The sequence below is a fragment of the Marmota monax genome, unplaced genomic scaffold (assembly GCF_021218885.2).
Source record: "Marmota monax isolate L192 unplaced genomic scaffold, Marmota_monax_Labrador192_F-V1.1 WCK01_AAM20220418_F8-fsc00125, whole genome shotgun sequence".
Classification (NCBI taxonomy): Eukaryota; Metazoa; Chordata; class Mammalia; order Rodentia; family Sciuridae; genus Marmota; species Marmota monax.
Window position 1 is genome coordinate 6,259,121 of NW_026695235.1, and position 573,070 is coordinate 6,832,190.

General features: G+C 44.0%; 5 protein-coding genes and 2 long non-coding RNA genes across 23 annotated transcripts; 3 read left to right on the top strand and 4 right to left on the bottom strand.

Annotated features, from left to right (window-relative positions):
• Positions 1 to 84,165: 84,165 nt before the first annotated feature.
• On the bottom strand, positions 84,166 to 84,994 carry LOC124089169 (uncharacterized). Its single transcript, XR_006850638.2, has 2 exons — positions 84,669 to 84,994; positions 84,166 to 84,495 (listed from the first exon to the last, which is right to left on the bottom strand). It is a non-coding gene; the product is annotated as an uncharacterized LOC124089169 (long non-coding RNA).
• Positions 84,995 to 116,660: 31,666 nt separating this feature from the next.
• On the bottom strand, positions 116,661 to 132,111 carry LOC124088974 (uncharacterized). Its single transcript, XR_006850545.2, has 3 exons — positions 132,008 to 132,111; positions 118,069 to 126,089; positions 116,661 to 117,324 (listed from the first exon to the last, which is right to left on the bottom strand). It is a non-coding gene; the product is annotated as an uncharacterized LOC124088974 (long non-coding RNA).
• Positions 132,112 to 132,177: 66 nt separating this feature from the next.
• Positions 132,178 to 179,088, top strand: Sim2 (SIM bHLH transcription factor 2). The gene is made up of 11 exons (XM_046438823.2): positions 132,178 to 133,007; positions 141,820 to 141,902; positions 144,788 to 144,877; positions 152,657 to 152,765; positions 155,804 to 155,889; positions 158,194 to 158,393; positions 162,608 to 162,714; positions 172,746 to 172,893; positions 174,274 to 174,442; positions 175,128 to 175,536; positions 177,485 to 179,088. Exons 1-11 carry the CDS (start codon positions 132,833 to 132,835, stop codon positions 177,925 to 177,927), a joined length of 2,019 nt encoding a protein of 672 aa, XP_046294779.1. The 5' UTR covers positions 132,178 to 132,832; the 3' UTR covers positions 177,928 to 179,088.
• Positions 179,089 to 180,389: 1,301 nt separating this feature from the next.
• Positions 180,390 to 369,666, bottom strand: Hlcs (holocarboxylase synthetase). Of its 6 annotated transcripts, XM_046438826.2 has the most exons (12): positions 360,372 to 360,523; positions 342,795 to 342,926; positions 333,914 to 334,091; positions 330,079 to 330,241; positions 328,025 to 328,992; positions 322,982 to 323,164; positions 294,774 to 295,045; positions 193,820 to 193,887; positions 192,310 to 192,470; positions 188,506 to 188,620; positions 185,933 to 186,146; positions 180,390 to 184,367 (listed from the first exon to the last, which is right to left on the bottom strand). In XM_046438826.2, the coding sequence occupies exons 4-12, from the start codon at positions 330,128 to 330,130 to the stop codon at positions 184,196 to 184,198; spliced, it is 2,205 nt and encodes a 734-aa protein (XP_046294782.1). In that variant the 5' UTR covers positions 330,131 to 330,241; positions 333,914 to 334,091; positions 342,795 to 342,926; positions 360,372 to 360,523; the 3' UTR covers positions 180,390 to 184,195. The 6 variants fall into 6 exon arrangements, with proteins under 6 accessions (XP_046294782.1, XP_058433262.1, XP_058433261.1 ...); XM_058577279.1 differs by lacking the exons at positions 333,914 to 334,091; positions 360,372 to 360,523 and adding an exon at positions 369,648 to 369,666; XM_058577278.1 differs by lacking the exons at positions 333,914 to 334,091; positions 360,372 to 360,523 and adding an exon at positions 360,680 to 360,775.
• Positions 369,667 to 381,615: 11,949 nt separating this feature from the next.
• On the top strand, positions 381,616 to 391,836 carry Ripply3 (ripply transcriptional repressor 3). The gene is made up of 4 exons (XM_046439116.2): positions 381,616 to 382,004; positions 382,863 to 382,935; positions 387,665 to 387,732; positions 390,792 to 391,836. The coding sequence occupies exons 1-4, from the start codon at positions 381,901 to 381,903 to the stop codon at positions 391,123 to 391,125; spliced, it is 579 nt and encodes a 192-aa protein (XP_046295072.1). The 5' UTR covers positions 381,616 to 381,900; the 3' UTR covers positions 391,126 to 391,836.
• Positions 391,837 to 417,505: 25,669 nt separating this feature from the next.
• Positions 417,506 to 424,944, bottom strand: Pigp (phosphatidylinositol glycan anchor biosynthesis class P). 2 transcript variants are annotated; one of them, XM_046439216.2, is made up of 5 exons: positions 424,764 to 424,944; positions 424,322 to 424,425; positions 421,323 to 421,395; positions 419,085 to 419,203; positions 417,506 to 417,773 (listed from the first exon to the last, which is right to left on the bottom strand). In XM_046439216.2, the coding sequence occupies exons 2-5, from the start codon at positions 424,401 to 424,403 to the stop codon at positions 417,643 to 417,645; spliced, it is 405 nt and encodes a 134-aa protein (XP_046295172.1). In that variant the 5' UTR covers positions 424,404 to 424,425; positions 424,764 to 424,944; the 3' UTR covers positions 417,506 to 417,642. The 2 variants fall into 2 exon arrangements, with proteins under 2 accessions (XP_046295172.1, XP_046295173.1); XM_046439217.2 differs by having other exon boundaries at positions 424,739 to 424,944.
• An 82-nt stretch (positions 424,945 to 425,026) lies between these two features.
• Ttc3 (tetratricopeptide repeat domain 3) lies at positions 425,027 to 542,712 on the top strand. Of its 11 annotated transcripts, none has more exons than XM_058577273.1 (47): positions 425,109 to 425,211; positions 429,854 to 429,947; positions 437,518 to 437,672; positions 438,136 to 438,178; positions 438,496 to 438,646; positions 439,312 to 439,396; positions 440,954 to 441,007; positions 441,948 to 442,068; positions 444,348 to 444,433; positions 446,398 to 446,492; positions 447,651 to 447,713; positions 458,112 to 458,166; positions 466,006 to 466,168; positions 467,118 to 467,163; positions 467,942 to 468,065; positions 469,981 to 470,044; positions 473,238 to 473,298; positions 473,498 to 473,582; positions 475,546 to 475,680; positions 476,525 to 476,605; positions 478,267 to 478,379; positions 480,147 to 480,267; positions 482,418 to 482,540; positions 483,272 to 483,373; positions 484,872 to 484,964; positions 485,591 to 485,655; positions 486,571 to 486,707; positions 487,720 to 488,046; positions 490,575 to 490,826; positions 498,197 to 498,243; positions 499,252 to 499,308; positions 500,393 to 500,466; positions 502,857 to 503,021; positions 506,891 to 507,956; positions 509,122 to 509,187; positions 514,258 to 514,392; positions 523,730 to 523,869; positions 525,268 to 525,336; positions 526,586 to 526,682; positions 527,992 to 528,092; positions 530,595 to 530,685; positions 531,193 to 531,294; positions 534,145 to 534,485; positions 536,030 to 536,156; positions 536,350 to 536,490; positions 539,840 to 539,932; positions 540,976 to 542,712. In XM_058577273.1, exons 3-47 carry the CDS (start codon positions 437,529 to 437,531, stop codon positions 541,045 to 541,047), a joined length of 5,973 nt encoding a protein of 1,990 aa, XP_058433256.1. In that variant the 5' UTR covers positions 425,109 to 425,211; positions 429,854 to 429,947; positions 437,518 to 437,528; the 3' UTR covers positions 541,048 to 542,712. The 11 variants fall into 11 exon arrangements, with proteins under 11 accessions (XP_046295164.1, XP_046295169.1, XP_046295170.1 ...); XM_046439206.2 differs by having other exon boundaries at positions 425,110 to 425,211; positions 514,243 to 514,392; XM_046439208.2 differs by lacking the exons at positions 425,109 to 425,211; positions 429,854 to 429,947 and adding an exon at positions 425,027 to 425,102 and having other exon boundaries at positions 514,243 to 514,392.
• The last annotated feature ends 30,358 nt before the right edge of the window (positions 542,713 to 573,070 follow it).

Sequence of the window (573,070 nt, forward strand, 5' to 3'; positions counted from 1 at the left end):
TGTATGGGTGTCAGACAGGGACCAGGGAAGGGCAAGCGAATGATTGGGGTGGGGGGATTCAAGATGCTCAGGAAGGACTTTCTGCCCAGTGAGTCTCAGATTCTTCCTGTAATCCAATATATGTTATCATTTGAGCACGACACCCATCAGATGCTTATGCTCTAGGGACTGTGATCAATGCCTTAGCACTTCTGCTTCACCCAAGTGTCACAACAACCATGCGATGACAAGGAGCTTCTTATTGTACCTGCTTTATGAGAGAGTTCATTGACCGGAAGGGTCTGCAGGCCTCACAGACGAAGGGCGGTCATGCTGGGATCCGAACCCAGGATCCAGCTCTAAGACCTTTTGGGAAATGCTGCTCTGTAATTTATAGATATTTATTCCTCCTCCTTCCAAATGTCAGGTAAGACTGAAAATGAGCTGGTATAAAATAAAGCACACCTTGAAAAGCAGAGACCCCCCCCCACACACACACATTCCGTGGCCTTTCTCCTAGTTCTTCCTTGAATTTCTAGTTGATTCCTAAAGTGGGAAAGAGAGAGCTTGATTATAGTGACTATTTACCAGAGAGGAAACAATCACCCAGGGGTCCCCCAGCCTGCAGTCTGGGGTCTGTGTCACCTGCTCTGGCTGGGATGCTAGCAGCTAGGTTTCAATTTAGAGAGACAGTGGGTGACACCCAAGAACCCAGGAGTCACACGGGCTCCTGGCTCTATCAACCCATGTTTCTATTACCAGGGTCTGGCAGGTGGCACCTTCAGGAGCCAGGGGGAGATGGCAGGGTCACACTACACCTGCTGCCATGCACCCCTCTCTCTGAGGCAGGCATCTCTAAGGACGATAACCTTTCCCTGGCTCAAAGGTACCAGGGATCCAAGTCCTAAACTGGATGGGGGTGGGTAGCGGAGACTCTGGGCACCTGGAGCTCACCCACCCTGCAAGAGATTTGCAGGAGTTGGGTGCACTAGAGCCCTTGTTCATTTCCCTAGCCTCAGAGGCCACCCTACTCCCAGCTGCCTCCATAGGAGGATGAGGAGGGATTGCAGTTGGGATTTGGAAAGGAACAGCAATATGAGGCTGGGGGAATGTGGACTTTCCTCACTAACCACAGGCAGCTAACCCCTCCCCCAAGTACACTCAGATGCCCACTGGGCCAAAAATGAAATTTCTCTGTGTTTTATCCAAACATGCCACGGACTTTGGAATGAACTCTCACTCCTCCTTCCTCTGACCCGACTGCAAATCAGCTTTTGATGGGGTTGGACAGTTTGGAGAGATGGGCAGCAATCACACTGAAATATGATGACAGGGCCAGACCGTAAGGACATCGGGGAAGTAAAACATCTACATGGAGCAGTCATGTGAAAACAATTAGGACAATAAATTTACTAATTGCCGAAAGTAACTTAATAACAAAACCACAATGCTCTCTGCTATTAATCCTGGCTACTGCAGCGGGTGTCAATTGCCTTGAGCTTGCTGGAGAGATTGTAAATATCAGGCTGTGCTGTAGTGTTTGTGGATACTAAGCAAAAAACTCGCCTCGATCTTGGTAATTGAAAAATAAATGACTCTGCAGCCTTGAACCAGTGCAGGGGGCCCTGGGGGCTTGAGGCATTTCTGAATCCCATGGAGAGAGAGGAAGGAGGGAGGCAGAGACTCTTGCCTTTCCATTACGCTCTCTTTTGCACTTTCTCCCCTTATACCAGGGAGACAGGAGTTAGATTTTGGAGGCTTAAGGATTGATTTTTTAATGAATAGAGATCCAAATGCCTATACTTAAAGAGCCTTGGATTTTAAGGTTGGATAGCAGAGGTGAAGTTCCGAGTCGATGCAGGGACTCTGTTCTTGGTTTGGGTAAGGAGCCAAGGCCTTTCTGAAGCTGCTACTTGCAGATAATCTCTCACAGAAATTAGGTATCATACCCAGGCACCAAGAGAACATGCAGTATTTTTGTAGCCAAAGGGGCTCCTTATCCCTCCACAAGATCAAAGACAGCCATCAAATGTGCTCCTTCAATAACTCATGGTATGCAAAGGATTGCATTTCTTGGACTAGAGGGGCTCTTTGTGCCTACATTTCTCTTAAGTTGCCCAAGCCTGCAAGGATTTGGACCATTCAAGCCTCATTTCTTCCTCCTAGAAACAGTTGGAAAAAATAGGACAAATGATTTCTTTTGAAATATGTCTCTATCAGCCTCCACTCTATATTTGTGTATATCTCAACAGGAAGTTTTATTAAAATTGGGGGCCTTGTTGGTACTTTGTCATGATTTTTTTTAATTGTAGGAAGCAGTTTAACTCCCCCCCCCCCTATTAAAATGATCGTGGCCTTGAATTTTAGTCTTAGAGGCTACATTTGCTTCTGACGGGAAATCTCCAGGAGTTGCGTTAAGAGACCAGATGGAGAAGGGGTGCCAGGGGGCTCCTCGGTCTTTTTGGACATGGGACCTTCCTGAGGATGGGCAGCTTTTCCAATAGGACTTTGGGCTTCCCTCCAGCTGCAAGAATGAGAGCCAGCAGGCCTGGGCTGACATGGAGTCCCCTGAACAGCTGCCTTCAGGAAACAGAGACTGTAACCTGGGACTTGTTAAAAGCATGGAGAGAAATAATACTTCTGAGGTCATCAAGTCCAGCTCCTCTGAAGTTTATTCTTGGATTAAACCAGATCTTCAGAGACCTGCATGTGAGAGTGCAATATTTTCACTCCTTGCAGAGGTACTTTTGCTGAATTGCATGCTGGTCTTATCTTACTGACCTACTTCCAAAGAGTCCTGGTTAAGAAAGTCAGTTCTCAGTTCCCATCTCAGAGTCAGATTCAGCATTTCCAGGAATGTGGTGGAAATCCAAGTGCCTCAAAACACCTCTGCTAGCTGGGTGCTGGGTGCACACCTGTAATCCCAGTGGCTCAGGAGGATGAGGCTGAGGCAGGAGGATCTCGAGTTCAAAGCCAGCCTCAGCAACTTAGTGAGGTCTTAAGCAACTTGGGGAGACCCTGTCTCAAAATAGAAAGATGTATAAAAAAGGGGTCGGGATGTGGCTCGGTGGTTAAGAGGCCTGGGTTTGATCCCCGGTACCAAACCGACCAAACAAATAACAAAACAAAACACCTCTGCTGATTCAGCCCCAAATGGCAATGGTGCTGAGTTTGTGTACCAAATACCAGGCAACTTCCTGCTCCAGGCTCATGGCTAGGAAGAGCTGGGCTTATTCTGAGCAGCTGGCTTATTTTTTTAATCACTAGACCTTGTGATGTTTCTAACGGATCACATACTGCACCTTGTGATGTTTCTAATGGATCACAACTTGGGGTTGACTGGAGGAATCTCAGATTCAAATCTGTCTGAGAAAAAATGTGCACAATCTTAAAGAGAGGTACTTTTTGTTCACCTCTTAGTTTCTGCCTTCTTTCCTTCCCCTCTGCTCAACACAAGCACTTTCCATTATTATTATGAAAAATTTCAAAGACAATGTAAACACTTGCCTTTTATTTTTTAAAAAATATTCAAATGTACCCAAGACTAGAAATGTAGGATAATGAACACCCATGTATCCATCACCAACCTTCAGTAATTTTCAACTTATAGCCAAACATTTATTTTAAATTTTATTGGCGTTTGGGATCTTTGTAAGTATGCCAAAACCTTTTACTAATGAGATGAGAGCACATTATAAATAACCACAATATAAATCAGTGATTCTCATCTGGAGGTGATTTGCCTCTTCATCACCCCCTACCCCAGGACATTCAGCAATTGCTGGAGATATTTTTGATTGTCACAGCTGACATTTTTGATTATCACAGTTGCCATTGACATCTAGGGTTAGGATCAGGGATATTGATCGATATGCTCAATGCCCAGAACAGTCCCCACAACAAAGAATGCTCCAGCCCCAAATGGCAATGGTGCTGAGTTTGTGTAACAAATACAAATGAGTGATTTGCAGGTTAGAATATTCCAGATAGTGATTTTAAAGCAAAACCTATGTTTTTAAGCATCATAAGATTGGTGGTTTATGGTGTACTTATGGCACCCATGCTAGAATATCAGTAAGCAATTGGTTGACAATGATCAGGAGGAGAACTAGGTCACAGGAATGAGGGTTACTTTTTACTCTATACCCACTTAGGTTTTTAAAATCTCATAATGTATATAGATTTACTAATTGAAAGTGCATTTGAATAATATAGAGTACATGAATGTTTTCAAAGGATTAGAAAAAAAATTTATTTGAAAATAAAGATTTTAAAATGGTGGTGTGTGGAGGCCACATGAACTTTCCAAAAGTGCTTTCCCGAGCACTCTGAGCCTGTCACTCACTGGGTGAGCTCAGCAGAGCCCAGGCCATTAAGAGAATCAGAAACATGTGGAGGGGCGTGGCTGGTCCCCGCACAATGGTCAACTGTGGGAGAGCAGAGGTAAACGAGATGGTCCTCATGCCAAGCCTCTGACACTAATGAGCCCTCAACTCCGGGGAGCGGGTCTCCCAGGCGAGGCAATGACTTGCAGCAGATTGAGGAGGGGTCAGGGAGCAGCACTAGGCGGGCGGGGTTGGCTTCAAGATCCCAGGTGGAGTCCTGTCTCTGTCAGCTGGTGGCCACATCCTGGGGATCATTCAGCCACAGCCTTGTTTTCCTCAAGCTGTGACCTCCATGAGTTATAAATGGTGATAGAAGCGGAGAGAGTACCTGAGCGGGCACTGCCATTCCTGAAACCCGCATGGTTTCCCCAAACTGTTGGGAACAGCAGGGCTGCGGCTGCCCTGTGAGCTCCGGGCTGCCGAGCTGGCTCTCCTGCCCGCTCAGCTCTGGTGCCTCCTTCAGTCTCTCCTGTTCTCGGCCCTTCCCTGCCCACACCCTCTGCACATGCCGTTTCCTCTGCTGGGCACAGTCTCCCCTCCCCTGCTCTTGCTTCGTCCCCTCCAGCACGCATCCCCATTCCTAGTAGGTCAAACCCCTCCTGGCAGGCTGGCCTTGTCCTGGGGCCACCCACTTGAGGGGTGTGACTTCATATTACCTGGCTGCGATGAGCATCTGGACAACAGCTCAGGGAAGCAGGGTCTGAGCCCGGGCTGTCCGCCCAGCCCTGGAGCAGTATCTGAGGACCAGTAAGTAGCTGCTGACTGAGTGGCCTGGGGGACGATGGAAAGGAGCCTTCTGGAACTGCAGCAGCAGCAGCAGCAGCTTGTCGGGTGGGTCTCTCCTGGAGGAGCAGCTGAGGTTGGGGAGCTAAGGAGAAATGACTAGGATGGCCCAGGATCTTCTGCGCTTCTCCAAGGGTGGGGCCCAGTGTGAGGCCAGGTCTGGTCTCCACCAGAGGACAGCCCTGGAGGCGTTCCTTTCCAAACCTCTGCATCCCCCACTTTCCCTTCCCTACCTGGATCCTCATGGAGGCAGGCTGATCTCATTGGTGCTGGAGGCATGGGGCTCACGAGGTCAGTCGGAGTTGGGCGTCCATGGGTAGAAGAGCTATGAGATTCTCCAGAATGATCTGAGGACCATGAGGAACCCCCTTCCAAATTGACTCATCAGAGGGCGAAGACTGCTCCTCTCTGCAAAGACCAGGCTTCCCTGACTAAAGTGGCCCCAGACTGGACCAGCTACCCCTCCAGTGGCTCCTCGATGCCCTGGGCATGCTCTGGTTGATAGACGGCTCGAGATGAGGGCTTTTCTGTATGTTGGGCACCCAGCCAGACATACAAGGACTGTGCTTCTTTTTCCCTCCTCCAAATCCCAAACCACACAGGACATCTCAGAACGGAGGTGCTCAACCAATGAGCTGCGAGCTGCGTGTCACCATGCGCCCTTGTGCCCAGAGGGTTAACTGCTGTTTTTGTTTTTTAATGTGTTCACCTGCCAGTTTCTGTCAGCATGAACAGAAATGGAGATGGGAAGAAAGGGCTGTTTGCTTGAAGCCGAATTTTATAGCCCTTCAGGTATGAATTACACACACGGCCTCCTCAGCTACCGAGAATCCTGGTGGAAGCCAAGAGTGGTGGACGTGTAAGAAAAGGCTGTAAAGTGAGAAAGATGTATTTGGTGTTGAAAAGAAAAATTGATGATGAGGATAACAGTGGCTCCCAGGTAAGGCGAGCAGCCTCTGGAGGAGGGAGCCTGAGCCCCGCGGGTCTGGCAGGTGTGTGCTGCCTCAGGACACCCACATGGCCCTGGACGTCATTGTTCCTTCTCTCGCCTTCTCAGGAGACCAAAGTTCCTCTCAAACACCTTCCAGAGAGAGGAGGCAGGGCGGGAACTGCTTCTGGAGGCCATACGACCCCGGGTCCTCAAGGAAGTCACATGTCCACAGAATGGCGCTGGACCAGGATGGCTGGACTTGGAGGAGAACTTCCTTGTCTATGGGTCTTCACTCCAGTGTCATCTCCTTGGAGGCCACTCCTTGGTCACTTCCTGCTTTCAGCCTGGTGAGCGTGGATGCCCTCAGCACTAGTGACAGCTGCCTGCCTTTTCAGGGACCGGCTGGGCAGGGGAAGGTGCGGATGCTGAGCCTCCCCTGGGCTCCTGTCCCCCTGCTGGCGTCGTCGCCCTCCTGGCCGGATTGCAAGCTGCCACGTGGACACCCTGCTGCACTGCTTGGGGCCCTGTCCCCAGCACCTGCAACCTCACCGGGCACTTCCATGGGGTGAAACAGATATTTATCCAATGGCTGCAAGAGCCAGCGAACTGGGGTCATGGAGGGCTGTCCTCGGGACGGTGACTACCTCATCTTGTGACTCATTTAAAGGAATCGCCTTTCTGAATGCCCCCAAAGTACCAGCTCCTCCCAGCCTATATTTAGATTTCAGTGAATTAAAACGGACTTTTGAAAATGTGCCGGGTGTTCCACAAGTGACCCCAAGAGAGCCGAGTGGCACTACACTGACTTTGCTGTTGCCAGGCTGGCCGTTGCCATGACAACCATGCCAGCTCAGCGCCTCTCCCTGGGACCCCAAAGTCTTCACTGCTGTGGAAGTAGGCAGAAACTTCTACAGATTGCATTCTGTAGATTTCTACATCAGAACACCCGCGGGCAGAGCGGTAATAGTTGTGTGTAGAAGACGTGGGCTTGCTGCGGGTCATCCTTTCCAGGGGGCGGGGGATGCCTGACCCAGGGCACTGCCAGGGCTTCTCAGTGGCATCTGGAAGGCTGGGCTTGTGGCATCTGGGGTCCAGGGCATGCCCCAGTGCTGTCCTTTTCACACAGATGGCCCTGTTTTCACTGCTCTCCAGCTCGGGGCCTGGGTTGCCTGCTCCCACCCCCTCTCGGCTCTGTGCTGCAGGTCTTGATCCTTAGTCCTGGTCTTTGCTAGCTCTTGCTGACCCGTCTGGAAGTCCCTGCACCACTTCATTTGACTTGCACCTCTCCCAGATTCTTCTACTGTCCACGTCCAGAGGCACCCATGCCACCAGCTGTATCCCTACAGAATACAGTCAAGTAGTACCCACCACTTCATGCCCACCCTGCCACTTGGAATGTGACCTTATTTGGAAATAGGGTCTTTGGAGATGTCATTGGTTAAGGCAAGGTCACACTTCAGTAGGGTGGACTCTGCTGCCCTGAGTGGTATCCTTAGAGGAAGGTTCTGTAGACACAGGGGAAGGCTAGGTGACAGGGGAGTGACATAGCCCCCAGTCAAGGCCAAAGAATGGCAAAGGCTGTGGGCAGCCTATGGAAGGTATGGGAGAGGCTGGGGACGCTCCCTCAGCCTCCAGAAGGAGTCAACCCTGCTAATGCCACAATGCCCACTTCTGGCCCCCAGAGCCACAAGACAACCGATTTCTGTCATTGAAGCCCCCCTGTTTGGGATGCTTTGTTAGGACAGCCCGGAGGAAACTCACCCAGAGCTGATGGCCTGGCCGGCTGTGCCTGGGCCTCTCTGCAGGAAGGAGGACTCCGGGGAAGCCCACGCAGGCCCACATTCTCCACCCCAGGCTTTCGCCCTGAGCCTGGCCTCCCACCGCTGGCCAGGGGCATTCGCTCCTGAGCCCTGTGTACTCGGCACTATTTTCTACCTGCATTCTGTTTTCTGTCTTCCCTCCTCAGCGCACCAGTGCCTTCCTTGAGCATCATTTCATTCCTGGCTTGCGCTGGGTGCTCTATCTTAATAGTCCCTCTAAAGACCTCCGATGCTTTGGTATGACCCCCAAACAGATTTTCCCATGCAAAGGAAAAAAAAATGAAGCAGAAGACTCAGTGGCTGTTGGAGATGGATGAGACAACAGAGAGCAACTCTGTTCAAGCAAGTCTGTCTGTGGCCTGAGAGGAGGGTCCCGCCCGGCCTGACAGCCCCGCCGTTCCTGCTGCAGACGAGCCGTCCTTCTTGGCTGGTATTTTAATCATTTTTTAAAGAGCTGTTGAGGGTGGGAGGAAGTAGAGAAAGAGGTTGTCTCATGTGAGATTTCTACAGTTTGCTAACAGTAAAAAATGGGAGACGTGATAAAGTTCCTGCATTCATCCGTCATCCACCCCTACACATTTGCAACTGATTATGTTCTCCAGAGCTGGCACCGAGTCACGGGGTGTCCTGTAAGCTGCTTGCTGGCATGAGCCAAAGGCGGGGAGACTAGAAGGTAACTCCCAAATGTGCTCCGGAGAAAAATTCTCCCTCATAATAAAAAAGATATGGAGACCGGTAGTTGGCTTTTCTCACCAGCAAAACATCCAGCATTGCTTTAAAAATAAAATAAACCAAATAGGAGGAACGGTTCCAGCAACTGCAAAGGTGCACGTGCTTGGCCGCCCATCCTGACAGACAGGTGGACTTCCTGAACCTCTGACCTCCCTGTAAGACATCCTTTGTGAAATGGCTGGGGCTGTGTCCAGTGGCCAACTCGGGGCACTCGGGAGGTCTAGGTTGCATTCACAGGACTCATTATCCTGAAAGGTCCTAATGAGGTTTGCTAGAAGCTTTGCTGAGGGGTCTCACTTGGGCCGCCTGGAGATGGCTCTGGTGGGGTTAGATTGACACTCATACACAAGCCCCCCAAAATCAACCTTATTTTTACCTGAACTAGTTTTTACTGATCTAAGAAGTAAACTAAATTTGAATCCCTGTCACAAAACAACCACCAAACAAAAATCCCTAGTGAATGGGGAGGACCTCCATATTTTCTAAAATGCCACCTGTTGCCGGAACAGTGCCATCTCTGCTTGGAACTCTGATCTCTCCACTGGGAGGCAGCCTCATTCATGCCCCCTTCCTCCCCCTGAGCCGGAACACCTCTTGCTTGGGATTTCTGCTTCTGGCACCTTCTGGCATGTTCCCTGGCATATGGTTTAACGTGCGGGAGACCTGTCCTCCCCACCTCGGCGCTGAGTGGATAACTCGGCTTCCCTCCACCAGGGGCTGGGAGAGGACACCTGGGCCCTTCTCCCTTTCCTGACCCTCCTTCCCCAGGACCTGCACCTGCTCTGGGGCCACCTTGGAGGCTCCCGAGGAAGGGGAGAGGTGGGTGGGGGGACCTGCCTCCATTCACTGCCGGACACCCTCCTCGCCAAGGATGGCAGGGGATGAAGGTGATCTAGGCTCGTGGCATCGTGGTCTCCTTGCTTGACTGCTGAAGAATGGCTGCTAGGGTCACAGCACCTGTGCTTAGGGTGACAGCACCTGGCCAGGAATGGGGGTGTGGTGCAGCCAGACCATGCCCATCCCACCAGCTTCTACAGCCTCAGTCTTGGCAGCCATCAGTGCAGACCCTGCTGGGGAGAAGGACTTGGACAGGCAGAACTGCAATATGGGTAGGTACAGCAAGGGGGGGAGGTGGAGGAGGGGCTGGTCACAATATAAATGCCACAAGCAGAAAATCCTTCATGGGAATCAGTCCTTCTGTGTTCCTAATGTTTCACCCACTCATTCCTCACAACATTCACACATGATGGGAAAGCAAGGCACAGAGAGGCTAAGAAACTTGCCCAAAGTCATACAGCTGAGATTCTGAGGTCAGAGCCGATGTTCTGATTTTTGAACCACAACATAATCACGGAGCCAGCAGGACAGACCTACACAGGTCTCACTCCCCAGCTACTTTTTCAAGTAATTGGAGGGCAGAGGAGTAGGGTATTTTCTCCACCACAGGATGTGCTGTCATCAAGGAGGCACTCAAGGAACCTGATCTGCCCTTACCTCCACAGCACTGAGAGGCTTGGGAGGATCTGCAGGACCTAATGCCTTTCCCCCTCATGCCCTCCAATTCTAAAGATGCCCCCAAACCACAGTCACCAAGATAACTGGCCAAACTCGTGTTTCTAAAATTGTTTCCTTAACTGTTGGGCATTGCAGCACTGCAGACCCCCTGCCAGCAAAAGTCACCCTCTGTGACATTCTTGGAGCCCTCTGGGCAGTGAGAGTCCTGGCTCAGGCTGAGTCCTCCACAGCTATTTGTGTAATGAACACGTGGGTGAATACCCAACCCCATCACCTTGGGGAAGAGGGTCACTTTTCTCGTATCTGGAATCTACTAGGAGGCATTTCAATGAATCACCAAGATACAAAACCACCCGGGCTTTGCCAGAAATCACTGGAAAACACAGGCCACCAGAGGCGGCGGGGGGCCTGGGGGGCCGGTGCTCCGTTCTGGAATCAGTCCTGTGGAGGACAGAGTTGGACACCCCACGCCCCGCGTGGGGGTGCACTGTTACACTTCAGACCAGAACTTATCAACAGTGGAGTCTCATTAAGTTGTAAAAAAACAGGCAGCGTGTTCCAAGGTCGTAAGTTTTCTCAGCGCTCATATGATTCCAGTGTTTTGCAAAACCACAGTGCAGAAGCTCTGGGGCTTGCTGGGCAATGGATGCATGTACAGTTTGCAGGCAACTTTCCCAGGCTCCACGGGCTGCAGGCGCTTGTCTTTCCTAAGGGGAGGCTGGTGAGTGCGCGTGGGGCCATCTCCAAAGATGTCTGGAGCCCCTACCATTTTTAGCCTCCCTGGAAGCTTCTGAGACTGCAACTGTGGAAACACAGCCAATGGTCCCCGGATATTCTGTAGGTTGGTAAGCGTGTGTGTGTGTGTGTGTGTGTGTGTGTGTGTGCATGCACGTTCCCCTTCTCAGGAACACTTTTCGCAGAGCAAACATGATTTTGGCAGTACTTCTCTAGGGTAAAGGATTTCAGGACATTCCCCTTGATCTTTTCCCATCCTGCATGTCCAGTTTTATCCCCAAAGCAGTCACTCTGTGAACACCAGCTCCAAATCACTCTGTCCCTCCAAGGGCGTGGGACAGGGGCTACACTGTCTCGTGGCTGATCTCATGACTTCACTTCCTGAGATGGAGTGTGGCCCTGGTTTATTGGCTGGCAGATGACGGCTTCTCTACAGCTCCCCTGGGGACTTCCTGTCTTGCAGTGTGCGGTGCTCAGAGCAGAGGGACTTGTTTGCTTCTCTGGGGTCCTCAACGGATAAAGTGTGTCCTTCCTACAGTGTGGTTAAGCTGACCTACCTTAGAGTTATGGAAATCTTCCAAATGTCCCAGATTCACCCAGAGTCAGAGGTGACCTGGCTCAGAAGTCTACGCGGTGACTTCGAAGCAAGTGGAAGTGTTGCCACTGGCTTGAGGTCCTTTTCTTGGGGTCTCGAGGAAAGGTCCAACAGACTTGAGTTGGGGGATGGGCTGCCTCCCTTCCATGCACATGGCCTTGTCCTCTGTGAAAGTCAGCCTCAGGGGTGGCTGGTGAGGATGACTGGGGTGACCGGCACTAAGAGCTCAGAACAGCATCTCACGAATAAGAGGCGCTAGTTACCGTGAATTCTCCCCTGACTCACGGCTCTCCCTGAACAGTCTCGTCAATGAGGCTGCCCTCCCTGTTGACTACTGATTTGGGGGAATTCCTTTCCCTTTCCTGCCTTGCCTTCGCTTTCTTTTTGTGGTAAGAACGTTTAACATGAAATCGGGCCTCCTACAATTCCCAGGTATACAGTATGTTATAAATAAAGCAGTGCGTTCATCATTGGCACGATGTCACTCAGCAGGTCTGTAGGAGCCAACGTCTATCATAGCTGGGAATTCACATGCACGATGAGCCCCTTCCTGTCTCTCCCGCCCTCAGCTCTGGTAACCAGCCTTCGACTCTGTTGCTGAAGTTGACTGTCTTTCTGTGACTGGCTTATTCACCCAGCATGATGTCCTCCAGGTTCATCCCTATTGTCCCTGTCACTGGGCTCCTTTCCATCCTTTGGGATTTTAATAGGGATCACATTGAATTTGCAGATTTCTTTGGGAACTATAGACATTTTAGCAAAATTAAATCTTCCAGTCCATGAACATTGGATGTCTTTCCATTGATTTGTGTTTTCTTTATTTCATCAATGTTTTGTAGCTTTGAGTATACAGGCCTTTCACCCCTTTGTTAAGTATATTCCTAAGTATTTTATTCTTTTTGATGCTATTATAAATGAGTTAGTTTCTTAATTTCTTTTGGGATATTTTGTTGGTGGGGATTAAAAACATGGATTTTCATATGTTGATTTTGTATCCTGAACTTTACTGAACTGATTTATTAGCTCTAATAAGAGACTTTAGGAGACTTTAGGTTGTTTTTCTTTTTTAGCATGTAACATAATTTCATCTAAAAATAGATCATTTTACTTCTTCCTTTCTAATTTGGATTCTCATCCTCATCTGGAATTACATTTTGATTCCATGAAGACACTTTATTTATATTTAGTGTTTATCTAATTTTTAAAATTATGCCAAAAATATGAAAAAATTAAAGTGGCTTGCTTCTCCCTCCCCATTGATCTTGCAAGGACTTCTGGTATTATGTTAAATAGGAGGTGAGAATGGGTATCTTTGTCTTATTCCCATTCTTAGAGGAAAAGTGTCCAGCTTTTCCCTGTTGGATTTATTATCTGGAGGCTTTGTATATGGGCCTATTACGTTGAGATAATTTCCTTCTATTCCTAGTTTGTTGAGAATATTCATTATGAAAGGCTATTAAAATTTTTTTCCTGCACATATTGAAATAATTGTGTTGTATTCTTCATCGTGTTGATGTGTGTGTGACATTGATATGTTGATTTTTGTATGTTGAGCTGTTCTTGTTTCCCAGGTAAATCTTACCTGATCATGGTGCATGATCTTTTCAATTCTTCTTTGTTTCTGATTGATTTTTTTTAGTTAAAAGTTTCTCCATGTTTACCTTCTGTCATCTCTTGGTAACTAAGTTATTTATCTTGGACAAATAGCTTGACTTGACTTGGATGTGTTTGGGGAGATTACCATTTACAAAAACCTGAGGCAGATCTGTCTGTAGGTGGAGAATCCTCAACATTCAAGAACATTGCTCCGAACAGACTTCTCTGGTAAATGTGGACACTTCTATTTGGGGTTTGAATACAGATACTTGTTTTCAAAATTATTACTATTGACAAGGCAGAGACCATGGTCATGCCCCGCTCCCACACTTGAATGCAAACTTCCTAAACCAGACATTGACCTCTCTGTTTTACAAAGTCACCATTTGGCTGGAACATCGAGTTGTGTTCTGCAACGTTCTTGTCCACCTGGGCCACCTCTCATATCTTCAGAATCACACTTTGCAGCCATCTGCCATTAAGCATGATACTAGTTGCCTTTTGAATGCAAGGCCCTTGGTGGTTTAACACAGGGGAAGGGTCAAAGATGCCCTTTGACTAAGCTGCACTACAGATGTCATCTAAAAGTGCTATGCCATGTGCTGAGGCTAAAGGAAAGGCTTGAGAGATGTAGTGGGGCTGAAAATATTAAAATTCATTTCTCACTAGACTTAAGATATACAGGAAACGTTACTTGTTTGTTTTTGTCAAACTTATCTGATTTTCGTATGCTAGGTAGAAGGGAATGAAATAAACGTAGTTCACCCTGTTGATTTCTCAGGGTCCCCCTGTGCTGGTAAGGAGCCACTAGCAGAAGGATATTGCCCCAGTAGACAGCATGCTATGGACCCCTCTGCCTTCTGCATTCCCTTCACCTTGGTGCATGCACTTTCCCCTCTCTGATCTCAGGCAGGAGAGACACACACACCTCACAACTAACTCCCCCTACTGTTGAATACCTTTGTCCTACAATCCCCCAGGGCTGGAAGGAGCAGGTGCCCCTCTGTCCTTCCTTCTGAGTATAAAACTCTTTGGTTTAGTCCTCCAAGTCTGGCTCTTAATGTGACAATGGGATAGAAAAGAACTGAGGATAACACAGTCACATCAATGTTTATAGCAGCACAATTCACAGTAGCTAAACTGTGGAGCCAACCTAGATGCCCTTCAACGGATGAATGAATAAAAAATATGTGGCATGTATACACAATGGAATTTTACTTAGCAATAAAAAAGAACAAAATCATGGCATTTGCAGGTAAATGGATGGTGTTGGAGATGATAATGCTAAATGAAGTTAGCCAATCCCCAAAAAACAAAAGTCGAATGTTTTCTCTGATATAAGGAAGCTGACTCATAGTGGGGTAGGAAGGAGGAGCATGGGAGGATTAGATGAATTCTAGACAGGGCAGAGGGATGGGAGGGCAAGGGAGGAGGCAGGGGATTAGCAAGGATGGTGGAATGTGATGGACATCATTATATAAAGTACATGTATGAAGATTTGAATTGGGTGTCAACATACTTTATATACAAACAGAGATATGAAAAATTTTGGTATATATGTGAATTAAGAATTGTAATGCAGGGCTGGAGTTGTGGCTCAGTGGTACAATTAGAAGAGGTCTCGCCTAGCATGTGTGAGGCCCTGGGTTCGATCCTCAGCACCACATAAAAAGAAATAAATAAAGGTATGGTGTTCATCTACAACTGAAAAAAAAATTTAAAAAATTGTAATGCAAAAAGAGTACAGTATAAATGCATGAATTGGCATGAACATATTTTATATTCAGAGATATGAAAAATTGTGCTATATATCTGTAGTAAGAATTGTAATGTATTCCATTGCTGTCTTCTATTTAAAAAAATAAAATGAATAAAAGATTAAAAAAAAGAAATTAAAAAAAAGAACTGAGGATAGATATCATTTCTCTTGAAAAGGACTGATTTTCAAGTTTAATGTTTTGCTGCAAAAATTCTATTCAGCATACCAAAACTGGATATTATTTTTTCATGTTCTTTGCATTCCATCCACAGTACAGTTGGTCCTCTAGATGTGGGGGTTAAGCATTCATGAATTCAACCAACCAAAGATTGGAAATGTTTGTAAGAAACAATTGTGTCTCTACTGAACATGGGCAGACATTTTTTTCTTGTCATTGTTCCCTAAACAACACAATATAACAACTCTTTACACAGCACTGACATCGTGTTAGGCATTAGGGAAAGCAGAGATGATTTAAAATATGCAAGGGAAGGTTCATAGGTTCTCTGCAAATCCTACACCATTTGTTTCAAGGGACTTAAGCCTTTGGATTTTGATGTCTTTGGAGGATCCTGGAGCCCATCTCCTGTGAGTACTGAGGGACCCCAATGCTTTAAGTTCCCTGGTACATGACAATGCGTCACCATCTCTGAGGGATGACCTCTAGCCAGTGTATTCCTAGGGTGATGCTCCGATTAGTCTACCACATCCATTTCCTGGGGGGACAGGACCAAGATGGGTCACTCTGGAAGAGAGTAGAAAATCTGGGGGGATAGAGATTTGCGTGGGGGTTTGTGAGCCAGAATGGAAAGCCCTCTTAAGCAGACCTGAGTCACCAGGAGGGACACTAAGACAGGGGTGTGGCTACAGCACAGAGGCAGCTTCAGGGAAAAAGGAAAACAGGTTTTGACCTGTTTTCACCTTACAGTTCTGCTTCCGGGGCATCCCTTACACCACCTTACAGTTCTGCTTCCGGGGCATCCCTCAAGTACAGTCCACCCCATCCCCACTTCCTGGTGCTGAGCGTGTACTGAGACCTGTTCTAAAGAATTCCTGAGCAGAAGGGCCCACTCTCCTCCCGCATGTAAAGTCCCACCAGTTGTTCAGGGTGGACTGCTTCCAACCCACGTGTCACCCTGGATTTATGATTTCATCATCAGTTTTGCTTTAAAAAGCAGTGTTCAATAACCTCCAAAGGAATGCTTTCCCCTTATCTTACACTCTTCCCAGGACCCCTCCATTCTGTGCTCTTTTGCATGAACAAATTGCATCTGGCCTCTTTCCCACAGAGATCAGGCGATGGAGACTTGGGGTGTACCTGGCACTGCCTCTGTTTGTCAAGGAGTGTAGTTTTGTGGTAAGCCCACTGGCCTGGGAATTCTAATAACCCTGGCTTTGTGAGTAAGTTGGGGTAAGTTACTCATTCTGTTCTTCATTTAGCTCCTCTGCAAAATGGGGCAAATCATAATACTGCATGGTTTCAAAGCCATGGCAAGATGACGGAAATCAAAGTGGTCACTTCTGCCTAACCACTAACTTGGGTGCTGCAAAAAATGTAGAGGGAAATGCTACCCTTCTTTAGGGGAATCATGTTTCATGATGAGCTCTGTGAGGTTTTTTTTTTGGTGGTGCTGAGGTTTGAACCCAGGGCCTGGTGAATGCAAGGAAAGTACTCTACCAACTGAGCCATATCCATAACCCAAGAGCTCTCTGTTTTAATCCTTCATTTAAAACAAACACACAAACAAGAAGTCAAAGCAAAACAAAACTATGGTAGTCAGGGGTGCACAGGTCCCTTTCTCGGTGGCTGGTTAGAATGAGGACTACTTTTCAGTATGCTGTTAAAGTTATTTACAGCGGACTTTGAAGGGTTTCATGTAGGCTGGTTACGGGTACAACAGGAAAAATATTGCAGCAGGAGTATGTACACCTCTTATTGGAGTTTAAATCCTAGATCACTATGTAACATGCGTGTTCTGGTTTAGGCTACTCAGCTGGGCATGTGGGCCTGTTTGGCTTGCTCTAGAGCTGACTCCTAATAACCAAACATACATAAAAAGCAGGGTGTTTTTTTTTTTCAAAGTTGTAAGTCAGTGTGCTGTAAACATGGGTCTGAGGTTAGAATATTGAATTCCATGAATATCAACAATCTGTCTTACCCCATTAATCAGAGGGTTTCATTCTCCATAGTCTTATGAGCCATGGGGCCGTCACTGATAATTCCCTGTCAAGGAGAAATGTAATCATCTAGACATGTGCTTCAGGAGGAATTTTTCCCCTTGCTGATTTTACATAGGAAATGATTATTAGAAAATGTTGGCTTGCGTAGAGGTTGAGAGGCTGGGCAAGGAGGCCTCATATTGGGGACGGTGGAGATATGGTGACACGTGGAACCCTTTGACAGACAGGGCTCGGCAAAAAGGGGTTGGACAGTTTGTTGGACTAGGCCTCCACGTGGTCTCCTCCGGGACCTATTCCAGAGCAGTGAAACTAATAATCCTCAAATTCAGTCCCTCTCCCCCAGGCGCCATTACATTGTACTTGAATTATGTTATCAAGAGACAGACATTGATTCAGTTCTGATCCCCCAAACGCTTAAAGAAACGTCCTTCCCTGAAGGGAAAGCCGTCTGATGACCTAACAGCTCAAGCCCGTGAGTCTGGCCTCCCTGCCCCAGGCTGGTTCCAGCCCAGGTCTGAGGAGTTAGTGGAGCTGCTAAAGAGGAGGCAGGCTGGGAACCGCCCCTCCTTGGGGCTCAGCCTGCTGCCTAAGGGGGCATTCAGGGGGGTGTGCTGTCCCTAGGCATAGGGGGATTGGTTCCAGGAAGCCCCTCAGATACCAAAATCCTCTGATACTCCAGTTCCTGAGTAAAGTGACGGTACTTGCATATGACCCATGCACAACCTCTTGGATACTTCACATCATTTCTAGATTACTCGTTTTACCCGATGTAATAGAAATGCTGCATAAACGGTTGTTCTCCTATGTTGCTTAAGGAACAGATGAGGCAAAAACCGGGGGGGACAAGTTCAATACAGATGCAGTCCTTTCTCAAATACCTTTTATCTGAAGGTTGTTGAGTCCATGACTTTAGAACCCATGGGCCTCGAGGGCCAGCTGTATAGACTTTCTAATAGAGTTGCTACGTGTGATGTGAGTTAGGTGTAGTCACCACGGCTGTACTTGAACCTGAGTGCAAGGTGCAGGCGCGGGGAACTGCCGGCTCCGCATGAGCCACAGAAAAGCCAAAAATTAAGGATGTAAGTGAAAGGCGTTTGGATGGAGTCTCATTTGGAGAAGGGTAACAGGAGCACCCATGATCAGGTCCTTAAGATGACAGAACCACACACACACACACACACACACACACACTCACAAAAAAAATTTCCAGGATTTAGAAAGGAAGGGATCTGAGTCTCTGGACCCCAGCCATGACTGCCAGGAGAGAGGCAGGGCTCCGCCATTTTGACTGGGTCTATCCACAAGCCACAAGGATGGGTGTGATTCTAAAGTCACCTCCAGGGTGTTTCTCAGGTGGCATATGTTGCTGCAGTGGCAAAATAATTTCCCACCAAAGATACCCACGTCCTAATCCCCAGAACCTGTGAAAATATTTTGTGACAAAGCTGGTGGACAGAAGTTTGCCAACCAGACGATCTTACAATAGGATCATCAGTGTAGCTCAGGGGAACCACAGGGTCCTTGAAATGTGGGAGGAGAGACAGAGTCTAAGTGAGGCAAAGTCGCAGACACTCAAGGGCCCATGACCAGCCTTGGAGATGGAGGCCGGGGCCACAAAGATGAGAAAACACATCGCCCCCTTGAGGCTCCAGAAAGGAATGCAACCCTGCCAACGTGAGACCCATTTCTGACCCCAGAACTATAAGATAATAAATTAGAATTATTAGTTTCAATGTAAACAAATTTGTGTTTCTCTGCTACTCAGTTTGGGGTCATTTTTTTCCTCTGCAGCCACAGGAAGCTAATACAGTGCCTTCAGCGTTCTCCTCTGATTGGCCTGAGTTACAAGAGAACCCAATCTTGGTCCATTTCTATGAGTAGAACTGAATACCACAGACTGGGTAATTTATAAAGAATAGAAGTTTTTAATAGTGGGGGTGGAGCTCCCCCAAATCAAAGGGAGATCAGTAGAGGAGAGGGACCAAGGGGTGGGTGGAAGGTAGGGGGAAGGGGGGAAGTGCCGGGGGGCGATATTAGCCAAATTATATGGTTATGTTGTGGGCAGGATGAATACGTAACAGTGAGTCCCATCAATACGTACAACTGTAATGCACAATAAAAAATGTGGGGGAAAATGGAGGGCTTAAAAAAAAGAACATAAGTGGTTTTGGCTGCTGGTTGTGGAGGTGGGAAGGCAAGAACACATTGCTGGCATCGGCTTGGCATCTGGTGAGGCCCCTGCTGCATCCTAACAGGGTGGAGGGCATCCCATGGCGAGACAGAGCAGGTGTGCCAGCTTGGTCTCTCCTCCTCTTCTTTTAAAGCCTCTAATGCTATCAGGGGACCTCAGTTCATGACTTCATCTCATCCTAAGGACCTCCCCAAAGCCCCACCTCCAAATGCCATTAACGTATGAATCTAGGGATTAAGTTTCCCACCCACACACTGTTGGGGACACATTCGACCATAACCACTAGTTGAATTGCTTGCCCAAGGCAACTCAGCTTGGGCACAGAGGTGGGCTCTCCCAGCATGTGCGCTGAACGCGGCCCAGCACGGATTCAAGGTTCAGGCGGTGAGCAGTTTGCCTGCCAGCCTGCCTCTTCCTGCTGTTGTGAGAACAGGCACCGATCGCCATCTTCTCTCCCTGCATTTGTCAAAATGCCATCTTGAACACCAGAGTCCCTGGGCCTTCAGAACAGGCCTGTAATCTTATTAGGGTACCATGGTTTCCATTTTTCTCAAGTCTCTGTCTCTCTTCTTAAAACAACGATGTTCCCCTGGGTGTGGGAAAGATCCTTCATGCTCCAAAGACTCCCTTCCCCGGTGCGGTGCTGCGAGGCTGATCCCAGGAGGGGCGACATGGGCCTGTCCTGTAGCACGGCCAGTACCCATGTCAACTACCAGCTTCATGTCACTGAACAGAGTCGGCATAGATGTCCACACTCAGAACTGGGCAGGCTCCAGCTCACCCTGAAGAATCCTGAAGACCACCAGCGGGTGGCTTGAGTGTGAGACCCCTGGGCCCCCAGAAAGCACAGCTCACGGGGAGCAGATGGGCCCTCACCGGAAATAGTGCTGTGGAGACTCTCAAAGCAGTTGTGTCCCACTTCCCAGCTGGCCTGTAACTAAATCCCCCCGACCCCCAACACACACACTGCAGCTGCTCGAGACCAATGGGAAAGAAGAAGAGCCAAGGAGCAGTCACAAGCAGCCAGGGGTTGACTAAAGACATTGACCACCAGTGGCCAAGGCCAGTGTGAACTCTTGATGGTACTTTCTATGGCTCTTTTTTTTTTCTATTTTATGATTATTTGGGGGGGGGGGTCTGGTTTGATTCCATAAGGTTATTTGAAAAAACATGGAAACCTGAAGCCGTTAGACTTATGGTAATTATTAAGAGAATTTTTATCATATAGCATGTCTCATTTTATACCCATCATTCTGAAGGGAATTACTAAATCTCATTACTATCACCGACTACCAGGACCTATTACTTAGCGATTTGATATGAAATGCTTACCCGTGTATAGGAGATACTGTATGTTCTTAATAGTACCAGTACTGATTTGTGATCGGGAGACCAGAGAGATATTGGGATCCAGGATAGGATTGCCAGAAAGATTCAGTGAATATTTGTGAAGTATTCAGACACCACAGTGCTTTGTAAGAATTAACAAAACAGAAAGAAACAAAGAAAGATGACCTTAAAAAATTGAGAACTTTGATCTTTGATTACAAGACTTGGTCAAATATCAACCAACACTAGAAATGTAAATCACAGCATAACCAAATCATTTCTGCCTTCTGGTTTTTACAACAGCCTTCGGGTGATTTTTCTCGGTGAAATTGGACACTCGGAGTGCCTCTGTTCTGCAAGGTGGGTTTCTGGGGCCACACAGTCACTGCAGCCCCTCTTTATAAGCTCTCACTGTTGTGATTTATGAGATGCTTCGTGCAGCTGCTCCCCTGAATGATTCAGACAGCCTTGGTTTGATCCCTTCCAAATGTAAGCACTAGCAGGCTGCCATATGCAAAACCATTTTCTTATTCACACACCCACACACCCAGGACTCCAGAACCTAAGTGAGGGGGCTGTCACTTCAGACCCCTCTTTCCTTCCAAGTTAATTCTAAGGCCCAGGTGAGGCTCCAGCCTCAGCAGCCTCTGCTGGTCATGTTCAGGAGCATAAATCAGAGGCCTCCTGTTGATGGGCCCGGAAGACATCCATCTGCCATCGGGAAGAAGGAGGTGCTTGTGGCCACTGGGCAGATTTCAAACTCCTAAGCTCCTGGGAGTGTGAAGGTTGGGATAAAAGTAAAGGACGAACATCAAGATGCCGGAGCTACATTTCCCAGAGCATATCTTCATCCCGTCGTGCGTCGTGCATTGATCCGCAGCCCTGGGTTTCATCAACGACATCATACCTCATAGTCACGAGGAAACACTGCCGACATCTAGTACTTACCAGCAGTCGGGAGGCCCAGTGGGAGGAGACTGTCCTGGCTCACGCTGGAGTGCAGAGGGTGTGTGCATCCCCGCAGATGCACACTCAGGGAAGGCTGCTGCCGGGAACCAAATCCAGCTTCTTTCTCCTGTATTTGTTTTGCAATCCACCCTTGGAAGGGAAAGCTGATGTAAGAAAGCAATAATTCTCCCAGGCACACCACTTCAATTAAGAGATAGAGAAGCCCAGAGGGGCCCAAGAACTTCAAGAGGAGCCAACCACAGATTAATGGATGTTAAAGAATGCTGCCTTCGAAGATGGAAATTGGCTGATTTATGTCTGTTCACATATTCCGAAGCCCTTAACTCTCGGGCCTTCCTTAATCGTAGCACAGTTCCATGACCACTTTCATTTAGGAGGATGAGGCGAAAAGGGGTCTATTGATTTGTTCGGCTTTAATAGCTCAGCTCTTTATCACAATGCTCTTGGCTAAAGCATGTTTGTAAACTGAGAAGTTTCCATCGTGCCCTCTCTTCCCCTTCTCTGGTCCCACAAATACCCTCCTTGGCTATTCTTAATAAACAAAACATTTTCCTCCTTACAGTGTGAAATCGCCCAGGCTCCCTTCACCTCAGATCCCAGGTGTATCTTCCTCAGGGTGGTCTGAGGAAAATCAACTTCACTTTATGGGGGGGAAGGTGGGGAATCATTCTCCAGGAACAGCCAGAGCCAGGCCTTGTCTCCCATTCATTGGTTTCACTTAAAATGTGCTCACCCAGTGCCAACAACCAGGCAAGAGGGATCAGAATAAACATATCAAGGTGACAGCGGACAGACGGACGACCACTCAGGGTAGGGGGCAGCGGGAAGGCCTCTGGGATGTGCTCCCAGGACAGAGGACCCGGAGCTGGAGCTGGAGGGACGCTTGGCGGGCTGCTGGGAGATGAGAGAGGCCAGCTTCGCGGGATGGAGGAACTCGGGCTTCCCAGGATCTGCGAGGAGCTGGGGCTGGGAGGAGCCGGGGACAGCAGGGACACGACGGGGAGGAAGACAGGGTCTTTTGTGCCCTGTGTGGCCCACTTGGGGTGCGTCACTCCCAACCTCCCCCACGGCCTTGCTGCCCCACCAAGGGGCCTCCTCAACCAAGGCCACGCTGTCCAGGTTGCCAGGAGCCCACCTGTGTGCCCAGCGGGGCCCCCTGGGTGGGCAGACTTGCTCTTCGGCTCCCCTGGGGCTTCCCTGGAGCCCTTGTGCAGGGAAGGGTGATGGGGGGGATCAGCTTTTGGCTGATGACCCTGTAAAACTTGAAAATTCAGATGCAGGAAACAGGAGGGGCGGCCACCTCCTCCACCGGTCCTCCTCTTCTCCAGCACGCCCTGCCTGCCATTCCTTCACAAATCAGAGCAGGCTGGTGGCGAGGATGCTGCTAACAGCCACTTTTTATGGCATTGGCTGTCATTTCAACCACTAGCCAATGACTGACTCACTTCTGCACTTGGATGTTTCCTTTCGTTTACTGTTTGGTTGATGGTTCTAGGGAACTGACCGTAGCTCTGGACTCTCAGACCTGCAGTTAGAGCTCCCATTCACTCCCCTTTGCCTCCCTCCTCTGTCCCCACAAATACCCGTGTTGAAATTCTTAATTAATAAGAACCATCCATTCTTTCTTTGAGCCTGATGTGATAAAGCCTTTTCACCAGTAAAGTCCAAACAGTGAGGTATTGACAATATAAGGACAGTGAAGTATTAATAAATGATAAACCTTCCTGATATTAAGCCACTGTCTAACTCTAAAACTTGGTCCATAAAGGGAAAGTGTTGGGCTGTCTGTAGGTTACAAAAGATACCCAATTTTTTACTTATTTTTTAAAAACTTGTTTTAATGAGTGACACATGACAGTAGAATGCTCTTTGACACATCATGCATAACTGGAGTACAACTTCTCATTTGTCTGGTTATACATGATGTAGTTACACAGGTCATGTGATCATATAGCACATAGGGTGATAATGTCTGATCATTCATTCTACTATTCTTTCTACTCCTTGCCCCCTCCATTTACTCCTCTCTGTCTAGTCCAAAATACCTCTATCCGTGCCCCCCCTTATGAATTAACATCCACATATCAGAGAAAATATTTGGCCTTTGGTGCTTTGGGATTGATTTATCTTGTTTAGCATAATATTCTCCAGTTCCATCCATTTACTGGCAAATGCCATAATTTCACTCTTCTTTAGGCTGAGTAATATTCCATTGTGTATATGTAGCACATTTTCTTTATCCTTTCATCTGTTGAAGGGCCTCTAGGTTGGTTCCATAGTTTAACTATTGTGAATTGAACTGCTATGAACACTGATGTGGCTCTGTCACTATAGTATGCTGTTTTAAGTCTTTGGGGTATAAACTGAGGAGAGGGATAGCTGGGTTAAATGGTGGCTCCCTTCCAAGTTTTCTGAGGACTCTCCTTACTGCTTTCCGTAGTGGTTGCACCAATTTGCAGTCCCACCAGCAGTGTATGAGTGAACCTTTTTCCCCACATCCTCGACAACATTTATTGTTGCTTGTATTGTGTGCCCAGCAGGGCCCCCTGGGTGGGCAGACCTTGCTCTGCGGCTCCCCTGGGGCTTCCCTGGAGCCCTCGTGCAGGGAAGGGTGATGGGGGTGATCAGCTTTTGGCTGATGACCCTGTAAAACTTGAAAATTCAGATGCAGGAGTGAGATGGAATCTCAGTGTAGTTTTGATTTGCATTTCTGTAATTGCTAGAGAGGTTGAACATTTCTTCATATATTTGTTGATTGATTGTATTTCTTCTGTGAAGTGTCTGTTCAGTTCCTTTGCCCATTTATTGATTGGGTTATTTGGTTGTTTTTTTTTTTTTTTGTTTTGTTTTTGGTGTTATGGTTCTTGAGTAAAGATAACCAAGTTTGAGGAAAAATCCTTTATAGTGAAGGAATGTCATACTTGGCTAATAAATGTAAAAAAAATAGTTTTAAAAGCCAACATTTTGTAACCTTGTATGAAATAATTGATTTGGTCAAGGGTCATTAGTGGATGCTGCAAATATTCAGGGAAGAGTTGGGGGAAACTGGTAGCCCACAGGGCCAAGGTCTTGTCCCATAAATGACTTGCTGGTCCCAAGGATGGAAAGATAACTTTAGACTGGAGAGAGATTCATGCCATCCTCCTGGTGCAGGGATTAATCTCTGCATCCCTAAGCCTCTGTGGCCTGGCACCAGCACGGTTCAGTATGGATGTGCAACATCAGTAGCGAGGGGTTCTAGGCAAAAATCTCAACCTGAGCTTAATCAGTCCTTAAGATCTAACTTCCCGTGTTCAGACAGTAATGGGAGCGTGGGTTACCAGGCAGACGGCAGTGCAGTGGGCGGCTGAGACAGAGCAGGTATTCCCACTTTTAGTGGTGCTTCCTTAGGTGTGTTATGGGACAGTGCGGGCACCACAGCACTGCAGCAGTGACCGCGACTTCCTTTAAATTGCAAGGAAGGCAGATTGGCACGAGTGGCTAAATATTAACAATTGTTAAATTTGGGTGCTAAGGACGTGGATTCTCATCAGACCTGATTCTTTCTCTGTATATATTTGAAAATTTTCAACATATATAGTAAAAAAACAAATGGATGATAGAGGGCAAAAAAAAAATACTTTAAAGTGGAAGCTTCAAGAGAATACATCCATTTTTTAACCAACTATCCCAATGGGTCTGGGTAGAACGCCGCCCTTTGTTTTGTGAAAACAACAGGACTGACGCAGGTCAGAAACAATTCCAGTTGGACAAAAGCCATTTGGAGGAGAAATTCACAGCGCTTTCCCCAGCACCCTCCCAAAGTGCGTGAATGAAAGCAGTTAGGTGGCATGTGTCTGAAGGATGGAAGTGCCACCAGGTTTGTGCTTTTAACTCCGCCAGGGTGTGTCGTGCCGCAGAGCACACGCTGTGTGAAGGGGAGGTTTGCTGACTATTGTCCAGGACACGTCGATGGCATACAGAGTGGCTTGAAAGATAAAACCCCTAGAACGTGTGCCACAAAGTCTAGCCACTGCCCCACTCCTTCTCCACGCTGGACCCGGAGGCAGGGCAGCTCTTGGAGCTGGAAGGTGTCCAGCGGGCTGAAGGAGGGGGAGATGCCCACGATGGAGTGAGCCTCAGACCCTCCCACAAAGGGGAAAGGTGGGGATTCTTGGAAAGCGGTGCCCTGTGGAGCCGAGGAGCATACCATTACCTCAGGTGCCCTGATTGATGGAGACAGATGCTGCCAAATTCCCTTCTCCAGACCAGAGATTCCAGGAGAGTGCTGGTACCGGTGAGTGACATTTTCTTGGAATGTCACCAGGGATTCTAAAGAATTCTCCTCACCCCTGTGTTTCTAAGGTATGAAGGGTAAAGGTCAACACATAGAAAATTTAAATAATAAAGCACATGGCGATGGATTTAACTGGGAAGGATCTGCAAAGGATGGATTCCAACCGGATCATCCCAAGCCAGATTCTTAGCTCTGCCCCTCCCTTGGTGAAATAAGATCCAGTGTGCAGTTGCCAACTGCAGCCGGCACCAAACACATCAGGCTTCATTTTACAGTGGACCCTTTATGATACTGTAATCTGTGGTGTACGGGGAACCTTTTAGCAGTTCTGGTGCCCATGCTCTCTGGGCTCGTGATCCCAGGCTGTTATTACCTGTAGTTTATTGGTTTGGTTTGAGGGTCACCATGTCCTTCCAGCCCTGGCGTAACCTGAATCTGTGCAAGGGTCTTGTGTGAGTTGTGGGTGTGTAAACTCCTGAATAGCAGGAAGCACCCCAGGGGTGCCCCATGCAGCCTTCTGACTCAAGGGAAATGTGGTCCATTGCACATGGCACCATGGATAACCTGCAATCAGCGGAGTCTGGCCGTGGGGCTATTTCTCCAGCCAATGAGGAGAACCTCACTGGGTCTCTGTGCTGACCACAGATTAAAGAGGACTTGACCTTCTTAGCACCCACCATACTTAGCCATCTAAGCCAAGAGATTTATTACCAGCCCTCAACCCATTAAATGGTAATAAATGAAAATTGCTAACATTTCTTATCAGCCTAAGGATTCTCAAGCCTGGCTACATTCCTTTTTATATGCCCAGAGAGTGTAGGGAATTCTATTTGCCTTTTAAACAGATGCTATGGGAATTCTGGTCAAAACTATGGGCTCTGGAGTCCAGAACTTTGATCCAGTGCTGCTACTAATTAACTAATTCATGACCTGGCAAATGACTTAATCTAAGTCCAGTTTCCTTATCTGTAGGAAGAGTCCAAGGATGATTCTAACTTCTCAATTCACTCCTTTGAGTGGAATGAATGAGGTAATGCACGTGTATCGCTAAGCTCAGCTTTTGGTTATAGATACTTCCCAAATGATCACTATTATTATTCCCAATCTCGGCCCTTCCTGCTCCATGGCAAACACTGAGGATGTCATACTACGCAAGTATGAGGAATGCATAAGAATTGGAGGAAAAAAAATACAGTATTAGGTATTGAGGCTGCAGTTGCTGCAGTTGGGAAGGTATAGCACCAAGGGTGTGAATTATAAAAAGTTACAAAGTCCTGGGGACTAGGCAAGCCTGGGTGCCATGTAGAAACCGAACCACATGGTTTTGAGATTTTGCAACTGATATGAAAGATTCATTTCAAGAACTTTCCTCTCTATAAATCATCCCCATCAAAACTATCACCACCACTGCCACCATGGCCGCACAGCAATAAAGCCTTCAGAAGCAAAGGTGTATTAACACACGCCTAAAACCAGCACACTACAGATTCTTAGTTTACTTACCATCTACTCTTAAATCACTCCTATTGTATCAGGAAAACCCTGTGGAGCTACAGGCATGTCACTAGAATGACAGAATTAACAAGATCATAACATGCAAAGCCCAAATGCAAAAATAGTTGAATTTCTAGATGTCTGTAACAAATACTTGAAAATGAAAGCTGAAAAACCAGTACCATTTACGATGGCATGGAAGACTTTAAGTACCCTGGAATAAATTTAATGAAAGATACATAGGACCTCACCACAGAAACTACACAGCACTTCTGAGAAAAGTGGAAGAGGCTTAAATAAACGAAAGGATAGACCAAGTCCATGAATCAGAAGACCCACTATTGTTAAGATATCTGTTTCCCTGATACTGGTTGTACTAGTTATTACATACTTAAAAAATTCCAGCAGGTGTCTTTTAAAGAAATAAATGAGCTGATCTAAAGTTCACATGGAAACACAAGGAATCCCAAATATTCAAAATGATTCTGAAAAAGAAATGCAAGTTCAAAAGACTTATCCCGTGATGCTTCAGTAGTTAAGACAGGGTATGGGCATAAAGATGGACGTGTAAATCAGTTGGATAAAATAAAGCTGAACAATAGACAAACATATAGACAGTCAATTGGCTTTACGCAAAAATGCCAAAGAAATTCAATAGAGAAAGGGAAGGTTTCGTCATGAATGCTGCTAGAACTGGGCACGCCATATTCATACAATGGGGTACTACTCTGTAATATAAAGAACCACCTCGAGGCTCAGGGGTAGAGCACTATGAGGCACTACCTCACAGTTATGAGGCACTGGGTTCGATCCTCAGCACCACATGAAAATAAATAAAGGTATTGTGCTCATCTACAACAAGAATATATTTTAAAAAAGAAAGAACCACCTGTGAACCATCCAGTAATATAGAAGAATCTCAATACAACATGCTGAGCAAGAGAAGTGAAACCCAAAAGAATGCATATAGTTTGATTCCATTCATAGGAGGTCCAAATAAAGGCAAAAGTAATTTTTATACATAAATCAGAAAGTGGCGAGGAGAGAGGGCCTGACTGGGGGGGATTGAGGAAGCTTTCTGGTGTGATCCAAAATATTCTGTATCTTGTTTTCAAGTGGTGGCCACCACGGTACTCATAATTTTCAAAGCTTATTGAACTGTGAAACTATTAACTGTGCATTACGTTAATTAAGTGAAATAAAAATGTTAAAAATATGAAAACTTATTAAGGGAGGAAATGTTGAATTAGTAAACTGCTCCCAGGTTATACCAGTTTTACCTTTCTCTATAATGTCCTTGCAAAATAGGAGTGTATTATGATGGTATGGATCATGTGGCACAACTTCTTACATCACAGCCCTATGAAGAATTCTATTCATATGAAACTGCTTCAAGTAATGAAAACACAATAGAATACTTTTTGCTGTCTAGTGGAATAATTTCCTAATGCAAGGAAACCCTCTTTTCCACTTAACCTAAGTGACAAGTGGATTGAATTATTTTACGTTCCTGTTAAATTTCCCGAGGATAAAATCCTTAGAGTTGTTGGCCCAGTTCTCTGTGCCTTGCTCCCTTCCCTTCTACCCTGAACAGCCCTCTGACCTTTAGTTACTGATAAAGATGGTTTTGAGAAATACAGTCACATTTAGTGGTGGTGGTGGGGGAAACCTGAAGTGGATTTTCCCAAGAATAAAAATGGGCAGAGCCTGCCGTGGCACTATCTTCTCACAGAATTCCCTTTACCATGTTTTATTTGGATACATTTTAAGTTTCTACTTTTGCAGGGAATCCAGATCATCAATGCCAGTCCAGCTGTTTGCTGTCTCAACTGCCACGAAGTAGGAGACAGGGCCCCTCCATCTACTGGCTTCTTTGGTCTCTCGGCTCCACATACCCTGATGCATGGCGGTGCCCCACTGTGATAAATAGCTGATGGCAACATGAGTTGAGCCCTTACCATATGCCAGGCACCCTTTTATGCAAGTTGCTTATACAAATGAGTATTATCTCCACATTTCCCCTCTGCAGGAAGGACGATCGTCATCCCCATTGTACAGATGAGGAAATGCAGGCGAAGAAAGGCTACATGACTTCCATCTAGCAGGACTGGGTTTGTCCCCAGAAGCCTTGTTCTTAGCCACGCTTTCATATGACCTCACTAGTGCTGTAGCAAAAGAGAACAAAGAACGTGGAGAGGAGACCGTCTTGGGAATGGCCCTGTGCACACAGCAAGCAGGAAGGCTGGTCAGCCCAGAGCCTCTCAAATACCCTCTCACGGTTTCACAGATATGAATGGAGTCGGATTTTATAACACTGCAGCTGTTGAGGAAGCGCCTCTGGATTCATACCTGCTCTCACTGACTGTCTAGGGGAAGGAGACACCTGGCTTTGGAACATAAATAAGAACATCGGCCTCCTTTCCAGAGCTGGGCTCATTTAGCTTGGAACGAGTGTCTCCAGATAGAACCACATTTCCGCAGTGATCCCTGGCACAGATCAGAAGCTCACAGGACTTTATCTTTCCTTTGGAATCCAATTGTCATTAATCTATAGGAAGGCAAAGGGCAATCCAAAATTATTACCCCGTCTCCATGTACTCAATGATTAAAAAACAAACCAATCATTCCTTATTACTCAAGTGAGGTAAGAAAAGAAGTATGTTTTTCTGGCATCCTCTTAAGCCCAGGATATACACAGGTCTAGCTTCTTAGCAGTCAGTCACTTAATAAAACAAGCCGATTACTTAACCACTGACTCAATCTACTCGTTATGACACATAAAAGCTTCTCTTCTTTCCTTCCTCCCATCTTTCTTTCCTTCTCTTACCTCTTTGCCCGTCCTAGTCCCAACTCACCTGATTTCTCTAATGACCTCATCTGCCACAGTTGACACAGATACTCAAACTTCAAAATAAAAATCAAGCTGAGTTGTGATTTCCAAACTGGAAGTGACACTCACCCTTGTTGGTGTGTCCCCAGCCACGTCCAGTACTATATCTGAATGCCCGCTGGGGGCTCCTCCTGAACATCTTACTCAACCTCTTGCCCAGGGGCCCCCGGCTTCTGACTCTTGCCTGGATGCGTGGGCTCTCAGTCACTTTCCCGTCTTGCTGTCACCAAGAGATCTCTTGGGTCCACCTTTCTTTCCTTTTACGTTGCTCGTTCTTCCTGGTCTTGGAGTTTCTGCTGGTACCCTGCCTGCTCCTGCCCAGACGTCTCTCAAAGCGTTCCCCTCAATCCCGGGCCTGTGACACACCTAGTTTCAGCTATCAGCGCTGCCCTTTCAGTACATGCCATTCCGACTCTGTCTCCTCTAAAAGGGGCCAGTGTCTGTCTTGGGCCCAGCTCACGGAGTCACTATTCTGCCAACAAAAGGCCAATCAAATACTAAGAGGCTTTTGCTGACGTCTCTCTGGCTCAAATGACCTGTTTTCTTAGGGCCCATTGTTGCTCTTGGTGTTCAAATTCAGAAGAAAGCCCAGCTTGGGAATGGTGTCAGGAAACCTGAAAGTATCCAGAGGAAAAGCAGAAACGTGGCGGGACTCCAGGGGAGAAAAGCATATGGCGGAAAGCCAGCGCCGAGGATCAGGTCGGAGAGAAAAGAAGAGGGAAGAGGGGGCCAATGTGAGACCTCCACCCAGGGGCAAGGAGAAAGGCACACGGGAGGAGCTTCCTGGGGTCAATAGGAAGACCAGGAAAAACAAGAAGACTCCTAAAGAAAGCTTCCATTCTCCCAAATGGAACCCCAGTCGAATGACCCAAACCACGTGGGATGGTTGTGCTCTCTGTGGTTCAGCCGAAGCCCGGCGTCAGGAAAGGCTAAATGCCGTCCTTGCCCATGGCTCCTCTTGTTTGTAGCCTGTTCTATCCTCCATTCAAGTTTAACCAACAGTATAATAGACACTAGGCCCCTTGTTGTGTGAGACTCAGTCCTGGGCACCAGGGCGGTCCAGCAGGGTGGACTGGGGAGCAAAGCAGTCTTACCTCATTAAAGACTCAATCCCCAGACAAGGTCACCTTCTCAGGGACTGCAGGGGAGGATTTCAGCATGAGTTTATTTGGGGGGAGGGGGCATCATTTAGTTCATGGCAGTAGGAAACCATTTTCTGTTTTCCCACAACCGGCATCTCAGACAGACCTGGATGGTTCTACAAGTCCATGTCCAAGACTCAGGAAGAACAGAACTGCCCAATAGCCACCAGCGTCCTCATAAGGACCTTGGTGATGCAGCAACATCCTTGATGCTTCTCTTGTCGCAGAAAAAGAGTCACATTCAACACATGTCACTCAACATGAGTCTCTTACGTCTGTTCTCAGCCTTGGCCGGTGGCACAAGACTGGAGGAAAAGGGCTTTGATTTCTTCCTCCCCCGTCTTTTAGAATGATGAGGTGACCCCATGCAGGGTGGCTATCAACCCCTTCTCCAGTCGTCCCAAGAGAATGGCTCCATTTTTTTGGACGTTGGAGGGGTTTTTATTGCCAAGAATGTCCCACTAAAACGCAGTACCTCAGAGAAAGCCAATAAAGTGGGACGGCCCGGGCATGGCCCGGACACACAGGGAAGGAGAGCTTCCAGGCAAGGGGCGACTGTGCCAAGGGCTCAACCCTTCGCATCCTTCCCTTGGACAGAGGACATTCTTATAATGACTTGCTGCCATGGACCTTCCTGGGGCGATGACCTTGGGAAGGTCATCTGTAGGTAGCCGAGCCATGTTTTCAACACGGGACTCAGTGGCTTATTTGATAGTTGCTGGACACAGGGGCCATCAGCAGACTGGGCAGCAACTGCGGTCCACGGGCTGGCACAGAAAGATGCCTTCAGCCAGTGGGATCTCGTCTCTCTCAGGGGAAGTGCAGAAGTGGGCTCGTGAAGGGAGCCGTTGGTGCGCGTGGGCCCAGAGCCCCACAGACTGAGACGATGGGGAAGCAGAAGGAGCCAGACGGAGAAACCCCACCCCGCAGTGGTCAACAGAGTGGACAGGAACCAGTGTGGGCCAGGCTGCGGGGCAGCTAGAAGCCTGTGCTTGGCTACTGTGGAAATGAGGGCGACCCTAAAACATATCAAGCCTGGAATTACCATGTGACCCAGCACCTGTGCTTCTAGGTACGCACACCAAAGAAAGGGACCTGAGGCCAAGCTCCACAGGAGCCTCATGACCCAGACAAGGGGTCTGGGACCGTCCCCATTATACCTGGTCACAACACTGCCACTGCAAGACAGTCGCAGTGCCCGTTGGTGTGAAGTTGAGAGAAGTCATATTCCCACAATCACGCTGTTGGCAAATGGCAGGCGGTCTTGGGGTCTGTGTTTAGGATGGACACGGATGTAAAAGAAGAAGTAGACCTGCAAGGATTCTAGAGGAATCTGCGGCTGAGGGGTGCCATGTGTGGAGAGACCCAGGAGGGTCAGTAGGCTGGACCCCAGTCCAGAGCAGAGCTCAGGATGACAGTAGGACGGGCATCACCTCTCCTCAGGCCCAGTTTGCCCGAGGTGGCACGGACAGAGCCCAGACCTGGCCGTGGTGCAGTGGGTCTGGTAATGGGCGCCACAGAGAAGGAGGGGACAAACCAACATGCAGATGACAAAGCCCTGAGATCCTTTGACAAAAGGGGAAGAAGGAGGCACTGGGGCGCTTTGAGGACAAACTGTGGGGCAAAGACTAAAGCATGGGAGTGGGAGTGTCCCTGTCACTCTCCCTGCTGTCTGGTTTGGGCTGCCTGGTCCCTCATTCAGCACTACGTCCTGAGCACCTGCGTGTCCAGACACTGTCCTAGGCCCAGGGGACAGAGCAGGGAACCAAAGAGAAAAAGAAACCTTGCCCTCGAGGAGCTTGTCTTCCAGCAGGAGACACTGACAGTACACTATGGAGCAGGGCCAACCAAGTGCTAAGGAGAATAGGAGGGAAGGCAGGGAAAGAAAGGCCCAGGCTGTCACGCCTTAAGAGAGGAGGCCTCCTGAGAAGGTGGCATTTAGATAAAGGCCTACACTAGGGTAGGCTTGGCAGGGACAGTGAAGCTTCATGGGGATAGTGTGTGCAAAGGCCCTGTGGTGAGTTTGCCTGGAGCTGCTGAATGTTGGCAAAGGGTGGGGCTGCCAGATAAAGTCCTGGGTGCTCAGTTCAACTGGGGCTTCAGATGTACAGCAAGTAAGTTTTTAGTTTAAGCACGTGGCAAATATTGTGCGCTGAGATCTGTGTTGGCTCTGAGAGAGAACTTAGGGAAAGGCATAACTTTTCGTGAACGTGGCTCAAGTTGAGATAACCCAGCAGTCTGTAGTGACGAGGACCAGCTGTGTCCCTGCTCTTCTGTCCCCAAGAACAGTGGCTGGGACAGCAGCACCTGGGACGGGCTTGGCCTCCTTACTTTCTCACCTGGTTTCCTATGGGCAGCCTCAGACCTACGCTTCCCAAGTGTGTTCGGAGGAGCACGGGTCCCAAGGAATGGCCTGGAGAGGGGGGTTCTGTGGGCAGGGGAGTGTGAGGAACCGCAAAGGCCCCCCACCCACACGAGGCCCTGAGAAGACCCGCAGGAACCCCTCCCTATGGTCTGCTTGACCCACGGTTCCTGAGCACAGCAGGACCCTGGGGGGGGGGCACAGCTGGTGTGCAAGGCACCTCCTGTGACAGTTGACTCTATGTGTCAGCGTGCCTGTGCCGTGGGCCCAGATAGGAGCTCACACATCATTCTGGATGTTTCCGTGAGGTGATGATGTTTAAGTGGGTGGACTTTGAAAGTGAAGCAGCTTGTCCTCCGTATGCGGGTGAACCGCATCAGCTAAAGGCCTACGTAGAAAAGGAAAGGAAAGAAAACAGACGGCTCCCGGGATGGAGGGATTCTGCCCAGGTGGCCCCCAGCCCTGAACTGTGACGTCGCTCTCCCTGCAGGAGGAGTCGCCAACACCCACAGTCACAGGGTCAGTTCCTTAACAGAAGTCTCTCTCCGGGAGCCCTCACTCTCCCTACAGCATCACAGAACATGTTGGGGGCCATCGGCCACTGCTGTGGTCCCACTGGGAGGAAGGACCCTGAGGCCATGCCGGGTGGCTGTAAGTCCCCACCCAGATGGGCTCGTGCAGAACAGAAAGGCTCCAGGACCAGGGTTGGACGCTCCCGTCGTGTGGCTTATGAAACCAGTCCAGCACCTGCAGAGGACACAAGGGACAGACAGAGAGGTGGCTGACACACGCATGTCACGTTCACGTGTCCCTTCCCCCCGGCGGTGTGGATCCTAGGGTCAGCACAACGGTCCAACAAGGAGGCTCTGGATGGAAGGCACCTGGACTCCCCACACTCTTGCTGTGCTGAGGAGACCAGGGGCAAGTTCACCTGGTGACAGCCATGGCTCCCTGTGCACTGCTGAGAGGCAGAGGTGTTATCTGCCTCCCCTGGCAGAGCCGATGGGTGGCGCCCGCGGAGGCTGAGTTAATTCTCCATGAGTAGTGAGTTCTTCAGGTTGGGCCTCCCAGCCTTCCTGACTGTCCAAAGCACGAAGCACCCTGCTTACTGTACCTACGGCTGACAGGTCCCACCTGCAGATGGCTTCATTCTTCCTTACGCATTTTGAATGGTCTCAGCTAAGACAGCAATGCCCTACCTCAGTTCAGCCAGAGACAGAGCAGCAAAAGTGCTGATACTTTGAAAAAGACTCTGCAAAGATCACCCTGACTGCGGGTGTTTGTTGCTTTGTACCCTTGATGTGAGCTAAGGAAAAGCCAGTGTCTTTTTCTCGTGGAGGTTAGGATCTGCTGTTTCCAATCGTGGTCCTGAATTGGGAAATAGAGAAGTGGGCATCACCTCTGAGCAGAGAGAAGGCATTTTTAAAAAATTCTTGCAGGCAATATATTTTGATTAGAAAAATGGAATGTATTGCACGAGGGGAGGGAGCAGAGGGTGGGGCACACGTGGGGGCCCCAGGGCTCCCCAGGACTCATGGCACTGGGATGGATGCTGAAGAGACAGTCGGGGGCAGGGTGAGCGCGCCGTCAGCGTGGGGAGAAGGACGGGCACATGTGTAAGTTATAAATCTCAGGGACGAGAAGGAAAGATTAGGAGTGAGAAATGGGAAGGCTCAGAGGTGTTATCTGAAGAAACACATCGGATGAGTGAAAAAAATTCACAACAGGATTAGACAGAAAAATGCAACTTTTCCCTTTTAGCCAAAAAAAAAAAAGCAAGAACTCACAGAGGAAATACACTGTGCATGAGCACGGCCACGGGCAGTTTTCAGGAGCAGAACAGACGTTTGGGGGGACCCTCGTAAACGGCGTCTATCTGTGTCAGTGGTCGGGAAGAACGATGGAGAACAGATGCCAAGAGCCGACGTTGATTCCTCAGAGGAGACGGGAAAGTGAGATGAGAATCAGACAGGCCTGGGGCAGAGTTCTCAAATGCCCAGGGTCAAATCCAGTGCCCAATTTCTGCCTGCATTCCATTCCCTGGGACAACCCGTCTGCACCCCCGGGTGTAGCCGGGTTCTCACTCGTCATGGACCCAACACACCACTTGCCTCAGACACCATTTGACACAAGCTCTACCTACGCCAAACCAGCTGTCAGGAAAGGTCTTAGGTTTCCAAGAACAGAAGCTTCTCCACCCCCCTGGAAATTCAACCTGGTAATGGCGTAGTGGGGGCCACAGCAAGGGTCTCCTGCCCTCAGCCCTCCACAATCCAAGAGCAATGGCAGACACCTGTCCAAGGCCGTGAGTGAGCTGTCAGCTAGGCCGCAGCATCTGGAAGGACACTGGGGCCCCGCAAAATGACCAGCCACTGATCACAACCCTCTGTGTGACCCAAACCCAGCCCTCTGTAAGGAGTGGTTGAACTAACCGTCCTCCTGGCCTTCCCTTCCTGCCGAATGCCACGCCTGGGAAGAGAGTGGGGGTCCTGGGCTTGAGTGAAAGCAAATCCCCAAGTGCAGAGAGAGACCCCCAGGTCCTGGGCACTCTTTGGGTCCTGTGGGGTGACTGTGCACAGCAGCCCAGTTGTGTTCTTGGTCTTCCACAGGCAGATCGCCCTGGGAAGAGCTGCAAGTATCTGGAGCTGCCGGCCTCGGTGGAGGTCGAGCACAGGACCCACCCCCTCATCACCCTGCAGGGATCCAACAGCAGCGTGAAGTTGCCCAAGTCTTCCCATTCATCCCTCTCCACCAGAGAAAACTGCCCCCTCCTGCCTCAAGGGCCCACATAAGTGGCCACCTGCTGGGCCACCCAAAGCCGTGAGGCCAGACCTTTCCTTTCTCCTGCTGTGTGCTGACGTCCTTGGTGTCCTTGACCTGCGCTCTCTTCCTGGCCTCTGAGTTCAGATTCCCCTCTTCTCATCAGGACAGGGGTAACATTGGATCGGGGCCCGCCCTACTCCACTGTGACCCCATCTTAACTTGATGACCGCATACCAAGACTCCACTTTCAAGTCAAGTCACATGCTGAGGCTCTGGACAGCCTCAGTGTCATGGAAACACTATTCACCTGGGTGTGGCAACTTAAGGATAAGCAATTCCACCACTTCTGACTTGGTCCACAGAACAACTGTCATTCCGACATCCATTTTCTTCCAGGAAGCATTCTGGAATGACTGCAGGTCCCCTTTCCATTCTGTAAACCTGGGCTCACACAAGCAGAGTTCAGCCCTCAAATGAAGGCGTTTCCCAGAGCTGAGACAGGTAAGCACACGGTAGTGCTATCTGCTGGGTGGGCCAAGTCGGTGGTGACTGGGTGGGGGGGAAGAAGCCCCTAAGGATTCCTTCCAGGTGAGGGAGCTCATTGGCATAACACCTGTCTCTGCCATTCCTCACTCCTCTGTCCGTTTGGTAAGTCTAAAAGGGCACAGGCCTGTGGATCCCTTTGGGGAGTGAGCTGTACCTCCAGGGCTGGGCTCCACCCCGCCAACATTGCGCAATGTATCCATGTTAGGGAGCTTATTTGCTCAAAGATCTAAGCCACACCCTCCAACCTGGGCTTTACCTGGGTAGAGGTGACCTTTGGGACTCCACTGGATTCCTCCCTGTGTTTGACTTCTCACCAGGTTCAGGACTTGTGCAGGGAGACGTGTGCTGTTGGTTGGACACCCCCAAAGACCTCAGCAACACGCACGGCTCACTGTTAGCACCAATCAACTTCTCAGCACTTCACATACAATCCATGGCTAGGAGCCTCTTTCCCTTAATATCCAGGAAATACACCTGAAGCGGAGAAGGAGCGGGCCCCACCCCGGGCGAGCCTGGACTCTCCATGAAAGACCAAGGAGGGAATGGATTTCGCCTCTGGACCCTCACCATGTGACTGCTGGCTGGCGTGCTCTCCAAACAAGGCCACCCAGGGGCAGGGCCCAGTTGTGGAAAAGAGTTTAAGGGAAAATCTTCTATACACCAATGTCTCAAAGGAGAGGAAGCCCTAAGTTACGGTTCATTCGGTTCATTTGTCGTGATAGAGCCTGTGACACAATGGGCTTCCACAATCAGCTATTTGCACAAATGTACAAACACCACCAGCCTACCCCGTGCCCGTGGAAAGCCCTGGATCAATACCAGCAACAGGAGAACCAAGGAAAGAGAAAAGAAAAGACTTCATAGAGCTGTTTGCCTTCAAGACCTGCACAAACACACCTGCTTCTTCAGTGCCAGGGGAGCCCAGCGCAAACACGGCGCTCTTCAGAAGAAACGTGTGGTAAAGAGACCCGCGGCCACAAAGTCGTCCCTCCAGGAGGCGCATCTCTGCCTCTCTGCAGCGGCAGCACAGAAGCCTAAACTTCTGGTCAAAACTGTGAAAAGTGAGCCAATGAGCCCTTCTGAATTAGCCCCCATCACACACTGGGGGCCGTGGGTGTCAGGAACCAGGCCACCAGAGCTGGGGAACCTTAGCAGCAGCATCTGCCGATTTCTGTGGTGTAAATCCCCCCACGGTGGCTGAGTCCAGGCTCCCAGTGGGCCTCCGAATGGGCAGCTGGGCAGAGATGAGGAGTGCCACCCCGTCACAGGATATTCTGCCCCGCGGAGAAATAGAAGTGACCAGCTCTAGAGACAGGTCAGGGAACGAGGAGGAGGGAAAACATAGTGGGTCCAGTAGGTGGGGATGAGTGTTGAGTGTTTACTCCTGTTTTATTATATAATTTATTCAGTTGGAAGTCTATGTATTTTAATTTTTAAAAATGACTCATTACCAAGCAGCTTGAGAAAGTCGTAGAGTTTTAAATCAGCTCTTCTTGGTAGGAGGTGCTCCAGCCCAGGAGCTTTTTGGAAATACTAAACACCCTCCTTTCCCCACCCCAGGCAGAGCCTCCCTAGAGGGGCCACATGGGCAGATTTTCTTTATTTTTTAATACTCTTATTTGTTTCTTTTTATTGGTCCATTTTAGTAACACATGATATTGGGGTTTATTTGACATAATTATACAAGCGTGGAATAGAATTTGCTCCAATTCAGTCCCCAGTACCGCTCTTTCCCCTTTCCTCCTCCTTCCCTTGACCCCATTCCCTTTTCTCTACTACACTCATCTATTTATAGTTTTTTTTTTAAATTAGTGCACTATGGATAGACATAAAAGTGAGATTCACAGTGATATACTCATATATGTGCATAGGAAAGTTGGGTCAGATTCATCCCACCACTCTTCCCTTTTCCCATCCTTCCTCCCTCCCCCTCAATCCCCTTCCTGTGTTTTGATTTCTCTTCTGTTTTCATGGAATATCCCCTATCCCTGCCTTTTTCTTTATTTTCTTATTTTGGCCTGGCTTCCACATAAGATAGAAAACATTTGACCCTTGACTCTGAGTCTGGCTATGTCACTTAGCATGATGATCTCCTGTTCCATCCATTTATCATCAAATACCGTAATTCCTTCTTCTTTATAGCTGAGTGATATTCCATTGTGTATTTATACTACATTTTCTTTATCCATTCTTCTGTTGACAGGCACCTAGGCTGGTTCCATAGTTTTGCCATCATGAATTATGCTGCTATAAACATTGATGAGGAGTATACTGATTTAGATCTTCTGGATAGATACCAAGGAGTGGACAGATGGGTCATATATGGATTCTATTTCTTATTTTTGAGAAATCTCATATTTCTTTCCAGGGTTGTTGTACTAATTTGTGGTCCCACCAACAATGTATGAGTGTACCTTTCCCCCACTCCTAGCCAGCATTTATTGTCATTGTTTGCATTCTTGATAATTACCATTCTGACTGGAATGAGATGAAATCTCAGTGTAGTTGTGATTTACCTTTCTAGAAATGTTGAACATTTTTTATGTATTTATTGGCTATTCGTATTTCTTCTTTTGAGAAGTGTCTGTTTAGCTCTTTTACTCATTTGTTAGCTGGGTTATTTGGGGGTTTTGGTGTTAAGTTCTTCACAGATCTAGAAAAAGCAATTCTAAAATTCATTTGAAAAAAAAAATGAGATACCCAGAATAGGAAATCCTGAGTAAGAAGAGCAGTGCTGGAGGCACCCCAATACTGGGCCTCAAACTATACCCCAGAGCTACAGTAACAAAAACAGCATGGCATTGGCACCAAACAGGCACAAAGACCAATGGAGCAGAACAGAAGACCAGAGACAAACCCACATAGACACAGTCGTCTGATACTTAACACAGGAGCCAGCGACGTAATTGGAGAGGAGAGACCCTTTCAAACCAACAGTGCTAGGAAAACTGGAAATCCATACGTAGAAGAATAAAACTAGATTCTTATCTCTGACCCTGCATGAAAGGCAACTCCAAGAGAATCAAAGACCTGGGGATTAAGATCAGAAATTCTGCAACTGCTGGAAGAAAATTGCGGGTTCCACACACGCAGATTTTAAAAGGCCCATGGGGAAGATTCCAAGGGATGCCCTGGGCCTCCATTTCACAGAAAGGTAAACTGAGGTTGAAAATTGTACATGGTCCACACGTGACCCAGCTGGGGGGCATTCAGTTCTCTGCCCTCCCTTAGCCCTTTCTGTCCCAAGTAGATGCAACTCCAAATTTATTTTTGAAACTTTCCGCCTTGGGTTAGGATCTACATAGCAAGGCCTCCTTAGGTTTCGTGTGTGTGTGTGTGTGTGCGCGCGTGCGTGTGCGTGTGCTAGGCAAGAGCTCCAGTGCTGAGCTGCATCCCAGCCCCTGCTTTAATTGTTTGAACTAGAGCTAAACTAAAGTTTATCTTTATGTCATCTCTTTTTAAAGGGGGTTTAACAAGGAAAGTCATGAGAAGCTTTACACCAGATCTGTATCTGGTTTTGTACAAACCATGTGCATATTAATAACAGATGATTCTTATCTGGGCACCGAGAAAGGTCCCGCTGAACTAGTAACATTTGGTTGGTGGCTCTAGTAAGTTTTTCCTTTTACTTAAAAATAGAGTAATTCTGAGCAGCAACACAGTGGGTGATGTTAATTTAGTTTGATTTACTCTTCCATGTTTTTTTTAAAATCTTCTTCCACAAGGACAATGCTGCAGTGTTACCACATATACTTTTAAATGGCCTTGTAATCAGGAAGAAGTTGGCATGTTTTTTTTTTTTTTTTAAATCACTGCATTCTGTCCTGCGCCAACTTTCTGTGAACCCAATTTGGCTTCTCTCCTAAATATTCTCAAGAAGACAGCTAAGATATCTGAATTCATAGAACTGGTGAGCAGAATGCTGGCTTCCAGAGGTTGGGAGGCGGGGAGGGAGACGAGGGGAGGCGGCTTCGGGGCCCAGGGAAGGGTCCACTGCAGGGCCACTGTGGTGCCAGCTCTGCGCACAGAACCCAGACCAGCCAGGAGACAGGAGAACGACACCCGTACCCAGTGATGAATAAACTCGGATCGGAGGGGCTCGATACCGAGTACAAGTGAGACACCATCAACGCCCCGCGAGGTGTGCTGCTGTCGACTAAGGGCCCTTTTGAAGAGCAGGAGGACGTTGGTGGGCAGGCTTTCCCGGGACTTTCGACTTCACAGGGATCTGAGGACCCCTTCTCCTGACTTCTCCACCCACTCTGGGACTTGGCGGTCCCCACTGGGAGGGGACGTCTACCTAGCATCCCACCCCAGCCACTCTCGGTGGCAGAACACAGCTTCCAGCTCCCAGGGTGTGGTGACAGTGCCTGGTAGCAGCTGCCGGGCCAGTTTCTCTCCTCCGGTGAGTGAAGAAAACACTCCATGACTAACTGTGGCCTCACCCCCCAGAGAGCCCGAATCCAGGTTTCACTGAAGGCCGTCCAGGTGAGCCCTGTACATGAGGACAGGCCTCGCTGAGAAGGAGGCCCGCGCTCCCAGCAGCCTCCGTGTCCCCCTCCTGTGTCTCAGCGTTGGCCAGGGCCCGCGTCCCCTCCTGCCTCCCCCTGGCTGTAGAGCACCCGGCCTGGGAGGAGCCGGCCGCCAACCAGGGCGCCAGGGCCCTGAAGGGCCACCCTGCCACCAGCCCTGCTCCCCACACCGCCTTCCTGTGCCTCTCTTCCCGACACCCCCCAGCCAACCCAGCCACCGCCTCGAGGAGGGTTGTGTTATTGTGCACCCATCTTGCCCCGATTGCATGCACGCCAGGACGGCGTCACATGACCTCTCAGGACCTCGGTCACCTCCTTGGCAGGCTGGGGATAATGTGTCACCTCATGGATTAGGGCAGGCCTCCAAGCAGCTCAAACACTGCAGGTGGCCGAGGTCATGCGGTGCTGGGATTGCCCGGGCCACTCCAGGGCCAAGCCTCTTTCCCTGCCAAGGTTTGAGTGCCAGTGTGTCTTCTCCTGCTCCATGTGTTAAAGGTTTGGTCTCCAGGGTGGCCCCATTGGGAGGTGGTGGACCCGTAAGAGGTGGGGCCTAGTGGAGGGCTTGGGGGGCATGCCCTGGGAGGGAATTGTGGGACCCTGACCCATCCTGTCTCTCTGCTTCTTGGTTCATCATGTCAACCCTTTGCTTCGACATGCACCTTCCCGCCATTGCCGCCTGGTACCCTGAACAGTTCCAAAGCCATGGGGTTACCCAATCTTGGACTGGAACCTCCGGAGCCATGAGCTAAATAAACCTTATTTTCTTTATAAGGTAATTACTTCAGTCATTGTTAGAGTCTGTAAACAAGTCAAGATGGTGCCTGGCATTTTGCAGAGGGAGTGGTTTGTGAAGTAACGCCAGCGAGCCATTAAGTGTGGAGATTCCTTATTGGTTGACTGCTGTATCGAGTTTATGTTAATTAAGATAAGCTGTGTGGAATGTATATATACCCCTCCTGTCCTACAATAAACGGCTCCCACTCCTGCTGTATCGATGTACACAAGTTGTTCGTCACCCCCCGGTTATTTTGCTGCAGCCAGACTGCGGCAAGTCATTTTGTTATAGTAACAAGAAATTGACTGATACACCCCCAGAAATTCCCCAATTCAATGTCAGCACCATCCATCATGTCTGCGTGGTCTTTGTATTATCATAGAGTTGCCAGATAAAATATGGGACATCCAGTTAAATTTGAACTTGAGATGAATGACAAACAATGTTTAGTATAAGCATGACTCACACAATATTTTAATTGCTAAATCTGACAACCAGAATGTAATGAGTTGTATTTCATGGAGTTGCACACCAAGTATGATTTCTTTGTGCTTCTTCCCCCACCTCTCTCCCTCCCGGCTCCTCCAGGCTGACACAGTGCCAGCCACAAGAGGATAGTGTCCAGTAGGTTAGTGGTTCTTAACAGGGGGTGGTACTGCCCCCAGGGGCAGCTTTAGAAATTGGAGGAGGCATTTTTAAAAAATTATTTTACTTATACACAGACACAATATGTTTATCTTGTTTATTTATTTTTCTGTGGTGCTGAGGATCAAACCCAGTGACTTACATGTGGAAGGCAAGTGCTCAGCCACTGAGCCACAGCCTCAGCCCCTGGAGGAGGCATTTTGGTTGGCAGTATGCCCAGGGGTGAGGGAGCTGACTGGCATCTAGTGGACAGGAGCCAGGATGCAGAATGATGGGCAGTGTGACGTGGACAGCAGGATGGCCCTCCACAGAGGGTTTTCTCGTTTCCTGTAAGTGAAAACTTTGCTTTGAGTAGCTGAGCCTGTTAAAAAACTCCGTGTGAACATGAAGTAAATCTTGTACTCTACTTTCCAGGGGTACAACTACTGTAAAAATCACAGGGCGACTCTGTTTTGTTTTGTTCATCTTAAAAGCACGCCTGTGGTTTTGAGACCCCAGCACCACCCTCCTGAGTTATCTTTCTCTGTAGCTATGGATTCACCCCAATGCCTTCTTCTGATTTGATTTTGTCCTCTAGAGTACCGTGCCCAACCACATTAAGTATTAAATATATTTTATTACCAAAAAACCCCACTTTCCTTTTATTTCTTCCTTACTTTGCATTTCATATATCATATACACTTAAAACACCTATTTAATTTCAAAATACATGTTGCTCTGTACATACAATGCCAGGCTGCATTATCATCCACGGTTTCCACTCCAGGACAGCAAAGAGACTGTTAATGAAAGATTTGTTGTGAGTGGGTTCACCCTGGAACAAGTCTATGTCCCGACCGTGGTGGTGGTTACAGGAATCTGGACTTTTTTCAAAAGCCATAGAATGGTGTGCACGCATCACACCCAGGTCAAGCTGATATTGATATTGTACTGTAATTAGTTACAGAAGACGTAGCCATGGGGAAACGGGGGGAGATGCCAGGGGCTTCTCTGCTTATCTTTGCAACTTCTTAAGCATTGATAATTATTTTGAAAATGTTTAAAACGTGATTTTAAGGCGGGGGTGGTGGTGAAACTGAGTGGTTCTGGGAGGAGGCCATCAGGCAGGTGAATGGAGTGGGGTCTCTTCTGGCCTGACATCTGCCCCTGGGTGAAACACCTGAGGCTTCTGTAGAAGGGCAGTCGGGGAGGAGGGCCAGGCCCTGGAACTCCATCCCTTCCCAGCCTGCATAATGGTGGGCAGGGGACTGCCTCATCACTTCCTGGTCCAGGCTCTGGTTGGCTGTCCCTTGGATTAGCTGGGTGCGGCTTGAAGGCTCAGGTCATATGACAGGAAGCCTGTCCTTAGCAAGCCTAAATTAGGGGACTGGTAGGTGCACTAAATTAGGGGACTGGAAGGTGACTGGTTGGCTGAAGATCTTCTGCGTTGGCTGAAGATCCTCTCGCTCCCCTTCCCCCACTTCCAGCCCCCAGAACCTGCCGGAGCTTCCACCCGAGACCCCCCCCCCCCAGCTCCAGCCCACACCCCTGCCCTCCATGTGGAGGTCTTGCTGGCGATGGGCAGAGATTGTCACTTACCGTCCAGTACAACAAAGACTCGGGTCACCTCAGCCAGAGGATAAGATGGTGCCTTGGATGTGAACTAATTTTACTTTAGAATCAAAAGGAAGTCGGGGAAGGAGGCCCGGGCTCATCCCTCAGGAGCCAAGAAACTCCTTCCCCATCTCTGGCTCCATGCTCGGCCCCAAACAGGGGAATGGTGGGCCCTCCTCATGCCTGGTCCACTGCAAGGACTCACTGACAGTCAGACAGACAGACAGACAGACCGCCGGCCGCTCCTCTCCAGCTGCTCCCCCTGCCCATGAGCCGGGAGAATTCTGGACACTCTCAGGAAATCAAAGCTGCTGAGCTCAGTGGATCCCCTGAAAGGCGGGAGCTGGGTTCTGCCAGGCGTTGGGGGGACGGCCCGCATTTGGGAAAGAAGAAAGGAAGGGGAGAAGGGGATTTTAAAGGCTGACCAGTTTTTCCTAGACAGTACTTGGGCTCACGTTTTAGGTGGTACCTGCTCTCTCCCCACCCCCGCCTCCTGTCTCATCTCCCTCTTGCTGTCTCTCTCCCCCTCTTCCTCTTCTCACCCCTCTCTCCCTCTCCTCCATACCCCCCTTCTTCTCTCGGTTCCTCCTCACCTGATGGCAGGTTCTTATGAACCCTGGTAGCTGCAGGGAGACGGGGCCACAGTTTTCACACTTGGGGTTCTGAAGGCTGTCCTTCGTGGGAAAATATAATTTTTCTTTCCCGTACAATTCTTGGTTCTCTGACTTGTCCCTCTCTCATTTCTCTCCTTTATTTCCTGTCTTCCCTTTTCTTTCTCCTTAGGAAGTTTCTCCCTTTCTCCTGTGTCAGGAGCAATGCCACATGCCAACCCACTGGTTCCTGTCCTGAAGGTGGCATTCCCTGGCTGCTTTTGTTAGATACTGTTTTAGTCCACATTTTTTTCTGCTGTGACTAAAAGACCCAACAAGAACAATTGTAAAGGAGAAGAGGTTTCTTGAAGGGCTCACGGTTTCAGAGGTCTCAGTCCATAGGCAGCAGGCTCCATTCCCTGGGGCTCGAGGTGAGGAGAGCCATGGTGGAAGAGTGTGGCAGAGGGAAGCAGCTCACATGATGATCAGAAGCAGAGAGAGACTCCACTGGCCAGATACAAATTATATACCCCAAAGCCACGCCCTCAGTGCCCCACCCCCTCCAGCCAACCCACCTGCCTTCAGGTTCCACTCAATTTACCCCATCAGGTGATTGATTCACTGATTGTTTTAAGGCTCTCCTGACTCAATCATTTCTTCTCTGAACCTTCTTGCACTGTCTCACATGTGAGCTTTTGGGGGACACCTCACATCCAAATCACAACAGGGTACAGATACAGATTCATCCATCCATCTATCAACTATCTTTATCTATCATTCATCTATCTATCTACCATCTATCTTTGATCTTCCTCCTATTGGTTCTGTTTTTTTGGAGTCAAGAGCCTCACCTTAGAAGAAGGGTCATTTGCAGGGGAGAGGAAGGGGGAGAGAAGCAAACAAGGGCAGAGGACATAAAGACAGACAGACAGACAGACAGAGACCTTGTCGTCTGTACCCTCCAGCTCCTCTCTCCTTGCACCCTTGCGGCCTGACCCGCTGGGTGACTCTATTCACGCCCTTGGCCTCAGGGAGCCAGAGAAGATCCAGAGTCCTCTACTTCATTTGGACAGGCACATTAAGAATTCTTTTATTTAGCTGTTGGAATGAATGGAATTAAATTTCTAATAATTAGACTTGCTTGGGCAGCCAGACTAGTTGTCAAAGTTATTTTCCTTTTCCAGATTCCAAAGAGAAGAGGAAAACTTGACACGTTTTAAAGATGATAGTAGATGTCCAATTGGAGAATAAATAAAAATGTCCCCAACACACACACAAGCTCTCCAATGTGCCTTTCGTCGGGGAACATGCAAGTAGCTCGACCTCTCTGTGCTTCTGTTTCCTCCAAGCACCAAGATAACAGTAGAACCTACCTCCTAGGATTGTTAGTAGGACTACAGGAGTTGTTTTTTGTAACATTTAGAACATTTTCATAGTAACAATGCTGTGTGTAAGTGTTAATTAAATAAATACATGGTAATTTTAAAAATTTATTTATTTATTTATTTATTTATTTATTTGTACCAGAGATTGAATGCCAGGGTGCTTACACAGAGTCACATCCTAGTTCTCTCTCTCTCTCTCTCTCTCTCTCTCTCTCTCTCTCTCTCTCTCTGAGACTGGGTCTCACTAACTTATTTAAGGCCTCACTAAGTTGCTGAGGCTGGCTTTGAACACAGCAGTCTCCTGTCTCAGCCTCCTGAGCCACTAGGCTTATGGGTGTGCACCACCAAGCCTGGCAATATATGGTAATTTTTTAAAAGAAAAAGAAATTGAAGTGGTCCGTAATTATCCAAGATGGGTACATGAGACTGGAGTGTAAGACCAGTTCAAGATGCTCTTCATGGCTGAGGGACTGGGCCTCAGGTCACCCCTTCAGCAATGAGTCCTCCCTCCTGTGGAGAGCTGGGATACACGGCAGCCCTCTCTACCCTGGGAGCCATCTCCTCCTTTCCCGGGTGAGATGAAAACCACAGAGACCCCACGATCAGCTATGGGACAGAAACGGCCCCTCAGACACTGAGCCTGCTGGAGGACCAGGGGGAGCACATTTGGGATGGTTTATGGCTGACCTTGCCTGGGACGTTGACACCCAAGGCTCTGCCTTCTGAGGGGCCTGGGATAAAAGGACACACGTGTAGAGTTTCACACTTGGAAACACAACAGCTCTGTGGCCCTTGTTGTAATCTCCAACTCCATCCTCACATGTCAGGGCAGTGGCACCCGAGGACCCATCTCTCAGGGCTGGAGCTGCTTCCCACCGATACTACTGAGGGAGCTGTGGAATTGCTCTTGGCTTCTTTTCTCTCTTTTTCCCTGAGAAATGACTTGCCCTATTTGACTCACCCTGTGCTCAGGTCCCCACAAGTGCCTTGTGTCTTTCCTTCACAGGTGATGCCCCTCAACAGGGTCTGCCGACTTCTCCTGTAAAGGATCAGATGTAAATATTTTTGTTTCTGCAAGCCGTAAGGTCTCTATCTCAACTGCTCAGCCTGCCCTTGTGGTGCAGCATGGGCATAAATAATGTATAAATGAATGGGTGCGGCAGTGTTTCAATAAAACTTTATTTATATGAGCAAGTGATGGGCCGGATTGGGCCAGTGTGTCCTAGCTTGCCAACCTCAGTCCTATGAAGTGAAAGAATCTCAAAGTTTTACCATCAGAGTCCCTGAGAAGCAAAGTGGCCCCCTTTCCAAGCTCCTGGTCAAGCCTCTGAGGCATTTCCTAGATTCTGTACTCCAAGGGCAGCAGCTGGAGCTCAGTTGCTCTGTTGGTCCCGCGGCCTTGGGTATTAGATGTGGGCAAGGCTGCTGGCCTTCATTTCCTTCTAGATCCTTAGGTCACCTGGCCGCTCATTAAAAATCCAGAATCTCCCTGAGGGCACTTGCTCCTCTCTGAAGTCCCTCTCTGCAGCTAGCCTCCGTCTCCAGAATGTCTCATTACTGCCTTTTACTGGGCAAATGCTGAGCTTCTGAAAGAGAAGAGAGAGGAGATTCTGTTCATTTTGCTTTACAAAAAAAAAAACAGTCTCTTGTCCGATGACCCTCATGCCCTTCTCCATTCTGGTCCATTCTCCAGTGGCCCAAATAGGACCAATTCTGATGGCTAACACCTCTGGCAAAGGACCCCTCACTGCCTTTCCAATGAGAGGGACACACGGGGCCTCCTGGGGCCTTTTTATGAGACAGGCAATTCCAGATGTACAAGACACCTTGGGCTTGATGAATGCATTTTCTGGCTGTTAGACAAAACATCAGTGTGTCTAAGCCAGAGAAACCCAGATCTCTTCCTAGATGATAGACGCCATTTTTGAGAATGTGAGTTTAGGTCTCATTTTAAAGTATCCAGTGAACAAAGAGAGAAAGATTTCTCTCTCTCTCTCTCTCTCTCTCTCTCTCAGAACAGAATGTAAAGCTCCTTCAAGGGGCTTTGAGAAGGACTTTCCTTGGAGCAGAGAGTGGATTTGACATTGCCTAACCACGCTGGTGTTCCTGGGTGGGTGATCTCAGTCTGGAAGGGGAATGTAAATGACACTTTCGAAAGGAAGTCAGAAAAGATAGGAAAGGAAGGAAGGAGAGTGGGGAGAGGAGGACAGGAGGCTGGGGCTGGAGGAGGCAAGAGTTTTTACTCCCCAAATTGCTATAGTCTTTTGATTTTTTAACCAAAAAAAAAAGACTACAGTACATAGGTAAATTTTTTTTGAATTTAATTTAAAAATAGAATAAGCATGATGTGAGGTTGGGGATTTAGCTCAATGGTAAAGTACTTGCCTAGCATGCACAAGGCCCTGAGTTTAATTCCTGGCACCCAAGCAGAAAAAAAATAAAAACAATAAGAATGTTATCATTGGACTGGGGGTGTAACTCGGTGGTAGAACCCCTGCTTAGCAAGTATGAGCCCCTGGGTTCAATCCCCAGCAGCAGCACCACCACCACTACTACTACTAATAATAATAATATGGTTTATTGCATCTCTTAGAACCTGGCAAAATATCCAGTCCAGCTGGGTTATGCACTTGACCTAGATTCCTCTGCCCTAGAGATCCAGTCCTGACCACATCTAGAGCCCTCTCTGGGCTGGTGGAGAGCAATTGCCCCCAGGAGGTGGGGTGGGTCCCAGTGATGGCTGACACACTGCCTGGTCCACAGTTACCTTGATATTTGTGTTTACTGATTTACCTTTTTTTTTTTTTTTTTGGTGGTGGTGCTGGAGGTGAGAACCCAGGGCCTTGTGCATGTGAGGCAAGCATCTACCAACTGAGATATATCTCCAGCCCCCTGGTTTACTTTTTAATAATGTAAATAGCACAACTAGAGGATAGGGAGTGCAGAAGAAGCCAAAGTGGTCAGCAGAGCCATCTGAGAGACCAGGAGATCTCAGAGCCCAGGTGGAGTACTGACTTCACCATGTTAGGTCAAGTGCATTATTAGATGGGAGTCTTGACTTTGCCACATCCTGACTCTGTGGATTTAGAGACAGAACCCGGAGTCTGTAGGCCTCGGTTTGCTCATCTGAAAAATGGGGAAAGGTCACCTGGCTATTGGAGTTGTGAAGATTACCAACCTAAGGTTAGACCCCCTTGGTAAAGTGGCTCATTCTCAATAAAAGATGGCCATCAACACAGCAATGACAATAGCCACCTGGGAGGGAGCAGTGGAGGGAAGAGGCAGCCATCACCACCCAATCCAGCATCACCTGCCCCCCCGGCTAGTGCCCAGTGGTTGGCCAGCCTCTTCTTACCTCCCCCACTCCCCGACCCTTCCAGTCTGTGGGATTAAAGCCACTGCACCCAATGGCCACACTCCACCCCCTTCCTCTGCCAGTGGCCCTGGATTGTTTCTCCTGGGCAGCCAAGACTCTGCCTTGGGATGTGGCCACCCTAGGCCACAGGTTGAACCAGGATGGACTCGAGGTGGTCCGTGAATCTCCTGAATGTTGAACGATGGGACTCAAACAGGAGAAATGGTCTCACTCCCCTCGGCTCTCCCTTCCATCTGCCCCACACAGTTCCGGGCACCCCCAGCCTTTCCTACCACACCTCCACCCTCAGTGCTGTGCGTCAGGCCGGGGTGTGTGGCCCCCGACTCCTCCTCAGGAGACGCTTTCTTCTAGTGGGTGCTGGATCCCAGTGCTCACCTCTACCAAGGCGCTTGCTGCACCCCAACAGTGTGCGCTCAGCTGGAGCCGCAGCCTCTCACCAACTCAGTTTCCTCCCCAGGGATGGGGCGGCCCCTTCACTGCTGCACAGGGAGGATTTCCTGTGCCTGAGGATGGAGGCAAGGCCTGCTGAGGCCTCGGGTCTTGGAGGAAGAAGGGACCCCGGACCATCCCACAGAGGTGCCTTCTGCGGTCCCTCTCTTGGCCAGTCCTAGAAAATCAGACAGCTGCATCCCAGAGCCCTGTGCAAACATGGGCAAGAGGCAGAGTCCAGTGTCAGCCTCACTGGTCTCAAGTGACCCCAAGGATTCAAGAAGGAACCCAGCCTGGTTACTGCCACCCTAGCACAGCCAGTCCCAGGGAAATGGGGGTGACACTTCCCGAAGGGTCCCCAAGACTCTGCCTAGGCCAGGGCCTGCCTCTGAGGCTGCCTCCCAGCCCTCTGCCCTGACCCTGCAGGACCCACCACTAAGCCCCACCTTCGTGTCCCCACAGAGCCACTCCACCGCCACCCCGCACCAAGGGGCCCACGAAGCTCCAGATGATTCCGGCAGAAACTCAACCCCTGCCAACTGGGCTCCGGGAAACAGAGGGCTTTTGACCTAATTACTCCCAATTGGCTGTCTCCATCAATCACGTTCTCCTGGTAATTGCTGGACTCCCCACTCTGGGCGGGTGTGCGGTTCTCAAGAGGCTGCAGAGCGCGTGGGATGAATGGGGTGTGAGGCTGGGAAGCGTGCAGGCCTTCGCTGCGCACACTGCTGCCTTTGTGGAGGAGTGCTCTGTTGATTGCCATTAAAAAGCAGGGAGCACAGCCAGGGAGCTCGTGGGGGTGGGGGCTGGTGTAAGTGAGCCTGGCCCCCGGGACCCTCCACATCTGGGCCCAGACTCCACTCATGTCACTGCCGTGGCAAACCCTCCATCCTCGGTTCCCTCCTTGACTTCGGCATCAAGACCGTGGCCTCCTGGGCCTGGCCCTCCAGGGCCCTCTTTGCTGCCCTTACTCCATCTCCCATTCCCAGCCCCACCCACCCTCCCACCCGCTGACCACCTGCTCTGCCAGCTCATTAGCCATTTCTGAAGAGGACTTTGGGAATCAGTTCACCTAGGCTGGGGACCTTCCCCTGCTCAGCCTTCCCCTGCTCAGCCCACTTGCGCTCCTTCGAGACTCCAGGGCTCAGCTCCACCTTCAGCTCCCAGGGGTCTTCCCCTCCCCTCCACCCCTCCAAAGTCCTTTGGCACCCAAGGTCTGTATCACTTGATTTGTGTTTGCAGTTCACTGTCCCCCTATCTGTGCACCTTGGCTCCCCAGCCACTTTGTGACCTCCCTGGTGTGGGGACGTCCCATTTAGGCCTAGGCCCCAGCATGTGAAGTCAGCTCACACGCAGGCAGAGCCCCCCACAACCTCACTGGTTGCTCCTCTGGCAGCGATGCATTCCAACGGCATCTACCCTTCTAAGGCCCGGTCAGGTCCTCCTACTCTCCTTCCAGCCCACCCGAGTGACTCTAATACCGTTGAGACTGTGACATGAGCATATGTGACTCCCAAAGCCAGTCTGACAAGAAGCTTCTGCAAACTTGACCTCACACTACTGGGGTCTGATTCCTCCGTCCCCATAATAGTATGGACGACTTGTTCAGAAGGACTTTTGGAAAATCAAATGCCAACTAAATGTGTTGGGACGTGGGACATTTTGATGACCACTGTGGAGGACTTACAAACTGACCTTTCCATTTCTTCACCTTTTCCCCACATTCACCAGAAACTGAACTGACTGGACTCCTGGCCACTTCTCACTAAAGGAGTCTCTCCCGCCACTTGGGCGTCTGCACCCTAGCACTGGAGCCAGGGAACCTGGAATGGGCCTGGTGACTTCTATGTCATGACTTTTACGTTCCCCTAACCCCCTGGTTCCTGACCAGGGGCGAGTTCACCCCCAGGTGGTATCTGTCAACCTTGGGAAACATGTTTAACTACACATCTGGGCGGGGATGCTCCTGGCTTTTAGCCGGTAGCAGCCGGGGTTGCCAATAAACACGCCACAAGGCACAGGCCGGCCCCCCCAAGGAAAAACTATCCAACCCCAAAGATCGAGAGCACCCACGTCGAGAACCCTGCCCCCATCGACGTATTGCTAAAGGGCATCCTCCAGAAAACTGTTCAGTTGGTTTGAATTGTGATTTGATGTCTCCCTGGGCTCTCCTCACCCAGGAGCCGCCAACACCACCCAAGAGGAATGAAGAACCGAAGGAGCGTTTTCTCTGGGCCAGGAGCCAAGAGGTACATGTCACCCAGTGCAAATGAAAGCCAGGGAAGCCAGGAGGTCCGGGGCGCTTCTGGGAGCCGGTGCGCAGCGAGGCCTCCCTTTGAAATTCCCAGGACTCAGTCAATCCAACGGACAGGAGGACAGGAGGCTGAAAGGCCGATGAGAGACGCGTAAGAGAGCACTTTTGTTGCTAAGCTTAGGGAGCAGGGCGGAGAGTTCTTAACAGAGCCAAACCACACACACCTCTACTGGGGCATGAAAAATGTGCCCATCAACAAGACAGAACGGTGCTCCTGACGGCTTCTCCGCGCAGTGCGCACGGCCTCTGGAGAGACGCGCAGGGTTATTTGTTTAGTGGGAATTCTCAGATAATGGCCCTGCCTGTCGCAGCAGGTAGGAGCGGGCTTCATTGTGCTAGGTCTTTTTCAACACAGGATTTCTCTGTTTGACAGTGTTTGAACAGATGGTGTGGGGGTGGCGCCGCTGACAGCAAGATGCTCCACAGCTCCTGGCTGGAACGTCCCAGGGATCCCAGGGACCCACGCTGGCCTGTGTGTGTGTCACATCCGTGGGACACAAGACCTCGCCCTCTGTTCTTTGCACCCGACAGGTCTTCCAAGGCTCGCTTTCCTTGAGGTTTATTGATTACATCAGTTGGGGCTGCTTTCAGCCACAAAGAATTGGCAAACCCAGCTGAGCGCAGCTAAAGCAATGGAGGATCCACTAGTTATGTCACCTAAGGAGAATTCAGAAGTAGTGCAGGGTTGCTGTCCTGTGGCTCAGTGACGTCATCGAGGGCTCCTTTTCTGCCCAGGCACTCTTCATAGGTTAGATTTTCATCCTTGAACTCATCACCTCCTAATCAGGAGATGATGAGGGGCTCCTAGAACATCTCAGGCAACTGGCATGAGTTGGTCGCCCTATGACTGTCTCCTACTAGGAAAGGACAGCTTCCCCAGAGGCTCCAGAAGATTCCCCTCTGTCTTTTGAACCAAAACTAGATTGCAGGGCTGGGGATGTGGCTCAAGCAGTAGCGCGCTCGCCTGGGGCATGCGTGCGGCCCGGGTTCGATCCTCAGCACCACATACAAAGATGTTTTGTCCGCCAAAAACTAAAAAAAATAAATAAATATTAAAATTCTCTCTCTCTCTCTAAAAAAAAAAAAAAAAAAAAACTAGATTGCACCACCAGACCAGTGGCAGCAAAGAGGCAAGGGATCCGTTGGGCAGACCCTCCCCTGGACTTGGTCAACACTTGAGCAGAATTAGAGCTCTGCTAGTCAGAAAGCAGGTGAGGAGCCAAGCCATCAGCCGGAGGGTTCATGAAATAGGTTAATTTCCCAGCTGAGCAGAGTCTTCCCGGTTACAGGTTGGCTGTGTTATTCAATCTTTTCTTCCTCCATTGACCCAGTGTGAGTACAAACTGTAGCCTGGATTCCGGGAATATAGCCTTGCTCTCTCACACAGGATTTCAGGTGTGACCAGAAGTTTCAAGAAATCAGAGTTCCAGGGCGGGCCCAAGAGGGGAGCTGATGTTGGGGGTGGGGAGCTGGGTCTTCCCAGAGAAGCCTGTGGAGCACAGACCTCAAGGGTGGTTAGGGGGTGGAGCACCACAGCAAGGGAAGGGCATTTCCGGTGCTGCGCGCAGGGGCTCTGTGGGTGGGTCTGTGCTGACCGTGAGGTCAGCCTTGCTGGCTTCCCCCTGGAACTCTGGGGAGGACAGCTGATTCATTTTGTTGCAGAGGATCACGGCTTTATTATTAAGGCAATGGGAAGGAGGGGCTTTAAGCAGAGAAGTGAGGTACGTGTTTTTAAGGTCATCCTGGCCTTAGTGGGGACACAATGGTACCTTGTTACCATGAACCACTTGATACTGACTGTGTCTAAAGCCACCCGATAAACCTGCCCTTGAAAGGGACGAAAGTGGTTCTCTTTGAGCCCTGATCACCTCTCATGAGAAGGTTGTTACAAAAGAGCAGGACCGGCCCCTCCCCAGCCTCTCTGCATTTCTGTCTCCCCTTCTGATCTTTCCCTCTCATATGTACTCACACCATGATGTCATATGCCATGATGGGAGGAAGCCAGGAGTCCCTGACCAGAGACCAAATCAGTGGGGTCATCCTGTTTTGAACTCTCAATCTCCAAAACTGTAAGTTAAATAAACTACTTTAAAAGTTATTGAGCCTCAGGTGTTTTATCATAGCACCGAAAATGGACAAAGACGCAAACTCTACCTAAATTCCTGACCCCAAATCAGACACTAACAAAATGATGGTTGCTCTAAGCTATGAGGTTTTGGACAGTTTGAACACAGCAATTCATAACTGGAAAATTGCCACTGTCAATATTTGTTATTACTATCATTATTCTTATCAGTATTCAAAGGCCTCTCCGCCTCAGTCTTGCACTAATCATTTGTGGTTAACTTCCCTTCAAGAAACCACAGAAATCTGCATGTTCACTGTTTCTCTAGGAAAATTGCTCACCTTTTGTGGTCTGGCTCCAAAGAGTATATCAGACTCTACATAATAAACACCAGCAAGCCAATATTCATCTTCAAAAACTCTGCAAAATCCAAAGCCAAAACCAAATGCCAAAATAAGGGATGTCCCTTTCCCCTTTTTGAATGAAAATAAACTAAAATCCAAATTCCTGGTTTGCCCTGAATATAGCAGAGATGTCTTGGAGAATCTGATCTCTGTCATAGTCCAGCCAAGGCGGGAAGTCGATGATGGCCTCTATTCTTTCTCCCTGTCAAAGTAGAAGAGAAACAACACATTGCTTTTAATCAATATTCACATAACACAACCCAAAAGCTGTAACTTGCCAATGTAAAATAAAACCGTTCTCTCTTCAAAACACCTTTTACTTGTTATCCAAATAGGAAGTTTTTCTTTCAGAATTAGCTATATCTGTCAACCTAGCATTCCTGACTGCCACATAGAAAGTTCTTACCGCATCCCACCTTCTCAATAACTTTCTCTTTCGCTTCATTTTCCCCCAGATTTTATTTCTTTTTGACAAATACCCAGGAACCTTTAGAACTGGGATCGTATGGTTTATACTTTCAGGACTACATTATTTTTCTTTATTAGTGTTTTCAGCTCAGAATAAGACAGTGGAACAAATCCACACCAAAGGCAGCCAGCTTTTTATTAATGTTTCCAAAGACCTGGCGTGTATTGTAAGCCTTAACGAACCAACTTTCTTGTCTCCCTTTCCAGTTTAAAAGGTGCCAGGTGCGGTTTTTTGTTTTGTTTTTTCCTTTTTTGGATTGGTGCAGGTTGCAGCTCTTTGACAGGAGCACGTAAGTTAAGAAAATGAAAATCCACTGTATTTTATCTGTGCAAACCTCAGGCGCTCCCTTCCCTTGTTTCCCCATCACAGAAGCCACGATTGATTAAGACTAAACTGTCCCCTTTCCACCACTGATTGATGTTCATAATCTTTTGTCCATGGATTTTTTATTTTTATTTTTTTTTTTAGTTTTGGGTCTTGGCTGGAAAACACCCAAGTTATTTCATTCTTTCATGTCCTTTGTGCCTAACCCACTCCCCACAGCTCCCCTGACAGCCACAATGCTTCTCCTGGTGACACTCTAATGCTCTCATTTGAATTAGTGAGGTTGGTCTTGACTACTTTCCAACGGGGTTTCTCCCATAAATCGATGGCAAAGCAGAGCTCTTCCTTCCTCCCCAGAGAACGTCATAGAGGGGCCACATAATTGTGGGGCTCTGGTTCAAGGCAGAAGAGGGGGCTTCCTTTGCAAGAGGACAGGTTTAACCAACTTGGCCTTGGAGTCCCCTGGGGGCACTCTTGAAGTGCAGTCTTATCAGCAGGGGGCTTCTGGGTTTTCTAGATGCCAACTGAATCTGAGCGGAGACCAGAGAGGGGACCAGCACTTGGGACAGACCTGGTGCAAATGGCAGATTAGGTGTTTGTGTCTAAACTCTTCTAAAAAACGTACACACTGCTCCATGCCTTGCTCAGGCTGCAGCCCGAGGTTCTCTGGGGAACACCCGTGGCCGCCCAGCCCTACCTCACTGGCTTACCACAATATTTTCCAGATTTAATTTTTAAGTACATATTATTTATTATGTCCTGCTTTGTTCCAGAAAGGGTTGAGGCAGCTAACTTAAATACACAATTATGAAATGCTGGTCCAACTTTTATTTGGTTAAAGATGTTCCGCTATAAATGGTTAAAAAAAAATGAAATCCTTATTATAAAGTGACTTGTTCAAGATCATTACCTTATTTTACAACAAACAGACGCTTTTAATAATTGAGTACAGTTAAATATAGTTCCAAAACTTTCCTTTTGACCTTGAAATTTCAGTTTACATATAATGGTTTCATTTCTTTCAAATCACAAGGAAATCTGATATCATCGTGTAAATTACGCAGAAAAAAATGTTTTGCACAGGCGAACCTGGACAGTCCCCAAAAGTCGAATAAACGCTTACTTACATCATTGTCCTCGCCTGGGACACAGAGGGTCTCCTGCTCTGGTCCCTCCCCGGACGCCCTGCGTTATTTTATTTTGTCTCATTTACCTCAATGTCAGGATATATTGCTTTCCAATTTTTTTCTTTCTACAAACCACCTGAAATCTCAATCCCACGATTTTTAAAATATTCAAATGTCAATCAATTCATTTTGATTTTACAGATAAACTTTCGGCTATCTCTGCAGGACAGACCTGAATGTAGGCTTCCTCTAGCCAGGGCAGGCTTTGGTGGGATCTACTGGACTCTGTGGCCAGGAGGTCAGTCCTGCAGGCCGGCTCCCTGTGGCTGTTTCCTAATGAGTCCAGCATCTCCTCCCAAACAGCCCGTCCACCAGCTGACGGAGAAAGGAGCAGCATGCTCTGCTGCCAGTGACGCTCCTCGCCCACTCCTCTGCCTCATGCTCTGGCTCCAGGTGTCCCAGGTGCCCCCGCCCAGTTATGTCCTCTGCGCAGCCTGTGGATTCCCTCCAGAGGGGAAGCGGCTGGTGTCAGTCCCCGTCATTTCTGCCCTGGGTACCTCAGACCTTGGCTTTTCCTGAGACAGGTGCGTGGTCCTGGCGCTACCCTGGGTCCTCCCTCCCATCGAGGCCTTCCAGCCTGAACACGGGCAGCTTGATGCCCCCCTGCTCCCAAAGGCACGCCGGAGGGCCATGCGTGTTTGAATTACGTGCTCCCTTCACCGCCGTGTGTTTGACAGGACGTGCCACACACCAGGCCTCCTGTTGACTTAGTTCCTGTCCTGGCAAAGCTAAATAATCCAAGTCTGAGGAATGGTGTGACTGGGGGAGAAAGGCCCTGCCCTGGGAGGGCCCAGGGCTGCTTGGTGCTGAGGGCTCCTGGGGGCTGGGAATCAGCTCCCTCTATGAGGGGTGAGGCTGAGGGAGAGGAGGGTGTGCCCACACCCGGTCACTCCAGCTGCCCAAGACACTGTGGGAGCCACGAGGCCCTCTCTCTCCCACATTGGAAGGGCTTTTGTTGTGGTGGTATGTTTCATAAAAGCCAAATACAGTAAAATAACAGCACATCATAAAACCCAACAGAAAGAGAAGGAAATCCGAGGCAGCAACTTCTTTCTAGAAACAGTACCCCCTGTTTTGAGCTCGCTGCAGAAGGTCGTTGTGCTCGGGGCATTAACACTCAGGATCTGCCGTGAGGTGTCTCAGTCCACTCCAGTTGCTATAACAACACAGCCTACGTGGCATAATTTTAAACAGCTTTCATGCGTTCCTCGCAGTTCTGCAGTCTGAGACGTTCGAGATCAGTAGACTCAGTATCTGGTGAGAGTCTGTTCCTCGTAGATGGTGCCTTCCTTGTGTCCTTACAAGGTGGGAGGAAAAGAAACTCCCTTGAGCCTCTTTTTATAAGAGAACTGACCCCAAGCATGACCTCTCACCTCCCAAAGGCCCTGCCTCTAATACTAGTGTCTTGGGGACTCACTTTCAGTGTGTGGCTTGAGGCTTCAGCATCATCTGCGACTCCAGGCCACACTTCCAGACACACGGAGCAGGGTTCCCCCCAAGCTCAGGTGCCCTCACCTCACAGCTTTGCGGGGGAAGCCCACGTTGCTGTAACTCTGGTTGGGTTCTAATGCCCGTGGCTCTGCTGGCCTAGAGTCTGGGCAGCCTCAGCCCCATGTTCCGCCGGCCATTGCCCTAGTGGGCTTCTGATGGTGGCCCTCTGCCTGGGTGGCTGCCCCAGACCCCAGGTGGTTCCAGCCTTTGAAATCCAGGTGCAGCTGTAACACCTCATAGCTCACGCATTCTGTGGCCAGTGGAGTTGGAACCAGCTGCAGGTGCTGCCAAGACTTGCCATCAGCTCTGCCCTCCAAGGCCAGCCGCGTGGCCCCATCACTCGCGGGCTACCGTCCTGGACAGCACAGATATGGAGAAGCAAGCGCTTGGCCACTTGTCTTCTGGGTTTCTGTTGGAAGAGAAGAGAAGAATGACTGTCCTCTGGATAGAACTTGTGAGGACTGGGCTGACCCAGGGCATCAGCACAGAGGATGAGAAGAACAAAAGTCATGAAACAGGGAAGAAGGCAGCAAGGAGAAGCACAGAAGAAGGGGGAAGACACAGGGACCTGTTCCTGGCATTTGTCTTCTGTCACAGCACCCGCAAATCCTCACCACCATGGTGGCGGCCAGGCAGTGGCGATGGCAGGATTTGAACTCCAGGTTTGTGTGACACCACAGCCAGAGCCCCGAGCACCTGCCCTTGTGCCCCAAAGTTTCAGCATTGTGCCACGGGGTTCCATTATTTTTGCACCAAGATGGAGATTTCTCTTCTGGGAGGTTATGAGGAGGTTCCCTCAGATCCAAAGGAACTTGCTCTGCATGGTTTTCACCCCAACATCAGTGAGAAAAAAAGTCAGCAAACCTGGTTGGAACCAGAGGCCAGGAAGCCGCTGTGCCACATGTGAGCAGCATAAGTCACTGCTTTGGCACACGGGGACATTTTTTGCAGAATGTGACTATCTTTATTGTATTTTTTTAAAGAAGTTCTTGTTTATTATTAAATGTCCAAAAGCATAACTGTATGAAGACATAAAAATAAAAAAGATCTTCTCACCGTCTCCCTGCTCTGCAATAATATGTGTGGACGGTTCTAATCATAGATGATATCCTGCAGGCAACGTGGTGTACTGAGGGTGTCTTTCCACAGAGGGACCTTCTGAGGCAGCTCACCCTTGTCTAGGCTGTGAGAGTCCCACTGATGGATGAATCCTGTTTTTGTGATCCCCCTTGATGGACACACAGGTTGTTTCCAAAGTTATGATGTTATTAACAACCACAGATGCTTATGTCTTCCCTCGCCCCCCATCTTAAAGAATTTTCTCAGGACAGATTTACAGGGAAGATTTTACATTGACTTTTTAAATTTTTTCATTCTTTTATTCATGTTAAGAGACAAGGTCTCGCTATGTTGCCAGGCTGGCTTTGAACTCCTGGGCTCAAATAATCTTCCACCTCAGCCTCACGAGTAGCTGGGAGTACAGGTGCACAGCCCTGCACCCGCTTAATGACTGGTATCTCCATGCGTGTTATTCTGGGTCACTCCGACCTAGAGCAAACATCCTTCTCAGTCACAACACTGTCCATGTTCATGGCTTCTCCTATACCTGCTGTTGCAGGACCCCCCCCCAAGACTCTTCAGAATGTACTCCCCAAACCCTGTACCTAGGTGAGCACTAGGCCACCCTACAGCACCCTGCACTCTCTCTTTCCATGTTCCTGTGCCACCTTACAAGATGTCAACAGCTCAGCCCCTTGATCAGCCTCACCAACACCCAGCAAGCCCAGCTGGGGCCAGGTGACCAGGACCCTGACAACATTGAGGACTTGACCCACACTCTGGGTGGGAGGCTCTGAGGTGTCAGAAGAATGGAGTTATCCGTGGCCCCACCATACGCCGTCCAAACCCAGTGCTGCCCTGGCTCCCTCTGTCCTCATCCTGGGAGATTCCAGAGCACCTGTCAGGATGGTGGGCCAGAAGGTCGGCCGGCTCCCGCTTAGGGATGAGTTCTCTCCTAGGAGTCCTTAGGCCTCCACACCGTTAGGCTCCGGGCTCAAGGACCTATGGGCTTCTGAAAGGCCTAAACTCCTCAGAATCCCAGAGTGAGCATGGTCAGGTTCTTGCCGTGACCATGCTGTGGGTTATCAAACCTCCATCTTTAGGGGGTAAAATGGACCCCTGGAGAATTTAGAGGGGATAAGTGTCCCAGGCATCTCATGGGCAGGAGGCTGATGAGAATGGAAAAACTGGAAGGTAAAACTCAGAGATGGGCTAGAGGCATTTAGAGTGCTGGAGTATCAGAACTGGTGGATCCTGAGCTCGTGCGTCAATCCATGTGGCTGCAGTGACAAACATCCCTGAATTTTCAGTAGTTATAAGAGCCCTGTGTTATGGGGTCTGCTCTGCGGCTCTACTCCGTGTGTCTTCCCTTTCTGGGATCCCGACTCACAAAGCAGTGATGTTCTGCCAGCAAGGGAACTGGCAGGAACTCCCACAAGGCTTCTTGGGTAGAGATTTTGTAAGCATGTGGCTTAAGCCCTGCAGTCACATTTCATTGGCTGAAGCAGGCCCCATGGCTAAGCCCAGCATCAATGGGGCAGGGAGGCATCATCTTTTAAGAGGGAAGACAGGTGTGAAAACAGTGAACACCACCCTTAACTGATGCATGTGGTGCATCCCAGGCTGTGTGAAACCCTCGGGGAAACAGGCACACAGAAGGGGAGTGGCTTGCCCGAGAGCTACAAACCATCTAGTAGCAGAACCAACACTGGTCAATCCTGGCCATCGATCCTGCTTCTTGACCTGACCCCCAGAGTTTCCCAAGAGATATTAATGGATGTCATAAGACATTTCAGAGCTTCAATATGCCACTGAAATTTATGACTCTCCAAGTCAGGGAAGTGGGCTCAAACTCTTACCAGTTTCTTTGACCGCAAGCCCCACGTGACAGGGTGGAAAGTGGCTTGTGTGCTATAGGGAACACACTTTGGGAAACGGCAGCATGGCACCAGTCAATCGAACGAACTCTAATTTGCTCCCAGGAACATGGGACTTAAGTTCTATGTTGCTCCAAGGAATGTTTTACAATAACATAACCTTAATATAAATTCTTCACAGCTCACAAACAGACACAGTTTTCCCTTTTAGAAAGTTCACATGACTTTGTAAGTCCATCATTAATTTTGATTATTTTTTCCACTTTCATTTCTTTTCAATTTCAGCCAAAAATGTAATAAATGTCATGAAACAGATATTCATAAAGTCATTGGTGGATGAATCATGGGGTATCTGGAAAATGTTTTTGCCTCGCTAATGCAAGTCTTTTTTTTTTCTGTCTTTAATAAAAACAACCAATATTATAGATGACTGCTCAACAATAAAAATGTTTTAACAAAACAAAACCCTGTGCTTTGGTGTGATAGTGGCCACACATCATGTCACTCTCAAGTATCTTAAAGGGTCGTAAGTGGCCTCTGGTTGGAGCCATGGATCTATTCTGGAAAAGACTGTAAGAATTAGATCATCTCAAATCATTGGTTATTTTTTTCCACAATGATTCTTTTGATCTGTAACATATGTGAAATTAAAATAAACTTTATATGGTTTTGGATTTCTCCAAACCTTTCAAAAAGTAAAATCTCATTCAAATGGCTCAAAAATAAAACTATGAAATACACCCTGGTCCTCTTTCAACGGAGTTTTCTGACATGCTAGAAATAATATCAAAGCCAGGGCTCAGGAGGCCAGAGCCACGGACCAAGCTCCTAGTTAAGAGACGCCTACAGCCGTTGGCCCCTCACTAGGGCCTGAGTCCTCCCACTCTGTCCCTCCAGGACCCTACAGATCCTCATGGGGACAGACTGGGTGGTACAAAGTCATCCTTCAGGCACAAGCAAAACTTTCTCCCTGCTGGGGATGTAGATCAGCATTAGGGACCTGCCTAGGACGAGCCAGGCTCTGCTTCCATCCCCAGCAGGGCAACAAACATACACGAAGCATGCTCCCCAGCCCCCACCTCTTCAGGAGGGGGAAATGAGTCTCATTCCTCTGACCCAGGACCATCCTCCAAATGTTTCAGGACTGTCATCTTCTTGCCAAAGCGTCTCTCTGCAAACATTCTGTCAATCATGGTGGCCCTGGTGTGAATGTTCCTGAGGCTCTTCAGTGACTGTGGACAGACAGCAGGCACTGTTTATTAATGACCAGATTGGCAGATGCCTCAGTTCATCTCTCTAATAAGCCTGTTGATCTGGTCTTCTCTGTTGCCACATCCCTTTCTCCTACAAAATGGGTGGGTGGTCTTTTCCTTCATTCCACATGGTGGAGAGATCACTGGAAGGGTTGCAGGAAGATATCTGCCTTTTAAAAGCATTTTCCAACAGTGCACATGCCGTGAATCAGACTCATCATGTGACCCAGCCATCAGCGCTACCTGCCAAGGCGATGCATTTCTTACTGATTCTGCCACACCCACACCTGTGCATGGGCTCAGTCACCGACGCAGGCTTGGGTTCCACAATCCTCGGCGAGTTAACTAGAGCCTGTTGCGCTCAACTAAGGTGGCTTTGAAGATGAAGGAGAAGCAGCTGCCACAGGTCGTGGACCTTTGGGCTCACACCATCGACACCACTGATCCTCTTGACAAACGCCGATCTGGGTTCTGCAGGCGCACAGAAGTTGCGGGTTTCTTGCCATCCCAGCCGTTTCAGTCCCTTCTCTACCTCTTCCTGTATTCCTGTGACAGTGCTTGGCTTTTTCATAGGTGACATAGTCAGCTTTTCCACTGCTGTGACTAAAAGACCCCACCAGTGCAATTAGAGAGGAGGAAGAGATTATTTGAGGGCTCATGGTTTCAGAGGTCTTAGTCCAGAGAAGGCTGGCTCCACTCGTCGGGACTTGAGGTGAGGTGGGACAGAATGGCAGAAGAAGGTGGCGGAGAGAAGTGATCAGAAAACAGAGAAGGAGAATCCACTCTCCAGAAACAAATATATACCCAAAGCTGCACCCCAATTCCCACCTCCTCCAGCCACACCCATCACGTCAGCTACCACTCAGTTACTCCTATGGGGGGGGGCTTAAATCATTGATTGGTTAAGGCTCTCACCACCCCATCATTTCTCCTCTGAACCTTCTTGCACTGTCTCACACGTGAGATTTTGGAGGACACCTCACAGCCAAAGCGCACAATAGGTGAGCTTCCTCTTTGCCTTTTGCAGCATCTTTGGGGCAAACTGCTTTCTCAAGAAGCTCTGAGAAATTCCCTGGCTTTTTATTTAAGGGTTTGTGGGACAGCAGGGACCTTCTTTTTCTTCTTGTCAGCACCTTCCAGCTTCCAGCAGGACAAAAGGTTTTTTTTTTTTCCCCCGAAGCCAGTGTTCCCTACAGGATCCCTTCCCCATCCCATGCCATCCCGACCCATGAAATCCAATCCAGCACCTATGGCCAGCTGAGAGGAAGGCAGGAAACTGGGTGGGGAAGAGGGCTCATTCGTGCTTGTCCCTCTGAGTCTGGGCTCCCAGGGACCTGGTGGGTTTTCCTTCTGCTCTGTGAACCAGGAGGCCAAGCGTTCCCACCGTGCTGCACCTGAATGAGGCGGGGGGCCCCCCCGCTAATTGCTTGGGTCCACGGGCTTCCTGGCCTCCTTGATGAACAGTAAGCCATTGTTTTGTGCAGGAGAAAATAGCATTTTAACGAGCACGTGCACACACTTCTCCCTCCTCCTGTGCCCAGATTCCACCCCGAGGACACACTCCAGGCAACCAAGCGCCCCAGCTCCCCTCCACGGCTGCCACCCCCCACTGACTCCAGGGCCAGGACTTCAGGGTTCATGGAAGCAACAGGCACAGGCCACAAGCCTTTTCTCTGATTGAGAGACAGACAATCACAGAGTCGACCGGTCACTCCACTGCCTTCCTGGGTATCACAACATACTGAGATATATTGAGTGATGTTGTCCTTGTTGAAGTGACTTCCCCAACACAATGCCCAGGGTGTCACCTGCACGCCATCCTGCACATCCTGAATGTTTGGATAATGGCAAGGGTACGAAAAGCAAACAGCGAGTGCTTGGCGCGTGTTTCTCTAACAGGGCCATAAGAAAATACTTGCTACCTGAGATATTTCTATAAGCCAGTGAAGCAAGAAGTCCAACATGTGGGTTGCATTATCCCCAGAGTCGAGCCTGGTTTTCCAACACACACTAGACCGGTGCCTGTGGGAGGGAGAATTTCATAAAAATGGCGACTTTTGCCACTTAGTGCACATAAGTTATGAAGGGTCAGGCATCCCAAGTGCATAAGAACAGGCTAGTTGCTGTGTCCCTAAAGATGGCAGAAAGACAGTCACCCTGTGAGCATCCACTTGGACCAGGCTGGGATGCAAGTTTTTATTACTGTGAGTGGAGATTTGGAGGCTGAACTCCCCCAAAATGCTTTGTACAGCCCAGGACTTCTCCCCATCTGCCAGCCCACACTCCATAATAATCTGCAACCTGAATAGATTTAGGTGCCATCCCTGAATGACGTTCACTTGCCAAGAAAGTGCCTATCTGGACCCTATTACTTTGGGCACAGAAGAGTTACTTCAATATGTTCGTGTTTCTGCATATGCCCCTTGATATGAGTTTAAGAAGCAATCAAAGAAAGATGATTAAAATTGCTTCTGCATTGGGGCTGAAATTGTCATCAAGGGCAGGGCTCAGTATGTCACTTAAGGAGTCCAATAAGTAGGACCAACAAAAGTTGTTTTCTGTTTTTACAATATAATGCCAAGGGGGGAAATGACTTTAAAAAAATTGCTGGACCCTGTCTTTCTAGTAATGCCTATTAGCTACACAGTGGCTGCTAGGAAGTTTATGCCAGATTCAATGACAGTGACCTCTGCCCACCATACCCGCCTCTTCTTCCTTTGCCTGTCTTGATGTGCTGATATTGCATTAGCACTGTCAGATATACTTGGTTTCTTTGTAGCAGGCTCCAGTTCTTTCTAGAAAGGGACAGTGTACATGTCAGTATCTAAACCTTGCTCTTTCCATAAACAAGTTTAATTCAGTACATCCGCATGAATCACGGCACCTTCAGGCCTGGGGACACCCATGGCAGCAGTGGTTGGTCCCCACTAAGGACAAAGTCTAACACATTTTCAAATCCTGAAAACTCGGGAAAGAGGAATCCTTGTCAGCTTAAAAATGCTTGGACTCTCTGATTTGTGACTGGAGGGCAAGCACCAAGGAGTCTGGTGACAATGCCAACTTCCCCTACTGTCCTCTGAAAGGAAGGGACAGATGTGCTATTTTCTGTAAGAGCATATTCTCACAGGGCCCTCCCCCCAGAATATTCATTCTTTAAAAAATTCGTAGTTAGGCTGGGTGTGGTGGTCCATGCCTGTAATCCCAGTGTCTCAGGAGGCTGGGGCAGGAGGATCGAGAGTTCGAAGCCAGACTCAGCAATGGCGAGGTGCTAAGCAACTCAGTGAGACCCTGTCTCTAAATAAATACAAAATAGGGCTGGGGATGTGGCTCAGTGGTCAAGTACCCCTGAGTTCAATTCCCAGTACCAAAAAAAATGTAGTTAAAAACTCCTCATTGTCACTTTGGAGATGTGGCTCAGGGTGAGGCATGGCCTAGCGTGTACAAGGCTCAGGGTTCCACCCCCCCACTCCATACAATGTTCACCTCATTCTATTTAAAACTTTTTCCTATTAAAGATACGAGGAGGTGGAAAGAACGCAGTGCCCCGTGTGTTAAGTTATCCTTGGCGTGCCGTCCCACCTGCCACAGAGACTAATTCCCACTGTGACCTTGGTAGCTCTGTGAGCATCGGGTGTCACTTCTCCTCTGGGCCTCCAACCCTTATCTCTGAGGCGAGCTGTCTGGGGTGGTCTTGACCTCTCCTCCTACTGCATCCTGTAGAACCCACCCTCAAGATGGTCTTTCCTACCAGGAGTATTTGAAAGCATCCACCAGGGGGCGTGTGATCCACTTCTAAGGGTGGCCATGGGTCAGGTCCGATCCTGGGACAGGTGAGGAGACCCAGGTTTTCTCTTCCAGTCCTGCAAGTGTTCCAGATGTCTGAGAACCTGAGGTCTTCCCAGGGTAAGGATGGCACCTTACCTTCTCCTCTTCCAACCTGTTTTGTGATTTTACCCACACCTGCGAGCAGCTGGTCTGGGCCACCCCGGGGTTTGGTGGTATGTGGCCAGCTGGCTAGCTGGGAACCGGCCTTGCTGCAGATTCACCTGTGATTTCAATTGAAGGCAGGAATCCCGGAGCTGGCTGAAGTGGGAAGTCTTTGATGCTTGCCCTCAATCCCTGATCTCCGAGAACTGGGATTGTGGCCAGCATGACCACTGTTCAACCTAGGAGGGGTACCAGTGCTGTCCTCCCAGGATGTCCAAGTCCATCCTCCTCTCATCTCAGCTGTGGTCAGCCATGGGTAAATCGCTCTTTCAGCCACGGCTATTTGCTGTCTGAATCCCTTCGCACCCAGCATGTGTCTGGCGTAGCCATGCTCAGGCTGAGTGGGACAGGCTCAGACACCGGCTCATTCTGTGAACCAGGGAAGCTTCTTGGATTCTTTGAGGTGCTGTGTGTAGAGCTTTTGAAATAAACCTTTCTGAGCTTGGTGTTGAAAACCATGTTGCTCACAGCGGTACTCTGAAGTTTTAACCCCCAGTACCTGTGAAGGTGGCCTTATTTGGAAACAGCGTTGTTACAGATGTCATTAGTTAAGATGAGGTCATCCTGGGTGTGCCCTTATTCAGATGTGACGGGTATCCTTATAAGGAAAGAAGACGCGGACACAGAGGGAGAAGCCGGTGACAGCAGGGAGCAAGCTGGGAGCAGTGGGAGTACCTGCGACCACAGAAGCTAAAAGGCCAGTGGGATCCTCCCTGCGTTCCCAGGTGCCGGCATCTTGCTTCAGGACACTCTGCCTCCAAAGTTGCAGGAATATCCATTTGTGTTTCAAGCCACCTGGGTTTTGGTGCTTTGTTATGGGCAGCCCCCAAGAAACCCCCTTCACAGTTGTGAAGGTGAATTGGGGTCACAGTGTCTGCATACAGCATGAGACACTGTGTCACAATTTTGCAAAATGTATCTGTACACACATCAAAATTTTTTTTGTTTTCCTTTCTCAGTCAGTATTACTTTGCTCTTTCTAAAACTCAGCTTTACTTCCTTTGCAAATTACTTCCAAATTTGCTCTGTGTATTGTTTTTCAGTCATCCTTCTCCCTCTTCTGACACCTCCGATTTTTCATTTCCCTTCTCCTTCCTCTGCACTTGCAAAGACTAAAGCAAATTGCAGCCTCTTTCTTGGCCTCGTTATTTGTGCTGTGTCTAGAGCTACCATTCTATTTCTTTCTACCATTATATTTCTTTCTGCCATTATATTTCTTTCTCTTCTTTCACTCTCAAAAATGTCAGTCTAGGGCTGGGGATGTAGTGCAGTGGAAGAACACTTGCTTAGCATGTGCAAGGCCCTGGGTTCCATCCATCTTTACTACCGCAAAGAAAAAAATTAGTCTGTGGTTGTGAGGGTTGAATGGTGGCCCCTCGAAAAATATCTGTCCACCTGGAATCTCAGAATGCGACCTTATTTGGAATAGAGTCTTTGCAGATAAGATTAAGGTGCAGGTCTTGAGGTGACATCATCCAGGTTTAGGGTGAGACCTAATCCCAATGGCTGCTGGCCTTACATGCGTCAAAAATGGAGAAGACATACAGAGACATAGGAAAGCAGCCAGGTGAAGACAGAGGCAGAGACAGGAGCATGTGGCCACAAGCCAAGGAGTACCTGGGGCCACCAAAGGCTGGAAGAGGTGAGGAAGGGTCCTGCCCTAGAGACTATGCCCAGGGCCAGGGCCCCAGTGCCAGAAATGGCCCCCCGGCCCAAGGAGCTCACAATCCTCCTCCACCTCCTCTCTCCTTCCTCCCTCCTCCTGCCCACTGAACGTGGGCTCTCCCAAGGCTCTGTCACTGCCCCCTCGCCCCTGGGCTGTCACAAGAAGGACTGCAGACCTCTCAGCCCATCCCTGCCAGGGTCTTCCTCTCTTCAGTGGCCCCTGGTTCCTCCTCGGCCACCTGCCTCCTCAGAAGCCTCCACCCTCCGGGCTTCTCTGATCACCACAAGACACTGGCCACTCTCCAGGGTGACACCCCCACATTGCTGACACCTCGACTGCACCCCCTGACTTGGCCACACCCAGTCCTGGCCCCGTGGGGCGCCTGGCTGCCCGCCATCTCTCATCACCCCGTCCAGTCCGTGCTGGGACACATCACTCACACGCACGCCTCGCACACCCCTGACTGCTCTAGGCTGCCTCCAGGTTGAAACCCGCCCCCTTAGCAGATAGGCGCGGCCTCCTCGGGGCTCCCCACGCCCATGAGCCCTTTCTTCTGCCAAAGCCTCGCCCTAGTCCTTAAACGCAACGTGTCCAGCCTCCTGGAAACCACCGCTTCTTCTCTGTCCAGGGGCCTCGGGCTCCCGACGCCAACCCCTCCCCTTCCTGGGGAGCATGTTGGTTCCTTCTTTGGGGTTCCTAAGGGTTGGAGCAGGCTCTTACCCGATGCCTGGGCACCACCTGCCTCTACCTCCCTGTTCCTGAGCCTGTACACTGTGGGGGCCACCCAGTGCCTGGCAGGACAACCTGCCCACGGTCCCTGTCCTCCCTCCTGGCCACACTCCAGGAAGAGGCCCAACACCGGGCCCCGAGGGGGCAGTCCCAAGAGCCAAGTAGATGGCAGCTCTCAGGACAGATTCTACCTCTTTAGGTTAAACATGGGTCTCTCTAAGAAGTGGATGGAAAAAACCAGGCGTGGTGGCAGATGCCTGTGATCCCAGTGACTCAGGAGGCTGAGGCAGGCGGAACCCAAGTTCAAGGCCAGCTCCTAAAAGACTGGGGACTTAGCTCAGTGGAAAAGTGCCTGGGTTCAATCCCCCAAAACTAAATGAAAACCCAAAGGACCGGGAGTGTAGCTCGGAGGTAAGGCATCCGTGGGTTCAATCCCCAAAGAATAAAAAAGAGAGAAAGAAATAGATGGAAATAAGGTGACAAACTCAGTGGGTGGTGAGTGGCTGTCCCTGGAATGTCACCTCTCTAGTGACTACTGCTGTGTTCATGCAGGTTCTCAAGGATCAAAGCCCCCAACCTCCCTGCTATGGGTTGAAGTGTCCCCCTCCAAATTCATATGTCAAAGTCCTAAGCCAGGACCTCAGAATGTGACCTTATTTTGTAAATAGAGTCGTGCAGATACAATTAGTTAAAGTAATTAAATGAAATTAGTCACACTGGAGTTGGGTGAGCTCTAATCCAAAATGATGGAGTCTTTATAGAAGGGGAAGTTTGGACACAGACACACACAGGAGATGGGAGATGACGTCTCTGTCGTGTAAGCTGCACCGTCGGCACTTGGCGAAGTCAGCCCTCGCAGGGTGATGCACCGCAGTCGGAAGGATCCCTCTCCCCACCAGCTCCTGCTCCTTGGAGGCAGGACAGACTGGGGGGAAGGTGGAGCTGGCGGACAGGCACAATCTGGTAGGAACAGAGGACTCCTGGAAGGGAGGAAGAAGGTCCAGTTGAGAAAGGGTTTCTGAGGACATTTGTCAAATACCCGGAACATTTCCAAATCCCTGTCCTAACAGACTGGCCTGTCCCCAGCGCCTTGGACTAGAGAGGGAGGCTTTCACTGCCACAGGGCCTCTACGTACCCGGTGGCTGTCCAGGCCTGCTCCTCTGGCCAGGCTTTCTTTCTTCCTCATCCCTTGGGCTTTGCTTCATTTCATCAACACTGTCTCATGCAGACATGGTGCTGGCCGTTGGCCCAGCTCTTCCACCCTGATGAGGACACCCCGGTGACAAGGGAGACAGGGCAATTCCTGAACCTCAACATGGTGTCCACCTGTCTGTGTGGTCACTGAGCAAGAGGGCAGTGGCTGCCTGGGAGAACACAGCTTTTCTTGGTTTCACCGTGTCCCACACAAATATTTTACTTTAATGTTGATCTTCAAAGGAAGAGAGGAGACCCCTTCTCTTGGGAAGCTCTAACCCTCCAAGGCAAGGCAGGCTCGGTGGCTCATCCTGGGAGCACTCCTGGGTCACATTGGCCATCAGCAGCTCTGGTGGTGGATCCTAAGACCTGATACGATGTGCTGTAGGCAGACTGGGAGGGCGGGGCCCTGTGCTCATGGGGCAGGTGAAGGGGCAGATGTGCGTCAGGCCCAGAAGCAGAATTCAGCTGCACAGAGCCAGGGAGGGAGAGCCGAGGCAAGAGTCAGGGGTCTGGCACACTGCTGTGCAGAATTGGGTGTCCTGGGGACCGAGGAGAGGAGAGTCCAGGGCCTGGCAAGGCGGGCAGCTGGTGCAGGAGAAGCATACAATGGGGGGCAGGCTGCAGTCCAGACCTCGGGAGGGGGCAATGGTGAGTAGAACTGAGTCTCAAGGATGGGCTGGGATGCTTGCCAACGTAGGAGAGGCTGCGGAGGCCAGAGGCCCAGGGACCAGAGCCACACCTTTGGAAGCCAGACAGTCAGGGGTCTTTTGCATTGTCCCCACAGCTATTGGAATATCCCAGCCACTATGGGTATGAGTCCTATTGCTGTTGCACAGTGGAAGGGGCTCGCAGCCCTTGGAGGCACTAATCTCATGAAGGAGGGCTTTGCACTCATGCCCTACTCACTCCAAAGGCCCCAGTGTCCCCCACCATCACCTTGGGGGAGGGATTTCAACAAGTGAATTTCAGGGGACACAAACATTCAGACCATCGCGGTGAGCTTAGATAGCCTCCCTTGTCAAGGCCAGTAGGTTTATCGCTGGGAGTCTAAGCGCAGTTCTGCACCTTGGGGCTTCTGTTTCCGGGGTTTGCTCTCAGCCCAGCTGTCCACAGGCCTATTGTTCGTTTGTTACATTATCACACATCTCCAAAATGTTGCCACATTAAAATTGTGTACCTTTTCTTCACTTATTGGCTGTAAACCAACATCTGTTCACTGAGGGCATGACAGGTGATCATTTACTCCTCTACAATGCCTCTAGCGCTTCCACTTTCACCCAATTTGTGTTAGTTTTATTTTTTTCTTCTTCACATGACTATATTTAGACCTTTAAATTGGCATCTTCCAACGGGGACAATCTTTCTAGGTCTGCCCGTGTGGCTCTCAATCTGGAATATCTCTTCCATTTTCCTCTCATATTCAGGAACGATCTCTTGTTCCTGAAGCCAGATTCTTTTTGTTGGATTCTTTCTACCTCCAAGAAATCATGACTTCTTGGAGCCAGACTATAGAGCCAGGCTTCAAGTCCAACTCCAGGGCCACCACCTAAAAGCTGCATAACTGGACAAGTTACCTAATCTTTCTATGCGTTTTATTTCCTTATGTGTAAGGTGAAGATTACGATGATAAAAATAGTAACCCAACTCACAGCATAATAGTGAGGCTGAAATTAGTCAATACATGTACAGTTAAGTCCTTAAATAGTACCTGGTTTTCAGTAAGCCCTCAATCAGTACTAGTTATTATTGTCATTATTTTGCTGGAGCATATCCTTGAATAATTTTTCCAAATAGAGCATGAGGATGGTAAAAGAGAATTTTTCATGCATCAAATGTCTTTATTTTTCTGTCTCATTTGATTGACAGGCTGCTAGATATAAAGATCTGTTTAAAATTTTGTTTCAGACTTTTGAAGGTGTTTTCTAATGACCAGTGAAAAACCTATTGTTTTCTAATGACCAGTGGTGCTGAGGAGAAACTGAATGCAAATCTGATTCTTGTCCCTTTGTAGTTAATTGTTCTATGTTTGTGCATTTTTAGTATCTTTTCTTTATGTTTGATGTTCTGAAATTTTACAAGAGTGTGTCTAGATATGAGACTTAACCTCTTACACTTGCCCAGCTTTGGCTGTAGACTTTCTAGCTGAATCTGGTAAATCTTTTAAACTCTGGTAATTTCATTCAGTTACTGTTTTTATTTTCAATTTTCCTTCTTTTGTGTTTTGGGAACAGCCATCTGATAAAATACTGGACTCGGTGAACTGATCCTCTACGTCATCTATATTTTCTTATTTTCCTTTACTGGAAGATTTCCTTTACCTCCCATCTTTTCTTAGAGGTTTTATTTGGATAATGTAAGACTGAAGACGCTGTACCACATGACACAGATTACCAAAGAGGTTTCCACTTTATTACAAAAGGCTGTGTGTTTATATAGGTCTAAGAGAGGTAGCAGGGGCTGAGGTAGATAACAGGTCGCCCGTTTATTGGCAAGCTCTTCCATACGTCAGTTCCAGAGCCCAAGAAGTTAATTCTAATTGGGGCTAAGGCTTCCCACCAGCAGGGTTTGAACATTGGCGCCGGCGGGAACGTTTCGCGCCAGTGAAAGAAACAAAGAGGAGAAAGAGGGTCGTTAGACGCCATGCTGGGGTTTTTCTCTGGGGTGCTGCTGCCGTTATATGTTTACCCAACAGATAATATTTTTAATTTTCAAGGATTCTTCCTCATTCGGCACGTGCCCTTTTTTCAGAGCCACTGTCCTCATTTTACGGATACAATATCTTCTAAATTTGCTCTAAGGTACTCATTAGATGATTGGATAGGAACGTAAAGTGTTCTTTTGTTGCCCGAATGATGCTTCCTCTGGCATCGATTATTCTTTTTTATTAAATTATTTACTTATTCTAAAGTCCAACTCCAGGGCCACCACCTGAAAGCTGCCTAACTGAACAAGTTACCTAATCTTTGGCAGAAGGCAATTCATTTCATATTACACATATAGAGCACAATTTTTTAAGTCACTGATTGTACACAAAGTATTTTCACACCATTTGTGTCTTCATCCATGTACTTAGGGTAATGATGTCTAACTCATTCCACATTCATTCCTACCCCCATGCCCCTCCCTTCTCTCCGTTCCCTTTGCTCTATATAAAGTTCCCCCATTCCCCCATGCTCCACACCCCCCTCGCCATTATGAGTCAGCATCCTCATATCAAAGAAAACATTCAGCCTTTTGTTTTTTGGGATTGGCTTACTTCACTTAGCATGATATTCTCCAACTCCATCCATTTACCTGCAAATGCCATGATTTTATTCTCTCTTAATGCTGAGTAATGTTCCATTGTGTATATATACCGCAGTTTCCCTATCCATTCATCTACTGAAGGGCATCTGGGTTGGTTCTACAACTTAGCTATTGTGAATTGTGCTGCTATAAACATTGATGTAGGCGCCATCTTGACTTGTTTACAGACCCTAACAGCTGTGTCCCTGTACTATGCTGTTTTTAAGTCCTTTGGGTATAGACCAAGGAGTGGGATAGGTGGGTCAAATGGTGATTCCATTCCAAGTTTTCTAAGGAATCTCCATACTGCTTTCCATAGTAGCTGCACCAATTTGCAGTCCCACCAGCAGTGTATGAGTGTGCCTTTTCCCCCACATCCTTGCTAACACTTATTGTGTTTGTATTCTTAATAGCTGCCATTCTGACTGGAGTGAGATGAAATCTTAGAGTAGTTTTTTTTTATTTGTATTTCTAGATGTGAACATTTTTCATTTGTTGGTTGATGTATATTCTCTTCTGAGAAGTGTCTATTCAGTTCCTTGGTCCATTTATTGATTGGGTTATTTGTTGTTTTTTTTTGGTGTTAAGGTTTTTGAGTGCTTTACATATCCTAGAGATTCGTGTTCTATCTGATGTGCTTGTCTGACATTGACTATTCTGTGTCTCGTCTTGGTCCTCCTATTTGGGGCTACTTGTCCTTTTCATGTATGGTGATACTTGCCACCATTCGCATTTTGGGGGGTACCCAGCAGATACCTGTTGTCTCTCCAATGTGTACCAGCATTTTGGTGGAAGAAGTCCTGAAATTAATGGACCCCAGTATCCCAAAGTATGGGTGGTCCATTATCAAGTGACAGCATAGTTAGAGTGCTTTGAAGTCTTTGGGAGGGAAGAGAAGGTATGCTAGAAGACAGGGATTTCCAAGTGCTGAGTGAAATGTCTAGTGGTACCAATGGCCATGGTGAGTCAGGGACCTTTTGAACCCCGTGCAACCAAGGAATTCCAAACTGAGCTGCATGTTGACCCATTCTCCAGCCAAACTAGTGAGCTACAGAGACTGAACCTGGAATGAGAGCTGTCCTGCCATGCTTAGTTGTTTTTCTTTTTTAATATTTATTTCTTAGTTATAGGTGGACACATTTTATATTTATGTGGTGCTGAGGATCCTACCCAGTGCCTCACGCGCTCTACCTCTGAGCCATAACCCCAGCCCCTTGCTTAGTTTTTCACTTTGACTAAAATTACAAATGCTCTGGCCGGGCATGGTGGCCTATAATCCCAGTGGCTTAGGAGGCTGAGGCAGGAGGATCACAAGTTCAAAGCCAGCCTTAGCAACTTAGTGAGACCTTGTCGTAAAACAAAACAAAACAAAAAAAATAAATAAAAGGGATGGAGTGTAGTTTAGTGATAGAGCACCCCTGGGTTCAATCCCCAGCACTGCAAAATAAATAAATAGTTTCAATGTAATTATTCTGGGTTAAATGCATTTGGCTCTCAGTTTCCCCTGGAAGTTGAAGAATCCTTTTGTTGCTCTTTAAAAAATAGATGTATAGATAGATAGATAGATAGACAGATATAGATGGACAAATACCTTTATTTTGTTTATTTATTTTCATGTTCATGTGGTGCTGAGGATCAAACCCAGGGCCCCACACATGCTAGGCAAGTGCTCTACCACTGAGCCACAACCCCAGCCCCTTTTGTTGCTCTTAATGAGCTATTGTGACGGTTTCCTGGGGCTGCTGGAATAAAGAACCATGTGCTGGCAAGCTTTAAATAATAGAAAATATTCTCTTACAGTTCTAGAGGCCAGAGATCCAAAACCAGTGTTGACAGGGTTGGTTCTTTCTGGGGACTCAGAGAAAGTCCCTGCATGTCCTCGCCTGTCCTCCTGGTTGCTGGGAGCCCTCGGGTTCTTGTTCACAGCTGAGCCGGATGCTCTGTTCTCTGGCCCTGTTATCACCTGGCCACCTTGCTTCTGGTGCCTGTGTGGCTGTCTGTTCTCTTCTTACAACTAATGTCTTAAGATACATCTGCCAAGACCCTGTGTCCAAGTTAGGCCACCTTCAGAGGTGCCAGTGGTTGGGACTTGAACTCATATATTGAGGGACACAACTCACAATAGCCTTTCCATGCAACTTACCAAGACTGACTCCTGAAGAAACAGCAGATACGAGCAGACTAATAGCAATAAGGTGGAATGGTTACTTTGAGTTGCCGGCTTGATTGGATTAAGAGATGCAGATGATTAAGAGGCTTCTGGGTGTGTCAGTGAGGGTGAGCCTAGGAATGACTGGCATGTGGCATAGTGAACTGAAGTGGAGACCTTCCCTGAGCGTGGACAGCACTGTCCAATAGGATGGTGGCTTGGATGGAATAAAAGTTGGAAGATGAGGAAGCAGCAGCTGATCCTTCCTGAAGGGGCTCTTGATTGCTGCTGTGATCACCTGAGGACATCAGGCTCTCGCTCTCCACTCTTCCAAAGGGATCTCTGCCAGTGATTCTCCTGGGGTTTCCAAAAGCCTTTGGTCTCAGACTAGGGTAGCACCGTTGATCCCTCTTGTTCTGGGGCTTCAGCCTCTTGGACTGCGCAACTACTGGTTCTTCCAGCTCTCCAGCCTGCAGACGGCCACTGTGGACTGTCCACTTCTGGTCATGTCAGCCAATCTAATAAATTCCATTTTTATAATGATACTGCTTGTTGATTCTGTTCCTCTAGAGAACCCTGACTAATACATAAGGAGATGGATCAATAAGTTTCCTATCAGAGGAGACCCCAGGGGCTGATGGCTTTTCTGTTGAATCCTACTTAAATTTTATTTATTTTTTTCTTCAAACATATGCCAATCCTTCTCAAAGGAGGCCGAGTGTGGTGGTGACTTATGATCCCAGTTACTTGGGAGACTGAGACAGGAGGATCAGAAGTTCAAGACTATCCTCAGAAATTTAGTGAGTCCCTGTCTCACAATAGAACTTAAAAAGAGCTGGACATGTAGCTCAGTGGTAGAGTGCTCCTGGATTCAATCCGCAGAATCTCACACACACACACACACGCACACACACAAAAAAAAGAGAAAAAAATTCTTTCAAAATCATTTTACCAGGCCAGCATTACCAGGATATCAAGGCCAGTCAAGGACACTGCAGGAAAATAACAGACCAAAATATCTGATGAACATAGGTGCCAAAATTCTCCACAAAAACAAAAACAAAAACTAGTAAATTGAATTGAATAGACATTAAAAGATTGTTCACCACAATCAAACAGGACTTACCCTTAAAAGATGGCTCAGCCAGGCAAATCTACAAATGGGGTGTGCCACATCAGTCAGAGAAGGGCAAAGCTCACATGACCATCTCAGGGCTGCAGGCAAAGTTTTGGACAAAATTCAAATCCTTTCCTGATAAAAACTCCCAACAGGGGCTGGGGTTGTAGCTCAGTGGTAAAGCACTTGCCTAGCATGTGTGAGGCACTGGGCTCAATCCTCGGCATTATATAAAAAAATAAAAATAAAAATACAAACAAATAAAGTAAAAAAAACAAATAAAGTACTTTCAAAAAAAAAAAGACCTCCAAACAAGTTAGGTATAGAAGAAATGTACCACAACCCAATAAAGGCTAACCCTACAAGCTCACCACTAACCACAACTACCTTCCAGATCCTACAAATGCTTGTCTGGCTTCAACAAAGGAAGTGGGGACTCAGGTCTGTAGACAAACATCTTAGATCCTGATCCCAAGTTCTCAGCCTTGGCTGCACAACTGCTTCTTTTTTTTGTTGTTGTTTTTTTTAAAGTTATTTTACTTGTTTGCTTTTTGAATACATTTTTATTTTTAATTGACAGGTAGTGACTGCACGTATCTGTGAGGTGCAGTGTGACATGGATACACTTGAACAATTCACAGTGATCGGGTAATTGGCGTATCTACCACTTCAGATGTACATCACTTCTCAGTGTTGGAACCATTTCAGATTTCCACTAGAGGTTTTGAAATATCCAATGAATCGCTGTCAGCCACAGTTATGCCATTGCACACACTGTTTCTAACAATGACGCCCAAGGGTTCTCATGGCTGGTCGTGTTGAAATATGCCAAAGGCAACCTCCAACCCAAGACTCAGAGAGCCCCTGCAACGGAGCCCTCAGTCCTGGTCTCAACTAGCAGGCCACCTTCTCAAGTGTCCTGAAGTCCTGGCCACAGAGCCAGCGCGTGTGGCCTTCTGCCTGCCAGCAAAGCCCTCGGGGCACAGTGCACTGTCCCAAGAGTCTCACAAACAGCAGGATGTAGCCTTGCACAGTAGTTTGAAATGAACAAGAAAACAGATTTTTCTTAAAATATGAGTTGATAGTGGGATATTAAGATGGCTGTGTCAATGCCCAGCCTGCCGGTGTGACAGGCCTTCGCTTTCTGGGGACTGATTTGAAGAAGGTTTCCAATTGCGTGGAAAAGTGGCAATAGGAGGGCTTAGGGGGAGCCCCTCAGGGAAGGGAGGGGAAAACACCAAATCCAGGGAAGAAAAGAAAAACGGCCAAGAGGAAAATAACTGTCCCAGTGTACCTCTTAAGTCCCCCAAATCTGTGGGGATTTGTAACTCAGGAAAACCCTGAAGTGCAACACAAATCAAAAAGTGACCAAGAGCCATGATCCACATTCCTAAATAAGTTGTCTTTTCCGGTAATGAAAAGAGAGTCAGACTGTAAATATACAGCATCTCCCTGTCGTTGCGACCCCTTTCACTGTTTTCTTAAAATATTACAAAGCAAACAAATCCTGCGTTCTAATCCATTATAAAGCAGCTCCATATCTAATCAACTTGAAGCCAAAGCCATATGGGCAGTGCAAACATAAAATAAAGTAATTCTGAGATAAGCAAAACAGGAAATTGGAGGTTGATGATGATGAAACCGATATCCCGATGGTAACTTGAGCAGGAAAGTCACTAAACCCTTCCTGCACCATAAACAGAGTTTCTGGGGATGCGTCTCATTTTCCTTCCCTGGCGATTTGGCAGCGGGTCGCGGCAGTTAGTGCAGATCACCATCTTGCTCTTTCTCGCTCCCATTCAGCACTTGCGCTGGGGCTGCAGGAGCTCCCTGCACCAGGCGCGCCCATCTGCTCCCCGGAGCTCTGTGTGGTCCAGCCTGCAGCCTGAGCTGCCCAGGGAAGGGGCAGACGCAGCCACTTGCTTTCCTAGTGTCTGCGACAGGCAAGTCTGTCTGCAGCAGGTTCTCAACCCTGGCCCTATTTGCACGTGTGTGTGTGTGTGTGTGTGTGTGTGTGTGTGTGTGTGTGGTGGGGAGCCCTCTGTGCATTGCAAGGTGTTCGGCCACACCCCCGGCTTCATTCTACCCGCCATCAAAAAGGGCCACATTTCGATGCTCAAGACCATCAAAAAGTGTTTCCAGGTGGTACTAAATGTCCCTGGGAGGAGGACGCAGAATCACCTACATTGGAGAACTGTTTGTTCTAGAAGGAACATTTGTTACAAAGAGCTCCAATCCTGCATTTCAGATGGCCTTACTTCAGTAGGCTTCACGGAGGGAATTCGCCACAGTGCTTGGGACTGAATGTCACCTTCTCTGTAAGGCTTCCCCCAGACATCCTCTTTATATGCACCTACTGTTTTGATGACTTATCTATCACGTAAACTGTCTCCCCTGGATTACATGAAGTTCCAAGCACATACTGGGTGTTCAAAAACGTCTGTTTGATAAATGAATGGATGAAAATCAGACTCCACGTGGTGTAAAGGAGGACAGACTCCCCTCATACAACCAGGGCACATGGCTAGGGAGCTCTAGTGCTATCTGACTGGCAGTGCTATGGCCTGCCCTGCAGCGATGCCCAGTGGGCAAGGAGGCACACCTCCTCTGCCACTTTTCAAAGTCGAGGAAGGTCGCCTACACCCCCCACCTCCCTCCCTGAAAAGCTCACTGGCCAACACTGAGGCCAGAGTCAGAGGCCCAGACTTCTCTCTAGATCCATCTTTTGGAAAAAACAAAAAAGATCCAAACTGGCATGAATAAACCAGAATCACCCCTCAGGTGAAAACTAGACGCTCTCCCCAGAGAGTGGAGAACTGAACCCAAGCCCAGGCCTGAGAACGAGGGGGAGTTTTGTCCCGAGGACCCTGTCCTTCCCTCTCCGTCCTCCTCCCTCTGCTGCTAGTTCATCTTAGGTACCCATCCTGTGTCCCCTGCCACAGGGCCAGGATGCCAGAGGTCACTAACCCTGACCCTCAAGTAGCGATGGCTTGTGGCATTGCTCTTCCTTGGGGACTCTAGGACTGTCTCAAAATCTTAAGTCTTCCTTATCTAAAGGCATTAAGCTCTAATGGTGATATGTCACGCGAGAGGGCACAATAAGTAAAACCAGAATTCTCCAGGTGTCCATCCAAGCACCCTTGAAGGCCCTGCCTCTCCTACCCTTCATTAAGTCAAATCAGAATCCCCGGTCTGAATGCCATTGTCTGGCTCCTGTGTCACTCCCAGTGCCGGGTCCACAGGGGCACCCAGTGGCCTTGTTGGATGTGTTCCTGGGGTCTCTAGTGCAGGACAGAAGGCATGGAATATAATTTCTCCTGCTGTGACCAGGATGCGGTAAGGTGCTAGCACCCTCTGGTGCTGTTGCTCACGGGACCAGATCTGAAACCTGGGAACAGTTTAGAGTCCTCACACCAAAGCCCTTCCCATCCCTTCCCATCCCTTGCAGACTGATGGCAGTATCCCCCAGAAGGCTGACACCTTAGGCCCTGGCCCTCGGGGGTATACATACCCTACCCTGAGACCCCAGGCCATGTGGCTATAAGATGTGGACAGTGACGGCCTTGGTGAAGGACCAGGGAGGACCATCGATGCAGAGCAGACAGGCCCACATGGTCCTGACTGAAAGTGCATTCTTGCCTGTGGCTTATGCTGGGGCCATGCAGTACAGGAGAGTGAGAGTTTGTTTTAGACCCAAGGTCTGGGTGACAGCTGTCCTACTACCTGGGTGGCTTTGGGAAAGTGAACTTCTGTCTACTTAGCTGTAAAGCAGGGTTATTGTCCCACTTCACAGGGCTGTTGAGGATTAAATGAGAGCATAAGAGCATGGAGCCGGTATGTGATAGGCTTGCGGGGGAACGCTCCTGCCCTGCCCTCCTGCCTTCTCTCTGGATAGAGCACCCAAAGCAGTCTCTAGATGCTGTCCCCTGCTGCATGGACACCTTGGACCCAAGCCAGCCTGAGGACTTGTGTCTTAGCAGGCTGGTTCTGTTTAGTCCGAGTCTGGGTGCTTGCTAATGGACTCAGCCTGTGAGCCCACCCCTCGGCTGCCCGGCCTGAGAGCTCTGGCCGCCAACCTCTGGCCAACATGTGGACCTATGTACAAGAGGACCTGGAGCAGAGCTCCTCCTGCCCCTCTGGGACATCCAAAGGTGGCTTCCTTGCCTGAGCAGGGCATTCCCTACTTTCTACCTGCCTCTGGGTCTTAGGGGGAGTCCGCTGTCCAGCCTGCACACTCCCTGTGCATGGGTATGCTTCCTTAAACCCGTGCGCGCCACGTGTGTGTCCTGGTGAGCTCTTCAGTCATTAGATCATGGAAATTCACTTCTGTCTTACCCAGCATTCCAAGTCCACAGTGCGGCTCGGCTCCACACCATTACCCAGGAAGCAGGGTCCCTTCTGTGACGCTGCCTGGTCTCCTAGCCCATTCTCACTGTCCACAGACTGTAGCTGAGTTGCCATCAAGCCTGGATTCCAGGCAGCAGGAAGGGAAAGGTGAGGAGACAAGACCTACGCAGGGTTGTGGGTCCCAGGCCAGAAACAGCCCCCACGTTCCATTTGCAGGAATTTAGTCCATGGCTGCACCTCACTGCAAGAAAGGCTGGGAGGCAGAGGAGGAGGGGACAGGCCATTCTGATGGACAGCCAGCTTGGTCACCACCCTTGTCTCACATGTCCTGAGTGCTGTGCAGACTGCAGTTGCCTCTGCCATGCTGAGCTCCTGCCCCAGGTGGGCAGTCAAACAGCAGCGCACCGCATGCTGAGCCCTGATGGGAGAGAGCATGGGTGAGCCAGCTGCTGGACCGGCTGTGTGCACGTGGGGACGGGATCCAACCAGGAACACACGGGAGGGGCATTCGGGCTGGCGACTGTGCAACAACGAGAGGAAGGACACAGCGGTCCTTAAGACACCTAGTCTTAAATTTTATGCCTTCAAGTTTTTAATCGTTTGGAAAATAAGGGAATGTGACTAGGGCCGTTTATAACCACTGAAGATCTTGGACAATCTCTGCAGGAGTTCGAAGCCCTGTGTGTTCCAGGTTGCTGTCCCTCGGCAGAGGTTTACAGACAACCTTCCTCTCTCTTTCCAGGGGACACTCCCTGTGATAGAAGCCACATTTCATCGACTCAAAGCCAAAGACACTTTCGTTGAGTTGTCAGAAAATGGAAATTGATTTTAATGTCTCGGAACTAAAGAATGGTTTGGTGTCATTATTATTTTTAAGTTATGTCTTAAGAAATAATTAATTTATTAATAATTTTGAACTTACCATTATGCCCTCCCAAGCTGAAGAGATCCCAGGAAAGGGCACCCGTCCTGCAGTCACCACGTCCTGAATCGGTCTGTCCTGTTTCCAGGGGCCATGGAGACACGGCTGCCCCTCAGGATCACACTGTTCCTCCTTCTCTGAGCTTTTTGTCACAGAGTTTGTCACCTGCCTCTGCCTTCAGCTTCACCCCTCCCAGACCTCCAGGTTGGGGGGTCTCAGCTGCCAGATAGACACACATGCCTCCCCCAGCCTGCCACCGCCAGGAGCAACCTCCCTGGCACCCAAGACACAGAGAGATTCTAGTTCACTTTTCGTGGCTCACCCTCCCAACTCATCTATCCCACTCAAAAGTTTTTTTTTTTTTTTTTTTAAGCATTTAAAATATAAAACAAACACGAGGTGCCCTGACAGTTACTCTGATGTGTGAACTTGGTTAAGCCCAGTTGGCAGCTCAAACATCAATCTCCATGTTGCTGTAAAGGTGTTTTTTAAATGAGCTAAAAATGTGAATCAGTAAAAGTTGTGTAATGCGGATTACCTCTTTCTCTCAATCTCTTCACAGGCACGCCCATGTGTGTGAGGGTGTGTGTGTGTGTGTGTGTGTGTGTGTGTACAGCCCCAGCCACATCCCTGGGTACAAGCAACCATGGTTCAAAAATATTTTTTAAAAGTTGCATCTGGCGGGGTACAGCGGTGCACACCTGTAATCCCAGGGACTCGGGAGGCTGAGGCAGGAGGATCACAAGTTCAAGACCAGCCTGGACAAGTTAGCAAGACCCCATCTCAAAATAAAAACGGCTGGGGATGTAGCTCAGTGGTAGATGGCCCTGGGTTCAATCCCCAGTACCAAAAAAAAAAAAAAATCTATGCTGAACATGTAAGACATTTTTTTCTTATTGTTTTTCGATAAACAATACAGTGTAACCACTTTTACATCGCATTTGCATTGTAGTAGATATTCTAAGCTAACTAGAGATGATTTAAAGTATTCAGGCATATGAAAGATATAGGTAAATATTGCACCATTTTATCTAGGGGTCTTGGGCATTTGTGGATTTGGGAGTCTGTGCGGGTCCTTACAGCCAATTCCCCATGGATGCTGAGGGGCACCTCCCCCCTTTATTGGTTCTGTGTCTCTGAAGAAACCCTGACAGATAATCAGAGCTCCTCATCAATACATGTTTTCTTTTCTTGCACATTTTTTAAAACACGTCTGCATTTTGTTCTGAAGGCCTTGAATTGTCCACTAATGAATAAAAATTATTCTCCTTTGAGTAGCACAGTAGAAATCAGTCTCCTAAAAATTCAGTCCAGATTCAAGTGCCTGCTGTTGCCCCAGCAACACCACGCCCGCCTAGTGGCTCAGACTCACTCAGTGCCGTGGGACATTCATATCTAGGTGTCCCCTAAAAACACTTTTATAAGTCTAGCCAGGACTGAATCAGCACAGACAATTTGCTTTGAAATCCCTCCCTGGCCACCATGCCACGGCTGTACACTAACTCTGTCCAGGGCTGGGAGAGCGTCCCTCTCCCACACCAAGCCCTGGGAGGCAGGGAATTGTCTGGGGAATGCTCCCAGCTGGCCACCCAACCTCTGTCCTCAGAGGCCCAGAAACTGCTTGGTTCTCTGCTGTGACCTGGGGCCAAACTGGGAAGAAGTGGAGGAGTGCTCCTCCTCCCTGTGGGCTCTGGGGTCAGGCTTTTCTGGGCCCCGAGGAACACACCCTGGGATTTCCATCAGGAGCACCTTTTGCTATTTTGCAAACACCCCCCGCCCCAATCTTGGCTTGGACATTCCAAAGCCTGGGCCATGTGGCATGCCGAGGCCAGCATGGGCTCCTTAGCCCCAGCTGGCCTGGATTCCATCCCCATGTCCCTTCCCAGCCTCCAAGATGGCAGTGTTTCCTGGCTGCGGGGCTCTGCTGCCAGGCAGGAGAGACCGTCCACCTCTCACCATCCGCACACGTGTGCAGACATGAAATGCTTACATAGCAAATACCGGGCCTGGCAGAACCAGGAAAATATTGATACAGCCCGGCAGGAAGCAGCGTTTATTCCTTCTGTCAGCATTCACAAAGCACCTACCAAGTGCCAGGATCCTCCAGGTGCTGGGCAAAACCAACACGGCCCTGCCCCCGGGCAGAGGGGGGCGGCTGGCTCGAAGCACATTGAGTTCTGATTTTTAAAAAAAGTTTCAGAGGCACAGAGCAGAGATTCCATAAAGATTTTCAATTGTGTGAGCGAGACCAGAGCCAGAGGGCAAGTTCATGAGAGCAGGCTCCTGAGCTGCCCGGAAGAAGGCATGAAAAAGAAAACCGGCTTCGTTGGTTTTTCCAGCAACTCTTTCAAACACTTCATGGGGAGGGAAACAAAAATAAATAAATAAATAAATAATAAAACCGGTTTTCCTCTTGGGGATGGATTATTCAGTATTGTTTTTCAACGTTTCAAACCCCCGAAACAATCAGCCCCAAGGACAAAATGGGGATTTTGCTCCAGAATCGCCTGTCTTCATCTCAACTCACCTTTATGTTTCTTGGGCAGAAGAAAAACACTAACCAGAGCTGGGTACCCATCCCATTAACCCTGAGAGGAAGGACCGGGAGGCTCAGCTTTCCGATGTTGCCTTGGAAGGGGTTCGGCCTGTCATCCGATAGCTTTTACCCAGCACAGGAAGCACTTCCTGCTGGCCGGGCGGCCCCTCAGCAGGGATGTAGGGAGGAGGAGCCAGGGAGGAAATTCTGAGCAAGACTTTGAAAAATGGAGCAGAATCCTTCATTGTCAAAGTGAAATAAAATTACTAACGACCTTCCCGGCAGTCCAGAGCAAGGGATCCTCCCCTCTGCAGAGACTGTTCAAATAATTTTGCTCCAGCCAGAGTTCCACAAGTTGGAACCTTTGTTCCAATTCTATTGGCCACTTGTGTTTGCTTAACCCAGTAGGGTCAGAATCCATTTGCAGACGTGGATAACCCCGAGCTCAAAATGCCGCCCCCTCTGCACCAACGTAAAGCACAGCGTCTCTTATTCTTAGCATGCTGCTTGTGAGGTTCTGCGGGCATTTCTCTGCAGATTTACACTGCCCACTGAAGTCCCAGAGAAGTTCACAGTGCTACTGGACCATTTCCCTGCCAGGAAGCCACATTTCATGTGTGCATGAAAGCAGGGATAAGACACAGTGGCAAGGTAACTAGGCTTCCTGACTACAGAGGACCAAGACGATATAGACAAAGCAACTTGTAAAAAAAGAAAAACAACAAGAATAACTGCCCCCCAACACACACACAGCATCCATACAATGGAATATTATTTAGCCTTAAAAAAGAGTAATGTTCTGATACTACAGTGTGGATGAACCTTGAAAATATGCAAAGTGAAATAAATCAGATCCAAGAGACCACATATGGTATGGTTGCATTTATGTGAAACACCCAGAACAGGCAAATCCACAGAGACAGAAAGCAGGTTGTGTTGGCAGGGGCTGAGGAAACAGGGAAATGGGGAGAGACCACTTAAAGGGAATGGTATTTCCTTGGAGGGGTGGCTGCCCAGCATTGTGAGGGTACTAAATGCTGCCGAATTGTTCATTTTCAAGTGGTTAGTTTTGTGTTACATAAATTTCACCTCAATATACACACAGTCCTTATTTTGCAACCCAAAAAGTATCCATGATTTGAGCCTTTTGATTTCTCCTGATGGCTCTTGAAAGCTCTATTTATGTTTTTTAAATAAAGCTTTTCCAATAACACACAATTTCTAAATTTTGATAATGTTTTCTTAGAGGTATAGGGTAACATCTGGTGTGGAGGCCCAATTCCCAATTCTTCACCCACAGAAACATACATTGAAAGAGGCTTGATAAGAATAGTTTGCTTGATGCTTGATAAAATGCATCATGCCTTCACGATTAAAAACAAAAACAAAAAAACAGAAATTCAGCAAGAAGGAAGATACCCCAACACAATTCAGGACACGCATGACAAACCCACAGCTAACATTGTATTGAACAGGGGAAAGTTGAAAGCGTTTCCTCTAAGATCTGAACAAAACAAAATGACCACTTTCACCATTCTTTTTTGGTTTTTGTTTGTTTGGTACCAGGGAGGGAACCCAGGGGTGCTCAAATACTCAGCCTTTTTTTTTTTACTTTTTGCTTTTGAGACAGGGTTTCACTAAATTGCTTAAGGCCTCTCCAAGTTGCTGAGGCTGACTCTGAATTCACAATCCTCCTGCCTCTGGGATCACAGGCAGGCACCACCCAGCCCACTTTCACCATTCTTGATTAGCATAGTACTGAAAGTCCTAACTAGAGCAATCAGATAAGAGAAAAAACTAAAATGCATCCTAATTGGGAAAGAGAAAGTCAAACTACAACTGCTTGCAGGTTACCTGTTCTTATCTGTACATATGGAAAAACCAAAAGACTTTAAAACATTGTTAGAACTGATTAGCAAATTTAGTAAAATTGCAGGATACAAGACCAACATACACAAATTAATAGTGTTTATATGCCGCAGTCCGGCTGGCTGGGCAAAATAACGGGGGGCGGGGGATAATGAGCAACTTGTGTACATTGATACAGCAGGAGTAGGAGCCGTTTATTGTAGGACAGGAGGGGTATATATACATTCCACACAGCTTATCTTAATTAACATAAACTAGATACAGCAGTCAACCAACAAGGAATCTCCACACTTAATGGCTCGCTGGCATTACTTCACAAACCACTCCCTCTGGCAAAATGCCAGGCGCCATCTTGACTTGTTTACAGACCCTAACATTTATATAAACAAATAACAAACTTGCTGAAAAAAAATCAAGAAACACTCCAATTTACAATAGCTACTGAAAACAATTAAAGTCTCTATAAATAAATTTAACCAAAGAAGTTCTATTAGTCAGCTTTCCATGACTATAACCAATTACCTGAGATTATCAACTCATAAGTAGGAAAGGTTTATTTTTGCTTGTGATCTTGCAGCTTTCAGGCCATGGCCAGTTGACCCACTGCTTTTGGGTCTGTGGTAAGGAGTGTATCATGGTGGGGACACATAGTGGGCAAAGCCATTCTCTTTATGTTGTCCAGGAAGCAAAAGCGAGGAGGAGGTGGGTTCCAATATCCCCTTCAAGGGCACTTCCCCCAACAACCTAACTGCCTCCCACTAGGCCCCGCCTCTTGAAGATTCCTCCGCCTCCTGTTGGCTCCACAAGCTGGCGACCAAGCCTCTAACTACATGAGTCTTTGGTTTGCTTACACAAACCCCAACCAAGGTGAAAATTTTTAGAATGAAAATTTAAAAACACAGATGAAACAAACTGATGAGAACACACACATACAAAACATGAAAGACCTCCCATCTGAATGGATTGGAAGAATCGTAGTGTTAGAATGTTCCTATTCCCCCAAATAATCTACAGACCAACACGATTCCCATCAAAATACCAATGACATTCTTCATAGAAATGGAAAAGGAAACTCTAAAATTCACACAAAACCACAAAAGACCCCAATAACCAAAGCAATGCTGAGAACAAATCTGGAGGCATCCAAACCCCAGACTTCAAAACACACCACAAAACTAGAATAACCGGAACAGTATGGCACCAGCTTCTGCACAGACACATATATGGGCCAGTGGAATAAAAAAGAACCCAGAAATAAATCCACATAGTCATAGCCGCGGTGCCAAGAACACACATTCGATAAAGGACAGACTCATCAATAATGTTGGGGAATCTAGAGATCTACCAGCCAAAGAATGAAGCTGGACCCTTATATCTACCATTTACAAGTCAAAAACCTCAAAATGGAAAAAAGACTTAAATGTGAGACCCCAAACTATGAAACTACTAGGAGAAAACACTTCAGGACAAGGTGTGGGCAACAATCTTTTGGATAAGATTTCAAAAGCACAGGAAACAAAAGAAAATGGAATAGACAAACGGAATAATAGCAAACCCCAAAGCTTCTGCACAGCAAAGGAAATGGTCAACAGAATCAGGAGAAATGTTTGCAGACTATTCCTCTGACAAAAGATCAATGTCCAGAGTACATAGGACCTCTAACAACTCAACAGAAAAAAAGAAAAGTAAGACGCCACACCGTCTGATTTTAAAATGGTCAGATTATTGGAATGAACATTTCTCAAAAGAGGTCGTACAAATGGCCAAGAGGTGGATATTGAAAAAATGCTCCCCATCACTCATCATCAGGGAAATGCAAATTAAAACCACACTGAGATACCATCTCACCCCAGTTAGAACAACTATCATAAAAAAATTTTAAAAAACATGCTGGTGGGGATGTGGACAAAGAAGAATTCTAATACACTGTTGGTGGGAATGCAAGTCAAACAACTATTATGGAAAACAGTATGGAAGTTCCTCAAGAAATGTTTTCTAATTACCACATGACACAACAATCCCACTCCTGGGCAAATTTCCAAAGGGAGGGAAATGGGTGAGCTGGAGACACATCTGCACCCCTGTTCATAGCAGCACTATTTACAATAACCAGGATATGGAATCAACCTAATGTCCATGAGTGGATGACTGCATAGAGAAAATGTGGTACATTTACACAATAGAATATTATTCAGCCTTTAAAAACGGTAAGTCCTGCCTTTTTTCAATGTGGAGGAGCCTGAAAGAGTCATGTTAAGTGAAATAAGAACACAAAGACAAATACTGCAGGTTCCCATTCAGGCAGAATCTGACAAGTAGAAAATAGAATATTGGATACCAGAGGCTGGGGGTGGATTATGGAGAGAAACTGATTACTGGTACAAAAAATACAGTCAGATGAAAGAAATAAGTTCTCATGTTCTGTAGCACAGGAGGGAGACAGTAACTAAAAGAATTGTCCTTTTAAAAATAAAGATGGGGTTTTGAATGTGTGCAACACAAAGAAATAACAGATGTTTGAGGTGATGGATATGCTAATTACTCTGATTTGGTCATTATATATTATATGCATGTATCAAAATATCAGCACTGTACCCCATACATGCATGTATGTGTTATGTCAATCAAAAAGAAAAGTACAAAACTTTTTAAAAGAATAACTTACTGGGGGCGGGGGGCATAATTCCAGAAAGTGTGGATCTCTCCTTTCCAAGAGAAGTACCATCCACTCAGAAACAAGGGTGTCAGGCAGAGTCCCTGACCTCCAGGATTCTCACCAGCCCAGGGCCAGTGTCCTTTAGTGGAACGTGCCAATAGCCACAGCTTCCTGGGAAGCCACGCCCCGCCTCTTCACTTCCACATCTGTGACAGGTTGAATGACATGCAGCTTCTTGTTTGGGTGCCCAAAGTGATACGGTATGTCAGATGTCACAGGACATTAAATGAAGCCATACCGAGATGGAAATTGGTACCATATTTATTTGGAAGTGCCAGCAGCTGCTTAATTGCAATTTGAAGCAACAAGCTATTGATGGAGCGCTCGTCTGATTAGATTATTTATTTCTGCCATTTCTAAGGGGAGCCTCAAGCACCCGGACATCCTTTCCCAGTCACGAATAGCCAGAGGGGAGCCTGGGTTGGGTCATTCTTTCAGACCCAGGAATCATTCCAGGGCACCGGCACGGGCTCAGCATGTGCGAAGCCCTGGGTTGGATCCCCCAATTTTTTTTTTTTTTGAGATTTACTCACCACACAGCTGAGGTGATTTATATATTATAAACAGTGTCAGGCTTGGGTTTAAAGTTCCGATTTTTCACAGGATGACTTTTTTTCCTCCACGCAGAGCCTTGGATGGAGGAAAGCTTCCTTGTCATCTGAGCCCCACACTCAAGAGGGTGTTGCTCGGACCTGCAGCCTCTCCACCCTGCTGCCCTGGCTTCTCTGCAGCTGCTCTCTTCCCTCTGCTCGAGGGCCCTGTTTCTAGCACTTTCCCCTGTGTAAGCTGTGCCCCTTCTATTTTCATTGCTATGGTTTTCCAGCTTCTGTAGACATTGCATCCAGAGCTGTTCCATGTCACTCAGGGTCACTGCCACAAGTCCACGGCAGATACTTGGTAAAACACTGTAAAAATTAAAACAATGCAGAAATGCACTGAGGAACTACCATCTCAGAGAAACTGAGACTTCCCGTCTACACAGTCAGGTTGGCCAGCCCTGTGCGTCTCTGGTTGTCTGAAAGACAGACAGAGGGCTGGGATGCGGCTCAGTGGCAGAGCGCTTGCCTCGCATGCTCGAGGCCCTGGGTTCCATCCCCAGCACCACAAAAGAAGAGAAGACAAGCAGATACTCCTCAACTCACAACGAGGCCATGCCCCAATACACCCATCCTAGGTGGGAAATACTGTAAGGCAGAACACACTTCATACGCCCAGCCCACTCCCTGGCCTAGCCACACGGCAAGCGTGGAGTGTTGGCTGTTCATACTCGGGACTGTGGCCGGCAGAGCTGCAGCTGGCTGCTGCCAGTGTCTAGAAAGAGTATCATGCACATGTCACTAGCCTGGGAAAAGGTCAAACTTCAAAATTCAAAATAGGATTTCTGCTAAGTGAATGTCCCTCTTGGGCCATGGTAAAGCTCAAAATCCTGCCTGACCATGCCAAGTCAGATGTCTGTATAGAGAACATGCCAGGTGCCACTCATCTTTTCCCATTTAGACTGCAAGTTTGTCCTCGTCAACTAAAGGAAAAAAACAGTGATCATGGCAGCAATCGATTGCCAGCCTAGACAGTATTTATGTGCCGAGCGCTGGACTCTGTAGCAAGTGCTTTATACACATTATCTCATTTGATTTTTCACCCCAGCTCTGTAGGGTGACAACGGTGTTATCATGCACACTTTCTCAATGCTGAACCTGTGTGCTCCTGAAGTATTTGCCTTGACTGTGTCCCCCAGCTACTAAACAGGTGTGGGGGGCTGAGTCAGGTCATTCCAACTTCAAAGTCTGTTTATTTCCACTAAAAGAAAAGGAAAGCAAGATGGCAGAACAGGTGGAAATCACCGCCCCTCTTCTGAGCTCCATTGCCTTGGCATCCACAGAACCCACGCTGTGAGAAGGCAGCTACAGTCATCTTGTCCTTTAACTTGGGTCCCACTCGCCCCCCCACCTCCTTTCAGCACAGAATTGCATTCACATTATTGGATGCTTTCTTTGGCTCATTCTCAGCCCGCCTCACCTCCTCCCATCACCTTCATTTCCCTTGTCCCAGGTTCAAATTGCTGAAGCCCACAATCTCTCAGGATCTGGTTCCTGAGTCTAGGCGCTTCACAGGGTGGTGAATATTGATAATGCCTATCATCTCCCCCAGCCCCCAACCTTCTTCCCAAGCTGGGTCTAGCACAAGACAAACCATTGGTTCTAGTTCTGTTCCCTAAGGTGAGCTGGGTCCGATGGCATGTTCCTGCCCAGAGGCACACACACAAGTGGCCTCTTCCCTGTGGCGCAAACAGCATGAAGTTTGTCTTCCGCAGACCATGGTCCAGACAGAGCTCAACACCAGCAGCAGATTGCCCCACACTTCTCCCCAGGGAGGGTGGGATCTACTCTATGCCAATCTAGGGCCATTCAGAGCAAGGGCAACCTTTAGAGTTCCTGTACAGGACATTTTAGGGAGTGAGATGAACAAGGGGATAAAAGAGACCCTCAAGAGAGGGTCATGATGTTTGACAGGTCCTGGTGCCAAAGCGTGCATCACTTGGCTGGAACCACATGGCAAAGCTCATGAGACCACGGTCACCTGGCCCTCTGTTCTCAGAGCTGCTCAGTTGTCTCTTTTCCAATAACTTCCCATTTTCTGGTTTTGTTCTCCTGGCCAAACTTTTATCCCTTCCTCATTGATGTCCCAGATCTGAACCTAAAAAAAAAAAAAAAGACAAGTATATCTACTCCCCCTCCATATCTGCAGAACCCCCCCACCTGACAGCTGACAAAGGTAGATGTCTGTGTTTGTCATTTAGTAGGAGACCAATAGTGACATTTTAAAAGGTTATTTCCCTTACAGTAAACCGTACAGCCCAGGGACAGTCACCTTGTGAGCGTCTTTATTCATGAATCCCCACTCCTCTTTCCAGGATTGATGGGTGACAGCTCCTCGCTCCCAGCCTTTCCTCTATATATTTACAGTAGTCTCTGAAGTACATCTTTAATCAAAGGGGCCATGACTCGTTGACACATCTTTGGAATATTACTGAGTAACTCATTAAAATGTTAATAGCTTCTGTCCAGATGTATTGATCTTGATGTCAACTATTCTTGGAATAATAAATAAAGTTGAGTTTTAAAATTTTATCTTCCAACCATGCTGAGTGATAAGTGAGCCAAGGAGTGTCTGAGAGGAAATGATCCACCTGAGACGCCTCCAGCTTAACAGGCATCAAATAAAGAGGGTTCAATTGAGCAGCATGATGAAGACGTTATGGCAGGCAGTTGAGCTAAACAGTAGAGGGGGGAATGCCCCAAATCCAGAGACTATGGGTTTCTTTTTCTTTAAACAAATCAATCAACAAGGGTGGCTTGGAACCACTAATTTGTAAATATCTCCTGGCCTCCCCAAGTGTTCCGCAGTAGGGACATCCGTAAATCCAGACTGCAAAGGACCAACATTTGGGGAGCTATTTGGGGTGCTCCAAGACTAGAGCCTGCATGGGCTTCTTCTGGCTTCCAGCCACATGCCCCCTGGCTTCTCTTCTCCCACGCTCACCTTCCCACATTCGGATACTGAGCAGGTCCAGGCCATATCTTACTGACATTGTGACTTGCTGTTCCTCTGCCTGGAATCTTCCCCCAGCCTCAGATGTTCACGGGGCTCTGGAAGGCCAGCACCTTCCTGCTCTCCAGCTCTGAACACAGCTGCCCCTCCTTGATGGGCTGCCTGGACACCCCCATCCTGAAATAGCCCCCAGCCTGTCTCCCACCACGACCCTGCGACGTGAGCCTGCTTGACCTGTAGATCACACACCCCTCTTTGAGGTAACCAATGCTGTATGTCCATCTCTCTTTCCCTCTGTCTCCCCCCAGGACCAGCAGGACTGAGTTTCTTCTTCCCTCTGCCTCATCTACAGGTCTTACTCCTCACCATAACCCAGCACCTGGGTCCACACTGGGCACCTGGTAGGGCTCATAAGCACGGGTTGAATACATGAAGGAAGGAATAAATAAATGGAGGAAGGGATTCTGGGAAGCCCAGAAGGAATTCAGCTGGAAAGGTCTCTACCAAGAAAAACAGGGCAGAGGCTGGGAGGGTCAACCACTCAAGAAATGCTTGCTACTCAGGCCGGGGAGGAGGAAGCGGCTCAGTTGGGACGCAGGTCTGGACCCCCACTTGCTACCTGGAGCTCAGTTCCACAGGGAAAACCCTTCACATGGATCTGTGACTCAGGACCTGGGGGCTGGGGCTGGAGGGCGCACTGGAGCCCTAAGTCAATGTTTCCAGAGCAAACACCACCACCAGAAGTGGCAAGGGTCACTGACACACCACATGGCTCTCCCCAGCCAGGGCCAGGTCCCGTTAGGAACATTGTTATCATTCCTGGATCCGCCATCCCCGCCCTGGCGCCCTGATACTCCTCAATGGGTCCATTCAAACAGAGCCCCATTTTGCATATTATTCTTAATAAACATTCATAGTTCAAGCCATAATGGCCCTTTCAAGGCTCCTGCTTTGAATGCATGTTAACGACAGAGTGCCTTTGTATACTTACATGTAAAAATACACTGGCCACCCTGTTGATATGCAGCATATATATTTATAAATATTTATCACCAAGTCATGGCTGACATTTTCAAAATGCTGTATTTGAACTAGACCTCGTTTTTTTCTGTCTCCCAAGCTGAGAGGCCAGACGAGGTTAATTAATCCAATTTTGCCTAATAATGTGTGGCATAATGATCTCCATGCCCTGGTTTATTTGTCAAGGGGGAGGGGGCTCCTAGGGAAGGCCTCAGTGCCTGGGAGAGGAGGGGTCCTGGCTCCAGGCTGGATCTCCAGCCAGCCTGGGGTGATAGAGGGTGCTCACTGCACCGACTTGGGCAAGAGAAGCAACCGGTCGTGAATGAGACCTGTGTCCAGACACAGGTTGTCCTTGGGGAAGGGAGGGGACCTAGAAGTGGCTGGAGCTTCTCTCCTGGGTCTATCCTCTTTCCCTGCCCAAGGCCCTGGGGGATGCTCTGAGTATTCAGAAATGACATTCCAAGTGCACTCAGATGAATGGGGATGGGACTCTAATGCTGGCGTCCTCAAGAGGACACTTCACACGAGGATCTCGGGTAGACTGAGCATTGGGTTGGTAAGGACTGGCCAACAGTAGTGCCTGGTTTTTTAAAAGCGGGGATGCAGTGATGTCAATGGTTTTGGCTTCTTGCATTAGCTTGGTTTCATGGGGGGGGGGCGAAAGATGCTTTTGCAAGCCTGACCTCTCTCCATCATCCCCCAAGGGCCTCCTGACCTGTGTATTTTGGTCCATACCCACACCCTCTTCTCACTGGCAGAGGGAGGCAGCTCAGCCAGGACCGTGTCTGGGGAGGAGGTCTTGAGGCCGTATCTAGGTCCCCTGAACTCTCTCAGTCCCGCTCGGTTCTGCTCAGCTCCAGGTGGGGCGCAGCCCCTCCGGGAATGGCAACATGTCTCTCCCCTGAGGTGGCGGTCACAGCCATCTTAGGAATCTCACTGGCCGGCCTCTGCTCTCCAGGCCCAGGTGGCTTCTCTGGTCACAAAACAGACCTCCCAGCTGACTACTCATCCTGCCATGTCACCTCTGGGCTGTCACGGTCCAGCTCTGGAGGGCCAGCAAGGTTTTCCATCCCATGCCACCTTCACCTCCCGCCTCCCCCACTGAGCAAAGCTGGGCCGTCGCCCCGAGCCGCTCCCACTCTACATGGATCCAAACGGAACCTACGTAACTAAGTGAAACGACTTTTTTAAAAGGTCAGTTGGCAGGCCAGAGCCATGGAAGATTTTAAACTACCTCTTCTGGGGACCACCTGTGTGCCATGGGACTCATCAGCACCTGCAGCTCAGTGCTGATGGGGTCTGAGTCACAGTAAGAGTCACTCAACTCACCCCTCCAAAGGCTTGGTGCCCAAGTGGGCGTTCCCTGCACCCTGTGCTCACTTCCTCCTACCTTGTGGTCAGAAACCACTGACCATGTGGTCAGAAACTACTGTGTGGAGGCTGGTGACCTTGGACCAGTTACCAGCTGTGACTAAGCTATAATTTCTTCAACCATGAAGCAGGGCCAGTCAGCTAATTCCACAGGGCGGTGGTGAAACTAAGTAAGAAAAGGTAAGAAAGTGCCTAGCACACGGCCCATTGAATCAGTGACTAATGGAGTGAATTTAGAAATGGGTTTATCTGTGTTATTTTAAACAGGTTCAATGATACGTAAATAGATCCAGCTACTACGCCTTCGGCCTCATAGAGATAATGAGCATTCCTAGACCTGTGAATGTATCCAGCGTTGTCCAAGCCAACATCACCCCTCATCTGGACCCCATGGTACCTTATTTATGTTGTCAGGATTGTGTCTCATTCCTGGACCGTCCTACCAGGCTGGAATATCCTTCTTTACGTGCATAATTAATGCTCCCTGTGCATTATAAATCCCAAGCCATGGAGGCCCTTAATGAATATGTATGAGTTGGATTTGAATGGACTTGTGTTGGACACACCTAGCACATCCTTCAGATTCTCTCAGTCACCCCTTCCTCCAAGACCTTCAGTGCTGGCTCTGCCTCAGTGGCAGACCAACCTCCTGGGGCCTGTGTGGTTCAGCTGCCTGAGGCCAATTAGCTCCATGTGCAGAGTTCCTGGCTCATCCTCACCTCACGGGCCCATAGGGCTGGCATCTGCCTCTACCTGGATGGAGAAGGTCCTCACCTCATGGGCCCAGAGGGCTGGCATCTGCCTCTACCTGGATGGAGAAGGGGCCAGGGGAGGCAAGTGAGGGTGGGGGGAGTTCATCCCCAAGGAGTGGGCTTGGCCCAGTGGAGAGCAGAGGGCTGGGGAAGCCAGGCTGATGCGGTCTTCTCTCTTCCCCACCCAGAGAACTACTCTTTCTTGCTGCTCCACGGAGCCCCTCTGGAGACAAACACATCTGCCCAGCGACTGCCTCTGTCCCTGTGGCTCACTGTGCTGCTTCCCATCCTGCTCCTCCCGTTCTCTGTTCCCTCCCTCTCACCGCCTGGGATTGCACCTCCCATATTCCGTATTTGTGCGGGACCCTTGCCTCGGGCTCGTTTTCTAGGGAATCAGTGCCAAAACAGGTTATTCAAGGATGTGAAAGTCAAAGAACAGGGAGGAAAACGTTTTCTGAATTGAGACCACGTAAGAGACAGGCCAGGACTGTGAATAAGTCCATTCGTCGATTTCATTAAGCGGCTTCATTGACATGATCATGCCTGCTGTCCCCTTGGAACCTAAGTCACCAGAAAAACAGAGGTATCAGGCTCTAGTCCTACGTGCCAGCTCGCCTAACTGTGCTCCGGCTCAGCCCAGACTGATGCTCCAGCAAGGTCTGTGTCCAGCTCCTTGGGGTCCAGGACTGTAGCCTCTCATGGGCTCTCAAACTTCAGCCCAGGAAATAAGCAAGGGTGGCCGATCGAGCAGCTTCACTGTCAGGCAGTGAGGAAAACGCAGGTGAACGAGTCAGACAGGCAGCAGCCCTGCCCCTAGACACACCTGTCCTCTGTCCGGTAAGCTGGTCGCCAAGAAAGGTCTCATTCTAGTTTTGTCCATAGAAGAGTTCAAGGGGACACAGGCCCAGTGTGCTCTGTGATGACCAGGTTCCACTTGCCATCCCACATAAAGATAAAGGTTGGCTCCCTTTGAAGGATCTTATGGAGAACTCTTCCAAGTAAATTATAAATTAAATCCACCAATAGGTAGCCACTTGGACAAAACACACCCCTTAGACTCATATCCTGCAGTTTCCAAGAATCCTCACCACGGATTATGCAGCTTGATAACAAGCTACAAATCTCTGTGTCAGCCTTGTGCTAAGTTGAACCATGTAAAATGGATAATTTCATAAGTTGGAAATAGTTAAATATCATCAGTTTGGTGTAATTTAATTTATTACACAGTCCATGTCTGAATTCTGGGGAAAGACCACATGAGTGAGCAAGGGCGCTTGGAGAAGACTTTCAGGATTCAGGATGCGGGGAGAGGATGAGGAATGGGCATTAAATCAAACTGTACCAACAACCACTGCTTTTCCTAGTACGAGCTCAGTGCCATTTCAAGGTCAGAATTTGCTCCTTGTTCTTTCAACAAAAGAATCTTATTCCGCATGTAAAAGTAGGTGTTTAGCAAGTATTTGCTGGCTGATGAATGAATACAGAGGTCAACAAGGGGACTACCTGCACCCCAAAAGGAAGGAACAGAGAGCAAAATCATGGCTTGTTTGTCTAAGCAACAAGGGAGCTGGAACATCTGTGATTTCCAATACGAACTAATTTGTCAGGTGACCTTGGATGAGAATGTTAACTCTCTTTTTGTTGCCATGAAAAAGGGAGATGATATGTATTCCATACAGGGCAGTGCTAAAGGGGGGTAAAGGTAATTGATCACCGTGACTGTGAGGAAGGAAGACGGCATCATAAATACTAATTACAATAACCATTCCTGGCTTCTAAGAAAAATGCCTTTAAAGAAGAAGGAAGTAAAGTGAAATTCCTCCAGAAGGGAGCCTCCTGGGCAGCCTGGATGTGCCGTGGCCTTGTGTCTTTGAAAAAACCCGAAGGGGAAAAGGCTTGGTGGCAGTTTGCTGCAGCTGAGTAGGCAGAAAATCTTATATTTTAAAATTGTTCTTATGTTAATGGCAAAAAAAAAATTGTTCTTATGTGAATTAACTTCATGCTTCAATTGCCAAATTTTCAGAAACTTAGATTAATAAACTCGGGATCAAACTTGCAAATAATTATGCGTTTCTTCACTTTCTTTACATAAATGCTAAATACGAACACTTAAAACATCAGGTCATGGATTAGCCCCCTGCAGTAACACTGTTCTAGTCCATGACGGCTGTCTCTCTGGCATCCCTCAGCCTCTAGCAGGTGGTTGGATCCTGGAGGGGATATCTCAGCACCCTTAGGTTTTGGGTGCCCTATTCCATGTCCTAAACCCTCTGCAGATCATCAGCAAACAAACAGGAACACATTGCCTGATTTTTTTCAAGGTGGATTTACCAACCCTGAGCCTCTCCCCTCTCGGTTCAGCTCCTCCCTGCTTCTTGCACGCATGTTTACAGTGTGGTTTGTAGTGCTTTAAACCCAAACAGAACATTCCAGGCAGGGCAAGCACTGGCTGCTTTAGCCACAGCCAGCCGCATAAGCGCTGGTAACTGATGCTCGAATGCAGGACATGGAGCATTCCTTCATATCGCGGCCGTAATTGAATACACATGAACCGCCCCTGCATGGATGACCCTGGAGTGTGCCACACACCTGGAATTAGTGAGGTTCAATTAACGTGTCACCATCACTAATAGCAGCTACCGGTGAGAACCACCAGTCGGCTGCCACAGCCAAGCAGCCTGGGAACAGAGTGCCAGCAAGCAAGCCCCAGACCACTGCTCCCCAGCTCTGCTGTCCCCACCAGCATGTAAAACCTGGTGTGTTTGTTTTTTCCAGAAAAACTTATTTGCTTTTAATTACTCCAATTAATTTTACTTAATGGTTTGGCCATGTCTTACTCAAAGAGTTATTGGGGGCTAAAATTACCCCAGTAGCAAAATGAGAAAAGATGGCAGAGACCCAGCAAAATTTTTGTGACAACATATTAAATATTAAAAAAAAAAAGACAAGAAATTGAATATGGTCTGAAAGATGGGACCGAAGGCGAGGAAAGGCAGGATGTGTGCGATGAATTTCCCTTTCCCTTTTTTCACTCACTCCCGGGGTGCTGTGCACTGAGCATGGCCCCAGACACCGCCAGGGTTGGTGCCAAGAGCTCACAGCTCCAGTGAAAGAGCCTGGTGAGATGGCGTGGGACTTGGGGCCCAGCTGGAAGTCAGGGTGGCCACTGAGACCAGGGAGCAGCCTCAGCCGTGCCTGCCCTGGCCTGGAGTCTCGGATGGCTTCCTGGAGGAAGTGGCATCTAAACTGAAGGAGGGGGCTGGGGCTATAGCTCAGTTAGTAGAGTGCTTGCCTTGCCTGCACAAGGCCCTGGTTCAATCCCAGCACCACACACACACACACACACACACACACCCAAAAAAATAAAAAAAATAAAAAAAACTCAAGGAGGAGCAGGAAGCAGGAGCAGAGGGAAAAGGGCCAAGGCGGGAGACCTGAGAGAAAGTGAAGGAAACTTCAGGAGTGGGGGAGGTGGGGAGGAGCTTTAAGCCAGTGTCTTCCAGAAGTGATGGTCTTCTCTTCCTTTAAGCCAGCGTGCGCACACACGGAATATTCAAATTCAAAAAACCACAAGGTATGATTTTGGCATATTCTGGGGAGAAAGGAAAATTGATATATTATAGTTTATACTTGCATTTGTATTTGATAAATCCCATTTAATTGATGAAACCTTGTAGCACTGTTTGAGTGGCAACGAGACCGACACTGTCCTCCCTGGCCACGCCCACAGCTTGGCTCTCCCTGGCCCCGCCCACACTCTGGTTGCTTCCTGCTGACTGGGACCTTCAGGCCACTGTAGTTCTCTGGCTTCCTCTGAAAGGAAGGAAGGTGACTTAGGCACAGGTGTGCTTTAGCACTTTGGTTGGCCTCCAGGGGAAACAGGCGCCCCCGGGACCTGCTCTGGGCCCTCCTGGACACACTCCAGGCCTTTAAACCTCCTGAGGAAGAGAGACCTCTGGAGAGGGGGACCAACCTAGGTGGCCCTGGGGGGCACTTCATTTCTAGTGGTTGGAGTAGACAGGTGTTAACTTCTCCTTAAATCCCCCTCAAACGACAGTAAAGGCAGAAAAAGCACAAAAAGACCAGGAGAAGAAGCACAGAGACAGGGAAAAAATAGTAACAACAGTTTGAAAGGGGAGAGGTGAATGGACCGATGATATTTAACTCGGCAGGAGGAAGGGAGAGGAGCCCTCCCGCTGGAGTGAGGGGGAGAGGGTTCAGTCATTGCTGAGAGCCACGGCCGAGTCTGTATGGCCCCTGGCATTTTGCCAACAGTATTGATTGACAGGCGAGGCATTACTATCCGCCTCTGCCGCAACTTTTGAGTTCTCGCTATTTTGGAGTTCTCATGGGGATTTCCGGGGATTCCCCGAGAGTTCCCATTGGTTGGGGAAGTGCAGGAGGAGGGATTTCCGGGAGAGAATTTTCCGGCTGGGGGTTCCTGGACAAGCCTCCTGGCGCGTTGGGGAGGATTCCCGGGGAGCTGTGTGAAGTGTTTTCCTGCAGTTTAAAAATAAAGTTTGTTCCTGCTTCAGTGGCTCGTGATTTGTGCCCAGCCAGACTGCGGCAAGTCATTGCTGCAGAACCTCAGAAAGGCTCAGGAATTGGGGCACCGGGTATTTCTGACGGCGAAGGTCCACTGCAAACTGGGAGGTGGCCAGCGGTCTGGGAGTGTTGGGAACCTCCGGCCGCCTCCGCAGAGCACATCTGTGGTTTGCATTGCCTGCTCTCTGGATGTCCCTCCTTGAGCACTTCTCCCTCATTCTAGAAGTTTCCTCTCTGACCAGTGGAAGCAGAGACTCAGCACTGGACCCAGATGAGGGTGGGGGACATGTAGAGCCCACTCCCCTAACAGGAGCTAAACCCTGCCCTGTCAAATGACACTGCCAGGGCCTTTGCATTTTGGAGTGGGAGGCCATTCCTAAAATTGCAGAATTTTACTAGTATCCAGGTTTGCTGGGAGCCATTAGCCAAGTAGGTATGACAATTTCCTTGCCAGCGTACCCCATGTTGCAGTGACATTGAATGTAGGTGACCTTGCTCAAGGACCAAGGTGGATTAGGGCGTTCCCGGTTTAGGTTCCAGGTTTAAGGTTTAAGATTATTCCTGCTGGGAATAGGGCGTATCCTGCTGCCTGAGTTCCCCTTGAGTTCTCACGGGATTCAGACAGTATATTTTGGAGATAGAAGCCCAGTGGAGGTGGATTTGGGCAGAGAACGTGGATTTCCCCAGAACGTGATTGTAGACGGCTGGTGTGAGTTCGGGAATAAAGAGTTGCTGTTTGAATCTACAAGCTGTGTGGTGGCTCGTGATTGTGTGCCCAGCCAGACTGCGGCACAGGTTGGAATTCATAGCTTGGCTTCTTTCAAAACTGGTGAGCCGGCTGCTATTCTCACACCCATCTCCATTTTCTTCACTGACTGAAAGGGAGAATCCTGTGAAGGGGCTTGCAGAAGGGGGGAACCCAACAGGGGGAACCTATCAGGGAGGGAGGACCCCACAGGCAGCTACCACCCCCCAGTCTCCTGGCTGGTGCAGAGATTGTGAGACTGAGAATGGGCAGTGTGTCTTCAAGGTCTTGCTCTGTCCTTAAAGTATTTGCTGTCCCTCCCTGCGGAGGGCTACACTTCCTTACCCTGTTGGCAGCAAACTTGCCACATGGCTTCCTTGACCAGTGAACCATGAGTGGAAGTGATGCGTGGTGCTTCTGAGGAGTAGCAATTACACAAGGCTTAGCTCTGTTAGGCCACCGCTGTTGGCTCCTTCTTTCTCCTCCACTATGAAACCAGTTTGCTCTAATTGTTATGGCCTGAATCTGGAATGTTCCCCCAAAATCTCATGTGTTGAAGATTTGGTCCCCAAAGCAGCAATGTTCAGAGATGGGCTTTTATGAAATGATCGGATCATTGGGGCTCTGACCTCATCAGTGGATTAATCCATTTAATAGATTAATAGTCTGAATGGAGTATTGGGAGGTAGTAGAAACTGTAGGCAGGTGGGACACCCCTGAAGGAAGCAGGTCTCAGGGCCATGCCCTTGGAGACTATATCTTGTCCCTGGACCCTTTCTACTCTGTCTTTCTCCCTTTCCTGGATGCCATGAACTGACAAGATTTCTTCTACCACCTCCTTCCACCATGTTGTTCTGCCTCATCTCAGGTCCAAAGCAATGGAGCTGGTCATACATGGACTGAAACCTCTGAAACTAGGAGCCAAAATAAATCATTTCTCTCTTAAATTGTTTATGTTAGGTATTTTGATCACAGCAATGAAAAGCTGACTGACACACTGATGGACACTGGGTCCTGGATCTTTAGTGTGTGTCCAGGGGTGAGGAGAACTAAACCTCTGTTGAGTTGTGTATCTGTGATTTTCAGGGCTGTTTGTTACTGCAGCATACCAGTAGCAAAAATTCTAAAACATCGCCAGTGACAGTGCTGTCAAGATAGGCAGGAGAGGCATTCTGTGACTCCTGCAGGGATGATCACCTTTCCTGGTTCCCCAAAGGCAGCTGTGTGGGCCACTCCTGATGATGGCACTCTTGGCCCAAGCAAGACCACCTTCCCAGAGGGTGCCAACAGTGGTAGCATAAAGAAGTACCTCCTTCTTGTGGACTGTGGGCTATTGGTGTGTACAAGGAGGCCAGAATGGGAGGACAGGAGGAGAGCATCTCTCTTGGGGTATCCTAGCTATGTACCAGAACTTTGCAACGGAGCTCCTGTGTAGGAATGTAAGAGCAATGAATGACCCCCAAAAAATCAGGACACTAACGATGCCAATTATGAGTTTCTCTTTCTCTATTCTTTTTTTTTAACTTTATTTATTTATTTTTGTGTGTGATGCTGAGGCTCGAACCCAGCGCCTCTTGTGTGCTAGGCAAGTGCTCTACCACTGAGCCACAACCCAGCCCCTCCTCTCTCAACTCTGAATGTACTTCTACATTGTGCTTTTTGATGCTTACCACAGCAGGGGACATGGGGGGACACTGAGAAACATGGACAATGACCTCAGAATGTCTGTCCCAAGCCCCAGGAGCCGGAGGGTTGATAAACATGTACTCGTTGAGCACCAGTCATATGCTCCAAATTGTACGAGTGTTGTGAAAGATACAAGATATATAAAATAAGGTCCTGCCCTCAGAGTCCAATCATAAGAGGGCTCTAGGGAAAATGTGCAGATCCAGGGAAGGAACATGGTATGAAAGCCAGAGGGTTTGAAAGGACCAGACTTCTGCCCTGCACAGGCTCACACCAGCGATCCAGGCGTCCCTGGGGCTGACACAGGTGCCGGGTCTGACCTCCTCCTGGTGGAGAGGTGGAGCTACAAGGAGTTTACCCCTTTTCCAAAGTCACAGCAAATTACAGAAGTCAAGGACTGGGGCTGGGGCTGGGGCTCAGTGGCAGAGCTCTTGCCTAGCATATATGAGGCCCTGGGTTTGATCCTCAGCACCACATAAAGAGAAATAAAATAAAGGTGTTCTGTCCATCTACAACTACAAAAAAATTTTTAAAAAAGATGGCAGAGACTATGTCAGATTTCCAGGAACCATCACTTTTTTTCTCCATAAGAGCAAACAGAATAGCTGAAATTAATAGGATGGACAATGTCAAATATAAGTGCCACCCAGGGACCAAGTCTTGAACACACAGGACTTTTGGGGACACTCAAGAGGAAACTGAAAAGGTACCCGATATAATTAATGCTGGACTGAAGAGGAGAGAGTTGCTCATTACATATTCACTGCTGGCCGCCTTGGTACAGAACTGTAACCCACTGCCCCCTGGGACGGCAGCTGCTGTGACGCTTCTTTTATGTGGCAGTGGATTCTGAACTCACCCTTCCCTGCGCTCTCTCTGGGCCGCTGTGAAGCCAGGTGTTCAGTGTGTGGATGTCCCCGGGGCCTCTCCTGGGCCTCTCCAGGTTACAGGCCTGCTTGATCCTCTGGCACTCAGAGGCCTTCAGAAGGACTGACTTCTGGAGGGTCAGAAATACACTCGTGCAGTGAGTTCAGATCCCCCGACACTTGGTTTGGGGAAGGGACAGACCATCTGCTTTTATCTATAACTTACATGAACGCTCCAGGCCATTTCTGGGGTGGAGGGAGTATTAACCTTGCCAAGTTGAGGTAAAGTCCAGCTATTTCCCATTTAAAACCTTTAAAAGTAACTGTCGGATAATTCTTCCCAGATCCATTCCAGAGCCTCCTCTCCCTGTCTTCCCACTCAGGCCGCCCTCTTTCTTGGTATTGATGATGCTCCCTGCCAAAGTCCCACCCCTGTTTTGGCTGGATCTGGCTTCTAGTTGGTCCCACAGCCCATGCCCACAGAGCCCACTCAGTCCACCTCTGCTCTTGCCCTCCCCGTGTCCTGGGGCTTCTGTGTCTCATCTAGGTAAGGAGGCCATCCCCTCATGCCTGGCTTTGTGGACCCGACGTGAGACCCCACAAGGGGCCCTGCAACTTGACTGTGGACACGTGGGTTACACATACATGACCCAGACCCATCCTTCATCCAAGGAAATTCAACTTTAAATCTGCTTAAGGTCTCTTCTAGCCAAGAAGTCTTTTCTTCTGTTTGTCAAGTCAAAGAAGTATCTCTGGAGCCTATTTTGTCTGTCAAAGAGACTTCTTTCTCTTTCTTCTTTCCAGTTTTCTCTCCCTGTGCAGTATAACTGAAGGGGAATTCTCTTTGCAGTGTCTAATCAAATGCGGAAATATAAAAGAAATCTCAAACCCACAAGACAGCAAGTTTGTACCTGCAAGCTAAGTAACTTGGAGAGACTACAGTGGGCCCTTCGTGTCTGTGGGTTCTACATCCTGAGATTCAACCAACTGCAGAATACAGAGAGAGGGAGATTGCATCTGTACCAAACATGTGCAAAGATTCGTTTTTTATCTTTATTCCCTACAGAATATAGTATAATGACTATTTCCATAGCATTTACATTGTAGTAGGTTTATAAGCAAAATAGGGATGATTTAATTATGTAGAACAACGTGTACAGGTTATATGAAAATACCATGCCACTTTTTTATTTTTTATTTTTTTGTACATGGATGGAACTCAGGGGTACTGGACCACTGAGCCATATCCCAGCCCTATTTTGTATTTTATTTATAGACAGGGTCTCACTGAGTTGCTAAATTGCTGAGGCTGGCTTTGAACTCGAGTTCTTCCTGCCTCTGCCTCCTGAGCTGCTGGGATTACAGGTGTACCATGCCATTTTATATCAGGGACTTGTACATTGAGGCTTTTAGTGTTCAAGGGGATCCTGGGCCAATCCCCCAAGGATACCGAGGATGGCTATCGTGTAAATGAAGAGACAGACAGGAAGCAGATGAGCTAAATGGTCATGTGTGATAAGCAGAGGGACTGGAGGAAGAACTAAATGAATGGGGAATGGCTGACAGCAGAATTACGGCCGACAAGTTTGGGCAGTGGGGACTCTGGCAGGGTGTGTGCTTGGGCCAAATGAGCCTTCAGTCCCCCCATCTCTGAGAGTATACCAGGTGGGAGGAAGAGGGCCCTAGCCACCAGCTCAGAGCCTCGGTGACACCTGGGTGAGTTTCTGTGGCCCTGACGTGCCCAGCCCTGCCTGCTCCTGGCCTCCTCACCTGCCTGCTTCCCAGCTGGACTGGCCCCAGGGAGGACCCTGTCCTCCCACCACCACAGCCTCCTGTGCCTCTGAAGGTACAGCTGCAGCAGCCTGGCACCCAGGCTGGTGCTGGAAGTGGGAAGGCAAGCTCACCCAGGAGAGACGGGGAGGAGGCAGCAGTAAGCGGCTGGCCCACCTCCCCACCCACAACTGGCTCCAAGCAGCAGCGGCTCATGTGGCTTCTCCTGAGGTGTCTCCCATGACCATACAGCCCTGGCGTCCTGAGAAGACGTGGTCATGGGGAAATGTCTCCCCTGTATTCACCTCCCTTCCCTTGCCCCCCCACTCTGACTTCCCTGGGATACACCACCAAAATCAATGTCAACACACGTGCTTTCCTGAAGGCCATTTCTTAGGGCACTGCTGGCCTTGCCCCTTCAGGGCACGCCTCGGCAGAGCCATGAGGGCTGAATACTGTCGGTTATGACCTCAGTGATTTTCTGGGACTGGTGCTAGAGAGAGTCACCTGGGTCTCTGTGGTAGTCTCTACCAAGCTACCACATGCTGGGTGGCTCAGAACAACATAAATTCTCTCTCTCAGTGCTGAGGCCAGATGTCTGGCGTCCAGCTGCATTCCCAGCAAGGCTCGGGGGAGACGCCTGCCTCTCCTCCTCTAGCTCCTGGCAGCTTCTGGCAGCTCCCGGCGTCCCTTGGCTTGTGGCCACATCACTCCCGTCTCTGCCTCCGCATTCACATTACCTGAGCCTCTGCCTCATTCCTTATCAAGACACATATGGTGGCACTTAAGGTGCACTCAGAGAGTCCAGAATCTCCTCACCTCAAGATCCCACTTAATCACCTCTACAACTTCTGTTTTCCAAATAAGTCTGCCTCCTCAGTCTCCAGGAATCAGGGTGGGACATACTTTTGAGAAGCCTTTTTTCCACCTACTGTACTCTCCCTGCTCTCCTGGCTGAAGTGTACTGCAAGGAAGGAGGAAAAAAAGAATCCAGTGAAACTCTGACTTCACCACCCAACAATTCTGTGGAGGGAGAAGCTTTAGCAGGGAGAAGCCTAATGTTTCCACTTCTGATGACTTCTGGGACCCAGCAGGGACCCAACAGTCAATCTTCATGTCAACAGGTGCTATTTCTTCCCTGAGAGAAACAGAATTGAACAGTCCAGTGTTGCTGAGTGGAACGGCGGGCACGTGCAAGACCAGGAAGGGCTGTGTGCTCCAGGCACCTGGAGCTGTGACCCGCACACCCAGCCTCTCCTGCCTCCCCTGGCTCATCTTGACTCCTTTGGGCCCAGCAGACCCAGCCTTGCCAGAGCTGGGGAGAAACTGACAGCGCCCCATTTGCAATCCACCTGTGACAGGCTCATAAATCACACCACAGAAAACTAGCTCCTCACGACAGCGGGCGGAGGAAAGCTCTGCTCAGAGACTGAAACACATGTGAGTGGATAGTAGGTTGTTTGCTTTTTCAGCAGGGGGTCATGTGTAAGAGGGTTTTGCACAGTGTTCTCTCAACTCTTCATGTTAATAAAACCAAGAATAATTATAGGCTTGTCCCCAGGTGCACAAGTCTGTGACTATGAAGTGTGACTTCAGGGGAGAAGGGACGGTCGTAATCCCCCATACTCCTCCCCTGCTGACCCAGAAAAGCCAACTAAGTTAAAACCTCAAATTCTACAAATCCTCCCTTTGAATTTGCCCGTGGTCGAAATGTTAATATTTCTGGATAGAGTCGTACTGTAAGCATGGCTCTATTTGTACTCTTCTCCCAGTGATTTCCAAGAGTAAGGTGAGTGTGACCTGAGATGCTGTCGCAGATGGGACAAGGAGACGGTGCTGAGGATGGAGAGGAACAACAAGCCACAGTCAAGTCTCGCAGCTGGAGAGGGTCTATGTGATTCTAGCTTCACAGGAAAACCAACGTGTTGTAAGTGAAACCCATAAGCATATGCATCCGTGTGAAGGTAAGTTCCCCAAAGAACTGTGGGTGATAGCTTCTACTTCCCCCTCATGAGAAACCAGCAGCTGGAGAACCGGCTAGCTCCCAAGCAACACTATCTCAAACAGGACGTAACTCTGCAGCTGAAGAGGGCCCTGGGGATGCCGTGAAATAGACACAGACAGACAGAGGAAAGCTGAGCCTCAAAGGGCAGGGGTGGCCCAGGGGAGGAAGTAGAGCAGGAATCACCCAAGATGGCAGAGGCTGGATGAGAAGGGACAGGCTGAGGGGCAGGGAGATGGGGTGGGAGTCACTGAGAGCAGGGAGAGTTGTCCTGAGACGTGGTTCCTTGCGAACCCGAATCTGAGACTCTTACTTGGGGGATTCTGAGGTGATCTTTCATAGAGGAGAGAGAGTTCTTCTAGCTTCTGGCAAAAACAGAGGTAGAGTCTCTTTGGAATCATAGTTTGTCCAAGTTGGTCCTGCCAGAATCCTACAAATAAAACTTACTGTACTGATAACTTCACAAAGAAAAGTTGACAAATAAGTGGAAAGGCAAGTCACTGCTAATTAGAGCTAACAGAAACAAGAGTCAACAGCCTTGGATCCCCAAGGATTACAGATGTTTTTATATTTGCTACAACATGCAGAAGAGGTAAGTACAAAATGCTTAGAGAAGAGAGAATACACTTATAAAGATGGATAGGCAACAGGAAACTGTCAGGCATGAATAGATTGAATCAGGAGGGAAAAAATGGAATTTCTAAAACTTATTACTTTAAATATCAAATTTTAAAAAAGCTCAATGGATCAGATAAACAGTAGATTACAATTAAAGAGTGAATTAATGAACAGTTAAAGAGAGAATTAATGAACTGGACGATAAATCTGAAGAAGTTATCCAGAATGCAGCAGAGAGATAAAGAGATGAAAAGGTGACAAAGTACAAAAGATACAAAAACTAGAATGAGAAGGTCTAGTAGAGAAGTCGGCCTAACGTCCCTGGGTTACGTCTACTTGGCCACTTGATTCTTTAAATAGTTTTATTGGAACACAACCACACTTGTTTGTTTATATATTGCCTCTAGCTTCTTTCACACTATAACTGAGTTGATTTGAATCCATAGATGTGACAGAGATTGTGTAGCCTTCAAACTCAATAAAATATTTACTCTCTGGCCTTTTACAGAAATTGTCTACTCCTGCCCTGATATATATATATATATATATGAACCCAACAGAGATGAATGGAGAAGGGAAAAAAAGGCAGGCAATATTTTTAAAGAGAATGACTGAATTTTCTAGAACTAATTGAAAACACAAAGCCAATGATCCAGACAGGACAACATATTCCGAGCAGGATAAACACAGGGTTATGTCTGCTTTAGTGCATTGAATGGTATTTCTCTAACCCCCACCCAGTACCTGTGAATGTGAACTTACATGGAAATCGGGTCTTTGTAGATGTAATTAAGCTAAGGTTTTTGTTATGCTTTGTTTTGTTGTTTTTGAGGGCCTTTTTATTTTGCTGTGTGTGTTTGTTTTGTGGTGCTGGGGACTGAACTCAGGGACATGCACACTAAGCACTGAGCTGCATCCTCAGCCCTCAAGTTAAGGATTTTGAGTTGAGATCATCCTGGGTTCTAAATTCAATGACTGGTGTCTTTCTAAAGAAAAAATAATTGTGCTGCTATGAACATCGATGTGGCAGTGTCCCTGTAGCATGCTCTTTTTAGGTCTTTAGGGAATAGACCGAGAAGGGAAATAGCTGGGTCAAATGGTGGTTCCATTCCCAGCTTTCCAAGAAATCTCCATACTGCTTTCCAAATTGGCTGCACCAATTTGCAGTCCCACCAGCAATGTACAAGTGTACCCTTTTCCCCACATCCTCGCCAGCACTTGTTGTTTGACTTCATAATGGCTGCCAATCTCACTGGAGTGAGATGGTATCTTAGGGTGGTTTTGATTTGCATTTCTTTGACTGCTAGAGATGGTGAGCATTTTTTCATGTACTTGTTGATTGATTGTATGTCCTCCTCTGAGAAGTGTCTGTTCAGGTCCTTGGCCCATTTGTTGATTGGGTTATTTGTTATCTTATTGTCTAATTTTTTGAGTTCTTTGTATACTCTGGATATTAGGGCTCTATCTGAAGTGTGAGGAGTAAAGATTTGTTCCCAGGGTATAGGCTCCCTATTTACCTCTCTTATTGTTTCTTTTGCTGAGAAAAAAACTTTTTAGTTTGAGTAAGTCCCATTTGTTGATTCTAGTTATTAACTCTTGTGCTATGGGTGTCCTATTGAGGAATTTGGAGCCCAACCCCACAGTATGTAGATCATAACCAACTTTTTCTTCTATCAGACGCTGGACGAATGGATAAAAAAAAATGTGGCATTTATACACAATGGAGTATTACTCTGCATTAAAAAATGACAAAATCATAGAATTTGCAGGGAAATGGATGGCATTAGAGCAGATTATGCTAAGTGAAGCTAGCCAATCCCTAAAAAACAAATGCCAAATGTCTTCTTTGATATAAGGAGAGTAACTAAGAACAGAATAGGGACGAAGAGCATGAGAAGAAGATTAACATTAAACAGGGATGAGAGGTGGGAAGGAAAGGGAGAGAGAAGGGAAATTGCATGGAAATGGAAGGAGACCCTCAGGGTTATACAAAATTACATACAAGAGAAAGTGAGGGGAAAGGGAAAAATAATACAAGAGGGAGAAATGAATGACAGTAGAGGGGGTAGAGAGAGAAGAGGGGAGGGGAGGGGAGGGGAGGGGAGGGGGAATAGTAGAGGATAGGAAAGGCAGCAGAATACAACAGACACTAGTATGGCAATATGTAAATCAATGGATGTGTAACTGATGTGATTCTGCAATCTGTATACGGGGTAAAAATGGGAGTTCATAACCCACTTGAATCAAAGTGTGAAATATGATATGTCAAGAACTATGTAATGTTTTGAACAACCAACAATAAAAAATTTTTAAAAAAATAAAATAAAGAAAAAATTTAAAAAGTGTGGGAGGAAGGAGATAAAGAGGGAGTGGGAAGGAGGCCAGTGATACAGAGATGTGATGGGGGGAGGCCTAGAGGCAAGAGCTATCCAAGCCAGGGGAGTCCTGGAGTCACCAAAGTTGTAAGAGGCAAGGAGGGATTCTCCCCTAGAGACTTTGGAGGGGATAACTCCATTTTGAACTGTGAGAGAATAAACTTCTGTTGTTTTAAGCCACTCCATTTGGGGTGATTTTGTTATTTAGTGTGGTGGAGTGAAAACGATTCCAAGGTCTTCTTTGTTCCCACATCAGAAGATACCAAGTTCCTCGGCTCTTGAATCTGGCCTGGCCTGCGAGTGTCTAACCCACAGAATGTTCAGAAGTGGTGCTCCGCCAGCTCCAGGCCTAGGAAGCCCCCGTAGCTTCTGCTTTCACACTTCTGGGAACTCTGAGCTGCCACAGTTCAGTGACCCTGCTGAAGAGTCATATGGAGGAGCCCCAGGGGAAGAAGAGACTGTGGGCCGTGAGGAGAGAAAGGGCGGCCATAGCTTCCAGACCTTCTGGACATCCCTGACACCCAATGCTTTAGAGCTGCCCTTTGGTTCTGTTTCACTTCTGCCTCATTCCAGAGCCTGGCTCTCAGGACTAGAACCTCTAGTGCCTTCTGGACCCCAGGGCACTTCTCCAGAGGCAGCTCAGCCTCCACCAGGGGTCCTGTCATATGTGGGTGAGCCTCTTGGAGGTCCCGGCCCAGACCAGCCCCAAGATCACTGCAGCTCTAGGTAGCCCCCAGAGTCACCGGGCGTTGGCAAGCCTGAGAAAGAAGAGGCCTTACAGTTATAGGTACCTAAACAGGTGGAGACGATTGTTCTTGCTTCCTGCTTTCAGGAGATGAGCTGATAATAATGCATTCTTCAGGCAAGTGCAAGTAGAACTTCCAGACAGGAGCCAAGTCTCAGTCTCCTGCCACAGGACTAATTTTGTTAACATGCACAGGAACGTTTTATTACAATCATCATTATCTTTAATATCTTTTTACACCAAAATAAACAAAAACTGAACAAATAGAACAAAATGTTCAATTAATATTGTATCAAAACAAACTCCTGGTTAAATATGTGCCTTAGGGCCAGAAACTTAACCACTAGGTGGAACTGTAGAGGCAAAGTGGGATGGAAACCATGCATACTCTAATCAGAAAGAAAAAGCAAAGGAAAGAAGAGACAGAGGAAGGGAGGGGGCACGGAAAGAGGAATGAGCTCACCGTCCTGAGACAAATGAGAGTCAACAAAATAAAGGAAAGCTTTTGCACTTGCCGAGAGCTAACTGACTGCCTAACAAAACCTGCACCCCAGGTGTTGGCAATGCTGCGGCCCGGAGATTTGCCAGAGCCTTTGTGAATATGACAGTCATATTGGCTGTTTCTCAACCAAACACAGTTTAACTGTAAACTCACCAGCCTTGGTAATTTTGTGGACTTATTTTTCATTTAAATACCTACTTTTTCAATTAAATACCTAATCATCTTCTTCTTCTTCTTCTTCTTCTTCTTCTTCTTCTTCTTCTTCTTCTTCTTCTTCTTCTTCTTCTTCTTCTTCTCCTTCTCCTCCTCCTCCTCCTCCTCCTCCTCCTCCTCCTTCTCCTTCTTCTTCTTTTTCTTCTTTTTTTCCCCAGGATTACACTCAGGGACACTCCACCACTGAGCCACTCTCTTTTGTATTTTTTTAGAGACAGGGTCTCACTGAGTTGCTTAGTGCCTCACCATTGCTGAGGCCAGCTTTGAACTCTCAAACCTCCTGCCTCGGTCTCCTGAGCCACTGGGATTACAGGCGTGGGCCACTGCACCCAGTTTATTTTATTATTATTATTTAATGTAGTGTTGGAGATTGAACCCAGAGCCTCACACATACTAGGCAAGTGCTCTATCACTAAGCCACATCCCAGCCTCTGATGTACATTTTTTAAATTATTTTTTTAGTTATACACGGACACATATCTTTATTTTGTTTATTTTTATGTGGTGCTGAGGCTCTGTCACTGAGCCACAACCCCAGCCCCTCTGTTGAACTTTTATTTCATGATTTACTCCTTCTGAATCTTGAAATTTTTGCAGAGGGGTGTGTGTGTGTGTGTGTGTGTGTGTGTGTGGTTTTGTTTTGCAGAACTGGGGATTGAACCCAGGGCCTCATGCCTGCTGGGCAAGTGCTCTACAAATAAGCTACCTCCCCAGACCTTTGCAGATCATTTTAAAGCAATCTTTTTATTTTCCTTTTTTTTCCCTATATGATTTTGCCTCCAATTCTTTCATTTCCAGAGGCCCTGAACTCAGGGAGAGAAGCACAATGAGAGCCAGGAGTAAGACCCTGTGTGCAAAAGAGAATCAGCTGAACATTCACTGCTGAATAGCCCCACTCAGCTCCCAGCCCTGGAAGTAAGATGTCTTTTCTCCAATCAAGAAACCAGGGGAACTAGAGAAACTAAAAGCCCCCAGTAAGAAGACTTACAGAGAATAACAGTTGAGGCCCCCAATAAGGAAATCCCGACCACTTTCCAGTGGCCCTGCAGAGAAGCCCAGCCACGGCAGGTCCCACTGAACGCCACGGGCTTCTGGCCAGCTCCTTCCCGTCTGTGCCCAAGGTCTCCCCTTTTCCATTTGTTTGTTCTGGTTTCTGTTTGTTCTGTTAGCCCTCCTTTAGATACCACCCTCCGACGTCTTGTGATGGACATTTTTTCTGGCATTCTAACGTGAGGTGGTCTCTAATGTGAGGTAGGAAATAAAAAACAGGAAAGAAAGGCGAATGTCAGCAGAAGAAAACTTCAACAATGACAACAGGAATCCCCAAGAGAATCTACCCGTGCAGAAACGACGAGGGAACGTCAGGCGAAGACAGCGCAACCAGCAAGGCACATTCCTGGAATCTAAAGATGCATCAGCTGAAATGAACACTTTGACAGTCTGGTTGGAAAACGGTTGGAAAATCACCCCCCGGGAAATAGGAGACAATGCTGGAGAAAAACGAGAGGAGAGAGATGAAAAGAAAATCAGTCAACACAGAAGCCAACATCCAACAAAAGGGGTTCAGGGAGACAATGTGGAGAGGAAGGAGCTACCAAAGAAAGAAGACCCACAAATGTCACCACCAAGAGGCACGACCCCCCAGAATGAACAGGCAGGGAGCACCCGGCACAGTGAAGAGGGGGAAAGGGCACCCACGCACAGTTAAAAAAAAATCAAAATATTTCAAAGAAGAAAAAAATAGTTCAGATTTTTAAGATTTAGAGTGATATCAACTGGGTAGGACTGTTGGGTGCTGGAGTTATAACGCAATGGCTGCAAAAACGATTTCCAACCCAGAAGTCTACAGCTAATCTGGCAATTCAGGAATGAGGGGGACAGATAGGCCAAATCTCACACTCCAGTCCTCACAGGTGTCCTTCCTCAGGAAGTTCATTGGAGATGGGCTTCACCAAATGAGAAGTGGACCAGGTAAGACAAAGAGAGAGAGAGAGAGAGAGAGAGAGAGAGAGAGAGAGAGAGAGAACACATAAGCACACAAGCTGGGTTTAGGAAAGGCATTTTATATTATCTCAAAGCCCCACAGAAATACTTACTAACCACCAAAGGAATTGGAGTAAATTGTCGTAGGAAGTCTGAGAGATCCCACCTTCACCAAGGGATGAAATTCAACATCAGCAGGGACGGGGCAAATGGAAGCCCTGTGCCATTTGATAGGATGCAATGAGTGAGGTGTCCCCTGGAACTAATCCTGAGGGACATCAGACAGGAGGGCTGAGGAGCCACTTCAGAATAAAGAAACTAACAAGACAGGACAACTAAATGCCGTGCACACTCCTGGGTTGGATCCTGGGTTAGGTTACAAAGAACATTAGAGGGAAAATGAATGGAATTTGAATACAAACCCTTGATTAGATAGTAGTGTTTCAATAGCAGATTTCCTAATTTTAATAATTTCATAGAGGTTATGTAAGAGAGTATTCTTGTTCTTACTGAAGTATTTGGGGCTCAAGGGGCGTGATGTCTCCAACTTATTTTCAAATGAATGAGAGAGAGAAATAATCATACGGGAGGAAATGTAAACGCTTTGTGAATCTAGGTAAAGGGTGTGTGGTTCCTCGTACTAGTCTCGCCACACTTCTGCAAGCTGGAAATTATAGGAAAAGCTGCAAAATGTTTCTTCCATTCCATTAAGAGTTCACGTCCTCACAGTTTGCCCTTGATGGTTTTACTAAAAGCATAAATGAACTAGCTGGGCACAGTGGCACACTTCTATAATCCCAGTGGCTTGGAAGACTAAGACAGGAAGTTTGCAAGTTCAAGGCCAGCCTCAGCAACTTAGTGAGGCCCTAAGCAACTAACCTAACCCTAACCCTAACCCTAACCCTAACTAATGAAATATAAAAAAGGCTGGGGATGTGGCTCAGTGGTTAAGTGCCTGTGAGTTCAATCTCTGGTACCAAAATAATAATAATAATAATAATAATAATAATAGAACTAACAGAGCTTAAGTAAGAGCAGCTACGCAGAGATAGGCTGGACATGAATTAATTTCCCTTTGTCTCACCTTCCTCAGCTATGAAATGGACTAAAAATAGTATTTACAACTCAGGTTTTGAGGACTACGTAAGAAAAATGCAGTGTTCACACCTTCTTATTCAAAAGCTCACTTTGAAAAACAAACCCTTAGACACACAACTCCTCCTTGCTCAGACCTCAGCATGCAAAGGTGACACTTGGGCCTTATTCACGCAGTCTGTCCTTGTATGTGCCTAATATTCAGGTTTCTATACCTATACAGGAAGAGGGTGTTTGGACCTCCACTTAGCCCTAACAGGTCTCACTATCTCCCAAGTCCTATTTCACCATCTCAGAAGTATCCACGCTCCAGTGGCCATTTATACAGAGAGAAAAGTCAAGCTGAGAGGCACATCCCTCTTTCTAAACATAAGAAAAAGCTAAGAGGCACACCCCTCAACAACTGGGTGTCCAAAACCAACACACCTGAGACAATCACCCTGGGTCTGGAGACGCAAGCCTGGAATCAAGGACACGCCGTGTATGACTCCTGTTCCCATCCACGAAGAAACAGCAGAGCGAACCTTACCCTAAGAATAACCGTGAAAGCTGGGAAAATACCAACAATGGTCTCCTTGTGAGTTGAATAGTGTCCCCAGAGACTCATTTCTTCCCAGATCCTCAGAAAGTGATCTAATTTGTATATTTAATAAGTTAACATTTTGAGATGATATCATCCTAAATTTCGAGTGTTCTCTAAATACACCGGTTGGTTGTCACATCATGTGACAATGGAGGCAGAGGCTTGAGGGGTGCAGCCGCAGGTCAAAAAATGCCTGGGGTCACGCAGAAGCCAGGTTGGAAGAAGCAAAGAGGGAGTCTTCCCTGGAGGTCTTGGAGGCCACATACCTGCCAGGGCCACGATTTCAGACTTCTGGCCTCCAGAAATGTGAGAGGACTTATTTCTCTTTATGTAAGCCACCTAGTCTGTGATCACTTATTTATGACAGCCCCGGAAAATTAGTACAGGTCTTGTGGTGCTGAAGGTACGAAAGTCAGGATTCAGCACCTTCCAGAGAGGAAGAAACCGGTAAGTATTCCAGGCATCCAATTGAGACCCAGGAGCACTGGCCCTAAGAGAAAGGGGGATAAGATCCAGCCTGGACACCAGACGAGTCTTCTGAAGGATGAAGACACCAGGACCTGCATCCGGGTCACGGGAACCCAGTGCAGAGATCTGTGTATACACGTATGTATAATGGTGTGGAGAAGAGACAGAGAGAGGGCAGGGACGAGGAGAACCTCTAGAAACACTTAACTGATGCCAGGTGCGGTGGCACATGCCTGTAATCCCAGCAACCCAGGAGGCTGAGGCAGGAGGATCACAAGTTCAAACCCAGCCTCGGCAACTTAGTGAGGCCCTAAGCAAGTTAGTGAGACCCTGTCTCAACATAAAAATTAAAAAGGGCTGGGAATGAGGCTCAGTGGTAAGTTGCTCCTGGTTCAATCCCCGGTACTGAAAGAAAAAACCAAAATGATAAACTTCTAAAAGGACAAGTCATTTTTAGGAAAATCAGTAAAACTGATGAAAACCAAGACCAGAACAACAACAACAAAAAAATCTTCTTTTCTTCTCCAACTTTATTAAGGTAAAAATTGACAAAATAAAAAGTTTGCAACACAATTTGATATAGGTATACACTGTGAAATGATTACCATAATCAAATTAACTCCTTTGCCACAATTACTTATCATTTGTGGGAGGGAGGACACTTAATAGCTACTCTTATCACATATTTAAAGTAAATAATACAATATTACTAACTACAATCACCATGCCATACCAAAACAAAACAAAAAAACTTAGAAGTGCAAAGGGCCCATGGGTTAAATCATCACTACAAAAATAAATAAATAAATAAGTGTGTGTGTGTGTGTGTGTATCCTAGACAATGTGATGAGGCAACAAATAACTAGAATGAGAGATACAATGGATTGTAAAGGATCCAGTTAGGTTGTAATAACAGCATGGCATGTTCTTCTTCTGGGTAGTGGTGAGACTCGCCCATCCCTGATGCAGGCACCATGTGTGTGCAGATACCAAGGCCACCGTCCCATGGGGGTCACCCATCCATGTGGGTTGAGGTGGCAGACTTAGGGGAAGGAGGGATGCCTGGCTTGACTCAGCTACCTCTGGCCAGGCGCAGGACATCAGTCTGGTGGCTGACAGGAGGAGGAATCCAGCAGCTGATTGCAAGGTGGGGTCCTGGAGCATCTGTAAGAGTCTGAATTTGCCATGAAATCATTCTCATGCCTGAGCAGCAGTGACACTAAATAACCAAAAAATAAAAACAAAACCAACCACCCATGACAATCAAGAGACAGACGGCAGGAGAGAGGAGGGGTGTTGCATGTTAGTATCTTCAGCGTCTCTTCTTTCCTGCTTTTTGGACAAGAGTCTCCCGATTGCATTTTCCTGGGTGCAGCTAATGATGGGCTTAGCTCAGACCAGGTGCCCTCAGTGTCCACCAGAGGCAGGGTTTGGGGGAGCTGCAGGAGGAAACTCCCAGTTGCTGGGGCCAAAGGAATAGATCTGGGGAAGTTTGCTCTTGTCTATTATTTACTGAACACACCCGGGGCGGGGGGGGGGGGGGGGGCAGACGGGAGAAGTCCTAACAATGGATGTACATGTGGGAGAGAGGGGTGTCATCCTTGGAGAACTAAAAGTCTTACAAGACTCTAATACGCACGGTCTCATTTAGATTTTCTTTTAGTTTCTAAGCAGTTGGTATGCATTTCTAAAAAACAAGAACGCTTTTCTTAAAATAGACATGTATCATATCATCATTCACTGTACCTAAAAAAATTAACACAAACTCTTTGATAGCTTCAAATATCCAGTCAGTTTTCATATTTTCCTGATTTTCTTATAACATTTGCTGGTCCCTGCTTTGCATCCGGCATCTGGCTGATAGGCCTCTGAAGCGTCTTCACAATTCCTTCCTCCCCTCTTTTCCCTGTCCACTTACCTGAAGAAACTGGGTTGTCTTTCCTGTAGTTCTTCACTTTCTGATTTTCCAAGAGCATTCTGGTGTGGTTTCAGTTATTTCTACATCCCTGGATTTCCTGAAAACTGGTACATTAATCAGCATGTCTAGTTAGAGACTGAATCCAAGTCAGCATCTTTGTTTTTGGTAAAATATTTAATAAGGGGTGTGCTGGGTGTGGTGGCACACTCCTGTAATCCCAGCAGCTCGGGAGGCTGAGGGCAGGAGGATCTGGAGTTCATAGCCAGCCTCAGCAACAGTAAGGTGCTAAGCAACTCAATGAGACCGTGTCTCTAAATAAAATGTAAAATAGGGCAGGGGATGTGGCTCCGTGGTTGAGTGCCCCTGAGTTCAATCCCCAGTACCGAAACAACAAAGGATAAAAATAAAAGGGCTGTGTGCTCCATCGGGAGGCAGGTGAGATCGCCAACCACTCTGGAGAGATCCCTCTCTCTCCTACTCACCCCCGAGGTTAGCAGCCACTGACAGATGATGCGTGATCATGAAGGAGATTCATGATGTCAGCAAAGGTTTACAACATACATGCTGTACCCCAGTTCTCTAGCTTTTGTTTCTATATGAGGTGAATTCTTCTGTTCACCATCTGTTTGCCCTTGACGTGCATCTCACACATGTTCTTTACCATTTTCTTTTCCTTCAATCCCCATTGGGCCATGTCTGGTGGAGCTGGAGTCACCGTTTCCCATCACAATTCCCTTCTAGTTGTATGGACTGGTGAGATCTGTGATTGCCTTTCTCCATTTTCCACTAAGTTTTCTAAATTAACCAGGAAGGAATGCAAAAAAATGATCCAGGGTTTTGCAAACTGCACAGAGCAGGCAAAGAAAGGAAAGTGCTAAGCTCTACTGGAGACTGAGAGTCCACCATCAAGCAACAGTCCAAAAGGGTCCTTCACTGATGGGATGCACCTGAGGCCAGACATGACAAGCAACAGGGTGCCAATAAGCAGTGGACAAATCCAAACCAGAGAGCATCAAGGGTGCCGGGGCACGCAAGGTCACAGAAGGAGCCAAGCCCCACCCTTCTCCCAGGAGGGGCACGGGTCCTCTACACATCCTGGGTCTGTCTCCAGCAAGCCCAGGGCGTGTTCCAGCCCAAGTGGAGGCATCTGTTCTCAGCATGGAACCCCAAGCCCTGCAGGGGTACAAGGAAGAAAACAGGCAGACACAGGGAAAGCCTGTGGGTACACATCTCCCCGAGTCAAGGGCCTGGTGCTCAACACGTGCGCCTTTCAGCCGAGGAAGACACGTGGTTTTGTTTATTTTGTGGTTATGGCTTTCTAGCATTGGACACCGTGAGTCACAATATGTTTAACGCATGAAATCTGGGCAACTTGACCGATAGGACAGACCACGACTATTTTTAGGGAATGGCTCACAATTATCAGAATAGACTCAAAACAGTAGAAATTCTGAGTAAACACGCAGAGAACTAGTCTTTAAAAACCAAGCAGCTCACCGAGTGCTCGACAGGAAAGGAAACCTCTTTGGCTTTGACCCATGCTCTTCCTGACCCATTAAAATATACAAGGGCATCATCAGTCATTGAAAGCTAAAATTAACGCCTCACGGGTCTTGCCAGCGAGTTCTGGTGTCTCTAGTGGGGATTTTCCATGCTCTTGCAACAGTCCAGCCTCCGCTGGTGTTGGCTTGCGGGGAAATGAAAGCTGAGTTTCTTGCCTGGTTTTTACAGCCCTGGACACATGGACACCCTGCTTGGTCTTTGGTGAGGACTCCACTCTGGTCCCATTCACTCAAGGGCACCTATGATGTGCCTGATGCAAGGAGGTACACAAGATAGGCAAGAGCATCCGCTGGACCTGGGAACTCGGGCCTCCTAGACCTTCCTAGTCCCCACTGGCCACAAGATCCCAGGTCAAGTCTCAACACTCACGCAGCTTCTAGGCTCTGGAGGGACTCCTAGTGAAAGCAGCACGCGCCCAGTCAGGTTGCTGGATAAAGGTCCCAGCCGAGCTCTCCCTTACCAGCTGTGTGACAGGAGCCTGCAGCCACTTAGAAATGGTCAGGAAGGAGCAAGTGGCTGGAATGGGAGTTTGAAAGGAAGATCAGAGAAAGACCATGTGTGACCATTTCCTCCTTTAATCGGGCTGTAACTTTCACACAGTGAAACATAATGACATATAGACTCTAACGAGTACTGCCCGGTGAACTGTCCACACGAGTCCCAAGTCGAGATGCAGAACATTTCCAGCAGCCAGTAAAGGGAAGTTTCAATGTGCAAATCCCACAAGTCAAGTCAAGTGACTTCTATGATGTTGCCAAAATCGTCCTCCTGCCTGGCTTCAGAGCTGCTTCCTGAAGTGGAGATGGGTTGACAAGTCTCTCATGTCGTTCCCCTGGAGCCCAAGAGCACCACGTACAGACTAGTCACTGGTTGTGGGGTCACAGATAGAGTAGGCAGCATACAAGACCAAATAAGTGGGAGTCAAGGACACCAAGGTCACATAAGGTCATGTAAGGGGTAAAGCTTCACCTTCTTTTGGATGGGGCACAGGTCCCCTTGTGCATCTTGGGTCTGTCTCCAGTGACCCAAAGGCAGCTTGGCTTGGAGTTTCAGTGTGTGCCCAGTTTACTGGCCAATGATGCAAGGACAAAATCTGCAATATTGTCTTCCTCCTAATGTACTATATAGACCAGATTTTCTTTGTTATAATATTTTCAAAATACTGATAAAATTAGAACATGGTCAATAAAAGTTGGGCAATACAGCAGCGTTATCTGAAACAGCCAAAAGGTGGAACCACCCAAATGTCATCGATAGATAAGTGGATAACAAAATGTGCTCTCCCTGTGCAGTGGAATGTTACTCATCGGTGAAAAGGAATGAAGTAGTAATACAGACTACAACATGGATGAACCTCAAAAACATTATATAAGTGAAAGAAGCCAGTCACACAAAAGACCTCTTCTTTATGATTCCGTTCATATGAAAATCTAGAGTGTGGGAATATAGAGAAACAGAAAGTAGAGGAAATGCAGATGAAGGGTTAACAGCCATGGGGTGTGGGGTTTCTTTGTGAGCTGATGAAAATGTTCCATAATTGACTACGGTGAGACTGGACATATTTGTAAATATTCTAAGACCATTGGATTGTACACTTTAAATGAGTAAATTGTACAGTACATGATTATATCTCAGTAAAGTGGTATTTTCTTTTTAATTTTTTTAGTTGTAGATGGACACAATATCTTTATTTTAATTTATTAATGTGGTGTTGAGGATTGAACCAGGGCCTCACGCATGCAAGTCAAGCATTTTACCACTGAGCTACAACCCCAGCCCGTAAAGTGGTATTTTTAAAAAGAAAAAAGAAATTGGAGTATAGTTTGGGGGTAGAGGGTATGCTTAGCATGTGTATGGGTTCAATCCCTAGCATCTCCCCCAATTTTTTTTAAATTCAAGTTTTTTTAAATTAAAATGGAGGCAAGGAAAGGTAAATTGAAAGACCACTCCCAGTCTTACTACCTAAACATGCTCAAGGAACCTCATTCTGGAATATTCCCACATATAGTTATGTTGTTTTACTTAATTACATTCGTATAATATATAAAGCCTTATAGGACTGGTATGATTTCAACTTATATCACTCAGGATTTAATTGCCAATATTAGGAATCACATGAGCTATTTCAAGAGGAAAGGGATTGAACAGAGAGACCTTAGCACTAACAAAATTATTGGGAGGACTGGGGAGAGCAGCCAGGCTGGTTCACCAGAAGAATAACACATGCAGGACTGGCCAGCCAGGGCAGCTGTGGACACTGCCATAGCCAACAACAGCAGGATAGGAAGCTGCCACTGTCATTGTCAATCCAGCAATAGCCTTGCTAGCTGGGACTCAGGATCAGCAAACCACCTCTGGGACTGTTGGCTTCAGAGCAGTGTCATTGGGACCTCTGTCAACACAGCCAAAAATGCATGTGTGCACACACGTAACAATCACAAAAAAAAAAAAGTGTTCACTTCTTGGGCCTACTGGCAGAAATCCAGCAGCAGAAAAGTGACTTACACTTTGGTTCTTGAATAAGTGATTCAATTGTCTGCAAATAATTCACATCAGGAAGCCTAGCTTCAAGGGATTCTTAGAAGAGTAATTGTATATAGGAAGGTTTTTATCGCACCATCTTGTTAGAAACTTTAAAAATCTTTTTATTAGCTGCTTAATTTTTGGTTGAATATATGTATCAACATTTAATTAATCACCCCCACCCATTTATGAAAGTTTGCTTCCAGAGTTTAACATTGTAACTATTCCAGGCTTGGGTGTAGCTCAGCGTAGAACCTGCCTAGCATGTGTGATCGCTGGGTTCCATCTCCAGCATGTCAAAGCAAATAAATAAGATTCTACCGTTTAATATTACAAGTTATAATGTGATAATAATGCCAATAATAACAGCTAAAGTTTTTCAATCCTTGCTTCTCCCAAGCAGTGTGCTTGGCCCTTTATATTCATTATATTTGTCAATGATTTTTTACTTAAAACTCACAATCTCCTTATGAAATGGCTATTATCCCCCATTGAACAGATAACAAAACCAAAGGGCTTTCGAAGTCAAACCTTGATTTGACACCAAGTTTTGCACCCTTAACTACTATACAAATACTCAGGCAAAAGACTTTGGGGGGGTATTAGACATGATTTCCTTGGACACATAACCAGAAATAGAATTACTAGTTCAAAAGCTGTGAAGCTTTCTAAGGCCTTTGATACACATAATCAGGCCAGATTCTCACAGTCATTGTCAGGACCAAGAATATCCTCAGTGGCAGAAACTCAGTTTTATCATGCAAATGCCTGGCTCAGGGGTTTGGCACACTGTGGGCACTTGATGAATGTCTCCTGAATGAATAACAGTGTGTGTAGGAGGACACGAGGGCTCTCCAGTCCAGACAACTGCATTCCTTTGGCCGCAAGAAGCGTAAGCTGCTTCTAAGTCAGTCCAGCACCGATTGCACATGGAAATGAGCAATGAGCCAGAACATGCGACCCATCACGTTAGCCACCTTCACACGCCAGGGGAGTCACTACACCAGCCCAGGCTGACTGTGAAAAGGACTAAAATGATCTGGCAAGTCATAAGTCAGGCACATGTGTGACCATTTTATGCATGGGGCTGGAGATGGCCTCTATTCTTTTAGGTAGATAAATGCGGGGGGGGGGGATTTTTTGTTTTGTTTTGAGCAGGTACAACCACTTTGATTTGGATTGTTTGATAAGTTGATTGCCCTATCAAATGCTGGTTCTCTATATACATACTAGCCACTAGCAACTAACATAGATTGTCACAGTCCACCAGGGCCCAAGGCAAGTTAAACTGTGAGGCCAATGCATTAGCTGCTGCTGACCTAAACAGCCTTTACAAGCCCTGCCCTGCTTCTCTACCAGGAAGGGGTTTAAACCCACATAACCAACCACCAGCTGAAGGAGTTGGTATTGCCAATACCTTGCCACCTCCATGTACTGCTTTTCCCTGCAAAGCGTAGTAGCAGGAGAGTGGGTCCTGGGGATGTCACCACTAATGTGCAAAACACCTGCCACAATCAGCTGGCTGATAACAAGGTGGGTCTGGGTGGCAATGAGTGTGCTGTCTTTTGTCATGTGGGGGTTTCCATATTCCTTTTTGTGCAAACTTATCACTTTTTGAACTGTGCTATTTAGGGGCTTTTGAAGAAATAAAATTGTAACTTGCATCATCAAGATTTTAAAAATACCTGAAGAAAATGTCCATGTCATTTGATTCCTATTACCCAGGCTGTTCTTAAATCTGTGCATCTGTATCAGATCCTCCTGGCACAGTCAGAGGAAGGCTGGGAGGCAGTATTACCCAACCAGACCCTGATTTTATTTATTCCACATGGCCTAAAAACATGTTTGAACATAACATGCCATAATTTTTCTGGTGATTTCTATGAATCATTTTTTAATTATGAATAATGTTTTTAGAGACAGTCCTGCGAAATTTTACCCAAGGTTTCCTTGACAACCATCCCATAAAGTATCTAAAGAGCAGCAGCTCCCATGACCCACACAGAAAACCAACTTGAAAGCATGGATTCCTAAAAGATTCATTAGTCATCTTTGCTTAGACCCCGTCTCACAATTCACACATGCAAAGGGTGACTGGGAAATTTAGATCAACAAACATAGCCAGAAAAAATTCATTTACTGTCAAATGATTGTTCAAAGGGTTTTTGTACAATATAAATTCCCAGCTCCACTTGGAGCCTTCATTCTTTTCTTAAAGCTAGGAATTTTCTATTTTAAATTATTGCCTTCCTGACCTTCATTCTAGGGTTTTCAGCTTCTAAGAGATCAGCTGTGATTATGGCAGGATGGGTTCTTGCTCCGTAGCTCAACCCAGGTCACTTCCAAATTAAAACGTTTGATGATGAGTATGATTTCCATTTATGGGATTTACTTTCAGAAAAAAATATCCAGCTGCTCAAATCAAGTAGGGTCCAAATAAGGTATCCTTGGGATGGAGGGTGCACTCAATGGTAGAATATTTGCCTAGCAAGTATGAGGCACCAGCACTACAAAGATAGATAGATAGATAGACAGATAGATAGATGAATGAGATACTCTTAAAGAACAGGATGGGTGGGGTTAGTCTAGGAATGCCAGCACTTTTTGCAGGTGTATCTCTCCTGGAGTCCACATTCCTTCATTTGACAGTTGACAGCTTCTCTTTAAAAACAAAACAGGGAGGTGTTTTCTAGTCAATTACTGTAAGTAGACTTCAAAAAAACATTTTGTAAGTTATTCTTGTGTGCTAACAATGACATGGTGTTGATCTTTTTCCTTCCCAGCCCCCAATTATACAAGAATCAAAGCAAATTCACACATGATATTTCCAAAACTCGCAACCTTGTTTAAATTATTTTAAAGGTATTCGATGCTTTGGCTCTATATGCAGACACTGGGGGAAAAATACAAGACAAGTGGAAAATGGCTGTTTTGCCAGGAGAAACTAGCACTGAATGGTGCTCCCCCCACACGAACACCTGATTTTCTTCCCCCAGCGCCTGGTTGGATGTACTCATATGTTAGATGTCTCAAAATACTCTTCCTAGCATCTACCTCCCCGATCCCCTACGCCCAGCTCAGGACCTGGCAGATGGGAAGGACTCTCCAAAATAAATGCAAGGTTGAAATTGAAGCCTCTCACACACTGCAATAAAGCGGTTTAATTGGCTAAGACTCTGGGAGAGTAGTAGTACTTGCTTGATTCCAACCCATGGAACCCTGCACCCTGACCTCCTCTTCCGAAAAGAGTACAGCTACAAATGTGCGCGTCCAGCTGAGGTAGGCTCCAGAGGGCACACCCGCCTGGTTCAAAGGCTCTGGGAGAGAAAGCAGAGAGAACTCCGTGGTCAAGTTAAAGGATGCCTTTATTCTATACCGCAGGGTATAGAATGAGTTGGTGCAATAACCAAGATTATTTTTTCCACCCTCAAAAAACTGAAGAGGGTGTTGGAATTGCCCCCTCCAAAATACATATATACTCAGAAACCGCGCAGTCTGAATCCACTCTGAACTGATGCTTCTTCCTGGGAAAATAATCTTGAATTAAGGAGAAGTGCTTATTTTAAAAAGGCTTTCGTTTTACACGAAAACGTGCTCCCCTCTGTTCCTCCTCCCCAGGGTGCTGGCTCTGGCACCTAGAGGGAATTCTGTCTGGGGGCAATTAAAAAGGGGAAAGGGACCAAAAGGGGACGCTGGACTCTCTTCCTCAATCCGAGAGCCTCCCAAAACCCTGCCTCCAGCGCAAGAATTCCAGATCCGAGCTGTGACTAGCACGAAAGAGCTGGGGCCAGCTCGGGAGGTTTTGGAGACGCTAAGAAGATGAAGTCCTCCCACCAGATACCCCATCCACAGGGCCGGGTATCGCTGGCTCCCGTCGCGACACGGGTCTCGGCTTCCTCCTTCCTTTCGGTCCCGACCTCCCGCGTGGAAGGAATCTGGGGAACAGGAACGGAGAGGGGGTTGAGAGACCCAAGTGGAAGAGGATGCGGGATGGGCAGGGCCGCCCGCCTCAGGGCTGGCCGTTGCCGCTCTGGCCCAGGCTCGCCTGAGAGGTCCGCTCCATCCCACAGGACCCCACCCCGAGTGCCCGAGCCCCAGGCCCCCTCCCCGTGCGTGCGCAGCGCACGACCTCCCTGCTCCCTGCGTGAACCCCCAGGCCGCCGGGCACAGGCCCCTGGTGCTGCAACCTGCCGGCCCTGGCTGCGTCTCTAGTCCTGTTGGCCCTCGGGGACTCTGCTGGCCTCAATTCGGGACGTCCGAATAACTCCGAAATAATCCCTGAGATGGCACCCAGCTCCGGGGACCGGGTTACCCAGGCCCTTCTGCGGAATTAAGGCAACCCCCTGCGACGGAAGCCTGACCTCCCCTCCCGCCCCCTCCCTCCCCTGCAGCCGGCCTGGCCGCGTGCTCCACTGTGGCCCGCAGCTCAGCGGTCCCCACGCCGGCGTGGCCCCGCGGCCGCTCAGCTCCCAAGTCCAGCTCCGCTGGTCCGGCGGGGCTTAACTTCAGACCTGGAGTGAGTACCTCAGGCCCTGGACTTCACCCCCTTCTCCCCCAAGGCACGAGTGTGTTCCGCTTCAGACGCACCTCGCAGGAAACCCACCTTCCACGCCGGCTTCAAATGGGAAAAATACAAATCCGCGCGAAGCGGGGAGGTGCCCACACCCGGGTTTGGGGCAGCCGCGCGTGCCCAGGCCTGGCTGGAGGGCGCCTACCCGGCCCCCCCCCCCCCGCCTTTCCGCAACTTTTTCTCCATCAACTGGGAATGCATTAGCTACCTTCCTGAAAATTTGTTCCGAGTAGGCAAGACATTTCTCACCATAGCTTTGTTGTGCCAATAGATCCATTGTGCTAATTAAACGGAACGAGTTTGTGTCCTTAAAGCACCGGGACTGTCCTATATTGTGGTCAACCCTATATCAATATTAGGAAAAAAAAAATTGAGCCCACTATGTTCGTGCTTTCTTTGATGTGCAGAAATATTTATCTCAGGTGGATAGGTTTTATTTTTTAAAGAGATGTTTTGTTAGTTGATGTTTTTGAAGGGATGTTTCGAAGACGCCCTTAATGAACTAATCGGTTTTGAGATTTCGAGGCGACGTGTAATTGATGTAACCACCGAGGACTTTCAGTACACACCAGACTAAGAGGCCTCTGGCTCAAGGGTTTCCAGAAGCGACTCCGAGCTCCCTGAAAGCCATGGGGATTGTTTCTAGAAGAAAGTAGGGCTTTGCCTCTCCCTAACCCGGGATTTCATTTAAATTAACATGGACCAATAACGGTCTGGGAGAAAGCGGCAGGTCGAGGGCAGGTGGGAGGATGTCCGCGGGGACTTCTGCTCTGCCCTCTCTCCATTCGGAAGAGCCCGGCTCTGAGCGCAGTTCCAAGAGATGGGAACAGCCATTTCCCCCCAAAAGAACCTGCCCTTCCTGGAGGTCAGGAGGTGTGTGTGTGAGCACGTCAGCGCAAAGTGCAAAAGCCCCCCACCCCCACCTTCTTAGACACCCAAGAGAAAGTAGAACTGAGCTTGGAAAGAGAAATGCAGAGGAAAGGGCTCATCCCTCATCTCAGGTAAAAGAAAAGTGTGCCGTGGCTGCCGTTTACCCAAACCAGGCGGGGCTTCTGTAACTCCCTGTGGTCTTCTCTCGGGAATTTTCTAATAGCTATAATTAATTACCAGTGGCAATAACTGTTTCTGATCCCCCAATGCATCCCTTAAGAGAGCCTGAGGCCCCCCTCAACCCACCCCACCTTATCCCAGGAATCAGTAGTCATTCTGGACAACCAAGTCCAAAGAGAAGGGCTTTTCCTCCCAGAATCCCAGAGAGCTGAGTCCATTTCAAGCATCCCAGCCCCCACAGGCCACCCTGGAGGTGGGGATAATCTCCCTGCTTTCAGGCCTGTTTGCTCTCTCCTCCTTTCTCTCCTTGGGGAGAGGGAACTGCTGTCCCAGTTTGGTGTTCCCCAGCCACCAGTCCCTGGACCCAGTGCAGAAAGGAGGATCCGCACGACGTTACTGCGATGGAATCAGATAATCAGTTACCCCGACCAACCTAAAACCAAACATTTTCTCCAAAGGAGTAACTTCCAGTAAAAGAAGTTACTATATTAAAAAAAAAAAAACTGAAAAGAGAAACTTCTGTCCCTCAATTACTTTAGAAGGAGTGAGCAGAGCAAGTTACTGCCTTGACCTCTAGAGGAATAAATTATTAGGTAATGGCTCTGGCTACCTGTAATTAATTGTAAATGATTAATTTATATTAATATTGCAATTAATATTGCAATGGTCCCATGCTCCTTTCTAGGAGTAGCAATGACCCCAAAGAAAGCTGGTGATGTCTCCATGGGGCTTACACATGGAAAGCAGTGAAAACTCAAGGTATTCTTTCAGAAACTCAGACCAGAAAAAACTGCCAGACGGTAAAGTCATATATGTGATGCTGGACCACAAGCGGGGTTTCTGAAGTAACCACATTGTGCTAATTGCCTGTGTAGACAAGAGCTTATAAATCACATAGGATCGCATCTCGGCAGCTCTGAATTTCCTGTTGCCTCTGCTTGCTCTGGGGCTGAAGTTCTCTTTAAACTCTACTTTGGTAGAGGTTCGAAATCCAGTGCCTGTAATGGAGGGTACCCCCCCACACACACCACCCCAACCTTAGTAACCAGGTCTCTGATCTGCCATTGCAGCAGCCTCTCTGGAACCCATTCCCGGAGGAACATCTGCGTGTCGTCCCCCTTGATCTCACGCGACAGTCGGTTTCCGCTGGAGATGGGCTTCTCAGGTAGGCGGCGGGGCCGCCTGGGGAAGAACAGTTGCGGAGCATCTGAAGCGGAAAATCCAAACAGATGTGGGGCGGCCTGGGACCGCCCCTTTCCTCTTGGGGCCTGAATTTCGACCAGATCAGTTCCTAGTGGAAAATTTCTAAGAGATGGGGTACCGCAGGGCATGCTCCCGGGCCCAGAAGATTGGAGCACGGTGCCTTGCAAGTAGGCAGCTCCCGGGAAGCTATGGACCACATCTTGCAGAGACCCCTCTTGCTACCTGCCCTCTACAGTTAACTTCCTGGCCAGTAGGCCAACAGCGGTTCTGGTGACACCCTGGACTGGGGTTGATAGGTGGGGTTCACTGCATCTGTGCCTCTCCTGGGGCCATGAGCTGGTCAAATGTGTGAACCAGTAATCTCTCACCACTTCAAGAGTGAGGGACACATAGTAGTTGTCCAACTTAAGGTCACCACGGGATGTTCCTGATTACTCCAATTAGCACTTGTTCACTACTATACCAAGTTTAAGCAAAGCTTCTAACTTCATACTGTCTCACATCTAGGACTGTCTGGGTGTTGTCCTAATTGTTCTGATCTGAGGGCCCCAGGCTTTAACCCAGGTAGGGAGAGCCATGGGACGGCCCCAACCAGAGACTGGGATTTTTTCCTTTCACTATTCCACGTTACTATCACTATCCTTTCGGCTTGGGAAACCTCAAGACTCCTGCCCAAGTACTTGTGGTACTTTCGATCATGCTGTTGGGGGACTCTAGGCCCATAGCCAGTTGTGTGTGTATGTGTGCCCTGAAAGAATGTTTGTGAGGGGAATGGGAAAATAAACAAGGAGAGAAATGAATTACAGTAGATGTGGTAGAGAGAGAAGATGGGAGGGGAGGGAAGGGGAGATAGTAGAGGATAGGAAAGGTAGCAGAATACAACAGTTACTAATAGGGCATTATGTAAAAATGTGGATGTGTAACCGATGTGATTCTGCAATCTGTATTTGGGGTAAAATTGGGAGTTCATAACCAACTTGAATCTAATGTATGAAATATGATATGTCAAGAGCTTTGTAATGTTTTGAACAACCAATTAAAAAAAAAAAGAATGTTTGTGCCTGCTGGGCATCTGCTGAGGCCGACTTTGGGCCTGGAAGCGTCCCACACCCTGATATCTTAGAGGCTTCAAACGCCCCATTTTGCTGCCACTCAAAGGAGGCGATTTGATCCTGTCTTGAAGGTGCCTAAACAGCGGCTGCCACTGTAAAAACCCGGTCTGGAGAGCTCAAGTGCGCTTTCCGGTAAAATCTGGGAAATTTGGTTTGAGCAAAGTTTCCGTTCTTGTTACTCGTCGGGTTTCTCCCACTTCCACTTAGCCATGTTTCTGCGATCTAGGTAATCCCCTTCAAGCCGGGGAGGAATTCTCCCGAGTCCATAATTGAGGGTTGGAAATCGTGGGGGTGAGAGAAGCGTAAAATCCTCCCGAAGCCTGGGAAGTGCTAGAGTGCGCTTGGGAGGGAGGCCTGCAAGAAGCTGTGGCGGGACCGGTCCGCAGTCCCGGCTCTTGGAGCCCCTTCTCTGCGAGGCCCCAGGCAGTCAACAGCGCCGCGCGGCGCGGGATTCTGGTCACGGAAGTGGGCCGCGGACGCCTGTTTTGGGCACCTGCGGACCAGCGCCGCTGACGCGCGGCCCCAACTCTCCACTCGCACCGCTGAAAACTGGACAGCGTGCCTAGATCCGAAACACCAAAGGAAAGTGCGGGCTCCACTGCGCTGCTGGCTCGTGCAGCTTCGCGGTTTCCCAGCACCATTCCTAAGACTATTGGCCACAGTGGGTTTAGCAGGACTGGGCAGGCTGATGCCCAGACCAGGTTTATACTATGAAGCCCAGGGAGGGAACCCACATCTCCTCCAACGCCTCCAAACTTCGGACCTTCAAAGGGGTCCGGGAAAAGGTCAGAGCGTCTACTGCAGGCACGGCAGCCGGAAGCTGGAGAGGAACGTGAGAGCAGCAGACTCCTCCCGGCCGGAGGTAGAGCAGCGGCACCCACCTATCCCCCATCCCCGTCCACCTCCTAACCGGTGCCCATCTCGAGGTCGGGGGCCTCACGGCCCCATAATTCTACAGCTTTTAGCACTGTGCCAAGAGCTCCCTCAGGGCTCAGACACCCAGTAAGAACTGCCCTCTGGCCTGTCCCTGACCCGGTGAAGCACGGAAGCTGGCAACGGAACCGTCCTGGGGCGTTCAGACTCCAGGAAGGAGGGGGGATTTCGGAGATGGCAGTGGCGGGGCTGTGCGGCGGGCCCAGGACTAGTGCTTATCTCTGACTGCAGGAGCACGAAGGAGCGAACCGAGTTGGGGAGGAGAGGCGGGATGTGACTATAAGGTCTAGTGTGGCCCTGCGGGAGAGCGTGTGTTCCCAGTGCCCGCGTCTTCAACAGCGCCTCCCTTCTCCAACTGCCTTCTGCCGACCACCACGGGTCCCACCAACGTCTCCCAGTGGCCCTAGCTCGGTGACACTCTCCATGAAACCTCCGCCCAAAAGCGATTCCCCGAAATTTAGGCTGCGTTGGATCAGGCTGCGAGACGGCTCTGGGCTGCTGGAGGCAGGGCAGCTGGGCCCCGTTCCCGCCGGCGCCCCGGAGAGGCCTCGCAGCTGGGCTGGGCTCCCCGACCCTTCCCTCCCTCTAGCTCGCGCGCCCCGGAGGTCTCCCGCTCCTATCAGAAAAGTGTCAATCTCCTTTCGCTCCGGAGTTTCCAGGAGAGAAAGGGCAGAAGAGTGACTTCGGAGCGTGTAGGGAGGGGAATCTTCCCTCTGGGCACCCCTTTCCGCACGCGGAACTGAGGAGGAGGGCGTGGGACCAGCGCGGACTTGGAGGCCTCGATCCTCCCCACAGGGCACTTGGCCGCCGGGTCGCGCCGCCTCCTCTTGGCCGCGCCCGCCGGTGACCAGCCGGGCAACCACAGAAGAGGCCTCGGCACCCCTCCCTCGTTACTCCTTCGCCCCACCCCGCAGCCCATCCTAACGCCCACGTCCCGCGACTCCCTCTCCAGAGCGGGTCTCCGCGCCGCGCAGCGTTCACTCACCGCGATCTCCCCGAGCCCGGGAGCGCGCCCGTCTTTCTCGGGACAGTCCCTGGAGGTAGAGACGCGGAGGCGCGCCCGTGACTCCAGGGCCGCGGCGGGGTCGGAGGCGAGAATCGCCGCCCCCGCCCCCGCCGCGGTCCCTCCCCCTGCCCCCCCCCCCGTCCCGGGCCCTGGCGGCCCAGTGCTCCGCCCGAAGGCGGGTCCGCCATAAACAAACGGTGCTCGGTCGCACGTGGACTGCGGAGCAGCTGCGCCTCCCAACAGATCGCGGACTCCGGAGCGGGGTCTTCAGGCACAGGGAGCAACCAGAGAGGGCAGGAGAGCGCGCCCAGGCCTGGGTCCGGCCCAGCCGTCTCGGTCTAGCTCCCCTCGGCTCGGGTCCGCTCCATGGCTCCGCAGCCACCGCCGCCCCTGCCGCCCTCCAGATCGGAGGGGCCTCGCGGCAGCGAGTGCCAACACCCAGTTAAGGACTAAACTGCACCACCGCCTCTTCGCTGGACCCTTATACCCTAAGAAAAGCTGAGGCCGGGGAGACAGGAGGCAAGAAGAGTGAACAGGAAGCAGGGCTCGGGTCGCCGCGGAACAGTCCAGCTCTAGCCGCAGGCGGAGCGCGGGGCGGCGCAGCTGGTTTGCGCTGAGCTCTGGGCTGGCAACTGCGGAGAAGTTCCTCGGTGCCCAGGCCGGTCCGGCGCACCTGTCCGTGGCCGGCACCCGGGATTCACCTGGCCCCCGGGTCCCCTTTCCCGGTCCCAGCTGCCGCAGCCTGAGCGGGACTCCGCGGGCCTGGAGCGCGGCCAGGTCTAATATGCCCAGAGCCGAGGCGCGATGAAGGAGAAGTCCAAGAATGCGGCCAAAACCAGGAGGGAGAAGGAAAATGGCGAGTTTTATGAGCTGGCCAAGCTGCTCCCGCTGCCATCGGCCATCACTTCGCAGCTGGACAAAGCGTCCATCATACGACTCACCACGAGCTACCTGAAGATGCGCGCGGTCTTCCCTGAAGGTGAGGCCGCAGGTGGGCGGCCGGGAACTCTGGGGAGTTAGGCAGCCTCGGCCCTTGCAGGAGCCGGCCCAGATGGGCCATCGAGGTCTCCCAGCCAATACTCGGGTGTCTTGGGAGGGCCGAGCCAGCCGGGGACTTCAGCTGGGACGCAGACTCAGGGAGAGGGGCCAGGGCCACCACGGCCCAGGCGACCAAACCATCTCTTGGCTCAGGGGAGCGGCAAACCAAGGATTGTCCCCGGGACCGGCGGTCCCCAGTTGGCGTTGGCATACTGGTCCATTCAGGTTTTACTCTCTCTCTCTTCCTTCTTCCCCCTCTGCTCCTCCTTTCCTTCCTCCCGCCTATCCTTTCTTTTCTTTCTTCTTTGTGAATCTATTTTACTTTTGTTTTCTTTTCCTCTCTTCTTTCTCCTCCTCCTTTCCATTTTTAAAAAAAAATTCTTCTTCGTCTTCTTTTTCTTCCGTCTCTTTCCTCTCCTTCTCTTTCTCCTTCTTCTCCTCTTCCTCCTCCTCCTCCTTCCCTTTCTCTTTCTCTCCCCCCACCTCCTTCTGCTCTGGTTTGGTGTGTTTTGTTTTCTTATTTTTTTTCTCTGTTCCTTTACTCCTTTCCTTCTTATTTACCTACCTCTTTTCCCTCCTTCCTTTCTTCTTTCTTTCTTCAGCTCCCGTTTCTTTTCCGGGCCTTCATCCCTCCTTCTCTTTCTGGAGAAAAGAGAGCAAGCAAGCAGGGTGCTCGGTGAGGCCACAGCCACCGAGGACTCGTGGAGTCAGGTCCTCGGTCTCTCGTGCTGCCCTCCCAGTCCTCTGGGGTTCGGAGGTTCGGGTAGGAGAGATCGCGGGTTGGTGAGCTGAAACACCCGCGAAGAGAAAGGTAATTATTTCGAAAATGGCAGGCAGGGCAGAGCTTAGCAGTTCTTTTAGGATTGAAAATACACTACTGGCGGACGAGGACACACCGTCAGGCAGAGATCGTAAGAAATGGTGGCGTGCTGGATGGGCTTTCCCAGCACGCACACGTCGGCCTCCGCCTGGGACTGTGGCCACCCGGCCAGACCTCCAAACAGCAGGTCCGGGATCTCACCCCCAAGGGACTCGGACACTGCCGGGAAAGGCACTGTTCAGGGTTCTGATGGGCGCCCCAGGATTTCCAGGCCCTGGAGCCACACGAGAGGACTTCCTAGTAAAGAGACCACTTCAGCTGCAGGGCACTGGAGGGTCGCTGCAGTACAGGCGACAGGTGTCCTTCGGCCACAGGGCGCCTCCATTAATATCATCCGCGGCCCGGAACTCGACTCGGTAAGCTTTTGCGCTCGGCGCCTCCAAACGTGTTATTTGCGGTCGTTTCTGGGTCTGCAGCTGCGTTTTCCACGGTCTTCCTCGTGGAGCGCAGCGGGCCTTGTCGGCAATTGCGGCCTGCAGTCCTGCGGCGGCCCGGGTCTGGAGCAAGCGCCGGAGCAGCCCGGAGCCCTAGGGAGCTGAGCGGCCGGAAGCGGTGGCTGGGCCTCTCGGGAGCCTCCCAGCCTGGCCGCGCGGTCCGCGGTCGAAGGGCGCTTTCCTCCGGTGCGCGGAAGCCCTGAACCTGCTGGGCTGGGGCCTAGCGCAAGTTCCTGCGTTTCCTAGTCCGATCCGCGGAGAACCTCTCCCCAGCCCCTTCCTTCGCTGGGAGTTGTTCACCGCGGTGTTTCCTACTAGTCGGCCCAGCGATGAGTCCTTGGCTACAGAAGTAGAAATGATTCCTTTCCAGCTGAAGTTTCGGTGGACATTAAAAGCGAATTAGGTTTATAAGGGTCGAGTCTCCTTTCCACCCGGGGAGTAGTGTTAGCTGGTTTGCTGGGATGCGTCTAATCCGCTTGCTACAAAGCAGGCAGGGTAATGGGCTTCTATCCTCTGTCCTCTCTCTTCCCACCTTTCTTTTGGGGCGGGGGAGAATAAATTATCTGAAGAGTTGTTTGTTGCCAAAGATTTCTAATAAACCAGAAGTTAACTAATAGGAGCGATCTGGGGAAAAGGGCTTATTTTAAGCTATTCGTTGTTTTAGGGATTTCCAGGGAAGTTTGCTAAAATGTTGAAAAGTGGCAGATGTGCTGCCACAGCAGACATTTAAATATCTGTGGGGTGTATGTAACCAGGGAAGCACATCATCAGGCCTTTGGGTCCAGAATGACTGAAGACTTTGCTCCTTGTTGTGGGACCGCGTGGTGTTGTTGGGGTTGATGCCTTGAGCAACTGCTGCCAGTGCTGTGTTCAGGAGCTGCCTACTCAAGGGGCCACCTGCATCTCCTGGGTTTTGATCCTGGAGGTTGGCTCTAGATTTTGTAAATGATCCTGAATCATAGCGTACAACTCGGGGAAGGGGGCAGTGGCCTAATCCCTTCCTACTACACTTCTTGAAGTCAGGAAGGGGAGCCATGCCGTCTCAAGCACTGTCCCACTGCTCATGTCTGGGACCTGAAGCTTTGGGCTGCAACGCCTACTCCCCTCAAGTCCAGTCCGGGTCTAAGGAGTTGGGAAGCTCAGGGCATAGGGCAAAGAGAAGTTGCGATTAGGAAGAACTCCACCATCAAAATAACTCCCTTGCCCTCAGAGGCTTTGAATCCGCTCCCACCCCCCACCCCCCCACCCCTGCAGGGGACCTTCATTGATTTAACCCTGGTTCTTGAAGCACCCAGGTTGCTGGGGCCCTGCTGAGTTGCTGGGGTCAGGACAATGACCCCACGGAGGTCTTAGAGCCAGAGCAAGTCTGGGTATCAACCAGAGCTCTGAGATGGCTTACAGCTCTTGGCTGAAAATAAAAGATATAGAGTGGACCCATTTGCCTGAAGCAGGTGGGATCCCTGGGTAAAGAAAACTTTTGAGACCATTTTCTGCATCTGGGATGCAGAAAATGAATGGCACAGTCTTAAGGACCGGTGGGATCATCAGGAACCCTTCATATCTGGGGAAATTGAGGCCAGAGAGGAAACTGGCCTCCCCAAAGGCGCTGCAGCAGGGGAGGAGTAGGACAGTAACTGCGGAGGCAGCCGGTTGCTGTATATCCTCCTGCCTCTGCACTGAAGAGGCCACCAGGAAGAGAAACTCAGAGGTCCCACACCAGGGCAGAGGGAGGCACCAGAAACCAAGGCAGACACCTGCTGGCAGGCCAATTCTCAGACTTGGGGAAATCTTTCAATTTTTACATTTGGGACGGAGGAGGCTCTGTCATCCTGCCCTGGTAGGCCTCGGTCTCTTTGTAAAGCGGCCCATTACCGACTCCACACCCATACAGGTGCACAGTGGAACCTTGTCATAGGTGGCAGTCTACTCTGGTTACCAGTCGCTGTAGACTCCGGGTGTTTCCTGGACCAGGCTAGGCTTAAATGGCAGTCACCGAGGAAATCACTGCCCTGAGTCTAAATATCTGCGGCTTTCTGGGTGGCTACCTTTTCTCCCCTTCAACATAGAACTAAGAAGTGGGAGGTAGATAGGGTGGGTGAGGGCAGGAGAGAGCAAGGTCGGCTTTGGAATGCGGGCTGGAAATTGAACACTGGATGAGTTTTAGCGAGTAGTTGGAAAGCAGATAAACCTAGGGTTGCGGCAGAGATGGAGTGCAAAGGGTCGCCTGCGCCCCTCCCTGGGTTCCGGAAAGGAGGCTTCTTGGAAACCGCAGATGTACCGAGGCAAGAGACCTGTGGGTGCTTCCTGGCCGTAACTGCACTGTGAACACACTCGCCAGGACGCAGGGTAGTTTCCTTGGGTCCGAGGGCCAACTTGGGTGATTCCCTCGAGGAGTCCCGATTAGGACAAGCGATGAGGAAAGGGTGGCGTTTCCTGCCGGACCTTGCACACCGACGGCTAGCTAGGACGAGGGACTGGCCTCTGGTCCCGGCTCAGGAATGAAGTGGGAAGCTGAAGACCCAGAACCAGGGTGTGTGGAGGGGGGAAGGGATTAAGGCCTGAATTGTCCCGGTGACTGGGTTGAATTCAGTTGCAGGCAGCCGGCTAACCCCCCACCCGCACACCTGAGCTCCGCGGGGAGGAAGCGCACGGACTGTGGAATAATTTTCTTGGATTTAAACGATTTGATTCCGAGGGTTTGGTGAGGAAAAAGTCACCCTATGCCAACATGGCATTATAGATCTTCCTGTACCGCAGCCCGAAATCACGTAGGTTATTTTTAATGGACTCGTTTTTTGGAGTGACGAAGATTTCACAACCCTCCCTCCTCTCACTTTGAAGTGGGCCAGGCCTAGGGCTCGGGAGGCAAAGCTCACCGTCGGCAGGGCCGCGCGCGGCACAGGCCCTGGAGCGAGTAACCGGAGCGCGCGGGCTGCAGATCCAGCCCCTGCGCTCCAGAGCCCCGGACCCCGACCCCGACCCTGGAGCTCCGCGGCGCGGAAAGGAAGCCTCGCCGGGGAGCGTCGGGCGGCTCTGGGTGCGGCGCGCGGCTCGGTACCCGCGGCCGCTGGGACTCCATCTCGCACTTTCAGGACCTACGTATTCCGTCCTGGGGCCGCGGGGTCTTCAGGGCACGCGCAACGCTCGTTCGCAGCTGGCCCGCCAGGCTGGAAGCCGTCTCCCCTCCTTTCCCCCGTCGGCCGCAAGGAGACTTTCTTGGGGAGCGTCTCTACCTACCACCCCCTTCACACCTGATCCCTGGTTGATGTGAACAGGGGTCGCTCGACGGCGAATTTTCCAGGGACCCCAAAGAGAACAGAAAGATTCCAGGACTGAGAAGAACTCCTGTGCGCTGGAGAAGTCCGCGACCCCTGAGAATGTACACGGATCGTGGTGTCCAGAGAGGTGCAAACTATGGGTTCTACTGGATCAGCAAGGCGGTACCCAGCCCCAAACTCCTCCCAGCACAAACTCACGAGACCCGTTAGCCCTGGAAGAGAGCTACCAGAGCCCGCCGCTGCGCAGGGACTGCGGTTGGAAACGCCGTGGGGTGACCGGCTGAGACTCGGCCTCCGCAGCCTGTGCTTGGGTGGAGGAGCAAGAGGATCAAGCCGTTTCTTACTCCCGCCCCCACACACCCTACTAGACTTTGGAGTGGTTTGCTATGAGTATGTGTGACCTTGCATCCTCAGATCTGGCCCTCCAAGGGCAAGAGGTCGCACTCCCCCAGAGACACACCCTCCCCCCCTCCCCCAGGGGGGTGATAATTGGAGGAGGGGAGGCTGGAGGCAGCGAAGGAGTGGGCTAGACAAAGGCCATGGCAGTAGCCACAAACAGCGAGGCCTCACTTTAGCCGGGCTCAGTGAATCCCCAAACAATCCTATTTTAGAGGCAAGAAATAAAGGTTAGAGGTCGGGGCTTTGACTGGAGATCAGGCCCTGCGGCCTGGCCAAGTTGCCTTCTAAACCACAGAAGGCGAGTCCCAGGAGGTGAGACACGGGGACTTCCTCAACTGTCCTAGATTTTTATACCCTTATCCAATGTTCCTGTGGAGGTTGGAGGCAGGGACAGCCGCCTCCCTGTTCTTAGCCCCATTCAATTTTCACAGGAGTCCTGGGGAAGTCTTTCTGTCCCGTAGGGAGGTGAGAGAATGGTGGTCTGACTCTAGTGTTCTTACCTAAGTCCAGGCCCTAGCTCTCGGCATCCAGACCCACAGGCATCCTTCTGGCTAGTCCAGAGGAAGGACAGAAACCTGGATGTCCTCTCATCTGAGCAAAGCAGATGAAAACCTCACAGCGGGAAAGCAATCTCCCTTTCTCTCCAAATCATATTCTTTTTGCAGCCCCATGTTTATGGTCTGTGACCTGCATCCAGAGATACCCCCAGAGCCTGACTGAAGCCCCACAGGACAGTTGCTCATGAGCTGTTTGCTGACTAATCAGAGAACAGGAACCATATTTAGGTGGCTTCTGCAGACAGCAAGTCTGTGGGGGTTAAACCAGAGGACAGGCAGCATGTGAAAACAGACCCTGTACCCGTAAACCCTGGGAGCAAGCAGGAAAGGAGGTACCTAAAGGCTAACTGGCAGAAGTGGGGCATGTGGGCTTGATTCCCTTTTGCCCTGACCTAGCAGCCCCAGTTTCTCCCTGGCCATCCTTAAATGCCAGTGGCCAGAGGTCCCCAGCTTGTCCTGTGGAGGCAGGCAGGATCCGGGAAATCCAACCTGGGGCCTGAGAAACAACAGGTCTCAACTCTGAAAGCAGTCAATACCACCAACAGCTCACCAACTTCTAACCCTGAAGGAGCTTAGCCCAGACTTCAACTCTACCCCACCCCCACTTTTCAAATAAATAAACCAATCCCTTTCCTGGGTCCAGGTAAGGGCCACATGCCTAAAGCTTCACTTTTTCAGGAGTGTATATGGCTTTCTATTACCAAGAGGATGCTTTTCATTACAAACCTTACTTTATTCAGTCTCTGCTTCAGCCCAAAGTATATTTTTATGGGCTGAGGGGAAAAAAGAACTCACCACAGGAGTTCCTAATGGAAGAGCTGGCAGAGCCTTAGGGTGAGGTGGTCCCTAGGTAGGGAGTGCTTGGGGGAACCATTTGGTGATGCCTAGCTACCTCCAGCCAGGATCCTGAAGGGCAGTCGAAATCTCCATCAGCACAATAGAGGCATGGGAACTTTCTGAAAAATTATAGTGATATAGGAGAATAAGATCTCTCAGATATTTGAATATTTGAATAATGTGAAAAATCTATAACTAGTTAGCACACTGCTTCATGGAGAGCCAGAGCCTTCAGCAGGCTTTGAAACATTTGTGCCAGTGGAGCCAGGTCTGGAGGCCATTCCCACAGACCAAAAGTTTAGTCCAGGTCTTTGGACCACTGACCCTGCAAGAAGCTAAAGGCCAGGAGGCCCTGCTCACCTTGGGCACTGTGTTGGGGCCAAGGCTGCTTCAGCTCCAGGGACCTGGAAGAACTCTGAGTCAGGGGAGAGGAGGACAGTAACAAGGCACATTTGTTCGTTTTTGGAAATCGGATTTCCTAGGTTCTTATTAAATTCTTTCTTCATCCACGTCCCACTGGTTTTAAATCTTGGTTCTTTCTATTGCCCCTACCATGCTTCCTGCCTGGTGTGGGGCAGGAAAAGCCTGAGAGTGAGGGCAAGTGGTGCCCTGGTAGGATCAGGATGCTTGGGGGTGGGAGCAGTCTCCTGGAGTTAGAGAGCTACCTACCCTCACCCAGTGGTGGCTTAGGGGCCAAGAATTAAAAAGCTGCCAGCGTGTTTTATTGGGGGGGGGGGATGTCAGGATAAGTGGAAGTTGACCACTTCCTTATTAGACTGGGATGAACTCTGATTCTTAGAGTCCAGGAGGAGAAATGAAAGGTCACCCCTTTTCTAGTTGCCAAGAAACTGTTTCCAAGAAGGATCTACAAAGCCACAGTCCTGGGCCTTGAGCTGCGTTTTCAGCCTCCTGGGTGGAGGCCTCTAGAAGCCACGATGCCCCGGACTCCCACAGAGTCAGAGAGGAGACCCACGGTGCCAGCGCAGCGACTCTCCGGGAATTCATGCCAGGCTCCCGGTTTAGAGAGGACTTGCCGCCTAGGGAACCACACTGGATTCACTGCAGCTGACCAGGTTTTCAGCCCAGCGCTTCCCGCCTAGTTCAGCTGACTCCTGACCTAGAGTCCCGCACTCAAGGGCGCGATCTGGGTCCGGCCCACGGTTTCCGGGAGGACGTGTAAACCCTGAAGGGGTCGGAGCCGAAATGGGAGCTCCCGGAGTAGGGAGAAAGCCCGAGGGCGTATTCTCTAAGAGGAAGGTTAAGGAGGCTAGGGCGCAAGTGGAGATGGCGGTCACTGGCCTCTGTCTCCTGATGCGGAGGCCCAGGTGCTAACCGGAGGGTCCCCAGGCAAGGCCCCTAACGGAAGGATTCTGGGGAAATTTAAAGGTTCTTCTATCCCTCCTTGCGCCGCCTCCTCAGGAGCTTTCTGGCTTCGTCTGGAGTTGGTAGAGGCAAGCCTGGAGTCTCCCAGTCACAGCGGCTGGCCCGAGCGCGCAGGGAAAGAGGATGCGCAGGGCCCCCATTCCCCTGACGCATTTTCTGCACCACTGGTGGCCGTCGGGGTGGTGGTGGGGAAGAGCAGGAGGTTCTGGGGATGAGGCGGTTAAAAAGCACAGGGACTGAGGGGCTCTGGATTGTGCGAGAACCGCCCCTCTCTCCTTTACCTTCGAGCCTACCCTGGGCTCTCCCGGCTCTGGGCCCACCCCGCGCCCGCCGCTGGCGGATATGGAGCGTGTTCTCCGGAAACCCCCAGGTAAACCTTCCTGGGCACGAAGCTCTGAGTTTGGAAGGGGACAGCTCTTCCGGGAAGCCAGTGAGAGCCTAGAAGACTATGGGATAACGTGGAGGAGAGGGACATTTTCTTTTCTTTTCTTTTCTTTTAATATGGGAAAAGCTGCCCCTGGACGGCGGGGCCTTTCCATCTGAGGCTCTCTGTCTTTGGGAAAAAGCAGAATTGCGGGCGTCACCTGGGAAGGGAGGAAGAGAAGGTCCTTAGGGGAATATTTACAGGTCAAATCGATATCCCTGTTCAGCTACGAGGATGGCCAATTTCAAAGCAGATTAGATTACTTTGTGGCATTTCAAATAAAACGGCAATTTCAGAGCCTTGAGCACGTGGGCGACCCGCGGGAGCGGTCCGCCCGCTTGGCTCAGTGAGCGCAGGGGCACTCCGCGGGAGACCTCGAAGGGAATTCCTCCTCTGGTCTTTTTCTTTTAAACCGAGGGCAAAGGGGCGACTGCGAGGGCACAGGCTGCGGCATGCTCCAGCCTCGAGGAGCAAGGGAGCGCAGGCTCTGAGCGCTCTGCGTGGCGCCACCGCCTCTAGCTGAACGCGGCCGTTTACTGGTTGTTTCATTTCCTTGTCCAGGTTTAGGAGATGCATGGGGACAGCCGAGTCGCACCGGGCCCCTGGACAGTGTCGCCAAGGAGCTGGGATCGCACTTGCTGCAGGTAGAACCACCGCGCCGGGGGAGGAGCGCCGCCGCCGCCAATCGCCCTGGCAGATGCCCGGGCGGGGGCTCCCTTCCGACCCTGCCACCCGAGTCTCGAGGTGCGCGGCACAAATCCACAGGCCGCCCCCAAGCTGAAGAAGTCCCAGGGGCGGGGGTGGCTCCCGCCCGGGAGGGTCAAAACCCAAGCGTGGATGCTTAGCCTGTCGGGTGCAGCCTCAGCCCCAGCCCCACCCTGCATCCCTCTCCCTCCCAGCGCCCCAGAGTTTCTAGCTCACCCAGACCTAGGCCGAAAGGCGCCCCTGAACGTGATTAAATCCTTTCAACCTTACTTCGGTTTGTACCAGACACCGGGCCAGGCTCTAGAGCCAGAGAAGCACCGATCAGGAAGCATTGAGCCACAATGTGGCAGGGTTTAACAAGTGTGAGTGTGTGTATGTGTGTGTGTGTGTGTGTGTGTGTGTGCGCGCGCGCGCGCGCGCAGGAATGCGTAAATGAAACGACAGCATCAATAATGAAGCAGCAACAGTTGGCACTTATGCAGAGTTTATTACAGACCAGGTTTCTTTTCAAAAGGTTACTTTAGCATCTGGTATCACCACCCATCTTGGTCGCTGGGTTTGGGGTCAGGCGTTTTGCGCTTCCAGTCCCCGGCCTTTTGGTCCCAGACTGCTACACTGCCAGGACCTCAGCTTTCTATCCCTGCAGTATAGAAGCGCTGATAGGCACCCCGGTATTGAATTTGGGATGGGAAACCTGGGCACCAGGGTCCACTTCCAAGTCAGCATCTGGCGCTAGCAGAGGACAGCAATGTCCTTTACAGAGCCTCATCAAGGACCTGATTCATTCACCAACACCCCCGCCCCCCCCCCCAGAAGAATGCTTACCCAGACCTATTTTGCATTTCCTCTATTTTGTGTTTCCATTAAAAGGGGAGGGGGGAGGGTAGGATGTTGGCTGCAGGGCATTGTGACTTAGATCTGCGAGTGGGTCACTGAGGTCTGCATTTTGAAAAACCAGATCTTTTCAAAACTTTTGCCCCAAATGCCTGGGAATGATTTGTTTTTGAAAATACATGTGTTAGGGAGAAGGGAATGGGGGAATATTTGAAACCCGGAACTTTCACAACTAGAGAGAACTGCGGTGGCATAGCAGCCGGCGAGGTAACGCTCTCTGGGAGCCTGGCCCACACGCCCTCGGCTCGCCGGCTGCCCTCCCTTCCAGCTTTGCGCTGGATGTTTTCCGTGTTTCATACTGTCCACATCATAAGTGACACTAATATCAGGGACAACTAAGTGCTTGCAGGGGAACTTCAGAGAAAGTCTGGTGGGCAAAGTCAACACTTCCAGAGGTCTTACATTTAATTAATTCCTGAGTGGTGTGTGGATGGTCGTCTTTGCAGTTATTATACATGTAAGTGAATTAGGTAATTGAAGCTAGGAAAGCACACTCCATGTTTTCCATTAAGAATATTATTTTTTAAGCTACTGCTGGCAACGTTTAGAATTTAATTATGATAATTTCTTCACTTTTATTTGTTTTCCTAGATGTTGCAAGAGATCTGTTTTGTTAAATGTGTCTCTAATGGTTTTAGAGTTTAGCAACTATGCAAAATACACCAAAGTGTCTGTAACTTTAGAAATTGCTTTATAGTTTATATTTCTGAAATGTCCCAGATTCTGTTAGGAAAATGTGTTGTAGCTGAGTTAGAAACCTGAAAGTAAGACATAATCAAGTTGCTGGTCTCAACCTAGCACAGGGAAAGGTAGTGATAATTTAGTTAGCAAAGAATTTTTGCAGCAAATGGTATTTGAGACAGCAGAATGTAAGGATATCTTTCAAGTTTCATTTCTGCTACGTTCTTTATAGCCCACCTCCAAGAGGGGGGGGGTTGAAAACCCAAAGGTAATCTGGTTTCAATTACATGCTGTAAAAATAGAATTTGTGGCCAGAAATTAATCTGGAATATTTTTTTATGGGAGTTGCACTGCGGATTGTATGGGTCTTTCACAAACTTTATTGCTTTTCTTTGGTTCTGGATCTAAAATATGAATGAGTAAATAAAGTACAGTTTCCTTTTTCAAAAATTTAGTCTTTGACACAGAAAAATAATCATTACCTTTTTATTTGTCTTAATTATCTCTTATAGTTTTACCTTATTTTTAGAGGGCTTAGGTAAAAATCAGAATTTCATTTGGTTAGTTTTAATTTTTCAGAAGATACTTTTTCTCCTTGAATTTGGCAAAAGTTATTCAATCTCTTACAAGTTGAAATAGTTAATTCTATAGACTTTGTCTGGTAAAATAATCAGGTATTTTGTTTTATTTTCTGGGGAGCGGCAGTGGTCGGAATTTATTATTCAAATGGTACTTATGGGTAACTAGAATATTGTGGCAAATAAAGAGTATGTCCTAGTGGTATAAATGACTGCCAATTATGACTTAAATGGTCTATATAGTAGTGGATGTTCCCCTAAGTACCATAGAACTCCGGATTTGTGCTAAGTGCTAAAATAACTCCAAACAATAAAGCTACTACATTTAAACTGAGCATGATAGGAATTCTCAAATGTTTCACATGATTTTTGTGATGTGGATGTAAGATTGTTTTTAAAGTGCTTTAAAAGCATTTCAGAGCCTGGCTTGGGAAATAAACCTTGAGTGTTGTCACCTGTGGTCCTCATGGCCCTGGCTTCATTTTTGAATTTAACAAATATGCGTTGATTTTTTTTCCCCCAGTGCTGGGCTCATGGATGCTGGCGAACACTTCACCACTGAGCTTTTTACCTTCCTCCCACTTCACCTCCAGCCCAGTGACAGCAAAATTTCTAGATTTAATGCTGGTGTAGAACTAACATCTCTTACCCTGATACGTTTTCTTTTTCAGACTTTGGATGGATTTGTTTTTGTGGTAGCATCTGATGGCAAAATCATGTATATATCCGAGACGGCTTCTGTTCATTTAGGTTTGTCCCAGGTAGGTATGGCCTAATTTTATGTACAATCAAAATATTCGATTAAATGGTAGCAGATTGTGAGAGCTTTGCCTAGCCTGAAAATGAGTCTGCATTTGTGTATGAACATTATTCATAACTGCAAAATACCCCCACCCCCACCCAGTGCTGGGGATTGAACAAGCTCTACCACTGAGCTCTATCCCCAGCCCCCAATTTCTCTTAATAGAATGCCCATGCAGTTTTCTTTTTCTTCTTCTTCTTCTTCTTCTTCTTCTTCTTTTTTTTTTTTTTTTTTTTTTTTGCATTTTTACCTTTTTCCTTTGGGGCTTGTGACCAGTGTGTCTTCACTGTGGCCAGCCCTGTTCTGAGTCTGTCCTATGCCCTGCCCTATCTGCTCACCTAGTGATGTTAGATGGCACAGGAAAGAGCTTCCCCAGGGGACCTTGAGTCAGTCCACACATGCTGGGCTGCACATGGTATTGTGCGTTGCTGTGAGGTGAGAGGAAGCTGCTGTAGAACATGGATTTTATTCGGCATGTGCTTTGGGGAGACAGAAAGGGAAGGGGTAGATTTATGAGTGTTCACATGGAATTCAAGGTCATTTTTCCTGAGTTTTTCCAGTTCAGTGGTTGTTTCAGTAAAGCATTTTATATGCTTGTGATAGAAACTCATAAAATTCAGTTTACTACTGTTTTGCACTGCAAGGTCCTGGTTTCTTTAGAACATTTAAATATTACCCATTTTTCTGGAAAAGTGAAACCATCTTCTGAAAAGGGGGTTCCTCCCTTAGAAGGAAGAGATGACCTCAGCTTGTGGACCCCCAGCCAGATGAGGGTTGGGTGGAGGGTCCGGCTGCTGTCTGGGCCTGTGGATGGCCCCAATAGGGAGAAGCTGACTGGGTTTCCCTTTCACATCTCTGATTTAACAAGCGTGGAACAGAGAGATAAAAGTCACATTTTTTTATACATGCCAGGACTAAACGTTCCTTTATATTGTGAGCTCTCAGCGTGACTTTTCATCACAAGTGAGGACATACTACAATGAATGACAGAGACAGAACAAGGGCTCCAGAAAGGCGTGTCAGTGACCTGTTCTGTCCACCCTCCTCCACAGTTAAGCCCAAATGGAACATGCCTATTAATGTTACTTGAGTTTTTCTCATTGAAAAACAAAATTACCAAATTTGGGAACCTGAGTTTGGTGTATTCCTTTTCTTTTTCTGCCAGTACATTAAAAAAACAACAACAACAAAAAAAAAAAAAACTTGTCATTGTTTTACAGCCATCTCTTCCAATGTATGCACATCCTTCTCCACATCCAAGTGGGCTTATGTGTTTCCTATGCAAAGTCTGTTAAAGGAAATTGCATATTAAAATTGTTTAGAAGGTTGTTTCTTACTCTCTCTTCTCTTATGGGGCCTGCTATCCCAAATAGTTTATCAAATCTTGACTCTTTTTTTAAATGTTTATTTTTTAGTTATAGGTGAACACAATATTTTTATTTTACTTTTACGTGGTGCTGAGGATTGAACCCAGCGCCTCACATATACTAGGTGAGCACTCTGCCTCTGAGCCACAACCCCAACCTCCAAAGCTTGACTCTTGCATCTATGTGAACCGTGGGATAAATATGTGTACAGACTGAGAAATGTTTTGAGAAGATTAAATTTACTATTTCTATGGGACTGGAGGTTGTAGCAGTTTAGTGGTAGAGAATGTGCTTAGCTGAATAAGTCCCTGCCCACCCCTCACCCCCAACCCCCCACAAATAAATGGAAAGGAAAGAAAAAAGAAATTTATTACTTTACATTTTTAGAATTAATCAGAACCATTTACTTGCACCTAGACTGGTTTCTACTTCTGACCTAATCTATGGATTATTTACCTTTTAAAATTATAATTTACTTTTGATAGTCTTATTGTCACAAATAAGATAAAACATTTCACATATTTCACATACTTTTAAGACGATTTGTCAAAAAAATTTTGATCAGGGGCTCACACTGGCATTAAAGTGTTTTTGTAGCTGTAGACGGAGGCTAACACAACCTCACCGAGGAATCAGAAAAAAACCAGTTGCCCTGCATGATCAACTTGACTTATCTTTTTTACAATTGTCTTCTCTACAGGGAACAAAGAAGCTAAAGGAATCTATAACTTTCTTAGAAAATGGTAGTACTGGCCCTTCCCCCCTTTTAAAACAACGATACAAAGTTGTATTTCTGCGTATGATCACAGAAATCAATTTGACCACTATTTTTCAGTATTAAATTGATATCTGAGATCCCTAGCAGTCAAAACAAAATGGGAAATAAATTCAACTATCCAGGAACTTAATGTCCTGGGGTTATATTTTAAATAATATGGTAGTGCCTGCTCTGTCTGTCTTTCAGATCATGCTGGGAAACAGATCAGAATAACTATTTTGTGTGATTTGTAAATTATAGGGAGCTATACAAAAGCCAGACAGCCTCACTTTCATTAAATATAGTTTGCAACTACAGTCCTCTTAGGGTTGCTCGGTCACTTGGAATATGTGGGCACATCATTAGGTACTGAGCACAACTTAAGCAATCTGTCACTCAGGCAGCTCAGCCTACCAGCCTACCCTGCACCCCACACAGACTCTTTTTATGTGGGAAAAAGATTCTGTTGATTATGAACACAATAATTAAGAATGACCAACACATTGGAAAGGTAATGACTAAGCCTTCTGTCAAGATTAACTCCACATGAGGAAATGGAGGTAGCATAAAAGTATGATGTTTCCTTTTCATCATATGCAAAAAACACAACTTTGTATCGTTGTTTTAAAAGGGAAGAAAGTCCAGGTATGACCATTTTCTAAGCAAGTTGTAGAGATTCCTTTAGTTTCTTTGTTGCCTGTGAAAGGACAATTGTAAAAAAGATAAATCAAGCTGATCATGTAGGGCAACTGTTTTTTTTTTTTTTTTTCTGATTCCTCGATGAGGGTGTTAGCCTCCGTCTGCAGCTACAAAAACACTTTAATGCCAGTGTGAGCTCCTGGTCAGTGGCTGGGGAGTGTTCCACGGTGAACTGTTTAAATAAGCAACAACAAACTTTTCTCTTAGATCTGCCTTCTGTTCATGATTAACTCCACAGAAGGAAATCTAGGTAGAATTGCAATGTGTATTTTTTTCTGTCTTCTTTACTTAAACAGTAAAATAAAGTATTGAATAGGATGTCAAATACCCAAATACTCTTTTAAAAAATGTTTTGCACCCTTTAGATTATTTTCATTACTAGCAAAGAATTGGACAAATATAACAAACCAAAAACCTTAATAAAATAGGCTTACGGACTGGGGATAGAACTCAGTAGTAGAGTTCTTGCCTAACATGTGCCAGGCCTTGGGTTCAATCCCCAGCATGCACACAAAAATATTAGTAAAATTTTACCCAGTAGACAGAGTAATGCTTTAAAAGGTTTTCTGGTGAATAGCAATTGTAGTAATAGCTTATATTTACATGGTGCTTGTCTGTGTTCCTAGAACTTTCAATTACTCTCAGTGACATTATCTCATTAAGTGAGGTTCATGTTAAGTCAAGGTTACACTCCTTGGTAGAGGGTCATAGGAACATACCTTCCCCCATCAGTTCTACCATAATCGCGTGAAAATTCACAGCAGAAGAGAATTGTTCTGTTTTGTCCTGCTTTTGATCTGTACTATCTAAATACCTGAATTATACATTTGAGGATGTAAAAATGATTCTTTATATTCTTCAAACCCAAAGCCTTTTTTTTTTCCTTTTAAATGCTGGAGATGAACCAGAGTCTCTTCCATACTAGGCAAGTGCTCTACCACTAACATATACCCCCAGACCATGTTTATTTTATTTTGAGGCAAGTCTTGCTTAGTTGCTCAGTCTGCCCTCGAACTTACCTCATTCTCCCAAGTAGCTGGGATTGTAGGCATGTGCCGCTGCACCAGGCTTAAAAAGGATTCATTAAACTTTTTTAATACCAGTATTGGAATTTTAAAAAATCTACGTCTTATGACAGAGTGAATTTTTTTTTAAAATCTTAAGCTAGTAAACAAGAGGTCATTGTTCTTAAACTATGGTATTAAAAACGGCAGAGATAAGAGAAAGTACAGTTTGTCCACCTAGTCCAGAGGCCGAGCATTAGAAAACAGATGCATCCAACCTGGGAATTCTGTCAGGTTTGCAGGCACAAAAACATACAGACGCATTTCAATATGTTGGAAAAGTAGTGCCGGGAAGCACTCTTATCCATAACGTTCACTGAACATTTACCAACGGATTTGATTCCTTTTTTGTTCTTATTATTGTAATTATTTTACATATATTTAAGCAAAAACAATCCCTGTATAGCTGCTATATATAGTTTTAAATCTCCTTGTGGTTCAGATTTCCTTACCAAAGTTCCATGTTGTATAACATTCAGGTTACTAGTATACATTTTCATATAAAATAGCTGTTTATGAGACACATAAAGAAAAATGTAATATTTGAGACTGATACCAGAAACACAATCATACAAACAGCAACCGTGTAGGTTAGAGGCACAAGACCAAATTCTTTCACTTTTGAAATAAAGAGAAAGGACGATGTTTTATGTTTGTTGACATAACTTGAACCCTGAAACCCAAACCATCTTATTTTTAAATGCTCAATTTACCATACTCAGCAAAACACCCAAAACAGAGTAATGTGCATTTCCCCAGTGCCGAGTGACTCTGCCCTTCCCCACAGAATATACCCTTTTAGTGTTGTATTTATCATAGGCAGCTTTCTTGGCAGGAGGAAAAGCTATTCAGCAAAACATAAAAAAGCTCTTAGTAGAAAAGTCATTCATTTTGTAGTTAGCAGGGTTCTACAAATAATAACGGATCACATTGAAGTTCTGTTTTAATAAGTCTGATGTACGAGTCCAGGGAGTTTTATGGCAACAACTCTCTCTCCTTCTCTAGACACACACACACACACACACACACATTTTTTTTTTCCTGCCAGGTAGTCACATTTCTTCCGGCATTGAAAAGCATGAATAGATAAATAAATACAGGAAACACATGTCAACCATAATTTTGAGTTAAGGTCAGCACTGTTTTATCATTCCAGAATTTGTTCTGTAAAAACATTTCCTTTATTTGAAGGCTGTTTTACTTCCTAGACAGTCTTAGTGTTTTCCTGTCCGTTTTATAATGGACCCAAGAACTCAGAAAATCAAGCCCTCCTTTCCTGCCTCTTGACTCTCCTGGTTCTCCAATCTCTGATGAGAACAGGAACTTTGGAAATAGATGAAAAGTTTTGGGGATTAAAACACGAATCCCACCCCTAAACAGTAGAGATACAAGTTTTCCTGCAAGTCCCTGAAGGTGTTTCTCAACAGAGACATTAGTAAAGTACTATTTAAAAAAAATTTTTTTTATTTTTGTTGTAAATGGATAGAATATCTTTATGTATTTACTTCTATGTGGTGCTGAGGATTGAACCCAGGGCCTCACACTTGCTAGGCATGTGCTCTGCCACTGAGCTACAACCCAGCCCCACAAAGTACTATTTTTTCTCTCAAAAAGAATTTCAGGCAAACCAGAATGATCATTTTTTTCCCCTTAAAACATGGATAAGGATATCCATTACAGGCCAATACCAAAACATTATTATTATTATTATAATTATTTTAAAATAAGCTGGACCTCAGTGGCACAGTGCTTGTCTAGCTTGCTTGAGGTCCTGGGTTCAGCCTCCAGCCCCCAAAATAAATATATAAATAAACACATATATAGTAAGCCATTGAAATAATGACTTTAAAAATCCAGCTCCTTTAGTATTTAGCTCGAAACTCCCCATTTTGATAGCACTCTGTAATGTGCCCCATAGCTGCCGTCAGGATAAAGGAGACTGCTCTGTCTCATGTGGCTGGCTTAAATGTTGCCGGTTTATTTAATTTAAAACCTTTTAAGGGCTAACAGGAATGACTTGAAAGAAGAAGGTTCATTTCTCTCTCTCTCTCTCTCTCTCTCTCTCTCTCTCTCTCTCTCTCTCTCTCTCTCTCTTTTCCCAACAAAATGACGTAAAAGTTTTTCACATGGGCCAATCTCCATTGAGGTCGATCGCTGAGGCCCCGATTCGGGAGGTGGCTGTTGAGGAGGTGACAGGGGGATGTCTGTAACAGGATTCTCTCTGTGCTCTGTTTGCCTCATATTCGAAGGAGGTGCTCCAGGAACAATGCAGAGAGTGGAGCCATGCAAGCCTTTTGAGGGGATGAAATTACTTAGCAGACCAGAAACAACCTCTTCTGAATAAAGAAGACAGTTTGCCACATCTTGACAGATTAGGAGAACTCGCTGGGAGGAGTGGGATAAATTACTTCACCTCTCCATGGCCCTTTGGTTCCAAGTGAAGAGCTGAGGGCCCCAGAGGCTCCCGGGAGAACTTCTCACTGAGCCACTTGGCTGGCCTTATGCTGCTGTGGGACATGGCACATGGCACCTGCAGGGCTGCCCCTCCGTAGATGGCCCCCTGACTGACAGCAGGTAGTCTCCAAATGTGCCCTGGCCAGACACAGGACGGCCACAGCCTCCTTGTGCTCCCTAGGGTCACACCTCCCTTGGGCAGGGCTGTGAAGACTCTTCAAACCCATTCAAGGTCCTTTGCCTCCCAAGGGCACTATTTCACATGCTGGGCTTTGGGGTTCCCACTGGCTGCGTTGAAATTACCGTCATTCTTCCTGATGCTCCTCCAAACAATACTGGGATACACTGACAATTGTCCTTATCTGTCACTCCCAACTCTACTAATAGGAGCCTTGAAAACAGGACTGTGCCCCAGTGCTCAGAAGGCTGCCTTGGTGGCTGTTTCTGAAACTTTCTGTGCCTTTGCCCATCTGTGAAGGGGTGCAGGTCTCAAGGACTCAATAGCATATCCTTGAGTGGCATCCATGCTTGGGAGAACATTCTAAAGGTGCTCGCAGTCAGGAACTGGACCACCAGGGCCCTCTGTGCAAATATCCCAGTAGTGGGGTTTTTCTGGAACCACCCATTCCTGCAGAGCCAGGTCCAGGCGGACACAGATGTGGCTGGAGGGCTGCCCTGGGGCCCCCCTGTGGGGCGTGTCTGGAAGTAGGCGTTACCCTGGTGTTGAGGTAGCAACCCCAGGAAATAACCACCACGTCATGTGGCTGGCTGGAGTGGCCCCAATCCCTCCTGCAGGTCACACAGCCGCACCCTTGGGCCAGAGCTGTAGAATTTGCACAGTCATCTTGGACCAGGAAGGCCAGAGACACATTTCTGGCAATGTGAGAGAGGCCTGGCAGTGCCTGAGGCACACGGTTCAGAGCTGCTGAAGAAAGGGGCTTTGTCAGAGTAGAGCCTCCCGTGGTCCCTTGGTCAGCTCTGAGAGGTGGAGTGGACACGGCTCTGGGAGGGAGCACAGTAGGGCCGTAGTGGCTATCTCAGGCAGGCAGCATGTGAGTGGGGGTGCAGGACAGAGCCCAGAGAGTCGGAGTCCATTTTGAGCTGTCTCTGTCTGAAAGATGCTGCCCAGGCCCCTCCAAGGCCCCTCCAGGGCGTTCTTTCCTGCTTGGACCTCCCCAGCTCTGAGCTCAGGCCTGGCCCTCTGGCTTCTCAGGCATGGTAGGCAGTTCAGAACTGGGCTGTGGGGAGGCAAAGGTTCTACGTTTGACGCAGGTGTGGGTCGTGGGCAGACTCCAGTCCTGACCCCAGCAGGGTGTGAGCATGTGGCACACCCTGCACTTTCCCCTGGTGCCAACCCTGGAGAGATGGTGACATTTCTGCCCCTCCCATCCCTGCAGGTGGAGCTCACGGGCAACAGTATTTATGAGTACATCCATCCATCCGACCACGACGAGATGACAGCTGTCCTCGCCGCCCACCCACCTCTTCACCATCACCTGCTCCAAGGTAGTTCCTCCAGGTGAAAGTAAACAAGGCCACGTTCTTAACTATGACCCAGGGCTTGGCTTACCACACCTGCCAAGGTCTAGGGGTTACCAGGGCAACACTTGGCCCCATCAAGTGGGAGGTGCATTTTGGCCTCTTTTAAACCAGATTATTTAAACCAGCCCCCATTACTGCCAAAGACTATTCAGTGCTGCCGGGGACGAAGGTGCTCGTGATTTAGAATTGCAGGTTGCAGCCTCACGGGTCTAGACCTGGGCTGCAGCTTCTGAGGATACCGCCCAGGGGGCTGTGAAACTGCCTAGGGAAAACTGCACCTGAAATTCCCCTGGGTGACAGCGGTTCCTTTGCTATGACCACAGACTGTAAACCATCCTGAGAGCAGGAGGACAGTGGCTTTGCTATTTTCATGTTACCTTGTAGCCATGGTGGACATTTCAACATATCATTTATGCTCGTGGCTACTGCAAAATTCTGGAAGTCATGAGAGCCACCACTGAATCTTGTTATTTAATGTAGTGATAAAATAGCACACTTACATCCATGTTCAGGGCGTGCCACTATGTGTTTGAATACTGGGATAACTACTTTCCTACACAGTTGGTTTGTTTTGTAACTATATGCATTTTATTTTGTGCATTTAAAAGTGTTACTCTGAGCAGGGGTCTAGGTTTTTTTTTGCCATAGCACAAATCAGTTAAGAAGTCCTGAGCATCACAAAATCATAACAAATGCTGGGAAGATACAGAAGTTTTCTAGGGACCCTGGCCTCTTTGTGGACAGCTCAGAGAGGCCAGCAGGCTAATGGGTCTCACTTATGCCTTAGACTATAGTACCCAATGGGGCCCCAATTCCCCAGTGGAACAAAATGCAAATAAGAGACTTCAAAGTGGTGAGGACATTTAGCCATGGAGGAGAAATATGGCTTTCATTCTTATTGCTCCCTCCTGGGGAAGATTACCCTCAGGCTTGGAGGAGGGACCACAGAAGCGCATGCTCAGTTGTCCAGCAGCAGTTGATCTCGCTGTTCCTTTCCAAGGAGAGAGTCTGGTGTGCCAGCTTCTGAGACAAGACGGGCCCGACTATAACTACAGCCTGTGATAGTCGTTGGGATGGGATGGCGTCTAAATCAACATGAAAAAAAATGATGCCGAGAGAGTCATGCAAGAACAGTGACTAATTCTTCCACTGTGGCGTGTTTTCAAAGCTGGACACAGATAGCAGGAGTCCTAGAGAATTCCTCAGAACACCATGTTGTTGCTTAAAACCCCCGCACAGGGCGCCCCCTGCCTGGCAGTGGCCTTCTGCTACTGCCCTGGGTTTCATGTTCCCCTTCCTGTGTTGTAGCCTCTGGAAAAGTGTTGAAAGAATGAAAGTAAGTGCAGCTGGGGTACAGTGAGGCCCGTCTACTCCCTTACTGTGGGGTTCGAGGCTGAGGTGGAGAGCAGTCCTAGAGGAGAGGCAACAAGCTGCTGACTCCCTGCAGCGCCAGCCCAGGGGTGCGGGCAGGGCTCCCGAGCACACGGTGCTCTTCTCACTCACAGATTTTCTGCCTGGATGGAACCCCATTGTTTTATGGTGAAATGTGTGAGAAGTGCGCCCTCCCCCCCGGATGAATAAGACCAGGTGGTACTTTTGAGACGTGGGCTTCCACACCTCAGTGACACCTGTCTGGTTCAGACAGGAGGACTATGGGTAAAGCACATGGCCTGTCCAGCTGGGGAAACCAAGGAGGCCTCTGAGTCGATTCCCAGACTTCCATGAGGCAGTGTCCTCAGGGACGGTGGAAGACCTTGCTCCACTCCAGCCCCCCTTTTTTTTTTTTTTGGTTACTGGAGATTGAATTCAGGGGCACTCGACCACTGAGCCACATCTCAGCCCTATTTTGTATTTTATTTAGAGACCGTGTCTCACTGAGTTGCTCAATGTATCACAGTTGCTGAGGCTGGCTTTGAACTCACAATTCTCCTGTCTCAGCCTCCCAAACCGCTGGGATTACAGGTATGCGCCTCCATGCCCGGCCCAATCCTTTTTTAATGATAAATTTATCACCAGGCACAATGGTGCATGCCTGTAATCTCAGCCTCTCAGGAGGCTGAGGCAGGAGGATCTCTAGTTTAAGGGCAGCCTCAGCAACTTAGTGAAACCCTGTTTCAAAATGGAAAAGGGTTGGGAATGTAGCACAGTGCTAGAGACTTGCCTAGCATGTGTGAGGGCCTTGTATTTATTTACAAAATAAATAAATAGATAAACTTATTAACCTCCAACAAATGTCTATTTAGAGTGGAGTGACAGCCCCTCACTCGGAGGTGTGGCCTTTCTCTATTGCTGTCTCCGAGGGCTGGTGTCCTTTAAAGCAGAGGAGGACTCCTGTATGTTTGCAAGAGTGAGAACAGAGATTTATGCACAGGGCCTTTCAAAGAAAGGAAAGAAAGGTCTGGCTTGGCTAAGCTGTGAGGGGTTCCCTGGGGAGGTGGAGGAGACAAGGGCTGCTCCTTCCAGGGCTAGAAATGCGGGCCAAAGCTTTGCTCTGGCCACGGTGGTTCTCGGCACCCAGCGCCCACAGTGCAGCTGGTAGGAGGTATGAGTGGCTGGCCCCCTCTGCTAGGGAAAGAGCCTACGCTGTGACTGACACTTAGCATCTGCTACCTGAGGGGAGTCAGACTCTTCTGGGCCTTCATGGTATCTCAGGTACCCACTCCAAGACTGCCAGGAAGTTCTCCCGATGCCAAGCCACTCTGTGGCCTCTAGGAGGTGACGGTGGCCGGTGGAGCTCTGCCAGGCCCTGCCCTTGACTCCAGGCTGGCCTCCAGGCTGTGGCTGAGATTTGAGCTGCTCTCTTTTGGGACCTGTGGAAGCCACACCAGGACAGGGCCAGTCTCTCCCCTCCCCACCCAGACCTTAGCAAGGTCTCAGGGTCAGGGTCGGGGCACAGAGGAGCAGGCCTCTGACTGTGGCCCTGGGAATTTCATGATGCTGTGTGGGGGGAAGATGGGAAGCAGGTGGGACAGTGGCCCATGGAACCTCGCTCCTGCTTTCAGAGTACGAGATAGAGAGGTCCTTCTTCCTCCGAATGAAGTGCGTCCTGGCAAAAAGAAACGCGGGCCTGACGTGCAGTGGATACAAGGTATGAAGGGCCCTGGGGGACGGAGAGCTGGCCGCGGTTCTGCACTGGGTACTTGGTATTCCGCTTCACACTCAAGGATGTCTGCAGAAGGGAAGCCTTGGAACCGAACGTGTCATCCCCACCAGGGCAGAGGTCTTGAGTGACTGACTCATGGCTGCTTCTGAGGCCCATGTAAGGGCTGGTGCTTTAGAGGGATAGTCCAGCCTGGCTGGCTTTCGTCCCACGAGACCAGAAGTGGCTGTGGCTCAGGATAGACTTTTGCCCTGGTGCCCACAAGTTCCACTTTGCATGATGGACAGTCCCACAGTAGCAGCTGCCCCTGTTGAGGATCCACATTCCTGGGCAAGGTCCCGGGCCATAGTGAGTGCTCAGAGCACAGAGATGTCACTCTTACCCTGGAATGCTCCATCATCCAGGGCTGGTGATCATGAGCTTGACAGTGATAACAGGGCCCATTCTTAGGTGCCAAGTAGAGCTTTGCTCTGAGGTACCACGTCTGGTGAATACAGTCACCCCAGCCCTTGGACGGGAGGGTGGCTGTCCTCGTTGTGTACTCAAGGAGGGGAGCAGAGAGGGAGAAGGATGGTGAGCCTTGTGGAGCCGGGACCTCCATGCCCAGCCCTGCTCCTCCTTGGCCTCATCCGTCTTCCAGACAGGTCGCTTGCTCTGGCTAATTCCGACGTCTAGGAGCAGGTGACCTGCAGAGCCGGCTGGCAGTGTCGTTCCACAATGTCAGAGGTAGCTGACGTGGGTTAAGGAAGTCTGCTGTGCCCCAGGAGCCTGTTACCCTCGGTCCTCTCTCTGAGCTCCCCACTGCCTCCAGGATCCTCTCTGCTGTCCTCCCTGAGAGGTCACAGCCATCAGTCACTCTGCAGTTGGAGGCAGCTAGGAGCCTTTTCGAGAAACATTTGTTCCTTTGAAGAGGAGGGAGGAGGGTGGGGAGAAGAGGAGGCATCTGTGTCTTTGTCCTCTCTTTCTGGAACACCCCTCCCAGCCCCTCCCAGCCCCTCCCAGCCCAGGGCCTTCCTTCCCCCCAGCTCCTCCCAGTGCCTTCCCCATTCCAGGCTGACCCTTCCCCTTGGGCCCTCCTCGGCCACCTCACTCTGAGCTCTTCCCTTGGACCTCGACCCCCTCATTTGTTCTGTTTTATTTTACTTTTGCCATACTAGGGATGGAGCCCAGGGCCTGCCACCGAGAGGCAAGAGCTCTCCCACCGAGCTGCTCCCCCAGCCCCTGCTCCCTTTGTTTCTAATTGTCCCAGGCTCTAAGCCGCATTGGGCCAGGATGGGCAGCCACCAGCCCGGCCTCTCCCCGAGACATTCTTCAGGAGACTTGGCTCTTGACTTGTTTCTGCTGCGTATTAACTGTCCAGCTGTCTAATCTGCAGCAGAACATCACCTGTCTATCTTGTCCTCATCTCCCTGCTCAGTAAAATGGGAGAATAGACTACAAGGATTTGGAGATTTCTTCCAGCTCTACAGACGATGAATACCTTGAGGGATCCTGGAGAAAGGGTTTTTGAACAGAGAACTTGAAGGCTAAGAATGTCAGTCTGTACCACGGCAGTTACGATGATCGTGATTCTAGCACGATTTTACTGACTTAATATGTTTTTTGCCATCCTGGATCCCAGAGTCTCATGCAGGCCAGGCAAGCTATACCCTGCAGAGCTATGCCCCAGCCTGTTACCGACTTTAACTGGCATAAATGCTTCTTCTCATCAGGTTCCAGGTGGTACAGAGGTTCCTGTTTGAACTTGGTGCATTCTTGCCTACATGGTCTTTGGCTCTAACTGGAAGCCTTCTAGATAGCCACTCTGACTTGTTGATTATTAAGATCTTGAGTTAAAATACATGAAATTAAAAGACATAAAAATGAAGATTTTTTTTAAAAATCTATTGAAAGGATTCCTAATTTACTGGCGTGTAGGAGCATGTCAAGTGATGCAGAGGTCAGATTCAGTCCCAAAGGAAGGTGGGAATCGTTTTAATTACTGAAGCGAGCATTAGTGAAACAAATGGCTGTCTTCTAAGAAGGTCTTGCTGTGTTCTCTAAGCACCACTCGCAGTGGGTTCCTTACATATAAACTCATCCTATGTCAGAAAGCCCTAATTTGTGACATTCCTTACTCATGGTTGACAGAATAAGACAGCCCTTATATTTTACTGTGACACTGTCTGCTAAGAAAGGCATCTGTCAGCATATTGGCCACACACTCGGTAGAACCTGGGTTGGGGACGTTCCATGAAAGGAGTCAGGAGGAGTGGGTGCCACGGCCAGCTGACCTGCCCTCTGCTCCCCCAGGTCATCCACTGCAGCGGCTACTTGAAGATCAGGCAGTACATGCTGGACATGTCCCTGTACGACTCCTGTTACCAGATCGTGGGGCTGGTGGCGGTGGGCCAGTCCCTGCCTCCCAGTGCCATCACAGAGATCAAGCTGCACAGTAACATGTTCATGTTCAGGGCCAGCCTCGATCTGAAGCTGATATTCCTGGATTCCAGGTGAGTGTGGCACCTGCCAACAGCACTGCTGTGACATTCTGGAAGATACCGATGACAGAAATTGGCCCCAGAGAGCTCCGCGATGTTAAGCCAAACTATAACAAGGAATAAGTCCTACTAAGAATGTGGATTAGAAAGGGATTTAGTGAAATCTAGTCATGAATGGAAAGAATTAATTCAGCTTTGGACTCTGGGACTTATTTTAATTAATTAAGTTATATTTGAATCATTTCAGCGGACTTTGGAATGGGAATATGTGTTGTGGGCAAAAGTTATCCTTTTCTGAAGGCCCACAACATCAGAAATATGTCTCGTCTCTCCGCCAAGCCAGTAGGATTTTAAAACCAATGGGTTTCCACACTGAGCAGTGTGTGAAGCCCTCAGATCCCCCACAGCCATGGCAGACTGGAGGCTGGGAGCAGAGAGGTCGCCTTCCCGGGGGGAGCACTTGACCACAAGCTCAGCCAGTGCCCTGCCTGTGTCCGGGCTGGGGGAAGGGAGCGTGAGTGAGGCAGAGGCACACCGATTCTTGTCTCTGGAGGCTGTGCCAGAGCAGCCTCAGGTCTCTCCCAGGGTAGGCTGCTGGCCTCAAAGTCTTTGTACTTTTTATTATTTTTTAACTGAAATTTATTTTTGCAAGTAATAACTGTATTTTTGTGGGGGATGATGAGATGTTTTCGCTCATGTATGGTCTTGAGGCTTTGGCTTGTGGGGCCTCTTCCATTTTCTTATCTGCAAAATGAGAGACCTGTCCATGCACTGGCTACCACAAGACTAGAGAAGGATGAAATTAGATGAGAGATGAGAAACAGAAAACTCAGAGCCTCAGCTGCAAACCCAGAGCCTGCAAGGCCACCTTGTTTTTCATCCCATAGATTCCTGGACTGTGCAGGCAGGAATGAGCTGTCAGATCCTTCTTTTAACTTGGCATATGTGGCTGAGATTTCTAGGAGAGGGGATATATCCATTTTGTTTCCTGTGTGTCCTGAAGCTAGGATTTACTGATTATATTCCCCACTTTTTTTGTTGAAACAGGGTCTTTCTATGTTGTTCAGGCTGACCTTGAACCAGAAGTTCAAGAAATCCTCCTGCCTCAGCTTTCTGAGTAGTTGTGATTATAGGTGTGCACTACTGTGCCTGGCTACTACTTGTTATTCTTACTTTTTTACTTTTAAAAGACAAAGCTAGGTAGGGGCAGGAGGTAGAGACAGAAATGACTTGAGCTTACCATGATTGTATCTCCGAACCATCCAAGACAGAGGAGCAGCAAGAGGTGGTGTTAGAGAGTCACCATTATTGTCACAGAAACTGCAAGCCAAGGGCAACTAGGACTCTTTGGGGGAGCTGCTGACACCTTTGAGGGTGGCCCAAGGGTGACAAATGCTCTCTTCCTGCCCTCCAGAAGGAGCCCCTGTGGGGAGGAGGCCAGGCCAGCTGCCTCCTGCAGTGGGCCATGCAGTGACAGGAGACTTCTTTCCCAATTTAGGAATCACTTGTGAAAGCAGGCTGGAAATTGGCTGTCCAAGGTCATTACCGAGGGAACTAGGGAGGATCCAACTACTTTCTCCCTTGTTTTGCCTCCTAATATTTCTCAGACAATTAAAAACAAACAAACAAACAAAAATCACCCTGAGATTCCAGTGAATTCTCTAGGAGAGGAAAGAAGGGGTGTCCCAGAGGGAAGATGTGGAGTCTTTTCAAGTTGTTCAGCCCACACCACTGTGAAATGCAGAGGGTCTTCCAGCAAAGGGTGCAGGTGGTTAGCTGGAAGACGGGCTGCTTCCTGACGAGTTCCTCAGATACGGCCTGTGGGGTACCAGTGAGCGTCTGTGAAGCTCCCTGTAAGGGCTGCACCCCTGGAGAAACTAGAGAAAAAGGGTAAAGGTCTCAAAGGCTGGGTGCAGTGGTGCACACCTGTAATCCCAGTGGCTCTGGAGCTAGAGGCAAGAGGATCGTGAGTTCAAAACCAGCCTCAGCAATTTAGTGAGGTGCTAAGCAACTCCATGAGACCCTGTCTCTAAATAAAACACAAAAAATTGGGCTGGGGATGTGGCTCAGTGGTCGAGTGCCCCTGAGTTCAATCCCTAGTACCTCTCCCCCCTGAAAAAAAAAAAAAAAACCTCACAGGAGACTTCCTGTCCCCACCTAAGCCCTGCAATACTTCCTATTAAGTATCAGGAAGCTTCTAGTAAAGCCTCAGGCTTTTCTAAACTCCTTCATGGAGGAGGGGTTCAGGGGCCAAAGTGCACTGGAGAATCTCTCAAGGTCACTGTGGTCTTGCTTTGGTTGCAGTTCCTATGGTTTTTGAAAGGCCTATGGGCCAGGGGATAGTGGCTTGGGCTGGCCCAGTACTGGAGGGACAGCAGTGGCCAGGCTGGGTGGAGGCGTCAGCTTCTGGTCCAAACCCCAGGAGCCACAGCAAGGGCTTGGCCAGAGGCCCAGTGGCTTCAAGTCACAGGAGCAAGGGTGGTAGGCTTCAGGGGGCCCTTGGCATGCTACCCAGGATGGTCCCAGGCAAAACCGAACTCAGCATGACCTGACATTAGGTACCTAGGGGTTTGTGGCACTTCATTTTGAAACTGTAGCTGGAGCTTTTGCTAAGGATGGGTGAACCCAGCGATGTTTGGGGTTTGGCAGATCCCTGTGACAGGTCTTCAGACACTAGAGGTTTGGAAAAAACCAGGAGGGCATCTTGCCAAGCCCTTCCCCTTCCCTTTAATTTTTAAAGCCAGTATGTACTTTGATGAGAAACTCGATACATGTGTTTCTGATTCATTTACACTTTCAGGGCCCTTGTTCTATAATTTGACGTCTAGGAGGCTAAGAAGCCTCTTTCATCTGGTGCTGTGGAGATGTCTGTTTTTCTTTTTGGGGGAAGCCAGACATCTCAATTTCCTGCCACGTGGAGTTTGACTCCGATGGGGCTTGAAGTTCTAGGTGGCCCTTAGACAAGTCCCTTGAACCCTGAATGACCGGACTGGAGGCAGTAAAGTCTCCTTTCTCTGCCTCAAGCCCCGTTCCTTCCCCACCTTGTAGGAACACCTTGGGGATGTGCACACCAAATAGGGAGCCCCTCCTGGGAACCCAGAGGCTTCCAGAGACTTACCACCCAAAGCCCCAGCAGAGCTCAGCAGAAGGGGAAGCGGGCTCGAGAATGGTGGTGAGGTCATCGCCCAGTTTAATTGCAGTTCATATTTTACATATTTCATACCCTGCCTAGTAGGCCCTCCCGGGCGCCCTGGCCTTCCTGGGTGCTCCCTCCTCACTGCTGCCCCCAGGACTGATTCTCACCATAGTCTCGCGGCCTTTGGAATCTCTTCCTGTCCTCCTCTTTCATCTGTCTCTGCATATCTGTCACCACAACACTGGCTTAGGACCACCCCCTCTAAAGACACAGCTCCCAGCTCGGGGGCTGCAGCTGGGGAATCTGACCATTGCCACCGCAGTTTCACCTACAGACAGAGCCACCCCAGGCCTTCAGTGCGGAGGTGGTCTTGGATGCTGACAGCTACTGTTCTTCAAAGAGCCGGAATGGGAAATTAATCTGCCCAGGGCTTGACGGAATAAAGAGGGGTGGAGTCCCACAGGCACTGGATAGAGGCTCCCATTTCTATGGAGAGCTTCGGGTCTGCCCTCTAGTCACAATATCCTCAGATGTCCCACTGCTCCTGGGGGGTCTGAGATAATCCTCTAGTGATACGAGACTTAAACATCTGCAGTTTTCCATAATTCCCATTAGTAGGAATCACCCAACTGCAGGGTCCCAGAGATCAACTGTGTCCATTAGGAGTGTCCAGCATGGAGTGGAGATTTAAGCAACCCAAGTGCCCGTCCACAAAGTGCAAAACGTGATCTCTGCCTGAAATAGAGGATTGCTGTCATCATAGCCTCTTTCTCCCCATGTCGGTATCAAAGCTCACTCCTATGTGCCCTCAGAGAAGCTCACCCCTGAAAAAGCCCGCAGTCCTAAGCCATCCCAAACACACTTTGAGCCAGGGGTTTCAGAACATTCCTGCTCACAAATAGTGCTACATCCTGCATTGGGCGAGACTTCAAAGATTTGCTTCTTGTAAAAAAGATCACTCTCAGTTTCCAAAATCAACATTTCCCCCCTGAGCCTTTTAGCACTTGATTAGTTGGCAAAACCAATATTAGTTTAAATGAAAGGCAATCTGCAGAGCAATGTGACTCACGGAGCTGCCGTCCTCCCCCAGGGTGACCGAGCTGACAGGCTATGAGCCACAGGACCTGATTGAGAAGACGCTGTACCACCACGTGCACGGCTGCGACGCATTCCACCTCCGCTACGCGCACCACCTCCGTGAGTAGTACCACCCGGGCCTGGGAGGCAGCTGGCCGGGGAGGGGGCATCCCTTGCCTGGCACAGTGTCCAGAGGAGCCTGAAGCCTCCGAGGGGCTTCCTCACAGATGCCAGTTCTCGAGCATCCCCTCCAGAACGTGCTCATGAAGCCGGCAGGTGCAGGGTGTTGGGGAATTGCCTGGATTCCAGATCGTGGACTTGGAATCCAGCTTCTCTATGAAGTCTGCACACCAGCTATGAATAATGGCAGTAACCAGAGAAGAATTGACCCCTGAGCACTTAACTGTGGTCAGGGACTGGTTTAAGGGATTAAACAGATTACTAACCCAGTGAGGGGGAGTCTCGTGTGCATGCTTCTCCTTCTACTGTTGAGGATGCTGAGGTCCAGTGAGGTAGAGCCACTTGCCTATGGTCACTCATCAGGGAGGTGGCAGATCTAGGAGTCAAACCTAAGCAGAGTCCAGTTGCTGAACCCCGATCCTGCTGGCGATGCTCAGGGGAGGACTACATGTTCCATGATAGAAATCAGCTTGGAATGAGTGAACAGAACAGTGTTTGATCGGCCAATGGAGGTGATTTGGGGATATCTGCATGTTTCAGAGGGGATGCTCCAGTCACCGAAGTATCACTATCAAAGTGACACTCCGAGAGTCCAAATGCAGCAAAGAATAATTTGGATGGAGTGGACACCTCCTCTTCCTGCTGCTGTTTAGTGGGTTCATACAGATGGCCAGAGGAGCCCGGTCTCCTGCAGAGGGACCCAGAGAGCTCGTCCTCTGTTCTGGCTTTGCTGGGTTAACTAAGAGATGTTAGAAGACAAGTGCTGGTATCTTGTCGGAGGTGGGCGGCAGGTCCCGGGGCAGCTCTGTCTGCAGCCACATTGTGCAGTGTGGAACACGGCATCACTAGGGTGTGGCTGCTGTTTTCTTCTCCCCATGTCGCCACAGGCAGAGACCGTGGCAATCAGGACTTTCAGCTGGGCAGACTCCTTGCTCCCGTGTGCACATGAAGACTCGGAGTTGTAAACCAACCTTCCTTCCTTCCTTCCTTCCTTCCTTTCTTCCTTTCTTCCAAATCACAATCTCATAAGCATCCCTGTTACTCCTGAGACCAAGGTGGGTAGGAAAGCAACAGCTTAGCGTCTGGATGGAGTCTGTAGGAGAGCCTCACCCCTGAGGGAGCTGGAAGTGCAATGGGGGCAGCCATCCCACGGGCTCCTGGGAAGGAGCATGCTGGGAGCTTCTGCTGCAGCAAGGGGGTTTCAAGCCAGCATTGAGCTGCACGGGAGAGAGTTGCTCAGAGTGTGGCTGGACGCTGCCCACGAGGCCTCTGAGCCTGGGGAGAGAGAACCTGTGGCGTTCAAAGTCCTCACTTCTTAAATTTTTATTTTATTTGTGGTGCTGGAGATGGAACCCCTTTCCCTGAGAGAAGGTAAGAGGATTTGTGCTTTGGAAAAATCATGAAGGTCCCAGTGATGCTAGTCAGGTGGCCCTTGTGACCCTGGCCAGGGCCAGAATGGGCAAATCAAAGAAAACCAGAAAAAGGCAATAGTAGCAATGATGGCGACCGTTCCATGGCTCTGACGGTGGCTGGGGCTGAGCAGCTCTGGCAGAGACGAGGGGACAGCAACCCTCTTCCCGGGCTCAGGGAGGGCGAGCATGGTTGGATCCACCGTGAGCCCCTGTGTCTGCCCAGCCTCCCCTCTGCCAGGGTTTCCTGGTGCACTAGAGGGGCTGGCATCAAGGAGTCCAGGCGTTCACCCAACAGAGTGCCGGGAGCCGACCCCAGAACTCATGGCTCGCTTCCACGTCGAGACAGGCCCTGTGCGTGGGTAGCACAGCCCTCAGGGCAGCCATGACCTCAACCTGGCAGTTTACCCTCAGTGTCTGTCACTGTGACCAAAATACCTGACAAGGACACTTAGAGGAGGAAAGATTTATTCTGGCTCATCGTGTCAGAGGATGCAGCCACAGGCAGCTGGCTTGAGGGCAGAAATGTCAGGGGGGAAAGGCGCGGCCGAGGAAAGCCGTCCACTCATGGGAGCTAGGAAGCTGCAGGGGAAGAAAGAGAGGAAGGGCCGGGGGACAGGAAACCTCTCCCCAGTGACCGCCTCCTCCGATGGCTCCTACCTCCCTGCTGCCCAGTCACCCATCAATGATGGGTCCACTGATGAGGTCAGGGTCCCAGGGATCCACTCACTGCCTAAAGCCCCAGCTCTGAACCTTGCTCTGGTGGGAACCAGGCCTTCACCAAGAGACTCTGGGGGTCATTCCAGATCCAAGCCCTAACCCCCTCCTCTCCCAAGCCAGACTCATCAGATAAAGTAAGGGCATATCGCCAGCAGCCGGGGTGGTGGGGTTGGGACTTCATGATGTGACACTTTGGCAACTTCAAAACCTCTTCAGTGTGTGATCCCAGAGGCTCCCCTTTCTTCCCCAGGACCAGAACTGGGGCCAGAAAGGCCAGCGCCAGGCTTCTGGTCCCAGCTCTCCATCCCTGGGAGGCACCTGTTATATTTCCTTAGACTCCAGTTACAGCCCCTGAGCTTGGAGTTCAGGGGCAGTTGTTGGGTGGGGAGAGGGAAATGAGCAGGGAGGAAGAGTCTGCCTCTATGGGCTACTGCACCGGCGGCTCATGCTCAGTCTCCGGGACTCTGGAGCCCGTGTGGGCCCCTGCCCCAGAGTTATGGAGCCCAAGGGAGAGGGAGTGGAGGTAGTTAGACTCCAGCTCCTGACAGTCATTGCCTGAGGACTGATCTCAGGGCAGGGCCTGAGGAGGGAGGGCAGGCAGGCAGCGGGAGTGGCCACCGGCTGTTGCCCAGGTCAGCCTCCCCCAGCCCCTCCTCAGCTGCCACTCCCCTGGCCACCATCTGGGGCTGTGTGACGCAGTCCAGGCACCGGCCTGCACCCGTTCCCCTCACCTGCCAGCCCTGGCTCTCGACTTCTCTCTGTTTGGTGGGGCCACACCTCTCTCAGGGGCACCGTCACCTCTCTGCCTTCCTTGCCTGGGACCCTGTTGGCCAGCTGCAACGTCCTCCCGTGCAGCTCCTGCTTGAGGGCTGAGGGAGCCCCCACACAGGCCAGTTCTCTGCACTCCGCTGGGTGCCAGCGGCTGCCACCTCTCCTCCTGGGGCCATGTGTCCAGCTGCTGCTGGCCCCATAGAGCCCACCCAGGGACCCAAGTCCTTTCTTCCCTTCACCTCCTCATGGGGACTGGGCAAGATTGCGAGGGTGGCCATGACAAAACTTGCCGACGAGGTGGCCTAAGTGACAGACACTTATTTTTCCACAATTCTTAGACAGGAAGTCCAGGATCAGGGTGTTGGCAGGGTTGGTTCCTTCTGGGCCCCTCTCCTTGGCTTGTAAGTAGTGCCTTGTCCTGTGCCCTCACATGGATGTCCCCGAGTGCGTCTGCGTCCTCATCTCCTCTTCTTGTAAAGACACCAGTCACATGAATGATGTGACCCCAGGCCTCTGTAATCACCTCTTTGAGGGCCTGTCCCCAAGCACAGTCACGCTCTGAGGTAGGAGGGTGAGGCCTTCCACAGGGAACCTCATGGGCAGGGGACCCGATCCCACCTGCTTCTCACCCAAGTCGTGGGCTGGGCTGCCTCAGTCCAGCTGGCCGGGCGGCTTGGAGAGCACGGTGAGAAGCTGAGAAGGCTGAAGGCGTAACTTTGCAATGTGATTTTTCAGTCTTGCCACACGGTGCTAGGGCTCAGGGGTCTGGCCCGAGAGGAGGCCCCCAGGCTGGCCTGTTATTGTAGCCTCCTGCCCTGCCATGCTCCACCCAGAGCTGCATCATGGCTGCTGCCGACCCAGCACTTGAGTCCTTTGCTCTGATCATTTAGACCTGGCCTGCTGGCTCTCTTAGGAACACAGGGACATTGGCAGCCTCTACTGCTCCCCCTCCATCCTCCACAGATGGCTGCAGGTACCGTAGGCCACTGTCCCACCCACCTGGGCTCCTTAGGACTTCACAGTGAGAGGCACAGATGCTCCTTCCTGCCAGTTGGTGAGATCCCTGAGCACAGGGACGGAGCAAGCAGCAGCCACCCTGTGGGACCAGAGTGGGGTCACTGTGAGGTTTCTAAGACTACACTCTGCACACTGGTGTGCACAAGCCAGGCTCTCTGGAGACAGGGCCAAGGCCCTGCAGAGGCCTAACTGGACACGAGAGCCACAGTCAGCTGGTTTTCACACATTTTTTAAATATTATCTTTATTGGGAGTGAGAGTCCATGGGGTCTGCAGAATCGCGGTCCCCCAAGAAAAATAACTCACAGCCTTCCAGAAAGTCAAGTGTGAGCAAAAGCAGAGCCTGGCAGTGCTGTCGGGAGGCCTCTGGGGTCAGTGTGAGTGGCACCGCAGCCCAGGGGGGGCTTCTGTGGGCCGCAGTGGCAAGTGGGCCTGGTGTCCCAGGGAAGGTCTCCAAGTGAGGCTGGGCCAGGTCTACCTCAGAACCTTCCATGACAACAAGTGAAGACGGGACCTCACAGGAGAGACTGTGGCCTTCCCACCCACCCCACCTCACTCCTGTGGGGCTGCGGAGGTTCCTGGGGACCCCAGGCATGATGCAGTCATCTGGCCTCAGACTAGAGAGGCCACGCTCTCCCAGACACCCTCTCTGCTACGTTGGGAGACTTGGCAGGTCCTAGGGGTGAGCAGAGGACAGGCTGGTGGGGAGGGCTCGGTGTCTGCACACCTGATGATAGGTGTCGAGGGACACCTGGTGGGCTTCTGTGTCCATGGTTCAGAAGAATCGTGACCTTCCACAGGACTGAGAATTTCACCTCTTTGGGTAGGCCCCTATCCAGAGTGGACCAAGCCGAAATGACAGAAGAGAACGCAGGCCATGTCCCAGAAAGGCTTTGGGGCCTGAATGTGTAGTTTATAAAATTTTAAGCAGAACTGTTATGACAAAATTATAGGACATTAGAGTAACTAGCATAGAGCCGAGGAGAACACTCTCTGAAGGACACACGGTAATAATAGTCATAAGCTCAGATGCTTAGGGGGCCAGGCACCTAGCAGGAGTGGGCAAGTTAGTATAGGGCAATAGAAAGTGGCAGAGTCTGGGCTGGGGATGTGGCTCAAGCGGTAGCGCGCTCGAGGGTTCGATCCTCAGCACCACACACAAACAAAGATGTTGTGTCCGCTGAAAACTAAAAAAAAAAAAAATTAAAAAAATCTCTCTCTCTTTAAAAAAAAAACCTAAATACCACAGGTGGGGTGATTTATAAAGAACACAGGTTTATGAAACCCATGGTTCTGAAAACTGAGAAGGGCAAGATCAAGAGGCTGCTTGTGGCAAGGGCCTTCTTGCTCTTCCCTAGGAGACTCCTCTCTCCCCTGGGCTTGGCATGTCTTCTTCCTGGTCCATCTACCCTCCAACTAGCAAGTGTAGTGTTGGGGGTGGGGGAGGTTGTACTGGGAAATAGAGACCCAGTCCCAAAAGATGGGTTTCATCACCAACTACATAATCTCTGGAGTCCCACCTGGTAGAGGAGGACCATGGGGGGCACAGGGACTGCTTGTACCATTTTTTCCCAGCAGGGTGAGGAATTCGTTTCCTGTGCTGCTGTAACAAATTACCACAAACTGGGTAGCTTGAAACAACAGGAAGTTATTGTCTCTCAGTTCTGGAGGCTAGAAGTCTGAAGTCAAAGAACCGCAGATCTTCCTCAGTTGTTGGTGGCCTCATGTGTCCCTTGGTTGGGGCCATATCACTCCAGTTGGCCTCATCTTCACATGGTGTCTCCTCTGTGTGTCTTACAGGGACACCTGCTGTTGGAAGTGGGGCCCACGGACCTTGTCTTGAGATCTGTCACTTGCTCACATCTGCAAAGACTCATTCAAACATCCATGGTTGTGAGGATTAGGATCTGATATCTATCTCTTTCGGGGGAGACACTGTCCATTCAATCCAGGACAGGCATTGCAGCATCCTTTTCTACCCTTAAAATGTAAAACAGAGATGGCAGGCTGGGGTGGTGGCTCAGTGGCAGGGCGCTTTCCTAGCACATGTGAGGCACTGGGTTCCATCCTCAGCACCACATAAAAATAATAAATAAGTAAATATATAAAAATAAATAAATAAGTAAAAGTCATCATGTCCCTCTACAACACATATATATAAAAGTTGGTGAGGTGGTGCAGCCTGCAATCCCAGCTCCTTGGGAGACTAAGGCAGGAGGATCGTAAATTCATGGGCAACTTATCTATCAATACCTTGTCTCAAAATAAAAATATAGAAAGGGCCAAGCATATAGCTCAGTTGTAGAACACGCCTGGGTCCAATCCCTGATACTGGGAGGTAAAGAGAAGTAAAAGAAAAAAAAAAATCTAAAACAGAATAGAAGTATGCCCAGACCTGCGGGAGGAATTCTAGAAGAACCAGGAAGGCTGCCTGTTTCTCTGGACAGTATATTTATGGAACTAAAATTTCTCTCCCAGCATGGGTGGGGGAAAAAACAGGACTAGCGGCTTTCATCTAAGCATGGATCATACAGAATCCAGGATGTCATCGATGGTGGTGTTGGAGATGCCACACACAGAGGGGCACAGCGCAGGCTTCTGCCCTCGGGACTCATGGTTGAGGGGACACCTCGTCCACCACCACCACAAGAAGGGATTTACATTATAGTTCTGTAGCCTAGGATCATTTCAGGCAGCTAATCAAGGATGACAGACTGGAGGGAGAATTGATGCAGACCAAGGAATGTTGTGACTAAGTGTCTAGGATTTTGATTTTGATTGATATGTTGACTATTGCCATGGGTCATAGGGAAGCAAAAAAAAAAAAAAAAACAAAAAAACCCAGGAAATCAAAAAACCAAGTATCTGCTTGTTTGGTCTCTGTATCTAGCCTGATCATAGCAGAGTCAGAAATTAGACAAAAATGATAGTCGGGGAGGGTCCGAGATAATAAGGTCTCAGCAATTTCTGTAATTTGATTCTTAAAATATGCGGGATAAACTGGCTTCATTTTATCCAGCTTGACATGGTTACAAACAGTTTTTTGGAGTGTTGTAAGAAATAAGAGGAAGTAAAGTATAAGATCAGAAAAAAGAAAAGCTCAGGTCGTATTCCCATGGTGCTTTACAGGCACTGCTACGCATGGATTTTTTTTTTTTTTTTTGGTTTTTTTTTGTACTGAAGATTGAACCCAGAGGCACTTACTCACTGAGCCACATCCCCAGCCCTTTTTTGTATTTTATTTAGAGAGAGGATCTCGCTAAGTTGCTTAGGGCCTCACTAAGTTACTGAGGCTGGCTTTGAACTCGCGATCCTCCTGCTTCAGCCTCCTGAGCCCAGGGGTTACAGGTGTGCACCACTGCGACCGGTTTAGGCATAGATTTTAAAGTCCAGGAGACCAGCAAGCATTTCTGTTAAAGAAAGAAACCCTGATGCCTGGGACTCCAGTTTGCTTAGGTGGCATCTCTTGGTTATATGGGAGCCATCAACAAGTTGGCTCACCCCAGAGATGGCTAAGAGAACCTTCTGATTCTTCCTCCCACAGTCCCATGTGTCCTCAGACTGTCAGCCGCAGTTTGTGGTAATGGAGTAAACAAGGCAAATAAGAGCTGGACGTAGAAACCTTGGGGAGTTTTGTTGGTTCATTTGGGGTTATTATTGCTTAAAAAGCAAGCCCCCCGAGGAGAAGCGTTACAAAGCTTCTCTCAATCCCGCCTCTGTCTACACTCGTCAGCACTGATTTTGCCCCTGCCGTGTTGATTCTGGACAGAAAGAGTAGGTCTCTACACCGTCCCAGAGGGAGCTGCCTCTCTAAGGGGGTGGGATGGCTGTTACACAGCAGGACTGTCCCATGTGTCCTAAGGATGTGGCCCTGACAGATGTGGCCCTGTATTTCTAAAACTCTCACCTCCTTCTTGTTGAAAATCTAGCAAATGAAGAAAAGCTGAAATGAGGAAAATGCAAATTACCTGTGGTTTTACCAGTCAGAGAACAAGTGAGCAGGTGAACTGTGGCATGTTGCCGTGTCCGCCACGGCAGAAATCTTCACACAGAGGGGCTCATCCTCCCAACAACCATATGACGTAGGGCTAGGGTTATCCTTCTTTTATAAACGAGGAAACTGAGTCACAAGAGGGTCAGTAGCTGGTCCAAGATCACTGTTGGTGCGTGTGCAAACGCATGTGAGCTCATTCTTTCATGATCAGGGTTCTGCTCTGTGCACTCCTGAATCTCGTCTTAACGCTATGTCATCTGCATTTCACAAATTCTTATGAATCGCTGTTTCAGTGGCTGCATAGTACTCCATAACTTATTTACCCTTTCCCTCATTGTCGGGCAGGTAAATCTCCCCGAAACGTTCTTCTTCCGTTTTAAGCAAATCGAATCTCTTTGTACATTAGTCTGTGTTTACATTGCTCATAATTTATTTCCATTGGATCAATTCTTGGAAGTAGAAACCTGGAAGGGGATGAGCCACCACATTGCTTTCCCAAAGGATCAGGCTGACTCCCCTTCCATCAGCACATGGAACACCTTCTCCAGAGATTAGCCAGATTGCCTGTTGCTATTTCTTTTTTTTTTTTTCCCTTAGATAAACTCATATTTTTAACCGTTTCCGTGGTTTTTAGTGAGTGCCGTGCTGCTATCACTTTTTTCTAATTCTGAAATATTTTCAAGGTCTCCAGAAGCAGCCCAGTCCTGTTACCATTCTTTCCTAATACCCCTCCCCCTTCAGCCCCTGGTATCTGCAAATCTGCTCTCTGTCTCTGTGGACTTGCCTCTTCTGGACACTTGGGATAGAGGGAGCCCTACACTGTGCTGATTTGATGGATGGGCTCTCTATCGAGTCAGTTCAGTGAGTTGAACACATGTTCATTACTTTGCCCATTTGTGTTTCTTCTTTGGTGAATTGTTTGTTAATGTCTTTCCCTTGTATTGTTTTCGGGGTCTTAGTGTTATTAATTGGTAGTAACTCTTTATATATTAAGGTTAATAACTCCTTGACTATCATATTTGTAGCATTTTTTCCTTCTGCACCAAAATATTTTGATGTGGGTGTTAAAGTGGAAAGAAAGCACAAATGGCAGGGAGAGCCTGGGAAATGTCTGGGTGGGGATGAAAGGGGGCTTTGTCTTGTTGGTGCAACTACAGCTGAATTTGTGTTGTATGAGTCTGCAGGTGGTGCTGATAGCCAGTACAGTCACAGACTTAGCCCCTTTGGTCTCTTCCCCAGATCTCTGCTCAGGCGGCTGCTAGTTGGGGGTCTGGTGCTGGCCTACCTTGAGAAATAGGAATGTTCTGGAGCTGGGGGTGGTCAGCTGGGGCAGAGCTTTACTCTTTCCATTCCCCACACACAGCTTCTGGTGCTTGCCCCCCCCCCCCCAGGCCTCCTCCATGGGCCTCCTTGAGAGCTGTAAGGGAGAGTCACAGTTTGTGGGTCCACTGAGGCTTTGGGTGAGCTGCTCAGCACTGAGGTTTGCACCCATGCATAGAAGATGGGCCCACAGGCCCAATTTTCAGGAACTATGTCACCAAGCAGAGGACTTTGCTACCCGAGCAACACAGGAAATGAATTGGCCCCAAGAAAATGGGTAATTGGGAAGAAAATTTTAATGGCAACAGAGTAGCAAGCGATTTTGCTGTGAATACACAGTGTCTGGGTATCAGCAACATTTGATTCCTAGCCCAGTGCCCTGCAGTTACTTTATTTTGTTTAAATAACTACATCACTCACCCCCTCTGCCATTAAAGATTGGGGGGATTAAGACATAACTGGCATGTTGGATTCTAAAAAAGCAGATGGATGTTTCTGCCCTGCCAGGTACCGAGTTGCCAGGGGGCTGTTCCCTGCAGTGGAGCAGTTCTGTTCACTCGGAGGTCTTAGTGGACTCCTTGAGGTTGCAGGCAGCATCTGGGTGTGAGTGCGTGTGTAAGCGTGCCTGACTCTTCCATCAAGTTCAGAGGGGTCCTTGGCCCCAAGGCCCAGGATGCAGGTCCTTGGTGGGGTGGCATCCCAGAGCGGGGCCCGTGGACTCATGTCACCCTGTGCTTGCAGTGCTGGTGAAGGGCCAGGTGACCACCAAGTACTACCGGCTGCTGTCCAAGCTGGGCGGCTGGGTGTGGGTGCAGAGCTACGCCACCGTCGTGCACAACAGCCGCTCGTCCCGGCCCCACTGCATCGTGAGTGTCAATTATGTCCTCACGTAAGTCAGCCCTATTGTTCCTCCCCTTGTTCCTCCTCCTGCCACTCATCGCATCGCTCCAAAAGTGTCACCTAACTCTCTGTCTCTTTCCAAAACCGTTCATTTGTCTCCCGTTTTGTTTTTATTTGAACAAAATAAGAGTCCAGTTTTGGGGGAGGGTCCAGATTTTCCCACGCTCAGCAGAGAGGAGTGAGTGCTGGGGGGGCCTCAGATCCCAGCACAGAGCCCGGGGGGGGGGTTGGGGGAAGCCCCCACCTTGAACAGGGTACAAAGAAGTGCACATCTGGATCAGGAATACAAGCTCACATAATCCATGTCCACAAACCATCTTGAATGCTTCTGCGATTTGGGACAGAGGAAATCTCTCATTTCCCATCATCTATCCATATAGCCTGTTGCAAATGACAGAGAATACTGAAAACTCCCGAAGGTCAAGTTCAGTTGCAAATACATTTAAGGCCATTGGAAGCAACTGAACATGAGTCACTCTGCCCACCAAAGCTTTTGTGTATTAAACCACCTTGACCCCAGGCTTAGTCCTGTACTCGATGTCCTCATGGTCCCCCAGCACCGCGGAAAAGAGCCCTCATTTGTGTTCTAAATGCAGTGGTGGGGCCAGGGGTGCAGAGCACTTGCTTAGCCTGCACAAAGCCCTGGGTTTGATCTCAAAAAATGGAAGGGAAAAAAAAAGGCAATGAGGAGTTAGGTTCCAGGTTCTGCACAGAGCGACTGCTGGGTTTCTGTGTGTTAGCTGCACAGTGGTCCCGGCAAAACTGTAAGGGAGAAATGATTCCGCCCTTAGTTATTATTCTCGAGCACCGAGGTGTTGGCTGGACTTGGGGGGCCGCCTCTCCTTCCAGGAACACAATGCTGAGCTGGCTGCCAGGATGCTGATGCTGTCAGGAGCCCCTGGTGTGAAAGCCGACAAGGCCAACTCCAGGCTCCCAGCCCTTACAGGGCCCCTCACTCCCACTTCCCGGGTGCTCAACAGGAATCAGCCGGGTCACAGATGTGCACCAGGGATGAGATGATGTGATTAGTGGCACTTTGGCCCTCCCTTTTGCCTTGACAGCCGTAGTGGCCCACGATGTCCCCAGGAATCGTGTTTGGGGCTGTATGGGATTGGAGAGGGCTGTTCTGACCTCCCTCGATTCCAGCCAAATAGCACTGATCTTGCCAGCATTCCTGGGTCACCATCTTGGGGCTTCAGGCAGCTTTTATAACAAGATTGAGCTGTCCTGTCCTCAAATGCCACCCACACTCAACCTCAGTGAGAGGATCCGAGGAATCTGGAGAAGGAACTCGCTCAGGGGACGGAGCCAGGGAAGCCACTCTTCCCCCACTGCTCCCCCACATGACAGGCCTGCTCTCGCTTTCCAGGGACGTCGAATACAAGGAACTTCAGCTGTCACTGGACCAGGTTTCCACTTCTAAGTCCCAGGACTCCTGGAGGACCACCTTGTCTACCTCACAAGAAACTAGGAAATTAGCTAAACCCAAAAACACAAAGATGAAGACAAAGCTGAGGACATACCCTTACCCCCCACAGGTAACCCTCACGTGGTACGGGATGCAGCTGACGTCTGTTCCAGGGGCTTGGGACACCCTGGGTATGCTAAGGAGTGACGGCCCTCTGAACACGTAGCTGGATATCTCTATAGAATGAAGCGGGTCCCCAAGGATGTCCTGCCCATAGGGTGGTGACACAGCCTGGGGACAGCTGACATCCAGGTGGACTTGTCAAGAATAGGAACTAGAAGACCATTGGGAGGGCACATGAACTGTGAGACTCCATGTAAATAGGGGTTAGAACCACATCACATATGTCATGTTTTCATAATAAATTTTTTAAAATGAAACCCCTTATTTATTTTTTTAGTTCTAGCATGGAACTCAGGGGCACTATACCCCTGAGCTGCATCTCCAGCCCTTTTTATATTGAGACAGGGTCTCACTAAGTCTCTGAGGCTAGCCTCAAACTTGTGATCCTCCTGCTTCAGCCTCCGAAGCAGCTGGATTACAAGTGTGCTCCCTCCCCTCCCCCTTTTAAAGCACTTGGTGTTCTGTCATCTATAACAAGTGTCCATGTGCATTTGGTATGTTTTTAGTTTGGGGTGGGGGTCTCTTTCCATCCAGGGGGTGGGTCACTGGGGTAGGCCCACCTTGGCATGGGGCAGGGACATAGCTTACCCACAGCCCCTTGGCTAGCCTCCATCCGTCTTCTTTCCATGCAGCAATACGACTCCTTCCAACTGGACAAACTGGAATGTGGCCAGCTGGGAAGCTGGAGAGCCAGTCCCCCCGTAAATGCCTCGGCTCCCCCAGAACAGCAGCTCCATTCAGAAGGCAGTGACCTTCTGTACACGCCGTCCTACAGCCTGCCCTTCTCCTACCATTACGGACACTTCCCTCTGGACTCGCATGTCTTCAGCAGTAAAAAGCCAATGTTGCCAGCCAAGTTCGGGCAGCCCCAGGGATCCCCGTGTGAGGTGGCACGCTTTCTCCTGAGCACGCTGCCAGCCAGCGGCGAATGCCAGTGGCATTATGCCAACCCCCTAGTGCCTAGCAACCCGTCTCCAGCTAAGAACCTTTCTGAACCGCCCACAAACGCTGCCCGGCACAGCCTCGTGCCAAACTATGAAGGTGGGTCCTGTTGGCAGGCGGGGACACCGCCTGGGGGCTGTGGCGGTAGGTGGTGGTGGGGGCAGACAGAAACGGAGTCCTCAGGATTTGGGTGAACCTTGCCCTTCTCTGCTCCTAAGTACAGCTTCCCTGCTCTCCTGTGCTTCACAAGAGAGAAAGTCCCCTGTGCCTCGTGCACACCAGTGGCACTATAAAGGGGACAGGGACGCTGAGCATTCAGACTCCATATAAATTCGGCATCCTCCTCTCCACAGGGAGGCCTGTGATTTCCAAACCCCCTCCCAGGTTTTGAGAACCCCCAGGTCCAGTTATTTATTTATTACTTATTCTTGTTTGGGCTGGGCTGGGGATCGATAGGTCTGTTGTTTTACACGATTGCTTTTCACTTTACCCCAAAATGATCTTGAGAGACAAAGAGGCTTCCAATTTCCTTCTCATGCTGCTTTCAAAGTGCAGAAAAAGAGTAGTGATGATCCATGGGCTCAGGGACAAAAGTGCCACTCACCAGATCTAGAACAAATAACAAACTCTCCAGGTCTCAGTCTCTTCATCAGTCAGATGGGATCATAAGCCATGTGATGTGTCTGCCTTGACTTGCCAGTTCAAACCACAACAAAGATCAGAGTGGCTTTCTCAGCCTTCTCCCCCTGGTGGCAAGTAAGCAGTCCTTAGTGGAGTGCCACCAGTTGCTCAGGACACCGACCAACTCCTTTGACTTATTGGACCAACCCCAAGAAGAGGGTGGAAGGTGGGGACTGAGGGTTAGCTGCAGGAGATGTATACCTGATCCACCCAGACCTGACTGAGGCTCAGACTACAGACCAAGATGGTGTGAATGTCCTGCGGCTGTTACTAGGATAGCGGTAAATGTAGATGATGTGCCCAGGAGGCTGAGATAGATTCATACAAACCTGAGATTTCATGGGAGGAATCTAACCTTCTTGATGATCATGAGGAAATGTTTTTCAAAAGTAGACAATTTAAAAAGGACCACATCAGCCATCAGGGCCTGCCATCCTGTCTTGGGCCTGGGCCTGTCCTAAGAGCCAGGTATTCCTCAGATTTGTATTCCCAGTACCCCCTGGTCACTGGGTCCTTCACAAAGCCAAGAAAGGGATCATTCTGAACGGCCAAGGGAAGAAAAACAAAGTGAAGGGTTTCGACAATAGTTGACGATATTACTCACTTGAGATGGACTTAAAAATAATTGTTTTTTCTTTGGGGGTTGGTATTGATATGATACACAGAATTTGATTTTTATTGATATTTTAAAAGTGAAGGAGGTTAATAACTACCTGCATATCATAAGCTTGGTGGGAGGGGGGGACACCAAAGATGTTAATTTGAGGCAATTTGTGATCAACTTCCTAATCATTTGAGTATTAAAGGAAGACAAAGGTCCTCATAAAGTAAAAAGCCCAGGTTGCTAATTGATGTCAGGCATGTAATTGAGAAGGCTGGTTTAATTATGATCCTCTCAGCAGGGCAGGGCAATTAACAGCGCCTCTCCAGGGATAAGCAAAAACCAGGGTAGACTGGAGGGCCTTGGTAGCCTCTAGACCCCTGTTGTTCAATAAGGTGGCATTAGCCGGCAAGGCCATCCTCGGACATGGAAAAGCGGCCAGTGCTGTGGAAGGGGTCCACTGGCTTTCAAGAAAGTACCCTCTTCCCCACCAAAAAATAAACAGTTTTTAATACTGATCGCCATCGACGTACCCTGGTGTGCAGCATTAGGTACATTAGTCCTCACGAATTCCACCTGTTTTTTAACACGCTCGCAGGACATTTGCAATTGTCCCTTGTGGTTGCACAATGCGGGCCTGGAATGCACGCGAGAAGGACGGTGGCAGCCCGAGGGTTGGGCGCGGGTGGCCGAGGGGTGGCGTTGCTTGGGGCAGGCCCTTCCCTCCCTGGATGCCAGCATCTAACGTATCGCCTGTCTCCGCAGCGCCCGCCGCCGCCGCCGCGCGCAGGTTCGGCGAGGACACCGCGCCCCCGCCGCCGCCGCCGAGCTTCCCGAGCTGCGGCCACTACCGGGAGGAGCCCGCGCTGGGCCCGGCCAAGGCCGCCCGCCAGGCCGCCCGCGACGGGACGCGGCTGGCGCTGGCCCGCGCGGCGCCCGAGTGCTGCGCGCCGCCGGCCCCCGAGCCCCCGGGCGCGCCCGCGCAGCTGCCCTTCGTGCTGCTCAACTACCACCGCGTGCTGGCCCGGCGCGGGCCGCTGGGGGGCGCCGCGCCCGCCGCGCCCGGCCTCGCCTGCGGCCCCGGAGCCCCCGAGGCGGCGGCCGGCGCGCTGCGGCCCCGGCACGCAGGCCCCAGCGCCGCCTCGCCGCCCGGCGCGCCCCGGCCGCACTACCTGGGCGCCTCGGTCATCATCACCAACGGCAGGTGACCCGCCGGGCTGGCTCCGCCCAGGCAGGGCGGCCGCAGGGAGAAGCCATAGGCCAGGCCTTCTCTGGTTCCTAGTTCACAAAGTCCAGCGGAGGAGAGGGGCGAGCTGTGTATGCACCAATAAATTAATTTATACAGAGACAACTATTTTAATAGAACGCAGCCGACCTTGAGGCGTGACCTAGCTGCCATGTACCCCCGTGGAGAGGACCCGGAGCAGCCTGAGGTCGGCACACGGCCGCCCATCCTTGTTCTCCAGGGGTCCATCTTCAGACAGAGCCCAAGGTCGCGGCATCCGACGTGTGACCTCAAGCTACCCGGCGCCGGGGTCTCGGTTTCCTCACCTTGAAATCCAGCTTAAGGCATCTAGCCCGGTCTCTGATGCTCAAAAACAGGGGCTTTAAGGCATTGCAACTCCATAAATACACTTTAAGGAGGGCGACCTCGCCCTGGCAGCTAGCATGCAGGAAGAGGAAGCCTACCGATTTCCGAGCCCTTTTTGATTCTTAGGTACAGGAAGAATGTGATCATTGTAAGTCCCATGAATAGACAACAACTCCACTGTCTTTAAAAGTCATTCATGATTTAAAAAAAATTTTTTTTTTTTTAGTCCTTTCTTCAATACAAAACAAGCCAAGACCAAGGGGGTGAACATGCAAGTCTGTTGTGTGTGGCCATGGGTGTGCTTCCCAAGTACACGGTCAAGCTCTTACTCCCCCTTCCCTTTCCTTATGAACTCTTGGTAACACCAGGAATAGCACCTTCAGAATATATTGAATAGGCATTAAATGCAAAAAAGAATATATAGCCAGATATTTTATGAGAATGACCTTGTCAAGCTTAATTCCACGGCAAAGTCCCTCTGTCCCACACAGATCTATAATTCACTAGGCTCGTGTTTGCTACAAGTAGTGCTAATGAAGTTAGTTACATTGCATGTGCAATATGGAAAACTGTCATGGACTGCACCTTGTGGAAGACAAACTTGCTTCAAGGGTGTAATGAAAATGATGGACACATTTTAAGCATTTTCTGCATTTTATACATAGCAAGAGCGCTTCATATGAATGTGTCATGTGTGTAACAGGTGAACAGAGACCCTTTTATAATGCACCAGCAGTGTTTTCAAAATAAACTTCCAATACTTTTGGTTTCACTCTTACGATTTTTTTTTTCTTAAAGATATCACCATTGGATCTGAGGGAATAGATGCATTGAGTTACCACCTTTCAATGTGCTCTGCACTAAAAACAACTGTATCCCTTTGCTGCTTTTTCAAAGCTTATTTAGGAAATTCTTCCACCTTTCTGAATAGAAAGAGGTTTTCACATGCTTTTAACTCATCCTTCTAGAATCAAAGTGAGAATGCATAGTGTTCTCACAACGTAAACTGATCTTTTGCCAACCCTGCGTCAGCAAGGACCCTATGTAATCTCTTCAGGGTATCAGTTGGCTTTATAGTATGCAGGTTAAATTTTGCAAATTTAGGAACATGTGTCATGCACAAGGTGACTGGGTCACAGATGGGTACACACACCTCTCTCCTGCACTGAGCTACACCTCACTAGCTGCTCTGATGGAGTGTGTACACACATAAAAGAAGCCAAGGGTATTCTTTCTTATGGTCACAAGTCTCATAATTAAACCATGATTCTTGCAAGGTGTAGGTTTGATTAATGGGAGACATCACCAACATTTTTCAATAAAGTACCACAAAATGTTTTAACATCTACCTGGTTATTAGCCTTTGGGGCTATATTTAGTACACACAAATCAGGAAGCCTTCTGGAGCAGGTCAATAGCTGAGGAACAAATGACAGTGTCAATAGACTTAACCAAGAGTGTGTACTTAAAGATAAAATGTGTGCTCGTGGAAAATTCCTCATCTGAACAAATATCAGAATTTTCACAGCCTAGAACGGGAAGGAGGATTCCTCTCTCAAAGCCCCTTTCAAGACCGCAGGGGCTCAATGCAAAGTTGGCAAGCAGTTACCACGGCAACCTAATATTGTTCCCTCCATCTTCAAGAGTCTGCACACTGAAGCCGGCGCGGTTCCCCGACTTCTGTGAGGCTCTAGCAGGGGAAGAGGAAGCATTTTAATAAATATGCCTCCCTTTGATAAAAAAAAAAAAAAGAAGAAAAATTGTACTGGGCCCTAACATGTACCATGTTGACAAAAATACCAGATCAAATGGATTTGAGACATAAGCCCAATTCAGGACTGGCTTGGCCCTCCAAGGGGCCTCCCAGGGAAAGGAATTCCTTTATATTCTTGGAAGCCCTTTTCTAGAAAAGCCATTCCATTCATACCTCTGCAGGGATGTGAGCGGGTGTGAAGGGCCCTGAGGAAATCTGTAAGAGCCCCTATTGCCCCCACCCCCACCCTTTCATCCCTTTAAAAGTCCTGTGAGGCATGCCCCCCCCCCCTTCCAACTAAGGCAGGATTTCCAATGGTCCATACATAAAATTCACCCAGGTTGTAATTTATTGGAAGTGTACATTGAAGTAGACTGCGGGGGCTACTTCTGATAAGATGGGAAGCCAAAGAACATTTTCAAATAAATGCCATAAAATTACAGTAGCTTAAAATTTTGGTGAATCATAGTCTGTTGGTTATTTAAGATGCATGGGTCAATGTGTTCCTGAGCTTAGGTATATGCTATGTAAGATTAAAATCTTGGGGGGAAAGCTTTTGACAAAAGTTGAACAGTTTTCACAAAAGAAAAGCCCTAAAAGAACAGAATCTAGAAGTTGTTAGATTTCTTTCTCATCACCACTAAAGCTTTGTTGTTGTTGTTGTTGTTTTCTTTTAACCTTTGCTAATTTTTTTCTTTGGAATAACAAGATTGCTCTTTTGTCAAAAATACATAAAAACAAAAACACATCAAGCTTCTTAATATTTAGAAATACATCCATATTCCTTATTACGTAAAACTTAATTTATTTTGTAAAAAAGTCTTTAAATATAAACATAAAATACTGTAACTAAAACAAGTGCCTATTTAAAAAAATTAAATGTGTAGTAGAAATACGAACAAACTCAAAACATAGAGAAAGTACATAGAGTTTATTTTGGTAGACTTGCTTTTTATAGGCATTGGTTTAAAGTGATTCTTTTCACAGATGATTCTTTGAAAAGCTAAAAAAAAAAAAAAAAAAGCAAAGGTTTACATTTCCTTTTATTTTAAAGATGCATAGTAATGACCTGGAAATAAGGATTCTGCCATTCCTGTCTGTGAGAGCCAGCAGATGGAGAGAAGGGAAGCCCCACTGGCCTCCTCTTGGCCCCCTCTGGAATCTCCTTTGCACTCTGTGAGGCTGGCTGCTCCCAGACACTAGAGTGAGAGGCCATCGTACAGTATATTGGGGGTCAGGGGCCACCAGAGGCTGCAGTCCCTTGGCTTTCACAGACCTGTGCATCCACCCCTCACCGAGGCTGGATAGGCAGGCTACTTGCTCCCGTGTCAGGTCACGCCGATGTTCTATGGCATGATCCACCAGACCCAAATCCTTCCTCCTTCCTCTACGTCCCTGACAGCATGCTCACCTTGCTTCAGGGGGCCATATGAAAGCCCCTTCCCGCTGTGTGTCCTGTTCTGGAGCATTTCCTCACCAGTCCAGAAGTGGGGATACCTCGCCTTTTAACAAAACCTGGAGGCACTCAATGAAACTGGGGGACAATCTAGTGATCTACAGTTTAGTGGCTACGGATGAAAAGTTATGAGGAAACACAAAGTTTCCATGAAGACTTTAAAGCTCCTTGAGATGCCAGATTGCTGAGCACAGAAATCCCCCAGTTGTAGAGTGTGGGTAGCCTCTGGCAGACTTCCCCAGCTCTACTGTACGCCTTCATTCTCTGCATTCGGCAGAAATTCCAAGTCTTTGGTTTGTGTGAGGCAAAACCAGGTTTATGGAAAACATAGCATCTGCTTCATGTCTATTTTGTCTCCCTCAAGACAACTCGATGTCCTGACGAGCAAGAGTACCCTTAAAAAGCTCAATTGCTGAGGCCAAGCAGTGCGCCCACAACATCTCCGGCTGCTTTGACATGGCCACACTTCATTAGTTTTAATTTACAGAAAGGAAATTAAATGATAACATTTTTTTCCCAAAGCAGAACTGTCCAGAATAGGCCTTCAGCTTAAAACAAAAACATAGCATGTTTTTCATTAAATAATCCCCCAAAGAAATTCAAAATTCAAAACGCCAGCTCTGAGGGATGACTGGCCTTATATTACAAAGTTTAAGAAATGAAACTTGCAACATTAGCTGGAGATCTTTGTCCTTGATGATATTCTGCAGACTCCCTCTCAAGGGTGAGTCCATTTTCCAATTTTGGGGTGGTGTGACTTTTATTTTAACTCATCACTAATTCCAAAAGAAGACCTGGGCATTTAAGAGAAAGTGATTTTTTTTTTTAAAGAAAAATAATTCTAATCGGAGCCTTATTTGCAAAAATTACTTTTGAAGTTCTTTTTTAAAAAAAGTTACATTTCCAAAAGACACATATTGGATTGGTGTACTTAATGAAACATGTTATTTTTTTCCTCCTATGGGGCTGTCTGTGTCTGACTAAAGGTAGACAGATTTTTATACTGAAAACCGCAAGTTTCTGGAATTAGCCTGACTGCGTAAGACCTGGATAAAGACGGTGCTAGTTTACAATGAGGGGATTTTGTTCAAAGCTGAGGGCTCCATCAAGTTTTCTTTCCACTAACTTCAATTGGGACTGGCAGGAAGAGAGAAGAGGGGACAAAAATTGGCTCTTTAAGGCTGAAAAGTAATGGGTGTGATTCATACGCTCAACAGAGATAGGAGTTGTATGGAAAAAGTGTGGGTACATCTGGAAATGGCCAAGATACAAAGGCTTCCTTCCCTTTGTTCTTCCATGGAGACTTTTAGCACATTGGATTTTGAAGGTTTTCTTTTAAAGCCACACACGCACACGCACACACATGGAGAGAGACACCCCCACACACACATACTCCCTCTCTCTCTCTCTCTCTCTGAACTGATGGCACTCAGTTTCAACATCATTTTCTCTCTTGGCAATATACGGAAACAGGGGGCAAAACACCTTACAAACGCAATGCCATGGATTGGATCCTCTGTGTACTGCGTGGTCTTGTAGGAATGCTACACATTTTGAAATGAGCCTGAAATTGGTTTAAAAGCTTTAAAAATCCTCCCTGAGTGTGAAACTGAACCTTCATCTCCAGCTGTTAGAGCCCAAGCATCTACTCCTGCCTCTAAGTAGTGCCCCACCGATGCTTAAAAGATCTTGAACTTGATCAAATCTCTTCAGAATATGCAGTAAACTTGAACTTGGGAAGAAGAGCACATAAAATAATGTCGAAGTACTTGACTGATTTCCTCTACAAGTCACTGCGACCACGCCAGCTGGATGCCTCTCTAAGCCTGCAGACATGGTTACGGGGCCACCACAGTGGAGAGCAACTCTTGGAAGCCTGCCTTCTCTTTTCTTCACAAACACAAATGTAAAATAATTAAGTGCCACTGTCTGTTCTGGTGGGAAAATCTCTCCCTGGATGCTCAGGGACAGTGATCAGATACCTCTAACCCACCACTGGCCTGGACTGCCATGTTTTGATTTGCCTTTTTTTTAAATCTACAGTATATATATGTGTATGTATGTGTGTATGTGTGTGTATATATATATGTGTGTGTGTGTGTGTGTGTGTGTATGTATGTATGTATGTTATAGATGGACACAATACCTTTATTTTATTTATTTATTCCTATGTGGTGCTGAGAATCAAACCTAGCGCCTTCCTAAGTGCTAGGTGCTCTACACCTGAGCCCCAGCCCCAGCCCTTGATTTGCTTCTTAATAGCCTGGTGGTAAAGGTCTCCTCTCCTGGGAGAGCATCTGACTTAGTCCTTTGCTGTTTCCACATAACATTTCCCCCCCAATAAACACAAATTCAAGCCCAAAGGGGAAGAGTGATTTCACACCTGTCGAGGGGCTTTACCTACACTGAATCTTCCACCTGTCAACCCTCTATCTAGAAGTACCATCAAATACCTGATAAAATAACAACCACAAAATAATCAGAAAAGCCCAGAAATATAGAAAAAAAAATAATGAATTATGAAATGACTTGGAGGGAGAAAAACAATCCACCTAGAACTCTACATGAGTCTTCCAGCTCCCCTGGTGAGGAAAGGCGGCAGCGACACCCGCAGAGCACCTGTGTGGCTCTGCCAGGCCCCTGCCATCTGCAGACACGCGCCACCCAGCTCCTGCTCTACCGCCGCTTGGGCAGGATGAGGTTCCGCAGCATGTCGAAGGAGTTGCCGTCCGGGTGCACAGTCACCACCTCACCGCCCTCCTGATGAACCTGCAGGAACCCGGAGTCATCGAGGCCCACTATGGACACCTTCGGCCCCTCGGCACTTCCCAGGCGGACTTGTTGACCGCTGAAAAGGAAGCACAGCAGGTCACTGGGAGTACAGTGGGAGGCTGGCTGCGGACAAGTATCTGAGTGTTTATCCCATTATGCAAAGGTGGGGTCCCAGGGAGAGGGTGAGGCTAGCTAGTGGACCTTCCCTGGTCCCAGGTGACTGGTTAACTACTACTCAAACGACAGGGTGGTTGGTGGGTTGGACTCTCTTAAGCCACTGACACTCCCAATTCTGATCACCCTGCTGATTCCCTCACCCCCTCCACCCCTCAAAGGCCACAGTGCCACTTCTCTGGGTTGTTGGGTTGAGACTTGGGGCAGGAAGGCTGAGTCAAAATAAAAGACTGGTCTTACAAAATAAAGCTGAACAACATCAATTACAAGAGAAATTAATTCTGATCTTGCTTTCTTTGAATATTTTCCAGATGTACCTGTTCATTACATCCTTGTTAATTGTTTTCAGAATGGAGAATTCCCTCATACCTTAATTTTAATTTTGTATCATTAAAATTTTTATTTACTTATTTATTTATTAATTTATTTTTAATGGTGCTGGGGACCTTATATGCTGGGTAAGCTCTTTACCACTGAGTTTCATCTATAGCCCCTCAAATTTTTATTTTGAGGAATTCCAAACCTATAAAAAAGTTGAAAGAACAGTCCAACAAACCTCATCTCCCTTCATTTATATTCATACCAAATAATAACATTTTCTGTATTTGCTTTCTCTCTTCTCACACACACAAACACATTTATTTTTTCTGCATCATTGAAAATAAGTTTCAGGCATCATGACACTTCATGCTTAAATACTTTAACATATATCTCCTGCGAAGAAGAACAATCTCCTATAAAACCATATAACACCACTGTCACCCTCGAGAAATCTGGTCTTGATACACTAGTGATATCTAATGTACATTGTACATATTAGATACATGCTATCTCATATATGTGTAGCTAGTCTTTGTGCAGATTTCCCCATGTTCAATGGCTATCCTCTAAACACAACACGTTTACCTATCATGCCTCTTTAGCCTTCTTTAATCTCCAGCAAGTCTCGGCCTTCTCTTTGTTTGCGGGTTTGAAGACACTGCCTTTCCAAAGGTGGAGGCTGGTCATTACACCTCAGAGGTTCTCAAAGGTTAGCTGTAGGAGAGTCCCTGGAGCATCCATCCGCACACAGTGTGCAGCCAGGATTTAGTAGGTCCTGGCTGCGAATTTGCCTTTCTAACAAGTTGCCAGATGAGGCTGCCCCTGTTTCCTGGAGATCTCACTTTGAGAACCACTGTTCTAGAACATTCCACCACTTAGATGTTTTGATCATTTTCTCTCAGAACATAATAAACTGATTTTAAACACTTTCAACATTGTGTCCTCCCCTCACATCCTACCGGGAGGTATGAGATGCCTGCGTTCCCACTCCTGGCAACGCTAAAAGTTGGTCACTATGGTGGTGCCCACTGGGATTCTCCATCATGAAAGTGAAAACTAATTACTCAGACCAGGATCCAGGGCCTTGTTTTAAGACACTATTTTAACCAAGGAATTTTAAAAGAATGGAGACAAATGAGCACTGACCTGTGTATCCAGTATTTGTAATAAAGGGGAAGAACACCATTGGGCCCTTTGTCCTGGAACGTGTGGATCAGTGTCTCCAGCACCGTCACCGTCCTGGCGATGAGGTAATCTGCTCGCAGGGGCTTCAGTGCTGCATTGTGCTGCTTATTGTATTCTGTGACGAGATCATTGATGCAGATGGTAGGATTACTGTTGGTTACATTGAATCCACAGCCTGGGCAAAAATAAACAAATAATTGATAAAATGAGCAGTTCAACATCTTGATGGTATCACACATTCCTCTCCACCACCTGGAAAAAGTTAGTGATTGTTTTGTGGTTGTTACTGTAGTGCTGGGGATCCACCCCAGGGCCTTGTCCCACGTCAGGCAAATGCCCTACCACGGAGCTGCATCCCAGCCCTACAATAATTGTTTCACTTCCTTATCATTTCATATCTACTATCTCTGGCTACGTAGAGACTGATATATCTCTGAGACCATCTTCCTTTTTATCCTTCCTATATAAGTGAGGACCATCTCAACTTCACTAGAAAGAATAAGTTGGGGGGAAAAGTCACATCTCACTGAATTTAATTAAGCAGAAGCTATTATTGCAGCAGAACTTAGTGTTACTTCTGAAATAACGACTCTCATGTGGTCTAGCTAGGAATTGTGCTCTGTATCCAGCCCAAAATGAAGTATTCATTTATTTTCCTACTTGAAAAGAGAGAATACATGCTTGAAGAGAGAGAATTTTATTCAGGGCTTAAGGCGTAAACTCTGGATTCACAGATTTCAAACCTTTGCCACGAGACATCCCTAGAACACAACTAATATTTTATCCTCGGAAGCCTCCGGGGCTGAGGCTCTGCTGTTGGGAAGGGGCAAGTTCCTAGGTGTGGTGTTTGAATTCGCTCCTCTGTGCTTACTGCTCCCATCCTCTGGGGGAGGGGTGGTGACTTCAGAGGAGCCCAACCTCAGCCTGCAGCAGGTCCCTGAATCAACCTAAGAGGTTTTAAATAAGAAAACAGGACTGCAAGAGCTAGGTCAAGGCCATCACACGGTCAGTGCCTCTAAGAAAAAAGTCCCCACAACATTTGCTTCAGGTGCAATGACACACCTATAGTGATAGGACTCTTCAGGAAATGTTTGGCCTTTATTAATGTAAAGGGATGGATGGGCTAGCCTCTGATTTTTAAAAGCATATCTCAGTTATTAAAACACAAAGCAATGTAAACTGCACTGGGGAAAAAAAAACAAGTATTTATGGTAATGGGCAGGATCTGCAGCTGTGCCTTTGTCCACTTATCCAGCAACATATCTGAAGCACCTATTGAAAGCTGAGCATTAAACTGAGAGCGATCCAATGCTGAAAATCTCCCCTGCATTCAAAAACTTGAAAGTCCTAGGAAGATTAGTGACATTAACTACTGTCAACTTAGGCTCTGTCCTTCCAAGGACCAAAGAACACCCTGCTGACAACTCTGAATCTTTCCCTGGTTGAAGATTGCCCCTAGCCTCCAGTGGCCTTAAGAATTTAGTAAAAGCTACGGATTCATTCCCCCTTGTAGACAAAAATCTTTAGCTCCAAAACTAAATTAATTTCTTCAATTCCAAAGCCATCCCCAGGCCTCTTTGATATCTGTGAACACCACTTGGAAATTTTTGCAACTACCTCAATAATTCATTTAAAGATAGGCAACGGAGCTGTAAACTATGAAGTAGCTTGCCCACAATAATACCGCCAGTTGGTAGCAGAGCTGGAAACATAAGCCTTGTGTTCTTTGGCTGGCACTTCAACACATGGTCACATGTTTTCTGTCCATTACTGATTTCTGAACACCAATTAAATTCTACTGGGCATCAGGGGCACGTCGGCAGTTAGATGAACAGGGACCTAAGAACTTCTGGAAATGACTCTGAATCATTCTTCTTGCCTGATCTGAATATGCAGAGGTGAAACGGGGATTCCGGACCCCACCTTGACCAGCCTGCAACTGCTTTGAAAGGTTAAAAAGAAGAAAACTCTTTCATGGCTGGAAGGTCAAGGCTCTGTGGCACAAACCTGTAATCCCAGCAGCTTGGGAAGCTGAGGCAGGAGGATCACGAGTTCAAAGCCAGCCTCAGCAACTTAGTAAGACCCTGTCTCTAAATAAAATACAAAATACAGCTGGGGATGTGGCTCAGTGGTCGAGTGCTCCTGAGTTCAATCCCTGGTACCCCCCCCCCAAAAAAAAAGAATGTAAGGTCAGAAGGAGAACTCTTAGAAATTAACCTTCTTATTACATAATGGTATATTGTTTATTTTCATTTCAAATTCAATGATAAGCTGGAGTGTGTGAGGGATAAGAACCACACCTGTTTGATGTGATACCATCTGGTGGTTTCCATGGCCTTAGTCAGGAAATTCTAAGCCCTGGAAGTGCTCTCAACCACCTTGGTCCTCTCTGCACATTACCATGCTCCATAAGACCCAGAAAAGTTATCCCATTTGACAATCCGCTCTTCCCCTTGTAGGCATGAATGAGCTGTTTTAATTTTTGTTGTTTTATTAATCTAAAAACTGCAAATGGAAAGGCTTTAAAAACTTACCAATAAGTATATAGAATGTTTCTCCCATAAGGGTTGAGTTAACCAGAACTCCTCCGATCTTCATAAGGTCACTGTAATAAATATCGTTGGGCCACTTCACTCGCAAGTTGATATCCTAAAGGAAAATCTGCACATTAATGAAGCAATCACAGGACACAGAGGGATGAGATGGAGTCATTGAGCCGAAAGAAGATGAGCAGAATACTCCTGAAACTACTGCATCAGAGGCCTCGCCTGGGCCTTCTCCGTTTTTCAGACAACTAATCACTTCTTGGGGACAATTCAATATTGAAGCAGCTCTTGGGGCCAGAAGGTGAGAGACCTAGAGAACATACTTAGCATAAACCCCAGAACTCTCCCCTACACCCCATCACTGCTTTTCATCATCAAAGACACTTTCTGAAGATGCCTCCTGTGAGTCAAGTTCATCAATCACCTCAGTATCAAGAGCCTCCAGCGAGGTGTGCCTATCTCGTGCTAGGTGCAGGGGGCAGGAAGAGAAGGACACTCTCAGGGTTCACTCCCTTCCAAAGATCGTGCTCAAAAAACAACATGCCCCTGAATTACCAGCATCATGAATGTTGGTTGATTCAGTCCACATTGTTGAGACACTGTAGAAGTGTCTTGAGCAGAATGCTATGAAGACCCAGAGGAGGGACTTGTTTTACTGAGTTATTAGAGAAAACCCTGAAGATCTTCCAACAGTCAACTTGGACAACAGAAGTGGACTTGTCATGTGGTCCGTTACAACTCCATCTTGGGGATCTGTTTGTGCCCTGGTCACAGTAGAATGGACCAAGAGGAGATACTGCTTTGAGTGAGACCACCCGGGCCTTTACCACCCATATGAGCAGAGACGGGACTGGACCATGTGGACGTCATAGCCACCAGGCTCAGACCTGAGGCTGGCAGCTAGGTCTGGCCATGTGGGGTAAAGGAGGCTCCTCTGGGGACGTGAAGCTGGGAAAGAGACACTGGGCACTATGAAGCCAGAGACCAGAGAGCAGCTGGTGGTCTCCAGGTCCTGCGGGGCTCGTCAACCTGCACTGTGTCCCAGGCACAGCACCGAGCCCCTTCTCAGCACGAAACTCGCCTGCTGGGACTAGTCTCGTCTGTATGGAAGAGATTATGTGGCTGCCTGAGGTTCCAGCACTTGGAAGTGTGAAGCTGGGATTCAGACCAGGCCTCCCCGACAGCCAGGCCTGGGTTCCAACACTGTGCCGTGGGGCCTGCTGCTCCTGTGAAGCCCTCCTTTCTGACAGGCTTCTTACCTCCCCTGCTCTAGAAGCTCTGCGGTCCTAGCACAGCAGCCTGGGCTGAGAGCAGAAGTGCAGGAGCAGCCCAAGCACCAATAACGTGGGGTGCTCACAACGGGACCTTTCAATGACAAGGACCTTTATGTCTCCTTTCTGCCTCGAGTCAGGGTTCTCAATGTGGGGAGGCATCTGGCATCCTGGTTGTCACAGCTTGAGAAAGACAGTGCCCTGGCATCTAGTGGGCGGAGGCGGGGCTGCTGCTGCATGTCCCCTCAGGCCAGCACTGCCCGAGGACAAAAATGTCAGCAAATCATCAACAGGCCTCAGGTTGAGAGGCTCCTCTAGAAAACCTGTGAGCTGGAGACTTGAGCCTTTGTCACTCTCCCAATTCTCCAAGGGATTTCTTTCTCTTCTCTTCCTGCCACCTGTGTCCCCACAGTGGCACGGTCAAGCCTCTGCCTCGACAGGAGGACAAAAGAGTTCCCATAGCTCAGACATGGCTCCTCTGCCTGGTGGGCGGCAGCTTTTCTGAGCTGGCCCTGAGCGCCAGCTCTGGCTAGGCTTCATGTTTTCCGATTTTGTTCGGGAAATGAAGCAGCTTAAGAAATTCTGGGTTCTCATGAGGGCAAACAAGAACGTCTATCCCGAGATGCAGAGACCGGCCATGTTCTCAGTTTTTCTTTTCCCAATCACTGATTCAAACAGCTGCTGTGATCCTCCCGTGGCTAAAGCAGTGTGCTCGGTACTGTAGGGACCCAAGTGGCAGGAACCCTGCCTTCAAACAGCTGGAACTTCGTGGGAGACACAACAGGAGCCCACAGGACTCTGCTTCAAGGCAACGTCAGAAAAGTGGTTCAGACACTCAAGGTGCTATCGGGCTGTGGAAGGAGGGACCACTGAGAGACTCGGGGAAGGCACCTCCCTGAGCTGGGTCTTAAAGGGTGAGCAGAAGCTCAAGATGCAGAGGAGAGGGAGGAGCAGGGATGGGGGGAAGTGATGGGCAAGAGTCCAGGCAGACGTCACAGAGAGAAGGAGCAGAGGGAGCCGGAGCAGGCCTCCCGCAGAAGCTCTGGAAGGAGGTGGGCCCTGCAGTGATGTGCCTGGGTCTGGTCTTGGTTTCCACACGGATGTAACATCTAACTAGGGGCCAGCCGAAGCCCGAGTGAAGGTCACAAGAAAAGTGAGCTCTACATAGCTGGGGCCATTTCAACCATCGAACAGTGGCTCTATGTAGGCCAATGAGGCTATATTAAAATAAATTCAATTCAAAATCCAAATCACACACACAGGGGTGCTGAGGCGATGACTGTGGAAACAGGCTGGGAACCCTGGTAGAAGTTTCTTAAGGTGCACCACGGAGGGCAAGCCTTCTCCCTCCCCACAGCCTGCTGCCCCCAGAACTTGGAACAGCCCTGTATACAGAAGGAGCTCAAAGAATGCTGCTAAGTTAACCAGTAAGACTACAAGGTCAAAGCCCTGAAAAAGGTGAATAGATTCATTTAAGATTCTAGTCTCAGTATTTAACTTACTTTCCTAAGACTCATTACCTGTTGCTCGGTTGACAATACTTCCTCCCATGATGGAGCTTTGGATTCTGAAGCTTCCTCTGAGAAGTATGCAGCTCAGGTGCTGCAGACCTGGCTCCTGAAGGTCTGTGACTGTCTGAGGAGCCCCCAACTCAACAGACAGTGGGGACACTGAGTGTCTGGTAATAAGCATATGTCAGCATATTGTGGGGAACACAGACTTTGGAATTATCTACACCCAGGGGACAGCAGAGACGCATGTGCACGTGAAGTCGTGGCCACAGGGGACGGCAGGTGAGAGGCAATGGCGAGGACTTTTCTTTAAATACCAGTGGAGGACCTCAGCTTCTGTGAGAGTCCTGCTCCTAACATATTGCTCCAGGAACCCACACGATCATGAGAACTGCAGGTGGGAGGGAGTGGGAGGACCTCCTTTTTATATCCATGTGAAATCCTTGCAGGAACATTTGGGGGGCATGCGGGGAGGCAGGGAAGGAAAGGCTCCAGTTATCATCATCCTCTTTTCCTTGTCTTTTTAATAACTGCCACCAAAGCATCCCTCAGTCACAATGACACACGTACCTCTGTCCTTACTTTGGGAAAGACAGTGACTGACAACCCTGGATGCTGAACTCAGTCAACCGTAGACAAAGGGTAGCTCTGCTGAGCAGAGACAATGGTAAACGCAGGTAGGAAAAGAGAAGGGTTTTTTTTCAGTCCATAAAATAAGATTTTTTAACAGAAAACACAGAAAAATAGCTCCCATCCAGTACTCCATCAGAAAGAAAAAAGGAAAGCAAGAAAGCTGACAAACAGGAAGGACAGAGCATTCTGGAGGACACAGGCACTCTGGCGGGGCCGGCAGAAACACCTGGTGGTGCTCGTAAAACTGCACTCTGCAGCCAGCAAAGGGCAGGTGGAGGTTCAAGTCCAGCTGCCAATTCTGCAAACATATGCCACAAACCAAACAGGCCGAGCTCTGCAGGCTCAATAAGAAGGTAAGGGAGTTGAACTACACGTACCTGATACTCGGGAATGGACCGCACTGCCTCCACAGCGGCGAGGGACATCAGGTGCTGCACAAACGGAATCCTCTGTCCCAGCTGAGACCTCAGGGGGATGGAGACCAGCACAGTAGAAAGGGCACAGCCCACGGGGCTCAGCCAGGCATTCGGTCCCCGCCCTGGAACACAGACCATTGGGTATCTAGTGCTTCACCAAATGGACGCTCTGAGGTGGGAGAGTGCCCCACTTAGTATTCTGGAGTGAACTCAATAATCAGAAGGGCACTGTAAAACTTGAAGCTGTGTTGCTGAAAGGGTTTCCCTTAATTAGCATCATGCTCTGTCCCTGTGGCATATCATTTATGCTCTGATGACTGAATCTTACAGCGTCTGAACATGGGCTTGCCTCATTCTCACTGCCAGTCACAGGGTGAAGACAGACATGCTGGGAAACTGGAGCAGTCTACACTGATCCAGGAGAAGTTCTGCAAGCCACTTTTTCAAAGTGATCCTGTTATGGGGTTGTCCACACAATCCAGTGAACATCACTAAACACCACAGCAGTTTGCTTCAAGTGGGGGGACTGTATACCACATGCTGGTTATCTCAAGAAAATAGTTTTTAAAAAATGACCCCTAACATTAACTCTCTGAGTTGTTACTTTTCTTAAAATTTAATTTAGGAAAGTAAAATGATCAGAATGAGAAGTATGATTAATCAAAGTTCTTTTAGAATGTTTTTAAAAATCCACCATACTGAGTCCCATAGTTTTGAATCATTTTTTTTTCTTATTGAGCTATGTTCAAGAGGAATAAGTGCAAAATAACAGATTTTTATTTCTCTGCTTCTTCTGAAAAAGCTACACGAGCCTCTGAGAGCTAAAAGTATACTCTGTGGGCCTGGCTGGGGATCAGGAGGGGCAGGGCCAACCTGCTGGTGTCTCTTGCAGACACTGGGCAAGGAACCTGGGGCAGACCGCACATGGGCTCTGGAGGATCCAGGCTCTTGTTCCAAGACCAGCGGGTGGAAGAGGCCCAAGCAGCACCCTGCTTCTGTGGTCACTTTGCAAAAGATCATTGATCTAGTGTCCACTACATGAAAATTCCAGTGCTGGCTAGGGTGGGAATACACACAAGCGAGAAGCCCTTCCACATGATACTTAGAGACACAGAAGGACCCTTCGGAGGACCTTCAGGAAAATAAATCTAACACAGTTATGATTTACAAATGCAAAGACCAGAACACATCAGAGAGAAGAATTTACAAAATGTAGGCCCGTGGTTGTTAAGGCCATCAGAAGCAAATGTCGAATGACCAACCTACACGGCCGTTGAGAGAGTATTTTGATTCTGCTGAGGCTAACGCTTCCCAACACGCTTTCCTTCCCTCTGGCCCCATTTCAGAGGGCTGTGAAAATGGGAAAGACTCCAACTCAAGTTGTCTCGGTGATCAGCACACAAGATCAGTGGGCTCTCTGGCCAAAAGAATCATAGATTTTAGCAAAGAAAAACAACAAAAGATGACTGACCTTTGCCCTGGGTTTGCCGGACTGCAATGGCAATTAAGCCCATTTCCTGTGGCATCTCAAACATCAACCTGCAAACGGTGGGAAAAACTGGTCAGCTGGAACAGGGAATCGTGCAGGAGGAGCCCAGCTCCGACAGGAGGGGACAGGGCTTGTGTTCACCAGTGTGCGTGTGGCCAAGGAAGTGGAGTCGCACAGCTGGAAGGGCTCTGCCCTCCTTCACAGCCTCTGCAGTGAGAATGCCCACCAGAGCTGAAGAAATGCCCGAGGGCACTGAGCGCAGAGGAGGGACAGAGGCACCTGTCGGTGTCCTCAAGACTGGGTCAGATGATCCGTCTTAGGGATATTCCACCAAGTTCTTTCTTTCCCCTCTGGTGCATGCACTCTGCTCAAGTGACAACTAGCAATTGCTGACATTTGTTTCTACTTACGGTGAGTTTCTGTTCAAACACCAGTACACAATCACAACAGAAGTTTCTGATTATTCAGAAAACCAATATGGTGGCAATAAAGACGTTTAAAAGATACACCATCCCCTGAGAACTAATTATGCTTTAACTATAGTAAATAAATCTACACCTTCTGAGAACCTGGGAGAACCTGGATCATTTTAGGCTTTAGTCCTGCTTTTAAAATAGTTTCATTTAAAAGAATACAAACTTCCCTTTGGGGGATCGGGAGGAAAGTGCACCACATCTCCACCTAAGGAGTCAACATTAGCTTTTTTTTTTTTTTCCCAGAAAAGACAAAAACACACAAAACCCCTCACTCTGAGAATTTCCTCCTAACTACACTCTACATATTTTAACTATGTGTTGGACCTTTCCTCTGTCTTCCATGTAGTTGCCCATCTGGTACTGAGCACACAGAGCTCCCAGCAAAATTCAAGTCTGCCTGTTTGCAGTGCAGCTGGGAGGGACACTCTGCAGTATTTTCTTCTGAGAGCGGCAGGGCCTGGAGGAGGGAGAGCTGGTATTTTGTGTTAACATAAAGTTTCCAATGATCAATCTCCAGGGCTCCACAGTACCCCTGTGAGGAGAGAGGGGCTCTAAAGAAAGCCCCTGCCCTCAGCAGCTCTCCTTCCTGTCCAACAGGTTAAAGAAATTGCATGGAACTTCCCAAATGTCTGAATTTGGGAAAAGAAGAAACATACTTTAAAGTAGAGCAAAGCAACAGTGTTCCCGTGACCCAAGGACTCACAGAGCCCCACCTGCTGGTGGAGCTCAGAGGGGCCCTGAGGACCCTTCACTTGTTAAGGAGATCCCAGGTCACCCGGGGCAAGGCTTGTCTGGTGGGACAGTTGTGCTCCCCTGTGCTGCTGGGGCGGGCACTGGGCACTCTGGGCAAGCCATCCAGGGGCCCGACCCGCTTCCATCTCACATGGAACACAGCTCCGCAAGTATTTCTCTTGGACACCGTGAATAAACCATTGAGATGGGGTGTGCCTATGCACTTCTGGGCTCCAAGAATAAAGCTTCCTTTTCTTGTGCTGGACTGGCAGAAAGTCCTGAGAAGGAGTCTTTGACTGTGTGGGGAGTAAACATTGTCTTCCAGGAACCTCTGCTTTCTAGAGGGTCCCAGCGACCCTTCGCCTGGGTTCCTGAGGCCCAGGGCTTGGGCTGGGGGCTATTTAGCACATTGTGAGCAGATTGCAGAGGCTCTCTGGATTGCAGGCAATCTAGGATGTTCTTTAAATAAACAGACAGGAGATGGTCAAATGCTAGCGCTAGTGATGGTAATGGTGGAAGGGGGTGAAGGGAAACAGGGTGGTTCAGAAACCAAACACAAGCTTCCAGAACAAAGAGGAATGATTAAGGGAACACATGCACTCAACTGCTAGAGGTTTGGCAGCAGTTAACAGGGCATATTAATGAGAGGACTGAGCCTGTGTGCTGAAGGCCCAGAGGAAATTCTGCAAGGAGGGAGACAACCGGGGAAGGAGCTAATGCTTAGTTTGCGACAACTGGAGGCCGCCAGATTTATTTGTGCTATCTGAGATAACTCTGGGGGCCAAACCACAAGGCTCACAGTCAACAAAGAAGCATTTATGAACTTTGTCAATTTTGCATTTCTGAAAACAAAGCTGTTGCAGTTTGCTTTAGCAGAAAAAAGAAACCATAAATGCATTTCCATCCTTCATAGTTTATACCTTTACAAAAGGAGAAAAGAAAAAAAAATTCAAGGTTACATAACGATGACCTCCCGGCCTTGGTGTATTTTCTTTCCTGGCTGGCGAAGGTTCCTGTGAGTGGTGACTGTGTGCATTCACCTTTGTACCAAAGGGGCACCCAAGGAAAGACCTGTCCCCTGGGCACTGAGTGAGTCGCGGTGGCCCAGGGGGGCTCTGCCAAAGGAAAGACCTGATTTCCACCTGGTCATTAGGAATGTTTAAGAGTCATCATACTTAAGAGTCATCCAGAAGGCCGGGAAGAATTAGGAAAAACTCTGAATGAACAAAAGTTTAAATTCAGACCTATTCTATCCACTTGGAGGATCTAAGCCTAAGGAAGAGTCCACATTCACCACAGCGTTGGGAAAGGAAAAATCTGGAAGTGACGTAAGGGTTCACTGGGGGAATGGGTGACTGAATTATGGTATCTAAACTGATGGAACAATTTGTACTTGTTACAAATGACAGTTAGGAAGACTGTAGAGCAGCATGGATGCCAAACCTGCAATACAATGTTAAAAAGAGCAAGATTTATACTTTATTCCTTCTATGTAAAATTCCTAGAAAAGGGAGGGAGAGACCTGGTAAAATGGTAATGGTGGTTATATTAGGATGACTTTTTTCTTTCTTAAAAACTGTCTCTAATATGATAGATTACCTTTATTTTATTTTTTAATTGTAGTTGGACACAATACCTTTGTTTACTTATGTTTATGTGGTGCTGAGAATCGAACCCAGCATGTGCTAGGTGAGTGCTCTACCACTGAGCCACAACCCCAGCCCCAGATTACCTTTTAATTTAAGAATTATTTTTAATTTGGGGGGATTAAAAAGCATAGTTTTTAAGTTTATATATAATATCAGTAATTAATTATTCATAAATATTTCAGGGACTAAGACCAAAAGATCTGCTTTAATAATAACCCAGACAATGACCCATGGTTGGTTAATCTGCAGCACTCCACAGCTAACAAGTCAGAGCCTGTTTGATGGTAACCAGTGAGCAGAAATCCCAAAACCAGTCTGTCTGTATGAATGGCAGCCTACAAATCTTTACATTCTCTGACTCAGTGACTACACCTCTAGAACTGGCTCCTAAGGAGTATTCAGATGGGAAAACAAAATAATTCAGGCGTGGAACTATTCGTGGTGGCATTACTGATACATTTTGAAAACTCAAGAACAAGCTAAATGGTCCACCATAGAGGGATGAAAAAGCACCTGGGTCCCACATGATACAGTACCCTGCAGCCCTCAGTGACGTGGGCAAATGCCACTGGACTACATCAGGTGGTTCACTCAGGGTGCAAAATCCTAACACACTATGATGCCACTGATGTTAGAAAATACACTTTAAAAAATTTTGAGGAACACCACATTAAACCATTAAATGATTTTCTTAAGGAATTATTTGAAAAAAATTAAAAAGCGGAAAATAAGTCACCCCGGTAAGTCCCTCTTCTCTTTTAAGTGTATACTCTAGAATTTTTCTCCTTTAAAAAGAACAAACACAAAGACATGTCTTACAAGATAATTTCCTGAGGACTAGAAAATTTTTATTTTGGAGCTATTAAAATGATGTTCTAGATGAACAGTTATCACAATTATCACTATATCCATAAGCTTTATTTTTTAAAGTCTTAAAAACTGGTAGCATAATATGATTCCCTTTATATAAAGTATGTCTTTATAGAAGAATACAGGGCATATATTAACAGTGGTTATCTCCAGAGGATAGAGGTAGAATTATATGATGCTTTAAATCTCTTCTTTATGTAATGTCAGGGTGGTTAGATTCCAAGAGACTTTTATTTCCTTTTTTTTTTTTTTTACACTTTTTCTGGAATTTCCAATATTTCAACATTTGGACTGCAGCTATTTTACTATCAGGAAAGACATTGTTTATAAAAAGATTTATTTAAACTTAAGTTTTACGTAGGGTAAGCCTCACCCACCAGTTCACTTGCTGGTGAGGTGCCTGCCCCCTCCTCTCTGGAGAGATCATGTGAGAACAGGGCACAGGAGGCTCTCCCAGGCTCCAGAGTCGCCCAGCAGCCCCCATGAAACACTGGCCATGCCTGTCCTTCACTCATTCCCCATGCGAGGGCAGCACGCCAAGGCCCAGTTATGGGGTGCCCTGGTGCAAGGACAGCCTCTTTCCTAAAGAGATGTTGAGCAGCTTTCTCTGGAGGAAGGAACCCCACCACCCTCCAGGGGATCCCGCTCCCAGGCAGTCCCTGGAGTCTCCTTCCGGGTGGGTGCGGGAGTCTGGTGACCCCTGAGCCCCTCAGCCTGAGGGCGCCTGGAGTGAGCTGCGCTTTCTGTGTTGTTCCTCCCCCACGTTTGGCACCTGGTCTTGGTTCTGCCTTGGTTCTTGGCGTGCAGAGAGACATACATTCCCAGGCTGCCCCCAGGTCTTCCACCAGTGGGCCAGAAGAGGGGAGGCAAGGGGACCCTGGCAGTCCAAGGGCTCATGACTTACTTTGGTTTTTAAAACAGTTTGTTAGCAGGTGAATCCTCATCCATCACAGCCCGTGGGCACATGTGGGCCTGAAGGAAAGAGTGCCAACCCCCAATTCAAAACTAGTCTTTTTTTAAAATATTTTTTTAGTTGTAGATGGACACAGTGTCTTTATTTTACTTATTTATTTATTTGTATGTGGTGCTGAAGATTGAACCCAGGGCCTTACGCATGCGAGGCGAGCACTCTACCACTGAGCTACAGCCCCCAGACCCCCATCAAAATTGTCTTTTAAGTGTTTTACATTGTGAAAACCAATCATTCTATTTGTGCAGTACCTTTTTTAAAGCTAAAAAATACAAAATATCAAGATATTTTATTTTTTAAAAAAGTTTTCACTTGAACTGTACAACTGATTATTGTTATTATTATTATTATTATTAATTGCTTTCTAGACAAGAGTGCACTGTATTGTTTTTTGGAAGAAAATGAACAGTGGTTTTTGCTACAAACACACCCCCACCTATAATAGGGAGTGGCCGCTGGAGGCTGCGCAGGGTGGGGACGTGGCCTGGTGTGGACCTGGCTCTGTTCTGACTGGGTACTGCTGACCTGGAGGCTGGGTGCATGGGCAAGTTGCTGGTCCTGGGGAGCATGTATTGCCCAGAGGCACTGGGGCTATGCTGACAGCCAATGAAAGGCTCCCAAGGAACTCTGGAAACACGGAGGTAGAGTAGAGAGAGACTCCGGATCAGAGATCTGGGCTGAAACTCCAGTGCTGATATGATCTCCATCTAAATCCCTGCAGTCACCTACAGACGGAAACTCTGCGCAGTTCTGGTTAAATGAAATATAATGGAATACACAAAGTGTTTTTGACAGGCACACCTTAGCTCTTCTCCCTGCCAGGAGACGAGAAGGCCTCCTGTGACCTCTTCCTCCTTGGGATGTAGAGGGTATGTGAGAAGCGGGGGCGGGGGACAGTGTGTTTTCGGTCTCTTCAAAAATTCTAAGATGGTGCCTCTCTTGTCTAGCCACCTCCTGATGTCTCGGGCCTACACACACCCACACTACTAGCAACTGGGACCTAAATCTTCATTTCCAATTCTAGGAGCTCTGAACCCACTTAGTAAAGCCATGAGCTGCTGGTGGAACAAGCTTCTCTGTGGACTTTGTTTAGGCTGTCGCCTAGGAATAATAGGGGTCAGCGAGAATCTGGTTGTGACAGTCTGTTAATGACTCTTCCGCTATGTTCTAGATTTGACATTGAAAGCCACACAGCCCCCCACCGACCCTCCTTTTTAGTATGCCTAAGCTCAGACCCCCTTTCCTCTTTTGGTGTCCAACAGGATGACTATTGGGAATCTGGACTGTCTGAGAATGACGTCATCACACTCCTGCCTGTGTGCTCCCCAAACTGGGGCTCCACCTGCACTTCCACTAATGCACGCTTGCGGGTCAGCCCCAACCCCCCTCAGGGCCTGTTTGATTTTCATATCTCCTAGCATTCCAACCATTCACAGCTTGTGTGTGTGTGTGTGTGTGTGTTTTGGTTCATCTTCCTCACCTCCAACGTCATAACAGCATCCACATTCCTGCTAACCCATTCCACTGTTCAAAGGACGGAGTTCTTTGGGTCCAGAATAAGGAACCCTTTCAGTAAGTCAAGCACTTATTAATGTTGGTCTGTATTATTCAACAAGATGGACACAAATCATTGTTTCTTACTCTGACACTTTGCCATTAATACCAGATGTCTGGGACCACTGGCCTTCCACCTTTGACTAGTGCCATTGCTGAATTCACACACAGGCAAGGAAGCTTGAACTACTCATGGTGCCCACAGCTACCAGCTATCTCTTGGCCACATCTCCATGACGATGCTGATCCTAGGTTTCACCTCTGATGGTGAGCCTTAACTATACCCCAGCACACTGGACTCAGACCATGCATGTCCTGTCTCCTCCCCCAGAAGTCTTCAGACCACAGGACATTCTCAACCCATCTTTCAGGCTGCTCAGAGCTCATAAATACACCTGTCATCTTCAACTCAGGGTGCACCAGCTCCCAGTGAAGAGCGTTCACAAACGTTAACATGAGTCATCTACCCACAAAAGGTCCTCTACTGGGAAATGCTGCAGCTGTTTCAGAAGATGGACCTTACTCGCCTTGACTTGTGGCAAGCAGATATCCTGGAACCATTTTCCTGCAGGCATGGGATGTCAACTGGTCGTCTAGGATCACTGCTGATAGTTTTTGCACTACAAGTACAGCTTCATGTACATTATCTCACCTAAGCCTCACAAAGCTGAACAGGACTTTCCTTCATAGACGGGGACATGGTCCCAGACAGACAAAACGCCTTCTACGAGCCTGCAGAGGTGAAGATCAGGATTCCAATCTGATCTGTTGAAAGGCCCTGCTATTTTTTATTTGATTGGTTTGATTTTTTTACTTTAAAATCTTAGACTTGTAAAAAAGTTGCAAGAATAATACAAAGAATTCTTATATAGCCTTAACCCAATATCTAACATTTTCCAAATTTTAACTTTTTCTCATTTATGCCTTCTCTATTTGCCTGCCTATCCATAATTCTTTTCAGGACCATTTGAGAATAATTCATGGCCATATGTCTCTTTATCCCTATAATGTACTTCAATGTATCTTTCCTAAAAATCCAGGGTACCATGTTAGATAACCAGAGCATAATTGTCAAAATTAGAAACTTAGCATGGATAATACTATGATCTAATCCAGGGGCTAGCACACTTTTTATGTAAAGATCAGATAGTAAATATTTTAGACTTTGCAGGTCACATGGTTTGGGTTGCAACAACTCGATCCCATTGTCCAAGTGCAAAACCAGCAATGCCTCTATTTCAACAAAACTTATTTGTGGAGACTTAGAAATCTGAATGTCATGTAGTGTTCATGGGGCACCACATACTATTCTTTTTTTTTTTTTATTTATTTAAACAACTAACACTCTGTTTTCTTGAGCAGACTTAGGTTTACAGAAAAACTGCAGAAAGTACGGAGTTTCTCACAGGCCCCCCCTGCCCCTGAAAGCTTCCCTGTCATTAACACCTCACATTGGTGTCATACTTGAGTTATAATTTCTGAGTCAACACTGAGAACATTATTAACTAAATCACGCTTTACAGCAGGGTTTACTCTTGCGTTGTCCGTGTTACCTGTTTTGATCCACATGATGTTAAGTTTCACTGCCATAAAACCTTCTGTGTTCCACTCACTCATTCCTTCCTCTCTCTGAGCCCTTGGCAAACACTGATCTTTTTACCATCTCTAGAGTTTTGCCTTTTCCAGAATGTCATATAAAGTCTATTTCTTTTCATGTTTTCCCAATCTTCTAAAAATGTTAAAACACTTGTAGCTCTCAAGTAGCACAAAAACTGGGAACAGGCCAGATAACGGCCAAGCGCCACGGTTTGCCAACTCCCAACCTAATCTATAGTATGTATTCAAATTTCTTTCTTCCATTGAAGCTAGAAATTTCCATTCTCCTGATAATGCTCTTTAGAGCAGAACACAATCCTTTTTTCTGGCCTAGGATCTAATCCAGGGTCATTCCTGCATTTAGTTGTCACACCTCCTTAACATACTTTACCCTGGTTCAGTTATTTAGTCTTGTCTTTCAGGATTGAGACAATTTTTGAAGAGTAGGATGGTTATTTCATAAGATACCCTCTGTTTAGATGATCTGAAGCTCCTCGTGATAAGACTCAGGTCTGTAATTTCAGCAGAAATGCAGAGGGGCAGTGCTGGACCCTTCTAGGACAGGTCTGAGGAGACATGCCATGCTGGCTTTTAACCCTGGTGATGCTGGACTGGGGGCTCAGCTCAGTGAGAGAGGCTGGCCTAGTAGGCCTGAGGCCCTGGGTCCCCCCAGAATTATAATAAATGAATAAAAAGTGATGTTACCTTGACCCTCATTAGTGGCAAGGTGCCAAGTTTCCTCACTGTTTGTTCTCTGTATCAATAAACAGCAGATGATGATGCTTCCCATAAAAGAAGACCCACTAATCTTGGCCTCTATGGATGATTCTTGCTTGGATCAATTATTTATTTGATGGGCATCAAATGGCAAATTTCTGTTATTTCTTTTTTTTTTTTAACCAATTTGTTAAAGTTCTACTGTAAAGAACTTTTTCTTTTGCCCTTGCTTAATTATCTTTTAATTTATTTATATCAAAATGAGCTTATGGGTTCTTATTCAATAGGGAGAATCCATTCCTGTCATCACTTATTGGGAAACTCAAATGGCCCCAAGCCTGGCCAGCAGCCGTTCCTTTCAATGGGCTCTAGGAATATGTCCTTGTCATCTCTCCACATTGCCCTACCTTCAGGCGTAAGAAGTTCCAGCCTCATCTTGAACCTTCTCAGTCCCAGCCTTGGAGTCAGCGCTGCTCCATGGGGCTGTGGCTCCTTCAGCAGACAATGGTATTTAAAAGAAATCTGGGTGCTAGACAAGGCAGGGGGCTTCCCTCCTTCTCCCTTGCGTTCCTCCTCCTTCCTTCTTCACAGTGAATTACCTGTTTGTGTCTTCTGTCTACTTAAAGAGTTCCTTGTGTATTAGGAAATATTATGTTACGTTTTGCAAATAGTCTCTCCTCACGTTTATAACTTAAACATTTATTAAACTTTTGATTTTGCTTATGGTGTTTTGTGCCACACAAAGTTTTTTTTTTTTTTTTTAATCTTTTTAAACCTCTCTGGAGTCAAATATGTCAATCTTTTCTTTTATTGTGGCCTATTTTTCTATCATGACTGGAGAGCCATTTCCTCCACCCAGGCTAGACAGGAATGCATCCCCTTGTTTCCAGTACTTAAAGAGTTTTGTTTTTAAGATTCCTGACCCATTTGGAGTTTATTTTTGAGTAGGTACAATACAGGTCTGATTCCCCGGACCCCACTCCGACACGTGTCACACTGTCCCAGGAGCACTGTCAGGAATTCTGTGGTCAGTACACCTTCTACTCTGCAGCCAAGGGGTCTCTTTCTGCTGGTCTGTCCATCATTCATGTTCCTGTGCTGCACTTTTAACTACAGAGGCTTCCTGGCATGTTTGAAAATCCGGCAAGGCCAGTGTCCATTGTGTCTCTTTTTTTTCCTGAATTCTCTGGCCATTCTGTATATTTCCTTTTCCAGATGAATTTCAGCTGCACTGAGGAAAAGTTGGAGGCTTTTTTTAAAAAAAAAAAACAAATGCATTAAATTTATAAATTAACCTGAGAGAACTAACATCTTTGTTAAGTTGAGCAATGTCTTACATTTGTTCAAATACATTTTTGCATCTTTCAGACATTTAAAATCATCTCATGTAGATTTTACATATTTCTTAAGTTTGTTCTTAGGTATACTATCTTATTTGTTGCTACTGTAAATGCATATAATAACACCCTTAACTAGTTGTTTTGTGCACACAAAGACTTGTTTTTTACATATTGTTAATTTTATATCCTGCTCTCTTAGAATTCCTTTATTGCTTAAGTTAGAGAATCACCAGTTCTCTAAGATTTCCCATGTAAACTATCCTTTTATCTGGAAATGAAGTTAGTTTTGTTTCTTTTCCGATTACTTAATGGCTTCATTGTCCATCTGGGCGGGCCAATACTTTTAGTAAAATATTATACAGAAGTGGGGACAGTGGTGTCCTTGCCATGTTCTTAGTGGGATTTTTTTTTTTAGGGTTTTTTCATTAAATAATTTTCTATTTATAGTTCACGTGCACACACACACCCCACACACACTCGCAAACACACCCTCTGACTGCTACCTCAATATGACAGGCTTCCAACAGCAAGTAACCAGACAACACAGCACCATTTTTCCACTCAGGTTAAGATTTCTCCAAAGTCTTGCAAAGAGAGGAATTAATGAGCCACTGGGAAGGGGTATCTTAGCTATGGGTACAGAGTGGGCTCTCTGGCTCTTTGGGAAGTACTTCTAGGTTTTGGACGGTGTATGACTCAACAGTATCTGTTACCAGGCAACAGTCAGTCCCTGAGCCCTCGGCTTCAATAACATTCTCAGTTAAACACCCCAACAGCTCCACTGGTTGTCAGAGTCATTTTACCGATGAAGAGTCTCTTGCTGTTATCAAAACAAAATCCAAAGATAGAAATATTAACAGTCTCTTGAAATGCATTTGTGTAACAGTCTTGGGAAGTTAACAATTTTTTTCTGGAAAGTTCTGGAAACTCCCAAACTTGAAAGGGGATCCTTGCTTTTTTTTTTTTTTTTAAGAACTGAAACAGAGTCATCTTAAATTTTCAAAAAATTGAGTACTATCAGATTAATGGCCACCTTCATTCACTGCCTTATGTGTCTGAGTAGACATTTCCGTGCTTTGTGGGCATTCTGTTTCAAACATGGCAGTTTTCCTCACCAAATTTATGTAAAATAATGTAATAAGACGTTTCCTTACCTCCAGAGCCAAGGGGCCTGCCAAGCCTCGGGGGGACAAGGCAACTGGAAGGCACTGACTTCCTTCCTCGAGAAGGGCGAGCGCAGCCCTCCTGCTCGGCCCTCATGGGGCCCTTTGTCCCACCCTTCCCAGGGCCCTTCGGGATAGTGACCAAGGGAACCCCCTGCCCTGCTTCTCCACCACCCTGCTGCCCAGCTAGTCACCCTTCCTTCTTCCCTCCCAGCCTCTACCTCTCTCCAGGGCCTCCCTTGGGCTCCATGCTGCCAGAGAGCAGTCAACACACAGCTCTGTGACCAGCCTCCCCCTCCCTCCGCAGGACCCCGGAGCCTCCTTTTCAATGCAGGACCTGCTCCATGCCATCCTGGGTTTATGGCCCCCACGAACTAAAGCTGCTTCGGAATCCAGGGCTACAACAGACTTCCTTCAAATGGTTACTTTCCACTTCTCCCTGCCAATTCCATTTTACTCATCTCTCCACTTCTGTGCCTGGGGGGCCAGGCCCACCGGGTTGGCTTCTGGATGGCTTCAGCGCAGGCGGGGTGTTTTACATCCCCCCACCCCTGTTCTGAGCCCCTCCACGGTCTGGTTCTGTTTCACTATGGATGTGCTGCACTTTCTCCTCTCCCCTTTCTAGCAGCGGCTCTGAGGAAGACTGAGAAGCACGAGAAGCCCTGTGCAGACACCTGATAAAGCCACCGAATGCTGTGTAGATCCTGGTTGTTACTGTCCCTGGCTAAAATGACGCCCAGCTACCTGTGCTGATGGCCAGGCCAGAAAAGGCTCCTACTAGGGGCCCATCCAGCACTCCCTGGGGACACAGGGCTGCCTGCTTCTCGTCCCCCCAGCTGTCACATCGGCTGCAAATAGGGAGGGCTGGACTTCTCGCAGGGTTCCCCATCATAGCATGCTAGCTCGAGGACTCAGTCGGGCCTCCCTGCCCCTCCCCACTTTGGGTCTCTGGGAAGTTCTCTTTCCCCCTTGTCCGTTCAGGCCCAGGTAGCAGAGCTTTCTTCCGAGGCGTTCTCTGGAGACACTGCCACTCTGCCTAGAGTCCCCTCAGCCTCCCCTCTCCTGTCGGGTTTCCCTTCTCTGAGTTGGAGCCGTGTCCACCTGGGGCCTGGTGGCTGGAGGTACTGACCTGGCTTAGTGCGTGGAAGGGGCTCTCCTCCGCTCTGCTCCAACAGGGACCCTCCTGCCAGGAGAGGGACATCCTTTCCCCTGAGGCTTCCTGAGGCTACCCTCCAGGTCTCTGTCTTCATCCTCTCTTTCCCTGCCCTTCAAAGAGAACCTGCTTCCCACGTGTGCATTTCTAAGCGCACATACTGTCTTTTTTATTTTGCTTGACATCTTAGAATCAGTCTTCTGTGTATGTTTGCATATGCTTTTCTATTTAAACATTTTTTTCTTTTTCTTTTTTTAAATCTAAAAAGCACAGAACCAAACCGCCAAAGGTGTTAGGAAACACGCTCAAATGAGGAAGGCTCCAGAGGCTGTTCTGCCAACAAAATGCCAGTAAAATCTGAAAGCCGGGTTCAGACACACTGGGAACGTTCCAAAATTTATAACTTAAAGAACCTCTTTATTCCAGTAAATCAGCTTCCCTGTGAATACCATCAAAATCCTATGCTTTAATGAGTGAGGGAATATCAGAGGAAGGGGTGGAGAAGGAAAGGATTTGGACCAGTATGAAATTTAATTTAAAAACTATTATGGGAAGTTTAATTTCCCCCTCCCCCAATCAAATGCATAAATCTCTCTGTGCATTTTCTTTGTTTCATTTTTCCTTAAAAATAAGGGGAAAAGATATCCTGAACCATCTGAAATGACGACAGGGAGTGGGGTAGGGTTTTAAAAGCAAATATTTATCTATGGGATTTCTATTTATTAAATGCTATATTGGCTCTACAGGAGAATCCAGAGAAATCATAAGCAAAGTTGCATTCTCAGTAAGTAATCAAAACAGGGAGCAATGGCGTGGACAGGAAGAATAATGAACGACATGAGGTCACCCGGGCTACTTAAGATGCAGGGGGACATAGAGGTGTCAGGGTCCAGGGGCAGACAGTGGGTGGCCAAGAGCACACCCTGAGCTGCACCAGAGATGTGGGTGTCAAGCTTGCCTTTGTGGCTGATAATGTCATCTTCATGGGGCAAAGCTGGAACTTGCTGGAGCCAAGAAGTACCGAGCAACCCGCAAAAGGTTTTCTCAGGTGTTTCGCAGTGATGTGCCCGTGGGTGTGTATGCGTGTGTATGCGTGTGCTGGCGTGTCTAGGCACTGCGGCCTCCATTGTAACTCCTGCCACATGGTGTTGGGGGCTGTGGAGGTTTCTCCTAAGAAAGGCCCCCAGGGCCCCAGAAGAGGCACCAGGACGCTGGCAGGGAGGGGCCATCTTCTGGGGAGTGCTGGGCAGTTCAGCAGGCACTCCCTTCCTCCTAAGGCCCAGGGATCCCTCGCCACAGCCAGGGTCACAGAAGACCCAGGGCACTCTATTGGGGGCACACGTGGCAGTCACCTGCCCATGCTGAGCACCGATCTCCTTACACAGGTAGGATCTCAAGAGACTAAGTGGGTTCCCTGCAATGGAGCCCCCAGCAGGGTATGTGGCATACCTTGGACATTTGGCCAAAGCTGGTTCTTGTCCCCAGAAATGGGCAGGGTAGAAGGTTCCCTGGTGGCAACTCCTCAAAAGGAGGAGCTCAGACCTCCCAGATAAGACCATTTTATACAGGGCCCACCTCCCACTGTCCTAGGTGCTCCTGCCTGAGAGAGGTCTCTCAGGGAAGAGGGATCTCCTCTCCCCTTTCTAGCAACGGCTCTGAGGAAGACTGAGAAGCACGGAAGCCCTGTGCAGACACCTGATAAAGCCACCGAATGCTGTGTAGATCCTGGTTGTTACTGTCCCTGGCTAAAATGACACCCAGTTACCTGTGCTGATGGCCAGGCCAGAAAAGGCCCCTACTAGGGGCCCATCCAGCAGAAGGGCTTCCAGGACTCCCTGGGGACACAGGGCTGCCTGTTTCTCCTCCCCCCAGCTGGCTCGAGTTTGATAGTAGGCTTACACCATTGCCATGTGTAAGATTCACACAGCTTTTGTGCCACTGCTCCATAAAAGAGGCACTTCCTAGAGATGGCATTTTACCTTCCTGAAGCTATACTGTGCCAGGTCCTCTTGGCTCCCATGCCAGGTGCTTGGTGAGGTGTCCTGTGGAAGGTCCCTAAGGAACCCACGCAGCTGGCAGAACTGATAGGACACACCCCCTCCCACCCACAGTGCCCGGGCTGAGGCAGCTGGGCTGGGTGTGCACAGTGACCCTCTGCCCATGGAGGGGACCTCAGTGGACACACCACCAGACCTCCTGCTCCACACTGGCCCACTAAATGACCCTCATGAAGCCAAGAACAGTAAACGGAGCTTAACATCCTAAGGAATCAGGATTGCTGGGTGTGCTTTCACAAAATGAAACTGCCTGGAACTTCTCATAACGCCTTTTACGATAAGCATTAAAATGCAAAGAGGAAGATTAAAGTTCCTGCTATAGGCCAGGCCTGTACCCAGGGAGAGAGGAGGCTGTGGGCAGGGCCTAGGAGGAGGGCTCGTGGGCTTCGTTACAGTTGGAGATTATTATAGAGAATGAGTGTGTTATTAAAAGGATCCTGAAGTTGTAAAACCTCAAAGGAACTTTTAGTGAGGATGAATAACTTCTTTGGGTAGAATGAATAACTCATACTTCCTACAGACTTGGGGGGCCGTCCCATGTCAGGGCTCTCTAGTTGCCAGTAGTTAGATTTTGTTTTCATAGGGTACCCTGTATGTCGGGGGAAGGGGGTCAGAAACACATTCTTTGATTAGGAAAGCTCTACCAGGCATGATAGAACCCCTCCCCCCAGCCACTGAGCTCCTTGATTATCCTATTCGAAAAAGGCAATGAAGAGCCCCCTGCCATGGGGGCCCAGGAGCCCCTGCAGTGGCCTCGTCTGCTTCTTACCCAGGGCACACCACCTCACTCACCAGCGCCACCCACAGCTTGAAGTCAGCCAGAACACCAGGGTCTGAAAAAGCTGTTTGAATGCAGTCCTACTCCTTTCAAATACATTTAATTGGCTAAAATTACACCAAAGTATGAGTTCTGGCTGTAATTTTGTTTGCATCTATAAACTAGGAAATTTCAACCCAACCTGTGTTGATGCAATCATGCATTCTAAATTAGTGAGGACTAAGTTAATGTTTTCCTTCACCATGGCCAGAACCACGTAGGACATTTCACTTATTCATGACTAAAGTTATGAGAGTGACCACAGACAGTCTGGAAGGCAGCAAAGATTTAACCGCTCACTCTCACACGACCACTATCACTGCGGATATTTTCGTTATTTTTTTCAAAAGCATGCTTTAAGAGTTTAATCTATTAACCACAAGTTCAACCTGCTTTTTACTTTAATTGAGCTGAGCATTTCTATTATCTTATTATCTTTCTGTTGATGGACAATAGTCCACTGAGTGACTGTATATAATGAACTTAACTATAAATCTTTGTGAGTGTGGGTTGTTCCATATATCTGATTATTTCCTACGGGTAGGTTACTAGAAGTGGGATTATTGGGTCAAGGATTTGAATTTATCCTGACTCCTGATACCTCCTACCAAATTGCTTTTTTAAAAGGTGGTTCTGATTTGTACTCTTACTAGGGTAAAAATGAGGTTTACAAATGCCTGTTTCATTAAAACCTTGTCCATGGTGGGTATTATTATTAAAAATCATTTGTATTTGTTTGCTGGCTAATTTAGTGGCTCATGAATGTGAAGGATTATGAAGGGGCTCATGCCACCTCCCCAGGTCTCACGTTTCTGCTTATCCACCGAGAAAGATGCGGAAGGCAGCAAGAGCTCCAATCTGCTCTGTCGTGACTCAGCTGAACAGGGGCTGTCCTGCTGGGAGGCAGGTCAGAAGACCCAGCTGCACAGCCATTCCCAAGGGCAGGGCTTCCATCAGTCTGAAGGGCACGTGATTCCTGCCTGGTTGCAGGAGACAGATTTTTGGTGTTCTCCCCATTTCAAAAAAATTATGAGATCAGCAGAATTTTCATAAGCCAGTACATTCACCATGGTTACCTGTCTCTATTGATCTGGCACTGGTGTGGCTTCGTGATTCTTTTTAAAGCAATTCATGTGTTGAACAGTATGCTTTGCCAATAAAATGAATGAAATAATATATGGAGCTGTGCCTCAGTTTAAGCTTGCTTGTATTTACAGTGTGCTAAACAGGCCTAATCAAAGATCTTCTAGGGCATGCATGGATTGTAATAGAAATGAAAAAGATAGCAATGTACAGGCTTGTCCAAAACAAAATCGACACACACCCCACTGTGCCCTTGATCATAGATAATTCAAGTAAATGCCAAGAAGCAAAGGCCTCTCCACATGTGCAACCAGTGTCAACAAGTGCAGGGCCCATGGCACACACCAGCGGGGAGGAAGAGACCCAGCCTGACCAGCTGAGGACCCTTCTGCCCACACATGGAGTCCTCAGAGCAGCAGGCCCCAGTGAGGCGGCTTTGAGCTTTTGCGAGAAGCAGCCCGACTGACTGCCAGATTCCTGCTGGGCTGGCCAAGAGGTATGAACCAAAAATGAAAAAAACATGAAGGATTTGTTTTTTAAAAGCAATACATCAAACATAAAAAGAGCTCTTTTGTATGACTCCTTGGTATGGGAGCCAGAGAGGAGAAAATCGCTCTCCCTCCTGGGAGGAAGCAGTTTGACCTCACCTGCGACTTCTCTCTTACCGTGTGGATTTTTCTCACCCCATTAAATGTAACCTACTCTAGGTGGGTTTTGCCATGTGAGAGAAATAGAGAGTGATGGGGAGTATGGCCGACAGGCCGGCGGGGCTTAGCCGCAGCACTGTGCGCCCTGGGAGGCGGCTGGCCCTCGCCAGCCAGCCACGTGAGTGGGTGCCACAGGCCAAGGACAGTGGCTGTTGCAAGGAACGTGTTCCTAGACACAAGTTCTATGTGTCCATGGCTTCAGAAACCCTGCCACTCAAAGCATTCTTCCAAAGGGAAAGAAAAAGAGAAGAAAACCAGGTTAGAACGGGATGTCTCTCTACCAGCTGAGAAGAAAGGGCAGCAGGAGTGGACACAGCCCACTTCACACACTGTGGACCACAGGAAAAGCAAAGAAATAAACCACAGCTTTGGTATGGGATGGTGTGTGCAGCCAGAGAGGGGGCAGGTGTGCCTTAAAACCCACGGGCAGACAGGCTACCTGGCAGCGTGCTGGGGACATTGAGTAACAATGAGAGACAGTCTCAGGACCAGTCCCCTCAGCCCCCTTTCCATCAACCCACCGCACTCTGCAGGACCCTGTGCTAAGCCTGAGGGACAAGCAGCCTTTTCTCCTGTCACATGCAGGAGCCTGAGCTCACTTTGGCACCTGTGTGACGAGGGGCAGCTGCCACCTGCTTATCAATCATTCACTGTAGCAGTGGCCAGAGCAGAAGGAGCAGGTAGTAAATCACTGACATTTGACTGTTTGGGTCTTGCAAAGATGGTGCTTTTGTGTGACTCAACCTGAATATGAGGAGAAGGAAAAGGAGGAAGATCACCACGGCTGATTTTATTCTGCCCGCCCTGTGTGGGGTCTGCCGTGGTTTCCTCCGATCCTTGGGACAGGGCTCCAAGATGGGGACTATCACAATCCCCATTTGTGGATAAGGCAAACACTTTGAGAACTTCAGTTACCTGCCAGGGTCGCACAGCTGTAAGATGTAAGCCCAGTTCCCACGACAAACAATTTCTCCCAAGCCATGACACCAAGAGCCTGACCCAGTCCTGCAGCCATAGGGCTCTTAGGATGCCAGGTGCCTCCTGGACCAGCGGCCAGGACTGTGGTCAGTGAGATGAGGCAAGGTGTGGGGACAGAGGGCTGTCGACTCTATTCACCCAGGCACACCAGAGACACAGGCTTTCCAGAGGGACTTAGAATGGGGAGGCCAGGGTCCCAAAAATGCTATCCAGACCTGAACCAGGCCAGTCCTCCCTCTGTTGGTTTCCTTTCCTTCTCTCTCTGTAAGGAGTCACGTGGTGACTGCATCCATGATCATCTGGAACTGAGAGGCGGGGGCCTGGACTGGAGTCCTCCACGTACTTGTATCACTGACTGAAAGAGCAGAGGGAGAAACCCTTCCTTTATGTCGACAAGTAAGAGGTCAACACTGTTGAGATCTCTAGTTTGTGTTAAATCGACTCTTCTATTGTTCCCTTCATTTCTGGGCTTTTCCTTGGGCGGTTACCTTTCCCCTTCTCACACCAGCTCTAACAGCATCCAGAGACAAGGGTCTGTCAGCAGGCTCAGGAAGACACAGGGAGCAGGCACTCCTACCCTGGGAAACAGAGAAGCTGGGCAAACAAGCTCAGGTCCAACGTGAATTTCAGAAGAAAACAGACACACAGCACAACACAGGGCTGAAGTTATGCAAGGGTGGTGACAAAGGAGACTCTAGAGCAGCGGAGCACAGCCAGAGCCATGCGTGCGCTGGGCACAGGCCCTGCCTCTTCTCCTGCACTTTCCAGCAGAGAGACCTAGGATCCCTGTCTCGACCTCTGTTGTTGAAAGCATCTCACTTGAAGACTGTGTCCTTCACCGTGTCGCTACGAGGAGTCCCTGAGTTAGCACCTACACGTACGGCTGCTCGGAAGCCTGGCGCCCTGTGGAAGAGCGCTTCTGTGCTTCTCCACGAAGGCGCTTTAGACCTGCTGGGCCATCAGCTAAGGGCCAACTGTGTGTGAACGGACCCTCTGGGATCAGATGCCCAAAGGACGTTGCTCCAACGTCTCTTTAAGTTCCCTGGAGCACAGGTGCCAGGCGCCAGGCCTTTCCAGGCTGGGTTTTGCAGTGAATGCAGGCAGGTGTGCTATTCTGGGTACGTGCTGGGGGCAGGTGAACAGGTACATGCAGGGAGGCCAGAAAAAGCAGAGTAGGGTAACAGAGGGACAAGGGATGGTGGGAATGGTCAGGGAAGGCGGCTCTGATAAGATATTTGCTCAGAGAGCAGAAGACGCGGGAAAGCACGCTGTGAAGATATTTGAGAGAGGAATATTCCAGGCATTGGGAACAGCAAGTCCAAAGGCCCTTGGTGGGTTCGGGGAGGAATGGCAAGGTGTCAAGGTGGCTGAAGCACAATGCAGGGGAAAGGGGCTGGATATACACATGTGGGTTGGGTGGATTCCAGGGCAGACTTGGGGGTTTGAAGATCATGGTAAAGAGTCTGGATTTCATGTTGAATGAAGTAAGAAGCAACACTGAGCTGGGCACAGAGACACGAGCCTGCAGTCCCAGCACTTGGCAGGCTAAGGCAGGAGGCCCACCTGAGCCCAGAAGTTTGAGACAAGCCTGAGCAACACAGCAGACCCCATGATGACAGGGGGCAGGGGTAGGAAGAGCAGCAGCAGCAAGTTGAGCCATTCTAAAGCAAAGGGGTGACAGAACTCAGCAACGTTTTTAAAGGGGTTCACTTGGCTGCCATGTGAAAACAGCACGGGAGACAGTGGACGTGGGGGGACCAGCCAGGAGGCCATGTAGGGCTGCAGGTGAGAGGCAGTGGGTTTAGGGGGCTGCCAGGAGCCACAGCTGCATGGTGTGGGGAGCGGCTGCTGGAGGAGTGGGGGCATTCTGCATGTTTTAAAAGTGGAACCCACGGGACTTGATGATGGACTAGGTTCCTGAGAGACAGATGGAGACAAGGACGAGCCCAGGACTGGGGGGAGGAGACAGCCATTTACTAGAAGGGGAGGCAACAGCTGAGCAGGCTGGAGGATGGCATCCAGGGCTGGGTTTGGTTGCAGCAGACGCGAGACACCTATCAGACAGTCCTGAGGCTCCAAGCAGCAGTCTTCAGTGGAAAGAGAGGCCTGGGTGAGGATGCTCATCTGCCAACCACTGCTGTATGCTGGTACCTGGAGCCACAAGTCAGGACCATGTGAGGTCAGTTAGGGGACAAGTCCCGCTAGAGAGGGTTTAAGACTTGTGACTAACTTCAGGATTAGATGAGGCTATGAGGGTGGGCCCCAGATGGCAGAGGAAGAGAGACCTGAGCTGGCACGCTTGCTGTGTGGCCACACGATGCCCTCCATCAGAGCAACAAGACGGCTCATCAGAAGTCGAGCAGATGCCAGCGCCATGCTCTCGCACCCCCCATCTCCAGAGCCATAAGCCAAATAAACTTCTGTTCTTTATACATGGCCAGGTCTCAAGTGTTGTATCACAGCAACAGGAAACAGAGTAAGACGCCACTGAAACGGACTTCACAGTTCTATGACATACACCATGCCTCGCCTGCCACAGGCACTTTCTTCACATCTAATGAGTGATTACTTATGTATATTTCTAACTGACATTAGAAAATGGTGGTAATGACTCATTTACAGTTCAACAAACATGCAAAACGACGATTCCCTGAGGGATTGATTTCTGAAGGTCCCAAGTGGTCAGCACTTTCCTTTCATAGAATCAGACTTGAGTCTCAGGGGTATCACCAGCTGTGGACAAGTCCCCTTTCTTTCCAGAAGCCCCGAGGGCAGGGCTCCTGACATTCATTCCTCCCTCAGTGCCTGGGATAGTGCTCTGTGCACAGCAAATGCCCCATAAATCTAAATAAATATCAAACAAATGAGCGAATAAAGTCATTACAAATTAACTGGACAGTTAATTTAGGCTACTCCCTGGAAAAAGGAAAAATAATGAAACAGAAAATTATCTTTTTACTGTAAAAATTTAATTAAGGACAAGGTTTTAAAAAACGTTTTGTTGGCTTAAGCAAGCACAAATGGGGTTGGAAACAGCTGCAACCCGTAACTCTGAAAACATTCCAGTATGTGCTGCAAATTAGGAAAGGAGGGAACTGCAAGACTCATTTCATGATTCTACTATAATCTCAGTTCTAAAGCCAGAGAGTTAGCAAGAAAATAAAAAATAGACATTTATACATGTAAATGGGAAAAGCACAAATAAAATGATAGCTAACTGAATACAGGGGTGCATCTTTTTTTTTTTTTTTTTTTGGACACAAGGTCCCACTTAGTTTCACAGACTGGCCTAGAACGTGTGATTCTCCTCCTTCAGCCTTCTGGGTAGCTGGGAGGACAGGCATGTGGCAGTGTACCCAGTCCCCAAAGGGATATCTTACATATGACACACTATAATCACAAGTTGTTTATCCTAGAAATGCAAGGATGGTTTAACATCAGAAAAACGTGTCAATGTAATACATCATATGAGAAGGCTAAATGAAGAAAACAACATGATCTTCTCAACAGATGCAGAAAAGACATTTGATTAAAGTCACTGGCACTAGGTCAGTTCTCCAAATGATCCATTAGTCTGATGATCAACTTCCTGATTTTATCAACTTGCCTTTTTATTTATTTATTTATTTATTTTTGGTACTGGGGATTCAATCTAGGAGCACTTTACTACTGAGCCATATCCCCAATGCTTTTTATTTTGAGAGACGGTCTTGCCTAAGTTGCTGAGGCTGACCTCAAACTTGCAATCCTACTGCCTCAGCTTCCCAAGTCACTGGGATTACAGGCATGTGCCACCACACCCGATGATTGATTTTTATTAAATTTCTTGATTCCCCAGAGCATGTTTCCTTCCACTATCTAAAACTTTTACAGCCACCTGGATCAGACATATTGGCAATGCCTACAAGTGCTGCAGGGCCTAGCTAACCCAGGGCACTGAAGACGGTACCAAACTGGCAGTAACCCTCACACACCATCCTGCCAATCTCCCAGAGTCCCTCAGACTCATCGGGGCCACTAAGAAAGGAAGGAAGGAAAGCTACCTGAGTCTCCCCTATGATTCTGCCACTGGAGGACGTGTTAGGTCCAGGCTAAACAGTAACTTCCAGAGGAAGAATTCAGGAACAGGACTTCTACAGGGAAATTAAAAAAAAAGTCACCAGAGCCAAGTCTACAAGGTTATCCCATAAAGGGGCCCTTCTACTACCAGTCCCTTTGACACTGGCCTTACATAATTTACCCTGTGGCATCCAAAGAGAGTATTTTGTGGTGTGTCTAAAAACTTCCAATCTGGCCTTAAAACAAACAAATAAATCTTCAACACAGCAGAGCAAGGATGTCAGATAACAGTATGGGTTCCCATGCCCAGAGAAGTTTCAACAGCATTTAAATCCTACATTTTCTAATGTTATTAAGATTATTTTTCTAGTTTTGCCTTCTATTTGTGTTTCATAAGTGGGGGAGGGGGACTGATGAACAATTAGCCTGCTGCACATCATTTGAGAAGTTCTGTGTGCAAAAAAACTCTATTTTAGTATCTCTGCAGAAACATTACAAAGAATTTCCTGGCGGATCCCCTGAACACATTACAGTGAAGCACTTACTTGTGATGCACATTCGAACAGATCACCCAAGCCACTCAGCTGGCGAGTCAATGAGAAAGCAAGGAAGCTGCCACAGTCGTTACCTCAATGGACACACGCCGTGTGAAGTCGCATCCTGTCCCCACCGCCTGCATGCCTGATTTGGGGCATTTGCACAGTTACCTAATGATCACTTGTTGAACACTATGCAACACTGTTGAAGAGACTGTAGCAGTGGGCAGCAAAGCAGGTTTACCTTCTGGCAGGAGGCAGGAGGCAGACACTCCACCAACATGCAAGTGCAAGCCTGGTTTACTAGGTAAGGGGATCAGAATGGTCAAGTGGGAGCGACTGCACATCAGCGTCTCTCAGGCTGACATCTGAAAAGAGACCACGGAAGGAAGGGTAAGAAAGATGTCTGAGGGACAAATGACGCAGGCAGGGGGGACAGCAAGCACTAAGGCCCCAAGGCAGGAGCGTGTGCTTAACGTCTCAGGACAGCAGTGTGCAGACACATTTTTTGCGCGTGCGTGGATATGCAAGAAGGAGCGGAAAAGTCACGTAGAGCTTCCAGGCAGCTAAGGACACAGGTGTTCACTCAGCATACTTCTGAGCTTCACTCAGGCTGTCACATGAATTTGGGTTTTGTTCCTTTCCATCACCGAGCATCCCAGCAATTCGTTTCTCTGTGCCCCAACTGAAGGATATCGAAGCTGCTTCCAGTTTGGGATGACCAGCCATGAGCAGTGTTTGTGTGAACATAGGTTTTCATTCATCTTGGAGATGGATTTATCTACCTAGCTAGCTAGCTATCAATTCTACTTGGTCTGCGATCTAGCAATGCCTCTTCTAGGGATTAACCCAAATGAATGCCAGACTATGTTCAAAAGTGGCCGTATCAGGGAGGCTGGGGTTGTGGCTCGGCAGTACAGCACTCGTCTAGCATGTGCAAGGCCCTGGGTTCGATCCTCATTACCATGTAAAAATAAATAAAATAAAGGTATTGTGTCCAACTACTTCTAAAATATAATTTTTTAAATTTTTTTTTATTAGTTGTTCAAAACATTACAATGATCTTGACATATCATACATTTGATTCAAATGGGGTATGAATTCTTATTTTTCCACGTGTACAGATTGCAGTATCACATTGTTTTATAGCCACGTTTATACATACAGCCAAAAAAATAATAATTTTTTTTAAAGTGGCTGTATCGCTGTGCAACCCTATGAGGAATGAATCATAGTTCCAGTGTCTCCACATCTTTGCCCGTATCGGCCATCATCAGATCTTTGTTTACCTCTACTAATGGACATGTACTAATGTTTTGTATTTCCCTGAGGACTAGTGATAACTGAGAATGTTCTCATGTGTTTTAGGCATTCATGTATTTTTTGAGTGAAGTGTCTTGTCAAATCTTTTATCTTTTTAAAAAACTGGGTTCTCTTCTTTTTTTAAATTTTTTTTAGCTTTAGATGGACACAATATTCTTAATTTTATTTATTTATTTATACATGATGCTGTGGATTGAGCCCATGGCCTCACACATGCAAGACAAGCGCTCTACCACTGAGCCACAACCCTGGCCCCTTGGGTTCTCTTCTTAATATTGAATTATAAGGTTCTTTACATATTCTAGCCATAAGTCCTTTGTCAGATGTTTTGCAAATACTTTCTTCCAGTCTGTGAGTTGCCTTTTTGTCTTTTAACTGTCTTACAAAGAAGAAAACTTCTTTTGAGTTAAATAAGATCCATTTCCAATTATAGTTCATACTTTTTGTGTCTTGCTTAAGAATCCCTACTCCAAGCTGGGCATGGTAGTGCGTGCCTGCAATCCCAGTGGCTTGAGGCTGAGGCAGGTGGATTGCAAGTTCAAAGCCAGCCTCAGCAACTTGCTAAGTTGCAACACCCTGTCTCAAAATAAAACTTAAAAAGGGATGTGGCTTAGTGGTTTAATCTCTGGTACTAAAAGGGGGAAGTGTTGGGGAATGATATTGGCCAAATCATATTGTTACACTGTGTGCGTGTATAATAACAATCCCATCATTATGTACCACTATAATAATGCACCAATCAAAACTGTGGACAGAAAAAAAGAAAAAGAAATTCAAGAGCAGGCCAGTAGATCACTGGTATGCCACAAATGCCCCCTGAATAATTAACCTTGTTATTTATGCCAGCCTAAACACCCCCAATTCACAGCAGAAACAAATGTCATTTTCAACCTGTAACAGTCCGTTAGAAATTAATGCTAGAGGTTGCCTGCCCTGTGACATCTCAGAAATCAGGTTCTCATGCGTAATTAGCTCCGAGCTCATTCTGTGCTACATTCTATGCTAACAATGCGGAAACGGTATGATGACCAGGAAAAGGGGGTGGGGAGATTGTCTCAGTTCAACTTTTAACAGGTATGAAAACAATTAGAAAGAACAAGTATGTGACCTAGAGTTGCGTGTGCCCTCTAGTTTCAGGGCCTGTGCATCTCACAGATCCGACAACAGTGTGTGTGGCCCATGGTGAGTGCCTCGTCAATGGAAGCTGACCATTTTTACTATTACCATGGTTTTGTTTTTGTTTTTATTTTTTTACTATTACATGTTTTTCTAGCATGGACTCTGACCAAGTCTATTAACTTTCCTTCTTAGTCAAGGGGTGCACACAAATTTAGCAAAACTCAGATGTGTATTTGCTTCATTGCAAGCAATTATATCTTATTTGTAAAAACTTGAAAATAGGTTGATTTCACTTCTGTTTACTCTTTTAGCAACTGTTATTATATGTAATATGATACAAATGGCCTTTGACAATATATTATATTGGGGCTGGAGTTGTAACTCAGTGGTAGAGCACTTGCCCAGCATGTGTGAGGCACTGGGTTCCATCCTTAGCTCCACATAAAAAAGAAATAAATAAAATAAAAGTATAAAAAATACAATAACATTATTAAAAATAATATATTAGGGGCTGAGGTTGTGGCTCAGTGGTAGAGCACTTGCCTTGCATGCATGAGGCCCTGGGTTCAATCCTCAGCACCACATACAAATAAATAAATAAATAAAATAAAGGTATTGTGTCTATCTACAACTAAAAATTATTAGAAAAAAGTTATAAAGATTTATAATATATATTGCAAAGTATATAAAGTACAATTATTTTATATGCTTATAGTAGCAAAAATGTGATTTCCTGAAACTGCACAATCAGGTCAGGCTAACATGAGCTGAAACCACTCTAAATGCAATGGCTCAAGTCCAGCTTGTCACATGGCCTCTTCCAAGTGGTCACTCAAAGCCACAGGCATCTTCCATCTTGTGAGGCCATCATTTTCCTACATGACCCTAAAGATCACCAAGTGGGGATGTCTTGTGGGCCAGGCCTGGAAATAGTGTGCTTCATGTCTAGGCTGGGCATCCAGCAACACCAGCTGGATATCTAGCAATGCCTCTTCTAGGGATTAACCCAAATGAATGCCAGACTATGTTCAAAAGTGGCCGTATCAGGGAGGCTGGGGTTGTGGCTCAGCAGTACAGCACTCATGTGCAAGGCCCTAGAAGGGGAGGCTGTGTGTCCCTCCCCCAAACAAAACAGGGCCAGGTGTGGTGGCACATGCCTGTAATCCCAATGGCTCAAGAGGTTGAGGCACAGGCATCACAAGTTCAAAGCTAGCCTCAGCAACTTAGGGAAGCCCTAAGCAACTTAGTGAGACCCTGTCTCAAAATAAAACTTTAAAAAGGGGCTGTGGCTCAGTGTTTGAGTATTGCTGAGTTCAATTCCTAGTACCAAAAAAAAAAATAAAATAAAATAAAAACAGGATTGGGAATCATGCAATATTCTTTCTGCAATATACATTATCTACTTAGACAATTAATATTTGCTTTTATAAGTTTTCATTGTACTTTTCACTACATGCTATTTATTCATTTATAAAATATATGTAATTTCTAAATTGAAAAGTTGCTTTTCAAATTGTTTTGCCATTTTCCAGATGAAGAACTTGAGACCTGGAGAAGCCATTGAGCATCCCAATTATGAGTGACATAGCCAGGACTTAAGTTCCCACTCTCTGGATACAGATATTAAGCCCTTGCCACTATTCTTTGCATTGTATTAACCTTCAGGAGCACCAGAGTTCCTGCAGTAGAATGGATTCACAACAGAATTCAGGTTGCCTTTTCGCTCCCAAAGGGATCCAGTGAAATGCAATTCCATAATAAAGGCAGGATCCCCACGTAGTTCACAGGACTGGAACCAACAGCAGAGTGGGAGTGGCAACGTCACGCAGCAGGCATTTCAGGGAGCGCTTCAAAAATCAAATATTAATATGGTAACAATCCCAAAGTAAGACTGCTAATTCTCATTGTGGAGGCCAAAGACAGAGGTGCAGACATGGGTAAGCATGATTGAGCTGAAAATTACTGCTCTGCTAAAGAACCCTGGGGAACTGGAGTCTAGTTCCTAACCCTCCCCTTTAGCCAAAAGTGGAGACCGTGTGTAAGACTCATCACGGTGACAACTGGCTGAGGGGAGCCTGCATATTGGTTGGAACACACTATTTAGGCACAGAGAGTCCAAGGTATGGCTGAGCTGGATGAGGAAGTGACACCTTCCTACATCAACAAGGTAGCCTTCTTGACGGGAAGAAGAGCTCAGTCCAGGGGTACCAGCAGGGAACAGGGCAGAGTGTCCACAGCTTCCCTCTCCAAGGCATCTTCCTGAAAGCATCAACATCTTTATCTCAATATGGGAGGATTTCATGACACAAACAGTGATTTCTCCCTTTCAGAACGGGGCGTAACGTGCAGCATTAAATCTGGACTCCAGAAACACTCACACAGAACGCCCTTGTGTCCGTAAGTTCATTGCCAAGGTTCCAGTTAACGCTGCCAGGCACACGGTGAGGTTCCTGGATGCTGCGGCGGCCTCTGGCATTCCCTGACAGAGCTCCTGGCTCTGACAGGTTTTGGCTGCAAGAACTATCCCGCGACTGATTTATTCCTCAATTTCAATTCTTCTTTCTCTACATGAATCATTTCCATGTTTCCGAAGCAAAAATAGAAAGAAAAAACCCCGTATGGTTAAAAAAAAAAAATCTCCACAGTTAAGAAAAAAAAAAAGAAATCCTTCCATCCAGGGATGGATTTGCTATCAAATATCCATTTCAGGAAACCATCAGGTAGAATCAGGCAATGTAATGGGCAATTTGGTCTCAACCTCCCCGTCAGGAACAAGGCCTGCACACACAGGCACCGCAGCCATCCCCAGCGCCCACCTCAGCAGACCATGAGGTTCAGTGAGACGGGGTTCCAGCGGGAGGGCCGCTTCCTCTCCGCTGTACCAACATAATGCTTCATTACACCAAGACACAGCACTCCCCAATCTGCCAGGCAAGTAAAGAAGGAAGCTTAAAATTTACAGTCCCCTTTAGGAAACTACGCATTTCTCCCCCACTCACCCCCGGCCTGCACTCAACTCTCCCCAAGGCTGGGGCTCGGCAGCCTTCCAAGGGTCCCTTCATTCCTCTGGTCTCAGGGCTCCACTCAGGCTCCCAGCAGGTACTCATTTAAAACTCACAGGTGACACTGTGAATTGCTGACGAGGACCTCTGAGGCAGCTTCCAATTTTGTCTTGCGGATTCTCTAATCACCAGAAAGAAGTTTGAGCCTCTTGTGCTAAGGAGATTGAGATCCTCAGAGCGGGGTCAGGGACAACGTGGGGTGCACGCACATTTCCTCAGAAGCCGTGCTCACCTAGAGGTGGCCTAGTCTGCTCCAGGACGCTACAGGGGGCCATCACAAAATTACCACCAAGCACTGGCCGGTGGCTGACAGAGCAACCGCCCACCTGCAGCTCGCCCGTCCTACGTGCCCGTGGTGGCTCATGACTACTCAAGATGCCACTTAGAGCTGACAATCTTCCCAGCTGTCTCCTACCACACCCATCCCTCTGTCCTCCGTGTCCTCGAAGTACACTAGCATCACACATCAGAACGTAGGAGGGGGCCTCTGCTCATTGGCTGCTCCAAGTGCTGTGTATGGACAGCCTTTCTCAGAAAGGACACCATGTCCACCAAGGACACTGGGGATTCGGTGCTCTCTGTGACCACAGCAATCAAACAGACCGGCCACATGACGAGCAATGAAAAGCTCCCCTGCCTGGCACCACTGCTGTCCCCTAATGGCTGTGTTCCACAGTGGACACGCTGCCTCTCCCGTGACCTTCCTCAGGGCTCTGGAGGGGGAAGGGCAAGCCCCGCCATCCTCACTTTACAGATGAACCTAGTGGGGCGTGGCGGGACAGAGCCAGGCCGTGGGCTAGCAAGGGGCTCTGACCTCCATCCACTACACCATGCCACGTCCCCACAGCTAGCCCTCCACCGTCACACAACAGGACAGCGTAGGACACTTTTAATAGCAAAAAAGGCCAGCGTGATCTCCAGCTTGGGAAACATGAGGCTGGCGAGAAGAAAAGATGCTTCCACATTTTAAGCAACAACAACAAATTTCTCAGTTACCCCTCAGTATTTTGTTAAAATGAAAGCTCCGCCCAGGCTCCCCTGGAGTGGCACCAGACTCGGCCCATGCTGTCCTTTAGGTCCCTTCCGCCTTCTGGGCCGCCCAGCATTCAGGCCCAGCTCCGGGCTCTGTTTACAGGCTGGAGGCAGGAGGACATGACCTCCCCAGCTCGTGGCAGGTTAAGCAGCCTGATTGAACGTGGCTGCTAATTAAGGGCCCCTCTTGTCTGGCAGGACCACCGGGGTACCTTCTGCACTTGTTCATGACCACAGCACCTCACTCAGAAATTAACTCTTGATGAGTGCAGACAGGGGCCCAGCTGGTCCTCCGAGTCCTCCCAAGTAGATAAATGAAGTGTAATCAGAGCGCTGCCGACTGCCAAGGGAAGAGGGATTCTCCGTGACCTCTTGGTAAAATCCAGAGTATACTTTTACCGTGGCTTAATTCCCTGCACTGGGGACACTTAATGTAGCCAGGAATGGTGTGAACGACTGACAGACTGGGGACGGTATGGAGGTGTCCATCACTGAATGTCCACCTTATGAGGCAGGAACTAAGACAATGAAGAGGCAACTGAGGGAAAACTAATTTTCAATTGCCAAGTATTTTCAGGGGTGGGATGTGCTATTTCCCCAGTAATTCCTGAGAGGTGGGAGCATCTGCTCCTAGTGTACTTTGCAAACTTGACAATCATTTCACTCAAAATGTTAAATGTTCATTTTCTACTTTTAATAGAAGAATTCTTTCCCTCAAGATGTATTTAAGCAAAGGAAATAGTGGTCTTCGTTGTCCCAGCCTTCCAGGTACAGAAACCAGGTGGACAGACCGTTCTGGACACACAGGGAAGCTCAGCTGAGAGGAGAACAGCAGGCAGGGTCCTTCCACTCTGTCTGGTGGCCTCTGGGTTGAAGCACATCCCACCACATCGTCTCATCAAGATGGCACGTGGTGGGTGGTCACAGGTAGGGTGTGGGCCAGGAGACTGAGAAATACACATGGTCAGAGGCCACTTCACTGCAGTGGGCCCCGTGTGGCTCCTAGTGTGACACTGTCCTTGAGATGTGACAAAGTTACAAAAGCCAGGTTGCGTGCCACCGCTCTGACATCTGGATTGCAATGAAGCCACATCTCTCCATGACTATAGAAAGGAGCAAACAAAATCTCCAAAGAAAACAGGTGAAATGACAGCAAGAGTCGATCATGTTAACACAGAGATGCAGCAGTTGCTGGGCAGAAGCAGGACGGAGAGTCAAAGAAATGGGCCGGAAGAGGCACTGGGAGCCCTATGGAAAAAAAGTGTTAAAGGGTGCTAGAGAGAAACTGGCACAGCTCCCCAAGGACTGGAGAGCCTAAGTTGCTCAAGAGGGTGTGACCACTGTCCACTGCCATGTAACAAACAAATCCAAAGCTTAGCTGGCAACTCGCTCAGGTTATCTCCTAGTGTCTGTGGGTCAGGTGCTGGGTGGATCTGCTGGGAGCCTGTGGCTCAGGGTGGGCAGCAGGAGGACACGACCCATCAGGTGCACATTGCATGATCACACACTTAGAAAATCTAAGGTCAGCTAAACACTACCAGAATAAAAATAAATCCAGTGAAGTGTGCAAAATGAGAATATAGAAAAACTAAGTGCCAACATATGACTATATATGAACAATAGCTAAAAAATTTTTTTTGGTAATGATCCATTTACATTGTAGAAAACTTGAAAAATTAAACTGACACATTAAGCCCCCATAGTTCTACCACCAAAAGGTATTTTGGTATATTTCCTATAACTTGTTTTCTATGGTGTATGGATACATGAATACATCATATTAAAAAAATAACTATTGTCAAATTACCTTGGTGATATAGCCTGTTTTTTTTTTTTCACTTACAACATTGAGAGCATTTTTCCATGTTATAATGCTCTTTGGGCTGGGGTTGTGACTCAGTGGTAGAGCACTTACCTAACATGTGTGAGGCACAAATACAACTAAAAAAAATAATAATTTTTTTTAAAGCAATGCTCTTCAAAAAATCCAACCTTAAAAGGCTCAAGAATCCTTCATCCATCTTGTTACAACTTAAATTTTAAAAACTAGCTCCTTTTACTCACTTAATGGGTCAAAATAATCAAAATGTGTTTCTCAGTTTTCATTTCCTGCTTCTTCAAAAAATTTTGTGACTATCCATTTCAATTCTTTTATGGACTTTTTAGCCATATTTCTTCACATTTTAAGTGTCTGCACCAGGGATCACAACACAGGTTGTAATTTGTTGAGAGCCCATCGCAGTCTACACTGCACCACCGTACAATGGAGACCTCATGCCCCACGGAGGTCTACACCACCTGAGGCCCTTCTGTTGCAGTTGTCACGTGCACCACATCTACTGACATCATGAGCCTCACAAGACAGTGCTTTAAGTAGTTATATGGTTAAAAGAGAAGTTAATGGGAGAAAACATAAAGCAAAAACTCCGTATTTAATATATACCCAAATGTTTACCATTTCTGATGTTTGTCATTTTCTTCTAAGGATCTGAGTTCTCCTCGGGTATCACTTCTCTTCTGCTTGAAAAGTTCCCTTAGCACTTCTTACAGTGCAAGTCTGCTGGTGATGCAGTCTCTTGATTTTCTTTTACCTAAAAAGTCCTTCTTCCCTCCCATTCTTGAAGGACACTTGTTCCAGATACAGAATTCCAAGACGAAAATCGTCCTCCTTCATCCCTCCTTCTGCCCTGGTCTCTGTGGTTCCAGGGAATACTTCAGACATCGACTGGATTACTGTTCTCCAGTGTTAGTTTTCTCTTCAACATTTGTTCTTTTTAAAAAGTGTTTTCTTAGTTGTTGATGGACCTTTATTTTATTTATACAACGTGGTGCTGAGAATTGAACCCAGGCATATGCACTACCACTGAATTACAACCCCAGCCCCCAAGTGGGAGAAGGAAGAGAGTTGTCCAGGAAGGTCTGGTCTATCATTCTCAGAAACAGAAGTTGTCAGATCCTGGTTTCCAAATATCATTTTTCACTAAAGGGAACCAGAGTTCCCTGGGAAAATGTAAAGGCAAAAAAAAAAAAAAAGTGCCTGGGACATCTTGTGCTTGAGCGTAAGGAAGGCACAGAAGGCAGCAAAGGGGAACAGGTTACCTGTGGCTTCTGAAGCAACCACATCAGCAACAGCATACTCTAAAAATGACTCTACAGAACACCAGCAAACAATGCGGAAGGAATAAGGAAAATCATCATTTTGCAAACCCTGGAGAGTAGCGAATGCAGGCAAGGACCCCTGAGCTTACTGGACCTTGCTGCCTGGTGCCAAGGAACACTGTATAGCTTGCTTACTGGAAAAAGACTCTCGCCAAGGACAGCACAGCAGGCATCACCTTCCCCGAGGTCACGCTTTGCACCACGAGAATGGTGATGGGGCACCATATGAAATATGAGCATCACCGGGGAAGCTTTCTTGCCCAAAAGGCTTAACTGACTCACGCCAAGCTTTGGGGACTAAATTCCAGCATACAAGGAATCCAGGACCCAGAGGAACCAAAATGTCACCACAAAAACAGTCAATCATATCCACAATGTAGGACGCTCTTTAATACAACTTGATCTGGCCTCTTCAAGCAGCCAATGTCATTTTTTAAAAATTGTTTTTAACTAAAGCAAGTGTCCATTCATTTATTCAACATTCACTAGGCCTTACTATATGGTGTTCTACAGGAGCTCAGGGAATACAAAGATCAACCAAATGTGGTCACTGCTTTCAAATTGTTCATAATTTTGAGGGGGCCAAACGCAGGTACAAAACTTATGGATGAAATTTATGAAATTTGTGGATGCCAACAGCAAGCAAAGCCCAGGAGCCAAGGAGAGAAGAGGGTGAGAGGTAGAAGGAGTTAATCCCCCTATTCGCCCCAGTGGGAGTCTGCTGACACCTGCCTTTCTCCATCTCCACCTCTTCCCATCCCATCAGCTCCCATGGGGGCTAGGCCCTAGTGCACAGGAGAATTCCAGAATCTGAATGCAGTCTACATAAAATCCCTTTAAATTACACACCCCTAATTAAGTCAATACAATTTGAAAAAATGACAATTCATTTTATAAAACATGATTTTAAACTTTAAACCCTACTAGACAAAGCAAACGATACCTGCAAGAGCTGTACACCTCTCCCCAGACTTAGGTAACAACAGCATGGCTTGTTCCAGATCCTCACCTGGTTTTGTCACCTTCCAATCATGGATCTGAAACCTCTTCAAAATATCGGCACATGATTAGGCCACCTTTGCATCAGATTTGGCTCAAATGTGACAGCCATCTAGAAACTGACCTTCATGAGCTTCTCAGGAGAAAATTTCACAGCCCAGGAACCTGGCAGTAGTCAACATCTAACCAAACATCCACCTGATTTCCAGGAATCAACAAGGAGAGCTACACCCCAAAGGACAACTCCCCACAGTCATAAGGAGAGGCTGAGTCAGGGACTTATTCTCTTGAAGAACTTTATTTATTTTTGTGATTGCTCTTTTTTAAAAATATTTTTATTAGTCATTGATGGACTTTATTTATTTATTTTTATGTGGTGCTGAGAATCGAACCCAGGGCCTCATACATGCTAGGCAAGTACTCTACCACTGATCTACAATCCCAGCCTATGACTGCTCTTAATCCTATCCCTCAATAAGATTCCTGTCAACTTCTCATAAATTAATTTGTTTGACTACAGTAATCACTTCACACTGTATAAGGTACACAACATATGCACCTTATGTATGTATACCTTTATGTACATAAATTGTGTACCTTAAATATAAGCGATATATATGTACTATATATAGTGTTCATATTTATGTATATGTGCACAGATATACACACACAATAAAAACAAATGTTTAAACAACATTTAAAGGTTTAGTAGCAGACTAAAGAGTTCTGAACCATGGAAAACATCAGTGTGTCCTGAGGCCACCAGAGAGGTGAGTGGAACTCTCAGGTTGACAGGGCCACCTGGGCACAGCCTGCCAGCCCTCCTGACAAAGTGACACCTGTGAGAATGATCAGCCATCCACCAATGAGTGTCACCAGTGTCCTCAGCCAACACCACATGGAGAAGAAAACCCAGCCGAACCTAGTGCAAATTCCTCACTTAGAAAAGCCACCAGTTAACAAAATCACAGCTTTAAGCCTTTAAGTATTGAGATGGTTCCGAGTGCGGCCACAGATGAGCAATACGGATGTGAATTTTGAAAGTAATCACTTTGGTTAAAGGTTTACAACAATGCAGTCACACTGGGCCGTGACGTGAATGAAGAGTCAAGCTGACCTACCCCGGTGGTCAGGCCGCAGACCAGCCTCCACTTAGGAAAGCCTGGCCTCAGCCCTTAGGTGAAACCCTTCACAGAGCAGGTGATATGACCAGGTCTTCAGCACATCCTCCTGGGATGCCGTTCACTCGGTCTGCCAGTTTTCACATTTCTTTAACTGACACACGCCTAGTCCCTGGGTGGGCATGGACTCTACACGCTGACCCCGTCAATGGCACAGCTGCCAGTTCTTTACACTGAGACCATTCTAGTCTGTCACGGTTCACATGAGTGCAGGTTGAGTACCCCTTATCTGAAATGCCTTGGACCAGAGGTGTCAGGTTTTGAAGTTTTTCAGACTGAAATATTTGTATGGACTTTACCGCTTGAACATCTCTAAGTCCCAAACCTGAAATCCAAAACTGTCTGGGCGTCATGTCAGAGCATGGTGTATTTCAGATTTTCAGGTCAGGGCTGCCCAACCTGTAGTGAGCTGCTTGCTTGCAGGACCACCAACAGTAGGCATCTACCTACTCGTGTTTGCAGGCGAGTGGAAGTGGGGTGTGGGGCAGAAAGCTCTGCCTTCAGCAGGCTGGTCTGTGAGGAGGCTTGAGCCGCCAGGAGGGCCCCACCTGTGCCTTGCTAGGCTGCCCTAATGCTAATGAGCAAACCACCTGGAGTGCGGGGACAGGGAGCCTGGCCTAGGGTCCTCAGCACAGTCGCCTCTCACAGAACTAAGCACGAAAGCAGTGCTCCTTGGAGGAATGTGGTTCCAAGGTCAGATAATTTTACAGAGAACCCTGCCCCACTTAGGACACCCATGTGTGGGTATTTCAGTCATTATTAATCCCTCAGCCTTCCAGCTGCCTGCTTTCAGAGACCCTGCCTGCTATGGGAGGTGACGCCTGAGGACTCTGTGAGATGGCAGACAGGGTGCAGGGCCAGGAGCTTGGGCCTGCTGCAGCTGGTGTGCACTGACCGCTGACCAGCTGAGCAATGGGAGGGAGACACTGCGCCTCCCCAGACCTGTCTTCTTTACCTATGTCCTCCAGTTCCAGATGTGGACCACCCATAAGAACTTAAAAATGGTATCTAATATGTAATATAATTGAATAAAATAAAATTATACAATATATAATTACTTAATAATAAAGTGATATAATAATTATATATATGAGCTCTAGATTATGATTCCCAATGTAGTTTAATTATATATGTCAATTTTGTTGAAATATTCCCAGAAATGAAAACTTGGGACACAAGAGGCTAATCTACAGAGGCAAGGTGGACAAAGGCTCACCCAGGCCCTTCCTCCTATTGACATCTGTGATTCTTATTGTTCTGCGACTGGTGGGGACAGCTCGAATACTGGACAGCTCCTTCCACCCTCCTGTGACCATTCTGCTTAAAAAGGAACGTGCAGGAGCCACAAGCCAGGGTCAGGAGCACGTGGAAAGTTGTTCTGCAGAGCCAGAAGGTCCAGGTGCGTGCACAGTCAGGTCAAGGTGAAATCTACGGCGCAGTCAGGGAATCCACTGTCAGGGACATCTCCGCTCTCCAACCTTCCCAGGGTCTTATCAAATCAGGAAGTAATACATTCCCAGTGAATTTCATGGGGAGGTAAGAAAATATCTGCCTTCTATGGCATTAGGGGTAAGTATTCTAACACAAGTTAACTAGTTGTAAGTTCCATGTTTTCCTTATGTCACTTACATTATGACGCTTTATTCTTTGATTTTGATTGACTGTTACTTGTGAAATTAGGCTGCCTAAGCCAACACTGAAATCTGGCAAATTACGTCTCCGAAGTCTAAACATTTTTATGTGAGGCTTTATAAGCCCCCACATAGAGCTCTTGTGAAGTTCGATTGTTTCTTCAATTTTCTAAGGAAGTCATTTCCTTACAAACCAGACACTATTCACTCCTTTTAGTGAGTTTAACACTGAAAGTAAGAAGTCCCGTGTGACGGACCCAGCCAGAGACGACACGCCAACACACAGGAAAGACGAAGGAAGAGAAAGATCCCATTTTTCATCTCTGACTTTTCTTTATCTCAAAGAGGAAAAAAAAATCATACACAAGCAGTCTTAGATTTCTGTTTCTAGAAATATTACACTGTACGTATTTGCAAGTATGTAAACTACATGGGTAATTCTGATGCAATGAAGAATGTCACTTGACCATATTACAAATTTAGTTGGCATTCTTCAGTACAACCTGCCCGTGATACTAAGCAACGCAAACACATCGCCAAACAACTAGGATTTTAATATTCTAACTTCCATTTCTTCCACCACATAATTTCCTGTAATATTCTTATTCCTGCCTGAGGTCCAAAGACACTCCTATTTAAGCTTTTTGGGTCAGTGTGCCAACAGCAAGAAGGCCCAACCTCGAAAGGCTGAGCTCTTTAAATGAGCCCTGCAAGAGTTCTACCCAGGCTGCCTATTTCCCGAATGGGGATAAGGTAAGAAAGCAAATATTAAGAAAATGGTTCAAATGCCATTTTCAGTTAAAAGCACTGAGAGATTTACAATGATCAAGTAATATGCCTATTTCTTTCAAATGATGCCAACACGTTATGCCAACACAATTACAAGCTGGAAAAATGTGTAATGAATAAGCAGCTCATAATTTCCCTTAGAATATGTAGGTACAACTTATTAAGTGACATGAAAAGCAGGGAGTCATGGCACATGTTGGGACTTTAAATCTGAGCTTCATGGCTTTGGGGCATTTGAGTCAAACTCCATCATCTGGAAGTGCCTAACAGTAAGAAATATTAGGTCACACGCCGGTCCAGAAACACCTGCACCCTCCACCTAATGAGGTGAGGAGCTCCGTGGTCCTCATCAAGGAAGACCACTTCAACAGTCAAATCTGACATAATAGCCCCGAACCAGACCCCATGGAAAGGAAAACACTCACATGGAGGCATTTTTCTCTTCCAAAATTTCGACTCTGCCAGCTCCCTCTCCTAAAGCCACCTGGTGGAAAACGTGCCCAGGATGCTGGGGCAGCATGGGTGTTCCCAGAGGGGGGCCCGTTCACTTGGTGGTCCTTGGAGTCCCGGGCAGGAGTGGAGCTCTCCCCTCCCCCTCCACCCCCCCCACACAGGACCTAGGCCAGAAGAAAGACACCCCGCCCCACCCCGGCATCTCTTTCAAAGCCTCAGCCCCAGCCCGTTCAGGGTACCCACCTGCCAGGCCAAAGGGGGAGCTGAACAGATGACTCTCCAAGGTACCCTCTCTAGAGCCACTGTGCACCTTGTACTCTACCACTTTCTCCTCCCCAGGTTGGGTTACCATTTTCTCCCAATCAGGGCTGCCAGATTTCACCAATAAAATAGGGAATGCTCAGGTGAATGCTCCTAAACGCCCCACGGGCCCGTGCGTTGGAGCTCGGTCTCCCGAGGCACTACTGGGAGTGGGGAGAGCCTCACGAGGTGAGGCCCACTGGGAGGGAGTTAGGCTACTGGGGGGGAGTGTCCTTGAAAGGGACATTGGGACTCTGGCCCTTCCCATCTCTCTGTTGCTTCCCAGCTTCCTCTGCCACACTCCTGCCACGACATGCCGCCTCACTCCAGGCTCAAAGGCAAGAGGGCAAAACCGACCTTGCCTCCTTATAAGCTGACTATCTCAGGTATTTTGTCACCATGATGGAAAGCTGACAAACACAAATGTGAATTTAAGACACGCAACAGCCCCACTCAGGAGTTTTCAAGGATACAATGGTGACAGTCAGCCACACAATCGCGAGGGTGAACAGTCCTACTGTACGGTGTGCAGTGTTGCGGCCACGATGCTCCAGAGGTGAGGCGTGTCAGATCCATGTCCAACTTAGGACATTCTCAACTTACAATGGGTTTATCAAGATTTAACCTCACCACGAGTCCAGGGGCATCTACGTATGTCCCAAATGCTGCATGGGATGTACTCCAAGGTCATCTTGGTTTATCTGAATCTCAAATTTAACAGGGAGTCTGACATTTTGTGTGGCAGATCTATGCAGCACATTAATGACAGGAGAAAGAGAAGCTGACTTCCTTAGCTCCTTCTGGCCGTCAGTGCAGGAAGTCAAAGGCCGCCCTGAGAGGAGCAGGGGTAGAGGGAGGGAGGGACGTGTAAGGAGAGGGGACTCTGACATCAGCGCACCCTTGGTGCTTCTAAACTTCAGCGGCCACACAAGTCACTCAGGGGTTTGCTGGCTCAACCCATGGACTGATTCAGTGGGACAGGGAGCTGGGATTCCCATTTCTGGTCCTTCCCAGATGCGACTGAGGCTGCTGTCCCAAACGCCTTGCTTTCTGCGGCCCTGATGGGCGAGGACAGGCATGGGAATGGTGCCGGTGTGCGGCTGGGGCGAGGAGGAGCCAGGGATCAATGAAGCTTTTCTAACCCAGTTAAATACAAATATTTGGTCTCTTCTGAAGTTCCTCCTAATTCTCCCCTGTGAGAAGTAACCACATCGCCGTGTGGACTAAGACACAGGTTTTAAGCAGAAACACACACGCACAAAGGAACAGCACCAACCCAACTGAGACGCGCACGCCTCTCGTATCACGGCTGGGAAACCAAGCGGCACAGCTAAGAACCCAGCACAAAGCCCTGAAAGCCTTGTCCCTGTGGACGGCCGAGGAACAACAGGGTCTGAGTGGAGCAGAACACATCCACCCAGTGCTCTGAAAACCCGACCCGAGACCTCAGGGCCCGGCCGTGGTTGACCTCAGGGATGCCTGTGACTGCGTGAGGGAGAAAAGCAGTTGCTCCTTCTAGTTCAGAGCTCACCGCGCAGGCCAAGGGTGGACAACATGAGACCCCAGTGCACACAGGAGATTCTTACAGTTTCCTTGACGCCTTTGACTCAGGACCAAGGCATCGGGCACCTGGGAAACCTCAGGAAGCCACAATCCTCCTGTCCTATTGGTTACAGGAACAGCATGCAACTTCTTGGCAACTGCTTTCCCCTGACTCAGGGGGCTCCACTGTGTGCCAGAGCCAGGCTATCTACCTGACGCCCACCACCTACAATGCCAGAGGTCACACAGCCACCCAGAGCCTCCAGGTCCAGTTTTCAAATCTGTAAAAAGGGATCAATAAAAGTGACTGTCATCAGGTTGCTGTGAAGAACAACCTGAGTGAGGATATCAAGCTCACAGCACCGTAGCTAGGAAGAGCTCAGTGATGTCATCTGTTATATCTAGTCATTACTATTGTAGTAGTTCACATTTTTGCTACTTTGCATGAAGTTCTGAGTTATTGAATGTTACCCTGAGGCCATAGACAAATCAGTCTTCTATTATATCATTTCATTCCCTCTCACTTAGCCTATCTAGAGATAAAGCCAAGGCTCCATGAAGGTACTGGGGTGTATGTGAGTCCACAAGGTCAGTCAAATACGTTAATAGATATAGATCATGAGTTTCATAGTCCACTTACTGTTACTATAACAAAATGCTGGAGATTAGGTAATGTATAAAGAAAAGAGGTTTATTTTGGGTCTCTACTCCGGAGGCTAGGAAGTCCAAGATTGTGCAGCCATATCTGAAGGGCCTTATGCAACTACTCATGATGGAAAATGGAAGGGTAAGTGGACATGTGCAGATGAGAGAAAAGAGGGCCCAATTCCTATGACAGCTACCACATTCCCAGGAATTAAGCCATGCATGAGGGCTCCACCCCGTGACCCCACTAGGCCCCACCTCCCAACACTGCCACATTGAGGAATCACGGCTCCAACACATGAACTTTTGGAGGACACTCTCAAACCACAGTGTGCCCTAAAGTACAGAAGCACAGCACAGGTTGGGACAGGCGGAAGCCAACTCCAATCAAACCCAGGTGCATTCACACCTTTTCTTTTCATAATAAATAGTCTAGTTTTCTACTCGCTAGAATTCAGGGTTCCAGAAGCAACTGGTAACATCCCTAGTTTCAGATACGGGTGATTTCATGCAGATGAAGGGCAGCTACCCCAGTAGCACTGAGAGACAACATCCCAAGGGAAAAGAAGGTGAGAAAGCAACAAGGGGCCTCTTTGTATCATTAGCCACACCCACAAATAAAAGCAGCAAGAAATCTTCCCAAAGACCCTCTCCCTGCAGACGGTGCCCGTGCACATGGCGAGGCACCAGGGCGCATGACAGCATCACAGCGCTGTGTCCTGCGGTCCCTCAGTGAGGGCTTCCACGCGAGCAGCCCACAGCTGCTAGGAGCCCAACAAGCACTCCCTGTCCTGAGCTCAGTGTCCAATTACCAGAGAAGCTGGAGGTCAGCAGCTCCTTTCCCATGCCCAGGAACCTTTTCAGGAAAGCTTGGGATGATACTAATTACTTAAGCAGAGGATCAGAGGAGTCCGCGGAACCACTGCTCAGATCCCAGGGAGATTTCCAGTGCAAAAACCAGAGCCGCTGTGCTCTTTCCTGGCAACCATTCAGAGCATCCTTGGCCCTGAGGCACCGGGCTGTCGAGGAACTTCTCAGAGCAAAGCGAGCGCACTGGATAAAGGTCAGGTGAGAGGAAAGATCACACAGAGAGCACAGGATCTCACCTTATTTAAATCCCTCTCACATGGAATCCTCCAAGGTATAATAAAAGTAGATCCCAAACATGGATTTTTTTCCCTTTTTACTCAAATTTGGAATTGCTCTGGTCTTTCCGTGTGCATCTTTGCTCAGGCTGGACTTAACTGGTTTCTCTGCTATCCCTTATGAAATCGAGACTGTCACCAAATGGCCCCACACTCCCCTTAGTGTGACTTTCGGGTTTAGGGCGTTTCAATCTTCTAGATCATGACTTATCCCATGCACCAGCTGAGGCTAGTTCTCTAGCAACAGTTTGACTCTGGCCCAACATATAAATTTTCTTCAAAGAGTTTAAATCTGGTTCTCCAAAGGCGCCTCCCATGCGCCCACGGGCACTCCTCTCCCTCAGCCTACTCTTCCACCCAGTCCGCTCAGCTAACCCAGCGCGCAGGGTCCTGCCTTTGACACCATGCAATTCCTTGAATAAAGGAGACCGGAGTTTTGTTACCAGTGAAACGAACTCTAAGTTAGAGACATCCACACTGTGTGGATTTGGCATAAGCTTCTTTCAAAAAGTACTACTCCATTATTGGGAATGTTTATGCCTAAAAAGAAGATTCTGTGTTCTATTGTGTCCGAAGCTTTCAAAGTGCAATTGTTCAATTTGCAAACTGCAATTGGTTAACCAAGCTAAACTTAATTAGTCCAACGATGCTACAGCCCACATCAAACCCCGCTGTTTGATGTATTCTGCGAGCCGGCCAAGCCGCCTACAGCCGGCTGAGGGTCACAATGAAAGGCAGTGGGCTTAGGTCTGGGAACTGAAATGAGCTGTTCTAAGTGGAGCTTTTCTTCCATTTTCTGAGGCTGCACCGCTCTGACCTTCTCCAAATCAATCCTTTGCGGATTAACATGTAAAGCAGTGTCGAATTAATTTCAGAAAGGGAATATGAGATCAGCCTAGGATCATACAAAACATCTAACTCCTAAATACACTAATGCTCCTAGCCGTTCAATGAGAAGCTGTCAATAAAGGGAAAGAAGTCGGGGAGGGGCGGCCAAAAGGATTGGAAGGCCGGAGCAATCTATCAGGCTCCTTAGCACGCCGCCTGCTCCTGGGGCCTGCTAATGCATTCCTCTAGAAGTTAATCCCATTTCTAAAGACCCTCCCGCGAGGAGCACCCAGGCCATGATGAATGAGAACTAAAATGCATTAAAATTCTCAACAACTTCACCAAAAGGCACACTATTAGATTCTGAGTGTCTAAAATCAGACGGTTCATTAAAAGTGCAGGTCTTAAAGAACCCGCTTTTGTCTGGACACATTGGGAAGAGAGGGACCGGCGTTGTCACTTGTGACAACTGCAGCCAAAATATTTTTACATTAGGTTGTCCAAGTAATCACACAAGAAACACCACACAAAGTGTCAAGGGAAGGCCCTTTCCACTGGCTCATTTAAATGCCCTTATTCTGCCTGCGCTCGGAGGATGTGCGTCTCCAGGGCGTTAGCTGCACAATGGTGTCATTAAACCCACTCTAAAAATCAGACATGAAAGAGCACTTAATTTCCCTTGAAGACGCAGCAGTGCTGAACACTTCTCCTTTTCCCTCATTGTATTTTGCTTGTACTCAATTAAGAGATAATTTGGCCATTTATCAAGATGCGGTGGGGACTAGCGTTTCTCTAGGCATCTATTGCGGGATTCCTGCAGGAAAGTCTGCAGCCGCGTCTGGACCGCGGGTGAGGGTGGTGCGCCCCACGGTGACAGAAGCAGCATCTGGATGGTGAGGTTGGAGTCCCTGGCAACAGTGCAGACAAAGCTCATGGCGCTCGACAAAATTCAAACCTTAAGAAATGCACAGGAGACACGGGAGAGCTGGCAGGAGCTGAGGAGGGTCCCAAGACAGGGAGGTTCTGCAAAAGCTCACCCTCTATGCTGGACACCAGGCTCAGCAGAGGGCCCCCTCTGGGTTGGGAGCAGGAGGGGACCGACGGAGGCTTGACTCGGGCCACTTGGTTCCCATGTGTCACAGTGCACACATGCACATGGGATCATACAAAATCTAACTCCTGAATAATATTGTACAGAAAAACTAAATACTCCTTCTGACTTTCACATTCCTTTGTGATCTAATCAAAACCACCACAGACCAGTCATTATGATGCTAACATCCATGGACCACTCCTCATGTGACATCTCCTTTAGGTTACTGCTAATCTTCACAACCCTTTGGGTAGGTGGCATCTTTGTGTGACAAAGGAAACCCGTGAGACTCAGGGCAAGGTGGCTGTTAAGTCACACAGCCAGCATCCAGCACAGAGAAAAAAGAACTGAGGGTGCCCGACTCCAAGATCCAGGCTCTCTCCACTTTTCCATAAAGAAAAGCGCAATAGAAAATACCCTGCTCTGTATCTAAGAGAAAGAAGCATGGCTCAGAAGCTCAGACCCCAAAAGGCAGTGGTGTCTTATGCTTGAAGTAAAGACGGCTAGGTGCTAGGGCAGAGGGCTGAGCTCCCCGACCTGAACCAGATTAGGTGCATTCACAGAGCAGCGAAATGAGACTCAGGTTGGGGTTTCACCAAAAGCAAGGCTGGGTGAACAGTCAAGATGACCGCCACCTGGAACCCCGCCCCCTTCTACAAGGAGCAGGTCCTGGACCACCAGGGGTGGGGCCTGGGAAGGGGCAGGGCACCGGAAAGTGGGGACCCTGGAAACAAGGCACGGGAAGCAAGCAGGAAGGCGTGCTGAACAGGGTCACGCAGTGCCAGGCCCCAGGTCCACACGGTGGCGCTCTGGGTGGCCAGGAAGGGACAGATATGGGGAGACCAAGGAAAGGGACCAACCTATTCAGACCAAGTCCTTAAGGGATTTTTGTTCTTTAAACAAATGCTGTGTCATGTAAGATGCTAGCAAGGTGCCCAGGGGGTGACAACGTGAACGTCTCGGTTAGAAAAGCACAGAAATCTTGATTTTAAATTTCCACTACAGCAAAGGCAAATCAGGAGGTTTTGGGGAGGGGCTTCCCCAACTTGGCTAGGGACAGATCTCTCAGTAATTATTTTTGGGTGTGACCCTCGTGTGTGTCTCCTCTTTTACCAATTAGGAAGTTAAGTCACTAAGAGGATCCCACAGCAAAATGGTCACAGGCATGTAAGTCTTAGCAAAGCAGAATTTAAATGTGCCACTCAATTACCTGCTCTGTGGATTAGGGACAGGTTTTTCTGACCTGTGTGCTAGGACCCGTGAATGTACTTGTGTGGGGGCTCACACAGGCACACCTTTTAAAGGCACCGCCACATACAACAATTACTGACCATGACTAGCTTTGTTACCTCATCTAAGACCCCACTGGTCACAGTTTGGGTCCCCACTGTGCGAGAACTGAGGGAACAGGAAACAGTAATAAGCCACGCTGTGGACAACCAAAGCTACCCTTCCTGCGCACTTGGGTAATGACACACAAGGCCTGGCAGAGGCTGGGGAAAATAGGTAAATATTTACTAAGTCAATGGGTGGTCTGGGAGGTGACATTCATGTGTCAGTGCAGAGTTGCTTGCAGTTCACCTCAAACACCATCTTCTTTCTTCTTTATGTGTGTCTGGGACACCCCCTGTCAATTTTTACTTTTTATTTTTTGGCAGTGTGGGATGAAACCCAGGACCTTGCACATTGGTAGGCAAGTGCTCTACCACGAAGCTGCGTCCCCTGCCCCTCTCCCACTCCTCTGAAACAAGGAACAATGAGTGCAATTATTATGAGTGTCTCCACGAAGGGGTCACTTCCATACGAACTGACTTTGTTAACACTGAAGGACACAAGAAGGCTCCTGAGCCCTCCCATCCACTCCTCCCTTGTAACCTGTGTATGCATTACACGGTCTACCATGTAACTAACAACAGCCGATCTTCCAGTTCAGAATGCACAGGAAGTGTGTGCTGGTCTTCAGTCTTTGCCTTGCTCCACTTCTGTGTGGGAGGGACAGAGGTGGAACTGAGTCAGGGCCAGGGGTATGCTTGGTAGGTGCACTTGGCAGGTTTACCACCACCTACTGTACAGAGTCAGGATCAAACATGCAAATTAGATTCAACTGGGTTTTGTGTTTGCATTACCTAGATAAATACATTTTTGCACTGGAGCTACACAGACCAGGCCTATTTAGCCCTTTCCTCCCTCCTGTCCTTGGAGGACATAACCACGTTGTTGTCCTCAGAGGTTCTCTGCACCTTTAACCCTATGATAATAAGAGAAACCAAACAGAGCATTGACCCCATGCTTGTTGGAAAAACAAGAGAATGGAGGACAGTGAATAGAATCATGGCACTGCGCTCTTTACTTGTAGTTTTGTTTTATGTCGTTTTCATTACCTGTAGCCAACTGTGATCCAAAAACATTAACTGAAAATTTTCAGAAATAAACAAATCATAAGTGTTCAGTTGCATGCCATTTGGAGTAGCATGATGAAATCTAGAGCTGTTCTACTCTGTCCCACCTGGGTGTGACTCATCCCTTCACCCAGAGTATCCACCTGGTATATGCTGCCTGCTCATCACTCCCTCAGTGGTTCCCTTGGTTATGAGATCAACTGCATCAATAAGGGAGTACCTGCATTCAAGCAACCATTTTTTACTTATTAATGTCCCTAAAACACAATAGTAGTGACACTGGCATTTCAGATCTCCCAAAGAGAAGGTGAAAAATGTTTCCTTTAAGTAAAAAGGTGAAAGTTTATTATCGAACAAATGTATAGGAAAAAACATAATATGTGTTCAACTTGGTACAACCCTAAGTTCCAGACATCCACTGGGGATCTTGGAATGTGTCCCTCACATAAGGGGGAGACTACTGCCCTACTAAAATATCACCAACTCTCAACAGAAACAAAAGGGAAACTATCAGGGTATTAGAGTCTTACTAACAGATGCTAAACCTGTGTTTCCTGACAGCACAGGTGGGGACAGAAGCATTACTTTAGTACAGTCCCAAGAAGTTAATTATCAGGGTAAGTCCTCTTTCAGTTTTGTATTAAAAATTAATTACAGACTTTGTTTCAACTAATTCTCGAGATCAGTTTGGTTGCAGTGTGCATCTATGTGTATACAGTTTCCTATGCGACTTTTAAAAGATTCACTTCATTCATCTTCCCAATTTGTTGGCCTTCTTGTCTCAATTAAAATGCAAGAGGCAGGTTTGGATCCTCCAGTCTTGCTAGGGATTCCTGTGGAGTCCCCAATCACTCCCATCCCAAGATCCTACCATTCTGCAGGCAGAACTAGCAAAACTGTGAACACAGGTGGTGGCTCCTGACCATCCCTACATGACATCTGCAGCACTGTGCACAACCCTGAGGACATGGCCGCTGGAGAACACGCCACAGGCAGGCACCAGAGCCACTGTGGGGATAAAGGACGCTGCAGAGGAAGCAGGAAGGAGAGCGTAGCAACCCCACGCTCCTCCAGGCACTCCTGGGAGACAGGGAGCAGGGGTGGAGATGGTCCAGGGAGGGGCATCCTCACCAATAACCAGGAAGAAAGCCACCCGGAAGTAGAGGGGCTTTTCCACCTGGTGCCAGGAGGAAGTAATTTTTTTCAATTAAGAAAAATGAAGGAACCTCAACAACTGTAATCTGGCTAAGATTGTAATGTATGAGTCACAACTGTGGGAACTATGAGAAGTGGGCCTATTACCCTGTGCACATTGGGACTCCTGACCGGCCTGATGAGTTTCAGGTTTTGAGTCAATAATATTTGAAATACACAACCATCTTGTGCTGGTACTGGTTTAACTGATTTTTGCCAGTGTGTGGCCCTGGGGGTCCCTCCAGTCCTTCCTTCCCTGTCCATTCTCATGCCTGCAGCTCCAGACGCTGAGATTCTCCAAAGACCCAGAGTTGGGCCCTGACTGCCAGGCTCACGATGTGCCTACTCTTGTCTCACATTTGTTCGGGTCAAACAGTGACGTTCTATCTATGGCATTTTCTAGAATGGCTATATCCAGTGGTAACCCACTCTTTGCACTATTTCATAACACCATGAGTGAACTGGGCAATGTTGTCTCTCCCATGTCCCCCGTGAGGAGGCCTGCCTGTGTCTATAGTCAGCAGCGGAGCCGGGATTCCACTCGACTCCTCTGCTCCCAGTCAGCATCTGCACCATGAAAATGGAACACAGATTCCAAGGAGAGACAAGGGAATGGCAGCAACGGCGGGTCCAGGGTTGGCTTCACAAGTATAAATTCAATCCTGAGCAAACATAAAGGCAAAAATAAAAGAAAATGAGGAAAAGAGGAGTTAGATCCAGATACCAAGAGAGTTACGTCTGACAACTAGACAAGTGGGAGGAAGGGCCACAGACAGAGGACGGCAGATCACGATGACCGAGAGGTCCAGGAGAAGGCAGCTGCGTGCTGGCAGGTCGGGAAGCCGGAGGAGCCTGGCAGCATCCGTGGGGGGCTCACACGTGAAGCCTGTTCTGAGAGTTAAGAGACTTGAATGGGCGTATGCAACTGGTCAGTCAGAATGGCCGCCCAGCTCAGAGAGAGAAGCACAGAATTGCCCAGGCAGAAGGACACTGGGTTCTCCTGAGGCAGCAGGTTTGACTTCCCTGGTGGGCATGCTCACTGAGGCTCTCCTGGTGATCTCTGGTGCATTGCCTTATGTTAAAGAAATACTTCTTCCTTTACCCTCAAACTTGGTAGTGTCAGTATTTTTCCTATTTTTGCTCCATGTTCTGAGGATCAGAGAAAGGATGTTCAGTTTTTTTGTAACTGCAGGTGGAGGTCTAGTTCAACAGGATCAGAAGGAACTGAATAAACCAAGACGCCAGAATAGGACACAGGGACAAGGGGGTGGGGTTCCACTAATAGGACTGGATTTCTTGAAAGAATATCCATGCTTGTACCTTCAGAGTTCTGTGGAATGAATGAATGGACGAATGGGTACCCTTCCCTAGAGCAGGCAGGACCAACACCTCGGCTTAAGATGGTGCTTTTTTTTTCTCCATTCTTCCTTCTCCCCAAAAGGGTGGTGGCTATTCAGCAGTGCTTCACATTAATAGGTAACGTGATATAATATTTTCACCAACAGCTAAAACAATTCACATTAAAAGAGGCTCTTCCATCTACCAGAGTTAATTTTTTAAGTGGATAAGCAATTAAAGATGCCAAGTAGATTAAAATTGATCTCTAGCATAAAAGTTGTGATCAATAAAAAAACAATCTGTAAATTTGATTGCATAAATCCTTTTTACTCAAGTCCACCAAAAGCATAATTTTCAGGATCACTACTTTGATCTCACTTGCTGGGAAAGAAAATGGAATAAAAACAGCACCACATAAAATATATATTTAAAAATTTGAACCTCCCTTGGAAGACAAACGGGAGACGGTCAGACTACACTGCTAATCAAGGAAAATGTGTGGTTAAGAAGTCCCCTGGGATCCAGCTTGGCTCCCACACAGGAAACGTGTTCTTGAAAATGCAGCTTGCTTTATTTAACTGGTTCCAAGAGCTCCTCACTGGTTTTCATGGTTTGGGAACGTTGGACATTATCTTTTGGCTTCCTGCTGCGAGGGTTTAGTTCACCCTCCTCCATCTCCCCTCCCCTCACCCAGGCACCTGCTGCCAGTTCTAATGAAGTCCTACAAAAGGCCAGCAACAGACGGAAGACGCCTCATTGTTCCATCTACAGGGCGAGTGTCCTGTTGCCCAGTTTGCACGGGAAGCAATTCACGCTCTGCTTTTCCTTTCACGTTTCCTCATCCATGTCCGTCTCACCTGTGACACTCTGTCACTGTCCAGTGTAATGCCACACAGGCTCTCTGTCCAGGAGCAGCTGATGTGTCCTTTGTGCTTTGTTTATGAATTCATTCCAAAGTTGACAATGCCAACTTTCATATCCATGACCATGAAATATACGCTGCACAGGTACAGCATACGTTAATCGCCGCGTGAATAATTAGGAACTATTAATCTGCCATAAGGTCTTAGTAACTACATAAATATTTCTTTATTTTATATATATATATATATATATATATATATATTTAGTTGTAGATGGACACAATATCTTTATTTTATTTTTATGTGGTGCTAAGGCCTTGCATGTGCTAGGAGAGTGATCTACCGCTAAGCCACAACCCTAGCCCTACACAGGTATTTCTTGTGACCCTAGTACATTAGGATTATATTTTCTTCTCAGTATGCTCATTGTGCCATTCAATGGAGAATGTTTCTAGTATCAAAATTCAAAAGATCCTCTTATCTATTCTAACAGTCACTAATAGCAGTCATGTTGGCCACAAAAAGGTCCACTTCCCAACCCCTGGCACCTGTGAATGTGACCGTATGTGCCAATTGTAATTAAGGATCTGGAGATGATATCACCCTGGGCCACCTGGGTAGCCCTAAATCCAATGACACACGTTCTCATAAAAGACCAAGGAAGAAAGCTGGGCATGGGGGCACACACCTGTAATCCCAGCAGCCTGAGAAGCTTAGGCAGGAGGGTCACGATTTCAAAGCTAACCTCAGTCATTTGGCGAGGCCCTAAGCAACTCAGTGAGACCCTGTCTCTAAATAAATATAAAACAGGGCTGGGGATCCTGGTTAGGTGGTAAGTGCCCTGGGTTCAATCCTTAGTCCCCCCTCCCCCCCAAAAAAAAAGAGCAAGAAGGAGAATATGCAGTCAGAGAGGCAGAGGTGAGATGGGGGACGGAGAGATGCAGCCGCAAGCCGCACATGCCCTCGTCCCTGGAGCGTCAGTGTGTGTCCAGCACGTCTTTGTAAAAGTCACCTGCCTGGCCCTTCAGCGCAAGGACTCATTTCTTCATGGATTATTATTTATCTGAAACTCCTCCCACTCTTCCTGTAGATTCTCTTACTGGTTGCTGAAGCCATCCTACAGAAGTCACAATGATGGAAACTGTCCACAGACCTGAACCATCCAGTCCTGTAGCCACCAGCCACATGTGGCTACTGAGCAGTCCACTGAGGCTAGTGTGAATTTTACTACCCTGAGTTTAAGTGGCCATGTGTGGGAGTGGTCACGGCACTGGATGGGCAGCCAGACCATTAGGACTTACTTTCTCTTGTTTTCCCCTATATGTTTCTATATCATAATCCCTTCCTTTTTATATTTTTAGTCCTTATCTAGAGCATTTCTTTGGCTTTATCTTTACTCTAGCTTCTTCATTGATTTCTTAATTTTGACAATCATTCTGCATTTCCAATGCACCCCATATCTATCTAACTATCTCGCTCTCTATTGCTCTCTCTCACTCTCTCTCGCTCTCTCTCGCTCTCTACTGGGAATCAAACCCAGGACTCCATGCAAGCCAGCCAAGTGCTCTACCACTGACTTGCACCCTAGCTCCTACTCCTTAATATCATCTTATTCTTGTTTTAGGGTGAATGAGTATTAACTTTAGATTCATTCCATAACGAGAGGTGTTGTTCCACAATTCTTGTTGGTGAATTAAACTTGTTCATGCATACAATATAACAATATAATTTGTCATTCCTCAGCGGTAATTAACACTTTTAAAATTCTATGCAGTTCACTGAATTAGCTCTTCTTCCTCGGGTGTCAGCTTTCCTGTTCTTCTTGGCCTCTTTCAGATTTTAATACTAAGCCTTGTAATCCTGTTTTCCATCAGTATTCAAACTTGAGACAATAAAAAAAGATGGACAGGTAGTGGAAGACAGTTCCCCAGGAGCACAGCCCCACCTCTGTGCAGCCTGAGCACTCAGAGCAAAGAGCGCAGCCAGCGTGGGGAGAGGATGAGTGGACAGAGACATCCCCAGGAGCAAGAAGTGTTCCACTGCTCCAGAGACTGCGCTGTCTCTCCCTACAGCCATATGTTTACAGTCCAAGGAAGTAACACCTAGAGTCCTGTCCCTCATTTCCCCTGGGGCCCCCTTCCCTCTCCCTCCCAGGAGGGCTTGCTTAAAACCCAGAATAAAGCTGTCTCTCTCTGACCCTTCTGTTGTCCCCCCAGCAAGAAGGAGGAGCAGATGTGTTAGTCACTCTCTATATAAACTTCCACGTATCTAAGTTCTGGGATCCCTCTCCTGTGGTACAACCCAACTGCACATGCAAGTGTTATGACCTGAACTGTGTCCCCCAAAATCCACGCTGAAATCCTAACCCAGCACCTCAAGCCAGGACCATATTTGGAGACGGAATCTTTACATGGGTAATTAAGTTAAAGTGATGTCCTCTAGGGGGGCCCTCGTCCAATATGATTGGTATCCTTATAGAAAGAGGGCATTTTATTTATCTGAAATGTGGACAGAGACAGGTGTGGAAAGACAGTGTGAAGATGCAGAAGACAATCTCTACAAGCCCTGGAGAGGGGCCTGAACAGATCTCCCTCTCAGCCCCAGAGGAACCCACTCTGCCCACCTCTGCATCTGGGTCATCCAGCTTCTGGAAATGCAAGAACATGTTGTTGCAGCCACCGGTCTCTGGTGTGCTGTCCTGCAGCCCTGGTAAAACACCAGGCCAACTCACATCAGCCTCCAGTTAGCCACGAGGTGCATGGAGCACTGAGGTGCCCCGGGCAGTCAACGCCTGGTCTGTTCACAAGCTTGACCACAGGTCTCCTGCTTCCCGTCAGAATCCACCCTTCCCTACAGAGGAGCTGCAGGCTGTATCGCAGGGAGCAGCAGGGCCTGTCAGCAGTGGGCTTCGCTGCCACAGCGGTGGACACTGGGGACGCCTAGGTTCCAGGACCAGGAGGCTCTTCCCGGAGGCACAGCCCCACAGGAGTTCCCTGGTATCACCTGGGAGTCGTTCTGTTTCCTTCCAGGTGGGAGTCCTGGAGTGTCCTGCCCAGGGTGGACCCCTGTCAGTCTGCAGTGTCGGCAAAGGAGAAAGGGTGTGGACAGCTTGCGTGCAACTGATCCCTCCCCGCATCCTGAGCCCCCAAGATGGACGCTCTCCCTTCAGAGTCTGGAGGCCTCTGGGCCTCTGGGCACGAGGCCCTCCTGGGTCAGGCTTCCCGTGGACTTGGGCACTTCCTCAGCTGCCTCTTCTGTCTGCTTGTCTTCTAAGAACTGGTTTAAACTTTGTGTGCTGATAACTGTCACCTAGATCCTTCGCTGTGGTAGGTGTTCAGTCTTTAGGGTCATTTTAACAAGGTCTCAAGAAGGACAGAGATGACATGTGCTCAACCAGGGGTTCCCGTCCTTTTTCTTCATGATGCTCCTGTCATGAAATCGGACAAGAGACTTGGAGTTACCTTATCCACACTGGCTTCCTCAAGAACTCAAGGAACACAAGACACATCACACAAACAGTTCCTTCACATATGACAGAAATTTTTTAAGGAAAGTGGGAGAAACAGAGGGTAGCTGAAGGCAGGACAAGGAGTTACAAGTCTCCAGATATAAAGTTCTTATGTCAAACCAGCAATTCTGTCTGAAAATGAAAACATTATGATATTCGGGGATTTAATTGCTTGAGGCAACACTTCTCTCTAATGTGCATCAGTTAATGGTCTGAAGAGGGTGAGAGACGTGAAAGAGGAAAGCAGGTACTGGCTAGAGCTCCCCAGCCCCACCTACAGTGGGGACAAGGACTGCTGTGGCCACAGCGAGATCTGCACATGCCAGCAAGAGCCCAGGCCCAGGTCAGGCCCAGACCGCCTAAGCTGACCTGCCAACCTACCCTTCTTATTCATAGTGTTCTCTGAAATATGATCTTGAAATCACTTGCTCTCATTTAACCAGTGAATAGCATGCTAGCTTAAGAGTCAGCAAGATGTGTCCTTGAAGGTAGATAATAAAAATAAATTTCCTCAAATGGTAGCTCCTACTGCAGCATGGATCTCAGGGGACTGAGGGTCACAGCCACTCTCTAACTGTGAATCTCCAACTTCCACTTCTGCTGCTGGCTGACCGATGGGGGTAAGGTAGCTCCTTACTTCTCAGTTTCTAGAAGAACAAAGGGATTACCATGAGACAGAGGGAGCTCAGGCCCCCACAACAAAGAGCCTTTGTGACAACTGTCTGAACCAACACCCATGGAAACACTCGACTCAGACCCTGATTCCACCAGAGGTGCCAGTGATCAGGAAGAGGAAGGGGGGGACATGAGGAGCAGGGCAGCCAGCTCAGGAGCTTCAGTCAGGCAGGACAAAGAGGAAGGTTCCACCATGAGCCGGAGGGACAGGACCCAGAGAATCCCACGCCGAGACCACCCGGGGAAACCTGGAGCCTGAACATACCTCCAGGGATCCAAACTTCGCAGCTCAGGACAGGGCCTGAGCCTTGAGATCCTCTTGGACATGTTGGCGCAGCGAACACGTGAGGGGCCCTGCAGCACTCAGAGCTGCTGGACGGGCAGCACCAGGCCCTCGTTCTACTGCTCGCCTCCTACTTGGTGCTGATGCTACAGGTGCAGGTGAATCCCCAGTGGGTGGGAGTGTGAGCGAGCGTGAGTGTGAGCCAGCATGAGTGTGAGCCAGCAACAGGGTCCAAGCCCAGAAGTGACCAAATGAAAGTGACGAAGCCACACCCAGGCCAACGTGGCAGTCACCAGAGGGACTCACCACGGAGAAACCAGCACCAGAGACCCAGCGCCACAGTGTCCGGTGGCTTTGGGTGCTCCAGCAGATGGAGGACGTGTATGAAGAGCTTATACCAGAAGATAATTTTTAGGCTTCATGTTCTGAGTTCAAAAAATAATTTTTTAGTCTGAGAAACAAGAACAACTTCTTAGGAGAAAGCAATTGCCAGTCAGGAATGTGTGGGGCCAGCAATGAGGCTGAGCCCCACACCCCAGACACCTTCTGCAAAAGCCCAGATGAAGGTCATCAGACCGGGGTCACCCAGACCCAGAATCCTGGCCAGACAGGCCCCACTGGTGATGAGCGCCATTTCCAGCAGGGCAGACAACTGCTTCCAAGATTTAAAGCCAGTGGGATTCCAGGGCGTCTGACTTAGATTATCGGTAAAGCAACTCGTCTTTCCTAAATATGGTGACAAAGATTTTAATTTCACATTATGTCAAGAGTTTATGGAGCCAAGAAGCTTTCCAACAATGAATAATCTTATTCAAATCCCACAGAAATCAGGCCGCAAAAGCAGTAATCATAATTATCACCTTTCAGGTTAAAAATTTGATTAAAACCAAATGACAGCTAAAATGTGTTTTATGAGCAGTAAGATTAAATCCAGAGCATGTGTCAAAACTGGAATATGAAATCACAATTTCTGCAGATTACAGTTGGAAGCGGTAATTTTGTCACTCTGCCCCTCTCTGGCCCATAAATCCAAATATAGTTCAGACAGTCACCCTGGTTGCAGGGAGCACCCCGGGGTTCCTGGCCTTGCCGTCCCTGACTAGCCATGCCCAGGCTCCCTGATCCCTGAGTTTACAGACCTGGCATCTGTCCCAATCCAGGGATGGATCAGGTGGCATGGGAGTGGGTGCTCTCCTTACCCTGGATCAGCTGTGCTGGTGGGTGGACAGGTCTCATTAGCCCCTGGGAAAATGCCACACCTGTAAGCAACCAGTCACCAACACCAAGAGGATCTTGGCCGGGGCTACATCCCTTCAGTTATATCAGAGTGGCACCCTCTCTCTGTGGGCCTCTGTGGGCTTCTGCAGAGCCATAAGCTTTTTAATCCAACCTGGCTTACAGTGACCCTCTGCTTCACAGCCACCACTGCAAACACCTAGCACAATGTGGAACTCAACATGTCCTTCACATCTGCCATGGCCTCTCCCCTATTCCTTCCACAAGGGCACTGTTGGAATCCTCATCCTCATTATGGTTTGCTGGAATTCATGAAAGAATCTCCAAAAACAACGCCAGGTTGATGCCTCTGTTCCTGCCTGCTACTGCAAGGCGGTTCTGGGACTTGGCCCACTTCTGTACTTTATACCAGAAGGGCCAACGCTCCCTGCTGGGAGCCCTCTATCCAGTCAAGTTGATCTGCTTCTTCTGCCGCCATACAGGAGCAAGACCTGTGCTGCCCGAGGCCAGCCCAGGGCACTCACCCTGCATACAGAGCAGGGAGACCTGCTGCCAGTGTTAAAAGGCAGCAGGTGTCAAGGCCTAACCTGAGCTTCTCACATAGTCGCAGCAGGACGGACTTGTGCTGAATGACGATGCAGCACACAAACACAACAGAACCAGAGATTCCTTCAGAAAAGGTTTAGGAAGCTCTGAGCATCATAAGTATGCACTATTTACACAGTCTTATAATCTGAGGACCCTTTTAATTGGAAACCTCAACTAAAAGACAACTTGAAATGCCCCCGCAAGCAGTTGCTGTCTTTTAATTTTAGATATTTTAAAATATAACATAAAAAATTGCATCTAGGTCATGATCATGCCAAGAAAAAGTCCAGAAAGGAAGGAAGGAAGGAAGGAAGCGAGGGAGGGAGGGAGGAACCGCTTGAATTACAAACTCCTACAAAAAAAAAAAAAGAACAAAAAAAAACATTATTGACTTAGAGGGAATTAATATTTAACTTAACTAGGAGGTGATACTGTCACAACTCTTTAATATCCAGCTCAGCAAATTATCAGTAGGACTATAATGATACCAAGTTTTTTTGTTTTTGTTTTTTTTTAAAAAGGCTCTTTCCCAGGAAGACTGGACCGTACACATGTAAGCACCCACTGATGCACAGCCGTCCACGTGAAGAAGCCGGCGGTCGTTCTTACGCTCTGGGAGAGCTGGTTTTCCATAAGAGTATAATTCTGGAGAACTGTGCGAGCTGGCTGTGGCCGTGAGCACTGTATCATGCCAGATAATGAGGCCACTCTGGCCCGGGTGGGCCCAGGACAGCCCACCCCGGCTGAAACCCCAACCTGCCGCACAGCCCACCATGGGGTTCCGACCCGGGAGCAGGACCATAGGAAAGACCCTGAGAACAAAAGAAAGATGTGCCTGAAGCAAAGCCACAATCTGAGCAGCCCTCACTTACACAGTCGGTGTTTCCCTTTCCCTTCCTTCAGTACCGCGGGAATCTGGGCCAATTGTAGAGGCAGAGAATGCTCAGGAAGTGCTCTGAGGCCATCTGGCCTGTTTCTGGTTACCTGTACAATCTGGCAGCGGTTTGACTGCAAAGCAACAGAGGAAGGCCCGGCGCCCACCCTGAGCCCAGCGCAGGACCAGCTGCACCCTCCAGGTACCAGCCTTTGACAGGCCATCACGGCTGCCACTGTGCCTTCTGGGTAACGATGGTGAAATGAGATGGACATCATTACCCTAGGTACATATATGACTGCACATGTGGTGCGACTCTACATCTTGTACAACCAGGGAAAGGAAATGCTGCGCTCCATTTGTGCACAAAGAATCAAAATGCATTCTGGTATCATGTATAACTAATTGGAACAAATTTAAAAGTTAAAAAAAAAAGACAAAAAAAATGAGCTCTCAACAAATACAAGTATAAAAAGAGAGAGAGAGAGATAGAGAGGAGGGGAGGCAGTCCAGAGGCCACGTGAGGACTGAGGCAGAGGCTGTAGCGAAGCAGCCCCCAGCCCAGGAGGGCCGGGAAGCACAGAAGCTGAGGACAGAGAACAGTTTTCTGATTCTAAGCCACCCAGTTAGTGGTCATTCGTTATAGCAGCCCCATGAAACCACATCCAGATACACAAATAACACTATTCTCATTTCTTTTTTTCTCCCCTCTACCCCCTGTACTGGGGACCATACCCAGGGGCATGTTATCATTAAGCTATATTCCCAGTTCTCTATTTTTTATTTTGAGATGGTCTCACTAAGTTGCCCAGGCTGACCTTAAACTTGCGACCCTCCTGCCTCAACCTCCTGACCAGCTGGGATTACAGGCCTGTGCAACCACACCCTGCTCACTATTCCCATTTCTAAACAGCAAAGGAACGTCACTTCAGTTATAGGGACCACCTGCCTGTCATCACTAGTCCAACTTAAGCCTTTGGCGTCCGTGATTAGATTTAATGGGATTGAACGCAGGTAATGCTCCGTGTATGAAACCACTGTGCAAATACACACTGAAAGGATCAAGAGGTTGACAAACAGCATGTCCATCGCATCAAAAGTGACACTTTCTCAGTGCCTCCCTGTAAGTACCGGATCTGGTCACAGGCGGACAGCTGGATTTTAAAACGCACCTGAAACTGTTGGCCGCCTTTTGACTTCCATGGGCGGCGGTGGGCTCACACATTCTCACCACTCCCTCTTTGGGAGAATTTGCTTTTCTCTGTATATGAAACAGCACACTTGGTTTGACCGTGAAGTATGACTGAAACAAGATGGAAGAGAGAAGCAGCAGCCCAGGGAAGAAGACGGGGCGGGTACAGAGGGCAGCAGGGTCCTGAGAGGGGACCAGATGAACACGACGAGACAGAACTTCAAAGAAGAGAATCCAAACAGTGACAAGTTCCTGAGACGACAGGCACTCACTGGAAAAGCCTCGCTGGTGAGTCACTGACGTTTTCAAAATGTCTTCAGATAGAAGAGCCTCAACCCCAAATGTGGACCCACAGTGACCTTAAGTGTCTGTGCGACCCAATTACATAACAAGACGATCACAGGATCCTGCTGCTGATCTGGAGGACAAGTTGGCACTTACTGTCTACTTCACTGGATGCCAAGGGTTACTTAGTATAAATGGTCTTTGGTAATCTGTTAGCACCATCCTGGAAGTGCTTTCCAAGGTGGGGAGAAGAACCTCAAAATGAAACGCGTCTGATCTTCATTGAGATTCGTGCTCCTAAGAGAAGTTAAGGACCATCTTAAATAGCTTGTAAACAGGAAATGCACACATGGCTTTGTTTGAACAACTTCTAACATTTTATAAGTTTACTTATCCTGGTAGGAATTTTATTGTTGATTTTTACATCGGCATAGAACTGAGATAGCCACGTTACCTAACATTTATATTTGGCTTAAGGAAAAATTTACTGTCCCCAAATATTAAAATAACCTATCTCTAGTGAAAGAGAGTGGATTTTTTAAAAAATTAAGTCTACTGTTGAAAAAGTATTGCCTCCACAACAATTGATGAGGACTCAAAAAAACCTCACAGAAAAAGACTCATAAAGTATTTTGAATTGCTTATACAGAAATTCTACAACACAGAAATAATAAAGGTCTCCCACATTTTAAAATCAAAACTAAGCGGGGTAACATGTCACTGTGATAAAGACAGAGAAAGGTTATAAAATAATGTTCCCAAATGATGAAAAGGAATATAGGCTACATATATTAATGCTGCTCTGATATTAAATCTATAATCTTCTTTAGAGAAAAAATCCATTAGGATTTTGATATTTCACATTGATCTTCAATGTGAAGATAAACTGGGGTAGGTGAACTTCAAACTATGTGACTATATCTCCAAAAACAGACATTAAATAAAATTTTAAAATGACAAGGGTTTACGCATAAAAGGCATTTAGTTATTTTCAAATTTGCTGCAATAAAGTAAAGGTGTTTTTTAATTTGCCAAAAATATCTCCACTGAACTGGATTATGCTTAAGTTTTAATGGATCATATGTGTCAACCAGGGGTCTTCTGGTAGCCTTTGATGTCCTGCCTGACAGCAAAACAAACAAACAAAAAATAAACATGGCGTGAATGTGAGGAATAATTTACAACATGTGTGAAGATCCAGAGCTCATAAAACCTGACGAGAAACAGCCCAAGCCGTCAGTGTGCTGTTGGCCACTGCCGTGGGAACAGTCCATGCCAAGAACATGTTCTTGGTGACGATGGCCTGCACCATGCTACCCAGCTGCGGTCAAATGCAGCTTCTCTGGAAGGCAAGAGGATTTGCCCAGAGCATGAATTCAGCAAAGGCTGGGGCTGCATGATATAGTGGCCACCACCCAGACTGGGATTTGGGCTCAGTCCTTGGAGGCATAGGACCCTGGACAAAATCACACATCTTAACTGCAGTCTTCTCATCTGTAAAATGGGGATAACGCAACTTCTGACTCTTGTGGACTAACGTATGGAAAGTTCTAGGCACCGTGGTTGACCCGCAGCAAGCAACCGAGCATGGGAGCTGTGTCCCTTAGGGGGCCCGGCTCTGTGCTCCAATGGCAGGTTAGGCAGGGGACTTTAGAAATGCCCATGGTTGATAACGAGGGACCATCAAGCAAGAGAATGCTAGGGTCACATGGTGAAAGTCCACTGACCTGAGCTCTTACCCATGGCGGCTGGAAAACTGTTAGCAAGGATCTGCCAAGGCTGATAGGGACATGCGTGTCCCGCAGCCCAGCAACCCCACTCCTCAGTACATGCTCAACAGAAAGGCTCAGACTGAAAAGAACCAGACTGTCCATAACAGCACAACTCCCGATAGCCCCACTCAGAAATGAGCCAAATGCCCATCAACAGCAGAACAGATGAACAATGCTGGAATATTCCCCAGTGGAGACTCTTACAGCAATGAGAAGAACACACAGCAAACACGGGCCGAGAACAAGGCGGGCCCAAAAGCTCTCGGTGCAGGTCTCCACTTGTATAAAACACAAGACCATTCATATAGAGCACCCAAGGGGTGATGGCAGTCAGGACAGGGTCTGTGGCAGAGGGAACAGTGGGGGGGCTGGGGTGCCATGACCCCAAGGCAGTCCACCACCCGGCCCTCCAGCCCCAAATACCAGCTGTCAGGAGAGGACACAGACCAGCTGCAGCACCCTCTCCCACCAATGACTTCTCTGCTCTCTGCTAAGCCGGGTTTCCCCACATTTCTTTCCTTCTAGATTTGGCACTCGGGTGTACAAAGGGACTCTTCAGGTAAAAGACACACCTCAGGATTCAGAGCTGAATGAAACCACTGGTACTCAACCTCTTTCAACTAAACACATCTTGCCTCATGCAGGTCATCCCAGAAAATATGTTAATTTTTTAAAAATTGATTCTTAGCCAGGCGCAATGGCGCACGCCTGTAATCCTGGCAGCTTGGGAGGCTGAGGCAGGAGGATCACAAGTTCAAAGCCAGCCTCAGCAACCTCAAGGCGCTAAGCAACTCAGTGAGACCCTGTCTCTAAATAAAATACAAAATATGGCTGGAGGTGTATGTAGTTCATTGGTTGGGTGCCCCTGAGTTCAAAAAGTACCACTCCCCAAAATACTAATAAATCTTAAAAAATTTTATTCATAAATAACTGAAATAAATGATAATAATTTATAGAATTTTCTAATTTGGGGCACATATCATACCATATCAACCTGACTAAAATTCATTAAACATGTGCAATTTTATTTTAAAAATAGCATGTGATTCTATTTATATGAGGTATCTCAAGTAGACAAATTCATAGAAACAAAAACCAGAATGGTAATTGCCCAAGCCTAAAAGAATTACTATTATTTAATGGGCATAAAAGATGAAAAATACCATAGATGGATAGAGGTGATAGCTGCACCTTAGGAATGTATTTAACACCACGTAACTGCACACTTGAAAACGGTTAAGATGGTAAACTTTATGATATGTGTATTTTACTACAACAAAAACTTTTGGGGGTGGGGGGTTAGGGTTGTGGCTCAGCGGTAGAACACTCGCCTAGCACATGCAAGGTGCTGGGTTCGATACTCAGCACCACATAAAAATAAATAAATAAAATAAAAGGTATTGTGTCCAATTACAACTAAAAAACCTTTTTTTAAAAAAAAAATGGAAAGAAAAACCAAAAAAAATAGCATGTAAAAAAACAAAGGTCTCTGAAACATTGTATATTCACTTCTAAAATGGGTGGGAGTGCATCTCAGTGACAGAGCACTTGCCTACTGTGCCCAAGGCCCTGGGTTCAATCCAGCACCATAAAATAAACACAGATAAATTAAATATCAAAAGGACTACTTCTTTGGATCATCATATCTGTTTTTTTGTTGTTGTTGTTGTTTATTTGTTTTGCAGTGCTGGGGATCAAAGCCAGCATTCTACTGCTGAGCTACACTCCCAGCCCAAGAACTGTTTTTTAAATAAACAAATCCTCATATAAGAATTTTAGTCAAGCCAGGCATGGTGGTGCATGCCTGTAATCCCAGCAACTGGAGAGGCTGAGGCAGGAGGATCACAAGTTCCTAAACAACTCAGCAAGACTCTGTCTCTAAATAAAATATTAAAAAGGGCTGGGGATGTGACTCAGTGGTTAAGCAACCGTGGGTTCAATCTCTAGCACCAAAAAGAATTTCAGTCAATAATGTGCCCTCCCATAGGCAGATCACAAGGAATTCTGGGGGGACAGTCAGATTATTTCATAAGATTCTATAATGGTGTATTGGGAAAACCCACAGAATGCACAACACAAGGAGTAAACCCTGTGCAAATGAAAGCCAGCACTAATAATTGATCAATTCAGGCTCATCAGCTACGACAAATGTACCCCACTGACCACAGATGTTAGTAACAGGAGACCTGGGGCTTAACAGGGGTGGGGGGAGTCCATGGGAACTCTGTACTTTCTGTTCACTTTTCTTTAAACTGAAATATAAAATTCCCATGAGAAATGAAATCCACTAACTTAAAACCGAATAAATAAGGAGACAAAGCTTCCCCCACCTTTTAGGACTTTCATACTTTTCCTGGAGAAAGGTTTGCAGGAAACCTCTGGTTAAACACCAGCAGCAGGGACAAACAGCGTCCACAGGTTTTCCAGGTCTGCATTTGTGCAGCAAGTGAGTTTCACCGATTGCCAGTGACTACAGACACAATTTTAGAAGTTCATTATGGAGAATAACTGTCAGGCTGTGACTTTCTTTTTCTATTTTTTTTTTGTACCGGGCTGGCAGACTTTCTTTCTGTGTAAGAAAACATAATGCAAAATGCATTCAAATAAAAGCAAGAATGAGGGTCGACTTTAATACCGCAGGGAGAAATCCGATCGATTGGGCCCATAAGGAAAGATGTATGAGCTAGGTGCTCCCTAATTACGGCTGCTTTGGTGGGCAGCAGCGATGGTGAAACAGATGTGGGAGACCTATTAAAGACGGGGTTTCAAACATCTGCTTACAATTTTAAGGCAATTGTAAATACAGCAGAGAAGGTCAATTGGGCCAATTAAGGCCGATGTGCAAATCCACCACTGCAGGTTTCTTTTCAAGCATAGATGGACTTGATTTTTTATGCTTCTATTTTCTACAACCACACACACACACACACACACACACACAAATTTAACACAGGAAATGGGCTTAATAACAACTTTTGTCTGTTTTGATTGTGATTTTTTTTCTTAAATGGCAGCAAACTTTCTGTTCACAGCAGTAAGCACATCCTCTGGCTCCATGAAGAAGCATTTTTCTCCCTCCCCTCCCACACTCAAGCTGCCACTCGACTCCCGTGGTACCCAGAGGTGGGCTTTCTTCTAATTCAGAATGAATGGGGGCTGGCATCATCTTCAGGAAAGTCAAACCTGTGACATAAACTCAATGGTGTTCTTGGCCATCCACAAACCACTGCCAGGAGCGGGTGTGTTTCCACCTTAAACAGGCTCACCACCTTCATTAGGAAATTGTGGGTTGGGGACAGCTCTTGCCTAGCATTTGTGAGGGCCTGGGTCCCATCCCCAGCACACTGAAAAACAATCAGAGAAATGAAGACATTTCACAAACTGTAATACAGTGGCAAAGTGTGTGAAAACTGAAATGGTCCCTTGGCATGAAAAGCTCATTCATGTCAGAGATAACACAAGGCCACGTTCCTAGAAAACTCCAGGCTGGTGTTCCAAAGACTGAGACTCAGTGCTGTTCAGCAATTGACCCCTAAGGATAGCGCAGGGCTGGGGAGCCAGAGGGCCAGGAGAGGGCTGGGAGGAGGCCTATTCCGGGGCAAGGTCTCAAGCAGCAGGAAGAGAAGGAGCAGTAACCGTGAACTTTCCCATGAACTCTGAGTCATGGCCACTGTTTTTGGCAGCCCTGACCACTAAATTACTATCTTTATTACATAGAGGGGGAAAAAAAGCAAGGAAAGGCAGACCCAGATTCAAATCCTACACCTTCTAGCAGAGTGACCTCAAAGCCGGTTTCCCCATGTCTAAAAGGGGGACACTGCCGCCTTGTAGAGCCCCTGAAGTTCATGCGTGGCAGGCACTGAATAGTGCTGGCTTCCAAAGGGGAAAAACATTAAGCGCCTCGTAACAGTGGGCTCCTCTGCCCTCCTCGAAGACCTTCAGGACCCACCACGACACTCAGGACCCTGGGCCCTTGTTCCCAACCAGGCAGGATGGTTCTCCTGTTAGTTTCTGGGGACAGTGTACCCCATTTTTGTGCTGCTGCTGGTATTATTATTTGCTTTTATTTTGGTGAAACAAAAGGAGTAGATAACTGAAGATGAAGTAAACTCTAAAAGCAGCAGCCTCCAGGCAGAGGACGGGAAGAAACAGCCTCAGGAACAAAGCAAATCCCAAGGCAGAGTCAATATGGCCAGCGGGGAGAAACCCAAGTGGAGAAAGAACTTTACTTTTTCTTCTGTCCCCTTTCTACTTTTCAACCTTGAGGCTCAGCTCCCTCAGGTCTGAGCAAGAATAAAGAGTGCTGCTTGTCTAAACAGCCGCTAAACCTGAGAGCAAACAGCTCAGCTCCATGTGGTTCCGCAGCAACATTCCTGTCAATACACCCGTCCCTGCTTGATCGTCCCACAATGCCAGATTTAGACCCACCCGCTCATCCTTCTTCCAGCATGCAAGGGGATTTTCAAAAGGCCATTCCAAGAACAGCTCTCCCGATTTTTGTAGCCCTTTCAAAAACACAGAAATCTAACTAATTCGCTTGGTTTGCTGTTTGGGCCATCCAGCTTGAGCTCAGTTTAAAGCCTCCCTTTGGTAAACAGTGATGTTTGGAACACCACACGGCCCTGAGAGAAGGGGATGTATCGTTCTTTTTTGCAATCAAATCACCACCGTGGTCTAAAGCTTTGACAGAAATCCCCGCGATGTGCAAAATCAGCTGGGGTTTAGAAGATACAAATGGCCCCAGACGCAGGGAATATTTTTAACATCTAAATAAAAGCGTGGAAAGTATACTTTCCTCTTTTCAATCAAGTGTTTAGCATAGCATCTGGTATAAAGAGCAATCAGTAAGTAGGAACTGGTAGTCCCAGCAGCCCACTAGAACCTGGATACTCTGAGCCCCAGGACAGACCCCTTCCTAAGAATCACCTAAGAGGAATTCACGGAGCTGACGGCAAGTCACAGGAAGCTCCAGCAGAGGATATAAATATTATCCTCCTGGCATTTGGTCTTAACTTGTTAAAATGACATATCAGCTAAGCAACTATCTAAGGTCACTTCAGTAGAAAATTCTCAAAAGTAACATTTACTTATGATGTTGCACGTGGTAAACTGTAAAACCAAATTATATATTGGTCAAAACTCTGGAGTGAAATTATACTTTCCCATTGTTCCATCTCTCAAAGACAGATGTCTTTCCAGACCCTGGCATAGTTTTCTCATCTTTTTTTCAATGGGTGCAGAACCTTTTTATTTTTTAAAACAAAAATCGGGTCATAGGGTAATTACTATTTTTGGTCTGTTTTATGGTTTTTAACAGCTGTACAATAGTTAATAAAGTGGACGTACAATTTAACCTCCTGCCACTGGAGAGAATGTGTTTCTGTGTAGACAGTGGAGCACACACTTCCACACTGATGGATCCCTGTGCCTATTTCACCTTCCTCGGGTTAAACTCCTGTGAACAGAACTGTCAGGTCAAACTGTTTGCACATTTTGAGGGATGAGACATGCAAGATACTCCAGAGGGGTTGTGCCGAATCTGCACCAACAGTGTATGAGAGTTCTCTTTCCCCCACACCTTTGCACAGATGATTTTTTAATCGTCACTAGTTTGGCATGCAAAAAAAAAACTAGGTTCAATTCCATTTTTGTTAATAACAACATTTTTTTGTTAATAACATTTTTACTTGCCTCCAGATTTCTTCTTTGACCAATTTTTTTTTAACTGTAAAACTTTTTGTGTCCTAAAGATTCCACCTCTTTCTTATGCTCCCCGTATTCCTCCTTCACAGTGTAGCTTAATGCACAGACTGTTACCATTATCGACACAAACCTATCAACACCTTTCACCTATCACTGTGCCTCGGATTGTTCAGCTTAAAAGAAATTCTCCTGTCCTGAGACCAAATAAACAACGTGTTTCACACACTGAATTACCACCGGGATGGCGCTGACTTGGGCCGCAGTGACTGAGGGGAAAACAAGAGTTAAGGAAAGAAAACAGAGAGAGGTGAGAAGGCTTCTAAAAATAACCCTCGGCAGACTAGGCTAAACGCAAGTCTAATCTGCTTCTTAGTTAGTGAAGGAGAAAACGGAGATGGCGAAGGAATAAAAGGTCCATTCTAGAATGGTAATAAGAAAATCCCCTCTGAAGACAATAACAACATTCTTGTTATACACGGAAACCCAATCCTAAAATAATAAAGAATATATTGATATAACAGCACAGTGAATAAATTCCATTTAAGCTATGTTATTTTAACAATGACCCAGAAAATACTGAACTAAAGTAGTTTGTTACCTGCCCCATTGTGGGGGATAGAGCCCACTTAGAGAACCACAGGTTTCTAGGAATGTATATGGAAAAGACCTTTTTGTCTGCAATCAATTCATCAAAAAACGGTGTGCCCACAAGCTGACTTGTGTATGTTTAGAAAGAGCTAATACACAAATATAAGTGCATGTAACTCTGCTTATGTCAAAGGTAGAAAAAGGAAACCTACTGATGTGTTTCATGTTATCTAGTCTTTAAGCAAAATCAGGCCCTCGGGGGCCCAGCAGCAATGAATGGGTACGATGGTGTTTTGCCAGACCCTGCTCCTCCCTCCCTTGGATAGGAAAGGAGGCCACAGAGGCTGAACCCCATCCAGTGTCGTGAAATTGTCCAGAACAGTCTAGAACCCCCATTGTCTTCAGGGGCTGAGGTGACCAGGGGCAGGACTGAGCATCCAGCATCTCCCCAGACCCTTCCTGGGCTGTTGAATTCTGGCTGGGCTCATCTCTGGCTGCCAACTTTCTTCCCCAGCCTGGTGCCCTGACTTTCCCTTAACGTGAGCTCCCCAAACACCACTCTTCCAATACATTTCTTTTCTACTTGTTACCCAAGTCAATTTCTGCTATTTGTAACCATCAACCTCGACTTATACAAACTCTTATTAGTTTCCAACACAAAATTTAAAGTGTGGGAGCTCACGCCAGTGCAAAATGTCCTCAGCTCGGAGGCAAGCATCCTCTCTAAGCTACTCGGCTTCATCTGTTGGCCTCCCTGGGCATATACTCAGCTCTCCCACTTGGCTTTGACCCTTTCACTTTCTTCTTTTTGGGCCCGACTCCTCCCTCCCTAGAACAAGGAAGAAGTGAAGGGAGAAAGCAGAGTGAGATGAGAATACAAGAAATATTTCAGAAAACCTCTGTGCGGCAGCAGCTTTCCTGTGGCTGTCAGAGGACTACCTGGTTTTTCCCTATATACGTGAAAAGCGAGTCAGCCTTGGATTTGAGCCTTCACACCACTGTTGACGTTTCCAATACCTGTATGTTCTCTACCAGTGCAAAGAAAGGAGCAGGAAGTGAGCCCCAGGCATGCTGGGGAGGTGACTGTCCTGGGAAAGCACCTCTCTGGCTTTAGCAGGCTCACAGAGTAGGCACATGCCTTCTAAGCTGCACCTTCCCCTCCGCAGGCTTGCAGGGCGTCTCAAGAAGCCCCTGCCAAAGGTCAGTCCCAATTCTGCACAGCCACAGAGTCTAGACCACGCACTGAGCAAGAGAGGGGACACACACACACTTGACCTCAGCACCTTGAGTCTTCAACCCCTCCCCCATCCTCTAAGCTCCCTTCCTCGTGGCAGGATGGAGGCAGAGATGCCCTGGGGGAAGTACATTGTGGTTGCCTCTTCAAGTTCCAGGTTGGGGGACAAGTAATAAGTCAAGAGGACAGCAGGGTGACACCAGTCAATAAGCACAAAAGTCCTGGTGAATTCTTGCCTGCAAACGTTCACAGTGCATCTTCTGTGTTCCTTCTACTTTCAACTTCCAATTCCACAAGCCAGCCAAGGAAGGAACAGGATGGGAGAGAAGCACCCACCCAGGATGCTCCATTTTGCCCACCTGGGTGTGGGCAGGGCTGAGGGGCCTAGATCCTCTGGCCATGGAGTGACTAGGTGGCCAGGAAGCAAACTGGTTGGGTTTTCTCTCAGCAAAAGCTTTCTAGAGAGCTCTCTCTCTCTCGAGCTCTCTCTCTCTCTCTCTCTCACACACACACACACACACACACACACAAACAAACAAACCCACACAGATGTAGAACATGCACACACATGCACACGTGCACACATCCACATGCACACACACAAGCTGTGGAGAAAAACAAGATATTGCAGCAGTTATGTTAAGAGCTCTGCACATTTCAGAAATATATATTTGAAAATTAAAAATTCAAGGAAGTAGAGCTAAATTTACTACTTCTGTATTATGACTTCTAAATAGATTGTAGAGATTTTTCTAGGTGGACAGGTTATACACCACAGTGCCACCCTGTGATTTACTGTTCCTACTGAGAGGATATTATTTATTCTCTTAGTATTCTTTTTATGAAAATCCAGAAAAAAGTCCTGTCTGGTCTCAACTCCAAGAATAATTCCATTTTTTCAAAGCACCTACTTGTGACTTGGGACTTGGCTTCTCTGTACCAGTTGTTAGACAACTTAGAGGCTGATTCCTGTGAGCGATACGCAAGCCATCTGAAAGTTGAGAACTCCTGTGAGAAGCCTGGAGAACAATTTAAGACAGGGGTCCCAGTTCCATCCAGGACAAACTCCACGCCTCCCTTGCTCTTCTCGGAATTTCAGTGAAGAAGTGAGACATTGCCACTGGGACATGCCCATCAACAAGCTGACCAGAATCAGAAACAAGGGCAGACTTTCCAGCACAAAGTCTGCACAGCCAGCCAGAGCGCCCGTGAGGGCCGCCCCTGCCGACCAGTCCCGTGGCAGACACTTTCTATGAAGTGGGAGAACCAAGTCTGCAGCTCCAAGTCTTTTATGAAAGTATACTTAAAACACAGAATAAAGTAAGATTTTGTTTAAGGAGTATATTGCATTGACAACAATGTATTAAAATTAATGTATTAAAATTTCAACTTTCTCAATTACCATGTGTGCATGCACACACATGTGTGCGCGTGTGCATATGTGCACACTACTGGGGATTGAATGCAGGGTGTACCACTGAACCACATCCCCAGCCCTTTTCATCTTTATTTTGAGGCAGGGTCTCACTAAGTTGCCTAGGGCCTCATTAAGTTGCTAAAGCTGTTCTCAAACCTGCAAACCTGAGTAGCTGAGATTCCAGGTGTACACCACAGGGTTCCATTATTTTTCTCAACTACTTTAAAGTACATCAGATTAAACTAAGTGTCCTTACATAAAGCATTAACAGGTAGAATTCCAACAATTTGCTAAGTTATGGTAAAGTCTCTTAAGAATTCTTCAGGTGTTAACAGAACAACTCTTGGAGCCAGTAGCAAGTTCTCCCACCAATTAGGTGGGTTCCAGTTCTTGATATCAACAAAATGGAGGGAGGATCTGACCTGAGTTACAAACAACAGTCCAGCAAAAGTAGCTGTTGATAAGAAAGCAGCATAATTTTTGGCATACAACTGGTATACATTTCAGAGAATTGAGTGGCAATGCTATTTTTTAAAGAAATCAACTGCTTCCATCTGATGGAATGAACATGAGCTTATGTTGTAGGGAACTGTCAGAGAGAGGGTCATACAAGACCTCCCAGGGACAAGATCAGTTAGTAATGCACTTTATAAGGAAGGAGACGAGAAATATGAAGTCAAGGAGAAAAAATTACAATGTAAAAATTTCACTATTAAAAGGAGTTACTGGGACCTGGGGATATAGCTCAATTGGTAGAGTGCCTCCCATGCATAAAGCCTGGGTTCAGTCCCCAGCACCACCAAAAACAAAAAAGTTTCTGGGCTGGGGCTGTAGCTCAGCAGTAGCTCACTTGCCTGATATGTGTGAGGCACTGAGTTCGATTCTCAGCACCACATATAAATAAATAAATAAATATCAACAACTTACTTATGTGTGTGTGTGTGTGTGTGTGTGTGTGTGTGTGTATATATATATATATATATATTTTTTTTTTTTTTTAAGTTTCTGAAAACCTTTAATGCATGACAACAGGCATCAAATAGGTATGGCTAAAACATGTCTTTTAGAACAATTTAAGACAGGGGTCCCAGTTCCATCCAGGACAAACTGTATCTGTTAATATCTGTCCTATCTTGAAAACTACATCCTTTACAATTATTTAAACTGTTTAAGAAAATGCTCAAAAGTTGGCTTAAACCTGTACAAGCATATTTATGGATTTTCAAAATTACTTTAGGAGCACACAACTGCAGAAGTGGAAGAGCCACTGCCTCATAGGACCCATGACTTCACCAGGGCACAATGCTCACTGGTTCCCCCAGAGGCAGGCAGGTCCTGGGTACCAGACGGGGAGGGCCACAGGCTGCATTCATAGCATGGAACTGCAGGGAAAGCATCAGTGGGAGATGGCGGTTCCCAGAGCTCTGCCAAAGAAGTGACTTCCTAAGAGCGCTGTGAAGAAGGCCCTGGTTTCCCTCTGTTTGCAGGAGTATGATCAATAATGTGAGCAGCCTGAGGGGTGGGGCAGCTTAAGTAAAGAGTGTGCACTGATCAAGTGGGGGTCACAAGATGGCCCCCACAGCAGAGATCTTCCCTGGGTGTGGGACTGCCCCCTGGGGGACACTGCAGAACCTGATCTGGTTATAATAACTAGAATTTAGTGTACAGAAGGACCAAGGCTCTTGTTGTCTTGAAACTCTCCCGCTCATTGTACCGAATACTTACCGTTCCATTGGACGCTTGTGTAAGACGAAACATCTATTTGTAAATATCTGACTTTGAGAACCTGATTTTATTTTTGCATGTAAACAAAAAGTACTTTTTGTACAGTTTTATTAAACCCTGAATATTCCAAGAACTTTACCACCATGAAAATCAAAGGAAGACAGATAAAGCCCACACACAGGGCAAGGAATTGTTGACACTGTACAAAATCATGTCATCTAAGATAACAGCACCCAGGGTGCCCACGCCACCTGATGCAAGCACATCTGCATCCTCCTGACCACCACATTCTTGAGCTTTGGACCCACAATACGGGCCTCTATTTCAGTCCACCTTCCTGAACAGTCAGGTAGGAGCACATGAGAAGATGCGTGTTATTTTACTTCAATAAAGTACTTTCTTTGTATCTGTTTTATTGTGTGTAGGACACTATATTGATTTTTACAAATTATATGTACCAATAGGTTATATAACCTATGAACATCATTTCAAAAGGTTAAAGACAGCAGCACAAAGTATTTATTACGAAAGGAGGAATTAATATGTCATGCATCATGGATGAGCTGGGAAAAAATTATATGAAGTGGAAGAAGCCCGATGTGAAAGGCTACGTGCGGTACGGTTCCGCTGTGAGAGCTATGCAGAGCAGGCAAGCGGCAGAAATGGAACCCAGGTGGAGGTGCCCGGCTGGGGAGGGAGGCAGAGGACAGGAGTGACTGCTGATGGGCACAGGGGTGATGAGAATCAAGTTGATTGTGATTCCTGCACAAGTGAGAACATCCTAAAACCTCTGAAATGACGTGTGCACACTTTCAATTCCCGAGTTGTACGTGAGGTGAATCACATCTCAAAAAAACTGTTTCTAAAGTGTCTGGGGCTAATGTGGCTGAAGACCACTCAGCCTGCTCACAGAGAGGATGTGGGGGAGAGCAGAGGGCAGCTTGGTGGGAGGTCTGCGTGCTCAAGGCTGGCTGGGCTGGAGGGTGTGGCAGCTCTGTTTTAAAGGACGTATAAATGGCAATAGACAAAGGTGAGACTTTCAAAGTAGAACACGTCTCAGATTTCAAATAAAAACCTTGGCTTCTAGGGGTCGGAGGGCAGAGAGGGCACAGGCCATGCCAGCAGCACGCCTCTGACTCAGCCATTCGCAGGCAGCACACTGGGAGGACCCTGAAACGCCACCACTCCAGAAGAACTGCACAGGCCACAGAACCCAGCCCCCACAGCAACGAGAGAAAAGCAGAAGGAAGGAAAAACCCCAAGTGCCCAACGAGCACCCACCACCAATAATCACCTAGTTAAGAGAAAACCACATCACGGATCACGTTCCCTCGCCCCTGGTTACGAGCCAGCTGTGAAATGGCCGCGGGACGCCAGGTCAGAAAACCCCCACAAAGGCACTAGGATCTACTCGCCCAGAAACACACACCACACACCCCTTCCCGTAGTGCCACGCTTGGGTTAGCTTGGGCTTATTAATTTATGAACACAAGCCGTGCTCACTTTGCATGGGCCGTGTTAACTGACACTCATGCGTGTAGGATCCATGTCCAGGAAAGCACGCCGAGCAAGACACGGTCCCGTCGGCAAGGGTTTCTGTATATATAAGCCACGCACTTTTGAAAGGCTCACCCTTGTCTATTGCCATGTGTATGTTTCATTTGGTTTCAAGAAATGCTTTTACTGAAAACAGGTCACACGACACTTCTTTAAGTCCTGGCTAATATGAGCATGTGCCAAACACTCGACTCCGTTTTGCTCATCTGCTCTCTAAGGCTGCCCTCGCACACCTGAGCACCACCAGGTATTCCTGGCCCAATCTACTGCTTCAGTGAAATTCTCAAAGGAGAAAAGTCACAGACTTTCAAAACCACTTCTCTCCTGCATTTTAACTTTCTTTTCTTCTGGTGGCGCCCAGGGCCTCGTACGTGCTGGGCAAGCATGCCAGCACTAACCAAATCCCAGCTCCTTTGTTAACCTGTCTGTTCAGTTCTATCCCCAAGAAGCAGAAGGCAGGAGTGCGGGTGGGGACCACACCTCTCTCAGCATTCTCCCTGCACAGAGGAAGCGTGTAAGGATTCATGCTATTTACTCTTTTATTTGTATACTACCCAACAGAGTCTAGCACATGATCCGCTGTACCAGCTAGTCACAGCAAGGCCACAGTAATTGTTGAGCTGCAGTGCCACAGTGACCCTCCTCTGCTCATCCACCCCAAACTTCCAGGGCCCTCTGAGGCTTCTTCTCAGAGTTCTCACTCCTAAGTTGGCATCTCAGTGGCCTGAGTTCCAACGGCTCCATCCAAGCTCCCCTAATCAAAACAGTGATTTCTCCATGAAAATCCAGTTCTTAGCTGCAATCACTTGATTTGGGGCCATTTATTATTATTTTTTTAATTTATTACAATAGTTACCTCTCATCCAAGGTTTCACTTTCTTAGATTTCAGTTACCCAGAGTCAACTGTGGTCAGAAAATATTAATGAAAACTTTCAGAAATAATCCATAAGCTTTAAATTACAAGCTGCTCTGAGTAGCATGATGAAATCTCTCACTGTTCTGCCTTATTCCACCCAGGATGTGAATCATCCCTTGTCTAGAGTATCCACACTGTATATACTACCTACCTGTTTAGTCACTTAGTAGTCATCTCATTGTCAAATCAACTGTGACAGTATCAGCAGCACTGTGTTCAAATACACTTTGTGTATCAAAGTGCAAGAGCAGCAATGCTGACAATTTGGATATGCCAAAGAGAAACTATGAAATTCCTCCTTTAAATGAAAAGATGAAAGTTCTTTACGTAATAGGGAAAAAAAAACCTGTATATTAAGGTTGCTAAGATCTTTAGTGCAAAAAGATTTTAAGAGACCACATTTACATAACTTTTATTACAGTATATCAGTAAGATTGTTATATTTTTAATTATTGCTATTTATCTCTTTTTGTGCTTAAAATGTATAAGTTAAATTTTATGACTGGTATGTATGCATAGGAAAAACATAGTATTTATAGGATCCAGCACTATACACAATTTTAGGCATCAACTGGGGGTCTTAGAACAAATCTCACACCATTAAGGGAGGACTACTGTACTAAATTCAAAACATTTTCATATTTAAAGTCATTAGAAGTTTTTATAAAAATCTCTTTCATTTCTCTTAAACTTAAGAAGCTTTATTTCAATAACAGCCTGCCTAAAATCTACTTTATTGTCTTCTCTCCTCTTTTCATGTTCTCATATTTAGTTTTTTGGGTTTGATTTTTGTTGGGGGGGGCGGGGATTTTGGTTTTGGTTTTGCTTGTTTTTGCTTGTTGGTGGTGCACGGGATTAACTCAGGGCGTTTGCATGGTAGACAACTGCTCTATCACTGAACTACTCTTACCCACAATCCTATATTTATATCTTAATCCATCTGGACTTCTTTTTATTACATCTCCCCCATAGATAATTTCAAAAGTAGCGACTGGCTAAGCATTACTTGAAATACAATGACAGGGTCTCTCCTTAACCATTAAAGCTTGTTTCTAAGAGGTACTGGCAAAATTGAGGTTGGAAACAGGATGGGGGGGTGGGGTCAAAACAGCAGTGACAGTGTTTCTCAATGCATCCACTCAGCAAATATTTGCTGAGTCTGAGTTCTGCCTGTGCAAGCTCCAGGGCACAGCAGTGAGCAGGGCTGCAGTTAGCTTTAGGGAGGACAGTAAACAGCACGACTTGTCAAGGACGGAGGAGGTCATGAAGAAAGGCGGCAAGGGTGCCTGAGGTTAGGCAGTGCTGCTGTCCTCAGGTTGCAGGGAACCTGCCCTGTCCTGGGGACAGTGAAAGAGACCTCCAGGGAGACAGCAGGCCGTCCAGGTGTGCAGGGTGAGAGCCTTGCACAAAGGGAAGCCCAGCACACAAGGCTGATGACACCCATCTCCAGAGCAGGCCGGTCTTCCTCTCCCTGGTGCTGAGTATCTGCAGCAGGCTGTCACCTGCCAGGCAGCTTCTCCCTTGTTTCGTCATCTAGAGACTAACCCTCTCCTGATGGGCTGGAGTCACCACTGTTTTGTCCAGGCACCCTCCCTTATTTGACTTGGCTTTCCTGGAAACTCCCTGGCCTTTTGCAGGTTTCTGAGCTGGAGGACCTACCATCCGGCATCTGTCCCGCACCCACAGCTCTGCCTCCCTCCGCCAAGCCCAGAGACGCCCACGGGTCCACAAAGGAAGCAGCACATACAACTACAGTCTTCTTTTGCTGAATGCCAAGAAGCCGGAGATGAGGCTCTTCATCTTTTCTCAACTGTGTCTCAGCCCAGCTGGGAACTTGCTGCATACAGCAGTGGCTTCTCGGTGGAACAACCCATCTTATCAACTGCCTTTGGCAGGGTTGGTCTTCTGGCTAAAGAGCATCCAAGGGCAGAGATTAGCCTTTGGTCTTCTGAGTTTAATCCAAACTGACACTGTAAAGATTTCAAACAAGAAATGGAAGTGGTGTCCAGCTGGGCATCACAGACTTCCTTTTCCAAGCGCAACTGTGAGACGCCCTCCAGCAGCCACTCTGCTCAAGCCAGCGTTCAGGCCCAGGGACAGGACAGGGAAAGAAGGCACTAGCAACCCTCAGTTACTCTCTGGAGGCTGGCCCTGTGCCCTGCCCTACAATGTTTCCCTCCAGGACGCCTGCTCATGGAGCCTACTACAGGACAGATTCTGTGTCAGAATCACCTGGATAGAGCGTGAGCACTTACCCAAATTCCATGATGTGTTATCTGCCAGGGAGAGGGGTCAACGTACTTGCTCTGTTACTGACGTGTCAAATACTGTATTTGGTTTCATCCTTATTCTCTCCATATAGACCTTGTTGTTCCTGGTGCTGTTTTTAATAAGGAGAAGTCATATAATCTCCTCAAGGTCACCCAGCCAGTAAGTACAGGACTCAAGACAGGAAGATGGGTCTCTGAAGCCACGCCCCCAGGAAGCCATGCCCTCTGGGAAAGCCACGCCCTCTGGGAAAGCCACGCCCATGTGGCCACACCTTTCTGGAAGCCATGCTAATTCCCCAAACTGGCCACTTAAAGCAGAGCTTGAATTAATGAAGTGGGGGACGACTAGTCAGACCAATGTGCAGGGAAAGCTGCTGCTTTATTAATAAGGACCAAGTCCAAATTTTATATGGAGGTATTCAAATTTTAATCTTTGATTGGGAGAAATACTGTATATTAATTTTGTGTAAGTCAAATAAACTAAGCCAAATCACGACTGTAGTTTTATTTTAGAAGGGGGAGAACCTGAAGAAACAGCAACAAATAAAAAGGGAAACGTTATTTCTCTTAGAAATTTACCTGATACGGGGACTGCTGCACTTTGTAAACCGTGTCCAGTTTGGAGGTGGCCCATGTGGTGTGGCAGATGGCTGGAAACACGTTGAGGGTGATAAATGCTTCCCAGTGTAAAAATAAACACCTCAGCAGTTCAGGCTTGGACCAGGCAATTTCTCCACAGTAGGAGGCACTTATCTACTTTAACACTTTGCTACTTAGAAATTATCACTCAATCAATTACTGTCTACCTCGGTTTATTTTTACAGAGAGCTTCAATAAAATGAGTGTGAAAATAAGTTAAAACACATTCTGTTCATTTTCTCAATTTTTCACCTCTCCCAATGGTGGATATGTTGACAGAAAAATTACTCCATTTTATTTCAACAGACATTTATGGAATGTGACCAGGCTCTGGGCTCAGGGCTGGGAGCAGAATATGACAGGGGAATGAGAGTCTCTCCATCCTCAAGGAGCACAGACACCTCCCTGCGGTGAGGCACTTGTTCCACATCCCAAATGAAGGCCACGTCTTCCTGCACCAGGCGCCCCCCACTCTATCCAGGCCATTCACCTGAATGGCTAGTCCACGTAATTCCTCGAGCTGTTTCAAGAGTCATTTCTTAAAGGGTGCCTCCCCACTCCTGACACAAGCTTCAGAATGTTTATGCCACCTGCCATCTTTAAATGACAGTTTGATTCAGATATGATTAAAGTATCATAATCTCACTTTTATAGTGTAAGATTCAGTGGTCTTAGTATATTCACCAAATCATATAACCTCCAACACTATCTAATCCAAAATGGATTTGTCACCCCAAAAAAGAAATTTCTCTCACATTAGCTCCCCAACTAATTCCATGGCAACCACTAATTTACTTCCTATCTCATTAAATTCGTCTATTCTGGGCATTTTATATAAATGGAATCATACAACATGTGACCTTTTGTGTCTGGCTTCTTTCACTTAGCATAATGTTTTTAAGGTTCATCCATAACCTGGCATGTGTCAGTACCTTTTTCATTTTTATGGTTGAATAATATTCCACTGGAGGACAGACCACATCTCATATATCCATTCTGATGGGACATTTGGGACTGCTGTGATCACTTATGCTATAAATATCTATGTTCAAGTTTTTTATGTGGATATCTGTCTTCTATTCTCTTGGGTAGACATCTAGGAGTAGAACTGCTAGATTACATGGCTAACTTTATGCTTAACCATCTGAAGCACCACTGAACCGTTTTCCAAAGTGACTGCTCTGTTTTCTATTTGTACCAACGGTATATGAAGAGTTTCAATTTCTCCATGTCCTCACCAACACTTAATAATGTCTTTTCATGTGCTTATTAACAGATATTTTCCCTCACAAAATTTACTAAGATTCTTTAAAAACCATCTTTCCAGTGTCACATTCTGACCTACCAGTTCTGAAGTGCTCAGCATCTGTCCTCTCACCCTCCCATGAGGTGGTCTGCTTGTCTGTCCTACAGCCTCTGACCAGCCAGGGCCTGGGTGACCGTGCCGTCTCACAGGTGGCCAGGGAGCCAGGCAAGACCAGCGTCCAAGCTTTTAGCCTTGGAAGGGTATTAGTCTGATCATACGTGAAGCTGGGCACTTTAGTTTAAAAGGGGGTTTATTTGGCTCCTAGTTCTGGAGGGCTCGAGGGCAGGTGGCTAGCTTCTGCTCAGCTCAGAGGGAGCGTGGAAAGGAAAGACCACGTGGCAAGATGGCGCCAGGGGGAGTTCCGAGGAAGAGCCAGCAACAAGCTCTATGAGAGCCCACCCCTTCAGGGTCCTACCACCTCTTAAGATGGACACACTGAAGACCAAGCTCCCGAGCACAAACCTCACCTGATACAGAGCAGAAGTGGACAGAAGAACTCTACGTGCACACTCACACGTCTGACCATGAGTGCTTCCACCAGGCCACGCCACACCCCACTGACACGCTGGTCATTCTAATTGCCACCAACTCAAGTCCCATCAGCCAAAAAAGTACATTCAGGGCACATTATACGAGCACAGAGGATTCTCCCAGGCCCAACGCAGGACAAGTACAGCACTAGCGCTGCCTTCCGGTGCACCATCCTTAGGAATCACGCAAGAGCAAGCGCAGGACGTGAGGCCCAGAGAAGCAGCACAGGAGGAGCATCGTGAAGCTCTCAGGAAGGAGATGCACCTAGATCAAGGTCTCCAGAGCAGACACGACCAACAGCTGTCCAGTGGAAATGAATCAGAGGGAAAGGGGGTGACGATTTGGTGGGGGAGCAACATATTTGAAGACTCAGTTTCAGGAAATGGGTGGTAAATAAAATTGAAACAAAAAGATTAAGGGTCACCACAGATTCAAGGTTAGAGAGAAATGTCAGGGCCAGGTGCTGGTCAGTCTTCCTGACACACTAAAGGGTTGAGACTGGGTAGACTAGGAAAGATAAGGCCTGAGTGTTGTTTTGTTTTGTGCTGGGGATTGAACCCAGGGGCATTTATTTTTTCACTGAGTCACATCGCCAGCCCTTTCTTTTTTTTGTTTTGAAACAGGGGTCTCATTAAGTTGCTTAGGGCCTAAGTTGCTGAGACTGGCCTCAAACTTACAATCCTCCTGCCTCAGCCTCCTGAGTCTCTGGGATTATAGGCATGCAAGCATCACAGCACCTGGCAAGGCCTATGAGTCTTTGAGATAGGAAGGGCATGATCAGCTCTGCATTTAAAGAACTCACTCTAGTGTCACCGAATATCATACACATTGAATCTCATCACTATAGTTATGAAACCTGAAAATTATCATAAAGCAACCTAAGATTATTCAATATTCTCTTTATATCATTTCTTCATGGGAAAGGTGTGTTACTAAAGACCCAACAGTCCCTCTCAACCCCTACAAGAGGGCTGAGAAATGCCACAAACCCCATGTGCCCCACGGCAGTGGTCTTCAAATCTTTGGCTTGCAGACCTCCTAGAAGAACTGTGGAAAACTAGGGAAGCCTTTCATAGTTTTAGTTGACATGTACATTTTTTTTTCACTCTAAAAATGGTTGCATAGAACAGAATTTCTGGTGGGTAGGGTAGATATAAACATTTTAAATTATTACATTGTTCTTTTTTTACTGATTTCATTTGTTCTAATTAGTTACACCTGACAGTAGAATGCATTTTGACATGTCACACATACATGAAGTATAATGTCTCATTCTTCTGGTTGTACATGATGTAGAATCACACTGGTCAGTTAGTCATATATGCACATAGGGTGATAATGTCTGATTCATTCTACTCTCCTTCCTACCCCCATACCCCCTCCCGTCCCTTCACTCCCTTCTACCTAATCCAAAGTAACACTATTCTTCCCTAGCCCCTGCCCCTTATTGTGAATTAGCATCCACATATCAGAGAAAACATTCAGCCTTTGGTTTTTTGGGGATTGGCTTATTTCACTTAGCATGATAGTCTCCAGCTCCATCCATTTACCTGCAAATGCCATCATTTCATTCTTCTTTAGGCTGAGTAATATTCCATTGTATATATACACCACATTTTCTTTATCCATTCATCTGTTGAAGGCCACCCAGGTTGATTCCATAGTTTAGCTATTGTGAGTGGTGCTATTATAAACATTGTTGTGGCTGTGTCACTGTAATATGCTGATTTTAAGTCCTTTAGGTATAAATCAAGAGTAGCATTGCTGGGTCAAATGGTGGTTCCATTCCCAATTTTCTGAGGAACCTCCATACTGCTTTCCATAGTGGTTGCACCAATTTGCAGTCCCACCAGCAATGTATGAGTGTGCCTTTTTCCCCACATCCTCACCAACATTTATTGTTGCTTACATTCTTGATAATTGCCATTCTGACTGGAGTGAGATAAAATCTTAGAGTAGTTTTGATTAGCATTTCTCTAATTGCTATAGATATGAAACATTTTTTCATATATTTGTTGATCAACTGTATTTCTTCTTCTGTGAAGTTCCTTTGCCCATTTATTGATTGGGTTATTTGTTTTCTTGGTGTTAAGTTATTTGAAAAATCAAGACCCTACATTGTTCTTTTAATTGTATTCAAAGGAAGAAAAAGAAGTACCATGGAAATGCACTACTCACTATCTACTTTTTTAATAATATTTTTTAGTTGTCAGTGGACCTTTTATTTTTTTTAAGTTAATTTATATGTGGTGCTGAGAATTGAACCCAGTGCCTCACACATGCGCTCTACCACTGAGCCACAACCCCAACCCACCATCTACTTTTTTTAATATTTATTTTTTATTTTTTAGTTGTAGTTGGACACAATACCTTTATTTATTTATTTATTTTTGTGCTGAGGATTGAACCCAGGGCCTTGCATGTGCTAGGCAAGCGCTCTACCACCAAGCCACAACCCCAGCCCTCGCCATCTAGAGGCAAACACTCTACCACTGAGCCACAACCCCAGCCCTCACAATCTACATTTATTTGTTTGTTTATTTGTTTGTTTGTTTATGGTGCTGGAGATTGAACCCAGGCTTTGTGCATGCGAGGCAAACACTCTACCAACTGAGCTATAACCCCAGCCCATCACCATGTACTTTTAAAGTTCATAAACAAACTCCTTCTTTGGTCAGAAATTTACTTTCTCTTTTTCTCCTTCAAGAAAATTCTACTTCACCCCACAATTCCATCTTAACTCTGCTTGAAAGTCTTGACCTCCCTCTTTTTACTTGTCTACGTTAATCTTGACATTTTAAGTTGTTTTATTTCCCGTGCCAGAAGTTCTAAGTGTTAAATATTCTTATTATGGATTGACTATTCATAGTAGAGATTTGCTTGAAATACAAATATTTCCAAGGTTAATAAAAACATTACAAAACTTGAAATCCATTGGAAATATGTTCTTAAGAAGAAGAATGGGACTTTATAAATTGTAGCCAAGGATGAATATTACCTGTTGCTAGAATGAGACAGACATCCATCAACATCAACTCTATTCCCACTTTGCATTTTAACAGACGTAAACACTGAGAACCATGTGCACAAACCTAAATACAACTGAAGGCATTTTACTACAGAAATGTCACTCGTTTCTTTAAACTCCTTCCAACATGTTTGCCAAAAATCACACCTTACCTATCATCAAAACGTCTCTTTTAATGATCTGTCGGATGAAAGATTAGTTAGATCTGCCTTCAATTTCATCAAAAGAATTGAAAACTACCTGACAGCCAGAGGAGCTGCCACCCAGCATCGCTTGCCTTTCCACACTGAGGGTCACACCATCCCTTTGTCTGCTCTCTGGAGGCTGCTCCATCTCAGACAAGAACTAGATGAACAAGATCGTGAACGGGTGGGAAAGGGCACTCAGGAAGGGGCATGGCAGCAGGTGGAGAATAAAACCAGCTGATGCCCCCACCCTGGGCATTTGCTCAGGCAGACAGATTTCAGGAAAAAGTCCATATGCAGGCTGAAAGTCTGACAAGTATGCGGCTCCCCACACATGCACTCTAGCTTGTGCCCCAGCTTACAGACCCCGCTCCAGAGCAAGCCTGCAGACTCCTGGTCTACCATGCTGGCTAGACTCTGAAACCCAGGGTTCACTCCTATGGATAGGAGAAAGGGGAGGGGAACAGGAAAGAGAAACAGATGGATGATGTGAGAAAACAAGATAGAAAGAACAGAAGTTTAGCAACTAGAATAAAGCTCTATCTATAGCTTGCATGGCTCACCCCTCACAGGACTGGACCCTAAATGCTGACTCGTTCCCAGCTCCCACCCTCCCTAAATGCACTCACAGAACCTCTTCAGTCTTCAGGCTCATTTTTTGTTGCTTTTTTTCTTTCTCTCTTTTAAGCAGAAGGTCATCATTCCAGCTCTGGTTTTTCCAAACAAATAGTAAAATGCGATAGAAACCCTGAACATTCCATGCCAGTGACCCTTACTATTCTGATATGGTCTAATAACTCAAAATTATTCCCTATCATACACACTTTATATGACATCAGCTACCACACAAGTTTTTAATACACAGTAAGCAGGTGGCCCCAGCAATCCCTCTTATGTCTGACATCTGGTATTGTACTCCGTATAAGGTGCTGAGTCCGATTTTTTAATAAAAACATGGCCTGAGCTTGTAAAAGTTCAAGTAAAATATACCTTTAAAACTGCTGTATTTAATTTCCAGTCATGAAAGTCTAAAATTATTGTAAAATAATACTCAACCTTTTTCATAGATCCATTCAATGAAGCTTAAAACTACTTTCCTTCCAGAAGGGAAAAGAGCTTTGTAACTAACAGCTTCCTGAATTCACATGTGCTGTCTTACTTTTGTGAGTCTGAATTGTATAAATTTTATAACCTTTCAATCTGGACGAAATTAGTTTGGTTGGTAGGGCAAAGTAATAATGCATTTCTGGACAGGGGCGGGGGGAAGGGCAAAAATGCTAAAAATTACATTGATAACCTGAGACTTGGAGGAATTATTTTTTCAAACACGGGATTCAGAGCTAAAAAGAGGATACACACTAGGAAAGAAACATATCAAACCATGCACACATAACATGACACTGTCTTGTAACTGCAGAAATAGCTGTGTTGGCTGTGATCACCTTCACACAATGTGCTGAAGAAAGGGTCTACAAGACGCCAGATCTCTGCAAGCTCCAATAGAAGAGCTGCAGCATCAGCAGGAGTTTCCCCTCTGGCCTGAAGGGTGGAGCCTCCCTAATTTAGAGGACGATTTTCATGACTGAGCAAATCCATGGCAAAGGATCACATTCTTTCGATCTTAAATTCCTCAAGAGCAATCTTGCTCTGAGGCCTGTTAGTTCTAAATCAAAAGGTAACTTTCATTTCCTTTAAATAATTCAGTGTCGTCTTTAACCATCCTCTTCACCACAGACTTTAAATTGACACTAAATTGGGGAATAAGTAGACATAAATTAATAGTAAATGCTGGCTGTAAAACAAAGCCAAGAGCTTAAGTACTTTTTAAAAAAAAAATCCAATGAATCTATTCAATAATAAAAAATTTCTCTGTAGCAAGGGACCCAATAATAATTTGTCCTTTAAAGAGAAAGGCTATTATACTAGTGCTCATTTTCCATTTTGGAGGGAGTGGGGTATAGGGGAATAGTTACCCTGCCTTATTGTCTCAATTAAAACGTACAAAATCAGTCCACAGACCCTTGCTTGCTGAGGAAGAGGCTGTCCCAAAGCCCGAGTGCCCAGATGTAACGGGTGGATTCACTCAGCTGGGGAGGCAGTTGGACAAGGGCTGTCCACACTGAAGACACAACCTGGTGACCTGTCCCCACAGGACAGGAGCACCACAGGTGTACGGGGTGAGCCCTGTCACAGAGGGCGTGGCAGTGTTGCTCCTAAGGGCAAATTGGTGGAGATCAGTTGACCAGCCATTAGAAAGGAAGAGCTGGACAAGAGCAGCATACTCTCACCATGGTGGGATATGCACTAGAGTGACATGTGGGAGACGGACAGGTCCCCAGGACATGCGTCTCCTCACCCTCCTCCTCCAGCCAGACTGGGTGGGCCAGGTGCTTGCAGGTCCAGGGTGACACTCCAGTCTCACCTGTCTAAGAAAGTCTTGGGGCCTCTGTTTCTAGTCACTGTCCTCCCTGCTGACCGGGATAGCATGAGCAGACTGACCTAGGAAGCCACACATTAAAGACCGCAGAGCCACTGTTAGCCTGGGTCCCCAAAGGACTGCACGGAGCACAACAGCCTGACAACCAAGACTACTTATCTGGACTGTCAGGTGAAGCAGAACGAAATGCCGTTCTCTTTTTGAGGACAAATTGTTGTTGGGTCCCTTGCTACAGCAACCTAGTCTTTTATCCCAGTACAGAAAGACACAGGCGCATACAGCTTTTACAGAAAACTAGATGGGAAAGTCTTGAGAAAGACATCCATCTCCCAACAGTGATCACAGGTAGGACTGAGGCCGGGGAGGGTGGGGGTAAAGGAGATAGACAGGATTAGTGCACTTTAACCCGAGTGGTAATTTTTGATTTTATGAAAGGAAAATACATTCACATATGAATGACTTTAGAATTCAAAGCTGATAACAATCTGTAGGATTTTAATGATTTTGAGTGCTGATTCCATTTTTCCTCTAAATTTTTTATTAAGCTCCTATTTTTTTAATGTTTATTTTTTTGGTTGTAGGTGAAGACAACACCTTTATTTTATTTTTATGTGGTGCTGAGGATCATACCCAGTGTCTCATGCATGCTAGGAGCATGCTCTGAAACACAGAGCCCTAAGCTCCTATTTTGATCTTAATGTAATCCTAATAAATACTTCCACAAAATGTAAAGAAAATGATGACCAAAATTAAAATTCCAATGGAAAAAAAAAGGATAGCAAGAGAGGCTGTCTGCCTGCCACTCGTGCTCCGGAAAAGGGGTCACGATAACTGGTGGGCACGAGCAAAGAACTTTGTCCCTGACAGGCATGGCCCGCAGAGTGCCTTCACACAGGGTCTCCCGGACCTGCACACAGCCCACCCGCTCTAGTCCAGGATACAGCACTGCGCTTGGCTAGGAGGCGAATGAGGGCCAAGGGGACCCAGCTCTGGCCTGGTGTCCTGAGGCACGCAGCAGCCCTCCCTCTCTCCACACCTGCAGGTCCCCACAGTGCACACCGCATGGGCTGCATCTGCGCTCCAGCTCCTGGATTCAAGTCTCAGATCCTCCATTAGAAAAACTACAACTTTTTTTTTAAATGACCTGAATTAATTCATTAGAAGACGTTTAATTTTAGACACATTCCTTTTAGCTATCTCATGATCTGCCAGAAAACAGACCTTCGCTCACAAACCTCATTTCTGTCCAAGGACAGCCAAGAACAGTGCATTTGTGTTTTCAAACCGTCCCGTGACTTCAGAAGAGCACTGTGAGAACACAAAACACGCTGAAGAGGTTCCACGATATTCAGAGAAAAGAAATTCTACCTTTGATAGTTCTCCTCTTCACCAGACTCAGTCCCATTAAATCATCCACCCAATCAGAAATTTTGTTGAAAGACCATGTCCTGATTTTGTTAATCCTTCATTTTAAATTGATTAGTGTCCTTAATCTGGTGTTTATAACATCTGGGTTAAACCCCAGAAACTGAGCATGACCTGAGGGATCAAATCCAACCCCCTCACACAGAAAGCAAGAAGAGGTCTCCCACCTAGTTTAGGAACAATGGGGAACTGTGACCTCTGGGGAAGCCCAGGTGGCGGCTTTGGAATCTTTGGGAGTGGACTGGGGACGGAACCTGGAGAAGTCTATCTCTACAATAAAACTTGTGAACCCTGCTTCCCATACCCTCAAACCGCAAAGAAATCTGAAAAGGTGTTTGCCATGATTTTAAAGTCAATTGCACAGTAGGTGTGAGTGTTTTTCATTTAGGAGACAGAAACGTGCTGAAGGGCTGCTGGGAGAGACGGGCTGCTTTTGTTTCTGGCCCTGTACTGCAGGTACCCCTGTACTGCCTCTGGCCATCACCGGGCTGCACCCACACCCAGTTGTCCCCTGGAGGATCTGTGTGACATGGGCCCCCCACCTCCCGGGACTGTCTCCCTCTCCACACTGAGCTCCTCATGACCACAGCGAGATGTCGAGGAGCCAGAGACAGCGGAGGCACAGTCACAGTCTCAGCAAGTTACTCTCCTGGCTTCTGGCTGCTAGCTCCTGTGTCCCTTCCTCAGTCCCCAGGTGATTTCCCGCTCCTTAAACATCTTCCCCTGTCACATCGGGAAGTCACAGCTAACTAGTGGCCATCACGGCTACCTAGTGACACCAGGTCGTGCAGAAGCAGGGCACCTCGACATTCTCCTTCCACCAGTTATTGGTGAATTTGCTAAATTTGGAAACAGGAGGATTTTAACCTCTGGGCCTCCCTCCAGAGGCCACTTTTACAAAATGGCACAGCTGACCTGAAAGGACACGGTGGCACCATCTCACAGGGCAGCCAACAACGTCACATGAGGAAAAGAGCTGGAGGACCGGTTCACAGGGAGGATTCTCGGTCACCTCCTGAGCTAGAGATGCTGCGATGACGACGACAACGTCAAGGAGAAAGTGTCCCAACCCTCTCAGGCCTGGCACACCGGTTCAAGGGACGCAGGCAGGAGCGTTAAGGAGGGTCTGCCACCTACCCCCAGCCTGGGCCCCCACGCCCCCAGAGCCTTGGAGAGCCTCTTCTGAGCAATTATGGAGTAAAATTACATCAGAATATGCATTAATGAGAATATTTTCAACAATGAGAACACTGCTAATTACATGCTCTCTTTTTAACATGAGGTGGAATATTTTATGGCGACCCAGGGACCGGCCGTGTGCCCGGCAGGGAACCTCATATTCCGCACACACTTGTAAAGGCCCTGACAGAAGGCTGCGCGATATGAGGTGTGAGAAATGAAAACTTTATGTGCATACAAATTTAGATTTTTAAAATATTTTCACTAGAGGCATAAATAAAGAGAAATGAGACCTCTGGGATTTCAGAGAACGTGAATACAGACTGCAGTTTTTGTTTTAAATTTTAGTACTTAGGGTCCCCAATACCTAAGAAGTAAATAATCCAGGGAGTTACCAGAAGTCACACTTCAGCTTCGCCTTTATACTCCACACATAATCTCAGCTATTTTGTCCACAGAAAGAGAGAAAAATGTACATGCTTAGGGAAAAGACGAGGGAAGAAAAGTGCGCATGGGGGACCCCATCTCCTCCTCCTCCCAAGGCGCCTTTACCTGCGTCCACAATGAGGACGGCCAAAAAAGTTTACCAAGATTCACTTTTGTAAATTCCATTTTAAACATGCTACCAGGACTATTTAAGAACTTCTGCAGTGATGTGCTAATTATAAAAATATCGACCCATTCCAGCAAGGTTGGGTCTTGGCCAACTGCCCTCCACCTTGATTCCACCACTGATGGTTATACCCCTGACCGGGTGCGCTCCAGCCCATCCACCCCTCCACTCACTCACCTCGCTGCTTTATGCATCTCAATATAAACTGCAGACACTCCCCTTAATAACTCAGTCTGCACACTATGAACTGGAGTTCAGAGTCTCAGTTTTCATGTAAAATTGACCTGTAATGATGTCCCAAGACCTACTGGACTTGGACATATGTGAACACCCATGTTATCAAAGTCTCTATCAAAATAAGAAACTGGTTTTCTTGTTTGTTTTGTTCTTGTTTTTGCAGTACTAGAGATGGAACCCAGGCCCTACACATGCCAGGCAAGAGCTCTACCACTGAGCCACATCTTGGCCCTAAAATAAGAAACATTGATATCACACAGAGATATCATGGCCCTTCCGGCTGGCTCCCAGCCCCACCTCCAGACAAAACCATCTTCTGTTTTCCTCCAGATTTGTCTGTTCCAGAGCTTCAGAAAATGGAATCATATAGTAGGTACTCTTTTGCAGAAGATTTCTTTCCCTCTACACGAAGTTCTGGATTCACACACACACACACACACACACACACACACACTTTAAAGAAGTTAGGTAGAAACAAGGACTTCAAATTTATTCTATACCCCTCCAGATGTCTTTCCTTCCTAAAAACCCGACCTTCCCTCTGACATGTCCCCGTCACCCTTTGGAATTGGCCTCAGTGTTTCTTTCCAGCAGACCCACTCTGTGACAAACGGCCTTAGTGCCTTCTATCTAAAAGACAAAAAAAAAAAACAAAAATGCACCTGCCTTCACAGTGGAAGCACAGATTATTAGGTATACAATTCTGGGTTGACAAGTTTATTTTCTTTAATCCCTTTAAGAATATTGTTCCACTGCCTTCTGGCCTCTAAAATTTCTCGTGAGAAATTCAAACAATTATAATATCATTATTCCTCTGTATGTGAAGTTCTGTTTTCCTCAGATTGCTTTTGTGTTTTCTTTTTAGCTGTGGCCCGCAGCAGTTTGAATATGATGTTCCTAGGAGTATTTTTGTTGTATTTATCCTGCTTTGTTTGCAGAACTTCTTGAACCTGTAAGTTTATGTCTTTTTCCAAACCGGGGGAACATCTGGCCGTCATTTCTTTCTGTCACTCTTTTCCTTCTGGAACTCCAACTACACATATATTAGACACTTTGGTATCACCCACAGGTCCCTGAGGCTCTGTTTATTTTTTAAATCTTTTTCTCTACTTTTCAGATTAGATAATTATTGTTGTTCTAGTTTCATGTTCACAGAACTCGAGAACATGAGAATGATATAATTACATTCACTCTGGCTGATCTTTGAAGGTTACTGCCAACTAGACAGAAGCCAAAAGAAACATGACGTTTCATACTTTCACAGGAAATAGCACTGACCAGAGATGTCTTATCTCAGAAGAAATTCAAGGAAATAAGGCAACTACTACTAGCGAGCACCTGTTAAAGGTTAGGAACTATACTGGCACTTTCACACATATTTAAGGTATTTGATCCAAATCACAGACATTGATATAGGTATTCACGTCCCAATTACACGTAATGGTCCAAAAGAAAAAATAAGCAAAGTGCCCCAAAGTAAACTCCAGAGCTGGAACTTTAACTTAGCACTCCCATTGTAGCTCCTTCTACCATCACATCTCATTTTTAAAAATTAAGAGAATTACCAAGAATTAGATTAAACTGATTTTTCTTTTGTAACAAGATCACAGAGGCTCACCAACTTACAATGGATTTAGATCCTGACAAACCCACCGTCGAGTCAGAAGATCCTAAGTCAAACCATCTTAAGTTGGGGGCCGTAAGTCAGGGAACATCTTCTCTAGTAGACACTGGAGCCGGTGGAAGGCTGGAGTAGATGGGTAACTGAGGACTTCAGCAAAGCATCTCTTGGAAGTAAGATAGTATCAGGAACTAAGACGAAAGGCTGGGGGGTGCTGGGGTTGTGGCTCAGTGTAGAGCGCTGGCCTACCACGTGTGAGGCCCTGGCTTCCATCCTCAGCACCACACAAAGATAAATAAATAAAGGTATAGTGTCCATCTTCAACTAAATATGTTTCAAAAAAGAAAAAAAAAAGAACTAAGGCTCTAAGACAAATCTTTTAATGCTGCTTCTCCTCCTCACTCCTCACAGGACTTAGGACTTTGCTTTCAAAGGTTGGAAGCCACTTATACTTTGCAACAAAAAGAAAGGAAGAGAAGGGGGTGGGTAAACTCAAACAAAGGCCCCCAGAGGAGGCTTCTCAAGTACCTCCCCAAGAAGCTCCCGGTCTGAGACGCACAGCCCTGTCTGAGTTTCTTGTATTACCTTTGTGGATGTCACCAAGTGTCAAAAAATCAACATTACACTTCATTTTGCTCACATTTAGAAAAGAGAAGGTGCCACAGATTAGTTTCAAAAGTAGGAAGGATACTGAAAATGAGTTTAGAAAAGGTTACAAATGGAAACTCCAGGGAAACAGGGGACAGCCAGAGCTTCTAAATCCCCCATCACAAACCACGCACCAACGTCACAGCACACACGGCCACTCTGAGTCCAGGCGCATCCTATACTCTCGGTGGCAATGAGCCAAGCAAGCTTCCGTGAAACTCCAAGATCCAAAGGTCAGCCAGGACCTGGTCCACCACACCACCACACCTGCCCCACCCCACTCCTGGAACCTTCCAGAGCACCAGGGTTCTGAGAGCAGGAGGCAGGTCACCCTGCCCTGCAGTCTGGGTGTTTGGACCTGAAGTGACTCCAACAGATTTTTCTTCTCCAAAATCACAACTCCAATGGAGATAACTGAATACCACCTGGACAATCACCCATGATGGACACTTAGTTTAATGGGGACGTGGGACCCACTCAGATGTCCCTGGGTTCCAGATGGGGACTACAGTCCTCATTCGTCACTACTGTTACTCCAGGAAGTTGAGCTCCAGACAAAGTGTCATGAATGACACGTGTGCAGGTGGCTTTCTCAGGCATCTGCGGCCAGAGAAGCAGGGCGCCTTCCTCCTGGTGTGGGCAGCACCTTCAGGAGGAGCTAGAACTCATAACTGACCAAATCTGATCCCCATGCCTCCAATCCTGCTGGGAAGAAGGCGGAGCATAACATGCAATCAGCAGTCAGCCAGCCAATCATTAAAATAAAACCACGTCCCTCGCGACAGCGGGGCCTGGGTGTCCCCGACAGAAGGACCTTGAACACCTTCTTGTCCAGTGCTCTTGAGACCCAAACCTTAAGGCACCTGGCCTCTGAGCAAGTTCCCTATGCCTATCTGTACTCTGGGGTCCTATATGCTCCTTTGTTTGAAAAGGTGTTTTATTTTATTTTATTTTTTTAAGGTAAGCCACAGACCTAATACAACCTTCATCTTCCAGATGAGCAAATGAACCCAGAGAGGTTGGGTGATTCACTCAACATCACACAGCTGGTATGTTGAAATGACACGAGATTAAGTTGTGGTCTAAGGTTTCCAGGTTGTTAACACTGCTACCTACAGCACAGTTTCATTTTAGGTAAACTCTATACATGTGTATTATCCAATTTTAAACTGTGAAAACTACATTAGCATCCAGGTGACCTCTGTAACCAAAGGCAAAGAAAGGGGTAGGTGCAGACCTTGCGGCAAACCTCCCCCTTCTGTCCCACCCTCCCCACAGCCTAAGAAAGCCTCTCGCCAGGCAATGACCTCATCATTCTCCTGCACACTAATTTGAATGCTCTTGTGGGAGAGCCAAACAAAAAGTGAAAATGATGAATGACTCCGTGTGCAATGCAGAAGGAATGTGGCGTCCAGGGTCTCCAGGTGACGGACGCCCTTCCTGCAAAACAGAACCTGCTTCTCTCCAGAGCATAAAGCAGAACAGAGGTATTTCAGAGTCATGGGCAGGTGAGAGCAAATCACTCTCACCTCCAAAGCAGGTAAGTGTTTTATTCGGAAGGAAAATAAATGTTCTAAATAAGTCACAAAGCAAAGTCAGGGAGGGACGGAAGTGGGGGAGGAGGCTTAGTTAAGCAAGAAGAAAAACATCAGCTTGATTACCCAACACACATTTTTACAGTTTTTTTGTAACAAGTTGACAGTTTTACGATAACATATTTGCCAAGCCAGAGCTCAGCCTCTATCTCCACAGCACACGGGCATAGGTGCTCATCTGTCATACCTGAACCATCACAAACACCAAATTCTAAGGCTATCTAGAAAGTTTCAACTTAGAAACTAATGTTAACTCACAGACCATCTTTTGAAAAATGCTACTTTTTTCTTTTAAATTTTTTTAGTTGTAGATGGACACAATACTTTATTTTATTAAGTTATTTTTATGTGGTGCTGAGGATCAAACCCAGTGCCTCGCACGTGCTAGGCAAGCGCTCTGCCACTGAGCCACAACCCCAGCCCGGGCTTTTTCCTTATCATCTATTTCTTACTGCCTCAGACCCTTGGAACCCAGTCTCCAGCTTCACTTTTACAGTTTCCAAGTACGTGGCTGTGAGCAGTCTCCATGCAGAGAAAGCACCCGCCTGAGTTCACCCGCTAACAGCAGATCAAGCAAAGCTCACTGACCACCCACTCTGTGCCACCGACTGTGCAAAGGGCCTCACGTGATGCTGCCCTTGGACTTCTCAGCATGTGGCACACTATGAGAGGGCTTTGCTATGGTCTGTCCATCAGAAGACGACACATCATGGAGCTTGTTGGGGGCTAGGAGCCAAGGACACTCCCAGGCTGCCTTTCCCAGTGGGAGCCAGATGTCTCACAGCTCACTCTGGGTACACCAAAGTCAAGTCAATGGGCTGTGGACCAACTCCTCTGCACCTTGTGGACCAGAGGGGGGGCATTCCCAGCCATCAGACCTGAGACCTAGACCACCATCAACACTCTGGCTTTTTCTGTAAAATGAACTGAAGTACAGCAAAGAAAAGTGGAGAGAAGTCCCTGCTGCCATCTTTGCCCACTGCGTGTTCTATCTCAAGCCCAGCTTGAGGATCTTCTGTGGTCGTTGGCTACTTGTTTAAATGTAACAGTGGCATCTGACAAAATGAGTCTCTAGCATATGACCAAGCAATTCTGCAGCATAATAAATATCTGAAATGTTTGTAAAGAGAGTCCAGAAAACACAGCAATCTCCACCTGCATTTCTGATGGGCACAGGAGGCCTGGAGTCTCTGGATGACGCAGGTAATGCCCAGGCACCTCCAAGGGACTCCGCAAACGTCCCAACAGCTGAGAGGCAGGCTCTTTGAGTCTGCTGTGACTAACCTGAGAAAGTGATGGGTTAAGGCTGAAGCCAAGAGAGTTTAATGAAAAAGGGAACTTGTTCCACACATCTTAAGGGAGATCCAAGCATGAACAACTGACTGTTTCCTCATCTTTCAGAGAAAGCTAGACTAAGAGAACACCTTTTTGGCAGAATAGTAACCAGCGATGGAAACTCTATCTCCAAGAAAATGCCTATCCTAACCCTGGGAGCAGACCCCACCCATTTGTTTCATGAACATCCAGAGCATCACAGCTGAAGGTTAAAGGGCAAAATGGAATCGCACAAGGTTGAAAGGCCGGGAGCTTAGTAACCCTGAACTGTGCACCAAGAGCTTTGCAGATATATTTCAACTGTCCTCACCCACCCAGTGAGGCTCCTTGAGTGGAGTTGGGGAGACCCGATCAGTTCTATTCCCCATTGGGCCCAAAAGCCTTAGCCCAAGGTCCTGCATACAACTGGTGCTCAAGAGAAATTAATTAAGTTAGTAAACTTAAGAAAAAAAAAAAAAAACAGCAGACTATTTCCAACTACATTAGACAGATAAAGAAACAGGTATGACCCAGGGGCTCAGAAGACTGAGACAGGAGGATTGTGAGTTCAAAGCCAGCCTCATCAATCGTGAGGTGCTAAGCAACTCGGTGAGACCCTGTCTCCAAATAAAATACAGAATAGGGCTGGGGATGTGGCTTAGGGTTGAGTGCCCCTGAGTTCAATCCCCGGCACCAAAAAAAGAAAGAAAGAAAGAAAAAGAAACAGGTGTGAAAGGTTACCAACTCGTCCAGGGTTACTGCTTTAGTACACAGTGGAATTGGGATCCCAACCCAGGGCAGCAGGACCCATCCCAAGATCCAAGCCAGGAAGCAAGCCAAAATATTCTATCCTACATAATGTGCATGAGTGAGCCGTGGACAAGGACAAGCTCTTACAAGCACTTCCCACAATGGACAGCCTGCCACATTACTTACCATCTACTATTTTTCCTGATGGTCTAAAAAATTCTCTCAACAGATTAAGACTGCCACCACTAAGAACATTCTAAAGATGGTGTGCAGATTTGAAAGAACTTCAGCTGTATTTTGTTTGTTTCATTTTGTGACTCTGGGGGTCAAACCTATGGCCTTGCACATGCTAAGTAAGGTAAGCCCTTTACCACTGAACCACACCCCCAGTCCTTTTTATTCTATTTTGAGACAGGGTCTTGCTAAGTTGGTGAGGCAGGCCTCCACCTTGCAATCCTCCTGACTCAGCCTCTAGAGTCGCTGCGATTACAGCATCACCACAGCAGATTTCAACTGTGTTCGAGCATGCTGAGTCCTGCCAAGCTGGGCGGCTTGCCTCACCTGCAGGAGACCATGCCCACTGCCCTCTTGGCTACACTTACTTGCACTTCTCTGTACAATACAGCCTGGGCTGTCTCAGGATGTCCTTTAGTTAAACCGTGGTCCACTGAAGTGGGCTGAATGTATGCCTCACCCCCATTCACATGCGCAATCCCTGCCCCCCCCCCACAATGGCACAAGGAGGTGGGGCCCTGGGGAAGAGGTCAGGTCATGAGGGAGCAGCCTTCATAATGGCATTATGCCCTTATAAAAGGGACTCCAAAGAGCACTTTCACCCTCTTTCCACAACTCCCAGAAGTCATAGTCTGTGACCCGGAAGAGGGTCTACACCAGGACCCTGATCTCCAACTCAGCCCCAGAACTGTGAAGAATCACTTCTGTTTTCAGTCGCTTGGTAGATGTCACTTTACTCCAGCAACAGGAACTAAGACGTGGACGTTTGGAGAGAAACCCCCAAGGCTTGGTTCTGATGAAAATGTCATCTAAATAGAACCCACTGTAACCTTCACAGGTGGTAACAGCTAAGAAGCTTTGCCCCACTTTAAAAACTCAGTTGCAAATGTAAAATCAAGCTGCCTAGAACACTAACAATGAATGCGTAGGCATCTATAACCTTAAATAGGCCACCAAATAACTCAGCTTCGGGGGTCTGGCATGTGAAAGGTTAACTTATTCAGGTGTTGAATTGGAACAACAAAATAAATTTGATGGCGAACTTACCAGAATAACCCTTCAGTCGTGACCGCTTCCAAAGTCAAAGGCTGGAATTATATTCTAGCTTTAATTTAGAAGTAAACATTAAAATAAAGGAAAACTCTCCGATCATTTTTCACTTTTAAAGTATTAAATTGGCCCATAAAAAAAACTCATGCTAATTATTCCAAAGCAATCAACTTCTTAAAAACCCTTTATTTCACAATTACACTAATACCCCATTAATTTGGGACACTTACCAAGGTATTTACTCTTTTCTCGTTACCTGTGTGCACATTAAGGGTACCCCGATAAAACAATACAGGCATTAATATGTAAAACATCAACAAAAGCCATCTGGAAAGCTAATGAATAATCAAGGGATTTCAAATTAAACTACAGAATTTTCCCTTAGTATCTTTAGGACAACACTGTCAAGTCCAATCTATTCACTTCGCCTCCAGAATCAATTTTTCAAACTTTATGACAGCTCTAATCGCTTCCACCTGTGTCTCGGGCCTGACTCTTGACTGGCATGCTACCAGCCAGGGTGGAAATGTAGACAAAGACCCCTATTAGGATCCGGCTGTTTCTCTACTGTGAGGTCACTCAGCCATTAAATTAGTTCCAGCACAATTTCTGTCCTCTCAGGCTCGGACTCCAGGGGAGGAGGGTGTGGAGTGGAGGGAGTTCATGGAGCAGAGTCAGAGAACGGGGAGATGCTCGCTCGGGACAGAGTAGATGCACTAGCACGGGGCTCAAGAGCAGGGCTGGCCTGAACTCTGAACTCAAATTTCTTCCCTAAATGATGGCAGCCATTCTCCCCAGGGAGGTTCCTCCTCAGAAAACTGGCCCAGGCCATCCCACTGTGTTCCTCTCCTTTCTCTTTGCTCTTTGTCAACTGCCTCCCGTATGATGTTTCCTCAACTAACACAGGCGGAGCCCCAAACTTTTTCAGTCCTCTGAGAGCACCAGAGGTCACTGCAGATAGCAAGCTGGTGATGGCAACTCGGGGTCAGAGGTGTCGAGTTGCAGGTGCATGGAAACCATCTACTGTTCAATGTCCCTGACCTCCCAGCTAAGGACAGCAAGGCCCAGGGAGGGGACACAGCCAAGGTCATGGGCTAAAGATAAATCTGGGTTCCAGCCTTTTCCAATAGACTGTGAGCCTTAGGCTGTGAGGAGTAATGGCCAACACACAGGAACCACACAAGGACTGCCTGACCCATCTGCCACTCTCCCCACAGGTGCCCACTGTGCCCACTTCCAGACAAAGAATGGGGTACACAACCTAAGGAACTATGCCATGCACCAGGATGTGCCACTGCAAATGTCTCACGAGGCGAGGATGACACCTAATCCACCCTAACCTCTCCAGCGCCTGGACAGTGCCTGGCTACGCTCGGCAGACCTGAAGGCAGGCCAAAGCCTAGACAACCAAGGGTCTTGAAGGATGACAATAAACTTCAGAAGAAAATCTAATCTATTTTTAACAAACAAAAATAGCCAACCCCTGGCCAGTTCATGTACCATGCCCAGGTCTGCAGAGGACATTAATAGAAATAAGTCTGCATCCACCTGGCTTGTCACACACTTGGCTTCTCATGCAAGCTGTTTCGCTATCTGACAGAGACGTGATGTAAGTCACTCAAAAAAGATCCCACAAGTCAAGTAAAAGATGATTCCAAAAACAACAATGACCCAGTTACCCCTCATTCGAATGCTCCACGGTCTGGCTTGTGCTGTCTCTATGGAGGAGGGTCCATCATCACCCACCACAGACAACGCCAGGTGGCCCCCACAGTAGGCAGAGTGAGTGTGGGGCACTGCCCTTCTAGCTGTGACAGTGAATTTGCAGAGAACTTCCCTACACCCCCCTCCCCCACCTAGACCCCACCACCACCAAGCGCTGGCATTTGCAATGACTCTCTGGGCTGCAGCTGCAGGACGGGACCGGGGAACACAGCGCAGCTCACTTGCCCAGACAGTTCTGAGCCCAGACCCTTGAGACTGTATCCAACCAGCTGAGCTAACTGGACCCGGAGAAATCTACCAGGAAACAGTGCAGGAAGAAAAATAAAGGTCTCTCAAGTCAAACAAAGCTAGTAACCCACAGAGCATAGGGTCCCGAAGATTTTGCCCTGACCACGGAGTGGGAGAAGCGTTTCGTGGCCGGGAAGATATGCCAGGGAAGATGTCTGGGGCGGGGATAAAGCATAAAATGGTCCCTTCTAAGCCGGGGAGCTGGGGAGCACAGCCACTGCAGGCCGCTGGGGGAACAGAACTCACTAGCCTGGGTTTTGTCTTTTACTTCTGGACGGGGGAGCCACAGACCCTCTGATTGCCTTGATTTATTTATCAGCAAGCAACTTCTGAATTTCTCCCTGCGGGCTCCCTCTCCTGAATCACCAACATGGTCCCAAGTTTAGCGGGTAGAGGCAGAGGTGTTGGTGGCTGTGGCTCAGTGCCTCAAGATGAGCCTGCCGTCATACCCAGGGAACAAATGCAAATCGGCAACGTCTACTGCAGTACCACGGTAGTTGAGCTGGATTTGTAATCAAAGAAGAAAATGTGATGTTCACCAAATATTTGTCAGATTAGAAATTTCCAAATCCTCCTGGATTTATGATAACATAAGAAAGATGCTTCTAATGACCTAAGTAAGCAGTGAAACAAAGCTGGTATTATGCATCAAATAATTATCTTCACCTATGATGGTGCATCTGAAGACCCTGCAGATGTTCCAGGCCTCCACCTACTCCTTTTAGAACTCAGAGTACGTGCCTCTGACAAAGACTTCTACCTGTCCCGTGGTGTCCTCCTCACTCCTCTTTGGCAGTAGAAGGCTGAAGTTAGCTGGACTCATGGACATCTCCTACACAGACTTCATTTGTTTCCTGGTCTTTTTTATAAGTATGTTCCCTAGAGGAACATACTTTTTTATAAGTATGTTCCCTAGAGGAACAGAATCAACAGGAGGTATAATTATAAGAAGGATATTTATTAGATCAGTTCGCCCAACCAAAAGCTGGACAGTCCACAGTGGCCGTCTGCAGGCTGGAGAGCTGGAGGAACCATAGCTGCAAAGTACAAGAAGCAGAAGCCCCAGAACAAGAAGGATCAACAGTTCTACCCTAGCACAAGACCGAAGGCTTCTGGAAAACTCCCTGGAGAATTACTGGTGGAGTTCCCTTTGGGAAAGTGAAGAATCGAGAGGATCACAGCAGCAATCAAGAACCCATTCAAGGGGCTGGGGTTGGGGCTCAGTGGTAGAGTACTTGCCTAGTATGTGGGAGGCACGGGGTTGGATTCTCAGAACCACATATAAACAATTAAAATAAAAGTCCATTGAGAACAAAAAAAAAATTTAAAAAACCCGTTCAAGAAGAACCGAATTGCATCTGCGGCTGCTTCCTTGTTCTTCCACCATTTATTCCATCCAAGCCATCATCCTATTGTCGGTGCTACCCATGCTTAGGGAGGGTCTCCACTTTAGTTCACTATCCCACACGACAATCATTCCTAGTCACACCCTCAAGCCTCTTAATCATCAGCATCTCTTGATGCAATCAAGTTGACAATTCAAATTAACCATTACATAGGTCATAGGACTAGGTCCTGACACATGAGTGAAAAGGTCTTGTAGAGTTTCTGGGAGAGTCCATAAAGGATGGGCACCCAGCCTTCTTTACTCTGTCCTCCCACTCACTGGCTGCAGTGAGAATGTCAGTGGTGGGGTCACCATCCTGGACCATGCACTGGGGGCGCAGAGTGACTCAGGGGTCCCTGGTGTCATGGATCAACTCATACCCCTGGGCTGCCCATCTCAGCCTACCTCATTTACAGGAGAGAGACAAACTTCATGTTTAAGCCACTTTTATTTTAGGATCTCTGTCTCATACAGCTGAACCAAATCCTAACTGACAGGTACCTACTCCTAGAAGATGGTACCTGAACAGGATGCCCCAAGTCCTGGACCTTGTGCATGCCACGGAACAAGGCCTAAAAATGCAGCCTGACATGAAGGAGCTGGGCAGGGGTGTCTGGGCAGGCTGAGCAGGTTTACCATTGGGCACTGCTGTCATGCAGCAGCAAAGCTTCTGAGCAAGCCCTGGCCTCTGCGTCTCAGGAGGTAGACCAGGAGTCTGTTAGCAGTAGGGTTACTGCAAGAAATAGCTCTGAAAAATCTTCTGACACTGTGAAGTTTGAAAAGAGAAATGACTTCCAACTAGATTTAACCAGTCTCAAGAATGTGGGGAAAAAAAAAAAACTATGGGTTTGACGGGGAAGGAGATCTCTGTCTGTAACCTGCAATCTATGTTGGAGCCTCTGCTACGATCCAGCAGGAGGGAGGACTGATGCTTCAGCACAGAAAGCCCAGGAGCCTGTGCCCAGGATGCGATTCAGAGCTGGCCTCTCGCCCAAGCCCAAGGAAGCTGCCATTAAATAGGGAGAGGAGGGGACAGCAGAGTGCGGAGCCTTTAAGAAACCTGAGTTACTCCGCTGAAAACCTGTCTGCTGACAACAACTTTGATGGCTACTTACATGGAACCAGTGAGAAGCAAGCCAGCTAGAGACCTGCAGAAGCCCTGAAGATACATCTCCCCAGACCCAGGAGGCGGGTCTACAGAAAGTGGTGATTCTTCAGTGCTCAGAACGATTCCCAGACCCCAACCTTCCCAGGAAGTAGCTGTCAGAAGCCCATCCTCTCTAGCATCCATCTCAGATGTAGCACAGGGACGACACCCCCCCCAGAAGACAAGGCCACCACCCCAAAGGACACCAGATAAGAAAGCTGTTCTGGAGAGCAGGCCACGGTATGACCTCAGTGCAGGAGGCCCTGGAGACCAGTGGGCCCTGTTTCCACCATGGCAGCATGGTACTTGGGTGTGTTGAGGCACAGAGTTTGTCTGAGTTGTTGCTGATGCTGCTTGTGGTGCTGGGGGTTGAACTCAGGACCTCCTGCAGCCAGCCAAGTGCTGAACCACTGAGCTACAACTCCGCCAAGCTCACCTCTTTAACTAACAGAGTGCCACGCCTCAGTAAGCCACACCCAGCTGAGAGGAGAGGCTATATATCTATATCCTGAATCTGACCAAGAGGAAGTGTCTTCCCAGAGGTTTTTGTGGAGGAGGAAGAAGAGGCACATAGCTATCTGGGACTATGACAGAGATTATTGGTGGTTCCCACTATGTATTTACTCCTTCTTCCCAGAAAAGAACTCAGAATTTTAGCTAATACATGTTCTGAGGTGGAAGGAGGGTCAAAAAAGAAAAAAGATTTTAAGAACTTTATAATAAAGGCATGTATCTAGGGCTGGGGTTCTGACTCAATGGTAAAGCGCTTGCCTAGCATGTGTAAGGCACTGGGTTTGATTCTCAGCACCACATATAAATAAATAAAATAAAGGTTCATTGACAACTAAAAAATATTTTTAAAAAAAGACATATATCTAATTTCACTTCTCCAGCCTTTTGGGAAAAAGCTGTTCAACAGTCACAGAAGTGATAGATATACAGAAATAAGCACTGAAGGAACCCAGTCTACAGTTTTGAAAATTCTTCCCGCCATCTTCTTAACCCATGAAAATGTCCTATATGATACAAAAAGCACCACCCATTTTTATAAACATTCAGAAGCAGTAACAATTCCACGTGCAGCAAATTCTGCTACCCAGCATTGTGTCTATGCACTGCTGTGACAGTGGCCTTTGACTCTATCCAATGAACATGTCTGAGATCAGCCGACAGACGGGAGGCACATAAAAGCAAGTGCAGAAGCAACAGCTTCCGACACACTCCAGCCATGTGCTGTCGTCTCCTCTAGTGCACTGAACACAGCACCAGTGTTGCCTTCTTGGCACAGGACTATTTCATTTATTTCTCTCATGGTCCTGTAGTGGACAACTCCAGGTCCTCTGGGTGCCCAGGGGACCTCCTCAGATAGCTGCTCCTAACACGTTGCAGGCCCCCAGGAACCTCTTACCAGCTCGCTGACTTCTTAGGCGTCTATGAGTAACTTTACCCGGGGGTGTCAGGAAGGAGCCCACATGGACAGTGGGTGAAGGACAGCTATAAGAGCTAAGGCCGGTAACAACTACTTAGCATCTGCCCTGTGGCAAGCAGAGGGACTAAAAGCTAAGAATCAAAGCCGTTTCACTCTCCATACTCTGCAGAGACCAGACAAGAAGAAAAACAGATTCCCAAATGCCCTGGGAAAAGCTAAAATACTTTCCTCTTTTGTAAAGACGAAAACTCTTAATCCCTCGGAAAGTTCCATTTTAGTACTGAAAAGCTCAACTATGCAGCTTCATGTCCGTCACACACTCTTACAAACCCATGTTGTTGGGGCAGAATTTTTTTTATTGGTTCTTTTTAGTTATACATGACAGTAGGATCCATTTTGACATAATTACGCAATCATGGAACACATCTAATTCAGGCCCCGGGAGACGTACTGGGCAGAATGTTTTTTTAAAGTTCAATACTGAAAAGAACTTACTGAGAGCTGTATTCACGTCTTTGTCCTAAAACACAGTGTGGACAGCAGGTAAAGAAGCTCGACCTCCATAGTTTTCTTTCTGAACTTCATCTCCCAAAATCTTTTGCTTTTTTATTTAGAAACCTAATTGTCACAGGTGGCCCCTCTGGAGAGAATGGCCTTCATTGAGCAGCAGAGGATTCTCCCAGGGTGTGTTCATCCGAGGGAACACGGTTCTTCCTTCTGCAGTGGGGAGTGGCATGTGGGCACAGCGGGGGACCAGGGACACGGAAAAGATAGTTCTATGACAACACAAATTAACTCAGTCAACCAGAACTTCAGACGGCTCACACTGCCCTGCCTGCTGCACCCGCCCGCCAATCCTCCTACATCCTTTCCACACAGAAAAACGGCACTTCTGCTGGCATGCCATTACATTCCAGAAATTACTGTTCAGAACAAAGGCGAAAATATTTCCCTATGTTGATTACACATCTGTCTAATCATGCAGTCCCACGGTGAAGGCTCAGAAACTGTGAACCCAGTTGTTCTGGGAAACCTAGTCCTTGAATTTTGGTCGTGCACTGGGGGAAGATACTTTTCTTATTCCCTCCCTACAGCCCAACTGTTAAACTAAATAGTGTTAATTAATACTGGCCAGTGGGGAGTTTTTTAAAAAGTCCTTTTAGCTGATTTCCATGTTTTAATCCTGAATCAAAGTCCACAGGACAGAAGAAATAAAAAGAAAACCTTGCAATAAAGTAAACTTCAAACATCCAAGTGGGATTACGGAGTGCTTGAAAAATGCACTGGATGAGAACAGACCAGAACCATTTTCAAAATACAAAGCTCCAATTTATTTCGATTTAACCCAGCTTAGGTGTCACTCAAATTTGCTATCCTAATGCTCCTGAAAAAATCCTAAATTAAATGTTCGACACTGATTATAACCGCACAGAAGTTAAATGGTAACCTGAGTAATAACGCCACCTGTTAAATGCTTTGTTTTTTAATAATGTTCTTTTCTCCAAGGACATTCTGAAAGTCTTGATTAAAGGAAGCAAGACACAAGGCACAGATCACAACCTCCCCCACCCTCCCTCTACTCCATAAAACACAGAACTCTGATCCAGCAATTTTTATTAAACTCCTATTCCTACATTTTAGCTCTCCTCAGACAGGAGCATCTACCTTGCTAACAGGTTTGTTCAAATGTCTCATGTGCAACTACACCCCCCTCCTTTGCTGGGGTCACAGAAAACAATCAACACAAGAGGCTTCCCCGGAGCGGGTGCCAGGGTGCCCAGGCAGGACTCACCCATCCAGCAGATTCATGGTGGTGGGGGTCACTTCAGCAAACAGAATTATTTTTCCAAGCTGCTTGGTCTGCAGATTTTGTCGATAGATCTCTAAGTTAAAATGCTCTGACGAGAAGGCCTCTGCCTCGGTAATCACAGGTAGAGAAGAGGGGGTGATTTCTATTTCAGATGTGTAAGATGAAACAAATTTGAGGGACAGCTTGCTGGATGTTATTACTCCTTCAGGATCAACATGTCTCCCAAGCCACTGCAGAATCGGATCCCGGATTTCCTGTGTCATAAAAAAAAAAAAAAAAAAGGAATGAAAATGTTGTAATTTGGTATTTCATTAGATGATGGTAGTTTTTCCTAAAAACGCCATTTGGGTAATAAAAGTACTTCCTGATTCATGACCAATAAGAACTAGGTTAACATATTCTGTACATCTAAACTACTATACCATATGATAAAAATATACATAAGTGCTGCGTTTGAATTTTCATCCCCCAGAATTCATATATTGGAAATTTAATATCCAAATTCATATATTAATGGTATTTGGAGGTGGGACCTTTGGGAGGTGACTGGGTCATGGGGCTCTGCCCTCCTGAATGGATTAATCCATTAATAGGTGAGTTATTGAGGGAGAGGGTTAGTTACCACAGGAGTGGGTTTGTTATAAAAGCAGTATAGCCACCTTTTGCAAGTCCCCTCACCATGTGAAGCCCTGCACTGTCTCTAACTGCAGAGTACTCCCACCAGTGCAAAGGCCCCTAGATGTGGCCCCTCAAAAAGACTTCCCAGCCTTCAGAACTGTAAGAAATTAATTTCTTTTCTTTATAAATTACTCAGTCTTGGGTATTCAGTTATAGCAACAGAAAATAGACTAAGATACTAAGTATGATTATATTATAAAAATAAATTCCAGAAACCAGGATCCAAGGAAATAAGGTCAGTATACTTCCCAACCTGTTACACTTCAGAAGTCACTTTCACGTCTAGCATTCACAAGTAATTCGCTAGTCTTCTGAGCATCTATAAAATACGTGTATCTTTTGCCCCACAGGAAATTCTTTATCCTGTTTGGAAGCAAACAAACAAACCCCTAGGTAGAAGAAGTCACAGAATGCAAAGCACTAAGACACTAGACCACCAATCTCAGGCCCTAGAGGACCGCTGCTTCCTCTTGTGAACCAGCGGAGCACTGGCCACCAACAGGTAAGAAACGAATTTCCACACAGGGAAAATAAGGGGACCAGGTGCAAATCCAAAGAGAGGGAGGAAGCCAGGACCCAGAAAAGACACCATCTAACCCAGACACAGGGCTCTCTATTCTATGTCCGAAATCATAATGGAGCTTGGAGGAGGCTCCCCAACTCTACTCCAAACCTCAGAGGTCATCAGGAACTGGGGCTTCAGGGGAGTCTTCATCCCTAGAGGCTTGCACGAAACAGATGCAGGCTCTTGTGGCATCCTCTCGCAAATACCAGGTATTTCAAAAGGAAAAAAAAGTAACCTTCCCATTAACATCAAGAGTGTGCCCCAAATTCCACATGGTCATTGAGAAGCAGCTTCGAAGATGAAATTTAATTTAAATAAATTCAATTGATGTTCCCCCCCTTCGGTGCTGGGATCAAATCCAGGATCGCCAGCCCCGGTTGATCAATGTTTAAAACTTATTTCCTATTTGCCAAAAACACAGAAGAGAGAGGGGAACAGCAGAAATGATTTCAAAAGGAAGCAATCAGAAGAAACCCAGGAAGTGAGATGGTACAGGTCAGCTGGCTGGACGCTTCAACAATGTCAGGAAAAAGGCCATGTGGTGCAGAAGCACAGGGGGCGTCCCATCTAGATCAGAAGGGACAGGAAAGACATGAGGAAATGCAAGGAGTGGTTCTTGATGGATTCTGGTTCCAATCAACTAGCTGGAAAAGGCTCCGAGAGACGATCCGAGACCTGAATATGGACAGTATGACTCCTGTCCGTTTAACAGGTGTGATAAGGATACTACTGTGGCAAAAGAAGACACCCTTAATTTTTTAAAATGTGTGTATGTCATAATATCGATGCTTTACTGCCAAACAGAAGAAGCCAGTGAGGCCAGTGTGAGTCACTGCTGAGCACAGGTGAAGGGCATGTGGCATGTACCTGTCACACCAGTTCTCCCTCTCTCTGTGTTTGAGGATGGGCATAACTAAAAGGAACTCTCAGAGTGGTGACATGAACATGAGCTACTGGGTTAGTGAGCTTTTCATCACTGTGATCAAAATACCTGACCAGGACATCTTAGAGAGGAAAAATTTATTTTGGCTCCCAGTTTCCGAGGTTCCGTCCAGGACTGGCCAGCTCCCTCGCTCTGGGATGGAGATGAGGCAGAAAATCAAGGCACAAGGGCAGCGGAGGACAGCTGCTCCACTCATGGCTCCCAGAAAGTAGTGAAACAGAGCAAAGCCCAAGGACAAAAAATAAACCCAAAGGCACACCACGGGGGACCTTCTTCCAGCAGCCACACCCCACCTGCCTGCGGTTCCACCCAGTACGGGAGTCCTTTCAGACAGTTAAACCAGCAAGTGGGTTCATCAGGTTACAGCTCTCACAATCTGATCACTTCACCTCTTACATTCCTGCATTGGCTCCCACTTGGGCTTTGGGGGACACCTCATATACAAACCATAACAGCTACTGGAGAAACAGTGGGTCCAGCTAAAACATATTAGCAACCTATTCATTCTCTCCATAGGAGGAAGCAAGAGCATCAGCCAAGAGAGAAGAGGAGGAAGCAGGGGGTGGGGGTCCGAGCAGGGAGAAAACAATGTAGTGGGGGGACACGGCAGCAGCTGGAAGTACAGGGCCATCGAAGGCCAGGGAGCCTCGCACCAGGGGCTTCTGTCCCGCCTCACGCAGCCCAGCCGCACAGCCAGAGGGTGAGGCACAAAGGCGGAGCCAAGGGTGTAGGTGAAACAGCCACTGGAGACGGGGCTCTGCTGTAAGGAGAATCCACAGCAGAAGCAGCACGAACCATAAAAGGGAAAAAATTATACTCTAGAACTCCAAGGAGAGTAAGATCAGTGATACTGTGCTCCTCAGAGATAGCATCAAGGGGCGGGGGGCAGCTCCTCTGTACACTCCAACCCCAGCCCAGGCCTTGCCCAGCATGTGCAGGCCCTGGGTTCCGCTCCAGCACCATAGCAGAGAAAAAAAGAAGACGTAAAATCAAGAAAAACAAAAAGACATGCAACTAACTGGGGAAAATTATTGGCAATATATATGTCAGGAAAAGGACTTGCAGTCAGAATATTAAATCAAACTCTCCATATTTATCAAGCAGTACACAGAAATGGGTACGTTCTCTTAAATGTGAATCATACCTAAATAGAGGTTTTTTTAAAAAAAGCAAACAGCAAAAAGACTGTGCAACACCAAAAATAATAACACCCATGAGGTCCAGAACATGAACATGTGACTCCAGAGACAGTGTACTCAAGTGCCACCATGGGGGTGTAAACACTGTTCTGCCTGTGGCTAAGATGGGGCACACACGGCATGCTGCCCCGTCGCACTGCCCCGTCACTCCAGAGCTGTTCCAGCCATTTGTGGTCTTATCCCACTCAGTTACTCACCTAAGTCACATTACATTCACAATATTTATTATAGAATCTGTTGTGTGTTGGAGCTCCTTTGCCAAGAAACAAAGAATAACCGACCTTAACCTATAAAGGCTTTCTATCTCAGACACATTTGGCCCATTGTAAATAATTAGATTAATCCTGCTTCCGTCATAACATTGTAAGTTGCTAGGCAACCAGAAGCGATAAATCAGAAAATGAATCATCAAAGACACGGCACACAAGCCTTTTATGGGTGTCTCATTCTTAAACACTTTCAAGGAAACAGGAGAAAATACATGTCTACTCTCATGGAATGTATGTGAAATGATCCAACTCTTTTTTTTTTTAATCTATTCAAAATATTGTCATTTTTAAGATTTATTAATTTATTTTTGCAGTGCTGGGGATCAAACGCAGGGCCTCACATACAGCGACACACGTGCTGTACCACTGAGCCACACCTCCAGTCCCAATAAAGTTTACTGAGCACTCAGATACCAAGCAATGCAGTGTACGCTGACGATACTGACCCCTGCTGGGCAAGGCGGTGCACACCTGTAATCCAGCTATTCTGGAGGCTGAGGCAAGAGGGTCAAAAGTTTGAGGCCAGCCCGGGCAAGTTAGCCAAGCCCCATCTCCAAAAGACTGGGTGTAGCTCAGAGGTAAAGTGCTTACTTAGCATGTGTAAGGCCCTGGGTTTGATCCCTCGTTCTACCAGAAGAAGGAAAAAAAAACAGAGGTGACCCTGCCCTGAAAAAAATCCTAGTCTAATGAAAAGGCAAACAAGCAAACATGAAATGTCCAGGTCCTATAAAGTCCACTGATTGTTCAAGTATTGCAGAATAACATCTTCCTGAAGAAGCTACATTTTAAGAGCAGCCTCCTTAAACCAAGTATCCTGAAGACATTAAGGAATGCAGCACTAGTGGGGGACAGCTGACAAAGAGGGGCGGCAAGGGCCCAGACCAGACGCCCTCGATGTGCAAACCCTTGTCACCCAGTGTCTCAGTCAACCTCTCCCTCTCTAAGGAATCTTCTCTCTCCTCTCACTTTAGGAGTGAATGGTGCACCGTCAAGGACATTTACAGCAAACCCAAAGCCAAAGCCAACATCATAATAAATGAAGAAAAACGAAAAGCACTTCCTGTAAAATCAGGAACAAAGCAAAGCTGTCCACCCTCCTCACTCCTATTAAATAAAGTCCTCAAAAAATTAGCCGGAACAACCAGGCGAGAAAAGGAAACCAAAGGAGAACAAACAGGAAAAGGAAAAGTCGAACTCTCTGTGTTCTGATGATATGATCCTATACCCCAACACCAAAATCCTCCCCAGAAGACTTCCAGAGCTTACAAGTGCGCTTAGCGAAGTAGCAGGATACAAGATCCAAATCCATAAGTAAACAGCGTCCTACATGCCAACAGAGATTCAGAGGAGGAGGGAATCAGGAAAGCCACCCATTCACTATAGCCTCAGATCAATCACATACCTGGGAACTAACCTGACCAAGGAGGAAAAGAGCTCTGTAATGAAAATTATAGAACACTGAAGAAGACCAGACTTGGATGATGGAAAAACATCCCATTTTACGCTGATGATATTGACCCGCCTTGCCCAGCAGGGGTCAGTATCATCAGCGTACACTGCATCACTTGGTATCTGAGTGCTCAGTAAACTTTGTTGGGACTGGAGGTGTGGCTCAGTGGTACAGCACGTGTGTCCCTGTATGTGAGGCCCTGCATTTGATCCCCAGCACTGCAAAAATAAATTAACAAATCAGAAGCAATATTGTCAAAATGGCCATACTAAAAAAAAGCAAGGTACAGATTCAATGCAATCCCCTTCAAAATACCAATGATATTCTTCACAAAATTAGGGGAAAATTTTTTTAAATTCATCTGGAAGAATAAAAAGCAATACTAAGCAAGAAAAGCAAAGCAGGTAGCTTCACAATACCTGATCTGAAATTATACTACAGAGCTGTAGTAACAAAAACAGCGTGGTGTCAAATAGAAATGAAGACCAATGGAATAGAATAGAAGACACAGAGCTGGGTGTGGTGGCACATGTCTGTAATCCCAGTAATTCAGGAGGCTGAGGCAGGAGGATGGCAAGTTCAAAGCCAGCCTCAGCAACTTAGTAAGGCCCTAAGCAACTTAGTAAGAACCTGTCTCAAAATAAAAAATAAATAAATAAAAAGGGCTGGGGATGTGGCTCAGTGGTTAAACTCCCCTGGGTTCAATCCCTAGAAATAAAAATATAAATAGCACAAAGGCAAATCCACATACCTACAGCCATTTGCTATTTGACAGGTGCCAAAAATATATCTTAAAGAAAAGGCAGCCTTTTAAATAAATGGTATTGGGGAAACTGGATCGTTATATGTAAAAAAAATGAAATTAGACCCCCCATCTCACCCTGCACAAAACTCAAATCAAAATGAGACTTAGGAAATAGACCAGAAACCTCACAACTGCTAGAAGGAAAGGTGGGTCAACACTCCATCATAGGTGCTGGCACTGACTTCCTTAACAAGACCCCCAAAGCATAAAAAAAAAAAAAAAAAAAAAACAAGAATCAAAAAGCGGGATGCCACCAAACTAAGAAGCTTCTGCACAGCAAAGGAAACAAGAATGTGAAGAAAGCCTCCAATGGGAGATCTTGGCCAGCTACTCTTCCAGTAGGGGACTGGATATGTATCCAGAATACACAAAGAAGTCAGAAACTTAATACCACAAAAATAAATAACCCAATCAATAAGTGAGCAAAGGAACTCAAAGAAACTTCTCAAAAGAAGAAACACAAATGGCCAACAAATACATTTTTAAAATGTTCAACATCTCTAGCAATCAGGGACATGCAAATTGAAACTACACTAAGGGGGCAGGAGCTGTGGCTCAGTGGCAGAGCACTTGCCTAGCATGTGTGAGGCACTGGGTTCAATCCTCAGCACTGCATAGGAATAAAATAAGGGTCAAAAAATCAGGATGACTTTCAAAAAACTACACTAAAATTCCGTCTCACTCCAATGAGAATGGCAATGGTCAAGAATATAGAAAACAATAAATGCTGGAGAGGTTGCAGGGGAAAAGATATGCTGGCAGCTTATTGATGGGACTGCAGACTAGTACGGGCACTCTGGAAAGCAGAATGGAAAGTCCTCAAAAAACTAGGGATGGAACCACCATATGACCCAGCTGTCACACTCCTGGGTATTTTCCAAGAGATCTAAAATCAGCATACTACAGAGACACAGTCACATCAATGTTTATAGCAGCACAATTCACAGTAGCTAAATTATGGAATCAACCCAGATGCCTGTCAGTAGATGAAAGGATTAAGAAATTGTGGTGTATATACGTACATTGGAGTTCTACACAGCCATTTAAAAGCAATGAAATTACAGCATTTGCTAGTAAACTGAAGGAAATGGAGGCTATCACGCTAAGTGAAAAAAGCCAACCTCAGAAACTCAAAGGCCAAATGTTTCCTCTCCTATGTAGAAGCCAGAGTAAAATAACAGAAAGGGGGAGAGAAGGATAGGATATAATAAAAAAAATCAATCAAATATAAATTAACAGATACGTGAAAGGAAGGAGAAAGGAGAGGGGAGGGAGGGCAGGAAGGAGAGAGAAAAGGGAGGATCGTGAACCAAAATTGATTCCAGGCATGTATGAGTTTGTTGGGAAGAAGCCAACTACTATGCAAAACTATAAAGCTCTAATTTTAAAAATCAGGAAAAAAAATGATAAGGGAAAACAACTAAATGAAAGTCAAGGAAAAGCCACACAGATGGGAACACTGGCATGAGATGACGGGCCCACTTGGATTCTGCCCTTTACATGTTCCCACTCATCTACACAGTGTCCACATGTAATGTGACATTCATACATGCATTCTGCATGGCCTAATTGTTCAATGTTTCACTACGGAGGCCAGGCGCAGGGGCACACTTGTCAGCCCAGCAGCTCAGGAGGCTGAGGCAGGAGGATCACAAGTTCAAACCCAGCCTTGGCAACTTAGTAAGGCCCTAAGCAATTCAGCAAGACCCTGTCTCTAAATAAAAAGAAAATTTTAAAGGGTTGTCAGTCTGGTTAAATGATTAAACGCCCCTGGGTTCAATCCTTGGTGCCCCAGAAAGAAAGTATTTTAAATTACACTATTTGAAGAAATTAGCAATTTGGTATAAAAATAAAATTGTTATAATTTTTTTAAAAAAATGGATGGTACATGGGCTGGGGTTGTAACAGTGGTAGAGCACTTAACTCACATGCGTGAGGCCCTGGGTTCCATCCTCAGTACCACAGAAAGATAAATTTTAAAAAATAAAGATATTGTGTCCATCTACAACTAAAAAAAATTTTTTTTTTTTAAAAAGTGGATGGTACATGGGGCTGGGGTTGTGGCTCAGTGGTAGAGCGCTCACCTAGCATGTGTGAGGCGCTGGGTTCGATCCTCAGCACCACACAAAAATAAGTAAATACAGGTATTGTGTCCAACTACAACTAAAAAAACAAAATACATATTTAAATAAATAAATAAAAGTGGATGGTACAAGTAAGACACTGTACAACTCATTTTTTTGGTAAAGGATGGCAAAGATTAAGAATAGCAGAGATCCCAAAAGGTGGTATGTTAAAAACTGTTACTCAACTTATCTTTGAGGAAATACAAAACCTCAACATTTCCTCCCCAACCACTTCCTTCTTTTAAAAGTGTTTATAAAGCGCTCATCCCATCTTCCTAACATGGTTCTTGAAAAGAAGGTTTGATCTTAACGTGGCATCTTTCTTCATCACATGCCTCAGATCACTTCAAAAACAGTTGACCTTTAAATTCAATTTCTTCTACTTTCACCCTGCAACTAGATCTATGCTTGTAAGAAGATAAACTGGGTTTTCCTTTATTCAACAAGACTTTAGTGAGACCCTGCCCTGAGGAAGCCCTGACCTAACAGGAGGCAGGCAAGCTCGTGCATGGTCACAGGCTCACGATGTGTCCTCGTGCCACAGGAGCCTGGTGAACTGGGAGAAGGGAGAGGAAGAACTTCCCAGGGACAGGACAGCAGATTTTGTTTTGCCCCTTCCTAGAATCCAGCACATCCCAAATTCAGGAAAACAAAAGGCGTTTCTATGGCAACTCCAGGAAAAGACAGAGAGGAGCGGGCCCAGGAGGCAGCGCCATGTGGGAAGTCCTACTGCCTGACACTGTGCACCAAAGCTCCCTCAGCCCTGCCCACCGCCCAATCAGGGAGCACGACAGAAATGAACTGAGAGGGAAGAGCAGAGGGTGCAAGGGAGGACAGCCTCGGGAGGGGTGCCACACCCTCGGGAGGGGCGCTCAGAGTGGAGGCGGCAGACTCCCTCCTGCTGACCTGCAGGGACTCCATGAAAACAGGCAGCTGGAGTCCACAGCAAGTTCTGTTGGTTTTCTAGACTAGTCAACGTGAAGAAACAACCCAGCTCTTACCAGTGTACCTTACACACAAAATATTCACAGGCACTGTCACACTCAGGGAGGAAGGCACACAGCACAGGTGACTTCATCATCAGAAGATGGCGCTGTGGATACAGCAGTCCTGCTCTGGGTCCTGGCCTCAGTGAAGGCAGGGGTACTCACTGGGCAGCTCTCAGGTGGACTGTGATTCCCAGCACCAGGATCTAGCCAAACAGGTTTCAGGCAGGGCGTGGGATACAGGCCACAGGTGCACCTCCTGGCCTGACTGCCCCAAGCCAGGCGCTCCTGTCCCAGCCACGCCAGCCCCTCTGTGGTCTGCTGCCCTTGCCTGGCTGGCCAGACTCCTGGTTGGACGGTGGTTTCCCAGCCTGCGTTCCCAAGGCTGGGCTCCTACTTCTCAAGTGCTCAGCTGTTGACCCCAAGCACCGTCATGCCACAGTGGATGGGCCCAGAGGGGCTTCTGACCTCAGTGACACTGTGCTGAAATCTGTCCCCTCATAGACTTCAGGGCAACCATCGACAAGAGACACCCAGGAGCCAAGATGAACCTGGAGATGTGGTTTGTTTGGTCCACCCATTTTGAACCAGGGCTAACATTTAGAATGGGGCTATTTCACACCACCTCTTCTGCTGCCTCTTCTGAAGACACAGCAACTCTTCCCACATGGCAGTCACTGGCTGGGGCCAAGTGGGACACACTCTCCAACTGGACCTGCATGTCCCCCAGCTGACCAGCTGCACTGTCTGCCCTTCCTCCTTCCTCCACAGGCATCTGGTGGAGGCCACTCATCTGGCCCCGATCCAGCAAATTCTCCCCTGGGGCCCTTGATGACACTTTTCTAGTTAGGTACATGCTAGTTCATCAGAGTGAGTCTAGCAACACGGACCCTCGAAACAGAAAGGGCCTATAATTTTTTCTTAAAAACTTAAACAGGGAATTAACATATGACCCAGCAGTTATGCTCCTCCCAGTCACCCAAAAGAGCTCAAGCAGGGACTCAGATACTGTATGCTGCTGCTCAGAGAAGAGCGTCCACCAGCCAAGGAGGAAATGAACTGTGTCCACCAACAGAGGACTGGATGAATAAGATGTAAAGGGGGCGGGGCAGGCATTAGATATAATATTTAATTTAATATTATCCAGCTTAAAAAAAGAATGAAGTTTTGATACATATTACAACACGGACACACCCTGAAAATATTATGCTAAGTAACATAAGTCAGTCACCAAAAGACAAATAACTGATTCCACTCCTAGAATAGACAAATTCATAGAGGCAGAAAGCAGAACAGAAGTTATCAAGAACTGGAAGTTGGAAGAGAAATAGGGAGTTATTGATTAATGGAGAGTTTCTATTTGTGGTGATAAAAAAAAAAAGTTTTGGAAACACTGCAGGTGGCTGAACAACACTGTGAATGGGATTCACATCACTGAATGTACCCTTAGAGGTGGCTGACGTGGCAGTTTTACTTTACAGATACTGATCAGGAGAGAGAAAGGGGGAGGAGACCTCGATTCCTTTATTCCCAAGAAGCTCCCTGATCTCTGTGAGGTCACCTGCCACTCCTGGGCCAGCCAGCACCTTAGCCACTCAGGGACTTCTCAGAACAAAAGTCTCTGCCAGGGGCTGGGGATGTGGCTCAAGCGGTAGCGCCTCGCCTGGCATGCGTGCGGCCCGGGTTCGATCCTCAGCACCACATACAAAGATGTTGTGTCCGCCGAGAACTAAGGAATAACTATATTAAAAAATTCCCTCTCTCTCTCTCTCTCTCTCTCTCTCTCTCTCTCTCTCTCTCTCTCTCTCTCTCTCTCTCTCCCACTCTTTCTTAAAAAAAAAAAAAAGTCTCTTCCAGACTTTCCACCTGGACTGAGAAGCGACCAGCAGCCTCTCTTGCCAACAGTATGAATGCCACACCTGTTGCACACTCTCGCTCCCTGCCGAGCACTGTGCTGGGTGCCCTAGACCTGGGTCCCCACTCCTCCCCAAGCCACACCGCTGCATTACTGGCACCACCCACAGGTGACGAATGGAGCCTCAGGCAGCATTAACGACATGCCCAAACCACACAGGCAGTTAAGTCACGGAGCTGGAATTTGAACCCATGAAATAAAATCCACCGGCCCCTAAATCCTTGCCCTAATTCTTCTCCCACAAGCCTCAGCCAGGAGACCCATGGGACCCAACACAAAGCAACATAGGAAATGCTATCTACTGCCACCAAAATGCTGATGGCATCACAAAGAAACATATACTCACATGATGTGCAAGCATGAGGCAGTGATAAACATGGGCAGGGCTTGGAGCTGGGCAGTGGGGTGGAGGGAGCAGGGAGCGGGTGGGAGGGAGCAGGGAGGGGTGGGAGGGCTGGTGAGAGAAACTGGAATTTGAAGCTTAGATCCACCACCCACTAACTGCAGCTACTTAGACAAAGATTCAAGAGGACATTTTCACATTTTACCATGTGAGTGAGTTATGGCTGACCTCCCCACAATCCGGTTTTGGCAGAAGAGATGGCACTTTGAGAAGAGTTCAACAAAGGACTGCCTGCAGAGACGCAAAGACGAGGGGTGGAGAGGCACCAGGGCCAGCACTAACAGGAGCTGCCAGCCAGGAGGAGAAGTAGGGACACGGCTCTGGCCTCTGCCCATCAGTCCAGCCAGCGCATCCCAGTGAAGGAATCAACCAGAACTAAGAGGAAGGGCACCCAGAGAAGAGCCAACAACACAGAGAGCAGGGTGGACTATCGTGGCCAACACCCTCCAGGAGGGATCAGCACGTTGCTCAGGGCTGGCTGTGTGGACCCCTAGTTAACCACTTAACCCTCGCACTGGCCAGCCCCGGATGCTATATGAGCTTCTGCACATCCAGATCTTTCCCCAGTGCCTAGACCAAATCTAACATGGCAATTCTGCGGCTCTGAAGGATCTCCCACGGAGGGTCCCACTATCTGAATCCTGGGAGTTGCTCAAGGCTGACCCGGGCCTGGTCATTTCCAGATCCCACCAACGCCCAGTCCATGTAGGCATTCAATAAATTTCTCTAAGCCATCTTCCTTTTATCACATAAAGTGATAGCTCAGGCTCGGTGGCTGAAAGGCCCTGGATTTACTGCATGTTTCTGTTACGTGCCAACTAGCAAAGACCACAAAAGGGCTTGAGGGGAACAGTAAAGGGGGGAATGAATAAGTCGTTTCTAACGAGGCCGTTTTTACAGGCCTCACACCTCCTCTGGGCCAAGTGGGCCCATTTCAGAGGCGAGATCTCTTCTGCAACTGTGGAGACCAAAGAGGAAGCCACGGAGGGCAGGGAGACAAAGGGCCGCTTTGCAAGGCTCCACCGTGCTACTAGGACAGGAGGTGCACACTTCCACCCGGGTCTCGGGTGGGGGCGCCACATCCGCAGACGTCTCCAGGGCCCTCATTAAGCCTGTCTACGCCGGCCATTTGTCTGAGTCCAACACAAACAGGCTTCTGACAGAGCGGGGAGAGTGGGGTGCAGAGCCAAGAACACTGCACCCAGGGTGCTGGTGGGAAAGGCCTGTCCGCTGGCCCAGAGTGGACCAGCCTGGCAACATGCACTTGAAAGTGACTGTGAGCACTTCCTGCCACAGTCTGAATGTGTCCCCTACAAGTTCACAGGCTGGGACCTCAATCCCTCTGTGCAGCAGTGCTGCCCGATGGGACCTCGTGGGAGACCTGAGTCACATGGGTGGACCCCTGTGCAGGGCTCAAAGCTCTCTCCAGGGACGGGTCTCGCTCACTCTGTGAGTCTGCATTAGCTACCATACGGGCAGCTGTCATGAAGCAAGCCCACCCTCGTGCTCCAGCTCTTCTACCATCACCTGCTTGCTCTTCTGCTTTCCACCATGAGCTGAGGCAGCACGGCCCCCACCACCCTCACTGGTGCTGCTACTGCCCAGTCCTGGAACTTCCCAGCCTCCGGCTGAACTTCCTGGTTCTGACTTTAAGTCACATTTTCCTTTACAAATTGACTGTCTCCCAGGTGCAGTGGTCCAGTGGGTCTATAATCCCAGAGAGAGAGTGAGGCAGGAAAATCACAAGAAAATCACAAGTTCAAGGCCAGCCTCTGCAACCTAGCAAGGCCCTAAGCAACTTAGTGAGAACCTGTCTCAAAATAATAATATGGTGGGGATGTAGCACAATGGTAAAGCACCCCTGTGTTCAATCCCCAGTACCAAAAAAATTAAAAACAAACAAAAAAGTTATCCAGTCTACCAGGTGCAATGATGCACACCTGGAATCCCAGAGACTCTGAAGGCTAAGGCAGGAAGGTTGAAAGTTCAAGGCCAGCCTCAGCAACTTAGTGAGACCCTGTCTCAAAATAAAAAAATAAAAAGGGCTGGGGATGTATCTCAGTTGGTAAAGCCCCCCGACCCTGCCATGTTCAACCCCTAGTATGAAAACATTAAAATTTAAAAATAAATAAATTACCTGGTCTCAGATATTTTGTTTGAGCAATAAAAAACTAAGACACCTCATCTCTTCTCAAACCTGAGTGTGTCCCAGACCCTGCTACTACTGTCTGCTGTGTGCCTGTCACTGGTCGACAGGGCTGGACTCCTCTGGAGCACTGCTTGTGAGATAGGGCATGGGACCAGGCCAACAGCTCCACCACCAGCCAGCAGTGAGACCTGCAAGGCATTGAGGACCTCGTCATCGTCGTCTTTTTTTTTTTTTTTTTCCTGGGGAGGGGTGGGATACTGGGGATTGAACCCAGGGGTGTATAGCCTCTGAGCCAATCTCTAACCCTTTTTATATTGTATTGTGAGACATGTTCTCATTAAATTGCTTAGGACCTTGTTAAATTGCTGAGGCTGGCCTCTAAGTTGTAATCCTCCTGCCTCAGCCTCCCAAGTCGCTGGGATTACAGACATGTGCCACCACACCCAAACAGTTTCTTCATTTTTAAAAAAAGAAAACTAGAACACCCCTTTCCATCAAAATTGAGCTTCAAGTCTGGTCTCCATTGTTTGATTCTCCACTAAAATGTTAATATTGTTTCCAGGATTCCAGTATTAAAATATATGTCACCTGAAAAGAGAGAAGTAGCTGGGAAAGAGTGGCCGGGAGAAGGGCGAGCCTGTCCTCCTCCAGGCTGTCGTAGGAGAGGTTTGTTTCTTCAGCTGGCTGTCCCTGTCACACTCTGGAAAATTCAGAGAATCCAGGGAACAACCCATGCAGGGCCTGGAGGGGAGAGCAGGAGTCAGCAGCGGGCAGCTCTACGCGCAAGAGCCTCTTCAGTTTTAAGAGGACGTGGTCCGAGACACCATGCACTCTGGACAGGAAGGGGCAGCTCGCTGACGGTCAGTACTGGACATAAAGATGACAGGACGCATCTTTAGTAACAGGTAACGCTCTCCCAGCTTCTTCCTGGCTCCGTCTTGCCGGTTTTCCCCAACACATCCACACAGCTGCTGCAAACGCTCTGCTCTATCTGAATACAGGGTGACAGAGCAACTGGGCCAGGCGGCCATCCCAGGCAGGGCGGGCTGTCCCTCCAGGCCTGTCCAGAGGCGGGTCAGTTGTGGGCTTGGAAGCCAAGAGGGTGTCTCACAATACGTTAGCAGGAAACCCCGAAACGCTTTGTGAGTCTCACACACGCGCGTGCTGAACGCTCGCAATGAGCAACAACCTGGAAACAGGACACAAAGATCACCAGCACACGGTCCTAGTCTTCAAAGGTCTCGCATTACAGTTAGTGGAACAGATACCTGCAAATAATATAACAGCATTTGCACAGTATTTAAATAATTTTTGACCACAAGTCATAATACCTGGTTCAAGAAATTTAAAGAAAATATATATGTGTTACATGGTCTTCGGAATTTCCCTAGATAGGGGACAGAATCCATTTTAGGGGCGTAAAAGAGCAAACCTTTATCCTCAGAGCATCTGGTTATAAGTTTTTTTACTGTTCTATAATTTAAGACTTTTAAAATATCTATTGTTGTAAGAACTTCACACACATAGACTTCATCTGTGCTGATTCACCTGAGGATGGACACGCCCCTCCTGAGGTCGAGTCACAGGGAACCCTTACACACCAAGGGCTTCCGGTTTCCTTCACAGCTTCAAAACAAACCCACCCAGGCAAAAGGCAGCTGCTGGTACCCTTCCCACTAGGCACCCAGGAAGAAAAACATCAAGGCGTCCAGCCCTCGTAAATAACTCCTGGTAAGTTCTGTGCTTTTACTTAAAAGCAGTAACATCTGCATCCATCTTTTAAAACAAAACATAAAAACCATCTCTATCAGAAAAATATGGCAAAATATTACCCAGTGGCAAATCCCAGTGAAGGCTATGTGGGGTTTGCATACTATCCCTTTACCTTTTTCTGTTTCTTAATTTTTTTTTAATAAAAAACTGGAACAAAAATTAAGGGATTGACTTCAGAATCTCAAGACCCCAGCCAGCTCCAAAGTGGGTTGCTGACTCTGGAATCATCAAAGGAGCAGTCTTTGTGAAAAAATCAGGACAGCAAAGCAGGACACCTTGGGGAGGTTCACGTTCAAGCTGGACTCGAAGAGCCCTCGTGCTGTCTGTGCTGGGGCAGGGCGGCTGAGGCCACGTGGGGACAAGAACCCTTCCCCAAAACCACAGAATTCCATCTGCACGGAGCCGTCTCTCTGGAGCCCGGGTCTGAAATGGTCCAAACGCAAGAAGACGTACTTTTCCAAGTACAAAAACCAGTGCGTCTCATGAAGCTTTTCGGTCTACGTGGGATCAGTGTGTTAATAACAGCTTACTGGCACCGAATGAAAAACACACAGGTCTTAATCTTCAGTCTTGAATTCTGGCCAGGTTCTACGTAATAGCTGGCTGCAAGGACTGGGCCCTAAGTGGGCTCGGTGACTGCAGGCTGTGTAGTGAGACCTGAGTTCTGAAACCAGGGTTGGTAGCTTAACAAAATTTACTGGTTGTAGAGAAAGTAAACTTGCCTCGAGGGAGGTGAGCTCAGCCTCGCCACTCTGACAGCAGCCCCTGGTGGCCAGTTCCATAAAAAGTGTTGGCTCTGATGCCAAAGGCTCCGACCTTCCCTTCTTAATGAAGGTCGCTGGAGCAAGCAGGCCATTCTAGGAAACAGCTGGGGGTCAGGAGGGAAGCAGCAAAACCCCAAACTAAAGTGTGCCTTTGGGCCATGTAAGTTACCACGTCATTGGATGACCTGCCTCTTACACTCAAAGTAAAAATGATGTCCTCACTTTCAGAAGTGGAAAAGGGGCGGTGGGCAGAGTGCTTGGCGTGTGTATGAGACCCTGGGTTCCCACCCCAGCACCACCCCCACCACACACACACACACACACACACACACACACACACACACTCACACACTCTAGGGAAGAAAGAGAAGAGGATCTATTATAAAGGCTCAAGCCACAGGCAGATATCACTTGGACTGTACTGTCATTCTTAATTGTGTAGAAAACCTTAAATATTCCAGGAGTGCAGAATCCTGTATAAAATAAAGCAGCCTCTGATGCTTATCTACACAGCACCAAACAGTAGGCTAATGTCTACATGCTGAACGCTGGGAATTCTTACTGGAATATAAGGAAATGCTCCTTAAGGCAGAAACTTCTAGAAAATGTTGCTGCCATTCAGAGAATAAGAGAATGCTCAGGATTGTGAGGCCTGATTTCTAGTGGCCCAGATTCACACCATCTCTCCTGATATAAATAGAAGAATGATCACAGGCTGACAGCTGGCTTCAAAGACGGGCAGCACAAGAAGTGGAAGCTGTCAGCTTCAAGCCGACCAACTTCTTGGTAAGGTGCACTCCGTCCTCAGCCACGAGAGAACAATCTGGAAACAATCTGCTGGGCAGCTGCTCTCATCAACAAACTGTTTATTGTAAGAAAGTGGCTGGGTCAAAGGCTAAACGTCAACCCGAACCGAAAGCATACGAGCAAAAATCAATACCATCCCTCTAAGGAAACCCCGACTTAGCATGCAGAAAAGGAAGGGTGAGAAGCTCCTGCCTAGCTCTGAAACGCCCGGAACAAAGTCCACGCACTTCAGCCTGCAGGGCTGTTCTGCATGTTGCACAACTGCTGCTGTTTTCAGAATGGCCTTATGAAAAGGGGCTAAATATTGCATTCAAAGAGATGTAGAAATCAGCTTCCCAGATCCCTTCCCCCTAAAAGTCACAATGGCTCATCTTAGTTTCTTCCTCCTCCGTTTGTTTTACAAAGGGCCCAACACGTACACGCAATGTGCAGGCAGTGCACTCCGTCTTCACATAGGCCACCTGGAATCAGAAAGTCCAACTAGATCTGATCATGGGAAGGAACTGCTTTACCTGAGGGGTGACAGGTCTTGTGATAAAGAAAGAAGATAAAATATAAATAAGTTTTTACCTTTTAGAGACACATACTTAAATTTTCACAGATGAGAAATACAATATCTGGGATTTGGTTCAAAACAGTTCAGCAGAAGGAGCGGCAGGAATGAAGGAAATAAGACTGGCCAAATGTTGGTAACGGCGGAGGGGACTGAGGGGGACACGGGAGCTCACCGGGTTCCTCCACTGACTTCTGTATACCTGAAATTTTCTGCAAAATGTTTTCTTTTGCTTATCTTCACAGTTCAACAACTACTTCAAAAGAAAAAAATCTTTCCTTAAATATGAGAATTAACCAACACAAATGTACTAACTGGCCACAAGTACATACACAGACACACAATGCAGTTGTCACCAGGCGTGACCGCGTTCTGCGCCATGTCTGAGACAGGGCTGGTATATTCTAACAAAAAACTGGAGAAGCAGAAAGGGACGGTCCGTGGCTTCCTGCTGGGCCTGCGGTCCATCCTGCCAGACTCCGACACAGACACAGTGCCCTAAGGTTCCCCAGGACAGCAACCACCAAGGGCTGGAATGGAGAGAGGGGGCAGAGCACTCACCTGGCAGGACGAGGCAGGTGGATCCCGCTCCACACACATTACATAAAGCAACGTTTAAATTACTTTGTGACAAACATGAAGTTGCATTAAAGACAGTATCTTATGGTTTAATTGCACCACGGAGCAAGAGAACATGTGAGCTGGCAGGAAAACCCAAGGGCCACACGGAGAGCGAGATTTTAAACAGACAATACACACACACACTTGGAAAATGCAGCTTCTGTAAATGTGCGGCTCCTACACGCTGCAATCATGATTCTCAAACTGAAAGTAAAGTTAATCTGAGAAAGAACCTGAAGTAAATAAAAGTAAGCAGAAAGCAAAATACTCTTTCATTGTACTCAACTGTGAAGCTGCACCTATCGACAATTCTAAGTTGTTCCAGTATAAAAATGAACATGGCAATCATCACAAATTCTTAGTAAAGGATACACTGATGTGAACCTCGTAAAAAGTCTTTTTAAAATTTGTTTTTTAGTCTAATTGCCTTATCAAATTGTTTTGTAGTCTGACAGCTTTGCCAAGACCAGCGCAAACACCACGGAGCCTGGAAAGGATCAGAAAGGCTGTCTTGTCCTCCTGCCTCCTGACAAAACTGTTTTGCAATGAGAATTTGGTGACCGGCCTTTAAAAGGCCATCTCCTCTGACGAGCTCATTTAGCCAATCTGAGATGCCACACCCAACCCAACATCACGGAAGGAAAATATACCCAAATGGGAGAATTTGAAATTACAGACTTTTGACCTCCATTGCATTTTTATGGACCAAAAAGCTGCAGAAAAACAAACCGTCAGTGTATCAGGGCCACCAGTGGAAAGTGATACCGCTGGGTAATAACCTGGGCATTCCAGAAAGCCAGGGTCTGGATATGCCCGACTCTCCAAAAATTGGCCATCTTTTTTAAATTTATGAAACCACTGCTTGATGATTCTTTTAAAAGATTAACATCTTTATTAACAGAGATTTAAAATGGGACGGGGTAATGGATTTAAACACTACACCATGTACATGTGTATCAAAGCGTCATATCGTACCCCACAAATATGTATGATTTTTATATTTTTATGTATCAGCTTTTAAAAATGGGAAGGGAAACTAATGAATGCCATCATTCAACTGCTCTCCAATAACAGCTGTATGTAGGATTCACTTTTGTTCAAAGAGAAGAAAACCACTTGCCAGATGCTTTTCCAAAGCACAGAAAAGCAGATCCTTGCATGCAGAAGGCAAGTTGGCTTTAAAGCACAAGTTTCTGCAGCTCAGTACTCGGGAAAGACTGTGGTCTGTGATCCCAACAGTCGGAGGAAGCAGGTGTCCTTGCTGACTGCTAACGGATAATGCCTTCCTACCTCTGCTCGGTCAGAATCTGAATTTCAGTCTTGAAGCACAACCATCCAGGACTAAAGCAAGCCCTTTCTTCACCCTTAGCCCGAAACATGTAGCCACACACCTTCCACTGTGAATCTCCCCTCAGCAGAATGTCCAGACGTTCCAGCCCATGCCTTGGCATCCCCAGGGTCAACAGGGAAAAGACTGCAACCACAAGGTCAGGTTCTAGTTCAGCAATCTTATTTTCTCCTGCAGCTTTAATTAAAGTGGATATATGGGGTTAAATACATATTTATTTAAATAAATGTAAGTTTAAATAAATGTACATATGTGTGTATTTCTACACATCCATACGCTAACATACATGCTTAAAATTGAAAAAGATGAAATACCACTAAGAAGAATCAAATAAAACAAATATTCTAAAGGCTAAGTTGTACTTATTTAAAATCATGTTCCTCAGTTGATGAAACGGAATTTAGGGCTGGGGTTACGGCTCAGGGGTAGAGCACTTGCCTAGCATGTGTGGGAGGAATTGGGTTCGATCCTTAGCACCACATAAAAAAAACAGAATAAATTTAAAAAAACAATATTTGGAGTTTAAACTGTACAACTTTTTATGAGGAATACTGTCTCCCACTAAGAACTGAAATTATCATCAACTCCAACATTTCTCCTTTCTAAAATAAATCTATTTTAATTGACAAAAATTGTATCTATTCATTGTGTACAACATGTTTTGATAAATGTATTTGCTGACTCCAGCATTTCTTCCATAGATATTTTTACAACAAAGACCAAAAACATTTTAAGAAACAAAAATGTGCATGCCCCAAGCAACAGGAGTGCGCGGATCGGTGCTAAAACACGCAGTCCTAGACGCTGCGTGCGGCTCAGCTCAGCCCTGCAGTGCCTGGAAAGACACGCGCACCTGCTCACAGGTGGCCGTGGGGCCAAGGCAGCAAACTTGGAGAAGACCACGGAGAAGACAGCTGAGAAGAAATGAGCACTCTTCTATCTGCAGGAGAAAGAGCCCAATGGACAGACGGACAGATAGACAAACTAACCTTGGCTGTGTGTCCTGCTTTCCTAGAGAAGCCAGAGAAATGTGCTTGCATGCCCTGGTGTCCCTGCTGAGCTGCGGCCAGGACAGAGGTACTCCAGCACCCTGAGATGGAGAGGCTGCCTCCACCATCCCATTCAGGCAGGAGAAAGGCCGGATTCAACACCATTCCACCCACAAATTGCCTGTCAGGTCTGAACCCCCCAAAACCCGCCAGCACTTTCCCAGACGGTCAGCACCATACTTGGAGGAACATTCTCAAACTATTAGCATGACTGAAAACTCCGATTCACATCCCAAGAGCTGAAGGAGTACATTTATCAAACAGCACTCAGGTCTCAGACCCCAGCATTCCTGAACTGACACGCAGGCTCTGCGGTCGGGGACAGCCTCCTCCAAGGACCGTTCCGATGCCACGCATGGGACACTGCGCACCCTCCCCCTCTAACCTAACCTTGCTTCTGCACCTGATCGCAGGACCTTTGACCATGCCCTCTAACCTGGTGCCAGTGTGGGCTTGTTCCCCGGGATGTGTTTTTTAGACCTGGGAGACAAAAATCTGCTGTTAAGAATGTTCCAAGATTTCCTAGAGACAGCTTCAATCGACTTCCCGGGAGGTAGGGCCATAATCCATACCCGCTCACACATGGCAGCTATTAGGAGCTAGTGGAGAAGACAAAAAGCATTTGGTCTTGGAGAATTTTTTATTCTGAAAGAGCCTGTTTCCCATCCACGAATTTGTGACTATATAAATGGTGGATATAAATAGTCTGAGGAAAGAAAGCCACCCTTCCTAGACACAGTGCCACCCCGAGAAGGTAACGGCTAGGCAGCATGTCCCTCCAGCCCAGAGCCCACCTTCCCTTCCCAGACCCAAAATCACAACACAGAGAAAGCCAAACCACCCCAGAACTCAGGAAAAGTGGAAAACAACCAAGTATGTTTCTCTGTCGCCCCAATTTGCGCTCTCGATTTTTACCCTGGAGTAAGGACTCCTCAGGAGGCTAGAGACATGCCAGTGGAAACTAGATCCCAGCAAAGAGGTCACACAGGAGCTGGAAAGCCTTCTCACAAAAGCAGACTTCTGAGAACGAACTAAGGGGAACACGCCACCTACGATTTCTTCTGCATTTTGACACCAAGAGGCATCAGGCCTTTTGCCCCGGGCACTACGTGTGACAACAGGAAGCCCGTCAAAAGGAACAGAAAATGTCCAGTTTCAGTGAAGAGCGAAGGAAGAAAGGAGAGAGGTACATGAAAGACGCATAAAAACACTCCTGGCTATAAAAGCTCTAGAATGTTTGCCTTAATCCTCCAGCTGCCTCAGCTGCGGTACAGTAAAACAGCCGGCCACCCCCGCCACCCCCGGCCACCCCGCAGCCACGGCTGCAGGGATTCAGGCTGCACCTGGGATTCTGGCTTTTCTCTCCTATTTGCGTCTCCAAAAAAGGAGCATTTCAGCTGCACGGCAGAGCAGTGCTGGCCGCCTCTGTGCCGGCCAGGTTCAGAACGAGGGCTAAAGGCAGCAGAGGCCAGGATTCCAGGCCAAATGCTACAAGTCAAAGTTGCAGGCAAAGTTTTTGGTTCTTCGTTTGAAAGGGGAATTCTAATTAATTCATTAGAAAACTATACCACGCTCTTCTGTGTTGAAACCCAGTCTCTGGGCTGAGGGTGAAGCTCAGTGGCAGAGCTTTTGCCTGACACGGGCAAGGACCTGGGCTCGATCCCCAGCACTGCCAAATATTAAACAAATAAACAAAACCCCGTCTCCTAAGGCTGAGGAGCTCTGCTCGGCCTTGCCCACCGGTCAGGGCTACTGATACTGAGCCCGGGTGCCTGTGTAGCTCCAGAGCGTGCTGCGAAGATCAGAAATATGCTCTCACAGAAGCCCCCACAGCAAGGGGCTTACACTCGGTAGGGACTCAAATGTTTGCTAAATAAAGTGGTCTGTTAGACGGGGAGGGGTGAGAACTGCGTGGTGTGACTTAGTCTGAGCTTCTTCACAAAGACACCATTAGCAAAGTCATTGCCACTTCACTACAGATGTGTAGATCAAAACACCACGTTGGACACCTAAGCCCGGACAATAAAAAATAATTTTTTTTTAAAAAGGAACTCTTTGGGTAGAAGGGGCTATAGTAGGAGTTTTTCAAGTTTTTTTTATATTGATAAATATCAAAATATTCTTGCCAACAATACCTGTTTTTTAAAGGGAGGAAGTTTCAGAGTAAATAACTTGGGGTTGAATTAAAATGAAACTCATTTTTGTTCCTAAGCATGTGTTATCCCTTCCACAATCCCACACCACCAAAACAACACACATACACACCACGGTGATTTTGCCCAGTTACTGCAATAACAAACTCAGTTGTCACTTCTTGTTATGGTTACATCTTGATCCCAAGGGTGAAGTAACAGGACACCCCTTCACAGGACCCCTGCCGGCTTCCATTTCTCAGGTCACCTATGTTCCTAGCCACAATGAATGCCCCAAAAGAATTCCAAGAGTTTTCATTTTAGGGGGAAAAAAATCTGTGCTCCCCAGTTGCTGAGCAGGAAGCTCAGGGAGCTCTGCAAACGGCCAGAGCCAGAGCCACAGCCGCCCACCTTCTCCCCACCCTCTGCTGCATCCTCCAGCCTCAATGGGAGAGGGAAAGGGACTGGCAGGTGACGCTGCAGGAGTGGAGGTGGGGGTCTGGCTCTGTCCCCATGCAAGGATTCAGGATCCCACAGGTCCCCGTCACTTGGCCTTGCCACAGGAACCCCTCTGGCTGGGTAGCACGACCTCTTCCCCTTTGTCCTGACTCTGGCAGAGATTAACTGGAAATGGAACCAGAGACCAGAAACAAGACAGCTAGATTCTAAAATGGGGAAGAATTGTATTATCTATAAAATCAACTTTTATACAAAATAAATCTATTAAAATCATCCTATGACACATCAAAGACTTGTGGGTTTTTTCCTACAAAATCAGTGTTTCCCGTAAACACGACCATGCTTCCTCACAGAAAAGTCCCCACCCTCATGGAGGCCGCCATGCAAGATCACTTCACAACACCCCCATCGACAGGTCGGCTCAGTCTCTCAGTCCACCCACACCTGCAAAAAGGAAGCCGCGGGCAGCATGTCATGTCCAGAGAGCCCTCCCGAGAAACGGGACAGCCAAGCAGGGCTAGCACTGAAACTGGCAGCTAACACCAGAAGCACCTTCCCCGAGGCACCGCACGCCAACTCGAGAGCTCCTGATCGGTCACACCACTTACCAGAGTCGAGTGATTTACTAGCAAAGCTGAGTCTTTTAAATAACTAAACAGATGCCAAATATTCACTAAGTATCAATATCTACGCAAGACACTTGACCTTTTAACATTCAAGTTTTATCCATATATGGGGCAACTCGCAAGTTCAATGACATACACTAATTTGTTTTTTAGTTTTTAATAACTGGTTTGCTCATTATAAAAAGTAACATCCATCCATTGTACTAATTTGGAAAACAGAAAGTTTTAAAAGACTATTAAAATCACTCACAAGCCCACCATCAGAATTTACTCCACACATATATACATGGACACACACGTAGACAGGGAAATACAGAGACAGACAGACAGACGTGAGTGTACTACACTTCCTTCCAGTCTTGATTCTGTGGACAGAGGTGTGGGCTTCATGGTTTAACGAACTAGAACTCTGCTGAAGCCCAGATTTTGACCCTGCCCCTGGGAGGCTGAATTACAAGAGGGGTTCTGGTCAGAGGGAAGCCCAGCTGCCCCCCAGAGGCGCACCACGGCACAGCCTTGCCTGTGCTTCTTGTGCAGGGGACGCTCATGAAGACACACGTGGCGGGATGTTCCAGTAGGAGTCTCACACTTGCTGTGGGGTCTGGGTGTCGTGGAGCCTCAGAACACACCCCTATCACGTGGGTCGATGTCCGCCAGGTGGGCTTCTCCTGTGTGGAACTCCCCCATTCTTCTCCATTGAATCACAGTAACATAGAAGCACACAGGGGCTTCATAGATCTTCTGTGCCACTCGCTGTCAAGAGCAGGGTGAGGGCACCAAACTGTATCAACTCGCTGGGGATCAGTAAAACTATTCAAGTAACTGCTGCATGCATTTTGTTTTCATATTCTTTATAATAATAGGACCTAGTATACCGTAAATGCTAACTCAAAGTCATTATGAGCTATGACACTAAGATAATTTCTACAGGCCTAAAAGAAAGTGCCACCAAAATAATGCAAAACTTCTAAATTATACTAGGTGACATTGATAAAGAGAGAAAAAAACAAATTTCTCAAGAACTACTTTGTGGTTCTAGGGGCCCATATGCAGGCAGCCTAGCTCAGCAGCGACACCCTGTGGTGGGAGCTTGGCTTACAGCAGCAGAGTATTTTCCAGGAAGTAGGAAACAAAACCCTGAGACATCCAAGTTCTAGGACAGGTGATTCCAGCAGTTGGCAGTGCCAACATCCCTTTATGTAACGTAATCCCACAGGCGTCAATGTGATCTATTAAGGCCACAGGAAAGAAAGCTAAAGGACAACCCACTTGTATTCCCAACTCTTGGGTCTGTATCTGTAAATATGAATCCAGCAGCACGAGACTAGGTACTCAGGTGTCTGTCTCAGCCTCAGTGACATCAGGACAACCACAGCAAGAGCAACCATCTGGTCACCTCCAGAAAGGCCATCTCAGTTTATCTATTTTCAAATTCATTGGAAAATAATATTAAACTTCTGACAATGTCCTTCTTAGTAGATTCAAGGTCTTTTAAGAGAAGTTGATAAATACTAAGGAATGGATATAGTCTCGGGGCTTAGTTCAAGGGAAGAGCACTTGCCTGGCATGCAATCCCAGTACAGCAAAAATAAAAATATGTTCAAGTGTGTGCATACATGCGTATACACACACACACACACACACACACACACACACATACACACTGTTCCTTCACGGAGTGCAGCCAGAAATGAGCAAATAGGAGAAAAAAGCAGTCCACAGCAGAGACACCCAAGAAGACCAAAGCAGGACCCAACATTTCTGAGGCTGGTATGTAAGGTGGGGCTGGTAGGGAGCATTTGTGTGTCCACAGAGCAAACGCTTGCTTTAACCAGCCTCGCCTGGTTTATGAAGGGCGAATCAATATTCCCCCAATTGATCAATAATAGGGGAAAATTTTCTCCCACACCTGCTGCCCCAGGCAGTTTAAATAACTGGAAAGACAAAAATATGTTTTAAGGGGGCTGGGGATGTGGCTCAAGCGGTAGCGCGCTCGCCTGGCATGCGTGCGGCCCGGGTTCGATCCTCAGCACCACATACAGACAAAGATGTTGTGCCCGCCAATAACTAAAAAATAAATAAATAAATATTTAAAAAAAAAAAAAAAAAAAAAAAAAAAAAAAAATATGTTTTAAGGTAAGTAGACGCATAACACAAAGTTTCAGCTTGGGTATTTCCGTTATGTTACGCCCACCTAAAGAATACACCTGAATGGGCTGAGGTTGTGACTCAAAGATAGAGTGCTCGCCTAGCATGTGTGGGGCACTGGGTTTAATCCTCAGTACCACATAAAAATAAAATAAAGGTATTGTGTCCACCTACAACTTAAATATATATATATATATATATATATATATATATATATATATATATATATATACCAGAAAAGACCAGTGTTCCAAAAGTCTGCTCACAGGCCATTCTTTCCTCTCTGTTCTCAGTCCAAGAGTCCCAAGGTCCCAGTCCCGAGTCCACCATGGTCAGAGCTCCCAGGAAAAGTGAGGGAGCACTACCAAGGCCAGCCTGGTCCACGTGGGGGGGGAGCCTCGGAGCAGACAGACACTCCCTCCCCGTCCAGTCCAGCTCAGGAAAGGAGGGAGAAGCTTCAGGACCGTGAGGTCACACTCCCCCAGGACCCACAGTCCTCACCCATAGGGCCCAGCCCCTCCTCCAAGGGGCTTGTCTACAGGACCCGAAATGCCGCAGATGGCTTTATTGTGGTGTTTCTGTACAACCGAGTGGTGCTTCTCCTTCTAGTATCTGAATGCATGAAACAGATGAAAGACGGGGAATTCCGAGTTCCTGAGATGAAGGTACAAACAAAAGCCACACCGTAACTCCCCAGAGCATACATCAGGAGCAGGGCAAGCTGTCAAGAGCTGGGTGAGGAAAACACAGCAAGAGCATGTTTCTTAAACAAGAAACAATCCACTGCTGCATTTTAAAAAATATCATTTTAGTTGTCAATGGACCCTTATTTATTTATATGCAGTGCTGAGAACTGAACCCAGGGCCTCGCATATGCCAGACAAGCTCTCCTTCACTGAGCCACAACCCCAGCCCTCGTTGCTGTACTATTAATTTTTAAAATTAAACTCATTGCCTTTGGTTTTTCTAGACTAGGTGCCAGGCCCTGGTCAAGCACATTCTAAACTTTAACTCATTCAACCTCCCAACAACCTATAATACTCATTATTACATTGTTATTTAAATAATAATTCTTTATATCATACATAATGCATATTATATATAATCATATAGTACATGATTGTATTTTATTAAAATAAATTGTTGTTATGATATTATATTATTATAATAAGCTGTTATTTAATAATAATTCACATAGAACTTCCACAGATATTATTTCACTCTGTCCTCAGAACAGAATCCTGCAAGGCAGCTCTCGGGTTAGACATCTGTCTTCTCCAAGGAGCAGATGGCATCCCTCTGTAAATTCAGCTTGCCAAGGACCCGAGCGGTCAGGAAGACAGTGCCCTCTCTAGCCCCTCTGTTGGGGCGAAGGGTATGTTTTGTTCTTCTCAAGGGAGGGCAGGAGAACCCCGTGTGTACATCACTTGGGCAGCAGGGTATTTTCTGAAACTACATGTTACATCACTAAACTCAGATCCGCCTGTTAAGCGGAGACAATGGAGAGACACCCCCAAGATAATCAGATTGTCACTAGGAATAAGAAACTGACAGGCAGGGCCACGTGAGGGGACTAGCAGGAACACACACCTGTAGAATTTGGCGGCCTGCCCGAAACCCGGCTTCAACAACAGGCAGCAAATGCAGACCCGAGGCCAGAGAATCCCCAAACACATCCCCAGCTCAGGGCATTTTCCTTCTAGACACAAGTGACAGGGATGGAGATCCAGAGCACTTCTGCCACAAGATGGCAGACGTCTGCAAAACACAGGGAAGCTGGGACTTTCTCATCCAAAGGAAGGCCCAGAACAAAATAACTCGTTTTGATCCCTAACAATTATGGAGCCATCCCTCGGGATCCATGAGGGACTGGGTCCAGCATTGCCTTCCAATGCACACTGAGGTCCACAGGTGCCCAGGTCCCTCATAGCAAAGGGCAGAGTATTTGCATTTAACCTACACATATCCTCTGAATCCCCTAAATTATCTCCAGATGACCTGTCACACCTCCCACAAAGTGAGTGCTGTGTGAGTAGTATCACACTGTGTTGTCTAGGGAGTGAGGACAGGAGAGAAGTCTGCACGTGCTCAGTAGAGACAATTAATTTCTCCACTATCTTTTGCAATTGGTTGGCTACACCCTCAGATGCAGAGCCCACAGATGTGGAGGGGCACTGTTCACTCTCGACACACACAACAGGGATCCTCCCCCTAAAACGGGTCATAACCTGCAGACCTGACACCTCCTGAATTCCAGTCTTCTCCACCTCCCTTACCTACGCACACCAAAACAAGTCAGAGACACCCGCACATCAGTAAGGGGGTTCCTAAACTCAAAGTCAAAGCAGAAATGGAAAATCACAATAAAAATCAACATTAAAGCCAATGGAAACAGCCACAGAACGGGGTATGAGGTACTCACCTCCGAAGCCAATAGCAGGTACAGGGGCGTTAAGGCAGGAGCTTCTCGCAGGTCACAGCTGACACCCAGGGCCGAGAGGATCTCCTGGAGGACTTCGTATCTTCTCATGTTGCTGGATTTCAGCAGGTCGAAGTCTTCTTGGGTCTGCACCATGAAGGAGCTGGGAGGTAGTTCTAAGTGCACCTGGACAAAAAGACAACACTTGTTAAATCAAGCCACTTACAGTCTCAGAGAGCTTCTTCAACGGGTTTTCTAAAAGTGAGTGTGAATCCCTCTCCTCACCAACAGCAATATAAACTCAGGACCTGAATATCTGAAAAGTAATGGCAATAAAAACGTTGTTGTTGGTGGTGGTGGTGGTGGTGTTACTGGGGACTGAACCCGGGGTGCTCCACCACTGAGCTACTTCCCCAAGCATCTTCAATTTTTATTTTGGTGGCCATTCTGGGGGTTAACATCCTGAGTTGCCCAGGCTGGCCGTGAACTTGTGATCCTCCTGCCTCAGCCTCCTAAGTTGCTGAGGTCACAGGTGTGTGCTACCACACTGGGCGCTGGAGGGCCTCTTGCACTTGTTGCTGCCAGGCTGAGAAGCTGGGTAGAGTCAACCCTGAGGGGTTATCAAACTCTTTACAGGTTGATTTTTATCACCAGCTGTGTGACCTTGGGCAAGTCACTTTAAGTTGGTTGTAAGCCTAAGTCACCTGCAGTATCCTTGTGCTGAGCGCCTAAACGAGGTGCTACTGAGCTCACGCAGAGAGGCAGAGGACCAAGCTGAGCACTTCCACCCTGTCCGTCAGTCCAACTGGGAAGCAACCCCTGGAGGACAGCATGGGGAGCATCTGTAGGAACTGAAACACAGGGGGCCTCCTGGCCCCCCACACAGGCCTCCCCCACTGTCCTCCTCGACCTGGTGCAATTCTAAGACTCAGAGCCTCACGTGCTTACCCAGACCTGCTGTTCAGTGAAAATCAAATCCACCAACCTCTGTCTTGCACACTGGAACTTCCAGCTCCCCTGAGATCAGATTTTAGTTGTGTTTTAAAACCTAGAGCTGCCAGGATACCAGCAAAGTGACCAGAACTAGTTTGCTTTACTTGGTTTTTGTCCACTGTATGGAGACCTTCTGACCTGAAGATTAGGAAAATAAACAGCAAGGTGCCAGCCTTCGGGTACCTGCACAATTCTCAATTCCCACCTGAGCTCTGACCAAGCCAAATACTCTGTCCCAATATATTGTCTACAATGGTCCAGATGCTAACGTCGAGGCCACATCTGAAAAGGTTTGCGGAACACTGTCCAACATGGTCCCCACACTCCAGTTAGGCATCAGTGGCTGGGGCTTCCCCCACAGACTGAGCATGCCTGTCAGTGGGCAGCAGGTCCCGCCTGTCCTCCAGACAGCCCTGGGCAGGGAGAAGGCAGAAAGTGGAGCATGGGTGGGATCTGTGTACTCCTGTCTCCTTGCCCCAAGATGGGCCTCTGCTCTCAAGTGGACACAGCCAGGCTGGTGGACAAGCCGCACCACAGTGGACGACACACTTCCTTCAAGTGAGCAGGTGGCCATCCTGGGGGTTAACATGCCCAGAGTTAAAATGAAGGAGAAATAAAACAAGCACAGTTCTCTTCCCACCAGAGCTCAGGGAGAGGGGGAGGCACTGAGTGAACACACATGAATTCACTGGATGGGGTGAATACACAGAATATTCTAGAAGCTGGGGCAGTGAAACGTGCTGAACTCATCCTCACACGAGAAGGACACCGAGGGGGAATCCATCCACTGAGCCACCATTAGGCCTCTGAGTTCCAGGAGACAAGCCACTGAATGGGGAAAACACTTCTACTTACTATCTTAAGATTTTAGGCGCTGGGCCTGTGTGGCACATGCCTGTAATCTCAGCAACTCTGGAGGCTGAGGAAGGAGGATCACAAGTTCGAGGCCAGCCTCAACAACTTAGCAAGGCCCTAAGCAATGTGCTGATGGGGGCCATGGTTGGGAACTCTGCTATAAAAGCAGAACCAATCCTGTCCTGAGTTAAAGACCCTGTCTCAAAAAATAAAAAGGGCTGAAGTTGTAGCTCAGTGGTAAGCACTCCTGGGTTCAATCCCTGGTACCAAAAACAAAATTTAAAAAGAAACAAAAAAATGCTAGATGCTGGACTGGGGTGTAGGTCAGTGGTAGGACACCTCCTGGCATGCACCAGGTCCTGGGTTCAATCCTTTGCACCTCAGGAAAAGGTTTAGGTGCCATGAGAAAAGAGGCTTCATCTGGCTCTGTGCTGTTAATAAGGGACAGAACAGCACCATGGGTGTGTCAGGTGTGTAACTGGTTCTCCACGGTGTCAAACCTAAGTCTCACCCTCTGCTTATAAAATTACTACCACAGAGACAGGCCCATCTCCATAACTCAGCTTCTAAACATCAGGCTTTTCAATTGGACTGAAAGTTAGAACATCTCCAGCTACAAATGGGGTTAAAGGCCTCTAGTAGGCAGAGCCAAGGGATCCTGCCAACCATCCTAACATGCACAGGGACCATCCCTCCCCACAAAGAGTTATTAGGCCCCAAATGTTGATGAAGCCATGGTTGGGAACTCTACTATAAAAGCAGAAACATTCCTGCCCTGAGTTAAAGCTCAATAAGAAAACAAAAAAATCTTAGCTGGGCGCAGTGGCCCATGCCTGTAACCCCAGCAGCTCGGTGCTGAGGCAGGAGGATCACAAGCTCAAAGTCAGCCTCAGCAATTTAGCGAGGCCCTAAGCAACTGAGCAAGACCCTGTTTCTAAATAAAATATTTTTTTAAAAAGGGCTGGGGATGTGGCTCAGTGGTTAAGAATCCCTGGGTTCAATCCCTGGTACCAAAACAAAACAAAATCTTTTTAGATCCATTTTTGAGCTTTATCTGAACAACTTCATGCCAAACTCTTGATACGTTTGATAATCAAACAACAGCCTTAATCCATGGCCTTAGATTTTCCCTGCAAACTTGATCAGCACCCCGAGCATCCAAATGTGTCCTTTTTTCCTGCATCACTGAAAGCAAACCGGCATCTAACAGGCAGCCTGCCCGCTGTGTGTTGCCTGCAGTACTTCTCCTCCTCATGCTGGGCTGCATCATCACCAGATTAATCACAGAGATGAAGACGATGAAACTGAACAGAGAAAGGAAACTGAACAGACTATAATATTTACTGGTTGATCCTGCTGAGGGGTCATAGCGACACAGCCTGAGGAAGAAACATGGACCGTGTCACACAGAAGACTGGAAGTCATCTAAAATCAAAAATGGCATCCTAATCCTCGGAATCTGATGTGTGGAGCGGCATCATGTTGCCTTTTGTCCTCGGGCAACGCACTGCAGTATCAAGTTTTACGACAGCGATGGGGTCAATTTAAATGGTGCAGCCAACAAATTGTCTGTGTAACTAGGAGAAGTGGATCGCAACAGTGCCGAATCGATTTCCTACTACAAGTCTGCATGCAGAGGTGGTAAAATTCGCTCTTCAGAACTGAAATATGGCTCTCGGAAGTCGGGTGTTTAGGTGGATTTTTTGAGAATGCACAGTTACTATAGTGACCATATTTGCAGAGAAGAAGATAAGAGGTACATTTATTAGAACTCCAAAAACCAACCCAGGTGGCTTGCAGCCCTACAGGAAACCTACTTGGATTACACACATTCGTCTGGACCAATGTTCGGATTTCTTAATCTTAAGCATCTCTGTCCGAGTTCTCATCAGAACAGATGGGCGGGCTCTAGGATAGCACAGAAACCAACCTGACCCACCGGAAGGGCACCGGCTCAGAAAACTCAGGGGATTGGAGCTTCCAGAGGGAGAGGAAAGAGACAAGGCCTACAAAAGGAAAACGAAACAGAGGAAGTGAACGATTCTCAAACCCAATAAATAAAACCAAATCCAGGACGGCCACCGTTGGGAGCCTTCTGGGCAAAACACCTTCATCTCCTCAGCTCTTTAGATCCTGGTGCCTTGAGGAGGGAGCATTCCTCTAAAAACTTGTGCACTCAGTGTTCAGGATTTGCAGTAGATGATGAATGATGCTGATCTCGTCTGTGACTTTGCCCCCAACAACAAAAAGCCAAAGGGGAAACCGCAGAAGAGTCCAAGGACTTCCTAAGCTTGGGAAGGAAATCTGCATTTCTCTTGTCCTTTTTCCGTTTTCTCCTTACCTCTATATGAGTATGCCATTATAAATCTACGCAACTTCCACCTTATTTTTTTTTTATTTTTTATTTTTTGGTACTGGGGATTGAACCCAGTGGCACTTAACCACTGAGCGACATCCCCAGCCCTTTTTATATTTTATTTTGAGACAGGGTCTCAGGGAGTTGCTTAGGGCCTCACTAAGTTGCTGAGGCTGACTTTGAACTTGTGATCCTCCTGCCTCAGCTTCCTGAGCCTCTGGGCATGCGCCACCAGGCCCGGCTCCACATCCTCTTACTTGGAAGTTTTCCTCAACGCTTAGTTTTAAGAGTGACAGAAAGGAACTGTGGATTGGAGGATGTTTCTAACCCTAACTCCCTCCACGACTGACTGCAATATTTTAACGAGATGTCAGTCACTGATGTCTAGAATCACCACCCCTGAGTCTTCCAACTTCCCACATTAAATAAAGGCTCCTGATATTACCCAGAGTGTACTTGAAGGCAATGTGTTTTAGACTAACGTGTTTTAGAAAGACTGCAACCAGTAAAGATGGGGACAAGAAAGAACTTCCGGGCTAACGCTTGCTTAGCCAGCAGCCCTCCTGCCTCCTGCCTCCTTCACGACACGTGGCTCGTCGGGGTTTTCACAAAAGCCCTGGACCAAACTAAACTTCCCCTCACCATCAGAACAACTCTCAGCTGGAGTCAAAAGTGCCCAGTAGGCCAGGCAGGCTCAGCGGAGGAGCACTTGCCCAGCTCACGTGAGGCCCTGGCCTCTGTCCCCAGCACCACGGCACACGGCATTGAGACCTATACACATACAGCCTTCAAGAGCATTCTCCTCCCCAAAGACACCCAACAGCATCACACCAACTCAGTACCTGGCAAAGAATGGCTTCCCCTCCGCAAGTTCCAAAAGGCACTTGCATGATCATCCTGTCCTTGTCCTCATTGTCCAGGTGGCCCTGGAGCTTTCCAGGGCTGAGCTGCTTCCCGGGGCCCTCCTCATAAACACAGCCACTGCTCAGAACGCTGAGCTTCACCTCGCTCTGGTCAGCCTTGGAGAAAACCAGGCTCTGGACTGTCTTCTGCAGCACACCCTTGCTTGTCACCTGCAAGCCATCAAACGTGAAGGATGAAGACAGGCCCAGTACCTTCCCTCCCTGAGAAAGATAGGCTAGGAACTTCTGGTACAGGTCTTCAGGGATGGGCTCCCTGGTGGCAATGACCAACAACAGACAGTTGTCTGGCCATGGGTCCCTGAGCACACTTTCCTCCTGCAGGTGGTACAGAACATAGCTGTCAGCGTCCACACAGTCAGCCAGGATGGCCCGCACCTGCTGAAGCCGCCCGAGGGCCTCCTGGGAGTCGGGGCCTACGTACAGAAGGATGTTGGGTGCCTTTCCCGTGATGTTGACTCTCCTCCCTTCTTCTTTAGGGCAGATCTCATCGGCAACACCCTCCAAACTGCTGCCATGATCATAGGGAAGGTCTGGAATGTTCTCTGCAGATGCAAACTTGACCGACTCAATGGTGCTATTCTCAAGCTCTAAGCATTCGTGGCAACTAGACAGGTGGAGGTGAAAATGCTCCAGAGGGCCCGCTCCCTGCTCACTGTCCCCAGGAGGCTCACTCCCAGAGGCACTGCCCCTCCTCGGCTTGGAAGAACCTTCTGGAAGAGAAGAACCTTCTGGAAGAGCCTTTGGGTCATCCTTGCCAGGGTGCTCCATAAAGTCCCGTGCAGGCTTGGTCTCCAGGGAGGGTTCAGGGTTTGGCTGTAGGACTTGGGCTTGCTTGTGTACAGCCTGATCCTTGAGTTCCTTCAGAGCAGAGTCTTGCAAGTGCACGGCTGGCATACAGGAAAAATCACAGAGGGCTCATCAGCACTTATTTGTCATGCAGCTGGCAAAAGAACCTCACCAGCTCTCCACATTCTGCCACCTATATTCCGGCAGAGCCACCAGCAAGCTCCCACTCACATCCCCACCTCAACTCTGGGCATCCCTGGGAGCCACACAATCGCTGCCACCAGCTGGAAGGGTGCTCCTGAAGACCCCCAGTGAAATTCCTGACTTCCACATCCTTACTACTCAAATCAGAACCCAGATCATCTTCTTGACTGGTGAATAAGGTGAGATTAAGAGAGGAGATTTTGCCTATTAGAGATTCAACTAGGCTAGGCTGTTATTCTCCTACATGACACTGAAACTGAGGAATAAAAAGGACACATTCACGAACCCTACCCAAGCATGCCCCAGGAGGAATCATGCACAGGACACTTCAGAGGATCTGGGAAAAGGTCTATCCAGTGCAACATAAGCTTACAATAACTAATCCAAAAAACAGGTATTTAGCGCTTTCTGCACATGGGACACGATATTAGGCACGTGTGCATGGTAAATCAGATTCCCAGAGCCAATAAGTGGCACTTACTTGCCCCTGAAACAAATGAAAGCGTCACAGACAGCAAGCCCACACACAAGCCTAAGGAAAGCAGGTCATGTGCTTCCTGAAAAAAGACCTGTCCAAAACTGTGAAATGCATATTTAAGTAAAAAGCCATTAGATTTAGAACTTCATGGTACAACTGGCTATTAATCTCTTTCAGTCAGAACTATAGGCGAGAACCATTATATTGTGTTATGTTATGTAAAATAAACACTATAAGTCATCCAATATGGATGCTATGTCACAGATATTACAATTATGAAAAGCCCTGGTTTTTAATTAAACACTAAAGATACATCCCCCGACCCCAAAAAACCTCAACACCTGTGTGAATCATATACTTTCCTCGTTAAATCAAATCAGTTTTCTGAATCAAACTAAAACCAAGCACTGCCCGAAGTTACACCAACAGCAGCACTCCAGAGTCCATATGCTGACAACCTAGGACGTTCCGCCACAGGATGGAAACATTTCCTAAAGTTACGTACAGACGATCTTTTGGGGCACCAGTCCATTATCCATCTGGAGTCTGTCTTCCATGAATGCCACTCCCAGCTTGCTGAAGTTGTCCACACTTGCTTCAGCAATTAGCTGGTAGGGATCCCCAGGTCTGCAGGCTAACGGCAAGCAGCAGTCAGACCACTTCACGATCTGGGAGGAAGCAGGTGAGAGGGGAGGATGGAAAAGAGAAGTTGAGCTTTTTCATTTCTAAAATGGCCAGACACCACATTCTTCCCTTTAGGCTCCTCACCACTAAATTACAGTCAGGTTTAGCAAATTACTGGACATTGCATTTTCTTAACATCAACGTTTTGCAAATATTCTCATTTCTACCAGACAACAGAGCTTACAAAACATGAATATAGCTTTCTCCTTTAAAAGTAACTGAGGTCTCAGCTGCTTTCAGGAACTGAAGGGGAAGGACCATTCCCCAGAATATGAAAAAACTGTCCTTTAGTGACTGGGTATAGGTGATAACAGCCAGTCCACAGCACCCAGCGGTTTAACATGCAACCTGTCGACCGGCTCTTCTCCAAGTGTGGCCCAAGGCCAAGTGCAATAGACCTACCTGGGAACATGCCAGAACCTCCAGTTCCTGACCAAGGCTCCCTACCTACTACTTTAGACTCCGGAGTTGACACTCAAGAATCAGGATTGTTCAAAAGGCCGCTCCATGATTCCTGCAGCATATACACATGGGAATGACCATCAGGCCCTCCACAGACAGTTCACATTCCCAACACAAGTGTTTCCAAAAGAATCTGGCACTGGGCCATGGAATACCTACAATCTCTCTGAGGGTTTCCAGTGAAGAGGGCGCCTGTTGGAGGGAGGGGCCGGCCCTGAGTCAAACCCCGCCCACCTGCCCCAAGACAAGCCTCAGCACTTCCCAGCTCCCTCCTTTGTAAAACAACCTCAATACCTACCATCTCATAGGCTTCTAGTGTTCCTGAGATTAACCAGCACACACAAGGCCTCCAAGCTTGGGGCTGAGGGAAGTGCTCAATCAATGAACGCTGCTTCTGTTAGTGAGCACCTGGCTCCAAAGGCACTAGTGAGCATCCTAGTTTCCTTCTAAGATGCCATGAATGATCCCCTACTCTCCAAAATCGTCTTGTCAGGGATATACGTCCCCAAATTCATAACCAGAGACAGATCATTGTGAGTTCCATTTTTTAAGGTGGGTGGGCTATGATTTTAGAACTTCTAATGAAAACTAGGAAAAAATGCTGGATTAAATGAATAAAATATCACCTTAAAAGTACTGAAGGACTGTCCAGATAATGCCAGACCAAGTGCTAGGATAAATTCCAACCTCCAGAAATGAGAGGGACTCCCACAAGTCAATCCCCGTCTGCCCTGAGAGGACCTACTACCCAGGAAACTTGGGCTCCAAAAGTCGAGGCCCAGCTGGCTTGAGGAAAGATGCAGAGAGCAACAGAACAGAACTGAGAGCACAGAAATAAAATCACCTACGTGTGAAAGCTGATTTTAGACAAGGGCACCAAGATGATTCAGTGGGAAAATAAGTCTTTTCAAGCTTCTGGTACAAACGCTGCTGGTACAACAGGGTATCCACTTGCAGAGGAATGAAGATGGGCCTACCTACACCAGGGATGGAAAACTATCAAACCAGATCAAAGACCTCAATTTAGGAGCTAAAACTACAAAATTCTCAGGAAAAAACAGGCGGGAATTGTCAGAACCTTTGACAGACAATGGTTTCTTCGATATGATCCCCAAAGTCCAAGCAACAAAATAAAACAATAAAATGAACTTCAATCATTTTTGTCCTTCAAAGGACATTATCAAAAAAGTGAAAAACATAGAAAAATAGGAAAAAATATTTGTGAGTTGCCTAAGAATTCCTACAACCCAACAATAAAGAGACAATCTAATTTTAAAATGGCAAAGGACTTGAACTGACATTTCTCCAAAGAAAGCACACAAATGCCAATAAGCACATGAAAAGATGCTCCAGTGTCATTAAGGAAAGGCAAACCAAAATCACAATGAGATACCACCTTCAAACCACCAGTGTGACTATAAGAAAAAACACATAAACCGTAACAAGTGCCGAGGATGAGGAGAAGCGGGAACTCTGACCCACTGCTAGTGGAAATGTCAAGTAGTGCAGCACTTGGGAAGGGTGTGAGTTCCTGAAAAGGTTAAATGCAGAGTGACTACAAGATCCAGCAATTCCACCCCCCAAGTGTATATCTAAGAGATTAAAAAACATGCCCACACAAAAACACCTGTGCATAGATGTTCCCAGCTGCATTATCTCTAATAGCAAAAGCAGAAGCAATCCAAAGGTCCTTCCACAGGTGAAGAGATAAACCAAATGCACAAAGCATGCTATGGAGTATCAGGCAGCCATGGAAAGAATGAAGCCTCACACCTCTACAGCACAAAGGCACCTGGAGTATACCACTCCAAGAAGCCCGTAACTAGAGGTCACATAGGAGTCTGCTTACACAGAACATTTAAACAGGCAAATCTATAGTTAGAAAGCAGGTGAGTGGTTGCAGGGGCAGGGACTGACTGCTGATGGGCACATGAATTTTTTTTTTTTTTTGGGGGGGGGGTTGTAATGAAAATGTTCTGGAATTAGATATTGGTGATGGTTGCACAACCTTGTGAGTATACCCAAAACTACTGAACTAAATGAACTGTATGTATCCTTTAGAAGGGAGGACTTCACAGTGTATAAATTATATCTAAAGAGAAGAGTCAAGGCAGTGCACTTGTTTCCACACCCAGACTTGAATCCTGGCTCCTCTGGTTAATGGTCAGGTGGCCTGAGCAAGTCACTCAACTCCTCTGAGCTTCGACCGCCTGTCTGTGCGATGGAGGTGAAAAGAACTGACCTGGGAAGGTTACTGGGAGAACCAAATAGAATAAACCATCCGGTGAGATGCCTGGTTCAAAAGGAGGTTCTCTTATTCCAAAACATGAAGTCCTCAGAGCAAGTCTGTCAGTGGACAAAAGCTGGTTCTTGGGAGAAGGAGTGGAAAAAATCTTAGCTACTGCAGTGGTTCAGGGCACCACCAAAGCTCAACCCTGCCCCACAAACTCTTGTTCCTTGGTCTTTTGTCTCTCTCTTTAGAAGTGAAATTTAATTTTTCTCCTTAGAGGAAGGTTGGGAAACACTGGCTTAGGATAAGAAATAATAAATGTAGGCCCTTATGTGCAACCTAATAATGGTCTAAATTACTTGGAGAAAGAAACCCAGGATTTTCTTTCAGCTGTATTCATATCCTCCCTATATTCATATCCTCCCTGTATTCATATCCCCCCCTCTCCTGCCACCTCCTGACCCAGAGCCAGTGCAGCTGGTAGGATTGGGGAGCGGGGCCAGCCTGACCACCAGCCTTTGGGCAGAATCTACATTTTCAAAACTGACATTAGATGCAGGGTGAGAGTTGGAGTTTGCTACTTGGAAAAAAGTCTGCGTTGATCTCCAGCTATGGGAGTAGGGAAAGGACTTGGATTGAGGAGGAAGGGAAGATAAGCTGTCGCCTGGCCAGGGCAGGCTTTTCAGAGGAGGCTGAGTGGGGAATATGCGAGGGGGGAGCTCTTGTAGCCACAGCTACGGAGAGGGAGCACGGGAGCGTGAGCCAACAGGAAGCCAGCCAGATTCAGTGATTCAAACACTGAGTCAGCACCCTGCTCTGGCAGGAGCCAAGGATTAAATTCTCACACACCTCAGAAGGAGGAGAGGTGCTGGAGACAAACAAAGGAAGGAAGGGCAGAAAGAGGCCAAAGAGCAACATCCACACATCCCTGATCAAGTTTCTCAGCCTGCAATTGTGACCTCACCTAAGTGCGCTTCCTGTCTCTAGGAACGCAATCCCTGAGCCACAGACCATGCGAACTCCTTCAGGTAGCGCTGCGTGCTCTGATCAAAGTGAAGCCGCACTGTCACTGATACTTCGTCCAGGGGTGGGGGGATCTGCTTTCCAGCGGTTAAAAGCAAACAGGACACTTCAAATTTGCTCTATGAGACAGAGACAAAGGGGTAGAGAAAGAAAGAAGTCGTCAAGCAGAAGCTTACTCCCAAAGATCAAAGCTAAGGAAGCCCTGGCTGCCCCTAAACCAAGGGATTTCCTCTTACAAGCAGCATGCAGAAATCTGTTCCATGACCAGAGCTCTGGACTTGACATTACAACGTATGACTGCACACGTGAGCACCTGCTCCACTCAACTCAAAACTCCTGTCCAAGATGCCCAGGAAGACAGAGGTTAAATCAGCAGGTGTGACCCTTCCCAGCTGCAGTTGGCAAGCTGAAGTCCAGCTGCTGCAGGAACAGAAAACTCAACAACTCATTGCACTGCTCAGAGCCAGATAAGGGATGCTGCTAACTTCTCTGTTATTTCTCCACTTAAGAATCATTTTAATGCATGTTATTTGGCCAAAAGTTCTAGTGATTGATTAGAGGAAAGGAGGGCAGGACAGAGGGAGGTGAAGGACTTGAAGTCATGACACCAAGGAGGAGGCTGTCTCGGGCTCTCAGGTTTGGCAAAGGGATAAGAGTGCTACCAAAATTCATTTCCAGTTTCATTGAGTTAAAAAAAAAAAAAAAAACAAAAAAACCACCCTATGGAGCTTTTAAGAAAAAGGTACTAGAAAATCAAGTACCAGCAAAAGGGTTATCACACTCCACAGCAAGCAAGAGCTGAAACGATGAACTGACCCAGGGAGAATGTGAAAGTGGAACTTCAAGGCCAGGACTGACTAGGCACTCAAGGGAAAAGGCTGGTCTGGCTCTTCTGATTTTCTCAAGAACTGAGAATTGATACGAAAATCATAGAAATACCCTTCTGGTCACACACCTTTCGGTATTGTGTTCTCTGGTCCTACAGGCACTAGAGGCCCACCATCCAGGTGTGCTGTGTTAGCATTCAGTGAAGCTCTCCCCCCTTCACATCCCCATCCCACTGGCGTGAGCTGAGGAAGATCCAAGTTTTAAGAGAGATCCCAAGTGGTCTGGTTATCTGTTGCTGGGTAACAAACCAGCCCAAAATTTAGTGGCTTAAAATGAATCATTTATATTGCTCATGAGTCTCAACTGGGACAGGATCAGGCAGGGACAGCTCAACCCTGCTCCACGTGGCATCAGATAGGGTGGCTCAACTGGGTACAAATGATCAACTCCAGGATGGCTCCTGCAGAGCTGGCCAGTCGGGGCCTCCTGTCAGGTGAAGCTCAGCCAGTGCTGTCCTCTGAGGGCCTCGGTTCTTCTGGATATGGGTCTAGCCACAGGGCAGCTTGAGCTTCCTCATGGCATGGGAGCTGGGTTCCATGACAGACTATTCTAAGAACCCAGGGAGAAGCTGAAGATTCTTAATGATCTAGCCTGGAAAGTCCCAGAATATCACTTCTGCCATATCTCATGGGACAAAGGAAACTGAAGTCAGTCCAGATTTGGTGAAGGGGGATACGGAAGGAAAGGATTGGCAGCCATCTTCCATCTACTACACCAAGTTTTTGCCAGCTCTCAGTATTTGCCTCTGTGTGAGAATGGCATGTCCCTAAACGACATGCTTCCTCAGCCTGGGTCCCTGCACGAGAAAGACTCATAGCAGAGCCTACAGCAAAGTCACCTCTGGAAACACCCAGCAGTGAACCTGCCGAGCCTGGGTGTAACATGACTGAGAAACGAGGGCTTATGTCAGGAGAGACTGGGATCCTAAGGCTATGGGTTATGTCAGCAAAGCTGACCAATACAACGTGCAAACTGCATTCCCTACAACGACCACTCTAGCGGTCCTTCCTGCTGCACTTCCAGTCTCGACAAAAGACCCACCATCCACCCACAAGCCATCATGTCCTCAACAGCTGGTGCATCTCTCTCCATCTCACCAGTCCCTCTTCCGGGTCATTATGTTTCCCATGGGGACAACTGTTGTAGGTTTGCTCCATTCTCTAACCTGCCTGAATTGTGATCCTTCTAAAGTACAAATATGATCATTATGCTTTTTAAAAAATGGTTTTAGCCTACTGAACCTAGGATAGGACCCAAATTCCTAATTAATACATATAAGACCTTTTTGATATGTAAATTATGTGTATTCACCCTATCATTTAAGAACATTCAATTCTGCCACAGAAAACAAGTAAAGCAAATAGCATGAATGAAACTTATAGCATCCATTAGGACATTGTCAGAAACTTGCATGACCTGCTAAAGACACACAAAATCAGTGGAATGTATGTGTGTTGGACATGGATAAAAAGGACAGGACAAAAGGGAGTATTACTTGTAGGCATGGAAGGACCAGGTGTAATTCTGAAATATTAGGAAGACACAAATTGTGCCACTTCCAAATTGGCCTTCACGTCATTCTTATGTGGGCCAACCATCTCGGCCCATGCACATTCTGCCTGAAAACACAGAAAAAATGGCTGGGGTTGTAGCTCAGTGGTAGAACACTTGCCTTGCCTCACATGGTTTAAATCCTCAGCATCACATAAAAATAAATAAATAAAATAAAGGTATTGTGTCTATCTACAACTAAAAATATATATTTTAAAAAAAAACATAAAAAACACAGCTTCTTAGCAGATCACTGGTAAGCCACAGCTACTACAGGCACACATGCCCAAGACTCTACAGATGTCACCTACAGACACTGTCCATCTGCTGAGCCCCTTCTTTAACATAACCTCTGGTCCTGGTGACAACACCGTTGGCAAGAAATGCTGACGCAGCAGGAGGGCAGCAGGACCCGTGAAGATCCCCCAGCCCAGGCTTCAAGTGTGTGTTCCTTCCATCCCAGAGGCATCCAATGCAAAGTGTTAACTGACCCAAGATCTCTCCTGTTTCTTTTCTTTTTTTAAAATTTTTTAGTTGTAAATGAACACAACACCTTTATTTTATTTACATATATTTATGCAGTGCTGAGTATGGAACCCAGTGCCTCACACATGCTAGGCAAGAACTCTACCACTGAGCTACAGCCCTAGCCCTCTCTGTTTCTTGCTGCATGTTTTGAATTTTCTTAGTAAACCATGGTTGGAGCATCTGAACTTAGTCTGCAGCCTCTCTTATTCGGTGGTGGCTGGGAGAGCCTACCTGGCCCTGTCCTTGGAAGCTATCAGTGCATCAAGGTACTTTCCCACAAAACACTCCGGCCCCACCTTTTGCCCCTGGCCTCCCCTTGGGCCACTCCCAGTCTCAGATCAACAGATTCCAATCCTACTGAGCCCAGGTGCTGCTCCATCTAGAAAGCCCTTTCCTTCTTCACCTACAGCTGACTTCCCCCTGAAACTCAGCTATCACTTCCCCCTGGGAAGTCCTTCCTGACCTCCCCTCATCAAAATAGCCCCCAGCCACTCCCTGTGTCTGCCTTCCACAGCTCCAAGCATTTGTCCCTTTGCTTGGCTCTCTGCCCTCCCACACCAGGAGTTCCTTAAGGACAGGGACATCATCTCTGAACGCATCTATGTCATCTCTATATGACATAGACCTCCAGCCCAGGCACACCATCTGATATATAGGAGGTATTCAATAAATTGTGAACTAATGGATGAGGCCTCGGCTGGACACATGACCCAAGGGAATATGTTGCAACAAAAGTTGTGTGTAAGTGGGCTGGGGTCATGGCTCAATGGTAGAGTGCTCGCCTAGCATGCATGAGGCACTGGGTTCAATACTCTAGCAGTCAGAGAAATGCAAATCAAAACCACCCTAAGATACCATCTCACTCCAGTAAGATTGGCAGCCATTATGAAGTCAAACAACAACAAGTGCTGGAGAGGATGTGGGGAAAAGGGTACTCTTGTACATTGCTGGTGGGACTGCAAACTGGTGCGGCCAATCTGGAAAGCAGTATGGAGATTCCTGGGAAAGCTGGGAATGGAACCACCATTTGACCCAGCTATTGCCCTTCTTGGACTTTTCCCTGAAGACCTTAAAAGAGCGTACTACAGGGATACTGCTACATCGATGTTCATAGCAGCACAATTCACAATTGCTAGACTGTGGAACCAACCCAGATGCCCTTCAATAGATGAATGGATAAAAAAAATGTGGCATTTATACACCATGGAGTATTACGCAGCACTAAAAAAATGACAAAATCATAGAATTTGCAGGGAAATGGATGGCACTAGAGCAGATTATGCTTAGTGAAGCTAGCCAATCCCTAAAAAACAAATACCAAATGTCTTCTTTGATATAATGAGAGCAACTAAGAACAGAGCAGGGAGGAAGAGCAGGAAGAAAAGATTAACATTAAACAGATACATGAGGTGGGATGGAAAGGGAGAGAAAAGGGAAATTGCATGGTAATGGAGGGAGACCCTCATTGTTATACAAAATTACATATAAGAGGTTGTGAGGGGAATGGGAAAATAAACAAGGAGAGATATGAATTACAGTGGATGGGGTAGAGAGAGAAGATGGGAGGGGAGGGACGGGGGATGGTAGAGGATATGAAAGGTAGCAGAATACAACAGTTACTAATAGGGCATTATGTAAAAATGTGGATGTGTAACCGATGTGATTCTGCAATCTGTATTTGGGGTAAAATTGGGAGTTCATAACCAACTTGAATCTAATGTATGAAATATGATATGTCAAGAGCTTTATAATGTTTTGAACAACCAATAAAAAAAAATAAAAAAAATAAAAAATACTCAGCACCACATAAAAATAAAATGAAGATATTGTGTCCACCTAAAATTTTTAAAAAATATTAAAAATAAAAAGGTTTGTGTAAGTACTCTGTGTCATCAATTCTTACAAAAGGGGACTGCTAACATAATTGAGAATGGAGCTGAATCTGCCATCACCTTTGGTATTTATTATTGCACCTGGCAAAATAACTAGATTTGTTAATGAACAAATAAGTGAAAATATGAATATGTGAATGCTACATTTTTAAAGCTGAATTCTTTTGCTGGAGGTCTATTGAAGGACTGCAAATCAAAACCATTTGAGATATCCAGAATTTAAAAAGATATCATCATAAATGTGAGAGAAGTAAGATCCCATCAGATTCAAAAGCTTTTCTTAGTTATATTTCTTAGGTATATTCTTCCTATTTTCTATTTAATATCTTAGGACCCTGTGAAAGTCAAATGAGTTCAGAATTGTGTGAAATATACATGCATAGTTCCTAAGAGCCCCCCAAAAGGCAAAATCCCATCGAGCAATCAACCTGAATAGGAGCTGCAGGCTTGATGAGAAGACAGTGAGCTACGAGATCAACCCTTCTTCAAGTTATTAAGCCCAGCTTATAAAAGGAAGCTCCACACCACAGCCAGGGTTGTCAAAAGAAAGGCTGTAGGTGTCTCCAGCACCTTCGTGCAAGACCCACCAAACTCTCCAGCCATAAGTAAAACAAGTGAACTGGAAAGCGGCAGTCTGCCTCAGTGCACAGACGTCTTTCACCCCAGAAAGTTAAGAGTCAAGTAACCACCTCAGAAAGTAGGTGAAGGGAGATGATAACTGGGCAGAGATGCTAATTATGTCCCAATACCTAGTCTTCCCTTCTCCCTGCCTGCTGGTAACAGACCTGTGCGTGTCCCTGAGGGAATGCGTTTGCTATCCTCCCCTGCAGCTAAGTGCCCAAGGGCACCCTATGACTAAGTTCTAGGCAATCTGGTGGGAACAGAAGTGGCATGAGAAATTTCTGGATAACAATTTCAAAGAGGAAGTTGGTTGTCTTCCACTTTCTCTCTTCCTCTATTCTGCAGGCTACCACGTGGATGAAGGTGACACTGGTGGAGTAGCAGGAGAGGGCAGGAGCCAGCCTCCACTTCAAGAAGCTGTCTATCAATCACCAGGACAGCAGAGCAACAAGGCAAAGGAAACCCAGCCCTTGGATCAACACTCAGAGCAGAACCACTCCAAGAGAGAAATTAACTTCTAGTTTGCTTGAGCCACTGTAGTTTTGGATTTCTTTGTTATAGCACCTTAGCCTGAACCCCACATAATACGGTAACTTTGTTTCTTAAGATACTGCATGTCATTTTACCCCATAAGTAATTAAAAATTAAGAAATTAAAATATAGCAGTTAGGGGCTGGGGGGTGTAGCTCAATGGTACAGCATGTGCTCAGCATGCTCAAGGCCCTAGGTTCAATCCCCAGCACCAAAATCAAAAAAAAATAAATACATAAATAACAGCAGTTATATATATTTTTGTGTTAAGAAGAATCTGTCCATATTTGATATTATATGTAATTATAATATTTTGGAAATCCTAGCTTCGGTTTTAAATTAAAATCTAGTAAGATTGATAAGTAATATTAAAATATATTATTTTTCTAATATATTAAAATATATTAGAAAAACTTACCATATTTATACACTTAATAACACATAAGAGTTACGTAAGTGTTCAGAAAGGTGGTGTTTACTCATCCAGAAAACTTACATATCTAAAAAGAAGCTGAGGGAAGGAAAGGTGAAGCCAGGGGAGGGAGCAGGTGGGTGGACTCCATTCAGGACCCACACAGGTACATATTCCAGCTTCTATATTAAGGGATGGGTTCAAGGGAATTTATATTACTTCAAATTCATGAGCGGATGAGGACCACGCATAAACCAAGTAGGAGGTCACATTCTTCACAGGATTATAATCAAGCAAATTCTCTGCAGTAGAGTTTAAAAATACTTCAAAACACTTGGGTCTGTAAGGAGAATAAATATTATTCAAAAATCCCTTTAAAAGTGATGACAAGGGCTGGGGCTGTAGCTCAGTGGTAGAGCGCCTGTCTTGCATGTGTGAGACACTGGGTTCGATCCTCAGCACCACACAAAAATAAATAAAGTCTTTTTTTTAAAGTGATGACAAAATTTTTGCTGAACTTATAAAAATGATAAGCTGGATTTAAAAGCTAAAAGGACAGGTTCTCATGAGACATGGACTAGCTGGGCTAGGTAGCACACACCTAGCCTGTAATCCCAGTAACTGGGGAGGCTAAGGCAGAAGGACCACAAGTTCAAAGCCAGTCTCAGCAATTTAGCAAAGCCCTAAGCAACCTAGTGAGATCCTATCCTGTCTCTAATAAAAAATTAAAAGGGCTGGGGATGTGGCTGTGGTTAAGCACTCCTGAATTCAATCCCTGGTACCAAAAAGAGAGAGAGAGCGAGAGAGAAACGTGGACTCTTCCAAAGTTTAAAAAAAAAAAAGTCAAATATCAGCAATTTAATTCAAATCTACCTAATTGATCATTTGTTATTTAAGTTGGAAATCATCCTCTAAAAAAGTTCATAGTCTTTTCTGCCCACCAAAAAAACACCTTATCTCACCAAAAAACTTTACTTCAACCACTGGTGTCTTTCTGCCTGATGCAGGAAAACAACTGTGGGTCCTGCTTGACTGTCTTTGGGTCAACAAAAGCTTCGCTACTCTCGAACCTCAATGCCCCACATCGCTTCAAAACCATCCGTTTGCTCCTCCAGCTACTAGAAGGACATGAACATTGGCTAAAACTTAGTCTACCCTGAGCAGCTGGTGGCTTTAGACACGTCTTTAAATCTTACAACTTCATTTTCTTATCTTTAAAATGACAACAATAATACTTTGCAGAGTTGTAAGCATTAGAGCTCATGTATGCAAAATACCTATCAGGGGCTCAATAAATGGCATCATTATTACCATAAGTATATGTAATGCTAAACAAGACTTTATGGATGGTCCAGAGAGAGCACACACTGGCCTGCTGTTGGGTCACCTGTCAAATCCTCCCAGTCTTCTGAGTCTCAGCTAGTCTCCTTCCCTCATTTACTATCTCCAGCTCATCTTTTGGTCAATCTTGAGTTCTAGTGAATTATTTCTTTTCTTACTCCCCATTCTCTTTCCTTTCCTCTCATCCTAATACAGTGTCTTAAGGACAATGTTCAGGACAAGAATCCAGCAACACAGCAGTCATCAGCAGAATGCCTGCTGGACAACCTGCCCATTGTAGCTCAGTGGTAGAGCGCCTGCCTTGCATGTGGGTGAAGGCAGAAAGACAAGACTGACTCATCAGAGACACAGGGGAAGCAGACCAGCACCCAGAGCTTCCGCAAGAGGGTCCCAGCTGGAAGTGTGTCTGGGACGGTGACTCTGGCCATCGAGAGGAAACCCAAAGAGAGGAAGACATCTTCACAGCGTAAAGAGAAGACACTGAAGATGACAGTGAACTCAGGAGCAACTGCAATGAAGGTGCAAAGCCGTGACCTCTGGGGAGTGACATCAGTGGAACTTGGAACTCAGTGAAAGTTAGGAGCAGGTAAGAGGAAGAGTATATTCGGATGTTAATTGGGGACTTTTTTTTTTTAAACAGAACATAAACAAGTTTGGACATGTGACTGAGTTTGACATATTTTCAGAATCCTCACGGTGGGATGTCTACAGATGTAACCCAGCCATTCAGGCTGTCTGCGGGAGTGAGAAGACGTAGGGAGAAACCAACTGGCCAGGAAGAGGGCACGGAGCAATGCTGTCCCAAATGAACACAATGTAAGCCACAAAAAAAGTCATACACATGGTTTGAAATTTTCTAATAGTCACATTAAAAAAATAAGAATAAAGAGGTGAAAGAAATTACACCAATACATTTGATACAATCCAAAATATCCAAAAAGATAGCAAGTCACCTACAAAAGCTAGGGAAGATCACTCATGAAAAAACAAACTTGGTTAGGATTAAGACACGTATAGAACTAAATGACACACAAGAAAAAAAAAAACATAGTACTCACTGTTTCAGAAGATGGTCTCTGTAAACTGTCACCTTGAACCCAAATGCTCTCTGTCACAAATGCTATGTGTTCTGCTTCAAGTATAAAGGGAGAGACAAGAAACAGGGCCCATTTGTTCAAGTCATCAATGGACTGCACAGAGGGAGAGAAACATAGAGGATTCAGTGTCACTTCAAACCACAACTGCCACTTATCTCAGCATGCCTGACATACCGCCCCTCTGCAATTCCAGGTAAGATCTACCTAAGGTTATCTGATGCTCTTCTGCAGACATTAACCCTGTGCTTCTTGTTTAAGCGTGACTGTTCAAACAGCCCCAAAGCCCTCTGAGACTCTTGACAGCTTTAAAGTCTCTGGATATTTGTTTTCACACAATTAATTCTGACCACCATTGCTTACAGATTAGCACATAGTTTTCCAAATCACATTTGAGGCACATTTAAGAATGAGGAGGTCTGGAAGAGCCTGCCTGGCTACTGCAGTCTTAAGACCTGGTCCTTCATTCCCACGGGCACCAGGCCTGTCAGCACAAGGCAGCTGTCCTTTGTGCTTGCATTACTCATACTGAAGTAAACTGTTCTTTCCCCTGAGACCTGGGAAGTGCATAATCGTTCTGAAACTCACAAAACAGTCAAACCCAGGGCGGAGGGTGTAGCTCAGTGGTACAGCACTTGCCTAAAAGGCATAAGGCCCTGAGTTTGAAGCCCAGCATTGCAAAAAATAAAATAAAACAAATACAGAGATAAGATAGGATATTTCTGGGAAAGACCCTTACCATATGCAAAAAAGCCATCAAACATATTTTAGAGAAAATGTAAATTCAAGAGTGATTTTAATTTAGCTTTTTTTTAAAAAAAAAATATCTTTTTAGTTGTAGATGGACACGATCTTTATTTATTTATTTTTATGTGATGCTAAGGTCCAAACCCAGTGCCTCATGCATGTAAGGCAAGTGCTCTACCACTGAGCTACATCCCCCGCCCTAATTTAGCTTTTTTAAAAGGAGATTATAGTCAAGATTGGTCAGCAGATCAGATATGGTCCCACTGGGCCCTCCTTATCAGTGGTTCTACATCCTGGACTCAAACCAAAAAAAAAAAAAAGAAAAATAATTAAATCTATACTAAACAAGAACAGACTTCTTTTGGTCATTATTAGCTAAACAATGCAGTTTAGGTAATAACAATAATATAGTAACAACCCCTTACACTATATTAGATATATCATATATATTGATCTGGGGGCTGAGGATGTGCTCAGGGGTAGAGTACTTGCCTAGCATGCATAAGGTCCTGGGTTCAATCCCCAATACCACCAAAAAATAAAAAAATAAATTAAAAGATTTGAATATAAGGAAGATTTTTTGCATAGTAGGCAAATACCACATCCCTTTATATAAGGGACTTGAGCATCTCTGGATTTTGGTGCCTTATTTTTGGTGGGCTAATGCCTTTTTAAATTAATTTGTTGTTCTTTAGGAAGCATTTAAACAAAAAAAAAACAAAAAAAAAAAACTTTTTAAAAGGTTTTTTTAGCCTACCAAAAACAAGACACATATGGGGGGGGGGGGACGAAAATCCAAGGCTTCTGGGGGAAGCCTTATCACCACCACCACCACCAGCCACAAAAAGGCTCCAATCCCCAACAGAGGAGCCATATCTCAGCAAAACTAACAGTGTAAAACGGATGCACAGCATGTTACAGAATCCCTGAAAGCATCAGATCACTACCGCCCAGGGCTCAAGGGGTAGGCAAGAGCAGAAAAATTAGTTGATTTAGTTAACCAAGGCCCAATAACATCATGAAAATGTTCCGAAGTAAAACTGCCTAAAAAATTAAAACATTTACATCTCAAATTTCGTGTATATTAAAAATTTTACTCTAAACTCTTAAGAATATATTTTAAATAAATTAAGTCTAGAAGCTGCTGCAGTAGTAAAATCCACTCTGTAATTATTCTTCATTTTATTTTTCTCAACCAGGTTTCCTAAGGTGGCTACTGGATGTAATGAACTTCCCCCCTTGGGTCCAGGTGGTACTTGGGTGGTACTCGTTGTGTACATTCCTAGGAAGAACTGAGAGAACCCGTTCAGTGTGTATACTATATTTTTTTAATCTAGGGTGTCCTTTATTTGCTACCGGTATTCCACACCTAAGCACAGGCACAACAGAATGTTCAACACTGAGACAAGATTTTGATTCTCTCATGGGTGTTGTGATTTTACCTACGTTTAAATAATTTTTTAAAATCTCATTTTAATGCTGAAAGTGAGCCAACTTTCCAGACGGAAGAGGAAAAAGCAAAAACTAAAAGCAAAACTCTTCTCAGCGTTAGTGAAAGCGGTATTGCGATGCCCACGGCAATCTGCTTAGTGGTGCACTGTGAAGTCCACTTCCCAAAACAGCTGCCTGGAAAGAACCACAGTCCCTTGTCTCAGCAAGGGCGCGTTTTTTACAGCGATTACACGGCAGGCCCACGCCACTGTAGGTGACTGGGCCGGCTGGACAGTGGCCACCGTCCCAAGTACGGGGCCCGGAAACAAAGACCGAGCGTCGGCCGAAGCGCTGAAGATGCAGAGCGGGCTGCCGAGAAGATGCAGAGCGCACGGGACACGTCCGGACCCCGGCAGGGACGAGCCTCCTGCCGCGCTCAGGTCCCCCAGAGGCCGCCCACCGCGGGACGGGCGTCCGCGCGCGGCGCTGCGGGGAGGCCGGGGTCCCGGGCCCGCGCGCCCCGCCCGCCAGGCTCGAGCGCTGCGACGGCGCTTCCGGCCCCGCCCCGCGCCCCCCGCCCGCCCACCTGGCTCTCGCCGACGCAGAAGACGCGGCCGCCGCGGCTCAGGCACACGCGCGCGCCTCCGGGCCGCGCCGCCGCGCCACAGAAGGTGAAGGAGCAGCGCGAGGCGCGGAGCCGCCGCACCGTGGTGCGCACGAGCGCGGCCGGCCGGCGCCCCCAGCGCGCCCACAGGTACAGGTAGCACAGCGTGATGAGCATGGCCGGCGCCCGCGGCCCGGGAGGCTCGCCCGCCGCGCTCCGCCCCGCCGGCCGGCCGGAAGAGGCGCGCCGCAGACAGGCTGCGCGGGCGGGGGAGCGCGGGCACCGCGAAGGGACACCGCGCGGGGCGAGCGAGGCCGCGGAGGCCTCTGGGGCGGGTACCTGAGTGCAGTGATGCAGGGAGAAGCCCCCACGTGGGAGGTGTGCAGGGTCGGGGAGGTCAGGACCGGGAGGGTGTCTGGGTAAAGAGACTGCAGCCGGAGGGGCCTGGGAATTGGGGAGGGCTGGCCAGCGCAGAAGGTGGGGTGGAAAGGAGGCTGCTCCAACGAGGTGGGATGACAGGCTTCTGGGAGGCTGAAGCTGCACCCGCGGAAGGGATCCAGGAGGTGGTGGAGGCCATACCGTGGGTGGAGGGACAACGCAATGGAAGGGCCAGGTAGAGGCCCTGGAGGTTGGAGTAATAGAAAAGGGAGGTGTTCTGGGGAGGGGGAGTGTGATAGCTCGGATGGTTGGGGGGTTGTTATATTCCCAGTGGATGCTGGACCTTATGAAGCAAAGGCCAGTCTCCCTTAGGGATGGCGATAGATAAGGAAGGCGCTCAACACATATTTCTCACAAATAGCCAAAATTTGCTAATCAGTACCATACCAGGAATCAAAAGAGCTAACACAACCTCCACCCAATCCAGCTAGGGAAATGAGTGAGGCAGTTTTTATTAGATGATGTTAATCCTTCATGCATGCAAAAAGGGATATAGGGAAGTTTACAAGAACTGACATAATGTAATAATTTTCTCTTTTTAAAATAAGAGCAGGGAACAGAAGTTGAAGACCAGTCAGCACCAAAAAGGCTGTACAAGGTGCTCTTGCCACATGTGGGTCACCAATGTGTGACCAGCAGAAAGAGGAAATATCAGTTATGATTCACAGTGTTCTTGTCCCACGAGGAATCATAATTATTACTATTACTGACAGGTTTCTCCTGTAGAACCTCACTTCCTCAAAGGCAGTCTGTCACCAGTATCCTGGACACTTTTGAAGTACAGCAAAGATCTTGAGTTGTTTGCTATCTTGGCCCTAAGAAGGTGGCATAATGCAGTGAAAACAATTAGGTCCACCCACTCCTAAATCTTTACTTAACTAAGGGTGGGTTTTTAAAGTACCCTGACCATTTGTCCATCTACTTTAACACAGCAGTGTAGAATACCCACTCTCAGAACCCCAGACTTCTGGTCACAGGATGTAGTAGTTCTCTCCATTGCACATAGCAATAATAGGTTTAAAAACAGAGTCTAGAAAGAAATAACTGGGCTTAAAAACAAAATAAGCATTGCTGTGGACCAGAAATAGAAGTCACAGTGATGAGCAGAGGACTGAAGTATATCCTGCACCTCCCTATGGGACATCACTGGAGAAGGAAATGAATGAGTCCCTCAAGGAGGGACTCAGCCCCTTCATGATAACTCAGGCTGTAGGTCAGAAATTAGTGATTAAAAGGGGTTTACCAGACTTATAAATCCTAAATGTTTCACTTTCAGAAGCTTCCTTAAAGTTTGCTGGATTACAGTGGGAAAGAGGCACCTCCTCACCCTCCTAGAGATGGATAGGTCATCTACTCCTCCTGAATGTCACCAACATCCCCAGTCTTTCCAAGTACTTTAAGGGTCTTGCAACCTCAGCTTCCCACAGACTTATGGAAGCTACCCAGCTCTACCTGCAGATGTTTCAAGATGTCATGGTCTCAGAACATGGGAAAATAACATTTTGGAGTCAATCCTATATATCAATTCCAGGTTATAAGGAATGGGGACCATCATGGTTCAACGTGATTAAGAAGTGGGTGAGCCCCCTTTCTAACATGTGATTTGAAGAACACTAATTTTTTTCTTCTTCTTTATTTATTTATTTATTTATTTTATTAGGAATAGCACCTGGGTCACTTTACCACTGAAAAACACCCCCCAGCCCTTTATATTTTTTGAGATGAACTTGCTAAGTTGCTGAGGCAGACCTCAAACTTGACATCCTTCTGCCTCAGTCTCCCAAGTTGCCGGGATTCCAGGCATGCACCACTGTACAAGGCTTGAAGAGCACTGATATTACTCACTCCTAGGGAAGCAATAGAGGAAGGAAGATACAGCAGGACAGTAAGAGAGGGTAAACCATCACACAGCAAGCTCCTCTGTTTAGGATCCCTACCTACAATGACTTTGGTTGATGTTTCAGAGGGTCAAGATACAGTTTAGCTTCATCATCTTCAAAGGAGAAGGGAAAGGTGTAAAACTAAGACCTGGAGTGGATGTACCTGATCCTCATCCTACAGGCCCTTGGGACCCAAAGTGCAGCCCTTAGACCAGCACCACCTGGGAGCTCACTAGAAATGCAGAATCCTAGGCCTTATCAAACCCAAAATCAACATCTGCATTTTAACAAAATCCCCAGGTGACACAAACACAGTAAGTTGAGAAGCATTGTTAAAGTCCACCTCCATTATACCCTATCTAGACATTTCCAAACTGTTGTAAAAGAGAAGACTACAGACTCGGAGTTTAAAAGCAAGCTTTTGTGGTTTGTCAGAATACAAAAGTCATGGAAGCACACCTCAGTAACCCACCAGAATGACTGGCTTTCCTGGGAAGAGCTAGTTGGCCCTCAGGAAGGCATGCCCTGGAAATAATGATCCAGTATAAGGCAAAGTGCCAGCCAAAAGGATGTCACCACCAGAGGGAGCTGTCCAGCTGCCCCCACCTGCCCCCCCCCCAAGGAGATGCCAGTTCCTCCCCAGGAGACATTAATCAGTACCCATCTGAGCTTGGAAAGTACTCAGCACTCTCAACAAATGGCCAGAGTTGAGAAATTAAAATCCCAGTCCAGTAGGAAGTGCTAGGTAGTTGCTGAAATTTCAATATCTGTAACTGAATATTTCATTCTTAGCAGTTACAGTCTATAGATAAAAGAATCCATTGCTTCCATCACCATGATGGAGTGCTCAAACAGCTTAAAATGATATTCAGAGATCACAGGGGATCAGAATAACCATCTGTTTGAAAAAGCATCCTCCAAAACAAAATAATTTAACTAAGTAAGTAAACTGAAATCATGAGGCTTTTGTTAGCCAAAAAAAAAAAAAAAAAAAAAAAAGCTATACAACATGAAGAGTTTTTCTTTGAAATTTTTTCCAAATAGGAAAATTTTTTATTAAATGCCCCTTAAACTTCCATAAATGATCCCTTATAATTATATAATGAAGCTAAGAAATGTATTGATTAATTGTATTTTGTAACATTTTGGCTACTTTTCTAATGTTGTTTATTGCTCTTAGAAGTTTGATATTTATCCAAGCAAAGAACTCTTGAGTTCTATGCTAGAGTTGTCTCTAGGTAACATGATGATAATAGTAAAGAGAAAGTAAGATGTGAATTAAAAAGATGATTTCACCCCATTTTGTATAACTATAATGCACTGATGAGAACATTAAAAATAAAAAGATGCTTTCACATAAAACCTTAAGATCCTACCTTTAGTATGCTATTCTTTCTTAATCATAGAGAAATCCAAAATAGTGATTACCTCCTTGATTTACCTTTAATTAAAGAAAAGACATCTCCTGGTGCAACCTCAAGGTATTGCTAACTGGGAGAATCATTTGAATTTATTCATTCTAAGTCTTGATAGAACAATATGTAACATGATATTTAATTGATAAGGGAATGTCACATGTTTTTAAAAGATGATCTTATAGGATCTTAAGTGTTACAGTATGTGTAACATTTGTTCAGAAAAAAATTAAGTAAAATTTAAAAGTTTTAAGACCAAAACAGGATTGAGTAAAAGCATATTTACCAGTAGTGTAAAGATATAAGAAATTAAATGGTAGGAGGCGGAATTGGCGTGTTTGGATAAAGATCACACATACGTGAATCTTATAATAACTATGTTAAGTGAAAATAGATGAACCGGATGGTGTTAAGATGAAACTTAGGATATTGTAGACAGAGCTGATTGATTTCAAAGTGAAGTGATGAGACAGATGATCCAGTATGGGGAGGGGGTGAAGAGTAGGGACTGGTTATTAAATTCTACCACTTCTAAGGACTTAAAGCTACCAGCTATTAGAATTCCAGGATCCTCGAGATAAAAGCAAAATGGAACAGTAGAACCAGGCTGTCCATCACCTGAATATTTGAAAAGCCACACTGAACAAGAGATGAATTACTATGTTCCTCACTGAGATATTTTCTGTGTGCCAAAGAAGCTAGGCAAAAAATATTGATCCCACCAGATGCAGTGGCACACGCCTGTAATCCCAGTGGCGTAGGAGGCTGAGACAGGAGGATCGCAAGTTCAAAGTCAGCCTCAGCAACTGTGAGGCACTAAGCAACTCAGTGAGACCCTGTCTTTAAATAAAATACAAAATAGGGCTGGGGATGTGGCTGTGTAGCCAAGTGCCCCTGAGTTCAATCCCTGGTACAAAAAAAAAAAAAAAAAAGCCAGTTTAGCAAGACCCTAAGCAACTTAGTGAGACCCTGTCTCAAAAAGGACTGGAGATGTGACTTAGTGGTAAAGTACTCCTGGGTTCAATCCCTAGTATCAAATAAGTAAACAATTCTCTTTTCTAGCTCTGTCCATTGAGATGGCCTCAGAGCAACATTACTCCAAAGTGCACCCTGGTGCTCAGATCCTGCAATATCTCTAGTTTTTCCCATTAAAAGGAACTAGAGGGGCTGGAGTTGTGACTGAGGGGTAGAGTGCTGGCCTAGCATGTGTGAGGCACTGGGTTCGATCCTCAACACCACATAAAAATAAAATAAAGCTATTGTGTCCACCTACAACTAAAAATTAAGTGTTTTTTTTAAAAAAGGAACTATATGGACTGGGGTTGTGGCTTAGTGGTGGAGCGCTTACCTTGCATATGTGACACACTGGGTTCTAAGATCGCATATAAACAAAATAAAGGTCCATCAACTGCCATAGTCTGGCTGGGCACACAATCACGAGCCACCACACAGCTTGTAGATTCAAACAGCAACTCTTTATTCCCGAACTCACACCAGCCGTCTACAATCACGTTCTGGGGAAATCCACGTTCTCTGCCCAAATCCACCTCCACTGGGCTTCTATCTCCCAAAGAATACTGTCTGAATCCTGTGAGAACTCAAGGGGAACTCAGGCAGCAGGATACGCCCTATTCCCAGCAGGAATAATCTTAAACCTTAAACCTGGAACCTAAACCGGGAACGCCCTAAACCCGATTATCTTAAACCGGGAACACCCTAATCCGCCTTGGTCCTTGAGCAAGGTCACCTACATTCAATGTCACTGCAACATGGGGTACGCTGGCAAGGAAATTGTCATACCTACTTGGCTAATGGCTCCCAGCAATCAACAACTTAAAAATATATATAATGTCTGTGTGTGTGTGTGTGTAAAGGAACTAGAGATTCTTGAAGAAGGGGATGATGATTTGGGTGTTTAGAAATAAATAAGGCAGGATATTATGTGAAGGAAAGCAGCAAAGGTTCAGGAAACAACCCCTAAGTGCTCCCCTACATAAAATTAGGCCAATTCAGTATCAAATTCAAATACATCAGATGTATGAAGAGCCATGAGTCCATGATGATCCTCAACAAAAGTTCAGATATTCTGAGAGAATGAAGGATAAAAGATGTTACTGTCAAGTCTTACTATTTGGTTATGTTTGTAGTACTGATGATTTATTGTATTAATGGACATTGGTAAATTGCAAATATGTCTCTTAGAAGGGAGTTTCTGACCCACCAGGACATCAATACAAAGACCTCATAAAGCTGTGATTCCAAGCAGAGAGAAATGCAGGAGATAGCCAAGATTTTAATCAGATTTGGTTTTAAGGCTCCTTAAAAGTTGGATGGTCCTAAAAATATGACATGGTACAAGATTTCATTGGGTCCAATGATCATAAAAATTAAATCCATTTGAGAACTCTTCAGCCTTTGTGGGAGCTGCAGGCTTCTGTGAACAAGCAGAAGGAAGTACAGCAGCTATGCACATCCCAGCCTTCACATTTCCCAGTTTCAGTTACCCACAGCCAGCTGCAAACCAAAACTATTAAATGGAAAATTCTAGATAATAAGCAATTCCTAACTTTAAAATTGTACATTATTCTGGGTAGCATGATGAAATCTCATGCATCCAGCTCCATCCCAAAAGGATGAATAAAATCATCCTTTTGTTCAGTGTATTCACACTGTATATGCTACCTGCCCATTAGACACTTTGCCATCTCAATTATTAGATCAGCTGTTGAAGTGTCACCATGCTTGTGTTCAGGTAACCCTTATTACTCCAAAGTACAGGAGTAGTGATGCTAGCAATCTGATTACAGAAAATTGTTATAATTGATCTGTTAAATTATTATTAATCTCCTGCTGTGCCTTATTTATAAGTTAAATTTTATCATAGGTATGTATGTATGGGGAAAAAAATCTGCAGTTTCAGGCATTCCTAGGGATCTTAGAATGAATTCCCTTTAGAAAACAAAGGACCACTATAATGTTATAACTTGATATAACTTCCAGAAAAGGGACTAAGTGATCACACTCAAGATTACAGAGAGGCAGTAGGTTTGTCTCATTAAAGACTCAGGAAAAAATTTTTAAATCTCTGATGGTAAATTATCTCAGTTACCAGGGAAAATAGTGTTTTCTTAAAGAGCTTTCACCTTCTAATCCAACAAGACTTTTAAAAAGGCTTGAAGAAATAAAACCATAAACTTACACTTATGGATTAATAAGGCATCTATGCATATCTGCTATCATATACACTTGAAATGTGATAGAAAATGCCACTCTTGTAGGAATAGCCTTTATCTCTTAATTTGAAATGGGGACTTTTAAATTGAAGTCATACTAAATTGATGAACAGTATTGAAACATTGAATGGTAGTTTTGCCATACTGAGAAATCAAATCTGCTAGATTTATAAGAATTGTATAATCTGGCAATTGAAATACCTGAAAAGGAAGTTTATGACTCGTGTCTGAAACCAGAAGCTCACTATGCACATCTCCCTCAAGGATCTCTTCTAATGGAAGTGAACAGTTGTAATCCATGAACATTCCAACCTACGTGTGAATGGTGTGTCCACCAAGGAGGGGAAAGAAATCCAGCCTTCCATTTAAGACAGTACTAGGTGGAAAAAGAATTCTCTACAAAATAAAGAGCCTACTATTTTCCTAGCAAACACTGTGACCCCTTTCAAATAGCCTTTTGAAGTCTCATAACCATGGGGCCACCTTCCCTTCCCCTCCTGGGCATCGGGACTTCTGTTCCCTGTTTACCCACCCCACAAGGCTCCCGCTTCCCTGCTGGTCACCAGGCTCCTGTGAGAGAGGGCAGCTTTGTCACGCTGCAGGCAGGGACCAAGAACAAGGGGATGTCGTCTACAAGACCTACCTCCCTCCTACAGTGCCATTCTTACTTTCAAGTCAGATGTGTGATTTATTTTCACAATAACCCCAGATACCAAAATAACAAGTACAAGTGGCAATGGTGACTCCCAGCAACTCAGGAGACTGAGGCAGGAGCCTCACAGATTCAAGGCCAACCTGGGCAACTGGAGGAGACCCTGTCTCAAAATTTTTAAAAAATGGGGGCTGGGGTTGCGGCTCAGGGGTAGAGTGCTCGCCTAGCATGTGTGAGGCACTGGGTTCAATCCTCAGCACCACATAAAAATAAATAAAGGCATTGTGTCTATCGAGAACTAAAAAACTTATTAAAAAACAAAAAGGTAGAGTTCCCCTGGGCTCAGTTTCCAGTAACAAAATGAAAATAAGTACAAGTCAAAACCCAAACACAGGCTGGGTGCAGTGGTACACGCCTGTAATCCCAGGGGCTCGGGAGGCTGAGGCAGGAGGATCACAAGTCCAAAGCCAGCCCCAGCAAAAGTGAGGTGCTAAGCAACTCAGGGAGACCCTATCTCTAAATAGAATACAAAATAGGGTTGGGGATGTGGATCAGTGGCCAAGTGCCCCTGCCTTTGAGCCCCAGTACCCCCCGCCCTGCCAAAAAGACCCAGACACAGTAAAGAGGAACTGAAGGCAATCCAGGAAAGGGGTGGTCTCCAAAGCAACCTGAGGAAGAAAACAGACGACTTCCAAAGTCAGCGGTCAGAAGACAGCAAAACATGTTTTAAAGACCCAGGGGAATAGCAGCCTAGAGCTGTATGCCTGGCCAAAGTATTTTCATGTTGGGAACCCCCAAAAAAGATGTTTTTAGAAACAAATCTTAAAAGATACTTAAAAGCACTATCTTTTAAAAGCACTTTAGAAGGAAGAAAAGTTAAAAAAAAAAAAAAAAAAGAGATGGGGAAGAGAGTGAAGAAAGTACAGCAATTGGTTTTGGTTTGCTTTTTTATTTTGCTTATTATTTTTTTCAATGCTGGGATCAAACCTGGGACTCGTGCGTGTTGGGCAAACACTCTACCACTGAGCCACATCTCCAATCTGCTTTGCTCCTTATCTATTAGTTGAATTCATGCCCCTTACTTTTTTAAAAAATCTTATAGTTTAAAGAAATCTCTATATGGAAAGCAAATCTATAAAGTTTTCAGAATACAGAATATCTTTCTGACCTCAAAATAGAGAAGATAAGTCAATCAAGATGCCAAGAACATTAATTATAAAGGAAAAGGATGCTACGTTAAATTTAAGAACCTCGCTGGGGCTGGGGCTCAGCAGTGGAGTGCTCGCCTAGCACGTGCGGGGTGCTGAGTTCAATCCTCAGCACCACATAAAAATAAAATAATGGTGTTGTGTCCAACTACAACTAAAACAAAAAAAATTAAAAACTAAGAACTCCACTTACTGAAAGATACATTTAAAAAAAAAAGAAAGAAAGGCAAGCTCTGCAATGAGAATAGGTATTTGTAACACAAGTAACCAAGAAAGGACAAATATCTAGAATACATGAGACAAAGTCAAAAAACATAAAGGGGAAGGAGTCTAGGATGAATAAGCGCTTCAAAAACAGTAAGCCCAGATGGCTGAAAACAGAGAGTGCTCAGTCTCACAGCCACTACAAACTAAACCCCATGAGAAGTGGGTCGTGGGGTTGGCAGAGCTCCCCTCCTTAAACCCCAGCATCGGGCTTCCGCCCCCAGGGCTTAAAGACCAGCCTTTTCCATTTATTTCCCTCCCCTTTCTGAGCCCTAGCTCTCCTGGCCATGGTATTTCCACCAGTCAACAGAAACTCGGATATTTAAACAAAGGGGTTTCGTATAGAGGAGACTGGCCTCAGGATGATGTCGGTGCTGAAACACCAGGCATGGGGCAGTGAGCAGCCCAGGGGACAGCAGACAGCCTACAGGAGCTGGGCCTTAGCTGGGTATCCACATGGAGATGCACGTGGTGATGAATGTGGCAGAGGAGCCTGGGAGGGGCCAGAGCCACACTGAGGGCCCAGGGGTGCTGCTGAAACTCAGAGGATCCCCAAGAAAGAGAACTTGGATAGGGCCAGAGGTTGGAGTGTTATGGCTTGGATCTGAAATGTTCCCCAAAAGCTCATGTATTGAAAGCTTGGTCCTCAGTGAAGGAGTGTTCAGAGATGGGCCCCTGGGAGATGACTGAGCCGTGAGGGCACTGGCGCATCACGGGCCACGGCGAGGTGGTGAATCTGTAGGAGGCCGGCTGAGTTGGAGAACACAGGTCCTTCGGGGTGTGCCATGAAGGTCATGCTTGTGTCTCTCTCTGCTTCTTGACCCCTGTGAGACAGCAGCTTTGCTTCACCACACCCTTCCCCGTGGGGTTCGGCCTCACCACGGGCCCAGAGACAACAAAGCCAGCTGACCATGGACTGAAGCCTTTGAAACCATGAGCCCAAATACACCTTCCCTCCTTTGTCACAGGGATGGAGAGCTGACTTACACATGGGCAGAGTCACTCATGTTCCAGTTCAAGGAAGTCAGAGAGACAGACTGAGAGTGGTATCTCCACGGCAGCAGGAACACACCAAGAGCCTTTTTCTCCCACAGATGACCTCTTTATCCTGTATTGTCATCTCTGTTCATGACCAAGGGACCATCACAGGGACCCAGAACTTAGTTGTTCTGGAGCCAGGACCTTCCCTTGCCCCACATCTTTGTTTCTGCAGCAGCTGACGGGACCCCTCTCCAGTGCCTGCTCCCATGGGAACCAGCATGGTGGCCTCCTGACTGATCCGCACTGCTCTTCAGCACACTCTAGTTTGACTTTGGAAAGTGCAGCTCTGATCCCACTGGACCCTTTCTCAAGGGACCCTCTTTTCTTTATACTGCAGTGCCTGTCCCTCCCACGGGGACCTTTAGGGGCTCTTGCCTGGCATTCAGGACATTCCACTGTACCCACATAGCCTGACCTCCCCTTCATCCACTGGCTCCCATTCCACTCACGAGGCCCCATGCTAATCACTGTGGACATTCCGCCCCCTGTAACCTTGTGCTATGAATCGGATGTGCTTTGCCCCCAAAGAGGCTTGGTCCTAATGTGGTGGTAATATGAGGTGGTGGCACCTTTAAGAGGTAGGGCTTAGAGGAAGGTGGTTAGGTCATTGTGCTGCTCAAAGGGCATTAATGTAGCTCTCACAGAGCCCAGGTCAGTTCTCATAAGAGTGGGTTCTTGTAAAATTAGGTTAATACATGTGCCTGCCCCCTTCTGCACACAGCTGCTTCTCCTGCTTTTCCCTCCTGCCATGTGATACAGCCACAGGTGTCCTCATCTGGGGCCAAACAAGTTGCCCAATCTTGGACTTTTAGTCTCCAAAACTGTGAGCTTAAGAAACCTCTTTTCTTTATACTAATTATTCAACCTCTGGTTATTTTGTTATAAGAACATAAAACAGACTAATATGCCATGCAAGGTAGCTATTATTGTCCCCATCTTGTAGAGGAGGACACTGAATTTTAAAAGCAGTTGAGTAACCTGTTCTAAGTCCCATAACTTGATAGGGAGGCTGAGGTTTGAATTTGGGTTTTTCTGGCTCCAAAGTCCTTCACTGAATAAACAAAACAACTGAGAGCACAGAATGAGTATACACAATAATAATAGAAGCAGGACTCAAAGCAGGGCTATCATGGTGGCACATGCCTGTAATCCCAGCAACTCGGAGGCTAAGGTAGGAGGATCGCAAGTTCAAAGCCAGCCTCAGCAATTTAGTGAGGCCCTCAGCAGCTTAGTGAGACCTTGTCTCTAATAAAATTTTAAAAAATAAAAAAGGACAAGGGATGTGGCTCAGTGATTGAATGCCCCTAGGCTCAATCCCTGGTACCAAAAAGAAAAGAAATAGGACTCAAGATCCAAGAGTGGCAAAAAGTTCAGGTGCACCATGGCCAGCGCTGAGGATACTCTTTTGTATCCAGATCAGATGGGTGACTGTGACGGTGCCTAACTTGCACACACCAAAAAGCTGCAGATGAGAAGTATAAAATGCCAGGGAAAATAATACCCTGAAAATGCCCTGCACCCTGCAAGTCAGAAAAGATGTGGGATGCACTTTCTGTGTAGTAGCTGAATGTCGGTGATGCATCACCGTTTTAAAGGAACTTTAAGTAGAGCAAAATTCAAAGTTAAAAAGTAAAGGCTCTAAATGTGATGTGGTGTCCTGGATTGCATATTGGACCAGAAAAAAAAAAGACTATTAGCAGGGAAACTGGTGAAATCTTAAGTCAGCAGTTTAGTTAAGTATTGCCCCAATGTTCATGTGTTCTTTTTAATAAATCTATGGTTGCGTAAGATGTTAACATTGGAGGAATCTGAGTGAAGGGTATAAGGAACTCTCTGTACTATTTTTGCAACTCTATTTTAAGCCTAAAGTTATTTTAAAATAAAAAAGTATAAAAAATAAGAGAATGACCTTCTACTTAATTTCATTAGCACTCCTCTTTTTCTCTTTGTTCCTAAATGGTCATGTAGTCCTGAACTAAACGTTTCATCCCTCTGGGTCCCAGTTTCTCAACTATGGGAAAAAAAGAAAAAAAAAGGAGGGCCACAAACTGGATTGCCAAGCTCCAAGGAATATCCTGGGTTTTCTAATACACTTAACAGCGTGATTCAATTTCCAAAAGTGTGATTTGAGGTGGCCTCTTAGTGCTTTCGCATTCTGATATTTAGCACTGTGCCTATACAAACTAGGTGCTCAGTACAGGCTGTTGGAATAAACTGGCTCATGCCGCCATTGGTTCATTAAGATAGAACAGGTCTCTGTTTTACTCAGTTGGCCACTAGAGAGCAAAGTGCTCAGAAAGTTTTCTCCATTGAAAGCAACTTATCTTCATTCAGCAGAGAGGAGGGTCCTCTACATCCCAGACAAGTAAAAATCAGCTCCTGGCAGGAGAGGGTTGTCACTACCTGCCAGCCCCAGACAGGATCTCCAGGTGGGTGATTAATACCATATGCATCCAGATGGCCCACAGTGACCATCTCCCAAGTCCTCAGCACCTTCCAAAGTCTAAGCCACCTCAATAGATGAGAGCTTGAACGGCAGATTGTGACCCTGCTCCCAGTGCATCGTTGTCTTCCTAAGGATCCTGTCCCATTTCTTGAACAAATTTCACTTTAAAGGGTTTGGGAGGAGCAGATTTAGGAGGACAAATGAATGAATGTGGAAACTGACTAAAACATTTATAAGCAATATGAAAAAAAGCATTAGCCTGTGCATCCTTCCAGGCAGCCCAAGACTCAGCCTGTGTGAGCTGCAATTTGTACAGTGAAGCAATAGAGGCCATGGTTAGGCATCCTGAATTTAGAGGTTGCATCTGACCCACCAACATATACATGAACACATTTGGTAGCCCTGAGACTGTAGGCATGTGCCCCTGAAATACGGGAATTGGGGCTGCTAATGAGACAGGTTCACAAGACTGAGTATAACAACCCAGTCAGTCAGTCACCGGAAGGGAACAGGAGGGCAAGCTGTCTTCAGTTCGTCCTCATAAATGTTTTTTGTAAACATATTAGTACTGTACCTCTTTTGAACAGAGCAGGAAACTCAGGCTCTGATAGTCTATACAAAGCAGGTGGAGGTCTCATTCCCAGAAGTTGCATACCTGTCTCAGGCATGGAAAAGCCTGCCTGCCTGAAAATTGTCCTCCTGAGGTCAATCACAGTGCCTACCATTTGAACTTCTGCGGGTTGCATCATTTTATCTTCCAAATGAGTGAGAGGTGAACTGAAGTTGGCTTCAAGTACTGACATGCTGCTTTTGTGATCACATGAACTTAAGAGTAGGGCCTCAGACTGTAGGAGGAAGGGCAGAGGTTTCTGGTACAAACTGCAGCTTGATAACAACTGTGTGGGGTCTTGATGGAGCATTCTGACCCCAAAGACTTGCTGGGGAGGGGATAAGGGGGAAAGTGTAGGGATTGAGGGTCAAGGCCTAAAATAAAGCCCTCAAGGCCCCTGCGAGTGTGTGTGTGTCACCAGGCAAAGCACAGAGGATGATTAATAGATACTGTGAGACACCTAGTGCAGATGCACCCTCACCTGTGACTGAGAGAGTGGTGAGAAGGAATGGATGAGTCACATAATCACTGAATTTCCTTTTTTCCCTCAGCCAGCCTGAACATTTTCTTTGAGACTTCCATACTTAGGGAGAGCCAATCACTGCTTAAAAAGGGGGAAATCGTACCTATTATAAGCCTTTCATACTGGACATGTCATGGGACTGGAAGGACACGTTTGGTGGAAAGACTGATGGGAGGACAGGAGCACTGATAATCCCTCCACATTCCCCTGCCATCAGAACGTAAATTCACTGAATTTATCTTTCTACAGAGGCACCCAGTATGGAGTCTCCTCTATAGGTTCAGGGAATCTGCATGCCCCTCCCTTGATGTCCCTTGTTTTCCATGTCAACTTGAGATGCTAAAGAGTTTGTGCAGGGCTGGGGATGTGGCTCAAGCGGTAGCACGCTCGCCTGGCATGCGAGTGGCCCCTGTTCCATCCTCAGCACCACATACAAACAAAGATGTTGTGTCTGCCGAAAACTAAAAAAATAAAATATTAAAAAAGTTCTCTCTCTCTCTCTCTCTCTCTCTCTCTCTTTAAAAAAAAAAAAGAGTTTGTGCAAACTCCACTTTTTAGCCCAAACTCATTGGAAGTGGCTTATAATAAAATAACAGTAGGAAAAAGCAATCCATCCCCACGGGGCTGTCACCTGTTTATAAAATGGCAGGTGGCAGCGGAGGAGGCCTGTGAGCCCAGACAGACCTTGGGAAAGGGCCCTTAAAAAAAGCGGCCCGCTCCCGAAGCCAACAGAGGATGATGCAGCTGAATTGGAACTTGCGTTAGGCAGCCCTTTCCTCACGATTTCAGCCCGGAGGATGCGGGCATCCAGCCCCCAAACAGCGTCTCGAATAGAAACCAGCAAAGTCACAAGAGCCCTGCGGCCAAGAAACTATCCCTGTCTATAAATAACTGTCCCTAGGGCGATACACAGCAAGAGCAAAGGCAGGACACCCGAGCCTGGCGCCGGCGGGTTCCTGCAGAGCCCACTAACCTGCGTGTCCCCGTGGGCGCCCCCGCCCCGGCGCCTGCCACCACGGGTTCCTGGGAATGGCCGGCGCTGCACGCACCTGCAGGGCCCAGCCCCGGGGGCCGCTGTTCCTCGTGGGGTCGGCGGCCCGCTTCGGCCGGCTCTGGCCCACAGCGCAGCGGTGCCGAAACGCACGCGAAGGGGGCGAGCGCAAGGACAGCGCAGGTGGCAGCAGAGGCGCGGAGGCGGCACGAACCGTGGGAAAGGGCCGGATCGGGATCCCCCTCGGCGCAGCCCTAAACTCTGACCACGCCCCAGCCCGGCTGGGCAGTGCGGTGGCCACCAGGGCCACGAGGGCCAGGACTTCTGGCTCCTCCGGCGCGCGCGCCGCCCGCTGCCCTCACTTACCTATCCTTCAGGCTGGCCTTAAAAGTCAAAATACCTCCTCCCCAGGCAGGCCTGGCCTGGGCTAGCGGGGCCGCGTCCACGTCCCCTGCCCCGCCTCCCCACTTTGAAATTCCGTGTTTGCACCATGGCTCCGCGGTCCCCAGGCACTGGCACCCTTCCCGGCAGGACATGGGTCTGCTTCCCCGCACACAAAGCATTTGGCAGGAGGCTTTGAATGAATGAGCGAGCAAGTGAGGGCACAGAAACTGCAGCGGGCTCTCCTGGGAGCATGTCTGGTGAAGGTGCCCAAAGGGGGCCGGGATTCTTTCCCCGGTTTACTCTGCCTCCCTTAGACGGAAGCATGACTCTTACTCTGTCACATCTCCTTCTGCCCCTAAGGATGGGGTCTTGATTCCCACCCCAGAACTCAACCCTTCACTTTCAGCACAGAGATTTCACTTGAGGACTTGAGTGTCCCCTTCGGTTCCAGGAATTCTAGTGAGAATTCTTTCTTCTGTGGTGGGACACAGACTGACTCCTGATGTGGCTTAGAAAACTCCCCCAAAGGAGGAAGAAAGAAAGAAGTTGGGAAAGGAATCATGTCTGACCCTCAGGAAAGCGTTTATGGATGGTCTACACATGACCCCATGTCCTCACGAAAATCTCCATGAGACATTCTGTCACCACTGTGGGCCCTGGTAAACAGGAACGCTGAAAGAAACTCGGGGGTGATCAGAATCAGCGTCCTCAATTACATGATTTTTTTTTAAGAGAGAGAGAGAGAATTTTCATATTTATTTTTTAGTTTTCGGCGGACACAACATCTTTGTTTGTGGTGCTGAGGATCGAACCCGGGCCGCACGCACGCCAGGCGAGCGTGCTACCACTTGAGCCACATCCCCAGCCCCAATTACATGATTTTGATGGTTACAAAACTTCCCATGTTTGAGTGTCCCATCGATGGTCCATTCCTCAGGTGCTGGACCATGCCCAGGCCTCAAGTGCTTGCTCTCATCCTGAAGTGAAAGACCTGTGCAAAACCTTTTGGCTACCTTTCTGGTCACTGTTTAGGATATATCCCTATGTTCCTATGAATGAGATTACTGGGTTAAAGAGTATGAAACTTGCTAAGACCGTTTAACCACATGGTCAAATCTCTTACCTTGAATGCAGTATATAATTTCACCTCCTAATAGAAGACTGAGGGTTTATTTTAGCACACGTTTTAAAGTCTTTTCTACTTTGGTTAATGAAAAATGAAACACACCCACTTTTTCTTTCTCTCGCTCTCCCCCTGCCCACCCCCTGCCATTGGGAAGTTTGAACTCAGAGCTTTGTGCATATTAGGCAAGTGGTCTACCTGTGAACTATATCCCTAGCTCCTGGGATCTCTCTTTAAAAGATCAGGTTTTCTTCTTTTTTAATTACTGGAAGAACTGGGGTTTTTTAAATCGTTTTTCTGGTTATGTGCATTTCTTCTATGAATTAATATGGATTTTGGTATTAGCATTTTTCATTTTGATTTGCACAGGTTCTTTCTATATTAAAGATATCTTTATATTGCCATATATGTGGCATACTTTTATCGTGGTTTATCATTAGCTTTTTTATTTTATTCACGATGATTAGATATACCACTTTAAATTTTGATTAAGTCAAACCTCTCAATTTTTTTCTTTCATGAATTTTTCCATTGATTTCTTTTAAAAAGTCCTCTCCCATGGAATCAAATTAAAAAGCTTCTTCACAGCAAAAGAAACAATCAAGAGCGTGACGAGAGAGCCTAAAGAATGGGATAAAATCTTTGCCACCAGCACATCAGATAGAGCATCAATCTCCAGGATATATAAAGAACTCAAAAAACTTAACACCAAAAAAGAAAAAAATAACCAATCAATAAATGACAAAGGAACTGAACAAGCTCTTCACAGAAAAAGAAATATAATCGGTCAACAAATATACGAAAAAATGTTCAACATCCTCTAGCAATTAGAGAAATGCAAATTAAAACTACACTGATATTCACTCCAGTCAGAATGGCAATTATCAAGAGTAAAAGTTAACAATAGATATTGGCGAGGATGTGGGGAAAGGGGTACACTCATACATTGCTGGTGTGACTGCAAACTGGTGTAACCACTATGGAAAGCAGTATGGAGATTCCTCAGAAAACTTGGAATGTAACCACCAGTTGACCCAGTTATCCCCAAAAGACTAAAAATCATCATACTACAGTGATGCAGCCACAACAATGTTTATAGCAGCTCAATTCACAAAAGCTAAACTATGGAGCCACCTGGTGCCCTTCAACAGACAATGGATAAAGAAAATATAGTTTATATACACAATGGAATATTACTTAGCCATAAAAGGAATGACTTTTGCCAATAAATGGATGAAGCAGGAGACTAACGTGCTAAGTGAAATAAGCCAGTCCCACAAAACCAAAGGCCAAATGTTCTCTCTGATATGCAGTTGCTAACACAGAGTAAGGGGGAGAGGGAAGAATAGCAGTTCAGTGGATTAGACAAAAGGAATGAAAGGAAGGTGGGAATGGAAATAGGAAAGACAGTAGAATGAATCAGACATAACTTTCCTATGTTCATATATTACTACACCAGCAAGTGAAATTCCACATTATGTACAACCACAAGACTGGGATTCTAATCAGAATAAGATGTACTCCGTGTCTGTATAATATGTGAAAGTACATCCTACTGTCATGTATATCTAAAAAGAACAAAATTTTAAAAAGTCCTCTCCCATTTCTTGAACTATAAATATTCACTAGTATTTATAATTTTAAATGGTTACATTTCAGACTAGATGACCATCTTGAAGGCCTCTTTTTAAATTTTTTTTTTACTTGTTGATGGACCTTTATTTTATTTATATGCAGTACTGACAATTGAACTGAGTCAGCCTCATATTCGCTAGGCAAGTGCTTCACCACTGAGCCAAAACTCCAGCTGCTTGAAGGCCTTTTAAAATCCTATAATTTCATGATTTTTCTGATTTTCTCTACATTGTGATTTACTAATGCAATATACACAAACAGTAGATGCCTTGGAGAAATGGGGTTACCAATGTTTTTTTTTTTTTAATGTAATATATTACTTAATACATCCTATAGAACTTCACTAACCTAGATGATAGGGTACAAAGTCTGAAAACAAAATGAATACCACATACCTACCCCAATTTAAGAAGAATATTACCAGTGGCTCTCTACTTCTTTTTTATCACAGTCCTCTGACTGGGATTTTACATTTATCATCCTCTTGCTTTAAAAAAATAACGCTTGGGCTGGGGTTGTAGCTCAGTGGCAGAGCGCTTGCCTAGCACGTGTGAGGCACTGAGTTGGATCCTCAGCCACAAAAAAATAAGCAAATAAAATAAACGTATCGTGTCCACGTACAACTAAAAAAATATATTTAAAAAAAATAGGGTTGGGATTGTGGCTCAATGGTAGAGCGCTCACCTGGCATGTGCTAGGCCCTGAGTTCGATCCTCTGCACCACATAAAAATAAATATATTGTGTCCAACTACAATTAAAAAAAATAAACACTTAAAAAAATAACTCTTAAGAGGCTGGGGTTGTAGCTCAGTGGTAGAGTGCCTACCTAGCACAGGAGAGGTACTGGTTCAATCCTCAGTACCACATAAATAAATAAATAAATAAATAAAATAAAGGCATTGTATCTGTATACAACTAAAAATATTTTTTAAAAAAATAACTCTTAAATGAAAATGAATGTATCCAGTAAATGTTGTCAAGGATGCGGGACTTTTGCCTTATAAAAATAATATTATCCAAATAAGTAACTTCCGAGCCTTTTATTCTTTCCCCTCGATGTTTCTACGATCCGCACACATGGTTGTGCATAGCTGCAGTTGATTCACTTTCACTGCTATATCATATTTTATGTCGACTTCATACTTGTCATTCCCAGTTTGCTTTGACAAATAGTGCTGCTCTGGACATCCATTTAATTGTCCCCTGGAGCCAAAAGCAAGCATTTCTCTAGTTGCATACCTACAAGAGGAAAGACTGTCAAACACTGGCCAAGCTAATGTTTAGTATTATAAGATAATGCTAAACTGTTTTCCCAAAGTAGCTACACCAATTTACACTCCCATTGAAGTGGCACCCCCTTTCTCTACAGAAAAGCCCTCTTCACCATGGCTGATTTTAGGACTGTCAGCAAAAGAGTCTCTGAGAAAGAGTCTAATGTAGATAAACTTCTTATTTTCATGTTGCCCTGTTTACTTGGCCACTGGCCGGGAAGATACCAGCACTCCAGGTGCTGGACATCCCCTTACTAGTTTTCACAAACGTATCCAGTATAGTACTTTGAAGAAATGTGCAAACAAGGCCTCTGGCCTTGAGCTGGGCTTCACAGAGATGTCTACATTTTTAAGATAAGTTACAAATGGGCTCCATGGTAACAGCTGGCAGGGGGAGGAAGGAGAGGGGAGAAGAAGCTCTCCCCTTCTCAGGTGTTGTCCTTGAAGAGTTAACTTGCCCAAAACAGTGAAAGAAAAAGCTGCTTTTATGTGAACTTCTGCAGACTGTGAACTTCTGAGCCCCTCCCCTTACACGCGGGGTATAAAATTCTGAAACTCCCTGAACTCAGGGTTCAGAGGGATTGATTGATTACAGCAAAAGCTGTGCCCTCTGAACCTGGCTGCAGCCAAATAAAACTGTTTCCTGCTATCTTTGGTGCCCTGCCTCGTTTGTCCCTACAACACCATAACTAGTGATTTGTATTTCTTTTCAACTCAGTATATTTTAGGTCAAATCCCTTTTCTTCTAGATTGTAGACTTATGCTGATTTTCACTCTTCTCAATAGCCCAAGAGAATTATGAGGTCCTTGAACACAAACTGCACATTGTGGTTCTTAGGGAAATCTCTGGGAGGCTGGCCGTAAGCCCGCTCATTAGTAACACCCTATTACCCAAACTCTAAGATGAGGTCCAGGTGACTTGCTGAGGACTCCTGGGTCCAAGGACAATGGCAGGGGCGTTGCTAATCTGAAAAGTCTGATGCATGTGGTATCTTCCTAGTAACACAAGAACCCTCGACACAAAGCTCCAGCAGCTGCCTTCAGAATCCACTACTATTTGTAGCTCTGCCCTCACCACCCATGATTAGAACCTTTAATTTAAATCAGCCAGACACCATAAACCTAAAGACCATAAAAACATTTAACACACTTTGATTTGCTATTTGTCATTCTGGGATTTACCCAAAAAAAATGATAACAAAAGAAAGAAATTATGTTTGTAAAGCTATTCATAGCAATGCTGTTTATAAGAGTGATTTTTTTTATTTTTATTTATTTTTTTTTTTTTAATATTTATTTTTTAATTCTTGGCGGACACAACATCTTTGTTTGTATGTGGTGCTGAGGATCGAACCCGGGCCGCACGCATGCCAGGCGAGCGCGCTACCGCTTGAGCCACATCCCCAGCCCCAAAGAGTGATTTTTTTTAATTGGAAACTTTTAAATGTTGAATAACAGAGAACGTATAAAGAAAATTGTGGCATATCCACTCTGGGGATATGTTGTTGTTTCTTTCCAGAATTATTTGAGATTAAACTGCAGAAATCATGGCCCTTCACATCTAAGTACTCCAGGGTAAGAACAAGAACATTTCTCTTACTTAACCACATTGCAATGATTGAAGTCAGAAATTTTAAACTGATCCAATGCTAACATCTACCATATAGCCCATATTCACTTTTTGCCAACTACAAATATTTCCCCAGTAATATCCAATATGGTTTGAATGTGTCCCCAAAAGTCCTTTTGTTGGAACCTTAATTCCCAATCCTGCAGTGCAAGGAGGTGGAACCTAATGGGAGGTGGGATCTAATGTTTAGGTCAAGAGGGCTCCACCTTCATGAATGGATTAAGGCCATTCTCTTGGGAGTGGTTTGGTTGCTTTGTATAAGGCAGACTCTCCCTCCTTCTCACCATGTGTTGCCCTCTAACATGTTCTTACAGAGCACAAAGGCCCTTACCAGACCAGACAGGACTTCCCAGCCTCCAGAAAAAATAGCTATATAATTTTCTCTCTCTCTCTCTCTCTCTCTCTCTCTCTCTCTCTAATCAGGGATTGAATCCTGGGTGCTTTACCACTGAGCTACATCCCCAACCCTTTTCATTTTTTGTTTTGAGACGGGGTCACACCAAGTTGCCCACACTGGCCTTGAACTTGTGATCCTCCTGCCTTAGCTTCTAGAGTCACTGGGATTACAGGAGTGCACCACCCGCCTGGCTATAAACTCTTTTTTATATATTTCCCAGTCTATAGTTTTCTGTTGTAGCATCAGAAAACAGACTAATATACCCTTCCTAGCAATATTTTTTCCAGTTCAAGGACACAAATGCCATTTAGTTGTCATGTCTCTTTATTTCCCTTTAATCTAGTCTTTCATGACCTTGACATTAAGTCAGAGCCAGTATTTGATGGCTGGTCCCTCAATATGAGTTTGCCTGATGCCTTCTCATAATCTAAGGCAGGTGATGCATTCTTGGCATGATGTCAGTTCATCCCTTACTGGTGAGGCTGACCTTCATGACATGGTCCAGGTGGTACCTACTAGATTTATTCACTATAAAGTTTCCTTTTTTGCCTTTGTAAGTAATACATAATTTGTGGAGTGATACTTTGAGATTGTAATATTTTATTCCCCAGTAAGATTTTTCATCCATCAGGCTTAGTGTCCATTATCTATTGCCACCTGAATCCGTGATTACCATGATATTTGCAATATGGCAACTTTTCTAACTACTTTCCTTTAGCATTTGCTTGTTGGCAGCATTTATTCTACTGTAAAGAATAGCTGTCCCTACTACCTATATTTATTTGTTTGTAAGTTTATTTGCTTTTTAGTATCACTCTGGACTCATGGATTTTTTTTATTCATTGTGATCATTCATTATTGTCATTTATCATTTTGATGTTCCAGTCGTTCCAGGTTTGGCAACTGGAAGCCCTTGTGTCCTTCTGATCTATCTCCATCATTCTTTGAGCATCTCCTTGTTTTTTGGCACAAGCTATTCCTGGCTCATCTTTCACTCTCCCTGACTGAGCCATCTCTCCAGGGACCTCTGCTTCTTTTAATGGACAGTAGCATTTAGAAACCAAGACTGGGCACGAGGAATGCTCATTGCTATTCATGTGGCCTGTTCCCAGGCTCTTTGAGGGACCTATCTAAGAAACGGATTCTTAAAACAAAAAGCCTCTCATTCCAATCCACAAAACTCTTCCTTGCCTTCCCTCACTCCATATGAGTTTCCCTTTATCCCACAGTGAGAATCTTGGCTCCCAACAATATATTTACTGATTTGCTTAAACCTACAACTCAGAAAAAAAAAATACTTTCAGAATTGCTACACCATGTCACTACCAACTAAGTGAATTTCAATACTGCTTTGTATTTGTGTTAGCCTGTTTACACACAGAAGGTTTACAGCCAAAGAGAGCTCTTCAGAGTTATTTGGATTTACTTTTCTGTGGTTTATTTACTATGTAGATTATTTCATTTATGTTTGTGTTCAATTTTAAGGGTTTCCCCCCTCATCTTTGTTGATTTAACTTTAAAGTATTGAAATATTCACATTTCTAAAAGTCAAAACTACCCCAAAAAAAGCATTTTTGGAGAAACATCATTTCCTCCTAAATTTCCACCACATTTCCACCAACCCAGTAATCTGACCAATTCTTCCTGGTTTACTTTTCCTTTTTAAAAAAATAAAATAAAATAAAATGATAGTTGAATATTTTACTAATTCCCCCTTTTTTACACAAAAATAATACAATATAGAACCGGGGTTATGGCTCAGTGATAGAGCGCTTGCCTAGCATGTGTGAGGCACTGGACCACATAAAAAAATACACAAATAAAATAAAGGTATTGTGTCCATCTACAACTAAAAAAGCATTTTTTTAAAAATAACACAATATAGTATTCTTGTATTTAGCTTTTTTTAACTTATCAGTATGTCTAGAAATCGCTCCATATCCTTTCAAGAAATCTCCCTCTCTTTCACAACCGCATAGTACTGCATTGTGTGGATGCACTGGAGTTTAATGAATCAATTTCCTGTGTTTTAGCATTGAGATTGTTCCCAAGATTTTAACACTGCAAATGATGCTGCAATGAATAACCTTGTACATATATACACCATCATTGGTGTAGGTGTTTCTTTAGGGCAAACTCTCAGGGTAAACTGGGCAAATGGTAAATGCTTAGATGGTAGACATTGCCAAATTCCCGTGCTGCCCGAGTTGTGCCATCTTGCATTCCACCAGCAGTGCAAGAGAGAGCCTGCCAACCCACAGCCTCTTGCTACTTCTGCCTTTTTGCAAATTAAATATATTAGAAGTGATATTTCAGGGTACTGTGCAATTTCTCTCTTGTCAGGAGAGAAACTGTTCATCTTTTCATTTAACACCCAATCTTATGGCATTTTTGTACAGATGGTCCGTTCATGTCTTTTTGACTACTTTTAAATTGGATTTTGGATCTCTGTCATTTACATACTGGGAATATTAACACTTTATCTGTGATGTATGTTGCAAAAATCTTTTCGCAGTTTGTGTTTTTTTTTTTTTTTTTCCTTTTCGCTACAGTTTCTGTCTTTTCCACGTTATCACAGAGGGCGGGGCCCTCGAACAAGGCCCTGGGGCCGCGCCGCGCGTGCGCACTGACCAGCCGGCGCAGCAAAGGGGGGACGGAGGGGAGGAGCGCGAGCAGCGACCCGCAGCCGCGCTGCCTCGAGGTTCCAGCTGCAGTTCTACCGGAAGCCCCGCCCCTTTCAGGCGAGTGGCGTGGTCACCCGGCCGTCCTCGCTGCAGTACTGCGGCCCTGACTGACTGAGGGCGCCGTCCGCCTACTGCGGCAGCCCTGCTGGGCCACCCGAGCCCCGCGGCGATGCCCCACACCCGCCCGGTCTCGCGACGCGCCAACCTACTTCTGAGCTCGAGGTGGTGCCGTTTCCTCCGCTGGTGGTCGCGGGCGACTCCCTCCGCGCTGCGCCCTCTAGCGTCCAGCGGCGTCAGCCAGCGGGAAGGCGGCTCAGCGCGGGGCTGCGCTACCCACCTCCAGCCCTTGCTGCGGCCCTTGCTCGTAGGGGACACGGACAGCTCGGCCTCGACCTCTCAGGGCAAATATGGGGGAAGTGCCTTGGAATTTCAGCGTCCTCTCTCCCTCACTGCCCCTTTTCACACTCCTTGCATCCCTCCCTCCTGCAGCCTGGTATCGCATCTCAGCAAAGAGGGGGCCCTCGGCTCCTTGGGCTTCCGCCCTGATAATGTCTCCTTCGTGACGTGACACCAAACACTGAGATGCCCTTTCCAACACCAACAATCGATTCCCCAATCCACCGACTTCGACTGGGTGTCCAGCAATTCAAGGCCGACTCCAGCCCCAGGGTTAGCGGGACCCCCAGGTTAAGGGCTCAGCCCGGAAAGACTGCCCCGCATCAGACGCTAGCCGTAAGGGGGGTGCTCAGGCTACTCGCATTTCTGCCTGCCCCCTGGATTCCGAGGATTCCCAGGATCCCTATACCCCAGGTTCAGAACTCATGAGAGTTCGTTAATTGGAATTACCAGATTATTAAGATACAATTCAGAAACAGCCAAATGGCAGAGATGCTTTGGGCAAATATGGGGGAAGTCCCTTGGAATTTCCGTTTTCTCTCTGGGAGTTTCATCTTCCTGGTAATTCAGTATGTTCACAAGTTAGGAAGGTCTCAACCCTGTTGTTTAAGGGTTTTTTTTTTAATTGGGGTTTTATTACTTAGGCATTTTTTATTAAATATTGGCCAATTACGACTGAACTAAACCTCCAGTCCATTTTCTGTGGTCACCAGCCTCCATCCTGAATCCATCCAGGAACCCAGCAGTATCACCCTTAATAGCATAAACTCAGGTATAATTGAAAGGTGCTCCTTATGATAGCAAAGCAGACACTCTTGTCACTCAGGAAATTCCAAGGGCTTAAGGAGCTCTATGCAAGGAACTGGGGTCAATGACCAAATGTATTTTTTATTATACCATGCTTCTTAAAAATCACAACCTGCTCTAATTGTGAGAAATACATCAGACATATCCCAATAGAAGAACATTCTATAAAATAGCCCAACTACCTAAGAACTGTCCAGGTCACGGAAAACAAGAAGAATCTGAAGTACTGTTAAAATCAAAAAGAGCCTAAGGAGGCCTCATGGTCAAATGTACGGTGGTGTCCTACATGGATTCTGGAAGAGAAAAAGGACACTGGAAGAAAAATGAGAAAATCTGAATGAGGTATATGCCAATAATACAAAATATGTATCAATAATGTAAGATACCAGTATTGGACTCTTAATTATAACAAATACTATGCAATACATGTAAATAATGGGAAACTGGTTTATGGAAACTCCCTTGTAAGTTTTCTATAAATCCCAAACTATTTTTAACAAGTTTATTTTTTTCTTAAATTTAAAAGACCTTTCAATTTTGAGGACTCACCTTCTTTGAAAGGCAGAGGAAGTCATTTCATACATAACCACTTTGCTGTTGTACTTAAGTTCAGTATCCTGGCACCAGGGAAGAGAATGCTAGAATAGGAACCTTCTGTGAAGTATGGATAATGATAACTGTGCCTAGCAGATGCAAAAGGAATGCCAGAAAAGTCCCCACACGCCAGTTCTGCCAAGATGAGGTGCCGAGCCAGTCCTCAGCTCCTCAGCCAGAGTGAGGAACTATGAGGGCGTTAGAGTGAGGAGAGGATTGGGGTGAGATTTCTTTGGAGAGAACCCTCTTCTTGCTCTGGGGTTTCATCTCCTGGTCTCTCCATTCCCCAGGAAAAATCCAGAGAGCAGAAGGCCACTTGGAGAGCTTGATAGTGTATGTCCTTGCAATTGGGGGACCCTGTGGATGAGCATGTGACATCACCTAGGAAATCCAAGCATGAGTTGGGCTGACAGCTGCTCTGGTAGCAAGACCAGGAGCTAGGAGTGTGCTGCAGCCTTCTGATGAGCCTGTGCTCCTTGTAGGAGTCCTTGAACCAGAGGTGGATCAGATGGGGGAGGAGAAGGGAAGCTGACATTGGATCATTTAGGGTTATGTCCAAAAGGTCTGCTTAGGACACAGAGGGAAGAATGCTAGGTTTCTATGAGCTAAAGAAGTTATAAGTTATTTCCCTAAATTGAGTGGAATTCACTGGAATTAGGAGATCAGGGTAGAAATCTCCAGAGAAATTCCAAAAATACTCAGGAGAAGAAAGGACAGCAATAGCAGGCCCTGGGAGCTCAGAGCTTCCCAGCCTCCTCCACTCCCTCCACCCCTCCCCTGGTGGGAGCAAAACATCTGGGCTCTAAGGAGATCAGCAAGAGAGCTAGCGGAAACCCTGGACCTCACCCCTTCCTGCAGGCAGGCAGCCCCAAACCCTGACCTAGCTGCCCTTGGGAAGGCCCTGGAGGACTGATAAATATCTAGGACTGCACGGACTAATTTCTAGAAGTGATCCTGAAGTTGTCCCCTCCCTAAAGCCAGCAGGAAAGTTTTGGGTCTCTGAGGAGTTGAATTGTGTGTCCCTGAAAAAGAGATGTTAAAGTCCTAACCCCGAGCATCTCAGAAAGTGTGGCCTTATTTAGAAAGAGGGTCACTGGGGATGCAGTTAATTAAGACAAGGTTGTGCTGATCCAATAGACCGGTGTTTTTATGAGAAGCTAGTTGTGCGAGGATGGAGACAGATGGAGAAAGCCACCCGATGATGCAGAGCTGGAAGGCCACCAAGCCTAGGAAGATGCGAGGTTGATTCCCTCCAGGCTTCAGAAGGAGGATGCCCCCACCAACATTGAGATTTCAAACTTCTGGCCTCCAGAACTGAGAAACAATTAAGATCTGTTGTGGCCCCCCCAGTTTCTGGTATTTTGTTACAGAAGCCCTGGGAGGCTAACACAGTGGTAGTAGTTTTCCTCTGTGCAAATGAAGATAACTGGATTTTTTTGCGGGGTGGGTACTTGGGATTGAACCCAGGGACACTTAACCACTGAGCCACATCCCTAGCTCTTTTTCAATATTTTATTTTGAGACAGAGTCTCACTAAGTTACTAAGGCTGGCTTTGAACTTGTGATCCTCCTGCTTCAGCCTCCTCAGCTACTGGGATCACAGGTGTGCACCTCCGTGTCTAGCTCTACAGGATGGATTTTAAACAGAATATAAAAGATAAAGCTGTGTTCACTGTGTAATGTGAGTTATGCATACGATATACCAGTTACTCCAACTGCTGTGAAGAAAATCTCTCCAAGGGACCAAGGGAATGTGACAGGCCCCTGAGAAGGCGGCCTAGGTCTGTAGATGGTACCTAGCAGAGTGGCAAAAAACTTAGGCACACTTTCTAGGCACGCCCACACAGACGGCCACCCATGTGCCAAATGCTGCATGTATATTTAAGGTTATTCAGTGAGGCCTAGTTTGTAACAACAGAAGACTGGAAACTACCTGGATATGAGGTAGGGACAGTAAATAAATGGTGGTGCTACATGCACTAGAACACTACAGCTCTTAAAAAGGAGGGGAAGCAAGAAGAGAATAAGGAAGCTGTGTGAAATGTGTGGACTATGACAGGCCCCCTTGGTGTAAAAGGGTTGGAGGCTGGGCTGGGAGAGGAGCCCAGTGGTCAAGCTCTTCTGCTGAGACACTGGTTTCATTACCCAGCAGGGGGGGGGGGGATTAAAAAAAAGTAGGCAAGAAGGCTGATAACAAAATATTAATACATTTGCTTGTATTTACACAAGGGACCTAAAAGTGGTGCACATGAAGTGTTTATTTTTATTTTTATTTTTATTTTATTTTTAGTTGTAGATGGACACAATGGCTTTGTTTTATTTTTTTATTTTTACGTGATGTTGAGGATCAAACCCAGTGCCTCACTCGTGCTAGGCTAGTGCTCTTCACTGAGCCACACCCCAGCCCACATGAAGCTTTTAAGAATAGGGATACTTTGAGGAATGGGGTGCGTGGAAGCAGGGGAGAAAAGGGAACTTTTCACTGCATTGCTTTTTATAAGCACATAATCTACCAGTAAAATGAAACTAAAAAATGAAGGAAAACGTGGAGAAAACAGGTTTCTGTAGTGGGGGCAAGTTGGCCATATTGACTAGCAAGTGACTGTGGAAATCCTAGACTATTACAGCTCAGAATGGCATAAGGCCATCAGCTAGAATTCTCCAATAGCGAATGGGCAGTGGGCTGTGCAAGTTGACTAGCCTTTATTTCAAAGATTAGAAAAAAAAAATCTCTGTACCTTTCTAGGAGCCACAGAGGCCTAAGGCATCACTGATTTTTCCTCCTCATGTGCTCTGTGCATCTCGAGGGCTTTTAAAATATGTACATAGTCGTCCCTCAGCATCCTCGAGGAATTGATCCCATGACCGGCCCTTCACCCCACTCCTCTCTGATACCCAAGTCCACAGACACTCAAATCACTCATAGAACGTGGTCTGGTACTGGGCTGGGGGTGGAGCTCGGTGGTAGAGTGTATGCTTAGCATGTGTGAGGCTCTGGGTTCCATCCCTAGCACTACCACACAGACACACACACAGTAAAAATGATATACATTTCCATAAAACACATGACTATCCCCAATCTACTTTAAATCGTCTTTAGATTACTTGTACCATCTAAACAATGTAGGTGTTATGTAAATAATTGTTGTACTGTATTGTGTAGGGAATAATGGCAAGAAAAAAGTCTGTACATGTTCAGTCCAGGCATAATTTCTTTCAAATATCTTCCACCTGACTTTGGTTGAATCTGCAGGTATGGAACCTGCAGATACAGAGGGAGGATCAACTGTACATGGAATTATTTTCCCTTTCAATACTACAAAAACCCAGGAAGGCAGAGGAAACAGAGAATCTGAATTCAACTTACAGAGTTGAATTATCAGAACTTGAATTTCAGCATGGCCCAGAGCCTCAGTTTCATTTGGGGAGGATCAGAATGGGACAGAGGTCTTGCTCATTGCCTGTTCCCCATGATAAGAACAAGGAGGCAGCCCAGAAACTACCATAGGTTTGGCTTTTTTTTTTTTAATATTTATTTAGTTGTAGATGGACACAATGCCTTTATTTATTTCTATCTGGTGCTGAGGATCGAACCCAGTGCCTCACACATGCAAGGTGTGTGCTCTACCACTGAGTTACAACCCCAGCCCAGGTTTGGCTTTTTAACCATGAACTTGCAATCTCCTGAGCGGCAGCCAGTGGCCAGCTCCAACATGTTGGTCAGCCATCTCCAACTCACCTTTCACATGGGCGCTCCTTGAAAGCCAGCATGACTATGACATGAGATCAACTCTTTAACAGGTCACAGAGGGAGTGAAGGATTTTTGTTTGTGTGTTTGTTTTGGTACTGGGGATTGAACCCAGGGGTGCTTAACCACTGAGCTACATCCCCAGCCCTTTATATTTTTATTTTGAGACAGGGTTACTTAGAGCCTCCCTAAATTGCTGAGGCTGGCTTTGAACTTGTGATTCTCCTGCCTTAGCTTCCCAAGTTGCTGGAATTATAGGAATGCACCCCAAGGCCCAGCTGGAAGGGAAGTCTATGGCACATACTTGATCAGTCCCAGACTCTGGAGTAATCCTGCCTGGGTTTATTGCCCACCCTGATTTTTCTGGGTAACCTTGAAATAAAGATTTAACTTCTCAAATAGATTTTCTTGCCTGTAATACATGGGTAATACTACTGTCTCCCTTCTATGCTTATTGTGAGGACTGAGTGAATTAATACCCATAAACCACAGTCCCTGGCACACAATAAATAAATGCTCAGTAAATGTTAAAGTCATTGTTATTAGAATAGCTATATTGGTGCAACTGGCAAGTTATTCACTGTCTCCCATTATCTGATCTATAAAATAAAATGAACTAAGAACAATATTCAAGATCTCCTGACCATGGGGTCAGAGGAGATCTCCTCTGGCTATGATTTCTGGCTTTTCTGATATCACTTGGTCCATTTTTCTTTCACACAGCGCTGTATATGATCAGACACTAGGTTACTAATAGGAGTTTCTTCCATTTTCCTGTAGGCCCAATTAAAAGAGTGATCTCATTGTAGTGATAAACTCGGGAACCATCTTAGACACACTGTGGGTGCTGTTTTGGTGTCCTATGGCTGCTATTACAAATTAGAAAAAAATTAGGTGACTTAAATCAACAGACCTCTATTCTCTCACAGTTCAGGAAATTTGAAGTCCAAAATCAAGGCATCTGCAGGGTGCTATCTTCTGAAGGCTCCAGGGAGAATCAGCACCTGCTGCTCCTAGCTTCTGGTGGTCTCTGGCGATCCTCCAGGCTCCCCGGTTCACTCCAGCCTCTGCCTCTGTCTTTCCATTGCCTCTTCTCCTCGTGTCTCTGTGTTTTGCATCTCCTGCAGCCTTTCTCTTACGAGGACACCTGTCACTGGATTTAGGATCCACCCTGTCTTAATCCACTTTGTGCTTCTGTAACAGAAGACCTGAGGCTGCCTAGTTCTAGCATCTGGGAAGTCTGAGACAGGTTTGGCATCTGGTAAGGGCCCACTCTCCACTTCCAAGAGGGAGGGTTTTTGCTTTATTCTCCAGGGGAAGGAACACTATTCCCCATAAGGCAGAAAAGTGGAAGAGAAAGGGACAAGTCACCCACTCCAGGAAGGCATTAAACCCACCATGAGAGTGGAGCCTTCATGACCTACCTACCTCCTACAGGACCCACCTCCCAATACCATTTCATTGGCAATGAAATTTCCATGTGGATTTTGGAGGGGACAAAACTTTCAAACCATAACACACCCTAAATCCAGAATGCTCTCCTCTTGAGATCCCTAAATGAACTGCATCTGCAAAGGCCCTTTTTCTGGATAAAGTCACATTCACAGGTTCCAATGGCTAGGACTTGGACATATCTTTTGGAGGCCACTGTTCAACTCACTGCAGGTGGAATGCCATCCCATGTGCCTTCAGAACATCCTGATGTGAGATGTTACTTACCAAGTGCCACCTGGGGTAAAACTTTCTGCTTTCCATACTCTCTCACATTGGTTGTTAGCTGACAGTGTATCATTAAATTGGACAACTGCAAAATACTTCTTCATTTTATTCTGAAGCTATGGTCACATCTACACCCTCTCTAACACACGCTATATGTCAGAGGCAGTTCCAGCTCAGGACATAGCCACAAAGGAAGCAGACAAAGCTCTGTCCTTGTGGAGTTGACATCTTACTGGGAGAGACAGAAAATAAATGAAATGAGCTGGGGTTGTGTCTCAGCAGTAGAGCATTCACCTAGCATGTGCTAGGCACTGGTTCAATCCTGAGCACCACTTAAAACATATAAATAAATAAATAAAAATAAAGGTATGAAATATAAGTGATCCAGTAAGAAAGAGTACGTTAAATGTGATAGGTTCAGATGTGGAAAATACAGTTTGTTAAATGGGATGAAGAGGGAGGCGCAATGGCGCGCGCCTGTAAACCCAGCGGCTCAGAAAGCTGAGGCAGGAGGCTCTTGAATTCAAAGCCAGCCTCAAACACTTAGCAAAGCCCTAAGCAACTTAGCAAGACCCTCTCTCAAAATATAAAAAAGAGCTGTGGCTGTGGCTCAATGGTTAAACTGAGTCCAATTCCTGGTACCAAAAATAAATAAGATGAAGAAAAAAAGCAGGAAAGGAGGGCAAGGCATGCTGAGGGGTGTGTGTGTGTGTGTGTGTGTGTGTGTGCACGCGCATGCATGCGCGCGCACCGGCACATGTGTGTAGAGGTGAAGATGCTTTAACACGGTCATGGAACATGGAAGGTGTCATCCCCAGAGGGCATTTGAGTAAAGACCAAAGGAGATGAGGAGATAAGACTGGAGTGTCTGGAAGGCTTCAGGCAGAGGCCCCACGCAAGTGTGCTAGGTGCTCCTGGCCCAGGGACTCAAGGGGAGGCAGGCAGAATGCGAGGTGAGATTGGAGAGGTAAAGGACAGGGTGGAGGGGACATGAGGACGGTCTGGCAGCCAGGGCTATGGTCCTGGCTTTAACTCAGAGTATCTGAAGATGGTTCCAGCTTCCAGTCATCCGGTTAAGCTAGGACATCTGCACTCACAGAGAAAAGATGGAATAGAAACCTTCACAATTTCCCTTTGCAACGTGAATACGAATTTCATGCTAATTTTTTTTTCAAAAGCCAACTCAAGCCTTAACATAAAAATTTAAAACCAAATATATTTCATTCAACAATACTACTTCTGAGTATATACTCACAAGAACTGAAAGCAGGTAATTGTATAAATACTGTTCATAGCAGTGCTGGGGCTCAGTCAATGGTACCCCCAACCATGGCACTTTGGCACACTGAGTACTTTGACCTAAAGGAGACAGAGAGGTCCAGAGGCAGCCTGGGGGGGCAAAGTGTTTCTCTGACCTTCTGCCCTCCTTCCTCCTGCTCCCCTCCATTCCTCAAAGAGCTGGCCATAAAGACATTCTCTGCCTACCTTGTCTGATGGTAGGTCCCAAGACCCTCCTTCCAGAGGGACGCTGCCCCATACGTGGGAGGAAGGAATGCCGCCCAGAGCAGTCACAGAGAATCTGAACAGACAGGCCTTGCTGAGTTCCCCCTGTCAGTCTAGACCAGTTGCCCTTCTATGAAGCTGTCCACACTTCATCCAGCCTAAGCATAAAAACTGGCCCATCTCCTTGTTCCTCAGGTCATTGTTTCAGAAGCCTCCTATGTCATATAAAACTCTGATTAAATAAATCTGCTATGCTTTTCTCTTGTTAGGTGTCTTTTTGAAGGACTTTTATGATGGATGAGGACAGGTACCACCTTTTGTGTACCTATAGCAGGATTACTCAGTCTCCAAAAGGCGAAGTCATCCAAGTGTCCATCTACAGAGAACAGACTGGATAAACAAAATGTGGATTTCATGATGTACCTACACTCTCATAGTACTCAGCCTTAAAAAGGAAGAGAATTCTAACATGTTGAAGTGTGGATGGATTTCAAGGACAGGGTGCTAGGTGAAATAAGTTAGCCACAAAAAGAAAAACACCATGTGATTCCACCTACATGAGCCATCCACTTAGATCTAGAGTCAACTAAAGCAGAGACACAGAAAGAAGGGTGGCTGCTGGGGCTTGGTGGGAAGGGGAGATGCCAAGGTGTTGTTTAGGAGTTTGGGTTTTAGATGAAGCGTGCTAGGGATGGAGGTTACTGTTGGTTGTACAATGTGAATGTGTCCAGTGCCACTGAACTATACACTCATAATGGTTAGGATAGTAAATTTTAAACTATATTTTTTCACAATTTTCAGAAATGAAAATATGTAAATAAAAATTTAAACACCAAAACAAATGTACCTCTTTTTCCCATGGAACAAACGTACATTTTTTTTTTTTTTATTCTTAAAGAATCTTGGGCCAGTGATAGGGCTGGGGATGTAGCTCACGCGGTAGCGCGCGCCTGGCATGCGTGCGGCCCAGGTTCAATCCTCAGCACCACATACAAACAAAGATGTTGTGTCCACTGAAAAATAAATATTGAAATTCTCTCTCTCTCTCTCTCTCTTTCTTTCTTTCTTTCTTTATTTATTTTGGTGCTGGGGATCGAACCCAGGGTCTTGTGCATGCAAGGCAAGCACTCTATCAACTGAGCTATATCCCCAACCCTTCTCTCTCTCTTTAAAAAAGAAAAAAAGAGAAGAATCTTGGGCCAGTGATATAGTTCGATGCTAGAATATTTGCCTCACACACATTAGGCCCTGGTTTAAGTCCCTAGCACCACAAAATCTTTTAGAAAGTAACAACATCAAGAGCAATAATAACATCTTGTAGCTTCCAAACCCCCTTCCAGAGCCACACAACACTCCTTGGAGTGGATAACAGGAAATACAGCCTCACTAAACAGAAGGAAAGGAAATTCTCATTTCCCTGCTTGTCTTCAACACTGTTTATGTAAAAATATTCTGCCCTCTTAGATGTTTTGACTTTTGGTATCCTCCTCCTAGGCCACCGGAAACCCTCAGGGTTAACTCTCTATTCTTTGTTTCTAAACTGCCACTGAAAGTCAGCATATGAAAAAGGATTTTCAGTGAAAGACAGTTCAGCAAGAGATAGAATCTCCATTTAATTATTTCCTCATCACTGCCCAGGCAGAGATTCACTGCAAGTTCTGCCAGTTTCTCAGCTTATAAATCAGGGGCCTAATGAAGTTTCCTAACATGTCTACCCCTTCCCGCAAATCACTCCTCTATTCTAAAGATGTGCCATGGATTCAAAACAGTAATTCTATTTGGTGATACGAAGTCAACCATCTCAACAAACTTTTCTTTCTATTACTGTATTTTATTCATTTCTTGTTTGCTTTGTGGTGCTAGAAATGCAACCCAGGGCAAGCACTCTACCACCCAACTACACCCCTCCCCCAGCTGCCTTTTATTGTATTTTAATTCCTCTATCTGCAGAAAAACTTTCTAAAAAAACTCATTTTATCTTACAATAAATTTATTTTTTTCATTAAAACATAATTTGAGATTTTAATTATGACTTCTGTAGTTACATTCTACATCCTTGAGAACAGATTATCTACAGAAATTATTTGGAACTCTTCTAAGAAAATTTGTCTATTCTCCCTATTTTTTCATTGTGATAGATCCATCTCATTCCTATTTCAAAATACAATTTTAGTATTGACATCGGACACAGATGGACATTTGTAAGACACACAAAATATGTTATCAAACTTTCTCAGAAAGCTGTTTACCCTGTCCCCAGCTGCCTGCAAGACCTAGCTGTCCCGTTAAAACAACCCCTTCAGTGCAATGTGGCTTAAGGTGCTTTGCCTTCTTCCACCCCTCTCCTTTATGATCGAGGTCTTTTTAATCATTTGTATGAAGTTACTCGTCAACCCCCCCCCCCCATTACTGTTGGCCTTTAGGATCATCATTGTCGAAATCTTAAAGAAAAACTGTGGAAACATTTTAATCCCTTTTGGAGACTTTTTTAATCCATAAATTTAAATTATGCCAACTAGGTTCCAGTTCTCCCACGCAGCCTCACCGGCGCACTGCAGAGCGGTTCCGGGTGCAGCAAGGAACTCGGGAGTCCCGCGCTCGCGCTCTCCCGCGCCCACAGTGTGGAGTGGCAAGGCACTTAGGAAGGAGTGGTCCTCCAACCTTCACCCTGCGCGGGCAGCGGTGGTTGTCGCTGCGGCGCGCGCGCGCCCCTGGGAATGTCCCCAGGTTCGCTCCCGGGGTCCCGAGCTGGCACTGTGTCCGCACGCGGAGGTACCTCTGGGCCCAGCCCGGGGCTCACCGGAGAAAAATCCCACCGACCTCCCCAACAAGTCCCATAGGAAAGCCACTTTATTTTCCAAGGCTCCCAACGTTAGGAAGGCTGCTCTGATGGGACATCCTCATCTTGCTGGGTCTCCTCTGCGGCTCTCGGTCACCTGGGAGCGTAGCGCGCCTTCCCTTGGCCGCAGGTTCGAGCACCCACGTCTAGGCATCCTAGACACCCACGGTTCAGCACTGAGGACAGGGCAGGTTCACGCGGGTCCCCAGGGTTCTATAGCTGTCCCCCAACCCTGCCGCCGCCTTCAAATGGTGGAACTGAGATTCTCCGGAAATCTAGGGGCTAGATGCTCGCGGGTCAGAACCCGAGGTCCTCTGGGGACCCCTGAAAGGCGAAGCAGGGACCCTTCTCTTCTCGCACCTGGCGGGGACCCCTAGCCCGACAAGCGCCTGTCACCCCCAGTCCCGGAGGGGGCGCGCCCGGTGGAAACGTTAGCCTTGCCCTCCCTCTCCCGGCTTCCCGAGTCACTTCCCGCCGCACGGTCCCCTCCCTGAGCTTCCTTGACCCCGCCCCGCCCCTAGAGCCCCCTCCCCGGTTTTCCTTTGTCCCCTCCCCACCTTTGCCCTGGGCTTCCAGAATCCCCTGCTTGACCCACACCCTGCCGCCACCGCTTGACCACTAGGCGCCCTCCCTTGAGCTTTTCTTGTCCCCACCCCGTCCTTGCTTCCTCTGTCCCTTCGCGGGACTTCTGCCGTCTCCTTTCTCCCCTCTCCGAGATTTCCCTTGTCCTGTCCCCGCCCCGCCCCCGTTTTTAAACCTGGCGCGAAGGGCGCGAGTAGGTGAGTGCGCTCCTCCAGGCGGATCGACGCGGTCCTGTCGCGGGCGCCGCTGGAGGGCGCGAGCTCCGCCTGCACCATGAGAACCGAGCCGGCTGCCGGAGCCTGGGAGGGGCCGGGGCGCGTCTGTCACTGTCCTGGGAACGTTTCCCGGAGGCCGTCGTCGCCACACGGGCCCGAGAGGTGAGAGTGTCCCGCGACCCGGGTGGACGCGTGGAGAGGCACGTGCCTCATTTAAACTCCGAGAGCAGCAAGCTGAATGCTCTGGCGTCGCTAAGCCCCCCAACCCCCTGCCCGGGCGGAGTCCCCAAGCTCGACGGTGACGCTGAGCAAGTTCTTTAGCCGGAGACCTAGAGGGCTACAACGCTCTGTGGGTCCCAAGGCACAATTCTGAAGTACAGAGGCCCAGAAGGTACCTGGCCAGGAAATGGACCTACGTTTGAGCTGGGAAATACTGACGTCTTGGGCCCCTAAACGAACTTTGCAAAGGGATCCCCTGCACTTTGGCTGTCACAAGGTGATAGTCTTTGTTTTCCCTGTGCCCAGGGCTTAGCGTTGGCCATCCTTGGGCACCAGCCCTTTTAAAAGTAATAAAATGAAAGGAAATCAGATCAGCTGGGGAAGTAGGAATGGGGTTGGGTAGGCTAGGCAGCCTGAGTGGAGAAACAGATCTCCTTTGTGTCATTCTAGAACTCTGTAGAACCAACTCTGAGAATCAAGATCCTTCAATGAGGAGGTGCAGTTGAAACTAGTGACAAAGTAGCCAGCTATAGTGGGAAAATCCTGAGCTAAAGAATCCAGCCAGGATTAACTGGGTCAGAAATCCTTCAACTCATGTGTTTCCTTTACTTTCCCAGAGTCTAATTGAAGGCAGAAAACTGAGAAATACACAGGAGAGAAACACATAAGTAGCACTGATCCAACCCTAGGCTGACCCAGACACTAGATAATAGCTCTCATGGTATTTAAAGGACAGCCGAATCCCCAGCACTGGGGGCCGGGGAGCCTGGGATTCATTCTCTCCTTGTACTTGCTTTCCAGTTCTAGCCCAACACCATGGAGACCCTGGACGCTGACTCCAGCAGATGCAGAACTGACCAGAACTGGAAGCCTGGTAAGGTTAAGTGTGGATGTTCTAAGTAATCAGTCCAGGCAGAAAGTGGCACCTTCTCTAAAATGAAAGGACCTTGAAGGGTCTCCTCCTCTGCCCCGCCCTTGGTCATCTAACCTAGAGATGCCTCAAGGGCTGGGAATTGGAGTCTGTGTGAGTCAGGTGTTAACCAGACCTGAGTTACCTACAGATCGGGCTCCTGGTTGCTTATCCTTTCTTGAAAAGCAAAGCCCTTATGGCACATCAGTTTCTTGGGAATTAAAAGGTATTTCTTCCATGTTTGGGTTTCCGCAAATCTGGAGGTAGGAAGGGGGGCGGAGAAGGCTGCCACCATAGAGAAAAATTGAGTGTCATACCATTAATGCATTTTTTGCCACAGAGCAAATAAGGACAGAGCTTCAAATGGAGTGTCCAGAAGGTGCAGCTAAAAGCCCCCACCTGCCGTCTGGCCCTTTCTGAAGTACTTTCCACCCAGTCTACAAGCACTCCTGGGATAACTCATGTTGTCAGAGCAAATACACTCAACAGAGGGGCTTTGTGAACAAAGATTAATTGCCACTACTTTTTTTTTTTTTTTGTTAGCCTGGTAACTAAATTGCTTTTATTCTTATTGAAGTAATGACTTCCTTTCATTTGCTATATTTTAAAATGTAACTTGATGGCTGGCTTGCTTATTTATTTATTTATTTATTTTTGGTGCTGGGGATTCAACCCAGGGCCTTGTGCTTGTGCTTGCTAGGTGAGCACTCTCTAGGCCACACACTGGGCCCTAATTGGATGGCTTTTAAAACACTGTAAGAGTTAATCTGGCTAGGAAGAACTGTGTATTTGATTAACATAACATATGTGGCATATGGCTTAATATTTAGTTATCTGTAGTCTGGTAAGAAAACTTGGGTGTGAGAAAATAGACCTTCACCATATTTTAATATTTAACTAATCTGAATACTAGAAGTTTTAATTCAGTTATTATTAATTAAAGAATCAAGCAAATAAAATCTATAACAAATTAATAAGTGGTATAATTTTTAAGCCTATTTTTTAAATACTGAGAATTAACCACCGAGCCACATCTTCCAGCCATTTATTTTATTTTATTTTTATTTTGAGACAGGGCCTCACTAAGTTGCTGAGACTAACTTTGAACTCATTATCTGCCTGCCCCAGCCTCCTGACTTGCTGGGATTACAGGTGGGAGCCACTACACCCAGCTAGCCTAAATCATTCTTTTTTTTAAAAAAAAAAAAAATATTATTTTTAGTTGTAGATGGACACAATACCTCTATTTTTATTTATTTATTTTTATGTGATGCTGAGGATCACTAAATTATTCTTAAATGCAATATCTAATAATGGCAAATAGTTCCTTCTTTTGCCTTCAAACAAGTTTTTTAAAGCAGTATTTTAAAGGAGAGAAAATATGTTTATAATTACATTCAGTTTTCTTTTAAATGAAATATATGTGTACCATATTTGTTGTTTGCAAGAATAAAATAAAAATATAATAGCACACAGGATGTAGTGGCTCACGCCTATAATCCCAGCAATCCTCCCAACTCAGGAGGCTGAGGCAGAAGGATTGCAAGTTCAAGGCCAGCCTCAGTAATTTTGCGATACTCTGTCTTAAAAAAAAAAAAGACTGGAAACATAGATCAGTAGTAAAACGCAACTGGGTTCAATCTCCCGTACCAAAAAAATTAAAATTAATTTTTTAAAAATACTGTAGCACATTGCCTAATGGCAGTAGGTCCCCCGCTCCTTTGTGACGAAAGTAAAGCCTACCTTGCAGAGAAATGTTCAGCCGCAGCAACTCTAGTTGGCTGTCACACTGGATGAAGCAGTTGGTCCTTCGATCTGGATGGAGGTGGAAGAAGTTCCTTGGGCTGTAGACTTTGCCGGCTTGTTCCCCCACCCCACCTCCACCCCCACCACCCTCGCCCAGCCCTTTGCAGATCTCAATTGAGGAGCAGAAAGGACTGACAGAGCATCAGGACCGACCGAGACCTAGGCTCAGGGTACCCTCTGCTCATCCGAGGGGCCCAGCGGGGAGCTAGGGGAACAGTTCTTGTCAGTGCTCCTCTCCCAACCACGCAGGCTCTGGGGCCCTGTTTAGTATTTCTGGGAGTGGAAGGGGTCAGGAGCCTGGGGTGAGGCCCGGTGACCTAAGGCAGAGCTGCCCGCATGCACGGAGATCCAAATTAGAATAAAATCTGGATTTGAGGGAAGGCCTCAAGGACTTGTGCCGTGCCTTCCGCAGTGGAGTCGCCCTCACGTGGTGGTGCCGGTAGGGCTCCTACCTCCTGGACCAAGTAGACAGTGAAAGACAGTCTAAATGCTTAAAAATGTTTTTGGTGCTGGGATGGAATCCGGGGCCTTCCATATGCTAAGCAGGTGCTTTACACTGGCCTGCACCCGCATCCCCCAGCTAATCCCTTCTTGACCTCTATTGCTTTTCCTTCCTGGCGACTTGCCCACACTGCCCAGGAGGTGATTTCTGGGAGATGTCAGAGGTGGTTCCTTGAAAGGGTCCTATCTTCCAGGCTCCCCACACTTAGCTTTAGCTGGTCAGAGGCACAAGTCACTATCCAAAAGTCTCTGCTGGAATCCACTGTCTGGATTTTCAGAAAACACCCATACCTTAAACACACTGTTTAACTTGTGTACATTTCTGTTCCCATTAATTATCAAAATGTGAATATTGAGTCTCTTCCCTCAGTGAGAAAGGATCTTGAATAAAATCTTTTGGAAAATAATCAGAATATTTTAACACTAGTATTTTATTTATTTTTTTATATTTTTTTATGCTTTTTTTTAAAGAGATAGCAAGAGAGGAGAGAGAGAGAGAGAGAGAGAGAGAGAGAGAGAGAGAGAGAATTTTAACATTTATTTTTTAGTTTTCAGCGGACACAACATCTTTGTTTGTATGTGGTGCTGAGGATCGAACCCGGGCAGCACGCATGCCAGGCGAGCACGCTACCGCTTGAGTCCCATCCCCAGCCCCAACACTAGTATTTTAAAAGCTGTGTATGTTTGTGGGACACAGTTCTTAAATTTTATGTAGGTACATTGTACATTTCAGAGTCTAGTAAGAATCAGATTTTTTAAGGAAGCTATCCTTTCTCTGAATGCTTTCCACTGTGCATCCAAGTTGCATTGTTGTGTGTACCCTGTCTCGTCCCAGGGCATGGAGTTCTGCTCAGCAGGACAGGATTGCTTGCAGTGGAAGGGTGTGCCTGGTTGATTAGGTATAATTTATAATCACCACACAGCTTAACACAGAAGTAATTTCCTGTAGCCTCCAAAGCATGCATAAGATTTTATTCCACAAAGCTTTACTTTTCTTCCCTCAGCCAATCACAGTTTATTATAAAAATAGGACTGGATAAGCTGTGATGTCTGCAGAGGTATCCAGCAGGCCAGTTTCCACACACACACACACACACACACACACACACACACACATCCCAAGGTTCCACAGGAAGGAATGGCATGAAAACTGACAGTTTCAAAATCCTCAAAGTCCTTCCTTGCAATGCCAGAGCAGTTTTGTCCCATTCCTAATCCGATTATCACTGATATCTTTGGAGTCCCAAAACTTGGGGTTTCTGATCTACCACTCTTCAGCCCATTTTCAAATCATCCCAGACTGGTCCATTCCAGAATGCCTCACATCCCTCTTTTCACAGTGACTAAGCTTTCAGAGACCTGAGATCACATGGTGACTCCTGCCCCTTTAGACCTTTGGATAACCTGGCTATGTGTCAGGGCAAATCCGCTTGGGTCCAGCACCATCAGGAGTTTGGTTAGAACGGGCGCCACCCTGGACGGGCAGAGTGGACCATCACCTCACTTCCTGGTCAGCAGTCAGCATGGACTTGCCTGGCTCTCTGCATGTCTCTTGTTCTCATTAACATTGTCCTTAGTTGCCTGGTCTCAGATGAGCTTCCCTCTCTGCAGTTTCTGATATGCAGGTGATCACAGGCCCTTTGCATGGTGCTGAGGGCCTGTGGTGTACTCCAATCGCCTTTCCCTCCCTCCCCCTGGTTGTTAACTTTTGTTCAGATCTTTACCATCTCCCACCCAGACTGGTGCCTCCACGCCCTTACTTCAAACCAGCCCATGCACAGCTCTCAGCAGTCATTATTATCCTTAAAATACAAATTTGATTGTTGAGCTCCTCAGCTCAAAAATCAGTCTGCAGGACCAAACCCAAAGTTAACAGTGGGTTTTAAAAGAGTCTAGGATCAGAACTCAGCCTCGCATCAGAGCTGTGTGACAATCACAAATGTCTCATTCATTTCACACAGGGCTCTCCCATCTGAGTCCTCTATCTTCCTGTCTCTCTGACTATGATGCTCCACTCTGCCAGGAGTGTCTCAGAATTCTCACCCATGTGCCAAGGATATTCCTGCTAGGCCTCAGAGCCCTATTCTGATCCCTTTCCCTGTGTTGAATCAGGAATGTGTTGCAGTGGTTTGCTCTATACCATAATTATTTGTATACACATGCATTTCTCTCCATTAGAATGCAAAACATCTGTGCTAAGACCCTGAGTCTGTATTCTCCATGGTTAGAAGCCCTTACAATGCCTGGGACATTGTGGTAGAAGGAACTATCTGATATTGCTAAGATGTTTGAAATTGGTACTGACAGCAGACTACCTCTATTTTTTCTTTAAAAACTTCAATGGCTCCTTAATTGTTTCTGTGTATGTATGTGTCTGTCTTTACAGTGTGAGCCTGGGGAGAAACAACAGACTTGGAGATCGAAGGGGGCCTTTGGGTTTCAGCATCCTGTCAGGTAATATATGACTTCACAGTAAGAAATGTATCATTTTCTTTTAACATAAGCATTAATACACATTAGTATCTTTGTGTACATTCCAAAGAAGTAGAAAGGAATTCAATATATTCTCCAATATTATTTAGTTTTCTTATTCAAGGAATTTCAAGGATATTTTGTTAGATTTCTGGAATCTATTCACATATTCATTCATTGACTTATTGCTTCATTTGCAAGGCGGAATTGGCCTCTCTCTGTTCTTTATGCTTCCTGTCACATATTATGCTTTGTGTTAAATTTAATTATATATGAATTATATATGCATAGGTAGTTATTTGCATAGATGCTGAAATACATTTTATTTCTCTCCTGGTATATAAGCTAATATGTTGTCTAGTGCAAAGTAGATCTTCAAAATGTGTGCGTTGCATATGGGGGCAAATACTGGGTACTGGGTATGCATGTGAGAGCATTTTCCTCCAGTAGCTCTTGGTTTGTCTGTTCCTGGTCCTGGTGGTGACCAGGACTCTCCTGGCTGTTTCCCACTTACATTTCATTCATTTTTAGGCAAGTGGCTCATGTTCTGGATTTTTATCTATCTGTCTCTCTCTTCCTCTCTCAGCCTTTCTCTCTCCATCTCTCACTTCCTTCATCAGAGTAGACCAACCCTATTCTTCCAGCCATCCTCTAGGTGCTTTTGCCCCGGTTACCCTGGAAGGCTGGAAAACTTCAATCTGACCCAAAGACACTGTTTTCTAGAGATGAACCTGAGAGCCCATCAGACTGGTTAGTGTGGTTTTAGAAGAGGAAATGTTTCCTTTGAGGGGGAGGTACCAGGGATTGAACTCAGAGCCACATCCCCAGCCCTATTTTGTATTTTATTTAGAGACAGGGTCTCACTGAATTGCTTAGCGCCTCACTTTTGCTGAGGCTGTCTTTGAACTCAGGATCCTCCTGCCTCAGCCTCCTGAGCCGCGGGGATTACAGGCATGTGCCACCACGCTCAGTGAGAAGGAATGTTTCTAAGTGTCCTTTACATCCATGGTTTTCAATCCTGATAGAATCCCTGGAGAAGTTTTTGAAAATCCAGTTGCTTGGATGGCTCCCCACATGCTGATGCACCTGTGCTAGGGAGAGGCCCAGCATTTGCATTTTTATAGGCTCTCCAGCTGATCCTAGTGTGCAGCTGGGGTTGAGAGCCACACCCTACTGCGTTCCCTGCAAGGATCACTTTACCATATCCCAGGCCTGCAATCATGGGTGCTGCTGGGACTCCCAGATTTTTGATTTGCTGAAAATGCTGCGAGTTGTGATGCATGAGCTGCATCAGTATAACTGTGTGTTGCAAACTGGATATACAATTATTTCATTTTATTTTAGACTTTTATTATAGAAAATTTCAAACAGCCAGGCATAGTAGTGAACACCTGTAATCCCAGCAACTTAGGAGGCTGAAGCAAGTTCCAGGTTAACCTGGGCATTATAGGAAGACTCAGTCTCAAAAATAAAAAGAGGGGCTGGAGATGTAGCTCAGTGGTAAGACACCTCGGGGTTCAATCCCCAATACAAAAAAAAAAACAAAACAAAACATTTTTTTAAACACACACAGAAATGGCAGAACACCCATGCACCCATCTCCAGCCTTCATAATTATTATCAATATTCTTCTAACCTGATCACATTACCATCTCTCCAAACTATTTATGTTATTGTTGATATATTTTAAAGCAAACCTGGATGTCCTTCAAATTCACCTGCAAATACTTCAGCATAAACACCTAATTTTTAATATGCCCTCAAACTAAACTCTGCTTATATTCTGTCCTAGAAGTACAGACCATATGCACCCTCTCTGTTGCACAGTCTCTTAGCTCAGGACTGTGGACACTTTGGGCTGGATAATCCCATGTTCTGGGGCTGTCCAGGGCTTTATGGGATCTTTAATAGCATTCCTGGCCTCTGCCCATGAAATATAAGTAGCTTTCTTTTTTCAATTATGATAACCAAAAATGCCTCCAGATATTGTCGGACATGCCCTGGAGGTCGAGAACCACTGGTCTCTTGGAAATTTTAAAAGTTAAAATTGTCATGTTTGTTTTCTTTTCTTTTTTATTTTTGGCAGTACTAGAGATAGAACCCAGGGGCTCTTTACCTCTGAGCTACTTTGCCAGAATGTTTTTTGTTTTTAATTTTTGAGACAGGCTTTCACTAGGTTGCCCAGGCTGTCCTTGAACTTGCAATGCTCCTGTCTCAGCCTCTGCAGGTGCTGGGATCACAGGTGTGCACCATGCCCTGTGTTATATGGCACACCATGCCTTTGCTCTTCTGTCTAGAAGGGGATGTTGAAATCGGCAGGAATCAGTCAAGACCCTTCCTGAGAAGTTTGCAGGGAACCAAGCATGAAAATTAATAAATGAGAAGTACAAGGACAAGAGATTATGGGGGATATTTAAAATGTGTATAACTTGAATCCCAAATCCCACAATACCTGGAATCAATTTTTATATATTCAAGCTTTTTTTTTTTCCTCTCTTTTTTCCCCCCTAAGCACATCTTTTCTATTTTGTCTAAGCCAGGGATCCACCCCTCCAGGTTCTCTTACAGTAACATTTGGAAAATTAGCTGCTTCCATGGATCAGAATATCAGAGTAAATTTTCCTCCAGAGCCCAGAGGGTTCCATTTTCCATGCTCAAAAGATGGGGGTGGAATGGGGCCTGGGTCCTAAATGGGACATCCATTATCCAAGAGGACTCAAGTTGTCCATTTAATCAGAGTGGGCCTATTAATTCTGGAATCCAGTGTTTTCAGTAGCATATTCCCTTTGTTGAAGTGCACCTTTTCAGGTCTAAAAATTGATTTGCTCATTCAGAGTTCTGAACTAGTGTGGGGTTTATTACCAAGTCCCCTATCTAGGTGGCCACAGTTTCATGTTCTACTAACTTACAATCCATTGTATATAGGGAAGGCAAAATCAGACAGGAAGATGGGGGAGTTAGCTGCTTCTGGGGAAAAGAGTCTTGGTAGTGTAGGCCTGTTTTCGGGTTGATTAATGATGTATTTGTTTCTTAAATATTAGACTTTATTTACCCATTTCAAAGCGTCAAGAATACCTGCAGAGTTCTGGAGAGAAGGTGCTGGCCAGTTTCCCCGTGCAAGCCACCCTTCATTTCTACAACGATGAGTCTGAGCTGGATTCAGATGAGGAAGAGCAAGGGGAGGAAACGCAGACCTACCATCTTCCGTGCCAGGAGTCAGAAGGTCACCAGGAAAATGGCCCAGGGGGACAGGGCAGAGGCGGGCTGGTGAACCCATCTAGAGAAGGGGATGGCCTAAGGGGCGGCCTCCATGGTAAGGGTCAGCTCCCTCGTGGTGACCCTCCTGGGGGCAGTGAGTGCGTCTCATCCAAATGAATTAGGTCTCTCCCATGTCTGCCCCACTGGTCCCTGGGGCTGCTGCAAGACCCCTGCTTGTGTCCTAGAGACAGCCCCGGCAGGACATGACATCTTCCACTGGATATTCAGAGGCTGGGGACTGCGTGCGCTGCCTCTGCTTAGCAGGCTGAGAAGGCAGCTTTCACTCTTTCTTCTCCTGGTGATTCTTTTTTGGTGCACCCACGCAGACCTTTTCAGAAAAGGTGCCAGGACAAAGAGTCTGTGTCCACAGGTTGTTATCAGGAAAGGCCAGCTTTCAAAGCTCACTCAGCGTCATCATGCTCCTCATCAGATTACAAGTGATTCCTGTTAACAGGCTGTCACCCATGCTTGCCTCTCACTTAAACGGAGTCATAATGCAGCTATTTTTGCTTTTGCAAAAATAATTTAAATATTAAATCCCAATTTCAACTCATTGTCCAACGTTGATTTGGTTGCTCAGTAGCATTCTGAAAACAGTTTTTCCTCATGACAAAAAAATCAGAACCCTAAATAATTTACACATGAGTAGCAATAAAGAAGATATGAATTTCTCTGGAACAAGATAAAAAATGTATGTGATACTTATATAAGGGTTGTGTGTATGAATATATAGGTTGTAGAGGGTTAACATTTTTACTTGGTAACTACTTTAAGCTTGTTACTTGAATGAAATAACATTTTCCAATTAAAGTATCTGGTATAAAATCATTTTGTATTTTACTTTTTGTTGATCAAAAATGATTCCTTGAGGTTTTTTACTTAATTATCCTACTTATAGTTGTCTTCCTGTGTATAGTATATTACATAAATTTCTACTTAACATAAATATTTTAAAAGAATATATCACAATCATCTGTTTTGGCTAAGATGTTCTTAGACTTAGTTCCTGTGTTAAAGTTTTTCAGGATTCTTTTATATTCAACAATTCTAACATTATATTATTTTTCAGAATGTAGAAAAAAAATTATAGGAAAGAAAACAAAATGGCTTACAACCTCACTGCCCAAATAACCTATTAATATTTTTAAAAAGGGAAGTTTGTGCAAATATTTTAACAATCTAAAGAGTATAGAAAAATAAACACTGTAAAGTAAAAGTCATCCTTCTGTTTTCTCTTCTCTCTGCCTAAAAGAAGCCAACATCAATTATTGTTTTTTCTCCGTTTTTTTTTGGGTGATCATTTGATCTTTCAATTTTTTTGTTATTGTATTTAAACAAATGTAGGGTTATTTTTTTTCAAGACAGTTTTAATCTTTTTATTTTATTGTTTCTTTAATCTGTTTAAAGTTTTTTTGTTTTTTTTTTTACAAACTTCAAAACAAGTACACCTGGGCTTCTTCGAAAAAGGAATTGAATTCATCTTCTACTTTGCAGGGTTTCTGTAGAACAGTACTAGAAGTCTTACCCTGTCTCCTTCATGTGTTGATTGAGATGAAGATTAAATAATCACACTGCCTTTGTTTAGTTTTCTTAATAAATCAGTTTTACTGAGAACTAAAATCTAGTCCAATCACCATTAAGAAACCAAACCTAGTCTGAATTCTGGCACCAGACTCCAGAATTCAAAATATAATGTGTGGTAGTTTTCTAAAATTACTTAAAATTGGGCCAGCTTAGTGCAAGTACTGAAAACCACACACTTTTGCCGTGGCGTGCTACAGAATCACAAGTGCTGCAGGCCTGATATTCATGATGCTGAAGTTCAGGGCTCTGGAGATCTCACTGAACATTGTGGTTACATGAATTAACTAAATAATGTCCCAAACTTCCAAGTTCCACACTGCAAAAACACTTATTTTTGGTTATCATGTATAAATTGTGCATATAAGTGGGGTTCAGTGTGGTATTTCCACACAAGCCCTAACAGAACCCACACTCCCTTTACTCCGCCCCCCTGAATCCCTAGGAGTCACCATGTGACACACAGGTTGACTTTCTGCTTCCACGTAGGAGAAAGAACATGTGCTACTTGCCCGCCTGGCTTATTTCACGTAACATAACATCCCCCAATTCCATTCATTTTACAGCAGATGACTGGATTTCATTCTTGATGGCAAATGACATTCCAATGTGTATGGAGGCCACATTCTCCTTATGTATTCACCTGATGGTGGGCAGCCAGGTTGACCCATCTCTTGGTTATTGTCACTCGGGCTGGGAATGTAGCCCGGCGGTAGAATACTTGCCTAGTACAAATGAGGCTCTAGGTTCGATTCCCAGTACTGAGGGGAGAACCAATCAGCAGATCTGAGCAGTGGCTGCCCTTGGGGACAACCTTTCTCTCCTCAGTTCTCCAGGCTCCATCATTCCCAATTTTCTTTCCCATTTAATTCCTTTTCTGCAATAGCTGGCCTAACACTGATGCAGTGCCTGGACTGCCCATGTGGTGCCGTCCCTATCTCTCTTCTCTGAGACGGTTCAAAATTTGTAACCAGTCTGGCATGGTGGTGCTCACCTGTAGTCCCAGCAACGCAGGCGTTGAGGCAGGAGGATCACAAGTTCGAGGTCAGCCTCAGCAGTTTACCAAGATCTTGTTTCAAAAATTTTAAAAATGACTGGGAATGTAGCTCAGTGGAAGAGCATCTGTCCAGCATGTGTGAGGCCCTGGGTTCAATCCCCAGCACAAAAAAAAAGTCACCAAGGAAGCCACTCCAATAATGGTTAGGAGATTATATATATATATATATATAAGAGAGAGAGAGAGAGAGAGTTTTTTCTTTCTTTTTTAAAGAAGTAATTTTTGGTTGAGGCTGACTTCTCTGACACATCCTTCTTTGGCTGGCTCACAAAAAGTAACTCCTGCTGATGAACTTCATTATCTGAAGCAGAATCTTGCCAATACCATAAGCTGAAACCCATTAGAAACATCTGTACTTTCACTAGACCGGCTAGCAGACCTAGCTTCAGCCGTATAATTTTCAACTCTCCAGCCACGTTTTTTCTAGGGGGCAGTCTGTGAAAGCACACATTTCAGTTTGTTGCCACATTGTTTCCCGTTTGTTAGTTTTAACCAGTCTTACTGTGGTGTTTTCCCTGTGTTATGTTTCTTCTTGGACTTTTCTACTAAAGAAGGAATTACAAAACAGCTAAACATTTATCATCAAGTTTAATGAAAATCTGTAAAATTCTGTATTGATGATCACATTATTTTAAACATACAATTGATAATATCTGAGATATAATACATGCTTTACTAAGGCTCAAAGTAAAAGATTTAATGACTTATTTTTGATTTTTTATTGCCTTTGTCATTTCTTTTTACCTTGTCATGGGACTGATTAAGACATATTTTATGAGGATATGTGATATTGTATATCATACATATTATAATAATAATGTATTATTAGCAGTGGCTTCCATTTCTCCCTTCTCCCATTCCCTGTCAATCACTGATCTACTTTCTATTTCTGTGGGCTTCTCTGTGCTGGGCATTTCATGTAACTTGAAACATACAATATGTGGTCTCTGTGTTGGGCTCTTTCACTTGGCAGTTGTCAGGCTGCAACTGTATCATGTGTCAGTGCTTCATTCATTTCTATTCATTTTGTTTTGGTACCAGGGATTGAACCCAGGGCGCTTAACATCTGAGCTTCATCTTCAGTCCTTATTTACTTTTTATTTTGAGACAGAGTCTAAGTTGCTTAGGGCCTCACTAAGTTGCCGAGCCTGGCCTTGACCTTGTAATCCTCCTGTCTGAGCCTCCTTTCCCCCATAAAAGCAAAGGTGTTGAGTAATATTCCATTGTGTGGATATACCAGATTTTACTTATCCATATTTTTAGCTCTTATAAACAATACTCCCAGGATCATTTGTATGCAAGTTTTTGTGTGGACACATGTCTTTACTTCCTTTGGTAATGTACTTTCCAGTGGGATTGCCTGATCACATGGTAACTGTTTAATCAAGGAACTGCCAAACTGTTCACCAAGGCAGCTGCCCCTATTGACATTCCCACCAGCACTGTAGGAAATTTCCAGCTATCCTTATCCTTAATAAGACTTTCATCACCTGCATTTCTGGTAATAGCTGTCCTTGTGGGTACGACTTGGTATCCCACTGAGGTTTTGATTTGTATTTCCCTAATAACGCATGATGTTGAGCATCTTTCATGGGCTTCTAGGTCATCTGGGCATCTTCTTTGGTATAATGTGTATTATAATCCTTTGTCCATTTTCTAACAGGTATTTGCCCTCTCGTTTTGAGTCATAACAATTCTTTACATATTTTGGATACTAGACCCTTACTAGACATATCGTTGGCAAATATTTTCTCTCATTCTGTGGTTGGACAAAACTTCTTTTGGGTGAATGTTAATTTAATTATAACTGGATAGCATATGAATTTTTGATTAAAAAAAACAGGGCTGGGGTTGGGGCTCAGTGGTAAAGTGCTCATCTTGCACATGTGAAGCACTGGGTTCGATCCTCAGCACCACATAAAAATAAATAAATAAAATAAAGGTATTGTGTCCATCTACAAGTAAAAAAAAAAAAAAAAAGCCAGGATTTCTCATAGCTTCCACAGTCCCTTTGCACATCCCTGGGCTGGGCTGCTTGCTCTGATCGGGGAGACCACTTTGCCTTGGTGACAGCATTGTGCTTACGTAGTCACCCACATAGACTCGATTTCTATATAGTCCAGTTATCTTGACTCAGAGGAAATTTTGTTCCAAGTAAGGAAATAGGTATTTGTTTTGCAAATGTTTGTCATTGGCCAAAAAGTGATAGCATCTTATAGATGGGCCAGCAGGCCCTAGGGCACCCACCTCCTTTCTCCCCACTGGAACGTTCCTCTGCACTGAGCACAGAGATTTTCAGTAAAGGAATCTTCATGAAAGAACAGAATACCTGTCATCAAGGAAGCCTACAAAAGTTAGAAATGTGCACCCCCACCAAGCCAATAGGCCCAGGGAACGTGCTTTTCATGACTCAGAATTAAATTCTGGTGGGCTTCATAAAAAAGAACTTGAGACTATCTTAGATAGATGTTACATAAGGCATAAAATTGCTCTCTGGAATTATATACATGATCACTATTTCTCTTTATATTCCAAAGGTCTATTTGAAGAGTATATTGAAAAAATATGATTTCTTAGAAGAAAATTCATAGCAAATTTTTATAAATATTATTATGAAAATAATAAAGCCTTCCTTTTTCCTTCTAAGCTGGTTTTTCAATGTAAACTCTTTAATGAATAATAATACACTGACAGAAAATTGCAGATGTCATAAGCTTGGTATATTTTTGCAAGTTAAGACACTCATATAAACACAGCCATTTCCCTAGGATGACCCCTCGTTCTTCCTTCTAATCTCCACTCCCGCCAACACTGCAGATTTGATTTGCTGGTTTTGAACTTGGTATCTATGAATTCAAATGGTATGTGCTCTTGTTTCTGGCTTCTTGCTCTAATATGTTTATAAGAATTGTCTGTATTATAATGTGAAGTTGTGGATAGCTCATCCTCTGATTGATGGAACTCCATGTGAATACACAACATTCTCTCATTTTCCTGTCGATGAATATTTGGCTCCTTTCCCACTTGGTGGATACTAGAAAACACTGCTTTGGCCTGTCCTATCTATGGCTGTTAGTCGACACATGGGCCTGTTCTGCTGATGTGTTGCTAGGAGTAGAAGCAAGAGAACCGTTTTTGTAAGTCTACCTGTAGCTTTGGTGTCCTCTACACAGAAAATAACTTGAGAATTGGGGAGATGTGAGCATGGACCAAGAAGTTCCAGAAGAAAAGAACAAGGCTGTCAAAAAGGCCACTCTCTTCTGTGAGGCCTTTGAAAATCAGTTTGAGCTCAGAGGTGTCGTGGGGGCCAGCAAGTGACCATGGTCATAAGACTCCTCATTCTTGCTGAACTGGCATCTTGTAACAGGATTTAGGAGCTTACTTCATTTGGGAATGGGCTGTGAAAAGGAAATGTGAAAGGAGACCCAGGACACTTAATCCCATAGAGGATCCTGCAGAAGTCTAGAATTCTCTTCTGAGGTTCCATCAGGTTTTTAGGAACTTAGCCAGGCTCCAATGGGCTCTCACACTCATCTCACCCCTTGACACACCGAGAAAACCCCAGTCACAGAAAGCATCACTTCTGAGAACCGAACCCCTATCTTATAAGAGGTCCCTCTTCCTGGCCTCCTCTCCTCTGGCTGGGATAGCTTCCTTCACAAGACTGACTTGCACTGACCAAAGGCCACCTGTCACCGCTCCCGCCGGTTTCTATGGTGCAGCCCTGCTGTGCTGATTGCAGAATTTACTGACATTTCCACTATTTGATTTTGTGTGTTCAACAATCAACTGGGCTTTTGTTTGATTGGTTGAGCAGTTTGTTCTTTTTCTGTGATAGGAAGATGCTATATCCCAGCAAGAGGAAAACTGTCCTTCACAGAAACACCAGAGGGAGGATTTATCACTTCCTGCAGTCTGAATCATGCAGCGTGACTCATTTTTATAGAATTGCTAGTGAAAGATCAAGGCACTTCTTTTAGTTGTTGATGGGCCTTTATTTTATTTATTTATATACAGTGCTGAGAATTGAACCCAGTGCCTTGTACATGCTAGGCAAGCTCTTCCACTGTGCCACAACCGAAGTCCCCATCAATGCACTTTTGATGATCATGAAAATAATGGATATTAAAACACTGAAAATGGTTTTGACTTCCTTAGAAGAGGATTGTTGGCAAATCTAAAATGCAATCTATTTATTTATTTTTCTTTCCTTTCCTTTTTTTCTTTTTTGTCATTTTTAATGGTGAAAACATCTGAATCCTATAAGCCATTTGAAATATACAATATGCTATTATTAATTACATTTCCCTTGCTGTGCAATAGATCACCCTTATTCCTTGTGAGGCATTGTATTCTTTGACCATGGTCTCCCTGCTTTTCCAAACTTGACCTCTGTTCAGTTGTTTTAGATTCCTTGGTATAAAACTTAACATAAAGTGCTTATCTTTCTGTGTCTGGCTTATTTCAAATAAAGTATGTTCTCTGGTTCCATCCACGTTGTTGAAAATGACAGAATTTCCTTCTTTTTTAAGGCTGAATACTATTCTGTTATGTATATGTCACCTTGTCTTTATCCATCTATCTGTTGATGGATACCTAGTTGATTTCATAACTTGGCTATTGTGAAAGTTCTACATTGAATATGGGAATACAGATATCACCTTGACATACTGACTCCAAATCTTTTGTGTAAATACTCAGTAGTGGAATTGCTAGGTCACAATTTTAAAAAGGTGAATAGTAAATATTGGAAGGGATATGCAGCAACTAGAACCTTTATACATTGCTGGTGGGCACACAAAATGGCACAACCACCTTGGAAAACAGATGGCAGATTCATTAAAAAGTTAAATACATGCAATCCCAGCAAATTGAGAGGCTGAGGCAGGAGGACCACAAGTTCAAAGCCAGCCCCAGCAATTTAGCAAGACCCTGACAATTTAGAGACCCTGTCTTAAAATAAAAATAAAAATAATTGGAAATGTGATTCAGTGGTTAAGTGCCCCTGGTTCTATCCCCAGCACTGAAAAAAAAAACCAAACAGTTATAGAAAAATTTACCATATAACCTAGCAGCTCCACTCCTAGGAATATACCCAGGAGAAATGAAAACATTTGTCCACACAGAGACATTTAAACAGATGTCCACAGAAACTCTATTCATAATCTGAAACTGGAAACAATCCAAATATGCATCAGCTGGTGAATGGATATGTGAAATGTGGTATAGTAATCCCCCCCATTAAAGGTTTTATGTTCCATGGTTTTAACTACCTGCAGACAAGCATAATCCAAAAATACTAAATGGAAAGTTCCACAAATAAACAGTTTGTAAGTTTTCAGTTCTGTTCTAGCATTGTGCTTTCATGCACTGTTTTAGTAGTACTGTTCTGAGTAGAGTGATGAAGTCTCATGCTGTCCTGCTCTGATGTGAACCATCCCTTTGTCCAGTGTGTCCATGCTGTATATGCTACCTGCCCATTAGTCACTTAGTGGCCATCTCAGTTGTCAGGTTGACTGTTGTGGTTTGGCAGTGCTTGCATTTGGGGGCCCCCTGAGGATAAGGATGGACTAGAGTATATTAGTGGTCTAATGGGGTATTATTCAACAACAAAAAGAAATGAAGTATTGGTAGATGCTAAAACGTGAAAACATTATGCTAAGTGAAAGAAATCAGACATAATAGATGAGACAGTGTGATTCCATCTGCAAAAAAAAGTCAACAAAAGGCAAATTTAGAGCAACAGAAAGCAAAACAGTGGTTGCTTAGACCTGGGAGTGGGAGTGAGATTAGCTATAGATGAGCAAATAGAAGCTTTTTGAGGCAAAGGACATGTTCTAAAACTGCATTATGATGATTGATTGTTGCCCAGTTGTAGAAGTTTATGAAAATCTTTAAATTGTGTGTGTCGATAAGTGAATATATAATATATAAATTACTCCACAAAAAGTTATTTTTAAAAAGCTTAGACACTTAATAATAACAACATCCAATTCTTTTTCTTTTTAATATTTATTTTTTAGGTGTAGATGGACCCAACACAATGCCTTTATTTTTATGTGGTGCTGAGGATCGAACCCGGGTCCCGCCCGTGCTAGGCCAGCGCTCTATTGCTGAGCCACAATCCCAGCCCCCCAATTCTTTTTCTTTAGCCTCTGAGCCATGAAAGAAATAGTGTAATTTTGTGTATGTGTGTGTTCAAAATTTAAATATTTAAAAGTAACCCAAAGGAAAAATTTCTAAAAAAAAAAAAAAAGAAGAAGAAGAAAGAAAGAAAAGCATTTAGTTTCTTAAGTGACTCTTCTTAGTTTCGACTCTCTTGGGTTTATTCATCAAATCCTGTCTTCTGAAGACAGGCACTCATGACCTCTGAGCCATCCATCACACAAAGGTAAAGAGGTCCCAGGTGTACTTTTAGGATAATGAGTTCAATTCCAAAGTAAAACACCCAGGGAAGACCAGGTGCTCAGACCCAGGCCACCTTTAGACAAGATCTTTCTGTCTTGTGTTCAAAGCACATTTCTTAAATGACTTTTCCTCAAGATGAGGTTGTTAAAGAATATGTTAGGGTCAGTACCCAATTTAAGTTAGGTGTTAAGACATGGGCTTTGGAGACCAATAATACCATGCAGTAGTGGTCCCTGCTGTTGTAATCTGGGCCCTCCAGATACATCAAACACTTCACTTGGAAATTCAGTGGTTTTATATAGCTTTCTACAACAGAATATCGGTTTCCTACTATACAGTCACCACACAGGTGATTAAAAGACAGTTATACATTTTTATTTAAAAATACATTTCTTATCAACACAACAGATATGGACAAACAAGCAAATCATAAGTGCTTTTTACATTTTCATATAACACACCTTCCACAACACCAGCTGCCTCCCTTATTCTCCTCCTCAAAGGTAACCACTATTCTAAATTCTTTTTTTTATATTGTTCAGATTTTATTGATGGCATTGTTGATTTATGTGTAGCATAGTTTTCTGATTTAGACCATTTCAAAGCAACTATATATTTTAACTTGCAATCCTATAAATTAGTTTGCCCAATTTTGATTTCATATAAATGGTATCAATCATGTAGCATGTATTCAATTTTGCCTGTTTTTTTCACTTGACACTGTACATAAGAGTCACCCATTGTTCTGTGGCATTCTGTTGTAGGAATATATCACTATTTATTTATCCATTCTATTATTAATGTACATTTGGATTGCTTCCAGCCTTTTGGCTATTAAGAATAATAATGCAATGAACATTTTTTTATGTCTTTTGTGCACATTTCTGCTGAGTATATCTAGGAGTGTTCCTGGGTCACAGGGTATGTGTATGGTTAGTTTTAGTATAAATCATTTTATTTTGCTAAAATCTCGAAAGCTTCTTGAAGTGGTTTCAGTGTAAACATGCCTAAATGCAGAATTTCCCCCAATATAAACACACATCCATTCCCCTTCAGAGCTGACTTGAGCAAACACTGTTCTAGGCAGCACAATGGAAGATCAGTCACTGAGCTGCCGAGCCACACCCCACAGAGGTCCTCCAGGGAAGGCATCACCACTGACCGGCTCAGCCCTGGAGAAATGTGCATCCCCACAGCCCCCCTGGGTGGAGTCTGAATGAACATAGCTTTGGCTCAAAGAAAACATTGTTTCTCCAATTTCCCCCTAAAGTCTGGAATCAGTTTATTTTTCATAAATAATAATAATAATAATAGCTTTCCTTTGTCCTAGTCCATCCCTGACATCCAAATCCACACCAGGGGACTGTGGTTCTGCCCCATGTCTGCCAGTAAGGTGTTTTCAAGACACTGAACATTTGGCAGATTTGCCTCCAAGTAACCAAACTTCCTACGGGACTTCCATGTGAATTTTGCTGCTTGGTCTCTGGACTGGGTGTCCCCCTGTTTTTTGGAGACTTTCTGTGAAAATAAGGGTCCCTTTGGTTTGCTGTCTACCCATGGAAGTCGAGGATCCTGAGACCTCAAGAGCTTTTCCCCGCTCCTGGACCAGGCTGGAGGAGGGCTGTATTTGTGCCTTCAGCTTCTTTTTGTTCTGATTCCTTCTGTAGTTGCTCCGTATTTTCCAAATCTGGGACACTTGTTAGCATGCAGAAGCAGCAGCCTCTTGAACAGTACCCACGGTGTCTCTGAATTTACATGATAAGCAAATGACACCTTTTACATCTTTTCTACTGCAGTCTGGTGCTCTGACCAGAGCAGCGGCAATCCCAGCTCTTAGCATTCAGAAGACTTACTGGTCCTCCTTACTGACCATTTTGGTTGGCTTTAAAAATTGCAACAACTTCTGACATTCTTATTTGTAGAGAAGAAATTATATTTGCCAAGCTCAGATGGGCTTCTCAAATTTGGTCATACTTTTCATGCTTTGATAAACTATGGACATGTCCCAAAATGTGATTTGTGAAAAACTTGTTACGGCATTTGTCAAATGGCAAATATTCAATGGAAAGAGAGAGAGAACAACTAATCACCAACGTGCTTGGATTTAAAGTGGAAAGAGATTATTTTGGGTCCTATGTTTTGGGGATACCATTTAAAAACTGTCATGTGTTGCATAAGATGTAATAAAATGTATACAAATCCACTTGGCATAACTAGGCAACACTAGCTGAGAGAGCTTTATCAAGAGGTCCCCCAGGCCAACCAGTTCTTCTCAGTTTTCAGGGTTAGTTTTGCAGATGTTCAGGACGGTCTAAACATGGGTGACTTAGCTTTCTGTTGTTGTCGTTTCCGTTTTTACCTATTCATTAATTCATTTTTTAGAGCCACTGTACTGAGACCGGAATTCATGTACTCCCTGATTTACCATATAAATCGTACAACTTACTGTTCTCTAGGATTTTCACAGTCATGTGTAAAACCATCCCCACATCAGCTGCAGAACATTCCATCATCTCCAAAAAGAACTCCCTTATCATTTAGTCATCACCCCTCCTACGGCCCTACCCCAGTCCTAAAAGAGCCAGGAATCTACTTTTTAAAATTTTTCTTTTCTTTTGACCTCAGGGACCCTCTACCACCAAGCTACATCCCCAGGCCTTTCTATTATTTATTTATCTGTTTATTCATTTATTATTATATTTTTTGGTACTGGGGATTGAATCCAGGGGCACTTAACTACTGAGCCACATCCCCAGCCCTTTTTTTATATTTTACTTAGCGACAGGCTCTTACTGAATTGCTTAGGGCTTTGCTAAGTGGCTGAGGCTGGCTTTGAACTTGTGATCCTCCTGCCTCAGCCTCCCAAGCTGCTGGAATTACAGGCGAGTGTCACTGTGCTCAGCTTTATTATTTATTTTGACACAGAGTTCTGCTAAATTGCCAAGGCTGGTCTTGAACTTGCAAGAGTCCAGAGTAGCTGGAATTACAGGTAGGTACCATCTGTATGTGTGCTAGGCTCGAATGTGCGTTTGGTCTTTGTAAATATCCTCATTCTTGACTTTCATGTGAATGAAATCATATATTTTACAGCCTTTTGTCACTGGTTCTTTCATAAGCATGATGTTTTGAAGGTCCACACAACTTAAGCATTTATCAGTGCACTGTTCCTGTATCTGGCTGAATAATATGCACTGCAGGAATATGCCACATGTTGTTATTCATTTTTCCACTCTTCTTTTTTTTTTTTGGTGCTGGGGATTGAACCCAGGGCCTTGCACATGCAAGGCAAGCACTCTACCAACTGAGCTATATCCTCAGCCCAGATTTGTCCACTCTTAGCCTTGGATTGTTGGATAGCTTCTTGAATTTTATTCTGCTTTGCAATGCTCTTATTCATAAGCATGAGCTTGTCCTTGCAAACAGTGGCTGATGTTTAACAAAAGTATTCTCAAGGGTCTTTGAGTGTATGTTTACTTCTTCATTTGCCTTATGCCAAAGAAAAGCATTCTGGCCTAAATATTGGATTTTCTATGTGTGTTCCTCTTCTAATTCTTGAATCCTGCATAAGAGCAAATGTCTCTGGGGCCGGCCCTTGTTTAAATGAAATGCTGAAACCATTTCCCTCCCTCTTTCTTCCCACTCTTCAAGCAGCTTTTTTTTTTTTTTTTAAAGAAAATTGACCTTGAAAATGACACAATTATTTTTCTGCACACAAAAGAAGGCCACAAAGCTCATCCCATCCTGACAGTTTCTCTGCTGTCAGTTATTTCAGTTACCAAAATACTGCGTGGTATGATCTGACCTCCACCTAGCTCGTCCACCTCATCAGCCGTCATTGTCACCTCAGCCATCTCAGCAGTCTTTTCCATCTTTGTCTTATGCAGTCAACAAAACATTCAAAACATGACCAAGAGACAGCATTAAATAAATCTTCCCTCCTGTAAGTTGATTTTCTCAGGTATTTTGTCACAGTGGCAAAAGCTGTCTAACACAGTTCCTGTAATCAAATACTTGAGAAAATCAGCTTATTAGGAGGAAAACTTTATTTCAGCTCATCATTTCAGAGGGTTTGGTCCATGTTCTCTTGACCCCATTTCCTTTAGACCTGTGGCAAGGCAGGACATCATGATGGAGAGTAAGTGCTGAAGCAAGCTACTACCTCTTGGCAACTGGGACACAGAGAGAGGAACAGGAGGAGCTAGGGTTCCAATGTCCCTTTCAAGGGCACACCCACAGCCACCTAAGTTCCTTCCATTATGTCCCACCCCCTGAAACTTCCACCATCTCCCAATAGCTCCAAGGCTGGGGATCCACATTTCAATACACGGATCCTTGGGAGATAATTATCTAAAACACAGCAGGTATAGTAAAAGTAACATAAAAAATTTTCCAAATAGCTTCTAAATAGTCAAGACCCCAGGGACTGGGACCGTGCCTTTTCTTTATTATCCCCTGACCTAGTTGTTATTTGGTGTACCATCTCTTCAAAATTCAAGTCCAAATAAAAGAAAACATTGTTTCTTATTAGTCAAAGAAGGACCGTGATTTATGTAGATTGGCAGTGACATCCAGCCTCATAATAGGTTTTTTTACTCTGGCAACTTCTCCAGAAAAAAAAGAGATTCACCTGTAATTTTGGCATCAGCCTGTGAAGAATTCTTATTAATGCTTTCATTTGTCCTGCTGCAGAACTTTTTTAGAGCATATACCTAATAGTTCTCTCTTCTTTGGAGATCATCACTCAGTTCACAAGCAAAGCCATTCTGGTCACTGGCTGAGCCTATAACTGAAGCACTGAGGAGCTGGGGATGGGTAGAGAATTTGGCCTTAGGGAGTGGAGTAACTGGTCTGCAGAGATGAAATGAAACAGATGTGGTCAGAGGAGGAAAGACAAGCAGACAGGAGTTCTGTTAGCTCATTCTTGGTTCCTTTGAATTTCTGATGCCCAGCAGCCTCCTTGCTCTGGGTGGCATGAGAGATTGTTGTGTCTTTTTCTTTTTTCTTTCCTTCTTTCTTCTTCTTTCTCCTTCTTCTCCTCCTTCTCCTCCTTCTCCTCCTTCTCCTTCTTCTCCTTCTTCTTCTTCTCCTCCTCCTCCTCCTCCTCCTCCTCCTCCTCCTCCTCCTCCTCCTCCTCCTCCTTCTTCCTTAATTACTAATGAGCACATTCCCAGCCCTTTTTTTATTTTTAATTTTGAGAGAGTCTTGCTAAGTTGCTGAGAGTCTTGCTAAGTTGCTGAGGCTGGCCTTGAACATGTGATCCTCCTGCCTCAGCCTCCCCAGTCACTGTAACAATATTTCCTCTTCCTCATTCCTGAGTGTGACTTATTGGTTGATCCTTTTGAGCAGCCTCGTAGCACTCAGGATGGCAGGGGCATCAAGGTGGGGTGATCTCATTCAAAAGCTGGGGTGCCTGAGGAGAAAATGACTCACAGATCCAATTAAGACCCTGAGCTGAGACCAGACTCTCTTTCTACTTGACACATTACAGAGGCAGCATTGGTGGTGAACCACAGAGCTATGAGCGCAGTCCAGGTGCAGCCTGTGTCGGGCCTGAGGACTTCAGGTTTCAGAGAGCAGAAAGTACATCTTGAGAGGTGGCATGTGTGAAGAAACCTGATTTCTGTCTCCTGGGCTGTCAGAAAAAGCACCTCCTATAAGTTGGCTACTTAAATAAGTCTTAAGCAAATTCCTAAGTAATCACAGGCTGTCATCTACCCATGGTCGGTCATTTCTCTGCACTTATTTCATTATTCTGAAAATGATGTGGAAAACTCACTATCGATTTTTTGAATAATTGAAGCATGACAAGCATAAAACACAAATTAAAATAAATAAGTAGGTTATCAGCACTATGTTGACAAGCGAACGGTTAGTTTGCTGATAGGAATGTAAAACTGAGGTTACAATCTCAGCAAGAGCTTTTATGAAATTTATATTCTTTTAAAAATATTTTTAATTGTAGATGGACACAATACCTTTATTTTGTTTATTCAGTTTTTTAAAAATGTGGTGCTGGGGATTGAACCCAGTGTCTCACACATGCTAGGCAAACGCTCTACCACTGAGCCACAACTCCAGCCCGAATTTTATCTCTTTATGTCTCTAAGAATATCTTTCTTCAGAATATCATCAGAAATAAAGACAGAGACTTTTATATGAGAATATTTTTCATTATGACATTTGTAAAAATAAAAATTTAAACTCATCCTTGAAGTCTAATAAGAAGGACTTTGTGAAATAAATTATAGCACATCCATAGGAAGCAATATTATACCCTTATTAAGTATATAATGGCACAATATAATGTCTAAAAAATGAGGCACACTTAATTGTATTTACAGAATGATATCATTACTTGTTAACTACTTACACACAAATAAACACACAAACTTAGAAGGTTTTATATCAGACTTTTAAGAGCAATTGTTTTGGGGTGATGGCTTAGGGGTGATATTAGGCATTTTTTTTGTTTATTCTCTGTGGTTTTAAAATGATCTACAATAATTTTTTTTACTTAAAATAAATGATTCTTATAAATGAACAATGAAAGTATATCTTAAAAATCAGTCATCAGTTACTATTCCATATTCATTTTTTATGTAGATTTAAAATTCTCTCATCATGTAATAAACTTTGCCAATATCTGGCCAACTTTTAATCAAGAACATTTCTGGTGTAGTCTACTGCCCACAGCATGTGTGGTTGATGGATTTCGTCCGTGCCTTTCAATCACATAAGCTATTTGACTCATGACATTGTCACGATTAACCCAACACGAAAATTCTGATTTAGTTGTTGAAGTAATGACCACTAATCCTGTCGGTGACAAGAAAGTCCTGATAAGGATGGACTGAGGGGGTGAAAAGGAGGGCAAGTTTGGGGATTTAACTTCCCTGAAACCCTTTTCTTTGAAGGGTTGGACATCGGATCCGATTTTGTTTACTTCAGATCTTTGCACAAATCATTCCACGGCCTCTTTGGGACGGAAGGGGTTAAATCTAGAAGCAGTGCTTGATTTAGGATTTGTTTTGGAACCATTTATCTGTTGGACTGCTGACAACAATCAACATTTTCTGAATACCTGAAGGAATGAAAGTAGATTGTTATCCAGCAAGAAAGTGGCGGAGGCAACTTGGTATCTCTCTATGTTCATTTAGATGACTGTTTGAGTAAGAAAGCCAAAACGCCAAAACTAAAAAAAATAAAATAAAAAAAAAAATAACAACAGATAACAGTTACTTATAAATTTGTCATGCATCCATCCTTGGTGTGTGGTCCTGTCCAGTGTCCAAGGTGGCCTACGGAAGACCTTTATTTTGTAAAAGAAAGTTCAAAAAGGCAAAGATATCATTGACTTAGACCAAACATTCACTAACTTCTGCAAATGGATTGTCAATAGGCATTGGCATATATTCCTTATTTTGGCCAGGAGAAGGGGTAGAGTTATTCTCAAGGTTAAGTAAAGGTCATCTCTCTCTGCCATACTGCCAGAGACGAATGGCCCAAGCTGTCTCTTCACTGGGTCATCTTGGGTACTCTCCCATAATTGTACTGGATAGGTAGTCAAGTGAAATGCCAGATTCATCACTGATAGAATCGCTGTCCTGGGTGACAATCCCTTAATTTGTGTGCCTTCATGGACAATGGCCATCATTTCTAATTACCTTTTTGTCCTGTAGCGGTTCATCTATCTTTTAAACACTTCAAATTTAATCTTCATGTTAGATGAAGAGGGAAAATTTGCTGTGAAATCACGATCAGACTAGTTTCATAAACTTGAGTAATTTTAGGGAAAAAAAGCTTAAAAGACTCATCAAAATTTGAAAGTCGAAGGCAAATACTGATGGCTTTCTAGTCATTTATTATTATGACCAGATTTCCATATGGATAATTCTAAATATTTAGGTCCTTAAACCATTTGTTTGCTAAAAATGTGAAAAACAGTTTACACCTCTTTTATGGCACCTTTGAAATAATTTAACCATAACACTTCTGATGATTCCAAATAGAACCTCTGATTTTTCCCCCGCTTTATATATAAACAACCATAGGCACTGGGGACCCAAGATCAATCAGACATGTCTCTGTGAAGGCAAATAAAATAGCCAAGGATGCTTTTGGAGCAGTGTGTGCAGAGCACTCTGAGTGCTGAGTCCTTCTGGGGTGCTGGGGAGCAGGAAAGGTACAGGGATCAGCAATGATACCCGTGGGTCAGGCTCTGGAAATTCTCGAGGTTTCTCCTACCAGAACCTGAGTCAACCCTTGGGATAATTGAGAGAGGTAACTTCCTCCACCTAATGGATGAGAAGACAGAGATTTAGGGGTGAACTCTCTTCCAAGTCCTCACCTGCCAAGGAGGAGGTGAAGCAGGAACTTGAGAAATGATGTCCAGATCTGCTCTGATCCAAAGCTCAGCGTCTTGACCGTGCATGCTCTGTTTCCTACATAGAGGGGCAAAGTTGGAAAGGGCCCTGTGGGGAGTTAGTCCAGCCAAGCAGGGGTGACAGAGGAGCATGGGGTGGGGAACAGGCAGAGAGAGGAAAGACACTTCCGGCCTAGGAGGCTGCACAGAAGTCCCAGACACTGGCTGACTGTGCCTGAAAACCATGCACTGCAAGATTGGGAGGGATTTTTCTTCTCTCCCTGTGGAAGGGACTGTTCTGAAAGCCCATCCACTTGCTCGCCTGTCCTGGTAGCTCAGCGGCACGTTTGGAAGGTTGACTTAGTGGGTAGCCACTATTTCATTCCGTGTCCCCTCTGACTGAACAGGCCTGTGGTTTCTCTTCTCTTGCGTTCTTCCTTAAAGTTCTCTCGAGGAGAAGTGGAAGAACAGTTCAGGCATCAAACCTCAGAGATAAGGCAGCCAAACAATGTCAAGACCGCTGTCCGTCCATCTGTTGTCCCACCTCTTTGAGCCAGGGCCTAGCAGCCCAGTGCTTTGGGGGGAAGGCAGCTACCTGCTCTTTACTTCCCTCTCCACTTGGACTACTTGTTCCTCCCATGGTATGTCTCGAGAGCTCTCCTGTGTACTGATATTGAGCCAGGCTTGGGGATAAGGACAGGACAGACAGGGTCCCTGGCCTGGTGCAGCTTTTTGCACAAATGGGTCCATGTGAAATGACACTTGTGAGAGTCTCCACAGAGAGAGAAGGAGCTGCCTGTGAGAAAGGGATTGGACTCACTCTGGAGAAACAGGAAAAGCTATTCTGAGGGAATTGAGGTCTGCAGGGAGGGCGAAGAGGTGGGAGAGGAGGAAGGCAGAAGCAAGATCCTAATTCCTAAATGTTCAATTACACGGAAGAGGTAATTATGTTAAGAATTATGTTAAGGCATGGTGGTGCATACCTATAATCCCAGCAGTTTGGGAGGCTGAGACAGGAGGGTCACGAGTTCAAAGCCAGCCTCAGCAAAGGTGAGGCGCTAAGCAACTCAGTGAGACTCTGTCTCTAAAAACTAAAATTAAAAATAGGGCTGGGATGTGGCTCAGTGGTTGAGTGCCCCTGGGTTCAATCCCCAGTACCCCCCCCCAAAAAAAAAAATATGTTAAGAATCTCATCAGAAGGAAATTAGCCTGGTTTACCCAGGTGGGCCCTAAATCCAACAAGAAGTGTCCTCACAGGAGAGAGGCCCAGAGAAATTTGATATGCTCTGAGAAGAAGACCACACTGGGGTGAAGCGTGCAGCAGCCAGAAAGAAATTGGGTAAGGCCAGGGTTCTCCCCTGGGTCGCTGGAGGGCACTCAGCCCTGCTCACACCTTGATGTCCCTGAAGCTTCTCAGACTTCTGGCTTTCAGAACTGCAAGAGAATGCATTGCTGCTGTTGTAAGCCACTCAGCTCAAGGCAATCCGTTAGGGCGGCCCAGGCATTGATACAATGGTGGGCAAGAATTGATGGAGATGAAGCATGGGGTCCAGGGCAGTGGCAGGAGGAAAAGCCGGGGACATAGCAATGATCGCCATTACTTAAGGGCCAGCTGTGGGCCAGCACGGTATTAACCCTCTTATTTATTTCATGTTTCTTAGTAGCCTGTACCTAAGTGTTGTTTTACAGATGAAGAAACTGAAGCTCAGAAAGGCAGAGTACCCTACCAAAGGTCACACAGTGGATGGAGCTGGAATTTAAACTTAGAACAGATGGATGCCAAAACCAAACTCTTCACTTTGCTCCTTGGAGGTTGGCCATTTCTATGCATATTTATTCACTACTTGAATAAATATGTTGAACCTTATTAGTATTCAAATTTACAAATTAAAATTACATACCATTCCTTTCCTTATTTTATTAGCAAAAGGGGGATGGGTAGTAATAACTGAGCCACTTCACAGTATTTTGCTCAGTTTTTGCGGCTAAAGATTCACCAAAGATGAAATATGGGTGTCTAGGGGCTGGGGATGTGGCTCAAGCGGTAGCACCCTCACCTGGCATGCGCAGGTTGCTGGGTTTGATCTTCAGCACCACATAAAAATAAAATAAAGATGTTGTGTCCACCGAAAACTAAAAAATAAATATTAAAAAATTCTCTCTTAAAAAAAAAGAAATATGGGTGACTTTCCTTCCCACTGTGTAGTTTTTCTTTGTGGGGGCGAGGAGTGGCAGTGTGTGTATATGTCTGGGGAGAGGTGGGCTGGAGGGGCCAGTGAATAGCTTTTGTGCAGAGAAAGAGACTCTATAGCCCAGAGATATCTCTACCCAGGCTTTTGGGTTTGGAGACCCACTATCTCTCAACATGTGGTCCATGTCCTACCCCCATCTGTCTCTGGGGATGCTGTTGAAAATGCAGGTCGTGGGGCCTTCCAGACTTACTAGAATTGGGAACCTGCATTTGCACAGCTTTGGGTGGTTCCTGGCCACTTCAAAGTGGAGAATAGACATGTGGGCCCCCTCCTGGCAATTAGCAATCTTTGTGCCTGATGAAGGGGCCTGTCTAGTTAGCCTTGGATTTGGCTCTGAGAGGATAACCCCAAATAACAATAGCTGAACCAAGATAGAAGCAAATTTCTCTCATGTCCAAGTCCAGGGATAGCTTGTCATGGTATGATGACAGGATTCAAGCTCTCTCTTTTTGCTCTGCTACTGCATGGCTTCTTTCCTTAGGACACTCCATAGTCCAAGAGGATGCCTGCAATTTGCCATTAAACCCACATGCCAGGCAGTAGGAATGAGGATATAAAAAGGGTGTGTTCCACTTTTAAACATACTTTATAAATGCTCTACACACTTTTCCCCCTTCCCTCTTTGCATGTCCAAAAGAAACTGAGGTCTCCTCACTGTCCTGCTGCAAGGGACAGGGTTCTCTAGTCTGGGCTCCTACATGCCTCGTCTACTTTGATTGAAAGAGCATAAACAACCCAAAGGGGAGTGAGGAAGCCCCACAATAACATGATTCTGGAATCCTTGTAAACAATGGACTGTGGGGAATTAAAGTATATTTAGTTAGGTTTGGAAAAATGGAACACTGTGACATTTCATATACTTTGAATCTGAGAACCAAGGCAGCCCTGGTATGAAGGTCACTCCCAATGTTGGTGAGGTACAGGGAGGTGAGGAAGCCTTTGGGAGATCTGTCCAGTATCATATATTAAGTGTCTTAAAAATCTTCAAGCTCATTGATCCTGGGATAATCCTGACACAAGGAACCTAGCCTAAGGACCCCATTTCACAAACTCACCCACACAGATGTTTATTATACTGTTTAATTGGGGCAAATGGAGACCAACCCCAGTGGCTGGTGTAGGGAGCCATTGCTTTTCTCCTCCTATTTCTGTCTCTGTGACTGAACTACTTCTGCCTTCGTAGAGATGCAGTGGGAAAGCCTCCTCTGCCATTTTCTTTCCCCCACTCTTTCCACCCTGGCAGAAGTGTGCTTACCCAGAGTGGCCCGGGCCGCAGGCGACTGCACAGGAGTGGTCTGCTCTCCACTTGACCTCCCAGGATCCTGAGCAAGCAGCTGAGTGGCCATGTCTCCAGGTCTACAGGCCCAGATCTCCTCACCTCAATCTCCAGGTCTAGATTTAGGGGAGAAGGCATAATTTTGGCTTCAGGTTTATGTAGTATTTGAAAATCTGGCTCCATTAGTACTGAGGTGGACAGACACGTCTTGACAGACACTTATGTCCTTGATTGAGCTTTCCCAAGGACATGCTGACTCGTGGTGATTTCACTGAGAACAGTCAAAGGAGGTGGCATCAGAAGACAAAGTGTCACATGGAGAGATGGGTCTCTTGGGACAGCCATATCAGCTGACACAGGCTGACAGAGCTGCCTATGATATGCTAGGGCCACATAAACAGACGTTAATAACACAAGCAGATCATTTGGTCAATGGTACATCTGAGTGACATCTGAGTCACCTTGACTTTGGCTGGCATCTTCCAGCCTTGGACATATGGTTCCCCTATGACTGTAATCTATACAAGCAAAGTTCAGGAATGCTAGGTTTGCAGAAATAGCCCAAGGCTGGTGTGGAACTATTGAACAATAACTTCTCATGTATCAAGTACATATAAAACTTGGTTTATAAATGTATTTGTTAAAGAACTATGATTTTATTCTTTATAAGGCCATCATTTCCAACTCTGAGACTCCTTTGTTAACAGAGGTTTCCATCGCATCTCTGGCACTCTTGAGGCTCACGTGGTAACAAGGCATAGGGCAGAGGACACTTGGTCTTCAGTTATGAGTCTATACAGGCAATTGAGACATCCACTGTCCTTGTCTACATGGCCCCATTCATCTTTAGTGGCTATCTCTAAGTGCTATTCTTTGAAAAGTTAACTGAAGTTGTAGGGTTATATGTTACCACTGCCTGACTTATCCTATCCTGATTAAAGAAGGTGGGATAAGCAAATTTCCTCTTGCCTCCAAAGTAGGTACTACAGTTAATCTGATTGAGTTAAACAGAGTGCCTGACAACTGTGATAACTGCTACAGACTGACCTTTGTCCTGGTGAGACAAATGAAGAAGAATCTCTTTCCTCTTCCTTTTTCCACCTTTCCTTACCATTGAACTAAGGTAAGGAAAGGTTACTGGCTAGGGGATCTATACCATACAATATGCTGGTTTCTGGGATAATTGCTATAGGTATTGATTTATCTAGATCTCCTAAGTTCTGTGGGTTTTGGGCTGTTAATATGACATTCTTTGTGTCCTACTGACTGAAAAAGTGGAACACCCCCAAAATTTAGGTTGGGTCAATTTGTTTAAAGAGTGATACCCACTCTAAGGATCCCTATACATGGCAGTTTCTTGAGAAAACACAGGCATCCAATTAAGACATTTTGGACCAAATAGAGCAGATCAAGAAACTAGCGAGGGCAAGATTTTGGAGTTTAATTTTCTCGCTTTACATTTAGGTGATTTCATACAGAGACTTTAAATTCTTCCTAGGAGGAGTTTAATCACTGGAGGTGGTTATGTTAATATTCAGAACATTTCTGTACTACTGACATTTTCTGTTTAGACTATTGTTATTATTTAGGCTCATTGCAAAACAGTATCTTTCAAACTTCTCTCTTAAATTATGACATGCAGCATGGAAATGCATTATGCATCCTGGCCCTATATCTGATGCATAATCTTTAGAAAATAAAAACAGCTGGGGTTCCCCTGAAGGCAAAGGCTGTGAAAGGCTGTGTGTAGGCAGTTCAATGGGAAAGCAACTGTAGGAAGGAAAAATGAGTAGCAGAGGGAGAAAAACAGAGCAGAGACAGCCTGTGGGATGAGCTCACCGATGCCATGGCAACCCCAGCTCAGGCTGAGAGATTTTAAGCAGCTCATGAAAAGGAGCTCAGAACAGTCTCCTTGGGAGATGACAGGGGGATGTGTATCCACAGATGCCTGTCCCATGTCAGGCTCTAGGTGGTCCTATACAGTGTTAATCCCTCCCTTTCAGGGTGGACTAAAAGGGGGAACTGCATGAATCTGGTCAAAACATACACAAAATTGCTCAGGGCATCAGTAGCTGGAGGAGGAACCAGAAAGGGTCTGAAGTGTCCATGGGAGGTGTCAAATCAAATTATTTACACATACCAAGTGCAATGCAGTCTGATATATTCTACTCTACTTCTCTCATACACACACACACTTTGGTTCTCAAAGTCTAGGGTAGGAAGATCCTATCTCAGGGAGCCTACAAGGTCAAAACCACTTACAAAATAATACTAAGATGTTGCTTGTTTTTTTTTTTTTTTTTTCATTCTCATTCTCTCATGAATATGCAGTGGAGTTTTCCAGAGGCTTTGTAATGTGTGTAATAGATTTGAATGCAGAAGCAGATATGAGAGCCCAGGTGTCTTTCATTAAGGCAGACTAAAGATTTGCAAAAAAAATTCTACCCATCTTGCTAATTTTTTTTTCATTTTGGAAACTACAGTTAATTTTCACAAAAAATATACTGATGTTAAATCTCATTGTCTTTCTGGATTCAGTTTATTACTACAATAATGATTTGGGTTAAATATTTATGTAACAGAAATCATTTCATATGTGGAAAGATGATCAGCAACATTAATTTTATGACAAAACTATTATGTATAAAAAATAATTTCTATTTTAATTTCTAAATTAAAATTTCTAGACAGCCTGTGGGATGAGCTCATAACCCATACACAAAAAGCTCTTTGAGGCTCTTACTTTTCATGAGTAAAAAGAGGTCCTGATATTATTTTTTTTTTAAAAAATGGAGAATTGCTACACTAAACTGATCATAATCTTCTGATTAAGTGTACCCAAAAGTTTGGAAACCCTGGTATGGTATAACCCTTTAGAGCTATGAAGACCATGTGGTTGGGAAACAGAATAAAAAGTCAGTTTGAGGTTAAAATGCAGTGCAATTTTAAAGTTTCATTCTGACCCATTTGAAAGCCCTCTTGGGCCTGTCACTGGCCCCAGGGGAGGACAAGGAAAACTTCATAAGAAGGGAAGGGGACCAATCTAGTAGTGCTGGCTTTCTCTTCCAAAGTAGTGTACCAGTTCCCTGCTTGACCACAGGCTCAGTTCAGACTAATCAGGCAAGGCACTTTTTATTGTTTATTTATTTTTAGTTGTAAATAGACACTATACCTTTATTTTATTTATTATTTTTAGGTGATGCTGAGGATTGAACCCAGTGCCTCACACATGCTAGGGAGTGCTACAACCACAGCCCCAACCATTCTTGACCTTGGCTGCATATAGAATTATCTGGAAGACATTTAAAAAATTATCTCTGCTTGGGGTCCCACTCCAGACTAATAAATCAAAATTTATGGATATAGGCATTGTTTTCCCACCTTTTTATTGAGGTGTAACTTAAATCAAGAGCACAAAGATAAAACTCCATGATTTTCTAAAAATATATTATACCCCATAATCACGACCCAGATCAAGATGTAGGGCATTTGCAGCTCACAAAATGGATTCCTTAATGCCTTTTCCTAGTTAACCTTCCTTTAAAGGTAACCACTATTCTAATATTTACCACCAGATTAATTTTTCCTGATTTTAAACTTTACACCAGTGGAAGCACACACTGTATATTCTTTGTCTGACTTATGGCCCACCATTATGTCTGTGATGGTCATCCATGTCATCAGGTATAACAAAAATTAGTTCCTGCATGCATGGCTTTTAGCATTCCATGGTGTATAAGCTCTACTTATGTACCTTTCTGTACTTGAGAATTGGCTGGTTCCCTTAAAATGCTCTAGTGTGATGATACTATCATCACAAAACACAGAGCTGGGAAAAACGAGGGAACAGGAACAGCAGATTCATATCATCCCCTGCATGCTTATTATGGTCACTGAAACAGAAGCCCTACTTCTATTAAAATTCCTCCTTCTCTCCCTTCTTTCCTTCAAAGAGAGAGTTAAATTTGCATATCTAAAATGTATGACTTCACTCTTGTATGTAGATACCCTAAAGAAAAAAATGACCAGCTGGATAGAGATTTAGGGTGTCAAAGTTTGAGGGTCTTGAGGGTTAAATAAATTTAGATTTGGACCCACTGGTTTTGAGTGTATTTTCTAACTTTTAAACACCTTCTGTTTCTTAATCTTATACAAGCGCATCCAAATATTAATAAGGTGGTGCCAAATAAATTTATTTACCAAATCCTCCAGCCCCTCCCTCAACTGCACTTCTCCAAATATTGACAATTCAGTAAAATGCATACCATCTACCCAGTTCTTTAATCCACAAACACCTAGGAATGACCCTTGATCACAATTTCTCTCAGTCAGCCCTCACTACTCTGCACAATCAGATCTATATACTTAGTCTGCTGAATTCTGACGAAAGTTGCAAAGCTATCCCTGCCTCCCAACTTCACTACCACTCTTGTTGATGCAACAATCGTTTCTTGCCAGGAATAATGCAACAGCTTCCTAATGATATCCTCGCTTCCCTATTCCTGCCCCATTCCCAGTTCCTCTCCAGAGTTATTCTCCAACTACCAGAGCAACTTTAAAAATACATAAAGTAGGCCCCGTCACTTCTTTTCTTAAAGACTCCAACAGCTTGGTACTGAAAGTGCCCCAAACTCACCACACTTGACTTGAATCCAAGCTTCCTACACTGGCCAACAAAGCCCTTCACTATGTGGCCTGGTCTCACTAGGTGTACCTCGGACAACATCTCTCCTTGTCCAGTGTGCTCCAGGCCCAATGCTGGCCTTCTCTTTGTTCTTAGGACACATCAAGCTCCTTCTTGCATTATAGTCATTGCAACACCTGCTTCAAACTTAGTTCATACTGCCCCTCCAATCTTTTTATGCCTGGTTGCTTTTTTTGCTATTCAAATCTCAGCCCCAACTACTTTCCTCTGAAAAGCCCTCCTTAACAACCTAAACTAAAATAGTCATCCCTTTACTTTCCAGAACATTATACTACCTTTTCTCTGCACAGCACTCATCACAAATATTTTTCATATTTGCTTGGTCTGCTTCAACTTACTTCCAAAATATAAGTTCTTTATAAAAAAAAATTTAGTTGTAGTTGGACACAATACTTTTATTTTATTTATCTTTATGTGGTATTGAGGATCACACCCAGGGCCTCGCACATGCTAGGCGAGCGCTCTACCGCTGAGCCACAACCCCAGCCCCCAAATATAAGTTCTTTAAAAAATATAATTCTTTAAAATTTAAGCTTTTTGACAGAATCTTACCATTATTCTATCCCAAGTGTCCAGAAAAATACCTGACACAAACAAGCACTCAATACATATTTATGTTACAGACATGCATCTGATGGCACAAATTTTAAACGTACCCTTAACTCAAATCCAGGAGTTTGCATTCTGGGCCCCTCAGGACAAACAGGAGGAAAGACACAATTGACCTTTGCAAATTACAGCATCAATGCTTCTCTGAAGGATTATATCAACGTGTTTTTTTTTTTTTTAATCTGCTAAACAGTAATGCAGTACTTTATTTATTCTATTAATAATAAATATTTGAAAACAATATTAATTAAAATTTACTTAAGAGAAGAATAACTTTTATTTTTTTACATTTCAATATTGAGCAATAATAAGAAAAAATAAATAATTATGGTCAAAATTATTCTGTCAAAAAACATGCTTGATATTAGCATCTTTACATGCAACTCAGTTTTTGTTGTAAAGTTCTTTGGTTGCAAGAAAGAACATTTGGTTTACTTCACTAATAGAAATATCTCTTAATGCTGGGATGGCCTCTGCTTGGTATTTCTTCTGCTGTTGATTTTTAGCATAGTTATCTAAAAGAAAAAAAAAAAACGTTCTGTTTATTTCTCCTGTAGTTTCTGTGGCTGATGGAGACCCACCACAGTTCACCAGGTTGATGTTTGGAAAATGACAAATAACCTGCTCAAAATAATGAAGTAACTACTTAATTCTCTCTTTAAAAGAAGTGCCCCAGTAAAACAAAAATGTAATTAGCAAAGTATTTTTCTCATTTCTAATTCAGAAAAAATTAATATCTCATTCAACTGTACAATGATGATTAAAGTTCCATTTCACAATTCTGACAGGGACAGAATTATACCCAGGCCTTAAAGATGTAGTTAAATCAACACTGCAAAAATCCATTAAATCTTTTGGTATAAATATTCATAAAAAATTAACAATTTCCTCTCTTTGTACAAGTTGCCTATCTGCTATAATTCCAGTCAAGAATGCAGGGAATATAGTAGGTTATCAGGAAAAAACTAAAAATAACATTAATTTTCAAGATACATTGCATAGATTCATGAATAAAGGTTTTACAATGTACAAAAAAAATCATACCAGGGAACTTAAAAAATACTTCCCAGAATCTAAGAAAGCTCACAAATCAGTATACCTACTTTTAGACTTGAAAGGAAAGAACCTGAAACAAAACAAAACAAAATAAAACCCCCGAGAACATATGGCTCTTCTATCCACTTATTAGAGATGTGGTGTACACAACAATTTGAGGAGGATGCATACCCCAAATTCCCTCGTGAATAAGGTCTTATACCTACTTGCCATCCCTTGAGCAACAGTGACTATTTAGGATAAAAGAAGTTTCTCTCAGGTGAAGTTACTGAGGAACATACTTTATATACTTGTACATTGCACAGGAAAATATACCTGTTAGTTGGTGGTATAATTCATCAGAACTGATTTAATCTATGACTATAACTAGTGCATATTCATCATAACTTAGTACCTCAATGTAAACATTTCCTTTTGTATTGCTTTGTACTTATTTCTCATAGATGATGATGATGATTACTATTATTTCTGGTATTGGGGATTGAACCCAGGGGCACTTAACTACTGAGCTACATTCCCAGCCCCTTTTTATAGAGACAGGATCTTGCTAAGTTGCTTAGGGCCTCACTAAATTGCTGAAGCTGGCTTTGATCCTCTTGCCTCAGCCTCCTGAGCTGCTGGGATTACAGGTGTGTACCACCACACTGGGCTCCTAGATTCTTTTTATTGATCCAATGTGTCTTGAAGCATATTCTTAATTGCTTTTCTGATTAAAATTCTAAAACCCCACTCCTCCATTCTCCTAGCACTTTTCTTTTATATAAATTTACCTGTGATTGTATGAATGGAGTTGAGTGGAGAAGTACTCATCATGTTAATTCCAAATAAGAGTACATAACCAATTCCTATAGTAATAAGGAGGTATACAGGTAGTGCGACTGCCCAATATCTGTGGAAGAGAATATTAATGTACATGATAGATATCTTAAAAGTTATAATTCTCAAGAGTCATGACAAAACATACCAATTTTTATATTCAATTTTTAAAAATATTTTTTTACTTGTAGATGGTCACAATACCTTCATTTATTTATTTTTATATGGTGCCAATTATCAAACCCAGTGCCTCACACATGCTAGGCAAGCCCTCTACCACTGAGCCACAACCCACCCCTACCCCCTTTTTTTTGGTGCTGGGGATTGAACCTAGGACACACCAGGCAAGCACTCTGCCAACTGAGCTATATCCCCAGCCCTATATTTCATTTTAATTAAATATAATTTATAGTAATAAATGTACATGACAGTCAAATAACTCTATAAGGGTTATAATAGAAAGCTGCAGTCTCCTGTTCCATCCATCCTGACCCTGAAATCCCAATCCCCAAAAAGGACACCTTTTAACACCTGAGCTATTTCTTCTGGTACTTCTTCATTTCTACATAACATGTTCATATTAATTTCTTGATTTTTTTTCAGACATTTTCTCTAGACTTCCTAATTTGGAGATGAGGAACCTAACTCTTCCTATTCTCTTCTATACCTATGTCACAATTTCTGGTTATCACTAGTTATTAAGAACTATTGTGATTACATAAATAATGTTTGTAACCGAGAACCTTAGAATATCACTATCACATATTTTCTTATGTATTATTATTTTTTAAATGAGTAATTACATCATTTTGAATGTATACTTGGTTTCCCATCTACCTATCAATATTCCAGCCCCAAATTCTAATATGCCTTTAAATTTACCTCTCTACACAGGTAAGCACATTGCAAGTCCTATCTTGGCATATTTTACTGAGGCATTATTGCTTTAATAATTTCCTTCATTTTTTTTTCCTTTCTGGAACTTCTAGTGGTTAAATTTTTTGCCCTGAATATTTTCCATTTCTCTGACTTTTTATTCTACCTTCTAGAGATTAACTTTTATCTTCCAACCTTTTCAATTAAAAATTTAATTTTGGCTATCATAATTGCCAAGTATGATAACTTCTTAAACATTCCCTTTATAGAGCATACTGTTGATTTCATAATTGTAATCTTTTCTTATCTTTGAGGATTTTTTTAATTTAAAAGTTTTCTTCTGTATCCAGCATTACTTCAATTTCCCTTTTTTCTTTTGTTTTTGTACTCCGGTTAGAAGCTTTCTTTCAATATCTAATAACTTATACCAGTCCAAGTGCTAACAAACTAACTGAAGCACAGTGGGCAAGGATGGCCAACTAGTCAGCCTCCCTCTAAAAGACCTGACTGCTTTACTGGGGTCCTCCAAATGGCAGAAATTATAGGTTTTTTTCTTTCACACTGGTCAGCTTCCTGAGGAAGGTACCTCTCACTTTTTTCTAGAAGAAGAGGATGGTATAAGCCTGGGAGCCCCTGGCAGTTGCTAGGAGAGGGGGTGTGCCTTATCATTCAGCCATGCAGATGTTCAATTATTCTGGCTTGCAGTAGGTGCCTCATTTCCCACACTCAGATCTAAGGCCCCCCAGACTAGCAACTTTCAGCCTTTCCACAGGGTAAAATGATTTTCTACAAGGGAGGGTAGGGACAGTCTCCCAGTTATGAAGACTAAACAAGGTAGGACTAAGGACAGAATGCTCTTTAAATATTTTTTTCTGTCCAAACCAGAATTACTATGTTAAAGAGGTACCTATACCTCCAATTTCTGAACCATTGTAGCATTCAAGGGCACAAATGTTCTTGATGGCTTCCCTATTCTAGCCATATGAAAAAAATAAACTCCCCTATCTCAATTTATACAAAATTTTGTTGATACCTCTTATCTGTTATTCTTTCTTTCTATGGGTTTATACCTCTAAAATATGTTTTTTTCCCCCTAGGGTTCATGGTAGGAAGATTTTGAAAGTAAATGGGGATAAATGTGTGCCCACACTACCATCTTTAATTTAGAGTTTTATTAATCATAATCTTTAAAGTTTTATTTATATATGTCCATCTATGGATTTTTAAAAGAATAATGAAAAGATCTGGATAGTTTAAGGAGTAACATAATCCTTTAAAACGGCATTAGTTTTACTCTTAACAAATATTAAACTTACTTTTGAGGCCAATAGGTTAAGCCTAAGGAGTTTAGCCAAGATTCAGGAATAAAAGCCCACATAAGATAAAGTACTGTAGAAGAAAATAAAAAAGAGAAAAAGTTAAGTAGGGCATGCATTCAATCTAAAAAGTTTCAGGTACAAAAAAGCTCCTCTGAAGTACCCCTGATTCGTCAGAAATGATTCCCCCTTGCTCCTCATTTATACCATTCTTATATTACTTATCATAAGTACCTTATTAGTAATTTTTTAAAATATATTTTTTAGTTTTAGGTGGACACAATATCTTTATTTATTTTTATATCATGCTGAAGATCAAACCTAGTGTCTTCTATGTGCAAGGCGAACACTCTACCACTGAGCCACAACCCCAGCTCTTTATTAGTAATTTTTTATTATCTTAACTCTCATAGTATATTAAGCAATTCAGGGTATAAATCATGCCTTAGCAATTACTGTACTTTTTACCGTACCTAATTCTTTGCTTTATGTATTCTAGATAGTCAGTACTTCATCTCCACAGGGTTGACGTAATTATAGACATTTACTTATTGAAAGGGGTATTTATCTACTCTAGTTCTGATCTGCTACGTGTTAGGCTTCTGGTTGGGTACAACTTCCTCTCCCTCAATCCTAAGTCTCTGCAGCACCCTTTATGTTCTTCTGTGTAATAGCAATAGCTCTGAGTGCTCACTGTGGAGTAGGCAAAATTCCATATGTATTATTTCAGTTAATCCTCAAGACAACCCCAAAGTATGTGTGCAATTTCTACAGATGAGGAAATGGGATTTAGAAAGATTATATCATTTGTTTGAGGAAAGTTGCAGAGTCAAATTTCAAACTACCTTTATCAGTGATGATAGATTTTTTTTTTTTTTTTTTTTTTGGAGAAATATGTATTATAGAAGTCTCTATGTCAGGAGTGAGTTATAATGAACCATAAAGAGATGGTTTCTACCCTCCCAGAGCTTAAAATCTTGTGAACAGGACAGTAAATTGATCTTTTCACTACACTGTGATGAATGCTAATGAATGAGTAATAAGAGATGACACAGGAGCATAATAGAAGGACCTCCTTTCATTCCTTATCATCTTTCCCTTTTCTTTTCTTTTTCTTTTTGTAGTACCATGACTTGAACACCAGGGGTGCCACCACTAAGCTACATTCCCTAGTCCATTTTTTTAAAAATAATTTTTTTAGTTGCAGATGGACACAATACCTTTATTTCATTTGCTTATTTTTATATGGTGCTGAGAATTGAACCCAGTGCCTCACATGTGCCAGGTGAGTGCTATACCATTGAGCCACAACCAGAGTTCCCCTGTCCTTTTTTAAATTTTGTGACAGGGTCTTGCTAAATGGATCAGGCTGGCCTAGATCTTGCAATCCTCCTGCCTCAGCCTCTGGAGTCTCTGGGATTACAGACATTCCCACTGTACTTGGCTCCCCCTTGCTAAAATATTTCCTCATAGTACAAGTTATAATCTGGCATTGTATTATGTTTTACTTATTTACTTTGTCCGTCAGCTAGCTCCTCCCACTAGAAAGCAAAAAATTTTTGCTCCTCCCTGGCCTGTAACAAGTAAGCACTCAATTTTTTAAAATTACTTTCTGGTTGTGGGCATCATGGAATTTAGGCCTTAAAGGCATTTCTTTTATTTATTTATATAGTTTCTAATCCTTGAAATACTTTTTTTTTTTTTTTTGAACTCAGGGGCACTCAACCACGGAGCCACATCCCTACCCCTATTTTGTATTTTATTTAGAGACAGGGTCTCACTGAGTTGCTTAGTGCTTTGCTGTTTGCTGAGGCTTTGAACTTGCTATACTCATCTCAGCCTCCCAAGCACTGAGATTACAGATGTGAGCTACTGCGATCCACAATTCTTGAAATACTATTTGAACAGACATTTACAAAAAAGATACCAGGGCTAATATTTATTATATTCTTATTGTACCTTTGCATTATGTGCTTTACAGTTTATTACCCCAGTTAATACTCACAACAGTCATAAGAGGCAACAGAGTGAAATCTGTCAATACGTCTGGGTTCAAATTCTAGCTCTATCATCTCCTAGTGACCTTGGGCAAATTACTTAAACTCCAGTATTCTCATTTTTAAAACAAGGACAAGAATAACAGTACTACCCACAGGACTGTTTTATACATAACAAGCATTCAATAACCATCATTATTAATATCCTTTTACAGATAAGGAAACTGATCCCAGAGCAAACAGCAAATCTGTGGAGGAGTCAGAACTGAACTCAGTTATAACTTCTCCACAGACTCTATAGGCAACAGCTCTGACATTAGGTTATTTGTTTTCAATTAGGGTTCAGAAGTATCACCACTCCTCCATTTCCTGGTTTTCACCAAATTCCAGAAAGTTGGATGGGGGGTATTCATAATTGCCTCGTAATCCCCAAATCCTTCTGGGAAGAAAGTTGGGTCTTGTTGTGTGAACCTCCGCATGTTAGAACCTCAGTTTCCTTACCTATAAAATGGGACATGAGGGGATTAAGTGAGATTCAGGATGTTGTGGCCATTTCTTTCAATCTGACCTCTCTAGCCAAGTTCTCTTCCCTCCCCAGCTCCTGCAGGCAGCCCTGGAGCCATCCCAAACTCACTTCCAAACCCTCTCATGCCTTTATTCCAGGCCCATGCCACCATCTTCCTCCCCTCCTATTTATTCTCAAATACAAGTGCCAGGGGGATGGTCCCTGGAGGAAGCCAACTCTGAATTCCCCTTGATTTCAACAGATCTGTTCTGCCACCCAAGGACCCACCACAATGGCGCTCACCAGGAGTTTAGGGACCCGGTTTACTTTTGGCCACGGCGCAGAGCTGGCCTACAGAGCACTGCGCAAGCCCGACTGCCTTCGGGTTTTCTTGGACAGGGACGTAGCTTCTGTGTGCACACTCTAAGCAAGTGCATTATTTCCTGGTCCTTGGACACCAGAGAAAGGCCCTGGCCATCCTTCAGGAAAGTACTTACTGAAGCCAAACTGGGAGCTTAAGAAAAGAACAAAGCCATAAATCGCTCTTTCTGGCAATGGCGACGGTGAATTTTCCACCATTTTCCCTGTGGCTTTGGACTATCTGTGGAGAAGGAACACAGTCGTCAGTGGTCACGCCCCTCCACCATGGGTCTGTCAACACCTCAGCGCTCCGCCAGGGCACGGCCACAGCGGAGCCGACCCGCCGTCCCGCGCACGGCCGCGGAAGCGCGCCCCCGCGGGCACGCGCGCCCCTGCAGCGGGGGCGCCGGCCTGCGAGCCCGGCCTCACTGCGGTCAGGGGCGCTCGAGGACGCCCCACCGCCCCGGGCCCTGACCCTTCCAGGGGGCTTAATTCAGTTCCTCTCCCGAGGACAGGCGGCGGAGGCCCTCGGCCCGGGGTCCCACTCCGCCCACCTGCCCCTCCCGACCACACGGCCACCTCTGCGCCCACTTCTCTGCGCAAGCGCCGACCGGGGAGCCGCAGTGGGGGAGGAAAAGAGGAACTCGAGGGAAAGGCCGGGGGCGACGGCGCCCCCCGCCCGAGCGCAGGCGCACCGCGACCCTCGCGGGGAGGGAACTAGCGAGCGTGGTGGCCGCCTGGCTGGCGGCCGCAGAGGGGTGGGCGGTGCAACGAGACTGCGCATGTGCGCTGCCAGCCCACGTGACGCGCCTGCAGCCTGCGCCGTCGCCCGCTACCGCCCGCCATCCGGCTGACGTGGAGGGCCGGAGGCGGCGGCGGCGGCGGCCCGCGTCCGAGGCTCGCGGGCTGCGGGCCCGGGTGAGTGCACAGCCAGCGCGCGGCAGGGCTCCCGGATGTGTCACCTTGTCCCGTCGCAGTCGAGATGCCCCGGGAGCTGGGCCCTCCACACCCCCCCCGTGGGTGTGTGGTGAGTGTGGGTGTGTGCGCGTCGCCCCGCATCCCTTGCAGAGGTGCCTGCTGTGTGTGCGTGGGCCGGTGCCCGGCGCTGGGGGGTGTGGCCGCTTCTGTCTGTCCCGGTGGGTGTGTCCCCTTTGTCCGCCCCCTTCGCGAGCTTGGGCCTAGGGTGCCTGTGCGACGTGGGGGCGGCCACTGTGTGCGCATCCCCTTGCAGCCCCGCGCCCCGGTCTCGGTTCGTGCGTGGGTGACACCTGCTAGGCGCGCGTGCACGCTCCCGTGGGTCTCCTCCTGGTCCCCTTTGTGTAGGTGGCCAGTTTTCTGGGAGGCGGCGTGGGCGCTCACGGCCTCGGTGGGTGGCCTCCCTTTTGTCACTGTTCCCTCTGGGGCGCGCGTCCTCAGCGCGCGTGGCCGCTCCTGCTGCGGTCGCGACCCTCGCCTGGCGCACCGCCGCGAAAGTGTGCGTCTTCGCGTGGGTGCGGCATAGGGCCTGTCGCGTGCATGATCTCATGTGCGGGGATGCGTTCGCGAGTGTTCGTGAGCGCGCTCGCGCGCGCCCTTGCATGTCTGCGTTCTTCGCGTTCTAGACACCTGTGTGGGGAGAAGGGCAGCCAGTCCAGAGCCTGCCCCGTGCGCAGGGGATTGACCAGGGAAGGGGACGCCACCCCAGCGCTCCCGCTCCGCGGTTCCTTCGCTGAGCCTCCTCCTTCCCCAGAACGCCAACGCGAAGGGGGAGGGCATCCAAGCGTCTGGCGGCCACCTGCTCTGCAGTGTCGGCGACGTCATTTTGGTCAGTGGAGCCATACTGTTCTGGGGACAGAATAGGAGACCTATTAGGGGGAAAAATTGATCAGAGACATGGGTGAATGGAATGGTACCAGTGAGTTGTTCCTTTTCCAGAGGCGCCCTAGATTCCGAAAGCACTTAAGATGCCAGCTCCTTCCAAAATATGTGCCCCTGCCAGCCGGCAAATGCGTAGTAGCTATCCCTGGACGTTCTCGATGTGGCGTTCACATAAATGTCTTTCTGTTCTGCCCAACGGTGAGGGAAACGAGGTAGAAATCTTAATTCCTCCCCTTGGGAGGTGTAAAATCACAGTTTGCTTATGATTACAGTCCTAGTTAGGACACTTTTTGTTGAAAGAAATTTGTATTTTAGCATCAGGATAGTGGAATTTATTATAAGGACATATGGGAAAAGAAACTTCAAATCCATTAGGAACCCACCTACTACTACTATTATTCGTTCCTGCTTTGCGCTCAAGGGCTGCTGTTTGGTGTGTCTCTGTTCTGCGCAATTTCCTATTCTTGACTAATTTTCCATTCTTTTTAATTTGTGGAGCATTTTGAATATAAATGGAGATCTAATCGATGATTTAGATTTTACAGTTGTAATTGTTTTGCCAGATTTACTTCAAATCTTTTTTGTAAAAAAATAAAATTCAAAGATTGTGGAGGTACTTTCAGCTCCTCCCCCTCCTTACCTAGAGATAGCCACTGTGTTTAGGTTTGTGTAAATCATTTCTTTGCATATTTTATACTTTGCTCACGGTGAATCTACAAACATACATTGTGTTGTTGGATTTTAAACTAATGATATTAAACTACGTGTGTCTTTTTGCAACTTGCTTTTTTCCCCCAGTATCACATTTAGAGATTTCTATATGAATAAATTGAATGATCAGTTATGAATAATCTTTGGTGAATTCATTTTAATTCCTGGTATAGAATTACATTGTATGAATATACCATAATTTATACATTCCCCTATTGATGGACTATGAAGTTGTTTCCAGTTTTTGACTCTTTAAAAACAGTCCTGCAATAAATATCTTTGTACCTGTCTGCTGTGCACACATTTGGAAGTTTCTCTAGGAAGTATATCTGTGTAGTAGATTTGCTGGGTAGAAGTATGTGCATCTTCAATTTAAACAGCTATTACAGAAGCTCTCAAAGCGGTTTTACCAATTTTCACTGTTGGTATTGAGTGAAAACACCCATTTCCTCATATCCTTGCTAACACTATGTTATTATACTACATTTTTTTGTCTTCTCTTTACTGACCAGCTTTCTTATGACTAGCTTGCTGTTGCATTTGCTTGCAGTCATCTAGGCTTTTGCCTTAGCCCTGTGTCAACCTATGAGTTCCTGTCTCAAGTTAATTAGCTCAATCTTTAATGCATTTGATCCTCAAAATTAATTTCAATGAACATTTATTATGTACCTAATATTGCGATGGTTGATGTAAAGATAGGATTTCCATGATATGTTATATGTATCTCTCAAGTGGCAGGTGAGGGGAATTAATTAAAGCATTTTTTTTTATAAGATGAATGTTTAAAAAAATCTTTTCTCTTTATTTTAATGTAATATTTGATATATTGAAAATGTGTAACATATGCAAGCTGTGAAGCAAAACAATAAAATGAACACCTGTGAATCGACCAGTTAATCCAAGAATCAAAATAACCAATATTGAATGTGTTCACCCAAAAGGTGATTATCTTGAATTGTGTGTTATTCTTTGCATTTAAAAAATACTTTTTATCAGATTTGTAAATATCCCTCAACAATGTATTGTATGTTTTCTGTGTTTGGAGGAAAAAAAAAAAAAGAAAGGAATTACTGGGTGTAGTCTTTGGGAACATGTTTATTTCATCCAATGTTACATTTCTAAGGGTCACTGATATTGAGAATGGATGTAAGTCTTTAATTTTTACTGCTGTGTAATATTCCACAGGTGAATATAACACAGCTTATGCATTCTCCTATTGGTGGGTGTTCTGGTTGTTGAGGTTTTGTTACTTTGAAGAGTCTTGTATATACAGAGTTGAAAGAATTTCTTTTAATTTTTATCCTGGGGTATATGATTTTCCAAGTAGTATATGGGAACAGGAGATGTTAATGAATTTCTAGATCATTAAATTCTGTATGTGATCTTTCTTGAAACTGTTAATGCCTGAGGCCAATAATAGAGTCCTGCTGGTTCAACTTTCACACCTTCCCTTTCATCACAGTAGTGTTTTACATAAAACAAACCACATACCTACAAGGAAGAACTAGGGAATAGCCCCAAGTAGGAAAACTCTGGAAAACAAAGAGGTAATTTAAAATACAGTGTATAGCATTGGGGAAAGCCATCTTTAATTCAGGCAACACCTCTCCATTATTTCAAGAGATGCATGTCCAATAAAATTTCACTTTTCTATTTAATTATCAGTATATATAGCTATCTTGATTAACTGTATGGTCATTAATAATTATGCATTTAAAAGAAACATTCATTTTAGTTTAAAATGCTACTATAATACTCTATAAATTCATCATTTGCAATTATTTAAGCTTGATGCCAAAATTTTTTAGATGTTGCTGTAAAATGTGAATGATTTTTCAAAAGCATTTTTGGTGGTTTATGAGAGGGAAAAGAAAAATAGCAAACGTAAGCTGTTTGCTAGAAGTGGAATTGCTGGGTCAAAGGGTGTGTGAATATTCAACTTTATGAATGATTCCAGGGTTTGAAGTGGTTGTACCAGTTTATATTTTGGCCAAAAGATTTTTCAACTTAGATATTTTCATCAGCAGTGTGTAAGTTGATGTGTATCCTCTCCAATACTTATGTTAGATATCCTAATGTTTGCCACTGGAATGGGTATGATATGATACATCCTTGTGGTTTTAATTTGCATTTGTTTGATTGTTGAGTTTGAACATCTCTTCATATATTTATGAACCATTTATATTTTCGTTTTATGAAATACCTGGTTATGTCTTTTTATCCATTTTTTTTCCTATTGAGTTGTCTTATAAAACTGGTAACAGATCTTTTATTGATTATATACATTGTAAATATCTTCTTCCAGTTTTTGGCCAGTCTTTTTACTCTTCATGGTATATTTCATTCACTCTTTCTTAATTTTAATGTTCAGTAACTGAAAACCTTCCTTGTTCTGGGTTTATAAAGACATTCTCCTGTGTTTCTTTCTAGAAGTTTTAAAATGACACTTTTCACATTTAAATTTATAATCCATCTGAAATTGATTTTTCCTTTTTTGGAATCGTGTTAGTGATTCACATTCATTTTATCCCTTCACGTGGTTCCAGCCCCTCAGTCACTAGTGATCTGCTGTACTATTTCTTTTATGTTTGGCTTCTATGTGCATGATGGGTCTGTTTCTGGTTTGCCTTTCTGCATCACTTGTCACCTGTTCTGTATCATTTGCAATCTTTTTCTGTGTTGATACTCATACTGTCTTAATCAATAATGCTATCATTTTACCAGAAATTTTGATATCTGGGAGGACTTGAGTCTCAGCTGTTTTTGGACATTTGGATTCTTTAAGGATCAGTTTGTTACATGAGACATGAAAAACCCTTTGGGACTTAATTGAAATTCATTGAGTAAGTTCTAGGGAGAATTAAAACCCTGAGGATTTTGAGAATATAGTATTTTTATTTATTTAGGTTTTCCGTGTCTTTTAATACAGTTTTATAATTTTCTTTATAGAGATTATTCACTTTTTAAATGCTGATCCAATGTTTTAAATTGTTGTTGGTATTATAAGTGCCAGTATTTAAGAATCTATTTAAAAAATTTTTAACAGATACAACATTTTTTATACCTTTATTTTTATTTATTCATTTTTATGTGGTGCCGAGGATCGAACCCAGTGCCTCCTCGCACATGCTAGGCAAGCGCTCTACCACTGAGCCACAACTACAGCCCCAAGAATCTATTTTCTGACAATTATTAGTAAGTAGCAATTTAATGTTTTTAATATTGCTTTTTAGTTATCTACTTGATAAACTTCTAATATTTCTAATATATTTCCTGGGATTCCATTTTTATGTGAATAATTATATCATTTGCAAATGGTGACAGTTATTTGCTCTTTTATTTATTAATGTTCTAGCACACTTTTAGATCTATGTTCAATGGAGGTGATTATGGTTATTCATTAGAAGTGAGTCATTATAATGGGCTTACAGATCTTATTCCCAATTTTAAAGAGAGTGTTCTCCCATAAAGAATAACATTTTGCTATGAGCTTTTGTAGACATCTTTGAATGTGTCCAGGAAATCTGCATTTTGTCATATGTTTTTCAGCATCTGTTGAGAAATATCTCGTTTTTATTTTTCCTTTTTTCCCCCTGTAATCTGTTATAAATATAATGAATTTCAATTTATGGGTTTGAAAATTCTTTATTCTTGAGATAAATCCAAACTGGTATTGATGGATTATCTGTTTATGAACTCCTGGATTGAATTTGCTAATATTTTCTTCAGAGTTTTTGAATCTTTTTATAAATAGAATTCTCTTTTTCTTTATTGACTACTTGATTCTGGTATTTAGTTTATACTGAACTTATATATTGAATCAGCAAGTAGTTCCTCTTTTTTCAGTTGTCAGAGAGAGTTTGGATTGGTCTGATTTGTTTCTTAAAAAAATTGGTGAAACCTATTTGAAAATGACCTAAATTTAGTATTTTCTTTGTGGAAGCTGAGTAGTCATTAGCAGTTGAATGGTAGTAGGAGTGTTTAGGTTCTCTATTTATTTTAGTTTTAGAAATTTGTCCTTTCATTAGCATGTTTAAAGTTTATTGGCATCAAGTTAATAATATTTTAATACCCCTTTCCATCTTTTCTTTATTTGGATGTTCCCTTTTCTCATTTTGAATATTATTTATGTCTGACTTCTCTCTCTGTCTCTATTTCTCTCTTTTTCTCTCTCTTTTATTATTGCCAAACTTTATTGCCAAAGTTTGTCTGTTTTATTAATCTTCACAAAGGACTAACTTTTTTACGGGGGCAAGGGGGCTGCTAGGGATTGAACCCAGGACCTTGTGCATGCTGATTTCCCCCTTTTATTTATGATTTCCTTCCCTTTCTTTTCTTTTTCTAACTTAAATTGCAAGTTTTAACATCAGTTTTAGCCATTTTTGTTTTCTAGTATAAGCATGTAATGCTATAAATTTTCTTGAAATTCATTATTTTCTTCATCTAAGTTTCTAATGCTTTCATTAATTTTCAGAAATTAAGTTCTTATAAAAAGTTCAATTTTTATTTTTTTTTTGGCTTACTATTTAGAAATGCTTTTTGTTTGTTTGTTTGTTTGTTTTGTCTTGGTACTGGGGATTGAACCCAAGGGGCTTAACTACTGAGCCACATCCCCAGCCATTTTTTATATTTTATTTAGAAACAGTCTTTCTGAGTTGCTTAGGGCCTCGATAAATTGCTGAGGCTGACCTTGAACTCACTATCCTGCTGCCTTAGCTTTCCCAGCCACTGGGATTACAGGCATGTGCCACCGCACCTGGCATGTTTTATCTTTTCAAATGTATCTGCATTAACTTCTTCATTGTTTTAATTTTCAGGTGTATCTACGTTAATTTTTTTTTCACCTATGTTGTTAGAGAATGTGTTCTTGTTATTCTTTCATTCTTATTTTTATGACCTTATCCAGAGTGAATTCTATAATTTTCCTGTAATCATTAAAGATAAGAAATTGTGTTGTTCTGTCTTCATTAGTTTTTATCATATCATTAATTGAGAGGAGTATGTTGGAATCTTCTGTTACCTTCTAATAGACTTTTTATACTTCTAACAGTTTTTGTTTTTATGTATTTTATTAGCTGCATACAAGCTTAATATTTTCTCTTAACATATCTACTCTGTTGCGATCCTCTCTATTCCTAATTTTGCTTTTTTTGACTTAGAGTCTTTGGTGGTAATTTATCTAGAATGTGCTTTTCATTTGATTTTCACTTTTTTCATATTGCTGGTCTTATCTTTCAGGCCCATCAGACAATCAGTGTCTTTTAATTGGTAGGATTAGAAGTTCCTTTAGTTCAAGACTCTTGATTGGTGGTCAACTCAGTTTTTATTTAAAACTATTTTTTAACCCTTTTCTTAAGAGAATGTGGGAGAATATTATGCAAAGTCTGCTGCTAGTTTTATTTATGCTTTTTATTTATTTATTTATTTATTGGTTGTTCAAAACATTACAAAGCTCATGATATATCATCTTTCATACATTTGACTCAATTGGGTTATGAACTCCCATTTTTACCCCGAATACAAATTGCAGAATCACATCGGTTACACACTCACATTTTTACATAATGGCATATTAGTGACTGTTGTATTCCGCTACTTTTCCTATCCCCTTATGCTTTTTTTTTTGAAGAAAATATCTTTTTCTTATAGCTGCATTGGATTTTGTCTTTGATTTATATCATTTTATTTCTAAGTTTAGATGGAAATTAATTTTTTTATTCTATTTTGGATACTTGATGTTTATTCTGAATGTTGTCTTTCATGAGATCTAGAAGATTCTGGAGCCTTGTATTCTTTAAGTATTGCCTCTTTTTTATTTGGACTGTTCTCCCCTTCTGGAGTTTTAACTGGCTATATGTATGTGTAACTGTTTCTAGATCACTTACTCTTCCCCCATCATACTTTTCATCTTATTTCTCCTTAGTAAAATTTTTAGTGCTGGGTAATTTCATCCTTCTTATTGTCTAGTTTGCCATTTTTCTCTTAGGTGTGCCTAATTTTCTCTCTAATCCCCCATTTTTTTCACTTTTAACAATTATATTTTTAATTTCTCAAAGTTCAGCTTGGTTATTTTTCATATATACCCAGTCATTCATTGTAGTCTCATGTTACTTGCTCATTTTTGTAGTTATTCACAGACTGTGTCTGGAAATCTCAATGTTTCTATCCTTAGGGGATCCAAATTTATTGCTTTTCCCCCCATCTGTTGTCTGCCCCTCATGGTGGCTTGTTATTTCCAGGGCTTGGTGATCCCCTATTATAAACTCTAAAGATCTATTTGGTAGAAATTTGTGAGAGTCTTGAGAGTCTAACTGGAAGTTACTTTTCTTTCTGAAAGCATTTATATTAGCTCTGGTTGGGAGACAGGAGTTTAATTTGACCCACTTTTCAGTTCTGACGTTTTGCTTCCGGTCTAGGGTTTACTGTCCTGAGAGAGTCTCCTGAAATATATTTCTGTGAGCAGAAAGTACTTAAAAGTATTTAAAAAAAATCCAAGATCTGCTTTTCTACTACTTACTGCTTTTGGTTGCCAAGTTCCTGTCTAAAAGGTTGCTGCTTTTTGGGGGGAGAGGGTCTCCTGAAATGTATTTCCATGAGCTGAAAGTACTTAAAAGTATTTTTAAAAAATCCAAGATCTGCTTTTCTTGCATTGGTAGTGTCCTTCAGAATCTAGTTCATCATAACTGATGTGATCAGAAGTGTATTTTAAGATTAATTTTAATAATATATTTAGCTTGTATTAGAAAACTTTTGTTGTATCAAATATAGTATTTCTTTATGTTATCAATTTTCTATTGAAATAAATTTGTTTAAAAGGCTGTGTTATTCTGAAGGGAGATATTAAATAAATAATAGTATAGGTGGCAAGCAGACTGCACAGTGTATCCTCTGGACCCATAGTGACCTTACAGAGATGAACCTGTGGTGATCAAACAGTATAAGAACTGTGTCAGGAGTGGGCAGGGTGCTCTAGGCTTGTAGAGTAGAAGTGCAAAAATAAACTTGGTACTGTGGAAAATGCTTCCTAGAATTGAGTGTCAAGGATTGGTAGGCACTAGGTAGTCACAGAGTAAGGTTTGTTTAGGAATGATGAGCAGTTGGGTATGACTAGCTTCCATGTTATATGTCACGAAGTGACTGGAGATAGAAACAGGAAGAAATAGGATCACATGAAACCTATGCTTATAGTAAGGAGGTTGGACTTTATTCTGATAGTGAAGGAAAGCTGTTGAATGATTTTCTGCTGTAATATTATATGATCAGTGTTTTAGAGGATACCAGGTTTGATAGTAAACCACAGTTAGGAGATCATTTATGCATTTTTGAGAGGAATAAAGGTAAAGGTACAACTAAGGCAGTGGCACTGGACATGAAGAGGTATGTGTGTGCTAAATTTAGATCTTGGGGAAGAAGACATTGAGGATTTAGTGGTCAGTTGGATAGAAATGTTGAGGAAAATGGGGAGTCTAGATTGACCCCCAGATTTTTGGTTTGAGTAACCATGTGGCATGTAGAGCAATTAACTGATAAATAGCATACAGAAAGAGGAAAGAACTTGGTTTCATTTGCTTTTTTTTTTTTTTTTTTTTTTTTTTTGAGGAAAAAGTTGTTTGTTTTTCAACTTACTGAAACTTACTGAGGGGCTTGTGGGACATCTTGGTTAAGATCCAATAGCAATTGGCACAGAGGGTCTAGAAGTTAAGAGAAGGATTTGGGATTTTGGCATTTGGCAGTTTGGAAGCCATTGTTTTCCTACAGTACCATATGAGATAATTTTAAATGGTACACGGATAAGCACTTGAAATTTTTTAATAGTTAGGATTTTATGTGTGTGAAAAACGTAACTTGTGGATCAAACCTATGACATCATGGACATTATCACTTAGGCCAAGTGAGTACAATGAAAGGAAAATATTAGTAAAAATACATGTGATATATGGAAATGGCAACAATCATGGTGAAGCTATGCAAATAAAGTTCAGAAAGTGCTGTTTTAAGCCCTGGGTATGGTGGATAAGGTCACCAAGGAAAGAGTAAGAGTGAGAAGAAAAGAGAGTTGACATTTGGGTGGCGGGGAATGGAGAAGAAGAGCCCATGAAGGAGACTGAGGAAGAGCAGCCAGACGAATAGGAGGAGAACCAGAAGATGGTCTTTGGAGTCCAAATGAAGAGTTCTGAGAAGGAGGAAGTGGTCTTCAGCGTCAAGTAAGTTGTAAGCTGAAAAGTCCTCTTTGGATTTAGCAATTAAGGTAGACCATTTAGTTGGAAGCATCCAAACAGTAGTTTAAAAAAATTAATATTAGTGTTAATAATAGCTGGTATTTATAGCATTTCCTACATGCTCAGTACTCTTCAAAGCACTTTATACATATTAACTAATCAATTGGGTAGGTAGTATCATTATCTCCACTTGATATGATATGAGGAAACGGAAGCCCAGAGAAGTTAAGAAACTTGCCCAAGGTGACACATCAAAGAAATGGGTGAGTCAGGGCTCAAGCCCAGGCATTCTGGCCCCAGAGTCCATGTTCTTAACCATTTTGCCACATTGCCTCTCCAGTTAAAACAAAATAGAAAAAAAAAATCATGCCAATATTATAATTACAGTACAATTGGTGCTGTTTGTGGTATCATGAGATCTGCCAGGCTTAAATGACCAGCTTCATGGCTGAGTCAGCCAGTGGTTTTGTAATCTGTGCCATGATGGCGATATGTGGGCTATGACAGTTCTTGGCTCTTTCTGTATTTATAACAAAAACATTTGTAAGAAAAGTGAATTAAAAAGTATATATATTTCTTGAGATAACATTTATCTCATTTTATGTGCCTTACTTTGGGTACTATGATGTCTATTTTTTTATGGCCATCGTTCACTTTTATAGTTAAATTCTTTAAACTTTGGAAATATTGTTCATGCAGAATAGGACAAGTTCCAGACTTTATAGATAGGCAGTCTATTTATAGAAGATCACTAATGACTTTATTGAAAACAATTTCCCTTGAATGGTAGAAATGGAAACCAAATTGTAGGAACTGAAAATGAGTAAGAATGGAGGATTTGAATAGGAGAAAAATGAAGAAAAGTTCTTGATGAAGTTGAATGGCTGTAAGAGGAGACAGAAGATGCTAGCTGTAATGACCCTTGATGTGGTCAGAGGGAAGTTGAGTGAGTGAAGGAATTAAAAAGTGTTTTAGACATGGACAGTGATCTCAAGTTGTGGCCCTGAAAAGGAATAGTCTGGTGAGGTAAACAGTGAAATTCAAGGCTAGGGTGTTGTCTCAATGGGCCTTGATATGGTTGGAATAAGTGATGGAATTTGGAGGAGGAGAAGAGAGGAGGGGAGCTAGTTGCCAGTGTCCTTAAACATGACAGTGCCAAGAAGTAAATAGCTGGCAATGACAAGGAAAATTGGATGTAAAATATAGTGTTTGAGAAAAGAGACTTTGGAATCAGAAGGCTGAGTGTGGATTTTTTCTAGATTGGTGACCTTGATCAGATTACTTAATTTTACTGAGACTATTTTCCCATTTTTATAGTGGAGATGTTGGCATGTTGGCATCTACTAAGAATTGTTGTGAGAATGAGATGATGGCTTGTAAAGCACTTAGTGCAGTATTTTGACACATTGTACAAAGAGTTTGCTAGGAAGCCTGTTACTGTTCTTCACTTTAGATATTGCAAGGTTTTAATACACTAAATTGGATATAATAAGAAGGATTTATTAAAGAAATATTTCAAGGACTGATGGTGGTCTTGCTTAGGAAAAAAGAAGCTTTACTAGTTCTAATCATAATGGGATAATAGTGAAAGTGAAAAGGTGTAAGAAATGGTGTTAATCATGGTGCTGGTGATGGTAGAAAAAGAAAGCCTTTATTTGGGCAAGAGCTAGAAGTAGTAAAATGAATTTTTCAGTGATATTTAGTGTAGCTGTTCTGAGAGCTCTAAAAATCCTCATTATTGAACTTTTTTTTCAGGGGAAAAAAACACAAAACCTTAGTCTAAAACTCTGGCCCTAGTTTCCCTTTTCTCCCATTGAAATAAATATTTTTAAAACATGTCTCTTGGTAATGTGAGGTTTTTTTCCTCCTTTGTAGTCTAGCAGTGCTCTGTGTTGTGGTAGTTGGGAGACTATTAGAAGAAGGTGTAGTTACAAGATGGCATGTCTGGATGTGGACATCCATTCATGTCTGAAGGTCTGGAAGAGATTTGAAAGACTCACCCTGGACCACTCCGGTCCTGCCCCTTTGTCCAAGATGGAGAGACGCTGAGAGACACATAGGGGAGTATGAGCACTGATAGGAAACTGTTTCTCAGTGGTAAGGATTTAGTTCAGGCCAGGAAATTGAGAATGTAGCATTTCATGTATGGTAAAACATGGGATGCAGTAAAAGCAGGTGGAGTAAGAGTGCAGCAGTGGGAAGATGCCTTTCTATTTTGAGCAGTCATTTGAGGCTTACTGTATGCTAGGCACAAACAAAGTAAATAACAGTGCCCTTATCTTCCATCTAAGGGATACATGTAAACAGATAAGCTCAGAGTAGTGATGGTGAGTATCTGAGTCTGAGGAAAGGAAGAAGCAGATAAAACTATTGGGAGAGAATGGGGGAGAATCACAGAATGGGGACAAAAATCAGTGTTCTGATTGGAGTTCCTTGAAGCATAGGTTTTAAGTATTTTTCAGTTGTACTATAGAAGCCAGGAAGAATGCTGCTCATGTCATCTCAAATGATTTAATTACTGAATTGGATGTATGTTATTTCCTTAGGATTGTGTGCCATGGACAATTTTACTGAGGGAGACTTCACTGTGGCGGATTATGCATTGTTGGAAGATAGCCCTTACGAAGATGATTGTGTCTTTGCTCCTGAATATACGACGGATGACTATGTTCGTGTGACTCAGCTTTACTGTGATGGAGTGGTAAGTAGGTTTGTTTAATTTTTGTTTTTGACATGGTATATCCTAAAGGCTTTCTGATTTAGGGCATTTGAGTAAAGATTTTTTTTTTGTGTGTGTGTGTGTGTGTGTGTGTGTGGCTATGGGTTTTTATAAGAAGGAACACATGCTTTTGAAGAGGTTATTCTTCAAAAGAAATAAGCAGTGCCTCAACAATAAGAATAGATTTCAGAGAATAAATGAAGGCATGAGGTGGCTTTCTGAGAATTAGAAAAACTCTTGAATAGAGTTGTAGAAAGAAACTCAGGAAACATGAAAAAGGCCTTAAATTAAGACTCACTGGCTACAGATATATTCAAAGCATATAAGTAAATGTATATTAGATTTTTTTCAGTTTAGTTCTGCTAATCCATTGATTGAAAGTCAAAAAGTATACTTGTGTATTTTACTAGTTGCAAATCAAAATAATTTTCTTTTTTTTTTTTAGGGTATGAAGTATAAAGATTATGCCCAAAGCGAGAAACATTTAGGTGAGCATGTTGACATATTAACGTTAATTTATTGATGGACCACAAATGGAGGTGATTTATCTAGTCATATCAACAAATCAGATTTATATGTCTTCTTAAAAATAAATTCTTACTATTTTTTTTTTCCTGGAAACCAAAATCTTTCTTTGTAAATTGAGTTTTAGCCAACACTTAAATATTCTTAACATCTAGCAGTTTAAAACATTAATTCATTTCTTGTCTTCTCATATCCATTTTTACCTTTTCTGTATAGCAGTGTTGATTCATTAAAAATCAGGGCACAAATATTAATTTTAAACTTTTTTATTTTAATTAAGAATTTGACATCTGCAATATATGGTGTAGTAAACCACTTTCTGTCCTGCAAGATTACTGTGATGCCATTAAAATATATATCTTCTGGCCACTTCTTTTTCAACATCAGCACAGTTCTGTAATATCACGATTACATCCCTGTGTGGAGACCACGTAAGTCACTATATGTTATTCTTTTTGGATGAGCAGTGATAAGCATATTGCACAGTGCTAAGGAATGCCAAGTACAATGGAAGGCTTATACCTCATTCTTTTTTTTTTTGGTGGTACTGTGGGTTGAACTCAGGGTCTCCCCCGTGCTTGACAAGCTACACCTTCAACCCTTTTTAAAAAATTTTATTTTGAGATGCAGTCTAGCTAAACAAAGTTTAAGCTGGCCTTAAACTTGAAATCCTCCTGCCTCACCATCTGGAATAGCTAGGATTTTAGGCATATGCCACCACACTTGGCTTACTCTTCATTCTTATGTGCTGTTCAGTTTTGCTTTTGTTTAACAGGTAGAAAAAGTAAATTCTTAGAATTTGAATATGAAAGAAAATTTATAACATTATAATGAAATAATTCTGAATAGTATTAGATGGTAGACTTGAAGTTAAGTCAGGAAAAATTAAAATAGTTTTATAAATGTCAGTGGTATAGAACTGAGAGAGAGAGGATATATGGTTTGGTCCATTTAATAAACTTCTTACTTATGTTACCTAGAGTGGAGAAAAGAACTGAATTTTTTTGTCAGATAGCTTGTAATGTAAGCATAAAATTCAGTGAATTTGTATATATGAGAATGTAATCTTTCCAAAAATAAATTTGTCTTTAAACAGTTCTCGTGCCTCTGAGATAAGTTTGAAGAAATTACAATATCTTGAGTTGATGGAAGATATTGTGGATTTGGCAAAGAAAGTTGCGGTAAGTGGTAGAATGTGGCCCCGTCTCCAAAGAATGTAAATATAGAGTGTCAGTTGTTAACTGTTAACTGTTAACTGCTATAAACTGTGTTACCAGTTTATAGCAGTTAACAGATAAGCTTTTTAGTTTTCTTTACCTGAGATTATTCTGCTGTCAGAATGTGCATGGTATGGAAGTGATAACGTTGATGACCAATGTCCTGGTTCTGCCATGCCATAATGGACCAGGACAGCTTCTTGATATTAAAGGAGAGAAATTAGAATTCGTCACAAATGAAAGGGGGCCCTGGTTCATAGAAACTTTAATCACAGGTTCTAAAAGTAAACGAACTCCGTCTTTTGACATAAAAACATACCATTATTGACAAATACTTTGCCTTTGGGATAAAATTTATCAGGATAGATTTGCGGAGGTGTCTTTGTACTATGGTGATTTTCTCTCTCTCTCTCTCTTTTGGGGGTGGGGGATTAAACTCAGGGGCACTCAACCACTGAGCTACATCCCCAGCCTGTTTTGTATTTTATTTAGGGTTTCACTGAGTTGCTTAGTACCTCGCTTTTGCTGAGGCTGGCTTTGAACTCGTGATCCTTCTGCCTTGGCCTCCTCTCTCTTTTAAAAAGCCATTTGATAATTTTTCTTATTTCAGTTGGTTATGGAGCCAGGTGTTATACTTGTTTTTATTCTGACTGTGAACTTAAATTTAGAAAGCATTCTGGTGTTTATTTCTGCTGATAACTCATTGCAGTAACATACCAGCCAATGTGCCTTGTTAGAAAACCTAGGTCTAATGAACTTTAAAAATCTACACATCTAAAATTTACACAAAATCAGTTTATTACTAGAGCCTTTTGGAAGACTTTTGATGAATTCTTGTTTTAGAGCTCTTAAGGGGTAAATTGATCATGTAAGTGCTTGTGGAAAATATACTACTATGTAATACAGTTACACATCATTTAATGATTGGGGTACATTCTGAGGAATGCACCATCAAATGGTTTTGTTGTCTTCGTATCATATAGTATACTTACACAGACCCAGATGGTGTAGATTAGTCACTGGATGTGGCCTCTTAATGCAATTAAGAGACAAATCGAACACAAGTTGTGACTGCTGCTGACATATGGCATGCTACTTTACAGTGAAGTTTTTTGTTTTTTTTTTATTTCAATAAGTAGCAGTACACTCTAAAATAACAGTTACATAAACCAGTAATGTAGTTGTTTAATATCATTATCAAGTGTTATACATATATATAATTATCTGTACTATAATATATTTGGTAGTACAGTAAGTTTTATATCAGCATCACATAAGCTTGTGAGCAGTACATTTTATTGTGGTATGTATGATGTCACCATAGCTACAATGTCATTAGGTAATAATAATCTTAAACTCTGTTATAATCTTTGGGACCAATGTCCCATTTGGCTCATCATTGATGGAAAATGTCATTATGCAACACAAGACTATTCCTAAAATGGAGATTTTTTTTTCTATTACAAAATCCAAGAATAAGGAAAAAATGCTTTTTTTGTTCTTTTTTTTTTTATTTTGCAGAATGATTCATTCCTTATCGAAGGCTTATTGAGAATTGGTTATAAAATAGAAAATGTAAGTGTTAAATGTGGAAACCCAGCTCACCCACTGAATAAATGGCAGTCACATCACTGCCCATTTTCCCATGTATTGAGACCATATATTCAAAGTTATATGTAATATTTGGTAGTATGGTTTCTATATTTTACTCAGGTAATCTCATTTTGCAGGTTTGCCTCATTACAATTTTTTACCCATATATGTTACAAGTTTTTTTCTTCTCTTTTAGATTGTTTTCCTAGCATATATTCCCCCAAATGAAATTATTAGGTCCCCAGTATGAATATTTTTAATGTATAATTACTAGGTAATCCTCAGATGCAGTGATAAACCAAATTTTAATGGTACTGGTGATAGAAATGTCTTCATGTTTCCTTTAAGCCTTATACCAGCAGTGGCAACTCAGCTATTTAATTTCTGAGGTTATTTCATACATTAAAAGAACAAACATTTCTGTTAACTCTTGACCCTTCATGAGAATCATTGCTCTGAGCATCCATTTGCCTAGCCATAGTCTTGATTATCTCATAATAATTCTTTTTGCCACAGACTATGTAAAATATGTAGTCCCTGTGAAGAACTTTAATCTATACCTTTAACCTTAGGGTAAAGAGGGAAGTCCTAGTCTAATTGAGATTTGAGACTTCTTTTCTACCTTGTAAATTTGTACTCTCCTACTGCAAAGGAGAGTACAGGTTGTAGACCTCAGCTTTTCCGTCTCTAATCATTGCAAAAGCATTTTGAACTCTGAGGGTAGCCCGAGGTCACCCAAAGATGGAACACGTGAGTCCACAGTTTCTGTTAACTTGTATGTTGTAGTCCAGTTATCCTCTATTGTGTGATGGAGTAATGAAAATACATAAGTTTTGTATAAAGGTTTGAAATACTGATTAAGATAAATATATAATGTCACAGAATACTTGAGTATCATTCTTCTTTCCTCTTTTTGAAACAGAAAATTTTGGCAATGGAAGAAGCTTTAAATTGGGTAAAATACACAGGCGATACAACAATTCTACCTAAATTAGGATTAATTGACAATTGTTGGTCTATGTTAAGTATTTTCTTCACTGAATGTAAGTATAAGTTCTTTAAATTGTTAACTCAGTTTTTAAAGGTATTATTTGGGAAAATGGAATATACAATTATATGATTTCTCATTTATTCTAGCAGCATTTAAAAATATTTTTCTTTATAGTGTTTTTCTTCTGTATATGAAATAAAAGAACTTTATTTTTTAATTTCCTTTATTTATTTATTTTTATTCTTTTTAATAGTGACAGTAGAGTATATTTTGACATATTATTCATACCTGGAGTATAACTTGAATAAGAGAACTTAAACCTTACAGTTAGTTTTATCCTGTTTTTTACCATTCAGATTATTGTGGCATCATACTTTAAAAATCCTATCTAATAGTTTTCATAAGTTATAATATGTAATACTCAAATAAAGAGCTCACAACTGGGCCCATGTCTTTTTATTCATATGAGAAAATAACAGAAGCTAAAATTATGATTTTCATTTTCTTGATAAATCTGCTATTCTTTTATGTATGGAGAAATAGCCTTACATATTTCTCTAGTTTTCTGAAATGTTTTTCTTCCTTCCTTTCTTTCTTTCTTTCTTTTTTTTTCTTTCTGTGGTGCTGGGGATTGAATCCAGGGCCTTGTGCATGTTGGCCAAGTCCTCCGCCACTAAGCTATGTCCCCAGCCCTGAAATGATTTTCTTTAAAGCATTTGAATATCAGCAGTAAATTTTTTAGAGTATACTTTATAGGAATCTTGACACAGAAAATGTTTTGACTCTTTAGTTGATGATAATCCATAATCTGCAATCTCCATTGTGAAGAGGGAAGATTTGTCTATTGACTTAAATAATAGAGAGGAATTAAATAAAGACAGCTCTTTCTATTAGGCTCACTAGATAGTGGGATGTATTATACTGATAGAGGTTATTCTCTTCATTGTTTTGAAAGCCTCTGATTCTGGACCAGGTTTTAGGGTAGAGGTGGAGAAGCAATATCATGTATTGCCACTATTGTGGGCCCATTTCTGATTCTCTCATAATAGCCCTGTGGGGTGGCTGTTTTTCTCTCTTTTTTTTGCGGGGGTACTGATGATTGAACTCACAGGCCCGACCAGTGAGCCACATCCCCAGCCCTGTTTGTTTTTTTTTTTTGTATTTTTATTTTTTAGAGATAAGGTCTGTGTTGCTTAGTGTCTTTGATTTTGCTGAGGCTTGCTTTGAACTTGTGATCCTCCTGTCTCAGCCTCCAGAGCCGCTGGGATTATAGGTGTGCACACCATGCCCAGCCTATTATTCTCAATTGTAGAAGTGAACAATCTAAGACTTACGAGGTTAAGAGAGATTTCTACAGTCTAGTAAGTAGTAGAACTTAGATAAGAAGTCAGGTCTCTGACCTCAAAGCTCATGTTTTCCTCCAGCAACCTTGTTCTGTCCCTTAGTACTACTTTATTTGGTGACCTTCCCAGTTCCTTCTTGAATCTTAAATTTTAGGTATTCCTTTCATCCTAGAAATTAATGTTTTGCTAGAAGCATAACTGTTAGTCTGTTGCAATAAAAAAATTTACTATATTTTAAAAAATCCTTTTTATATAATAGCTTAAAATGTAGAAAATGAGGCCTGATAAACTTTTCACAGTTTGGCTATCTAACTGTGTTTAAATTAGTTTATTTTATAAGAATATTTTTATAAGGATTTTTGTAAGAATAGTATTTCAAACTTCTTTTTGTTAACATTTCTTTTTTTGAAGAGTCTACTATTCATTTTAAATACTCACTTATTATATTGAATACAGTTTATTTATTTGTGGTGCTGAGGATTGAACCCAGGGCCTTGTTCATGTGAGACAGGCACTCTACCAACTGAGCTCTATCCCCAACCCTATATTGAATGCATTTTGAAAAATATTCTCTAGGGTTTTATTTTTATACAATTTTATTGAACATTGTACCTGGTGTACTATAGATATTTGATAATATTTGTTCAATTGACTTGAGTAATTATGAGACCTATTTTGAATATGTTATGACAAAAGTATTTGTTATAACTATAGTAACATAGTGTAATAATAAGTGGTTTTCTTTAATTGTTAATAAAAAGAGATTAGGTTTACTGCAAGCATCTGTTTTATGCAACGTTTTATACGTTTTATAAGTTGTTTATTTCTAAAATATTTAATACACATGAAAGATTATAAGAAACAGGGTATTTAGAAAATATAATAAACTTTATGAATTCACCTACTTAACCTAAGAATTAGAATTTTGTGAGTACCAGTTTTTTTTAACAAATATTCTCTCTCATTCTCTCCTAAAAATAAAACTTAGACAAGTATCACATAACTAAAGTTGTAACGGAAAACTGCAATTTACTTGAAGAATTTAAAACCCAAAATTGTGCGGAGTGTATGGAGGTGAGGATAAATATTTATCTGTAAATATATATTAAGAGTTGCTTGTTGGGGGAGCTGTGTCTGTGGCTCAGTGGTAGAGTACTTGCCTAGCACTTGTGAGGCACTGGGTACGATCCTCGGCACCACATAAAATAAATAAATAAAATAAAGGTATTATGTCTGTCTGCAACTAAAAAATATATTTTTTAAAAAAGAAAGAGTTCATTTTTGGGATAGAGTTGTGGCTCAGTGTTGGAGCACTTGCCTAGCATGTGTGAGTCATTGAATTTGATTCTCAGCACTGCATGTGAATAAATAAAATAAAGATCCATCAACAACTTAAAAAAAATAGATTTGCTTGTTAGAACTTTTAACAGTCAGAGGAAGTTCATTAAAAAACCTGATGAAGGTGGGGATGTGGCTCTGTGGTTGAGTACCCCTTGGTTCAATCCCTGGTACCAAAAAAAAACCAAAACAAAAACCTGTTGACAGTATCTAAGGAACTGCTTACTGTAAGATTTAATAATACGTTTGATGTAAAATTTTAATAAATTTTGATTTGGAAGAAGAGAGAATTCCTTAATCTGGAATTTTTAATGATTTTAAAGCAGTTAATTGAAAAATTAAAAATTTGATTTTTTATCATCCTTTAATGATTTGAAGAAATGATTTTCCTTGATAACATTTTTATTGAGATGTAATGTAATTCACCTGTTCACTCAGAGGAAGTAATGATTCTAATTCAAGTTTTAAAAAAAATATTTTTTTTAGGTTGTAAATGGACACAATACCTTTATTTATTTATATTTATTTTTATGTGATGGTGAAGATCAAAGCCAGTGCCTCATGCATGCTAGGCAAGCATGCTACCCCTGAGCCACACCCCAGCCCCTTAATTCAATTTTTAAAAAAAGACTTGGGGAGACATTTAATGTTCAATTAAGTTCTCTAGAGCTATTGATATCTAATTTATTTTAATTAATTTGTTTTTAAAAATTTGAATTGAAAAATTTTGAATATATCAGTAACTTTTTTTTTTTTTTTTTTTTTTTGTGGTGCTGGGAATTGAACCCAGGGCCCTGTGCATGAGAGATGAGAGGAAAGCACTCTACCAACTGAGCTATGTCCACAGTCCCCCAGTAACGTGTGTTAGTAAGAACACACATGTTCTTACTAACCTGCCAGGTGATTTTTGGTAGTTAATCTAGTCAGTATTACCTTTATTACAATTTATATATTTTTAAGCACTAAGGTTTATTGAATAATATCACATTTGCTAACATAAAGTTAAAATTCTACTTTGCATTTCATTTTTAGTTTGCTGTCCCATATGGAAAAATATATTTAAAAATGGGTCTGCCGAATACTGTACGTGAGGGAAAAATTATTTTAGAAATTATTCACAATGTGTTGGTTTTCCTTGCTTTTTAATATTTCTTAACAAGTTAATATGGAGTTATTAGAGAAAGGTTTCTTTTAATATACATTTGTCCCTCAGTGTCTGAGGGAGATTGGTTCCTGGATCCTATCTGATACCAAATCTGCTGGAGCTCAAATCCTTCATAAAAAATGGTATAGTATTTGCTATACCTTGTACACTTGCTCCCATATACTTCAAATAATCTCTAGATCACTATATAATACCTAGTACTCTGTAAATATTATGTAAATAGTTGTTGTACTGTATTGCTTAGGGGAAATGACAAAGAAGAAAAGTCTGTACATGTTCCTATAGACCCTTTTTGGTCTTTCCAAAAGTTTTTGATCTGCATATGGTTGAATCTGCAGATGCAGAACCCATAGATATTGAGGGTCAACTGTACATCCCAAAATATTGGATATTACATTCTCCTTTTCTATATAAATAATCCCCTAGCTTATTTTTGATATTAAAGATGGAAACCCAGATCCATTTTTCCTAGGTATTGGTTTCTTGATTGTCTTTGGAGCTAATTGATGGGTCTTCTTTCACCTTGGTTTCTCAGCAAGGAGAACTAATGAAAATGAAAGGAAATGAAGAGTTTTCCAAAGAAAGATTTGATATAGCTATTATCTATTACACCAGAGCCATTGAATATAGGTAAGAGCAAAACAGAGCAATGAGATCCTTTTTGTGTGGCAGCTCAAGTTAGAATGTTAGCATAAATAAAAATAAGATCAAGAATTGTAGAATCTTCCAATTTGATATGCATAATAGATTTTTATTTTTTATCTTTAGTTATTAGTAGCATTGGAGGTAACCTGAGTATTTGGAACTGATTAAATCCTGCAGTTCAAGCAAGTCAGGTGCAGTGGTGAATTTGGTTCTGCCTTGCTCCATTTTCTTAAGGCATTCCAGCAGAGTCACCTGTTATTGTCTTTTTCTCATTTTGCTGTCAACTACTTCCTTCTAAATTATTAACTGATCAAAAAGGATTAGTTCCTAATACTTAAAATGCTACCTACTTAGGAGGTTTTGCTTTCTTAGAGGAAACTTTTAAAGGAAAAATAGTTGGAATGGTTGAGGATGCATGTGTTCTTTTCTACCTGAAAAGAACAGCTGCTGGAATTTTGTAGTCTTCCCCCCAGGTGTGCTATTCTGTTCCTAATGGCCACTTCAGGTGAGCCACCTAATATTATAGCAGCCTTTGAAGGTTGGGGTGTATGTAACTTCTCCTTTTCCTACCTTCTCCCTTTTCTACCTTGCTTGTCCCCAGGGGGAATGAATCAATCGAGTCAACATGCTGCCCCAAGACTGCTACTCTATTCTATTGAGAAAAAGGTGGAAGAAAATAATTTCTGGCTTTATACTGTCAGACAAAACTAAAAAGATCAAAATTTGAAATGAAGCTACTTAACGTTACTGTTGCAATTTCCAAGCTCCTTTTGCCTGGAGTTCTTTGTCAAGGTGGCATATCCCTGACATAATGATCCTGTCCTCTCTAGTTACAGCATACATTGTAGTTGACTAACTTTTTAATAAGATGTCTTATTTGATCTTGACAATAGTCCTGTAAGCTGGACAGAGCAAGGATTCTCTTCAGTTTGAACACAGGATAGTTTAGGTTGTGTTTTAAAGAAGGCTACTGAGGAAGTAATGAAGTGAGATTTACCCAGTTAAGTTCCAAATCTTGTATTCTTCCTGCTCTACCATGAAGATGTAAAGTTTTAAAAAGTTTTTTCATGCCTGTTTTTAGTGTAATGTATGTTTATTTCATATGTAATGTCATTTACTGACCAAACGTTACTTCTTTTTAAGACCTGAAAACCACCTTCTTTATGGTAACCGAGCTCTTTGCTTTCTTCGTACTGGACAGTTTAGGTAAGTTGGTTAAAGTACCACAATCATTGAATTGTTATGCTAAATGCCCATTTTGGGGGAGACATTTCTGTTTCATAGGTATGCAAGACCCCCCCCCTTTTTTTTTTCCAAAAATAGTTAAAAATTGTTAAAAAGAGAGTGTAGTAGGCTGTATTTATACTAACTGTACCTGCGGCAGCTGACTGAGTGCAAGCTTTTGTCATATGTCCTGCATTGTTTTAATTGCTTCACGTTAAGTCTCACAGCAACTTTAATAGGTAGGTTATATTATTCTTCACACTTTACTTGTGACCAGCTCAGCTCATACCACTAGTGAGTACTGATGCTAATTTGAACACAGATCTTAGTTGATGTCAAAGTCTGTGTTTATAACACCTATAATATACTATGTCCTTTTGCGCTATTAATTAATCTGTTTTGGAAGAAATATTTTTACTGCCTTCTTTTCTTCTATTTGTCTTGGTATGAAAAATTAAGTAAATATCCTTCATAAGTGAAAGAAAGCACATAAACTTAATAATATTACTATGAGAGTGGAATCATAACTAATTCTTAATTTCTTGTGTTGAATATATTTACTTGTTGAGAAAGATTGATGTAGATACTCTACCATGATTTTATTGCCTTGTCAGTTTTAAAAATTTAAGAAATTAGTTATTAATAATAATTAATATTGAACATGTAGACTGTTATATTTAATTATGTAATACTTTACTGTAAGAAAGGTTTGGGGTATGCTGAAGAATATATTCACACAGTAGAATATTCAAAACACAATAAATCAGAAAACCAATTCAGAGCTTGTTTTTGTCAAAACAAGGCTACATAGGTAAATGGGCCTGTAGAAATACTAATAATTCATGTTTGACCCTTATCTCCTGTTGCTTAGAATGAAAAAGGGAAACTTGGCAAGTTACATAATTTACATTATTTAAAAAGCCCCAGTACACCAATTGCTGGAATGAGTTTTCCTCCTGGTGGTTCCTTCTGAAGGAAATTTCTTAAATGGCTTACTAATAATGTTAATTGAATGATAAGAGCTAAAAAAAATTCTAGCAACATTGCTCTTTATAGGGGAAAAAAAAACATCTGAAAATAAAGTTTTGGGTTTCACAAGTGTTTTTGTGATGTCAAGAAAACTGAGAACATGATTTCAATTGTTTTTCAGTAAAAGCACTTACGTTGGGATGTGGGAAGGTGGGGGTGGGGAAGACAATATATTCCAAGTATGTAGCTTTAAAAATAACATTTATTGTGTTTTTCTTTTATTATAAACAGAACACATTCTCATGGTAGAAAATTTGGAAAATACCAGAGTTTAAAAAGAAGAAAATAAAAATCACCAGTAATCCAACCACCTTGGAGAATACCGCTGTATTAACGTTATGCAGCTTTTAGATGGCTTAAGCCGTGGATAATCCGAGGCTAACTAGACTAGAGGAATGGATGGGCTTGACACAGTCTTCCATCAATACCACTGTCCTCAACTGGTTCTGACAAGAAATGAGCTGCAAATGTCTTTAGGTTATTGCCTCTGGCTAGGTCCAGAATTGCAGATATTCTGTGGTGTTTGAAGGTGAATCTGTATACTTTCAAGATCAGATGAATAGGTTTGCAACTTGGCTAGCCTCTTGTGAAAATTGAGGTGCCTGTCTGAAACTTGCTGGGCAGAAAGTCATCTACTCTTGAGCTCTGAAAGCTGAGAGGCAAATCAGGGTGACTCACAAGGAGGATCCTCCTCAACCCCTGCTACAACAGGAGGTGCATGAAAATAGAAACACAGAATCAGGTAGCTTGGTGATGTAAAGGCCAAGAGCAGGGTATTCTTGTACCTCCTTCCTGATGTTATAGCTTATTGTTGAATGCCATCTATATTTTCACTAGAGCCAGGTCAGCAGCATTGAGAACCCTTTGTTCTTTATTAGGCAATCACCAATATATATTGGATGCCTATTTAATGTATGAAGCTATGCCACACCAGTTTTATTGGTGTTTCCTACCTTCTTACACATTGTTTATGTCATTTGCTTGTAATGTAGGGTTAATGTTTTCAGAGTCCATAGTATCACTCCTGATCAAAATGATTAGAGTGATGAACCTTAAGAAAAGAACATGTTGTCAGTAATTGAAATGTGCCACTCACATAGGAGGACCTATGTCCTGAGAAGAGCTTTTAGCTGAGTTACCAAGGTTGAGATGTTTTGAAGCTCTCGAATCAGAGGGATGCTAGTTCTGCCATGGGAATCCTGCTGAGCATCTGTGGGGATAAAGCATCCTCCTTCCACTAGTTTGGGCAAGAATGCAGTCCTCAGTTATTCCAGAAGGCCAGGCTTCCTCTCTGCTATTGTAAAAGCAAAGGTTGAGCTGCAAGAGAACAGAAATGGAACATTTAAAATTAAAATTAGGAAAGAGGAATGAAAGGATTAAAGTAACAAATGCTGAAACTTCTAAAATAATTCTAAAAGATTAGTAAATATAAATTGGGACATTAAAAATCAAATTTTAAGGAATAACTTTGGCAAGTTTATTCTCTAAAAGGGTAAAAATAATAGTACTGTGTCTAACAACATGGGTGTGCTGTTGTGAATACTTTGTGTAAATTCACTTATAAAACCTTCACAACCACGTGAGGTAGGTGCTACTGCCTCTTTACACATAGAGAGCCCAAATAAAGGATACAAGGTGTATGAGATGGAGCCAGTGTTTGAGTCCAGACAGCCTGGATGCAGAGTCTTTATTATTATTTACTATGGAAAGGTGACGATAGAGTAAAAAGGAAATGTGAAAGTTGATAATTTTTAAAAACAAATGATCCAAATAGTCAATAAACATTTATGAGGACATGATTATCCTTACATGACATGCAGATTAAAAACTACAAGTTTCTTTTTCATATCCATCAGATTGGCAAAAACTTAAAAACTTCGTAATACCAAGTGTTTGAGAGGATGTGGAACAAAGGAAACTTTCATACTCGGCTGGAGAAAGTGTAAATTGGTACAGTCACTTTGGAGAGAAATCTGACAAGGTGAAGATGTGCATATTCTGCAGCCCACTTCTAGGGTCATCCCTTCCAAACTCTCAATGTGTACTCAAGAAGATATGTACAAGCCTTCATATATAGCATTGTTTGTAAGAGTAAAGAAATGGAAACAACCTAAATGTCCATCAGTAGGGGAATGGATAAATAAATTATGGTATATTCATACAATGGAATTCTCAATGGCAGTTAAAATGAATGCAATGTTGGTGAAAAAAAGCAAGTTGCAGAATGATTTGTACAGTATGATGCCATTTATATAATGTTTTAAGACATGCAAAACAATATGCATATTCTTAATACAGAGAATGTATTAAAAATGTTTTAAAAATGCATGGGCATGTTAAACACCAGGGGAGTGGCTATCTCTGGGGAAAAAAAGGAGGGAAAATAATTAACACAGTGGATGTCAACTGTAACAAACTTCTGCAAAAGAAGCTGAAGTAAATATGGCAAAATGTTAATTTCTTGCTAAGTTGGTACACAGTTGGTACATGGGTGTTCATTATGTTAATGTTATTCTTTGTACTTTTATGTATACTTGAATTATTTGATAAAGTGTAATTAAAAGTGCACATAAAAGGGGAAAAGCCCAAAACAGTACTCCCTAAACATCAGGGGTAAAATAAGTGAAAAACTATCTTCAAAGAAAGAAATATAAATATTTCAAGGCCAATGGCAGAGGGGAAAAAGCCTGAGATGAAGTATGAGTTGGGAAACAAATGGTTCGTTCAGAAATGGTCAAGGTATCTGTGATAGTGATTTTAATGTTAAAATAGTCATGCAGTTTGTAAATCAGAGAGCACCTTTGAATGGATATAGTTGAAGCCAAGAGCCAATGAAAACCCTTCTGAGTCTGTGGATGTTGTGTTTGGGAAATGTGGAGATGGGGTTGGAGTGTGGGAGGGATGGGTGTGGGGAACTACACTGCCTCTTGCTTCTCCTGTCTACTTCTCCCTCCTCCTGTGAAATCCTTTCAGGCTTAGGAATGTGTGTGGTGAGGGCCAGTGAGTCCCAGGATGCCCTCCGTGGATGAGATTCCCTTTTACTTTGGTTTTCTAAGAGCGCACTTTTCAAATACAATTTGCTAACTGCAGGGTGTTATTATTATAATGACAGTTATGATTGAGGTAACCAGAAACTTGTAGTTCAGAGGAGAATCAAGGAAAAGGAGTTGGGCATACCTGTAACTTTGGTAGCTAATGCAGCACATGCAATGTATAGCAGTAGGCCTTGCTCACTTGTTTAATTTGTTCTCGTGGGACTCCTACATGGAAAATTCAGATTCTTCTGCCGGAGGTATAATGAACAGTGCAAGAAATGTAATTGGGAGAAAGGAAAAACTTAGGCTTGAATGTTTTTTTTAAATTTACTTCAGAAAATCATGGAATTTTAAAAGTTGATATTTGACCTTTTGATATTAATTTATTTACTCAGGGCTGGGGATATAGCTCAGTTGGTAGAGTGCTTGCCTGTCATGCGTTCAATCCCCAGCACCACACTCATAAAAGTTAATTTATTCCTCATGCAATGTTCCCTTTCATCAGATGCCAATTGTGATTAGTAACAGACTCCTCCCTTGGCTATTTTTTCTGTTTTTTTGTGAGACCAAAGGTATAAAGCAACTATGTTTCTGTGAGAATTAAAAAAATTGTGTGTGTATTTTCAGTGTGAATGTGTTGGTTTGATGAATTATTCCTCATTCTGCTCTTACTTGTATGGTTTCTATTTTTATTTAGAAGCTACTGAACTTGTTTTTGAAGAAAACAGTTTTTAGTCTTCTTTGGGGTATACCCCCTTTTTAAAAAGCAGAAACATGACGATAGTAAAAGATTGAATAGAAAGGGTACACTGAAATGTCTGCCCAACTTAGATCTATTCCCTAATCCCTCTCTTCATGCCCTTATGCATTTCCATAATGTCTTATGTCTTATGCCTGTAGAAATACTCATGTGGAACCACATGAAATCATTTTTGTAAATCCGAATATAGACAATTTTCACTTGGTTCAATGTAACATATCTTTTAAAAAAAAAAAAAAAACATGGTGGGAACATAACTACACTGTGGTTGTACATCTTTTTTATATTTAAATCCAGGAGCTTGTTGCATATCAGTGTATTTAGAGATCTACCTTGTTCTTTCTCGTGACTACGTAGTATTTTACTGAATGGATTACTCAAGTAATCTATCAGTTTTTATGTATGCTTTGTTAGTATAGATTATTTTGTTTATAATTAGATTTATTAGGACATTGATTTTGTTTTAAATAATTAATTATAGGTCCATAATAAGTATCCTTTCACTTATGCTCTGTATCCAGGTACAAGTATATCTGTAGGATAAATTCCTGATAACTTTCTGTTACTTAATTAAAGAGCATATATAATTTTAAATTCAGATGCTTTTTTTTTTTTTTTTTAAATACTAGGGATTCAACCCAGGGGTGCTTTGCCACTGAGCTCCAATCCCCAGCTCTTTTTATTTTTTTATTTTGACATAGGGTCTTGCTAGTTCTGAGCCAGACCTTGAGCATGTGGGATTATAGGCATTTGACATTGTCCCTGACCAGATACTAACTTTTGATTCAAAATGTATATGCTTATTCAACTAATGGTTATTAATCACTGTATTTGACAGTGACTCTTACATCTGAATCCTGCTTTTGTAGTTTAGTGGTAACATTAAGAAACTTGTGAGATAGTTATTATTTCTTTGTTGGGAAATGAGACTAAGGGGAGAAAGCCTGTGGCTCACGAAATTCTTGTATTTACATATTGTACTTAGAGAGTCAGTAAATAGCATCTGTTCTGCACCCAAGTCTAGAATTAGTTAAGAGATGGTTGCAGAAAACGGGCTACTTTTAGTTACATGTCACCTTCATCACTGATAGAATCATTAGGATGAGGAGCCTTAAGTCTGGTAGCTAAGTGACTTGTTATTAATTCAGAAACAGTTACGAATGGAACTGGCAAACCAGGATCCTGTTAACTTTAAGTCTGGAAGAAAAGGGGATCTGGTGTCTGTCAGTGTTTTAAGGTCTGAGAGTGAGAAAAAAGAGGCTAAGCCACATACAATTAGTGCCTCCCATGCCCACCCCTGGAAAAAGTTAGGGGTAGAGAGAGGAGTGTTCCCGAGTAATTAGCAAAACATCATGGAAATTGGAAGAGGGAATAGGTACTCTTTCCTAATGTTATTTTAGGGCAAAATGTAGCATATTGTGTACATGAGGTAGTAGGGTGTTTAGAGAAATAAACATACTTTCCTATTTAATAGTAATTAGAGTGCCTGAGCTAGAATGGGTTGTTACCCTCTATCTAGTATTCTGACCATGTTACATAGTTACCAATAGTAAGTAACTGTTTGTATCTTCCCATTGTCATCAATGTATGTTGCACGGTATTTCTGTTGCCAAAGTCTCACCAATTCACCAGAGTGATTAGGGTTGCACTGGTTTGGATGAGCCATAGCCCCATGTGATTTACTGTGCTCACTTTGCTTTAATAGTAGGATCTGGCCACAATGGTAGTAAATGTGAAAATTTATAGTCAATATATATTCATATATTAGTAAAAATTTGGATATTTATAGTATATGGTACAATTATAACATTAATGTAATACAATTATGGTCATAGCATTAATTTAAAAGTAGCATTCAGTCCTGATTCAACAAATTCTTGGGATTCTTTCAAAAAAATCTTGGCTGATGTCAGAAATTAGCAAAAACACATAGTCCTTGTGTTATTAACAGTGGGCCAGAAATGTGAAGGCCTGGGATGGGAAGGGCTGTGTTGCATTTGTGGAACTGATAGTGTCCCAGGTGGCCTGAAGACAAAGGAGAGGGAGAGGCAATCTGGCACTAGATCTTGTAGGCTACATCAAGGTTATTGGCTTTTAAAAGTGGTAGAGAAAAAAGTAAAGGATTTTGTAGTAAGGGGAGACAGCACCATTAGTACAATGGGGAGAATGGATTTGAGGGGGATGCGGTATGGAAGTGGGTTGGGAGTCTGTTGTAGGACTGCAGGTCAGAGATGATGATGGCTTGGAGCAAGGTAATGGTAGTGGAAGTGGAAAAGTGGAAGGATTCAAGGTACTTTAGAGAGAAAGTTGACAGACATTGTCTGTGGTTTGGTGTAGGGATTTGAAGGAGAAGGCAATGATTAGAATTGGTCTAAGGTTTTTGTCTTAATGGTTTCTGGGCCCATTCATGACGTTGGTCAGTCACTGGAAGATGAATACATTTATTGGAGGTAGAATTTGACTTCATATTAAATTGAAGTGCATGTGACACATCCATGTTAGTATATCATATAGCAGTGAGTTTTGTGGGTGTGGAACTCATGTTTGGGATAGTTGACCTAGATGATTTGAAGTTGTAGATATGGGTGAGATTGCTTAGGGAAGAAGGTCTCCATTTGAATTGCACATTGGAATCATTTGAGCTCTGAAGAAAGATTACCCAAAGATGCTAGGGTGTAGCTGATCTAGGGTCAAATTTGGGCATTGGGCTTTTAGAATCTCCTCTGATAGTACTAATGTGTAAACAAGTTTCAGACCTGCTGGCCTTTAGCAGATCTGAGACTAGAAGAGGAATCAGCATTGACCCTTGAGTAACACAAATAATCAGTCAAGAGAAGGACGAACCTATCTAGGAGACTATTAAGAAGTGGCTGGGGAGGTAGGTAGGAAACTAAGTGTGGTGTCATAGAAGTGAGTGAGAGTTGCCAGGGGAGTCTGTGGCTGCTCTGAAGCCAGTTCAATGGAATTTGGTTTAGCAACATGATCATCATTTACTAGTAGATCTGTTAGTAGGAGTCTTGGAACAGAAGGTGGTTGGAGTGAGTTGAATAAAGTGAGAAGAAATGGAGACAGCTAGCGTAGGTAACTTGTAAACTTGCTGGGGGAGAGACTGAAGCTTAAGAGGTATGCCATTAGATTAAGATATTTTGGGCTTCACAAAACAAACTGAGGCAAATGGTGTAAATGGTGAAGAAAACAATCTCATTCACAAGTTCAAAAAGAAGGTGGTTCTAAGATTATTGAACAGTGTAATCAGAGACCTGTTTTCTTCCAGCCTTAGAGTGTCACTTGGTCAGCGGGCTGTCCCTTCAGGATGGCAGAGTGGCCATTGTGGCTCAGACATCAAACCAGATAATGGTCTCCAACAGAAAAAAGATAGTTTTTCTTTGTAGGTGGTTTTTTTTTTTTTTTTAAGATCTTAATACATGTTTTCAAAGACCAAACAACTGAAACCACCCACATCACAGACCCAGTACCTAAGAAGTCCCCCTTGTTTCTCCTTCCAGTCACTACCCAAGTCCTTCCCCTGTATTACTACTGTTCTGACTTCCAGAGGTTAGTTTTGCCTGTCTTTGTGCAATTATAAATGGAATTGCATACTATGTGCTCTTCTGTGTTTGGCTTTTAGCATTCTTTTTGAGATCCATATTGTTGCATGTAGTTGTAAAGTGTTCATCTATTGCATGAATATACCATGTTTTATCCATTCTATCGTCGATGGGCATTTTGGTAGTTTCTAGTATTTGGCTTTTACAGATAGTGTTGTAAATGTATGTATCCATTTTTGTTAAAGTGTATAATCGAGGACTTGAATTGCTGGGACAGAAGGTATGCTTGTATTTAGCCTTACTGCATAGTTTCCTATGTGGTTTTATCACTTTATGGTCTTACTGGCAACATGTGAATTTCAGTTCCATGTCCTCACCAGCACTTATCATTTTGCATCTTTCATTTTAGATATTTTGGTGGGAGTATATAGCACTGTAATTTTAATTTGCATTTCTATAATTCAAGTAAGGATATTTAAGTTGAGTATTTTTCCATATGCTTATTGACTATTTGGATATTCTCTTGGTCTTTTGCTCGATTTTTATTTTTCCTAGGTTGAATGTCTTATTCATTTGTGGGAGTTTTTTTGTATTGTTTTGTATTCTGGATGAGTCCTTGGTCAGACTTATGTTGCAGATGTCTTCTCAGTACCTTTTCATTCTTGATGTTTTCACTGAGAAGTTATTAATTTTAATATAGTAGGTTCTATTAATTATTTCCTTTATGGTAAGTGCTTTTTGTGTGTAGTCTTTGCTTACTCCAAAGCCACCAAGGTGTCCTCTGTTTCTTCTACAATTTTAACTTTGATAATTAGATCTGCAAGCCCTCTGAAGTTGATTTTTGTATTTCATGTGAGGTAGGGTTCAAAATTCATATGACTGTCCAATTGACCCAGCACCATTTCTTAAAAAAGTATTATTTTCTCCATGCACTGCAGTGTCACTTTGTCATAAATCAGGTGATTGTGTCAAATCCATTCCTGGTTTCTCTTTTGTTTTCTGTTGGTTAAGTTGTCTTACATACTTTTTAATTTTTTTTTCTTTTTTGTATATAGCCTTTTACTAGGAATTGCTATCTGGTGGTATGATACCTAGTTTTGTTCTTCCTTATAATCTCTTTTTAAGAATAATGAATTAATATGTGTGAATACAAAATGATAAACCAATGAATTTTAAACCAGATAAATAGGGGAATAGGAAAAAGAGAAAGCAGGCAAATCAATGAGTTAGACCCCCTGAGAAGATAGTAGGAAATAGTTTAACCAGTAAGAGTTGGATGCCCTCACAGGTGGATTTAGGAGTTTGACAGTTCTGAGTGATGCTAAGTTTTGCCAAAGGGGTGTGATGGTAGATGACTGAGTTGAGGTATGGGAGGTTGTTGAAGGTAAGCCAGGCAACTGAGAGACTGAGTATGCATATACTGATGTTTACATTTTCTAACTTAGCATCTACCTCAAAACAGCTAGAAAAGAAAGAATTATTATCTTCATTTTACAGTTGAGAAGGTGGGTTCAGGGATATTAATGACTTGTTTAAGGCCCCAGGAGAATTAGCAGTTGAATTGGACTTAACTTAGGCCTTCTGTCCAGGAATGCATGCTCTGTTCGTATAGCTTAGCTAACAAGACCTGGGAGTTAAAATTTTGGCTACAGAAGTCTTATTATTGAAAGGCAAAATTATTGCACGCAAATATACAAATTTTCAGTTATGCATATGGTAAGATGTTGATACGATATATGCAGGAAATACTCCAGAAATGCTGAAAATACTTATTCCTGGGTTGTTGTGATTGTGACTCTGGGTGACTTTTCCCCTTTGTTTTACTTTTCTGTATTTTCCAAATTTCCTATAATGGACGTATATTATGTGGATTTTAAAAAATTAGTATTTGACTAAATGATATACATGGAAAATTCAGAACATAAAAATAGATAGCAATATACAGTACTTTTACAAAAATAAAAGAATGGAGATGTTTAAATATTTTATTTTTTCTTTTTCTGTTTAGAAATGCACTTGGTGATGGAAAGAGAGCCATTATTCTGAAGAGCACTTGGCCAAAGGTAGGTTTCTTTTGTATTTTTACATTGAGCCAGTAATACTATATGTTTTTGTGAAAATTAATATATGGGATGTGTATTTATATATAAAAGTGCTGGATTCAATTATCAAGAATAGGAAAGGGGATGCTTCAGTTCCACTACCACTATGGAGATTTGGCAGTAGCTGTGAGAGGCTGAGAATGTGTGTGTGCCAGCATGAGGTGTCTTGGAGAGCATAGAGGGGCTGTAGCAATTGAGAGGTAATATCTGCAAGTGATAGGTGTGCCTAAATGTGAAAAATGAAACTTTAAAACTTTTAAGGAACTAGAGGAAAGCATTCATCCTTTCTTTTTTTGGTGCCAGGAATGGAACCCAGGGCCTCCCTCATGCTAGTATATGCTCTACCACTGAGCTGCACCCCAGCCTTTGGATTTCTTAAGTAACACACAATGTATAAATCAGCAGTGAAATAAACCACATTGATATAATTTTCTACATCATACTTAAAAACTTATATACATAAAAGATATGAATGAAATAAGCAGGGAGGAGATCATTTGTTCATCAATAATTTATATAACTAATAGGATTTATATATAATTGATAGGATTGTATTGCGAATATGCAGAGAACTCCTAGAATAAATAAGAACCCAGTAGAAAAAGGGCCAGTGAAACAAATACTTTCATACAAGAAACCCTGATTGGCTAGTAGAAATAAGAAACTTGAAAATCTGTTTCTTAGTAATTAGACTTGTGGGGGATTGGTACAAAGATAGAAAAATGAAACCAACAGAGAAAAATAGAGGACCTCTAAGAGAGAGACCCACCTATAGATGAGTAAATAAAGCAACGCAATAGTGTTGGGATCCTTCACATTGGCAAAAATTAAAGAGACTGAGGGTCCAGAGTATTGGTACTGAGTGTGTAGTAACAGGAACCCTCTATAAACTGATGGAGGTGTGAATTGCTTACAACCAACTTGGAGAGCACCCTGATGTGCATACCTCATAATTACTTGATTTTACACTAACAATTACTCCATTTCACATGTGTCAAACTAGAAAATTTCTTACATATATATATAGTGTTTCTTACATATATATATATATATATATATATATATATATATATATATATATATATATATATAGTGGCCTTGTTTTAATTGCATCAAATCTCAAATACTTAAATGTCCATTGATAAAGCAGTGGATGAGTTGGTATTTTTACTTGATCAAAGTTATTACTCTGGTCTGTTTAATCTGTTCCCATCTTGAACACCCTTCATTCCTCAAACCTCATTCCTGCTACTCTCTCTGGGCTCCTCACTGTTGCTCCCATCAGGCCAGGCCCATTTCATTCTGTTTTTGCTCTTTCCTCTGCCTCAGACACTTTCCCCCTAGAACATAGCTAGCTCCCTTATTTCCTTTCATTCTTTATAGAACATCCTTTTCTCAATGAAACCTTCCCTGGCCATCTTATTAAAATGCAAACCCTGCTCCTTTGAGACATTTCCTATCTTCTTTCCCTTTTTTCCTCTTAGCATTTGGCATATTATTGAAAATATTGTTACACTATTCAATATTGTTACATTATTTATTTATATTGTTTATTGTGACTTCCAGTGTAATGTGGGCTTTACAGGGAAAGGCTTTTTCATCTGTTTGGTTTGCTCTTAAATCTGGACTGTCTGACAAGTTGCCTGGTTCATAGCAGGCACTCAGGAGTAGTATTTGTTGACTTAGTAAATGAGTAGTTGAATATTAGATTGTAGTTGACTGGCATATCAACATTTATGGATTTGAAAAACAACATGAAATGAAAAAATAAATAAAAGCCCAATACCCATGATAGTGTTTGCATTTGGATAGTCAGGGAGGGAAAGGAGATTGAAGAGATTCCAAAGCAGCCATATTGATATCATTGCCTTTTTCTTATTAAAAGAGAATTTGACCAGGCACAGTGGTGCACGCCTGTAATCCCAGCAGCTCAGGAGGCTGAGATAGGAGGATCGTGAGTTCTAAGCCAACCTCAGCAAAAGTGAGGTGCTAGGCAACTTAGTGAGACCCTGTTTCTAAATAAAATACTAAATAGGGCTGGGATATGGCTCAGTGATTGAGTGTCCCTGAGTTCACTCCCCAGTACCAACAACAACAACAACAACAAAAAGAGAATCTGAGCAAATATAACAAAATGTTATAATGTTATAAATGTTATAAAAACAAAATTATGGGTGTTTGTTACATTATTCTCTGTATTTTTCCAATTTGTAAAAATATTCAAAAAGTTTTTCAAAGTAAAGATTCAAATAAGACACACAAAGGCACATGTCTTTCATACTGTATTTCTGATTTTACATAATTTAAAAAAAAATTACAGTGAGTAGGGCCTTAGAGAATTACTCTCATTCATACTTCCATTACTGCTTTGCAGATAGACTTCATTAAATTCTTTGAAGGACTTAATTTTATTTTGTTTAGTGTTGTTAAAATTATATTTTTTCTTTATATTCTAATTTGCTATGATAAAAAAAGAGAAAGTACAGAAGGTTGTGAAGTAAAAGGGAAGACTCAGCCTGGGAACCTTTTAAAGATGTTCTTACCCTCCCCTAAAGTTACAATTTAGGCAGCCTAGGAATGTATCTAGTGGTCTGGAGATGATGAAGTTTTCCAGGTGGACTTCTACATCTAAGTTTTTGAGTAATTTTTTGAATGTCTAATTTTATGCATCAAGAAATTGAGTTCAACAGATGTGAAGTGACTTTTCAAGGTGTCATTGCAAGTGAAGGATGAAACTGGATGGCACTTGCATTAGAGGGTGATAAATTTGTTGGTATTTCCATTATGAGTCATTCTTTTGCTTGAAACAGTATCTTTGCTGATGACTACACCTTGCATTTTGTGGGTATTCTATAAATATTTGTAGAACAAATGAATTGATAATGTTCTGAATACTGAAACCCAGTCTATGATACTGGTTTTCCAGAGATACTTCTTGCAAATTTTAATCTATTATCAAATTTAGGGAAGAATATTAAGGCTTTCTGAATTATTTTTGAAGACTTTCATAGAGTGTTCCTGGTTTGGTTTCTCAGACAAAATATTTACTAATTTTTAAGTTGGGATGTTTTATGATATGTCATATGATTGCAAAAAATTTGCATAGATTAATAAAATACAACCACTAGTTAAGTATTCACAAAATTCGGTAACTATATATGTAAGCTATTTTTCCTTTTTATTTTACCAGATAGAAATATTCATTGAAGAATATTTTTACTTCAGAAGCTAAAATAGAGCATGCATCTAGGCATGGTGGCACACACTTATGATCCCAGAGACTCAGGAGGCTGAAGCAGGAGGATCACAAGTTTGAGGCCAGCCTCAGTAACTTAGTGTGAGCCCCTGAGCAAATTAGCAAGACTGAATCTCAAAATTAAAAATAAAAAGGTCTGGGAATGTGGTTCAGTAGTTAAACCCCTCTGAGGCCCCTAGTGCCAAAAAAAAAGGAGAGTGTGCAAGGTGCGTTCTTTACTTTTCTAAGAATGTTTTGTTTGAGAAGTATGAGCCCAAGTCTGTGGGGTCACAGCTCTAAGAGACAAACCTGTAGAGGCAGGTACTTTCCATTTCTGCATGGGGATGGGCCATTTTTGCTTCCTTTGGTTCAGATAGGGGAGACTACTAGAGGGTCACCTGTCTCTAGACTTACTTTCAGGCTTGAGAGAGGATGAGTCATTGTACTTTAAAAAATGAGAAATTTTATGGTATAGTCAGTAGAGATATGTTAATTTTTCTGTGCGTATTGTGTTTTGCTGTAGTTTACAAGATACAAAATAATAGACTCACTAAAGTCCTCAAGAGACGGAGTTCTGAAGGGTATGTTAGATTCTTGTTTGTGAACGATAGAAACCTGACTCAGGTCCTTGGTGTAGGTAGTAGAGAGAATCTGTAGGCTGTTGTACTTGAGAAGTCTAGGGGTTGGCTTCAGTGGTGGCTGGGCAAGAGCTGTGTATGTCCTTCTGTTTCTCAGCTGTGTTTCCCTGTTTTGTCAGTTTCATATTTCGTTCTTTTTTCTCTTTTCTGTTTGATTTTACAAAGTTTTTTTTTCTGTATCTTCAAATTCATGGATATTTTCATCTATAATGTTTCATTTGCCTTTCTTAACATTCAGGTATTTTTCATCTTAAATACTTTAATTTTTATCTCTAGAAATTAAATTTGGGTCTTATATTTCATGTCTCTACTTGCTTCTACAATGTATGGAATGTGATTATAGCAACTGTTGTAATATCCTGAATTCCATCATTTGTGTCATTTATGGGCTTCCAGTTGATTGATTTTTCTCACTATAGAACACATTTCCTTTCTTTGCATACCTGGTCATTTTTTATTGGAATTCAACATTGTGAATGTTACTTTGTTTAGTGCTGCATATCTTTCATTTTCTCTGATTACCTTTGAGCTTTGTTTTGGAATACAGTGAAATAACATACAAGGAGGTTAGTTTTTTTATAATCTTGTTTTAAGCTCTATTATGTGGGGCCATAGTGTCATTAACCTAAGGCTAACTTTTTCCTTCACTACTGAGGCAAAACTTTCTGAGTACTTAATGCTCCCTGAATTCTGACATTTTCCACTCAGGTTTGTGGGTGTAGGAGTAATGTACGAGTCCGACTCTTGTACTATTAGCCTTTCTGATAGCTCTTTCCCTGATTGAGAGCTCTTCCCACAGACATGTGCTGACAGTGCTCAGCTGAAGACCCATTGAGGACTCCTTGAAGTTCTCTCGGCAGCTCTCCCCTCTATGGTCCTTGCTTCATGAACTCAAGCTTGCCTTAATCCTGCCTCCCACCTCTCTCTCCTTAGCTGAGAGAGACTGCCAGTCTTTGAGTAGTGACTTTTTCCTGGGCTGAGGGTTTGTCTCAGTAAGCTGGAGCAGTCTTAAGTCTTACTTTGTGTGTTTCTCTTCTCTCAAGGATCACTCAGTTTTCTTGCCCAGTGTCCAGTGTTTTATAAGCCAGGGAATCATATCTTTTTTGTTTTTAAAATTCATTTTAGGCAGGATGGTAAATCTGGTCTCTGGTACTCCATCTTGGCCAGAAAAGGAAGTTTGAACATAGGTTCTTGTGGCTTCATTTAAAAAAAGACTTTTACCTACACGATTTTGTTCTCTTTTATTGCTGAGTAAAATTCTGTTGTGTATATATGCCACATTTTTGTTATCCATTCATCCACTGAAGGGCATCTAGGTTGGCTCCACAGTTTAGATATTGTGAATTGTGCTGCTATAATGCTAAGTGAAGTTAGCCAATCCCCCCAAAAAACTAATGCTGAATGTTTTCTCTGATATAAGAAGGCTGACTCATAGTGGGGTAGGGAAGGGGAGCATGGGAGGAATAGATGAATTCTAGATAGGGCAGAGGTGTGGGAGGACAAGGGAGGGGGCAGGGGAGTAGCAAGGATGGTGGAATGTGATAGATATCATTATCTAAAGTACATGTATGAAGACACAAATTGGTGTCAACATACTTTATATACAACCAGATATATGAAAAATTGTGCTATATATGTGTAATAAGAATTGTAATGCATTCCACTGTCATTTATTATTTTTTTAAATCACTCAATAAAAAAAAAAGAAATATACCCCGTTGCTATTGAGATAATATACATACACAGGATAAAGTTTTAATCATTGGGAATAAGTTATGGTCCTTCAATATGAGGGATGAACTGACAATTTCCCTCTCCAATTATCTTCTAAATTAAGTGATTTTTATCAAAAAGTGACTGCATACCATATATACACCAATGCACAGGCAGAAGCATGTCATACATGAAAAAAACAAGAAAGAATAGAACAAGTATAGGCCTTTGTTTGGCTGTGTATGGACATTCCACTCTAGATGTACCCTGATCGTCTCTAAACTTTACAGTTTTATATATATATATAGAGAGAGAAAGTAAAGCATATTCACATTTAAAAAAAAAAAAAACTTTTTGACTTTGTAGTAGGAGCCCCAAACCAATATCCGTCATAGTTATTAATTCTAATGTGAAGAAACCCCTGTCAGTATCTATATAATAAGCCTAAGGCTCAGGTTGATTTCAGTTGGGTCATGTGTCCCCGTGTGGATCAGTTACAGTGACCTGGGAAGTGGTATGTTTCCACTGACCAGTCAGAGCCGCTATTCCTTGTTGGGATGGTGCACTAAAACTGATAGTACTGCCATGCCATATCTATGAGGAGTGGAAAATGTTTACCCCTAGGTGAGGGGATGCTAGACCAACAGATAGTAGGGAATGTCCATATATGATAGAGAATGTGAGTGTCAAAGAAGAACAAAAATTTTTATCGGTAATTGGTTCAAGAAACTGAGATACTTTAATCTGAGCTTCATTAAGCTTCAGCACAAGGGGCTGGATAAACCGCTCTCTCAACCAGCAGAAGTTATATGGGGTCCAGGGAAAAAGATCCAATAGGTGGTGAGAATAGTAGGGGAAAAGAAGAAAGTATTCACTACAAGTTTAGCAGATATGTTTTATGATCTAACATTATTTCTATTCTGTGTTTATTTTTTTTAAATGTAGTAATCTGAACTTGAAAGTTGACAAATATCTAGTGGTAGGATTTTCCACCTTTTAGTATATATGAGAGATCTCTTTGTCCTCTTTTACTGCAGGTGTCAGGAAACAGGACTTCTACCCTCTAAGGGGAAGCAGAGTTTAATGAAATGCATAGTCTTTAGAATAAAATCTTCAGAATTCATAGGTCCACAAGAACACAGTACTGACTCTGAATAAACATGCCAGTGATTCTTTTAAGCAAAAAACTACTCCTTTTTAAAGGGTTCACTTATTTTTGATTTTTCCACTTAAAGGGTTCACTTATTTTGATTTTCTCCCAGGTTCTCATCTAATCAGAATGTTCTTTGTAAAATGTGTAGTAAGTAGGAAGGAGATCTGGACTAGGTGTCATAAAATCATTGTTCTTTAGTTTGTTTCTAACTGTGACTCAAGGCCAGGTTCTGGCCTGTTTTTTTCTGGTAGATCGTCTCTCTAGAGGAGACATGGTACCTAAAATGGAAGTTTGATTTGTGAATAACTGGGAGCCGGGTTAGTTAAATTAGCCCCAGGTTTGATATTATTCGCTTTCTAGACTAAGATGTTAGATATAATGGATTTTCCAAATATTGGAGTCAGTAAGGATTTGGGTTCTATAGCAAAAAACAAAAACAAAAAGCCAAAACCTTACCATTTGCATTGAGAATAAAGTCAGTGATTTTTGGACCTTTTCTTAAAGCTAGGAACTACACTTACAGATAAAATAAAAGCTGATTGAAGGGGAGAGATGGAAAGAAGAGTTAGCCTGACTACACTTGTTATTTGAGCCTGTGTTTTTGGAGGTGCTGGGAATGCTGCCCAAGCTGGTTGCTCCTTCCAGCTCCAAAATCTTGATTTCCAAAGTGTAGGGCACGTCATGACTTAGTGAATATTATTGCCTTAAAGTATTTTTTTAAAATTTGTTTCTTATAACGAATTACTTTTATTCACAAAATACTGTGTTTAGTACTTTATTAGTAAAATATAACAGAAGTTAAATACTTCGCTGGGGTACCAGAATCTCTTAAGCAAAAATATTTATCTCTAGTTAATTGTTAAAAATCACTTGCCTATTCCTAACATTCCACTAATTCATTAGTTTTATTTCTTGAGGTGTTAATATTTTTATTTATTTTTCATGATAGGGGCCTAATCTAACATTTTAATTAATTCATTTTCAAACAATATTTTTCCTTACCTATTATTTAATTTAAGCATATTTTTGAGAAAAAAATTAAATTTATCTTTTTGGAACAGGGTCATTATCGTTATTGTGCTGCTCTTTCTATGCTGGGGGAATATGACTGGGCCCTGCAAGCAAACATAAAAGCTCAAAAACTCTGTAAAAATGACCCTGAGGGAATCAAGGATCTAATTCAGCAGCATGTAAAGTTACAAAAACAAATAGAAGACCTACAAGGTATTTCACCTAAGATTCTTTTGGTTACAGTTGAATTCCCTTTAAAGTTTCAAAGGTGGGTTTCTTGGATTAACAGAGGATCATAAATCAGTTCTCAGATGATTTGTGCTTATTTTGTTATGTTATCCTCAAGTTACTTACGTTTTCTATCTTTCTTTTGTAGAGTTAGTAATATGTTCCATTAGGTTATTATACATGATTTGTATTTTTTATTTGAAACAGCCAGTAACCAAATTATTATTTATTCTTCTATAGAAAAATATTCTTTTCAGAAATTTTGAATAAAATAAATGCTTTTGAAAGGAAATTGTGTAAAACTTTTCATCATTTAAGTTATTTCTAAAAGAAAAGGCCCTTCAATAGAGTTGCTTAATTTGTTTGCACCAAGTTTGCAAATAATTCTGTAGCATGTTGAACATCTATAATCAGAAATTGGCTGTGCAGGCTAGGACTTGTAAATTTCCATTCTTCAACCTTGTTTTCTGTACTTAGTCATTTTTCCTTCTCAGTGCTTGAAAAAATTTCTTTACACTTTGAGTGTCTAGGTCTTTCCTTTTTTTTTTTTTTTTCTTCTTCTTTGGGTATTCAGTGTCTATGGAGCTGAGCTGAGCAGTTTTGTAACTAGCAGATGTTGTCATCCAGCTGTTAACAAGATTCTTAGATTGTGAGCTCCTTGAAGACAGGTACTGTCTCTGATTCAAATCAATGTATTGCTGTCATCCTGTCAGTAATCACATGCAGTGGGATGTCATACATGGTGTACAACAGTTTGTTGACACCATTCTGAAATTACTGACATCTAGAATTGTAAAATTGTTTTGATTTATTTTTCAACTTTCTAAAGTTGTTTGATGTTCTTACTCAGCTTAAAGGAAATTTGAAAATCTTTTGAAGTCTGTGTTGCCAATCCATTGATTACTCTGTGTGTGTGTGTGATTGACTTTTATAGGTCGAACACCAAATAAGAATCCAATTAAAGCTTTTTATGAAAGCAGGTGAGTTAATATCAGATCAGTAGCTACTACTTGGAATGACTTTGCTCTGTGAACTTAAGAATCACTTGTGTTTGTCATTTAAAAAACTTAATCGCAACTATAGTAAATTTAGGGATGGAAGAAAAAGAGGGTTCTATTTTTTTTTGGTGTGTGTGTGTGTGTGTTTGCACACAAAATATCAGGTAACCTGTGAGTTGTCAGATTTATTTTATTGAACGACTTGGACGATTAGTAGCCTAAGTTAGTGAGAAAAGAGGAGTGGAATGTTAATTTGAAGTTATTGTGCTTGACGGGGAGCAGTTGGTCACGGGGTCCTGGCAGTAGAGAGCTGATACACAGCCTTTGCCTCATGCCCTTCCTCTCTGTCCTGGAAACGTTGCCCCAGCCTCTTGATACTTTTCAAAGAGTACAGATCGATTTAGGAATGCTTATAAGAAAATAAATAGCCAGGATTCTACATTTGCTTATTTGGCAATTTAAATAGATTAAGCCTTTCTCCCTTTATAAGTACACAGGATAGTGAAGCTGTTAACATGTGAAACATGAAGACTTATTTATTTTAATATTAGAACCCAGAATACTAGTCTTGAACTGGTTTTAAATACTACTTATGTATAAAGGCTTATCTGAGAGGTAGAGGATCTTTTCAAAACAGTGGTACCTTGCTTTCAAGGAAGAAAGGCTATAATTGCTGCAACCTGTTTGTTTGAAGGATAACTTTTAAAAATGCTCATTAATTAGTAGGAATAAAGGGGTCATTCCTTTTATCCCATTTTAGGGCCTATATACCTAGGAATTTATCAGCACCTGCTTTTAGTACTTCACTTAACTTTGTGGAGACAGAAAGAGATCTCAAAAAAACTAACTACAAGATGGCAAACGGTGGTAATCAGAATCTAAAGGTAAGCTCAGTTAAAAACTTAAAATTATTTCAGCTATTAAAAGTAACATGTTTGTTGATAGTGGAAACCAACTATTTTGGTGGTATAAACTCTTACTTGTTGAGATCAAGAAAATAATTCTTTTTTTAGATTTTGTTTTGTTTTGTTTTTGGTACCAGGGAATGAACCCAAGGGTGCTTAACCACTGAACCACATCCCCAGTGCAATTATTCCTCATACAACTACAACCAGTTATACCTCATACAACTACATAAAAATAATATATTTAAAGTCACAGAATTTCTTCTGAAATCACACTTACATATCTTTTTTTTTTGTACCAGGGATTGAACCTAGGGATGCTTACCCACTGAGTTAAGCACATCCTCAGCCTTTTTATTTTTTTTTATTTTGGGCCTTTCTAAGTTGCTGAGGCTGGCTTTGAACTTGGAATCCTCCTGCCTTGGCCTCCTGAGTCGCTGAGATTATAGGAATGTACTGTCAAGCCTGACTATATTTACAGATATTAAAAGTATTTTTTTCTAGATATAATTTTGCCATTTAGTCCATTTTTATACCCTCCTTTTAGGTCACCCAGCCAGTCTCAGGAATGAGTGACAATGGGGTCTGATGGCCAAGTCACTTCTGCCCCTCCCTGTGTTTTGGATTTGTCTTTTTCTCCCTTTTCTGATTTGTAATCTGTTTGTGACCTGGCACTGTAGCAGCTCACCAGCCAACTTGTGCTAAGCTGGGGTGCCTAGGAGGCACTCCTTCCCCACCTCTGCCAAGGTGTATCTACAGCTTCTGTTGCCCTTTCAAGGCTGTGCTCAGCAGCAATCTTGGTCTCATGGTTTCTTCAGAGCACCACACTAAGGCTTCTAGCCTGCCTCTGAGGTCAGGTGTCCCAGATAAATGTGTCTGAGTTTTCCTCTACCTGTGATATACATCCAACACTCAGCAGCTATCACTAAGTCCACATTATATTTCTCTTCAAGATTTGAGGAAAGAAAAGATCATGATGTTTTGGCATTGGGTGGGTGATGGGCATTGAAAGGAACTTTCTTAATATACCGTTAAGTCCTTTTGTTGGTAATATTGAAAATCTCCAAGAAGCTGTATTAATTTAGGGAGAAGAGCACAGGAATAATGTGGTAATATTCAGTTCAGTCATTGTTGAATAGCTGCCACAAGAGACATCATTCTAGGAATCAGAGAAAGAATTGTCATTCAAGAATTTGTCATTTGTCTTGATCTCTGGTCACTAGTTATCATTTTGTATGCTTGCTTATACATTTAGACTTAGTAACTAGATGCATATTTTAGGTGCTTGAGTGAATTCTATCATATTCTACAAATTCTATTACATGGCCATTGAATTCTTATTTTTTTTTAACAGTACATTATAATTATACATCATAGTGGAATCCATTGTTACATTCTCATACATGCATATAACAATTTGGTCCATTTCATTCCCCAGTACTTCCTCTCCCTTCACCCTGTTCCCTCTCCACTACTCTGCTGGTCTCTCTTCTATTTTCATGAGACCGGTCCTCTTTTTTTCTTTATTTTTTCTCTAGCTTCCAAGTGTGAGAGAACATATGACTCATGACTTTCTCAGTCTGGCTTCTTTCACGTAACATGATGTGCTCAGGTTCCATACATTTTCCTGCAAATGGCATAATTTTGTTCTTCTTTATAGTTGAGTATAACTCCATTGTGTGTATGTATCACATTTCCTTGATCAGTTCATCCATTGATGCACCTAGACTGGTTCCATAGTTTTGACTATTGTGAACTATGCTGCTACAAACATGGATATGCATGATCACTATAGTATGTTGACTTTAGTTCTTTTGGATAAATGCTGAGGATTGGTATAACTGAAATGGCTATATTATTTTTACAGTCTCACTAGTTTTATTTTCATGGGCAGGTGGTAGATGAGGCTTTGAAGGTAGATGATTGTGACTGTCATCCTGAATTTTTACCACCACCAAGTGAGTATTTTTTCTTATATAAATTGTTGCTGAGTTGTCGTAGTATTATCTAAACTTTATGCCCTAAAATTTGTACAAGCCTCATTTATATTTGCTCTTGTTCTCATTTTAATTTATAATGCTTCTGTATAAGTCAGCTTTCCATCACTATAATGAAATATTTGGCAAAGGCTAGCTATGACGTAAAGAGAATTATATTTTGGCTCATAGTTCTGGAGATGTGAAGATATGGTGCCTGTATTGGCTCAGTGCTGGTAAGGCAGTGGATTGCAATGGCAGGGAAATGTGGTGGAGCATACTGCTTATATCCTGAGCCAGGAAGCAGAGAGAGAAGACAAGACCAGGCTCCCATATTCCTCTTCAAAGGCATTTCTCCAGCGATTTAACGAACTTCCTTAAAGATTCTACAGCACTTCTTAATATTGCCACCCTAGCGACTAAGCCTTTGCACATGGACTTTTAGGGAACACTCAGCATAAACATAGCAGTTTTTATTGTTAAGAAAACATTGAGTATTTGAAATCAATGCTCGGTCTTTTCATTACTTAATACATTTAATTTTTGAACTTCAATAAGAAGAATGGAAAGGAACACTTAAGCACATAGCATTTCTTGATCTGTCCTTAATCACTTTTAGGCCACCTTTGTTTCTTGTTATTGTAAGTTTTCATTATTATCTCCCTTTCCTTAATCTCAGGAGCCTTTCTTTTTTTTTTTTTTTACATTTTTTCCCCCTAATCAATCTTCCTCTGAAATTTTTAATACCATATGTACTGCTTGTCTGTTTACATACAATATGTTCATCTGTGCTTTATATATAAAAAGAACTAGCCTTTTTCATCTCCCAACAACTTAATTTTTTACTGTATTTGGGGTAATACTCAACTCCTGTTGAGAATGGATGTCTGTTGCCAGGTGTGGTGGCGCACACCTGTAATCTCAGCATCTTGGAAGGCTGAGGAAGGAGGATTGCAAGTTCAAAGCCAGCCTAAGCAATTTAGCAAGGCAATCAACTTGGTGAGATGCTGTCTGTAAATTAAAAAAAAAAAATTTAAAAGGGTTGGGGATGTGGCTCACTGGTTAAATACCCTGAGTTCAATCCCTGGCACCAAAAAAAAAAAAAAAAAGGATACTTTAGTCCTTTGGGACTACTGTAGCAAAAATACTATAAACTGGGTAGCTTTAAACAACAAACATTCAATTCTCACATTTCTGTAGGCTGGGAAATCCAATATTGTGGTGCCAGCAGTTTTGATATCTGGTGAGGCCTCTTTTCCTGGTTAATGGATGACCTTTTTTTGGATAATGGGAATTGAACCCAGAGACTTACTACTGAGCGAGATCCCCAGCCTTTTTTATTTTTTATTTTGAGAAAGGGTCTTGCTAAGTTGCTGAGGCTGACATTGAACTTGGGATCCTCCTGCTTTAGTCTCCAGAGTTGCTAGGATTACAGGGTGTACTACTGTGCCCAACAGTAGATGGCTAACTTTTTGCTGTGTCCTCACGTGATAGAAGGATGGGGGCATGTCCTGGGGCCTCTTCTTATACGGGCACTAATTCCTGTACAAGGTCTTTACCTTATGACCTAATCACCTCCTCAAAGTTCTACCTCCTAAAACCATTGGGGATTAGATTTCCAACATAACAAATCTTGGGGCAACACATTCAGCCCATAAGAATGCTTTAGGCTAATTCCTGTTTAGTTTTAATTTTGAGGAAAATCTTTCTCAAGTGGATTACATGCTTCTCTGTTTTTTAAACAAGAGTTTAAAGAAATAGAGACTTTTTTTTTTTTTAATGATTCTAGGTTGTTATACCCAATAGTTGTTTATCTCAAGCTTTCATATAGAGTACCTTTCAGGGTTATTGAAGTGGATTGTTGGCCTCCAGTTAGTGATACCCTGTTGCTCTCTTTACTTTCTCTCGTTTGTTTTCTTTTGAATGGCTTTGTTTCTATCCATTTTTATCTTTTACTACCTACATTCTGTCTTCTCTGGGGTCTAATTCCACATGTTGAACCCCTTAGTACTGAACATTTGCAGTTGGTTAGCAATTAGTGTGCTTACAGTGAGTGGGAAACGTAGGTGTTTGTCCTACCTATTGTGATTCCAACACCATGTGAAACATCTTTGAGGATTAAGCTTTTTTTTTTTTTTAGAAAGGCAGTTTTTAATTCGTTAATATTTCTTAGGCCATTATTACAGACAATACATTTAAATAACATTTAAATACTATTTACTCATCAGTATCCATGTTCAGTAAAAGAACTTGAGATCCCATGATTAGGGTTAAATAGTTTTGCCCAACCTCACAAAGCAGAAATCACACTAAGACTCCTGTACCTTTCGTTTCTGAGGCTACTGAAGCCAGCTTGGGCTCCACCCTTCTTATTTCATTGACCTTGATTGGCTCTGTGCTGTCCCCACAAACCTAGCACATATTCTCTGTCCTTCTGCCATGCTCACTCTTCCACCTAGCTTTGAATGTGTCACTCCCCTGCTACACAGAGGCTTGTATTCCTGCCAGTGTGATAAAGGCTAGCCTGATGAATCATGGGTATCTGAAGCAAAAGGGTTTGCGAACACTCACACCAGCCTGCCTTTGCAGTCATTTTCTAGCCTTCTATCGTGCTAGAGCTCTTTAGATTGTACAGGTTTACTTAGTATTTATAAATGAATTCTACTCTTGGGTTCCAACCAGTCTGTCCAAATCATTCATCTTAAGACCAAAGAAAGGCTGCATCCTCACCAACCCTTTCCCCAACCACACTGCCTTAGATGGGTGATTTCTTCCTTCTGTAGTTAGGAGAGAAGTTACTGGCTGTGGAATTAATGTGTCAATAATGGCACAGTCTTTTCTTATCTTCATTACTAAAAAGTTGTGTCCTTTCTTCCCATCTGATTGTAAACTGCCTGAGAATAGGAGCACTTGCCTATATCTCTCTGTATCTGCTGCAAACCTAAATAACTATTATCACCATTATAATTTATCTTTGTAATAATTTTACATCATACATAGAATACCATCATCAGTGCCTGCCTTCCTTTCTGGCTTACGTGTTCGTAATTATGCTCTCACACAGTATTGCTTTTTGGCTTTCTTATTCCAATTTACATATGTTTTTATTGTTTTGCTCTCAGGCTTGTGGATTTTTATGTATGGATCTCAGGAACAAATGCTTTTGTATTCACAGGTCAGCCTCCAAAACATAAAGGAAAACAAAAATCCCGAAACAATGAATCAGAGAAATTCAGGTATTTTTTTTTCTCTAATTTTATAGGGACTTTTTATTGAAATTACATTGGATTTAGAGAGTAATTTGGGGAAATCAGTGTCTTAGTAATATTTCTATTTAGGAACTCACATGTGACTGTCCATTTACTCCGTATTTTTCTTTATATAAACAGGACTGTTTTATTTTAAGATGATTTAAAACATGCTTTTCTCTTTTAGTTCTAGTTCACAGTTGACTTTACCAGTTGATTTGAAAAACATCTTGGAGAAACAGTTTTCTAAATCTTCCAGAGCTGCACACCAGGTAATGGAAAAAGCTTTTCCAGTAGAAATAGCAAAGCTCTGGTCATGAATTAATATATGCTTGCTAAGAAACCGGACTATCATTAATTTAAATACTAATTCAAAAATTGTTACCCAGAGATTTAACCAGTGGTTAGAACTGTAGAATTTCTTGCCAGAGATTTAATAGTAATACTAACTTGAAATATTTTTCAAAGATTTGGATAATTTAAAATGATTTAAACATATGCAGTTTCATTATGCCTACTTTAACAATAAACTTGGTAAATTCTTTTTATGTTATTTAGTGATGAAAATTTATATCATGGAATAGGATAATTGCTTCAAAATTTATGGGTCATTTAAAATTCAATTAATTATTTAGGTCTATATAACATCTTGCAAAGGACTGAAACAGATTTCTAATCATTTGAATAAAAGCAGTTTTAGAATTTGTTAACAGTTGGAGATTTTTTAATTATATGTTTTTATATTTTTACTGACTCTAAAAACCCTGAAGGACTTAAAAAAAAAAAAAGCCTGTGAAGGTAAAAAGATTATTTATGATAGTTGTTTGTGAACCCATTGTTTATTCAATACGTTTTTATTGGGCCCCTCCCAGATGTTGCAGACAGAGGGAGTCTGCATTGACACTGTCCAACCTGCTTTGATGAAACTTACAGTACAGATATCCTATGTTAATGTATGTTAAGGGAAATAATTTCCAAGGCTATGTGGATCTGTTCCTAGAATAAGAAAGGAGATTAAAACAGCATATTTGGGCTGGGGTGGAAGCTCAATGGAAGAGTGCTTGCCTAGCATGTGTGAGGCACTAGGTTCAATTCTCAGCACCACATATAAATAAATAAAATAAAGATCCATTGACAACTAAAAATATTTTTAAAAAAGGTGAATAACTAGTGATTGACAGAACAGCACTTCATGGTCTGTAATCTCAAATTCACATCTTAAAACAAATGTGGCTATCATGTGTGTTTTAAATACTATAGTGGATAACCAGGTTAATATGAGAATTGTTCTTTTCCATCATATTTTTGGGGAAAGTTGTCCTATATTTTGGTTCATTGGCTAGAAACCGTCAGGAATCTTTTGTTAATCTGTGACTAAACTCTACAAGCAGTTTACCTTTTGAGTCTTTATTGTTAGGAACAGTGAGGAGTATATTGTTTAGATTAGTATTTTCTGTTCTCTGAATGGTGTACACATGTATGGCAAGGATGACGAGACTTTATCTTAATGTCTTACCTCTGTCATCTTTGTGGAACTTTTGTAACTTAAGGCTATTGCCATGTAACTAAAATCTGAATTCACATTATAATGTTTGTGTACATATGTTTTCAACTTGCAAAGAGTTTATCACTTTATTTGAGTATATTATGTCAATTTTGTTTTTATTTTTTATGTTTTTCCTTTTATTTAATATTGTACTCTCTCAATAATTTTTTTCTGGTTATATTTAAGTACATGTGAAGCAGGAGTAGTTAACAATTGAAATACGTATTTCTTGCTTAAAATTAATGTTTGTTTCAGCACAGGATGACAGTTGTTAAAATCTGATTGTTTGGGTACATAGGTCGTGTGTTCTTATGTGTCTAATTGTTGGAGTCCCAGACAATTTACTTATTTAGTGATGTTTGGTATTCTTCTTACATTGTTAAAACTTTAAAATATTATTGGTATAGACTGAAAAAGTAAGCAAAGCTTTGCACTGTATAGAATAAAATGAATCAAACTTTCCTCTCATGGGCAGTGGCAGAGGAATGAAGATAATGAGGCAGTGCTGTGCTGAGAAAGGAATATGATGAATAAAGCATAGTTTGAGTATTTATTTAAATATTTATTATCATTTATAAAGTGTTAATGTGAACTTAACATCATAAGTTTTGAACTAAAAAGCTGTAGATTTGCACTAGTTAAATAAAATTTCTTTTTCTTTTTCTTTTTTTTTTTTTTCCTTTTTGTAGGATTTTGCTAATATAATGAAAATGCTAAGAAGCTTAATTCAAGATGGTTACACAGCCTTATTGGAGCAGCGTTGCCGAAGTGCTGCGCAGGCCTTTACAGAGTTGCTAAATGGTTTAGATCCTCAAAAAATAAAGGTAAAATTGCCAAATCATAACTTGTTTATCAATACCAGTGCACCTCAGATGAATTTAGAAAAAATCAAGGCTTTAACTCGAATTTATATACGTTATACCTGGGCTGGGAGCAGGTGAATCTCCTCCAGGTTGTGGGGCATAGGTGATGATCCCAATTCAGAGTTTGTGATTACATTCAATGTATGATCCATGCTTATGTTCTCTTTTTGACTATTGTTTGGGTTATCAGAACCTTCTGGCCTTTACTTTTATGAAAAGGAGACTTTTAATAAATCAAGAATTTGGACTCACTTTTAGGTTGCATTTTTTTATCCAGCAAGAAGGTATTAACTAGATAAATGAGTAGCTTAAGCAAGATTGTGAAAGAGCAGATATCTTACTTAATCTGTTACTAACATATGCAAAAGCATATGATTTTAATTAAAAATTATTCTAATTTATTATGAACTATGCCTTAAACAACTGATTCTGTGTTTTATTTATTTATTTATTTATTTATTTATTTTTTAGTTGTAGTTGGACACAATACCTTTATTTTATTTATTTATTTTATGCGGTGCTGAGGATCGAACCCAAGGCCTCGCTCATGCTAGGCGAGCACTCTACCGCTGAGCCACAACCCCAACACTGATTTTGTGTTTTAAATACTTGATATGAATATAACAGTTTTGTATTTGCAAAATATATTTTCTAATTCTATTTGATCTTTAATTCAATCATACTGATGAATGATGTAATTATACTTGTTTAGTGATGTTATTACACTGTTGTGGCTAGAAGGTTAATGTGATGTAAATTGGCAGATTTATGTTTAGATTTTTAACTAAAGCCTTTTTATTGACAGCAATTGAACCTGGCCATGATTAACTATGTATTAGTAGTATATGGACTTGCCATTTCTCTGCTTGGAATAGGACAGCCTGAGGTAAGATTGTAACACAGAGAACAAACAATTAAAATAGGATATTGGTTTTGTAAGATATATAAAAACTGTTTTTCCATTTTGGCTCATTTCCTTCTGTGTACTTTCTTGAAAGGCTGAAATAGCTAAATTTAAATAGTTTGTGCTTTTTTTTTTTTAAAGAAAACTTTGTATTCCTATTAGAAAAAAGTAATGCTTGCAGTACTGGGATTCTACATCTTACTTACATAAAAAATAAAGAATCTAATATATCATGGTAAGCAAATTGCAAAAACATAAAGTTGAAGGAAAAGAGCAGGTTGGAGAACACAAACATTGTGATAACACTAGTGTATAATTTCGTATAGAACAATACTAAATATTGTTTATGGATATCTCTGCATTTTGTAAAACTGAAAAAAAATCATGGACTACCCGTTTATCATATTTAAGATAATGACAACATTTATTGATAAAAGAGGGAATGGGCCTGAGGAAGTTAGAAAGGAGATCTCAACTTTGTGTTATGCTGTTTTATTAGAAAACTGAAGTAAACATGACCATACTTAATAGCTCTTAGTTCTGGGTGATGAGTAGTTTGGTGTTTGGTTAATTCTTAAGTGCAGGATTCAGGTAATGGCATATGGTCTTCGTGTAGGTGTGAGCTCTAGTGGTCCCCATTACTCATGCTCTTCTTTTACTTTCCTGGGATGCTTACTTACCTGTGCTATTCAGTGTTATAACCTTGTTTGAGGTTCTCTAGAATGATTTCAAGTATTATAACATATCCTTTCTGCCAACTTGGATGCTAAACTTCCCTGATAAAATGAAAGTTCAACTCTAAATTGCTACCTAGTTAAGATCAAACTTGACGTTCATGTTTTACTCACTTCTGAGAATCTGTAGTGCCTGAGGTTCATTTTCCTTGTTCTTGATGTGACAGATGGAATGCCTTCTATTAATGCCTGTCTAATTCTGTTTTATAATATATCAATGGAAACAGGACTTCATGATTTTAATTCTCTCTTGACAGAATAATAAATGTCATGCTTTCCCTTATTGGAATTGAAGAAATAGTTTGTTATACTCATGATTTACTGTAAAATAGACAAATTAAAAAAAAAAAACTATGAATATGGTAGAATTTATGCATTTAAAAGATTTTCATCAGCATAGACCCTTAAGGAAGCCATGTGTTGACCACAGTTCAGCCCTTGTTTCAGACATTCTTGGAATGCCTCTAAAGGGCTATTTTTTTTTTTAGGGCTATTTTTAAGATAGCTTTTGTCTAAGAGAGCAATACTTAATAGGATGTAGATTACAATGTGTGTGCATGTGTGTGTTTGTATTTGTGTGTTTTTAATCATGAATTTACATCTTATAGTATTAGCCAGCATAGGCCATCACTTTGTGTGTACAAAGAAACGTTTATATAGTTGGCTGTCTTATATTTTCGGCAAGGTTGGATTTGTTGAATTCCTGGGTTTCCATGTTCATCTGATTAGCTACAGGAAATTTGTATAACTTCTAAGAAAATGAAATGCAGAGAGTATAATTTTTCCATAAGAATTTTTTAATATACGGTTGTTTTTTAATATTACATGAAAGGAATCAACTTTGGGGTAAAGTCTATTTTAACATTTTTCTTCTTACATAAGTGATTATTGTTCTCACCTTTATTAAAGGAATTATCTGAAGCTGAAAACCAGTTTAAAAGGATTATTGAACACTACCCCAATGAGGGACTTGATTGCTTGGCCTATTGTGGAATTGGAAAAGTATATTTAAAAAAAAACAGGTTAGTAGAAATGACATTAATTTCCAGGCTGATAAATTTGAAGTCTTAATGTGATGATGATCCTTTTTCTGGAATTATTTTGTTACCTTATGTCTGGCACACTATTATGATTGTGATTTACTTTGAGGAGCTGACATCTTAGTATCAATATTAAGTATTAAAGCAAGATCAATCAGTGCAATTCTTGATGCTTCTTAATTTTGTAATTCATAAGAAAGTCAGTAATAGAGTATTTACCATGAAGAATTTAATATCCATTTGTATATTTCATCTATAAATGGTGACTGAATTGATATAAATTAGTATTTTAAAATATGGTTTATACATTTTGATGTTAAGCACCTATTTCCAAAAAAATTGTATGAAAGTGTTTTTAATAAAAGGTACAAGTTAACATGATATTAAACACACCATGAGTTAAGCATAAAAACCTTTCTGAATTTCTATTATAGTAGAAATCCTTATTCCAAGTTCAAAATACAACTTTTCTCTAAATGTTTCATTGCTCTTAGTCTTGTCTCCCCAGATTGCCTGTATGACCCTTAAAGGAACAGGATTGTGTCTTGGGCTTTAAAAAAAGAAATATGTGTTTCCAACCACTTGCATTCAATATACATAGGTTACATTATAAAGAAATAATTGTTCACTGATTGAAATATCTCTTATAACTTTTAATTTTCCTCATATTTTCATCTAACTTTTTAGGGAAAGTTTTATGAGATTCTTGGAAACCCAATCTTAGAGTGTGCCTGGAACCTCTTTGTAGATTTTTAAAGATTAAAGAAAATTCTTTTACTTCATGAAGTTACTTTTGAATCGGTCTGAAAGGATCAAGTAGTTACAAGGGAAATAGGATTTAGCAATCACCTTTATAGTAATAGCAAATGAAATTAATTTCAAAGTGTAGTGTAAATTGTTAGGACATACTTGTTTAATGCAACGGTGATATGCTGGTATTCACAAGGTCCAGGAAAGAAACATAAATGTGTAAAATCATGGAAATGTGGTAAACTGAAAAGTCTTTGCCATGTTGAAAGGCATTTACATTTTAATTCCTAAGTAATATGATGTGGGTAAAAGTCTAATAGCTGCTTTTTGGCATTGTAATGTACCATTTGTATCCTGCTATTGATAATTATCTTATGGTGGATGGTAGTCTAGCTTTTCTACATATAAATCTTTTTATTTTTTTCAATTTTTTGTCCAGTGAGTTATTGGCTTTTTTTTAAACTTTATTTTTATTTGTTTATTTTTATATGGTGCTGAGGATCGAACCTAGTGCTTCATGCATGCAAGGCAAGCACTCTACTACCACTGAGCTACAACCCCAGCCCTACGTATGAATCTTTACATATGTATAGGCAAAAGTAAGTTTTTAAATTAGAAAATAGTTTCAAGATTGGAGAAAGCAGGAAATCTCTTTTTTTAGTCTAAAGAGAATAAAGCCCTCATTAACTTCATAATCCAACACTTCAGTATCTTTTTTTGAATGGAACAAAGTTGCATTTTAAAAGGACTAGCATGCACCTTACCATGATAAAGGCAAAGGCCAGGACACAGTTATATTTAGTTTATATTACTGTAATAGCAAGCAGCAATAAACTTTAGTTTTATTTAAAGGAAATTTAGTGTTCATTGAATACTTCCATCTGATGTTTTATTGAAGGTACTCCTACCAAGAAGCTCTAGGTCTTGCGAACTCTTGTAGTAAATGAAAATATCACATCACATCTTCAGTGTCTTTTTTTTCCCTAATTCTGATTTTAGATTCCTAGAAGCTCTCAATCACTTTGAGAAAGCAAAAACCTTAATTTGTCGTCTTCCAGGAGTGTTAACTTGGCCCACCAGTAATGTGATTATTGAAGAGTCTCAGCCAGAGAAAATAAAGGTAACAGTTTGTTTTTGAGAGTGTTCCCTGCTAGCTATAAATGCCCATCCATGTTAAGTGATGCAGGTGTTGAAAGACAGACAGTAGTACTCTCCTCACAGTCCCTGACATGCATTCTCCCTTGAAAGAGAAACAATGACTTTTAATGCACGTTTCCTAGGTACTAGTGACACACTTTCCATTCATCATTACATTTTCCTTACAGCAGCCTTGAGAATTGTGTAGTATGATCATTTCCATTTTACAGTTTAGATAGGTGAAGTGATGAGCTCATGGTTAAGCATCAAGGAAGTGGTAAAGCTGGAACTTGAGTCCAGGCATTCTGACATTAGAGCATGTGTTATTAAGCAGGATGCTGTACTGGTTGTACTTAGAGGAAGGTACAGTATTACTGTTTTATTATATTAATATCATTATTGAGATGGTACCTGAGTTTATGAATTGAATTAGGAATTTAGTGTCATTTCTGGAGCCATATGGATGCTTTACCAATTCTGGAAAAACTAAATTTTGTCTCATGTACCAGAACTTGCTTTTGTATGAAGCTTTTAAAATTACAGGGGCCAACTTTTACAACGTAATAGTAAAAGACAAATAATCGAATTTACAAGTATATAATAAACATATCTGCAAAGAAAATATAGTGATAACCCATTAGTACAATATTGTTAACCATTAAGGAAATGCAAATAAAAATCACAGTGAGATACTGGTTCACACTCTGAGGATATGCATAGATATTAAGTGTTGGCAAGGGTATGGAAATATTATAACATTCATACTTTGCAGTTTGTAATGTAAAATGGTGCAGCTGCTTTGGGACAACAAGACTGGCAGTTCCTCGAATAGTTAAACATAGGGTTACCATGTGACACAGCATTTCCACTCCTAGATTTGTACAAAAAAAGGAAAACATGTTCTCCCCAAAACTTGTACATGAATGTTTATAGCAGCACAATTGATAATAGCCCCAAAGGGGGAACAACCCAAGTATCCACTGATGAATAAACAATAAGTACTGATATATGATACAACATGCATGAGTCTTGCAAACACTGTACGAAATAAAAGAAGCCATACACAAAGGTCACATGCTGTATGATTCTGTATATATGAAATATCCAGAATAGGCAAATCTGTATACAGAGACAGAAAATAGATTGTCTAGGTCTGGGCATTAGGGGAAAAAGATGAGGAACTGCTAATGGTATTGAGTTCCTTGTTGGATGGTGAAAATGATCTAAATTTAGATTGGTGATGGTTGTACAACATTTTGGATATATTAAAAGCCACTGAACTGTACTCTTATGTAAGTTTTATTATATTTATATCAACAAAGCTGTTACAGAAAAATAAAGCACAGAGATTATTAGATTTTCCTCTCATTATACCATATTGGGATGAAGATATACAAGTTATTGACAACAAAAAACCAGTACTGAAAGCATGGTGTTAGTCTCTTGGGGGCTTCTAATTCTCTAGAGTATTAACAAACACATGTGGCAGAGATAGATGAATGGTAGTGTTAGGATTTTAGATCAAGTTACATTGAGAAAGAGATGAATCATAGGATTTTCAGGCTTGCCCTAAGGCTTATTTTATCTTAATTATTCGACTTAATTCTTTCCTTTTTTTTTTTTTCCCCTGGTTTCTGGGGAGTGAACCCAGAGATATTTTACCACTGAGCCATTCCCAGCCCTTTTTGTATATTATCTTGAGACAGGTTCTTGCTAAGTTGCTTAGGGCCTAAGATGGTAAGACTAGCCTTGAACTTGTGATCCTCCTGCCCCAGCCTCCTAAATCACTGGGATTACAGGCATGCGCCATTACACCCAGCTTCCCTCTTGATTCTTAAAGTAGATTTCTAAAAACTACAAATTACAAAACCAGTTTTGATGATAACAGAGGACAAGATTTTGATTCTGACTGAAATTCTGAAAACAAGAATTTGTTCATTTCTCTTTGTTTACATATCTTTGTATCAGCTTCCTTTTAAAAGGAAAATCTTTAAAAGTTGTATACATATAATTTGTCCTGGGTAAAAACATTCATTTCTATGCTGAAAATGTTTTGATGGCAAGAGGAATCACAAGCATTTTTATTGACAAATCAGTGTTGTGACACTATCAGATTTGCTTATTTTGCTTTAGATGCTGTTAGAGAAATTTGTTGAAGAATGCAGGTTCCCTCCAGTGCCAGATGCTATTTGTTGCTATCAGAAGTGTCGTGGATATTCCAAAATCCAGATATACATAACTGATCCAGACTTTAAGGTAAAAAATGAAATGTACAATGGAACATTAACTTGCAAAGTCATGCCTTAAAAATGAATCCAGAATAAATTCTGTAATTGGAGGCACCCAAGTTGTCACCTTGCCTGCCCCTTACCCTGGACTTTTTTAGGTCATCTCACACCATGGGAAGCCAGGGCCACTGAAATAAATGCTTTGGGCTGGTATGGTGACCATAGATGACAGGCTAGCTAATTTCATTTCCTCCTCTAGCCATGTTTCATGTAACTGCCTCTTCCTTAGGAACATAGGAAACAAAGTGATATTGTTACCTCTGATTTGTTGGATTTCTAATGCCTTGTAAAAATTGAGTTCAAGAATATAAAGGCCAGTGCAATCACTGAATTAAACCCTAAAAACCTAACTTATGCTTAATTAAGTGATTAAGTTTTTGGTTTATTCAAGAAGATAACTGCCCTACTCTTAGATTAGTAGATCAGATGAAATGTTTGTTAAGATATTTGATATTCTGTAAAGGATAATGCAGATGTCAGCTGTGGAAATGAAGATGTTTGCCAAGTTCTATATCTATAGAACTCAGCATTTTGTAGTACAGAGTATTTTATCCCTCTTCAAGGAGATAGATTATCTAGTTATATCTGCCAAGTGAATGCAACAGTTCTTTTTATCTTAATATGTGTGCTATGAGGGAATTAGTAAGTGTATGTGCGTAGACATCTTTAAAATGTGAATTAAAATGTTTTGAAACCCAGGGTTTTATACGAATCAGCTGTTGCCAGTATTGTAAAATAGAATTTCACATGAACTGCTGGAAGAAGTTAAAAACAACCACCTTTAATGATAAAATTGACAAGGTAAGCCGCAATAAAGATTGTCTGGATTTTTTAAATATGTGTATTGAATGTTTAAAAAAAATTTTAAAAAGTCTTCAAGTGAATATAAATTCCTTCCTGAGGATTCTAGACTTCATTAGAAAGTTTTAAGTTATGATTTTAACAATAAAGTGGAAAATGAGTTTTTAAATTTTATACAAGTATGAAGGGAGTAACTGTAGAGGCCTTTAAAAGATTATTTAACTAATTTTTGTATTGTGATGTTATGATCAGAAATAAAAATTTGATTTTTTCTTGTTTTAAAATACAGATCTTAAATTATGCACTGACAATTTAGCTCATCATAGATTGAAAGCGTTGATGTAGAATTAAGGTTCCAACATTTTAGTTTTTTTGCCAAAATTGGTTAAGGTAATTTGTCCTAAGAAATTAAGTTAAATTTTATACTGCCATTTCTCAGGGGTTTATTCTTATTATCAATATAATGATTGGTTAATCCATTAGTTAGAATACTTTGGAAGAGGGCACAATTTTACAGTCATATTTCCTTGTTACAATGTTTATTTCTGATCTATATAATCTGTGGACTTAAAAAAAAAAGCCTTTTTAATACTGTATAGCCCTATGCAAACCATTATCCCTAGTGGGAAAAAAAAATGTGATTATATTAGGTGTCTTTTAGCAGTTGGAATTATGTAAGTTTGGTAGAAACTAATTTTCACATAGATAGCTAGAGATATAACTGTAACCCTGGAGCCACTTCTACTGTCTTTTTACTTACATTGAGTTTTGTAAGCTATGTACTCTCCATTAGTTGTCTTAACCATTCCCAGAATTCTAAATACCTTCTATTAATTAGTCAGCTTTCACTATGATATGCTGAAGTAATATACAACCAAAATATTTTGTGGCTAACAATGAGAGGGTCTTTTCTTGGTTATATTACTTGTCCTGAAGTTTTGTAGTTGTTGGCCAGGGTTGAGCTGCAGCCGGGTCTATTCTCTGTGGCCATGTTCTTTATTTCCAAATCCAAGTTGTACTTTTTTTGGAACATGTTTCTTTATCAGAGGGAAAAGAACAATAGCCAGTTCACACTGTGTTTCCTAGAGTGTTCATTTAGACCTGGTGTATGCTATGGCAGTTTGACTTCCTTTACCACAAAGCAAGTCACAGGGACAGGTCTGCCCCATACGTGTGGATACAGTCTTCCTATAAGAAGGCTCTGAAATTGCAGCAATCAGGCACTTTCGTTGCCTCCCTAAAGGAAATTTCATAGTATATTTTGAATGTACTTTGTGGATGTGTTGGGGCTGGGATTGTGCCTCAGTGGTAGAGCACCCACCTAGCATGTGTAAGACACTGACTGAGTTCGATCCTCAGCGCCACATAAAAATAAATAAATAAATAAAATAAAGGTATTGTGTCCTTCTACAGCTAAAAACGAAGTTTAAAAAAATGGTATACATGCATAGATTTATCCCTCCTACACATAACATTCTTCTTCTTTTAAATCAAATAGGATTTTCTACAAGGAATTTGTCTTACCCCTGACTGTGAAGGTATCATTTCTAAGATTATCATCTTTAGCAGTGGTGGTCAAGTTAAATGTGAAGTAAGTATCTAATAAAGGAGAAACTTTATTAAATTTGTAACCAAAATGTTTACACCTGTTAAAATGTTTTAAGTTTGAGGAAGTTGTGTGATTTGAATCTTGTCTTTTGTAAGAAAAAAAAAGTTATATCATTTAAGAAAATAAATATTAGGACATGCATTGCAGTGAAGCATTTTCACATTCTTTTATTTCCTCCTAGGAAAAGCACACTTTTTATATTTTGGTTTTACTCTTTTTGATAACTTCCATTTTATTAATACCCCAAAAGGGGTAGTGGTGGAGGTATGGGTTTTAGGGAAGGGGAAGAGTGCCTTGAGGGATTACCTTTAACTTCACCATCTGAATGTGGCAGGAGTGGGTAATTATAAAATATATAATTTATTGGATCTTCTGCTTACCCTTAATTATTTAAAGTTTCTTCATAAAGTGTGTCTACTCTCTTGTTCCTCTTTTCAGTAAATTATTTTGCTAAAGCTTTCTGGGCTTTTGTCTGGGTCAAAACATCATCACTGTTCTCTATCAAATTGAACATTGTGTGTGCTTCTGAAATATTTGTTACTTGTGGTTTTGTGCTTTATGTCATGGGAGTATGAGACAAATTTTGGATGTCTTTGTTTTATTTAAAGTTTGAACACAAGGTCATAAAAGAAAAGGTTCCTCCAAGACCTATTCTGAAACAGAAATGTTCTAGGTAAGATTTTTAACAATCAATCAGTAGTTTTTATATTGTCTCTTAGAATATAACTCTGTTAAATGCAGATTTCTAAATTGTGCTATTTTTTAAAATTGGCTGTGCACACATATATAAATAAGTATTTTTAAAATTATTTTTATGTATATTTAAAACAGAACTAGCTTTAGAATGATTAAATACTGAAAATTTGAAAAAGTCACTATTTAGCGGTTGAACTTGTAAGTAAAATTATAACATTTCATGTTATGAAATTACTTATCAACAGATTTGGCATTTAACAAAAATTATATATTTAGCTTTTGGCTGTTAATTTCAAAAGCATTTTTGCTTTTTTGTTTCTCCACCAAACATTTTGAACCAATGACTATTTCTTACCTTGAAATACTTAGTGTATTGTCAAAATTTTTCACCTCTGTATCTTTCTGTTCAGATCAAATAATTCCAATCCTTTTTTCTTTTCTTTTCGGTCCTGCTTCTTGTTTTTCATCCTAAAAAGTGATTTTTTTTCTTATAATTTGTGACCAAGAAAAACCAAAAGAAAAGATGTATAGAATTATTTGTTGAAAAGAAATCAGTGTAACCAAATCAACCAAATTCCCATGTTGTTATTGGGGTGAAAATAATATTTTATTATGGGATCTTGCTTGCAGAGTACATGTACTATTCTTATTTACCCAGCATAGTAATTTATATACATTATATATGTGGAAATAATTTATATATGTTATATACATGGAAGTAATTTATATACATTATGTACATGGAAATAACATCTATACAAATTATACATAGCTTTCTTAATTAAAAGTCACAGCCTATTGCTTGGAGAATGTTTTCTATAGTAGGCAACAGAAAGTAGTTCATTGAGCATTTAACAAAGGTAAATTATCACTAATTGTAAATGTTTATCAGCCTAGAGAAGCTAAGACTGAAAGAAGACAAAAAATTGAAAAGAAAGATCCAAAAACAAGAAGCAAAAAAATTAGCACAAGAAAGAATGGAAGAGGACTTAAGAGAAAGTAATCCGCCCAAAAACGAAGAACAGAAAGGTATGCAGACTCCAAACATGATAAGAATAGTATGCATTTGCTTAAACGTACAAATACAGAATTATAAGGCTCATATTATTATTTAATTGAAGTATAGATTTCAGTTAGTATTTTCATACTATCACTAAAATATAGAATTCAGTTAGCATCTTTATCTTCTATTATTCTTAGATGGTGAAGGGATTGGTGTGAAGAATATCATTTTAGAAGCAGTACACAGTGATTCACATGCTGTCCTGCTGCTAACTCTAGGCAAACTGTGTCTGTTTCCTCTTCTTCAAACTGAATTGGAACATAATATCTGACCTGCATATTGTATGTTTGACCGTGCATTGTACGATCTGCTATGTGAATTTAAGTTCCAAAATATTGAACTGTAAATTAACTACTAATTGTCTGGAATAGTTCAAATAAAGAGGCAGTTCATAAAAGGTCTCCTAGAGATTACCTTGCACAGCTTGTATTTTCATTCTCTAATAAAATGGGGGTGTCTCATAGGTGATTTTACTATTCCTGTATACATCTTAACCAGTATATTTATTTTTAGTTTTAAGTTGAAGTAAGTTTTCTCAGTTTTCTACATTGTGCCTGGATTTCCAAAATGAAATAGTTACCATTTGCTGTCTTTTTTTTAATCTAATATACCAATACTCTTTTACAGATTGATCATAATTATCTTTGCTACTGAAAAATGTATTTTAACTTTGCATGTTTAAGAACTAAAAATATTTCTTGAGTATAAAGTTTTGGAGGTGATGAGATTGGGTTGGGATTGTTGAGGGAAAAAAACTATTTTAGAGAAAATAAAATTTTAGATGCTATTACATGAATGGTGTGAAATGAAGAGAATATAGAAGTATTGTTAAATATTTACATTCCTAATTTAAAGTTTCTTGAGTTGTCTATGTAAAATAAAGCAATCAATCTTAATTGTATCTTATGGTATAATATAATGTTACGCCATTGCAAATTAGTGTAATTTATCACTTTAACCTTTGTTATTTATTCCTAGAAACTGTAGACAGTGGTCAGAATTGTCAGTTCATTGATGACAGAATTCTGCAGTGCATAAAGCAGTATGCTGACAAGATTAAATCGGGTATACTGAACCCTTCCAAGCTTCTCAAAGAATTGCTTTCTTGGAAAGTTCTGAGCACAGAAGACTATACAACATGTTTTTCTAGCAGAAATTTCCTCAATGAAGCAGTGGACTATGTCATTCGTCACTTGATTCAAGAAAAGAATAGAGTAAAGACAAGGGTATTTCTTCATGTTTTGAGTGAGCTTAAAGAAGTGGAACCCAAATTAGCTACCTGGATCCAGAAACTTAATAGCTTTGGTATGTCCCTTTTTATTCTAGTCTGGTAGGAAGGATAAATGTAGGGTCTCTGATTTCTTTTTATCTTCCTATCTTATCGTTTATGATATTTTAAATGTGGGATACACGTGTATGGTGAAAAATACTACCATCCACACATAATTTTTAGGTTATTCTATAGAAGGGGACGGTATGTTTTTTAAAAAGATCTAAACAAAATAAAAATCAGTAGGGAAATCTAGACTTGTATTATACTAAACATTTGTGAGTACTAGACACTACCCTGTATAACCAACACACCCTGGAACCTAGGAGCTATTGAGTACTTTCTGGGATTGTGCAGCTCAATAGCCTTGTTGAGAAAGATTAAGATTCTGTGAAGAAAAATTAGGACAAGCAGATGGGACTCATTGTTTAGGAGCACCTCAGGCAAATCTTTGTTGAAGAATGAGAAGAAATGTACCTTGGGGTTCAAGTAGGTAGTTTTGAATCACAAGGGAAGGATGTGGAAGACATCCCCTACCTCGCATTCAGGCTTTTTGCCCAAGGCCATGCAGGACTGCAGAATGAGCCTGCAGGTATGGTAGCTGTGAGTAGGGATGCTTTGGGTACCTCCCAAGATGCTACTTATTATGGTAACTAGGCTAGCATGATTGTTGATTCAGCTGGCAGCTGTTGATAAAAGTCTACGGGAGGCCTCAGGAAAGAGAGCAGTGCTCTCAGACCCAAGAATAGCACCTGCCCAGCTTCTAGCAGCTACCCCCACCTTTTTGAGTTTTTATAGAAATGCAGTTAGTAGAATTTAAGGGTTTCAAAGAAGATTCTGGTCAATTTCTGTTGGTAGAGAGAAAGTCAGATGGCAGCAAGCTTGGCATAGTTAGCTTAATATTCCTGCTCTGAGCATAGGTCTTAATAAGTTTCTGGTCTCAGAAAATCACTCTTAAGTGATAAGATTGCCGATAATGTCCAATAAAAAAGTAAATTCGTAAGTTCTCACTTAACAATTTAATCTTCCATAGAGGATAGAGTCACAACTGGAGAAGTGGGCTTTATAGGTTAGACTACATTGGAAGAATGCCAGTCAGTGTTTATTCAGGTAAATGCAGTCTCGCAGCTGACTGGCAGGAAAATATGACTATGTCTTGTGATATAACCCATGTATATTCTGAGGAGTAAAGGTATCACTTTAATAAGTTTGTATATATACTAAAGTATAAAATTAGCTCAAGGTTGTTAATTAGTAAAGATGTTACTGTAGCCCTGATGTAAACTCACATACATTTAATTAAAGCAAGCAATTTCCAATTCCAGGAGTCACCTCGTGAATATTTGACACAAGAGAGGCCAGTTTATATGTTCAGCAAAAGATGGAGGGAGAGAGAAAGAAATAGCAGAGCACAAGTAGGAGAATATTAGTTTTAGTAGTAATATGGTTGGCCTACACCCACTTCCTGGAGCACATGCCTGCACATGAGATTGGATAGGGAAGGTGAATATATTTCTTCACTGGAGGTTTCTTTGGACATTTTGTTCTATGAGTATTTTATGTGGCCACCCATTCTGGTGTTTTATGCTGATTTCTCATGCAGCATGTCCTTTGTAAGCTATTTCATGTGAAAGAAACAGCAGTGAGCAATCCAGGGTAATTTTGACTTTAGTAATCGCTGCTCCATTTACTGATTTGAGAACTTCAGGCCCATGCATGGTTGACAGTGCTGTATTTAGAGGTATGATGAGGAATTTGTATGAATTTCCTCTTTGCTTTTTGGTGGCTGTGTTAGGAAGGAACGAAGATTCACCATCCTTTCAGTGAGAATTTATGAGGTTGCAGCCACCCTATTTTCTGATGTGGAGAACAGGGAGTAAAAAACAGGAATAATGGGCTGGCGTTGTGGTTCAAGGGGTAGAGCATTTGCCTTGCATGTTTGAGGTCCTGGATTCAATCCTCACCACCATGTAAAAAAAATAAATAAAAATAAAGTTATGTGTACATCTACAACTAAAAATATTAAAAAGAAAACAGGAATAGTGACCACCTTGATTTTTGTATCATGATGAGGAACCATGATATTTTGGAAGATAAGGAGCAGTTCTTGGAGATATTGGAGGAAGAATTAAAGGCAGTTAGGCAAAATTTTGCATGTTATTGATGTTTCGTTGCTATGGAATATATATAAAAAGACATTGTAAAATTTTACTAGTTTATTAGTTAGAATGAAAAGTTATTATACATTAGTCAAAAGCATAGTATTTTTCTTAAGCAATATAATGTCATTTTGTCATCTCCTAAGTGCAAAAAAAAAGATATTTGTAACGATAGAAGTCTTTGGCTTACCATACTGAAAATTATTGCATTTAGTATATTAGTGTTCTGTGGTGTTTCTACAAATGCATAATAACTCAAACAAGTCTGTTTTCAAGTATTGGAACATTTTCACTGAAAATATAAGCAAACTATAATGGAACCACTTTCAAACATGTGAAACTCCACGTAATTTTCCAGTAAAAATTTTTTCCCAGTTGTGATTTGTATTTTGTTTTCATTGTAGGCTTAGATGCCACGGGACCTTTTTTTTCTCGATATGGAGCATCTCTTAAGGAGCTTGATTTTAGCATCATGACGTTCCTCTGGAGTGAGAAATATGGCCATAAACTAGCCTCTATAGAAGGAAAGCAACTTGATTACTTCTGTGAACCAACGTCATTAAAAGAAGCACGTTGTTTAATATGGCTGTTGGAAGAACACAGAGACAAGTTCCCAGCATTGCATAGTGCTTTAGATGAATTCTTTGATATAATGGGTATGTGGACCAAGCTTGGATTTATATTGTATCTAATCTTAAAGAAAATATCTGCAAAGGAGCTGCTCATTTAAATACTTAATGTGAAAATTATTATAGTACAATCAGTTCACCTGGAAAAGATGATTGATGAGAGAGCATGAAAGTGCTGAGGGCTTTGGAGGAAAAACCCAGCACTGGGTTCTCCCTGTTAGAGGAAAGCTGTGGAGCAGGGATAGAATCTTGAGATGGCCTATGAAAGCCTGTAAAAGTGGAAGTAGAATTGGACAGGTGGAAGTTGGGCCTTAGAGAGGTGGCTTAGAGGGGAGCTGAGAGGCCTGTTTGGATAACTGCATGGAGCCTAGTTTGACAGAGTAGACTAATTAGCAGTTAATTTCTTAGGCTTCTCTTGGATTTTAGTTTCCTTATCCTTAAAAAAATGAAATGATTTGGAGCCAGTAATCTCTGATCCTGTTTTACTTCAAAATTCTAATATCCTTAGATTCTAACTTAATTTTTAATTTTTTTATCTTTCGTTCTGTGTATGCACCCTAATAGTCTTCTCTTCTTTTTTCCTTATCAGTCTCCTCTGTATGTTGTTAGAAGTTAGATTCAAATTTCTTGCCATTTGATTTAAAAATATGACCTTGTATAACAGTGTCACGCATTATAAAGTTCAAATGCAGTATAAAAAACTGAAAAGCTTGCTTTTGTTTTGGTTCTTAGCAAAATGAACATTTGCACATAGATGGCTTTGTCTTTCCAGGATACTGTTTTCTAATGGGAGGTGACATGCTACTTGATAGCCTGAATTTAGTGCCATCAGTTTATTGATGCTGGTAATAAATTTTATCCTGAAACTAAGCCTACAAAACCCGGTGCATGTTGAGTCACACAACAGGACCACTACAAAAGACAGTTTTCTCTTAGTGACCACTCTTCCCAATTCTTATGTTCTATACCTAAAATACTCAGAACATCTAGCTGCCAGTTTCACTGCTGTCATCCATGGAGTCAGAAGCTACCAATCAAATTTATGGTGATCTCAACAGATTTTCAACTCTAGTAGCTCTGTCTCCCACCCTCACCCCAGACATTTTGAGTATTATGTCTTATTATTTAAAAGAAGGATAGTATTAACTTTTCAAAATCCACTGATCTTTTATATCAGGGTGTTCAATAATTCCACCAATGACATGATTACTGGGACTCAAGTTTTACTTCTGAAATCTGGATGCATGTTTTCCTAGACAATTTCTGTGTAGTCAGCTAAAGGCCCTTGCAAAGAAAAATGACTAAACCCACTTACCACATCTCAAAGACCTGTTTTTCCTAAACTTTTATTAGTGACTGGAAGGAAAGCTAGGAACAGGGAGATGGGAGAGTGAGAAATGAAAGTAGGCGACAAGGCAGAGATACACACAGGAGAGTGTTTGGTGGAGCGGAAAAATAAAGGCCATCTCTCCATAGACGGAGATAGGCAACACAGGCTTGGGGTTCAAGACTTTTCTGGGGGAGGCTCAGGGATTAGAGCCAGGTGGTTCCTGATGTGGGCAGTTAAGGGTGGGGTTCGTAAGGACAGTGAAGCTTTGGGTTGGTATGAGGGAGTGGTGAGCCTTTCCCAGAAAGGCCCTTGGGCAGGAAAATGGCAGCTGTCACTCAGGATGGCTACCCAGATGCTAAGCAAGGACCTTACATTCTCCCACACACACTTTTTTGTTTGTTATTGGGCCCCTTAAGGGACAGGATTGTAGATAAATCTTCTATAGCTTCTTCCTGATGGGAAGGGGCAGCTTCTTGACTTATTAGGGGCATGTCTGGGGCATGTTAGGGGCATGGAGTGTCATTGAAGCAATGGTGATGGTCTTGAGGTGCCCAGTGATGCTAAGTCCAGATGGCCCAATTTTGGTGAGGGGTTGGAAGTCCTGTAACAGAAGCTGGTTCACAGTTAAGTTAGAGATCCTTTGAATCTGGTCTTGAATAAATCTAATGATGTGGGAGATAAGCATTAACAGAAGGCCTATGACAGGGAGCGAGGTCAGGAAAGGAAGTGCCCACTGGAGAAGGGGGCTTAGCTGCCATCCTTCCAATGGCAGAGGGAAGCTTTGAGGCCTGAAGGAGATCGGAGGTAAAGGGAGCATTAGTAATTGAAGTTCCCTTGGTGGTAAGGAATCCTTGCTCCTTCCAAGTAGCAGAGTGGGAGAGAAGTATGTGGAAAGCGTATTTAGAGTCAGTGTAGACGTTGAGGAAGGCTCCCTTTGCCAAAGCAGAGGCTCTGATGAGGGCACCAAGTTCAGCCTGCTGATTGGATGTGTTACTGGGGAGGGGAGCAGCTTCCACAGTGGAGGTTAGAGAGACTGTAGCAGACCCTGCCTGATGGACTCCCTCCTGAAGGAAGGAGGAGCCATCTGTGAACCGTGTGCATGTTGCCTGGAGCAAGGGGCCTCCTGTATGTGGGAGGAGTGTGGAAGGAGCTCCTCCAGAGTTTCAGTGCATGAAATGGGTGAGAGGAGGAGAGGTGGAAGAGTCCTGAGGATGGGGAGGAGAGTAGTAGGGTTTAAAGGTGAGCAGGTGTGGAAAGTAAAACTGGGATCTTCCACCAGGAAAACCTGTAGAGATAAAAGGTGACAGGGGGTAAGGAATGTAAGCCCTTGTAGGTGAGGTGTTCCTTTAGGGAGCTAGGATGGTGAGTGGGGCCCCAAAGGTGAGTTTCTTTGGCTTGTTAATGAGTAGAGAGTCTGTGGCCAATATTGGTAGGCAAGGGTAAAGTTAAATTGACAGTTTTTTTTTTCCCCACTTTGGCCTCCCATCAAGTCTCCTGAGTCTGTCTTTTGTCAGTGATAGTTTCATTGTGGTCTTGCCCAGGGAGATTACTGCCTAGGGTTTTACAATGTAGGAGAGTTTTGGGTCTCTTGTTTGTCTAGAAGTAGTGTCTCTGGAGGAATCCAGAGCTTTAGTAGCAAGTAGAAACTGGGCAGGAGAGCAAAAGAAGCAAAGGGAAGGCTTAGAGTGGAGAAAGGAGAAAACCTGCACATAAGGGATTTTCTTCCATTTTCCTGAAGATTGGAAGGTTGAATTGGTTGATGGGCCTTTAGATCAGGAGCCAAACAGAGTGTGCCTAAGTGGGTGAGGAGGCAGCTGAGAGGTGAGTCAGATGGGATTTGGGGGTTCCCATGGTGAGATGGCATCTGAGACTGAGAGGATAGAGTTACCCACTACTTCCTAGTCCCGGGCTTTAGCGTAGAGAGGCCTGGTTGTCTGGCCCAGGCTTTCTTGAGCTCTGCTGAGGAGCTAAGAACCAGGACTCGAGAGTGAACTTGCCTAGGGGAAGGGATGGGTGAGAACTTTGGTGCTGGGCCAAGATATAAGTTCTAGGGAGGAGACTTGTCACTGCTGTCTATAGGGAGTAGGAGGGGAAGGGCAAAGGCACTTACCCAAGTGAGGCTGGAGTGTGGATGAAGAAGAAGAATGCTAGGTGAATGGAAGAATGTGTGTGGTAATTATCCTGGGCCCTCAGTCCAGGATCCCAAATCCCCGGAGGGGAGAGCAAAAGCTCATGGGAGAATGTGATCAAGGCTGCTCTGCAGAAAGTTTTGCGATGGATGTAAATGGGTTCATGTTGTGAGGCAAAAGAAGGATTTGAAACATCCCGGACATTAGGGTTCACCTTGGACGGGGGTAATGGGAAGGCACTGACAGACAGAATAGGGGAAGGTCCCGAAGGTAAGGGTGTGGATCAGGGAAGCAGCCAGCGAGTTTGGATGGAAGCATATATGAGAGGAGAAGGAAAGCATAGTTCCCAACTTTGTGAAGATGTCCCTTCCCATAAGGGGAACAGGGTACTGTGGAATGACCAAAAAGGAGTGGGCGAAAACTAGAGAGCCAAAGGCACAAACAAGTCTAGATGTTTGCAAGGGCTGGTAAGGTTTGCCTTCTGCCCTGACAATAGAGGTCACAGAACGAGTGGTAGGCCCCCAGAACTCCTTGAGGACTGAATGTGTAACCAGGAGTCTAGGAGGAAGGATACAGGCCTGTGGAGTTACCCTGGGTTCCTGTGGAATGATGATAGTGGTCTGGTGATGGGAACCTGGGCCTCGTCAGTCCTCTGCAGCCAGTCCTAAGAGTTGGAAAGGGGAACCAGAGGGGCCAGATGGCTGGAGGCCTCTATGGGCTGGGGACAGTCAGGGCCCAGTGTCCTTTCTGATGGCATTTAGGACAAGGGCCTGGAGGCTTCCAAGGCTTAGGACAAGTATGAGCCCAGTGACCTGTCTGACCACATTTAAAACAGGGTCCAGGTGGTCCCGAGGGACACTTCCACAGGCCAGTGGAACCAAGGACAGATGCTGAGCCCGGCCAGATGGCTTGAGAGAGCATCTGATATTTCTGCTTCCGGTCCTTCTCATCTCTCCTGTTACACACCTTAAAGGCTACTCCCAGAACCTGAGCTTAAGGAGTTAGGGGCCCCCTCTTGAGGCTCCTTAGTTTGGCCTTAATATCAGGAAACTCTGGGAGGAAAGTAGGTCCTTAGTAGTGGTCTCCCATCTGGAGTCTCAGGGTTTGGATTAGTATACTGCAATAAAGCCTTGGTCAGGGGTCTAAAAATGCTGAAGGTTTTCATTCTTATCTTGGAAGATTTCCTGGAGCCTTTCATAATTGATAGCCCTATGGGCTGTCTTTCTAAGTCAGTGCCAATCGGATGGCAGGGGAGGTCTGATGTACCTCATCAACATAATTTCTAGCTGGCTCCCAAACTCACCTGTGCTCCTCGGGCAGGAGGGTGTTAGACAAGGTCATATGGGCATATATATGGTGGTGTGGTGGGACTTGAAGTATAGGATCTAAGCCACTTTTCTATCTGTGAAAGATCTGACAAAGAAAGGCACATTGAACCCGGATTACACCATGTACCCCAGTCACCTTGTGTAGAGGATACAGAGATGCAGGTTGGGCAGTGGCAGCCTGTGAGTGTGTGGCAGGAGGAGAGAAGGACAGAGGGGTATGGGGACAGTTGCTGCAGAGGGTTCATTAGAAAGAGAATTGTGGTATGGCAGGGGCTCATCCGCTGGGTCAAAGGAGAAAGAGTCCTGGGTAGGGTCTTCTGTCCCTTTGGAAGCAGGCGAAGGGGAGGTGAGAGCTAAGAGGACTTGTGCGGGAGAGCAGGAGTTGCAGAGAGAGGGCTTAGAACGTAGGGAGGAGAAGACCTGAACATATGATATCTCTTTCTATTTTCCCGATTGCTCGCAATAGTTAAAAAGATCTCTGATAAGATTGGGATCTAGAGTGCCATTAAGCAGCCATTTAGAGTAGTTATCCAAAGGATATTGAGGCCAGATCTGATTGCACAAGTGGGTAAGTTTTGAGGGGTTTAGGTCCAGGGTGAGAGAGAGAGAGAGAGAGGCCCAAGGTTAGCCAGGAGGCAGCCTAGGGGACTATGAAAGGGAATGGATGAGGAGCCACCCATGGTGAGATGGAGGAGGTGAGTTTGGAGGTGGGGCGTACCCAAGTCTGTAGTGTCACCTAGTCAAAAGGACAGTTATGCTTAGGATCGTTACCAACGCTGACCTTGGGGAAGAAGCCCACAGAGGCACTTGGGCATCCAGCTGGGATTGCATAGTAGGAGCAGAAGCCCGTAGAGATTAACCCACAGCTGAGAGGTTGTCTCACCAGGAACAACTCCCAATCATCCTCGGTGTTTTTTTCTCAAAACCTAGGACCCAAACAAAAAACTACCTATAGACTAGTCGACAATAAGGATCATAGCTGTGAAAGCTGTGGCTGAGGGTGCCACCAACCACCCAGTAACCCTGGGAGTGCTAGATGATCAACGGTCACTTTCCGGGACCTGTAGGTCATTTAGGTTGACCGGAGACATGGGTCTTTCCTGAAATGTCTGGTGGTGTGCAGAGAGGGCTTTTGGCAGAATAGAGGACCTGGTCCTGTGATGGAATCCAGTTCAGGGCCCAGGGATGCTCAGTGACCCTCAAAGAGGGGAGCAGGCACTCTGGGGAACCTGATCCCGGGTTTCGGCACCAATGAAAGGAAAGTGAGGAACCGGCAGACAGGAGAGCAATAAATGAAAGATGGAGACCAGGCAGAGATACATATGTGAGTTTGTTTGTCAGAGCTGATAAATAAAGGCCATCTCTCCATAGAAGAAGAGAGGCAACACAGGCTTGGATTTCAAGACTTTTCTGGGAGAGGCTCAGGGATTAGAGCCAGGTGGGTCCTAATGTGGACAGTTATGGGTGGGGTTGGTACGCCCTTGGGTGGGAAAGAATGTGGGGTGGTGAAGGGTTGGGTTGGTATGAGGAAGCCAGAAAATGGTGACTGTCCCTTAGGATGGCCACCCAGATGTCTGGGGAAGTGACCGTTGATCGTCCACTATAAGCAAGGACCTTACAGTGATCATTGTTGTAAATCTAGTTTTTAAGCAAAAAACCTTAAAATTAGCCTTTATTCTTTGCCCTATTACTAGTTCTGTTCCCTATTACTAGTATTAACTAGTTTGTCACCAGGTCCAAATAAGCTTTATCTTTAATCTGTCCTTTCCTGTGCATCTCATTTTCCTAAGCCAAGACAAGACCTTAATTCTCTTTCCATGATTAGACTATTACAGGAGTCTCCAAACTGGCTTTCATGCCTGTAATTTTCCTCTTACTCCTACTGGTGACTCCTGTAGAATATCTGTTACTGAAAGCTTTCTGCAAGGGAAATATTAGTTCTGCCTGCAGATTACATTCACCATCTCTCTGCACTTTCTCTAGCTGCCCTCTGAGCTTACACCTACTGCTGCTATATCCAGACCTGTCTTGTGCTTTCATGCCTCTTGCCATTGCTTATGCAGCTCTAGCCACATCTTTCCCTTTGCCTGTTTATTCCAAGTCTAACTTAAATTTCTTCTCTTCCCCAAAGCCCTCTCTAACTCCCCTTGGGCCTCTTGACTGAAGACTATTATTTCATCAGGTGTTTTGACATCTTATTTGTCATACCTGTAACATTATGTTTAGTTAGTCATTTTGCCCTTGGATTTGTTTTGTTTGCAGTGCCAGGGATTGAACCCCAAACCCTGCATATGTTAGGCAGTTGCTCAATCACTGAGCTACACCTACAACCCCTTTTTTAAAAATTTTGAAATAGGGTCTCACTAAGTTGCCCTAGCCTTTAACTTGTGATTCTTCTGCCTCAGCCTCCCTAATAACTAGGATTATAAGAGTGAGCCACCTGCCCCACTACATTACTACCCTTGGTTTTTAACTAAACGTTTATCAGAACCAAATAAGGAATAGAATGTAGTCTGTGATAGTGGTCTTGAAGTAGTTTTAAGACTTCAGTATATTATATGGTAATGTAAATATTTAGTTTCCTCATAGAACCTTCTGTTTCTTCTACAGACAGCCGCTGTACTGTATTAAGGAAACAAGATAGTGGTGAAGCTCCGGTAAGCTACTTGACCACTTTAAATCATATGTTCTAATTTGTATTAGCCAAAGGAGAAGAGGAATAATGAGGCCAGTATTTGCTTACATCACAGGTAGCATTTCAGAACCAAATTGAGAGGACTTCTGAATATGTATGCCATTTTATTAGAAAGTTATTTCCACTCATTCTCTTAGGAATGGGGCATTCCTCAGCAAACTCTGAGGCTTAAGTTAAATACTTTCCATAAAGTTTTACAACTAATAAATGTTAATATTAGAAGGAGAAAAGGAAAAGTTCTTTAGTTGAGAAAAAAATTGTGGTATTTTTGTGCTGAAGGAAAACAAAGGGACTTTGTTTCACTTAGCTCCAACATGAGTTTAACTTAAGAGTAATTCAAGAGTTGTTTTCCTTGACAGCTTGTGGTTGTCTTTTATTTTTTCTGGCAGGCCAGAAATTCTTCATTTGAGGAACATGATTAAATAATGAAAAGGATAGCACTGTGGCAGTTTTCAAAGAGAAAGATACTCGTTTATCAGTTTTCAGGATCAAATATATGGAATTCTGTCTTACTCTGCTCTATCAGATTTTGCCCTGCTAAGTATGGAAGTACAGCTAACATACCCATATAGAGAAATTAATACAGCTCCTTTCACTCTTTGTGCCCCATTATCTGGCTGGGTGTGGAACATCTGTTTGCTTAGTAAAAGGGATATCATTGAATGCTATTAAAGCACATAATCAGAATTACTTAAAAGTTCAGTTAATTATTTAGAGTAACATAAGCCCTGTTGAAAATGAGATTAAAATGTTAGGACAATTTAATTTTGATCATAACATTTGGCATTATTAAGCCTTTTCTTCTTTTTTATTATAAGCCGTAGCACTTGGGCTGATACACAACATTTTATATACATATAACTGATGATTAGTCTGTGAAACTTAATGTGGTTTGTTTATGTTGACCTACATAAGGCTGTTATTTGAGTGTTCATTGTTTTGTTTTGTTTTTTCCCCCCCCATTTTTCAGTTTAGTTCTACCAAGGTTAAAAACAAAGGCAAGAAAAAGAAGCCAAAAGACACAAAGGTATGGAATATTTTCTGAATTAATTCCTGCCCAGACTCTCAAAAATGGATATATAAGTTAGAAATAAGCAATTCTTGCAGTATTTTGAAACATTTTGTAGAGAAAGACTTTCTAGAGTTTAGTCTATTTTGGCAGTCTTCTACATTTTGAGGAAATTTAAGGTTCATGTTGCACATAAATAACTCTTGAAAGAAACTCTTAATCTTTATAGTTATTTATATTTTCTAGATATTTCTGAGTAAAAATATAATGTAGTACTCTATTATGGATAGCCATAGGGTAGAGTTCCTGTCTTGGTTCTACCAATTATTTTCTGTGACCTTGAGCAAGTTATTTGACTTTCCTGTGCCTGTTATAATAACCTTTGTTTATTGGGTAGTAAATGCTTAATAATTATTTATTATTATTTCTGTGCTGAATTTTAGGGAGAGATAAGAATATATAAGATATTGGTTTCTATATCTCATATAAGAGCAGTAAGATATTGGTTTCTAGTATTCAGAAGCTCTTGTTGGAATTACTTATTTAAATATTTATTATCTAAAATATTCAAATAAGAATGATGAATTCTAGTCATCATATCAGTCTTAGAATTGATGGGAACTTTTCCTTTTCACCTAAGGCTCTATTCTCATTATTTCAGCATCATAGTGCATTTCTCTTGGTTTCAGCGTGTCTTGAAAAAAGAGGAACAGGGGTAGAGAGAATGAGCAAGTGTTAGAGGAGGATGCAGGCAGCTTGGAATTCCAGTGTAAGCTTCCTTGTACCTTTGACCATGTGTCTTTAACTAATATGGAAATTTAAGTGACATTTAAAGTTTTTTGGAGCACTGGAAACTATCCCAAATGTTAATTTGAATTTATTTCTGGCCATTAAAACTTATATTACTATGTGTTCCTGTTTATAAGAAAATTTGGATAGGTTTTACATATTGTTTTAAATATTATTTAAATATTGTTTTAAATATTAAAAATAGGTTTTAAATATTATATAAATGTTTATCAATTTCAATGATAATGTTTTTCTTTCATAGACTTTTAAATTAGATGTCATTGTCATTTTTTTTTTTTTTCTTTTAAACCAGCCAATGTTAGTTGGGTCTGGAACAACTACAGTAACACCAAATAATGAGACTATCAGTTCAGGTGAAGACTATAAGTAAGTATGATTGTTAAAATTTTTGCCTCATTATAACTCACATGCTTTTCACTTGATAAGGCATGTTAATTTAATGTACTCTAAACTTATGTTTTATTTCCCTTTCATTTTTAAAGATTTACATATTGACAACCTGATATAATATATCTCAATTGAATTAATAGCATGGCTTGTCATTAAGAATTCATTATGAGTTAAAGTCTCAGGAATGGTGACATTTATTCAGTAAGCATATATTGAGGACCCACTGTGTTCAGGGCACTATGGGAAATCCCTAGAAAAATGTCTAGAAAATGTCCTTTAAAGTATTCAGTAAAGAGAATGTCCTATTGATAATTAACTAGTGCTACTATAATAGGAGAAAGGAAGCTATTTTGGAAGCTATATATGATGTTAACTTTTAACTTTGTATGATTTTTCATGCCTCTGATTGTTGAAACTATGTTTTAAAGAAACTGATAATACCAAACAAAGAAGCTCACATTTCTTAGGGAGTTTAAGAACAGTTAAAATTTGGGCTGGGGTTGTGGCTCAGTGGTAGAGTACTTGCCTCAAATTTGTGAGGCACAGGGTTCAATCCTCACCACCAAATAAAAATAAATAAAGATATTGTGTCTATCTACAACTAAAAAAAATATTAAAAAAAAAAAGAAGAAGAAGAACAGGGGCTGGGGATATAGCTCAGTTGGTAGAGTGCTTGCCTTGCATGCACAAGGCCCTGGGTTCCATCCCTAGCACCAAAAAAAAAAAAAAAGAACAGTTAAAATTTGCACTCATTGGGGCTGGGGATGTAGCTGAATCAGTAATGCACTTGCCTGGCATGCGCGGGGCGCTTGGTTCGATCCTCAGCAGCACATAAAAAATAAAATAAAGATTTTGTGTCCACCGAAAACTAAAAAATAAATATTAAAAAATTCTCTCTCTCTCTCTTTTAAAAAAAATTGCACTCATTTTCATGAATTCTCTAACAGGAGGAATTAAGAGCCAGTCTTTGTCCATTTGGGCTGCCAGAACAATATACCATAAACTGAGGGGCTTACAAACAACAGAAATTTACTTTTCACAATTTGGCTTTTCTCAGTTCTTTAGGCTAAGAAGTTCAGGATCAAAGAGCTGACATATCTGTTGTCTCATGAGGGTCTGGTTCATAGATGGTACCTTCTCACTTTTTTCTCACATGATACATGGACAAGTGTTTTAGTCAGCATTTTTGCTGCTGTGACCAAAAGATCTAACAAGAACAATTTTAAAGGAGGAAAAGTTTATTTGGGGGTCATGATTTCAGAGGTCTCAGTCCATTGACATCAGCTTCATTGTTCTGTACCAGAGGCAGCACATCATGGTGGAAGGATGTGGTAGAGGAAAGCAGTAAGGCTCTCAGACCCCAATCATTTTACCTCAAAACTTTCTTGCATTGTCTCACATGTGAGATTTTGTGGGACACATCATGTCTAAACCATAAAAATAAGGCAGCTTTCTAAAGATACTTTTGAAAAGGTACAAATCCCATTCATCATGTCTCTGCCCTCATGACCTATGAGTTTTTGGGGAATGCAGACATACAGATCATAATATAACAGTCTTCTCTGAAATGAACAAATATGTATGAGGCACTACTCTAAGGCATTTACATATATAAATTAATTTAATCCATTCCTCCACCCTAGGAAATAAGTACTGATATTGTGTCCATAGTATAAATAAAGAAACTTAGGCAGTTGTAGTTGAATGACTTGCTCCAGGCACAAGGCTTATATAAATAGCAGAGCCAGGATTTAAACCATACTGTCTGGTTTTAGTCCCCACACTCAATCTACTGTATCTTTTAAAAGTACTAAAATCTCATATTCTTTTTTTTAAAAATATTTATTTATTTATTTTTAATTATAGGTGGATACAGTGTTTTATTTTTTACTTTATGTGGTGCTGAGGATCGAACCCAGTGCCTCACGCATGCTAGGCGAGCACTCTACCTTTGAGCCACAACCCCAGCCCTCATATTATTTTTTTAAAAAAATCTTTTTATTAGTACTTTTTACCAGTCTCAATCACTTAAATTAATAGCAATTATAAGATCTTCATTTGTCTCTCAACCCTTTAACAAGTTACAATTAATACAACATTGATTTTTTTTTTTTTTTTAAACTGGAGCTGGGGGAAAATGTGCTTGGTTTAGGGCTAAATTAAAAGTGCTTACTTAGAATGTCAAATATAATGTTTCTTGACTATAATTATGAAGGGTGTCTTTTCCACACTAAGCTCTCTGGTAGTACTTTCCTTCCACATAAAATTAAGTCGTATGTTCGTTACCATCATGTTGTTTTTTTCCATTAAATGTTCATCTAGCCTATCCAAAAATTTATTATTAACAAAATTATTTTTTTAATCAGAAGACGCAATTCAGATTCTGCAGGCCCATTTGCTGTGCCTAACCATCTTCGGCAAGATGTAGAAGAATTTGAAGCTCTCTATGACCAGCACAGTAATGAATATGTTGTCCGCAATAAGAAAATATGGGATATTAACCCAAAACAAAAATGCTCAACTCTGTATGAGTAAGTAGATTAATATTCCTACAACACTTATTTTATACTAAGACTGCCAATTAAAAATCAAAAGTCATGTTTTTTTACAGTACTCATTTATTGGTTCACAATCTCTGGGGAAGAATATTCTGAGAACATTTGCCACATATTATATGTAGTTAATTGAGGATTTTTAATTATTAAATTTAGGGTCATACTAATCTTTGGTTTTGACAGTTTGAGCTGCTAATATAGATACTTCTAAAATTGTTCTGGTATGTCTCGATAGAAACGATAAACAAAGCTTTCAGCTATAATGTTTTTATCATGAATTCCTAGGTATTCATTTGACAGAATAATATGATTATTTGGTCTCATTGTTCTTGTGTTGAAGGATGCAGTGGTTTGGCATCTCAAAATGCAGCATCTCAATTGGCATCTCAATTATGTAGCTTGGTGAAGTATTACCCTTTTTATTGGGGGAAAGAATCCTAAGATGCTGTTAGTACTTCAGCTTGGATTATAATTGTTCAGCTGTGTTAATAGTACAAATAGAGAATCCTGTCTTCTACTAGAGACTGGACTTCCTGAAAATGACGTAAAAGAGAAACATACTTTCCTTTTTTTTTTTTTTTTAATATTTTTTAGTTGTTGATACATTTTATTTTATTTATTTATATGTGGTGCTGAGAATCGAATCCAGCGCCTCACATATCTCAGGCAAGTTATTACTGAGCCACACCCTCAGCCCCAACATACTTTCATTTTTAAGTGACTGGGTGTGAGTTACTTTAGGATTGAAAATATGAATGCGAAATTTAACAATTGAAGTTTGAGTAGGGTGGATTAAATAATCAAATAAAGAGTTTGGGAAAATCTAGGGAACCGCTTACCATTCTGAGATTGGCATTAATAAGCAGTACACAAGGCTTTGTTTAAGAAATTGAGGGTTAGGATCTCTATTAGGAAATTAATTTTTAAACTAACTATTTTCCTGAAAAATCTGTCACTCATTCATAGTATGGTCATTTCTTCTTTGTTCTTCAACCCATTATTGCCATTCAGTCTAGTTAAAATTGGGTTTAGTTTTTGTGATTTTTCCTTAGAATTGAAATACTGAGCAAATCATATTTCCATAGGACTCCTAGATGACAAAATATTTACCTATAAAATTACACTGGTATTCTTAAAATAACTTGGAATTTGCTTCAAGCATCCAAAACTGAAGATAAAATATGTAATTTTTTAGTAGCTTTTATCTTAAAGAATTTATTGCCACTGTAAGTGGGAAGAAATTAAACAGATTTATGAGAAAAAAGTAGACTGATTTGTTTTTTTTATTTTTGAGATAAATTTTATATTTTATCATAGTAGAAAAGTAGAAGTTATAGGAAGGTATATCTTAAAACCTAATTCTTGAAATTTCTAAAGTAAACTGGGTGTGGTGGTGCACAGCTAACATTCTGGAGGTTCAGGAGGCTGAGGCAGGAGGATGGCAAGTTCAAGGCCAGCCTCAGCAACTTAGTGTAGCCCTGAGCAACTTAGGGAGACCCTGTCTCAAAATAAAAAGTAAAAAGGGTTGGGATGTGGCTCAGTGGTTAATGGTCCTGAGTTCAATCCCTGGTACCAAATTTAAAAAAGTAAACATATGATGGCTTAAAAATGATGGCTTATTTTATTGGCTAAGTATAAAAGGAAATTAAAATTAAACTTTTATATCTGAAAAGAATGTTGAGTAGAAAAATATTGGACAAGGAGTCAAGAATATGGGGTAACTATTATAAATTAAGCTTTTCTTGACTTTAGTGTAGCATCTTTTTTAAATATTTATTTTTTTTAGTTGTAGTTGGAAACAATACCTTTATTTCACTTATTTATTCTTATGTGGTGCAGAGGATTGAACCCAGGGTCTCCCACGTGCGAGGCGAGAGCTCTACCTCTGAGCCACAACCCCAGCCCCATTGTGTAACATCTTAAAATAGGAATTTAGCCTAATTTCTTTTTAAAGGCCTTTTGTAACATTTTATGATTTATGTAGTTGAAACAGGTACTTTGCCTTTATTGTTTCCTAATAGCACCTCAGTAGTGTTAGCCGAGATTTATTAGCCACATAAGGTTAAGTGCTGTTGCAGATTTGAGGAAAGTATAGGGCAGAGGTCTCTCATGTAGCCCTGCAGCATAAAGGAGAGTCAAGGTGATCGTTGGTAGTTTCACAGTGTATTACACATGAAGGTGATGTTTTGAAATAAGAATCATGAACATGATTTTCAAAGGGTACTCTCAGAATAGCAGAATGGGAATGTCCTTTGAAATGTCTTTCCCATCCTTGTCCTTTCCCCTGTGCTGATGGTGACATGCCCTGGCATTCTGCAAGTCCTTCTTTGACCACTTGAGATAATAGTGATGATCATCAAATTATGAAAATGTTGTATATACACAGAGTAACATGCAGATATATATATACAGCAACTATTAATATCTCTGATGTAATTGATTTTATTATTATTTTTTACTCTTATACAATGTGTCTACTTCTTCGTCTCTGGTTAGGTATAGGAATACTAGTCCTTTTAGAGTCTGAGGTATTTGATGGGGGCCAGATATTGAAAGAGAAGAGAAATCTCTTAAACTGCAGAAACTGAAATGATCTTGAGCCTCATCATCTCAGTTGTATTTAGCATCTTTCACTATAACTTCTTTCATCTTTACTGAACAGCCACACCAGTACCAATGTGCACTGTTGAGAGACTTGATTCTAACCCTTGTAAAACACTAGATTATGAAAAAATCATATTTGTGCTATTTTGGACCCTATGTATACTAAGACTAGAAAAGTCTAAATATAGAGTAAAAATTCATTTTGTAGTTTTCAAATAATAGTAACTATAAAAATGTTCTTCATAGTATGGTTATAGTACCATTTCTCTTTGAGCTAAAAATCCTTGTCGAATTACATTTTGTTCTGCTTGAATATATGAAAAATTCATTGCTGCTTAGCATTAGAAAAAACATGGACTGTTTTGTTTTTTCTTTGAAGATTTTTTTTCTAGCCAGACAGAGTGGCACACATCTATAACCCCAGCAACTCATAGGCTGAGGCAGGAGGATTGCAAGTTTTGAGGTCAGCCTCAGCAACTTAGTAAGGCCCTAAGTTACTTAGTTGTCATTTGCTTTTTTTACCTAATTACATATGGTGGGTATTTTACAACAGTAGAATGGTATATAGACTCTTTTTTAAAAAATTAAAACATTCATTGGACTATGTGGTTTTGTTCCCCATAACAAATATTAAAGAGTATCACTGAGTCAAACTTACATGAGAAGAATTACATATTCTTCAGAATTGTGACTTCCTAGCTGCTTGGTAATCATTACTTGGATCGGAGTCCATCAGTTGTGTTGCTGATCCCCTTTGTGATTGGTACCTCATTGCTGAATTATAAGAGCAGTTTCCTTTTCCTTGTGAATCATTGCACATTCCTAATCAGAAAAATGTTAATAGATTTACTGTATGCAAATTGAGATAGGATTTTTTAAAGATTTGATTTTCTCTTCTCTTGTGACATTCTTGTTATTGACCATGGTATTTCTGAATAAATTTTGCTTGTTCATTGCTTTTTAAAGAGATTGCATAATTATATAATTAAAATTTAAAAATAACTTTTTGATTTCCTTTGGCTTTTCCCCAAAAAAAGCTTTAAAGGATTATTTTCTAAGGGGTAGACAGTTTTATTTATTGTAACATTGATTATACTTAACCTTTTATTTGTCTTTGGAGAGCATTTGAGATCAGTGAGAAGTAAAATAGTATTTTGCTTTGGGAGAATAAACTTTTATAAAAATAAATATGTGCAAGTATTTCCGCTTAGTAACTTATATAAATGTAAATTTTTTCCAAGTTATTTCTCTCAGTTGTTGGAGGAACATGGTCCCTTGGATATGAGTAACAAGATGTTCTCTGAAGAATATGAGTTTTTCCCAGAAGAAACTCGACAAATACTAGAAAAAGCAGGAGGTTTAAAATCTTTTCTCCTGGGATGTCCTCGTTTTGTTGTGATTGACAACTGTATTGCATTAAAAAAAGTTGCATTACGACTTAAGAAAAAAAGAAAGAAGAAAAACATTAAAACAAAAGTGGAAGAAATTTCAAAAACAGGAGAGTATTTACGAGTCAAACTACCACTGAATCCAACTGCTAGGGAATTTAAACCAGATGTAAAGTCCAAACCAGTGTCTGATTTGTCTTCAGCACCAGTTTCTGAGGATGTGAAGCCCAAACCTGTGTCTGCTGATTCTCCCAAACCAACTTGTGAAGACATTACACCCAAATCAGTACCTGATAGTTATTCCAGTCCAGTTTCTGAGAATGAGAAACCCCAAGGGGTCTCTTCTGATTCTCCCATATCAGTCCCTGAGGATGTAAATCACAAACAAGTCTCCTCTCATTCTCTCAAACCAGTTTCCGAGGATGGGAAACCAACCTGTTGGACTCAATCTCACTTGGTCACAGGATACTGTACATATCTTCCTTTTCAGGGATTTGACATCACCCAGACACCACCAACATACATAAACATGTTACCAAGTTTGCCCCAGTATACCAGCATTTACACACCTTTGGCCAACATTTCTTCTGAATATCAGCTGCAGAGATCGATACCAGTGGTGCCATCTCTTGTAGCCAGTGACAAAGCTGATAAAAACACTGCTGCCTATTTTGAGGATCACAATTTAAATGCTAAGAATGTTGCTGGTAACCAGATTGTCTCTGAAACACAGATCCTTGAGGACTCTTTGGGAATACATGTAAAGTCACAGAGCAGCCTGGGTGATGCTGGTACAGCCCCAAGTGAGTCTCACAGAAATGATGGGCACGGTGGGAACCCTAAAAACAAATGTGAAGTCAGTCCAGAAAGGTCCAGTGCCCTAACAAATATTCCACATACACAGATGGTTGCTGTACAGGTAAGATTTAAAGAGAAAGGTGTATTTTCCTTTTTTTTTTTTTAAATCACCATTTTATTTACTAATGTTCTTAGAAATTATTGGCTTTATAATGGTTACTGAAGTTTTTGCCTGAAAATATTTTTAAAGTATGAATTCTTTTGTGGGGCATGGTGGGTAATTTTGTCAGAAAGAAGTTTTGGCCCAGTAAATCTTATTCTTCCCTGACCACATTTTACACCAAATAAGAAATAAGGTTAATGAGTCAGCAGATGGAGCCAAAATATTGCCTTCATAATTAATAAGGACACAAAAGGAGGATGTGGCCACTGCTATAGAGAAGTACATATGCAAACAATAAAGTCCTTATCTCACCCACTTACCCAGTAGTTCCAGCAGAACCCAAATAGGAGGCCTCCCCACTTAGGGTATCTTCCCATAGGACTATTGCATGGGGGAGGAAGGGAAAATTTGCTGACAGCTTCCCTGGGAAAGAAAAAAGGAAAAGTCTGGAGTATTGGGAAAGTTAAAAAAGAGACAAGTAGCAAGACATAGTGGAACATACCCATAATCCAGCGACTCCAGAGGCTGAGGCAGGAATAATATCAAGGTCGAGATTGGCCTTAGCAACTTAGTGAGACCGTATCTCAATGGTAATATCCCTGGGTTCAATCAACAGTATAAAGAGGGGGGAAAAAAATCGGGTGGAGAGAAATGAGGAATTAAGTGTTCCTATCTAACAAGCATGAAAATAAATCAGTGTTCCTTTCTAGGGTGTGAATACATTAAATCCTTATCAAATTGCACCTCTTCTGAAGTTTTCTATTTTCTAGGGAACTTTGAAAAAATAATAATGAAGAGGAATGAACTTGGGGCTGGGATTGTGGCTCAGCAGTAGAGCGTTCGCCTAGCATGGGAGGGACCCAGGTTCGATTCTCAGCACCACATAAAAATAAAGGCATTGTGTTGTGTCCATCTACAAATTAAAGATTTTTTAAAAAAATTTAAAAACAAGAGTAGTGAACTGACATTTTCAGTTATACTAATTCTATGAAACATAACCTTAGTTGGTAAGGGGACCCAAAACTTTGAAAAATTGTGGGTGTGTTTTAAAATGTTATTACATGGCAAATTTGTTTTACCATATCAATTGAGGTAAATTAAATTTGTTTATTTTGCAACATAGGTGTCTTGGAACATAACAAACCAAGAAGTTAACACTGAGCCATATGATCCTTTTGAGATACAACAGGTGAGTCAAAATTGTATTAAACTGTTTAAAGATTTGATTTTCATTAATTTATCTAGATGGGATGATGAATTACGACTACTTTGGAGTTAGCTAATTTTATACAGTTCTGGAATAAACTTTAGGATACAATAAAAAAAATTAAGTTGCTTATATTGTTGAAATATGAGAAGAGCAAGCAAGCAAAGGAAAAGCTAAGTTTTTTCCTGTCATTTATTTCTAAGTATAATGGCTTTATTGTTTTAACTGGTATAATGAGCATGTATTAATTCATAATAAATAAGCTTGAATGATATGTAAATATATTACAAAGACCTTTATCATTTTAAGAATGTTTCAGTTAGAAAAACCCGTTAATGTAATATACTTTGTTAAAATTTCAAAGGAAGTCTGGGGTATAGCCCAGTGGTAGAGCATTTGCCTAGCATGTGTGAGGCACTGGGTTTGATCCTCAGCACCACAAAAAAGTAAATAAAGGTATTGTATCCATCTACAACTATAAATATTTTTTTAAATGTCAAAGAACAAAAGTTACTTGATCAACTTTTGCTGAAAAGGTATTGGATAAAATTCAAGTCCCAGTCCCTTTTTTGACCAAAAGTTTTAATAAAATGGGAATCGAGTATTTCTTAGCAAGCTTTTTCTCTTAAGCTAAAAGCCATCATCTTGCTTAAAGGCAAAACATTCTCATTAGTATTTATTATTACCCTGAGATACTGACAAAATTAGATCTGAGAAAGAAATAAGCTATAAAAGAGGAAGTGTAAGTATCATTAATTATAGAGGCTAAGGTTGTATACCTGGAAATTCAAAATGATAACTGAAAATCTATACCAAATTAAAAGAATTCAGAAAGGTGACTGAATACAAAATAAGCACCTGTGTGTGTACTAACAACGATCTATTAGGATGTATATTAGAAAAAAATATTCCATTTTTAATAACAAAATGATAAACTTATATGTTTAAAAAAATCTTTAAAATGCTACTGAGAGATATACAGAAGATGTAAATGAAATAGTATTCTGTACACTTGGATGGGAAGACCTATTGTAACAGAGATATGAAATTTAACACAATTCTGATACACATGAGCAAAGTGTATTGGTTATCTATTGTAATATAACAAATTACTTCAAAATCTAGTGGCTTAAAACATTATCTTACAGTTTCTCTTTGTCAGGAACTCAGGAGCAGATTAGCTGGGTAGATCTGGAGATCTTCATCAAGTTACAGTAGAGATTTGGACTAGGGAGGGCTTAGGTATCTGCAGGAGTAAATAGGGCTTGAGATTCCAGTTCCAAGATGTCTCTCTCGCATGATTGGCAAGTTGGTGCTGGCAGTTGGTAGGAGCCTTCATTTCCTTACCTTGCAGACCTCAATGTAGTGCAATAGCTTTTATGACCTACTTTAGGAAGTCATACTTAATCGTTTCCCCTGTATTCTGTCAGTCACAAAGACCCAACTCATCGGCCCTTGATACCTGGTAGGAAAGGTTTGTCTCAGGGTGTGAATACCAAGAGGCTAAGATACTGGGACCTAAACTTGGAGTCTGGCGGCTGGCTACTGCACAGTATTTATTTGGAACTAGACACATTGATTAAAAAGTTCCTGTATGGAAAAATGAATATCAAGAATGACCAAGAAGGGGGGCTGGGGTTGTGGCTCAGTGGCAGAGTGCTCGTCTAGCACATGAGAGGCCCTGCATTCGATCCTCAGCACCACATAAAAATAAATAAGTAAAATAAAGATATTGTGTCCAGTTACAACTAAAAACTAAATATTAAAAAAAAAAAAAAGGAATGACCAAGGAAAAGAAATTATAAGAAGGGGAATTGTGCTAGATTTCAAAAAATCTTAATATCACATAAATAGGTCATTAGATGAGAGTCTAATAGGATAGAATAATATAGAAATTTAAGCTATACTAAAGATGGTAAATTAGCAGTGAGCAAAAAGTAGATTATTAAATACATAATGTTAGGTGAAATGGAAACCCATTATCTTAAGTTTCTACCTCCTTCCTTATACCAAAATTAATTCCAGGCATATCAAAGACTTACAAATAAAGAAATGGACCCATAAAAATACCTGGGAAAATGTTTTCATAAGATCAATACAACACACAAAAGTCGATGTTTATATACATATACTTACATAATGTGGATGTATGTCTGCACAGCATATATCTATCTATCTATCTATCTATCTCTTTATATATGAACAAACGTAGGGTTGAGGTTATGGCTCATTGGTAGAGTGCTTGCCTAGAGGCACTGGGTTCGATTCTCAGCACCACATATAAATAATTAAAGAAAATGAAGGTTCACCAGCAACTAAAAAATATTTTAAAAAAAGAACAAACATTATATGCACAGGATGTGAAAACAGATGACAAACCTGGAAAATTATCTGAAACTGGTACAGATAGAGAACTGATTTCGTTAACATGTAAAGTTTCTATAAATAAGTAAAAGATTACCAACCTATCACAAAAATGGTAAAGGAACTAAATAGACAATCCATAGTAAAAAATAGAGAGAGAGATGATTTTTAGACATTAAAAAATAACCACACATGAAATAAGAAAAGTATTCATTTATGTGTTATTAGATGATAATAAAATGAAAATATCTGGGGAAGGCAATGTGTAATTTGTCTGAATGCGTATTTGTATGTAGAGACCAGTGAGCAAGGATATTTGTATATTTGTTTTGCTGTATTTGAACCAGCAAGAAATGAATACAATTCAAACATATATTAGTAGTGGACTAAATTATGATAAATCTACATAGTGAAAAAAAAATTTTTTTTATCTCAGTATTCCAATGCTTGCTTGCTTGCTTATTTATTTATTTATTTATTTATTTATTTATTTAGCTGCTGGGGATTGACTCCATGGCCTTGTGCATGAGAGGCAAGCATTCTTCCAACTGAGCTATATCCCCAGCCCCTATATAGTGAAATATTATGCTGTCATTTAACAATTAGGCAGTTCTATAATTACTGATAGTTAAATGATTTACAAAACCCAATATATAGTTAAATAGGAAGAAGTAATGTTAGAACTTTGTGTGGCTTGCCACTATTTGAATAAAAGGCTTTATAGTTTTAGCCATTTATAAAAGTAATATAGAACCCCTAAGTATTTTTAAATGAATATTATTGAAAAAGAAGTTAAAATCATCTACATTTATCTCACGTTAATATTTTGATGTGTAGTCTTTCAGGCCTTACTTGAACATTTGCATATAATTAAGCAGCATTTTTTAAAAGATGGATCACCACATATAAATTACATTTGAAATTTGTAATCTTTTATTAATGTATTACAGATTTTTAGTAAACAGACAAGTTGATAATCTTAGATGTATACTGTCATTTTAAACAGATATTTGGTATTCCATTATATGAATGTATGATAATTTATTTGACTGATTTCTTATTATTGAACATTTAGATTATATCAGCTTTTCATGCTTATAAATAGTGCTGTAGTGAATATTTTTGCCTATATAATATATACTGAGCAGAGGGACTGGTGTTGAATTTTTATGTTGCACTTAATGCTAAGCCAAGTAGATTCTGTTATTTGATGAGTCAGTGTTGGGATATTCACACGTGCCTTCTTAAGTTAGTTCTTAGTTTCAGGACCATGACACTAACCTAGCTGATTGCTGGTTTCTCAATCAGACTTGCATTTGAATCCCAGGGCTTCTGCTTTCTTCTCAGACCTTGAGAAGTTGGCACACATCCCTAATCTTTGTTTTTCTGATTAAAGGCAAAAATAATGTATTTCAAAGTTTAAATGTAATAATGTAGAGGTGGCACTTAATTTCTTACCTACTCTGTGATGATATGGGGGCATATAAATTTAATTCATAGTACTAGGTTGCTATTGATTGGGATCCTTTTGACAAATTAAGAATGAAAATAGAGATAACTAAGATCTTAAACTATAAAATCTTGCTTGTGGGTCGCAAGGTTGAACATTTAATCTGTTAATTAAACATCAAGTCTGTTCATAGTGCTAAACTCTCAATCTGTACAGACATAAATGGGGCTTTTCAAAGTGGACTGTCAGGTGTTATAGATAACAGTTCTCTGATAAATCACAAAATTATAAATACTTGATTCCCTGCCTTTTTACACTTGGAAGATGCTCAGGTATTGTGGGGAGATAAAGGAAATATCGAAGATGGCCCAGTTTTGTGCCTTTGAGATAGATCTCTGAAACCTGGCTGTCACAGGAGGGCAGTCTCCTGCAGCTGGGAGAAGTTTTGAGCATCCAGCAGATATTCTCATAATAGAAGTGTATAATCGCCAGCAGCCCTAGGTGTATAAGAGGTTTTTAAAAACCTTTACATAATAGGGGCTGGGGATATAGCTCAATTGGTAGAGTGCTTGCCTCGCGTGTACAAGGCCATGGGTTCAATGCCCAGCACCACATGCACACACAAAAAAATTGGCAAATCTTACTGTATGTTAATTGTACCTCAATAAAAAAAATTGACACAAAAACGTTGTTTTAAAAAAAAGCTTTACATAGTAATGTTTATTATAGTATGATTTCTGGGTTTTGGTTTTTGTTTTGAAGCTGGTTCATGAAACAGATAGCTAGAAACAATTCTTGATAACAATTTATCTTTTTGAAATGACCAGCAACTCTGCATTTGAAACATGTAAAAGTAGGACCAAAGTTATGTTATGTTCTATTCATATATATGATCATCTTTTAAAACCCACTAAATAGTTTGTGATGTTAATCATACAGTAAAATTCAAATGAAACTTGTTCTAATACTGAACCTTTCTAAAACAAGCAAATATTCACAACCAATTATAGTACAGATTGAAAAGTTTCATTATGAATTCCAGTAACATGACTAATTATATTTTAAGAGCTGGCTCTACTAAGCAAAGTTTAGAGGTTTTAAATTCCTGAATTGTGACATTTTCCTTGTAAATTCTCCTCTTCCTTTTATTCTCTTTTTTTTATTTTAAAAGACAATTCAGAACAAGTTCATAAGTAGGCATTTTAAATGATTTTTAATTTTAGGGGGATATTTCACAGATTGAAAAGGAATACCAAGTATTACAAGAGCAGCTTAAGGAAGCATGTGAAAATTATGAGCAGATAAAACTCAACAGCTCAGAAGAGACCAGAGACCTGGAAGAAAAGTTGAAAAGGAACTTAGAAGAAAACAAGGTAATCCTGTCTGAAGCCCTCCTTAATTGCATATGGCATAATTGGGAACATATAACTGTGCTTATGAGCCTCCATTAGCTGAACCACACCATTGGCTAAACAGAGAAGACTCTTTCTTAGAACAGTCTGTTTCAAATTTCTGTACTGCATATTCAAGTGACAGTGTACCTTGCAGTGCTATAAAACCTTTGCAATCTGGTTTTGAGAAAAGGGCTGTAAACATTAGCTTTCGTTTATCCATAATTCAGTTTACCTGGTTAAGTAAAAATCTCTCTCAAGGTGACTAAGTTCCAAGTTATATTTCTGCCTGTGCCTCTGTATCAGAGCTTCCAAGTGTGAGCTGTCAGTCTGGCTCCAGGGCATAGCTCCAGACTATTTTTATTCAAATAGTTCTAGTCTGCACATGGCTTAACTTGTCTGGGCCCTTGTGAAAAATTCGGGTAATAATTGCTCCATTTCATGGGTTTAGATTAACACTTGTAGAGTACTTAAAACTGGCTGGTACAAGTAAGGACTCAGTAAGTATTAGCTGCCACTATTATCACTATTGCTGTTATTACCATCATCTTCATCTATTTCTAAGGACATGTGACAAAACTCATGGGGAGCCTTGGAGATGTTAGAACTTCTCATCTAAAGTATCTTATTTGACTATACTGGTATTTATTGTGGTAGTTGAGATTGACCATCAGTAAGATCTGGCTAGTGGAACAGTACTAATTAGGGGAAAGGCCAGATTGCAATTTGTGGGACAGTGGAATTATAGATGTGAGGAACATTGGTAAATTACTTTTTTTCCTTTTGGTTTGTTACTTTTTAAAAACAACTATCTTCTGTTCAGAAACAGAAGGAGATTAATTATTTAAGAAGGGAAAAATTTGTTTCAGAAGTCTGGATTACTAGCTAAAATAACACATTAAATAGTGAAAATTAGCTTAGTAGGACATTTAATCAAGAAACTCATTTGTTGAGATTCAAGAATACACAGAAGAAAGGGTTAGTTTGTAAAAGTAACTGCCATAACATTTCCCAAGAACTGTTTGCACTCAGGACAGGACTAAGGAGATTCCAAGGATGGGAAGAGTTAGATGCAGACACTTTCTGCTTAATTGTCTGGTTGGGGAAGGGGGAAAAAAAAAAAAAAGGCCTGCCTAGCGTGTGACACCCAGAACACAAGTCTGAGTAAACCAGTTGGAAGGTGTAACAGAATTAAATATTTTTTTATATTGCCTCAGGCAAATTCAGTGTTTTTATAAATCCAGTGTGAATGTCTGTGGCCACCTGTGTGAGTAATAAGGCAGATTTGGGGAAATGAACACTTATGTAAGGGTGGGTGTTTAATGAATGAAATTGTTTTTTCTGGCAGAGGCTTTTCCAGTTTTATAAACTGGTAGTCTGACTAGGTGCTTGCTATGACAGTAGAATCCATTTTGATATCATTAAACAAGCATGAAATATATCTTATTCTAGTTAGATTCTTGAGGATGTACATGATGTTGGGATTCACTGTGATATTTTTATATACGTACATAGGAAAATTATGTCAGATTCATTCCACTGTCTTTTTTCTATCCCCACCCCCCACCTCCCTATTGTCTTAAACTACTGAACTAAAATTCTCCACCCTCCCACCCAGGGCTCTGTTGTTTGTATGGTTGATCAGAAAGCTCATGGGACAGAAAGCTTCCAGGGAAGAAGGCTGTGATGGAGTGGCAGCTCTGACTGCTGGGCTCTGGCTCTTGTGCTTTTTAACTTGGTACAGCCTTGGATATGCTGTCATGTGGCTGTACTCAAGTTAGTCTTTTTTTTAAAAGGGCAATTATTTAGTACCTCAGATTATAGGCTTGTAAGGTTATTATGATTACCAAATGTACCTATTTCCTGTCAGGATAAATTGCTAACCTGATTTTTTTTGGTTGGTATCTACACAAAAGCAGATAGAATTTAGCCATGGTATTTCTTTATTAAACATAAGACAGCTATGTCATTAAAGGGTGGTTAGTACAAACATGAGCCTGTGTAGTATTTTTATTGGCTGAGGTGTGTGTGTGTACACGTGCATACATGTAGGTGCAATACTTTGTGGCTTTTGTTATCTGACCTCCCTTAAATACTTGTTGCCAAGTAGGTCCTCATGCCCCAGCATAACTTTGTTTTTGCACATAATCTCCCAGCCAAAGAGTTTAGATCCACAGTGAGATCAGTGGCTCAGAGTGGAAAAACAAGATAGGCAAGAAACAAAGTTGGCCAGGCTGCCAACAGTAAGGCAGGCAAATCAACATCAGTCTAGAGAGTAGAATTGAACCATGTAGACTACAAGATTTTGTAAATACAGTAGATTTGGGGGAGTTACTGTCACAGTAATGCCTTGACAAATTCAGGATCAGAAGGTTTTAGCAAGGAAAATGTGGGCAGGACTTGTCTCCAAAATTTGGAGAGCATTACTGAACTGTTGTTGAACCAATGCCACTTAGGAACAGTAGGCTGTGTGTTTCACAGCTGTCTAAATCACCTTCCCTCTAGTTAGGACTCAGTCTTAAAAAGGAACTTAACCACTGTAGCCAGCTGGCCGAGTTGGCAACTAAAAAACCACACAAACACAGAAATACCTTTTTGGGGGGTCAGGGATAGCTCTGAGACCTCAGTTGTCAGCTCCCACACTGGAAGGCAAGGGGGCAAGAAAGCACATCCGAACCCCTCTATTTATCGGGTAAGGACATTCAATAGAAAGTTTCACCTAAATAAGGCAAGGAATTGGGTTTTAAAGAGTGGAGTCTTGCTTGATGGTGTCTTGTGGTCAACAGATTGACATCTTGGCAAGTCACACCCATCTCAGGTGCTGTGTGGGATCACAGGCAGGGTGAGAAAAAAAGCACACATGTGTCACACAGCCCAAAAAGGACGTAACGCCAGACCAGTTCTCTCATACGCTCAAATGCACATAGGTCACACAGCCCATGGATGGCTTGCGACAGACCAACCAGCAAATCTGCTTCCCAAGAAGTTGAAACTGCATACATAAGGCTAAAGATGGAGAAATGGCTTCTAAGTCACTATCACTTCTGACTCCAGGGCCATTATTTCCCATGAAGTCTTTATGTGATAACTTTAGGATTCAGCGTCCTTCCTGAGGAAGAAGGCCTGGTGTCTTAGACATGTTCTGAGCCTAAGGAGGAAGTTCAAGCTGTAGGGAACCTGACAGGAAGTAAAACATCAAATGTTCCCCTAGAGCAAATATGAAGTCAGGATTTCATTAAGCAACCATTGATAATAGTGGGATTTCAAGCTGGGAAATATTTAACATGTTGCTTTTAGCTATTTCTTTTAATAGTGCTCTGATTCATATTCTCTTTCTTAAGAGATTTTTTTATTTATATGTGCCCTGTATTTACGAGCACGTGTCATACCCAGATCCTTCACTGCCATTGAATGGGTGATGCTTCAAAAAGGACAAAAAACTTTTAGAACATTTGTAAGTTCAGATGTTTCAAAAAGTAGCACCTGCAGAAGAAACTGGCAAAAAGGGCTGTGTGTCAGTTGGCATTGAATCTGACCCTCCAGAGGAAAAGGAACTCACATCACCTCAGAAGACATTTTCATTGCTCTTTATCACACAGCCAACCCAAACGCCTTTAATAAAAAGCCAGAGAAGGATCCAAGATGGCAGGCTAGAATGAGGCTCATTCTGTGTTGCTCAGTGACTTGGAATACTTTTTCTCTGCGAGTGATTAGAGGACCCCGACAGCTACTCCCACGCAGTAATCCTGGCCATGGTTTCCATGCAAGACACCTGGCTGCTGCCCGTGCACAGAAACTCTGGCCGCCACTGCCTTGTGGACCATAGTGTACCAGTGTGGGGCTTCCCCAGTCACCTCCATCTTGGGACATTGCAACCACTGCCATACTCCCTGTACCTAGGGACACCGCACAGCCCTCAGGCACAACACTGTATGTCACACAGCTGTATCTCTGAACAGGCCACCCACCACCACTGCCCGACCCCACCTGACCAGACACCCCATAGCGAAAGCAACCACTTCCATCTTGGGACATCTTCATTGCCATCTTTAGTTGGGGTAACCCCCAGCTTGGAACACCGGCTGGGGCTTAGAAGCAATATCAAAGATAGGTATTGGAATGCTGCAGGGACACTATAAGCTTATAGGGTAAATATAATGCCTCGGACCGCAGTGCAAGAAGGGAAGAACATGAAAAAACAAGGGAAGAAAGTGCCCCAAACAAACCAAGATACTACATTATTAGAATCCATGGCCAGCACAACAGAAGAAATGACAGAGAGGAGTTCAGGATGTACAGAATTTAAATGTTCTGTGAATTAAAGGATGATATAAGAGAACAAATACAGGCAGCAAAACATCATTTCAGTGTAGAGCTACATAAGCAAATACAGAAAGCAAAAGATTACTTTAATAAGGAGATACTGGTTCTGAAAAAAACCCAAACAGAAATCCTTGAAATGAAAGAAACAATAAACCAAATTAAAAACTCAGTAGAAAGCACCATCAACAGATGAGAACTCTTGGAAGACGGAACCTCAAGATGATGAATACAAAATATATAATCTTGAAAAGAATGTTGACCACAGTGAAGATTATAAGAAACCATGAGCAGAATATTCAAGAATTATGGGATAACATCAAAAGACCAAATTTAAGGGCTGGGGCTGGGGCTGGGGCTCAGTGGCAGAGCACTTGCCTAACATGTGTGAGGCACTGGGTTCGATCCTCAGCACCAGATAAAAAACAAATCAGTAAAATAGAGGTATTGTGTCCATCTACATCTAAAAAAGAATTCTAAAAGAAAAAAATTTAAGAATTATTGGGATAGAAGAAGACATAGAGTTTCAAACCAAAGGTATGAACAATCTATTCAGTGAAATGATATCAGAAAATTTTTCAAACATGAAGAATGGATTGGACAATCAAATAAAAGAGGCTTACAGGACACCAAATGCACAAAATCTCAATAGATTCACACCAAACTACATTATAATGAAAAGGCCTAGCATATAGAATAAGGAGAGAATTTTAAAAGCCACAAGATAAAGGGACCAGATTACATATAGGGGAAACCAATTACTCTGCCGATTTTTTCAACTCAGACCCTGAAAGCCAGAACATCCTGGAACAACATATACCAAGCTCTGAAAGAAAATGGATGCCAACCAAGAATCGTATATCCAGCAAAATTAAGCTATAGATTTGATGACGAAATAAAAACCTCCATGATAAACAAAAGTTAAAAGAATTTATAACCTGAAAGCCTGCACTACAGAACATCCTTGGCAGAATAGTCCATGAGGAGGAAATGAAAAACAACAGTGGGGTTATGGCTCAGCAGTGGAGTGGCTCACCTCACAAGTGCAAAGTCCTGGGTTCGATCCTCAGCACCACATAAAAAATAAATAAAGTATTGTGTCCAACTACAACTAAAAAATAAATATTAAAAAAAACAATGAAAATCAGCAAAGGGAGGTATTACACTAAAGGGAAAACCAATCAAAGGAGGAACCAAGTCAAGTTAAATACCAAAAATAAAAATGGGAAAACAAATCATGTCTTCCTGAATGTTAATGGCCTAAACTCACCAATCAAAAGACAAAGACTGGCATATTGGATTTAAAAAAAAAAAAAAAAAAAGACCCAACAATATGCTCCCTTCAAGAGACTCACCTCATAGGAAAAGACACCCACAGACTGAAGGCAAAAGGTTGGGAAAAAAACATACCACTCACATGGACTTCAGAAACAAAAAGGGATTTCCAGGCTCTATTTTATTTATTTGTTTTTTATCATATCAAATAAAGCAGACTTTAAGCCAAATTTAATCAAAAGTGATATAGAAGGACATTTCATACTACTTAAGAGAGGCATACATCATCAACAAGATATGGCAATAATAAATATATATACCCCAAACAATGTAGCATATACATTCATCAAACTCTTCTCAAGTTCAACAGTCAAATAGACCACAACACAATAATACTGGGTGACTTTAACACACTTCTTTCACCACTGGATAAATCTTTCAAACAAAAGCTAAACAAAGAAACTAAAGAACTCAAAAGTATAATTGATAACTTAGACATAGAATATTTCATCCATCAATGAGTGAATACAGTTTCTTCTCAGTAGCACATGGATCCTTTTCTAAAATAGATCATATATTATGCCACAAAGCAACTCTTAGCAAATATTAAAACGTAGTGATACTACCCTACATTCTATCAGATCATAATGGAATGAAATTAGAAATCATTGATAAAATAAAAAAATAGAAGATACTCCAACACCTGAAGACTAAATAATATGCTATTGAATGAACAGTTGGTTGCAAAAGACATCAAAGAGGATTAAAAAACTTCTTAGAGATAAATGAGAACACTGATACAACATATCGAAATCTCTGGGACACTATGAAGACAGTGCTAAGAGGAAAGTTCATTGCATGGAGTTCATTTCTTAAAAGAAGAAAAAGTCAGTAAATAAATGACCTAACACTACATCTCAAAGACCTAGAAAAAGAAGAACAAATCAACACCAAAAGCAGAAGAAGACAAGAAATAATTAAAATCAGAGCTGAAATCAATGAAACTGAAGCAAAAGAAACAATTTAAAAAATTGACAAAACAGAAATTTGGTTCTTTGTAAAAATAAATAAAATTGATAAACCCTTAGCCATGCTAATGAAGAGAAGGAGAGAAAACTCAAATTACTAAACTCTGTGATCAAAAAGGAAATATCATGATGGACACTACAGAAATGCAGAAGATAATTAGAAATTTTTTTTGAAAATTTGTACTCCAATAAAATAGAAAATATCAATGGCATCGACAGATTGGAGTCATTTGATTTGTCCAAACTGAATCAGGATGATATACACAAGTTAAACAGATCAGTTTCAACCAATGAAATAGAAGACACTGTCAGAAGTCTACCAACGAAGAAAAGCTCAGGACCAGATGGATACATAGCTGAGTTCTACAAGACCTTCAAAGAAGAACTAATACCAGTACTCCTCAGATTATTTTATGAAATAGAAAAAGAGGGAACACTTCCAAACTCATTCTCTGAGGCCAATATCACCCTGATTCCAAAATCAGACAAAGACACATCAAAGAAAGAAAACTTCAGACCAATATCTCTAATGAACATAGATGTAAAAATTCTCAATAAAATTCTGGCAAATTGAATACAAAAACATCAAAAAGATAGTGCACCACAATCAAGTGGGGTTCATCCCAAGGGATGTAAGGTTAGTTCAACATAGGAAATAAATACATGCCTTCAATAGACACTTAAAGATAAGAATCATATGATCATCTCAATAGATGCAGAAAAAACATTCGACAAAATACAGCACCCCTTTGTGTTCAAAACACTAGAAGAACTAGGGGTAACAGGATCATATCTCCAGGCCAACATCATTCTAAATGGAGAAAAGTTGAAAGCATTGCTTCCGAAATCCGGAACAAGACAGGGATGCCCTCCTTGATCACCAATATTTAACATCGTTCTTGGAACTCTAGCCAGAGGAATTAAACGAAAGAAATTAAAGGGACACGGATAGGAAAAGAAGAACTCAAACTATCACTATTTGCCAATGATATGAATCTATACCTTGAAGATCCAAAAAATTCCATCAGAAAACTTCTAGAACTAATGAATGGATTCAGCCAAGAATCAGGATATAAAATCAACACCCATAAATCAAAGGCATTTCTGTACATCAGTGACAAATCCTCTGAAAGAGAACCTAGGAAAACAACCCCATTTATAGTAGCCTCAAAAAAAAAATTAAATACTTGGGAATCAGCTTAACAAAAGAGGTGAAAGACCTCTACAATGAGAATTATAGAATGCTAAAGAAAGAAATTAAAGAAGACCTTAGAAGATAGAAAGATCTCCCTTGTTCTTGGATAGGTAGAATTAATATTGTCAAAATGACCGTACTACCAAAAGCACTATACAGATTTAATGCAATTCCAATCAAATCTTAATGACATTCCTCATAGAAATAGAAAAAGCAATCATGAAATTCATCTGGAAAAATAAGAGACCCAGAATGGCCAAAGCAATCCTTAGCAAGAAGTGTGAAATGGGTGGCATCATTATCCTAGACCTTAAACTATACTACAGAGCAACAGTAACAAAAACAGCATGATATTGGCTCCAAAATAGACTTGTAGACCAATGATACAGAATAGAGGACACTGAGACAAACCCTCACATAAATACAGGTGTCTCATACTAGACAAAGACACCAAAACCATATATTGGAGGAAAGATAGCCTCTTCGGGCTGGGGTTGTGTTTCAGCAGTAGAGCACTCGCCACACTCGTGTGAGACCCTGGGTTCAATCCTCAGCACCACATAAAAAAATAAATAAGTGAAATAAAGGTATTGCGTCCAACTACAACTAAAAGATAAAATATTTTTAAAAAAAGATAGCCTCTTCAACAAATGGTGCTGGGAAAATTGGAAATCCATATGCAGCAAAATGAAACAAAGGCCCTATCTCTCACCATGCACAAAACTCAACTCAAAGTGGATCAAGGACCTAGGAATCAAACCAGAGACCCTTCGCCTAGTAGAAGTAAAAGTAGGCCTAAATCTTCATCATGTCTGATTAGGCCCTGACTTCTTAACAAGACTCCTACAGTGCAAGAAATAATATCAGGAATCAATAAATGGGATGAATTCAAACTGAAAAGCTTCTTCTCAGCAAAAGAATCAATCAGTGAGGTGAAGAGAGCCTATAGAATGTGAGCAAATTTTCACCACACGCACATCAGGTAGAGCACTAATCTTTAGGATATATAAAGTACTCATGTATGAAGACATAAATGGTGTGACTCTACTTTTTGTACAACCAGAGACATGAAAAATTGTGCTCTCTATGTGTACTATGAATTGAAATGCTTCATGTATAACTAATTAGAATAAATAAATAAATATTTTTAAAAGCTTCCAGAGGCATCTCACTCATATTTTTAAAAGCAAACAAAAAACCTCGGACTTGTCAAATAAACGTACAAATTATGTCTAGATTGGGGAATCATGTAGACTGAAGAGTGGAGTGTGAATACCTGTGGGCACGTTGAAGTGGTTCTTCAGTGTAACCTTCCTGGGGTCAGATGCACTTAGTGGTTAGGATGCAGCTGTGTTGTCTCTATCCCATGGCTGGCCACAGGGGCATAGCCTGCATAGGTGCAAGTTTATGTATACTGTTCCCTTGAACTCAGGTGTCTTAGTGTAAGCTAAGTAAAAGTAAATCTTGTCATTAATTAAAGTACTTTCTAAAATGTTTTTAGATCTCAAAGACAGAATTAGATTGGTTCCTCCAAGATTTGGAAAGAGAAATTAAAAAATGGCAACAAGAGAAAAAAGAAATCCAAGAAAGATTAAAAGCACTGAAGAAGAAAATTAAAAAGGTTTTAAATACAAGTGAAATGTAAGTAACAATAGAAATCAATAATCCTTGCTTTTTTTTAATATTGTGGGATTTTTATTATTTTCACTTTTTTATATTAAATTTCAAACTGTATCAAGGCAAAATTGATAGATACTGTTTTCACAGTGTTTTTATCTCATTTTAAAAAGCATCCATTGAGATCTCATCTAAAACTATTTCAAACTTATAATGTTTTCAAATTAATTTTGTAAAAGTGAGAATGGATTGGGCCTGAGAATCAACAAAGGAATTGATGTCCTGTTCATGTGAACACAAAGGAATTGATGTCCTGTTCATATGAACACCATTCTCACTATGAACATTACCTTTGACCTTCTTTTTTCCTCATTGGTAAAATTAGGGGGCTGACTAGATCTAAGGTTCTTTCCAGCACTAAAATTCTGTGATGATTACTTCACTCATACTTTTATTATGGATCTGTAAATTATTAAAATTTGGTCTTAATTATATGAAGAATTTGCTAGAGTATAGATCCTGAGCATAACTGTCAAGAGGGCCAAGTGTGTTTTTTTATATCCCCTGTGATCCATTCCTAACCTCCTGCTCTAAACAGTGAGTGTTGTCATGTGATTCCTCAGCTTATCCACTGTGGTGTAACAAACATTCGAAGTCAGTAGCTAAAGTTAATAGCCATTTTATTTGCTCATGTTCCTGCAATCTGGATTGAGTTCAGCTAGACCATTATTCTTCTGGGATGGCAGTTAAACTGACTATTATTGGAAACGTGAGGGGTTTTATCAAGTACAAGTAACTAAATAGGAATATTAGGAGAGCATGAAAGAGGCAGAATCTGCCTGGTTTAGGCATCGCTTAAGTCAGAGACTTTCACATTGTGTCTGAAGGTTATCAAGAGAGTGTGTGTGCATATTCTAATTTCACTCCAAGTCTTGTTAAGGAGGAGGAGGCTGGTTGCATTTTGACTGAGAGTCTATGTGTTCTAATCTAAATGAAAACCCCTGATGATGATGTCTCATTACCTGTGCTTCCTCGGGTTAAAACCACCTGAGGCATGCATCCTGGACCAAGGTAGTGATTTACCAGTAATCAGGTGGCTTAGAGTGAAGAAGAAGCTCCAAGTATAAAGGAAAATTTCCTACAAGGAAAATGACCCCCAAATTCTTGCTTAATTGGAAAGATAAATTTAAAAATGGCAACAAGAGAAAAAAAGAAATCCAAGAAAGATTAAAAGCACTGAAGAAGAAAATTAAATGAGATACTAGAAGAAGATTAGATTAGAATTAGAAGATACTAGAAATGAAGCAAAATATAGAAACAAAAAAAATTTAAGAATGCTGTGTCTAGATATGCTTTCCTGTGTAAAGTTGTATTGAAAAAAATCTGAAAATTAATTAAAATTTGGTGACTATGCTTTTATAGGTCTACCCCGAAAAATGATGGGATGGATAACAAACCTGAATTACATCTGGATCAGTCCCTTGAAATCAGGCAAAGGAAATTTAAATTTATTTTTAGTACCTTCTTACACTTTTACTCTCAGAAGCACAAGCATTCTAAGACTTCTAAATCTGTTGCTCCTCCCCTGCCCCCGTTTCTTTTAAATAATTATGTATCTTTTATTTTTAAACTAATGTTTAAGTGTATTTTTGAAGTATTTTGATTTTATTAGGTTTCTGCTTTTATTTTATGTCAGTATAAAAAATATTGTTGTCAATCGTTCCTTTTATTTTCTTGAATTGATTGAAACTAAAAATGTGTTTTAAAAACTTTTATTTTTGGACTAGGGGTGTAGCTCAGTGGTAGAAGCACTTACATAGCAAGTATGAAGGCCTGGGTTCTGTCCCTGCATCACAGAAAAGCTTCTTGTATGTTACTCAGCTATAGAATGATAGTTTCTTACATTGTTAGTCTGTAATTATATGTTTATTAAAAATTGTTGCTGGGCATGGTAGCACACACCTGTAATCCCAGTGGCTCGGGAGACTGAGGCAGGAGGATCATGAGTTCAAAACTAGCCTCAGCAATGGGGAGGTGCTAAGCAAATCAGTGAGACCCTGTCACTAAATAAAATATAAAATAGGGATTGGAATGTAGCTCAGTGGTAAAGTGCTTCTGGGTTCAATCCCCAATACAAAAAAATAATTAAAAATTTTTTTTTTAATTATAAAGCTGCAAAAAATTTCCTTGTAATCTTTATTAATTGTCCTTATATGTTTTCACATACTTGTGATCAATGTATTAGTGATAAGCAGTCACATTTTGCTTTTCTCATTTAATATTGTTTCACATGCACATTTCTATTCCCATCATGGTCCATAGTCATCTTTTTTAGCCACCACTTTCACTGACACTTTTTAGCTGTTACAAAAGTATGGCCATGATCAGTTTTGTACAGATCACTTTACTCTTTGGGATCATTTCCTTGTGTGAGAATAGAATTTCTGGCTGGTGAAGGAAGTTTTATAAAGTTTATCAAAGTAACCAGATTATACTCTACCTACTCTCATAAAACTAGTGACCTGTACAGAACCTTCGCTTCTTTCTCAGCATTCCTACCAAATACTCATTTCTTCTTTTGATCATTCATGAAGTTCAGAGAATGCATATGAATCTGTGTGTTGTGTGGTAAAATATGAGGCAGGAAGTTACTCTAGAAAATGTAGAAAGTTGTCCTAAAACCTTTGTATCCTTACTCCCTAGATTTGTTTTAAAGTTTTTTTTCTTTTAACATTTGCAGTAATACATTTACAAATGAGAAGATGAAAATAGAATTATGTATAAAGAAAGGGAAAGAGCATTATGAAGAGAGTCATCAAAGAGCCGTGGCTGCAGAGGTGAGGTTATGACTGGTGGATGGAAGGGTTTCATTTGTTTACTGTTGGGTCTCTTTAATTACATGTGAGGCATAACTGTATTACTGGCAAGTATGGAGGTTAGGGTTATCCTATTACTCATAATCCTTTTTCCCTAAAATATCCACTCTTTTTCCTTGGCTATTCCTTTCTAATTTTTATGCATGCTTTGTTACATAATGTACATCAGATTTTGTAACCTGTTTTCCTTGACAGTATAATTCAGTCATTTCCCATACTCCACATTTTGCATAGCTTCATATTTAATCAAGTGATATAAAAATGTAGGCAACCATAAAACATTTGCCAGTTCTTAAAAAGCAAATGAAAATAACCTCCTTATTAAGAATATATTCCTCCCTCCCCCTAAAAGAATATATACCAATGTTATTGTACTATTTGAGAAACTACTGAGACAAAAATTAAAAGACAACGTCTGGCTTTATTTTTATTTTATGTATGTTTTTCTAGCCTGTCTTAAGAACATCAAGCTATCTGAGAAACAAATGATATGTATTGGTATATGTATCTATGATTGTTCTGGGAAAATAAAAAAAACAATTAACTTATGTAGTCTGCAAGTATTAGACCTTTCAATTAAATATGGACCCTTGTTACTGCTTCTGGGGAAAGAGTGAAAGTACAAATACTTTGTGGGCCCTACCCCAGTGTCTATATTCCTAAATTTGTTTGATTCACATTTATCACTGCTTGGCAAACCAATTTGCCTGGAGGATCCTGTCAAGGTTACTGAGAACTGAATTAAAATGAGACTATTTTACATCTCCTGCAGTGATTTTTGCAAAAATGGCAAGTTGACTATGGGGAAGTCCAAAAGTTTGAAAGCATTCCCCAAAGGCTGATTGTGTTAATGCTGAAACAACTTCTTAGAGGCTTTTTGGTTGGGAATGTACAGCCTCAGGTTTTATTCTGTGGGTCCCTGGGCCCTTCCTCACCATGGGCCAGGACTGTAGATAACCCCATTCCATAGTTGCATGCAATTAACCTGGCTCTGTTTTGTCTATGGTTTAAGCAGAAAGCCATATACAGTTTCATATCCGCAAGAATGATCCTGAAGCACAGAATTTTAGTGTCATTTTGTTATTCTGTTTTCAAATCCCAAAGTTTTAATTTGTGTTTGCCTGGGAAAATGACATAATCAAGTTCTGGTGTTCCTGTCATCAGATCTTACTTAAGGAAAAAATGGTTTGGAATGTTTAAGTTTTAACTCTTAAAATAGTTTCAGGACTTCATTTGTAAAATACTTAGATATCCTCTAATCTACTGGCAGGTATCTGTGCTGGAGAACTGGAAGGAGAGTGAAGTGTTTAAGTTACAGGTCATGGCATCACAAGCAGAAGCCTATCTTAAGAACCTCAAGCTGACAAGCAGGTAGTGTGGCTTCCCAGGTGTTCTTCCCAGCATGTCATTTAGAAAAAACAAGTTAAACGTACTTGGAAAAACTTTTAAAAAATATTAGCATCATTTTATTTTTAGTAGTTACCCAATTGGTACATGTTCAAAAAAATCAAAACATACAAACAGAAATGATTTTTATAAATTATTCATAATTCCAAATGGAGATAAAACTAATTAATATTTTAGAATAAATTCATTTACATATTTAGGGAAAAGTGAATGTTTACTCTTTTTTTTTTTCCCACTAGGTAGTGTATAGGAAACTTCTTTTCATTCTGAAATGAAGTCAGTTTCTTGAAAATCAGTTCTCCAGCCTGATTTTAAAAGGTTGAATGGTGTTCCAGCATGTAGCATATCAGGATTATCAAGTGGGATATTTGTTTGCAAATTTTTTAAAATATAAGCTGCACTCCAGTGAGCATCCCTACATCTAAGTGTTTTTGAACATTATTAGTCATTTCCACGCAAAAACTTTCTGAACAAAAATAGTATTTTCAGAGCTTTTTAAACTTTTTGCTCAGTGGCTTTTCCTAATAACTGTTAGTCTGCATGACTGAGTGTAGGAAAGTTATTATGAAGGACTTTAAGATTCACACATGGTCTGGGGATGTGGCTCAAGTGGTAGCGCGCTCGCGCTCGCCTGGCATGCGTGTAGCCCGGGTTCAGTCCTTAGCACCACATACAAAGATGTTGTGTCTGCCGAAAACAAACTAAAAAATAAATATTAAAAAATTCTCTCTCTTTAATAAAAAAAAAAAAAGATTCACACATGTAAATTTTTGAAGTTCTTCATAATCTTTATCTGTTTTTGTTTGTTTTCCTTTGTTTTTAGAATCCTAGAGGGTTGTCTTTAGTCTGGCATTTAGCTGCTTTCTATGTAGTGTTTTCCCACCTTGGTTTTGGTTTTGTTTGTTGTTTTTTGGTGCTGGGGATGGAACCCAGGGCCGCCTCCATTCTAGGCAAGTGCTCCACCACTGAGCTGCACCTCTAGGCCTCTGTGTTTGCACATGGGGGATTACTTTTCATCTGTTTTTTGTATCATGTTCAGGTTTTCATATTTAATCCCAGATTTTTAATTCTTCCTAGTGCTTGCTTTTTTATTTGAATTTCAAACCCTCATAGTTGAACCAGAGATTGACTGGAAGAGTTATGGAGTAGTACATATAGTATAGTACACTGTAGTATATAGTATCCTTTATTTTTATCCTTTATTTTCAAGATTTTTTTTTTTTTTTTTTTTACCAAAAGACTTTTCTAATCAAAGGTGAACTGACATGCAGATTCAGATTACAGAACTAGTACAGCTGAGGTTGAGATCAGCTAGTGTTCAGAAACCTCTTAAGTAATTCCCATAGGCTATGGATTTTGTCTTATCTGAAAAACAAAGACACTCAGACCTTATTTTATCCAGTAGTATTGACTTTCTTCCATTAAGCCTTAGGTATATGTAGATTCTTGGGTATGCTCTGCTGAATACTGATCCCACCAAAGGATAGCAAAGGAGAAAAGTGGGGGAGGAGACCATTCTGAGTCTTCTTTGTAATATGTAAGGAGAACTGACACAATTACAGATTGAAAGGAGTGTTGAGGCTTTAAATTAGGAGTAGGATGTTTGTCACTTTGTGTGTGTGTATGTGTGTGTGTAGTTGTAGATGGACAGTATGCCTTTATTTTATATTATTTTTATGTGGTGCTAAGGATTGAACCCAGTACCTCACCCATGCCAGGCGAGCACTCTGCTTCTGAGCTACAGCCCCAGCCCCTTGTTTGTCACTTTAGATAGACCAGATTTATAAAGTTCTGAGGTTGTAAATTTATCTTAATCTCTAAAGCTGCATTCTTTAGTTTTACAGTTAGACGGGGATTTAGGTTTTATTGCCATTTTTGGAATATTCCAGGCTGACTAAAATTTTTTAAATGCAAAGGTAGTGTTTAATATTAAATATGAAGAAGTAAAATGAAGAACAGTCAAATTTTCAAACTTGTGGGGGAAAAAAATTCGAGAGAATATCTTCTCTCTGCCCCTAGTTTAAGGGTTTTGTTTGTTGTGTTTTTGTTTGGTTTTATCCATAGTTAAGATATCCTTAAATGTCTAGGGGCAGGTTTACATGATTCATAATTCTTTAGAAGTAATTATGTACCCAGGCATAATGGTGGATACCTGTAATCCCCAGCAACTCGGGAGGCTGAGGCAAGAGGATTGCAAGTTTGAGGCCAGCCTGAACAACTTAACAAGACCCCAAGCATTTTAACGAGACTCTGTCTCAAAATAAGAAATAAAAAATTCTGAGGATATGGCTCAGTGGTAAAGTGCCCCGAGTTCAATCCTTATTACAAAAAAAAAGTTAATATGTGAATGGGATGGTTGAATGTATCTTTTGCTAATGTTTAAGTATTTATTTTCATTTGCATTTAAATGCTTTCATTTTTTAAATTTCCCAAGTGGATATTAAATATATTTTTAAACTTTTTCAGTGATTCCACAGAATATCCCAACATGGAGTCTGATATCTGTTCATGGGAATCATTTCTTTCTAATGTTACAAAAGAAATTGAGAGAGCAAAAGTAAGTTATGAAACGTTTTATAATTCTGTCAAAATATTTATGGTGGTTACAGTTCTTGTGAGGCTGGTGTCTTATTTAAACCATTTCTTTTTTGACATGTTAATAATAATACTGCATTTTTGTTATCACTTATGAAATTAATAGTATTTTCTTAATATTTTGGGGCTAAGAATATAGGATAGTAGAACATGTGCCTAGCATGCCAAGGGTCCTGGGTTCAATTCTCAGCAATACGAAACAAAAGAAATAAGAAAAATATGGAAATTATCTTAAATTTTACCCCTGATTGATGAGATTAAATATATATGACTTTGGAGCATTCTGATTAAGGAGAATTAATGTTAATGTTCTTATTTTGAACAAATTTTCTTTAAAAAAATTGTCTTAATACTTTGCATCTTATTTGTTTCTTGGGAAGCTGTTGACTGTTTTATAGTGTTAATTGGAAATTATAGTTTTCTTGGAATTTGTTAGAGAAAAACTTCACATTTTCCCTTCCACCTACAGTCTGAATTTGAAGATCAAATTAAGGCCATTAAAAATGGTTCTCGACTCAGTGAGCTTTCTAAAGTGCAGATTTCTGAGCTTCCATTTCCTGCCTGTAACAATGTAAGTCAGTTGCATCTTTTTTTTTTTTTCTTTCCCTGAAACAAAACATAATGAACCACAGTTTATTTTTTTAATGCGCCAAAGTTGTTTGTTTATTGTTTTCTGGGAATGGGATGAATTAACAGTTGCCTTAATGTTTTCATTATTGGTACCATTGATTAACCTTTTAATCTTTATAAACATTCTTATATAAATAGATCAGTCGTCTGCCTCTGTGCATTGGTGCAGGACTAAGGCAAATACTATTGGTCCATGTTTTTTCTACACTTTGATATACTATAGCCTATCACCATTCTTTTCTAGACGTAGTATGTATGATGTGTCTGTACGTTCTAGCATTTGAACAAATAATACAGAGTAGCAGTTTCCTTTGATTGAAGCAGGCCCTCTCTTCTGTACCACCTGGGATTATTATAATTTCTAGATACTTGGAGGCATAAAATCAAAATCTTAAAATTAAGATCTGTTTCCTCATCAAATATAGAATAAAAACTAGTGTATCTGAGACGTGCAAGACTATATTGATCTAGCATACCATATTTTACTGCTAATGTGAGGTTGTTCTGAATCTTTTGAATACTGGTGATTGCTCTTATAACATACCCCAGTAAAGAAAAGCATTAGTTGTATTTTGTGGGCTTTACAATATAGCTAAACCTAATGTCACTTTACTGTATTCTGGGATACTTGTTATCTGAAGTTTGCACACAGAGATTCTTTGTTAATACTAATTGAAATGAATTAGGTTCAAAGATGGTCAGACGATAGGAATTTAAAGACTCTGTAGAAGAGTTGATTAGAGATGGATTTCAGATTGAAATCCTAAAGATGGGGAACATTTTCTACAGCACAAAAAGTGTCTTCCTGCTGGTACCTGACCTTTGCCAGGGATGCCGTTCCAGGCTATGGGTGGTGTTCCTTTCATCTGCCTTCAACTGAATGCTTAGACAGTGGCTTCCCTCTTGGCCTTCCCCTGTGGCCCTTCTGCATATACGTTGTATCTCCTATATCTAGATGGCTGGTTCCTTTAATCAGTCTGGTCTTAAATGTCTGAGGAGTAAAAAGGTACATCTGCCTTGAACTTTAGTTTTAAAATATTTTATTGATCCAAATTTTTCTGTCTCCATTGAACTGAATAAGAAATTGTTTTATTTCAGACTGAAAAATCACTTCTTATTTATAGTTCTCTTGGTTTTTACAGCAGATGTGGAGAGAAAAATCTGTGGATTCCAATATACTATTTTATTATTAATTTGTAATTTTAGCTCATGTAATTTTATAAATACTCAAAAGAATTTTCATGTCCAAAATCCTGGAAATTTAGTTTGCTAGGAACTTACTTAATAATGTCCTTAAAACCTATTTACTTTTCATCTCGTATCTTCCTCAGTCATTTGGTGGATGTTTAATGGTTATTGAGATTAGATATGAGGTAGGCCCTCAAAGTGCTTATGGGCTTAAATTCAGTTACAAGCAGATGACGCTGAGGTTTTGCATAGCAGAGTACTATAGCAGCAGAAATCAGGGTCACTATCCTGGTCTAGAGATGTAGACCTCCATGACACAGAGATCAGAAGAAAGAACAGACCAGGTGAAGGAGTTGAGGGGATTAACTTTGGGGGAAGGGAGGATATTGTAATGCTTGGGGTCAGAGTGTTTCAGGTAGAAGAAGGAAAGTATTTGGTTGCTAGAATAAAAGAGTGGGGCAGGGTGACATACTCCTTTCATAGCTATAAAATAAGTTTACTTTAACAAAGGTATCTATCTATAGAGTGAGTGTGGAAGTAGCCCGGGGCCAGGGTCAGGAGATCCTTGTGCTCTAAGCCATGTTATGTCACTAGGAAACTGATCTATGGTTCATGCAGGGAGTACTATCAGCTTTATACTTTATGAAGATGAACTGAATGGCAGTGTGGAGAAGTAGGAAGGAGCTGCTGGAGGTGATTTCCACTGACTGGTTATTCACTTACTGCCATTAGCCATGTCTGGATGAAGGAGTGGAGAGGGAGTGGATGGAAGAGAACCAAATGGGAGAGGGATCTAGGAGGAGCAGATGAAAGAGCTATGCCATGCTCAAGACTGGGACAGAGCGTGTGGACATGGGAAGTCTAGGGTGGACTTGAGGGGAAGAGCAGCCCGATGAGACTGCACTGGGGCTGGTTTTGAACACCTTTGGGTCCCAGAGTCATCCAAGTGGATCTGTAGATATGGATCTCAGGATAATATTCTAGACTAGAAACTTTAAAAAGTGGGTATTAATTAGCAGTGAGCATAGTCACTGAGGTCTGAGAGGACATGAAATGGCCTCGGAGAAGATAGCATGTGATAGAGGTTCAAGCCTCAGATGACATTAGAAGGAACATCCATACTTAGGCATGGAAAGAGGATAATAGCTGAGCTCTCCTTGTTGAAGGAGCCAGCAGAACAGAGCCAGAGGGCACATTTTGAGAAAGAAGAGGCAGCTGGCATTCCTAGATGTCCCTGTGACTTAGTGGGGTAGACACCTTTGGAGAGTGCTGGGACAGCTAGCTTTGATCAACCAAGTTCAGCTAGGAAGGAGAGAAGCATTAGAGTGCAGACTGAAGGAGGGGCATTAGGCAGGTGAAATGTTCTCATTTAAGCAGCTTTTCTAATTTTACAGGAAAAAAGTATACTGTAGAAAATTATTTAGAAGTCAGAAGTCTACCCTTGCTTTAAGAACTACCAAGTTATGATCAGCAATTCTTTTAAGACAAAAACATTATTGTATTCAGGTTTCCTGTATTATAGTCATGCAGTCTCTGTCCTTGCCTGTTTCTCCTCTTAAGACAATTCCTAAGTGACCCAATTCCTGTGGTGTGTCCCTCACAGATTCATCCTGAGTTTCCCCCTGAGTCTTCAGGCCATGATGATCAAGGGCCTGGGACATTTGTAAACAGTGCAACTGGAGCAGTTAAGGATTTAGATCTGTTCTCCACCGGTGATTGCCCAGAGGAGTCTACTGCACTGTCACCTCGGTTGCCCTCTGGTCAAACTGAAGTTACTCAGCCATCAGAGCATACAGGGGCCAGCCAGACAACTCCATCTGAACAAAGCCCTGAGGCACATCAGAAAGTACCTGTTCCTCCAGAACGTGCTTCAAGCCAGTCTCCAAAAAAGCCGTTCAACAGTATTATTGAGCACCTGTCAGTGGTGTTCCCATGGTACAGCAGGTATGAATATAAAACATTTATGACTGTTAAATACTTCATTGAACTGATGTTTCCTGATCAAATAAAATCAAGGCTGGCTAGGGGCTAACATGGAAAAAACTGCATGATGTTTTGCTCATGAGGACAGGTGCTACTTTTCTTTCTTTTTGTAAACATAGAGGTGAGCATTTTCTTTTCTTTTTTTGTAGTGCTGGGGACAAACACACACCTCATACATGCTAGACCCGAGCTCTACCACTGAGCTACACCCCTAGTCCTCAAATAAATTTTTAAATATGCACATCTAGATTAAAAATACTGAGCACTGGTAATCAACATTGAACAGAATCTGTCAGTTTGCTAAGATTTTTATGAGATCCATAGCACTCTCTTAACACTAATTGTTATGAAATTAGTAAATTAATTGTAAAATAATAGTTTTCTGTATTTTGAAAGAAGATAAATCACATATAAAAGAAAACAGCAGCAATTTACACCTTGTAGAAAATACCTCTGATTTGTTAGAGGTGCAAGGTTGAAAAGACTAGACTGAATTTGACAGTACATGAGGAATGTATAAATGTCACAGAGGATCCTTGGGAGACTGGGGAAGAACTCCTCATATCTGGGTCAAGAAGAGCTGTAAGTGGGGCTGGGGATGGTTGCTAGCACTTCAGCAGTGTTTCTGCCTCCCCATGGCTCCAGGTTGGGACAAGAAAGAGCAAGGTTAGGATTGATGAGTAGCTCAGAAGAGAGGACTCCACACAGAGAATGGCCTCTGTACCTGCCTTGTTAATTCTCATTCTCTGACAATGTTAGTTACAGGCTTTGCAATTGAAATTTGGAAACAAAGTCATAATTAATGATTGGTCAGAAATAATATTTTACAGTGTCAGTGGAACCCTGCCACTTGAAAATAAGTATATTTTGTCTGCATTTGGGCATATTTTTCCCTAAGTTTGACAAACATTGTAAGTTCTCTCAATAGCAGTTCTCATGTCAGTTGTAAAAATATTCAAGTTGTAATTATCAGAAGTACCCTACAAATAAAATTTCGTACAGTCTTAATTAAATTTGGCAGAATTAAAAAAAATCAAACAGAAATGTGTTCTGATTTTCTGAAAGCTAAAATATTCGGGGCACTAGTGGTGCAAATATCAAGTTCCCATTGACTGATGGTGTACTCTTCCCATTTGATGGCATTTGAGAAACATTCAGACTTTGAAAGCTGGTTTGTTAGGGATTTTTTCAAAGAAGGAAATCTACAAAGCTAGTTTTTCTTGGATAGAAAGAGATCTTATTGATTTTAAATTATTTTTAAATAAATAAAACAAACAGTCCATTAACAACTAAAAAAATTTTTTTTAAATAATATTGTGGAAATTTTCACAACTTCTTGGAAAGATTGATTCTGCCTTAAAATAATTATGCTTTTCATGTGTAGTTATTATTGTCCTATGTTCTACAGATTAATTTTTGTATATTTACTTTTTCGAGTTGGACTTCTGGGTTGATATTGGCACATTGACTTTCTGTTGTCATTTATTGTTTACTTTCCCTTTCAGCACCGAGCTTGCTGGTTTTATTAAAAAGGTTCGAAACAAAAACAAGAACTTACTCTCAGGATTGGGTATTGATGAAATTGTCCAAAGAGTGACAGAACACATTGTAGATGAAGAGAAAAAGAAAAAGGTATTTCATCCAGATGCAGTAAAATGTTCCCCTTAATCCTTATTTATTGATAAAATTTGAGAATTCTTTTTTTTAAAGCTTCAAGCCAAAATATAGAGAAAATTTACCAAAAAAGATGATCAAACTTTAGGTTACTAAGTTGAACTTTGCTTCCTTTGTGCTCTCTCACCCAATCCCCTTGTTATCTCTTAAGCCAAATCCAGGAAAGGGCAAGAGAACATCTGAGGCCAGCTCTGCTGCTTCTGTGAACCAGTCTTCCCAGGGCCCACCCTCAATTGCTGGACCATCACCCAAAACTAAGGGACAGAAAACAGAAGATGTCCCCATGAGTGTTGTACGTATAATGTCGTAGCTAGTTTTACTTTTTTTTTTTTTTTAATTTTAGTTGTAGTTGGACACAGTACCTTTATTTTATTTATTTTTATGTGGTGCTGAGGATCAAACCCAGGGCCTCGCATGTGCTAGGGAAGTGCTCTACTGCTCAGCCCCAGCCCCAACCCTAGTTTTACTTTTTAATGAAGAACAAGAAGAAAACATTTTTTAACCCATGATTTAGCACCATTCTTTTCATTTATAGTCCTACTTTATTGGATCCTAAAATTAGAAACCAAATTTTACTGTATTTGAAGGTGTCCAGTTTGAACAGCAGTGAATAGTTCTGAGGAATGCCCAGGACCTAGAACAGGGAAAAGCCTTACAGTCAAGCTCTGACTGCATCGAGAGAACTGAGTTTTCTGTCTTCTTGCTGTGTTGCTGCAGATGGGCAGATATGTTGATATATTTACTTATTTATGTATTTTGGTATTAATTGCAATATTTGGATTAGTTGAAAAAAATAATCTTTAACTAATTTTATTCTTCATAATCATGGACTATGAAATCAGACTGGGTTGCATCACTTCACATCACTGTTTGTCGGGGTAATATCTGCCCTGACCAGGCTATTTCTGGATGAAATGCTGCCATGAAAGGACCAGGTCAGCCCAGTACTGAAAATCTAGTTTTTGCCCTTCACCTCTTCCCTCACACACCTGGGAAGGGCACACTGGAATGGGCTAAATGTGCCTGAAATCTAACATGCTGATTTAAGTTGTTTCTTCTCCTTTTAAACAGTAAGAATCATTTACATTTACATGGAACATTTTATAAAATGCTGTTATAACTATGTCTGAGTTGATAAGGCCTTGTAATTGTCTATATTTTATAATAAGGAAAATCAAGGCCCAGATGCGACTTTCTAGCATTCACTGGACTGACAGCATAGTTGTAGCTCAGACTGGGCCTTTTGACTTAAGTGAGCAGCATGTCATTCCCAGTTCTTTCCACACTGACCAGCTGATGCCAGAGACCCTGTAGGGACTGCATGTGGTTGAAAGAGGGGCCATCGACTCATGGCTCAGGTAGGGGGCTGTAGATTGAATTCTGGTGTGAAGCACATTTCCCTGTTGCTCCAACTGTGGTAGCAGAGTGTAGAAGACAATGAAAGGTCACAGCCCCATAATGTTCTCAGCAGTGAGTTCACAATACAAGATGTAGAGTAAGGCTAGTATGTTAACTTGAGCTCGCAGTGAGTCTTTTCATGAACTTACTTTTATTCCTTTTATATATTTTGTGCTTTACACTACACCTTTGAAGACTTACCACACCACGTACACTCAACTCCCAGAAGGTCTCATCCCCAACCATATCCTAGAGAGAGTGCTTATAGGCACGTGGAGTACCCACTTCGAGTCAGTCCCCGCTTCTCCCAGGGGTTTCTTATGTGTCACATGTTCTGTGACCCTTTAACCAGGCAGGATTCCCAGGGCATTCCCATTCATGTGCATGTGTGTTATGACCATCCCCACCTCAAGATAGACTTGAAGTAATCACCTGAAAGAGATCTCCTAGTTCATATTCAATGTTGATAATAATAAAGTTGTAAAATCCACTTTATTTAAACTTTGCCAAATTACATGAGAAATAAAAATTTATATTCAAACTGGTACTTAACTAGATAATTGTAGGTAGTGTTTGAAAAATGAAAAAAAGTTTGTTTTATATTTTTAGATTACAGAAGTAATACACACTCAAAATAGAAAATAGAAATAAAGGGGACATATTAAAAACCCTAAAGCTGAGCATGGTGGGACACACCTGTAATCCCAGTCACTTGGGAAGCTAAGATAGGAAAATCACAAGTTCAAGTTCTCTACCACAATACCCTGTTTGAAAAAAATAAGAACTCTTAAAACTTACCCTCTAGTTAGCATTATTACATTAGTATATATTTTTCTAAACTCATATATATATATATATAATGTATTAATTTAATCAAAACAAATACCAGGTCATATTTTTTATGTTCTTTGGGGAATATTTCAATTTTTTTACTGTGGTTTTGCTTTTTACTTCGAAATATACTGTGTTCATCTTCCCATACTAGAAAACAGTCAAGTTAACTATATATTTTCCCAGCTAACCTGGCTTTGAATTTTGCAAAGTGAGTTGGAGAGGTCTTCTCCTGCCCTTCCCCAGGGCTCACACCTCCCTTTCTTCCCTGATCTTTGAGTCACAGACAGCAGTAGAGCAACATGAACACCTTTGTTCTCTCTGGTCTGCCCCTGTCTAATTTGTAATTCTCTGTCTGCACCCTGCCAGCACCTAGGGAAGGAGCAGGTCCCCACACAGTAGTTCAGGATCTACACAGCTTGATGTCTGCTTCAGTCAGTCACTTGGGATGTTTTTATATTTTTGGAACATCAGTTGGGGCAAGGTTTCTTACCAGATGCTTAAAGTCCAGATAAATAAGACTCATTTCCTGCCTTTAGAGTGCTCAGCGTTAAGAGGCAAGTTAGAATAGAGCTGATGCAATGCATGATAAGTGCTGTAAGCTGCAAGGAGAACTCTGTGCTTGGTGGCCTAAGTGTCACTTGGGGTATATGTCACAGAGGAGGCCAGAAAACTTACACTCATCTGTTTCCAGTGTCTCACACAATCCCCGACTGTGGATGTTACTTGGTTTAGCTGTCTGTTTTGAAATGCACTAATATTCCATGTTCATGGAAACTTTAAAAAATTGTAAAAAAAAAAAAATAATCTCCTTGGCCAAGGGGTAACCCTATTAATATTTTGATATCAGATTATTTTCTAGGCACTTCTGCAGACATTCTCTCTTTTTAAAAAATTGAATTATGTGATAGACTGTTGTATAACTTGCATTTATTCAATGATTTGTGGTGACCAGCTTTCTGTGTCAAGGATCATGGTATTCCATCATGATGTTAATTGGCTACATGATAGTCTGTTGTGTAGATTTGTCGTAATTTAAGTCCCTGTTAGATAATTAGATGAATAATTAATTTGTAATATCTAATTAATAACCATACTTCATGTATGCTATAGGGATAAGTAGTATAATATAAGTAGTAATATCTCACCAGGGAATCTGTTAATTATAAAAACCAGTATTCCCTCTGAGAACATTAGAAATTCAGAAATATACTTTTATTTTTGTATTTTTATGTTTTCTCTTTTAAAATGCTATTTAAAAACAAGTTGTTTCTTCATTCTGCCCAGCCATAATTTACCACCCTTTGTGGCAAAAATGTTTGAAGGCCACTCATGTCATGAGTCATGAAAAACTCATGTCATAAAGAGAGATTTCTTTAATCTTTATTTTTCAGATATGTTTGTTTCCACAGGTACTAGATGCAGATTCCTGTGAAATATGCCATGAGGTGTTCAAATCAAAAAATGTGCGTGTGCTAAAATGTGGACACAAGTTTCACAAAGGGGTAAGAATTCTCTTTGACCATCTATATCATGCATTGTGACTGCCAACTGTTTTGAAAATAAAAAAGGAATTTTTTTCTTAAGTATCGATACTTATAATTCCAAGCCACTCTATAAGCCTACACATGTCTCTGGTCATTGCCCTTTGCAAAGACTGGTGCTGAAGAAGTGGGAGAGTGGTCCTGGGCCAGAGGTGTGTGCAGCTCTGCAGACTGTACTTTCTGTAATAATGTCACGGGTAGAAAAGAGTTGACTTCAGGAACTATAATAGGTGCTGAGAGCCAAAGCAATATGAATTCCTTTAAAGATGGTTTCTTACATGACTAAATGAATAAACAGTGTAGCACTTTATTAATTTAGTGTATTGTATAAAGGTGGTTTAACATTTTAAAAGAGAAAAACTAAACCTTGTTGGGTCCCTTGTGCTTGACTCTGAGCATTTGTACTGTACTCTTCCTGCTGAGTGAGGACAGATCAGGTCTCTGTTGTGCTGATTTATTCATCCTTGAGAAAGGGATGCATACAGAATACTCACTAATAGGAAATGAGAAAGCTTTCTCCTCCAGATAGGGCATCCTGGCTTGGACTTTCTAGGTTTCCATGCATACTCAGCCATGTTGCAGCAGCAGGCTGGCTAAGAGCAACAGGGAACATGGCACACAGGCTGGTGGGATGCTTAAGAACCAAGCCAAAACCATGAAGAGGAATGGGCTAAGATTTGGGTGATAGGGTCCCAAGGGTCATCAAAATGCTGACCTCCTGCAAAACATGGCGACTGGTGCTGAAGAATTGAGACTGGAGCCAGGTGTAGTGGAGGACAAGGCCACACAGGGGGCCATATCTGAAGGGGACTTATTTCCACTGTAGTTTTATTCATACTCCTGGCCTAAGCAGCATTACTGTCCCTGAGTATTGGGCAGCATTAGGCCCCATCAGACTTGCAGGTGACATTAGCCATGTATGCCAAGGAGTCCAGCAGTGCAGGGGAACTAAGGCCCCCACATGGTCCTGAAGGCACTGACTGATTTTGTTTTCTTCTTTTCAGTGCTTTAAGCAGTGGCTAAAAGGGCAGAGTAGTTGCCCTGCCTGTCGTGATGGTGATCTGTCAGAAGAGTAGTCTGTGTCTACCCTCCAGGACTGGCCAGCCAGTACTGCCTTCCTGCTGCTCTAGGTAGTCACTCTTCACTAAGCATCACTCACCCACATACCAAGTTGAAATAATGATAATTCCTACTTTCAGCATAAAAAACAAACATTTGACGAATCTCTGGCATTCTGTATCACAAAGCGAATCAGTGGAAATCTTTAATTCAGTTGCTATTAGGTAATTTCTCCACTCTGATTCAATATTTCAGTGATAGTCAAATAATGGCTTATCAAATGATGTGTCATTGCATTCTTACATTGTTAGCGCTGTTGTGGAGATCTGTGAGATGGGAGCTTCTTTGGGGAAGTATTGTGAGCACCCCAAAGCAGTTTAAATTATAAGAATTCTTAACCTGGTGAAGTGCCCAGGTTTCCCTTTTGTGTTTGAAAAATCTGTTCCAGTGGCTCTATAACAGAGATGATATTGACCTTTAAATTTTTTTATAAGATTCGGTAGTCTGAAAATATGCTTACATTTTCCCTCAGAGATCCTACATTTTTAAAATGGGCTTAAACAAGTCACATTTTAATAATTTGTACTTAATATTAAAATATTGGCTGATATGGACCAAAAAGATTCACATTTCCTCTTCATGAAATGTCATGTGCTTTTGATTTTCATTTTATTTGTTTTTCCATATATTTTTTTCCCTTCATATGGTAGTAGATTGAATCCTGGGCCTCACAAATGCTAGTCAAGGAAGCTTTCCACCAGTGGGCTACATCCCCATCCACTCCATAGGTTTTTATTTTATTTTTGTTTTTTAATCTTTTTATGATGTAATCTGATATTTGAAAATCAATTGCAAAATTACTTTATTAGTTATCAGCCAAGACTTTCTTACCCCCCAAATCAAGGCCGTGTATTCAACATACCAACCCCACATTTGAATTTGTTCTTAGAATACGCTGCTGTTCTCATTAGCAGTATTTGGCTCTCTTTGTGAGTCAGTCAGCAAGTGCTTGGATATCTACATCTAGCTCAGTGCTGATCCCGCACAGGCACTGTATAGACTAGTAACCATCATTCTCCTCCTTACCCACCCCCCAAAAGAAAAACTTGTGTAATTAGACAATTCTGCGGTGTCTGTGTTACAACTGTTCTGTGTTTGACATTTGTGTAAAATAATGCATGCAATCTTGTACTGTGCCTAAGAACAAAACTGTGACTGCATTAGGAACTATTTAGATTCTTTTAGTGACCTATGGACAGCGGTAAATATGGAAAAGTGAATCCTGGACACATTCCACCACTCAAACATGAAGGATCAAAAAGTGATTTTCAGTGTGTTCTTCGTTCCACTGCAAACTCAGTCAGTCACGAGTGTATGGGCAGATTTGGTCACCTTCCTCTGCCTGTGCTCCATGTGAGTTGTGATGTCTTGGTGACGTAGTCCATAGAAGCCCCCTCCTTACTCTGAAGCATTCTCCATCTTGGTCCCTAAAACATTGTCTGCATTTTCATGGCAGTTGAGAGCTGTGCATATTAAAATACACAAGGGACAGTTTGTAGCAACTGGTATGAAGGAGAAAAGCAACTAACGAGTGAGAGAATGTATTCTGTCCTTACCTTCAGAGCCTTGTGAACATGCCTTACATTTGTCCAGTAATTGTCAATAAACAGCATTCTAAAAGACTGGCAGTGCACTGTCATTCTTGCCCATTCCTTCTCAGATAATGTTAAAATACATTCTACATGAAAATTCAAGGCCTCCATTCTATGCTAACATTTTAAAAGTGACTTCATTTGGAAAGAACAGCCATGCTACATCTGGTAGAACCTGGTTCAAAACTCCTTTGTGCCTAAATAAAACTTGACAAACTCACGTTTACACGATTAACTATTTAAATTTGTGAATTGAACTTTTATGCAGAGATGATAAAGAGTTCACTATTTTAGGCTTAATTAACAGATATTTCATGTGAATACAAATACACACATATAAGGACCCTGAAGACAATTACATTTCTCAGGATTTTTTTTTTTTTTTTGCATCTGGAACTAATGAGGCTGCTTGATTTAATTTATTTTTGAATATACTCACTGTAAAAGATTAAAGAATGCAAATTTTAAAAATCTAGTGTTTATTCAAGCATATTCAAAGAATTATCAGTACATATTTTTAATCTGTTAACATTCAATTCAGAATAATGTATAACTTAAAGCAATGGTTATTCTTTTAAAAATAAGGTTATTTTTCTCTACTGAACTGCTTAATCTGTTAAGAATAATGAATAATCCAATATAAAATTGAAGTGGTACCCAGCACAATATTACTACATTTTTAAGTTAATTTTAAAGATAATATATACAGTGGAGGCAGGTGGTGAGAATGATCAACACATGACAACTTGTAGCAATAGAACTAGAATAGAATAGTTTTCAATCAGACAACCCTCTGTGAAGGAACAGGTGGAAGAGACAGTGCAAGATGGGAATTTCTTTCATCCACATGAGGCTGTCACCCAGGAGACTGAAAGGCAAAGGTAGTCAAGTGATGAGCAGTTTGTTAGAATGAGGACCCAAAACATCTCAGGACCCAGCATGAAAGAAGTGCAAAAGATATTTAGGTCTTTTTAAATACATTCAATAGGCTTGATTAAAAGGCTTATCTTTAACAGAGTTGGTCCAGTCATGTCTAGTTCCTCTTTATTTTTCCTCTTTATTCTTGACACAGTGAAGGACGTCCATATTCCTATGGCCATGTACACTTCAGAGCCTTCCAGGCAAGACCTGCCATGGAAACAAATACTGGAAACTATTTATTTGACAGGGGTGTAGGAGTAGTTTACAAGGCACCAGGCCAGATGTTTTGATTACAGTGGTAAACAAAAGTTAGGGGCCCCATGAATCCTGTTATGGAGTTAAATAGATAACAAATATACAAAGTCATCTCAGGTAGTCAGAAGAGTTTTGAAGGAGAAGCAAAGAAAGCACTTAGATTAATAAAATTTTCAAGGGCTTAGCATAGTGCATAGCACATAAACCCTTGAAAAAGGGGAACTAGTAATTGGTAAGATGAGGGTCTGGAAAGTGCAAAGGGAGAGTTTGATCCTATAAGAAAAAGTTTTGTTAGGTTAGGTCATAGCATTTTCTCAACACAGCCTAGACTGGAATGCAATTAATTAGTGAAAAGACCAAGAGGAAATCAGATCATCTCAAAATCATTTTGAAACATAGCTGTGTTCCTGAAATCTTGACTTTAAGGGTAATGTGATTGTAGAGGAAAGGACGGTTTCACATTTGGCTTTCCCAGATTATCTGTATGAGCACTCTTGAATTGGCCTTTCCTGTTCAGTTTGAGTTTACAGTCAGAGCCCACCCTCCCCAACTCGGGGTATTTGAACTGACACGTTGGAAGAGCCCAGACAAGGTGATCCCTAGTGAAGAAGCTGTGTACTCCAGACTCCTCAGCTTAGGGTGAGCTTGGGGTGTTCTCATTCATTCTAACATTGCCTTAGCTTTGTGTTGTCTCTTCCTATTCCCCCTTTAACTCCTCACTAAAAAGAAAATATTTAGGGCTGGTGCTGTAGCTCAGTGCGCAGAGTGCTTGCCTAGCTTGCGCAAGGCACTGGGTTCAATCCTCAGCATCACATAAAAATAAACACATAAAATAAAGGCATTCTGTCCATCTACAACTACAAAAAAAAATTAAAAAAATATTTAGCAAAGATGCAGAAGTTGAACACCAATAGTCAACTACAAACTCCTAATGAGTCAATCATCAAATCAAAGTGGTCAAACCATCAAGTCAGAAAAAAAAAGTTTTTTTTTTTTTTTAGCTACATTAAGAATGATTTTAGAAAGGCAGCAGAATACAACAGACACTAGTATGGCAATATGTAAATCAATGGATGTGTAACTGATGTGATTCTGCAATCTGTATACGGGGTAAAAATGGGAGTTCATAACCCACTTGAATCAAAGTGTGAAATATGATATATCAAGAACTATGTAATGTTTTGAACAACCAACAATAAAAATTAAAAAAAAAAAACAAAGAATGATTTTAGATATCCCTTGTGGGGGAAAAAAACATACTTTGATCTCTCATAGTATATAGAACATCAATTCCAAATGGATCATAGTCCTAAATATGAAAAATAAAATAATGCTGCTCTATATTTCCTTCCCTTGGAATAGACAAAGATTTCTTAGAAAACAAAAAGCACTAGCTGTAAGAATAAAAAGCTGATAAGGTGGATTTTGCTGCAGTTAAGAAGTTACCAAGGGCTGGGGCTGGGGCTCAGTGGCAGAGCGCTTGCTTAGCATGTGTGAGGCGCTAAGTTTGATCCTTAGTGCCACATAAAAATAAATAAATAAAGATATTGTGTCTATCTACAGTAAAAAAAAAAAAAAAGAAAAAGAACTTACCAAGTTGCCACTGATTGTGAAAAAGCAAGCCATCATGTGGAGGAAATGTCAATACATGCTTCCAAAGAAAAGAAGGCCAATATCGTGAACAGGCACAGATTTTGAACTGGTGTTTCGCAGATATCCAGTTGGCTTATACGTATTTTGATAGCCAAATTTGTTCACTATCCATCGTCAAGGAAATGTAAGTTAAAATCCTAAAATTTAACACCTAGAACGATACAGTAAGTTGTCTTGAAGTTACCTGGTACTGGTAAGGTGGTTTATCTGCTTCTCATGGAGTTGTTCATCTCTAAGATGTGTGTGAAGGTCTGGGGTGCTGGAGTCAGCTCAGACCAGGCTCCAGAACAAGGGCCAGTTGTTAAATTTTTAGGAATTTTGTGAACCAGTGGTCAAACACAGCTACTATTAAACCGTGAACAATACAAGCAAGCAATTACTTCGTGATTACTATAGTTTGTTATGTTTTAGTGCTGTTGTTATCTCATCTGTAGAAAGCTTTTAATCAACCATAGAAATTGGCATATGATAAACATCAGAGCCTGGCCTGCCTGGAGAATCTGGTGAAGCCTGGAATTTTGTCTCTTGGAGAAACAGCTCCTCGATGATTCTGCGTGTGTCCTTCGGCCTTTCCCTTCGCATTTGAAGTGATGATTAGGAGACGCACAGACCATTCTGAGATGATTTCTGCAGGATGAGCTCCTCATGGCTCTGGCCAGGGCCTCGCCCTTGCTCTTCTGGAAGTACACTGCTAACCAGGTCTGTCTAGCTCAGGGACCAAGACCTGAAATCTGTTGTGAGTCAGCCCTTCACAGTTGCCTGGGAGCCACCATTCCTGGCCCTCTGCCACAACCAACCAAGGTAGACACCCTACCTGCCTCTGGCACCACTGCCTCAGGAGTGGTGCAACTCCCCTAGGCAACTCAAGAGTATGTTTCAGAAGTGTGAATAGGAAGACTCCAAGCTGGAGGTGACTCATCTAACCTCCCTGGGAGGGAGGCAGGAAGGGTGGGCTTGAAATCCATCAGTCCCTGGACCTTGCCAAGAGAGCCTCCAAACAGTGCAGTTGGTGTGAATGACCAGGCTTCTGTGGCAGGGCACTTCAAAGAGAATCTTGCTCCTTTCAATAAGCTTTTTTGTGTCAAACAGAGGTGTCATTGTTTTCAGCAAATACCTTGCAACTCAATAAATAAATACCATTCTGTTTTCTAACATTCCCCCCTCCGTTTTTCACAAGTTATGTATGAAGGCATTTTGCTTAATTCCTTCAGTCCTGTATTTCAGCTTCTATTTATTTGGTGTGATAGAAAGGTCTTAATTTAGATCTCCCTACCACCACTTCCAAGAAATCTGCCACCAGCTTCAGCTTCGTGTCCTTAAGTGCCACCCCATTCCAGCGGGGTGAGCCAACAGCTTCTGAAAAAAGAAAGCAACTGAACAGATGGACATTGTGCTCCAGACACTGGCTGCTGCCGTAGCGCCAGCAGGACTCCAGTTTTCACTGGGGTCCTGTTGGAAGCCACATTACTTTTGCTGTCAGATTCAAAACTACCTCAACCTCTAAACTGCCAGACCTTTGAAAGTTGGGGCATAGATGGCACTTGCTGCTGCTCCTTCCTTGGGACAAATCCTGAGCACGTCCTGGGCCTTCCTGCACTGCCTGTGGATATCTCCCCATTCCTCCTCACCCCAGCCATGTACCTCTCCGGGTAGAGGTCCTGGTTTCCTTGACCTCATCCTTGCCTCTTCTCGCTCTCCTCCCAGGGGCCACAGAGCATCCCAGCTCTTCTCCCTGGGAGCAAGGCAAACGGCCCGGGTCATTGTGATGGACTGATAAACACGTACACATGTTTTTCCTCATTCACTCTGGGCAGGCAGTGTTGTAGGTGCCAGAAAAACAACAGGGAACAGAAGAGAAGGAAGGCTGCCATGTCCATCAGGGGAGGCTGAAGTCAAGTATGAGAGTGAAATGACCAAGAAATCCAGAGAAAAGGAGCCAGCAAGGGATGTGGGAGTGCATATACAGTGGGGGAGAGGTCACAACTTCAGATAGGCCAGGGAAGGTAACCACAAGGTGCAGCCTAGAGGAGGGGAGGGAGTGACAGAAGAGGGGTGCTGGGTGGGTAGTGGGGAGCAAGAGCGAAGCTTGCTGGTACTGCAGGAACCACAACTCTTTTGAGTTGTGGATTGTGTACAGGTGGGGGGTTCCCAGAGGGTGGATAGGGGTACTTGGGGTGGGGACAGCGACTTAAGCAATGTGGACACAACTTGCTGGTCAGCCCTCTTTAAACATTAGTTCTGCTTACAGCCTTAGACTCCAGGGACTTGGTCTGGGAGTCAGGCAAAGGGCATTTCTAATACAGTATCATTGTGTTACAGCAGCTCCTATCTGGTCACTGCTCCCACCTCTGTCTCCTCAGTGGCTAGTAATCCTGGGCCTGCACTTGGCCACCTGTCCAGGGCAGCAGCCCCCTCACTTCACATCCTCATACCTTGTCTTACCATAGCCCCAGCGAGTCCCCAGCCTGTAGCAGCCAACTCCCCTTCCTGTGCTACTGTAGACCAAGACACCTTGACTTTCCTTTCATCCTGCCACATCCCACTGTGTGGCCTTCAGAAGCTATTCAACATCTAATTTTCCCCTTTCACAATGGAGATTAAATGAATGCTCCTTGTTTGTAGTTGTTCAGATAACATTTTCAAAAAAACCCAAATAAGAGCCACACACCACAAAACTGTGGTGGCCTCCAAATCTGGTCCCCAGCCCCATCCCCACCTGACCTTCTTCATACCCCCAGCCCAGACTCTACACCTGTCTCCCAACATGATTTTCCTAACAACCATTTCAGGCTCCTGCACTGTTTACAAACGTCATGGCACTTCCCCCCCCAAGTAGCCTATGAAATAGAGATTGTTTTTACCCCCATTTAAGATGCAGAAATAAACCTAAATGCTACATAACTTCCCTTAGGTCATATAACTGGAAATGTCTGAGTCAGGATTTGCACCTACCATGAGTAAACTCCTTGCTCAAGATATTATCTGCAGAATTCATTTATTAATTCTAGTAGTTTCTTTGTAGACCCTTTTGGGTCTTCTAGGTATAGAATCATGTCATCTGCAAATAGTGATAATTTAAGTTCTTCTTTTCCTATTTTTATGCCTTTAATTTCTTTTTTTTTTTTAATTTTTTATTGTTGGCTGTTCAAAACATTACATAGTTCTTGATATATCATATTTCACACTTTGATTCAAGTGGGTTATGAGCTCCCATTTTTACCCCATATACAGATTGCAGAATCACATCAGTTACACATCCATTGATTTACATATTGCCATACTAGTATCTGTTGTGTTCTGCTGCCTTTCCTATCCTCTACTATCCCCCCTCCCCTCCCCTCCCCTCCCCTCCCCTCCCCTCTTCTCTCTCTGCCCCCTCTACTGACATTCGTTTGTCCCCCTTATATTATTTTTCCCCTTCCCCTCACTTCCTCTTGTATGTACTTTTGTATAACCCTGAGGGTCTCCTTCCATTTCCATGCATTTTCCCTTCTCTCTCCCTTTCCCTCCCACCTCTCATCCCTGTTTAATGTTAATCTTCTTCTCATGCTCTTCATCCCTACTCTGTTCTTAGTTACTCTCCTTATATCAAAGAAGACATTTGGCATTTGTTTTTTAGGGATTGGCTAGCTTCACTTAGCATAATCTGCTCTAATGCCATCCATTTCCCTGTAAATTCTATGATTTTGTCATTTTTTAATGCAGAGTAATACTCCATTGTGTATAAATGCCACATTTTTTTTATCCATTCATCCATTGAAGGGCATCTAGGTTGGTTCCACAGTCTAGCTATTGTGAATTGTGCTGCTATGAACATCGATGTAGCAGTGTCCCTGTAGCATGCTCTTTTTAGGTCTTTAGGGAATAGACCTAGAAGGGGAATAGCTGGGTCAAATGGTGGCTCCATTCCCAGCTTTCCAAGAAATCTCCATACTGCTTTCCAAATTGGCTGCACCAATTTGCAGTCCCACCAGCAATGTACAAGTGTACCCTTTTCCCCACATCCTCACCAGCACTTGTTGTTGTTTGACTTCATAATGGCTGCCAATCTCACTGGAGTGAGATGGTATCTTAGGGTGGTTTTGATTTGCATTTCTCTGACTGCTAGAGATGTTGAGCATTTTTTCATGTACTTGTTGATTGATTGTATGTCCTCCTCTGAGAAGTGTCTGTTCAGGTCCTTGGCCCATTTGTTGATTGGGTTGTTTGTTCTCTTATTGTCTAATTTTTTGAGTTCTTTGTATACTCTGGATATTAGGGCTCTATCTGAAGTGGGAGGAGTAAAGATTTGTTCCCAGGATGTAGGCTCTCTATTTACCTCTCTTATTGTATCTTTTGCTGAGAAAAAACTTTTTAGTTTGAGTAAGTCCCATTTGTTGATTCTAGTTATTAACTTTTGTGCTATGGGTGTCCTATTGAGGAATTTGGAGCCCGACCCCACAGTATGTAGATCGTAGCCAACTTTTTCTTCTATCAGACGCAGAGTCTCTGATTTGATATCAAGCTCCTTGATCCATTTTGAATTCACTTTTGTGCATGGCGAGAGAAAGGGATTCAGTTTCATTTTGTTGCATATGGATTTCCAGTTTTCCCAGCACCATTTGTTGAAGATGCTATCCTTCCTCCATTGCATGCTTTTAGCCCCTTTATCAAATATAAGGTAGTTGTAGTTTTGTGGATTGGTTTCTGTGTCCTCTATTCTGTACCATTGGTCCACCCGCCTGTTTTGGTACCAGTACCATGCTGTTTTTGTTACTATTGCTCTGTAGTATAGTTTGAAGTCTGGTGTCGCTATACCGCCTGATTCACACTTCCTGCTTAGCATTGTTTTTGCTATTCTGGGTCTTTTATTTTTCCATATGAATTTCATGATTGCTTTCTCTATTTCTACAAGAAATGCCGTTGGGATTTTGATTGGCATTGCATTAAACCTATAGAGAACTTTTGGTAATATTGCCATTTTGATGATGTTAGTTCTGCCTATCCATGAACAGGGTATATTTTTCCATCTTCTAAGATCTTCTATTTCTCTCTTTAGGGTTCTGTAGTTTTCATTGTATAAGTCTTTCACCTCTTTTGTTAGGTTGATTCCCAAGTATTTTATTTTTTTTGAAGATATTGTGAATGGAGTGGTTGTCCTCATTTCCATTTCAGAGGATTTGTCGCTGATATACAGGAATGCCTTTGATTTATGCGTGTTGATTTTATATCCTGCCACTTTGCTGAATTCATTTATTAGCTCTAATAGTTTCTTTGTAGACCCTTTTGGGTCTGCTAGGTATAGAATCATGTCATCTGCAAATAGTGATAATTTAAGTTCTTCTTTTCCTATTTTGATGCCTTTAATTTCTTTCATCTGTCTAATTGCTCTGGCCAGTGTTTCGAGGACTATATTGAATAGAAGTGGTGATAGGGGGCATCCCTGTCTTGTTCCAGATTTTAGAGGGAATGCCTTCAATTTTTCTCCATTCAGCATGATGCTAGCCTGAGGCTTAGCATAGATAGCTTTTACAATGTTGAGGTAAGATCCTGTTATCCCTAGTTTTTCTAGTGTTTTGAACATAAAGGGATGCTGTACTTTGTTGAATGCTTTTTCTGCGTCTATCGAGATGATCATATGGTTCTTATCTTTGAGTCTATTGATGTGGTGAATAACATTTATTGATTTCCGTATATTGAACCAGCCTTGCATCCCAGGGATGAATCCTACTTGATCATGGTGCACAATTTTTTTGATGTGTTTTTGTATTCGATTCACCAGAATTTTATTGAGGATTTTTGCATCTAGGTTCATTAGAGATATTGTTCTGTAGTTTTCTTTCTTTGAGGTGTCTTTGTCTGGTTTCAGAATCAGGGTGATGTTGGCCTCATAGAAGAAGATCTTAGAAGATGGAAAAATATACCCTGTTCGTGGATAGGCAGAACTAACATCATCAAAATGGCGATATTACCAAAAGTTCTCTATAGGTTCAATGCAATGCCAATCAAAATCCCAATGACATTTCTTGTAGAAATAGATAAAGCAATCATGAAATTCATATGGAAAAATAAAAGACCCAGAATAGCAAAAGCAACTCTAAGCAGGAAGGGTGAATCAGACTATACTACAGAGCAATAGTAACAAAATCAAACTATACTACAGAGCAATAGTAACAAAAACAGCATGGTACTGGTACCAAAACAGGCGGGTGGACCAATGGTACAGAATAGAGGACACAGAGACTAATCCACAAAGTTACAACTATCTTATATTTGATAAAGGGGCTAAAAGCATGCAATGGAGGAAGGATAGCATCTTCAACAAATGGTGCTGGGAAAACTGGAAATCCATATGCAACAAAATGAAACTGAATCCCTTTCTCTCGCCATGCACAAAAGTTAACTCAATATGGATCAAGGAGCTTGATATCAAATCAGAGACTCTGCGTCTGATAGAAGAAAAAGTTGGCTCCCACCTACAGACTGTGGGGTCGGGCTCCAAATTTCTTAATAGGACACCCATAGCACAAGAGCTAATAATAAGAATCAACAAATGGGACTTACTTAAACTATAAAGTTTTTTCTCAGCAAGAGAAACAATTAGAGAGGTAAATAGGGAGCCTACATCCTGGGAACAAATTTTTACTCCTCACACTTCAGATAGAGCCCTAATATCCAGAGTATACAAAGAACTCAAAAAATTAAACAATAAGATAACAAATAACCCAATCAACAAATGGGCCAAGGACCTGAACAGACACTTCTCAGAGGAGGACATACAATTAATCAACAAGTACATGAAAAAATGCTCACCATCTCTAGCTGTCAGAGAAATGCAAATCAAAACCACCCTAAGATACCATCTCACTCCAGTGAGATTGGCAGCCATTATGAAGTCAAACAACAACAAGTGCTGGTGAGGATGTGGGGAAAAGGGTACACTTGTACATTGCTGGTGGGACTGCAAATTGGTGCGGCCAATTTGGAAAGCAGTATGGAGATTCCTTGGAAAGCTGGGAATGGAACCACCATTTGACCCAGCTATACCCCTTCTTGGACTATTCCCTAAAGACCTTAAAAGAGCGTGCTATAGGGACACAGCTACAACAATGTTCATAGGAGCACAATTCACAATAGCTAGACTGTGGAACCAGCCTAGATGTGTGGTGAGCCGCTTCTGCCGTTTCTGCAGACTATGGTCGCCATTACAAGATGACGCTGGCTCCGCTGTGGTCTGTGACAAACAACTCCTTATCTGGGAAAGTTGGCACATGATTTTTCACCACCCTGTGAGAAAGCTCCACGCGGCAGCTTTGCATTGGGGCTTGGGATGCTTTATTAAGGCTGGGAGGGGCATCAGAGAGAGAGAAGAAGAAATATCAAGGGCCTGAATAAACTGCTGAAAGAAGATTCCTGAGTTGCGTCTTCCTTGGGGGCAAGGGGTCGCGACATAGATGCCCTTCAATAGATGAATGGATAAAAAAAAATGTGGCATTTATACACAATGGAGTATTACTCTGCACTAAAAAATGACAAAATCAAGGAATTTTCAGGGAAATGGATGGCACTAGAGCAGATTATGCTAAGTGAAGCTAGCCAATCCCTAAAAAATAAATGCCAAATGTCTTCTTTGATATAAGGAGAGCAACTAAGAACAGAATAGAGAGGAAGAGCATGAGATCACCACTAAACAGGGATGAGAGGGGGGAGGGAAAGAGAGAGAGAGGGGAAATTGCATGGTAAAGGAAGGAGACCCTCATTGTTACACAAAATTACATATAAGAGGAAGTGAGGGGGAAGGGGGAAAAAACAAGAGAGAGAAATGAATTACAGTAGATGGGGTAGAGAGAGAAGACGGGAAGGGAGGGGAGGGAAGGGGAGGGGAGGGGGGATAGTAGAGGTTAGGAAAGGCAGCAGAATACAACATACACTAGTATGGCAGTAGGTAAAAAAGTGGGTGTGTAACCGATGTGAATCTGCATTATGTATATAGGGTAAAAATGGGAGTTCATAATCCGCTTGAATCAAATGTATGAAATATGATATGTCAAGAACTTTGTAATGTTTTGAACAACTAATAAAAAATAAATAAATAAATAAATAAATACAAAGATATTATCTGCAGGCTGCTGCTTCCCCTTTAGCCCAAATCTTCTTGTCCTCCAAGGTACAGCTTGGGTTCTCCTCCTGCAACAAAACCTCAGCTCATGTAGGCAGCAGCAGCCTCAGAACCTAATTCACTGCTGATTGCACCCACACCACAGCTGCTGTGGATACGCTCCTTCATGCTGCTTCCAGAGGCCACACTATGGTGGCTGATGGGTGCTGAAAACAACACTTGCCCACCTGGGTCACTGCTGTCTATTCTAGTTAGGCCAGCTGTTTGCTGTTAGTTTTTCCTGAAGTTTTGGTTGCCTCTTTTTTCTTCCTTTGCTGTCTTTCTTTGCACCCCTTTTCTCCTAGAACTGCCTTTATTGCTATCCTGAACAGGACCAGATACTTCCTTAAATTCATGCTTTTCTCTCACTTGGGTTACAGCCCTGTATCACTGGAGTACATATTTCAGGGGCTCCAGGAAATACCAACCTTAAGACACAGCGATCGAAACAAGGAGCCCACTGAAATGTGTCAAGTCTCTCTACATCTTGGCTATTCTAGTGGTATATAATGATATGCGATTGGGGTTCTAGTTTGTGTTTAAGAACTAATGATATTGTGCATTTTTCTTGTGTTTATTTGCAATCCATATATCTTTGTGGAAAAGTGTTTAAATCTTTGACTCATCTTAAAAATTGAGTTTCTTTCTTATAGTTGAGTTGTAATAATACTTTGTTTTAGATACAAGTTATTTGTTGGATGTATGTTTTGCAACTTTTCTTCAAGTCTGTGGCATAGCATAGGTTTTCATTTTATTAACAGTATTTTAATAGTCTTGAAGTGTTTATTTTAACTGACATGATTGTACATTTTTAATGGAGTACAGTATGATATTTTGATACATATATATATTATATAATGATCAAATCAGGGCAATTAGCATATATACTACCTTAAGCATTTAGGAACATTCAAAATCCTCTCTTCTAGCTCTTATGAAACATATAATAAATTATTGTTTTTAAACTATATTTTAGTTGTAGATAGACACAATACCTTTATTTAATTTCTTTTTTATTTTATTTAGTTGTAGTTGGACACTTTTATTTTACTTGTTTATTTTTTTGGGGGGAGGGAGGGAGGGAGAGAGAGAGAGAGAGAGAGAGAAAGAAAGAATTTTAATATTTATTTTTTAGTTTTCGGCGGACACAACATCTTTGTTTTGTATATGGTGCTGAGGATCGAACCCGGGCCGCACACATGCCAGGCGATCGCGCTACCGCTTGAGCCACATCCCCAGCCCCTCACTTGTTTATTTTTATGTGGTGCTGAGGATCCAACCCAGGGTCTCGCACATTCGAGGCGAGCGCTGTACCGCTGAGCCACAACCCCAGCCCTATTTTCTTTTTATTTATTTATTTAGGTTCAGGGGTTGAACCCAGGGGCACTCAACCACTGAGCCACATTCCCAGTCCCCTTTATTTTGGTTGTAGATGGACACAATGTCTGTATTTATTTATTTATTTTTATGTGGTGCTGAGGATTGAACCCAGTGCCTCACATGTGCAAGACAGGCGCTTTACCATTTAGCTGTAGTCCTAGCACTCCCAGCCCTTTAAATTTTTTTTTTTTAGAGACAGGGTCTCACTGAGTGTCTTAGTGCTTCACTTTTGCTGAGGCTAGCTTTGAACTCCTGATCCTCCTGCCTCAGCCTCCTGAGTTGGGATTACAGGCATATGCCACTGCACTGGCCTTTTCTGCCATATTTTTAATTAATCATATGTCTTTCTAATTCCATATTACCCATTTATTAGTTGTTTTTAAAAATTTTATAGTTCATTTAGGATTTATAATATACACCATTAGCTATCTTTAAGTAATGTTGTAATAGCTTCCCTACAGCATAAGAATCTTAGAACTATGTACTTCCATTTCCCATTTTCCATCTCCTGGTCTTTATGTTGTTGTCATCATATATTTTAATTCAATAGATTTTATAAACCCTATAATACTTTGCAATTTTTTTATTTAAACAATTAACTTGTAACAACTTTATTGCAATATAACTTACATATTACATAATTCAGCCATTTAAAGCATACAATTTAATGTTTTTTCACATGTTCACGGAGTTCTGCAGCAATCACAATTTTAGAATATTTTCATTACTTCAAAAAGAAACTTCATGTCCTCTAACAAACACCCCACATCTTCTGCCTTCCTAGATGCTAGATCGCCACTAAGCTACTTGCTTTTGTGATTACCTGTTTTCCCATAGCATAATGCTTTTAGGGTTCATCCGTGTTGTAGCATTACCAGTACTTCATTTCTTGTTATTACTGAATAATAGTTCATTGTATGGACAGGCCACATTTTCCTTATCCATTCATCAGTTGGACATTTTGTCTGTTCCTATTTTTTATTTTCATGAATAATGCTGGGCTATTATATTTTAGTTTTGGGGTGAAGATAGGTTTTCATTTTTTTTTTGAGCACATAACTTGCAGTGGAATCACTGGGTCATGTGTCAGTTCTGTGTTTAATTTTTTAGACTGTTTTCCAAAGTAGCTGCACCACTTTGCATTCCCACCAGGAATTCATAGATTTCCTTCTTCTCTGTGTCCTCATCAACACTTGCTGTTATCCACCTTTTAACTTTTTTCCATCTTTAAAGGTGTGAAGTGGTGTCTCGTTGTGTTTTTGATTTGCATTTCTCTGATAGTTGATGATATCATAATAATCTCTTAAAGGTATTTTTAAAATAGGAAAAAAAAAACCTCATATATTTATCAATATATGTTGTATTTCCAGTATTCTTTTTTCTTTATGTAGATGCTGATTTCCATCTGGTATTATTTTTCTTCTCTTTGAAGGACTTCTATTAACATTTTTTATGACTCACATTTGCTCATAATGGATTCTTTCAGCTGTTGAATGTATTTCTGGTGAGTGTAAGGTCCAGGTTGACAGCTTGTCACTTTCCATATTCTTAATGTATTTGCTCCGCTGTGTTTGGGACCATGTTATTTCCAGTGCAAGTCTCCAGCCATTCTTGTCTATCTTTGTCGTGTGCTCTTTTGCTCTGGCCACTTAAGATTTTTCTCCTTGCCAGTGGTTTTGAGCAATTTGATTATGATGTGCATCAATGTAGTTTCTAGTGCTTAGTGTTCACTGGGTGTCTTGAATTTGTGGATTTGATTTTCATCAAATAAAATTCTCAGGCATGGTTTTTTTGTCCTTCCTTTCTTGTGGTGTCCAGTTACACAGGCACATCATGCTATTTGAGTCATCTTGCTGTTCAATTATGATTTGTTCATATTTTTAATTGCTTTTCTGTCTGTTTCATTTTGGACCATTTCCATTGCTGTGTTTAGAATTCCCTGTTGCTACTCAGGAGGCTGAGGTAGGAGGATTGCAAGTTTGAGGCCAGCTTCAGCAATTTAGACAATTAAAAAAGGGCTGGGGATGTAGCTCAGTGGTATAGCATTGCTGGGTTCAATCCCCACTTCCAGAAAAAAAAAAAAAAAAAAAGAAACTTCAAAATTTTTCTTTAAAAACTTTTGCTGTTTTTATCTTAAATGCTCAAAGGATTCTAGATTGTGTTTAAGTTCTGCTATCAAACTCTCTTGCTTCTAACACTTTCCCCCCAGGCCACACTTTTAAAAAGGTAGGCATTTTCTGACTGAGGAAGTTTGTGCTTGTCAGGTCAGCCTGACCGCCCAGATGCGGGTCATTAAGCAGTCTAGAGCTGCTGCCCCGGTATCTGAGCCTGCTCCGTCTTGACAGGGCTGCCAGTGTGAGCCTTCATTTACGGTAAAGGGCTTCAGGGGGTGGAGGAGAGGAAAATGATTGTTCACAATGGAATCTGCAGCTGGTCTCCAAGTTTCTGCTGCCTTGAACCAAGCCTTTTAGTATCTACCAGCCTGCGGACATGGAGCCCAACAGGGCCTTGCCTGGCCTTTCCATCCTGAGGGAGCAGCCACAGACAGCTGGGGAAGGAGAGGAAGGGAAAGGCTGGGGGATCCAGCCTAGGGAGCCGGCCCTGTCCTTACTTCTCACTTGACTTCCTCTTTGCCCCTCCTTGGCTCTGTTACTCCCTGGGATGTCAGGAGGGAGCTGTGCTGTGGCTGGTGGTGGGACCCACAGAGCAGCCCCAAAGTTTGTTAACTTGAAGACACAGAGCCAGGTCCTCAGCCACATCCTGCCAGGACAATTCTGGCATGGAGACAGAGAGAAAGAGCTTGCAAACCACTTGCCTACCTACCATATAAAGGGACGAAGTGAGACCAGAGCTCAGATAACATAGACAAAACTCTGGAAACTCTTGGGGTGCCTCTTGCCAGTGATCACCACACTGATCCTAAAAATAGCCTATTCCAAGGAAGTGAGTAGAGGAGAAAGGGACTGCAGTTGTTTTCAAGTCTTCTGCACATACAAGACTAGCTGTGTGACACCCACAGTTCTTCTTTTTTTTTTTTTTAATATTTATTTATTTTTAGTTATCGGCAGACATAACATCTTTGTTTGTATGTGGTGCTGAGGATCAAACCCGGGCCTCACGCATGCCAGGCGAGCGCGCTACCACTTGAGCCACATCCCCAGCCCACACCCACAGTTCTTGCCATCAAGTTCTGAGATGGTGTGTGGTGAAGTAGAGGAGGGTGGACAGACCATCGCTGATGGACCCCAGAAGCTGACAGCATCCACACATGGGACCTTAAAATGAATAGAAACTATTGACATCTCAATACTGGGGTCCTAGCCAACTAATGCTAGACTTATTCACTCCCCGTTTTTTACTGCTGCGTTTCCCCACAGCCTGAAATTCAGTGTAGGTTGGTGGGAAGACACTGAATACTGAAGGGAAGCCAACGTGAATTTAATATTTGGCTGATAGTTTCTATTTAATGAGTGTTAAGTTTGGATGTGAGGAGTCCTGCAGAAGCTCACGTGAGACAATGGGAGGGAGTTTGGAGGAGAAATGATTGACTCATAATAGCCTTAACCTCATCAGTGACTTAATTAATCTCCGATGGGATTAACTGAGTGGTAACTGGAGGCAGGTGAAGTGTGGCTAGAGGAAGCTTATTGGGGGCAGGACCTCTCTGCTTTCTGATCATCATGTGAGCCACTTTCCTCTGCCACACCCTTCCACCATGATTTCCTGCCTCACCTTGAGTTCTGAGGAATAGAACCTGCTCTCTGGACTAAGACCTCTGAAACTGTGAGCCCTCAAATAAGCCTCTCCTCACCTAATGTTGTTCGGGTTGGGTCTTTTAGTCACAGTGGCCAAATAGCTGAGTAAAACAGCATCACTTTGGGCCCGACATTGGGCTGAGTGCAGTTTGTGGGTAATTCCTGGATCACCTAAGTGTAGGGCAAGTGTCTGAAATGGCACTCTTTTCTCATCAGGCCCTTGAAGTGTTCAGATGATGTCACCCAGCAGTCATAGTTTGCAGAGCCTCTGAGAGCTTGTGTGACTTCAGGTCATCTGCGGATCTGAGTCCTGGATCAGTGGTTTTTGACTGTGGCTACCCATGATAATCCCTGGGAGCATTTACGTATCCTACAACCAGCTCATATTCCCAGATGGACTAGATCAGACTCTTTTCAGGATTAGATTCATGCTAGCAAATGAATCATGGTCTCCCTCATTTGTAACCATATTTAGAGATAAGGTTGTTAACGAGGTAATTAAGTGTTATGATTTGGAGCTGGAATGTCCCTCAAAGGCTCTTGTGTGGAAGGCTTGGTTTCCAGTGCAGAAATGTTCAGAGGTGGGGTTTGGCGACGTGAGTGGATCTTGAGGACTCTGACCTCATCAATGAATGAATCCACTGGCAGGTCTATAATTGGATGGATTATTGGGAGGTGATGGAGACTGCTGTAGGAGTAGGTCACTGGGGGTGTGTCCTGGAAGGGTACATTTTATCCCTGGCACCTTCCTCACTCTCTCTGCTTCCTGGCCACCCTGAGGTGAGCAGCTCTGCTCTGCCATGCGCCCCCACCATGATGTCCTGCCTCACCATGGGCTGAAACCCTGAGCCCATCATGAAATCTTTCCTCCTTTTAAGTTGTGTCAGCTGTTTTGTCACTGCAACAAAAAGCTAAGTAACACATTAAGGTAAATGAGGACATAGCGTGGGACCTAATCCCATAGGACTGGTTTCCCTCTGAGAAGAGGAAGAGATACTAGAAGCCACATAGATACACAACCAGAAAGTGGCCAAAAGAGGGTAGGATTCCACCTGCTGACCCTTCCCTCCAACTCCCAGCCTCCAGAACTATAAGGAATGAGTTCTGTTCTTTAAGCTGCCCAGTCTATGGTGTTCTTTCCGGCAGCCCTGCCTAAGTAACACATCTGCCATCAGCACTTTTCCTTTTTCCAAATAACTCTGGCTATTCTAGGTCTTTTGCATTTCCAAATACAAATTTAGAAGCAGCTTATCATTTTCTACATAAAGTTTACTGGAGGTTTTGGGATTGCATGGATCTATAGATCAACTTTGGAAAAACAGGCACCTTAACAATTTGGGTTATCCAGTTGATAAACACAATATTTAGATCATTTTAAATTTCTCTCATCAAAGTTGTAGTTTTCAAACTGGTCCTTTAAGTCTTTCATTAAATGTATTCCTAATTATTTTAAGTATTTATGTATTTTTAAATTTTTTTTAGTTTTAGACAGACACAATATCTTTATTTTATTTGTTTTTATGTGGTATTGAGGATTGAACCCAGAGCCTCACAAGTGCTAGGTGAGTGCTCTACCACTGAATCACAACCCCAGCCCAGTATTTATATTTTGTTACTACTGGAAACACTGTTTTTAAACTAGTACACATAAATATCATTTTTGTGACCTTGTATCTTTAATCTTGATAAATCCTGTTTATTTTTAGAATCTTCTATGTGGACAGTCATGTGTACAAAAAGAGAAACTTTTTCTATTTCCCTTCCAATCTTTGTGTCTTCTGTTTTATTGACTTAACTTATTGAATGATGTCCAGTATAAAATGTTCTTGCCTGGTCCTCAGTTGTAGGGGAATACGTTTAGTCTTTCATTATTAAGTATGCTACCACTAGGGCTGGGGCTGAGGCTTAATGGTAGATCACTCCTCTCCCATGTGTGAGGCCTTAGGTTCACTCCTCAGCACTATATAAATAAAATAAAGGCATTGTGTCCATCTACAACTAAAAAAATATTTTAAAAAATGTTAGCTGTAGGTAGATGCCTTTTTGCCCAACTAAGAGTTTCTATAATGTTTCTACTTTGTAGACCTTTTAGTTAGTTTGTTCTGAGACAGGGTCTCACTGTGTTGCCCAGGCTGGTCTCAAACTTTGGGCTCAAGGGATCCTTCCGCCTCAGCCTCCCAAGTGCTGGGATTACAGGTGCAAGCCCCTGAGTTCAGCTGTAGAGGTTTTAAAAATCATTGGTGCTAAATTTTTTTCAGATTTTTACTGATCAGCCAATTTTTATTTTGTTAATATGGTAAATCACATTGATTTTCTTGTTTTTTCTTTTCCTTTGCTGTGCTGAGGATCAAAGAGCCTCTCAGAGGCTAAGAGCTCTACCACTGAGCTATACCCTCGACCCCTTGATGGATTTTCTTTTTTTATTTTTTCTTTTCCCCTCACTATTGGGGTGCTATACCACTCAGCTATATCCCCAGCCTTTTTATTTTTTATTTTCACATAGGGTCTCTCTAAATTACCCAGGCTGGCCTCAAACTTGTGATCCTCCTGCCTTAGCCCCTGCAGTAGCTGGGATTGCAAATGTTCCACCATGCCTGTGATTTTCCTTGTTAGAATGTCATCGTCAGGATGTGGTGTCATGGATTTGGGGGCCTTATAAAATTAGTTGCAGTGTCCCCTTCACCTCTGGTTTCTGAAAGAATTTACATTACTTCATTAGATGTTTCATACTTTAGATTTTTTATGAGACAGTTTTCCAATGAATTTAATATATAGGATTATTTCAATTTTTCATTTCTTTTTGAGTCAGAGAATGTTTTCAGTTCATTTTGTTGAAATGAAATCAGATGTTTGCTCATTATCCTTTTAGTATCTCTAGGTATTTAACCTCAGGTGTTTCTCATTCTACTATTCATTATTTGTATTCAGTCTCTTTTTTCTTCCTACTATTGCCAATTTATCAATTTTACTAATCTTTTCAAGGAACAAAGTTGTAACTTTGTTAACTTTTTCTAATATTGTTCTTCTTTTTTTAGTTTCTTGGATCATTGATTTTTAAACTCATGTTTTTTACATTATATTCACATAAAATTACACATTTCCCTTTAAAAAATGCCTTAGCTTCAACTTACACATTTTGATATTTTGTGTTTTCCTTTTCATTCAGTTAAAAATATTTTCTGACTCAAAAAGAAATGAGCAATTGAAATAATCCTGTATATTAAGTTAAAGGAGACTCCCTATTCACAGGCTCCCCGCACAGTCCTCACAGAGGTTGCCGGAGGGAGGATCAAGTGGATAAGGGGTCTTGGGCATGTGCCTCAGGTCTGGCAGCATGGGCTTTGGGGCTGACTGCTGGGCAGGGATAAGCCACAGATGTCCCCTGCTTGTTTGCACAGGAGAGGTAAGGGCTGCGTTTGTCTCCTATAGCTTCTGTAGCAGACCACCACACTTAGTGCCTTAAAACAGCAGGAATGTTCTTTCTTACAGTTCTGGAGACCTGAAGTCATTCATTGTCACCAGGTTGAAATCCAGGTGTCTGCAGGGCCGGGATCCCTCAGGAAGTTCCCAGAGGGAGTCCATCTGATGCTCACTTGTTACATTTTCTGGTGGTTGCTACCAATCCTTGACTGTATGGTGGCTGTCTTGCTCTGGTTTTCAAGGTGAGTCTGTCAAGTCTCTCTGCTCCACCTGCGCCTTTTCCCCTGGGTGTGCCGCTTCTCCCTCTGCCTCCATCTCAGGAGGTTATGTGTGATTGTGTCAGGGACTGCCCTGAATCCTCAGCTTATGGTCTGGAACTTCATCATAGCTGCAAAGACTCTTCTTTCAAATCGGGTAATATTCATGAGTTCCAGGTGTTAGCATCTGATGTCTTTGGAGTTGTTATTCAGCTTTCCTGCAGAGGTCAGTGAGATAAGGCCAAGGAAGAGGATGTTCGACAGGACATAATCAGAGACCCACACCCTCAGGGGCCTGATGAGACTCACCTGGGGCAAGGAAGTCTAAGGGCCCTGCCAACTAGTAGAGGGAACTGGGAAGGGGGGAGGATTTTTCTTAGGGGGCCTCATTCTTTGTGGTTTCACCAGTGGGATTCAAAACCTTGTCCAAGAGGGAAGCAACTTTGGAGCAAACTCAGAGTCCCCCAAGGAATTCAGGGCTGCAGAAGCACAGGTGTGAGGCAGGAGTTGTGAGAAAAGGCGGAGGAGGAAAAGGCAGCTCCAAGGTGTAATATTTCTCATCATGGGTGGTGCCGCACCTCTAGCCCTGGGCTAGATGTTATGGAGCCATCCGAGGATGCTTTGGTTGAAGATGACCTGGAATCCAGAGTCCCACTAAGCTCAGCTAACATCAGAACCACTGTCCATCGATGTGAACTCATACATGATTTCAAGACTTAAGTAAAAATAGACAGGTAAAACAAATTTTAACAATATATTTCATTTAACCTAGTATATCTAAAATATTTTCTGAACTTATATACTTGAACTTAAATCAATGTAAAAATCATTAATGAGATAGACTGTATCTCTCTTTTTTGTCCCAGGTCTAGACCAACCAGAGCAGCCAGCCACATTTTACGTGCTCAGTAGCCATAGGTGCTAGTGACCCACGGCTGCCATATTGGGCAGTATAATTTGAGGCCCTCACTCCATTTTATGTACAAAACTGAGTATCTTAGGAGTTTTAATGTACTTGAAGGTACCAGGAATGCTGGTATCATACAAGTAGAGGCTTGAGACTTGATTGTATTTCTGATTTTTCTGAACTTTACCAAGATCTGTTCACTCTCCTGTTCAAAGTGTTTGAGTCCCCAACCCACAACACCCATCTGAATCAACTATGTTGGTCACTATGCACATGATAAAATTCTGTCTGTGGGCTCACACACTAAGTGCTTCACTATTGTGTTCTAGAAGCTTCTAGTGTACGTGCCTACTGAAACACATGTTCCTTTATTTCTTCTTTATGTCATAGTGTAGTATTACGTCGATTTCTAAAATTTATGTGCGAAGGTAGCTTATATTATGCATTACCTTAATATTAGGTTATTATAGGAGGTAGTTAAATAAATGTTACTAAATTAATATTTGGCTATTGTTAACATGAAATGACAGTTATAAGTAAAAATATTAGAAATACTAGTTATAAAAATGCTGGAGGCAAGGGAAGGTTGTTGGAGGACATTTAGCAGAGGAAAGGATCTGGATTGAGGTTTTAAATCTCTTTATCTCTTTAACACAACTGGTCTCTATTATAGGTATAGAGAAAAATAATTTGCTCTTTGATTACTTTTTCATGTCAAAGCCACATCAAACATTCTTGAAGTGTGGAAAACCTGAGATGCCTTCAGATTATTTTACAAGGCCTAGTCCTCCCAGCAAAGATCTCCCACCATGTAGGATGACTTTTTAAATGCCATTTTTTTCTTAATAAGTCAAATATTTATTTTTAAATATCAGATCTTTACTCTTACCCATTTGCAATTCAATTCCTGGTCTTGATCTAATTACATCTTCTGAGTTCCCTCTGTTGAAGATTTCCCTCTAAGTCCTTTAAAGTATGGTGGAGCCATTAATGGTTTACCTAAAGAATCAAAGAATATTATACTGTTATAATGAAATGATTTCTAGTTATACAACAATATGCTTCATAGGAAACTATATTCTATGCTGCTTTTAATCTTTCTTTCTTTCTTTTTGGTACTAGGAATTGAACCAGGGTGATTTGCCACTGAGCTACATCCCCATCCCCCACTTTTTTTTTTTCTTGTGAGACAGGGTCTTGCTAAATTCCTGAGGCTGGTCTCAAACTTGTAATTTTCCTGCCTTGGTCTTTTGAGCTGGGATTACATGTATGCACTACTGAGCGTAGCACCTGCCTTCTTATCTTTCTCAATACCAGTAAAAATAAAGAGAACCCCTTAGCTGGGAATTCATCTCGGTGGTAAAGAACCCACAGTGGTAAAGCATATGTGAGGCCCCAAGTTCAGTTGCCCTGCACTGCAAAACCAAACCAGTAGTAGGACAAAATGAAATTTATTTTTAGGATATTACAAATATAAATGCAGAAGTTTGAAGGCCCTTTAGCTAAGTTTCTTTCTCCTGTTCCTGTAACTTTCTGTTTTGTTTAGTCTCTCTCACCTTCAACTGAGAGGCCTGGGAATAGTAGCCCCCAGTCCTCAGCACAAGGCCTGCCCCATGGCAAGTGACCAATAAATATTTGTTGATTCAATTGCTCTGTTTGTCCTCTTCCTCTCCTGCTTTGAGGGAACTGTAATGTCCACCGTTTGCCCAGCACTTTTTATGGGCCACGCCCTGTGCCAGGTGTTTGAATCCTTCCATCAACTCTTCAAGGTGAGAGTTATCATCCACATTTTACAGATGAGATGATTTATCTTTCTGTTTTCCACAGAGGCAGCCCTGGTGACTTACATGCAATCACTAACTAAAAATGAGTTGAACTAATTTAGGATTTAACCTCATCTGTTTTTGAAAACAATGGCCAATTCCGCTGTGCTAACCACAGGTCGGTGACCTCAGTGGGTTCCTCCTGGCCCTGCGTCTCATTCTGACCATGCAGCAAACATTTGTTGAGCACCTGTTCCATGAAAGGCCCAGAGCCAGGAAACACATGGAAGCCACCTGTGCCCTGCAACACGCAGTGGCCCAGGCTAGGATAACCTTGCTCCCCAGAGGCTGGCTCTGTAGCGGAGTGTGGTGTGACAGAGCTGCTCCGAGAGCATGGGCCTCCACGCCTGACCTCCAACACAGGCCGGCTCCTCCTGCCCATTGCATATTGCAGTCACCTGGGGAGCCTTGGGCTCTAGCCTCAGTGACTGCAGTCCTTGGTCAGATTGCCTCCCCACACAGAACTTTAGAAGTCCCATCCCCCCAGGTTCTTCCAACATGCAGCCAGGGTTGAGAACTAGGGTACCTGGGTTGGGTTACGAGGTGCAGATGTTTGCCACTTAGACAATCGAATGAAACACGCACATCAGGTCTGGAAGGAACGTCCCTAAGAAGTGCTCCGGTCACCTCCCTGCTGCAGCTGTCCCTGCCGTTTCTAGATCTGTTTCTTTTGACTGCTTTTTCTCCTGCTTATGGGTCACATTCTCCTGCTTCTTGGACTGTCTAGTGACCTTGACTGGATGCTGGATATCATGCTGTTGAGCGTCTGCATTTGTGGATTCCTTTAAGAGTGTTGACTTCATTTTGGTTGACACTTAAATTGCTTGCAGATCAGCTTGATCCTTTCAAGAATTATTTTTAAGCTGTGTTGGGATGAGAAGAGCCTTTATTCTAGGGCTGCTTTAGCTGTACCACGTAAGTGTGACCCTTCTGGAATTTTTACTGATATCTCAGGTGGTCAGGGAAGTTGTTGCTATGCTTGGATGGAATTCATGTGTCTCCAGCACTGAGCCTGCTCTGGTGACTAGTCAGCTTACAGATATGTGGTATTCCTTCCCGGGTGAAGTTTCGGCCTACACACACAACACTAAGTTTTTAGCAATGGATTTCAGGGAACCCCTTTCAGATTTCTGGAGCTCTTTCTTGGTGTAGATTTCTCCTTTCCAATTTTCTGACTCCTCAACTCCAGCCACGTCAGTCTAACCTAACTCTCTGGCTCCTCAACTCAGCAAACTGATGTGCTCCTCTTGCTTCCCCTCTGTGAGCTGTGACCAGAACATGCATCCAGGCCAGCCTTCCAACCGCTGCCCTCATTTGGTTCCCTTTTCTCAAGGACCCCAGCCCTGTACAGTGCCTGTTTCTACATGGGTGGAAGTGGAAACTCCTGAGCACTATTTTAAATTTTTTATCTTTTTTATTTTCTGTAATTGCAAACTCCATGGGCTATAAATGTTAATTTGTAAACAAGATCTGTAAACTGACTAGTCACCAGAGCTAGCACGGTGCTGGAGACACATGAATTCCATCCATCCTAGGTGTGTTTAGGCTTTGAAAGTGTAGAAAACGTGCTTTTTTTAATGATATGTCTATTACACTTTTGCAAAATGGAAATAATAAATCATGGAAGCTGTCTCAAAAACTAGAAGCTTAATGGAGAACAAAGAAAGCAAGGGAAAAGATGTGATTCCATTAATAGCTTAGGTAAAATAGGCATACAATTCATGAGTGAACCTGTATTACTTAAAAATTAAAAAAAAATTTTCATCAAATCAAGCAATGCATTCAAACAAAGAATAGGTTGCAGGTCTTGATGCAGTAGTGCAGGGTTATAATCTGAGTTATCTCAGAAGCTGAGGCAGGATTGTAAATTGGGGGCCAGCCTGGGCAACCTGGTACACCTGCTCCAAATTTCAAAAATAAAAATAAAAAGGGCTGGGGATGTAGCTCGGTAGTAGAGAACCCCTGGGTTTAATCCCCACTTCCATCTTTTTAAAACTATCTAATATATACTTGGCACTACCTCTTAATATTTCTTTAGTTTCAAAATATTAATGAAAATTCTGATATATTTATTATTTCATATGAACTTCAGGTGTAAAGAACATTATATTAGGTTGTTGTACATAATAAAGTTAAATGTTAAAATTTTAAATCGGGTGCTGATATACTTACAGTTTGTTTATTTTTTAAATTCTTTTTGTTGTAGATGGACACAATATCTTTAATTAATTTATTTATTTTTATGTGGTGCTGAGGATCAATCTCAGTGCCCCACACATGCTAGGCAAATGCTCCACCACTGAGTTACAATCCCAGCCCTACTGTTCAGTTTTATTATATATTTGTATACCATGTATCTCATTTTAAAAGCAGTCCTAAGTAATATTTTATAATTTCTTCAAATAGGTCTTGAAAATCTTATTAACAAATCTTGAAATTATTGCTTATATTTTGTAGTTTTATCTCTATTGTGAATGGAAATATTGGTGAAATTAATTTTTTAAGTGTTTCTCTTTTTTTAAAGTTGTTCATTTTTATAGGCTTTTATAACCACTATTTTACTTAATTGCTCTTACAAATTTTTTATGCAGTTTTTTGGGGGGGTTTAACATTTTCATCAGATTATCTATTAATAATGATAATTAATGATAATTTAATTATTATTATTATTATTTTTTTGCATTTGTCATCTGTAGGTACTGGGGATAGAACCCAGGGCCTTACACATGCTAGGCAAGCATTCTCCCTACCATTGCCTACATCCCCAGACCTTATTTTTTTATTTAGAGATAGGGTCTCACCAAGTTGCTCCCGCTAGCTTGGAATTATGATCCTCCTGCCTTAGTCTCCTGAATAGCTGGGATGACAGGCCTGGTAAGAAGAAGAGAAACTTGCCCTGATTAGCCCATGTGAATAACAAAGTACCTTGAAAGGATGTGCTGAGACAGGAAGACAAAAGCTATGTGGAAACCAATCAGAGACCTCCATTTTCTTCACCCCCTTTCACAGTCCCCAGGATCTCATGGTATGCACATGGATCCACACCCCTCTTCCTAAGCATTAACCCATGAGAGGGTTCTGGACTAGCTTGATACTATCTCAAATGGAACTACCCTGTGGTAGTTACTGCATTGCCTAAACTTCTTTAAATTAAACTTCTTTAAATTTGGAAGGAAGATACCCATTTGCTCCCAGAATTAAAGAAATATCTAATATTTTATTATGCAGTATGATTTCCCATTAAGCTCTGTAAACTATCTTATTTTTAAATTGTTTCTTCATTTAAAATTTTTAAAAATCAAGAATAGATGCCATGACATATTTGATTTTTTGAATATATGAATATAGATTTCCAGAAAGACATTTCCCCAAAGATGGTATATGAAGGGCTAAGTACATGAAGAGATAGTCAATATCATTAATCCTTAGGAAAATGCAAATCAAAACCCCAAGGAGACACCCCTTCTCACCCACCAGGATGGCAACTATAATAAAAACAATAGACAATAGCAAGGGGTGACAAGATATGCATATACTTTATTTATAATTTTAAAATTTATTTATTCTAATTTGTATCCATAGCAGGAGAAAGCATTTCAATTCATAGTACACATATAGAACACAATTTTTCATTTCTCTGGTTATACACAAAATAGAATCACACCATTCATGTCTTCATACATGTATGTAGTGTATGATGTCCATCTCATCCCACCATCTTTTCTACCCCCATGCCCTCTCCCCTCCACTCCCTTCCCTTTGCCCTATCCAAAGTTCCTCCGTTCCTCCCATGCTCTCCCCCCCGCCCATTAGGGATCAGCATCAGAGAAAACATTTGGCCTTTAGTGTTTAGGGATTGGCTTACTTCACTTAGCATGATATTCTCCTATTCTATCCATTTACCAGCAAATGCCATGATTTTATTCTCTTTTAATACTGAGTAATATTCCATTGCGAATATATCCCACATTTTCTTATCCATTCATCTATTGAAGAGCATATAGCTATTGTGAATTGTGCTGCTATAAACATTGATGTGTTTGTGTCACCGTAGAATGTTGTTTTTGAGTCCTTTGGGTATAAACCGAGGAGTGGAATAGCTGGGTCAAATGGTGGTGCCATTCCAAGTTTTCCAAGAAATCTCCATACTGCTTTCCAGATTGGTTGCACCAATACGCAGTCCCAACAGCATGTATAAGTGTGCCTTTTCCCCCACATCCTTGCCAATACTTACTGTTGTTTGTATTCTTAATAGCTGCAATTCTGACTGGAGTGAGATGAAATCTTAGAGTAGTTTTTGATTTGAATTTCTCTAATTGCTAGAGATGTTGAATATTTTTTCGTATATTTGTTGATTGATTATATATCATCTTCTGAGAAGTGTCTCCAGTTCCTTAGCCCATTTATTGATTGGGCTATTTGAATTTTTGGTGTTAAGTTTTTTGAGTTATTTATATACTCTAAAGATTAGTGCTCTGATGTGCGTGTGGTAAAAATTTGCTCCCGTTCTGTAGGCTCTCTTCATTTCACTTATTCTTTTGCTGAGAGGAAGCTTTTCAGTTTGAATCCATCCCATTTATTGATTCTTGATTTTATTTCTTGCACTATAGGAGTCTTGTTAAGGAAGTCAGGGCCTAATCCAACATGATAAAGATTTGGGCCTACTTTTTCTTCTATTAGGCGAAGGGTCTCTGGTTTAATTCCTAGATCCTTGATCCACTTTGAGTTGAATTTGGTTCATGGTGAGAAATAGAGGTTTAATTTCATATTGCTGCATACAGATTTCCAGTTTTTCCAGCAACATTTGTTGAAGAGGCTAGATTTTCTCCAATATGTGGTCTTACACCGTTGTCTAGTATGAGATAACTATATTTATGTGGGTTTGTCTCTGTGTCCTCTATTCTGTACCGTTGATTTACAAGTCTATCTTGATGCCAATAACATGCCATTTTTGTTACTGTTGCTCTGTAGTATAGTTTAAGGTCTGGGATAGTGATGCCACCCATTTCACTCTTCTTGCTAAGGATTGCTTTAGCTATTCTGGGTCTCTTATTTTTCCAGATGAATTTCATGACTGCTTTTTCTATTTCTATGAGGAATGTCATTGGGATTTTCATTGGAATTGCATTAAATCTGTATAGGGATTTTGGTAGGATGGTCATTTTTTAAATTGTTTTAGTTGATGAACCTTTATTTTATTCATTTATTTATATGTGGTACTGAGAATCAAACCCAGTGCTTCACACATGTGAGGCAAGTGCTATACCACTGAGCCACAACCCCAGACCAGTGTGGTCATTTTGACAATATTAATTCTGCCTATCCAAGAACAAGGGAGATCTTTCTTCTTCTTTAATTTCTTTTTTTAGCATTCTGTAGAGGTCTTTCACCTCTTTTGTTAAGTTGATTCCCAAGTATTTAATTTTTTTTTTGAGGCTACTGTAAATGGGGTTGTTTTCCTTTCAAAGGGATTTGTCACTGATGTTCAGAAATGCCTTTGATTTATGGGTGTTGATTTTATATCCTGCCTCTTGGCTGAATTCATTTATTCTAGAAGTTTTCTGGTGGAATTTTTTGGATCTCTAGGTGTAGAATCATGTTGTCGACAGAGTGATAGTTTGAATTCTTTTTTTCCTATCCATAAACTTTAATTTCTTCATCTGTCTAATTCTTCGGGCTAGAGTTTCAAGAACAATGTTAAATAGAAGTGGTGAAAGAGGGCATCCCTATCTTGTTCCAGTTTTTGGAGGGAATGCTTTCAATTTTTCTCCATTTAGAATGATGTTGGACTGGGGCTTAGCATAGATAGCTTTTACAATATTGAGACATGTTCCTATTTTCCCTAGTTTTTCTAGTGTTTTGAACATGAAGGGCACTGTATTTTGTTGAATGCTTTTTCTGCATCTATTAAGATGATCATATGATTCTTATCTTTAAGAGTCTATTGAAGGCATTTGTTTATTTCTATATATTGAACCAACCTTACATCCCTGGGATGTCCCCACTTGATCTGGTGCACTATCTTTTTGATACGTTTTTGTATTCGATTTGCCAGAATTTTATTGAGAATTTTTATATCTATGTTCATTAGAGATATTGGTCTGAAGTTTTCTTTCTTTGATGTGTCTTTGTCTGGTTTTGGAATCAGGGTGATATTGGCCTCAGAGAATGAGTTTGGAAGTGTTCCCTCTTTTTCTATTTCATGAGATAATCTGAGGAGTACTGGTATTAGTTCTTCTTTGAAGGTCTTGTAGAACTCAGCCGTGTATTCATCTGGTCCTGAGCTTTTCTTGGTTGGTAGACTTCTGATGGCATCTTCTATTTCATTGGTTGAAATTGATCTGTTTGAGATATCATCCTGATTCAGTTTGGGTAAATTGATCTGTTTGATTGAGTTATCATCCTGATTCAGTTTGGGTAAATGATATGATTCTAGAAATTCGTTGATATCTTCGATATTTTCTATTTTATTGGAGTACAAATTTTCAAAATAATTTCTAAAATCTTCTGTATTTCTGTAGTGTTTGTCATGATATTTTCTTTTTTTCATCACAGATTTTAGTAATTTGAGTTTTCTCTCTCTTTCTCTTTGTTAGCATGGCTAAGGGTTTACCAATTTAAAAACCAAGTTTTTAATTTGTCAATTTTTTCAATTGTTTTTGTTATTGTTTCAGTTTCATTAATTTCAGCTCTGATTTTAATTATTTTCTGTCTTCTTCTGCTTTTGGTGTTGATTTGTTCTTTTTTTTCTAGGTCTTTGAGATGTAGTGTTAGGTCATTTATTTATTGACTTTTTCTTCTTTCAAGGAATGAACTCCATGCAATGAACTTTCCTCTTAGTACTGCCTTCATAGTGTCCCAGAGATTTCGATATGTTGTATCAGTGTTCTCATTTACCTCTAAGAATTTTTAAATCTCCTCTTTGATGTCTTTTTCAACCAGTTGTTCATTCAATAGCATATTATTTAGTTTTCAGGTGTTGGAGTTATCTTCTATTTTTTATTTTATCATTGGATTTCTAATTTCATTCCTTTATGATCTGATAGCATGCAGGGTAGTATCTCTGTTTTTTATTTGCTAAGAGTTGCTCTGTGATATAATATATGATCTATTTTAGAAAAGGATCCATGTGCTGCTGAGAAGAAACTGTATTCACTCATTGATGGATGAAATATTCTATATATGTCTGTTAAGTCTAAGTTATCGATTGTATTTGTGAGTTCTGTAGTTTCTTTGTTTAGCTTTTGTTTGAAAGATCTATCCAGTGTTGAAAGAAGTATGTTAGAGTCACCCAGTATTATTGTGTTGTGGTCTACTTGAATCTTGAACTTGAGAAGAGTTTGAATGTAGATGCTACATTGTTTGGGGTATATATATTTATAATTATTATATCTTGTTGATGATGTATGGCTCCCTTAAGCAGTATGAAATGTCCTTCTATATCACTTTTGATTAAATTTGGCTTAAAGTCTGCTTTATTTGATATGAGGATGGAAACCCCTGCTTGTTTCTGCAATCCATTTGAGTGGCACGCTTTTCCCCAACTTTTTACCTTCAGTTCTGTGGGTGTCTTTTCCTATGAGATGACTCTCTTGAAGGCCACATATTGTTAGGTTGGTCTTTTTTTTTTTTTTTAATCCAATCTGCCAGTCTATGTCTTTTGATTGGTGAGTTTAGGCCATTAGCATTCAGGGTTATTATTGAGATACGATTTGTATTCCTAGTAATTTTTGTTTATTTTTGGTACTTGATTTGATTTATCCTTTGATTGGTTTTTCCTTTAGTGTAATACCTCCCTTTGCTGATTTTCTTTGTTGTTTTTTATTTTCTCCTCATGGAATATTTTGCTGAGGATATTATGTAGTACAAACTTAATTGTA

What these genes read in the sequence shown, in the direction of transcription:
- Sim2 (XM_046438823.2), top strand. Translation starts at nt 132,833, where the DNA reads ATGAAGGAGAAGTCCAAGAATGCGGCCAAAACCAGGAGGGAGAAGGAA. An exon ending in TTCATTTAGGTTTGTCCCAG is followed by an intron (nt 144,878 to 152,656) that starts GTAGGTATGGCC and finishes CCATCCCTGCAG; the next exon opens with GTGGAGCTCACGGGCAACAG. An exon ending in TGACGTGCAGTGGATACAAG is followed by an intron (nt 155,890 to 158,193) that starts GTATGAAGGGCC and finishes CTGCTCCCCCAG; the next exon opens with GTCATCCACTGCAGCGGCTA.
- Ttc3 (XM_046439208.2), top strand. Translation starts at nt 437,529, where the DNA reads ATGGACAATTTTACTGAGGGAGACTTCACTGTGGCGGATTATGCATTG. An exon ending in TGAATTTTTACCACCACCAA is followed by an intron (nt 470,045 to 473,237) that starts GTGAGTATTTTT and finishes TTGTATTCACAG; the next exon opens with GTCAGCCTCCAAAACATAAA. An exon ending in CTGAAACAGAAATGTTCTAG is followed by an intron (nt 485,656 to 486,570) that starts GTAAGATTTTTA and finishes AATGTTTATCAG; the next exon opens with CCTAGAGAAGCTAAGACTGA.
- Hlcs (XM_046438824.1), bottom strand. Translation starts at nt 345,789, where the DNA reads ATGCTCATCACGCTGTGCTACCTGTACCTGTGGGCGCGCTGGGGGCGC. An exon ending in ACCTGCTATTGGCTTCGGAG is followed by an intron (nt 295,046 to 322,981) that starts GTGAGTACCTCA and finishes TTTATGACACAG; the next exon opens with GAAATCCGGGATCCGATTCT. An exon ending in CCGGCAAACCCAGGGCAAAG is followed by an intron (nt 192,471 to 193,819) that starts GTCAGTCATCTT and finishes TCTGTGTTCCAG; the next exon opens with GGCGGGGACCGAATGCCTGG.
- Ripply3 (XM_046439116.2), top strand. Translation starts at nt 381,901, where the DNA reads ATGAGAACCGAGCCGGCTGCCGGAGCCTGGGAGGGGCCGGGGCGCGTC. An exon ending in TGACCAGAACTGGAAGCCTG is followed by an intron (nt 382,936 to 387,664) that starts GTAAGGTTAAGT and finishes CTGTCTTTACAG; the next exon opens with TGTGAGCCTGGGGAGAAACA. An exon ending in GGGTTTCAGCATCCTGTCAG is followed by an intron (nt 387,733 to 390,791) that starts GTAATATATGAC and finishes CTTAAATATTAG; the next exon opens with ACTTTATTTACCCATTTCAA.
- Pigp (XM_046439216.2), bottom strand. Translation starts at nt 424,403, where the DNA reads ATGGTGGAAAATTCACCGTCGCCATTGCCAGAAAGAGCGATTTATGGC. An exon ending in TTAACCTATTGGCCTCAAAA is followed by an intron (nt 419,204 to 421,322) that starts GTAAGTTTAATA and finishes TCTCTTCCACAG; the next exon opens with ATATTGGGCAGTCGCACTAC. An exon ending in CTCCATTCATACAATCACAG is followed by an intron (nt 417,774 to 419,084) that starts GTAAATTTATAT and finishes TTTTTCTTTTAG; the next exon opens with ATAACTATGCTAAAAATCAA.